This window comes from Macaca mulatta, chromosome 18, assembly GCF_049350105.2.
Source record: "Macaca mulatta isolate MMU2019108-1 chromosome 18, T2T-MMU8v2.0, whole genome shotgun sequence".
Classification (NCBI taxonomy): Eukaryota; Metazoa; Chordata; class Mammalia; order Primates; family Cercopithecidae; genus Macaca; species Macaca mulatta.
Window position 1 is genome coordinate 17,844,146 of NC_133423.1, and position 576,716 is coordinate 18,420,861.

Below are 576,716 nucleotides of genomic sequence, written 5' to 3' on the forward strand. Positions count from 1 at the left end.
CCTCTTAATGTGCACAGAAGTACTTATATTCCAGATGTTCCCATGGTGAAGGGACTTGAGCTATAATTTCCACCTATTTCAGAAGCACTGAGACACCAAAACTTGACAAGCTCATTCTTTCCCCTCCTACATATTCCCAGCCCCCATCCTCCAAGCCAGTGCTCAAGATAAGGCCGTCTCCCTTCCCGATGGGGCACAAGTGTATCTGCAGTGGTTCCTGGCCTTTCTACTCCCTCTGAAACAAACTTCAGGAACAATCCGTCTTGGAAAAATGCTCTAGCCTTTGCTCCAGGAGAGGTGTATTTTGTGTGTCATATGTTGCTTGTTTCTGTTTTTTTAATGTTTTAATTTTTATTTTTGGAGATGAGTCTTGCTCTGCCACCCAGGCTGGAGTGCAGCGGTACAATCTTGGCTCACTGCAACCTCTGCTCCCTGGGTTCAAGCGATTCACCTGCTTCAGCCTCCCGAGTAGCTGGGATTACAGGTGCATACCACCATGCCCAGCTAATTTTTGTGTTTTAGTAGAGACGGGGGTTTCATCATGTTGACCAGGCTGGTTTCGAACTCCTGACCTCAAGTAATCCACCTGCCTCAGCCTCCCAAAGTGCTGGGATTACAGGCGTGAGCCACCATGCCCGGATCCTTGTTTCTGTTTTTAAAGGCTACTGGAGGTGGAGTGAGTGAAGGCTTCCTGCTGTTACTTGATTGAGGTTTCCTTTTCTTGACTACTGTGTTTTCACGTCTGCTTATAAAACCACTGATGTGTGAATCTAGCAAAAAGTTTTTCTCCACAATGTGAATTAGAATCTTGACTAATAATTATTTTGAATTTTTTTAGGCTGGATTAAAATTTGCACTACTATTCCAGAAAATCCACTGTCTACTAGAATCAGAATCATATTTTAGGGTGGGTGCAGCACCTCACACCAGTAATCCCAGCACTTTAAGACGTTGAAGTGGGAGGACTGCTTGAGCCTAGGAGTTCAAGACCAGCCTGGGCAATATGACAAGACTTCATCTCTACAAAAAATAAAAATAAAAAAATTAGCCAGGGTAGCGGCACATGCCTGTGGTCCCGGCTATTCAGGAAGCTGAGGTGGGAGGATCACTTGAGCCCAGGAAGTCGAGGCTGCAGTGAGCTATGATTGCACCACTGCACTCCCGTCTGGGCAACAGAGCAAGACCCTGTCTCAAAAAGAAAAACAGAATATTTTAATCATGTTGGTCCTAACTTGCATTCTAAGTTTCATATTTAAAGGCACCATGCTCCTGACTCTTCCCAACACCGAACATGAGGTTGGAGAGGGTGCAGGTCTGGGGTGGGCGTGGAGGACAGGGTCTGGAAGCCTCTGGTCCTCATGCATAAACTCTATAGAATAGAAAGGAATGTTGCTTTGCTAACCTTCTGGGTGGTGGTAGGAACTCTTTCAGGTACATCAGTATCAGGCAAGATTCCCAGGGAAGCTGGGGATCTGGGAGTATATTTTTGTTAATCCAACTCTTTGTACCTCTCCTCAAAAGTCTCTGGGCCTCCACAGGGGTGGGCACTCCAGAGTTGGGTTAGTGCAAACAGATTTCCAGATCTGCAACTTCCTTGAGAATTTTGTCTGATACTGACCTGCTGAGAATGGACCAGGTCTCCTTTGCCAACCTCCCATTCACAACTGCTCTTCTCCCTCCTCACAAAAGAAAAGTGCCCCTCTGGTGGGGTCCCAGAACATAAAGACTAGAGTGTCAAGCCAAGGGCAATTTGACATATCGGTGTTTAATCGAAACACCATAAACTCGCAGTCACACATATTTCTGTTAAAGGAAAACACAGCTTCAGAGATGGAGGTTTTTAATCCAAGTTAGATGCTCAGACTATTTTAAAAGATTTCTCCTCTTTTATCTCCTATTGACAGAGAACTTGCCACCAGAGAGAAAGCAAGCAAGGAGAGAAACTCACATGCAGTGGTGGCAAGTCTGTATGCTTTATCCCACAGCACTCTTTGAAGTGAGATACTGTCTCAGAGACACATCTTAACACATTCACTTGAGTTGAGGAATGAGGGTGGATTGTTTCTAACAGAAAGTCTCAGTAATTTTGCTGATTGGTTAGACAATGAGGATTGACTTTATCAATTTGTTCATACGATAACAGATATTTTCCGTAAATTAAATGAACTAAATTAGCAGCTCCAATATCTCAAATAAAATAGACGTAAAGCCCTTGATAAGGTAAAAGCATTTTATCAAAAATAGACTGTTGGCAAAGGCATACTGAAATTAACAGTATTTAGATTTTCCTAACCCTTTCTGGTAATAGTGAGTGAAATAAAATGCCTAAATGTGAGAATAAATAGATATAATTAATCATCATTTTTGGTTATATTTTCCCAAAGTTGGAAAACTAAATGCCTCCAATGATTGAATAACGAATCTTTTGAATCTTTTGTAAATCAGATGGTTTCCTTTTGGGGGGGAGGGTTTTGGCTTTTATTGTAATTAAAGGAGAAGCTAATTGAGTTCTCACCTGAAAGATTACTAAAAATAATTTTTGATGATCGATTTTTTTTTTTTTTTTTTGAGACGGCGTCTCACTCTGTCGCCCAGGCTGGAGTGCAGTGGCACAATCTTGGCTCACTGCAAGCTCTGCCTCCCAGGTTCATGCCATTCTCCTGCCTCAGCCTCCCAAGTAGCTAGGACTACAGGCGCCCACCACCACACCCGGCTAATTTTTTGTATTTTTAGTAGAGACGGGGTTTCACCGTGTTAGCCAGGATGGTCTCGATCTCCTGACCTCGTGATCCGCCCACCTCAGCCTCCCAAAGTGCTGGGATTACAGGTGTGAGCCACCGCACCCGGCCGATGATGGATTATTAGGTGATTTTTGGACTATGCCTTGGAAGGAGTTCAGAGTTGGATGTCACTGCTGTAACAAAGTGCCTTCCATTTATTTATGGGAACGAAATGTTTTTAGAGCTTACATGTATAAAAATGAAAACTAGGAATAGAATTGAAGCTGAGCCTTGTCTTACTCCAGCAATAAGTAATATTCACCTATTGATAAATCCATCTCTAGAGGGACATTTTCAACAGCATTTTCCTTTTATATGTAATAATTATATGTCAACATTTGAAATATATTTATGTTGTTTTGATCAATTGTAAACTAATAGTAATTACAGCAATACATCAGTCCAGATAAAAATTAATGCCTAGTACCCTATGGCTACTGAAAGTTTAAAAAGCTTAAAATTCCAATTTATGGGCATATTTCTGTGGCAAAGAATCAGGACTGAGTGATTGATTAATGCCTTGAAGCATAAAGATATTACAATGGGATCAAATTTCGTGGGAGAAGTACAATGGAAATGTGGGTTCAAGAAGAGAAAGAAATGATAAAAAGTTCTGAAAGTTAAGCAACAGAGGTCCTTATCCTTTTTAAGTCAATGATGGTGGTTTTCAACTCTCATGGTAGATTCTGTTATTTATATGTAAAAGAGTTCTCCAACAGTTTTTTAAATCCAATTTTTACAACATACTGTAAAGTATGTCTTTTGTGACTATATTAATATATGATGAAAAAATTAAAAGTCAGTCAAAACATGTGTGCAAGGGATATCTAGCTTTGTTTCAGTTATTGTATGAGCTACAGGAGAAGAGTCTGAAGTCCATTCTTCAGGAAACTTGGGTTTCTTGATACAAGACAGAATGGTTTTTCCTCCTCCTTCCCCTGTGCTTCTGTGAACAGGTAACCGGCCTCCAATGCCTGGTGTGGCTAAATGTTCCCTTTCTTGTCACCTGAGTGTTTTTAAGCTTCAGCAACATATGAACACGTTTAAATTTATTTTTTATTTTTGGATATAGGGTCTCGCTCTGTTGCCCAGGCGGGAGTGCTGTGGTGCGATCATGGCTCATGGTAGCTTTGAACTCCTCGGCTCAAACAATCCTCCTGCCTCAGCCTCCTGAGTAGGACTACAGATGCATGCCACCACACCTGGCTAATTTTTAAAACTTTTTCAGAGATGGAGCCTTACTATATTGCCCAGGCTGCTCTTAAACTCCTGGGCTCAAGCAATTCTCCCACCTTGGCCTCCAAGAGTCTGGAACTCCAGATGTGAGCCACCACGCCTGGCCAGGACCCTCTTTCAGGGGAAAATATATTGTGGACCCCTATTATTGCCTTAAACTTTTTTCTATAGTAATGCTACTTACAAATACAAAACTCCATATTTAATCCTTTATACTCATAGCTCTTATGCATTGATTTATAACAACAAATTTACAAGTCGAAAACAAATCACAAGCTGGGCACGGTGACTCACGCCTGTAATCCCAACACTTTGGGGGGCTGAGATGAGCCGATCACCTGAGGTCAGGAGTTCAAGACCAGCCGGGCCAACATAGTGAAACCCTCTCTGTACTAAAAATACAAAAATTAGCAGGGCATGGTGGCAGGCACCTATAATCCCAGCTACTCAGGAGGCTAAGGCAGGAGAATCTCTTGAACCTGGGAGGCGGAGGTTGCAGTGAGCCGAGATCACACCAACTGCACTCCAGCCTGGGCAATAGAGCGAGACTTTGTCTCAAGAAACAAACTAACAAACAAAACAAATCACAAAGCCAACAAAATTAAATGTTATCTCACGGGACTGTTGATCTTCTTTGCTGAAGCTAAATTGCTGCTGTCTATGAAATAGCACTCATTGCTGTGGCACCAGTTTTGTTGTTTTGTTTAATTTTGACATCCCTATATTCTTGGGGGGCATCTAATGGCTCAATGATTTCCTTGCCTCTTCTCTGTCCAACTAGTATGAAATCTTTGTGTTCAATTGGCACAAGGTGGTATCACAGTTTCATCTGGCAAGATGTCTCCTTTTCAGACCCCACTATTCTGGCAGTAGCCCAGGACAATTATGTGTTCCTTGGTGACAAAAAGATTGTAAATACAAATGCAGGCACCTCACTCCTGGGCAGGGATTTAGTTTTAGAGTTTTCATCAAATGACGCTGAATTCACTTCTATTAAGATCTTTAAAAAAATTAGCATCAAAAAGTATGTATTATACGGAACTTGTGGCCCCCATCACATCCTCAGACACTTGGAGTCCTATAGATGCCAATGTGGGACACACACTGCAATCTCAGCTATTACCCATAACCTGAATGGGTGCAGTGCTTACCAGTCTAGACAAGTCTGAGAAGACATGGAGGAAAGAGAGGTCATGAAATGGAATTTTCCATCTAATCCATTCTAAGCAGCCCAGAGGCGAAGCATCTCTGAATTGCCCACGGTGCCTGGCAGAGTGCCTGGCATTTGTGGTAAGTACTTTATAGTTTGTTTGTTAAAGTGATTTGTTTGTTTGTTTTTAAGATGGAATCTCACTCTTGTTGCCAGGCTGGAGTGCAATGGCACAATTTGGCTCACTGTAGCCTCCACATCCCAGGTTCAAGTAATTCTCTTGCTTCAGCCTCGCAAGTGGCTGGGATTACAGGCATCCACCACCACACCGGGTTAATTTTTTTTTTTTTTCTTGAGACGGAGTTTTGCTTTTGTTGCCTAGGCTGGAGTACAATGGTGCAATCTCGGCTCACCGCAACCTCCGCCTTCTGGGTTCAAGCGATTCTCCTGCCTCAGCCTCCCAAGTAGCTGGGATTACAGGCATGCACCACTACGCCTGGCTAATTTTGTATTTTTAGTAGAAACAGGGTTTCTCCAGGTTGGTCAGGCTGGTCTTGAACCCCCAACCTCAGGCGATCTGCCTGCCTCAGCCTCCCAAATTGCTGGGATTACAGGCATGAGCCACCACGCCCGGCCAATTTTTGTACTTTTAGTAGAGATGGGGGTTTCACCATGTCGGCCAGGCTGGTCTCGAACTCCTGACCTCAGGTGATCCTCCTGCCTTGGCCTCCCAAAGTGCTGGGAGTACAAGCTGTTCAAGTGATTTGAATAGAAGATCCAAGTTATTAAGTCACCCAGGCTGGGTCTCTGATGATTGGCTTTGTTTCTAAATATCCCCAAAATAATTTACCTGGGTTTATTATTATATTATGTATAATCCTAAGCTCCTCCTATATATTTATATATAACAACATATTATATATTCATATATATTTCATATATATTATATAGTATATTTAATATAGATACATTACAATTATATTAAATATATTATATTAATTACAGTGAAGTAAAAATATATACTATACATCAGTTATAAATACGTGTTATATAATATATAAAATTATAACTCATAGATCATATGACATATATTATAGAGGCTGGGATGGGGTGAGGCTCTGGTAGACTCATCTCAAAGCCTCTCTGGTTTGGCAAGTACACTTCCATTGTGTGTCTCCATGGAGCATATCTGAAGGGAGCCATTGGAGGTTGGGGCCACTATTGCTAAGCCCTGGTGGGAACCTAAATCACTGGATGTGTTGTTTGTTATTCTAAGTGCTGTCTGAGTCTGCCATGGAGAAAGGCGTTCTCAGCATTGACTCCCCAGCCTTTCTCCAACCTTACCCCAAGCTTTTGAGTAATACAGATTTTCCTTTTCTGCAGACGATTTTCTCTTAAAAACATACGACGCCATCTAATCCCAACCGAGAGGCTAAATGGAACCCACACTTTTAAAAATAAAGTCACGTCTTTCCTATAATTTTTTAGCACTTAGTATATTTTGAGACTGTAACATTCTGGCACTCTTAGTTTTCTTCCAGAGACATTATCACCTTCTGGGTTGAGATGGAGTCTCACTCTTGTTGCCAGGCTGGAGTGCAATGGTGCGATCGGCTCACTGCAGCTCCACATCCCGGGTTCAAGTAATTCTCTTGCGTCAGCCTCCCAAGTGGCTGGGATTACAGGTGTCCACCACCACGCCGGGCTAATTTTTGCTTTTTTTTTTTTTTTTTTGAGACGGAGTTTTGCATTATCAAATTCTAAGTCACATCGCTAAGTCAGCAACAAGCTTTCTTCTGTGCCTGATAGTCTAATAACTCAACACACAGGCTTTAAAACTACATTACCTTGGTTTTAATCTCACTCTTGCAACTTACTTGTTCTCTGACTTGGGAAGGTCACTTAACACTTCTGAGCCTTAATTTTCTCATTTTAAAAATGGTTGTTGGAAGGACTGGGTGAACTAATACTGATCAGGTTTTTAATCACAACGCCTGGCATCACAAAGAGCTCAATAAATAACAGCTGTTTTTCTGTCATTGCCTCCTAAAATATATCAATTCACATACAACTTTGGGAATTAAGTTCCTCAAATGAGATTTCCAAAGACTTTATTAGATGTAATTCATTTTCTATAACTTAATTTCTTCCCAGGTCCTTCCAGAATGCAGCATAGTACCATCAACACACACCTGTATACAGTATCCTGAAACCAGAAGGGCAGTTCCACAGCACTGCTGCTCACTCATAAAGCAGTCACATTGTTGGTATCTGCTCTGCACTCAAGAAAGAAGGGATCAACACTTCACTAGAAATAAGACAGAAGACTGTTGGACTCAGGAGCTAGCTTGTTATAATTTGCTCATTTGAGTCTTAGGACTTTCTGATATGCAAAACCTTGAATTCTTTAATACTTGACTCGTTCTTTCTTTTTTTTTTTTTTTTTTTTTGAGACGGAGTCTTGCTCTGTAGCCCGGGCTGGAGTGCAGTGGCCCGATCTCAGCTCACTGCAAGCTCCGCCTCCCGGGTTTGCGCCATTCTCCTGCCTCAGCCTCCTGAGTAGCTGGGACTACAAGCGCCCGCCACCTCGCCCGGCTAGTTTTTTGTATTTTTAGTAGAGACGGGGTTTCACCGTGTTAGCCAGGATGGTCTCGATCTCCTGACCTCGTGATCCGCCCGTCTCGGCCTCCCAAAGTGCTGGGATTACAGGCTTGAGCCACCGCGCCCGGCGACTCGTTCTTTTCTCACTTTTAAATTACACAATTTCACTTTTAAATTAGAGAACTTACAAAAAATTCTGAATTGAAATCTCTGAACCCAAAGCAGACAAATAGGGTTGAGCTGTCTTACACGAAGGCACGCCAACCTCAGTAGTGTGGATCCCAGTCTCAACACTGCTGCAGCCTGGCTGTGTGATCTTGGGTAACCCACTGCCCCTCTCTGGGCCTCAGTCTCATCTTCTACCAAATGAGAGGATGGACTCCATGAGCGCCATGATTCTAAGCTCCCACTATTCTAAAAGAAATAGGCAAAATTGACTAATTCCAAGGATAAAGTAATTAAAATGTTTATAGAGCTCTATAGTTTACAAAGTACTGTCTCAAATGATTCCTATAACAATGCTTGGCCGGGCGCGGTGGCTCAAGCCTGTAATCCCAGCACCTTGGGAGGCCGAGACGGGTGGATCACGAGGTCAGGAGATCGAGACCATCCTGGCTAACACGGTGAAACCCCGTCTCTACTAAAAAAAAATACAAAAAACTAGCCAGGCCAGGTGGCGGGCGCCTGTAGTTCCAGCTACTTGGGAGGCTGAGGCAGGAGAATGGCGTGAACCCGGGAGGCAGAGCTTGCAGTGAGCCGAGATCGCGCCACTGTACTCCAGCCTGGGGACAGAGCGAGACTCCGTCTCAAAAAAAAAAAAAGAAAAAGAAAAAAAGAAAACCCATGCTATGAGATGTTATCATTAGTTCCATTATGGATAAGACTTTTGCCATATTGATAAAGTGACAACCAAGAATATATAGTTCCTGAGCTAAGAAGAAATCCAGGATCTTTCTGTCTGGGATACTGGATTTCTAAATTTTCCCTAAATTTATGGTCATTTGATTAGAGGGGAAATTTCTTATACTTCAAATACAGAAAATTCTCTTTATTCTCATGGCGGCTTGCCTGTTCACATGGATTCCACAGGTGGCATCATTCATTCATTCATTGACTAATTGCATCAGCATTTCCTGGCTATGTCAGTAGAGCACTGTTCAAAGTGCTATGTGGAGATTCAAGAGGAAGGACACATAAGCACAAGTTGTTCCCAGAAGGGGGAAATGGCAAGAGAAATAGATATACTATCCAGGTCTCTTTATGCACTGATGTAGTCCCAGCACTTCCAACAGTGTCTGGTGCACTGTAGAAGAGTGAATGAATGAATGAAACCACAAGTGGGTTGAAGTATGGGGTCACACAATTGTGACCAACCCTCCCATTCACCACATAGGAGTCAGAACTTCTGTCTTTCCACTCCCGTTTCTGTAGCATGTACCACACTGGGGTTGTTTTCCTTTAGTTTGCAATTTTTCATCAAAGTTATACATGCATGGAGTTAAAAATCAAATAGTGCCCAAAGGCTGGAAATAAATCACAGTGATTCTTTCCCTTTCCTTGCCCCCTCCCACACTCCAGTTCTCATACCTCGAGGCAACCACTTTGAACCCTTTCACCTGCAGCTCTGGAAATTACCTGCACAGCACAGTACTATGTAATACGCTTCAATGCTAAAGTTCTTGATCTAGCCATTTCAGATGGCATCTATCATCTGTAATGATGGATCACTATTTTAAATTAAATCATATTCTTATGACTATCTATGACTTACTTTGTTTCAAATACCCTGTCAGCTGTACCATCTACCTGCTCTTTTCTCACCCTGGCGGTGAACAGCCTCAGATATCTAGGGAGCCCCCCATTTATTCCAGAACCCCCTCTCTCTAAACCCTCATCCTCCTGCTCCAGGTTGGCCCGCTGCTCCTCCATCCTCCTCCCCGTGTTCCTGGTTCACCACCAGTCTTGCCTGCTCCCAGGGCTTCATCTTACCAGGTTTGCTCCTTGATCATCCACTTCTGATGACAGAAGGAAAGGAAGAGAGAGATCTGAGTCTAGCGTGCCTGAAAATCTATTTTGCCCTCACATGTGAGTGAGCTTAGCACAGAACCAAATTCTAGATTCCCCTGTTTTGTCCAGATTTAGAAGACATTTAGAAGCTGAAGACATTGCTCCCTCATCTTCTAGAGTCTGTGTCAAGAAGTCTGATGCCATGCTCCGCTTTTTTCCCTCCTTGGAAAGCTTTTGGGGACATTTATTTATCTCCATTGTTCACAGCAATGTGCCTTGATGTGGGTCTTTTCCCTCTGCTGTGTTGATACTCAGTCAGCTCTTGAGCCAATAGTCACAGATATCTGTTGAGTGCAAACTAAGTGTTAGGAATTGTTCTGGCCATGTGATGTAACTGTGAGCAAGACAGACAGCTTCTGTCCTCTCATGAACCCTGGAAAGAGTCACAGATGATTATGTCCAACCGCTTTCAGTGACTAGATTGTTTCACACAAAATCCACACCTCTGGGGAAGAACAGGTTTACTCCCTAGGCATGATTGAGTAGAGCAATTTGTTGAAAGTACGATTTTTTTCACTTGTGCTCCAAGACCCCTGGCACTTATAAGAGCAGAGCCATCTCTGCATGGCCGTGTTGGGCAGCCGTGTGGAGCTGTGGAGTTTGAGAGACCTGGGTTTGAATGAACAGGCTGACCCAATTCCTGGGGCCTCGGCCCTCTTATTGAACCTGTCTCGATCTCACGGCTCACCTGTGAAAGGGTGGGAGCAATCCTACCTCACAGAGAGCCAGGAGAGTCTGATGAGGGAATGTGCTCGCATGGCTGTTTCTTAACCAGATATCGAAAAAGTCCCCAATATTCAATATGAGATTAGATTTCCTTGGAAAAGCTTATAGAGAGGTGCTAGGTTTTTGAAAACACAGGTTGAAGAAATGACTTGTCTATTTCTCTGTTTTGATGGCGGTTTCCCACCTACCCTGGGATATAGATATTATTGGTGATACTGTCCAGCCCTTCATAACTGTGTCTCTGCTGGGATTCCATGACCAGAAAGGAGAGTACCAGAAAACTGTGCTCTCAATAGCTGAGTGCTCTGTGGTCCCAGCCCCGGGTCTCGCACTCAGATTTCACAGTGCATTTGATTCATGGTGCACACCAGCAAGAACGCTGGCACTTTGGACTTGGTAAATGGCTTACTTGGTTTTGGGTTGAATTTCGTGTTGAGGCACAGCTAATTAGAACCCATCTGAAGATGGCATAAATAACTGGGTACTTCCACAGGCCTCTTGCCTTTAATGTTCCAATGACAGTCCTAACCTCCATCAAATATCTCCTCTTGCTCATCCATCCCCAGCCCAGGCTGGAGGGGGACATGGCAAACAGCATCAGCAGCAGCAGCAGCAGCAGCAGCAGCAGCAAGAAAAGAGACACTCAGGTGACTGCCATGCCAGTGACTATGTCATGTTTCATTTAAAAATTCTCCTTACCCATTTTCTGGGATAGCCAGAGCAACCTATTTTATTTTTCTGCTTGGTTCCAGATATGTGGGAACAGATGGCTAATATTTGCCAGCTTGTACATATGTGTACATAAATACCTTTTCTCCTCTAGCCTTGGGCTTCAATATTAAAGATGACAACCCTTATTATTGTTAGGGATTGTGAGTAAGAGAAAATTCTCATTTTGTGCACTCAAGCAAAATGACTTAATCAATTTCTCCTTGACTTACACAAAGGGAGTCTGAAGTTAAAGTTCATGCTTTAGAAGGCTTTATTGTGGAGACTTTTTCTCCCACACTGCACATCAAACTGACTTTTTATTCAACTGCTAATGATGTCAGGATAATTAAGATAAGCCTCAGAAACACTGCGTGGAGACAAATAGAAATTCCACTTATATAGTTAAAAAGAAAATTGTCACAGTGTTTTCATCAATGAATGCATTATGCAATTGTATATCATTGTAAGTCAAGTATTGGTACCTATTGTGTCTATATGACAGTTTTCAATTCACCCATTTCCCATAATAGAGAGTAAATCAGCTCATCTAAACAGAACAAAACAAAAGAAAGAAGGGGACTTAATGGTAGGTGTCCTTTTTTAGCAATGATGTCCTTCTAATTACAGCTTGTAGTAAAATTAGAGGGTCCTGGGGTTGTTTTATATTATTTTTTGTTCTGCTTCTTAAAGGTTATTTAAGGTTTTGACTCTGATGAATCTTAGCTTTACTAGATCTGGGTGGCATGGGAAGAAATTTGGGAAGTTGGGAGTGAATGTTGCAAAAATGCAACACAAAATACAGGGTGGAACCTGTCTAAAAAGACAGTGATACCGATGTAAAGGATAATGGCGCCTAAAGGCCTTGCGACTCAAATATGGACCAGCAATATCTACATCACCAGGGATGGGGGCGGGGTGGCCCTTGTTAGAAATGCAGATTCTCAGGTCCCACTCCAGATTCACTGAGTCAGAATCTGCATTTTAATGAAATCCCCATTGAATTGTGAGAAGCACTGCCTTCAGACACATTTGAGATCAGAGCTAATTCAAACATTTTATAAAGGAGAAAATAGACTTACTCAAGGTCACTGACAACACAACCAATTACTGTTGTTCCATAATCTCCACTATCTGTTCAACCTCCACGGCATCTGTAGTTATAATCCTTATTTAAATTCCTATTAGTATTTATTTGTGTTTGTTTTCTTTTCTTCTTAACTAATATTGCTAGATGTTTATTTTGGAGTTTTGGCCCCTGGAAAAAAACTTTTGGCTTCGTTGAACCTCACTATATATATTTCCTATTTCATTAATGTCTACTTTAACCTTTATTATATTTCTTCCCTTTTTAGGCTTATTCTGCTGGTTTTTTTTGGGGGGGGGGGTGGTTGGGAATTCTTCAGTTGCCTCTTAGGCTTATTACATTTTAGATTTTCTTCTTTCCTAATACAAACATCTAGAACTATAAATTGTTCTCTGAGTATCATGTTAGCGGCACCTGACAAATTTTGATGTGTAACTTTCAGTTACAGTTTAGCTCCAATATTTTCTAATTTCCATCGTGATTTTGTTTTTAATACATTAACAGATTTAAAGTGTTTTATGTAAGTTTCCAAATGCACAAGGTTTTTAAGTTATTGAATTGTGATTAAAGAGTACAGTCTATGGAATATTTACCAAAATTGGTTTGTTAAGGTTTCCCACAGAGATGGTGAATTTGGTAGCTTCTTTTGTAGAGCTGTCAATTTTTGATTTATGTGTGTTTGAGAGTCTGCTATTAGTTCCATTCAAATTGAGAACTGTTACATATTTCTGGAAAATTGTACCTTTTATCATTCATTATGTCACAACCTTTAGTGCTAGTAACGCTTTTTGCCTTAAAGTTTACTTAGTCTGATGTTAATATTGATGGCACTACTTAATTTCTCTTTTGGTTAGCATTACCTTGGCATATGATTTTTTTCATTCTTGACTTTTAATATTCCTGTACTCTTATGCTTAAGACATATGTCTCTTAAACAGCATACACCTGGACTTAAAAAAAAATCCAGCCACACGATTTTTCCTTTTTACCAGGAGGTTCTTTTAGATTTATAGTGATTACTGGATTTTTATCCACATCTTATTATGTACTATTTGTTCTACTATTTTGTAGTTTTTTCATTCTTTCCTTCTTTAAAATGTTTCTTTTTTTTTCTTTTGGTTATTTCATTCCTGCCACCTCCACTTACTTGGAAATTATGATGCAATATGTCCTTTAGTATAGTGGTTACTCTAGTACGAACAAGCATGCCAACAAAATTTAAAGTTAATTAATAACTTTATGCTCCTGTTGAGGACTTTAGAAAGCTTTAACTACAGTCATGCTCCTCCCCACTTATATTTTATTCTTGCCCATTATTTAATCCTTACCTTTCCCTACAAATTAGATATTATTAGGCCAGGCGTGGTGGTTCACGCCTGTAATCCCAGCACTTTGAGAGGCCGAGGCAGGTGGATCACAAGGTCAGGAGATCGAGACCATCCTGGCTAACACGGTGAAACCCTGTTTCTACTAAAAATACAAAAAAATTAGCCAGGCGTAGTGGGCACCTGTAGTCCCAGCTGCTAGGGAGGCTGAGGCAGGAGAATGGCATGAACACAGGAGGCGGAGCTTGCAGTGAGCCTGGGTGACAGAGACTCCATCTCAAAACAACAACAACAACAACAACAACAACAAAAAGTAGATATTATTATCGATCAAGTGAAGTCACTTTCCTTTGGCTTGAAATAAATCCTTTAGAATTTCCTTTAGTCAGAGATTTGTTGTTGTTTTATGATAAACTCTCTATGTTTCTATTTATATTAAAATGTCTTTATTTTGGTCTTCTTCTTATAAGATATTTTAATTATTTCACATATTGACTATTCTGCTGTCCTCTGGCGTCTATTATTGTGACTAAGAAATCAGTAGTAAGTCAAATGATCACTTTGCTATGGGTGAACTTTCTTTTGTCTCTCTAGCTGCTTTCAAGATTTTCTCCTTTCCTTTGCTACTCTTTAATTCTATTATGATGGATATAGGATTTGTATATTTCAAAAACTTCTGGAAATTTTTCAGCAAATTTTTTGAATGCTATCTATTCTTCATTCTTCTTGTTTTCTACTTAAGGACTCAGATTAGACACATATTAAACATTCTCATGTTGTACACCATCTTTCTTAACCTTTGCTTTATATTTTCTATATCATTTTTTGTAATTTCCCTTGTAATTTCTTCTTTAAACCACAGGTTATAGAAACATCGTGCTTAATTTTCCAACACTTGGGATTTTTCTAGTTATATTTCTGTTATGCATTTACAGTGTATTATTACTGTGAAGAGAATACATACTCAATCTTCTGTATGTTGCCTGATTAAAAAAAAAAAATTAGGCTGGGTACAGTGGCTCACACCTGTAATCCCAGCACTATGGGAGGCCAAGGCGGGTGGATCACCTGAGGTCAGGAGTTTGAAGCCAGCCTGGCCAACACGGTGAAACCCCATCTCTACTAAAAATACAAATATTAGCTGGGCATGGTGGCAGGCGCCTGTAGTTCCAGCTACTCAGGAGGCTGAGGCAGGAGAATCTCTTGAATCCGGGAGGCAGAGATTGCAGTGAGCCGAGATGGCACCACTGCACTCCAGGCTGGGTGACAGAGCAAGACTGTCTCAAAAAAAGAAATTAAATTTAAATTTTAAAAATTAAAAAAAATAAAATTGATACATATTTATACATATTTATAGAGTACAAGTGGTATTTTGTTACATGCATAGAATGTGTAATTATCAAGTCAGGGTTTTGGGGGTATTTCTCACCTTGAGTATTTATCATTTCTATGTGTTGGGAACACCTTTCTCTCTTCTAGTTATTTTGAAATATAATATATGATTGTTACCTATAGCCACCTTACTCTCCTATCAAATATTAGAACTTATTCCTTCTATTTCACTGTGTATTTGAACCCATTAACCAACCTCTCTTCCTCCCTCCTTCCTCCCCCACGCACATCTTTCCTAGCCTTTCATAACTATCATTCTACTCTCTACCTCCATGAGATCAACTTTTTTAGGTCCCACATATGAGTGAGAATATGCAATATTTGTCTTTCTGTGCCTGGCTTATTTCACTTAACGTAATGACCTCCAGTTCCATCCATGTTGCTGCAATGACAGGATTTCATTATTGTTTTATGGCCAAATAGTGTTCCATTGTGTATTTATATTAATACCACATTTTCTTTTTTTCTTTCTTTCTTGTTTTCTTTTTGAGACAGAGTTTTGCTCTTGTTGCCCAGGCTGGAGAACAATGGCGCGATCTTGGCTCACTGCAACCTCCACCTCCCAGGTTCAAGTGGTTCTCCTGCCTCAGCCTCCCAAGTACCTGGGATTACAGGCGCGTGCCACCGTGCCTGGCTAATTTTTGTATTTTTGGTAGAGATGGGGTTTCACCATGTTGGCCAGGCTGGTCTTGAACTCTTGACCTCAGGTGATCCACCCGCCTTGGCCTCCCAAAGTGCTTGGATTATGCCCGGCTACCACATTTTCTTTATCCATTCATCCATTGATCTTTATTTCCCTAGACTGTATTCTAAATTGTTGCACAGCCATCTTCCAGTTAAGAAACACGCGTGTTAGCTGTACCTAATTAGTTAGTCTGCTGATCTTTCTAAAAAATATAATTGCAGCCAGGCGCCGTGCCCCACACCTGTAATCCCAGCACTTTGGAAGGCCTAGGCAGGCAGATCACTTGATGTCAGGAGTTCAAGACAAGCCTGGCCAACATGGTGAATCCCCGTCTCTACTAAAAATACAAAAAGTAGCCAGACGTGGTGACGGGTACCTGTAATCCCAGTTACTCGGGAGGCTGAGGCAAAAGAATCACGTGAACCCAGGAGGTGAAGTTTGCAGTGAGTCGAGATCATGTCGCTGCACTCCAGCCTGGGTGACAGAGCAAGACTCAATCTCAAAAAAAAAAGTATATATATATAATTGCTATAATGTAATATATATATAATTGCTATAATTTTCATTTATTGAAGATTTACTAGATTTAATTTGTTTTTAAAGCCACATGTTCCTGTTCAAATTTCCAAGCTTCTATTTAATTTTTTTTCTGAAATCTACATGGGATTATAAATCTCTAATTTTAAAAGAACACATTAGATGTAGATAATGAGTATTCTTTATCTGAAAATAAGTATGTTAACTTTTAAAAGATTTATTTCTACTATCTGTTTTTTCTCCCTCTTCTCATTCATAGTATCTTGATTCCTCATAAATTTCATAATTTTTTAAGCTGCTTATATTTTTTGCAACTTTATCTGTGGGAATTCTCGCAGAAATGAATTATTTTTTTTTAGAAAGATCGCTTATTTCTATGAATCATCTGGAGATGCTACAAAAAAAGGATTTTAATTTAAAGTCTGCTTGATATTATCCAGATCACACAAGTGGTTAGTTAAGATAAAATATTGCATGAGGGCTGGCATATGGTTGCAAATTCTCAAGGGATATATTTTTTTCCTTCTCCACCTGTCAGCAAGGCTGAGAGAAGCAACTTTTTTGCTATAAAATTTCTGTGCAGTGGGGTTTATGTCTCACTCATATGTAGTATAAATCCAAGCTATATATGGGGGTCTCCTATTATATTCCCTCTTTGGGCAGAATCTGGGCTTTATCTCCATCCCCCTACAACCAATGTACTTGCAAAGTGAAATCTCAAGACCTGGTAGAACCCTTAGAGGAAAAGCTAGCTTTGAAACTTATTAACCTCCCAGAGGTCTTGCTTTTATTTTATTTTTAGACTTGGTCTATTCCTCACTTATAATCATTTAGAAAATTTGGTTTAAAATTTTTTAAAAACCATTTTAGTTGTTCCAGTCAGGACAGTCATTGTGTACCTGACTGCCATATTGCTAGAAGAAGTTACCAGGTATTCTTGAAGGAAAACAGAATTTAAGGGAAGCTGTGAAGACTGCCTATATACATCTAATTGTTGCAGGCTTAAGGCAATGTTATTGTTAATTCAGGATCATAGAAGACCAATGGTACAATAAGTAGGTGTATTAGTCCACTTTCACATGCTGTAAAGAACTGCCTGAGACTGGGTAATTGATAAAGGGAAGAGGTTTAATTGACTCACAGTTCTGCAGGACTCAGGAGGACACAGGAAACTTTACAATCATGGTGGAAGGGGAAACAAACATGTCCTTCTTCACATGGTGGCAAGAAGGAGAAGGGCCAAGCAAAGGGGGAAAAGCCTCTTATAAAAACATCAGATCTCATGAGAACTCACTATCACAAGAACAGTGTGAGGGTAACCACCCCATTATTCAATTATCTCCCACTGGGTCCTTCCCATGACATGTGGGGATTGTAGGAACTACAATTCAAGATGAGATTTGGGTGAGGACACAGCCAAACCATATCAGTGGTAAAAACTGGATTATTGTGTATTAATGGAGAGGATCAATTACACAAAGAACCTAAAAAGATGTTTGACACAAAGAGAATTACTTTTTCTAGGAAAATTAAAGAATTTAGAGACAAACTGGGGAGATGGAAAATTAAACAAAAAATTCTAATGTTCTTTGGGGAGTATCTTCTGAGTTATTTTTATATTGCAGAGAGTTTGTAAACAGATAGGTCTATTTATTATAAGTATTAAAATTAATAACTAATTTATTAAAGTAATAAAATTTTAAATGTAAATATTCTTACACTCTTATGTTTAATTTACAAATTATATCCTAGTTATAAATCTAGTAATTTTTGTACAAAAATGAGAAATATGATATTCACTTATTCTTTGATTAATCTTAAATTAACTTAAGCTTAATAGTTAAAGTCTTCTAAAAAATTAAATACAACTTACAAACATAATTATGTTCTTTTAAACATTTTTAATGCCTGACTGGACAGATTTACAAAATGAAATCATCTAAACTCTTAAGAAACTCTTGCAAATCAAACTTATAAACATAGTGAGCCAGTTTTTATTTTCTTTTTCTTTTTTTAATTTTTCTATAGACAGGGTCTTGCTATGTTTCCCAGGCTGACCTCAAACTCCTGGGCTCAAGTGATCCTGCTGCCTCAGCCTCCTGAGTAGATGGGATTACAGGTACACACACCATACTTATTTCAGGTCAGTTTTTCTTAAACATTCAAATACTGCTTTAAAATTTAATCAAATTCTCTTATACTTTATGAATTAAAATTGCAGTTCTAATACCAATGATGTATTTCAGATTGAAATCCCAAAATTGATATATCAGAGCTTCAAATGTATATTGTTTCTACCCCTTATTTATTATGTAGATTATCCTGATTATAAAACTTATTAATACACTTAATGCAAAATATTAACACCACAGGTTTGTTCTCCTTCACCTTTTCTCTACTTATATTAATATAATCTTAGAACTGTAAAGCTACTTAAGTAGAGAAGACAGATTCTTATTACTTGGGACAGCACTGATAAGACTGGGATGAAGTTTCAGGACTACAGTGAAATTGCTTATTGGTCAGAGATTGAGTGGGATGTGGGCATGGGCACTCTTAGATTGACCCTACCCAAGCATGGGTGAATATACTGAACCAATTCCATCAACCAGAAACCCAAAGCCACGCTTTTCAACTGGGATTTAGTCTTCAACCAGTGCATCATGTTTCTATTTTATCCACTTTTTAATCAAACCCCTTTCACCTCTTTATTACCTGAGTTGGGTAGATGTGCCCCTACCCAACTCAGGTAATAAAGAGGTGAAAGGGGTTTGATTATTGTTACAATATTACCATATTGTAATCAATTTCCTTCATCATTTGTTTGGACTCTAATAACCTCTCTACGATCTGATTGGATACTATGTGTTAACTGTTTGTTTGTTATTTGGTTCTCATCCACAATTCTGTTATCATTTTATTCACAAGGATGGACACTTCATCTGACCAAGGCATGTCAGGAAAGACTTACAGGAGGAAATAATATCAAAGCCAAGATCTGAAAGATTCGTCCATCTATTTTAAAAATATTTATTGAGTAATTAACATACGCAAGTACTGATTTGGTATCTATTGAGTAGCTAACATATTCAGATACTAGTAGTCTAGGGTGAACACAACAGATTAAATGGCTGCCCTCATAAAGCTTATTTTTTGGTGGAGGAAGGCAACAAGTAACTAATACAGTATAAATGGGGGCATGACATGTGAGCAGGGAAGGTGGAAGAAGATAAAGGAAGTCACTAACAAGGAAGAAGATAAAGGAAGTCACTAAAAAGGATGACATAGTGGTTTTCAACTCTGTCAAGCTCAACACCTCTTTTTAATAGTAATAAATATTTTGTAATACCCCTCTTTTGTTACGAAATTAAATTCACAGATAATATATTTACTCAGGTGCATAATTTTTAAAAGAATGTACATAATGGCCTGACTATAATACACACAATTCAAATAGAATAAAACCTAGGTATTTTTTATCCACATATGTCCAATCACAAAAACAACTACTCTAGGTATTTCAGAGGAAAGTTAATATAGAAAATTGGTTACAAAGGCTTTGGAAAGGCTGGAAGAGGAAATTGATGAAGGTAGGATTTTCCAGGATTAGTAACTACAGGGAATCACTGCCCCCTGAGAACTGGAGAAGCAAAAACAGAAATGGTGTTACTTAGAGTCGCTGGTAGCCAGGCTGTGGCTGCCATCCTTCATACCATAAGATCCATGAGGAACCAGAAGCCAGTCTCCTACTGGCAGACCTTCAAGTGAGGCAAGATGGGAGCGAACATAGGAGCTGGAACTTGGAGGTTTCCAGCCCCAGAGGCAGAAGGCAGAGCTTAGAAGAAGCGTGCATTGCCAAGAGATCAGTGTCAATTTGCAATTTTTAGGCACAACTACATTTGAAGATACAATGAAGAAGTCAGATGCTTGAATCTACTTTTAAATAAGTTGAGATTTAGTGGGAATAAGACAATGTTCCATTAAATGTAGACACTTTATTTATATGATGTTTGGAAACAGAAGGCTAAATAAGTATATTCACCTGTATGTATAGCCATCACAGATAAAGTGACCACCACACAGGTAGATACAAGTGGTGCATGCTGAGATGTTGATTGAGCTGCTGTCACTGATATTGCCATTGCTGATGAGATTCTCCAGGTGGTCAACATTTCACAGGAAAAGGTCTAAACACACTATTAGTTGCATTGCTGGAAAATTCAGTGTATACTAAAACCACACCAAAAAAACTTCGTGCATATATGCAAAATGAAGTTAGGTTTGGGGTTCAAATCATTATAATTTTTTTTTACCTGTATGAATGTCCATTAGGATGTTCAAAACTGGGGCTGGACTCGAGCTTTGGAGGACATCTAATTTTTCATTCCCTTGCCTTCTAAATAGCATTTGCACATTGCCACCACTCCCACCCCTCATAATTATGACAACTAAAATTGTCTCCACAGATTTTCAGTCCCCAAAAAAAGAGGCAGCAGTGATTCTGACAAGACCACTTTACACATGAAAAATTATTATCGTGGCTGGGCGTGGTGGTTCACTCCTGTAATCCCAGCACTTTGGGAAGCCGAGACAGGTGGGTCACCTGAGGTCAGAAGTTCTAGACCAGCCTGGCCAACATAGTGAAACCCAGTCTCTATTAAAAATACAATAATTACCTGGGTGTGGTGGTGGATGTCTGTAATCCCAGCAATTCGGGAGGCTGAGGCAAGAGAATCACTTAAACCCGGGAGGCGGAAGTTGCAGTGAGCCAAGATCATGCCACTGAACTCCAGCCTGGGCGACAGAGCTAGACTCCGTCTCAAAAAAAAAAAAAGAAAAGAAAATTATTACCATCTGTGAAGTGAAAAGCAGGTTAGGAAATAATATTTCAGAGTAATTCTGTGTCATTATTTTGAAGTGTTTATTCATACATATAAGAGAAAGGTTGGCAGTTGTCTTAGTCCGTTCTGGCTGCTATAAGAAAATCCCATACACTAGGTGACTTATAAACAACAGAAATGTATTTCTCATTGTTTAAGAAGCTGAGAAGTCCCAGATCAAGGTGCCAGCAGATTTGGTGTCTGGTGAGGGCCCTTTTCCTGGTCCGCAGACAGCTCTTCTCACTCTGTCTCACGTGGTAGAAGGGCCAGGACAGCTCTCTTGGGGGGTCTCTTTTGTAAGGGCATGAATGCCAATTGTGCAGGCTCCGCCTCACGACCTGATCGCCTCCCATATACCATCACCTGGGGGTTAGGATGTCAACATATGGATTTGGGGGGAGCATAAACATTCAGTCCATTGCAGTAGTATATAAGCCAAAGTGTGAACAGTGGCCATCTATGATGTAGAGATTTGAGGAATTATTTTCTTCCCTTTATTTGTATTTTTAAAATTTTCTACTTGAGAAACTTTTAAGTTGATTCAAGGGAAAAAAAAAATCTCTCCTAGGTCAGGTCAGACAGGATCAGTGAGGATCCTGGTTCCTTGGACCTGTCATACTCAAAATCTATCACCAGGCACTAACTGCTTGACACAAGCTCCTGAAACAAGCATTTATTCAGACGAAAGGTGCAGGCAAAGCCGCCCTCCTTCCTGCACGTAAACCCCTCTCGGTCCTTGCTCTTCCTGGTGATGGTGAACAGGGTATTTCCTTTCTCGGAAAAATGCTGTGGGTCTGAAGTAGGCTGTGCTGCATTTGGGGCTTTGTGGCACGGTTTTTCTTAGGTATAGGAACCCCCCTGAACTCAGCACTTTGTGATGCAGGGCTATTTCTCCCTCATGCCTGCACCATACATCTCAGCTATAAACTCCCAACTGGAAGACTCAGTCCGAGGTTCGCATAACCACTCCCCGCCCTAGGCCAAGCCAAGATGCCCCACCAGCAAGCGGCAGAGAGATAAGGGAAGTCGCTTGCTGGGTGCTTGTGGCAGGCCTGGCACTTTGAGCCCTGCCAAGAAAAAACAGGGAGGGATGGTAGGACAGGAACACAGCATGATGCCATTGGCAGGGGGTCCCTGTATATTTCCAAATGACTGCGCATTAGGATTTAACCTAACACATTGTCTCCAAGCCAGCCGCCAGCCTCCAAGACCTCTGCCCTGCACAGGCCCTTATGTTTAGACCAACAGGCAGGGTGCGGTTGTACCTGAAACACGCATCGCCTGAGCCTGAACGCCTGAGCCAAGACAAGGGATAGCTTCCAGATGTGGGCTCCACATCTGGGCCAGCCATCAGGAGACTGCTTATTTGAACAAAGACTGTAAGTACTCAAAGAGCCCCAAGGTCCGGAGAAGGCTGCCAAGACCTGGCGCACAGACGAGTACAGAACAGACCTCAATTTATGGTTCCAGGAGAGAAAGAAAGCTATGCTTTGTGGTCCTGGATTGATACCCACGAAGCCAGGTACTCCGTTCGCGCAGAATGGGCAACAGCTCCATCCACAGGGCTGACATGCGAGGCTTAGCCTCGAGGACAAGTCGAATTCCGGACTAAGGATGGGCTTCTATTTTCAGCGACCTGTCTCTGGACCCTTCCCCGCTTCCCACACCATCTCCTAATTGATATTCTCTGGAAATAGTTTAGAAATACAGAATTGTGCAGCTTTACAGTTTGGTGGGCTTTTTAGCCCATCATCCCCCACCACACACCCATTGTTTCACAACAGAGCCATGTGACTCGAGAATTTCCCCCACTGGCTAAGGAGAAACAAACGAATAGAGCCACTGGCGGTCATCTTTGGAAGAGGCCAACAAGATTGCCACGACAGGGGGGCAGAGTCCCCTACACTCCCGGGAAAGGGGAAATGTACTTCTCCGCTGAGTCGCTATGGGCTGGCTAGTCCCCCTGCCCCCCAGATTCATATACCGAAGTTCTAGCTGGCAGTACCTCGTGATGTAACTGCATTTGGAAGTGGAGATTTTAAAGAGTCAGTTAAGTTAAAATGAGGTTGTCAGAGTGGGCCCTGATCTAATGTGACTATGTCCTTATAAGCAGACGAGACAGGACACAGATACACATACAGAGGCGACCACACAGAGACAGGCAGAAGGCGGCATCTACATGCTGTGGAGAGGGGCCTGAGAAGAACCCATTCCTGCCAGCACTTTGATCTCAGACATCCAGCCTCCAGAACCAGCCTCCAGAACCAGCCTCCGCGAAATACATTTCCATTGCTTAAGCGGCCAGTCTGTAGTAATTTGTTATGACAGGCCGAGTGGACTAACACGAGGGGGATGCTTGGGGTGTGTTGGGGAGGTGGGTGAGCTGCTTGGCTTGTAAGAGCACTAGGGGCCAGGCTGGTTGCGAGGCCAGGGTGGCCCAACCAGGAGCCCTGTGATGGATCTGAGCCCAAGGATGTTTGTCATTTTTTTCTTTTTTTCTTTTTTTTTCAGTTTTGTGCTTTCATTAGACTCAAACTATGAATAATGTTCTATTAAATGTCACTGCCTGACCTCTGCACTGCTGTGGGACATAAAGGAGAGGGTCCTTGGCTGGGCATGGTGGCTCATGCTTGTAATCCTAGCACTTTGGGAGGCCAAGGCAGGTGAATCACCTGAGATCAGGAGTTCGAGACTAGCTGGCCAACATGGTGAAACCCGGTCTCCACTAAAAATACAAAATATAGCCGGGTATGGTGGTGGGGGGCTGTAATCCCAGCTACCTGGGAGGCTGAGGCATAATAATTGGTTAAACTTTGGAGGTGGAGGTTGCAGTGAGCTGAGAGCGTGCCACTGCACTCCAGGCTGGGTGACAGAGTGAGACTCCATCTCAAAAAAAAAAAAAAAAAAAGAAAAGAAAAAAAAGTTAAAAAGGAGAAGGTCCTTGCTGAGGATAGAGTAGTCAAGGAAGAACCAGGTCCCTTCCTCTGGTCACAGAGGAGGACAGCTTTGGGACAGGATGGGAACCTTTGAGTACAGACCCAGGACGCAGGGAGGATCCCACCCATCGCAGGGGCAGCATTCCTGGGGTTTTCCAGAACAGCCAGTGGGCAGTTGGAGGAGTAACAGCTTTCTTCAGGGATGATGGTGCAGGCTTGCTCTATTATAGCTTGGATAACACATAGAGCATAGGAATTTCACTAGCTATGTTACCTGAGGGAAGTTACTTGAACTCTCTAGTCCTGTTTTTGAGTATAAAATAGGATAATGATCCATTCACAGAGTTGTTATGAGCATTAAATGAGACAATGTATAGAAAGGATTTAGCACTTTCTCTCATTCACCAAGTATTTCTAGGCACCTGCTGTGTGCCAGGTACCATTTTGTGCTGGGAGGCTGCAATAGAAAACAAGAAAGAAAATGTCCCTGTCCTCACAGAACTTACATTGTCAGAGATGGAGAAACGATGAAGGACACAAAAGTGGAAAGTGGTTCTAGAAGGAAGAGGCGGGCTGCTGGGTCAAAGACTGTTGCAAAGTCAACATAAGGAGAAGACAGATCCATGAGCAAATGCCACACGTCCTCTCCTTCATGGGGTGTGGCTTTGAGTTTGTGTGAGGTACCAGACCCTGGAAAGGTGATGCACCGGGGAGAAAAGGCTGGAAAAATCCTGCTCATTGGCCCAGGGAAATAATGAGGAAGCTGATGTGTGCCCAGGATCCTGAGTGAGGAAAAACAAATCTCCAGTTTAAAAATAAAAGAAGTTTGGCAGTTTCTCAGGAAGTGAAACAAGGATTACCACAAGACCCAACAATTCCACTACAAGGTGTGCACTCCAGTGGCTGGAGGGAGGGACTCAAGTAGATACGTGGATACCAGCATTCACAGCAGCAGTCACAGCAGCTATTTACAAGGGCCCAAAGGTGGAAATAACCCAGATGCCCATCAGCAGCTGCAAGGATAAACAAAATGTGGTATACACATTTCGTGGAATATTGCTGAGCTTTCAAAAGGAATGAAATTCTGAGGCCGGGCGCGGTGGCTCGTGCCTGTAATCCCAGCACTTTGGGAGGCCGAGGAGTGGGGATCGCTTGAGTATAAGAGTGAGACACGTTGTCCACATGCATTCTTCCTTTCTGAGGGAGGTCGACTGGATCTGCTTCCATAGGACGTCGTTTGTAAGTTACTGAGCTGCAGTCAGTGCAGTCAAAAGCATGTGCAGTGTGCTCAAGACCCCCTCGTGCTTGGGACATACCACCTGCCACTGGGCCGTGCTGCCCACTGTGGCTGGTCTGCACACTGCAGCCTGAAGCGAACCTTCCCGGGTGTTAGGCAGGAGGGGGCAGAGAGGGTGCAGAATTCTAAGGCCTGGTAGTATTGTTTTCCCGACATAAGCCCACTCCTAATTCCGTTCCCTCTGAAATAGATTTGTGAGATATTTACAGTGCTTCTGTTCCAATGAAACAAAGCTCAACAAAAAGAAAAGGAGAAGGCAGCCAACCCAACACGGAGCTGCAGTGCCCTCCGTGACCTGGAGCAGGTGCATGGTCAGGACCGCACACAGCACAGTTCTGGGCTCCCAGAGCCAACGGGTTTGCAGAGGCACAGGGTATACTCTCTCCAGACAACCCTTTTCGAAATCCAGGAGCATACAGAAAGAGACTAACATGTCCTACTACATTTTTAAACCTTTTGCATGAAAATGAAAAGACTACTATATGCTAAATTCTTAAATGTCAAATGGAAAAAAAAATTTTTGTAATTCACATGAAAAACAAGGCCTAATCTTCCTAATATGTAAAGAGCTCCCAGAAAAAGGAAGAAAAGAAAAGAAAAAGAAAGAACCCAAAAGAAAATCTGGGCCACATTCACAAAAAGCACACACTGAAATATTACTTTCACCCACAAAATTGGGTGACTTTTAAAAACCCACAAAAGGAAAAGGTGAAACAGGGAAGCAGCTCGTGGAAGCCACTGCTTGATGGCCCCCACCTTGAATCGTGGTACAAGTCTCAAGAATTCACTTTTTACTTTCCCCACAAATGTCCTTACTGCTAAATGTGGAGATTCACAAATATTTCTAGAGAAAATTATTTCCATTGAAATAAACAGGTGAAAAAATATATCCCATTCCTAGATTTTTAAAAATGTTATTAAAGGATAAACTCTTTGACGGTAAGACCATTTTACCTCTGTATTTCAATGCTTATTTAGCTTAGTACTTAGACCAGCGATATTAATTAATTTTGGATGGTTGTGATAAAGGGAAGGGTGGATGGATAGACAGACAGATAGATAGATTGTGATGCACTAATGAAAAAAAGGTGGAAAAGAAGGGAGGGAGGGAGGGAGAAAAGAAAAAGGGAAGACAAAGGACAGAAAGAAGACAGGGGAATGCTTGGGTTGGTTGGATGGATAAATGGAAGGAGGGTTGGGATGGAAGAAAGGACGGTTGGTTGACTGACTGGCTGCTGGATGTGATGGAATAATGAATAGGTGGATGAAAGGATAGATTAATGGGTGGAATGGATGATGGAAAGCAGAAAGATTGATAATGAAATATAACAAGACTCTCATCAAGTAATGTGGCTTATCTCGGTTTAGGGACAGAAGCATTGATGATATAATTATCTTCTAGTAAAAATGGGAAATTTCATAAATGTTTTTAACTAGTTTCATTTACAGCTGCCAAGACATGCAGGGCTCTCAACTGAGATCCTGCCTCTTGAGCAAGAGGAAGGTGAAATGAGGTGCAAGGGTTAGCATCTTTATTTTACAGGTGAGGTAACTAACTCAGCCCTCCTTTTGAATAATAAATGCCCAAGCTATTACAGACTTTATAAAATACCATGCATTTAAAATAAGATTGTAGGCCATAGAAATGAACAAAAGAAGGGAAAGAACAGGGTCATTAAAGTTATTCTGTGAGCTAGGACAGGGCACCCCAACTGTGGTTATGGCCAAGGCTAAATTACAGAGTGCAATGCCATCTGCCCCAGTGTTCTCTTCCTGTCACTCTCAAAGGCTTTTTATTCCAATTTATTTTAAGAGTGCCAAAAGGTATGTTTCTAATTCTATTTCTCTCTAGTTCTTTTTATAGTACTCAAGTCTGGGCAAATATCAGTAACATAAACGTGTGTCCTCGTTTTTGTATTTTAAGTCAGTGATAAGTTGAAGTACCCTGGATTTCCTGCTTCTTTGGAATTCATCACCTGCTGTTTTCAGAGTCAGCTGCACCTGTGTGGTTTTCGGAGCACAAGTCCACCTGCTGGACTGCCTGCTAGGCCGTTAGCAAAGCCAGTGGCCAAATCACACACTTGGGTGTTTTTAGATTCTGTCACTTTAGTGATTGTGAAAAGCTCCAGGCTGCCTGCACCCCCTCCCAGTGTTTGCCAGAGAACTGGGAGCTGGGGACAAGGGTTCATTTGGAAAATATCAGTAAGAAATAGGAAGCTAAAGTACTTATTATCTATGAGGAAGACAACCAATTATTGCCCTGAGTTTATTGGGGTCTTTCTCTCTTCACCTGTAAAAAAGTGCATTTGCCCAAAATGTGTTGAGTTAAGGGGGTATAGTAGATGCTGCCAGATCCCCATATGCCTCCCCTTGTCCTTCTTCTTCAGCGCTGACAGGCTCCCATGCTAGCTGCCAGCACCCATTTCATGGCCTGAGGACTTTCTCTTGCCCTGGAGCTCCCTTTGCTACCTGTGCCACTGCCTGAAGTGCTAGGGAGTTGATGCCCCTGGGAACAGCCACCCAACAATGATTGACAGTTGGTATATATATATCCCAGCTCCCTTGCTCCTCAGGTAAAACCTCCAATGTATGTGTTCTACATTGGCTTCCAGAGTTTCCCAAGTGGAATTAAGCTTCGGTCACCCACAGTGGTAGCTGAATAGATAACACAGGCTTTACTGGCTGCCTTCTCTTCCTGTCTCACTTCCCCACTCCCCTGCCAGCATCTCCTGGGTTATTATCTTTCAAACAAACTGCGTGATCTGGAATCTTGTCTTAGCGTCTGATTCAAAGGGAACCCAAAGTCAAGCATGCTCTATGAATGGGATATTGCTGGGGAGATAGCAGAAGACATCTGGGAGATTCCCTTGCAAAAGCAGAAATTATGGCTATCTCTTGAGCCTGAGCAGTCTATGCAGTTTAGAGTTCTTCTGAGGCAGTTTACGGACCCTGTGGATGCCATGCACACCTTCAGCCCTGGGAGGGTGGGCTGAGGTGGACCCTAGACAGAAGAGTTCAGAACACAATTAGCACCGTAGACAAAGATCAGGGAGTGTCGGGACAGTTGGATGACAGAAGGACCCACTGTGTTCTCCTGCCATCTCCATCTGGTGTACATTCTCCTCACCAGTCCCTTTTAACTGTCAGATAGGAGGTGAAGGGAGAAAAATGACTAGGAAAACAGAGGCCTTCCTGCATTCTACTCATTCCTTTTATACTCCACTTATTTTTGTTCTCTAAAGTACATTTTTTAGTGTTTCTTTCAGGGAGGACCTGCTAGGAGTAAACTCACAATTTTTATTTGATTACACATTTATTTACAGGCCAAGCACGGTGGCTCACGCCTGTAATCCTAACACTTCGTGAAGCTGAGGAGAGCAGATCTGAGGTCAGGAGTTCAAGACCTGTCTGGCCAACATGGTGAAACCCCATCTCCACTGAAAATACAAAAATTAGCCAAGCACGGTGGCCTGTGACTAATTCCAGCTACTCAGGAGGCTGAGGCAGGAGAATCGCTTGAACGTGGGAGGTGGAGGCTGCAGTGAGCCAAGATCGCACCACTGCACTCCAGCCTGGGTGACAGAGTGAAACTCCATCTCAAAAAAAAAAAAAAAAAAAGAGAGATTTCTTTACAGTTCTCCCTTGGTATCCGCAGGATATTCCAAAACTCCCTGCAGATACCAAAATCTACAGATGTTAAAATGCATTATATAAAATGGCATTGTATTTGCATATAACCTATGCATATCTTCCTTATACTTTAAATAATCTCTTCATTACTTATAATACCTAATACAATATAAATGCTATGTAAATTGTTTTTATACGTATTGTTTTTAATCAGTACTTTTTCTGTTGTATCATTGTGGCTTTTTTTTCCTTAATATTTTCAATCCACGGTTGATTGAATCTATGGATGTGGAACCTGCAAATACAGAGGATGGACTGTATTTTGCCCTTAAACTTGAAAAATAGTTTAACTAGGTTTTGAAGTCTATACTAGTAGTTATTTTCTGTTAGCTTGTGCCTTGTCTTCTGACTTCTCTTGTGGATACTGAGGAGGCTGTTGTTAATCTAGCAATGTCATTCTTTTGTAGATAAGCTTGCTCTCGCTCTCTTGCGCTCTCTCTCTCTCTCTCTCTCTCTCTCTCTCATTTCTTGATCCAGATAAATTTAATCCCCCTTTTTCCTATCTGGTATTCTATAGTTTTATTTTCATGTGTCTAGCTGTGCCTTTATTTTTATTTCAGGGTTCTTTGTTGCTTGAACCTGAGGAATCATATTTCCTATCAATTCTTTTAAAAATTTCAGCCACTGTCTCTTTGAGAATTGCCATCATCTTATTTTTTTCTATTCTCTTTTAAAATTCTTATTAGGGATATGACAGCTCTTGTTATTCTACCCTCATGTCTCTTAAGTTTCTCTTAATATTCCCTATTTCCCCTTGGCTCCATCTTCCAATTTACAAACTCTTTCTTTAGCTGTGTCTAAGCAGCTGCTTAACGTCATCCACTGAGTGTTTAAATGGTCCTATTTTTCATTTCTAGAGGTCCTATTTTTCATTTATAGAGGTTCTATTTTGTTTTTCTTCAAATCCATCTGGTCATAGTTGTCGTCTTTGGTTAGCCTCTCTTCTATGGTTTTTATTTTAAACATATTATAATCTTTCAATTGAGCATTTTGTTATCTGAAAGCTACCATGTTTGGAATGAATGCTTACTTTCACTCACGACAGAATGCATCCTTTAGTATTTCATAATTTTTTATTATAAAATTCTTTTAGAGATGGTCTTGTTTTATTCTGTTTTTTCTTCTCTGGGAATTCTGTGCAGCTTGGATCACAGATACATCCCCTCACAGTGGTTTCAATTTTGCTCTTGCCAGGTGCCTTGAAGATAGTCAAGTGTGAACTAAGAAGTCACACTTCTGTGCTGCCTCAGGTCCCTTTCCATCAGCTGAGTCTTGGAACCTTTCCTCACTGCTTGCATGGCACCTTGCACACATCTCCATGGCACCTCACATCACACTCTGTTCTGAAGCTCATGTGTCCCTTTCCTCTATTATTCTGAGAGCTCCTTAATATTCCTCAGGTCTATCACAGAGCTCATAAATATTTGTTGCATGAATGAAGTTGGAGAAGTCAGCCCTCAGAGCCTCACCTTCTTTGAATGGGATGTTATCTTTCATCCTTACCTCATAAGATTGTTGGGATATCATAGACTCTTAGAGTCAAAAGGTGCTGTAATTCAACCCATAGGAGAGCCGCATTAAATGCTTAATTCTCTGCATAAGATAATTAACTAAAAAACCCTCACATGCTGTGAAGGACCAGCAGAGGTAACTGTGCTTCTCCACTGCACCTGGCAGCTGGTTCACTATAACATTATTGTCTGTCTTTGTGCTCTGTGAGCCGGGAATAGTTCCAATGGAAAAGATCCATCATGTAGCAACAATTTCAAACTTTTCTGAGACCAGAACAAGGCTACACCTGATGATTCCTTTGGGCATACTTTGGGTTTAGGATCCTTCAAAATCAAATGGCAGTGACCAAGAAAGCACCTGTGTCCATTTTAAATGTCCACTATCTGGTCCTCGTTTTCTAAACTTGACCAAACACTCTTTGAGGAGAGTGACCACAATGTATACGTATTTGTATATTTCTATGGTCAAGTGGGAAGCATGGTGCTAAACAGTAAGTTTGACTGAATTTTGTCTAACCCATTGAATTTCTTTTCTTTTCTTTTTCTTTTTTATCTTTATTTTTGAGATGGATCCTCACTCTGTTGCCCAGGCTAGTCTGCAGTGGTGCAATCTCAGTTCACTGCAACCTCCACCTCCTGGGTTCAAGTGATTCTTGTGCCTCAGCCTCCCAAGTAACTGGGATTACAGGCGCCCACCACGCCCAGCTATTTTTTGTATTTTTAGTGGAAATGGGGTTTCACCATGTTGGCCAGGCTGGTCTTGAACTCCTGACCGCAAGTGATCTGCCCTCCTCGGCCTCCCAAAGTGTTGGGATTACAGGCGTGAGCCACTATGCCCAGCCTTAATTTCAAGTTAAAGCTAGAGTTGCATTTGATGCTCAGTACTCTAAATAAAAAATACATGCTACCTCACAAAACTAGAAATTCTTGATAATGGTGAAGCCGTTTGTGGTTGGGGCTATACTTTTTTTTCTCTCTCTCTCTTAACTCAAGCTTTTCTTTGGTGGGGAAAAAAAGGATGGGGTTTGCTATGGGTTTCAGTGGCTTCAAATAGCTGTCTTCCCCTGCCCCCTAGTGGCTTCATGACAAACTGTGAGAACCTTCGCATTGCTTCTCAAAGACAATTTTCTTCGTTTTACTCATATTCTTACTGTTTTTATTATTGCTTGTGAAAAAGACTTTCTTAAAATTACACAACCTAAAAGTTCCCCATGCTTAACGTGAAATAAATTTCTGTCCTTTTTCTAGAAAATATGTGTGCAGGGCCGGGCGCGGTGGCTCACACCTGTAATCCCAGCACTTTGGGAGACCAAGTCAGGGGCATCACTTGAGGTTAGGAGTTTGAGACCAGCCTGGCCAACATGGTGAAATCCCGTCTCTACTAAAAATACAAAAAGTAGCCGGGTGTGGTGGTGTGTGCCTGCAATCCCAGCTACTCAGGAGGCTGAGGCAGGAGAATCGTTGGAATCTGGGAGGTGGAGGTTGCAGTGAGCCGAGATCACGCCACTGTACTCCAGCCTGGGCAACAGAGCAAGACTCATCTCAAAAAAAAAAAAAAAGAAAAGAAAAGAAAAAAAAAGAAAAAGAAAAGAAAAGAAAAAGGAAAAGGAAATATGTGTACAGTCTGAGGCACCGTCCTAGACATAGAGAACACAGGAGTTAGGAAGCAGTTCCCTCTCATTCCCCATCTGTGGCCATCATAGACGTGTCCCTTCATACTGGCCACCACCCTGGAAGCTCTTGCTCTATGGCTCCAGCTGACCCAACATGAAACGTCCACACCTTTCCCAGGCGCATTCTGCTACCTAGCACCTCCTAAATTAGACCTGCGCCAGCCTTCACATCATTCTCAGCCCCAGCCTCCTGTCCCAGCCAAGAACAGCCCCTTTCTTCCATGTGCCTTGGCTCCTGGGTCCCACCTCCTGCCTGTGCTCTCTGCATAAACACCTGTGGATTAGAATAACCCACTAGAACTGGATCCTAGACGTGAACCCAGCATTTGTTCACAGTGTGTGACCAACACTAACACCAACACCAGTGATTTCTGGTGAAGCACAGACCAGGCGAATCCTGTCTTTATTTGGGCCACTTAACATACTTCACAAACTTCAATAAGCAGATAAATTAACAGAGATTACAGTCATTCTGAGATTTAAACTTGTGCCCTGGAAGATCAGGTACAACCGCCCCATGAACCAAGTTGCTAAGAATTCAAAATATATGATCTATTGAGTTTCTCTGCACCAGCAAGCATAACTAGAAAATGAGTTTTTAAAATGACACCTTTACAACTGCATCAAGAAAACATCAAATACAAATACCTGGGAATAAATCTTACAAAAGATGTTTAAGCCCCCTACCCTGAAAACTACAAAACATCATTGAAAGAAATTAAAGATCTAAGTAAACAGGAATTTGCAACATTCATGGAATGAAAGCCTCAAAAGTATAAAAATGTCAATGATTCCAAAATATATTTATAGATTTAAAGTAATCCCCATCAAAATGCCAGAATTTTTTTAAATTGGCAAGTTGATTCTAAAAATTCATGGGGATTTTTTTAAAAAAAATTACTTAAAGAACAACGCTAAAGGAGTTACGCTATCAGATATCAAAGTTTATTACATAACTCCATGTCTGGGTATATACCCCACAACACTGAAAGCAAGGACTTAAACAGATACTTGTACACCCATGTTCACACCAGCATTATTTGCAATAGCAAGAGGTGGAAGCAACCCAAGTGTCTGTAGACAAAATGTGGTGTACACATGCAGTGAAATATCATCCAGCCTTCGAAGCGAAGAAATTCTGACACCTGCTACCACACGGATGAATCTTGAAGACATTATGGTAATTGAAATATGCCAGTCACAAAATGACAAATGTCATATGATTCTCCTTATATGAGGTACCTAGACTAGTGAAGTTTATCAAGACAGAAAGTAGGATGGTGATTGCCAGAGGCTTAGGGGAGAGATACTGGACAGTGTTTGTTTAATGGATACAGAGTTTCAGTTTGGAATGATGAAAAGAGTTCTAGAGATGGAGGGTGGTGATGGTTGCCCAATGATGCAAATGCACTTACTGCCATTGAACTCTATAGGTAAAAATGGTAACAATGGTTAATTTTGCTGTATGCGTTCTACCACAATTTTTTAAAAAAGGACTTGTAAAACTATAGCAATTAAGACAGTGTAATATAGGCATAAGAATAAACCAATGGAACAACATAGAAAGTCTAGACACAGGCTTACACACAAGGTCATCTAATTGATGACAGTAGTGACAATGCAGTAGAATGAGGAAAATCTGGTCATTTAAACAAATGATGTTGGATCAATTGGTTAACCTTGTGCAGACAAAATATGTCTTAACACCTAATGCACACCACACACAGAAATCAATTCTGTGTTGTAGATTTAAATGGAAAAGATCAAATACTAAGCCATCTAGAAGAAAACATAGGGCAATATCTCAAAAGCACTAACCTTAAGAAAACAGATTAGTAAACTAGACTTAACTGAAATAAAAAATTTTGTTTATCAGAAGATCACATTAAGATGAAAGGGCAAGCTTCAGAGCCAGAGAAGATATGTGTACTACACACACTCAACAATGTATAAAATGCCCTGCAAATCAATAAGAAAAAGACAACTCTCAAGACATTGAGACCATCCTGGCCAACATGGTGAAACACCATCTCTACTAAAAATAGAAAAATTAGCTAGGCGTGGTGGTGCATGCCTGTAGTCCCAGCTACTCGGGAGGCTGAGGCAGGAGAATCGCTTGGACCCAGGAGGCGGAGGTTGCAGTGAGCCAAGATCATGCCACTGCACTCCAGCCTGGGCGACAGAGTGAGACTCTATCTCAAAAAAAAAAAAAAAAAAAAAGACAACTCAACAGAAAAGTGGTCAAAAGACTTGAACAGGGACTGCACATGAGAATATACCCCAGTGACCAATAAATGCATCCAAAGATGGTCAACCTCAAAATTAAACTACAAAAAGACATGGCAACAAAACACAACACACAATACCACCGGTTGATGAGATTTTGGAGCAACTAAAACTCTAATGTACTGTTGAGAGCATAACTTGGTACCGATAGTCCAGAAAAGTGTTTGTCTATGTCTCCTATAGCTGAGAATATGCATACCTTATGGAGCAGAAATTCCACTCCTGGGTAACAATCCAACAGAAATTCAGTATGAATGTGAATAGCAATGGTATTCATAAAAACCCCAAAGCAGAAATTACCCAAATTTCCATTAACAGTAGAATGGATAAATAAATGGTTGCATACCCACAGAATGAAATACTATACAGCAATGAAAAACACAAACTATTTAACACATTACATATGGGTGGATCTCACAAAAAAATGTTAAATAAAAGAAAGGCAAATAAAAAAAGACGATGATCCAATTTATATAGTCCAAAACAGGCAAGAATAGTCTGTAGTGTAGGCGGTGAGGAGGATAGTGGTCCCTTGTAGGGGTGGTGACTAGAGGACACATGAAGGAGGCTTGTGGACATATAGTAACCTTCTTCACCACGATGCAGGCTACACAAGTGTGTGAACTTCATGAAAATTCTTACTGGCAAACGAATAATTTGTGCACTGTTCCCTATGTGTGCTAATTTTCAATAAAAAGTTTACTTTTAAAAGGTATATATTCTATATAATTCAACCCAAAGACCACATATTACTTAATGGAGAAACACTATACATAGTCTCACTAAGAATAATAGAAGAAAGACAAGGTAGCCCATATGTCCATATTCAACACTGTATTGGAGCTATCCATCAATAAATGAAACAAGAGAAAGTAATCAGAGGAATAATAACTGGAAACTAAAAGGTAAAAGTATCTCTGTTTGTTGATGACATGACTATATATCTGGGAAACAAAAAATTAATGGGAAAACTACTACAAGCAATAAAGGAATTCATTACAAATAACAGAAACTTAGCATCCAGAAAACAATAGCTTTTATATATTTAAACAATGATCAATTAGGAGATATGACAATAGATTTATAATATCAAAAATATTTTAAATAAAATAGCTAGACATAAACATAATATGAAATGTGTAAAACCCATATGAGAAAATTATAATATACTCCTGAAGACACCAAAGTATATTTGATGAAAAGACATGTATTTTTTTTAATAGACTCACTATCTTAAAAATGTTGACTCTCCCTAATTTATGTATAAAATCAATGTGGTATTGAGGTTTGTTTTTATTTTTCTTTTTTCCTAGAGCTAGCCAAGTTGATTATAAAGATCATGTGGAAGAAATATCAAGCAAGAATACCTAGGAAAACCCTGTGGGAAAAAAAGAGTAATATGTATATGTTGGAAAGGGGAGGTTACCAGATATTAAAACATAAGGTAAAATCCTTATAATTAAAACAATGTTGTATTGGCACATGAATAGTCCAATTAAATAAAATAAAAAATCTAGAAATAGACCAAACTATACATATACATATGTATACATATACATATTCATATGTCATACTATGAAGGTAATATCTCAAATCAGTAAAGAAAGAAAACAATTTTTAATAAATGATGTTTGAACAATTGAATAACTATATGGGAAAAGATACAATTGAATCTGCTTATCACACTATACTACAGGATAAATACCAGAGTGAGCCACACAAATCCCAGAGGAAAACATGGGTAGGTTACTCTATTACCAGGAAGCAGCAACATGTCTCAAAATCCAGAATCAGTGAAAGATATTTATAAACTTGACTATATTTTAAAAAAACCTTTTACATAGCAATAAACAACATAAGCATGGACATTCACAGAATAATGAAAGAATATAAACAACTCTATGCCCCAAATTTGATAACTTGGATGAAACAGACCAATTCCTTGAAAGACACAATCTACCAAAACTCATACAAAGAGAAACAGACAATCTGAATAGGCCTATATCTATTAAAGAAATTGTATAGTAATTAAGGATGTTCCAAACAAAAAGCACCAAGCCCAGATGGATTTGCTGGTGAATTCTACCAGACATTTAAGGAAGAAATTACACCAATTCCTTGCAATCTCTTCCAGAAAACAGAAGCAGAGGGAACACTTCCTAATTCATTCTGAGGCCAGCACTACCAGCATACTATAGCTAGAAAAATATTACAAGAAGAGAAAACTACAGACCAATGTTTTTCATGAATGTAGATGCAATAATTCTTAGCAAAATAACAAATCAAATCCAACAATGTATAAAAAGAATTATACACCACAACTAAGTGGGATTTATTCCAGGTATGCAAATCTGGTTCAACATTTGAAAATCAATTAATATATCACATTAAGAGCCTAAAGAAAAAAATCACATAATCACATCAATAGATGCAGAAAAGCCATTTGACAAATCCAACATCCATTCATGATAAAAACTCACAAGAAACTAGAAATAGAGGGAAACTTCCTCCATTTGATAAAGAACATCTATAAAAACCTACAGTTAAAATCATACTTGATGAGAAACTAGATGCTCTCCCACTAAGATCAGCAACAAGGCAAGGATTTCTGCTTTCCCTACCTCTAACCAACGTACTGGAAGTCCTAAATAATGCAATAAGACAAGAAAAGGATATACAAGATATGCAGATTGGAAAGGAAGAAATAAAACCATCTTTGCTTGCAAATGACATGTTCATCTATGTAGAAAATCCCAAAGAACTGACAATAAAATTCCATGAACGAATAAGTGATTACAGCAAGTTTTCAGGATACAAGGTTCGTATACAAAAGTCTATTGCTTTCCTATATACCAGTAATTAACAAGTGAAATCTGAAATTAAAAACACAACACTACTTACATTAGCACCCCCAAAATTAGTTAGGTATAAATCTAACAAAGTATGCACAAAACCTGTAAGAGAAACACTACAAAACCTCAATGAAATAAATCAAAGGATAGCTAAATAAATGGAGATATATTCCATGTGCATAAATACAAAGACTTAGTATTATTAAAATGTCAATTATTTGCACCGTTACTTATAGGTCCAATGCAATTCCAATCAAAATTACAGAAAATTATGTCACAGCTATCAACAAACTGATTCTAAAGTTTATATGGAAAGGCAAAAGACCTCGAATAGCCAAAAGAATATTGAAGAAGAACAAAGTCAGAGGACACTACCCAGCTTCAAGATTTACAACAAAGCTACAGTAATCATTACAAGGTGGTATTGGTAAAAGAACAGACAAATCAATCAATGGAAAAGAATGGAGAGTCTAGAAATAGACCTACATAAATCTAGTCAACTAATCTTTGACAAAGGAGTAAGAGAAATTCAATGGGATAAAAATAGCCTTTTCAACAAATAATACTAGAACAAGTGGTTATTCACATGCAAAAAAAAAAAAAAAAAAAAAAAAGAATTTAGACATTGACTTTACACCTTTCACTAAAACTAATTCAAAATGGATCATAGACCTAAATATAAAATGCAAAAATATAAAGCTTCCTATAGATTAAATAGGAGAAAACCTAGGTAAATTTGGGCTTGGCAATTATCTTTTAGCTTCAACACTAAAAGCCAATCTATAGGAGAAAAATTTGATAAGGTGGACTTTATTAAAATTTAAAACTTCTGTGAAAGACACGTCAAGAGAATGAGAAGATAAGCCACAGCCTGGTAGAAAATATTTGTAAAATAAATAAATATAGAACTTATACCCAAAATATACCAAAAAAACTCCTTAAAACTCAACAATAGGAAAACAACGAAATAAGTGGGTACCTCACCAAAGAAGATATAGATGGCAAATAAACATATTAAAATATGCATAATATTATATAGAATTAGAAAATAGCAAAATAAAATGGGATACTACTACATATCTATTAGAATAACTAAAACCAAAAACACTGACAGCATCAAATGCCGATGAGAATGTGGAGCAACAGGAGCTCTCATTCACTGCTGGTGACGATGCAAAAGGGTCCAGCCACTTTGGAAGACAGTTCCACAGTTTCTTACAAAGCTAAACATATTCTTACAATATGATCTGGCAATCATGCTCCTTGGTGTTTATCCAAATGAGTTTAAAACTTACATTCACACAAAAACCTGCACATGGATGTTTATAGGAGTTTTATTCATAATGGCCAGAATGTGGAAGCAGCCTAGATATCCCTCGGTAGGTGAACAGATAAGTAAATGTCATACATTACATATAATGGAATATTATTCAGAAATAAAAATAATGAGCTATCAAGCTACGAAAAGACATGCAGGAAGCTTAATTGCATATTGCTGAGGGAAGGAAACCAGTCAGAAAATATTTCCAACAAATGTCATCTATATGACATCCTGGAAAATGCAAAACTATAGAGACTGTAAAAATATCAGTGGTTTCCAGAGGGTTGGGGCAAGGGAGGGAGGAAGAGAGCGATGAACAGTTGGAGCCCAGGAGAGGTTTAGGACAATGAAATGATTCCACACGACACGGTAACGGTGGATACATGACATTATGCATTTGTCAAAATGCATAGAATTGTTCAAGACAAAGAGTGAACCCTAATATAAACTATGGACGTCAGTTGATCATAATGTCAATATTGGTTCCTCAGCTGTAACATATGTACAATTTGTAAGATGCTGATAATAAGGGAAGCTGTGTATAGGGAGAAGAGGGGGTATTTGGGAACTCTGTACTTTCTGGGCAATTTTTTCTGTAAACCTAAAACTGTTCTTAAAAAGAGTCTATTAATTAAAAAGAACGACAACATAGCGAAGTCAAAAGACTGGAAAAAATATCTGCAATTTGTATTACAGACAAAAGACTAATTTCCTGAATGTATAAAGAGCCAGAAAATTGAAGAGCCAACAACTTGAATGAAAAAAACGATAAAAGACACAACAGATAATTCACCAAAAAAGAATGCAAATGACCCTTAAAGGTATGAACAAATATGAAATTCCACTCATAAGAGAAATGCAAATTAAAGCCATACTGAGGTGCCATTCTCACCTATCAGATTGGCAAATATTCACAACTGTGATAAGCATTCTGTGATCAGGGTGGAGGGAACAGGTACCTTCGTATATTGCCGTTAAGAATGTAAAACAGCACGACCTTTGTGAAAGGGAATTTGGCAATATCTACAAAAATTGCATATGCTTTACCCTTTGACTCGGTAAATTCACTTCTAGAAATTCATCCCAAGGAAATACCAGAAAAAAAAAAAAAAAAAGCAAAATGTCCAGGTGCAGTGACTCATGCCTGTAATCCCAGCACTTTGGGAAGCCAAGGTGGGAGGACTGCTTGACCCCAGGAGTTCAAGACCAGCCTGGGCAACATATTGAGACCCTGTCTCTATAAAAAGTTAAAATTTAGCTCGGCGTGGTGGCACATACCTGTAGTCCCAGCTACTTGGGAGGCTGAGGTGGGAGGTTCCCTTGAGCCCAGGAGCTCCAGGTTGCAATGAGCCATGACTGTGCCACTGCACTCCAGCCTGGGCAACAGGGGGAGACCCTGCCTCAAAAAAAAAGAAAAAAAATAATTAAAGAAAACTAGTAACAATGGTTAGCAAGAACAGAAACTAGACTGCTTGAGATTACCTTCTTACAGGTTTAACTTTGGGCCATATAACTGTTTACATAGCTAAAAAAATTATTAACAAGCATCCCTTTTTCCTGGTTCCAGGTCACTGCACAAGGCTGCAAGAAACCTCCTTACACGTATGTCCTCAAATGCTGGGGCTTTCATTTCTACAGGATGGAACCCTAAGAGAGGAATTGTTGAAGAAGTCATGCATTTTTCTTTAATTATGGAAATCATCAAGCATGCAGAAATAGAAGGAAATGTATAATGAACCTAATGTATATTAATCAGCTGGCAGAGTCCCACAGAGAAAGAATGACTTTTGTGGCCTTTAGAGGCAGTATCTTGACTGTACATACTTGGCGGAATATGCCCTCAGGACAAGAAAGAACAGCAAAATAATTTAAAACTGGCCACAGGAGCCAAAACTTAAGAGGGCTCCCACTGATATGAGCTGGACCAATTTGAGTATGTTAAAAAAAAATAATGAATGCAATGTATTGAAATACATAAAATACACAAATCCATGAATTAATTATACTAAAAAAATTTGGTCACCATTGGAGAACACTAGGGCATCAGTTCATTATTCTGAAAATTGATATAGAAAAAGAAGCCAACATTTATTCTGCCTTTCCTGAACAAATCATATTTCAGGACAACGAAGCAGTTCATAAAGTTTGCTTTTATCCAAGAATTCCAGCTAATAATTTGAGAAGGAATGGCAGAGCTAGAAACCGCCATTGTGTAACGTCCCTCGGAATAATGGACCTAGGCTGCATTATGAGCGGAAGGTGAAAGCACTCGGCGAAAGGTTGATAGGAATTTTATCTTGGACTGATCAGACTGACATACTCTGAAGCTGCTGACCAATATTTGGGATTCCCCAGATGTGCATGTGCTAATTACCTATATGAACATACAGGCCATGGGAATATGTGAATATTGGGAAGTGTAGAAGTGTACAATACAACACTTGGTTAATGTAGATCACCGGGAGTGGGAGTTTGGATGGTTCAATCCTGTCTGTGTAAGGCTACATGTGCTTATGTGTGCTGAAACAGAGGCGAGAAAGGAGGGTCACCGAAGCTGTTAGGGTCGTCTTTGCTCAGATAGTTCCACCCCTGAGAAGCCTCCCCTCCCGTGCTCTCTGGCACAGAGCTCACGCCCCTTGGCTGTGCTGAATCATGAGGTGGTCTTACCGTAGGAGGACAGGATGCCAATACACACGAGGGCTTGGTGCAGTAGGTGTGTGCAGGATTGTGCTACACACCCTGGTTCACTGGGACCTGGCACCACGCATAGGCCTTGCAGAGAAGGTAATCCCAGACAGACCCACCGCAGAGGAAGCCAGATAGGAAAATGGGATGGGATTCCCACTGTGTCAGCCCAGCCGAGGTCAACCACAAATGCCTCTTCAGGGTCTACTGGAAACTATCCATGATATAAAGGTGCATTCTTATCACACTTGCTGTCAGCTGTTGAGTGCACCAAAACTCTCTCATTGTAAGGAGGGCTAGAGACGAAAAGCTTCGGGTATCCCATCATGCAGAGATGGTACAAGGTTCAGATCTACTTACACCTGCCTTCAGAACTTAATGATTTGGTGAGATGATAAATAGGTAAGAGCTTCATAAACTGCAGGGCACTCTACAAATACTGGCACCTGTATTATAAAATGCCTTTAACTTTTAACTTGATGAAAGAAATTAGTGTGACTCAGAATCTGGTGCTTTCCTAACATGTCAATCTCTAAACTCAAAACGCTGTCATTTTAGATAGTTCTCGCTCTGAAACTGGATTTAAATGAATAGGAAATCAAGCCTGAAGGGGAACAGTGCACGGGGAGACAAGACCACGGCAAGGGACCTCTGTGTTCCTCCGAGACACTGAAATGGGAAGTGATTAACCTTTGGATAGTCTGCAGGGTGACTTGGTATTTGACCACACTGCTGAGGTTAACAAGTTTCCCGCCTGTGGAAGAGCCAGGCCGGTGAGGGAGACACTGTCTGCTGAGGGATTGGGGAGGGGGGGGGTGTGCTGGCAGCGGGGGGCACCTGGAGCTCCCCCAACCCCTGCCTCATCCCCTAAGTCACCCACAGGGTCCCCCAATGCCCCCGCTTGGTGTCCTGCCAGAAGCACATGCTGGGCCCGGCCCTGGCCACCCCCACTCCTGCTGGCGGCCACAGTGGGTGCCTCAGGGGCTGCTGTCCTGTCCTGTTGCTGCCTTTGTCCATAGATGCAGAAATTCTGAGAGGGAGCAGCTCCTGTGCAGGAACGAGGCCTACGCTAAGGCCAGTGCCTCGGTGACACTGTGACACAGAGCCGCGCAGGGCCCTGTCCTCCTCTCCGCAGGCTGTAGAGGTGGCGGCATTGGTCAGAACCTGCTCTTCTGCGAACCACCAGTGCCCTGGTTTCAGCTTTGTGTTAAACAGAGTCCTTGGGTCCTTTCTTCAGCAAGAGCTGGCAAAAAGGACTCTCCGTTTCTCCTCTGGTCCTTTACCCACTGTCATCTTCTACCCTGGCAGGACAACAGACTCACCAGGGACCTGAGGAAATACTCACATTGTTCCCACCCCACGCCAATGAAACTGGGGTCTCGGGTAAGGCCCTGGCAGCAGCATTCTTCAGAATTCTGCATCAGCAGATTCCAAGGTACAGCTGGGGAAAGCCAGCGGCCCTAACCATGCCCAGCCCCTCAGTGCCCCGGGACTTGGGGGCAGCCTGTAGGTCCCAGAGGGCCCACTCCAGTCACAGTCACTTCCTCATGCTGCCTTATCAGCCCTGATGGGTCCCTCCTAGCCCGTGATTCAGCCCCCTCTCCACTGGGGAAAGAGAGCTCCCACCCCAGCTCTAGACCCAGCGTCGCCCCGGCCCCACCTTCTGTCCCTCCTGTGCTGTGGTCCTGGAGCCTCAGCAGACACTGGTGCAGTCAAGACACAGCTGAGCCCTGCTCCTCTCCTTGGCTCTTCCCTGGGCCTCACCCTCCTGGCCCCGGGTCTCCACCTTAACTTGGAAATGTGTACCTTCCCCTCTCTCAAGTAACTTGGATTGCCCGGCTTCCAAGTGTCTTCAGCAGTGCTGGCTGGAGGAACACAAAGGCTCTCAAGGGCGGGCTCTGCCTCACTCCCTCTGGCCCATCGGTGCCCAGCACTGCTACGCATGCTGGTGTCCACGTGTGCTTCCCCAGGACACCCGACTTTTCATGCACCTCTGTTCTTTCTAAAATCTGAGAAGCCTCATTCACTGTCTTCCTTCCAAATCTCCTGAGTGTCTGGGGGCTGGGCCATGCCAGGGGGTGCTGGGGGCTGCACAAACTCTGGCCACACTGGCCTTCTCCAGGGAAAGGTTCAGGTATTAAGGAGTTTTATGCCAGGCCCAAGCATCTCCCTGGGGATCAGAGTGACATCTTCAGCAAGCCCTAGCTGTGCTGCACTCTGAGACTCCCCTTTTTTTTCATCATCTTCCCTGCAAATACTTCATACCTGTCCAAGAGGATTAGAGCTGTTGGTTGGGGCACTTCCTGCCCAGCTTCCTTGCTGACCCCAGAACTGTCTGCAGGGCTGCTTCATCCCTGGGCTCCACGGCTCTGGTGTGTCACCGCCATTGACACTCACGAATCAGCCCAAGTCCCAGGATCAAGTCAGTTCGTGATGTGGACTAATCCCAGGTGAGCCCCTAAGATGTACCTGATCAACTTGGGAATCACCGATCCAAGCGTACCATGAGGTCACTACAATGGCTGGGCCTCTGAGCGCCCCACCGAGCTCCCTGTAGTTATTTCTGAGAACACTCAGGGCATTGTCCCAGGAGTTCCTTGGACAGGTCCTGCTATGGGTTGAATTGTGTCTTCCACCAATCCTTATGTTGAAGTCCTAACCCCCAGGACCTCAGAATGTGATTTTATTTGGAAACAGAGTTGCTGCAGATATAATTAGTTAAGATGAGGTCACACTGAGTCAGGGTGGGCCTCTCGTCCAATACAACTAGTTTCCTTATTTAAAGGTATATTAGTCGGGGTTCTCCAAAGGGACAGAACTAATAGGATAGATGTACATATGAAAGGGAGTTTATCAAGGAGATTTGACTCGCACGGTCACAAGGTAAAGTCCCACAATAGGCTGTCTGCAAGCTGAGAAGCCAGGAAGCCAGTGGTGGATCAGTCCTCAAAACCTCAAGAGTAGGGAAGCCTTCAGTCTGTGGTCAAAGGCCGGAGAGCCACTGGTAAAGCACTGGGATAAGTCCAAGAGTCCAAAAGCTGGAGAACTTGGAGTCTGAGGTTCAAGGGCAGAAAGCATCCTGCCTGGGAGAAAGACGAAGGCCGGAAGCCTCAGCAGGCCTGCTCTTCCATCCTCTCCTGCCTGCTTTATTCTAGCTGTGCCGGCAGCTGATTAGATGGTGTCCACCCACACTGAGGGTGGGTCTGCCTCTCCCAGTCCACTGACTCAAATGTTACTCTCCTTTGGCGACACCCTCACAGACACACCCAGGAACAATACTTTGCATCCTTCGATCCAATCAAGTTGATATTCAATATTAACCATGACCAAAGGGGAAACTGGGACAGAGACAAGCACACGGGGGAATGCCACGTGAAGATGAAGGGAGAGGTCAGGATGATGCTTCCACAAGGCACAGGATGCCAGAGATGGCCAGCAACCCCCAAGCTGGAGGAGAGCATGGAACAGATGCTTCCTCGAAGCATCAGAAGGCGCCAACCCTGCCGATACCTTGCCCTTGGACTTCTAGCTCCAGAACCACAAGACAACCCATTTCTGTTGTTTAAGCCCTGTATTCGTCTGTTCTCACACTGCTATAAAGAACTACTTGAGACTGGGTAATTTACAAAGAAAAGAGGTTTAATTGGTTCGCAGTTCCACAGGCCGTACAGGAAGCATGGCAGGGAGGCCTCAGGAACCTTTTAATCATGGCGGAAGGCGAAGGGGAAGCAGGCATGTCTCTCTCATGTGGCCAGAAGGAAGAGAGTGAAGGGGGAGGTGCCACACACTTTTCAACAACCAAATCTTGTGAGAACTCCCTCACTATCACAAGAACAGCACCAAGGGGGAAAACCACACCCGTGATCTACCACCTCCTGCCAGGCCTCTCCTCCGATACTGGGGATCACAGTTCCACGTGGGATTTGGGTGGGGACACAGATCCAAACCATATGGAGCCTGTAGTCTGTGGTTCTGTTAGGGCAGCCTGAACAGAAGAATGCTGGCCCCCATGCCGCTCCCTTCCAATCTCTGCCCAGCCACCCCCTCCACTCCTCCTGCCACATGGTTCTCAGGAGACCCTTGCTCACCGGGCACAGCCTTCCTCTGACCCCACCACTAGGTTCCCCTTTGCCCCTGATCCTGAGCAAACAGGCCTTTAACTCCCGCCACCTGGAGACTGAGCTTGACCTCACAGGACTTGACTGGAACTGCAGGGGTGTGTGAGGAGGGAAGCCTGACCCAGACAGCCACTCCCCAAACAACTGCGGCTCCTCTCACAGCCAAACACGTCACCTCCTGGATGCCCCTGCCTGCCCCGTGGGGCAGGGACCACCCCTCCCATGGTGCATGTCTACACCCTTTAGAATTCAGCCCAAGCCCATGAGTCCCACAAGAGGACAGGGTTTCCCACAGCCCGTCTCAGGCCTCCTGATCTGCTTTCCCCCACCAGGCCCAGCCTCTCTTCAGGAAGGCTGGGTGCGCTTCCCTGCGAGTGCCAGGGAACTCATGTCCGAAACAATAGTCCAACTCTGTCCTCTCCTGCGGTCTCAACCACTGTGTGTGAACGATACAAGGTAGGGCATTGCCAGTCCACACCAGTCTGAAAGGACGTTGAACAGTGTCCCCAAAAAGTTCAAGTTGAGGCCCAGCGCAGTGGCTCACGCCTGTAATCCTAGCACTTTGGGAGGCTGAGGCAGGCAGATCACCTGAGGTTAGGAATTCAAGACCAGCCTGGACAACATAGCAAAACCCCATCTCTACTAAAAACACAAAAATTAGCCAGGCATGATGGTGGGTGCCTGTTATCCCGGCTACTCAGAAGGCTGAGGCAGGAGAACGACTTGCACCCAGGAGGCAGAGGTTGCAGGGAGTTGAGATCACGCCACTGCACTCCAGCCTGGGTGACAGAGCGAGACTCTTTCAAAACAACAACAACAAACCCAAAAGGTTCTTGTCTACCTAGTTCCTGTGAATGTGACCTTATTCGGGAACAGGGATTTTGCAGATGTCATCAAGGTAAAATGAAGTCATACTCATGAATTCCTGGTTAGGGTGGGCCCAAAATCCAACGTGACTGGTGTCCTTGTAAGAAGAGGACACTTTGGACATAGTGACCCAAACACATTGGGAAGGCCATGGGACAACAAAGACAGGGGTTACATCTGTAAGCCAAGGAACACCAAGGACTGCTGGGAGCCGCCAGCAGCTGGAGAGGCCAGGAAAGGTTCTCCTCCAGCCTTCTGAGGGAGTACGGCCCTGCCGACTCCTGGAGCGTGGATTCCAAACTCCAGCATTGAGAAAGAAGGAATCCATGTTGCTCTAAGTCTGATTTGTGGTGTGTTGCTACGGACGCTCTGGGAGACTCAGGCACAAGTCAGTAAGCCAGGGCTGTCCCTTTCACAGCTTTCCTCCCGAGTCAGCTTCTGTGGGTTAGGATGCTTTCACACGCACACAACCCACCCGACTCAAGTGGGTTAGGCAACAAAGGATCTATCCTACACCTCGAATCGCTTGATGAAAATAGATATGCATGCAGGTAACAATGATGAGTGTCCATGAACACGGGGAGATGTGGGGGGCCCAGGCAGTACAGTGGTACATGTCAGATGTCAGCAGTGATTACCTGGATGGGGGAGAGGAGAGCTGTAGAGAATCAGACAGAAGACTCTGCCTTTCAGCCTAAACATGTACATTCACCTTCCTTCACGGCTTTCCTGGAACAAAACGGCTCTTCGCATCTGTGAACTGGAAGGGAGTTTTGTGCTGGAGTCAGCCCCAAAGAGGACATACAAGGTTTAGCGTCTTTTTTGAGACAAACAGTTTCCCATGGAACCAGTGTATTCTACCAAGATTTCAAAACTCTTTTTTTTATTTTTTATTTTTATTTTTTTAGATGGAGTCTGGCTGTGTCGCCCAGGCTGTGATTACAGATGCCCACCACCATGCCTGGCTAATCCTTGTAGTTTTCGTACAGGTGGGGTTTCCCCATGTTGGTCAGGCTGCTCTCAAACTCCTGGCCTCAAGTGATCCACCTGCCTTGGCCTCCCAAAGTGCTGGGATTACAGGTGTAAGTCACCATGCCCAGCCAAGATTTCAAAACTCTTAGAACTGAGTTTTAGCCAGGACACCCAGCATGTATATGTGTGTGGCCATTTAAGAAGTCCTTGGTAAAATAGTCCGGAATCATGCCTTCAAACTGTCATTCTCCAATTTCTTTCTTTTTTTTTTTTTTTTGAGACAGAGTCTCTGTCGCTAGGCTAGAGTGCAGTAGCGTGATCTTGGCTCACTGCAACCTCCACCTCCCCAGTTCAAGCGATTCTCCGGCCTCAACCTCCCGAGTAGCTGGGACTACAGGTGTGCGCCACCACACCCAGCTAATTTTTGTATTTTTATTACAGACAAGGTTTCACCATGTTGGCCAGGCTGGTCTCAAACTCCTGACCTCGTGATCCAACCACCTCCGCCTCCCAAAGTGCTGGGATTACAGGCATGAGCCACTGTGTCCGGCCTCCAATTCCTTTTTAAATGTATTTCTTCAGCATTGTCACCGAGATCTGCCTGTCCAGGTGGAGAAGCAGCTGGAGTGACAGCATCTGTCCTCAGGAGCATACCACAGAGCTACAAACATGACGAACTCTCGGGAGTCCAAAGACACCAGATATCCCAGGCTGGGCACACATATGGATGTTGTTGCAGTGAGAACCAGAGACTCTTGCTTGAATTTCCTCCTCCTGGGGAACAAAGGCCAAGAGTCCTGGATGCTTAGCTCAAGGCCAACGGGCATGTGTTATATGCTAATTGATACACATTTGTGACCTGGGAGCATGCTGTTTTGAGCAGCTGCATGTCTGTAGGAAACAATAAAGTGATTCATTTTTATGTTGCAACTTCAGTATTTGATATAAATTCTATCAATATGCCTTTGCCACTAAGCTCCTGCCTCTAATAGTTAACCATCTTCTACTGTAGTTGCAGCAAAAGGAATCAATTGAGATTGAAAAATCAGATGTAAAAAGAAAGTGGAAAAACAGGTCCTTTGTGGTTAATATTAATCTTGCAATTGATTTTTTTTTTCTTTTAAGGAAGTCAGCCAAGAGCAGAGGAGACAATTAGGAGAAAAAGTGATTCACTGTATCCACAGCTTCGGAGGTCAAAAGGAGACCGAGCTGGCCTTGGTATTTGGCAGAGAGGAGAATCAAGAGGTTGGGCCTGCAGCCGCACAGAAACGCATCACATGAGACCTGGAGAGGGAGGAGGCAGAGAGCACGGGACAGTCAGGAGGACGGGCTGGGTGCCATGCTCTGCGGGAGGGAGGGAGGCTCCGGCCTCCATGCCTTGGCTCCCAGTACAGCACCTTCCTGTTCCTGGATTAGCTTCCTGGACCAGACACAACCCTCAATGACCCCTTTTAGTCAAAAACCTCTCCAAGACCAGGCTCTTCTCGACCTGCTGCACGTCTGCTTGGGCTATCCCAGAAGCGACCCCTCTATCAGAGCCAAGAAGGCTGCATGGCACCTCTGGGTAAGATCTGTGGGGTCACTCACCAGAGACCCCTGGCACTTAGCTCACCAGAAGAAGATGGCTGAGCCTAGAAGGTGCGGACAAAACAAAAAACAAAACGAGCCCCCGACTCCCACAACTTTTCGGGTCATCTCACCCTGGAATGATCCCAAGCACCCCCATGCCACCACTCCCCAACCTTCTAGGAACCTCAGTAAAGGCGAAATATGTTATTGATGTCTCCACTCCACAGCCGTTGTCTCCCACGCGCCCGCTCTCTGCCTGGCACCGCTGGTCATATTCGGGACACTTGGAAGGGAGTGCCTTCCAAGTCAGGGTGGTCAAAGAAGACCCTTGGGTTACCCTGTGGGGAGGCAACATCTGAGCTGAGGTCAGAACAGAGAAGGAGCTGACACAAGACTCTCGGAGGAAGCACAGCAGACCCAAACCAGAAGAGCGACTACGATGGATCTAAATGGAGACCAGCCAGGCTCGCGCCGCAGGAAGGAAGCTGATGTGACTAGACCAGTGACTGTAACCGGGGGTGACTTTGCCTCCCAGGGGATATCTGGCAATGTCTGGAGACACTGTTGCTGTCGGCAGTGTGGGAGGCTGCTAGTGGCAGCTAGCAGGTAGCAGCTAGAGATGGCACTAACTCTCTCACAATACACAGGACAGCACCCAACCAAAGAATGATCTGGACTGAAATGTGCCTGATGCTGAGGCTGAGAATCCTGGGGCCAGAGGGTGGAGTGAGGGCAAGAGGGCAAAAGCCCATGGCTGGGAGGTGGACAGATCACATAGGACCACAGGGGCCCTGATGAGGAGTTTGGGTTGTCTTCTAAAATGATGGAAGACCACTGGAGACTTCCCCTTAGGAATCTGGCATGATGTGCACTAAAAATGATGACTCTGGTGGGAAACAGATGGCTGTGAGTGCATAATGGACCCTCCTACAGAAGTGCAAATGAGAGATGATGGTAGCTTACAGGAGCTACGGAGACAGACAGAAGTGGATGGCTGGGATATGTCTTTAAAAAAACGAGGCTGCGTGCGGTGGCTCACGCCCATAATCCCAGCAGTTTGGGAGGCTGAGGTGGGCAGATCACCTGAGGTCAGGAGTTCAAGACCAGCCTGACCAACATGGAGAAACCCCGTTTCTACTAAAAATACAAAAATTAGCCAGGCATGGTGGCGGGTGCCTGTAATCCCAGCTACTTGGGAGGCTGAGGCAGGAGAACTGCTTGAACCCAGGAGGTGGAGACTGCAGTGAGCCGAGACCATGCCACTGCACTCCAGCCTGGGTGACAGAGCAAGACTTTGTCTTGAAAAAAAAAAAAAGAAAAGAAAAAAGAAACAGACTTGTCAATGAATTGGCTGTGCAGAGTCAGAGTAGGGAGGGAAAAAGGAATCCAGGATGATCCCTGGGATTTAGGGCAGGGCAAATGAGTGGATAATGGTGACATTTTTGTGATGAAAAAGACTATGGGAGAAATAGTCTGGAGTAGCAAACCGGGAGTTCTGTTTTGGATGAGATGTGTTTGTGATGCCTATTACATATTCACAGGCAGAAAGACAGTAGACACTGGGCTAGCACCAGACAGATGGTATTTAAAGTACATAAGAGACACTGAAATCCACCAACAGTATACCAGTCTATGCCAGACTACTTAAACAATACTAAATTCAACATCAAAGAAGAATAGAGGAAGATATGTTCCTCTTATTGTTTGCCTAGAAAAAGTTCCTTAAGATCTAATCATTTTTGACTCTTAGAAGAATAATTATTTTAAGGAGGCAGGACAATTCTCTCTTACATGTGACCTAGGAAGATGTAAAAAATGCAAAATCATCCAGTAGAAGCCGTTAGGAATCAGGGCTGAGAACTTGAACTTCTTGCTAGCATCCACACTTCACATGCCTGAAACACCTGTTCCCTGGCGGGGGTGCCATTACCCCACTTCCCCATGGGCCACTTCCCAAACATCCCCAAGAACCACTGGAGAATGTGGCCCTCTGTGAAGCCGTCTCTGTTCCTGAGCTGGGTGGCTGTTTTTCTTTCTGTGCATGTGAGACACTTTGAAATTAAGCCTTTCCGCAGGCCAGGCCTGTGCTAATGACATCAGGTACACTGTTTCACTGAATTGATGACGGTGTATTGTGAATCCCAGTTTACAGATAAAGTCACCAAAGCACTGGGAGGTTACACTGCCGAGATCGCTGACTCGGGGCTGTTGCCACAAAAGTACCTTAACATACTGGATGGCCCAGAAACAACAGAAATTTATTGCTCACAGTTCTGGAGGCTGGGCGTCAGCAGATTCGGTATCTGGTGAGGTCCCACTTTTCTGGTTCAGAGATGGCACCTTTCCTGTGTCCTCACACATTGGAAGAGGCAAGGCAGTTCCCTTGCGCCTCTTTTATAAGGGCACTAATCCCATTCATAAGGGCAGATCTGTCATAACTGATCACCTCCCAAAGGTCCCCACCTCAAAATACCATTACATTGGTGATCAGATTTCAACATACGAATTTTAGACGGGACACAAAGATTCAGACCACAGCAGTCACCTAGTAATTAGGGAAGCACCAGGATTTGAACTCAGAGCTGTCTGCTCCAGAACCCTTGGCACCTATAATTTTTTTAAATGACGTTGACTCTAATAGACTGTGAAATGCTTGAGCAACAAAATATGCCAAGCTGAGTTCAAGGAGAACACCAGCGTCCTATGTTTTGCAAAGTACCACCTATGCGGAACTCATCTTAACATTTTACATCTTACCATGAACTTGCAGCTACTAGATTAAAGAGTCCATAAACCAGGTCATCGAAACCTGCTATCCATCACCAGCCACTAAAGGAGCATTTGCAAAGGGTAAGAACAAAATGTTGATTTTCCTTCCCAAAGCTGAGCTGTTTAACCCTTTAAAAATCATCCAATGCTACACCAGAATTTTCTCTTCACTCAACCTTTTTCTTCCAAAAGGAAAAAAAATTTACATTACACTTCCGTTTGTGGTAGGTGCTTTGACCTCAGCACTCTCCTCCACTCTTGCCCCACTGCCCTGGGCCCACCCACCCTTCACCAGTGTTATAGGGGCTGCACCCACCCTCACCTAAAATCCAAAGCTACTTCTTCTATGCTGTAGAAAGGAACAGCCTCAGCTCTCTACCTCCTGCTCCAATTGTTCATAACCTCTAATCAAGATAATAGCAAAGGGGGCCGGGCACGGTGGCTCACACCTGCAATCCCAGCACTTTGGTGGGGCGGGGGTGCAGATCACTTGAAGCTAGTTCAAGAGCAGCCTGGCTAATATGACAAAACCCCTTCTCTACTAAAAATACAAAAATGAGCTGGGCATGGTGGTGCACACCTGTAATCCCATCTACTCAGGAGACTGAGACGCAAGAATCGCTTGAACCCCAGAGAGAGAAGTTGCAGTGAGCTGCGATTGTGCCACTGCACTCTAACCTGGGTGACAGAGTGAGACTCTGTTTCAAAAAAAGAAAAAAGATAATGGCAAAGATGTTTATGAGTCTGTTTTCACGCTGCTATGAAGAAATACCCTAGACTGGATAATTTATAAAGAAAACAGGTTTAATTGACTCACAGTTCCACATGGCTGGGGAAGCCTCAAGAAACTTACAATCACGGCAGAAGGCACCACCTCCCATGGCAGCAAGAGCGAGAATAAGCGCCAGCAGGGGAAAAGCCAGACGCTTATAAAACTATCAGATCTCGTGAGAACTCACTCACTATCACGAGAACAGCACGGGGGAAATCACCCCCGTGATTCAATTACCTCCACCTGGTCCCTCCCATGACAGGTGAGGATTATGGGAATTACAAATCAATATGAGATTTTGGGTGGGAACACAGTTAAACCCTATCAATGTTCAACGAAGTGTTATTTACAATAGCAAAAAGCTGAAAACCATATAAATGCATTATTAATACGCTTGAATACATAGCAATTCTGTTAGGTGAATTTGGGAATATTAAGAATTTTTAAGAAAAAGGGAAGATGCACAACAAAATTTCAAAAAGGATATAAAATACAGCATAATCACAATTATTTTAAAATGATGCTTAGCAAAAAAGCTGGACAGGCGTGGTGGCTCAGGCCTGTAATCCCAGCACTTTGGGAGGCCAAGACGTGTGGATCCAGAGGTCAGGAGATCGAGACCATCCTAGCTAACACGGTGAAACCCTGTCTCAACTAAAAATACAAAAAATTAGTTGGGCGTGGTGGCGGGCGCCTGTAGTCCCAGCTACTCGGGAGGCTGAGGCAGGAGAATGGCGTGAACCTGGGAGTCAGAGCTTGCAGTGAGCCGAGATTGCACCACTGCACTCCAGCTTGGGCGACAGAGCAAGATTCCATCTCAAAAAAAAAAAAAAAGAAAGAAAGAAAAAAAGCTGGACAAAAATTAAACAATGGTAATAGGTTTATCTCTAGACTCAGGTCAGGAGCTGTCTTTTTTCTTCCTGAATGTTTCTATCTTTTCCAGCTTTTCTGTGTGCATTATTTTATAGTTGGGAAAAAGCACTCTTGGTTATATTTTTAAATGTGTCTGTAGCTTCTGGGGCAAATAAGGCTTTGTTCCATTTCCAGTGCCTGTGTAAAGATGGTTAGTCATATCTGGTGCTAAATAAGAAGGGTGCCAATGAAAAAGAATGGGGTCACGTTGTTCGCAAAGCTGATGCATTCTTTTATACATACAATTATGCTGGAAGCTTGTAATGTGCCAGGCACAGAGGGAGCCCCTGAGATAAGTTAGTAAGGCAAGGTCACGCTCCCAAGAATCTTACAAGATGAGGAGTGCCCACTTAAAATCTTGAAACGAAAAAAAAAAAAAAAAAAAAACTTTCCAAGGATTTAAACAAACAATCTTGACCAAATGTAGAACAGTGATAACCTAAATGGGGTCCCAAATAGTTTTCCAAAACCTGTTCACTACCTTCTAGAGGGCTGGCTGTGAATCCCCGGCTTCCCTTTCAAATCCGCTCCCAGGAAGGGAATGGAAGATATTGCAACCTCCCCAAATATGGTTTGTGCTCAAGCCTCACCTCCGGGTCACATTTCCTCTTTCTATCGAAAGGCAGCTCCCCCCCATAAACTGCGCCGTGTTTAACAGGTCTTACCTTCCACGGTAATGAACTGGAGATCTCTCCAAGCATGCTCTGTAATCTGAATTGTGACATCTTGGATCCTCCCCAACATACAGAGCAATCTCCCTCCCACTTGCTCTCCTGGAGAGTCTCCTTTTCCCTGGACTTCACTGGGACAGTGATGCCATAATTCCGTCACTAGCAAAAGATCTAGACACACACAGACACACACACACAGACACACACACACAGACACACACACCACTAAAGCCCTCTTTCTTTTCATTTTAAGCTAAATTTTGCCAAGTCACATCCATCTAGAATGAAAAGGTCCCAAACTACCCAAAGTGCTGGCTTCCTCAGCACTGAAGCAGAGGGCTGCTCTCCTCTCCCTAAGCTCAAGCTCCGGGGGATGAACCTACGGGTGGCCATCCCTGGGGCTGTGCCCTGGGGAACAGTGGTGTCCTGGAAGCATGAGTAACAGGGCTGGAAACGACTCCAAGTCCCTGCATCCAAAGCTCCCTTCACAGACAAAGGTGCATGAGTTCAAGGGGGTTGTCCAAATTCCCACTGTTGGGGTCACAGTGACAAAGGCTCTCTCCTTTGACCAAACTTGAGTCAGGCTGCCAAGTCCTCTTTCTGACAAATCCCTGACCTTGGCCCATTTAGTCCAGTTTTAGCAAGAATGCAGGCAGGCAGGTTTAGCAGCAAATGTTTCGCCCTTGTTCTGACCACTCCTGATGTTTGATCAAATTCCTCCTCCCCACCCTGTAGGGCAGATGCACCTAACAGCAACAACTCAAGCACACCCTGAGAATGCCTCGATGGTCTTAAGGAATGTGTGTTCGCAGTTCTGAGCTAAGGAATCCAGGAGTGGCCGCCCGGAGATTCACTCATCTCTGAAGGATGTCCAGCCCCCTGGCCCATCCCTTGGAATGGCAGGCGGTACAGGGGATTAAGGCCCTTTGTTTTGGGTTAAATGAAGGTTGCTAGGTGGAGGTTGCCAGGTAGAGGTTGCTAAGTGAAAAAGGAATATAACCTACATGCTTCTTACACATGAGAGCCATCTTCCTGTCCAGCTTGGGGCTCCTGGACAGCCCTGTATGTGAGTCCCCAGTAAACCCTATGTCTCCTTAACTGGCTTCAGGTCTGTTCCTCAGCCTCTTGGACACGGCACCATCCCTACTGGAGTTAACAGGGGTTCTGCACGACAACTCAATTTTTTTTACTTTGGGAGACAGGATCTTGCCTTGTAACCCACGGTGGAGTGCAGTGTCGTGATCATGGCTCACTGCAGCCTCGACCTCCTGGGCTCAAGTACCGCGCCCAGCTTTTTTTTTTTTTTTTTTTTTTTGCGAGGGTCGCGGGAGGGTAGAGACGGGGTCTCACATTTTTGCCCAGGCTGGTCTCAAACGCCTGGCCTCAAGTGATCCTTGATTACAAAGTACTGGGATTACAGGCGTGAGACCCCATGCCGGCTCAGTCCTGACATCTTATCACCTGGCCTGCCTTCGGCAAGAATTCTATCGTGTCGTTGGCCAGAATCCCCTGTATTCCTGATGTTTCCTCTTAACTTTCCATCCGCTCATCTGCAGCCCGGCTGCCAGGTTAGAAATCCCTATTTCTCCTCATATTCAGAGCATCGTGTTCACTAATGTTCCCTGGCCTTGGCCTCCATCTCACACAATCTTCCCCTGCATCACTGAGCTCCAGCCACGCCACCCTCCCCGGGGTCCCTGAGCGCGCCCAGTTTGCAGCCAGGAGGACCTCCCTGCATGGCCTCAGGCCGGCAGGATGAACTGCGCACGCGCAGCCCACCTTCCCTCCTTCGGGAGCCCGGGCCCCCTGCAGGGGGCGCTCTCTGGCTGCGGGGGCAAGTCTGACTGAATCAGGCTCGCAGTCATTAGCCCACTCACAGGGCGCAGCCTCCATGGCCAGCCTTAAGACACACACGCAATCTTGTCGCCCTCTTCTGCTTATTTCTCTGCCCTGTTCTGCTCTTGGTCAGATGCTGGGGCGAGGAGAGAGGGACGCTCTTTTTTGGCCCACTCCCCCAGAGCGTCCCGGCCCTTGCTTCCTGGCCCTTGCAAAGGTCACTGCAGTCGCCTCTGCTTGAAATTCCTTCCCTTCCTCCAGATCCTCATCTGACTTCTTTTCAGCCAGGTCTTAGGTCGGATATCACTCTTGATCACTTAGCCTCTTCTATTTCCCTCATATCTTTTTTTGCAATCTGAAATATAATCGTGTTAATTTTAAAAAGTATATTTATTCCTGGTCCATCTTCTCCATCGGGAGGCGCTGCCTGAAGCCACTGGCCTTCTCTGACCTCCTTCCCACTAACCTCAGGGGCTGGAATGGTGTCTGGAATAGAGGAGGTGCTTAGTGGGTCGGTTCTCCGTGCTGAAAGTAGGCGAACAGCCAAAATAAATATCCCACCCTTACCCACCTCCCCAGGAGACACATTAGAGGGCTCCTGCTGGCTCAAAAGAAAAGGTGGATAGGCACTAACAACAGGGACAGGCCCCGAGGAAACTAGGCCGCCCCTCCACGCACAGACCCTCCTGTGGTGGGCACGCCCCACCGGGGCACAAGGGGCCGGCAGTGTTCTGGTGCCATGCTCTTCATTCAGTGTGCACTGGCAGCCCAGGAGCACCGGCCACCTGAGGACAGCCCCCAGGGCAAGCCAGGGACCAAAACAAACAGAAACAGAGACAATTCAAGGAGCAAAACCCAAAACACCTATTCCAGTTAATATCCTCATACAGGAAAGACAGGATGCTAGGAAAAAAGATTCAGAGAACTGTAAAAAGCACTTGGAAATTAAAATATGATAGAAGAGATTTTTAAAGTGATTTGGAAGATAAAGTAAGGTTATCTCTCAGAAAGACAAAAGGGACATAAAGATAAGAAAGCTTGAGGATTATCCATAGTAGTCCAATGTGAGCTATAAATATCTCGATAGGACAGGGGTTGATAAACTTTTTCTGTAAATGGCCAGATAGTAAATATTTTAGACATAGTGGGACAGACATTGTGGGCCTTACAGCCTCTGTCCCAGCTACTCAGTTCTGCCACTGTAACACAAAAGCGGCTGTAGAGAACATGTAAATAATAAAGTTTTGTTGGAACACAACACATAGTTGTGCAGATAAAGTTTTACCGAAACACAATCATTGTATCAGTCTCAGACTCATCAGTGGAAGCAGGAAGCAGTGCTGTGAAATTTTTGAAGGAAAAGAGTTCCAGCCAGAATTCTACGCTCAACCACACATCCGTCAAGTGTTAGGGGGAAACAAAGATATCTTCAGACAGATAGGGGCTCATGAAATTGACTTCCTACGCATATTTTCTAAGGAAGTTACTGGAGATTGTTTCCTGGTAAAATGAAGGGGTACACCAAGAAAGAATAAAATACAAATGCAGGGACAGGCGATCCAGTAAAGGAGATGGGCAAAGAAAATTCCCAGGAAGTGAGAAGGGAAGCACAAGGATGACAGCTTAGTAGCAATCCTGGGGAGGAAAAGGCTAGACTGGACAGGGAGACAGAGGTGCCAGAGGGATGTCACTAACAAAAAGAGGAATAATCCATCCAGGCGTGGTGGCTCACGCCTGTAATCCCAGCACTTCGGGAGGCGAGACGGGCGGATCACCTGAAGCCAGGAGCTCGAGACCAGTCTGGCCAACATGATAAAACCCCATCTCTACCAGAAACACAGAAATTAGCCGGGCATGATGCCATGTGCCTATAATCCCAGCTATTCGGGAGGCTGAAGCACGAGAATCTCTTGAACCTGGGAGGGGGAGATTGCAGTGAGCCGAGATTGTGCCACTGCATCCAGCCAGGGTGACAGCGTGAGACTCCATCTTAAAAAAAAAGAAGAAGAAAGAAAGAAAAAGAGGAATAATTTAATTCATAGATTATTGAATGTGTTTGAACATATTTATACTTCTGATGGAGAGGTCAGGGGATAAGTGAAAATTACATAGAAAATCAAGAGAGCAAAAACAAACAAACAAACAAAAAACAGGCAAGTATTAACTCCAAAACAAATAAAAACCTGTACAGAAAAGGAGATAGAATCAAAATGCACTACCTGGCTCAGCCACGGATATTTACATATTCACAATGATACAAACACTGATTATTGATCTAACAAAATATGACTTAACAATGTCAGGAGGACAGGAGAAAAGGATGTGTGTGCCTGGGACGAGGAGGGTGAGAGCACAAAATCCTCATAGAGGGAAGGTAATAAGCAGGAAAACAAAAAAATGAAGAGCTGGTGATCAAAGCCTTTCTGGTTGGGGTGAACTGCACAAGAACAGCTGAAAGAGGCTGCCCTGGAGGACTGGGAGCCAGGGAGGACGAGAGAGGGAGGGAGGGAGAGATGCTTCTCTTTCCAGGCACACTCAACTATTGGGCTTTTAAAACAATTTACATGTATACTTTGATGTAGATAAAAGTGAACGATAAAAAAGAAGAGACAGAGCAGCAGCACTGGAGGAAAAACTGCAAACAAGCAGCAGCATGAAGGAGATGCTCCCGTGGGACCCGTGCACGCTTTGGGACAGCAGGAGCAGGGCATGGTGGGGGTGACAGGGCGAGCAGCCAACTTGGTGGGTGTCAGACCTTCAGGGCTGAAATCCTCAAAGTCCTGGGGGAACTGGGACAAGTTGGGTGCCCTGGCTGGGGAGAGTGCTGATGGTGGGAAGGTGGCCAGGTAGATTAGTCTGTTCTCTCACTGTTTTCAAGAAATACCTGAGACTGGGTACTTTATAAAGAAAAGAGCTTTCTTTGGCTCACGGTTTTGCAGGCTGTATGGGAAGCACAGTGGCTTCTGCTTCTGGGGAGGCCTCAAGAAACAGTTACGGTGGAAGGCAAAGGGGAAGCAGGTGCGTCTTACATGGCCAGAGCAGGAAAATAAAGAGGGGGAAAGTGCTACACACTTAAACGACCAGCTCTCACCACAGCCCACTCCCTCACTTTCATGAGAACAGCACCAGGGGATGGTGCTATGAGAACTGCGCCCCCAGGATCCAGTCACCCCTCACCAGGCCCCACCTCCAACACACAGGATTACAATTCCGCATGAGATTTGCTGGGGACACAGATGCAAACCATATCACCCAGGGTCAAATTGGGGTAGTCTTTTATGCTATACTGAAGATTTGCATTTTTACTTGGATGTGAGAAGCAGCAACTCAGAGATTTAGGTGGGAGAAAAACATGATGGGATCAGTGTTTTAGGAAGATTTCTTGGGCAGTCATGTGGAGGACAAGACCTGAGGGAAAAGAAATAAAGGCGACAGAGGCTTGGAGAAGCACCAGGAATCTGTTCCAAAACCCTGGGAGATAACTGAGCGTCCCAATAAAACCCATAGTAAATGTAGGGGAGAGATGACATGAGGCACTCATGGGGGTGTTTGGGAAGTAGAGTTGACAGGACTTGGCGACAGATGATGGGGAGATGGGGATGAAGCGGGTGGAGCCTGGAGGTTGGCCAGTGGTGTGGGGGCCACTTCCCGGCACCAACCTTGCTGGAGGCGAGGGGCTCTGTGTCCCTGGGTTTGTGGTGCCCAAGGGGAGGGGAGTGTCCAGAAGGAGGATGGGCCTGGCTGGAGCCCTGGGAGTGACCCAGTGGCCCAGGAAGTACCGCTAATGTGAAGCAGAGGTGAAGGGAAGGGCTCCCTAGCCCTTCAGGATCAGGCAGGGAGAGCCTGGAAAATGAGGCGTCGAAGCAGCAGCTCCAAGTCAGACCAAAGGTCAAACAAAAGCTGGTGAAACAAGAGGGATGGGACAGGCCCACGCCGCTGCCAAAGGCTGAAACAGGTCCCTGAAGTCCCTGAAGGCGTCAGTGTCTATGGGGAGACCACAGCGGTGGCTGAAGGAGTGCACGGCAAAGCCTGGAGAGCCGCGGGCGGGGACGGTGCCTGCCTGGGAAGCGGGAAGTGGGAAGAGCTAGGCCGGACTAAGGTACGTGTGAGAAGGTTTTATTTTTATTTTTGTAAACGAGATGAATCCTGCACTAATTACAGGTTGCAGAAGTGTCAGAAAGACGCAGGGGGAGGTAGTCAGAGGATGAACACTTTCTCCGAGACAGGGGAGTGCAGGGAAGGGCAGGGCCTCTGTTTCCTCGAAGGAGGCTTGAGAACAGGGGTGTAAATGGTGCCTGTGAGGTGTGGAAGGGACAAGTGCAAGGGTGGCTGAGCAGCCCTGGGACTCAGTGGGGACTGAGGCTGGAAGTCTGTGGACAGCACCCACCTCCATGGCCCTAGGCAGAAGACGACGGCAGAAGGCTGGGCCCATGTCAAGGATAAGCCCCTGGAGATCCTAAGGCTGCTTCTAGCAAAAGCATGGCTAAAGCGGAGGCCACTCAGACTCCCGGAGGGGCTTGCTCAGCCCCAGGTGTCCTCCATCCCGTCTTCACTTAACATGCCAGGGCCTTCTGCCCCCATTGCTAATGGGCATGTGGCCCGTTCTCAGGGTGCTAGAAAGGGGGGTGCACAGAGCAGGGTAAGGGTTCCTGCAGCAGAGGCAGCCAGGAGGGAAGCGTGCTGGATGGGAAGGAGGGACGGCCGACGGTATCCACCTTCCCCACGCGTGTCCGACTGAAAGTTGATCAAAATCAAACCTGCTAATTCAAGACAAGCAGTTGGGAAATGGTTTCCATGGTGTTCGGTGCACAGCACACAGCAGCATTGGCCCTGCTCCCCCTCAGTGCCCCGAGTTTGAGTCTTAGTGACTGTAAGTGCAGCGCAGGGCCGCTCTTATCTGCTCCTGTGTCGTGGGCACTCCGCACACGTGGAGGGGGCTCATTCTCTGCAGAGCCTCTTGGGCGCCACGCGATGGCTAAGGGCGCTCCGCCCAAGAACGAGCCTGTCTGGGTGGCAGGGAGGAGCAGCTCGCGGGACGTGGACACTTGCCCTTCTTCGTTCACTGGTGATGGGAAGTATTATCCTTCAGAAGGCCAGCAGACGGGAGAGCCTGGAGGTTACCGCTGGACAGTAAGAACTTCCTACTGAGCCGGTTCTCAGGGGTCACACTGCAGGGCTGGGGTTTGGAGGCCCTTTGGAGCTCAGGGTTGGCCATTAGCAGTATGTGCCGGGTTTGGCCCTCCCCACCCCACTCTCTCACTCCACTGTGTTTGTTGGTTCAAAGTCTCCCCAGTACACTGTCATCTTTTAAACTGTGGTTTTATTATCCATCTCTGGGAGCCTCTCCCACTGCACTCTGCCCAGAGTGAGTGCTCCACTTATTCATGGAGGTGCTCACCAGTTTAGGAAGGGGCACCAAGGAGCCTCTATCTTTGGAGCGCCAGCAGGAATAAACACAACAGCAACTCAGCAGAACGGCACGGTGTATATTCTGCCTAGAAATGGGTCTGAGGTCAACTCTTGAGAAGGCCTCCGCTGTGTGATGCTGAGGCTAGAACAGAATGGAAAGGAAACAGCCCTCTCCTCTCTGGTCAACCTGCTGTTCTTGGCCATGGCCATCCACTGTCCTTTCTCTCCCCCCATGCCCCATCGTCCTTTAGGAAATGTCCCAGGAATAGTGACAGAATACACACCCAACACACCGGAATCTAAGGAATATAACAACATGTAAATTTGAAAACTGGAGGACTCACAAAACTTTACATCCTTATTTGCAAACGACACACACGGGCGACATTGTGACGCATGTCTGCTGACGTTTTTAGGAAAAAAATCCTAATGGGCTTAACTTGTGAGGGATGGTGGTTTCAGTATATTGCTGTTCGTAAGGAAGAAGTATGACTTGTGGTTTGTAGAGTGTGCAGTGATGTGACACATTTAAAGAAGCCATTTTTAACCATCTGAAATGCTCTGGGAGGAGGCATATTTGAGTAGTTCTTAAACAGTATTATAGATCATAAGGCAAATAAAAGACATTTACTTTTTGTGCTTGATTTATTCCTGGCTTACAGGGCAATTTCTATTAGTGAAAACTAGTTTAAGAACCTTTGAATGTTAATTGTGGAGCAGTTTTCTTGAAAACTCAGAAAAGCAAATAACTTATAAATGAGTTCAAGAAAAGTCAACATCTGGAGGTGTAGCATTTGGGAAAACCATCTTCGTTGCCATTTCAACTTTCTCTCAATAGGTAAGATTGGTAATTAGGGGAAAGTGCCAGCTTACCAGAATGGAATACGACCTAAGAAACCGAATGACAAGAAAGTACTTGTGATTTCAGTGCAGGCAGTTTTCCTTCCTTGTCCTTAGAAAAGCGGAGGAATGACAATCAGAGTAATTCCAGTCACGAGCAGATGGAAGAAAATTCTCCAAGTGTTCTGTTGCCTCCCCCTCTGAACAGGATGGAAGAACACTGTGTTTCTGCCTGCGCATAAAATGAAGGGACTAATGAACCGAAGTTCGAGAAATGCCGTGCTTGTTTATGGGTACTCACATCAGCGCTGGGGACAGCATAGCCTCCTGCTTTCTATCACACACCCCAGAAAACGGACGGCCGTCTTGGGGACCCATCTGCCCATTTCCTTGGCAGTGTTCAACCTTAGTTTTCCAGAAGGAACAGGACAATGTAGGGGGCCTCCACACTGGCTTCTGCCATTCGTGTGGGCTTTAGGCCATCCTCATGCTGGCTCACACCCTCATGAGGTTAGCACAGCCACCTCCACACTAAGCCATTTTCTCAAGGCCCCGTGCTGGTGAGGCACAGTCACGCAAGGTAACCAGCTCTTTACTGGTGTTTCCTAAACACGCTGAATGAACGGACACAGTGAAGCAGGTGGGTGTGAGCGGTGGCGTGTGCTTTCCATCACCAGCCCAAAGCTTTGTCTGCTGGATGTGATTCCTACATTCATTTACTGAGCAGAGCAATAGATTCGCTGTACTAGGTCGGAACTTTGTTGTAATTTTGGTGCTGAGTGGGGTGAGGCTTAGGGGGAAAAAAAACCACCTTAGAGCCGTCTTTCAAATACACAGCAATAAGAATCAGTTCACAACAGATAAATGACGATAGTGAAATAAGAGTTTCCATAGACTAGTTTGTACAGTGTGAGTCAGAGATGCAAAGGAAAATGAAATGCAACAAACGAGAGAAGCCCATTTTCTCCATCATTACCAGTGCTTTTCCTTCTGTAACAACTTCAATAATGCCTTAAGAGTTTCCCATTTTTAAAAAGGTACTTTTTTCTTTTTTTTAAAGAGACGGGGGTGGGGGGGCTTGCTGTGTTGCCCGGGCTGGCCTTGAACTCGTGGGCTCAAGTGATCCTCCAGCCTCAGACTCCCAAGTCGCCGGGACTAACTTCAGGCCCACAGTACCATACCTGGCTTAAAAAAGTGCTTTTGCTGCATTCCCCATTATTTTCTTTCAGACCCCCCTTAGTTCCTTCATTTGTAGCAATGACAATATTTACATGTATTTAGTATTTAGCATTTAAATTACTTCAAATACATGACCTAATTTGATTGCTGGAGAGTTAGGTTAGGCAGATACCAGAAATCCACACTTTATAGAAATTCTATCTGTTTTTAGGATGAGTTCACGTCCTTTGCAGGGACATGGATAAAGCTAGAAACCATCATTCTGAGCAAACTGTCACAAGGACAGAAAACCAAACACCTCATGTTCTCACTCAGAGATGGGAATTGAACAATGAGAACACTTGGACACAGGGTGGGGAACATCACACACCAGGGTCCATTGTGGGGTGAAGGGCAGGGGGAGGGACAGCATTAGGGGAAATACCTAATGTAAATGACGAGTTAATGGGTGCAGCACACCAACATGGCACATGTATACATATGCAACAAACCTGCACATTGTGCACATGTACCCTAGAACTTAAAGTATAATAATAATAATAAGAATTTTGTGTGTGTGTGTGACAGAGTCTCTATCACCCAGGCTGGAATGCAGTGGCGTGATCTCGGCTCATTGTAACCTCCGCCTCCTGGGTTCAAGCAACTCTCCAGCCTCAGCCTCCCGAGTAGCTGGAATTACAGGCATGCACCACCGCACCTGGCTAATTTTTGTATTTTTAGTAGAGACGGGATTTCAGTATGTTGGCCAGACTGGTCTCGAACTCCTGACCTCAGGTGATCCACCTGCCTCGGCCTCCCTAAGTGCTGGGATTACAGGCATGAGCCACCGTGCCCGGCCTGAAATTCTATCTTCTGATACCATGTCAGGAATGAACTCAAAATACCCTTTGATGAATGTTCACATGATCAAATGGAATTCTTCTCTCCCCTGCAGTGCCAGTGGTGAGGGGACTCTCAGGTGTTATCCTATGAGGTCCAAAACATGTTAACAGATGCTTTGGGTTTCGCTTTTTTTAACCGTGGAGAAAGGGGAATTGGAAATTAGATGGATGTTGAAGACAGACTTCTCTCCCAGCAAAACTATATGATTCTGGTTATACATCTTAATATTTCTGCATGTCGATTTCCCAAGGAAAATCAGGCTCATCACAGGAACCAGCTGTCATCACTTCTACTGTCTTAAAAAGCGGAAACAAAAGCGGAAACACAGCTTCTCTGCTATACTTGCCAGTGGTATAGGAGATTGCTATCATGTGTTTAGGAAAATACAGTGATAAGAAACTTAAACACTTTGTTTCTTCTGGGAAAGTGAAGAAAGGATAAAGAAGAATGAAGCCCATTTCCACCCAAAGTCTAAGCTTACCAGCAGGTGGTGCTGTGACAAAAGCAATCAAGAGAAACCAAGGCAGGCAGGTGGGGTTTCTGGGCCCCAGAGATTGGCTCTGCTACCTCTCATCAAAGCCAGTGTTCAGGAGCGGGAGCAAAGGGCAGGAAGCTTGAGGGCAGCACAGGGTGGGCAGCACGCACTGGATCCAACACCAAACAGTTTCAAGGGTCCTTGATCAGGGGCTCTTCTCCTGGCAAGGCTCACCAGAGCTCTCCCCTTTCGCTTTCATTTCTTCCTTTCTCTCCCCTCAAAAGCCCTTTCCTAATTACCTGGATTTCCAGCAGGAAGCAGGAATAGAGCAGGCGGGGATGCCCTTCTCCTTAGCACTTACCCTGCAGACACTGTGGCTTCAGGGATCTTCAAATATTAAGGACTTTAATATTCAGAAAACACTTTCAGTTGTATAAGCAGCTCTACATATACTATTAGATGGTATCTGGATAAACAGAAATGCAAAGAAACTCCTCAGAAATAACTGAGGCAGCTCCCATGCAAGAGCATGGAGACCTATCAGTAAGTCTGTGCCACTTTGGTCACTCATCATGTGCTCGACTGAATTAGCTTTTCATCTAAATGCCCTACTTACCCCAAGCCTCCAAAGGGCAGAGTCTCACTCCATATCTCCAAGGTGCCTTACATGTAGTATGTGCACAATGAGACCGTAAGAGACAATAAACCCAGCAGCAAGCACAACTAAACCGGAGGACTCAGGAAAAGAGCAATTCCAAGCCTCATACCCCTTTCTCCTGCAGCAGACACAGAAGTTAGGAAATGAGGCGTCCCTGCATCACAGCTTCTGGGTCCCAGGGGCTGCCCCGGCCAGAGTTGCTATGGGGCCGATTTTAGAATCTGGAAGCGACTGCTGCCTCCGTGGGCCACGCTGAGCCGGTTCTGACCGCTCTGGAAGTGAGCTGCAGTGGAAGAGATCCACATACACGGCCTGGGTCTGCTCCAGCCACGGGGACAGGTGAACCCTGCCCAGAGGTGGATTTAAGAACTGAGGAAGTCAGAGAACCAGCCCAGACCTGCAGGACCTAAGGCATTGGCGTGAAAGCTTGGAGTTGTCCACATCTGCTTCAACCCAGTGGGGCAGCCCCAGGGAGAAGGCAAGGGGCTGGCAAGTGAACCAGGGCAGGGGTCCCGAGGTGGTTCAGCTTCCAGTCTCAGCCAGAGTGCTCCGCCTGCACTGGGGAGTCAGCTCCCTTGGTCCCTGGGTCCCTCACTGGGCCGAGATGAGGCAATTCTCTTCCATGGCCTCAGTGGTTTCCAAAGAGCACTGTGTGCAAGTAGCCTGACATGGAAGTGAAGTACGGCCATTATGAAGACAAAGTCCACCCAGCGGCCTCCTAGAGGGGGATGCAGAGCCCACCACCGAGTCTACTAGTTAAGAAATAAGAACTACCCTGTCACTGAACTAGCCAGGTCCCACCCAAGGGCGGACCTAAAGAAGAAAGCCAGGTCTACATAGGAAGGTGGTCCATGTGAAATGAAGACCAACAGTATCTTCCACACACGGTTCCCAAGTGCAGGGTGGGGGCGAGGTGAGGGCGGAGGCCCACTGTCTGTAAACGCGGTTGAGTAGTAGCTGGGAATACTGGCTTTCTAAGGATACGCCGCTGCACCTACATGATTCCTGCTGGTGGTGGAGGGCAAGCCAACCAGCTCGACTGACCCTGTCCCAGTAAGAGGCAGCTTAACCCGCTTATGTGAGCTACAGGCCCCCAGAAAACTGAAAACCATCTTGGCTTCGTGAGAGTAAAGTTGTCCAGGGATCGCCTCTATCTGTACAACCTCTGTCTGTCCCCCTTCTCACATCTTCCCTAAGAAGTACCCAAACATCTTACCCTAAGTCATAAGAAGAAATAGAAAAGCTGTAAGATCAGGCCTGGCACGGTGGCTCACACCTATAATCCCAGCACTTTGGGGAGGCTGAGGTAGGCGGATCACTTGAGGTTAGGAGTATGAGATCGGCCTGGCCAACATGGTGAAACCCTATCTTTACTAAAAATATGAAAATTAGCTGGGCGTGGTGGTGTGTGCCTGTAATGCCAAGTATTCAGAAGGCTGAAGCAGGAGAATCACTTGAACCCGGAAGGCGGAGGTTGCAGTGGGCAGAGAACACACCACTGCGCTACAGCCTGGGAGACAGAGTGAGACTCCATTTCAAAAAGAAAAAGAGAAAGAAAAAGAAAAAGAAAAAGGAAAAGGAAAAGAAAGAAAAGAGAAAAGAAAAGAAAAGAAAAGCTATAAGATCAGCTAATTATACTGTTTAGCATTCAGTTAATTTCACATTTCATTCAATGTAGGTTAACGGATGTTTTTCTCTTTAAAAAAAAATCAGAAATATCTGATAACCCCAATATTCCATCCATTCTTTCCAAACCCAAGCTAGTGTGACTGTCTCCAAGACACATCTGGCTGCTGAGACAAAAGCAGATACTTGTAAATACTTGTAAATTTCATATTTATTATAACAAAAATTATGACATGTCCATTTGTGCATTCTGCTTGAGTGTAACTCTGGGTATGTAAATGGCCTAATGGGGCACTATACAGCCATGCTGATTGTGGCAGCAGTAAGGAACACAGTTAAAAATTGTCTGTCAAAGTGGAGAGGCTGGGACAGGGAGGAAAACGGGTTTAGGGCCTTTGGGTGCAGGCTCTTGTGTGGTGGCCTAAGATCCACTTCCTCTGGACAGAAACGCTGCAGCTGCTCAGCCTCCTCATTCAGTGAAGTGAGGGTGAGTTGGGAGGCAGGCAGGCTCCTCAGAGGGGAGGGGAAGGGGAAACGTCAGTTACTTGGGCTGTGTCCTCACGCCAAGACTACAAAACATCGTAAGCCTCACTATACAACACTGAGCTATTTACAATAGAAATTCTCAATCGCTGTTCTCTCAGAGAAAATTAGTGAATCCCAGTGACTTAAGTCACCTGACAGAGTAAAGCAACTCCTAGGAGTTAGTCTCCATATTCTACAAATGTCTATTATTTTCAAGACCAAAAAAAAAAAAAAAAAAAAAAAAAAAAATCCTTTTCCCCCCAAAGAAATACAGAATTACAATATTATTAAATCATTTAGCAACGGCAGCCTGCCCTGCCTTCCAAACAAACAAAACAACAAAAAGCCATTTTAAAAAATAGCACATTATCATTAACTGTTTCTCTGTAATATATTAAACCTTTTGCTCTTTGTCTTTACATATCTGATATGTTAGGGGGAGAAGTTAACAAATGTAAATCATATTGGTAAAGCATCACTAGAAGAAAGTGGTGATTATTTTAAAAAATAACCCAAAGAAAGAGAACCTACAGATTAGCTGCGACGACAGGTTGGGAACAGTGTCCGGGGGAAGGACGTGGAGTAAAACCCCTGGTTTAATGTGAGCCTGAGAGACTCTTGCAACTTGGTATTTTGTGGTTAGTTTATTTGTTAAATAGCTCGGCTGGGTCATAGTGGCGTGTCGTAATAATCTGGCAGCTGGTCCAGTTGGTAGTGCCGCGGCAGCTGCGGCTGGAGCTGAGGTGGCGGTGGTGGCTGCTGCTGCTGCTGTTGCTCCTGGTGATGCTTCATGATTTCTTTGACCTCCTCTTCCAGCTCCGGGGGTATGATAAACTGATCATCGGGATCTGGCTGAGCCGGGGCAGCAAAATAGCCTCCAGGCTTTCGAAGAGGTGCATCTGTAGCCACCTCTATCATATTGTGGCTCCTTTCCTGGGGCGCAACAGAGCCATTGGCCCTCCGGCGCCCAATGGTCCCAACGGCAGAGAAGTCTGCCTTCCTGGGCAGACCCGGCTCATCCTCGTTGGCGCTGATGACAATGCCCTCATCGCTGGCCTCTGCTGGCACCTGAAGCAGGTGCTGCTGTTTCTCCTTCTCCTTGGCCCGGCTGCAGTGGATGTCCACCTCCACCTCCACCCGGCTGCCATTGGTGAAGACGCCCTCGATGGGCTCCTCATCATCACTGTCAAGGCCGTTGTCGGAGAAGGCGCTAGAGAACGTGGCGCTGGACAGCTGGCGCTGGAAGGAGTTGGACAGACAGACGGGGTGGAGCATGCAGCGCTGCTCACTGGGGTAGGCAGGGCTGTTCTCGCTTAGGGCTCCGGGCGGGGGCTCATCGGAGGCTGTGGACCCCACCTCGCTGCTCATCTCGGAAGTGGAGAGCTCACTGCTGATCTCGGAAGCCATGCCGCTGCTGGAGGACGGCACGCCCAACCCGTCTGAGGGCCGATCCTTGATCACCATGTTCACTGAGGGAGGGAAGATGCCAGGGCTGGGTGGTGGCACGGCCCCACCGGCGCTGAGCTCGCAGCAGCAGAAGCTGTCCTCGGTGACACTGAGCTGCACCACCACAGCGCTGATGCTGTCGTGGCAGCCGTAGCTCTGGGCCAGGGTACACAGCTTCTTGGCGGCAGCCAGGGCGTCGGGAACATTGCGCACGGCCTCCACGGCCTCCTCGAGGGACAGGCTATCCCACAACCCCTTACTGCCTAGGATGAAGAACTCATCCTGGGGGGTCAGGAGCACGGACTGCACGTGGGGGCGAGGCACCACACTGGGGTGGAGGAAGGTGTAGCCCAGGATGCGCGTGGACTCAGTCACCCCGTTCACCTTGCCATCCTGGAAGAACAAGGGTTTGCAGAGAGACAGTTAATACAGAGCACCTGTGGCAACTGTGCAGGTTCCCTGCGGGTCCTTCGACTGTCTCAACTGTAGGACCACAAAGAAGTGCTGTGTGGCCCACAGAGGAAAGAAGGGCTCACTCTCTAGTGAGTAGTTAATGTGCACCTGTCATCAGAATCCCCAGGTAGTAGGCCTGGGCAGGTAAAGAGCAGTAGGGACAAAAGGAAAAGATTTTGGTTATGTGTGTTACTGGGACCCCATTCACACTAGGTCACAAGTCCTGCTGTTTATCTAAAGCAAGCCATCATCTAGCCTTACACACAGCAAGCATAGCTGGCCAGCTCCTCCTATAAAGGTGGGTTTACATCTTCCCTCCCTCAGTGAACATGGTGATCAAGGATCGGCCCTCAGACGGGCTGGGCGTAGGAAGACTCTGAGGTAGGAAGAGTCTTTCTGACAGAAGCCAGTCCTGAGCAAAGATACACGAGGCAGGCATATATCAAGACAATGCTCCTGAATCTTCCATTGCTCTCCATGATCACAAGTGGCTGTAGTGTCTAAAAGTCCAGAGAGGACTTGAAAGTACTTAAGAGGTGGAGAAAACCTTGGCATGACTAGGTGGGTAAGAATGCTCCTGTCAGGAGAACAGATGCTAAAGAAGAAATGCCAATTCTTACAACTTCCTCGAACTTGATTTCCTGTTGACCAATGGAGAAGGCAAGATCTGCTGGCTTTAGTTCAGCTGTGTGCATGCTATTTAAATCAATTACCAAAGTGCCAGACCACTTGCCAATAAAAAGATTTTTTTTTCCATGTGTACCTGCTTTGTTCTTTATTCTTCAAATTTTGAGATTCTAAGGTCCATGACATATCTCTACATGCCCTAGTTTTAACACCTCTTTCCAGGAAAGGCTTCATTACAACAAATCCCTGTCTGGGATGAGCAAGTGTTTCTTCCAGAGAACATCCATTTCCTTTCCAGTCCTACCACTTTCCTTTATTTGGGATTTGGCAAGGTGCCTGCTTGTCCTAGGGATGTCTTTCCCAGCTTCTCACACAACTTTGCCACACCACACTTATAAGCAGATAAGCATTCCTATTAGTACAATTAGTAAGATGGGCTTCAAGCACAACCTTAAACTGCCTTGATTCTACTGACATAATCTGTCCCCAAAGCATGGAATTTGGCAGAAACTGTTCTTGCTGTTCTGCCCATCCCTTTAGATTTCTCTCCATCAGAACCAATGGTTTTGTGATTCATGAGCACTGAAGCTTCCAACATGGGCTCCAGGAGTTCTGCTCCATTCGCTAATTCATCAAGGTGTTGGTCATTTGCCCTGTGCCTGAAAAAATGACATGGGCAGACAGCAGTGACCTGCAGATAAACATCTACCTTCAAGAAGTTTCCAGTCTTACACTGTTGATAAAACCCACAGAACCACGTACAGTTTGAGGTGGACTCTGGTGAAAGCTTATAGTCCAGTAGAGAAAAAAGACTGATTCCACATAGGCTTTGATGAGGGCCTTAAGAAAGAAACAGAAACACTCAAGCTATACATGGGATTCTGTGCAAATGAGTCTGTGTGAATTTGTTCTCTGTCTATTCTTGGAGCAGAGAGGATGAACATGGATGGCAGACACTGTGTTAGGGAGCAGAAGACAGTCTAATGTGGACAGAATGCACTCAATTCAACTTTAGTTCAACACTATGCCAAACACAATTGAAGGTAAATGATTTCAGCAGCCTACATGAATCATGGTTTGCACGTCAGACTTCTCTTGTTTTCCGTGCCTCGCCTCTTCCCCGCTTTTGTTTGCATTGCTTAATACTCAACAATGAGGTTTTGTTTTGTATTGTATTTTACTTCTCTACCTTGAGACACGTCCTCCAAACACACACACCACAGTCCGTGCTGTGGGGACTGCCCTGTGCATTGTGGGGTGTTGAGCGGCATTGTCCTAGCAGCGCTGTAGGATGCTCAGTGGTCTCAATCCACTGCATGCCAATCGCACTCTCCGCCCCAACTGTGATGACCAAAAATGTCTCCATATGCTGCCAAACGTCTTGTGGGGAAGCAAACTGCCCCTAGCTGAGAACTGCTCACTGTGTACTCAAATGAGACGTGAGACATGAACCAAAATAACAACGACTTACACTTACATAGACCTTCATAGTTTACAAGTCGTACCAACCTTGTAAGATAGGACAGATGCATGATTATTCCCACTTTACAGATGAGAAAACTGAGGCTTAGAGAGGTTTAAAGGTTACAGCCTGCAAGTGGCAGAGCTAAGACATGAAAACTAGTAGTGTGATGTCAGGGGTAGAGCCCTCAACCACCAAAGCAGCCCTCTGTAGAGTGGCTGCAAACATGGAATGGGATCGTGCCCACGAAGCACGCAGCACAGTGCCTGATGCAGAGAGGCAACTGACAAGCATACGTCATAATGTAAGACATTTGCTTTGTGATACTATGGGTTTGGAATTCTAATGTCGAACCGACTTCAAAAAGTGTTCTTTGAAGGCAAATGCTCCCTAGCTAGTTTCTGCTATGATCTGGTCTCCTCTCCTCTCCACCATCCTGGGGAAAAGCCCTCTTTTCTCACCTCAGTGATAATGGCCTTGTGCTGTTTAATCCTCTTCAGCTCTTCTTCACAGCTCATGATGTAAGATCTGGACAGAGGCAGTGGCTTTCCATTTCGACAGAGAACTGTTTGGCACTTGCCCACATTAGCAGAGGTCAAGGTGAAGGATCCTCCTGGGTCCACAGGGTCATGCTTGATATGACAAAGGACAGCGGCACCACCAAGCTTCTGCCCAGCAGTTCCAAGTTTCCTGGAATCCGAAGAGAGGGGGTGACACTCAAACACAGTCCATCAGTGCCAGTTCTGCAAATTCAACACGAAGACTGCACCACTGGACAGGGCCAGGAAGGAGACCTCTGGGGATTCCACTCCGCTTCCTTCATCAAAGCACACACTGCTCCGCCTCTTTGATGAAAAGAGCCCCGGAATCCGACGCCACACACATCCACACAGAGAGGCTCACAACTGGGAGACAGTATCACTGTACCACTAAAAGCCACAGGTGCTGCTCTGGAAGGCAGATGCCCCTGGGCTGCTGTATACAGCCTGTTACCCTCGTCAACCACGCTGCCCTATCAGCACACTCCAAAGACAGCAGGAAAATGACTTCTCTCTCTCTCTGCTTCTCTAAATTCCCTCTGTCCACAGGAGAGGAACATTGAAACAACCATGCACATAAGAGCAGGTATAAACACCCTACCTCACTGGCAGGCACACGTCAGAAAAACCTGACAACCCTCTCCCCCTTCTAAGGATGTTTGCTGGTAGGAGCCTTTAAGTATTGGAGTGTTCATGCTCCTGCCCTATATAGTAAAAACTTTCTGGCCCAGTACCCTCTATTCTAGAAAACTCATAGAAAGGACATTCTAGTAATCGAATACCAAGTGCTTGTGATTTATCTTTTTAATCATGACAATTAATCCACAGACTTATCAAATATAGGAAGCACCTGCAAATTCTGAAAATCAAAAATCAAAAACCCCTCTTACAAAGCTACTTGTTCTGGCAGATTATCAAGGGAGAGAAACGGCAGAGAGGGACAAAAGACCATTATTGCTCCCATGGCCTCATGAACTCCTATGGCAAGCCCCACAAATGGTAACACCGCCCAGGCCCCTGCTGTTCCTGAGTGGCACAGGAGCAAGAAAGTTAAGAAAAACAGCCTCCTGTTTTACAAGGCCAGACCCTAAGGTACTGTCTGCTACTATCACATGTGTAAGGTAAGCAACTGGCAAGAGGAGCAATGGAAACCAGGGCTGCCTACTTGCATGCATTAGGAAATCCTGCACAAAGACCAGTTCCCCTAAGGACCCAAAGCTCACCACACAACCCATACCCTCTTAACAGATAGGGAAAATAAGAGAAACACAAAAGACCCTGGAGAAGGGCCGACAGTTTAGGCTCCTAAACTCCAACTTTCAGGTATTTGGCTCTAGACCTTTCCAAGGCAGCTCCATTTTCTCCCTTTCCTAGGCACAGTGATTCGTAAAAAGTATGGCAAGTAATCTGAGATTGGGGTTCTCAGTGTTTAATTCTTACCAGTGCTTGAGGGTGCATAAAAAGCAGACCTCTTGGGGGTTGTGAAGGGATGTGTTTGTGCTTTGGTCTGTGTGCACATGTGTATGTGTGTGCATATGATACATGCTAGATGTTTTTCTAGAACAAAAGGGTGGTAAAACCAGGAAAGCTGATGTGCCTGCTAGTTAGAACATCCTCTGGAGTCTTACAACCCGAGGTCAGGTCTTGGCTGCACTACCTACTAGCCCGTAGGCACTGTGCTTCACCTCTCTGTACATGACTTTCAGTAACATTACTCCGCTAACTGGTAACAATTTATGACACATAAGGTAAAATTTAGAACAATGACTGGTACATATTAAGGGCTTGCTGGATATTAGTCATTATTGTTCAATTGCTAATTGTACATGCTCACTGAGAATCTGAAAGTCAGAGGTGACTGTAGCAGCAAGAACCACCCCAGGCTTGCCTCCACCAAGCTCTCTGAGAGGAACCATTTGAGACGCAGGTATCACTGTAAATGCTGCTCTGAACACTCCTCCCCAGACACTTCTTCTACCCCCTTAACAAAGCTACTTGCTCTGGCAGAGTATCAAGGGAGAGAAAGAACAGATAAGGACAAAAGACCATGACTGCTATCATGACCTCAAGTACCAGTACGCTGATCACTCCTGGGTCCCACATGAGCGAGTCTGCAGTACAATATTTATAGACAGGCAATTCCATTATCACCTAGAAAGCCATGAAGGTGATAAGAATGAACAATTCTTTGAATGAGGGAATCCTCACTCATCTAAGAGTTACAAACAATATACCACAATTTCTATAGCAACCTAAAACTCTGCTGCTGGTGGAAACTCCAGGCTATGGCCTAGGATTCTGCCAGTAACACTGTCTTGAACATTTAATAAAGGGGAAAACAAAATATAAAGAATGATTTAACTCCTGAGCTAAAATCTGACCATCTTGATTTAACAAAGGCTTGCACTACCTCAAACCAGTGATAGTATTTCATAAGGGCCAAGAAACTAGGATAGAAACGGTCCATTTCAAAGAGAGGTCCCCACACCAGAAAGTCTAAAAAGCCTCCAGAGCTCACATGATTTGGGAGGAAAAATGGCATTGCAAACAATCTGATGAAAATCTGCAATCAATAAAGGCCAGTAAGGTCCAGTTCTCAGAGAAACTAATTCCTTGTCATTGTCGGAGCCTTCCACAAAGTTATATGAACATCAGTATGTCTCAAACTGGAGCACCATTCCTGATGCCTGGGCAACACCAAACTTGCCTGAATGCATCTTGGTACTCATAGTCAAAACACAGAGGATAAACACTCAAAGAGCAAAAAAACATACAGCAGGTAAGCAGGAACTCTGAGTTTTACCTTTGCATGACAATGAATGTATTGACCATGTATTCTTCTTCATTTTTTGTTTTTTGCAGCTCTTCAGCCAAAATGTCACTCATGGTGCACTGGAGAAGGTAGGGCACCTCCACATTCCGGTCTCCATCAAACACACCGTAGAGGGCTTCGCGGTTGTCACAGAAGTTATTCACCGACAGGGCTGCGACACACAACCTGCAAGGCAACCACACTTCTGTGCTGAGTCCACTCATCCTCCTGCTCCAGGCCCAGCCCAGTGCTTATTTATTTCAAGATTTCCCTATCTCAGTTTTGTCTCTTTCTTTGTGACTCCAGACAGATTAAGGGCAGGTAAACTGACTCCAGCTAATTTCTATCAGCAAATTTTGATTAGCAGAGAAGGATGAGCACAAATTATGCTTCACACATGCCTTCCTACGTGCTTCTCTTCTGATGAGTTTATTTTTAAATGTCAGTGACAGAAGGGGAAAAAGAGTCATGGGAGATAAGAGATTAGGAATCCATATCTACGCATTCATTCAATAAGCAGTTATTAAGGAGAATCTCCACATCCAGCCAAAATAGACAATGAAAACACTGGGAAAAATAGATGAAACCTATATGAAAAGCATGCACAAATATAGAAAAAGCCTCAAATGACTTTACAAAAGTTATTTTTATTTTTATTTTTTTTGAGACAGGGTCTCCCTCTATCACCGAGGCTGGAGTGCAGTAGTGTGATCTTGGCTCACTGCAGTCTCCACTTCTAGGGTTCAAGCGATTCTCCCACCTTAGCCTCCTGAGTAGCTAGGACTACAGGAGTACGCCACCACGCCCAGCTAATTTTTGTATTTTTAGTAGAGATGGGATTTCACCATGTTGGTCACGCTGGTCACCAACTCCTGAGCTTAAGCAATCTGCCAGCCTCAGCCTCCCAAAGTGCTGGGATTACAGGTGTGAGCCACTATGCCCAGTCTTCAAATAACTTTTTTAAAAGGCAGAAAAAACAAACAAACAAACCCCAACTGGACAGTAAGAGCACAGGTCAGTGATCCTGGAGAGAGCCTGCTTCCCGCCCAGCTTTCTCCTGGGGAAGTGTCCAGGCTGCAGCACAGGGAGGAAGACCCAGGTGAAGGCTGTGGTCTGTGCATTGAGGAGATAGAGCTGGGGGCTGAAGGAGGACAGGGTGACCAGAGTCTCCAGTCAGTGCACTGGAAGAGGACAGTGGTTCCCCGCACCTGTGGAAAATTTGGAGACTTTCTCCACCCCAAACTCAAAAGAATCAAACTGTTTCCAAGTAACTGTGTCCCAGAAACTGTCCAAAATGAAACAGAGAGAAAAAAAAAAGACTGGAAAAAAAAAATAAGGCCAGGATATTAGTGAGTGGCAGGACAACTTCAAACAGCCTAATATACTACAGGGAATTGGAGTCTTCAAAAGAAGAGACAGAAAACACTTTTGAGGAGTTGATGGCTGAAAACATTTCAAATATGAAGAAAATTATAAACCTACAGATACTGCAAGCAAGAGAAACATGAAAAAGACTTAACTGAGACACATCAAAATCAAATTGCTAGAAACCAGGAACAAAGGCGGGAGGTAGAGTGGGGAAACCAGGATGTGCCCAGCAGCAGGCTTCTCCCTGGAAACCTGGTAGGAGACAGTGGAGCAACACCTTGAAGGTACCAATGGAAAACAACTAGAAAACAACCTAGATTTCTAGGCCAGTATAAACAGCTATGAAAAGTTAAGGGGAAATAAAGACATTTCCAGATGCACAAATAAAAGCATTTACCACCAGCAGGCTGGCACTAAAGAAATGGAAAAGGAAATCCTTAAGGTAGAAGAAAATGATCCCAGATGGAAATCCGGACCTGTTCAAAAGAATGAAGCACAACGATAATGATGAAGCACAACGATAATGATAGCCAGGTGAGTCAACAGAAACATTTCCTTATGTTTTTTTTAAATTATTTTTTTGAGATGGAGTCTCACTCTGTCACCCAGGCTGGAGTGCAGTGGTGTGATCTTGGTTCACTGCAATCTCTGCCTCCCGGGTTCAAGTGATTCTCCTGCCTTAGCCTCCCGAGTAGCTGGGATTACAGGCACTCGCCACCATGCCCAGCTAATTTTTGTATTTTTTATAGAGACAGCATTTCACCACGTTGGCCAGGTTGGTCTCATACTCCTGACCTCGAGTGATCCGCCCGCCTCGGCCTCTCAAAATGCTGGGATTATAGGCATGAGCCACTGTGCCCAGCCTCATTTTCTTATTTTAAAAATCACCTTAGAACAGTGATTCTCAATAGACTATTCAATAATATTCTAATAATTACTGGGAGGCAACAACAAATATTTATCTGGTTCAAAATGTTAATGGTATTAAAGTTGAGAAACACCGCTTTAGAAAATAACTAAAGTAAAAATAATAGTAATGTATTTTAGAGGTTATAACATAGATAGAAGCAGAACATACGACAACAACAGCATAAAGGCCAGGACAGGAGAAGAAGTACATATCTGCAAGGTTCTTATATGTGAAATGACATTACCACTACTTGAAGGTAAACAGTGGTACGTTAAAGATCATACTATAAACTCTAAACAAACCACACATGTACACACAGAGACGCATGGTAGAGTAAGAATGAATAAAGATAAAATCAAATCATAATAAATAATTCAAAAGAATGAAGAAAAAGGAAATAAAGAACAGACGGCACAAATAGAAAACAATAGTAAGGTGGAAGGTTTAAACCTAACCATATCAATAATTTCATTAAATATAAAGGCCTTAACACTACCCAAAAGACAAAAAATTCAGACTGAATAAAAAAAAAGACCTAATTATATGCTGCCTATAAGAAATCCATTTTAAATATGAGACAAATAGGTTAAAAGTAAAAGGATTTTTTTAAAGGTATACCATGCTAACATTAATCCAAAAAAAGTTGAAATGGCTATGTTAGTATCAGACAAAGTATATTTCAGAATAAAGAATGTTACAGGAATAAAGAGAGTCATAATGATAAAGGGGTCAGTTCATCAAGAGGCTACATCATTCTAAATGTTTACATACTTAACAGAGCTTCAAGACGCATGAAGCAAAAACTGATAGAACTACAAGGAGAAACAGACAAATCCATATTCATAGCCTCTCAATCATCAACAGAATAAGTAGACAGAAAATTGGTAGGAGGCTTGAGCAACAATATCAACCAACTTGAGTTAATTGGCACCACACCTGACAGCAATTTTTTTTTTTTTTAATGCACACAGAACTTTTACCAAGATAGGTAAGATTCTGGACAAAAAATCAAGTCCAAATAAGTTTACAAGATTCAAGTCATACAAAGCATGTTCTCCAACGATATTAGCAAAATTGCTTAGAAAGAAATTTACAACTCTAAATGCTTATATTACAGAATTAGAGGTCTCAAATCAATAACCTAAGCTTCCATTTAAAGAAACTAGAAAAAGCAGTACATAACAAACCCAAAGCAAGAAGAAAGGGAGTCATAAAAATAAGAAAAGCAGTTGACTGTGATAGCTCACACCTGTAATCTCAGCACTTTGAGAGGCCAAGGCAGGAGGATCGCTTGAGGCCAGGAGTTTAAGGCCAGTCTAGGCAACAGAACAAGACTCCGTCTCAAACAACAACAACAACAACAACAAACCCTTAAAACATAAGAAATGTGGAACAGAAAAATTACAGAGAAAAATCAATAAAACAAAAAAAAATCTAGTTCTTTGAGAATATCAATAAAATTGATAAACCAAATCAAACTGATCAGAAAAAAGAAAACACAAATTACCAATATTAGGAATGAGAGAGGGGAGGCATATCTCTACAGATTCTACAGATTTTAAAAGCATAATAATGGGCCGGGCATGGTGGCTCATGCCTGTAATCCCAGCACTTTGGGAGGCTGAAGCAGGCGGACCATTTGAGGTCAGGAGTCCGAGAACAGCCTGGTCAATATGGTGAAACTCCGTCTCTACTAAAAATATAAAAAATTAGCTGGGCATGGTGGCACACGCCGGCAGTCCCAACTACTCAGGAGGCTGAGGCAGAAGAACTGCGTGAACCCAGAAGGGAGAGGCTGCAGTGAGCCGAGATTGTGCCACTGCACTCCAGCCTGGGTGACAGAGTGAGACTCTGTCTCAAAAAAAAAAAAAAAAAAAAAAAAAAAGCATAATGTCAATACATTCAATACATTTGAAAACTAGATAAAGCAGACAAATTCCTTGAAAGACACAAATTACCAAAGTTTGTTCAAGAAGAAGGAAGAGATAATCCTATTTAAAGAAATTGTAGGTTTTAAAAAAAATCCAGGCACAGATGGCTTCACTGGTGAATTCTTTTAAATATTTAAGAAGGATATATTACCAATTCTATACAAACTCCTCCAGAAAACTCAAGATGAGGAAACACTTCCCAACTCATTCTATGAGGCCAGCATTACCCCGATACCAAAATCAAAGACATCACAAGAGAGCTACAGACCAATATCCACCATGGAATATAGACATCCTCAACAAATTAACAGCAAATCTAACCCAGCAGCATGTAAGAAATATAATACTTCAGGCCAGGCATGGTGGCTCGCGCCTGTAATCCCAGAACTTTGGGAGGCCGAGGAGGGAGGATAACTTGAGGTCGGGAGTTCGAGACCAGCCTGACCAACATGCAGAAACCCCCATCTCTACTAAAAATATAACGTTAGCCGGATACAGTGGTGCATGCCTGAAATCCTAGCTACTCAGGAGGCTGAGGCAGGAGAATCACTTGAACCTGAGAGGTGGAGGTTGCGGTGAACCGAGATCGCGCCATTGCACTCCAGCCTGGGCAACAAGAGTGAAATCTGTCTCAAAAAAAAGAAAAAAAAAAGATACTACATTGTGACCAAGTGAATTTACACTTGGAATGCAAAGTGTATTTAACATTTTAAAATCAATCAATGTAATTAAGCACATCAACAGACTGAAGAAGAAAAGAAAAACATACAGTCATCTCAATTGACACAGAAAAAGCCTATGACAAAATGTGTTATCTGTTTATTATAAAAACTAAGATTTCATTATAAAATCTTAGCAAACTCTGTATAGAAGAGAATTAACTTGATAAAGGGTATCTACAAAAATACCTAGAGCTAATATCACATTTGATTGTGAATGAACAAGTTTTCACCAAAGAATGTATATGGATGATAAATAAACACATGAAAAGAGTAGGGAAATGTAAATTAAAACCACAATGGGATATTATTATTAAAATGGAAAAAACAACAGCAACCTAACAATAACACCTGCTGGTAAGGATGTGTAGCTACTGGAACTCTTAAGACATTGCTGTTGGGAGTGCAAAATGATACAGGCACTTTGGAAACAGTTTGGCAGTTTCTTCCAAAGTAAATACACACTTACCATATGACCCAGCAATCCTTACCCCTAGGCATTTACCCCAGAGAAATGAAAACAAGCATTCACACAAAAACCTGTATGTAACTGTTTGCAACGTGTGGCATTTTCATTTGCAACTGCTAAAAACTTGAAACAATCTAAACATCCTTCAAATGGTGAATGGGTAAAACAAAAACAAACCATAATATGTCCATGCAATGGAATGCTACTAGGAATAAAAAGCAATGAAAAGAAACAAACTACTGACACATGCAATAGTACAAATGAATCTCAAACACATTATGTGATAGGAAAGAAGTCAGAATGAGAAGGCCATATACTATATAATTCCCTTTTATATGACATTCTGGAAAAGGCAAAATCAATGAGATAAAAAACAGATCAGGAGTTGCCAAGGACAGGAATTGGGGAGAATAATTGACAAAAAGGGGCATGGGGTAAATTTTGGTAGGTGACGGAACTGGTCTATACCCTGTAGTGGTGGTTACACGCGATGATATTCTTTCCCCAAAACTTGCAGAACTGTACATTAAAAAGGGTGAATTTTACTGAATATAGAGTATACCTTCTTACATATATAAATAAAGAGAAAAAAATTATTAAGCACCTGCTATGTATCATAGCTACATACCAGATATATAAACTTAAAAATATAATCCCTCCCTTTAAGGAGTTCAGGGATAAATAATAATAGCAATGACCATTATAATCAATAATAGTAGTAGTTAACACTTAAATAGGGTTTATTATATGGCACACATTGTTCTAAGTATGTCATACATATTAACTCACGTGACCCTCTAACAACACCATGAGAATAGGTAGTTTTTTCTTATTGCTTATTTTAGCTAAAGAGAGACTGAGAAACTGCCCATGGTCACACGGCAAGAAAGTATAGGTATAGAACTCAGGTGCAAAGCCAGGCAGTCTGGCTTCTATCTCAATATTTTGAAATTCTTGCCTCTATTTACTAAGAAAAACAAGTTATCCAAAATTATAAGGCAATTAGTGGCAAAGTTAAATTTTAAAGTCATTTTATTCCATCTTCCTTCTGTAGGCTCCCCTTGCTAGCTGGAATGAGGCAGTATGAAAGAGGAAAAAAAAATACAGTAACGTAGTTTTTTTTTCTTTCTTTTTTCTTAAGTACAGTGGTGATCATTCTCGGCATTTCTTTTCTGGTGAAGTTTCCTGTTTGGTTTTTAATCTAAAGAAGAGGCTAGGCTGGGAGTAGTGGCTCACACCTGTAATCCCAGCACTTTGGGAGGCTGAGGCAGGTGGATCACCTGAGGTCAGGAGTTCAAGACTGGCCTGGCCAACATGGTGAAACCGCATTTCTACTAAAAATACAAAAATTTGTCAGGCATGGTAGCGGGTGCCTGTAATCCCAGGTACTTGGGAGGCTGAGGCAAGAGAATCACTTGAACCCAGGAGGCGGAAGTTGCAGTGAGCTGAGATTGCGCCACTGCACTCCAGCCTGGGCAACTAGAGTGAAACTCCAGCTCAAAAAAAAAAAAAAGAGGCTAATTATCCAACTGTAGTTCCCTCTTGGGTTTCCCCAAGGAGGAAGAGATGTCTACTGAGATTTGAAGAGAGGACAACCACAGTTTTCCCCTTCTTTCAAGGTGTCAAGCAGCAAACTGCTTGTTTAAATGATCATTGACAATGCAAACAAAGTAAAAACAAAACAAAAAACACCAAAAAACCAAACAAAAAGCTCTCGAGAAACCTTTATTGGCAAAACCAAAGGGTAAAAAAAGCAAGGGGAAATATCAAGTGAGGGCAAAGCATAGCCTGGGACTACTGGCATGCTGTCCATTTTCTATTTATTTATTTATTTATTTGTATCTTTCAATGACTCTTCATTTTTTATTTCTGGATGCAGGTGGTAGTCTGAAGGTGTGTTCACTTTAGAACAATTCAAAGGGTTGTAGTGCACTTTGCTGTCCACACATTGTACTATGTGACACAATTGTGGAAGGGGGAATTATGCCGAAAAGCCCACCCAGATCTACTTGGTTACTTGCTCCATTAAGACACATTGAGTAGATAATAGACATTAATACACAGAGATATTAAAAACTAATCTTAGATTTCACATTAGTGTTCAGAAATGAGCAGTTTCACATACCGGTGTTTGTAAGGAAGACATAAAAGATCCTTTGATCTAAAAAGTAATGATCTCCAGAAAGAAACTTTGAGTGCGCTAAAGAATACACGAATTCCCCTCTGCCCCAACACAATGACATACTGTGCAAAGTCCATGGAAATCAGGGAGTAGCTGGGGCCCAGGCAGAACTAAGGCACACCTCCTCAGGTTATTCTGCCTTTTCTGAGCAAAGAGAACAGAGTTGTTAACTCTTCTCTAGAGAGCACAAGGCCAAATGACACCGTAGGGAATGGGGAAAAGATCAATGTGTCAGATCCAGAATTTGAGTTGATGCTGTTTTCTGTCCCAAAGAAAAGCAGGCAGAATGGCAGCAACAATTCCAAACCTTTTATTTTCCATGAAGAGTATTCAGCTAGTCGGTGGTTCTGAAGCCTAGACACATATTAGAATCACCTGGGGGAGATTTTAACACATTCTGATTTAATGAGTCTAGGTTGGGAGACTTTTAAAAAATTTTCTTTACCTTACTGATTCTAATGTGTGCCCAGGGTTGAATACTAATGTTAGCTATTATTAGATCTACCTCCACTTTCTGTTCTTCCCCTACTTTCAGACTTCTGTGTTCTTATACTTCAGCTAATTAAATTATGACCATTCTAATTTATAGGATTCTTTACCTGTCTAGGTACTAATTATTAGCGCCTCTTCATATAATACAAGCAAGCCTGAAAAGCCTGGTTACATTTTTCAGGAAAAATCAACATCTGTATCTAAGAGAGGGGAGGGTGGGGAAAATGGAAAAGAAAAAGATATTAAGATGGACAAGTTCTGGTGGCAAGACAAGCAGATGACATTAGAGGCAATGGACATCAAACTCCTGCCAATCTAATTTAGATTGTAAAAATAGCTCCATAGTCAATAACATGAGAGATCTTAAATATGCACAATTAAGCTACTTCTCCTTTAATACTATCTCTGTTTTGCTTGGTAAACAAGCGTCAGAGAAAGATAAAGGGGCTTTTCAAAGGAGCAGGGATGCATTTCAATACCTAGGCCTTTTCCAAACACTGGAGTCTTACACAGATATAATGTGTCAGTTACCTTGTATCCTAGCAACGACTCCTACTAAGGGAGACTATGTGATTCCAAACAGGGCCTTCCCTTAATGTTCAAACATAAGTCATGAGGGAGCCTCACTCTGGGGAAACTTGGAATACTCAAAGAAATTTTACATGAGAAAAGTGGGTGCTACAGCACTGAGTTTCTTTCTACCCAACTAAAGGAGTGAGACAGGCAGGAGGCAGTTCTTCCTCTGAAGGTTCATCTGACTTACTTGTTTTTTACCCCCGAAGCTTCAGTGTAACCATGACTCCAAACAGCTGGGGCTCCAGAAGCGTCTCCTGTAGAAGGCTGATCAATCTTGAAACAGCGGATATTACTAACAAGAGAAACAGGGAGGGAACAGGAATCATCAAAACCAAATGTGTGCAAATTGCTATCTTTATCCGAGAAATAAAAAAAATACCTGTTAAGCACTCTGTACTTACCATTTCTTACTGTGTTTAATGTGTCTGAAATACTTATCAGCAACAAGAACCAGCTACTCATTGTAATGAAAACGAAGGGGCATACATACAGAGCATGAAAATTACTTTTAATGAGCATCATAAAGCAGCTATTAGAGACTTTCACACATTCTACATTAGATGACTGCTCTCTCCTGGGAATGACAAGGACAGCTCTCAGCCTTGGCATGAGAAAACAAAACTTAAGTATTAGGATGGGTGTATTCTTACACCATGAATACTCAGAAAGAACAACAACAAAACACCTAAGCCACAATTATAATGCATTTAGATGATGTGAGATAATTCTGCAATATTCATCTCCAAATCCAATTTCTGTCCATATAACCCCTCCAAATACTATCACGGACTTGCAGTTCCCTGGAGCTTCCAATACTCTCCTCACGGGTATAGCCAAGTATGCTAAGACTAATATCATAAAATAAAACATATACATAAAATTACAAAGTAAATGAGTAGTATTTAATAAATTACAAGTTAACTGTATGTATTTAAACTGGGAGATTTCTTACCTCACCTCAGCCCTCATATGCCATAATTGATCCAACAGGACCCAAGACAGAAACACTAAAGGGATAAATTATCAAATAGCGTTTCTTAAAAATCAGCCTCGCCGGGTGCGGCGGCTCATGCCTGTAATCCCAGCACTTTGGGAGGCCAAGGCGGGCGGATCACCTGAGGTCACGAGTTCCAGATCAGCCTGACCAACATGGAGAAACCCCGTCTCTACTAAAAATACAAAAAATTGGCCGGGCATGGTGGTGCATGCTTGTAATTCCAGCTATGCAGGAGGCTGAGGCAGGAGAATCACTTGAACTCGGGAGGCAGAGGTTGTGGTGAGCCAAGATTGTGCCACTGCACTCCAGCCTGGGCAACAAGAGCGAAACTCTGTCTCAAAATAAAAATAAAAATAAAAATAAAATAAATAAAAATCAGCCTCTAGAAAGCATTCTGTGCCCCTAAACAGGAAGTCATTAACAGATGTAAACTAGTCTGTTAAAAGGCTGGCTACCACAAGGTGAAATAAGTCCTCTTACTCGTAAATTGCCACTAAGTTTCCCCCTCATTATTATTTAAACAAGAGAAAAAGTATACGTACTATCTGTTGACAACTGAAGCAACACCTACATAGTTTTGGTCATAACCACAAGAATTAAAATTATCTGTTGGTACTCATTACTCCCAAATCTAACAAATACTATATACCTTTCCTAAGAACCAGTTAAAGCTTTAAAAAGTAAATCAATATCTACCTAGTATTCCCTTTGAATCTAGAAATAACTGGTGGCAATTTTTCTGAAATTTAAAAATATATGGTTAAAGAAAAGTTTCTACTCTCAATTACTAGCAAACATTTACTTTCCATCTTATCCTGAAAAACATAAATCTAGTGTCAATAGAAAATTCCCAAATCAAGTTAATACCTTGTTTTACAATAAGCCTAGAGCTAAATCTTTTTTTTCAAAGTTTTCAATTCTATAAATAAAAGAGGCATTAACAAAAAAAAGGACAGTTCTCCATTATTTGCTCTCCATATGACCTGGTACTCAATTTTAACCATCTAAAATAGTACGCAATACAATAGGTTTCTTAAGACATATCCTAAGGCTCTTAGATACCATCCTGAAGTCTTGGGAAAAGTGAAGGCTCATTTTTAAAGGCATTTATAATTTTTACAGAACATAAAGTCTTCAGAGAAATAATTCAATTTCCTAACCTGATTATTAAAGGAAAAAAAAAATAACTCTTAACTGCCCCCTCTCCCCAGCACACAAATAATTCTTTCTAGTGAAGCAGCAATTTCTCTTCTCTGTCTAGCTGAACACAGTGCGGCTGAGCAGTTATCCGAAGTGAACTGAATGCTGACTCTTGTATATCGTCGTTTTTTGAGATGGAGTTTTGCTCTTGTTGCCCAGGCTGGAGTGCAATAGCGTAACACGGCTCACTGCAACCTCCACCTCCCAGGTTCAAGCGACTCTCCTGCCTCAGCCTCCCGAGTAGCTGGGATTACAGGCATGCGCCACCTTGTCTGCCAATTTTTTTGTATTTAGTAGAGACGGGGTTTCATCATGTTGGTCAGGCTGGTCTCAAACTCCTCACCTCAGGTGATTTACCCACCTCAGCCTCCCAAAGTGCTGGGATTACAGGCGTGAGCCACTGTGCCCGGCCATCTTGTAGATCTTTAAATGAGTCAGAGAGAATTCTGTGAACCACAGCTCAATCTCACAGAAGAGTCCTCATATGCACCTACCCGGCTCACATAAAACAAATAAACCAACCCTCTAAAAGTGCAAATAATATACGGAAAATCTTCCAAGTAATTAAGAATACACAGCCTTCCAGATGTTAAATGGAAGGTGACATTTTAAGAATATTACAATTTTTTGCTGCAGGACACTTTGGTCTGAGTACGTGAATATTTTAAAAAGCTTGACACAGTACAGCAACTGCTTTTAAGAAGAGTGTAATACCAAATTACGGTCCTTCAGCAGCACCAGTTTGAGGGGGAAAATGTTATTCAAGTATTTTATTTTGTATTTACTTGATATACTAATGAGTTTGAACACATTTTCATGTAACTATTTGTACTGTTTCTGTTAAATGTTAATGTCCTTTGTTTATTTTCTGTTTGAGTACTTTTCTTATAAGTACTTATCTTATAAGAACACTTTATAGTAAGCATATTAAAGCTTTTTTCATATTTTTCTTCCCAGTTTGTCATTTGCCATTTATATTTATTGAGTTTCTGAAATAGGAAATAGACATTTAACACTTTAATGTATAAAAAGTATATTTACATGTAAACATATGCAATGTGAATATTGAAACCAATCTACATGTACTGATTTCTTTTCTTGCCACTTACTCCCTTCATTTCTTGGCCTAAAAAGTCTTTTTCTAACTTGTGAAGATATTCACATGATTCCTTATTACTTTTGAAAATCATTTAATTTTACAGATTCAACTATTTCAGCTGGATTTTGGTGTGATATAAGAATGTAACTTTAATTTTCCTCTAAGTGGCTACTTCCATTTATTAACACATTTTGGTGCAATTATTTTTCAATTTTATTTGTAAAGAATGCTCAAAAATGTCTGTATCCTACATGTAAAAAATACTCAAAAGCTATCTGTTTAAAGATGACCTATTTTGATAATCCATTATTTTCTTGAATTTAAAAAGCACCTTAAAGATCATGTAGGCCATTTTTTTTCTCATAGGTCTGGACAGATGGAGGGGTTTAGGCCAAGGTTTCATACACGTGATCAACAACGGAGAGAACCTCGTTCTCTACGCCTTCCTCAGGACACTCAGGCAGTTTTTTTCAACTATGCATCAAAATTAATTTTCTCATCAAGTACTTAAAATGCCAACAAATTAGGCACTAATTAGGCCAATTCTATCCAGGAATCACTTTAAGTGCTTTTCAAACTTTGGTTTGCACTACAGCCTAGGATAGTATTAATGGACCATTCACCAAAAATCTACTGTTTTTTACTGATTTTCTTAAAATAATGGAAAATGACTTTCAGCAACAAATATTCCAACATTGAATAAACATATATTGCATGCATAATGACTAATGTATGACAATGTTTAAAACTACTACTGATCTGATATACCCCAAAAAATTCTGAAAATTCAGAAAAGTTTAAAGAAGAAAATAAACACTACCCATAATACTATTATCCAGAGAATAACACCACTTTAACTTTTGTTATATATCCTTTTAGGCATTTTCTAGGTGTGTGTATGCATACACATATACATATACCCAATGCACACAAATTTATATTGCAAAAATTGAATTATACTATAAAACTTCTTTGTTAATTTTATTAATATTTTCACTTAATTTACTGTAAAGATCTTTTGAGTTAGCGATATAGCTCTAAATAATTTTAAATGGCTTTGTGATTTCAATTGTGGAACATTATTTAATTCTTAATAGACTATTTAGAGTTCTATGATGAACATTCTTATTAAGATATCTTTCCTACTGCAGACCTTTAAGGTTTTACATAGAAAACTCCAACCACTAATTCTTTATCAATATCAAGAATGAAACAGCATCAATGAACTCTTTCCCATACCGTGAAGATCTAACTGCTGGTAGGATCTACCTACTCCACATCCTCAGTCTTATTTAAAAAAACCTGGATTTCAGTGCCACACTGTTAGTTTTCCCTACATCTCTTTTAAAATCCTTCCTTAACATTTGCATTAACTGTCACAACCACGTTATCAGTGACTACTGAGATTTAAGTTACATCTTGGTTGTTCATTGCTTCCCTGCATCTTGTATATCCTGTTATGTGTGTTAACACAGCTAACAAGTCAATGATGCTTCATGTTTTGTTTCCCATTTTCACTGAGATATGAAGCCCACTGCCAGTGGACAATGATGGGGATACAGTGCTTTATAGAACACTTACTTCAGTAGTTCCAGGGTTTTGTGATCAAGGACAAGGCGAGGGTTTCCGGTCAGGTCTAGCTCCTGCAGTTTGGGAGGCAGGTTTTCTGGTAATGTGACTTCGCTTAGCTCATTACAGCTCAGATCCACACACTGAAAAAGGAACAAGTGCAAACAAGAAAGAGATGGTCTAGAGAAGTTCTTCATGGAGTTCTATACTCCTACCCTTTGCATGCAAATCCATCTGATCATTCATTATAATATACTAGACAAATGTGGAAAAGGAGGCTTATCTGTTACTTTGCCATAAACATTTAAAATAGATTTTGCTAAATGCAAAAAAAAAATTTTTTTTATTTTCTTTGAATAACAGAAAATCCATGTTCTTTATTCTTCTCATATTTTCCACTTACGTTTATCTCCACGTTTAAAATCAAGCATTAACTAAAAAATCCTAATAGATTTTCTTATTGCTCACAAAATCTCCATGCCATGAGAACTACAGCTCAAACATTAACATGAACTTTAAAGGAATTTCTTAAAACAAAACTAAAAACAAAGAAGGCTGGGTACAGAGGCTCACGCCTGTAATCCCAGCACTTTGGGAGGCCGAGCAGGGTGGATCACTTGAGGTCAGGAGTTTGAGACCAGCCTGGCCAACATGGTGAAACCCCATCTCTACTAAAAATACAAAAATTAGCCAGGTGGTGGCACACGCCTGTAATCCCATCTATTCAAGGTGGTTGACACATGAGAATCGCTTGAATCCAGGAGGTGCGCAGGGCACAGTGGCTCACGCCTGTAATCCCAGCACTTTGGGAGGCCAAGGCAGGCAGATTACCTGAGATCAGGAGTTCGAGATCAGCCTGGGCAACACGGTGAAACCCCGTCTCCACTAAAAATACAAAATTAGCCGGGCGTGGTGGCATGCCTGTAATCCCAGCTACTCGGGAGGCTGAGGCAGGAGAATCACTTGAACCTGGGGGGTGGAGGATGCAGTGAGCTGAGATCACGCCATTGCACTCCAGCCTGGGCAACAACGGTAAATCGCCATCTCACCAAAAAAAAAAAAAAAAAGAATCCGGGAGGTGCAGGTTGCAGTGACCAGAGACTGTGCCACTGCACTCCAGCCTGAGAGACAGAGCAAGACCCTGTCTCAAAAAAACACAACAGAAAACAAACAAAAACAAAAAAACAAGCAAAGAAAAGAACACGTAAAATGAGGAAAAGGCAGGTAACACACACTCAAAATGAGAAGATATTTCAAAAGAAGCTGAATAAGAAATTGGCAAAAGCTACACGAGCAGGTAAACCTGCCTAATCTGTGTCAAAAAAAGGGGCTGAGTCAAGTATGGATCCTACCCTCAAGGCATCAACATCTGGACTCTCCAACAGGTCCTGCCTAATTTAACTTGAAAGAAAAATCACAAAAAGGTCATGGTGATTACAACAAAAATCAGGTTTTACCTGTAAGTGGAAATGATACCTCCTTTCTCACAAAACTGATGTAAAGCTTAAATAAGGTGTACTGTAAAAAGCGGGGCTGCCCTTGTGTTCAGGGAGCAGGGAACCTAGGTGGAGAAGGCTCACTATACGCAAGAGAAATGGAGTGGTCAGCACTCTAGATACGAGAATGCAGAACCTATAGGTTCAATAGTATGGGGTGGAGAGCATTCAATTATCTGGCTGAATTAGTACCTTATTATAAGTTTCAAAAGTGCTTACAGAAATGATCAAAAGAGGAATTGTTTTCTCTCTTCAGTTCTTTAAAAAAAGGGAGGAGGGAGATTATACTCAAGAACTTCAGGATCTTAAAAGTAGACAAAATCTTCCTTTTATTTGGAAAAACTCTCAAAGAACTTAAATCTAGTATGGATTGGGGAAGGGTAGAGATTGGGTAAAATGAAAACCTGTATTTTTGGATAAATATATTTTCATTAGACTTCAAACAACACAATGCTTTCACACAAAATATTTCATACTGTTGCTTCCAAATAATAGCAATAAAAAATTGTATTGCCATTGTAAATCATCATATTTTATTATGAGAGCATTATAACCACATTATCCATAAAAAGCTGAGCAAAAAGAAAAGCTCAGAAAACATATCCTTAAATCTACCACCCTAACACAACCAGGGTTAGCATTCTGTTTTTTTTTTTTTTTTTTTTTAGCATTCTGTTTTTTTTTTCTTATAGCCTTATTCATATATAATTTTTAAAAGCCTTAAAAATCTCAAACGTAGGTGCAATTTCATTACATTTCACTTACTCTTCTATCGCTCTACTGCAACCATTTTCCCCACCTTTATTCCCATCTGCTATGGTCTGAATGTTTGTTCCCCAAATTTTCATCATATGCTGAAACTTAATCCCCAACGTGACAGTATTAAGAAGTGGGGCCTTTGGGAGCGGATTAGGTCATCAGGGCTTTGCCCTCATGAATGGCATTGGTGGCCTCATAAAACAGACCCAGTGAGCTTGTTCACTCTTTCCACCAGACAAGCATACATGGAAGGAACTATCTATGAGAAATAGGGCCTCATCAGACCAAATCTGCTGGCACTCTCATCTTGGACTTCCCAGCCTCTAGAACTGTAAGCAAGAAATTTCTGTTGTTAATAAGTTATCCAGTCTAAGGCATGTTGTTATAGCAGCCTGAATGCCCTAACATACCACCACCTTTCATAGCCCCATACTACTTCTAGTAGATGTACATTAATTTACTTAACCTCAATATTAATATTAGAGAAAACAGTCATCTCTTTTTTTTGCTTTGTTTTTTTTTCTCTTTTTCAATTATAAATAATGGTTACATCAACAGTCAACCAGAGTTTAATGAAAAACTGACACCCGATAATACTGGTTAATAATGGGACATGCTACCAACATAGTCAGTACACATCAGCAACGCAGGACAACAAATGGGGATATATACAATCTACTGAACACTGATGGGACAGGAAATAAAGAGCTAATAAGTGTGAGTAATTTAGGATGCAAATAGTTGACAGAGACAAATTCAGAGTCAGAAAATGCTTTTGGTCAAGGATTAAAGGCATTCTACAGCAATACTGAATTTTATGAAATTGGTAAAAATTTGTTCTACAGATATAAAATAGCTCATTCTCTAAATTATCAAATTATGAAATGAGTTCAGTAGGGTAACTAATTACTTATGAAGATAATGCTCGTGCATGTGACATGCTTTCATCTGTCTGTGACTTTACACATGCTTCTCTCTGTGCTTGGAACCCTTTTCTTCATGCTTTTCTTGCTTTTTATCTGGTGCAATATGCCTGATTCCTCTTTTTTTTTTTTTTTTTTTTTTTGAGACGGAGTCTCGCTCTGTTGCCCAAGCTGGAGTGCAGTGGCCAGATCTCGGCTCACTGCAAGCTCCGCCTCCCGAGTTCATGCCATTCTCCTGCCTCAGCCTCCCGAGTAGCTGGAACTACAGGCGCCCCCCACTGCGCCCGGTTAATTTTTTGTATTTTTAGTAGAGACGGGGTTTCACTGTGGTCTCAATCTTCTGACCTTGTGATCCGCCCGCCTCGGCCTCCCAAAGTGGTGGGATTACAGGCGTGCGCCACCGTGCCCGGCCCTGATTCCTTTTAAGACTCAACTCAATGCCAACTCTACTACACCCTGTTTTAATTAGGTGTCCCTTGTTATAATTATCTGCTTACTTATTTCTTCCATGAGACTATGACCTCCTGGAGGGCAGGGATTGCTGCTGTTTCTCCCCGGATATCCTAAGCGCAGTGCACTGGGAAGTGTAGATGCTCAACAAATGGTTTCATTAAAAGGATGAACAAATGAACAAATGATTGCCTGGCACGTAACAATTATTCTGTCAATGAATTTATGGAGGACTCTTGTAAGGTGCTTCAGTAATTAAATCTGCTAGGATGGGAACTGAGATACCAGTGCTTAGGTTAAGTTCAGCATAGAATAAATAGCATTGTAATGCAATTTTAATACATTTTAAATATCATTGTTTATTTCTACATAAGAATGCAACTATTTTCTTTAACAGCAGATAAGCAAAAACACCCTTTTATACTTCTGCACACAGGAAGGAGGTTTGTTCACAGAAATTATAGAAAGTTGAAAAAAAAATTACAGGATGTTGGTATCTGGTGCTGCCCTCCCGGTGTTAACACAGTGAGCAACACACTTAGAAGCACTCTGTCATGTTGTTTTAATAGTCCTCAACATAGGCTGACTGCTGAGGTACTCCACAAACACTTGTTGGCTGAATCATTATAATGGTTACCACTAAGCAAATAGAAAATATTTGAGTGAAACTGGAGGAAAAAAATGACACTTTATATTGTTAATATATGTACCTCTATGGTTAGTGTACTATAACTTTCTTAAAAATATATTAAATAGAATGTTAAATCTGGCTAAAACACAACTAAAAGAAAATTATCTTTCCCTCTTTCAGGCCCACTCTAGAATACAGCTAACAAAAATTACTTTGTTACAATCAAACTTCTGGTAAGAATACCCAAAAAATCATGCAACCCTCAGAAAAAGTGAGATAACTCATAGCTGAGAAGGAACTCTTGATTTAGAGGAAAATCATTACAAACACATTTAGACAAGAGCATAAAAACGTCATTATATCTTAAAGAAAAAGAAATTCAATTTGATGTAGAGTTTAAGTATAACTATCACAAAAGCTGCATGGAGCCTATCTTTATTATGTTTTCTTCAGAACATTACCACAGAAACAGGCATATCAATGTTCATAGCAATGTATTATATATCATCTGCCAAACAGCTGCCTGTACTGCCTTGAAATGGCAACTTAACCTACTGGCTGCTAGATTCTGTAACACCCTACTTCCTTTCTTCCTGCAGACTATCCCCAGTCCACCACCTCCACCGTGCTCCCCAATGACACAGTCAGTTCCAAAAATGAGGATCCCAATCACAGTCTGGATTTCCTTGCCCTTGCAAGGTAAAAGCTGCTGGTGTATAACATATTTCCCTGCTGACTTCATAAGAAGTAAATAAATGCAAGTATTCATTTAAAAGAAATTAAGGATCTACAAATCGGCAGGCAATAAGCCAACATTAGGGACATACGGCGATGGCAGATACAGTCCCTGCCCTTGAGGAACTCCCAGGATAGTGGGGGAAATAAACAATACACCTTTAGCTGGTATGATCAACCAGGTCATAGCAGCAGAGGGACAGATAACAAGACCCCACAGAGGCCTTTCCAGAGAAGATTTCTGTGCAGAATCAAAGTTAATCAGGCATGTGAGAACAGGTGGACATCTAGGGAGAGCTAATAGCAGGTACAGCAGGAAGGAGACAAGAATAACATTTGTGTGGCATATCAGGAAACTCGCTATGAGCGGTTGCTGAGGCTGGAGACTGTTGGGCCCCAGAGCAGAAGATAAGGCTGGACAGGCAGAGGGATCAGACAATGAACTGTGGATCCTATAGACTGTGTCTCATACAGAGGCAGTCTACATTGCCTCCCTTTCTTACGATGCTATAGGAAGCCGAACATTTCAGCTTAATAGTAAAATAAATATACACATATATGTACTATTTCTCAATATACAACTTTTAGTCAAATTCTCTTAAACTACTATACATTCCCGGTGTTATAAAAGGCTAAGTGATCCCTAACGTGGGACGTTCATACAACTAAGCAAGTTTATTAACTGAATAAGTCAGTCTGAACTCACCTTTTACCCCAAACACAGACCTGAGAGTCAAAGTGTAGTACTATTTTTCTACATAAAATCGTATTTATGCCTGTGTGCAGTGGCTCACGTCTGTAATCCCAGCACTTTGGGAGACTGTCATGGAAGGACTGCTTGAGGCCACAAGTTCAAGATCCACCTGGGTAACACAGCAAGACCATTTCTACATAAATTTTCAGAAATTAGCCAGGCTCCTGTTCACCTGGAGTCTCAGCTACTCACGAAGCTGAGGTGGGAGCTTTCTGTGAGCCAAGAATTTGAGGCTGCAGTGAGTTATGATTGCACCACTGCACTCCAGCATGGGCAACAGAGCAAGACCTTATGATTTTTTTTTAAAACTCATATTTATATATAATTACTGAGAAATGTGCATTAATGTTCAAACTTCCTCACCTTATAGGAAGCTGCAAAGAAAGACCTTTAATCTCGTATAAAGCATTCCTTTTAAATTTACATACGGTGTCTCTATGATTTTCTCAACTGCATTTTAGATTTGGGAAGCCTTGAAGAAACCTTGGGAAAAGATTTCTTAAAATTGGCAAGCATTTGAGGTGATAAAAATGACAAGCAGGGTAACAATCCTTAGTATTCTATTTGCTCAAATACAGAATTTCCTCAAACACTAAAACTAAGTTATCTGCAAATTTTGACTTTAAGAAAATGTATCCTGTATAAACTGGGCAATTTCTTTACATCATACACTTCTTTTTTTTTCCTCAAAGAGATAAGGTCTTGCCATGTTGCTCAGGCTGGTCTTGAACTCCTGGCCTCAAGCAATCCTCCAACCTCAGCCACCCAAAGTGTTGGGATTACAGGCATGAGCCACCGTGCCTGGCCCATCATCACTTCTTCAAATTGATTATGTGTGCCCTTGGGGGTACTCAATGGTATATTACAAAGTTATAGGATGCTTGGCACATGCATCTGGGGGCTTCAGTTTTACTCAGATTGAGGAGGGAAAGAGACATTATTTTTACATTAAAACGAAGAGAAATGATAAAAAGTAGAACGTAAAATGAGCATGAATTTTTAGACTGAAAAAGATACATGAAAAGAAATTTATAGGTGATTCCAGGCGTCTCCCAGATTTCTGGGTGTGTGAGTGTACTTCCCTTTGCCCTCAGGGATCTGAAGAGCACCATAGTAACCACCTCACAGACTACTTCTTGTGAGGACTCTGAGTCATGGTGCTCCTTTCTCCAGAAGCCTCTCTAAAGAGATGCCTTCTAAAATGCATGAGCTCATGAAGGACTAATTGTTCGTCTGTATAGATACGTAACTTATTCTGTAAAATGTATGCAATATTTTGTTAGAATGGGCATGGCTCTGAATTTAGAAAGATCTGCTGAAACCAGAGTTAAAAACAAACACACACAAAACTACCCTGGGTTAACTCATTACACCAATTTTGAAAGAGAGAATATGCAGTCTTAACTTCCTGCTAGTCTGTTCCTGATGAGGCTGGGTGCAGAGTGGCTTCAATGGCCACTTTCCAGTAGACACTGGTTGCTTCCTCTTTCCTTAGCCCTTGTATCGAGCCTTGTCTCAAACAGGAATTGACATTAGACTCCGCAACGGTTGGAACATTTCCTAAGTAACTATTACTTAACTTGATTCCAGCACCATAATAATGACTGCTCCTGGTTTCAGGTTTCTGGATAAGCATTATGCCAAGCTGATGTTTTTACGTCTATTAGGTCAACTACGCCACCCAACTGAAGTCTAAACTTGGTTCCTGACCTGTCTTCATATCCATTTCCTACTTCCCCAAGAATCAACCCACTTTCTTTCATCCATTCTGACCCAGTCATTTCCCCTTGTTCTTTGTGTCTTTGTGGCTGAGCTGATATTCTCTATTTCATTTTTCTTTAGAGACAAGAACAACAAACAGGGCTTGTTGCCAGGCAAGCCAAGTCTGGCTACATGGTGACTATGGGATTGTAGTTTTCTCTGTTGCTGATTGAGAGCTGATCTATATTATTTTTTAAACTTCCTATAGCCATCGTCCTCAAGAGCATAGCATATTAAAACTCTTCATACTCTCTTTCCCAGTTAAGGTAACACAGATTTTAGATATGAGTTCACTCAACTTAGCCAAGCAGTTTATTACTGCATGGAACAAGCATGAAAATAATCTTCTAAAGATAATGAAAACATCTAAAAAGATTCTTAGAATCAATAAGCCACAGGAACATGGAAATTTGACAAAGAAGTTGCTGATATGATGTTTAAATCCCAAATTACAAACTTCATTCACCGCATGTATCAACACTTATTTCACCTGCTTAAAATACACTTCAAAAAAGGGTTAGAACACCTGGCTCCAGCCTGGGTGACAGAGACCCTATGTCAAAAAAAGCGGGGCAAGGGTTTAGAATAGGTCACTATTTAGAAGTTACTCAACTAATAGCTTGGTTTTTGTTGCAAAATTACTATAATTACTAATGTGACTGCTATGCAGTTCAGTGGAAGGAGAAACAAGGGCCATATCCATGGCCACCTCTGCTTCTGAGGTTCCTCAGGCATGAGTAGCCTTAGCATGGACTTAGGTCCAGGTCCAGCCAAACCAAGTCTGGCATCTGGATAAGCATTATGCCAAGCTGATATTTTTACGTCTATTAGGCCGTGTGACTCAGCTCTTGTTTCCCTTACTAGATGATCGAGAGCTAATCTGTATCCAGAGGGAGGTCTGTCTGTTTTAGAACCAAAAGAGAACACAATCTACTCCAAGCAAAACTGGACTGGTGGTAGGAGTCTGGAAGATCAATGCGAAAGGGCTAAACAAAGGTGAGGACACTCGGGCTCACTGGAAAATTCTGAAAAACACGTTTTATTTTTCCTACTAATAACTTACATAACCTCCCTATCCAAATACAAAACACCTGATGATCACTTTACAGATCTCATTAGATATATCAAAATGAAAAAAATGCCAGTATTCAATTTTATCCAAGATTAGATGGTGCAAATAGTCTGTTTAAGGTCTACATGAGTAAGGGCCTAATTATTCAGATGTTTTAAAAACACATTTTAGCATACATCTCAGTATGGAGATTTGTTTGCTCTTTTAAACAGCAATTGTTTTTAAAACTTTGGTCACAAACCTATGAATAATCACTTTCTTTTAATGTCTGAAAAGATAACAATGCTTGGTGAAACTAGCTAGTTAATAACACCATGATCTTATCTCTTCTGAAATGCTATCTGCTAAGTTTTTAAAATTGCAAGGATCTTAATACCTTTATGAGATGCTTTACAAGTAACATCTATTGCACTTTATTTTCAAGAAACTGTGTGAATGTAATGTAGGGTTATTAACTCAATAATAAAAATTTAATACAGGTTGGAAAATCTCATCGTAGAAATGAAATTACTCCATTTACATTAAAAATATGCTTTAAGGCACAGTTTGCAATGAAGACTTTTATAGGTATATTTATCATTTAAGATACAACACAATTTTTACAAGAAATTTTCTTTTAAATATTCAAATATACATAAATATTTACATTGCAACTTAAAATATTCTCATATAAACATAAAAATATCAATTCGGAGTTCTGAAATAATATAACTACTATCTTTTTCAAGAATATTATCTGTCCAGGGCTGAAACATGCATATGTTTATACATAAAGGATACTTGATGTTCTTCAGTCCCCCAAAAAACCCCAACAAAACTTATATCTACTGGTAATGGAAGAGCTCAATCTGAAAGAATGGATATTGTTAACATAAGAAAAATGCTAAGGTGTAATAGCTGGGGGGAAAATCAATCAAAGAGCAAAAAAATGGAAACCATTTAAAAATATGGGAAGTAAAACTGAAAAGGAGTTGTAAAGCAGGGTACAGAGAGAAGACAACAGGGGAAGGAATTCAACAGCAACAAAGGTACTGATTCTGTAATCCAGGAATCCAAGCAAGAGTCTAGAAGAGGATTAGTTTTCATACAGCAAAATTTGTATTTTGCAAAATCTAGTTAAAATCTAAAAACATTTAATTTCTTTTTTTTTTTTTTTTTTGAGATGAAGTCTCACTCTGTCATCCAGGCTGGAGTGCACTGGTATGATCTCGGCTCACTGTAGCCTCCCCTGCTCAGGTTCAAGTGATTCTCCTGCCTCAGACTCCTGAGTAGCTGGGACTACAGGAACGTGCCACCACACCCGGCTAATTTTTGTATTGTTAGTAGAGACGGTGTTTTACCATGTTGGCCAGGCTGTTATTGAAAGCCTGACCTCAGGTGATCCACCTGCCTCGGTCTCCCAAAGTGCTGGGATTATTGGCGCAAGCTGCCATGCTTGGTCTAAATTTCTATTTGTATTTTATTTATTTATTTATTTGAGACGGAGTTTTGCTCTTGTTGCCCAGGCTGGAGTGCAGTGTTGCAATCTTGGCTCATTGCAACCTCTGCCTCCCGGGTTCAAGCGATTCTCCTGCCTCAGCTTCCTGGGTAGCTGGGATTACAGGTGCTCGGCTTATTTTTGTATTTTTAGTAGAGACAGGTTTCACCATGTTGGCCAGGCTGGTCTCGAACTCCTGACCTCGTGATCCACCTGCCTTGGCCTCCCAAAGTGCTGGGATTACAGGCATAAGCCACCAAGCCCGGCCTCTATTTGTATTTTAAACCAGATATTTAAACAAACAAAAAACCCCAGAACAAGAATCTAAATCTACATTTAAGAATTTACAACATTAAAAGACGGGTACAGACACTAAGACGAGCAAATAGGAGGTTTAATCTTGAGACTCTCACTTTCTCTTGTGCTGGAATTTCACCTGCACCACACATAAGAGACCAGTTTAACCACCCCCGGTAAAAGATGACACCGCACAGCCACTACGTCAAGTAATGGGCAACTGAGGAACCCCTGGAAGGTCTAGCTGACAACATCTTTCCTGTGCTGAAGGTAAATAAACAATTTGCCTAAGTAATAAATTTCTTGGATTTTGTTGAGCTTCAGCCAAAATAGTTGCTCTATATAATCAACATTACAGATGAACCACAGTGAGGGCATGTGTTGATTAATAATGGCTAACATTTAGGGAGTTCTTCCTATGTGACACTCCTATTTCAAATGCTTTACATGTATTACTTCATTTCATCTTCACAACAATACTATAAAGAAAGTACCAATTCTTTTTTTTTTTTTAATTAAATTAAATTAAATTTATTTATTTATTTTGAGACGGAGTCTCACTCTGTCACCCAGGCTGGAGTGCAGTGGCCGGATCTCAGCTCACTGCAAGCTCCGCCTCCCGGGTTCATGCCATTCTCCTGCCTCAGCCTCCCGAGTAGCTGGGACTACAAGCGCCCGCCACCTCGCCCGGCTAGTTTTTGTATTTTTAGTAGAGACGGGGTTTCACCGTGTTAGCCAGGATGGTCTCGATCTCCTGACCTAGTGATCCACCCGTCTCGGCCTCCCAAAGTGCTGGGATTACAGGCTTGAGCCACCGCGCCCGGCCAATTCTTTTCTTTATTTAACATACGAGGAAACAGAGCAGTGAATTTTCAGCTGGGATCCAACTGGAGGTCTGTCTCCCTTCAGAGCACTGCTCTTCCTCAATGTGAAAGTTGCTACACAGAAAGTAAAAATTCTGGACATTTTTTTGTTGTTGTTTGTTTTTTGAGACGGAGTCTCGCTCTGTCGCCCAGGCTGGAGCGCAGTGGCGCGATCTCAGCTCACTGCAAGCTCTTCCTCCGGGGTTCATGCCATTCTCCTGCCTCAGTCTCCTGAGTAGCTGGGACTACAGGTGCGAGTCACCAAATGCGGGTAATTTTTTATATTTTTAGTAGAGACAGGTTTTCACTGTGTTAGCCAGGATGGTCTCGCTCTCCTGACCTCGTGATCCGCCCGCCTTGGCCTCCCAAAGTGCTGGATTACTGGTGTGAGCCACCGCGCCAGGCCAAATTCTGGAAATTTATAACAAACATCTTAAAATGCCACTGTGATGTATGAGATAGTGTTCTTAAAGCCCAAGGTAAAACATTTCGTGACTTAAAGCACACATGCACATACATGCGCACGCGCACACACACACACACACACACACACACACACACACACACAATGGCTTGTACACATCTCAACCATATAAATGTGTAAAAACTGTTGGGATAAAAAGTTATGCAAGCCGGCCAGGAGTGGTGGCTCACGCTTGTGATCCCAGCACTTTGGGAGGCCGAGGCGGGTGGATCATCTGAGGTCAGGAGTTCAAGACCAGCCTGGCCAACATGGTGAAACTCTGTTTCTACAAAAAATTACAAAAATTAGCTGGGCATGGTGGCGGGCGCCTGTAACCCCAGCTACTCGGGAGGCTGTGGCGAGAGAATCGCTTGAACCCGGAAGACAGAGGTTGCAGTGAGCCAGTATTGCACCATTGCACTCCAGCCTAGGCAACAAGGGTGAAACTCCATCTCAAGAAAAAGAAAAAAAAAAAAAGTTATGCAAGCCATTTAAAATGTCTTCAAATGTCTATTCGCTTTCTTAATCTGAAACACAAGGTTTATATCAGGAAGTGCCTGGAAAGTGAAGAATGGCTAAGTTGGACTACTCTTGTTCCCTGTTAGGAGATTAGAATATGCTCCAAGTCTGTAACCACCAAATTATTTTTCATTAAGCATAAAATCGATAACTAGAAATGCTAAGATACAAATGAAAAACTACATTGTATATAAAGAACTTTTTACTTCTGTACCATTTCCCTGCCAAAAAAGAAACAAAACAGGAACACATGGTTGTTACATGGCTTTCATTCTAGTGAACTGGTTTCATCCCATGAGTCTACCTCAAGTCAGCAGTCAGGACTTGCAGACTACCTCTGCTACCAATCTGCTGTCTTAATTTACACAGATCTCTTCACTTTTCAGGACCTCAGTGTCCTTACCTATCAAATGACAATAATATCTGATCTGCCAATTTCATTCAGTTGAAATCAATGTTTGGTGACAGCAATGACGCTTTGTCTATATAGGGAATTACCACTAGTGGGCTACGATAGTGGGGTGTGCTATTTAACTAGATGAGTTGGTGGGGAGGGATGTGTAGTGGTACTGTTAACTTTTTCAAACTGCGATTACACCAGCCTCATCCTTTGAGCCTCATAACCACCCTGGAAATGAGTGGAACAACTATTAACAGATAAAGAAGTACAGGGTGGCTATGTGGGTAGCCTCATGTCATACTGTAAGTTAGGGACTGAGCCTAGAAATCCAATTTTCCCAAAACGTGCTCCAGTGTTTTGCTTTGTTTTTTTTTTTTTTTTTTTTTTTTTTTTTTTTTTTTAACTCTGCTGACTCAACAGTGTAGCCCATTGGTTAGGAAGGAGGAAGTAAGGGCTAATGGGGGCCTCCATTCTGAATAAATCCAACAAAGATGCAAACGTCCTGAGTTGATGAATTAGCAAGTCAACTCTCTTTGCTGACCTGAAAGCCAGAGTTTATGAAATGAAACCACATACCTTGATCTCTGGGAGCTGCATAACTTCGGGAAAGACCTCGATGCAGTTGGAGTGAGCAATCACAGTGTGCACGCGCCTGCAATTCATGATCGTTGTTGGGATGGCTTTCAGCTTATTCCCACTGAGATCAATTTCTTCAAGTTCCTCCAGTTTCGCCATTTTACTAAAAAAAGAGAAAATAAAGCAATTTAAAAGAAAATAATATATGATGAGAATCAAAGGATGAATTAAATTGCTATGACTTTAAGGATTCATTTTTAACAGTCATTTTTACAAACAAGACCATTTTTTCACTATCATTTTGGAGTACTGAAATATTTTAACACCTCCTTTCCCACTACAGAACAAAAACTATTCAACTCTTCAAATTGTCAACAAGAAGGAAAATGGGTGCCTTTTTCCTCCTAAAAGTCTGTGTGGAAATTAAGTTACCCTGGCAATAATCACGTTACTGTATAGCTTGGTCTGAACACTAATGAAAATACTATTGAAATGGGTCAAAAGCCAGCATTAATCCAATATAACTGCCTTAAAAGAGCTCAGAGAGTATGATTTCTTTGTAGTGGCACTGAAAACTCAAGGGGGAGGTAGAGAACAGATCTATAGTTCATATTAAGATAAGCTTTTTCTTCAACCTCCACTCCCCCAATTCCTCTGACATCACTGATGAATACAAAGTGGTGGTAAGGAGCAAGGGGTGTTAAAAGCCCATATGGATCACCTCTTCGACTTCTGGCAGAGCGCAAATTCACACCAGGGCCAAAAGACATTTCTCTCAATTGTTGCTAAACATCTACCAAGAAGGAATCTCTCCAACCTTATCTAATAATATGTTCTAATGTAATTAATTTAATATTTCTGTTTAAGAATGTCTTTTATTGTTCAATCTTCCTCATCTATAATCTTCATCAATAATTACAATAACTAAAGAAAAATTCCAGAATCAGGGTTTCTTGCATTCTTTATAACTTTGAAAGAAAAACCAACACCTCCACCTCTGCAATCACTGTAATAGTATCTGGCACTGTTTTGACCCTCTTTCCACTCCAAGAAGCACAGGATTCGCCATTAGTGTGACTCAGACTCATAAGGTGAATAATAGTTTAAATTTTTTGGTATCATTTCTACCTGTTACAGTTTCATTTGTCACAGTACACTTTTAAACAATTTAACAAAAAAAAACTGTATTATTTTTCTGTCATATTTCAAATATAAAGATTATCTTGTTGATAAGATACAGTAAAAACTAAGTTTTTATCTTATGAAGTCAGACTTTTTAATATCATATACATCCAGTATGGTATCAGAATATACTACAAACAATCTGTACACAGACTATGAAGTAATTCATCTATGATAGCCCGAATTTCTAAGAATATTATTTAAATATGCTGTCATCATATTTTGAAAGAAATATAGTGCTATGGTTTGGATTATTTGTCCCCTCCAAATCTCATGTTGAAATGTGATTCCCAGGCCGGGCGCGGTGGCTCAGGCCTGTAATCCCAGCACTTTGGGAGGCCAAGACAGGCGGATCACGAGGTCAGGAGATCGAGACCATCCTGGCTAACACGGTGAAACCCCGTCTCTACTAAAAAATACAAAAAACTAGCCGGGCGAGGTGGCGGGCGCCTGTAGTCCCAGCTACTCGGGAGGCTGAGGCAGAAGAATGGCGTGAACCCGGGAGGCAGGGCTTGCAGTGAGCCAAGATTGTGCCACTGCACTCCAGCCTGGGCGACAGAGCGAGACTCCGTCTCAAAAAAAAAAAAAAATTTGATTCCCAATGTTAGAAGTGGGGCCTAGTAGGGGGTGTTCAGGTCATGGGAGCAGATACCACATGAATGGTTTGATGCCCTTCCCATGGTAATAATTGAATTCACATGCTGTGCATTCACACAAGACCCTGGCATCTCTTTTGCCCTCTCTCTCACCATGTGACACAATGGCTCCCCTTCACCTTCTGCCATGATTGTAAGCTTCCTGAAGACTCACCAGAAGCAGATGCCAGCCCTGTGCCTTGAAACTAATGGGTAATGGTGCATGAAAAATGATTAAAAGCACAGAAAACAGGCCCCCAGAAGAAAAAGTTAAAGAAATTTCCAACTCACAACATAAAAAGAAGGTGGCAAAAGATGTGAAGACAAAATGACTAGATGGTGGTCACGTTCTTTAATTCAGCAACCATTTAAGTGTGGGCCTTGTGTGAAATGTGAGGCTGAGGGAAACAGCAAGGTCACAGACCCAGCTCTTAAGGTGCTCTGGTTTGCAGGGGAGCTACTGAGCCACATCACAACCACAGGGAGACAGAATTCATTCCTAGATGGATTTTTTACAAGGTGTGTTAAAAGTTTCTCTCCACTCAGCGTGGGTGATTACACCTGGCATGGGTCGCTGGGGGTATATCCTCAGAATTAGAGCTGATGATCCTTTCCTCTGCAGGGTTTAGACATTCATCATCTGAAAGAAGACAATGAGCCCTTTCAGATAGGTTGCTGTTATGTGATTATCATGGTTTTTTCCAAAAATATAATTTCCCCATTCCATAGTGAAGTAAAAGTAGATGGAAGTAAGCATAAAATATTTTAATCATTAATGTCAAATGAGGAGGAAAGTAAGTATTTCATTACGCCAAAAACAGAGCAATACTTTAAGTCAACACATACATGGGCCTTCCTTCTTAGCAAGGGCTTGAATAGAGTGGTAGCCCTGAAGGCAGCAGAGGGAGGCTATGATAGTGTTTTGGTCTAGCCCCAGTGCTGAGTTACAGTTACCACAAGCAGAATACCAGAAGGGTTAGTGTTTGCTTCTTTGATGCGTGGGTGTGTGTTTCAAGCCCTAACTTGTTAGATGGATAAAAGCCAATGAAATGGAAACAGGGTAAATCCTCATGGCAGGCTCAGCACATAGATTCACTCAAAGCTAGATATAATGTCACCGCTCCCCAAAAATTAGAAATTAAAGTAAAAACAAATTAAAAATGGACTCTTTTGAGCCATAATTTGCAATGTTACAGTTTCTATGGTAGTAGAGTCTACCACTGCTCTGTACATCATAAGTATGAATATAAAAGTTGGTAGATAATGAAGGATTTTCAGGTTCCTGGTTTACATTCTAATTCCCACATACCCTATTAGGTTAATGTTTTTGGAAACTTTATTATTTACTTTATTTTTTAATAGATAGGGTGTCACTATGTTGCCCAGGCTAGTCTCGAATTCTTGAGCTCAAGTGACCCTCCCACCTCAGCCTCCTGAGTAGCTGGGACTACAGGCACGCACCGCCACACCTGGCTCTAGGATAATAGTTTTTTAAAAAATTAATCTGACTGGTTAAAAAGAAGTAAAAGAAAAAACATACCTGCTAAACAACACATTTTATTTCAAAATCTTAAGAACATTCTTGTGATTAGGTCTTTGGACACGTATGAGGAAAACCAATCTACTTCTCTTCAGGGAAATGTCATCACAGCTTATATAAAGGAAACTGTGAATGGAGCAGGAACAAGGAAACAAACTTGATATCACCTGGGAAATAAATATTTCAGCTTTCATCTTTCTATGAATACACTTTGAGAAACCCAATTCAGAACACAGCTTTACGATTCTCCTTTACCTGGCTGGAAAACTCTGAAGTCGGTTATAGGCCATGTGAAGGATCTTCAAATGTGGGTGTCCCGTTAACAAGGGCACACATTTGTCTGTGAGGCTGTTATTTGTCAAATACAACTCTTGTAAGATACTGTTTGTCTCTTCAGAAAGCGTGGCTGGAGGAAGGCTTTCCAGTTTGTTCGCAGATGCGTTCAGGAATCTCAGGCTACAATGACAAAATGTAACAAAACGCTATTGAAAAGTCACAAAACTCCTCAAGAAACCTAGAAGCTTTGATACCAGGCATATTAGAAGCTGGGATTAGAAACATGAATTGAAAAGACAAGCCCTGGCTTCAAGAAGTTCAGTTAGCAAGTATTTTATCTGTGATCCATTAACTATGATGAACACAATAGCTATCTATATGTATTAAATACAGAGATACAATCAAGTTTTATGGAAGCACAAAGTTAAGAGGAAGGCAATTATTTCTATAGTTGGCGGGGAGTGGAAGAGAAAGTGATATGGTAAAGTTAATATTCTGACTTAAGGAAGAGAAAAACAATTTCCTATTTTGTAATCAAAAGTTCTTGCTAAAGCAGGAGGATGCCAGGAGTTTGAGACCAGCCTGGGCAACAAAGTAAGATCCTGCCTCTATAAAAATTAGGTGAATAAATAAATAATAAATGGTTCTTATAGTAATAAAACAGGTATTAGATCACAATACAACTAAATCACATAGTGACTTGAGTCCTCTTCAGTATAAGGTCCAATGCACATTTTACTGACTTTCACAAGTGCAGGAGATAATTTGCTCTGTCTTAAAACAACATAATATGATGTAGCAATGAGAATAAAGAACTAAAACAGCATGTATCAACAGGATGAATCTCACAAACATATAATGACCAAAAGAAGCCAGATAAAAGAGGAGACCCACTGTATGATCCCATAACTACATAAAGTTCAAAGTCAGGCAAAATTACTCTGTAGTAACAGAAGTCAGGATGGCAGTAACTCTTAGGTGGGGAGGGAAAGGAGGCAGTATCCAGGAGATGGCGTGTAACGTTTCAAATATCATAATGTTCTTAGGTAGGGAGGGAAAGGAGGCAGCATCCAGGACAGGGCGTGTAACATTTCGAATATTGTAATGTTCTTAGGCAGGGAGGGAAAGGAGGAAGCATCCAGGAGAGGGCGTGTAAGGTTTCAAATATTGTAATGTTCTTAGGAAGGGAGGGAAAGGAGGCAGTATCCAGGAGAGGGCGTGTAACGTTTCAAATATTGTAATGTTCTGTTTCTTAGTCCAGATGCTGGTTACACAAGTGTGTTCACTTTGAGATGATGCATCAAGTGCTACACTTATGATCTGGCCACTTTTCTGTACTTATATTGTACTTAAATAAATTTCACATTAAAACAAACAATATACGTGCTGCCACAGTTTCCAGATGCTAGAGTGAAAAGTGGATAAAGCATAAAGAATGGTTTTATAACTAAGATAACAAATCGTCAAAAACAATAAATAAAAAATCTTTCACGGTGATTGTGAAATGTAGTTAAACGCACAATGCAAAGCTGGGGAATGGCAACAAATCCTTGCTGTGATCAGGTTCCAAATCACTCCAAAGGGACGGACTGTGTCACACTCAGGAGTCAGAGATGACCCTCCTGATTCATGACGAATGTCCAACTGTGCAGCTGCAGCAGGTGGGAAAGAGACAGTGCTCAGTACATAGGACCTGCCTACAAGAGTTAGAAGGGTCAAATCTCCCATGCCTCTCTCTGGCCCCCAGATCAACCCTGTTGATGAGCCACACTATTCCCTCACTTCAATCACTTTGGTTTGAAATTTTCACCATTCAATTCAGGACTATTCTGCCATTTCTTAAAAAAAAAAAGAAGAAGAAGAAAATCATCCTTAAAAATAATACAAAATACCAAGCACAGTTATTTTTAATCTTGGATACGAAAAAAAAAGGCTATTAGGAGTCCTCACCAGGACTGTCACTCCAAGCTCTCAGTCCACTAATTTAAAACTCTTCAATCTCATATAACCCCTTCAACACACAAACACCAACTCCATTACTTATCTGAGGAAAAGCAGCTTCCCCAAAATAGAACATTTTCCATTAAAGAAACACGTATTCCGTTGACATTAAAAAAAAAAAAGGAAGTTAGAGAAGGGCTGTCCAGACCATAAATAGTCATGGGAAATTATAGTCGTGTGTGCTACAGAGAAGGAAATAAAGGTCACTCTTGCAGTTTCTAAAATGGTTTGGAACTAGGAAGGAAACAAGTTTCAGCACCATAGTTGTTTACCATTGCTGTTTAGAGTATTTTTATAAGTCTGTCTCTTTAGACCCCATTTAGACCACCTAATTTCCTGTTAAGAATTTCTTTAGTGTAGCATTAGGATAAATTACAATGTAAGAAACAAATTTTATTGCCCTAAAATATCATGGACTAGTGTTGGGCTGGGAAATTATATAAAATAATTTCATTAAAATAGAATTCTCAGCTGGGCGCAATGGCTCACACCTGTAATCCCAGCACTTTGGGCAGCTGAGGCGGGTGGATCACCTGAGGTCAGGAGTTTGAGACCAGCCTGGCCAACATGGTGAAACCCCCAGTCTCTACTAAAAATACAAATATTAGCTGGGTCTGGTGGCAGGTACCTGTAATCCCAGCTACTCGGGAGGGTGAGGCAGGAGAATCACTTGAACCCAGGAGGCAGAGGTTGCAGTGAGCCAAGACTGCACATTGCACTCTAGCCTGAGCAACAAGAGCAAAACTCTGGCTCAAACAAAACAAAAGAAAAAGAAAAAAGACAAAAATAGAATTCTCTAGGAAATATGTAGTTACACACACACACATATACACACATATGAGACAGATAAAACAAAGTGAATTCATGTTTGCATACTTTTCAGGCCAGAAAAAGAGGGAATGTTTTAAAAACAGACAAGTGAATGTTCATCTAGAAAGCTGCCAAGCAACTTAAAAAACCCCTCATGGCATCTGAATAAAGAGAGGAAAGTGATTTCCTCAAAGATTTATCCTCTCATCTTTTTGAAATTTGTCTGTAATTAAGGAACTATATACCTTTTATGCAAAATTAAGGGGGAAACTGCCAGCATCATCCGCCTCCAAGAAATGAAACTAGTTAGCTGAAACCACATGAAGTGGTTCCAAAGGACATCATCTGAACTGCATAAAGTCTCACTTAATCACCTTGTTGGTTAATAGCCAAAGGGCAAACAACTGGACTAAAAATATTTTTTATTATCACAGTATCAGGAAAATTAAATTCAATACCCATTCACTTAAGCCATTCTTCCTAAAACCTCACAACGTTTCAGCAAGAGACAACTTAAATTGCTTTAATAGTCTACATTTCATCCTTCCACCAGAATGAACGAATACTTTAGCAAAGTTTCTCCAGGATGGATAACAATTTTAGTAAATAAATAGGCTCCTGAACCTCACACTCTGCTTTCAATCTTGCAAAAAAGCTAAATTGTTAAAGGGCTGAGTCAGGTCTCAACTCACTATGATATGATAACTATCCTCAAGCTTCTTCCTTACAGAATTTTGTAATAACTATACTATAAAAAGATGGTTTAATGTGCCAACAGCTGTTTCATGCTTCATCTATATAACATTTTCACTATGTAATCCTCTTCTAATTAGAGAAAAAGCAGTAACATATCACCATTTTCTTTTCATTTGTAAGGTACTCTGTGGATATCACAGATCTTTCCTTCTTCTTCTTCTTTTTATTTATTTTTCTTTTTTGACAGAGTCTTGCTCTGTTGCCCAGGCTGGAGTGCAGTGGCATTTGGCTCACAGCAACCTCTGCCTACTGGGTTCAAGCAATTCTCCCACCTTAGCCTCCCGAGTAGCTGGGATTACAGGCATGCACTACCATGCCCAGCTAATTTTTGTACTTTTAATAGAGAGAGGGTTTCACCATGTTGGCCAGGCTGGTCTCGAACTCCTGACTTCAAGTGATCCACCTGCCTTGGCCTCCCAAAGTGCTGGGATTACAGGTGTGAGCCACTGCACCCGGTCACTATTTTCTATCTCATTTGATTTTTCCATCATCCCAGAAATATACCCTCTCATATTTCACGTAAGACAGAAATCAAAGTGGAGAAAGTCACATTATTTGGCAATGGCTCAACAGTAACTAGTGGCAGAGACAGAAATAAAACTCGGATTTCATCAATCTCAAGTCCACAGTTTTCTATCATGTGTCTCCAAAATTCAAATGTAGAAAAATAATTATAAAAACCTTTTTGTGGGGACTTTTTTTTTTTTTTTTTTTTTTTTTTTGAGATGGAGTCTCGCTCGCCTAGGCAGAAGCGCAGTGGCGAGATCTCAGCTCACTGCAAGCTCCGCCTTCTGGGTTCACGCCATTCTCCTGCCTCAGCCTTCTGAGTTGCTGGGACTACAGGCGCCCGCCCACCATGCCCGGCTAATTTTTTGTATTTTTAGTAGAGACAGGGTTTCACCGTGTTAGCCAGGATGGTCACAGGTCCTTTTTTTTCTAAAAGAGCTGGAGGGTCAAGCTGGGCACCTGCATGTAATGTGAAGACCACGTGTGCACAGCATTTCAAACTCAATTCTTATAACAAGTTAGTAAATAGCACAGTACTCAAGAACTTCTCTCAGCATAAAGTTCAAAAGCTGCAGAGAAAAGACACACAGATATGGTTCCTGCCCTAAAGTGTTTGGAAAGTCACCCGCAACAGCAGTGAGACAAATCCATTTCCTGCTTCTTGAGCAACTGCTCTGCTCTCCTTGGCACATTCTGTCCATTTGACTCATTTATATTTTTTTGTTTTGTTTGCTTTTTAGTAATTTCCAACACACCCTTAAATTTTACAAATTCTCTCTTTGAAACAGGGCACAGGATTTGGTACCATAACAGATTTACCTATTTGTAGACACACTATACACCATTAAAAATCCATATGGTCACAACTGTGTAACCCCAGCAAAACTCTTACTTTTAGGCAACCCTCTGATTTCTGTCTCCAAAGCATTCCAGAAGTGTAAACATTCTAAGTTTCTTATTATTGCTTGTTTTTACAACAAAGTACTTTTGACAGTTTCATCTATCTTCACAAGGCTGACACTTCACGTTGTATTTCATTATCAGGCCTCCTCAGTCTCCTCCAGTCTTATTATCTTAAATGACCTTGATGTTTTTGAAGTGTACTCGACAAATATTTTGTAAAATGTCTCTCAATTAGGTTCACGTTTCATCATCATTAGAGTAAGGTCATGCATTTTTGGCAAAAATATCACAAAGGTTGTGCCCTTCTCAGGGCGTCACATCAGGATGTATGTGACGCTAATGTCTTATTATTGGAGACATTAACTTTGATTACTTGGTTAAGGTGGTGTCTGCCAAGCATCTCCACTGCAAAGTTATAATTTTTTCTTTTGTAATTAAACGTGTGGAGAGATCATTTGAGACTATGAAACTCTTCTGTTTCTCATACTTTTGCCCATTAATTTAGCATTTCTGCTTGCGACAATTATTTCTGTGTTGTTTTCCAAATGATTTTTCTATTTTCATGATTCCCTCTACTTACAGTTTGTTAAACGGAATTATCCTGCAAGAGCTCTCCCAATTTATTCACCCAATTACTTGTTTTACTTCAGTATGGTCATATATTTATTTATTTTATTCTGCTGGATAGAATTCATTACAATCATTGCGTACTTTTTGTTCACATTACGTGGCAACTAGGAGCTCCTTCAAGTTGACTCATGCATCCTTTGACATGCTCCCATCATTTTGTGAGCATTTCTTTACTTTTGGGCTCATCTTGTGTTCAGCCTGCTCTAGCCCTACACTCAATCCTGTTTCCAAGGACACCTTACTCCTTTTGTTGAAGAATGATACTTAAAAAGCAGTCTTTTTATTTTATTTTATTTTATTTTTTTGTGAGATGGAGTCTTGCTCTGTTGCCCAAGCTAGAGTACAGTGGCCTGATCTTGGCTCATTGCAACCTGGGTTCAAGTGATTCTCCTGTCTCATCCTCCCAAGTAGCTGAGATTACAGGCATGCACCACCAGCCCGGCTAATTTTTGTATTTTTAGTGGAGACAGGGTTTTGCCATGTTGGCCAGGCTGGTCTCAAACTCCTGACCTCGGGTGATCTGCCCACCTTGGCCTCCGAAAGTGCTAGGATTACAGGCAGGAGCCATGGAGTAACCAAGGTCTTGATGTTAGATATACTTCCTGGTACTGGAGTGTCACTACTTCTAGGCCTTCTTCTCAGCAGAAAGAACTAAAACATACATGTTTAGCTGTCTGGTAAGGTTAGTCTCTCCCTTGTATTAACAGTTTCACTTTTTCAGTGTTTTCCTGGCTATTCTTACATGATTCTTTTAACCATATGAACAGTAGCATCAATTTGTCTAATGTGATTATAAAAGCATTTTGGTATTTACATGATGATTGTGTTAAATTTGCAAAGTAATCTACAAAAAACTGATTATCTTAATAATATTAAGTCATCCTATCCAAGAACAAGGAATATTGTTCCATTTGTTCAAATCTGCAAATTTCAGAAGTGTTTTAACGTTTTATTCATATAGTTTTTGCACATTTCTTGTTTATTCCTAAGTATTTAATCTTCTTTGATGCTATTTTAAATGGGATTTTCACTACCAATACAATATGTCTTCCAATGGCTGTGTCTGTGTATACAAAGGCTTTTGATTTCTGCATATTAACTTTATATCCTGCTACTTTATTGAAATGTTTTGTTGTCTGAATTCATTTATCAGTGATTCTCTAGGGTTTTCCAAGTATACTATCATGTTAACCGCAATAGAGATAGTTCATCTCCTTTACCAAAGCTCATGCCTCTAACTGATCTTTTCTTGCCTAATTACCTGGCTAATATATCTAATATAACACTGAATAAGAGTGAAAATCATGGGCATTCTTGTCCTGTTACTGATCTTAGTAGAAATACCACTGGGGTTTCCCCATTAAAAAACTGGCTTTAGGACTAAGTGTGTGTATATATAATGTTAAGGAAGTAGCCCTCCATACCTGAGGTACTATTGTCCTTATTTTTTTATTAACAGCTTTATTGAGATATAATTCCTAATTCACAAATGGCTACACGTTGTTTGTCCACACATCAGCTGAGGAACATCTGGGTTGTTTTCATTTTGGGGGTGAGTTAAGTTCAAGTACATGTATATTTTATTTTAGGTTCAGAAGGTACATGTGCAGGTTTGTTAAATGGGTAAATTGTGTAATGCTGGCATTTAGGCATCACCCAAATATTTGGGTACCACCAAATAGTACCCAATAGGTAGTTTTTCAAACCTTATATCCCTTACCCCTTTCAGAGTCCTCAGTGTCTCCTGTTTCCAGCTTTATGGCCATGTGTATACACTGTTTAGCTCCCATGTATTAAGAATGTATAGTATTTTTCTGTTTCTGTATTAATTCACTGAGGATAACATCTCCAGCTGCATCCATGTTGCTGCAAAGGACATAATTTTGTTCTTTTTTATGGCTGTGTAGTATTCCATGGTATATATGTGCCATATTTTCTTTATCTAACTCACCACCGAGGGGTACATAGGTTGATTCCATGACTTTGCTATTGTGAATAGTGTTGCAATAAACATATGAGTGCAGGGAAAGTTTCTTTTTGATAAATGATTTCTTTTCCTTTGGGTACATATTCAGTAGTGGGATTGCTGGGTGGAATGGTATTTCTATTTTTAGTTCTTTGAGAAATCTTCATACTGTTTTCCATAGGGGTTGAACTAATTTACATTCCTACCAACGATGTATGAGTGTTCTCTTTTCTCCATATCGTTGATGACATGTGTTATATTTTGACTTAATAGTCATTCTGACTGGTGTGAGATGGTATCTCATTATGGCTGAAACTTGCATTTCTCTGATGATTAGTGATGTTGAGCATTTTTTCATGTTTGCTGGCAGCCAGAAGTGTCTATTCATGTCCTTTGCTCACTTTTTAATGGGGTTGTTTCTTATTTGAGTTTCTTATAGATATCTGTCCTTTGTCAGTTGCATAGTTTGCAAATATTTTCCCCCATTCTGCAGATTGTCTGTGCACTCTGTTGTTTCTTTTGCTGTGCAGAAGCTCTTTAGTTTAATTAAGTCCCATTTGCCAATATTTGTTTTTGTTGCATTTGCCTTCGAGGTCTTAGTCATAAATTCTTTGCCCAGGCCAATGTCCAGAGGAGTTTTTCTTCTATGATTTGCATCCTTTGAGGTATTATATTTAAGTTTTTAATCCATCTTAATTTTTGTATAAGGTGGGAGGTAGGGGTCCAGTTTCATTCTTCTGCATATGGCTGGCCAGTTTTCCCAGCACTATTTATTGAATAGGGTGTCCTTTCCTCATTGTTTATTTTTGTTGACTTTGTCAAAAGATCTGTTGGTTGTAGGTGTATGGCTTTATTCCCAGGTTCTCTATTTTGTTCCTGTGATCTATGTGTCTGTTTTTGTAACAGTTCGATGCTGTTTTCATTACCTACAACGTTTGCAGTATATTACCTTGAAGTCAGGTAACATGATGCCTAAGACTTTGTTCTTTTTGCTTAGGATTGTTTTGGCTATTTGGTTCTTTTGTGTTTCCACATGAATTTTATAATTTTTTTTCTAATTTCATGAAAAATGACACAGGTAATTTGATAGGAATTACATTGAATCTGTAGATTGTTTGGGCAGTATAGCCATTTAAATGATACTGATTCTTCCAATCCACGAGCATGGAATGTTTTTCCACTTGTTTGTGTCATCTCTGATTTCTTTCATCAGTGTCTTATAGTTCTTCTAGAGATCTTTCACCTCCTTGGATAAATGTATTCCTCGGTATTTTATTTTTTTTGCTATTGTAAATGGGATTGTATTCTTGATCTGGTTCGCAGCTTGAATGTTACTGGTATATAGGAATGCTACTGATTTCGGATGCTGATTCTGAATCCTGAAATTTTACTGAAGTTGTTTATCAAGTCTGAGAGTCTTTTGGAGGAACTTTTAGGGTTTTCTAGGTATAGAATCATATCATCAACAAACAGATAACTTGATTTCCTCTTTTCCTATTTGGATGACCTTTATTCTTTCTCTTGCCTGACTGCTCTGGCTACGACTTTTAGTACTATGTTGAATAGGAGTGGTGAGAGTAGGCATACTTGTCTTCTTCCGTGTTAGGGGGAACACTTTCAACTTTTGCCCTTCAGTATGATGTTGGCTACAGGTTTGCCATAGATGGCTCTTATTATTTAGAGGTATATTCTGTTGATGCCTAGTTTGTTGAGAGTTTTTATCATGTTGACATACTGGATTTTAATCAAAGACTTTTTTCCACATCTATTGAGATGATACAGTTTTTGTTTTTAATTCTGTTTATGTGGCGAATCACATATATGGATTTGTGTATATTGAACCATCCTTGCATCCCAGGAATAAAGCTCTCTTGAGCATGATGAATTATCTTTTTGATATGCTGCTGAATTCAGTTGGCTAGTTACTTGATAAAGATTTTTGTGTCTACGTTCAGAGATACTGGCTTGTTATTTTCCTTTTTCGTTGTAACCTTGCCAGATTTTGGTATCAGGATGATACTGGTTTCACAGAATGAATTAGGGAGGAATCCTGTCTCCTCAATTTTTGGAATAGTTTCAGTAAGATTGGTACCAGCTCTTCTTTGTTATGTCTGGTAGAATTTGGATGTGAATTCACCTGCTCCAGGGCTTTTTTTTTTTGTTGGTAGATTTTTATTATTGACTCAGTTTCGTAACTCATTATTAGCCTGTTCAGGATTTCAATTTCTTCCTGGTTCAACCTTGGGAAACTGTGTGTTTCCAGGGATTTATCCATTTCCTCTAGATTTTCTACTTTGTGTGCATACAGATATTTGCAGTAATCTCTGAGGATCTTTTCTATTTTTGTGCTATCAGCTGTAATCTCATCTCTGTCATTTTTAATTTGTGCTTATTTGGATATTCTCTTTTTTTTTTCTTTTTTTTTTTTTTATGGAGTCTCACTCTGTTGCTCAGGCTGGAGTGCAGTGGCACTGCAACCTCTGCCTTCCGGGTTCAAGCAGTTCTCCTGCCTCAGTCTCCCTAGTAGCTGGGATTACAGGCATATGCCACCACGCCCAGCTGATTTTCTATTTTTAGTAGAGATGGGGTTTCACCATATTGGCCAGGCTGGTCTTGAACTCCTGAACTTGTGATCCGCCCACCTCAGCCTCACAAAGTGCTGGGATTACAGGTATGAGCCACTGCGCCCAGCCCTTTTTTTTCTTAATCTAGTGAGTAGTCTATCAATCTTGTTTATCCTTTCAAAGAACCAACTTTTTGATTCACTGACCTTTTTTTTTTTTTTGGTCTCATTCTCCTCTGATCTTAGTTATTTTTCTTATGCTAGCTCTGGGTTTAGTGTGTTCTGTTTTTCCTGTTCCTTTAGGTCCAACAATTAGTTGTTAACTTGAGATTTTTCTGTTTTCTTGATGTAGGTACTTAGTGGTATCAGCATTCCCTTTGCTGTATCCCAGAAGTTTTGGTATATTGTGTCTCTATTTTCATTTGTTTCAAAGAATTCTTTTTTTTATTTCTGCCTCAATTTTGTGTTTATTCCAAAGTGAATCAGAGGACCAAGCTGTTTAGTTTCCATGTATTTGTGTTTTTTTGTTTTTCTGAGATGGAGTCTCGCTCCGTCACCCAGGGTGGAGTGCAGTGGCGTGATCTCAGCTTACTGCAACCTCTGCCTCCCAGGTTCAAGCAATTCTCCTACCTCAGCCTCCTGAGTAGCTGGGACTACAGGCATGTGTCACCATGCCCAGCTAATTTTTTTTTTTTTTTAGTAGAGACGGGAGTTTCACTATGTTAGTCAGGATGGTTTTGATCTCCTGACCTCATGAGCCTCCTGCCTCGACCTTCCAAAGTGCTGGGATTATAGGCATGAGCCACTGCACCCAGCCCTATTTGTGTGGTTTTGAGAGTTTCTCTTGGTATTAATTTCTAGTTTTATTCCACTGTGGTCTGAGAAGACGTTTGACAGGATTTCAGCTTTTTGAATTTGCTGAGGCTTGCTTTATGACTGAGCATGTAGTCAATCTTTGAGAATGTTCTGTGCACAGATAAGAAGAATGTATATTCTGTGGTTGTTGGGTGGAGTATTCTGTAGACATCTATTAGGTCTGTTTGGTCAAATTTCGAATTTAAGTCCAGAATTAGTATTCTGCCTTGATAGTCTGTTTAAGGAGATACTGAAATCCCCTACTATTATTGTATCGCTATCTCTTTTCTTAGGTCTGGTATTCATTTTATAAATCTGGATGCTCTGATGTTAGGTGACTATGTACATAAGATAATTAAATCTTCTAGTTGAACTGAACCTTTTATTATATAATGTAGTTTGTTTTTTACTGTTGTTGGTTTAAAGTCTGTTTTATCTGATACAAGAATAGTAACTCCTACTCTTTTTTGTTTTCTATTTGCACGATCTCTCTTCTTCCTTTTACTTTGAGTCTATCGATGTCATTACATGTGAGATGGGTCTCTTGAAGGCGATAGAAGGTTGGGTTCAAGCACATGTCCTGATATATCTGAGTCTCAACTCTGTCATAATTATTTCATATTCATATTTGTCATGTTTCCCTCTCTATAGGATATATATTTTCTTTAATACATTAATTTTTCTGGTATTTAAGGAAGTTTGTATTTTTGTTCTATGGTTATCTTTGTACTTATATCGTATTAAATGACCTTATCCTCTTGGATTTTTGTTTAATCATTTCTTATCTGGCTTGCCAGTTTTTGTCAATATTCTGTAAGTTACACCTATTGCCTAGACAGCAATCAATAAGCTCCTTCTATTTTACTCTTTCTCCTTTTTCTCTCATCCCATTTCCTTTTTTTTTTTTTTTTAATTCTTATACTTTAAGTTCTAGGGTACATATGCACAACGTGCAGGTTTTTACATATGTATACATGTGCCATGTTGGTGTGCTGCACCCATTAACTCATCATTTACATTAGGTATGTCTCCTAATGCTATCCCTCCCCACAATAGGACCTGGTGTGTGATGCTCCCATTCCAGTGTCCAAGTGATCTCATTGTTCAATTCCTACCTATGAGTGAGAACATGCGGTATTTGGTTTTCTGTTCTTGTGACAGTTTGCTGAGAATGATGGTTTCCAGCTGCATCCATGTCCCTACAAAGGACACGAACTCATCCTTTTTTATGGTTACACAGTTTTCCATGGTGTACATGTGCCATATTTTCTTAATCCAGTCTGTCAGTGATGGACATTTGGGTTGATTCCAAGTCTTTACTATTGTGAATAGTGTGCCGCAATAAACATACGTGTGCATGTGTCTTTATAGCAGCATGACTTATAATCCTTTGGGTATATCCCCAGTAATGGGATGGCTGGGTCAAATGGTATTTCTAGTTGGTCCTTGAGGAATTACCACACTGTTTTCCACAATGGTTGAACTAGTTTACAGTCCCACCAACAGTGTAAAAGTGTTCCTATTTCTCCACATCCTCTCCAGCACCTGTTGTTTCCTGATTTTTTAATGATTGCCATTCTAACTGGTGTGAGATGGTATCTCATTGTGGTTTCGATTCGCATTTCTCTGATGGCGAGTGACGATGAGCATTTTTTCATGTGTCTGTTGGCTGTATGAATGTCTTCTTTTGAGAAACGTCTGTTCACATCCTCTGCCCACTTTTTGATGGGGTTGTTTTTTTTCTTGTAAATTTGATTGAGTTCTTTATAGGTTCTGGATATTAGCCCTTTGTCAGATGAGTAGATTGCAAAAATTTTCTCCCATTCTGTAGGTTGCCTGTTCACTCTGATGATAGTTTCTTTTGCAGTGTAGAAGCTCCTTAGTTTAATTAGATCCCATTTGTCAATTTTGGCTTTTGTTGCCGTTGCTTTTGGTGTTTTAGACATGAAGTCCTTGCCCATGCCTATGTCCTGAATGGTATTCCCTAGGTTTTCTTCTAGAGTTTTTATGGTTTTAGGTCTAACATTTAAGTCTCTAATCCATCTTGAATTAATTTTCGTATAAGGAGTAAGGAAAGGATCCAGTTTCAGCTTTCTACATATGGCTAGCCAGTTTTCCCAGCACCATTTATTAAATAAGGAATCCTTTCCCCATTTCTTGTTTTTGTCAGGTTTGTCAAAGATCAGATGGCTGTAGATGTGTGGTATTATTTCTGAGGGCTCTGTTCTGTTCCATTGGTCTATATCTCTGTTTTGGTGCCAGCACCATGCTGTTTTGGTTACGGTAGTCTTGTAGTATAGATTGAAGTCAGGTAGCGTGATGCCTCCAGCTTTGTTCTTTTGGCTTAGGATTGTCTTGGCAATGTGGGGTCTTTTTTTGGTTTCACATGAACTTTAAAGCAGTTTTTTCCAATTCTGTGAAGAAACTCATTGGTAGCTTAATGGGGATGGCACTGAATCTATAAATTACCTTGGGTAGTATGGCCATTTTCACAATATTGATTCTTCCTATCCATGAGTATGGTATGTTCTTCCATTTGTTTGTGTCCTCTTTTATTTCACTGAGCAGTGGTTTGTAGTTCTCCTTGAAGAGGTCCTTCATATCCCTTGTAAGTTGGATTCCTAGCTATTTTATTCTCTTTGAAGCTATTGTGAATGTGAATTCATTCATGATTTGGCTATTTGTCTATTACTGGTGTATAAGAATGCTTGTGATTTTTGCACATTGATTTTGTATCCTGAGACTTTGCTGAAGTTGCTTATCAGCTTAAGGAGATTTTGGGCTGAGACAATGGGGTTTTCTAAATATACAATCATGTCATCTGCAAACAGGGACAATTTGACTTCTTCTTTTCCTCACTGAATGCCCTTTATTTCTTTCTCTTGCCTGATTGCCCTAGCCAGAACTTCCAACACTATGTTGAATAGGAGTGGTGAGAGAGGGCATCCCTGTCTTGTGCCAGTTTTCAAAGGGAATGCTTCCTGGTTTTGCCCATTCAGTATGATATTGGCTGTGGGTTTGTCATAAATAGCTCTTATTATTTTGAGATACGTTCCATCAATACCGAATTTATTGAGAGTTTTTAGCATGAAGGGTTGTTGAATTTTGTCAAAGGCCTTTTCTGCATCTATTAAGATAATCATGTGGTTTTTGTCTTTGGTTCTGTTTATATGCTGGATTACATTTATTGATTTGCATATGTTGAACCAGCCTTGCATCCCAGGGATGAAGCCCACTTGATCATGGTGGATAAGCTTTTTGATGTGCTGCTGGATTCGGTTTGCCAGTATTTTATTGAGGATTTCTGCATCGATGTTCATCAGGGATATTGGTCTAAAATTCTCTTTTTTGTTGTTGTATCTCTGTCAGGCTTTGGTATCAGGATGATGTTGGCCTTGTAAAATGAGTTAGGGAGGATTCCCTCTTTTTCTATTGATTGGAATAGTTTCAGAAGGAATGGTACCAACTCCTCCTTGTACCTCTGGTAGAATTTGGCTGTGAATCTGTCTGGTCCTGGACTTGTTTTTGGTTGGTAGGCTTTTAATTATTGCCTCAATTTCAGAGCCTGCTATTGGCCTATTCAGGGATATTTCCCTCTACACACTGCTTTAAATGTGTCCCAGAGATTCTGGTATGTTGTATCTTTGTTCTCATTGGTTTCAAAGAACATCTTTATTTCTGCCTTCATTTCATTATGTACCCAGTAGTCATTCAGGAGCAGGCTGTTCAGTTTCCATATAGTTGAGCGGTTTTGATTGAGTTTCTTAGTCCTGAGTTCTAGTTTAATTGCACCGTGGTCTGAGAGACAGTTTGTTACAATTTCTGTTCTTTTACATTTGCTGAGGAGTGCTTTACTTCCAACTATGTGGTCGATTTTGGAATAAGTGCGATGTGGTGCTGAGAAGACTGTATATTCTGTTGATTTGGGGTGGAGAGTTCTGTAGATATCTATTAGGTCTGCTTGGTGCAGAGTTGAGTTCAATTCCTGGATATCCTTGTTAACGTTCTGTCTTGTTGATCTGTCTAATGTTGACAGTGGGGTGTTAAAGTCTCCCATTATTATTGTATGGGAGTCTAAGTCTCTTTGTAAGTCTCTAAGGACTTGCTTTATGAATCCGGGTGCTCCTGTATTGGGTGCATATATATTTAGGACAGTTAGCTCTTCCTGATGAATTGATCCCTTTACCATTATGTAATGGCCTTCTTGGTCTCTTTTGATCTTTGATGGTTTAAAGTGTGTTTTATCAGAGACTAGGATTGCAACCCCTGCTTTTTTTGTGTGTTCCATTTGCTTGGTAGATCTTCCTCCATCCCTTTATTTTGAGCCTATGTGCGTCTCCGCATGTGAGATGGGTCTCCTGAATACAGCAAACTGATGGATCTTGACTCTTTATCCAATTTGCCAGTCTGTGTCTTTTAATTGGACCATTTAGTCCATTTACATTTAAAGTTAATATTGTTATGTGTGAACTTGATCCTGTCATTATTATATTAGCTGGTTATTTTGCTCGCTAGTTGGTGCAGTTTCTTCCTAGCATCGATGGACTTTACATTTTGACATGTTTTTGCAATGGCTGGTACCTGTTGTTCCCTTCCATGTTTAGTGCTTCCTTCAGGATGTCTTGTAGGGCAGGCCTGGTGGTAACAAAATCTCTAAGCATTTGCTTGTCTGTAAAGGATTTTACTTATTTCTCCTTCACTTATGAAGCTTAGTTTGGCTGGATATGAAATTCTGAGTTGAAAATTCTTTTCTTTAAGAATGTTGAATATTGGCCCCCACTCTCTTCTGGCTTGGAGAGTTACTGCCGAGAGATCTGCTGTTAGTCTGATGGGCTTCCCTTTGTGGGTAACCCGACTTTTCTCTCTGGCTGCCCTTAATAGTTTTTCCTTCATTTCAACTTTGGTGAATCTGACAATTATGTGTCTTGGAGTTGCTCTTCTCGAGGAGTATCTTTGTGGCGTTCTCTGTATTTCCTTAATTTGAAAGTTGGCCTGCCTTACTAGGTTGGGGAAGTTCTCCTGGATGATATCCTGCAGAGTGTTTTCCAACTTGGTTCCATTTTCCCCTTCACTTTCAGGCACACGAATCAGACGTAGATTTGGTCTTTTCACATAATCCCATACTTCTTGGAGGCTTTGTCCATTTCTTTTTACTTTTTTTTCCCACACCTCTCACTTCATTTTGTTCATTTGATCTTCAATCGCTGATACTCCTTCTTCCAGTTGATGGAGTCAGTTACTGAAGTTTGTGCATTTGTCACGTATATCTCGTGTTATGGTTTTCATCTCTATGAGTTCTTTTAAGGTCTTCTCTGCATTGATTATTCTAGTTATCCATTCTTTTTTCAAAGTTTTTAGTTTCTTTGCGCGCTGGTTACGTAGTTCCTCCTTTAGCTCTGAGAAGTTTGATCGACTGAAGCCCTCTTCTCTCAACTCGTCAAAGTCATTCTCTGTCCAGCTTTGTTCCATTGCTGGCAATGAGCTGCATTCCTTTGCAGGGGGAGATGCGCTCTGATTTTTTGAATTTCCAGCTTTTCTGCATTGCTTTTTCCCCATCTTTGTGGTTTTTTTCTGCCTTTGGTCTTTGATGATGGTGACGTACTGATGGGGTTTTGGTGTGGGTGTCCTTTCTGTTTGTTAGTTTTCCTTCTAACAGTCAGGACCCTCAGCTGTAGGTCTGCTGGAGTTTGCTTGAGGTCCACTCCAGACCCTGTTTGCCTGGGTATCAGCAGTGGAGGCTGCAGAAGATAGAATATTGCTGAACAGCGAGTGCTGCTGTCTGATTCTTGCTCTGGAAGCTTTGTCTCAGGTGTACCCTGCTGTGTGAGGTGTGAAGTTTTGGTCTGCACCTAGTGGGGGATGTCTCCCAGTTAGGCTACTCAGGGGTCAGGGACCCACTTGGGCAGGCAGTCTGCCCGTTCTCAGATCTCAGCCTCCATGCTGGGAGATCCACTGCTCCTTCAAAGCTATCAGACAGGGGCATTTACCTCTGCTGAGGTTTCTGTTGCTTTCTGTTTAGCTATGCCCTGTCCCCAGTGGAGGAATCTACAGAGGCAGGCTGGCTTCCTTGAGCTGCGGTGGGCTCCACCCAATTCGAGCTTCCTAGTGGCTTTGTTTACCCACTTAAGCCTCAGCAATGGCAAGCGCCCTCCCCCAGCCTCGCTGCTGCCTTGCAGTTAGACCTCAGACTGCTGTGCTAGCAATGAGGGAGGCTCCGTGGGCGTGTGACCCTTCGGGCCAGGTGTGGGATATAATCTCCTGGTGTGCCGTTTGCTAAGACCCTTGGTAAAGCGCAGTATTAGGGTGGGAGTTACCTGATTTTCCAGGTGTTGTGTGTCTCAGTTTCCCTTGGCTAGGAAAAGGGATTCCCTTCCCCCTTGCACTTCCCTGGTGAGGCGATGCCTCGCCCTGCTTCAGCTCTTGCTGGTCGGGCTGCACCAGCTGACTAGCACCAATTGTCCGGCACTCCCCAGTGAGATGAACCCGGTACCTCAGTTGAAAATGCAGAAATCACCCATCTTCTGTGTCACTCACACTGGGAGCTGGAGGCTGGAGCTGTTCCTATTCAGCCATCTTGGGTGCACCCCCCTCTCTTCCCATTTCTAAGCGCATTTTTTTTTGTTGTTTTTAGAGACAGGGTCTGTCACCCAGGCTAGAGTGCAGTGGTCCAATCATAGCTCACTGCACCCTCAAGTTCCTGGACTCAAGGATTCCTGAGAGGCTCCTGCCTCAGCCTCTCAAGCAGCTGGGACTCTAAGTGTATGCCACCATGCCTGCCTAATTTTAAAAATTCTTTGTAGAGATAGGGTCTTGCTATGTTGCCCAGGCTTGTCTCAAACTCCTGACCTCAAGCTATCCTCCTGCTTTGGCCTCCCAAAGTGCTAGGACTACACACATGAGCTACCACTCCCAGTCAAGCTGCATTACTAACAGTTTGTCACCACTTTTTGTATCTTAATCTTCCACCCTCTTTCCCACCTTTCAGTCTCAAATCTACATTTATATATACCAAAATGCTCACTATCATTCCTTTTGCTAAAATATACTAGTTATTTCTTGGTTAGGTAAGTTAATCCTCTGGTACATCATGCCCATACAGCTTTCTGTGTGGACAGAAATGTTCTATGTCTTTGCTCTCTAGCATGGTACCCACTAGTTACATGGGGCTGCTGAGCATCTAAAATATGACTAATACAATGAATTAACTAAGTCTTATATATTTATAAATTGTAACTCATTTAAATTACCACTAAAAGTCACTGGATTACATACTTTTTTAAGAGGACGAATTTTATGGTGTGTGTATATCTAAAAAGCTACATGTGACTACAGGCTTTGAATCACACTTAACTGCTTTAGTAGATGCTTGGAGAAGGGATCATGGGTGCACAGATCTCTAAGTCCTTGAGGTCTTTAAAAAACAGCTTTATAGAGACACAATTCACATAATATTAAATACATCCTTTTAAAGTGTGTGACTTAGTGATTTTTTAGTTTTTTCACAAACTTGTGCAACCATCACCACCATATAATTCCACAACAGTTTCATCATTTCATAAAGAAACTCTATACCCATTTGTAGTCACTCATCATTTCTCCCTTCCTCACATCCCCTGGATTTACTTTCTATCTGTATGGATTTGCCAAATCCAAATATTTCATATAAAAAGAATCATACAGCATGTGTCCTTCTGGTTCTGGCTTCTTTCACTTAGCATACTGCTTTCAGGGTTTATCCATGTTGCTGCATATACTAGTACCTTTTACTGGTGAATAATATTCCACTATCTGATATAACAGTTTGTTTATCCATTAATCAAGTGACAGACATTTGAGTTCTACTTTCCAGTTGTTATGAATAATGTTGCTGTCAACATATACAAGTTTGGTGTAAACATATATGTTTTCATTTCTCTTGGGTATATACCTAAGAGCAGAATTGCTGGGTAATACTGTGTTTAATTATTTGAGGAACTGACAATCTGTTTTCCAAAGTGCTTCCATAATTTTACATTCCTGCCAGCAGTGTATGAGGTTTCAATTTCTCTCCATTTTCTCCAACATCTGTTATTGTCTTCTTGATTATAGCCACCCTAGTGGGTATAAGTCATATCTGATTGTGGTTTTTATTTACATTTCCCCAATGGCTAATGATGCTAAGCATCTTTTTATGTGTTTCTTGGCCATGTGTGTATTTTCTTTTGAGACATGTCTATTCAAATCCTTTGAACATATTTTCATTCAGCTATTTGTCTTTTTTATTGTGAATTGTAAGAATTATTTCAAGTCCCCTATCAGATATATTTCTGTGGGTTGCATTTTCACTTTCTTGATGGTATCCTTTGAAGCACGCAAGTTTTAAATTTTGATCAAACCCAATTTATCTATTTTTTTTAGTTGTTGCTTATGTTTTTGGTGCTTAAATGTTTAACAGTTTTCTATAACTTAGATCTTAAAGGAGACTTCGCTTGATATAAAAATCTTGAGTCAATCTTTAAGTTTTCAAAAAACATTGCTCCATTATTACCTTGCATTGTATAATGTTTTTGAGAAGTATAATGACAGTCTAAATATTTGCCTTTTAAAATTATTTTATCTTTTTATGGGTAGTCATAATTATTTATATCTTCAAAATCTAATGGTTTTAATATAATAAGTTTTAAAATTGAACATTCTGGGTTTATTCCAGGTACCCAATCGATACTCTTTTTCAAATGTACTTTAAGATATTTTGTTTGTTGTTGAAAAAACTCCTTGAATGATATTTTAAAATAATACTTCTGTCACTTTGTCTTTGTTCTTCAAGGACACATATACAAATGTTATTCCTTTTGGATCGTCTTCCATTTCCACTATTTTATCTCTAGCTTTTCAAATAATTCTTTATCTTATTTTCATTCTTTTCATTTTCCTTTGTTTCTTTAATGTCCCTTATTAATTTTTTGGGTGTGCTCTCCCTTGGGCACCCTGTAATTACTCCTCATTTCTCAGATAACTGTCATTTTCTTCCATTTTCTGAGTTAAATCACCTCTTTCCAGTCCTTCCTGTTTGTCCATTTTGCTCTTAGTTCTTTAATTTTTTGTTTTATATCATAAAATGTTCACTTGACTATTGTTAATTCTGCTTGGGATGTTGTCTTATAGTTTTGTTAGGCTTCACAACAGATTTTTTGGGGTACGAATTATTCGACAGTGGACATATGTTGTTTTTTGTTTTCTCATTTTGGGAGCCAATAACCCAATAAGGATCCGTTCATCTTTTTCCCAATCATTTTCACGGTATCAGGTTGTTTTACAAGTTTCTTAGTTCAGTGCTGTATCTTCTATCAGCATATATCAAGTGAAGATACGTTAAGGGATCTCTTTGTTTGGACTGAGTAGGGAAGGGCTGTGTGTCCTCTGATGTTCTGGTTCACTTGTCTTGTAGAACCTTTAGTTTTCCCCATTTGCTTCACTTCCTCTTTACCAACCCAACTGCCAATTTTCCTTCAATAACTGTATTTCTGGCTTGCTATTCCTTCCAGTTGCATGTACTTACACCTAAGCTTAGGTGGTAGTGGTAGACCCACCTAAAGCCCCACTGCCAGCTCCCCTCTTCTCTCTTCCCCACAGTTTTTCTCATTCTGCCATTGCTTGATACAAAATCTTAGGGTGAGGCAGGGATAAAGTCAAAGTGTAACTGCTGGGAATTGATGCTTATTTCTCTTTTTATTTATAATTTTCCCTCTCACTGAATTAAGATAGGGGCTATCACACTTTGGAGCTGCTAAAGGAACATATTTCTCATAGAAGATGCTCTAGCTCAGTAGGGTGCAATCTGGCTGCACTTCCTAATTCTCTAGGGAGCTTTCCTTAGTGTAGAATTCTCAACTTCAACTCGAAGATATTCTTGTTAAGTAGGTCAGGGTGGGGCCTCAAAATCTATATAGCAGAATTCTGATGGTGGAGTTGAGAATCATCATGGTGCAAAAACCCTTGTCCTCATGCATTTTCGTGGTTTCTGGGGATATGCACACCCCTCACTGGCAGGGTAGACTCGCCCATCTCATCCATTTTAAGAGCATCAGAGAAACAGGGGCAAAGATTACCAAAGCAGTCTCTCAGAGTACGGGCAGAACTCTTCTGATAAGCCATGAATGGCCTCTTTCCAATCTCAGAGCAATGTTCACAGCTGAACACAGGAATGCCTGGAAGCTTCTGGCTAAACCTTTCTGGTTTGTTCTGGTTAATAAAAATGGAGTGTGCCACTAGAACTCCAACCTTGCTAAGATTACACAGTCAGCCACTTTCCAATGCCCCCACCCGACTCCATTCTCCAGGACTGAGGTAGATCTTTTTGGGAGAAATAAGGGAGAGAAAAGAATGAAAATTCTCTTCCCCTTCATAGTATTCTAAACATCATCGACTGATTCTCTAGTTTTGAAAAACCTGTCAGTTGATTTTGATGTAATAACCCTGGTTAAGAACTATACCTTAAAATACCTGAGAAGCACAACACTTTAAAAAGCAGAGAGGGGATGTATATGTTATCTAGAAATATCTCTAGACACATTCAGTTTTTCTATTAAAATCCTTCTTTTATAAAAATCTATTTGTTTCAGCAGTAGTACCTGGGTCACCTTAAGCTTTCAGTGTGTTCAGCAGACCATCTGCACTGGAGTCACTGGGGGAGCCTTGTTAAACATACAGTTCCCAGACTATCCCTCTAAAATCGAAGTGAGAAGACCTGAGATAAGAGCCAAGAATCTGCATATTTGATAAGTACTTTAGGAAATTCTGAAAACACTTTGAGAAACACTATCTTAGTCCACCGTGACTCTCAAAACATCAGACACTTCATGATACATCAGAACGTCAAAAGATAGCCCTCATCACTGAAAAAAATAGTTGCCTACAGCTCAGATTTTTAAAATGCCAGAAATATCTGTCTTTGCCAAAAGGCACCAGTTGTCATGGTCAATTGATCATGCTCTTCTAAATTTTCTGTTCTCTTTTAGTCCTTTTGATATTTACATATATTCTCTCTGAGTCACTAAAACTTATGGTCTGTAATGTGACTAATACTCCGGGAATATTTAATAAACCCACATGAGCAATTACCATGAAGCTCATTTGAACATATACTTCCCCAACTTCTGCCCCTGAAAATACCTTGTACTAGTCCACTCAGGAATAAAAACAGACCTGGCTGCCCTCCCACAGCAGGGACCTGTAACTCTCCTTTAACGGGTCCATTTTGGCTTTGTTAATTAGGCTGACTTCATCAGGAGAAGCGGTCTGGCCATCAAATGTGTGTGCAGATGCTAGGTGGACAGGGAGTCAGCCATTGCCAAGATTTCAGGAAGAAACAGAAGGATGGCAGTCCCTCTGGCAATGTCTCATCCACTCCGGTGACCCATGGAGAATGTCTACCCTCCCCGCACCCATCTGTTGATGACAACTAATTATCTGAAACTCCTTTGGGGTTTCCATCAGGAAAATCCTCAACTGTAATTAAAAAGACAGGTAAATGAGAAATCTAGGCCCATGATCTAGGTTAGAATATCTTCCTCAAGTATTTAGAGGAAGATGAAGATGACTAAAAGTTGTCTAATGTAACACAGATTCCCTGTCTCTTATTTGGTTACCAAATAGCTTCCTGCTACCAGGTATAGTAGATTAATATATACTATTCTAAAGCTGCAATACCTTTTTTTCATTTTCTGAGACAGGTTCACACTCTGTAACCCAGGCTGGAGTGTAGGTGGCATGATCAGAGCTCACAGCAGCCTCGAACTCCTAGGCTCAAGTGATCTTCCCACCTCAGCCTTCCAAGTAGCTGGGACCAGAGATGTGGCCACCACACCTGACTTGTTTTTTTTGTTTTGTTTTGTTTTTTTCAGTTTGTAGAGACAGGGTCTTGCCATGTTGCCCAGGCTGGTCTCAAACTCTCAGGCTCAAGCAATCCTCCCGTGCTGGCCTCCCAAAGTTCTGGGATTATAGGTGTGAGCCACTGTGCCCGGCCCTGTAATACTTGACAGTATGAGACTGGCTTTAGCAGGAAAAATTCAGAGCAAAGGAAAACTCTCATGAGTCAAAATGTGGTCTTCTGCCCTGTGTCCAATAACACATGCTTCTCCGATATTTCTCATAACACTTGGTAGCGCAAGTTCTACTTAGAGGATGAACCACTGAAACACATAAAGTCCTTTCCTCAGTTATATAACGAAACACAGAACTGTAACCATAATTTATTACCACAAAAAAAAAAAGGAATTTACATATTTTTAAGATTTGTATTATGTAGCAAACTGAATGGAAGGGCAACTGAAGCAAAGTTTCACCAATGCCTGCAGCTGTTTGCCAAACACACAGCTTTGTATCATCCAACAACAGAATGTTGCTCATCATACCATAAGCCTAAATTATACTAGACCAACTTTATAATTTTCCGTCTATTCTACCTTCTTAAACCTACCTTTCACTATAGTTTATTGTGCAGTTACTTTAAACTCTTCATTAGATTGTAAGCTTCTTGAGGATAATTCCTATATGTAGTCATTTCTCAATGTCCTACGCATCCAGCACAGTGATTTAAACTCAGTGAGATGTTTGCTGCATTGAACCATGTGAACAAAAACAAATCACAACTGAAACCCTCTGCAAGAAGGCAGTCACAAAGAATCTTTCCTAAAAACTGTCTTTAATATTTTAAATTTCATGTTTTCTGGGTTGGCCTACTTCAACAACTGTTTACTAGTTTAATCATTCCCCCCTCAAACTCATCAAACTAAATACACTATATTTGTAAATTTTCCTGAGTTTAAATTATGCCTCAATAAAAAAAAAGTAATAAAATTTTTAAAAATAGGTAGGTAAAAATCTCCAGTATTGAGGTTGTGCAAAGAGGATAAGTATTAACCTTTAAAGGCAATACTTTGGTGGAAATCATTAGAAAATGTTATTTTTGTTATCTTCTAACAAGTGAACTAATATAAAAATATGGTTTTAAAAAAACAGCTAATCAAATTTATCCCACCCCCTTCACATAATCCTGTCTGCCCAAGATAATTAACAATCTTAACTTTTCTTTCTGTTTCTACTAAATCAGTTGCTATGCTATGCTGGAGATGTAGCAATTATAGCTTGGAAAACAAAGGTACGGGAATATGCCTTCTTGAAACAGTTTCTTATTTCTCCCATTTTTTGGTCATTTGTTTTACTCTCATAAAATAAAACCAAGATATTTGCTCCTTCTTATTCACCCAACCCTTTACTCCAGAACTCTCCTGTGCCAGAAATGTTATTTATCCTGCCCTGTCCTCCCCTCACAGCCTCCAAAGGCTGGCAAATTCTTCCTAACAGCCCCTGTTTTCAAAAATGCAGCTGGCTGTAGACACGTCAGTCTATTTGTATGGGGATTTCTGCCTAAATGCCTTTAGCTAACACTGCTGGCCTAGCTTCTGATAGCAGTGTCCTTCCAGTGGCTCAGTTCACACCTTTGTCCAGTTCATATTCATGTTCCAGTTCACACAATCCTTCCTTTTCCAACATATAGGTACCATTTGAGAACTGAACAAATAAGCAAAATGAGAAAAACCGACGTTTACAATGACCTGCACAGAATCACAAAGTCAACAATCAAGGCAGTGGTTCTCAATCCTGGGAGTCATCACAATCCCCTAAAACTACAATTGTTCTTACTTAAATCCTTGTTTAAACACATCTAAACATGAAAACACAGTCTCCAGAAAATGAAATACAGAAATGTATTTCTGAGAAAAATCAAATTCTCGGAAATGAATAAAGAATGATTATTATCTACTGGAAATTCTAGCACTGATAACCTTTAATAGTCGTGAACTTACCAGAATTGGCCAGATTCAGAAATGGTTTTTATTTCACTCAGACTCCTAAAACCTATATCCATTCCTTTATTTGGTCCTACAGATTCAGTGTAGAACTCTAGGGGAACAAGTGGATTCCCATTATGATATAACTTATAATTCTCCATAGAAGAAATCAAATTTTATAGTATTCACAACCAGAAAGTATATGTCTAAAGTGATCTGTCTCTGCACACTGTGCTTTGATATTAATGTAAAAACAATAATTCTGGCCTGGTGCGGTGGCTCACGCCTACCCTAGCACTTTGGGAGGCCAAGGCAGGTGGATCACTTGAGGTCAGAAGTTTAAGATCAGCCTGGTCAACATGGGGAAACTCCATCTCTACTAAAATTACAAAAATTAGCCAGAAGTGGTGGCACACACCTGTAATCCTGGCTATTTGGGAGGCTGAGGGAAGAGAATCACTTGAACCCAGGAGGTGGAGGCTACAATGAGCTGAGATCACACCACTGCACTTCAAGCCTGGGCCACAAAGCTAGACTCCGTCTCAAAAAAAAAAAAAAGGCCGGGTGCGGTGGCTCAAGCCTGTAATCCCAGCACTTTGGGAGGCCGAGACGGGTGGATCACGAGGTCAGGAGATCGAGACCATCCTAGCTAACATGGTGAAACCCCATCTCTACTAAAAAATACAAAAAACTAGCCGGGCGAGGTGGCGGGCGTCTGTGGTCCCAGCTACTCGGGAGGCTGAGGCAGGAGAATGGCGTGAACCCAGGAGGCGGAGCTTGCTGTGAGCTGAGATCCGGCCACTGCACTCCAGCCTGGGCAACAGAGCGAGACTCCGTCTCAAAAAAAAAAAAAAAAAAAAAATACCCCAAAACCAGAAAACAAGAATTCTTTCAATGATCTTGAAACATTTCACTTTTTACCAGGAGGATGACATAGTACTGGCCAATTACAATATGACAATCCCATTTTCTCATAGTTCTATTGTTTCTTTATAATTATTCCAGTTGGAATTCGTTATAACTTACCTAAGTACAATGAAGATAATTTTCTTTTTAAGTGAGGAAAACAGAACAAAAGGAAAAAGAAGAGTGCTAGAAATGTTCTATATCTTGTTCTGGGTAAGGTGGTCCCTGCAACTATTTCTATAAATATGTAAAAATTCATTGAGCAGTACACTTAAAAGTTGGACACTTTACTGAATATAAGTCATATTTTTGTAGTAAGATTTTTTTTAATCTTATTAAAGATTTATGGAAAAGATGAGGAAGAAAAAAATATAAAGCCTGGAATTGAAATTCCTTAAATTCTCTATCATTTATTACACAAATATTTTTTGAGCACTTTCCTTTATTCTAGACACTGTAAGATGTTGATGATAAAACTATAATTAAGACACAGTCATTGGCCGCATGTTAGTAATCTAATAATGGAGAGAGACAAGTGAACAAGAAATTACAATACAGTGTGCGATGGCTATTATGATAGGAGTAAGCTCAGGGAGTTAGGCACATGCAGTGGCAAATCTAATTCAGCTTAGGAGAGCCAGAGATTGCAGATGGCCATTTCACCCACATAATATGACACATGCTGAAACACAGCTAACATTTATTTTGTAAGGTAAAAAGATCCGTCATCATTTCCTTCTTTTCTCTGCACTTCTAGAAGCAAAATTAAATTTAACATTTTTGTCTTCATTATGAGATACACTAAAAGTTAGATCCTTCATATTGTCTCTAAAGTAATGGTCACTCCCTAAAAATAAACATGGGAGCAGAAGTCAAAATAACTCAGGCTATCAGCCTATGAAATGTTTTAGAATGATGCACATGGGTTCTGAAGCAAACAAGACGCTCCAAAGTAAGTTAACAGCCACTGTTACTTAAAGCTTTCTTTAAAGAAAATTCTGTATGTGGCAACTTATCACAACAAAATAACAGAGCTTCATTTAATGTTGAAATTAACCTCTCCCTCCCATTCAAAACAACTTCTTCAAATGCTTAAAGTGTATGATACAAGTAATTTAGGAAAATTTTGCTTTTTCAAAACAAAATAATTGAATTGAATATGGAGTTAATTATGGTAAAGATAAGAAGGACTGATTAAAAAACAGTAAGTGCTGGGCACAGTGGCTCGCACCTGTAATCCCAGTATTTTGGGTGGCCAAGGTGGGTGGGTCGCTTGAGGCCAGGAGTTCGAAACCAGCCTGGCCAACATGGCAAAACCCCATCTCTACTAAAAATACAAAAAATTAGTTGGGCATGGTGGCACATGCCTGTAGTCCCAGCTACTTGGGAGGCTGAGGCAGGAGAATCGCTTGAACCTGGGAGGCAGAAGTTCCAATGAGTCGAGACCGCACCACTACACTTCAGCCTAAGCAACACAGTGAGACTCTGTCTCAAAAAATCAAAAAACCAAAAACAATAACTAAGCTAACTCTAGGACAATTCATCTCCATCTCCCAAAGTCCCAAACATGTGAAAGCAGGAACAGAGAATCATAAGATAATTAAGCTAAGCCTGGCATGGAATGTGACCAGGTAGTAACACAGGAGCACACTTCTCATCCTTGTTTTACACCTATATCCCCATGACACATGTATGGACAATGTAACCTACTTTGTTCCAGAGAGCAGCAAAGTTAATAAAGAATCTATAGGTTGCTCCTGACTCCATCGCCTACAAAATGGTCAGTAAAGTGGCTGGCAAAACTATTTCCTTCACAAATCTGGGACAGACACATAATCAGAAAGTTCATACAGTCTCAGGTCACAAAAGACAAAGATACAAATGAGGGACTATTTATAGACTCAGATGATAAACAAGACAAACGGCTTTACCTGTCAGCCTTCATCAGAAGGTTAGGCGGGAGCTCAAGGAGCTGGTTGTGTTGCACATCCAAGACCTCCACCGAGGTTCTTTCTAGCCTTTCAGGAAGCCTTGCCAACTGGTTGTGTCCTGCCAGTAGTTTCCGGAGACTGCTGTTACAAAATAAGCTGTATAAAAAGGGACAAAAGACCGAAAAATGAAAAAGAGTAGAATACTTAAAATTATCTCTCCAAAAATCACAAATTCATTTGGAGCAACTACAAATTCATTTTAATATAAATTCAAACTTGGAACTATTTGTGTTTCAATACTTTCTATACTCAAGAAAAGGAGAAAGGAAAAAACTATGTAAACAGATACTGAGCATAGAAGCTCTCCATAGCAAAAAGCAAGTTCTATAGATGGAGCCACTGAAGGGATCAGTCTAATCTTGTCAGGGTCACAAGGCAAGCTTCAAAAGGCTGCATGCTTCTCCAGAGTGGGGCTTGTATCTTGTATTGTCCCAGAATGCTGGGTGCTTTACCCATAAGAGATTCTGAATAAACACAGCTGAGCAGTCTTTACTTATAGGATCTGCATTAAATAAAGGGTTATTCAATCAAACTTTTACAAATGTCAACTGAGAAAATGTTATGTTTTTCCTCAGTTGCATTTCACAATCCTAATTGTTTCTTCTTTGCCTCACTTCCCTGGCTGTATGTCTCTGTTTTTTTCTAGCTTAATCCTAGACCAAGGTAGAGACTCCCTCCTGAAAGAGCAGCATGTACTTAATCCACTATTTTCTTGAGAGACTTAAAGAGCCATTTGGAAGCTTGGCTGTGTTTCTTGTGAAGGTCATCAGAACTGTCAGAGATGATGAATACTTGTTAATCTAATGTAAATCTACATTATGACCACTTCAGACTTCCCTAACATTACAGAGAATAAAACAGGCCCTGGGTTTAAACAGACATCTCAGGGGTGGGGAAAAGTGAGGTTACAATTTGCATCCTGATCACTTTAGATTAAGAATTTATCAATCTGCCTAATTGATAAATTAAGAATTAATTTATTAATCTGCTGTCAAAGAATGAGGCTTCCTCATCCACCTCCTGTTTTCCACCATTCTGATCTCACTCATGAATGCCCACAATTTTTTAAAAATAATTTTAAGTTGACAAAAATTAGCATACATTTACGGTGTAAAACATGTTTTAATATATGTATACATTGTGGGATGGCTAAATCAAGCTAATTATCATATGCATTACTTCACATATTTATCATTTTTTTTGTGGTGAGAACATTTAAATCTACTCCTTTAGCTATTTTCAAGAATACAAGACATTGTTATTAACTGTAGTTAAAATGCTGCACAATAGGTCTCCTGAACTTACTCTTCTTGTCTAATCCAAATTATGTATCCTTCAATCCACAAGAGTTAAAAATTCCCGTAACATTAGGGCATAACTTTATTCACTTTAAATAGCAAATGGAGTTTCTTTGCTCACAAAGATGCTAGCAACCTGTCTCAATGCTGTGACACCACAGGCCCCAATTAAAGATATCTAAGTTGGCAGGTTCAGATATCAGTGTGACAAGACAGATTATCCGGGCCAGATTATCTATGCAGTTACCATTACCATAGGGCAGTCTCTGTAATGGTCACTCCAGCCTATTATTTCAGCATGTGGTTCGTCATATATATATACGTATCCTTTACCACATAAATAACTAAAAGGTGATAAAATCTTTTATCTTGATTTTTCCAAATAAAAAAGATCAACTATAGGATGAGTATTGAATGCTAATTATTTGGTTTAGTTCAATTCTTTTGGGTACTGTCTAAACATTAAAATACTTTCTTTCCTTTTTAATACATTTCTGCCTCTAATAATTTCTCTTTTGTCAAACTCTTTTTTTTTTTTTCCTTTGAGATAGAGTCTCACTCTGTCGCTGAGGCTGGAGTGCAATGGCGCAATCTTGGCTCACTGCAACCTCCACCTCCTGGGTTCAAGTGATTCTCCTGCCTCAGCCTCCAGAGTAGCTGGGACTACAGGCATGTGCCACCACGCCCAGCTAATTTTTGTATTTTTTAGTAGAGACAGGGTTTCACCATGTTGGTCAGGCTGGTCTTGAACTGCTGACCTCAGGTGATCTGCCCGCCTTGGCCTCCCCATGTGCTAGGATTACAGGCATGAGCCACCACACCCGGCCCTGTCAAACTCTTCATATACCTTACTTGGACAAAGTATGAGTATTAAATCAATTTTAATTAACCATTGTCTTGCCTGAATTTTTTTTTTTCTTTTTAAGAGGCAGCGTCTCAGTTCCGTCGCTCACGCTGGAGTGCAGTGATGCAATCACACGTTACTGTAACCTCGACCTCCTAGGCTCAAGCAATCCTCCTGCCTCAAGTCTTCCAAGTAGCTGGGACTACAGGCACACACCACCATGTCTGGCTAATTTTATTTTTTGTAGAGATAGGGTCTTGCAGTATTGCCCAGGCTGGTCTTGAACTCCTGGGCTCAAGCAATCTTCCTGCCTTGGCCTCCCAATGTGCTGGGACTAGATCAAGAGCCACGGTACCCAGTCTTGCCTATTACATCAACAACAGGGCTTATACAGAGTTTGCAACTGAACAACACTATAAACAGAAAAACAATGCACACTCTTTTTGTTCCACGTGTTAAACACACACACACACAAGAATACAATAACAATAGAGCATTTGGGATTTGCATTGAATAAGCATTTGTTTAGATTCTCAAAAAGCCTGTTCTGACGCAGAACAAATTAGATCAACAAATCTGGGGGGAAAAATTGGATACAATGTCAGTTATCTTGCATTTGTTTGTTTATATGTATAAAATATAAATATATATTAATGTATAATATATACAAATATAAAAAATATATATGATATATCTTTGTAGCCTTCAGCAAAACAGAGAACTTGGATGCCAATGTGCTATCTGTGGGATCGAGGGGTGAAAGGGGGAAAGAGAACAGAGAAAACAGAAGAAAAGGCCAGGTGCGGTGGCTCATGGCTATAATCCCAGCACTTTGGGAGGCTGAGGCAGGCGGATCACCTGAGGTCAGGAGTTCAAGAACAGCCTGGTCAACACAGTGAAACCCCGTCTCTACTAAAAATACAAAAATTAGCCAGGCGTGGTGGCACGTGCCTGTAGTCCCAGTTACTCGGGAGGCTGAGGCACAAGAATTGCTTGAACCCGGGTGGCAGAGATTGCAGTGAGTCAGGATCGTGACTCTGTCTCAAAAAAAAGAAAAAAATAAAATAAAAGAAAAGAAGGAAAGACAGAAAGAAAATAGAAGATAAGGTAGAAAATTTTTTTCAATAAATTATTTTTTTCCCTACTGTTTTCGTTTTTCCTGTTCTTTTACTAAAAGGGCCATGCATGGACACACACACACACACACAAACATCCCCTCTTGTTAATAGTGATGGCTGCAACGGGTCACCTAAATGGTCAGTCAACATAATATTCTAGGGCAGAAAGCACTTTCAAATGGATCATATTTACAGGTATAATGTATTGCTGAGGAACATAATGAAATTAACAGAGCTTTTCAGGGATGAAAATATAACTCAGATTTCTTTAATAAGAGCTACATTCTAACACAGTGTTATCAAATATAAGCCACATGTAATTTTAAATTATCTAGTAGCCACATTAAAAGAAAAAAAAAAGAACAAGTAAATGAATTCTCAGAGTATTATTTCATTTAACCCAGAATATACCCCAAATATTAACTTAACACGTAATTAATGTACACTATTATGATTTTACATTCCATGTATATTTTACACTTACAGCACTTCCAATTAGGACGAGTTACATTTCAGGTGCTCAACAGTCACTTGGCTAATGGCTGGCTGGGGGCTACCATCCTGAACAGCTGAACTCTAACATGTTTACTAGGTTTACCAAGCAAGTGTATCTTCTTGGTAAGGAAACAAGAATGGTGATCACATACCTTTAAAGATTGTGCACTTAGTTTACTCCAAAATGGTAACATACTTCTACAATATTTTCACTGATGTTTTTGACTATACATAGCTAAAAATAACTGACTTCCTCTGTTCAGTGATTGGCTGAGAATGGTGGAAATAATAAGACCTGAGTTGAGGCAACCACAAGTAACTATATGAATTTAAGTTAATTGGAATTAACGAATACACAAAATTCAGTTCCTCAGTTACATTAGCCACAATGCAAGTGCTCAATAGCCACAGATGGCCAGTGGATACTATACTGGGCAGCACAGATACAGAGCACTTCAATCATCACAGAAAGTTCTACAGGACAGCACTGAATAGACTCTTAAGGTTACTAACTGCATGGCTAGTCACTAAAAATTCACTAATATTTTGACCATGATTAGTCAACTTGAAAATATCTGTCTGTATTTACAGACAATAGAAGTCATCATGTGGCTGTTTTGCAAATCTTGCCATTAAAGTGAAAATTATAAAATAAAAATAAGAACATATTTAAGAGTGAGAAGTTCTTGAACCTTCTACTCCCAAATTTCACAACAAGAAAAAGAGAATCTAGTCTAGTTTGCTCTTTCTAGGTTTCATGACCTAACCATCTTATTTCCCCCTCAAAGTTAAGGTCTAGGGAGAACAAAAGGTATTTATGTTTAAAGTAGACATATTAAGTCAACGAACAGAGGTGGAAGATTCTGAAAGACTTAAGATCCCAGAAGTGGGCTAATCATATTGTTTGCTTCAAAGATTGTTTTTGGCTTACTTAAAAATTTCCACCAAGCACAACTGCTTGCACGGTTTTGAAAAGTCTGGCTGAGAGTCAAAGCCTCACTCTACTCCTCACTGCACTGCATGAAGAAAGTTTGTAACTTGAAGACACCACACGGGGTAAAAGATACCATATTCGTTTTTAAAGCAAACTCTTTTAGGCTTATGATACCAAGTTAAACACCGAATCAGCAATTTTTTAAATTGCTCATCTATTGTGAGATCCTCTCATTTGATCTGCAATACTCACCGGGCAGGAAGTTCACATATTTGATTATGGCCAATATCCAAAACTTCTAGCTTTCGGCTTTCACATACCCACTCAGGCACATTTTCTAAGCGGTTCCTAAATACAAGAACATAAAATTGTTTGGTTGAATTTGGCCTCAAAAGTGGTTCTAAACTCAAATTATTACAAAGAATAAGTAAAACCTTAAATGAAATACCAAAGTACCGTGGGCATAAATCGAAAGAATATGTGGATTCGCTTTTCTCCAGAAGTAAGAAGAATTGTGATAGGGAGAAGAAATAAAGAAAAAGTAAGGAATAGGCAGAGCACAGTAGCTCACGCCTATGGGAGGATCGCTTGTGTCCAAGAGTTCAAGATCAGCCTGGGCAACATAGCGAGACCCCATTGCTACAAAACATAAAAAATTAGCTGCTCATGGTGGCATGCACCACTAGTCCCAGCTACTCAAAAGGCTACAGTGGGAGGACTGCTGGAGTAGAGGAGTTCGAGGTTTACAGTGAGCTATGATCTCATCGCTGCACTCCAACCTGGGTGACAGAGCGAGATCCTACCTCTAAAAAAAGTTAAATTTTTTAAAAAGAAGGAAGGACATAGTTACATAATCTGTATCATCTCTAAAGTCTTGAAAAAAAAAAAAAGCCTGGCTCCAAATTGACTTTCCTAAACGGTCTACAGACCTATGCCAATTTTAGGGAGAATATGTGTTCTACTGAAAATAAAAACACACAAAGTCAAATGGCATATCACAGTTTTAATTTCAAATTTATATTTTTTCCCTTAATATTAAAATATTTCCCAAATCCAGCTGTCATCATGAAAATATAGCCATGGATAAATGGGAAGGGAGAGAAATAGTTTTAAAATGGTGGCAATGAAAAGTTCACTAACAGTTAACTCGAAGAATTAATTAATTAAAAACATTTACTTGGGCACTAGATGGTAATTACAGTTACTATAAAAAAGAGAACTAGGCGGGGCGTGGTAGCTCATGCCTGTAATTCCAGCATTTTGGGAGGCCGAGGCCAGCAGATCACCAGAGGTCAGGAGTTTGAGACAAGCCTGACCAACATCGTGAAACCCTGTCTCTACTTAAAAAATACAAAAATTAGCTGGGTGTGGTGGCACACGCCTGTAATCCCAGCTACTCGGGAGGCTAAGGCACGAGAATTGCTTGAACCCGGGAGGGGGAGGTTGCAGTGAGCCAACATCACACCATTGCACTCCACTTGAGGTCAAGAGTTCCAGACCAGCCCGGCCAACGTGGTGAAATCCCATCTCTACAAAAATACAAAAAAATTAGCTAGGCGTGGTGGTGTGTGCCTGTAATCCCAGCTGCTCAGGAGGTTGGAGCAGGAGAATCATTTGAACCCAGGAAGTAGAGGTTGTAGTAAGCCAAGATTGCACCACTGCACTCCAGCCTGGGCAACAGAGCAAGACTCCATCTCAAAGAAAAGAAAAGAAAAGAAAAGAAAAGAAAAGAAAAGAAAAATCTGTTCAAGATATTTATATGCACCCATGTACGCAAATCCCATTCCTATACTGTTCCTATACTGCTCTTATTCAAAATGTGAAAATAACATTCAGGGTTGCTGGGGGGTTGGGAGGAGTAGGTGGGGAAAGAAAACTAGGTAATGTCTGATTTAAGTTAATTAAATAAAATTGTCTGATGGGTAGTTGTTAGGAAATGCAAGAAGCACTACTCAAAGAGCTTTATGATTTTATAGTTATATCTTTATAATAAAAATTTAACTGTAATATTTTTCCAATAACCAAATACTGACATGTCTTGCATAATTGTGATTCAGTATATTATTAAAATAGCTAAGCCTGTGTAATCTCAAGACAAAAGGCAAAATTCTGTACAAGACAAATCATACAATAGTTGTGATTAAAAAGCATGGTGACTGTTAATAAACACACCAGAATTTAAGCACTGAAATGAGTTACCAGTTGTCACCTTGAGTGGGCCACAAACTCCCTATGTTTAGAACATTTTTGTGTATCTTCTTTGGAATTACCTTCAAAATGAGTTTCAATTTTATAATTCATTGTTAAAAATTTTTAAGTTTACGTCGTATATGTACATACTGTAGACACTGTCAAGTCTTTGTGCCTTTAAGAAAAAGTCTACTATAATATTTGTGGTAACTGCAATAAATATAATATACCGCAGAAGCAAATTACCATAGAAGGTAAAATGGTTAGCATATTCAAAAAGAAGCTAAGAAAACCAAGCAGGTTGTATAGAATTTCTACTTTGATAGGCTTTGTCACTATTTTCTAAGAATTCTTAGCAAAGAGATATATGTCTAAACAAGGGGGGAAAGAAATCAAAAGAAATAAAGCACTTAAAAAATTAAATTATCCTAAGACTTGGCAGAGTTTAAAAAAATAAAAAAAAAAATTGAAAATAAAAAATAAAATTAACATTACTTCAGGGAAAGACACAAAAATATGATTCATATAATGAAAAGAGTTATTAGAGCTTTAAGCCATATGGCCCTCAACTCACTCACCTTTCAAGTCCAAATCTGGTGTTCAAATTGGTGTGCACACTGACACTTTGATGCTCTGGTTTGAGCTACAAATGTATTTTAATCAACAAATATATATAATTTTAGAGAATAAAGTAAAAATCATTAATTTTTTATCATTTACTTTCAAAATATTAAAAAGTACTTGTGCATAAGCTCAGTTAGAATTACTAAATAATTTTCTAGTAGACTCTAGAGGGCTCTAAGACTTGACTTCTTACCTTGAAACATCCATGTAGGACAGATAATTTGGAACTGGGTAAACATCAAGTTGAACAAGTTCTAGAAAGGAAAAAAAAAACACAAAGACATTACTATCCAAATGACAGAGACTCTTTTTGTATGTGGAACATCATTACTGTGCTTTATTCTCTATTGTTTGTTTAGTTTAGGAAGTACAATACATCATTTGTTCAACTTTAAAAGTACAGAAAAGTAAAAAAGAACTTTTAATCACAAGATCTTCTTCAGAGATTGAAATAAATCACGCATTCTAATTTCCTACCTCTTTTCTATCTATTTACTGTTGCTCTCTTATTGTTATGGAGGCTGTACTACACCTGAAGGATTAACCACAAGTGCCATCCTTTCAAAACCCAAGTGTCCTTCCATAAAACCAAATAATGCTTCTTGTTTTTTGCCCTCATCACCTTACTGAAACAGCACTCCAGTGGGTCACAAATGACTTATTTTACTTAAATCTGAAACTCTTCCTCAAAACTTTATGAAATATGACACCACCGTCCCCTGTAACTTTGTTTCTTGGGCAGAGTAGTTTGTAAATGTCCTTCTGCTTCTCTAAACAGTTACCAAGTAATTCACAGGTGTAGCTCCTATCTGGTTGCCCAGTTTGGCTCCAGCTAAGTGTGAGGGGTGTGTAAGTAGACCTTTGGTACTAGTACTCTCCTCTCTTCCAGTTACCTTACTTCCCTGGTTTCAGGTATCACCTCTGAGCAGATGAGTCTCAAATCAACATCTGTAATCCTGACTACGAGTTCCCATTAGCCCAAATAAAGCCCATCACAATAACTTGGATTAGTGGAGTAGTGGATTACCCTCAACCTTCTCCTATAAATGCATTCTGTACACACTCTTTTCACATTAACCACCTTAAAGCATCACTTCCATCATGTCTCCTCCACTTTAGAGTCTTTACCGGTTCTCTATTGCTTATTATACTAAGGCCAATGCTTCACTATCTGACTATAAGCATGCCTCTCCTAATTACATCTGTGGGTTCAGAATTCCCTATCTTCTCCCAACTGCCCAACAAGCCACATTCAGATTTTTTCTTCCTACTTCATTCCCACTGGTTATCTAAATCCTATAACCCTTCAGTGCTCAGCTAAACTGATTACATTAGAAAATATACCTATATGAGGTTTGGCTTGTTTTTCTGAGATAACAGTAATCACATTTGAAAAATCCTTCATCTTTCAGAGCTCGTGAGCTGCACTATGCATAAAACAAGTGCATGATAAACATATGTTCAACGTGCAGTAGTGAACACTTGTTTTCATTCAGTTTAATGACTGCAGGGAATTGAAACCTTCATCTTAGCAAACATATGCCCATATTACCTTTTCTTTTTTGGAACTGCCCTGATTTTCAGATTCTTAGAAAGAAATATTAAATGATTAAGACTCTTGCTTTATGGTGTCCTTGTGGGTATATCATTCTGGTTTATCTGTTTTAAATTATCTTTTCTTTTTTTTTTTTTAGACAGGGTCTCACTCTGTCAACCAGGCTGGAGTGCAGTAGTGTGATCTCAGACCATGGCAGCCTCCACCTCCTGGGCTCCAGCAATTCTCCTGCCTCAGCTTCCCATTCCCAAGTAGCTGGGACTACAGGCATGCATCGCCATGCCCAGCTAACATTCTGGTTTATCTTAAGGTGAGCTCTCTGTTAGTCAAACATGAAACTGGAAATCCTGAATGGAGTCAAAATAAAACTTCCTTTCACTCTCCAGTATTAAATAAAGGTTCCAGATTTAGTAATAAGGTAGTAAAGATCTCTAGATCTTGGTAATGTAGCCCACGAAATAGTTCTCTTTTCTCTCTTCCTTTAAGCAGAAAATCCAAATCAAAAGTGTGAGTAACTTACAGGCAAAATAAAATCTTCCTTTTTGATTCCTTGAAATTCCTCAGCATTTTTGTTTTGTGACTTTTATTTTAACAAAATTTGAGCTATTTTACTAACTACTTGAGCAAAGAACAATCAGAGAGGCAGAAATAATGATGCTGGGTAAATTCTTGGAACCAAAAGAGCAACTTTGATGTGGCCTATGATACATACCATTAGAAGAGGCATAGAGTGCTTTTAGGAAATAGCCACAGATGTCTAATGTGACCAGTTGATTCCTTTCACAGTGTAAAACTTCAATGTTGTTGAAAATCATGGCATCTAGATCACCAAGTTTATTGTCTCGTAGGTCAAGCTGAGTAACATGCTGTAGAAAGTCCACTTCATCTGCTATCAGCTTCCTAATTATGTTCAACCTTGAAGGAAAAGGACATAAATAGAGACTACAATTAACTGCAATGCTAAACACCCTAATACGAGAGATAGCAAGAAAGAACTCAATTCTCTCTGTACTACAGTTCTCCATGATTTTTGGAATCTCAGCATCTGGCCTTGCTTAACTAGCCAGAGTATCTATTTTTAGCTACAATTCCAGGAGGTTTTAACCTTCACAATATATTCTGAAACACAAGTGACACCACTACAGCTGGGAGAGGAATAAGCACATTGACTTTACCTTAATTTACTTCTAGGGGGAAAATAATCCACTTAAGCATTGACTTCCAAAGAACTAGGAACTGACTTCCAAAGAACTGTGAAACTATCTACACCATACTGAAAAGAACGTAAGAAACAAAACTCAGAACAACTGTTATGCACATTACAATTATAATGAATATTGAATGAAGGAGAGAGGATGCATGAGCAGGCGGATGAGTAGGATGGAATTAAAGGTTGAGGCGGAAAAACAGTAATGGACCAGAGTCACGTAACAAATAAGAGTTGCACACTGAATGGGAGCACCAGAGATGGGAATGCAAGCACATGACTCCCAACTGCTCAGGACCAGGATGAACCACCAAAACTACCTCCATCTATAAAATACTGCTTGATAGAGTGAAGTGCAGAAAATCCTGAAATCCGGTATCTAAGATCTATTGAGAAATCATAGAATGATAGAGAAAAATGGGAATCAACACCTCTACGATGAAGCAAGGCACAGCGGAAAACTGGCAGAATCTCTAGTCATAAGAACTAGTGAGTTAACTGACTGAAGTTGCTGTGGATGAGCTATCAGAAAATAAGTAGTAATGGGGACTACGAACCAAAATAACAAAGACATATTTAGCTTCAAAAGGGAGAAAAATAGATGGAAATGTCAATTTCCAGTTTGTTAGGCTATGTCTAACTCCTTTAGAAACACAAAACAAAAACCATCTACTTTCCATTACAAAGCCAGTAAAGTGCTGAGATGATGACCTTGACTAGAAGAGTATTAATATAGGATGGGCGCAGTGGCTCACGCCTGTAATCCCAACACTTTGGGAGGCCAAGGTGGGCGGTTCACGAGGTCACGAGTTCGAGACCAGCCTGGCCAGCACAGTGAAACCCCATCTCTACTAAAAAAAAGTATTAAAAATTAGCTGGGCATGGTGGCACGCGCCTGTAATCCCAGCTACTCGGAAGGCTGCGGCAGGAGAATTGCTTAAACCCAGGAGGCAGAAGTTGTGGTGAGCCAAGATCATGCCACTGCACTCTAGCCTGGGCGACAGAGCGATACTCTGTCTCAAAAAAAAGAAGAGTATTAATTTAAGTCTGGAGTACAGGAAAAAGCAGTTTCTCTGTAGTGAATTCCTATCTTTAAAAAAATAAAATAAAGCTATGGAAAATGAATTGAGAATAATATCCTAAAGCCACTGAAACACAAGGATGAGTTCCAGCAAAGAGCTGGGATTCGTCAACACACAAGCATAGCATATGGCCTTTTCCAATGTCCCTAAGAGGATGTTTTTTTGGCTCCTTCTCTTTTTTTATTCCAGGTTGTAAGATTTAAAAACTGGCCTTAACCCAGCAATCTGCCTATTTCCAAATGCTCACTAGATTACTAGAATGTGCACACAGAATGAAAAAGAAAAAACACATCTCATCTTGGGTACAACAGACTGCAGGAATGGAACAAAGGTCCATCTTCTTCCCAATCTACACTTCGAATAACCTTCAAAATGGCTTTATCATCTTCACTTGAAAAAGCCACACACAATTTCATTCAATTAACACAATTTTATGTATTAATACTAAAATAATAAGCGTTGGTTTAATAAGGAGACAAAAAAAATCTATAACAAAAACAAAGTTAATGTAACGAAAAGGAAAGTTAACATTTGGCTTAAGTTGCTAACTCTCACCATGACTGAAATACCAAGTTTTCAGGCTCACACAGTAATTCAGCTACTTAGGATGAACCATTTTATTATTTGTTTAATTGACAGATAAAACTGTATGTATTTATTGTGTACAGCATGACTTTTGAAATATATGTACACTGTGAAATGACTAATTCTAGCTAGTTCACGTGCACCATCTCACATAGCTATTACTTTTGTGGTGAGAATACTTTACATCCACTCTTAGCATTGTTCAAGAATACTATATATTATGGCATGGTGTGGTAGCTCAAACTCTGTAATCCTAACTCTTTGGGAGGCTGAAGTAGGAGGTTCGTTTGAGACCAGACTGGGCAACAGAGCAAGACCCCATCTCTACAAAAAATAAAAAAATTAGCCAGCCGTGGTGGCACATGCTTATACTCCCAGCTATTTGAGAGGCTGGGGCAGGAGGATCACTCGAACCCAGGAGTTTGGGGCTGCAGTGAACCGTAACTGCACCACTGCATTCCAGCTTGGGTAACAAAGTGAGACCCTGTCTCAGAGAAGAAAGAAAAGAAGAGAAAAGAAAAGAAAAGAAGAAAAGAAAAGAAAAGAAAAAAAAGAGAAAAAACAAGAACACAAACAAATACAATATATTGTTGACCACAGTCACCATGACATAACTAGGACAAACTATTTATTTATTTATTTATTTATTTATTTATTTAAGACAAAGTCTCTCGCTCTGTCACCCAGCCTGGAGCACAGCGGTGCAATCCTGGCCCACTGCAACCTCTACCTCCCGGGTTCAAACAAGGCTTCTGCCTCAGCCTTCTGAATAGCTGGGACTACAGGTGCACACCACTATGCCCAGCTAATTTTTGCATTTTTAGTAGAGGTGGGGTTTCACCATGTTGGCCAGGCTGGTCTTGAACTCCTGACCTCAGGTGATCCACCTGCCTCAGCCTCCCAAAGTGCTGAGATTATAGGCATGAGCCACCACGCCTGGCCCGGACAAACTTTTTAAGAGGCAAAATATGACTAAAATTCCCTTCTGGCCAGGCATTGTGACTCACGCCTGTATTCTCAGCACCTGGGGAGTCTGAGGCAGAAGAACAGCTTGAGCCCAGGAGTTTGAGCCAGCGAGGCAACAAAGTGAGGCCCCTCTCTCCAAAAAATTTAAAAATTAGCCAAGTGTGGTAGTGTGTACTTGTCATCCTAGCTACACGGGAGGCTGAGGTAGGGGGATCACTTAAGTCCAGGAGATGGAGGCTATAGTGAGCTGTGTTTGTACCACTGCACTCCAGCCTGTGAAGGGCTACGGTGATGGTGACAACGATGATGACCTATGGCTTTGTTGCAGTAAGAGATGAATAAAACAAGGTGTTTTTCAACAGATTTCACAATTTAGTAAAGAGAGTCAAATATGCTTTATGAAATACAGGAAATACAAGTATGTGATAAGTGCCATGGGTGATGTATAAAATGTAGAGAATGGTTTAAAAAAAAAAAGAGGCTATGGAAAAGGAAGCAACTCATCTGATTCCCAAGAGTGGGCAGAATGGAACAGGTGTTCATGGGAGAAGAAAAGCAGGTGCAAGGAAGCAATGGAACAGCCTCTGCATCAAAGAAAACAGCACAAGGTAAGTTTCGTACCTGCCTGTATAGTTTCTGCAGGAATGCAGGGGATGTGAGGCTCTGGGCTACAAAGGTGGGTGAGGCAATTAATATTTACCAAGGACTGGACACACTAAGGACTAACACTGGGGCTGAAGGATAAATAAAAACAGTGCTTAAATTATCTATGGTGAAAGAGACCTATTTTCTAAAGTTGTAATTCATGACAGACTGATATATAGTACTCAACCCATACACAGCTCACACCACATGCAACTCACTGTGCAAGTTTGACATCTAAATTAGTTGAGGTCGGGTGCGGTGGCTCATGGCTGTAATCCCAGCACTTTGGGAGGCTGAGGCAGGTGAATCACTTGAGATCGGGAGTTCAAGACCAGCCTGGCTAACATGGTGAAACCCTGTCTCTACTAAAACTACAAAAAATTAGCCGGTCATGGTGATGGGAGCCTGAAATTCCAGCTACTTGGGAGGCTGAGGCAGGAAAATCGCTTGAATCTGGGAGGCAGAGGTTGCAGTGATCCGAGATCGCACCACTGCACTCCAGTCTGGACAACAAGAGCGAAATTCTGTCTCAAAAAATAATAATAATAATAACAATAATAAATAAAATAAAATATACTAGTTGATTCCCTGTACAACAAGAATCAACTCATAATGCAGTTGGATATTGTGGCAATGTCAAATCATTATACGTTACTAAAATATTAGTCTCAACTTCTGTACACATCTCATTGTGGAAAAGTCGCGAATAGTTCACTTGCCACCCACAGGTTGGAGGCTCACACATGAGCAGCTCAGAGATATAGCCTCATCCTCAAAGGACTCACATACCAGTGGGCTGAAACCAAATATGAGGGCTTGAATACCCTGAAGTAGAGAACCGCAGGCTCTGAGCAAAATTGTGCTTGCTTGGGAGGTTGCACAAAGGAAGCAAATGGCTCAGTTAGAAGACAACAGTCACAGTAAGAAGAAAAAGGAAGCGATGAAAGAGAGAAACTCGTGTAAAAGAAGAGCTGATAGAATCAGCCAAGAGTTGTGTGTCTGGAAGACCAATGAGGTGGTGTTGCTATCAGCAAAAACAGAAATCCATGAGAAAGAACTGGTTGAGTAAGAAAGACACTGAACCCTGTTTTACGTGTATTTGGTTAAATGTGTCAATAGGGAAAACCAAGACGTTATCTAGCTAGCAGCTTAAGTGGAACTGGTCTCAAGAAGTCAAAGAAGGAATAGGGAAAGACTGGGGAATGATTAACATCAAGGTGAAAGGTGAAAATGAAACCTGAGAGTATATGCAACCACCAAGGCAGAAAACATGGAGAGAAAGAGAAGTGACCAACAAGTAACAGCCATACTTTGTACAAAGAGGAGAAAGAGAAGGAGAAGGAGGAGAGGGGAGGAGGAATTATTAATGATGCCACAGAAGAAATAATATGAAACTCAAAGAATATCAATACAAAGAAAACAATAATCACTTAATCTGATGTAACATTTCCATTAAGGGGGGAAAAAAAAACTCAACAAAAGTAGCCCTTTACTTAGAGAAACTAAGCGAGACTCTCCTTAAATTACTCCACTAGCTTTGATTTTAAGTATTAAGGCAGAATTAGGCTGGGTGTGGTGGCTTATGTCTTTAATTCCAGCACTTTGAGAAGTCGAGGCAGGTGGATCACCTGAGGTCAGGAGTTCAAGACCAGCCTGGCCAACATGGTGAAACCTGTCTTTACTAAAAATATAAAAACTAGCCAGGTGTGGTGGCAGGCACCTGTAATCCCAGCTACTCAGGAGGTTGAGGGAGGAGAATCTCTTCAATCCAGGAGGTGGAGGCTGCAGTGAGCTGAGATCATGCCACTGCACTCCAGCCTGGGCGACAGAGACTCTTGTCTCAAAAAACAAAAACAAAAACAGAAGCAAAAACAAAAACAATAAACAACAAATAAAGTATTAAGGCAGAATTAGAACAAATCTGATCTGATTTTCCCCTCCTCAGCTCAGGGGCAAGGAAGGAAGCAGTTACTCATGGTCATGCAACATTTACAGAGTGTCTAATGTCTATTCTGGTATTTAAATATCCTGTAGGTGATGTCATCTAAAAAGACTCAAGTTAGAACTACGAATCTTAAGAATTTATAAAGTTCTAAGATTTACTACTTGTAGACATTTTAGATTGATCTTATGTGTCAGCTAATTCACACCAAGAAAAATGTCTTCCTTCATGTACCAGGTAACTCGGAAATCATCTCATTCTTGTTACCTGAGGTCAGTGCAAGCCATTGTCCTTGGCTCTAATGAAGTTCTACCACTGGTGGATGAATAAAATAGGGCTTAAATTCTGGAATATGAGGGTTTTCTAAATAGAAGGAACTCAGAGGCGAATAATGTAAACAATTTGGAAAGCAAGTTAACAAAGTGTTTAGAGTTCCTTATCTTGTTACATTCCAAGAAATTCTCAAAAATCAGATAAATTATAATTACTTTAACTTCCAAATTAAGAATTTTATATCTGCAAATTGCTAATACTTCCCTAGGAAGGACAGGTCTGATTCCTTTATTCTGAGGAAAGGTGAAGCCAAGCAATTCTTTGTGGGACTGGAAGGTATGGGTTTCCTTGGCTGAGCCATACGAATGGAGAAGAAAGGGAGCAAAAGGTGATGCTACTTTACACTGATGAAACTGAACACGCCTGAGTATTTGGGAGGCTGAGGCAGGAAGATCACCTGAGCCCAGGAGTTTGAGGCTAAAGAGAGCTCTGAGCACATCACTGCACTCCAGGCGGGGCAAGAGAGCAAGGCCCTATTTCTTTAAAAACAGCAACAACAACAAAAAATACAAAACAAAACCAAAAAATAGCTCTCTCACTCAACTGGGTTCCAATTTGCAAAACAAAGACCTTCAAGACATACATCAGTGAGAAAGTCTCCAGTAACAGCAAACCCTACTATTAATCATAATTCTTCCCTCTAGGCAGAAATAGAAAAATGGGTCCACATTCAATTATCCAGCCTGTTTGACTTGGTCAATAACCTACTCCCCACCCCTGCAATATAAGCCAACAGCTCAAATGAGATCTATTTCTCAAAAATGGTTACCTTAGATCCACATGTTTAATGTGAGGCATTTTTCTTAAAGCCTGTAGCCTAAGGGTCTCCATACAGTTTCCGGACATACAAAGTTTATCCACAGCAGTCAATTTCTCCAATACTTCTGGAATGTCAGTAAATTCATTGAAAGAAAGACCCAGATAACTAAGCTGCTTCATGTTCTCCAACTCAGCAGGAAGGGTTTGGAGAAAGTTTCCATCCAACAAAAATGTCTGTAAGCTATTAGAGAAAACATAAGAATTACAAAGAGAATGTATAAATTTTACATCTTTATTATCAACATACAAGTTCCATAGTGTAGATCGTATTACCAGAAAATGTATTACTCTTTGCAAAATGCCTAAGGGCAGGGCCTGAGGCAATAACGGACCAAAGAGAAATAATCAGAGATAAGCATCTTAATCTTTTATTGAAAATGAAAATTATGACTAGCTTTCCCAATCTGAATAGGCTTAAATGGGAGCAACATGAGCTAACTGTGATATAAATTGATTCAGATATCCTTTGGGCTTTCCTTATTATTTCTCAAAATTAATTTCTAAGTCTTTGAATTCAATATAACTCAGAAAAATGAGAACATAACCCACATTCCATGTTTAGACATACTCATTTGCAGGGATCTTCAGTTCTAAACAAGAATATTTAATTTTTTACAAGATCGTAAAGAATACAAATCTAACACATGAACTCCATACAGACTATACAGTCCCTGATCTGTTGATTTGGGGCCAAGACTTACATGACCAACATAACAAGTTAACTAATCTCATGTGCTACACCCCCAATGCAGCTTCCCTGGGGTCTCTGGATATACCCGCCAGTGGGGTTTGAGGTACACACTTGTGCATCACTCCAACGGCTGCTGGGACCGATCGCAGGGCATTGCAGGACACATTCAGCTCTGCCAGGGTTGGAATACTGCAGACTGCTAGTGGGAAGTCCCCTAAATGATTATTGGAAAGATTAAGACTCTTCAACTTGGTGAACCTATTAAAATAAAGCAAAACCAAAAGGGAAAAAAGAGACAAATGTCACTAACATCATAATTTTAGCATAGCCTAAGAGATAATCTAGCCCAACTCCCAAATTCAACTGAAGAGGAAATGGGGGCCCCAGAGAGGTTAAGGAGCAGCAGCGCTGGAATGCACATCTGCTGACTCTAAGGCCAGTGCTCTACCTAAAATGTAAACATTCTATCTAAAAACAAACTTTTCCCTCTAAAATAAGGTTGAATATTTCAGGAAGTGAATTCTGCTGGAGTAAGTTTTTTAGCAGTATCTCAATTAGCTTAATTAACACAGTGTAAATGGCCCCAGTGAAGGAGGAAAGGGACCAGTCAGAGCTGGAGTTAGTCCTTCTGGAATCTGTGCTGTTCCAGACAAGTCAAAAACTTCTGTTTCATGTTTCTCAAACCCAAAAGTGAAATAATAAAAACTTATCAAAACAATACTCTCTCTAAGGTAACCAGGACTTTGCAGTTCCAAATTTAACAACCAATTATCAGCTGGGCATGGTGGCTCAGGCCTGTAATCCTAGCACTTTGGGAGGCCGAGATGAGTGGATCACTTGAAACCAGGAGTTCGGGACCAGCCTAGACAACATGGTGAAACCCTGTCTCTACCAAAAACACAAAAAATTAGCTGGGCATGGTGGTGCATGCCTGTAATCTCAGCTACTCGAGAGGCTGAGACACAAGAGAATCTCTGGGAGGTGGAGGTTGCAGTGAGCTGAGACTGCTCTCCTGGAATATATAGCCTGGTGACACAGTGAGACTCTATCTCAAAAAAGAACCAATTATCATTCGTCGATCTCAGTACAGTAATTGACTGATGCGGCTGACCACCCACCCTTCTTCTTAGCTCTCTTAAGCCTTCTTCTCCTGTATTAACTTCCTTTTCTTCATCTTTTCTTCCCCAACTCAAACTGAAGTAATCTTCATAGATAGTTTTTTTTTTTTTTATCAGTTTCATGCTCTCTCTACACTGTTTTCCTTGGAAATGTTTTGACTCCTATGTGAACAATTCTCTCAGTCCTGTCACATGCTGGCTCCTCTCCTGAGCTACCCCACATTTCCAGCCCAAAACTGAACTTACCATCTTTATTCCAAACTGGCACTTCTTTTTGTTCTATTTTTGTTAATAGCCCTTTCATTTTCACAGTTGCCCAAGCAACTTAAGCAATTAAAGAAGCTATCTTTCATTTTTTACTTCTCTGTGCACTCTTACATTTGGCCTATCAACGACCTCTACACCATCTCTAAATGAGATAAGAATCAGATCAGTGACTGCGTTATGCTAATTCCTTTAAAAACTAGATTACCCACATCTAATACTAGACAGTATGCACTCTGCCTAGAAGAGACACACACACTGCAAAAATAAACGCAATTCAACCCAATCAGCATATGTTAAGCTGTATTCTAAATAGTTAAATAAAAGTTGATTCTAAAGGGAAAGTTGACAATGTACCTATTTGACAGGTTGAGTGTTACCTTGATTTTTAAATAATACCTGTTTACTTGGATGGCTGAGTATAAGAGAATAGTATTTAAAAAAAAAATCACTTAGGAAAAAATTATTGCTAAATCTGAATAATCGTTCTTAAACTGTTTTATATTAGAGCCATCAGTCCTTCTTAAAAGAATGCTTATCCTCAGCCGGGTGCAGTGGCTCATGCCTGTAATCCCAGCACTTTGGGAGGCCAAGGTGGGCAGATCACTTGAGGTCAGGAGTTCAAGACCAGCCTGGCCAACATGGTGAAACTTCGTCTCTACTAAAAATACAAAAAAAATTAGCCAGCCATGTTGGCAGGCACCTGTACTTCCAGCTATGAAGGAGGCTGAGGCAGAAGAATTGCTTGAACCCAGGAGACGGAGGTTGTGGTGAGCCGAGATCATACCTCTGCACTCCAGCCTGGGCGACAGAGCGAGACTCCATCTCAAAAAAAAAAAAACAAAAAAAAAACAAAAAACAAACAGCCTACCCTCTATTCTGATTATTTATAATCACCGCAAAAACACAAGCTAGAATTACAGTCTCTTACTCCTAGTCCAGTGATTCTAAAAGCATGCTTGGGGGACCCCAGAAGAGGCACCCGAGACCCTTTCAGAAGATCCATATGGTCAAACTATTTTTATAACAATACTAAGATGTTACTTGCTTTGTGCCACTTTCTTCCCCACACCTGTCACTCGTATTTCAGTAGAGTTCCAGACAGTACCTGCTTTTGTAATAGCACACCTGATGGAACACAGAAAGAGGTATGAGAATCCAGCCAGATATTAAAAGAATCGCCAAAATAGAAAACAATGACACTCTGGCCGGGTGCGGTGGCTCACACCTGTAATCCCAGCACTTTGGGAGGTTGAGGCAGGTGGATCACCTGAGGTCAGGAGTTTGAGACCAGCCTAGCCAACATGGTGAAACCCTGTCTCTACTAAAAATACAAAAATTAGCTGGGCATGGTGGCGCGCGCCTGCAGTCCCAACTACTCAGGAGACTGAGGCAGGAGAATCACTTGAACCTGGGAGGCGGAGGTCACCAGTGAGCCACTGCATTTCAGCCTGGGTGACAGGAGCAAAACTCCGTCTCAAAAAAAGAAAAAAAAGGGCCGGGCGCGGTGGCTCAAGCCTGTAATCCCAGCACTTTGGGAGGCCAAGGTGGGCGGATCTCGAGGTCAGGAGATCGAGACCATCCTGGTTAACACAGTGAAACCCCGTCTCTATTAAAAAATACAAAAAACTAGCCGGGTGAGGTGGCGGGCGCCTGCAGTCCCAGCTACTTGGGAGGCTGAGCCAGGAGAATGGCGTGAACCCGGGAGACGGAGCTTGCAGTGAGCTGAGATCCGGCCACTGCACTCCAGCCTGGGTGACAGAGCAAGACTCCGTCTCAAGAAAAAAAAAAAGAAAAAGAAAAAAGAAAAAGAAAACAATGGCACCCTTCTTACTATTTTTGTTTTGAAAAACTGTTTTTTAAAAAATGTCATTTATGTTAATATGGTTTATTACAGTCTAAATGAATTAATATACATTAAGATATTTCTTTATTTTTTTTTTTTGAGAAAGGGTCTCTATTGACAAGGCTGGAATGCAGTGGTGGGATCATGGGTCACTGCAGTCTCAACCTCCTGGGCTCAGGTGATCCTCCCACCTCAGCCTCCTGAGTAGCTGGGACTACATGCACGCACCACCAAACTCAGCTAATTTTTGTATTTTTTGTAGAGACGAAGTTTTGCCGTTTTGCCCAGGATGGTTCCGAACTCCCGGGCTCAAGCGATCTGTCTGTCTTGGCCTCCCAAAGTGTTGGAACTAAAGGCATGAGTTATCATGCCTAGTCTAAAATATTTCTTTTCTTTTCATGAGATGGAATCTAGCTCTATTGCCCAGGCTGGAGTGCAGTGGTGTGATCTCGGCTCACTGCAACCTCCACCTCCTGGGTTGCAATTCTCCTGCCTCAGCCTCCCAAGTAATGGGATTACTCTACAGGTGCCCAGAACCACGTCTGGCTAATTTTTGTATTTTTAGTAGAGACAGGGTTTCACTATGTTGGCCAGGCTGGTCTCGAACTCCTGACCTCAGGTGATCCTCCCGCCTTGGCCTTCCAAACTGTTGGGATTACAGGCCTGAGTCACTGCACCCAGGCTATATTTCTTAGTTTAAATTTGTAATTCAGCAAATATCGATACATATAATTGACATAAATAAAAGTTGCTTAAGGGCCTCAATATTTTAGAGAGCAAAGGAGTCCTGAAATAAGATTGCCATTTAAAACACAGTACATCCAGTTAAATTTAAATTTCAGATCAACAATAAATATTTTTAAGAGTATGCCCCAAATATTACATCATGGAGCACACTTACGCTGAAAAAAGTTATTCAATGTTTATATGAAATATGAAATTCAAATTTAACTGGTGCTTCCTCCCCTAGGCCCCTAACCTAAATCTGGCAACTCTATCTGATACAAAATGTTTATCCTAGGCATCCCAGATGAAACTGCTGTTCTAATCCAAACAAAAACAGCATTCCACTTTCTAGATATTTTTCCCCATTTGAGAGAATGGGCCAGTTTAAAAATTTGCATGCAATTAAATTAACTCAAAAAAAAGTTCCTCTAGGAAGAAAAATATCCACTAGACATTATCCAACATAATAGAGCACGGAAACTTTTCCAAAGTGGGGAACAGAAAGATTGTAGAGCTAGTAATTACTCAAGATGAGAAATGAAAGCATTAGCTTTTGGAAAAGCATAGGTCAATAACTTGGGGGGTGGTGGTGTTTAATTCATTTGTGCAAACAAATTTACTAGGATATCACTCCTGAGGATAAAGGAAAGCAGCAACATGCTGAATGAGTAAAATGCAGTTAAGTTTTAAATGGAAAAGAAGGCTGGGCGGAGTGGTTCACACCTGTAATTCCAGCACTTTGGGAGGCTGAGGCAGGTGGATGACCTGAGGTCAAGACTTCGAGACCAGCCTGGCCAAAATGGTGAGACCCCACCTCTACTAAAAATACAAGAATTAGCCGAACGTGGTGGCGGGTGCCTGTAGTCCAGCTACTCGGCAGGCTGAGGCAGGAGAATCATTTGAACCAGGGAGGCAGAGGTTGCAGTGAGCCAAGATCATGCCACTGCACTCCGGCCTGGGTGACAAAGCAAGACTCCGTCTCAAAACAAAATAAATAAATAAAATAAATAAATAAATAGAAAAGGAAAAAAAAACCTCTTAACAAGTGTCTCCTATTCATTTTATGTACATATGAACATTGTGAAAGTGATAATGGCCACCACCTCTAATTATAAAGAGAAAGAGAGAAAACCATTCTCTGCATCAGCTAAATAAGAAAACACTACCAGATTTATGTAAAGAGAACTGCCCTCAGTCCTAGGTGCCAAGTGCCCCCTACAGAACAAGGAATTGGGGCACCCTTTCCCTAGAGCTGCAAGGTCCAGTATAACACAAGTGCCAGGTAGCACTGAGCACCTGAAATGGGACTAGTCCAAATGGAGATGTTCTTGAAATACAAAATACAGAGTAGATTTCAAAGACTGAGTACAAAAAAGAAGAATGTAAACTATCTCATTAACTTTTTAGAACTGATAACAATTGATACATTGGCTTAAATGAGGATACATTATTGAAATTATATGTGGCGCATATTATATTCCCATTGGAGAAGTGCCCTCTCCATACTAAGAGTAAGCAGGAGACTGGAATTCCTTACCCTGCATACCAACCTTGCCTCTAGAGCTTGTGTGGGTTCTTCCCTGCGTTCATCCTCCCACCAGTGTGTGCACCCATGTGCCCTAGCACGGGCAGAGGTTGGACATATGGGTTGCAGTGTCCACACCCCTGTTATGGTGAGGAACGGAGCTAGAGGAGGGAAGAGAAGAGGTGGGGTCCCTGGCCCAGCTCTGCACATGTTATCACATTCAGTGCAGAATCCCTGGGAGTCTGAGGATTCTAAATTGGAATCTGTGCTTCCAGGACATTATTTTTATATTTGACAAGGTAGGGGGAGAGAACATATTTTACTTAACAGTTTCTTAGCTTGGTTATAACTTAAATATTCAGATATATGGTATGTGGCTCTCCATTTATACTTTTACCCTAGACCCATAAATTTTAAGAGCTGATTCTGACTTAAAAGTATCCTCAAAGTCTTGCTCCTTCTCACTACATTCTCCACCCCCTTTGCATTCCTCCCTGTGCAGCCAATCCCCCAAACTCTTCCCAGAGAAGGACATGGTATTCAGCAGAGACTTATCAAATAAAGCATAGACTGTTTCTGAGAACTTAAGTTCTTGATCAGAGCGTATCAACCAACATCAACTAGTGGTAAGTACCCCTTAGCCTTCTTAGAGTTCCACTTTTCCTTTCTAGATGTGGAAAGCAGTCAGATTACAGGACATTTGCAGATCCAAATACGCTTTCAGGGAAAGACAGAGGGGGAGGTCCACAGAGAATTCCCTTCCCTCGAGTAACTGAAATGAGTGAAACACATACTTGGAAGCAATGTTTAAGTTATGAGAGATAAGAGATCAAAAGGGTGAATGGATGACCTTTCCTCACTTTACCTTCATTTAAAAAGAATGAAAAGGAGACAGCCAGGTGACAGCACCCTAGTATAGAGGAAAAGTCTAGAAATCTCTGTCTCTGTAACAAAATATAAGACTTTCAGATCTGCCATAATAGGTAAGCCAGGTATTTTCATTAATTAATTCATTCATTATTTTGAGATAGGGTCCACTGTGTCAGCCAGGCTGGAGTGCAGTGATGTGATAATGGCTCACTGCAGTCTTGACTTCCCAGGCTCCAGCAATCCCACCTCAGCCTCGCAAGTAGGTGGGACCACAGGTGTGCACCACCACGTCCAGCTAATTTTTGTATTTTTGGTAAAGACAGGATTTCTCCATGTTTCCCAGGCTGGTCTCAAAGGCCTGAGCTCAAGCAGTCTACCTGCCTCAGCCTACCAAAGTGCTGGGATTACAGGTGTTAGCAACCACGCTTGGCCAGGTAAGCCAGATAAATGATGAAATGCACACAGACCCAGATTCCAAGATAAAATTGGTTTTAGAAAGAATATATAAATATATATACACACACACACATACACACACACGTACACACACATTTTGTGAAATATTTTAAATAATTTTATTTTAAACTAACATTTCAGTGCTACCATTGCATTCAATGAGGCTACAGATATTTCTTCATAGCTGTTCAACATAGGTAAGTGGAAGAGAATCAGAGCATCACAGAATTTAAGATTACTAAAAAATATTTTAATGATGATTGTACTAACTACAGTGGTCAGTTTATAATCATAGCCAGGGACAATTCTACTTGATGCTTTAAAAGGACAAGAAACCTGTGGCTTTTAAAAAACATCATGCCTGTAATCCCAGCATTTGGGGAGGCAAACAAAGGAGGGAGGACTGTTTGAGCCCAGGAGTCCAAGACTAGCCTGGGCAACACAGGGAGATCCCATCTCTAAAAAAAGTAAAATAAAATTAGCCAGGCAGGGTGGTATGTGCCTGTGGTCCCAGCTACTTGGGAGGCTGAGGTGGGAGGATGGCTTGAGCCCAGAGGTTGAGGCTGCAGTGAGCTGTGACGGTGCCACAGCACTCCAGCCTATGCAACAGAGTGAGACTCTACCTAAAAAAAGAAAAAATAGGCCGGGTGCGGTGGCTCACGCCTGTAATCCCAGCACTTTGGGAGGCTGAGGCAGGCAGATCACGAGGTCAGGAGATCGAGACCATCCTGGCTAACATGGTGAAACCCCATCTCTACTAAAAAATACAGAAAATTAGCCGGGCATGGTGGCAGGCACCTGTGGTCCCAGCTACTCAGGAGGCTGAGGCAGGAGAATGGTGTGAACCCAGGAGACAGAGCTAGTAGTAAGCCGAGATGTGCCACTGCACTCCAGCCTGGGTGACAGAGTGAGACTCCATCTCAAAAAAAAAAAAAAAAAAAAAAAAAAAAAAAAAAAAATATATATATATATATATATATATATATATATATATATATATATGAAAGAATGAAAATAAAAACAAAAGGAAAATCCCCATGTTGAAACTTAATCCCCAATGTGATAAGAGATAGGGTCTTTAGGAGGTAATTAGGTTATGAGGATCTGTCCTTACAATTGGGATTAGTGCCCCTGTAAAATAAATTGAAGCGAGCTGCCTTGCCCTTTCAGCCACGTGAAGACACAAGGAGAAAGTTGCATCCTTGAAGCACAGAATGAGTCCTCACCAGACACCAAACCTGCTGGTGCCTTGATCTTGGACTTCACAGCCTCTAGAACTGTAAGTAATAAATTTCTGTTGTTTATAAATTATCCATTCTGAGGTAAATTGTTATAGCAGTCCAAACAGACTAAAGCAGTGGATATACCTTTCTTTTTTCTCATGTGTTACTGAAAAATGAGAATAGAAGGGGCCTTTGAAGTCATTTTCTTTAATTTTCCAAGCTCATAGATTTAAAAAAAAAAAAAAAAAAAAAAAAAAAAAACAAGCCCACAGAAACTGTATGACTACTGCATGCAATTATGAATCTACTGCCTTTTGATGTCATTACAACTTTTCATCTCTCCTCCTCCTCTTTTGTTAAAGCTTATTAAAGAGTTTAATATAAATAAGTATCTATCACTCATAATTCTAAGCCACAGGTCAAAGAATGGCCTCAGAACAGCACTATCTTACCGTTCTCATTTTCCCCTACCAAGAGTAGCATTATCAGTAATGGAGGACAGTGAATATTCTGAACACTGTATTTACATTCAAACCAATTCAAGCACAGCCCAGTGCTCCCAAACTACTCAACAACCTGAAAAGACTGACTTCACTTTCCAGGACAAGCAGTATGTTTTAAAGAAAGAAATATAACTCAGCTTCATTTGTTCTACAATATAGAGTTCACACTACAGAAAAGAAGTTAACATTTATGCAGCACATAATCAAGAGTAATATTAATGATTAAAATGAAGTTACTTCAGTCACAGTATTATATTTAGCAAATAGCAATGAGCATCACTCAGGTCTGACTTACTCCAAAGGCACACTTTTAGTTATTGATACCAAGCATCACAGAAAAGCACAATCAACTAAGTATACTTGATAGAGACAGAAAACTATAATTGTAGTATGTCTGCAAACAAACCTGAAGTCTCTTTCAAACTAGGTATCCTAAGCGCCCTATAACAAAGTGCAAAGGCCGGTGCCATGACTCACACCTGTAACCCCAGCACTTGGGGAAGCTGAGGCAGGAGGACCACTTGAGGCCAGGAGCTCAAGACCAGAGTGGGCAACACAGCGAGATCCCATCTCTACTAAAAAAATTTTAAGTTAGCTGGGTGTGGTGATGTGCACCTGTAATCCTAGCTACTCGGTTAGATCACTTGAGCCAAGGAGCCTGAGGCAGTAATAAGCTGTGATCGTGCCACTGTGCTCCAGCTGGGGCCACAGAGCAAGACCCTGTCTCTAAAATAAACAAATTAAACAAACAAACAATGTGCATGACTGTTTGCCAACGGTGGGGTCAAAGTGGGGACAGGGAAGAGATGGTAGAATTAAGCTGATACTATCACTATTAAATTACTAACACTGCTTTAATTTGTACTTCCTATTATATTTACATTATAAAATGAAAATACAGTAACAATGACATTGTACATTTAGACACAAAATGTGCTAAACTATCTAGGGGTGTGATCTACCAGTGTTCCTATCTTTTCCTTCCTTTCTCCAACTTCATAGCCATGACTAATCAATGGCAGAGCCAGAACAGCAAACCTTCAAACTGCTATTGAGAGAACAGAGCAATCGGTTCCGTCCCTGTATTTTCTTAGTTTCCCTTTTAATCTAGACAACAGTAGACCATGTAAATGTATCACTGTCTACACTTGACTTTCAATGGAATTTTCCCCCAGTTACTAAATTTTGAGGTGTAATCTTCCAAGCTACTCCCTTAAGCAAATTATTTAACTCTATAAAAGGGAAGAGTGTTTAGTTTCTTAATCAGAAAAGTTTAAATGCACCAAATTCATGCATCCAACTTCTCTACCTTTATTAGGTAAATATAAAATTTTTGTTTTGTTTTTGAGACGGAGTCTCACTCTGTCACCCATGCTGGAGTGCAGTGGTGCTATCTCAGCTCACTGCAACCTCCACCTCCCAGGTTCAAGCAATTCTTCTGCCTCAGCTTCCGGAGTAGCTGGGACTACAGGTGCCTGCCACCACGCCCAGCTAATTTTTGTATTTTTAGTAGAGACAGGGTTTCACCATTTTGGCCAGGCTGGTCTCGAACTCCTGACATTGTGATCCACCCACCTCGGCCTCCCAAAGTGCTGGGATTACAGGCATGAATACCGCACCCAGCCAATATAAAGGTTTTTAAAACAAGTAAACCACGGTTCAACAAGCTCATTTGATTCTGGCCTCTAAAAAACTAGTTGGGAGTCAATGCTCATTAGAAAATGAAGTGGAGCCATTTTTATCCAAGGGCACGAAAGAAAAAAAAAAGAGCCAATGTTTTACAGTATCAAAGTTGAAAGAAATAAACAAATATACAAAAATGCTACCAATCCTCACATACTTCCTCCTTCTGGGCTTGTTTTGTCATAAGATGTGCTTAATCTTTTTCATTTTCTTAACATGTATTCAATCTGTCTATACTCAAAAATGTACGTACAAAGCTATTTTTGCATGTGAGCTACAGGGAATGGCTATATATGCTTGTACATATTTAGGAAATAAAATCAAATAAACAGCATGATGACTATTTGGAGACACAGTATTAATTAGCTTTAGATATATCTAAGTCTTGAGTAATTTTTCTTCCAGGAACTAGGGATAGATACAATACACTTGAAAACTTGACTAAAATAACAGTATGATGGAAGTAGTTGTACTTTTAAACCTATTCCAAATGTGCTCAAAATGGATGTCACAAGTAACACCCAGGAAGAGAAAACCATACTTGTTTTAGGCAATGATTCTAATAGAGAGAAATCAATATTATTCACCACAAATGGGTCAATTAAAAAGACTCCCTAAGTAAATAAATTTCCATTTCACAGTAACAGACCGTGTTTAACTTGTTTTTTCCTCTGTGGGGCAAATGCTAGCCCACTTTGGAAACTATGAGGCTTCAGTGTTAAGCAATGAAAGAGCCGCTCAACGGCTGGACTTGTGAGCCTCGCTCTGGGCCTGTCCCCTATTTTGCATCAATTATGAAAAGCAGGATCCCTAATGGCTTTGAGTGGCTCTGCCTTAGTAGGGAGTTGCCAGGCTGTCAGTGCTCTGTAAGACTTTCTTTTAAGAGAAAGATTTTATTTGATTACCAAAACAAGAATGCTCTTTTTAACAGGGTGAGTCAAACTATAGAAGCATATAAAGAAAAAGTTAACAGTCTCTCCTACTTCATTTCAAATCCCACCCTCCTGAGATAAGCAGTGTCAATAGTTTGGTCTATATCCTTCCAAAGCTTTTCCTCCTTACAGCTGCATAAACAGGAGATAGCCCCCTCCACATTTTTTTGAATGAGATTATACTACATATATTTTTTCTACAAATTGTTTACTCACCCAATACAAACAAATCATCTTACTGAGTCAGTACATAAAAACCAACTTAATCTTTTTGACAGCTGCATAATACAAAGAGTACAAATGTACCATAATTTATTCCATTCGTCCACTGATTGACATTAGGAGTACTCCTAGTTTTTCTTCTGTTACAATTCTGCAAGAAACATCCACTCATGTATCCGGTTGTGCATCAATAATTTTACTTTACAGTACTTATAGGTGCCTAATAGGCCTTATTCTTAATTCTGAAATCCAAGAGACTCTGAAAATTGAAAGATTTTTAATTGACTCACGTGGTGGCAAAAGCTGATCTGAACTGATGTGAATATCATTTGATCTCTCTAGAAATATGAATGTGTCTCCTTATGGGGTGCTCTCTCAAACCCTGCTGGAGGTGTTACATAACGTACAGTATATGCACCATGTTATCTCCATTTAATCTGAAAACACAACTGTCCTCAAGAGTTTTGATAAGGGACTGTGAACCTATACTTCTAAAAGTATAACTGATGGCGCCAAGAGTATGTAGAGTTTAAATATGTACTACAAAACTCCAAAAAAAAGTTACAGAAATTCATACACCCATTCAGTCATGTAAGAAAGGGTCCCTTTACCCAAGCTAGCACTTAATGTTAGCATCTTTTCAACTGTTGCCAATCTAATGGGCAAAAATTACATAGGTCGTTTCAATTTTTATTTTTCAGTAAAGTTGAGCTGCTTTTTGCAAAGAAGAAAATGGTAATTGCAAATCTTCTTTGAGATACACGTTCATATCCTTTGCCCACTTTTCTATTGGACTGTTCACCTGCCACTTAGTTTGCAGGCATTCCCTGAATACCACCTGCCGTGTACTGTCAAATGCTACAAACACGTCCTGCCAGCCTGCTGTCTGGTGTTTCCCACTCTGTTCATGGTGACTTTTGGCACACACTATTTTTTTTTTTTAATTTTTATTTGCTCAAATTTGGCAATCTTTTCCTTTATGGGATCTCTGTTTTTAATGTTGCTCGAGAAGGTCCTCTCACTCCACCCAAAGTGGTACAAATGTTCCCTTAACGTTTCCTTCTAACATGTAGATATATTTTATTTTTTACATTTGGATCCTAATTCCAACTGACATGTTTTACAAGAAATGTCAGGTGGAGGGCCAACTATTTTCTTTCTGGTAGCTAGCTATGTTACCAATATTTATTAAATAAGTCACTCTTTCTTTTTTTCTTTCTTTCTTTTTTTTTTTTTTTTTTTGAGATGTGGTCTTGCTCTCTCAAAAATAAACACATAAATAGATAAAATCAACCTTATCCATTCAATTTAAATAAATTTTATATACTAGGGGAAGGGAGAACAAAAAGAGAAAGCTTAATGCTTTTCCAATAAAACAGAAAAACTTGGGTAAAAATGAATTACACTTAAAGTTTATGTTTCTCTACTTTTTTCCAGAAGAATTTATAAAACCAAGCACAAGTTGTTGTTCTTAAGAGCACACCTTGTGGTTTTGAGACCATTAAGTTTGACAGAGTAACTTTTCTTTTTTATCTTTAGAAGAAATAATCTTGGGAAGTGTATCAAAGTGCTTTTAAAAATGTATATTGAATATACTTGCTCTTTAGAAACAACAGTTAAATGAACGAATGAGAGACAGAGACCCCCAGTAAGCAACTTCCTTTCCCATGAACTCCTCAAATTCCGATTCATTTTGTGTGCTGCTTCTTTGGCTTGGTAAGTTTGTCCTACAGCCATGTTTTAATATTCTTGCCCTATCCAACTATGATATAGGGCAACCTATATGTGAAATAATAGTCACATAAGGAAGCCAAATAATTTCTAAAAGACATAAGAGAGGCTGTCTCTCCTGGATAAGGAAAGGAAGGGAATACCTTTTGCTCCATGTTCCTCTTGGACTCATCTATGGCAGCACTGGCATAAGAAACATTTGACCCATTGTGCCTGCTTCAGAACTGCTGGGAACACCCACCCTTCAGAAGGCGTGACTCAACTCCTTTTGGCTTTCAAGCTGTTGTCCACACCCCCAAACTTATTGGCCTGTAAGTGAACTCTTCTCAGTTTCTTTGTGCAGTGCTTTTCCTGTCGTCCCTATAAGACTTCTAAAATGAATCCACATGAACTTACGTATGCCCTTCTGTTCCAAGGGCCGAGCAGTCCACCAGCCTTGTCCCCAGTGAGCACCTGCCATCATCTGGGAGGCTTAGCAGTGCACAAATGCTAATGCGGCACACAGCCCGCTTGTCAGCACTTGAGCCAAAATAAACAAATCATCCTATCTGAATCCTAGTCACCATCAATGACTCCCTGTACAAGTAAAACAAACATATCACCTTTTCATATAACTAGAAAACAAAAATAAGCACATGCATATTTTACTTAGGTAAAAATTAAAATTTACAGTCACGAAAGAATTTTACAATTTTCTTAAGAACTGCTACAGATGTTGAAAATCAGAATAAATATACCAAAGCTAAAACTCATAGACATAATTTTTCAAAAGTAATAATCAAAGAACTAGAGAATTCTCACTGCTGACAATAATTGCCATGGACATTTTGCTGTAAAGGCAAATTAAAGCATTCCCTAAAGAGAAAAATTCTTTAATTAAAAAAAAAAAACCTCTATTATTTATTTTTTAAAGTGATGAAGTGTCACTGTCACCCAGGCTAGAGTGCAGTGGTGTGATCATAGCTCACTGCAGCCTTGACCTTCTTGGCTCAAGCAATTCCCACGCATCAGTGTCCACAGTACATGGGATTACTACACCCAGCCCTAAAGAGTAAACTTTTCTTAATCCTTCTTTTAAAATGATTCAAACAACAAAAAAATAAAAAATTAAAGAAATTCAAACAAGAGGTACTTACTGGTTACTATGTGTCAAACCTTAGGCTGGGTTAATCCTATGGATACAATAACAAATAAGGCACAGCTCCTGCCTGTGGTGGAGAGGGAGGTATGCAGTGGCAGGCTCCATGAGTCCAGTAAGTAAATTACATAGAGAACCACTCTAGATCATAAGATGGTAATTATGTGAAAACAGCAGCCACTAGATCTATAGTAAGCCTGTAGTAACTAAATTCAGGAAAACAATGAGTCATAAGCTGCATAAATTTGTCATTTTGATTCTTTTGTAAATTAGCAATATAAGAATCAAATACCAAGAAATATGTTATCACATTACACTTAAACATCTCTGTTTTGAGATGGTTTCTTTACTCAATTTATCCATGACTACATTTTTTTTTTCATTTTCTCACCAACGTATCTGCCCACAGTAAGCCCATTAATTGCCAATGATATTCAAGAGATGTTTAATATTAACCACCACACTAGGAGGACAAATAAAAATATTAAAAGAACAAAACAAAACAATTCCTTAAAAAGGCAGAAAATGGATCACTATTTCTGCTCCTCTTCTCAAACCAAAGGAGAGAAGATTCACAAGTGTACTTGGATAAAATCCCACTCAAGTCACACAAAGATATATAAAAAGGAGAACCAAATAGCATCTATATCAAGGATATTGGATTACCAAACAAATGAGAAAGTGAACACAAGCAAAAGTGAGAATAATTAGGTCATGAAAACGTACTTAGACAGTAGCCTAAACACCATATAACAAATAGGCTAAGCATATCTGATAGCTAAATAGAAAGGAAAAAAAAACCAAAAGACCCTAACACCCAAAAGTTTCCCAGGTATAATAAAAGTCTGGTGCTAGGGTTGAACCATTATTCACTAAACATTTCTTGAGTTCTTACTATGCACAAAGGTGCTGGAAGTAAACAAATGTGAATTAGACATGGTTTTCACCCTCCAGGAACTTGAAACAATTTGAGAACAAAGCTCTTATAAAATAAAGCAGAAGATGAAAACTGAAAACTTACTGGCGGCAGTGGTGGGGGTGGTGGGAAGAAGTACCATAAGTGTTTACAAAAGTGAAAACTTTTACCTAAGGAAAATGAGTAAGAGTTCAACAGACAGAGGGGGACTGGAAGACAGACCATTTAAAAAGAATGGTATGGTATGGCTATTTCTCAAACTTTAGCATGCACTGTTATAATGCAGATTCCTGGGCCCCATCACTGTAAGTTCTGATTCAGGTCTGGGATGAAAAACAGGCATCTGTGTTTCTAGTTATCTTAGTCTATTTTGTATTGCTGTAACAGAATACCAGCTGGGCACGGTGGCTCATGCCTGTAATCTCAGTACTTTGGGAGGTCAAGGCAGGCAGATCACAAGGTCAGGAGATCAAGACCATCCTGGCTAACACGGTGAAACCCCGTCTCTACTAAAAATACAAACAATTAGCCAGGCATGGTGGCATGCGCCTGTGATCCCAGCTACTCAGGAGGCCAAGGCAGGAGAATCGCTTGAACCCAGGAAGCGGAGGTTGCAGTGAGTCGAGATCACGCCACTGCACTCCAGCCTAGGCGACAGAGTAAGACTCCATCTCAAAAAGAAAACAAAAAAAACACATACACACAAAACCAGAATACCATTGACTGGGTAATTTATAAAGGAAAAAATTGATTTCTCACAGTTCTGAAAGTTGGGAAGTCCAATTTCAAGATGCTGGCATCTGTTGAGGGCCTTCCTGCTGTGTCATCCCATGGCAGAAGAGCAGAAGAGCAAGAGAGCAAACTCACAGCCTCAGGCCCTTTGATATTGGGGATTAATACATTCATGAGGGTAGAGCCCTCATGGCCTAATCATCTCTTGAAAGTCCCACCTCTTAATACTGTTGCATGGGGGATTAAGTTTCCAACACATTAACTTTGGAGGACACATTCAAACCATAGCACCAATAAACACTACAGGTGATTCTGACGTAGGCATTTCATGAATCATTTTGTGAAACATTGATTTGGAAAGCAAAAACTACAAGGTAATTGGGAAACATTAAGTAGACCAAATTATTAAGGAGAACGAAGCCCTGTGGTTGTAAGGAATGCTTAAAGTCTAATCACAGAGCATGTCAAGAAGACACTGGTATTTGCCTATGAAAAACCTTGCACTGAATGAAATAATACATCTGAACATGCACATATTTATCACATGTATCAGATAACATCTCCCCTTTGTTGCACTTCTAGACACACACACACACACAAACACACACACACAATATGTGGAATGTAAATATGCATTCTGACAAAGTTTAAAATTAGGGGAAAAAACAACTATTTAGAAAGTCAGCCTTTCCCCAAGGTCTTCTTATTAATTATACATGCAGAAGACATCACCAGGGAGGAATGGGTGTGCCCTGCTTTTACGGATGTCACTGTCAAATATCCTGCCAGCTCTGGTGTCATCATCCTCACCATTCCAGAGAAATGACAAGAGGAATGTGACTCCTCCCATTCAAAGCTCCATTAGTTTACAGCATGGTGAGTGACATCAAAATTACAGCCACTAAAGAAAAACAGAAATTTTCATGAGTCCTTAGTTTTCAAAACTGACATGCATGTGTTGTCTGAATGAGCTCCAGAGTTAGATGTGTTTATTTGACATGAAGTAGCAGAGAGAGGGAGGAGAGGAGTATTGGTCTCCATCAGCATTCTCATACTGGCAATAGTTCTGAAGAATTATTTCAGAAGTCATCAGCAAAGATGTTAGTTATGTTCCCAAGTGCCAAGTTACGATGACGCTTCACCATCAACAAAATAAGCATCAGTTTGGCCCTCCTACTCTATACTTATTACTATCCACTAGGAGCTGTGCAGAGTAAAGTTGATTCCCACTCAGAATAGCAAATATCTACTAACACAGTGTTGGCATTAAACTCTTGCAGTTAAGTTAAAGCTCAGAGAATACAGCAAAGAGCTCAACAGAGCTCAAAGAATGGGAGTGGACAGAATACAATAACTGAATTGGAATCAAGCCAAGGCTTTTGAAGATACCAGCCTCTCTCCCTTCTATTTAAGTGGGAATAAATATTAAAGAACATGTTAAACTACCCCAAAAAGTCAACAGGGCAAATTGTAATTTAATACAGCCTGGCTGATATTTTGTTTCTGAGCTCCCTATTCAAAATGTGCTACATGAGGGAGTATGAAAATGGACCATTATCGCCATAAATTAGGTTGGCAGCATTAGGCAAGAAGAGAACCAAAGGCTATATACAATCACGGAGCCCCAAGCACCACCTGACAGCTCTGCTTTGATCAAATTCTTTGGGAAGGAAAATGGGAATCTTGTGAAATGAAAGCTTCCCAAGAGGATCACAATTCCATCTGAAAAGCAAAGCTGTATAAGAAAGGAACTTCCAGTTCTGGGAACAGTTAACTGACAAAAAGACATTCCATACATTCCATGAAATTCCTTAAACATTTGGCAAGCCTCATGGAACCCTGGTAGTGGAAATTCCTTCCCAAGGTTATCTCTAACCCTAGCACAAATGAGCAGCATTTGTGCTGTTTTTCTTTTACATAGGCTTTACTCTTTCCTCAGCAGTCTGCAGCTGGCTTGCCTTTAACATTTTTTATATAGCAGAGTGCCTTCAAATAAGCTGAAATTGTTCTAAGTGCTGCTGTTTAAATCGATCAAATGAACTGCAAAAATGTTTTAGCATGCCACTCTTTTCACTATGCTAATGAATTATCACTATTTCCATTAAAAGAAGTTTTCATGAATTATGGATAAAAACAAAAACTAAAATCTTTCAATAAAACCTGGAAATGTAGGCTTTTGGTAATGATAAGTAATTAGCATTAATCACTTTACATCTGGAATGCCAACATCTCCAAAAGAGCAGAAGAGCAGAATAGGAAATAAGGTCATTTGTTTTCTACTCCAAGGGGACTAAAAAAATGTAGAATTTGAGCTTTCTAAGAAGAAAGGTACTTGATAAATGCCATGCATAATTAGGAGTTTCTCACTGCTCATTTCTTCATACTTTCATTCTATTATGTCCACATCCTTGCACAACCAACTCCATTCACTCCCTCTTTCTCTCATGAGAGGACCTGCCCCTCCATCTCTCCATTTTCAGCTAAACCAAATTTCACATCTAATCAGAGCTCAAATCACGTCTTTCCTCCAAGCGTTGAATTCACTCCCCTCTTGACCCAAGTAATCTTTACTTATTTCAGTTGACAACATACTCAATTTATACCACAGCTTCTAAGACCCAATCACACATTCCTAAGTTCCTTGAAATTGATGTGTAGGTGCCATATAATGCAATGTGGTTGATCAACCATCATTTTAAGTGACTGATGTCCCCTTAAAATAGTCACCCGGAATACTAAATGCAAGAAATGGTTCCACTGCTCAAAGCATTTCTAAATGTTCTCTTCCTAAAGTTTTATGATCACATTATTTTGATTAGCCTTGGTGGTGGGAAAACCAACAATTCAGTTCAGTAAGTATTTATTAAGGACTTTATAAGTAGATGGCGATTTTAGAAATTTTTAGATGTTTATTATAAAAGGATTGATAAGTACAAAAATATAAAGAAAGTGAACAATTCAGAAGAGGAAAAGATCACATGGAATTGAGAAGTAACTAAAAGCTTCAAGGAAAAAATGCCATTACAAATACACTTTGAAGGGTGGGGTAGGAGTCGCTAGATTGAGCCTGGTTTGGCAGGTGGTCAAAGGTAAAAGTTGGGGCACATTCTTGCAAGATGAGTGGCAACTGAATATGAAGTGAGTTTAGAAAACGGTGAAATAGACCATAGATTTTTTTTAGAAGTCCAATTTCATACAGTCCATTTTAAAACTAGTATCTCCTTTTCCAACTTCAAATCCTTTCTTACAAACATTTTTCTATGTAAGGTTTTCTGAATCATCTCACTGTGCACATTGTCTTCTCATCATACTTTCAACCAAAGAGAAATACAATGATAAATTACCAGTCTCACTTCCTTCTAGAAGTTGCTACAGGCCAGGCACAGTGGCTCACGCCTGTAATCCCAGCACTTTGAGAGGCTGAGGCAGGCAGATCATCTGAGGTCAGGAGTTCAGGACCAGCCTGGCCAACATGGTGAAACCCCGTCTTTACTAAAAATACAAAAATTAGCCGGGTGTGGTGGCGTGCACCTGTAATCCCAGCTACTCGGGAGGCTGAGGCAGGAGAATCACTTGAACTCAGGAGGCACAGGTTACAGTGAGCTGAGATCAAGCCACTGCACTCCAACCTGTGGGGGAGGATAGAGTGAGACTCCATCTCAAAAAACAAACAAACAAAAAAAAAGTTGCTATAAATCCCTTTTGCAAAGAAGTTGCTACAAATACCTTTTGCAAAGAATACATATAATTGCATGAAAAAAGAAAATTCCACCACCATTCACTCAAGTATGTCCACCACCATTCACTCAAGTGTGCATCCATTTATGGAGTATCTATTTAATGTTCACCCAGCAACAGTAATGACCTCTGAGGGGGACTTGATTCCTGCCCTCTCAGAACACAAAGCCAAGCAGAGCACACAAGATAAATATAGAAAACAAAGGTGATAAAAGTTAAGGCCATACTGTATTCCCATGCGTCACAGTATCTTTACAAAAACAGGCTTAACTATTACACAGAATTTTATAAAACTGTCAGGGGACAATAGTAACACACAATGGCAAAATTCAATATCCAAAGGAGAATGTTAAGAAAACAAAATCGCTGGTGGTACTTTTTTTTTTTTTGTCTATTTTTGTATCATATATGATAAAAATTACATTAAGAATTCTACAGGCCGTATGCGATGCCTCATGCCTATAATCCCAGCACTTTGGGAGGCCGAGGTGGGCAGATCATAAGGTCAGGAGACCGAGACCATCCTGGCTAACACAGTGAAACTCCATCTATACTAAAAATACAAAAAATTAACCAGAAGTGGTGGCACGCACCTATACTCCCAGCTACTCGAGAGGCTGAGGCATGAGAATCGCTTGAACCCGGGAGGCGGAGGTTGCAGTGAGCCGAGATCGCGCCACTGTATTCCAGTCCGAGGGGCAGAGCGAGACTCCGTCTCAAAAAATAATAGTAATAATTCTACAGATATATAGCAGGTCCTCGAACAATGTCATTTCATTCAATGTCATTTAGCTATAATGTTAACGAGGAAAAAAATCAATTCCTGGTGAGGACCACTGCCTTTGTGAAGTTTGCCCATCCTCCTCTGTCTGTGTGGGTTTTCTTGGGGTACTCATTTCCTCCCACATCCCAAAGCTGTGCACATTACGTTCACCAGTGTGTCCACATGGCGAGTGACAGACAGAGAGAGACAGAGTTGAGTGTGTGTGTGTGTGTGTGTGTGTGTGTGTGTGTGTGTGTGCGCGCGCGCACGCGCGCGCGCGTACCCTGTGACGGAATGCTGTCCTACCCAGGGCTGGTTCCTGTCTGGCACTCTTAGCTGCCAGGAGAAGCTTCAGCCACCAGCAACTTGAACTGGAAAAACTGGGTAAATAATTACCCTTTTTGTTTGTTTTTTGAGATGGAGTCTTGCTCTGTCGCCCAGGTTGGAGTGCAGTGGCACAATCTCAGCTTACTGCAACCTCTGTCTCCTGGGGTCAGGCAATTCTCATGCCTCAGTCTCCCGAATAGCTGGGATTGCAGGTGCGCATAACCATGCCAGGCTAAGTTTTTGTATTTTTAGTAGAGATAGGGTTTCAACATGTTGGTCAGGCTGGTCTCGAACTCCTGACCTCAGGTAATCCGCCTGCCTCGGCCTCCCAAAGTGATGGGATTATAGGCGTGAGTCACCTCAACCGGTCTATCTTACTTGTTTTTATTTAATTTAATTTTATTTTTTTTGAGATAGAGTTTCGCTCTGATTGTTCAGGCTGGAGTGCAATAGCGTGATCTCGGCTCACCACAAACTCCACCTCCCGGGTTCAAGCAATTCTCCTGTCTTAGCCTCACAAGTTATAGGCATGCACCACCACGCCCAGCTAATTTTTGTATTTTTAGTAGAGACGGGTTTTCACCATGTTGGTCAGGCTGGTCTCGAAATCGTGACCTCGTGATTCGCCTGCGTTGACCTCCCAAAGTGCTGGGATTACAAGCATGAGCCACCGTGCCCGGCCCTTTACTAATCTTTCTTAAGTATATGGATAGCTCATATTTACTGCAATGTTTAATACTAAAAGTTTTGATGTTTATTTAGTAGTTTCGTGGTGTTGTGACCAGAAATATGCCCTAAGAACTTAACTCTTGTTTATGTCCATTAACCTATGGTAAAACTGGTTTCATTACATAAGACATTAAATGAGGAGTTACTGTACATGATTTATCAAGTCATTTAAAATACCAACTTCTACTGAAATTATAGTGCTCTCCCTATAAAAGTAACTCCATTTCTAGAACCAGCTAGGACCCTCTAGCTGTGCTAGTTTTGTTTCTCTATACCAATTTATTTACAAACAGCGAAAGCCAGAAAGCAGATCCATGTGGATCCACTTCCTTTATTAATGGAAGCAATAACCACCAACCATAAAAAAAGAATTGAAACATTATATTTCTATTTATGAAGTAGTTATTTTATATTTTTTCTAATTTCCACACATAGAATTAAACAATTTAAGTGTATTTTAATTATCACCAATTTGGCAAGTACTTACTAGAACAGAGGCTTCTCTCTTAAACTGGTTGGTAGAAATAATTAGTAATTAAAATAGTCTAAGATAAAGACATTTTAGTTGAACTTAAGTGACAAACTTTCCAAGTACCACAGACGAAATTACTGGAAACACACACACATACATACACACACACACACACACACAATTATTACTATCAAACTTTGCTTTTGACTTCATTCTCCTATTCCTTTTTCTAAACATGGCAGGGTATCACCATAAAAGAACTCTCTGATCTATCAAGCCTTAGGAAGGAGTGCAGAATACGCTACCCCAAAATATACCACTTTGGCATAAGGATTATATTGAGCCAAACGCACTTGAAAAACAGCAGGTGTAAAAAGGAGTGCTCTGACCTCCCCTTTTCTTCCCTTTTCTTTTCTCTCTCTCTTTGAGGCTGAGTTTTGCTCTGTTGCCCAGGCTGGAATACAGTGGCTCAGTCTCAGCTCACTGCAACCTCCACCTTCCGGATTCAAGTGATTCTCCTGCCTCAGCCTCCTGAGTAGCTGGGACTACAGGCGCCTGCCACCACGCCTGGCTAATTTTTGTATTTTTAGTAGTGGCGGGATTTCACCATGTTGGCCAGGTTGGTCCTGAACTCCTGACCTCAAATAATGCACTCACCTCAGCCTCCCAAAGTGCTGGGATTATAGGCGTGAGCCACCGCGCCCCACCTAATTTTTTTTTTTTTGAGACTGAGTCTCGCTCTGTCCCCCAGGCTGGAGTGCAGTGGCGCGATCTCCACTCACTGCAACCTCCACCTCCCAGGTTCAAGTGATTCTTCTGCCTCAGCCTCTAGAGTAGCTCGGATAACAGGTGCCCACCACCACACTGGCTAATTTTTATAGTTTTAGTTGAGACAAGGTTTCACCATGTTGGCCAGGTTGGTTTCAAACTCCTGGCCTCAAGTGATTCGCCCAGCTCGGCCTCCCAAGCCGAGATTATAGGCGTGAGCCACTGCACCTGGCCTCTGACCTCCCCTTCTTGAAATCAAGAAACAAAACTCCCTTGTGAAAGATGCCCTCTACGTAGCAGGAGGAAAGCAACATTCTGACCACAAGAGACAAGGAATGGCCGGGCGCGGTGGCTCACGCCTGTAATCCCAGCACTTTGGGAGGCCGACGCGGGCGGATCACGAGGTCAAGAGATCGAGACCATCCTGGCTAACACGGTGAAACCCCGTCTCTACTAAAAATACAAAAAATTAGGCGGGCGTAGTGGTGCGCGCCTGTAGTCCCAGCTACTCGGAGGCAGAATGGCGTGAACCCGGGAGGCGGAGCTTGCAGTGAGCCGAGATTGCGCCACTGCACTCCAGCCTGGGCAACAGAGCGAGACTCCGTCTCAACAACAACAACAACAAAAAAAAAAGACAGGGAATGGAGGCTAAGACAATTCTGTACAAACAACATTTGTTAAAATAACTCATCTTTCTTTGGTCTCCCCATATATTTTACTTACTTTTCCACAATTTCCTCTGTGTTCAACCTAGTATATAAGCACTTAAGATTTTGCCACTTCTTTAGGTCTTCATTTTCCCATGGGGGTTCCGATGTACATGTAAAAATTTGTACACTTTTCTCCAGCTAATGCCTTATGTCCATTTAGTTCTCAGACCCAGGTGGAGGCTTTTAGAGGGCACAGGTAAAGTTTTGCCTCCTCTATATTTACAAACTCTAGGTCCTTCAATGATCCTCCCTATAAATCTTTAATAAATGATAAATAAATGGCACAGTTATAAGAGCTAGGCCAGATGCAGTGGCTCATGCCTATGATCCCAGCCCTTTGGGAGGCCAAGGCAGGCAGATCACCTGAGGTGAGGAGTTCAAGACCAACCTGGCCAACATCGTGAAACCCCGTCTGTACTAAAAATACAAAAATTTGCCAGGCATGGTGGCACATGCCTGTAATCCCAGCTACTTAGGAGGCTGAGGCAGGAGAATCGCCTAAGCCTGGGAGACGGAGGCTGCAGTGAGCCAAGATCACACCACTGTACTCCATCCTGGGGGAGGTCAGACCAAGACTGTAAAAAAAAAAAAAGAAAGAAAAAATTTATAAGAGCTAAATTTGGTCAGGCGTGGTGGCTCATGCCTGTAATCCCAGCACTTTGGGAGGCTGAGGCAGACAGATCACCTGAGGTCAGGAGTTGGAGACCAGACTGGCCAACATGGTGAAACTCCATCTTTACTAGTAATACAAAAATTAGCCTGGGTGTGGTAGTGCACACTTGTAATCCCAGCTACTCAGGAGGCTGAGGCAGGAGAACTGCTTGGACCCAGGAGGCGGAGGTTGCAGTGAGCCGAGATTGTACCATTGTACTCCAGCCTGGGCGACAAGAGTGAAACTCCGTCTCAAAAAAAAAAAAAAAACGAACAAACAAAAAAAAAAACAGAGCTAAATTTAAATTTAACAGGGTAGTAAAATGTTCAAACACCATTATAATTTAGTGTCAATAAGTTCATACAGCTTTGCTATCATATTAAAAACATGAAATTAAGAGAAGGGGGAAAAAATTATATCCCTTGAATTTTGTCTTCTTCACTGCAAAAAGTTGTCTTCTTCACTGACTCTACAAAGAAACTTACCATATTTTATAAAAAATCATTCCCTATTGCAAATAACAATAATCTTAGTATTAAGACTATCTGAGTCATCTAGAGATATAGTTAACATAAATGAAGTACTATCTATGAATAAAAGAATTAAACAATGTATTATAGTTATTAGTGACACATATAATCAGGAAAGAAACCATCAAAACCACCAAAAATTACCCTGAAGTTTGCCTCTCCTCTATATTTTGAAAACTAACTTGAAGAGTTCCAATGCCAATAAAGGAAAAACAAACAGCACTCGTTCCAAGAACAATGTTTTTCCTCTGAAACTGCTGACCTGTGTGTGTACATCAGCATGCCATCTTTCCAGATTTAGAATGTTGGTGCAAATACCAATTTAAATGTTCTGTGAAAATAGCTCATTTGTTAAAGATGAAAATTTGTAGTAGAAAGAAAAATTGAGGGGATATGTGCTTAAGATAAAATGCCTCAGAACTCCTACCTGTTATAATCACATTGTACTTTAAGTTTCTCCCTGGCTATTTGCCCTAACACTGTAACCTAAAACTTAATTTCTTGAAACTTAGGTAAAAACATAAAAATAAATTGCCCTTTGGCAATTAAAATGTCCCCTGTGAAACATACATTAGAGATTACCACAAATTCCTAAACACACAAATAAAAATAAGCAACTAAATATATGGTGTATTTCGAAGCCACCACACTAGGTGACTGGACATTTAAAAACCACATTAATGCTTTCTGCAGTACTAACATGACTTTCTTAAATACACATTATACATTTAACTCCTAGTATTAAATATATGTATGTATGAGGGGAGTGCATGTGTGTACTTATCAGCTTATTACTCTGGAATCGTAGCAATAAAAATCTTTCTTGGACAATGGAAGTGGGAGACAAACACCTCATAGTAGTGTGTAATGAAAGAGAAACTGGTGGCTGGGCGCAGTGGCTCACACCTGTAATCCCAGCGCTTTGGGAGGCCAAGGCTGGCAGATCACAAGGTCAGAAGTTCGAGACCAGCCTGACCAATATGGTGAGACCCACCCCCCCCCCGTCTCTACCAAAAATACAAAAATTAGCCGGGCGTGTTGGCGTGTGCCTGTAGTCCCAGCTACTCAGGAGGCTGAGGCAAAAGAATCGCTTGAACCTGGGAGGCAGAGGTTGCAGTAAGCCGAGCCGAGATTGTGCCAGTGCACTCCAGCCTGGGCGACAGAGCGAGACGCTGTCTCAAAATAAAAAGAAAGAGAAACTGGTTTAAAGCCTAGTTTTTTCCAAAGAACAATACAACAGCAGCTTTACCAGTTACTCCAATGCCACACAGCAAGTCCCCTAGGCCTACCTTCCCCATGCTTAAAGCAACAGAAAGAACAAAACAGAAATCTTTTATTGCAGTGTAAAATTTTAAAATTCTCTACCTTAAACAAATCAAAACCACTGCCTTATACTACACAGTACAAAGTACAAGCTGATAATATGTCACTTGGTATGCTTTGTTTTGCTTTTTTAAAAGAAAAGTCAATGAAAGAAGCTGGACTCAAACACACATTGTGTGTTCCATTTAGATCAAGTACAAAGACAGGTGAAACTATTTCATGATGTTCTAAGTCAGGATAGTGATGATATTTAAGGTAACAAAGAGAAGGGTACAAGGATGGTTTCTGGAGTGCTGGTAATATTCTCTTCCTCAATATGTATACTGGTTACACGGATGTGTTCACTTTGTGGAAATCCATCAAGTTTTACACACATATCTGCCTTTTCTATATTTTTGTTATACTTCTACAAATTTCCAAAAGGTTACAGAAGGAGGAGTAAGACCCCAAATCCTCTTCCCAATGCCAGCAGAAGACAGTTAATTCCCTGGAATAAAATGAACCAGAGTCCCTGATTCAAAGACATCAGGCATACTACATCACAGCATGATGACCAGGGAAACTGCTTTCTTTGGCCCTTCATTTGACCCAGGGAGGTAATTTGGAAGAGAGAGAATAGTTTGTCAAAGCATCAGGGAGGTAATTTGGAGGAGAGAGAATAGTTTGTCAAAGTATAGAGCAATAAGAGAATGAAAACCACTGAGTTAATTTCTTATTTAGTTATACATACAGCTTGAGTATTCTCAATGATTCATCTTAAGATTTTAAGCCAACAGCTGAAAGATGGCTCATGTCCAGTGACTTGGTTTACTTTTATATTCAAAATATTTCAGTCTCAGTGTAATATACTCATTTTCTGAGATGCTGATTACTGAACATGTGGTCTCTAAAAAGATAATTCCAGAAGTCCATCTGGTAATATCAAAGACTCCTTTATCTCCTTTCATACCACATGAAGGCTCAGTGATACTGTCTTATCAGACCTGTGTTCTTTACAATTATTTTTCTGATCAATGATAGGTTTAGGAAATTAGAGAAAATAAATGTCATTAAAACAAAGTATTAACTAAATGTGTACATTTAATGTTAATGTTTACATATACAATTTTAAGATACACCTTTTTTTTTTTTTTTTTTTTTTTCCTGAGACAGAGTCTCGCTCTGTCGCTCAGGCTGGAGAGTGCAGTGGCACCATTTCGGCTTACTGCAACCTCTGCCTCCCAGGTTCAAGCGATTCTCCTGCCTTAGGCTCCCAAGGAGCTGGGATTACAGGTGTGCGCCATGACGCCTAGCTATTTTTTTGTATTTTTAGTAGAGACAGGTTTCACCATGTTGGCCACGCTGGCCAACATGACCTCAAATCATCCACCCACCTTAGCCTCCCAAAGTGCTAGGATTACAGGCAAGATCCAACTTTTATCTAAAATAGTCTGAAGTTATCCTTTATCAATTTGGTATGCATGCAATGCTACAGAAACTGGCTTATGGAAGTTAAAATAAGACATGATTGTCAAAGGACGATGGTATAATCTATAGTATTGTTTAATTCTTTGTAATTACTTAAGTGTCGAAATATTTCTCATAAATTGAAAAGAAAAGAAGTTACCAAGCATAACAGAAAACACTGTTCTGAAAACAGGGAAGTTAAATTAAAATCCACATACTAAACCTTGAGATTCCTCCTCTCTTTTGCACTCACTACCCTGAATCTTGGCATGCATTGCCCTGGCAGAATACCAAAGGGTTTCTCTAGTAAACTGACACCCCCTGAGGAAAAGGTCCACACACTGTCTTTGCTGTGTAGCAGGCCAGAAGAACAAGCACCTACCCTGGCTCCAGGAAGAAAAAAGTCTCAAGAAAAAGGTGCTGAGAGGAATATAAGAATTCCGTCAGAAAGCTTACAAATACTAGGGAAAAAGAAAAGTATACAAGTGATAAAGTGAGGCTGCTATCAAGCCAGCACAAGAAAGGAAATATAATCACTGCAATTAAATCCCTTAGCTTGAATAAGTTCCAGGCTCATAATAACGTAAATAGTGAGTACTGACTTAACCAAAAATTAATACCTATATATTGAGAGGATAGGGGAAAGAGAAGTTAGTACATGTGGTGTGGGATAGAGGGAGTGTGAGACAATGTAAACGAATGAAATCCTGATCTTCCTTAGTAATGGGTCAACATATAATGTCCAATAATGAAAAATCAAAACATAGCAGTATATGCATAATATTTAGAAAGAGAAAGGAAAACAGCAGAAAGAGCCAAAAGATTCAAAAGGGTTGTCCAAGCAGCAGGACTTGGATATAGGGATGGGCTGGAACTTTAGGCACCTACTTCTTATTGTAAACTTCACTGCTTATTAAGACCTTTAAAAATCTATATAGGGTGTTACTTTGATGAAGGAAAAGGCTTAAATTTTTAAAAATACAAAATAAAACAAAACCAAGAAATGTAAAAAATAGCGGGAAACAAAAATAGGGCTAACCTGCAGAGGGAAAATGACAACAAGGCAATCAGCTCTCACAGGAAGCACAACAGACCAGGTGGGGGCTGAGAAGTACTTTCACTATAACAGCTGGGGGAAGAGGGTGTGTGCAGTAGAGGGATGGGAGGAGAGGAGAAAACAGGATGAGCTCAAAAGATATCACACAGAATCAACAGACATGGGGGATCAAGTCAATGACTCTGTAAGAACTAAATGGCAAGACAGAACCTGAATCCTCCTGAAGTGGGTCATGCCCAAAATATCCTTCCACCTGGATATTTATTCCACAAATACTGGCTCTTTGGGAGCATCACATTCTTCTATGTAAAAAGAAGCATTTTAATTTTCTTTTTGTTTAGGTTTAAAATGTTTGGATTATTATGAAATACTCAAATAAAAAATGCAGAAAACTGTAACATTCATCCAGGTATTAACTATACAGCGTTTTCAAATATTAACCTTTTGGGCCAGGCGTGGTGGCTCATGCCTGTAATCCCAGCACTTTGGGAGGCCAAGATGGGTGGATTACTTGAGGTCAGGAGTTTGAGACCAGCCTGGCCAACATGGCGAAACCCTGTCTCTACTAAAACTACAAAAATTAGCCAGGCATGGTGGCGGGTGCCTGTAGTCCCAGCTACTGAGGAGGCTGAGGCAGGAGAATCACTTGAATGAACCTGGGGGCCGGAGGTTGCAGTGAGTCAAGATCGCACCATTGCACTCCAGCCAGGCAACAGAGTGAGGCTCTGTCTCCAAAACAAAAACAAAACAAAACAAACAAACAAAAAACCTTTTGGTCTCTCATTTTTCTTTTTAAAGAAATAAACATTACAGATATAGTTGGAACCTTGTTCAAACCATTCACTAATCCTATCCCCGTCTCCCTAAAAGGTAACCGTTAAACCGAATTTGGCAGTTAACATCCCCATAGACCCCATCTTCAAAAGAGAGCATTAGGTTGGATGATTTTTTTTTTTTTTTAACTTTTATTTTAAGTTCAAGGCTACATGAGCAGGTTTGTTACACAGGTGAATGTGCGTCATGAGGGTTTGTTGTACATATATTTCATCACCCAGGTACTATGCCTAGTATCTGTTATTTTTCCTAATCCTCTCCTTCTTCCTGCCCTCCAACCTCCAAGAGGCCCCACTGTGTGCTGTTCCCCTCTATGTGTCCATATCACTTGACACCCACTTATAAGTAAGAACATGCAGTATATGGTTTTCTGTTCCTGCATTAGTTTGCTAAGAATAACAGCCTCCAGCTCCATCCGTGTCCCTGAAAAGGACGTAATTTCATTTTTTATGGCTGCATAGTATTCCATGGTGTATCACATTTCTTTATCCAGTCTCTCACTGATGGGCATTTAGGTTAATAGTATGGATAATTCTAATGCCCCATTCTGTTCTAAGACATCAAGATTTGCTAGTATGATAGAAAGTCACTGATGTTCTATAATAGAAGTACAAAAGTCTACACTTCTGTGAAATATGCAGAAATATTTCCCAATAATTTCAAACCTCAGAACACACTGATTGATGATAGTTCATGATGGGTAGCTCCAGAAACGAACAAAATGATAATAATGATTATAACCTTTCAGTGAAATTAAAAAAAAAAAGTATATTAACTTCACTGTTGTAGTGCCAGTACAACTATTTTATTTTATTTTATTTTATTTTATTTTTATTTTAGTTTTGAAATAGGTTCTCCCTCTGTTGCCTAGGCTGGAGTGCAGTAGCATAATCATGGCTCGCTGCAGCCTCAAACTACTGGCCTCAAGCAATCCTCATGCCTCAGCCTCCCAAGTAGCTGAGACTACAAGCATGTGCTACTATACCCAGCTAATTTTTAAATTTTTCTTTCATAGAGATGGGGTCTCATGACATTGACAGGCTGGTTTCAAACTCCTGGTCTCAAGCCATCTTCCTGCCTCAGCTTCCCAAGTGGGATTATAGGACTGAGCCATTGCATCCAGCCAGTCCAAAATTAATAACAATACATAGAACATATAAAACCTAAGCTTAAGTATTTTGCAAACAAATCAGTCCTATCATTTGTCTTTAGTGAAAATGGGAGACTGAAGAGAGAAAAATTATGTTTCAAGAACTGTGGTCTACCTGTTATTAGATTCTAGTCTCAGTTGTTTTTGAGGGTTTTTTCCTGCAATTTAGACTAATCCTACTTATTCCCATGAACCAACCAGTGATCTCTGCTGCTGCTCAGAAGAAACAAAAGGGATGGGTAATATAAAAATCTTGATCAGTATTCTAATTCTGGGCATGTACTGGAATCAGCTAGGGACCCCGTATCAGCTTGGTCCTACAACTGCCTAGTTAATAGAAAGACTTCTTATTTAGTTTACTTGGGATAATTTTACTTATCTTTTTTTTTTTTTTTTACTGTTGTAGAATATATTACTGTTGTACTCTTTGTGTAGGAATGCAGATAAGCTTACTGAATGTTTTCTTAAATTGAACACTTACTATTCTTCCAGATAGCACTTCTTGTTGGAACTCACAGTTATCAATGGCCCTCGCCAGACCAATGCTTTGTGACTGACCTCCTCTCTACCTTGAATACAAGAGGCCCTCATAGTTAGGCAGGAATATCATTGTCCCTATTCAGCCTGAAGAAGTTACAGAAGATGGATCTTCATTCCTCTACAACCCTTAGGATTAAAGATCTCCTTATAAAAGGGAGGGGCAGCCGGGTGCAGTAGCTCACGTCTGTAATCCCAGCACTTTGGGAGGCCGACATGGGCAGACTACCTGAGGTCAGGAGTTCGAGACCAGCCTGGCCAACATGGTGAAACCCCCACCTCTACTAAAAATACAAAAATTAGCTGGAAGTGGTGGCGGGCGCCTGTAGTCCCTGCTACTCAGGAGGCTGAGACAGGAGAACTGCTTGAAGCCGGGAGGTGGAGGTTGCAGTGAGCTGAGACTGCACCACTGCACTCCAGTCTGGACAACAGGAGCGAGACTCTGTCTCAAAAAAAAAAACAATACATAAACAAATTTTTAAAAATTAAAAAAATAAAACAGAAGGGGGAAATATGTCAGAGGCATTCAAACCTGAGTGACTCCATCTTGAACAGGGGCTGGGTAAAATAAGGCTTACCCCTACTGGGCTGCTGCATTCCCAGGAGGTTAGGCATTCTTACTTACACATGAAATAGGAGGTCAGCACAAGATACAGGTCACAAAGATCTTGCTGATAAAACAGGATGCAGTAAAGAAGCTGGCCAAAAGTCACCAAAACCAAAATGGTGATGAAAGTGACCTCTGGCTGTCCTCACTGCTCATTGTATGCTGATTATAATGCATTAGCATGCTAAAAGACACTCCCACCAGCACCATGACAGTTTACAAATCCCATGGCAATATCAGAAAGTTACCCTATATAGTCTAAAAAGGGGAGGGACCCTTAGTTCTGGGACTTGGCTACCCCTTTCCCAGAAAACTCATAAATAATCTACCCCTTGGTTCAGCATGCAATCAAGAAACAACCATAGGCCAGGCACTTTGGGAGGCCAAGGTGGGCGGATCACTTGAGTTCAAGAGTTCAAAACCAGCCTGGCAAGATGGTGAAACCCCGTCTCTACTAAAAATATAAATTCTAGCTGTGCATGATGGTGGTACCTGCCTGTAATCCCAGCTATTTGGGAGGCTGAGGCAGGAGGATCACTTGAGCCCGGGAGGCAAAGGCTGCAGTGAGCTGCCACTGCACTCCAGCCTGAGTGACAGCAAAACAATGTCTCAAAAAAAAAAAAAAGAAAAGAAAAAGAAAGAAAGAACCATGAAAGTAGCCAACCAGCAGCCCTTAGGTCTGCTTTGCCTATGGAGTAAGCCATTCTTTATTCCTTTACTTTCTTAATAAACTTGCTTTCAATTAAAAAAAAAAAAAAAAAAAGAATACCACAGTGGTAACTTTCATAGTATATGTCAGCTACAGGGGACAATCAGGAATTGCTGGAGCAAAATATCCTTATTAGAGTCTTGACTGCCTATGTAATTAATTCACTGCAGCACCAAACTGTCCAAGTTGTCATTATATTCTTCTCTATTCTTTTCTTCCAGGCAACCACAGTAAAAATATTCTTTAAAAAAATTGTAATGCCAGTTTTACTTAAGAATGTCCTTGATGACACAGGAAAGTCATTTCTTATTACACCTCAACCCCTGAGTATATGTCTTTTTAATTTTCTGGGTGATAAAATAGGAGGTACACAAAAAAAACACTTCTGGTACACACTAAAGTATGATAGTTATCTCAAGGAAAACACTTATCTGATGATGTGAGTTGTGGGCCAAACCAGTCACTGTTTACAGAGAATCCCATCTTTACTTGAAAGAACAACTGACAAATGATTATTATTCATACTTGGGTATTTGGCAGACATTTTCTCAAAAATGAAGTGAGAAGGCAGCTTACTGGAAAACAACTGATGGCATGTGCTGCCAATAACGGCCTTCACATTTCTAATTAAAAATTAAAATTGTGGAAACTCGTTTCCACAGTAAGCTTAACAACATCCCAATACTTAAAAGACTTTACTGATAAATCAGTGGTGATATTGGCCGGGCATGGTGGCTCACGCCTGTAATCCCAGCACTTTGGGAGGCCAAGGTGGGCAGATCACTTCAGGTCAGGAGTTCGAGACCAGCCTGGCCAACATGGAGAAACCATATCACCACTAAAAATACAAAAAATTAGCCAGGTGTTGGGGGCATGCCTGTAATCCCAGCTACTCCAGAGGTTGAGGCGGGAAAATCGCTAGAACCCAGGAGGCAGAGGTTGCAGTGAGCCAAGATCGCACCACTGCACTCCCGCCTGGGCGACAGAGTGAGACTTCATCTCAAAAAAATAAATAAATAAACAACAACAAAAAATAAATCAGTGGTGATATTAACAAATGTGAATTCTTAAAATTCCATAATAAAATATATTAACATTTGGAGTATCTGTGTTACACAACGAAGCAGTACTCTCCAAATGACCAACACTTAATGCAACAAAGTGATGCATGGGTAAAGAGTCAAATCAAACTGCAAGTCAGATCAATGGATCTTACTGTTAAAGAATTCAAAAAGCTCACGAATAGAGATTTAGATTCCATATTAGAACTAACATTTAAGAAATGACCACTTGTCAAGTTTTGGTATAGTATCAAGGAAGGATATTCACAATTACCTAAAAAGACAACTAAAATACTCTTCCATTTCCCAATTACATCCACAAACTTTATAAGCAAGTATTGGATTATTTTTTCTGGATGTTAAAAACCATAAACAGAATCACAATAGTTATCATATTTTTTAATTCCTGATATCAGTCATGTAAAAACAAATGAACTAGCAATTATTTATTTAAAAGTTATATTCTTCGCAGTTACACAGTCTACATATTTGCAACAAATATATAAGTATCAAAGGTTTAATTTACCACAGAATGAAGACTGATCACTGCTCCAAAGAGGAAAGGAAATGAATGTGGTAAATTCTTAAATCTGTTTTGGAGACAGGCAAGTCAAGTCTCTCTTTTCTAGTTACAAATGAGCACATTCTAGGCCAGGCATGGTGGCTCACGCCTGTAATCACAGCACTTTGGGAGCCCAAGAAGGGCAGATCACTTGAGGTCAAGAGTTCAAGACCAGCCTGACCAACATGGTGAAACCCTGTCTCTACTAAAAATACAAAAATTAAGAGGGCGTGGGCACCTGTAATCCCAGCTACTCTGGAGGCTGAGGCAGGTGAATCACTTGGGCCCAGGAGGAGGCTGCAATGAGCCGGGATCACGCCACTGCACTCCAGCCTGAGAGACAGAGCAAGACTCTGTCTCAACAAAATAAAAAAATAAATAAATAAAGGAGCAGGTTCTGTTTAACATGTGACTCTTGAAACCTACATATTAATCACCCAGAAGACATGATATAAATGGATTTAAACGCTGGTTCTTAAATTTCTAAGGAAATGTCTTTTCACGGGAAAAACTGACCTCTCATAAATTTCAAAAGAAACAATTTAATCTGAACAAACACCTGAAGTTCAGAAGTAACACACCAAATGTTATTGTTTGCAGATGCATTTTTAGATAGGAATAAAAGTTGTTAAAGGAGAATTGTTCTTACACAACTCTATCCAATTAATAAATATCATAAATCATTAGTTTCAAAAGCATGAACCTTAAAAAAATCTCAGATTGAGAACTGGTAATGTCCTCACTAATAAACAAAGTCCTATTACTCTGTTTTCCGAAAGAGAAAGTTTATACACTAGTTTTTTTAGTGAGAATATTCAAGAGATAACAAGCAGAAGTTCATTCTGCCCCCACCCCTTCCTCATGATCCACCCATTTCTGCAGGCTTACCTTTGCAGTTCATTAAGCCCCCTGGCAGCTGGAAGGCTAGGGTTTTGCCTTAGGAAGTTTTGTTTTAAATTGAGATGAGTGAGGTCTTGGCTGTAGAAGAGGTTGGCAGGCAGATGTTCCAGGCTACAACATGAGAGGTCCACTGAGCTAATGCGCTGGGATGCAACCTAAAGAGGGATAAAACTTAATTTTAATACCATCCACTTATCCTATAACTACTTTCTATGGATAGAAATGAGATAATACCAATTTGGAACAGGTATTCTATGAAAGTAGCACTGTTAGTCCAAATATAAACCAACACAGTATTCAGTCACATGCCACATACCAACCTTTCAGTCAATAACATATCATATACAGCAGTCCCACAAGATTATAAAGCCGAAAAATTCCTATCACCTAGTGATATGGCAGCCATCATAATGTCACAGCACAACACACTGCCTTTTCTATGTTTAGATACACAAATACTTACCATTTTGTTACAACTGCCCACAGATTCGGTACAGTAACATGCTACACAGGTTTGTAACCTAGGAGCAACAGCCTAAGTGTGTAGTTGGCTACACCATCTAGGTTTGTGTAAGTACACGCTGATGTTTGCACCATGAAGAAATTGCCTAACAACACATTTCTCAGGATATATTCCTGTCATTAAGTGATGTTTGTCTGTACTTAGTGTTCGAGCCAAATACTTTATAAAAGCATGAAAATGTCCCTGCCTGGAGGGTATGTACAGTAACCTAGCATAGGAGACAGGCTGGAAAGAACACAGATTACTCCACTGGGTTTATTGATATCAGTAAACTCCTCCAATGTAGGAGTTTTATTCCTGAAAACATAAGGAATAATTCTCTCCCACAGAAAGAGAATTCAGAGCTATCGAGTAAATACACGGTCAAGAGACAGATACTAAGATCTAAACTGAACATATGAAAGTCATTGTATATACTGATTTAAAAATAGCACAAATAAAGAAAAAGAGTATCATTGACCTTGTACACATCTTCAATTCATGGTATAGTAGAATCAGATTCTATTGCCTGTCTGCTACAAACTTTCCAGGCTGCCTCACTTCACAGTTTCAGTGAAATGCTTATAGATTCATTGTGCTTTGCTTCATGTAAGTATTTGATGTAAAACTTATTTTATGTCTAAGTATTTATCCAGATGTTCAATGCCTTCCTGGTTAAATGACTCCTCCCACGGCCAGGATCTCAGGGCTAAAGACCAACTTTCATGTGGGAAGCAGAAAACTCACTGACCACCCTGCATTTCTCAAATGTTCTTCCCAATATTGTAGGTAACACAGTGCCGATTTATGCTACAGCACGTGGCTTTAGCCCCACCTTCACACATCTTGGTTTTTTCTCTCCTCACAGAGGCAATGGGAATATAGTTCTAAAACTTTGGTTAATTCTCCCTATTTATCTTTACCGAAGCTTTAGGGCAGAAATTTCACTGCTTATCTGTGATCAATCTGGTGTCTTTTTCTTTTACCAAACCCCAGGTTTCTGTTCCTAATTACACAAGGCAGTAGAACATAGTCCTTAGATGTATGGTTCTGAGTTCAGTGTCCAGATTCACAGCCCAGCGCCACCACTCAGGAGCTGAGATAACTTGAATAGATCACTGATGTAAGATCCAGTTTTCTCATCTGTATACAGATATAAAGATGGTACCTACTTCTACATGCCTGGCACAGAAAAAGCACTCAGTAAATGTTAACTGCTATTACTATTGCTAGTACTACTACTAACACTACCATTTCCAAATCAAATCATTCATATTTTATTTTTCATTAAAAAAAAATTTTTTTTAAATAATAAAGTAGGGGCAGGGTCTTGCCATGTTGCCCAGGATAGTCTCAAACTACTGGGCTAGGTTGATCCTCTCACATCAGCCTCCCAAAGTGCTGGATTACAGGCATGAGCCACCATACACAGCTTCATTCACATTTTATATCCACTAAAATCCATACTCCCCTGCTGCTAAAAGTATCCAGAAGTAAATCTGGCATATGTTCTGCTAGGTTGGGCACGGTGGCTCACATCTGTAATCCTAGCACTTTGGGAGGCCGAGGCAGGTGGATCATTTGAGGTCAGAAGTTGGAGATCAGCCTGGCCAACGTGGTGAAACCCCGTTTCTACTAAAAATACAAAAATTAGCTGGGCGTGGTGGTGGGATGCCTGTAATCTCAGCTACTCGGGAGGCTGAGGCAGCAGAATCGCTTGAACCCAGAAGGTGGAGGTTGCAGTGAGCCGAGATCATGCCATCGCACTCCAGCCTGGGCGACAGAGAGAGACTCTGTCTCAAAAAAACAAACAGTTCTGCTGATGGAATATTTGAGGTTAGGAGAAATTACTGTGCACACATGAAAGCTAAAGGTATACTGGGGTGAGAAAAGTTGGGCAGGACTTATCTCTAAAGACTTTACCAAGAAAGTCTGAGTTTGCATTTTACCTATTTTATCTTTCTGTGAATTTTCACCATTAAATAAGAAAAAGAAAATGCCAAACAGGGCCAAACCACTCATACAAAGAAAGATGTAAAAAGAGATAGAATGTTAATGGGTCTGAAAGTAGGTGCAAAAGCACCACGCCACACAGGATTCCTATGGCATTCATAGGAAGTGGATGGGAACCTGTTTATAGAAAGTGAGGTTGAAAGCTCTGCTAGTTAGTGGAATCATTCATTCAAAAATATGTGTTGAACATCTACTTAATGGTGTATGGCAGGCCTTTTATTTCCTGAGATACAACAGGAAAACAAGACAGACACAGTCTCTGCCCTGAATGAGTACACATCAAGAGGACAGGGTAATTAAGATACTACATGATAACTGCTACAAGAATAGGAAGTGCAAGGACACAGAACAGAATCCCAGGGGTCAGAAAAGGATTCCCAGAGGATGTAATGTCCGAGCCCAAACTTGAAGCCTCAGTAGAAATCTGTATTTTTTGTCTGCCCCAAATCCTTTCTCTTTCAAACTCATGATCCTAAGGGGAACTGCAAACAAAGTACCCAGATGCTCTGGATTCGTGGGTAGGCATGCACTCCAGGTCTGAGCAATCGGAGTGTCCTATCTGCTGAAGCCACAGGCTGATCCAAGAGGTGCTAGCATGGGACCCAAGTTAGGTTAATCAAAGGACTTCTCTGGGATTTACATATTCTGAAACCAGGAGAGAAAGAGAATCAGCTGCTTAGAGCTGCAGTTAAAATGAAGGAGCTAGAACCATATGTATTAATCTGACTTGATACAAATGCAAACTGCAGCATGACACATTCCATTTATGAAAACAATTTTTAACATAACACACACACCTCCATATATTATATGGATGAATAATTATATGTGCAATATATACCATGAGATCATAAATTTCTATTGTTTTAAGCCACCGAGGGTCTGTTAACATGTTACAGCAGCCACAGGAAACTAATACAACCCTTCTTTATTTTTTCCATTGTACTTTTCATTTTATTCATTCAACATGTTTACTGAGTATCTACTAGAGGTGCCAATTACTGTTCTAGGTAAGCCCTTAATATACTTCAGAAAACAAAATGAAGATCCCTCCCCTATTAAGCTTTCTTTACAAATAAATAAATTATACGTTAAAAAAAATGGTAAGCACTACGAATGAAAAAAAAAAACAGCTTGAGAAAGGGGGTCAAGATTGCTAGGAAGGTGGTGGATTGTAATTTAAATAGGTTAGTGAGGGTGGTCCCCACTGAAAAGATGACATTTAGCAAGGAAAAACAGGAAAAGGTGGCTGATAGGATTTATCTGGAAGAAGATGCTGCCAGGCAGAGGAAGTACCCAGAGTTAGAGCCCTTAGAAAAGCATGCCTTAGCCAGGTATGGTGGCTCACGCCTGTAATCCCAGCACTTTGGGAGGCTGGGGTGGGAGGACTGTTTGAGCCCAGAAGTTTAAGACCAGCTTGGGCAACAGAGTGAGACCATCATCTCTACTAAGAAAAAAAATTTTTAATTAGCTGGGCGTGGTGGTGCATGCTTATAGTCCCAGCCACTTGGGAGGCTGAGGTGGAAGGATCACTTAAGCCCAGAAGGTCGAGGTTGCAGTGAGCTTTGATCATACCACGGCACTCCAGCCTGGGCAATAAAGCCAGATCCAGTCTCAAATTTAAAAAATAATAATAATACAAAAAATTTGTAAAAGGAGCATACTTGGCATGTCCGAGAGACCTGAGAACACTGATTATAAGGCAACGAGGTCAGAAGGTAAATGGGCAGGGGATATGGGGCAAGCAGCAGACCCTGTGGGACCTTCAGGCCTTGTGAGGACTCTGGCTTTTAAGGTGAGTGAAATGGGATGTGTGGAAAGGTTCTGAGAAGTGTGAGGTGATCACCAATGTATGGTCAATGCTCCATATTCACTGGGGATTGGTTCCTGGACCCCAGCAGGTACCAAAATCCACAGATGCTCAAGTCCCTGACATAAAATGCCATAGTACACTCAGCCCTCCGTGTCGGCAGGTTTTGATCCACGGCTGGTTGACTCTGAAATGGGAAACTCGCAGGTAAGGAGGGCCTACTATACCAAGGAATTTTCTTATTTTTTCTCTGCCTTTGTCTCTAGATTGTAAGCTCCATAAAGGAAAGAATTTTTCTATTTTGCTCACTGACATAAACCCACGCTGAGTACTTGGGAGGACCCTCAAAACATCTTGCTGGAAGAATGGCCAGAAGACGACCTTATACCTCCTCCTTTCTCACCAGGCGGCCTCTGCATCTGGTGCATCCTTTCATGTGGCAACCACTTTGAAGAAGACAAATTCCATTTCAAATGAAGCATCCCACTAAATACTCCCTTTGGACAACTAAGAGAAAATGATTTAACATCAAGTTGTATTGGCTTCCTTTCCTCATTCTAGACCGTAAGCTGTTTCTGCTAGAAACAAGGAGGAGGAAACCACATTAAAGAGGCTACAAGCAAGGGCAGTCCTGCGTGAGCTATGCAGAACTAGGGACGTCTATCATGAGAGCATAAACTCATCATGTTAACATGGCCACGAGGCAGTGCGCTGCAAAGATGACCACGAAAGCTACCACTAGCTACACCACTGCCCAGTCCCATGAGCTACAACAGAATGGGAGATTTAAGTGCTTCTACTCAGCGCAACCTGGGCACATCAGGGCTCTACCACAAAGAGAGGAAAGCACTCTACTTAGAAGGTATGGTTTGATTCCCAAATGAGAAAACTACCAGCTGGGCTATCTAAAGAAACTGTGACCCACCTACACAGCAGCTATTAAAACTGAGATCCTGCCTGAAATAAGAAAGACCTACATATATAAAAAAATATTAATCAAAAAACCACATGTACACACCTCAGAGCAAGTAGCCTTTATTATTCTAGCATTTTCCTTTTCCAAGTAACAATAATAATAATAGTTAACATTTAAGTAGTGCTTTGTGACAGGCACTCTTCCAAGAGCTTAAGATACAATATTTAGCTTAATCTTCACAACAACTCTGTGCAGTAAGAACTTACCCTTGTTTCAAAGGTAAAGGTTAAACTGAGTCACAGAGTGTGCGCCTAAGGCCTGTTTAAAAAGTAGCAGGATCAGGCTGGGTGCAGCGGCTCACACCTGTAATCCCAACACTATGGGAGGCTGAGGTGGGTGGATCATTTGAGGTCAGGAGTTTGAGACCAGCCTGGCCAACATGGTGAAACCCTGTCTCCACTAAAAATACAAAAATTAACCTGGCATGGAGGTGGGTGCCTGTAATTCCAGCTACTCGGGAGGCTAAGGCAGGAGAATCACTTGAAACTGGGAGGCAGAGGTTGCAGTGAACCAAGATTGAGCCATTACACTCCAGCTTGGGTGACAAGAGTGAAACTGTATCCCCCCCCCCAAAAAAAAAGTAACAGGACTAGAGTTTGAACAAGAGCCTGTACTATTAACTCTATGCCATTAGGTCAAGACTTGGAATAAAGTTCAGATCTCACCAGAAGGGAGGCTCCTCTAATCCCCATCATAAAATAACATAACTAGAGCAAAGAAAATTAGATGTACTCCTCAGGATATGTTTAAGCCTTAGAAATGAAGACAAGGTGGTCAGAGACAGTGAGTCCTCCTCGGGAGAAGCAATAGAGACCATCTGCTGACCAAATACAGATTTTGGAGGAGGGGTGAATCCCCATGGGGCATCATTCCTTGATATCATAGGCTCTGCCCACTCCAATCCCACACAACTTATCCAACTGGGCAACGATGGTGCCATTCAGTGAGCACCTAATCAAAATTTTAAAGGTTACAGGAAAAGTATAAGAGGTTATAGAAATTTGGGAAGTGAAATAAGCATACATAGAAGGTGCCTCAAATCTTTGGTACAGAAAGCTTCTAAAGGATCTCATAATTAGAATATAAATTCCTTTTCGGCAAAAGCTACTGTACTTATAACCACAGACAAGACAGCTGAAGGCACAAAGGTGAGGTCCACACAACTTGACACACAGGAGAAAGGGCACCAGCTGAACAGTATGTGGGGTAGGTAGGAACAGTCCTACTTACTAGCAACGTGACTTTGAATAAGTCACTTCCCTTACCTGTCCTTCAGTTTCCTTATCTCTAAAGTAGACTAAGTAACACCTGCCCTGATCACCTTAACAAGTTGCTGCAGTAATAGCATTTTATTCATTTAAAAAAAAAGGAGAGGCTCTGTAGACCAAGTATCCCCGCAGCAACGTCTACCACTGCAAGCAATAAAAGTCTGTAAAACAAAAAAGTCTACGAGATATAAGCCAATGCTCTCGTCATCTTGAGCAATTACACGGATAAACTGCAATCAGCCAGACCATCAATGAACTACAAATGAATAGATTCAAGTTGTGATTAGTTGAAGGTAACTGTGGCATCGAAAGTCAGTTTCAGCCTGTATTAACAATAACATGCTGGGGGCAGTGGCTCACATCTGTAATCCCAGCACTTTGTGGGGCCAAGGGGAGCAGATCACTTGAGGTCAGGAGTTTGAGACCAGCCTGGCCAACATGGGGAAACTCCATCTCTACTGAAAATACAAAAATTAGCCGGGTGAGGTGGCAGGCACATGTAATCTCAGCTACTCAGGAGGCTGAGGTAGGAGAATCGCTTGAACTCGAGAGGCAGACGTTGCAGTGAGCCAAGACCGTGCCACTGCACTCCAGCCTGGGCAACAAGTGCAAGTCTCCATCTCAAAAACAAAACAAAACAACAACAACAACAAAAAAAAAAAGAAAAAAAATAAGGCTAACTGAGTTAGTAAATTAAACGGGACTTTTCTATCATGATGGACACACTCTGAGAGATACATCAAAATGAACATAATTTCCAACTACCTGCTCATGTTGTCTCTTTTTTTCCCAAATGACTTGTAAATATACATGGGGGAAGGAGGGATCATTTGGTCCTCAAAATATTTCCTCTAAAGAACACTGCACTATTAAAAAATGCTAATGTGAACAACAAAATTTTCAGATGACTCAATGGGTGGCCACATATTGCTAACATATTACTCAGCTTGACACTTTCTTAAGTCATTTCTTTGCCTATTATTAGGACCCTTATGACAAAAATGTCCCTCCTCCGAGTGTGGCTGGGTTGCATTTCTAACCAATCTATCTGTCCTATCCTTACCCTATCCCTGCCATGCTTTCAAAATTCTCATCTTCCCTTGCAAGAGGACTGTACTACATCATTCCCACTACTCCTTATGGTTCATTTAGTGGATAATCATCTTTCACAGGCAAGGGAAAGTTCACAGTAACATTCATGTGATGTTTTTTGTCCCCTCTATACTTTAGTCAAGTTGTATTTATCCTTATTATGTGCACAGCATGCTCAAAATTAACCAGAATGACTCTAAAATGTTTGATCAAAGCAGCTAAAATAGCACAAATAATTCTGCTTGTGTGAAGTAAAAGACTGCTGTCAACCTGCCAGGCATGGTGGCTCACGCCTGCAATCCCAGCACTTCGGGAGGCCAAGGCGGGTGGATCACGAGGTCAAGAGATCAAGACCATCCTGGTAAACATGGTGAAACCCTATCTCTACTAAAAATACAAAAATTAGCTGGGCGTGGTGGTGCGCACCTATAGTCCCAGCTACTCGAAAGGCTGAGGCAGGAGAATTGCTTGAACCCAGGAGGCAGAGGTTGCAGTGAGCTGAGATTATGCCACTGCACTGTACCACTGCACTCCAGCCTGGTGATACAGCCAGACTCCGTCTCACCAAAACAAACAAACAAACAAACAAACAAACAAAGCTGCTGTCAACCAGCATTATGAGTCATTAATTGCTCTAGTGTAGTCTTCAGTGGCTTGGGAAATTATGCTTCTGGCTACAGGGATAGTCTCTGGGGAATAAGAATTATAAACAATTCTTAACCTCAGCTGACCTACTTTTAATTCTCATCTCCCGAAGAATGCTTTGGGAAGACATGAGGTAGGAGAATATAAATTTAGAATAGAGTTTATTAATATTTATCAGTTAAGCATTCTAACAACTCTACTTGTTTCAATTTTATCTTTATCAATACAATTTTATACTATTTTATATCAAACAAAACCTTGAATTTTAACAAACATTTTAATTTCCACTGCTTCACAACATGCAATCATTTCTTTAAAGAAATTCTATAGAAGGATGGGTGTGGTGACTCATGCCTGTAATCCCAGCACTTTAGGAAGCCAAGGCGGGCAGATCACTTGACTTCAGAAGTTCAAGACCAGCCTGGGCGACATGGTGAAACACCATCTCTACAAAAAATAAAAAAATTAGCAAGGGTGGTAGTGAACGTCTATAGTTCTAGCTACTCAGGGGGCTGAGGTGGAGGACTGCCTAAGCCCAGGAGGTCGAGGCTGCAGTGAGCCAAGATTGTGCCACTGCACTCCAGCCTGGGCACCAGAGCAAAATTCTGTCTCAAACAAAAAACAAAACAAAACAAAACACAATACAACTAAATGGGTGTGGTGGTTTACGCCTGTAATCCCAGCAGTTTGGAAGGTTGAGGTGGATGGATCACCTGAGGTCAGGAGCTTGAGACCAGCCTGGCCAATATGGTGGAATCCTGCCTCTTAAAAATACCAAAATTAGCCAGGCGTCATGGCACATGCCTGTAATCCCAGCTACTTGGGAGGCTGAGGCAGAAGAATCACTTGAACCGACGAGCTGGAGGTTGCAGTGAGCTGAGATCACGCCACTGCACTCCAGCCTGGGCAACAGAGGGAGACTCAGTCTCAAAACAAACAAACAGACACACACACACACACACACACACACACACACACACACACACACACACTATAGAAATGCTTTAGCTCGACCTCAAAGCTTTTCATAATGACATCTCATCTTTTGCTCTTACACTAACCTATTTAACAACAGATGCAGAAAACATTCCTATAACATTAATTACATCAGCTGGGCGCAGTGGCTCACGCTTGTAATCCCAGCACTTTGGGAGGCCAAGGCAGGCGGATCATGAGGTCAGGAAATTGAGACCATCCTGGCTAATATGGTGAAATGCCGTCTCTACTAAAAATACAAAAAATTAGCTGGGCGTGGTGGCGGGCACCTGTAGTCCCAGCTACTTGGGAGGCTGAGGCAGGAGAATGGTGTGAACCCAGGGGGCGGATCGCGCCACTGCACTCTAGCCTGTGGCGCTGAGCAAGACTCCGTCTCAAAAAAAAAAAATTAATTACATCATATATCTTCATAATGTTCCAATAAAAGCATATCAAAGCTACCAGTTTTATACTTAAAGATATATAAGAAATAAAATATGGGCCAGGCACAGTGGCTCATGCCTGTGATCTCTACACTTTGGGAGGCTGAGGCAGGAGAACCACTTCAGTCCAGGAGGTTGAGACCAGCCCGGACAACAGAGCAAGACCCTATCTCTACAAAGTTAAATTAAAAACTTGGCCAGGTGTGGTGGCACGTGCCTAGAGTCCCAGCTCCATGGGAAGCTGAGGTGGGAGGAACCCTTGAGCCCAGAAGCTTGAAGCTGCAGTGAACTATGATTGTGCCACTGCCCTCCAGCACGGGTGACAGGGGGACATCTTGTCTCAGAAAAAAAGAAAAGAAGATTACACAAATTATACAACATTTAAAATGATTCGAGGTAATGACATAGCAAATCAATGAAGACAACAGGAAAATCCAGGCAGGCTATGAGAGATGGGCCGGGCACAGTGGCTCACACCTGTAATCCCAGCACTTTGGGAGGCCGAGGCGGGCAGATCATGTGGTCAGGAGTTTGACACTAGTCTGGCCAATATGGTGAAACTCCATCTCTACTAAAAATACAAAAATTAGCTGAGTGTGGTGGCGCACACCTGTAATCCCAGCTACTCAGGAGACTGAGGCAAGAGAATCGCTTGAACCCGGGAGGCGGAGCTTGCAGTGAGCCGAGATCGCACCACTGCACTCCAGCCTGGGTGACACAGCGAGACTCCGTCTCATAAATAAATAAATAAATAAATAAATAAATAAATAAATAAATAAGAGAGATGGTATTCTATGAGGGCAAGAGCACTTGGGAGAAGTAGGATCTATGATTTTAAAATGATGGGCTATGAGGTACCTGTTAAAATATAGTTAAAAGACCCAAAAATAAGAGTATGGCGAGAACTGCAGGCTGGGGAAGAAAACAAAACGAAACAAAATCCCTGGCTCACTGTTCGAGGACCAAGCTACAATATTTAAAAAGTCAATCAAGAGAACTCCAGATCAAGAGATCCTCCAAGGTATCCCCAGCTCTCTCTGCCAGCAGAGGTGAGGGGATGGGAATGAGGAGGCAGCACGCGTGGGGCCATCAAGCTAACCTGAGTGAATCATTCAATATACATTCGTTATTTGCCTTTTATGAACCAGGAACCGTACCAGGTACTGGAGAGATGCAGTCTTTGTCTCCGAAAGCTTAGCCTCTTGAGGACACACACATCTAAATAACTATGATTCACTGGAGAGGATGCAGTGAGAGCACACACAGGGCCAAGAACAATCCTCAGAGCTCCGCGTCGACAGCATCAGTGCCGACACAGTCCCCTCCCTTGACAAAATGAGCCACGTATTCACAGACACTTCTGCTACATTTGTCCAGTGAACTCATCATGCAGCCAAAAGTGAAAATGTGGACCCGGCACCTGACTCTTTAGGAGTCAGAAGCAACTGTATAGGGTCAGAGGAGATGTCACCAACAGCTTTCCAAAATCATGAGCCACCGGTGTCCCTCTAGCAGTTATCTCCCTCCCACACACACAAACCCCATTGTGTTTCTCAGTAACAACAAAAAAATAGAGTTCAGCTTGGGTGGAGATCAAATCTGAACTCAGAGTTCCTTCCTGAGTTCCTTATTGGCAAAATATGTATAAACAATCTCTTTCAAATGTTACTACCTGAGAATGTTTCTGAACATCACGGCAGCATTTCCCCAAAGGTGACATCGCCTTAACAAAGGAGAAATGAACCACGAAGAACTTACATTCTAGCTTTCTATTAAAATACATAATACAAATACTATTCAAGTGGTTTTACTACTAGAAATGAACTACTTGTTTTTCTCCCCGAGATGGAGTCTTGCTCTGTCACCCAGCCTGGAGTGCAGTAGTGCAATCTCGGCTTACTGCAACCTCCACCTCCTGAGTTCAAGCAATTCTCCTGCCTCAGCCACCAGCCACGTGAGCAGCTGGGATTACAGGTGCCTGCCACCACACCCGGCTAATTTTTGTATTTTTAGTAGAGATGGGGGTCTCAGCATGTTGGCCAGGCTGGTCTCGAACTCCTGACCTTGTGATCCACCTGCCTCAGCCTCCCAAAGTGCTGGGATTACAGGCGTGAGCCACCACAACCGGCCTCTTTTGTTTTTAAAATACAAAAAAAAAAAATTGATGTTTAAGTTCCAAGTCTAATACACAAGAATTCAGTATGTTTAATACAGAATTCATAGATTGTTTTTCCAATTATTCCACTATTTCCTACTTTATAAAATAATAAATTAGACCAGTGGGTAGAAGAATTTAACCCTTCAGAGCAGGTGTAGAAAATTTAATTCTCTGGGTTAAACATACTGTGGACTCAAAAAATCCTAAGTACATAATGGGAACTAAACTTTAAAGGATATATATATATATATCCTGTCTCTACAAAACAATATATACGTATATGTACACACACATATATGTGTGTGTGTGTGTGTGTGTATATTGTTTTGTAGAGACAAGGCCTTGCTATGCTGCCCAGGCTTGCCTTGAACTCCTGGCCTCAAGTGATCTTCCCCACTCAGCCTCCCAAAGTGTTGGGATTACAGGTGTGAACCACCATCCACCATGCCTGTTAGAATTTTTTTTTTTTTTTTTTGAGACAGAATCTCAATCTATCACCCAGGCTGGAGTGCAATGGTGTGATCCTGGCTCAGCCTCCCAGATTCAAACAACTCTCCTGCCTCAGCGCCTCAGCCTCCTGAGTAGCAGGGATTACAGGCATGCGCTACAATGCCTGGCTAATTTTTGTATTTTTAGTAGAGATGGGGTTTCACCATGTTTGCCAGGCTGGTCTCGAACTCCTGACCTCAGGTGATCCACCCGCCTCAGCCTTTCAAAGTGGTGGGATTACAGGCGTAAGCCACCACGCCCGGCCACCTGGTAGATATATATTTAAATTGGTCTAAACCCTCAGATTAAAAGAAATTAACTTTAAAATATAACATGACCAGATACAGATATCTGGTTAATCACATATACTAAGTTCCTGATATATCAATATTTGACCAGTTTGCAAAGAATCAGACAACAGTAGTTCCCTCGCCATTGAAAACAATTCAGTCTGCTTTGAATGACTCAGAAAGCATCTCAGATTTCTTAAATAACTCTTGGTCATCATTTAAGATGAATGAGTGATATGGAGTGACTATGCTCAAGTGTCTTTTAGCAACATACTCCAATAAACAGACTGCTTGAGAAATTACCCTTTGTCATACTACTGGGCTGCCTGGATTCAGCTGCCAACTCTGTATATAAAGTACCTTACTGAGATATTTTCAGTAAATCTCAGTTATTATTTAAATCTTTGTTTTCAGTCCCTTCCAACCACTGTAAAACACTGGAAGTATAATTAAGTAAAAGGAATAAGGTAGTAGAGCCTAATGCATAAAGCAGTAATTGAATACTTTATATATCAGTTCCCTCATCTGCGAAATGGGGATAATAATATCTAAAAGATAATATCTTTTGGTATTAAAAACCAACCACAGTCTGGGCGCAGTAGCTTGTGCCTGTTATCCCAGTACTTTGGGAGGCCAAGGTGGAAGGACTGCTTCAGCCCAGGAGCTCAAGGCCAGCCTGGGCAACGTGGCAAGACCCCGTCTCTACAAAAAATACAAAACTTAGCTGGGAGTGGTGGCACTTGCCTGTGTCCCGGCTACTCAGGAGGCTGAGGTGGGAGGATCACTTGAGCCTGGAAGGTCAAAGGCTGCAATCAGCTGTAATCATGCCACTGCACAGCAGCCTGAGCAACAGAGCGAGACCCCAACTCAAAAAAAAAAAAAAAAATCAACAAAAAACCAACCTCATAGAATTGTTATCAGCACCTACTTCACAGGGCTACTACAAAGTATCTTGCACAGTGCTTGCCAAAGAGTAAAAGTTACCAAAATGTTAGTTACTACTATGTGCATTATTGTTGTCACTATAGTATCAATTTGGTACAGTAAATAATTATATTGTTTACAAAATATATCAACAAGTTGAGGAAGGAAAAGAGCAAAAATATTTTCTTTTAGGGTTGACCTCACAAATGGGTAACTAATTCACTTTGGACATAATGTCTAAAGTAAGGAAAATAATGGTCACATACTCTGTGCTGATCAGATGAGATCTGCAAGGATGTCAACAAATCAGAGAGCACCCAGGAAAAAAGCTATGAGATAAAGTATCTGAGAACCAAGCGACAAAAGGAATTGTTGGAATTGCCAGGGATAATTCTGCTGAAAATAGACTGCTAAGGAGCAGAAAGGGCAGTGCAAGGGCACAGATCCTGGTAACTCAACAATATTCAGAGGTTATTAAATAGGAAAAGGAGTCGAATTTTCTTGCATTGTACCAGATAGAAAAACTCAGGTCAATGAGTCAAAGCTATAGGAATAAAGACTTCAGCTCACTTATAAGGAAAAACGGTCACATCAGACACTACAGATGTTGGAAATGCCTACAGACATGGGTGGGATGGTGTGAGAGTCTGATCTTTTCCAAATCTTAAGTCTCTGAACTAAGAGTCGTTTGTTGTTGAAGACTAGAATTCAAGGTTAAACTAAAGAATGTTTTCAAAGAAAATGTCAAATAACTGGTGGCACAATTCTTTTAGAATACTGCAGTTAATATTAATATTCCCTTCTTGTCAACTACCTTACAAGGGCCCTTACCAATATTAAAACAACATTTTACAACTTTAAAATGTAACTGTAAGTTCCTCTCTTGAACCCTAGAAGTTATTTTATTAAAGATAACATTTATACAGATCAAACCCACAAGTATTTTAAAGTACTAATAACAGAAGTATAGACCCCAACCAAAGTTCTTTAAGGTCTCCTGGGAAAATGTTTCCAGAGTTCCACCAAGAACACACAAGGAACACATTTCCATTTGCTGAGGTTGTGGCAATCCACATGGAGCCTGGTGCCTGGCACAAAGAAAGGACAGAAGAGGCCTCTCTTTCCTCCCTCCCTCTCCCCATCTCTCCTTGCTGGACAGTGAGAACAACAACTGCTAATTCCAACACAGATGGAGAAAGAAAGGGGGAAGAGATGAGAAGACAGGAGGAAGGAAGATGGAAGTACATTGGATGCATTTAAAATGGTAATAGTATAATTATACAAATGAGCACTGCTTCACAAAAACATGCTTCTTTTGTTATGAGATGGTAAACAAACTAGGTATTTTTGCCATTTGTTTACAATTGGATTATAAAACTTTAGAGAAATAAAATTAAATAGTTCTAAACGGAAATAGCTTTCGAATTGAAGTGAAAGCCTCTTCTTCAGGAATATATTAACTAGGATTACAGAAACAAGAGCCGCTACAGGAAAAAGAAAAAAAAAAGGAATAGAAGGGATTAGCAGTGTGGAAATAAGACAGGTATAGAGGAAGCATAATTATATCTGTAAAGAGATCATTCTGTTATTTTTTTACTGACTTAATTTTATGTGTAACAAAAAACTTAATACAATCCAAAATGTTACCTTCTCCCTAAATTCAAAGCAGAATTTATAAGTTCTCTGACTTCACAGACTGCTGCCTTCTAACTGTAACAAAGATTCCATAAGGTAACTTTTTACATAACAAATCCATTACTATATTGGAAAGTTAATGATAATACTGGGTAACTTACAGTCATATTTCTACAAGAAAATGAAATGGAACTAGCAGGAAACTTACTGGCCAGCACTCATTTACTTTAGCTTCTTATTTCTTTTTTTTTTTTCACACTTCTCAGACTTGTGTGATATGATCTTTACAGGATATCTCTGCAAACTGCCTCTGCACATACTTGACCTATCCTTCTTGAAATGAATGTACTTTTCTTGTCTGCAAGGTGAACACCTATTTACCCTTAAAAGACTCAGCTTGCCCACTGCCTCCTTGAAGTCTTCATATACCCAAATATTCATATATTAACTCATATACTAAATTTCCAAACTTTTCTTGTCATTACAGAATTGGTATAAGAGCAATCTTCTCAGGATTCACGTCATTCAGACCCATAGTTCCATTTATTATTATTATTATTATTTTTTGAGATGGAATTTTGCTCTCATTGCCTAGGCTGGAGTGCAGTGGTACCATCTCAGCTCACTGCAACCTCCGCCTCCTGGATTCAAGCGATTCTCCTGCCTCAGCCTCCCGCACAGCTGGGATTACAGGCACCTGCCACCATGGCTGGCTAATTTTTTTTGTATTTTTAGTGGAGACAGGGTTTCACCATGTTGGCCAGGCTGGTCTTGAGCTCCTAACCTCAGGTGATCAATCTGCCTTGGCCTCCCAAAGTGCTGGGATTACAGGCGTAAGCCACTGCACTCAGCCCCTTCATTCCATTTAGATTCTATGGTAGGCTTGTTAGATCAAAGGGCCCTTGATTCTTTATCCAAAACACTGGGTGTAAAATGTGAAGTGAGGGTTTCCAGAAAAGCCCTTGACTCCTCAGTAGAACAGTATTGATAGCGAAGCTTATCATTACAACCTCAAAGTTAAAAACTACAGCACAATCCCTAAAGGACAAGTGGCAGACCATGCTAACAAAAGGCAGCAGACTTCCTGAACTACACTTCAAGTTAAGAGGCAAAATATGGGTAAAAGATGTCTAAGTCATATTAAAGGGTTCCTTGTAATTACATTTAATAACACAAATCGATATGTTGGAAACCTCAATCTTGTTATACTAGAATAATTTGACTCAATTGATTAGTTAAGTATTCCTTGAGTAAAATCTAGACAGTAAGATACTGTTTCTAAGCAAATGAAACCAAAAGTTCAATTGTGATTCACCATGTGCCTTACTCTTTTAAATAAGGGTGATGTTTGCTCATCATTTCATGGGATCGTTCGGCATGAAATGTAGCTCCGATTTGCCTACACTGTGCATGTTTAGGGTGCACTCAAATCACAGCAACCAGAAGTTCAATGCAGTGACTTTTTCCCTCAGCAGGAGAGAGAAGGACTCTGACAGTCACAGTCTGCAACTGTCAGCCACTGATCAGCACAGAGAGAGAGACAAGCAGACAGGTTCGCGGCCCTCCAGGAGGCCTGAATTTACAATGCTGTTTTCATTGTCACCATGTTATAACCAAATAAACCGGCCAGGTTTGAGGTCCTTGGAAGAGGTCATACTGTGCCTTTTCCTTTTCCCTACACAAGAGAACTGGGACAATTTTTAAGAGAAAATGCTTATGATTAGACATCGTGTCCCTAACTGCAGGGCTCCATCACTTTCAATTTAGTCAAGTTACTATTCAGATTCAAAATACTGAATTTAGAAGTGTGCCATGTAGTAAACTGTTCTCATTTTCATCTAGCTCTAATCAAAATTTAAGAGCATTCCATCTGTCTAATAAAAAGTTAAAAGCATAGCTCACAATACGCCCTTTTCCACAAGTGTTGTATATTTTCTTGGGTACCACATGCTACATTGCTATTTCAGGAATAAGACACCTGAATCAACCCTCTAATCTTTATCTGAATTATCCATTCTTTAAAAAACACACACACATAGATAACAGTGTTGTAAGAAGAGTAATTGTAACAAGAGTCCTCATCTTCTAGAGTTATACACACACATGTGAAAATAGTTGTGAGTGAAATAATGTCTGGGGTTTGCTTTGTAATAATCCAGAGAGAAAGGGGGCACATTGATAACAGCCCACTGACCAGAAGATGGTAACTGTGGAAGCCGGGGCACAGCTGTGTGGGGGTTACTACACGATTATCTCTATTTCAGAATACTTGACATTTTCCACAATAAAGAGTAAAAAAAAAAGGGGGGGGGGGGACACAACACTAAGTCACTGACCTGAATCCACTTTTAATCTTCCATGGAATAAAGAAAAAGACTTTATTTTTATTTATTTATTTATTTTTTTCAGATGGAATCTTGCTCTGTCACCCAGGCTGGAGTGCAGTGGCACAATCTTGGCTCACTGCAACCTTTGCCTCCTGGGTTCAAAAGCGATTCTCCTGTCTCAGTCTCCTGACTAGTTGGGATTACAGGCACCTGCCATCATGCCTGGCTAATTTTTGTATTTTTTGTAGAGATGGGGTCTCACCATGTTGGCCAGGCTGGTCGTGAACTCCTAACCTCAGGTGATCCGCCCTCCTCAGCCTCCCACAGTGTTGGGATTACAGGCATGAGCCACCGTGCCTGGCCAAGAAACAGACTTTAAAGTAGAATAATATGGTGTTACAGAAGTTACTAAACTTTTAAATTAAAACTAAGACACGCTACAGATTCACATGAAAGCCTAACTTTGAAAAGAATTCACAGGATCAATCAACATATCCACAATGAACGCACTCTAAAAAGTGGACCACCAAGATGGATACCCAGGTCAGCATTACTCATAACTGATAGGAGCTCTTCTGCATGTTCCTGTTACTCCCTCAGCTTAGCCGTAGCCTTTTCATATCACTGACCCTCCAACCACTTTGAAAACATGCTGAACAAACAGAGCCGTTTTTTACACCGTATTTAAAGGAGGTTTACTCAATTTTTACAGCATGCTGTGCATTAATATTTTAGGAATGAATTTACAACCAATATATGTAATCCTCCCAGAGGAGCTCTTCCACACTGTCTACCACTAATACACATCCAAAATAAAAACTCTAACGAGACTGCCTTGGGTATTATTTTGGCAAGCAATATTAAGTGCTAAGGTTTAAAAATAGTAAGTATATAAGAGCCTATCTTGGTAGAACACATCTGATTAATAAACCTCTATAAATTTTCCCAAAATCAGATGAAACAAATCAGAACAAAAAGTAACACCTCTCTTGTATCTGAAAATCCAGAAATATAAACTGAAAATAAAGAACTTTCCTTTTACATTACTTCCTTAATTCATTTTAATTAAAAAATAATGGAAATTTGTTTCTTTTTTGCCCTCCTACTCTGGGGTGGGGACAGTTATTAAAAATCAGAAACTTTTGTTTCTGTTGGTTTGTTTTTCTTTCAGGTCCTTATCAAAATGAACCCTTATCTAAACATCAAGATGTAAAGACTATCCATTCTGAGAATGTTTTGTTTCTCAATATGAAGAAAAGAAACTAAACACTTCCATAGTAACAGTGAGTGTGACTAAATGATGTAACTTCCTAATACCTACATAGGAGGAAGAGCAGATGACAACTGAAGGGGGAAACTGGAAGCTGGAGGAGCTTATAACAATCAACCTTACCCATGTCAAATTCCCTGTAGGCATATATTCCCAAATGGAGCGAGATTCTAGTCTACTCTCCCCAGATGCTAGGTTAAAAAGGAAACGACATTATCGCAAGATTATCCTCAACATATAACGCTTAAAGAAGGGTGTGGCCATGTTTTATATAGGATTCAAACCCAAACAGGGCATTCCTTCACCCATTTCTTTTATAATATCTAACCTCTTTTAATCAGTCCTTTACAATTCATTTGTCCTTAATTCACTAACCGTAACTGCTAAACATTTTTGAAATATGTATCTGGTTTTTAAAATTGGAGAAGGGAAAAGTACTGTATTGAAAATCTGCATTTACTAGGCCGGGCACGGTAGCTCACGCCTGTAATCTCAGCACTTGGGGAGGCCGAGGCAGGTGGATCACCTGAGGTCAGGAGTTCGAGACCAGCCTGGCCAACATGGTGAAACCCCGTTTCTACTAAAAATACAAAAAAATTAGCCCAGCATGGTGGCGCGCACCTGTAATTCCAGCTACTCGGGAGGCTGAGGCGGGAGAATTGTTTGAACCCAGGAGGAAGAGGTTGCAGTGAGCCGAGATCACACTACTGCACTCCAGGCTCAGTGACAGAGCAAGACTCCATCTCAAGAAAAAAAAAAAAAGAAAGAAAATCTGCATTTACTAAAATGTATCGCCCTCTATTCCCCACCCCAACTTCTCAGGAGGAAATCATTTCCCCAATGTCTGCCATCCTTTCCCCAAAAGGCTGACATGGTTGTTAAGAGCAGCAAAAAGTAACTTGCTCAGACAAACCAAGACCCGTGTCTTTATCTGCTGAAAATACACATACAAATAGATAATACTTTAAAATATTATTTGACCAATCAGGGATGACAGTCATAAAATTATTTTATTGAGTTAGTTAGTTCTACTCACTTACTATGTGCCAGTATAAATCTATTATATGCATATCTCATATAAGCTCTAAAAGGTAAGTACTATTATTATTCTCCTTATTAGATGAAAAAGTTTAAAATTTGGAACTTAGATATAGCTACATGACCAGGAAATGGTGGAATCCATGCCTGCCTTACTTTGAAACTCAAATTCTTGACCCCAACACTACACAGCTTCTCTAATCAAAGCCTTTCTAAATGGAAAGAAGGTTAAAGTTCTTATTCTAATTAGTTGTAGTCAATACCAGTAATCTAAGATAATCAAATCAAAGTCCCTCTACCCTCTTAGAAATACTCAGCTCCACTTATTCTAAGTATAAAATGTATGCTGTATATGTATACGTGTGTGAATTATTGTCTACATACAACTGCAGGGCATTTCAGCACTTTTGAGGAATACCTCATCAGTATTCCTCAAAACCGTCAAGGTCATGAAAAACACAGAAAAGTGGGCCAGGTGCAGTGGCTCATGCTTGTAATCCCACAACTTTGGTAGGCCGAGGTGGGCAGATCATGAGGTCAGGAGTTGGACATTAGCCTGGCCAACATAGTGAAACCCCGTCTCTACTAAAAACACAAAAACTTAGCCGGGTATGGTGGCATACGCCCATAGTCAAAGCTACTCGGTAGGCTGAGACAGGAGAATCGTTTGAACCTGGGAGGTAGAGGTTGCAGTGAGACAAGACCATGTCATTACACTCCAGCCTGGGTGACAGAGCAAGACTCCACCTCAAAAAAAAAAAAAAAAAAAAAAAAAAAGAGAGAGAGAGAGAGAGAGAAAGAAAGAAAAACACAGAAAAGTGAAAAACTGACACTAGAGGAGACACAGGAGACATGACAATCAAATGCAATGTGGTATCCTGAATTAGATCTCGAAACAGAAAAAAGGCAATAGAAAAACTAGTGAAATCCAAATAAAGGTCAGGCACAGTGGCTCACGCCTATAGCTCCAGCACTTTGAAAGGTCAAGGCGGGCGGATCACTTGAGTTCAGAGTTCAAAAGCAGCCTGGCCAACAAGGTGAAACCCCATCTCCACTAAAAAGACAAAAATTAGCCGGTCATGGTAGCATATGCCCGTAATCCCAGCTACTCAGGAGGCTGAGGCAGGAGAACTGCTTGAACTCAGGAGGCAGAGGTTGTAGTGACCCAAGACTGTGCCACTGCACTCCAGCCTGGGCAACAGAGCAAGGCTCTGTCTCAAACAAAAACAAAACAAAAAAATAAATTCCACAGGTTAGTTCAGAGTTATGTACTAATGATGGTTTCTTACACTTGAGAGATATATTGTAGTAATACGTCTGGTAAACTGAGTGAGGGGGTTGGGAAACTATGAGAACTCTCTGCACTATCTTTGCAACTTTTCTGTAATTATAAAAGTATTCCAAAATAAAGAAAAAGTTAATAATTTAAAAGTTGATTTAAAATATCAACATCTCTATACAGAAAGAAATGTGCTGCACTTTGATCCTAGTTAGGCATTTTATTCTGAATAAAGCAGAGTGTAGGCAACTGACTCACTGCTTTCAATCCATAAAACCACTTGGATACAAATGCATACAAAAGCACAATAAAAATGATAAATTATAAATATAAAAGCCCAATTATTTAGTATCTCCTCACATCTGTAACCGTATGCATAATTTTAAAACCAGACAGGTATACTTCTAATATCACATTAATTCTACACATGAGTCTGAACAACAAGGGTCCTCTTCCCAACTTTTTCCTGCAGGAGTGCTGCCTTACACATTTAGAACCTCCATTTGTCTACTAGGTTGAGAGAATTTTCTAAGCCCTATCAACCGAAACTCTCTACCCACTGCTTCTTCTCTAAAAGGAAGAAAAACCAATTCTCCTAAATGATATTTCATCATCAGGCAACGGTTTTTACCTGGTAATTCAAATATGGCCAGTATTTCAAAATGATTTTCTAGATACGGTTCTCTGATTTTCTCTTAACTGTTTTCCAAAGTTATTTCCTTACTCATTCACTTGACAAATAATTACATCACACAGCAATCTGAATCACACTGAACTAGGAGAACAAGTTAAATTATCAATTCAAAAATATGAAAGCATATTCCATCATAATGCTCCTGGCACCCTAGGGAGATTTCATCATTTCAAAAACAACACCCAAACCAAGGCACTAAAGACTGCAATCCACCCCATTATTTTACACATAATTCTCTAAATGAGATATAAAAACATTCTTACACAGGTTACCTGAAATATCACCATTTATTTGTCTTATTTATAATGTTACTCTGGTTTACATTAAACGCAAAAGTACTAGATATTATATAATTATATATAACTATATATAATTATTATATAACATTTTTGAAACATATATCTGGTTTTTAAAATTGGAGAAGGGAAAAGTACTGTAATGAACACCTGTATTTACTAGGCATTTACTATATATAAAATCTGCATTTACTATATATATAATTATATATAGTAATTAAAAATATATTATATAATTATAATTATATATTATCTAATTATAATATACAATATATTATGTAATGTACATAATATATATTATATAACACATAATTATAAAGAATATAATAATATTATAGTATATATTATATATTTTTTTAATTTGGAGTCTCACTCTGTCATCCAGGCTGTAGTGTAATGGTGCGATCTCGGCTCATTGCAACCTCCACCTTCCCAGTTCAAGCAATTCTCATGCCTCAGCCTCCCAAGGATCTGGGACTACAGGTGCATACCATCATGCCCAGCTGATTTTTTTGTATTTTTAGTAGAGATAGGGTTTCACCATTTTGGCCAGGCTGGTCTTGAACTCCTGAACTCAAGTGATCCGCCTGTCTCAGCCTTCCAAAGTGCTGGGATTACAGGATTGAGCCAGTGTGCCTGGTCAAAAGTACTATATATTATTTCATGGGACAGGGTGATCTTATTAAATCAGAGGAATATAATGGCCAAAATAAGATTAAAAAAATTAAATCACTGAAAAGGCAGAATAAAGGTGAAGGGGAGATGGTATAATATTGGACTATTTCTATGAAAAAACAGTCAGAGAAAGAAGGGAAATTTGTAACAATTCTCTGGGTATTCTGTGGTTTTATAGTTGTCTTAGCCTGGGCCAGTCCCTCAAATATTCTCAATCTCATGTTTTTTATCTACAACATTAAGAGAGTAATGCCAGTCTACAGACCAATTTATTTTTAAGTATAAACAAAACCGGGCAAGTAAAAAACAATTTTTAAAAAGCCACTTTTCAGGCAAAATTATTTTTTAAAAAACTAAAAATTGCTAATCACTGGCAGTATCTGGGGGGGGAAAAAAAGCATGTGTAACTATATTTTAGACCTGGCTAAAGCAGAAAGGAACTTTGCAGCTAGCTAGAAGCTGAGTTGATTCCTGGGTTAAATGCTTGCTTACCTTGGAGACTTGTCGCAGCCACCTTAAGTATTCTGTGAAAGTATCAAAGCAAATGTAGTAAGTCTGGCTTTGGGGTCCAGAGGAGCTAAATGCTAAACAGTGTTGGTGCTTTTTCACTTCTTCTACCTATAAAAGCAAACAGAGAGAAGCAGAAATAAGTCAGACAGCAGAACCACTGATGTATTTCACTAACTATGTATCTGATCAAGGAGCCTGCATGGATTTGCATCTTTCCCTATATACTTAGTTCTCATTACTGAGAACTAAGTTCCTGCATATGATCACCCAATTTGAATTACAAGGAAACCAAAAAAAAGAGGAGTTTTATCTTTACTATATTTCCCCACCACAGTGAAATTCTCCTCTTCCTGTTTAAAATTAGTCCAGACTCCCTTTCTTATTCTTCTAACCTCACAATAGGGTGCTGGGGTTCTTACTTCCTCTTAGAAATTTTACTTAAGATTTTACGTAGGAATTTTTACTTAAGAAGTCTTCAAGCATGTTAAATAAGTATTGAAAACATTACTGTTAAACTAAATTAACCTGAAATAAAACCCTACCATGAGAACTTTCAAGTCCTAATGATGCAGTGAAATACAGTCAAATCAAATTTCCACTCCTTATAAGTTCTTCACAAGGGGAAACATACACACAAAAAGTAACATTATACAAACTTCTATGTTTGGAAACTTAATAACAAACTTCTAAATAACTCATAGGTGAAAGGAGAAATTACAACCAAAATTTTAAAACTCTTACAACTAAACAATTACAGAAAAACCACATATCAAAATCTATACATTGCAATAAAAGGAGATATATCAAGGGAAATATATATATATATATATATTTTTTTTTTTCCAATTGAACTCATGTATCTTTTGATACTTATATTGGAAAAGAAGGTAGAACATTAATTTGATTGGCATGCACCTTAAGAACTTGGAAGGAAGCCCAGGCGAGTTGTCTCACGCCTATAATCCCAGCACTTTGAGAGGCTGAGGCAGGTGGATCACTTGAGGTCAGGAGTTCGAGACCAGCCTGGCCAACATGGTGAAACCCCTCTCTACTAAAAATACAAAAAAAAACCTTACAGCTAGGAGCAGTGGTGGGCGCCTGTAGTCCCAGCTACTGGGGAGGCTGAGGTGGGAGGATTGCTTAAACCCAGGAGGTAGGCTGGGCGCCGTGGCTCACTCCTGTAATCCCAGCACTTTGGGAGGCCAAGACAGGCGGATCACAAGGTCAGGAGATCGAGACCATCCTGGCTAACACGGTGAAACTCCGTCTCTACTAAAAATACAAAAAAATTAGCCGGATGCGGTGGCGGGCGCCTGTAGTCCCAGCTACTCAGGAGGCTCAGGCAGAAGAATGGTGTGAACCCAGGAGGCAGAGCTTGTAGTGAGCCGAGATTGCGCCACTGCACTCCAGCCTGGGCGACAGAGCAAGACTCCGTCTCAAAAAAAAAAAACAAAAAACCAACCCAGGAGGCAGGGGTTGCAGTGAGCTGAGATCTGGCCTGGGCAACAGAGCAAGACTCTGTCTCCAAAAAAAAAAAAAAAAAAAAAAAAGAACTTGGAAGAAAAACAAAAATCAAACCTCCAAACTGAATAAATCCAAAATTGAATGAAGGCTATGATAAAATAGCAATTGGTGCAATGAAAACCAAATATGTAAGAGAAAATATTAACAAAGCAAAATACTGATTCTTGGAGAAAACTAGTACAATTGATAAATCCTCTAGCAAGAAAAATTGATACATCCTCTGGCAGGAAAAAGAGAGCAGACACTTATAAATAATATTAACAATGAAAAGGGAGACATAGCTACAGATTCACCAGAGATTAAAAAGAGAATATTATGAAGAATTTTGTGACAAATTCTTAGAAAAAATATGTTTTACCAATAGAACTAAATAAAGAAAAAACAAAAGCCTAAATAGTCCTATCAGCCAGGTGCAGGCTCACGCTTGCAATCCCAGCACTTTGGGAGACTGAGAGGGGCAGATTGCTTGAGCCCAGGAGTTGGAGATAAGCCTGTGCAACATGGCAAAACCTTGTATCTACAAAAAACAGAAAAACAAAAGTTAGCTGGGTGTGGCCGTGCACACTTTGTAGTCCTATAGCTACTCAGAAGGCTAAAGTGGGAAAATTGCCCAAGCCTGAGGAGGTCGAGGCTATACTGAGGAGTAACTACACCACTGCACTCCAGCCTGGACAACAGAGTGAAATCCAGTGTTAATAAAACAAAACAAAAAAATCAAATAGTCCTACAATTTTTTTTTTTTTTTTTTTTTTTTTTTTTTTTTGAGACGGAATTTCACTGCTTGCCCAGGCTGGAGTGCAGTGATGCAATCCTGGCTCACTGCAACCTCCACCTTCCGGGTTCAAGTGATGCTCCTACCTCAACCTCCTGAGTAGCTGGGATTACAGCCTTGGCCTCCCAAAGTACTGGGATTACAGGCATGAGCCACGCCTGGCCCCTATATAACCATTTAAAATACAGAAAGTTGTTGTTGTTGTTGTTGTTTTCCAATGTCTCAAAAAAATATCAGGCCCATATGGCTTTACAGGTAAGTTTTACCAAAGTTTCAAAAAACAGATCAACCCAAACTCATGCAAACTCATCCAGCCAACAAAAAATGAAGGAAAACACCCCAACCCATTCTATGAGGATAGTATAACTAAGACCCACATGAGAACAGTAACAGAAAGGAAACTTACAGGTAACCACAGTCATAAAGATTTATCTTGAACAAAATGTTGCATCAAAATCCAAAAAATTATTTATTTATATTTATTTATTTATTTATTTTAGATGGAGTCTTGCTCTGTTGCTCAGGCTGGAATGCAGTGGTGTGATCTCAGCTCACTGCAACCTCTGCTTCCCGGGTTCAAGCGATTCTCCTGTCTCAGCCTCCCAAGTAGCTGGGATTACAGGCACCTGCCACCGCGCCCAGCAATTTTCGTAATTTTAGTAGAGACAGGGTTTTACCATCTTGGCCAGGCTGGTCTTGAACTCCTGACCTCGTGATCCACCCGCCTCAGCCTCCCAAATGCTGGGATTACAGGCATGAACCACCATGCCCCGCCTTTTAATTAATTTATTTATTTATTTATTTATTTATTTTAGAAAACCCAGTAACTTAAAAAAATATATATATCAAGAACAAGGCCAGGCACGGTGGCTCACCCCTATAATCCCAATACTTTGGAAGGCTGAGGCAGGTGAATCATTTGAGGTCAGGAGTTTGAGACCAGCCTGGCCAACATGGTGAAACCCCACCTCTACTAAAAATATAAAAATTAGTCAGATGTCGTGGTGCGTGCCTGTAATTCCCAGGTATTCAGGAGGCTGAGGCAGGAGAATCGCTTGAACCTGAGAGGTAGAGGATACAGTGAGCTGATGTCGTGCCAGTGTGCTCCAGCCTGGGCAATACAACAAGACTCCGTCTCAAAAAAAAAAAAGAACCAGTTGAATTTACCTCAGAATAAGAAAGACAGTTTAACGTAATTAGAACTACAAAACAATTAACCACATTAATGGATTAAAGACACCCATACTATTATCCCCACAGTTGCAGAAAAAGCTGTTAGTAACTTCATTCAGGCTGAAATGAAGGATAAAAATTCTCAGCAAACTCAGAAAATAAAAACTCACTTAAACTGACCAAGGGTATTTATCAAACATCTAAAGCAAACTTCAATGTTAATGATGAGATATCATTCTCAAGATCATTGATAAGGAGCCAGGTGCAGTGACTCACACCTGTAATCCCAGCACTTTTGGGAGGCCAAGGCAGGCAGGTCACCTGAGGTCAGCAGTTCGAGACCAGCTTGGCCAACATGATGAAACCCAGACTCTCCTAAAAATACAAAAATTAGCTGGGTGTGGTGGCGGGCGCCTGTAGTACCAGCTACTTGAGAGGCTGAGGCAGGAGAGTGGCTTAAACCCGGGAGGCAGAGGTTGCAATGAACCGAGAATGTACCACTGCACTCCAGCCTGGGTGACAGAGAGACTCTGTCTCAAAAAAAAAAAGGAAAAAAAAGATCATTGATAAAACAAGTAAGTATCTACTGTTTCTATTCAAACTAGATATTCCTACCTATAACAGTAAGACCAAAAAAAAGGAAGAAACTTGTCATCATTTGAATATTATATGATTAGCTATACAGTAAACAAAAAAACCTATAGGCATCATATTAGAATAAACCAGAAAATTTAGCAAGATTATAAATTAATACACAAGATCAATACTCAAAAACCAACTCTGCTTCTATAAACCAAACAGAAAATACAATTTAAAAAAATGCTATGTAAACAAATTAAAAGATATCAAGCAAAAGGTTTCTTAGGGATGGAGAGGAGTGGGAAAGGGTGGGAAGAAAGGAGAATAAAAGGATGGGAAGAAAGGAGAATAAAGGGACACCAGGAAACTTCTGGAAATAATGAACATGGTCACTATCTTGGCTGCAGTGATGGTTTAATGGGGGAATACAGCAGTAAAGTGTATGTGGAGAAAAAACACTTGTACACTGATGTGAATGCAAAATGGTACATCGACCTTGAAAAACAACTTGGTATCATCTTGCGAAAGTAAATGTGTATGTCCCAGAGCCCAGTAATTGAGCTCCAAAGTGTATACCCAACAGTAGTATTTCTCAAGGAGGTCATTATAGGAATTGTGGATTGAATAGTTCTTCATTGTCCCCTGTGCAGAACTCTCTAATACTCTGCATATCTTAATCTCTCTGCCTCTGCCTTTAAATGCCAAGAGTGTCCCCTACAGCAAAGATAATGTTATTCACCAATCACTCTATCTAATTCTCCACATTTCTCAGACCCCTTGCAATTAAGGTGGAGTGATGTGACTAGTTCTGGCCAAAGAGCCATGGAGAGAAGTGGCATGTGTCACTTCTGCATCTAAACATACAAAGCCCATGAATGATGCTCCAGTTACCTCTTCCCTTGCCAAAGCAACAAAGGGAAGTATAAAAGAGCCAAGACTTCATCAGGCTGGGTCCCTGAACAACTGTGTGACAAAAGAAACTCCCACACCCCAAACCCACCGACCCACAACAGACACATAATGTGAGAAATAACTGTTATGACCAGTCACTAAGATTGGGGGGAAAAGAGGGGTGTTACCATGGCATTACTTAAGCTTATATTAACTGATATGTTCACTGTTCAATCATCTGACCATCAAACATTCCTACATATAACCAAATGTCCCTCCAGCATAGTAACTCCACTTGGAAACTACTGTCTTAGAAAAAGTACTTGCGTATCAGGAGGCATATCAACATAAGACTATAGCAGCAACATTGTTTATAACAACAACAAACTGAAAGCAACCCAAATGTCCATCAGCAGGAAAATTACTTAAGAAATTATGAAAATTGTGGAATGTTTAGAGTAGACATTATAGACAAATGAAAACCACATAAGTAACATGTAATCTTATTATGAAACACTGTATTAGGTGAATAAAATCAATTACAGAAGACCACAGCAATTTATCACTTTTATACACATCAAAAACAAGCAAAATATAGATACATGGTAAAACTTATTTCGAAAAAGGAAAAAATGATGAATACACATTCTAGGACAGTGAATCCTTCTAGGGCTAGGGGAGGCAATGAGACATACGTAAAGAGAACACAGGTAGAAGAAACACTGGTATTGATATCGCTACAGTTCCTACATTCAGTAGTGGTTAACAATTCTTCAATTTATTATACTTCATAATTTAACAAATATTAATTAAAGTACAATATTATCTGGCCAGCCAGGGTGGTTCACACCTATAATCCCAGCACTTTGGGAGGCCGAGGTGGGCGGATCACTTGAGGTCAGGAGTTCAAGACCAGCCTGGCCAACATGGTGAAACCCCGTTCCTACTAAAAGTACAAAACTTAGCCAGGCATGGTGGTGCGCACCTGCAGTCCCAGCAACTCAGGAGGCTGAGGCAGGAGAATCACTTGAACCCGGGAGGCGGAGGTTACAGTGAGCCAAGATCGCACCACTACACTCCAGCCTGGGCAACAAAGCAAGATCGTCTTTCAAAAAAAAAAATAATAATACATTATTTAAAAATCTATGTTAAATTCTATAGGACAAGTTAAATATAACATTAAAACCACATAATATAAATGTATCTATTAAATACTCTTTCAATAATCAAATTTTGAGTTTTATTTAACAACAAAGCTATATATGTAAAGTAATGACCATGCTCAAGTGCTATGAAACCATAGCAATTATAACTAGGTTATGACCAATCTATCTCACTCCTTATTTCTAAATCTATAGCTCTTCTATATCTAAATTAAAAAGAAAAAAATAAAACTCCTTTCATTTATACTCTCAGTTTTTCTCTGACAACAGAACAGGATTAAAAAAAAAAAAAAGACAAAAATTAATGAAAGCTCAAACTGCAAGAAATCAATTATTTTTCCCTAACTCAGTCAACAGATATTAAAGACTCAGTTTTTCAATGTAGTCAATTATTTTTAAAGGCATAGTGTAAAACAGGTTTTACAAGTTTTGCTTGTGAAAATAGGAAGCTATTAACTTTCAATTCACTCAATGGTAGAAGTCCATCCAGTAATAGGCCTGGGAAATGGGACAAGTCTCTAGTACTGAATGAAAATGTTAATTATAACCGGATCTGCTGACCTTATCTGAACATTCCATGTGCTTTCCTGCCTCTGCCTCCATGAGCATAAAAATCTTTCTGACCATCTCCTTCACATGTCAAAAGACTTTTCATCCTTCAAATTCCATCATAATTGCTACCTCTTCCATTACAAAATTCCTTCTTACCTGACAAAATGTAATCTCTCCTTCCATTAATCCCCCACAGTACTTTTCTGCACCTTTCTTACAACAGATATCATTGCACCTGCTTCATCTTCTGATACAAAACTATAAGCTATTCAAAGGCGGGGGGTTACTTAGCTATGTTAGTATTTCTGGGGTGCCAGGCACAGTGCCTTCCCCAAAGAGGATACTGAATAAATAGTTATATTAGATGTGCCTATGCAAACACCCAGCATCATAGAAAAGAGAGAGACTGTTGACCTAACAAAGCATCAAACATTAAATATGCATTTTTAATAACCTATGGTGGTAATACAGATGATTATTTTTTCAGTAATCCATCTATCCATAGGGCAAAATCTTAGCATATCAGTCACTAACTTTTCAATGCTCCGACAAAAGTTAAGCAGCAGTGGATTCAAAATGAACGACTAAAATCGATCTAAATGCACCTTGCACAGCCTGACCAAAACCTATTTTTGAAAATGATCAAGTATTAGCCTTCTTAAAACTAGAATAGAGAGGAAAAAACTAACATAGGCTATTTACTCATAAGGAAAGACTACAAGAATGTGCTTGCCACACAGTAGTGAACAACAAAACCATTTATTACCACACACATCTGGTCTTACTTCCTTCACTTATAACCCTTGAAACAGATCAGACATTTAGACATTTGCCAATTAACAAATGGTGTACTTAGGCCAGGAACAGTGGCTCACACCTGTAATCTTGGCATTTTGGGAGGCCAAAGCGGGTGAATCACAAGGTCAGGAAATCAAGACCATCCTGGCTAACCCGGTGAAACCCCGTCTCTACTAAAAATACAGAAAAGTAGCTGGATGTGGGGTCATGCGCCTGTAGTCTCAGCTACTTGGGAGGCTGAGGCAGGAGAATCACTTGAACCCGGGAGGCAGAGGTTGCAGTGATCTGGGATCGCGCCACCACACTCCAGCCTGGGAAACAGAGCAAGACTTCATCTCAAGAAAATAAAATAAAAAAAGAAAAAAAGAAAAAGAAAGTATTTGTTTAATGTGCCCCCAACGTTAAATGACCCATTTTCTCATCCAAATCCTAATTTCCATTTATTAACATATTATATTACTTAAAACTCAAGAAATATGACATATAACTATGGTGATGCTACCCTTACCAATGCTTGGGACTTTATTAATAACTCTGACAAAGAAAAGAATATAACATTTTCTCAAGCAATCTGGTTCTATTTTATAAATAATAGCAATAAAATAGTTAACATACCCAAAGCAAAGAAACCAATAATGTCAAAAATATATCAGTTGCATCACATTTTCTCCAAAATGAGAAACATTTAAGATTCAAAATTTATAACTAGGCACTTAATAAACTAAAAATGCTAACCCCACTGGTCACTAAACACAGGGGAAAATGAGGTCAAATACTTAAGCACTATAGACTCAAACCTTCAGCATGTGTCAATGTTTCTAAATTCACAAATTTAAGGATCAGTAGACTCTACTAGAAAATGTACGCTTAAGACACCAACTCATAAGTAATCAATCTGTCATCTAAACTCTGAAATATGACAATGAAATTCTACCTATTTTCTGTCCAGTAGGTACAATGCACATAACTCATGAAGCAACGATCATCAAGGCCTCATATGAGCCAATGGCACTGTTTTTTCTCCACAGTTCCACCAACTGACAACATCCACAACAGGAACTGAATAAGACCTCAGATGAGTCAAAAATCATCTACCCCACATCACAGAAATGGCTTAAAGTAAGGTCCTTACTGATGCTGGGAAACCTGTTAGTATTTTGCTTGTTTTAAACTTAATTTTTGGCCTGGCACGGTGGCTCACACCTGTAATCCCAGCACTTTGGGAGACCGAGGCGGGCAGATCACTTGAGGTCAGGAGTTCAAGACCAGCCTGGCCAACATGGTGAAACCCCGTCTCTACTGAAAATACAAAAATTAGCCAGGTGTGGTGGTGCATGCCTGTAATCCTGGCTGAGGCAGGAGTATGGCTTGAACTCAGGAGGCAGAGGTTGCAGTGAGCTGAGACCATGCCACTACACTCGAGCCTGGGCAACAGAGCAAGACTCCTACTCAAAAAATAAATAAATAAACAAACAAACTAACTAACGTACTTACTTTTCCACCAATCAGTGGCAGAACATGCATCTTTCCGGTCAAGCTGTCTTTCACAGATGATACTATCAGGCAGGTCCCACACAGGATGACTTGGCGTCTTGTCCATCGGTTCACTGGCAACTGCATTTTGCCTTTACGGACATTATACATTCCTGAGAGCTGAATCCGTTCAGAGCTACCCGTGCTGTGAGGTTTTCCTGAAATAAACACAAGCAAACATGTTATTCTTTTAAAATGGAAGCTTTTCCTACTCATCTGCATACCAGATATAAGAACTGGACAACAAGGGAATAATTCAAGGGAAAATTATAAATTCAATCTAATTTATAATTGAGATGACAACTGTCATAATGGAATTATGTTAAGAACTACATCTCCACATGTACACTTAATATTAAGTGAAAATCCTTTTCCATAAAATCCTAGGAAAACACCATTTTAACTCTCTGTTTTAACTGGAGTTTTCTTTTCTTTTTTATTTGAGACGGAGTCTCGCTCTGTCGCCCAGGCTTGAGTGCAGTGGTGCGATCTCAACTCACTGCAACCTCCACCTCCTAGGTTCAAGCAATTCTCCTGCCTCAGCCTCCTATGTAGTTGGTCTACAGGTGCCGGCCACCATGCATGGCTAATTTTTTTTGTATTTTTAGTAGAGATGGGGTTTTACCATGTTGGTCAGGCTGATCTCGAACTCCTGACCTCAGGAGATCTGCCCGCCTCAGCCTCCCAAAGTGCTGGGATTACAGGCATGAGCCACTGCGCCCGGGTTGGAGTTTTATTTTCTTGCATATCTTTCACAATTTAATTTTACGTTTGAAAAGACTTCACGATATTTATGAATGGATAGAGTTATTTAAATACACTAAGAAGAAAGTATTACAGCCTGAGATAGGAGAATAACATCCAACATCTTACATTTAATAAAACTAATCAGTTTAATAAAATTAACTGCGGATACTTTTTCCTTCTACAGATATTCAATGTGTATTTACTGTAAAGAAAACATTAGAAAGGAAATATTTTTCTTAAAAAACACTATTATTTCCTATTAGAAGTACTATCCCAGCAATCCATGAAGAATGGGTCCTACAATACTTATGACTCATCGTAAGGAGCACAGAAACAGAGAAATAAGAAATGAGGCTGAAAGGCAGAAAGAGATCTGAGAAAGGTCTAAAGAGTCTTTACTTCCCAAATGGAAATGAATTTGGCAGAATTAGTCAGGCAAGTCCTATCAACTTAACGGGAGAACTACTGTGATTGACACAAACATAGTGACAGAGTCATATAAGCAACCAGAAAAGTATTTCCGCATTTCTAGATACTGAATAGATAATTTCAAAGAGTACCAAAGCCTCTTCCCAGAGATAAGTTAATAAGAGATATATGTACTATAGTAGGACTCCAGTCAGGAATAACATATTTATTTAGAAGTTGGACTAGTTGCCAAGGGCTAGCAGAAGAAATAGGTTCAAGATAAATTACATTCTTATTAATATTAAAAATCAGCATAAATAGCAAGTGGTTTTGATACATGTCTAATACTTATTAGACAGGGAACAGGAAGAACAACAGCTCTAAAAATAAATAACAAGAAACTCCAAAGAGCATCTGAACCTTCCCAATACATACTTTGGGCACAGATGTTAGGAAATAAGCCACAGGTTTGAATTTCACTTCTTCTTTCTCCCAGTAGATCAAAATGTTTTATAAAATAAATACTTCACACCACAAAATTTTGCTGAGGCTGGGCCAGGATGAAGTATAACAGTGATTCAGCTACTTGAACCAGATGCCCAGCAAACAGCTACACTGTTAGAGCTCTCACTGGAAAGGTACTGTATTGTTTGTCTACCACATGTTAGTTTTCCCACAAATGAGTAGGGAGCCCAGAAGACTATTCAAAACAGATGTGAGATGTGACAAGCCAAGGGCTGCCAATGATGGATGAGACACAGTGATTCATACGTCCCATTCTGCACAAGCTCATTTATACCTAGAGAGGAAGATGCCTGGGTTTCCAATCTAAGAGCTCCTTACTATATGACAGACTCTCTTCCTGTGGGGAAGGAGAAAGAAGAAAAGACAAAGAATAATAAAAATGAAAAGCAAATGAAGGACTAAAAACAATGGACAATAGGTTACTGGGTTTCCAAAATCCAATTTCCTTGACATAATAAACGAATGCTAAAAAGGGATCTGATATGATCTACACACACACACACACACACACACACACACACACACACACACACAAAATAAATGCAAAGAAGTAGGCATTTTATTCAGTCCATCAGAGAGTGGCTTCAAGAATACTTGTTAACCTGTAACATTTATGCAGTTCTTTGAATAACTAGAGACTGGAAAAAAAGAGAATAGGGGTACATAAGGGCTGGCCCTTCAATTCTCCAACTCCATATATATCCTACAGAAAGCCCTAGAGCAAATCACCAGACAGACTGGACAAAGGCCAGAAGGGATCTTTAACAGAAGAGTATGGATACATCAGTAGATTCTGGCTCTTTATTCCCTAGTCAGAAAAATTCCCAAGAGTTCTGAATTGTCCTGGAGCCCAAGAGTCAGATCAGCCTGTCCTTGGAAAACCCTGAACATCCCAGTCTGAATCAAATCCCTCTGGTCTTGCTCTGAATGAATTTCAATACCCCTATTGTCTGTCCTCTCCCTGGGTGTCCCAGATCAGACACATCCTTAGGACGCGGCTGTGTACTAAGTGGGTCCTGAGGAATATGGAGATGAATGAGGTAATATATACCTAGACAATCACCCAGGTGCACCCTCCTTTTTATCAGACTTCCTTGTTCTATGACATAAGGAATTATTTTTGCTCTTCCTGCCAATATTCAAATTCCTCAACTCAGAGGAATTCCAGTTGCCCTATGCTCTAATAAACACTGACAATACCAAAGTAATTCATGTCTGCCAGTTTAAAGCTGGGTCAGTTGTAACTTTCACTTTAGAAATGTTACTCTAATTCCCTACAGGCTTAAGGCATTTTTACATGATCCAGGAGGAAAAACAGACAGCAAAAGCAAACATTTCAAGCTGAGACAGAAACACGACAACAGAGAGTGATTTGAAAACATATTCATATACTTCCTCTTTTACTTACGCACTTGGCACATGGTAGGTAAGGTGATCTATACTAGTCTATTTAAAAACCAGGCATGGCCCACTAGTTGGGCCCACTTGTAGAAAATTACAGCACAATGCTAAAGAATCAAACTAGGGTCTCTGGATTATTTTATTTTATTTTATTTTATTTATTTATTTTTTTAGACAGAGTCTCACTCTGTCGCCCAGGCTGGAGTGCAGTGGCATGATCTCGGCTCACTGCAACCTCTGCCTCCCAGGTTCAATTGATTCTTCTGCCTCAGCCTCCAAGCACTTCAGACTACAAACAAATGCCACCATGCCTGGCTAATTTTTGTATTTTTAATAGAGACAGGGTTTCCCCATATTGGCCAGGCTGGTCTCAAACTCCTGACCTTGTGATCCACCCACCTCAGCCTCCCAAAGTGCTGGGATTATAGGTGTGAGCCACCGCGCCTGGACAGCCTCTGGATCTTGATTACATACTCAAGGCTCCTCTCCCACACCAAAATGACAGTTCTTATTTCACATAGTAAAATTGTTTTTTAAAGAGGGGGCAAAAAAGAGCATGAAATGTCTTATAATCCACTATGCTAGATGCTAGAGGTATCAAGAAAATGTTCTCTGCGTCAAATTGCTTAAAGCAAAATCTCTAAAAACGTAGTCCAAAAACCATATAAAGCAAAATATCTAAAAATGTAGTCCAAGGACCATATATATTAGTATCACTTAGATTTCTGTCTACTACCACAGCCCTAGATTTGAAATATTGGTAGCCAAAGCCTGAGACCTACATTTCAGTAACCACAAATAGATGGTTATATTTTGTGACCATAAATCTAAAATAACAAAATAAGTCATTCCCCAAGGTCAGCTTATTTTCTAACAAATGTATTCCTCACATTCATGAATTCAGGATTTTAATTGTCATCTCCGTAAGTAAGCTAGTTCAACCTTTTCACGTCATATAAAACTACCTTAAAAATACGATGAAAGCAATGGACCTCCAGAAAAAAAAAACAAAAAAACTTTAATATGCACAGACATCAGATTTGGCAGATAACTGTAGCAGATTTATTTGACCATACCCACGAGAATAAAGGATGGTGAAATCACTCAATAACAAGAGCCTATTCCCATTTCCTTAAATCACATTCCAAACATGAGGAAGGGGTGGGTTAAAATTAACTTCTCCTATAGCCAAATTTATTCTTACAAAATTATTTCTACTTTAATTGGCTTATTACTTTGTCTTTGATCTTTCTTATCTCTTCCTTCACATAGTTTACCTATCTCAGGAGGCCTAGCCCACGTAGCAAACTATTTAGACAGATAATATTTACCTTGACAGACATTTTTTCCAATAAAAAAAGCTCACTGAGTATTATAGTAATAGGTCTACTGTAATCACTATAATTAAAAATGTATCTGGGCTGGGTGCAATGGTTTATGCCTGTAATCTCAGCACTTTAAAAGGCCAAGGTGGGAAGACTGCTTGAGCCCAGAAGTTCAAGACCAGCCTAAGCAACATAGTGAAACCCCGTCTCCATAAAAAAGTTAGCTGGGAGTGGTGGCAGGCACCTGTAGTCCCAGCTAATCAGGAAGTAGAGGTGTGAGGACTGCTTGCACCCAGGAGGTCAAGGGTGCAGTGCGCTATGATTGTACTACTGCACTCCAGAGCCTGGGAGATGGAGTAAGACCTTGTCTTTAAAATATATATATATATAATATGAATAAATATATATTATATAAAATATGTAAATAAATATATAAGTATATATTATATAAATATATAGTATATATTTATATATAGATATTAATATATCTATATACATACACTGGTTTTTAAAGTATTTACAGTTTTACATCAGAAAGCCAAAACTAACATCTTAACCAAAAAGTAAAACATTATTTTGGAAAGTACACATTGGGCTGGACACAGTGGCTCATGCCTGTAATCTCAGCACTTTGGGAGGCTGACGTGGGTAGATCACTTGAGGTCAGGAGTTCGAGACCAGCCTGGCCAAGATGGCAAAACCCTGTCTCTACTAAAAATATAAAAATTGTCCAGGCATGGTGGCGGGCACCTGTAGACCCAGCTAGTCTGGAGGCTGAGGCAGGAGAATCACTTGAACGCAGGAGGCAGAGGTTGCAGTGAGCTGAGGTTGTGCCACTGCACTCCAGCCCAGGTGACAGAGTGAAAGTCTGTCTCAAAAAAAAAAAATGAGAGAAAGTACATATTGGCTCATTTGACCACTGTTTAAAAAAATGGAGGTTGGGGGTGGTCCATTACAAGGAAAACCTTAAGAAAACTGAAGCAACATACTTTGTGTGCGTTTGTTGTGGTTGTTTTACATCCTGAATGGTTTAAACATTTATTTTCAGAGTAAGACCGTGTCATTTTTTCAGAGCCAAAAAGTCATTGTTTTGTGAAGTACTTTTCTAGTGTCATGAATGGTTTTTGCAAAATGCTTTCTATGATAGAAACGTCCACCCTTTAAAAATCTTCACTTTTTCTTTACAGATTTATTAATGTATAAAAGACATACAGTAAACTACATAAAGTATAAAATAAGATATGACGTATCTACACACATGCAACCGTCACCAGAAAATGAGTATATTGATCATTGCCGTTTCCTCATGTCCCACTGTGATTTCTCTCTCTCCCTACACCGCTACAGAGTTTCTCCCACACTCAGGCAACTATGATCTGGTTTCTGTCACTTTCTTCCATGTTGTTGCAAGAGTTCATTATTTCTTGCTGCTGAGTAGTATTACATTGCATGAATATACCACAATTTAACAATTGATCTCCTAATGGACATTTGAATTGTTTAGTCTTTATTATTATTATTATTATTTTGACGGAGAACACTGGTGTACAAGTCATGGTATAGACAAATGTTCTGATTCCTCTCGGGTAAATACCTAGGACTGGAATGGCTTGTTTGTACCATTTTACACCCCCAGCAGCAGTGCAGAGGGTTCCATAAGCTCCACATCCCTGTCAATTTTTTTTTTTTTTTTTTTTTTTTTGGGACGGAGTTTCACTCTTGTCGCCCAGCTGGAGTGCAATGCCATAATCTCAGCTCACTGCAACATCCACCCCCCAGGTTCAAGCAATTCTCCTGCCTCAGCCTCCCGAGTAGTTGGGATTACAGGCACCCGCCACCACGCCTGGCTAATTTTTGTATTTTTAGTAGAGACAGGGTTTCACCATGTTGGCCAGGCTGGTCTAGAACTGCCGACCTCAGGTGGTCCACCCGCCTCAGCCTCCCAAAGTGCTGGGATTACAGGCATGAGCCACGGCGCTTGGCCCCCGGCCCCCAGTCAACGGTTTTAGCCATTCTAGTGCATATGTAGTGGTATCTCCCTATTGTTTTAAGTTGCATTCCCCTAATGACTAATCATCTTCTCACAAGTTTCTGATCCGCATATCTTCTTTGCCAAAGTGACTATTCAAATCTATTGTTCAATTTTAATTGGGTTGTGATCTTTAGATATTCCTAACATAAATCCTCTGTCAGATATACCTTTTTTTTTTTTTTTTTTTTTTTTTTGAGACACAGTCTTGCTGTTGCCCAGGCTGGAGTGCAGTGGCACAAACATAGCTCGCTACAGTCTCAACCTCCTCCTGGGATCAAATGATCCTCCCTCCTCAGCCTCCTGAATAGCTGGGACTACAAGTGCCTGCCACCATGCCCAGATAATTTTTTTCTATTTTTTGTAGAGACAGGGTCTCGCTATGTTGCCCATGCTGGTCTTGAATTCCTGCACTCAAATGATGTTTTCACCTCGGCCTCCCACATGTTGGGATTTAAGCGTTTGAGTCACTGTGCCCAGACTTCTGTAAGATATATGACTTGCAAATATTTTCTCCCAGTCTGGCTTACTTACTTTTTAACTTTCTTTTATTATTATTATTATACTTTAAGTTCTAGGGTACATGTGCACAACATGCAGGTTTGTTACATATGTATACATGTGCCATGTTGGTGTGCTGCATCCATTAACTCATCATTTATATTAGGTATGTCTCCTAATGCTATCCCTCCCCCCTACCGCCTCCCCACAATAGGACCCGGTGTGTGATGCTCCCCTTCCTGTGTCCAAGTGATCTCATTGTTCAATTCCCACCTATGAGTGAGACCATGCGGTATTTGGTTTTCTGTTCTTGTGATAGTTTGCTGAGAATGATGGTTTCCAGTTGCATCCATGTCCCTACAAAGGATACGAACTCATCCTTTTTTATGGTTACACAGTATTCCACGGTGTACATGTGCCACATTTTCTTAATCCAGTCTGTCAGTGATGGACATGTGGGTTGATTCCAAGTCTTTGCTATTGTGAATAATGCCACAATAAACATACGTGTGCATGTGTCTTTATAGCAGCATGACTTATAATCCTTTGGGTATATCCCCAGTAATGGGATGGCTGGGTCAAATGGTATTTCTAGTTCTAGATCCTTGAGGAATCGCCACACTGTTTTCCACAATGGTTGAACTAGTTTACAGTCCCACCAACAGTGTAAAAGTGTTCCTATTTCTCCACATCCTCTCCAGTACCTGTTGTTTCCTGATTTTTTAGTGATTCCCATTCTAACTGGTATGAGATGGTATCTCATTGTGGTTTCAATTCGCATTTCTCTGATGGCAAGTGATGATGAGCATTTTTTCATGAATGTCTTCTTTTGAGAAGTGTCTGTTCATATCCTTTGCCCACTTTTTGATGGCATTGTTTGTTTTTTTCCACGTAAATTTGATTGAGTTCTTTATAGGTTTTGGATATTAGCCCTTTGTCAGATAAGCAGATTGCAAAAATTTTCTCCTATTCTGTAGGTTGCCTGTTCACTCTGATGATTGTTTCTTTTGCTGTACAGAAGCAATTAGATCCCATTTGTCAATTTTGGCTTTTGCTGCCATTGCTTTTGGTGTTTTAGACATGAAGTCCTTGCCCATGCCTATGTCCTGAATGGTATTGCCTAGGTTTTCTTCTAGGGTTTTTATGGTTTTAGGTCTAACATTTAAGTCTCTAATCCATCTTGAATTAATTTTTGCATAAGGTGTAAGGAAGGGATCCAGCTTCAGCTTTCTACATATGGCTAGCCAGTTTTCCCAGCACCATTTATTAAATAGGGAATCCTTTCCCCATTTCTTGTTTTTGTCAGGTTTGTTGAAGATCAGATGGTTGTAGATGTGTGGTATCATTTCTGAGGGCTCTGTTCTGTTCCATTGGTCTATATCTCTGTTTTGGCACCAGGACCATGCTGTTTTGGTTACTGTAGCCTTGTAGTATAGTTTGAAGTCAGGTAGTGTGATGCCTCCAGCTCTGTTCTTTTGGCTTAGGATTGTCTTGGCAACGCGGGCTCTTTTTCGGTTCCATATGAACTTTAAAGTATTTTTTCCCATTCTGTGAAGAAAGTCATTGGCAGCTTGATGAGGATGCCATTGAATCTATAAATTACCTTGGGCAGTATGGTCATTTTCATGATATTGATTCTTACTATGCATGAGCATGGAATGTTCTTCCATTTGTTTGTGTCTTCTTTTATTTCACTGAGCAGTGGTTTGTAGTTCTCCTTGAAGAGGTCCTTCACATCCCTTGTAAGTTGGATTCCTAGGTATTTTATTCCATTTGAAGCAACTGTGAATGGGAATTCACTCATTATTCGGCTCTCTGTTTGTCTGTTATTGGTGTATAAGAATGCTTGTGATTTTTGCACATTGATTTTGTATCCTGAGACTTTGCTGAAGTTGCTTATCAGCTTAAGAGATTTTGGGCTGAGATGATGGGGTTTTCTAAATATACAATCATGTCACCTGCAAACAGGGACAATTTGACTTCCTCTTTTCCTAATTATATACCCTTTATTTCTTTCTCCTGCCTGATTGCCCTGGCCAGAATTTCCAACACTATGTTGAATAGGAGTGGTGAGAGAGGACATCCCTATCTTGTGCCAGTTTTCAAAGGGAATGCTTCCAGTTTTTGCCCATTCAGTGTGATGTTGCCTGTGGGTTTCTGATGAATAGCTCTTATTATTTTGAGATATGTCCCATCAATACCTAATTTATTGAGAGTTTTTAGCATGAAGGGCTGCTGAATTCTGTCAAAGGCCTTTTCTGCATCTACGGAGATAATCATGTGGTTTTTGTCTTTAGTTCTGTTTATATGCTGGATTACATTTAAAATTATCTTTAAAATAATCTTTAAAATTATTAGTGAAACCAGGCAGTATAAATCTTACTCTGTAAAAAAGCAGAGTTGCAATCTAGATGCCTTTTATTTATTTTGCTTACCTCACTACTACAACCTTGAACAGAAGTGGTGAAAGCAGACATTCTTTCCTTTTTAAGGCATCTTAAGGGGGAGGCATTCAAATTTTTGCCATTTAAAACACTATTAGCATCTGGGCACAGTGTCTCACACCTGTAATCCCAGCAGTTTGGGAGGCCGAGGCAGGTGGATCACGAGGTTAGGAGATGGAGACCATCCTGGCTAACACAGTGAAACCACATCTCCACTAAAAATACAAAAAAAACTTAGCTGGGCGTGGTGGCAGGCGCCTGTAGTCCCAGCTACTCAGGAGGGTGAGGCAGGAGAATGGCGTAAACCCGGGAAGCAGAGCTTGCAGTGAGCCAAGATTGCACCACTGCACTCCAGCCTGGGTGACAGAGCAAGACTCCGTCTCAAAAAAAAAAAAAAAAAAAAAAAAAAAAAAAAAAAAAAAAAGCCAAATAAATGAATAAAACACTATTAGCTGTATATTTTCTACAGATGCTCTATACCGAACTGAGGAAGTTTCCTTCTATTCCTAACTTGCCAAATTATTTTTTTTCTAAATCAGAAAGGGATATTGGAATTCCTCAAAGGCTGTTTCTGCCACCAAGATGATTATGATGAGTTTAATTGATAATTTTTTGCTTTAAGAAACAGGGTCCTGGTCTGTAGCCAACACTGTGCAGGAGCACACCATGGCTCTGTGTAACCTCAAACTCCTGGGCTCATGTGATCTTTCTGCCTCAGTCTCCTGAATGGCTAGGACTATAGGTGCACACCAGCATGCTTGGCTAATTTTGAAAAATTGTTTTTGTAGAGATGGGCATAGTGGCATGCGCCTGTAAACCCAGCTACTCAGGAGGCTTGAGTAGAAGGTGGGCGAATTGCTTGAACGTGGGAGGAAGAAGTTGCAGTGAGCCCAGACAGCGCCACTGCACTCCTGCCCGGTGACAGAGCGAGACTCTGTCTCAAAAAACAGAACGTATATTCTTATTATTCTTTCAATATCTATAGAATCTGTAATGATATCACCTCTTTCATTCCTGATATTGGTAACTTGATTCTTCTATCTTTTCTTGATCAGTCTGGTTAGAGAACTACCAATTTTATTAAGCTTCTTAACGGTTTTAAATTCGCTGATCTTCTTTTTACCTTTCTTTCTTTGCTGCTGCTTTTTTTTTTTTTTTTTTTTTGATAAAAGGTCTCACTCTATCACCGAGGCTGGAGTACAGTGGCGCGATCTCGCCTCACTGCAACCTCTGCCTCCCAGGCTCAAGTGATTCTCCCAGCCCAGCCTGCCAAATAGCTGGGACTACAGACGCATGCCATTATGCCCAGCTGACTTTTGTACTTTTTGTAGAGACAGGGTTTCACCATGTTCCTCAGGCTCACTGATTTTCTGTTTCATTTATTTTTTTTCACTGTTATTGCTTATTGCTTCTTTTACTAATATATATTTTTTCTTTTTTAAAGACAGTGTTTCACCATGTTGCCCTGGCTGGGCTCAAACTCTTGCACTCAAGTGATCTGCCCACCTCAGCCTCCCAAAGTGTTGGGATTACAGGGAGCCAATGCACTGAGTCCATCTTCTACTAATTTTGAGATTCTCTTCTTTCTAAACACTGCTTAACTGCATCCCACAAATTCTGGTATATTGTGTTTTAACCTTTCATCAGTTCATAGTACTTTCTAATTTCCTTTTTATTTCTTCTTTCACACATAGCTATTTGGGAAGTATGTAATTTAATTTACACATATTTGAGGATTTTCCTGCTTTCTTTTCTTGGTCTCCCGTTTAATTCCACAAGATTGTGGTCAGAGAATGTTCTTTGTAGGAATTGATTTTTAAAATATTTTGTTTCTGCCTTGTCTTACAGTACTGAATTTAAAACAAAATAAACTTATTATACTTGTTTTATAGTGTAGAATACAGTCTATCTTGGTTAATGTTTGTATTAGTTTTCATTCTGCTATAAAAAACTGCCCAAGACTGGGTAATTTATTAAGGAAAGGGGTTTAATTGACTAGCAGTGCAGCATGGCAGGGAAGGCCTAAGGAAACTCACAATCATGGTGGAAGGGGAAGTAAAGCACCTTCTTTACAAGGTGGCAGGAAGGAGAAGTGCTGAGCGAAGAGGGGATGAGCCCCTTATAAAACCATCAGGTCTCATGAGAACTCACTCACCATCATAAGAACAGCATGGGGGAAACTGCCCCCGTGATTCAGTTATCTCCATCTGGTCTCTCCTTTGACACGTGGGGATTGTGGGGATTACAATTCAAGATGAAATTTGGGTGGGGACACAAAGCCTAATCATATCAATGTTCCATATGTACTTGAAAAAAAATGTGTATTTTGCTATTGCAGAGTGCATTATTCTATAAACTGAGGTCCAGATGGTTAAGAGCGCTAGTCAAGTCTTCTATATTTTTAATAATTTTGTCTACACATTCTTTTAAAGATTGAGAGAAAGGCATTGAAATGTATTGCTATAATTGTGGAACTGTCTATTTCTGCTTGCAGTTCTATCAGCTTTTGATTTATGTATACTGAAGTTCTATTTAGGTGCATAAACATTTAGGATTGTTATATCTTCTCGATATATGGATTGCTTCCTCATTATAAAACGACCTTCTTTATCACTGATTATACTGTTTTCTCTAAAATCTACTTTGTCAATGCAAATATAGCCACTCTATTTTTCCTATAATCAGTGTTACCAACATTTACATTTTTTCATCTTTTTACTTTGAAACTATATGATCTTTATATTTAAAATGGGTTTCCTGGCCAGGTGCAGAGGTTCACACCTGTAATCCCAGCACCTGGGAGGCCGAGGCGGGTGGATCACCTGAAGTCAGGAGTTCGAAACCAGTATGGCGGCCAACATGGTGAAACCCTGTCTCTACTAAAAATACAAAAATTTGCTGGGTGTGGTGGCAGGCGCCTGTAATCCCAGCTACTTGGGAGGCTGAGGCAGGAGAATCGCTTGAACCTGGGAGGCAGAGGTTGCAGTGAGCCGAGATTGCGCCACTGCACTCCAGCCTGGGAAACAAGAGTAAAACTCTGTCTCTAAATAAACAAATAATAATAAAATAAAATAGGTTTCTTGTAGGCAGCAGTTACTTTTTTTAATCTGATAATCTGTCTTTCAACTGAAACTTTTACTCCTTTCACATTAATGTGACTGCTGATAATGTAAATATAGATGTGTATGAATGAAATCTACCATATTATTTTTTGTTTTCTACTTATCCCGTCTGTTGTTTGTTTTTTCTCATTTTATGCCTTGTTTTGTATTAACTGATTCCATTTTATCCCCATGGTTGGCATATTAACAATACATTCCCTACTGCGTTCTTATTAATGGTTGCTTTAGGGTTCATTATATACATTTTGAACTCACAATCTACCTTCAAGTAATATTATACCACTTCACGAACACCATAACTAGTACAGTACAACAGTACACTTCCATTTCCATTACCAATATAACATTGTATCACTTCATGTACAATTTAAGAACCTTAGGATAATACACTGCCATTTCCGTTCTCCTAGTCTTTGTGCTATTGTTGCCATTTGTTTTTTCCCTTACATGTTACTGACAGTGGTATGCACGAGTTGGTTTATACTGGTTCACAGTTGGTTTTTGAATTTTCAGTAATAAATACTCAAAACTCATCACATCCTAATTATTTTACTACATTTTACTATTGTCTAACACATACATCTACTGTACATTAATGTTAGAAATACTATATAACGGTACATTACTGTGTATCTATTCCCAGCTCTACATTTAGTGACATCGTGTTTGCAGCCTGGAAACCACCCCTGTGGCTGTATTTTCAGCATGGAAATTGGCAAATGCTACCATCAAGGCAAAGAGGAGGTTGTTAACCATTTTCTGGCATTCCAGTGGTTATAACCTCCCCCTTGCCCACCCACAATATACTATTGTTGTCTTTACTAAAATAACACATTACCTTGGAAGAGAATTTTTAAAGTAAGTCTTTTATATTTATTATTTCTAGTGTTCTTCATTCCTTTATGTAGATCCAGATTTCTACCTGTTATTTTTTTCCTTTGACTTCAAGGGCTTGACATTTCTTACTGCACAGGTCTGCTGTTGATAGTCTTTCAGCTTTTGTAAATTTGAGAGTCTTCCTTTTCCTTTGTTTTTTTGAAAATATTTTCTTTTTGAGATGGAGTCTCGCTCTCTCACCCAGGCTGGAGTGCAGTGGCGCAATCTTGGCTCACTGCAACCTCTGCCTCCCAGGTTCAAGCAATTCTCCCTGCCTCAGCCTCCCGAGTAGCCGGGACTACAGGCGTCCGCCACCACACTAATTTTTATATATATATATATATATATATATATTTTTTTTTTTTGAGACGGAGTCTTGCTTTGTCACCCAGGCTAGAGTGCAGTGGCCGGATCTCAGCTCACTGCAAGCTCCGCCTCCCAGGTTCACGCCATTCTCCTGCCTCAGCCTCCCACGTAGCTGGGACTACAGGCGCCTGCCACCTCGCCCGGCTAGTTTTTTGTATGTTTTAGTAGAGACGGCGTTTCACCGTGTTAGCCAGGATGGTCTCGATCTCCTGACCTTGTGATCCGCCCATCTCGGCCTCCCAAAGTGCTGGGGTTACAGGCTTGAGCCACCGCGCCCGGCCTAATTTTTTAGTAGAGATGGGGTTTTGCCATGTTGACCAGGCTGGTCTTGAACTCCTGACCTCAGGTGATTCACCTGCCTCGGCTTCCCAAAGTGTTGAGATTACAGGCGTGAGCCACTGAGGCTGGCCCAAAAATATTTTCACTGTGTACAGAATTCTAGGTCAAAAGCTTTTTTCTTTCAGAATGATATCTTCCACTGACTTCTAGTGTTCACTGTTTCTGTCAAGAAGTCTGGCCCAGGCGCAGTGGCTCACACCTGTAATTCCAGCACTTTGGAAGGCCAAGGCGGACAGATCACAAAGTCAAGAGATCAAGACCATCCTAGCCAACATGATGAAACCCTGTCTCTACTAAACATACAAAAATTAGCTGGCCATGGTGGCACACACCTGTAGTCCCAGCTACTCAGAAGGCTGAGGCAGGAGAATCGCTTGAACCTGGAAGGCAGAGGTTGCAGTGAGCCGAGATCTCGCCACTACACTCCAGACTGGCAACAGAGTGAGACTCCGTCTCAAAAAAACAAAAAAACAAACAAACAAAAAAAAAAGTCTGTTGCTATTCTTAAGTCCTAGCATGTTCAGCACTCTCTCAGTGCTTTTTTAAAGATTTTTTTCTTTTTATCACTGGTTTTAAGCAACGTAATCATGCTTCTTAGCATACTTCATGTTTCATGTGCTCAAGGTTTGTGGAACTTCTTAGATTTATGGTCAAATTTGACATTTTTTCAGCCCCTATTTTAAATATTTTTTCTGACCTCACAAGGTCTCTCCAGGGACTCCAATTACAAACACTTGAAGTTATCCCACAGTTCATTATGGTTTTTTTTTTTATTCCATATGTTTCATCATTGGTAATCAATTACTGTATCTTCAAGTTCACTAATCTTTTTCTTCTGTAGTGTTTGATCTATTGTTAATCCCTTCCAGTGTATTTTTCATCTCTATAAATTCAATTTGTGTATGTATGCGTGTGTATTTACCTACATATACACATATGCATTCACACACATATGTGCGTATCTTCCATGTCTCTCCTTAATATGCAAATGCTTTCTTTTATTTTCCTGAATATATGGAACATAACTAAAATAGCTGCTTAAATTGCCCTTGGCAACTAAGTCTATCATTTGTATCATTTCTGTGTTAGTTTAGTTTCACAGAGCCAGGCATGGTAGCTCACACCTACAATCCCAGCACTTTGGGAGACTGAGGCAGGAGGACTGCTTACATCCAGGACTTTCAGACCAGCCTGGGAAACACAGTGAGACGTCCATCTCTACAAAAAAATACAAAAATTAGCTGGGTGTGGGGGCTTGCACCTGTAGTTCCAGCTACTCTGGAGGCTGAGGTGGCAGGATCACCTGAGCCCAGGAAGGTGAGGCCGAAGTGAATCAAAGTCACACCAATGCACTCTAGCCTGGGCAACTGGGCAAGACCTTGTCTCTACTATTAAAATATTTAAATAGCTAAAAGTACCCAAGACAATCTCATAGATTTGGCTACACAAAAATGTTAAATTTTCAAAGAGGACTGGAAAACACTTTCGCAAAATGTGGCAGAAATGATGTCTTATTTAATATAATAATTTTACAAAACAGTACCCTAATGGAAAAAATAAACATATATAAACAGGCAAGTTCATATAAGTACAAGTAGACAAAAAACATTTCCCCAAATTGCCACTGATAGTAGTAAAAACTAAAACAAACTACTACCATTTACCACTTCTCTATTTGGCAAAGATTTTAAAAGACTAATAATACCCACCACTGCATAAAGTTTTAGAAAAAAAAAGAAACTTATGTTTTTATTATTTATTTTTATTTTTTTTGAGATGGAGTATCTCTCTATCACCCAGGCTGGAGTGCAATGGCATGATCTCGGCTCACTGCAACCTCTGCCTCCCAGGTTCAAGTGATTCTCCTGCCTCAGCCTCCCAAGTAGCTGGGATTACAGGCACATGCCACCATACTCGGCTAATTTTTTTTGTATCTTTAGTAGAGACAGGGTTCCACAATGTTGGTCAGGCTGGTCTTGAACTCCTGACCTCGTGATCCGTCTACTTCGGCCTCCCAAAGTGCTGGGATTACAGGCGTGAGCCACCGTGCCCAGCCAGAAACAAACTTCTTAATACAATTCTGGTATGAGTGTACATTAACACAACCTTTCTGAGGGGCAATTTGAAAACAGATTTCAAAAGCCTTAATGTTTGTACTCTTTTCAACTTCAAGACAATCTAAGAAAAAAAACTTAAATTTACAAAGATGTATGTAAAGAATACCCAGTGTAATATCATTTATAGTGAAGAAACATTAAAAACCCTCCTCAACATTCAACAATAGGAAACTGGTTAAAGTAGAATGTATCTATAATGAAATTATAAGGAATCACTTGAAAACAATACTATTGATAAGTAACTGCCAACCTGAAAAGATGGTTACCTTACAGTATCAACAGAAAAATGTCTGTTTTAGACTACAAGTATGGCATAATTCTGACATTGTAAATAAATACAATTTATAGGTATGTATTCATTCAAATATCAGGAAAAGGGTAGCACAAATTTAAAGTTTAAATATATGTCCACAAATTATTTTAAATTTTTTCCTTCAAAAGAGAGCACCTAATTCCACTTCCTTTGTGTCTGTACTGCACTTAGTGACTGGTTTCTAACAAACAAAATATAGTAGAAGTGACAGCAGCAGCTTGTGAATTCTGAAACTAGGTCATAAAAGCATATAGCTTCCTCCTCCCTCTCTCTCTCTAGGATCACTCCCTCTGGGGAAGCCAGCTGCCCTGTCATGAGGATACTCATACAATCCTTTGAAAAGGCCAACAAGGTGAGGAACTGAAACTTCCTGCTAACAGCCAGCAAGGAACTAAGGCCTCTTAACAACAGCCATGTGAGCAGGCCATATTAGAAACATCCTCAAGGCCGGGCGTGGTGGCTCACGCCTGTAATCCCAGCACTTTAGGAGGCCAAGGCAGGTGGGTCACGATGTCTGGAGATCGAGACCATCCTGGCTAACACGGTGAAACCCCGTCTCTACTAAAAATACAAAAAATTAGCCGGGCGCGGTGGCGGGCGCCTGTAGTCCCAGCTACTTGGGAGGCTGAGGCAGGAGAATGGCGGGAACCCGGGAGGCGGAGCTTGCAGTGAGCCGAGATCGCGCCACTGCACTCCAGCCTGGGTGACAGAGCGAGACTCCGTCAAAAAAAAAAACAAAAACAAAAACAAAAAGAAACATCCTCCAGCCACGGTCAAATCCAGAGAACTCCAGCCCCTAGGCCAGACTGCAAACTTCAAGACAGACCCTGATCCAGAACTACACAGCTAAGCCATTCCTGAAACTCCTGAATTCCTGACTAAAAGATAAATGTTTGGTGTTTAAAACACTAAGCTAAGCCATTCCTGAATTCCTAACTCAGAGATAAGTGTTTGGTGTTTTAAACTACTAAGTTCTGGAGCAAAAACACACAACTTTACTATGTTGGTTTCACATAATTCTATTTACTGAACATAGTAAAACTTTAATAACCTACACTTCCCTAAAAGAGTCTACAAAATTTATAGGTCTTTGTATAAATCTACTATAACTAGAAATAGTCAAAAACAAGAATAAGGACAACACATTAAGCAATCACAAGAATTTCCAAAATGTAAGAGAGTGAAAGTACTCATGATAAATACTGCACCAAAATCTAGGAAAAGTATGATCACTATAGAAAGCTACTGGAAGAATTTACCATGTCCCTGGAGCTGAAAATGGTCGAATGAGTGAAAACACTCAACTCTCACCTCACCCTCTTTACCTTCAGAGCTTAGACTGATAAAACTCTAAAGCATGTTTCTTACTGCATGTAAATACTTAAATCCTTCTTCACTATGACCAGTGACAGAAAGAATGAATTAAATTACTTGCCTAGGGTCATTTCAAGAGCTAGCAGAAGGACTGAAATGACTCCGTAAGAGGTCTAGGGGAACACTAAACTGCATCTGGGAATTCTGTCTCAGAGCTGAGAGGCTAAAAGAAGCTCAGCGAGGAGTGCTGGCAGGAGCTTTGAAACAGATTTAAGACTAGCTGCTTTTTAGCTAATGGAAATGACAACCAGCTGCTAAATAGATTTGGGAGGGTTAATTTATGCATCAGATCAAAATATATAAAGTCAACTGCCCAGCAAATCTTGCTTCTTACTGACAGCTATTCAATTTGATTAGGTTTATTTGTATCTCCCAAATTACCACAGACCCTTATCCTGGACAAATATCATGCCCTGAAGCTTTCGATAATCTCTAAATTCCTGAATATGCCTACAGCTTATAATTTTCTTTATAATATTGATTAACTAGTACCGAAAAATAGTACCACTTTATATCTCTAAAGATTATGCAAACACAGGTCCAAAGTAATTAAAAAGGAAAAAAAAAATCCACCCAAGAAAATTCTCACATAAACTATAGTAAAATGAGCCATGAGCTTTTAAAATAATACAAAATCAAAATTATAAACACGATCACTGATTGTATATTTGTGTAGTGGTGCAGGAAATAATAAATTTAAATGCTGAAAGGGAAAGGCTGAATGAACATAAGTTAGAACGAAAGGCTTCAAACCTGAGCATGTGCCAAAACCACCTAGAAGTCTTGCTAAAACAGTGATTGAGGGGCTCTGCCACTCAAAAGTTTCTCATTCAATAGTTCTGGGTAGGCGCCTGAGATTTTGCAGATGTTGCAGATCTGGGGACCACAACTTGACAAGTTACACAGTATTACATTACTAACATAACTAACCAACTTGACCTGGTGGATCATCAGGATTTGGTTGATTATAACCTAGACCAAAGAAGCAAGCAAATCAGGTCAGAGAGAAGAGTGAGGCAAACATGGGGCATAACGGATGAGAGATCAGGTGCTGCCCACACTTTCTACTCTCCTCTTTCTTCCTTCCTTCCCCCATCTCTCTTCCTCAAAAGGAACTAGATTCAGTTCTCAGGCATCTTTCAAGTTCCCTCCATTACATGATTCCATGGACAGATCACAATTATTCTTCAGTAGTCCTGAATGCCTGATGCTCACATCTCTTTTTGGGATGTGTATGTTTGAGATGTATGAGAAGGTATCTTCTTCAAATGTGGGTTTCATTACAATTTTGAATTCATACAGACCATAGCCCTTCCTCCCTTGTATGAGCTTCTTCAGCTCAGTTCCAGAAGCAATATATAGTGAGTTGGGGCAGCCTCCCACTATTAACTTCATATCTGGCAAAACATATTTGAAATTTGCAAAACCAACCTTCACTTGTCAGTTCAATGTCTTCACCATCTGTTACTTCTCACATTTCCTGTGCATAACTTCACACAATACCTTAAGAGTCCTTTCAGCATTCTCAAGTTTTCTTTCTTATTTGATGAGCAAAATTTTCATTGGTTGGAATAATCACTGAAACACTCACTACCTTCTTGTTGCTGTCATTTCCATTGTAACAGATGGTAGACCTGTTCAGTTCCATAGGTTTAGCTTCCACCACATTCAACATCCTGAAGTTATCTACAACTTCTATATTCTACCTAGAAACCATCACTTTTGTGGACTTCAGGATTTTAATCACCTGCTTTCCCAGCTTAATTTATTTTTGTGGTACTTTTCCACACACACAAAAAATGTCACAGGCACAAAAGTTAAAGTGTGCAATGCCATGAGCGAGGAGACACAACTGAACTTCGCTGAAACAATGAAGCTGGGCAGCAGGCCTCACTCAGGGAGGGCTTAACTCAAATTTCAGCCTCAGAAAAAATATGAATTACACTCTGTCATGAGGATTTAGAGGCCTTAGGAATGACTCAATCTTAACTCTTGGAATTGTCTAAGGTCCAGTATACCCCTATTTACTCTTAACTGCTCCAAAGGAACACACATACCTAGCTACCTCCTTTAGATAAGAACTATGACTATGTCAGGGGTAATGCACACTGCTGTGGGTGTGGAAATCAGGATGATGAAGCTAGACAGCTCCACAGCTCCAGCTGAGTCAAGTTTTCACAGTGACATGCTTTTATTAGGAGTGCTGTGATGTTTCTTCTGAGCACACACACACTCCTAAGTACATACTAAAATAAAAATTTGAAAGCCAAGCATGAATGATTTTGAGATAATCTATACCACTGTTTATCTCTCTTCAAACAGTGAAAAAACAACTACATTTCAGTTTTCTTTGCTGTAAACAGACTTCGGCCAAGATGACTTCAGACAATGATTAAGAGCCATGTCCCTACAATCACATAAGTCCCAATATAATTAAAAATTCTTTTCCAGTGGTTCTAACTAGGAGGTTGGGTTATAGAGTTTACTTTCTACTGTGTAATATACCCTGCTATTGTTTAAATTAGTCTTTTATAAACAAAAATTCCAAGAGCAAAACAATTTCCTAAAAACTTTATGTTCCACTCCTCTCTACTGCATTAGACAATAATCAGCTCACTGCCCTTTTCCCTACAAAGTTGATCACATTAAATATGTTGAGTCTAGATTCAAAAGTTCAAAAAATGACCTTAAGAAGCTATCTTGTACAGACATGACATCAGAAAACTACCTTAAACCCATTCCAAATAGATGGCTTCTCTCAACTTATTAGGAATCTCTTTTAAAAATTATAAAACCTCCTATAATTAGCCTACTACTAAGATTTACCTTTTGGAAATTTTAGAAGCTTTGTTTTAAAACTTCTTAGAACCACACACAAAATCCATAGAGTTTTCACTTAAATGTTTTACAATTATTATAAATACAGTCCTATTATCAAAAGTTTAAAAGAAAAGTTAAAAAAAACAACAACAACAACAACATAACCATAATCCTACTATCTTCATAGTAAACAGTTTGGTGAATTTTCGTCCATTTTAAAAATTTGCATACCTTTTTACATAGTTGTAATCATAACATACATACAACTTTATATCCTGCTTTAACCCCTTCATACATACCTTTGTATCATACACACCTTTCTAAGTTGTCATTTTATATCTCAGAGGACTGCAAAATATTCCGTAAGTTATCAGTTTGTTTACCAGTTTCTTCATTGTTAAAGACTGTTTCTGATTTTTCATTCTATAAACTGCTAGGTCAAATAGCATGAATTTTCTTTCTGACTCCAGATCCCTCTGTAATGTTACCAGTTCTTTCTAGCCAGCAGCTCTAAACCAGCTATCAATCAAAATGAGCAAAAATAAGCATGTTTCCACTACTGAATTATGTTTCCCACAGGAAAGAGCAATTTTTCCGGACATCCTCAAACCCAGCAAAACACCAACAGGTTTTTCCAATCAGTGCCTCTGTCTTCACATCACCTTTTTCTCTGTGTGTATCTCCATGTGTCCTCTTTGTTTCTTATAAGGACCAGTAATTGGATTTAGGGTCCATTATAATCCAGTATGCTCTCATCTTAACTAATTATGTCTGTAAAGGCCCGAAGATCACATGCTGAGGTTTTAGCTGGACTGAATTTGGGGACAATAATCTCCTACACTACTGACCTCAGATCTAAATAAGTCTCATTTTCTTTGGTTTTAGGACATTTTTATTTTTAACTCAATAATTATTTACAGTACTACCTTTGTTCAATATCGCTTTCACATATTTTCAACACAACACAGTGAGAGTACAGTAGTCCCCCTTATCCATGATTTCGCTTTCTGTGATTTCAGTTACCCACAGCCAGCCTCAGTCAGAATATATGTATGGTATAGTAAGATATTCTCAGAGAGAGAAACCACGTACATATAACTTTTATTACGGTATACTCATAATTATTCTATTTTATTCTAAGTTATTGTTAATCTCTTACTGTGCCTAATTTATAAATTAAACTTTATCACAGGTATGTTTATATAGGAAAAAAACCCTATGTATAGTATATAGAGGGTTCAGTACTATCCCCAGTTTCAGGCATCCACTGGGAGTCTTGGAACAAATTCTCCCAAGATAAAAGAGGAACACTGTATTAAGATTACCATAAAAAAAAAAAAAACTTACTTAATCACTAAATCTTACTTGAGATCAAGCACTTCTTACCAGCAAAGCTCCAAATAGATTGCTAGGCAAATATGGCATTTTGACTTTTAAATATTAAAGTCAAATGCCCCAGAAGACCAATGCCTCTATACACTGTATCTGGAAATTCAAACTACTATAGATACACAAAGGACGCAGTGATTTTTGTCCATAGTAGGGCAATTTCTTGGCTAAAGTCCAATCATCAGTGTATGAGTAGATTGTACCAGTGTTACTACTTCAGCTCTAAGTTAAATAAGCCTTGCTGTTTATTTAACTAGAGAAGCTCTCTTAGCACTCAGAAAAGACTTAAAAACCACAAAGACGGACCCTGCAGACTATCACAATCTTACATATTCAACAATCTTATAAACTTTTGCCACCTACTCACAACACCAAATAGAGCTAATATCTACCAACTAAATAAACCAACTGGAAAGTGAACTAAAATGTTAACACATGTACAAAAGATCTGCATATTTGTTGTAAAACACTGAAGAGAACATAATTATTTGGCAAACATTCATTTAACCAGCATCTAGGGTAAAAAAAATAATGTTTACAAAAGAATAGTGCCCCAACACTCAATGAGTTGTAAGACATACTGAGAAATGCCAATGTCTTTTTTTTTTTTTTTTTTTTTTTTTGGAGATGCAGTCTCGCTCTGTCGCCTAGGCTGGACTGCAGTGGCGCCATCTCAGCTCACTGCAACCTCCGCCTCCCAGGTTCAAGCAATTCTCCTGCCTCAGCCTCCCGAGTAGCTGGGACTACAGTCGCCCACCACCACGCCGGATTAATTTTTGTATTTTTAGTAGAGGTGAGGTTTCACCGTGTTGGCCAGGATGGCCTCCATCTCTTGACCTTGTGATCTACCTACCTCGGCCTCCCAAAGTGCTGGGATTACAGGCATGAGCCACCGCACCTGGCCTGTTACCTTTTTGATACTTACATTGCGTATATCTGTGGAAATACTCAACTTTGGATGGAATGAGATATTCACAGCAGAATTATTTGTGAAGTTTTCCCAAATTAATGATTTGGAGCCCTAAAATAATAATTACGAGGTTCTGACTTAATTTCCATTGTGATACCACTTAGGCCTTGTCTTCCCCAGAGGTAATCCCCTTGGGGAAAAAGAAAGTGGAAAGAATAGAATATTCAGTTATTTTTTTGTTTGAAGCAACAGTTTTGTTTAAAAATGGAACAGTGGTGGCTTCTAGCCTTCAAATAAAACATATTTTTAAAAATTCACATTTAGAAACATTTAATATTGTGGTACTCACTATTAAATTTCAACTCATATTAAATCAAGTTTTATATGATCTACATGAACATCTCTATACCTGGCAGTAGACAGGCAACAAGACAGATTCCAGCCCTCAAAAAACTTAAAGTCTAGTAAAATAATAACCAGGCAATTGTAGTATAATTTTATAGAAACTATAATAGAAAAAGTACAGTGTACTAGGGAATCACATGAGATACGAATTCCAAACAAAAGTGACTATTTTAGACAAGTACTTAGCATAAGAGAACTATTAAAAAGTTATCTATTTGCATATAATTAGCATGATATATTTTATCAATATATGTAATTATGTAAAGTACAGATTGATTACATCATACTGTCAACTTCCCAATTTCTTTTTTTTTTTTTTTTTTTTTTTTTTGAGGCGGAGTCTTCACTCTGTCGCCCAGGCTGGAGTGCAGTGGCACCATCTCGGCTCACTGCAAGCTCCGCCTCCCGGGTTCGCGCCATTCTCCTGCCTCAGCCTCCCGAGTAGCTGGGACTACAGGCGCCCGCCACCGCGCCCGGCTAATTTTTTGTATTTTAGTAGAGACGGGGTTTCACCGTGTTAGCCAGGATGGTCTCGATCTCCTGACCTCGTGATCCGCCCGCCTCGGCCTCCCAAAGTGCAGGGATTACAGGCGTGAGCCACCGCGCCCGGCCCAACTTCCCAATTTCTATCTCCAGCCCAGTCTTCTTCACTTGAATCCAGTTTCCTATGGTCATCTGTCCACTACTCCACAGCTCTACTTTAACGGCTCCTCCTACTTTTCTAAGATTAACTCATCTTCGGGAAAGGCGATTCCACTCATTGAGTATCTTAGATCAAAACCCAAGGCCTCTTCCTCAACTCCTCTCTCTTACATTCCCCAGACCCAATCCAAGCTCCACCTCTGCCCTATCTTTAAAATACAGTCATGCACTACATAATGACTTTTTGGCCAAGACAGATCACACACACATAGGATGATGGTCCTGTAACATTATAACAGAGGTGAAAAATTCCTACTGCCTAATCCAATTATTTAAAAAATAAATTTAGTGTAGCCTAAGTGTCCAGTGTTTATAAAGTCTACAGTAGTGTACAGTAATGTCCTAGGCCTTCATATTCTCTCACCACTCACTCGCTAACCCACCCAAAGCAATTCCCAGGCCTGCAAACTCCACTCACAGTAAGTACCCCAGAGAGGTGTACCATTTTTTATCCTTTATACTGTATTTTTACTATAATTTTTTTCTATGTTTACAAGTTCAGATACACTAATACTTCCCATTGTGTTACAACTGCCTACAATATTCAGTACAGTAACAAGCTGCACAGGTTTATAGCCTAGGAGAAAAAGGCTATCTACCATACAGCATAGAGAGGTGTGGAGTAAGCTGTATCATCTAGGTTTGTGTAATACACTCCATGACGTTCACAAGAAAACTGCCTAATAGCGCATTTCTCAGAATGTGTCCCTGTTGTTAAACACCACATGAATGGAAAAATGTCTTAGTCCTATTTTAGGTTTATAAGCTATGTGAATACAAGAATGATACCTTCTTCTTTATGCTTCTCCCCCAGAAATCATAAGCCTTAGAGCAAATACTCAATACATATGATTGCATTTTACTTAATTGAAATTTACTTGAAATTTTAGAGTAGTCCCTTAATGTCCTTGAATTTCAGAGTAATTACAATTAATAGAAAATATAACTTGCTGGATAAACTAAGACTGATTACTATTGAGAACTCTGAATTCACCATCACTCTCTCAACAACTATGTAATAAAGATGTGAGTCTTCCTTTTTTGTATAACAAAGAAGAAAATTATCTTGTGGTCACATATTGCAATAATCCCAAAGACTGAAATAATCCCAAAAGACTTGAAATAATAATCTCAAAAGACTTGAAAATATCCAATTAATATCTTCATCTTACACTAAACCAGATTTCACTATGAAAGACAATAAGGGCAACTTTATTCATAAAAAATTTTTAAACTAAAAGCTGACAATTTTTAAATAAATAACATACTGATTTAAACTAATTCCTGATGCATTCACCTCAAAGTCCTCATTTCTTGGAATTTCCTCAAATAGTTCTGACTCTCTTTATTTTATCTCCTACAGACAATTCTGAGCTCATCTAATCCCAAACAAATTTAAAGGGAAAACAAAACTGTATTTAAGAACTTTAGAGTTGAAGAACATAATCTCATACTATCTGAGACAAAGTTCCACGTAGATAAATAGAAAATTACGTCTTTCAAAAAAGATGTCAAGCTAATCCTTGAAGATCTAATTTCAACATTGCAAACAACATTTAGATAGCCCAATTACAGAAAGTAGTGTACACACAATATACCACAAAATTCTTACTGTCTTTTTTATTTTCCTATAAACAGTTTGCCTTGGAAGTACAGTTTTATCTATCTCTCAAAAGAAATGAGTTTTCTCAAAAATCTTAGGACCAACAAGAACAGCAAAAAAAGAATCAACTAACCAAATAACAAGTCATCCTCAAAGAACACTTGTTCATCAGTTCCACTGCTATAATCATTTTTATGCCTTATACCTTTGAAGAAAAATCAGGAAAGCAGGCGAAAAGAACAAGCATAAATAATACCAGAAATAAATAACAGAGAATGTTTCCTTTCCTTCCAAATGTATCAGTAAATCCTTCTTGGAATTACCATAAGAAATAAATCAAGAAGAAAATGGCAGAAAGGAGTCAAGTAATAGAAATTACTGTTTTTTCTGATAGAGTTACTTAAATCTTATTACCAATTCTCCTTTCTTTTATGTGTTTATACATACATCACAGGTAGAGGATTTTCCTGTGTTCCAAATAAAGACAGCACTTCTCAGGGTAAGGATATGATAGAAAATCCTTGAGTTCCAGTTGTTTTGTTTCACTTTCCCTATAAATAGATGAACAGAAGTCTGGGAGGGCACTTTGTTTGCAATTTAGAATACTACAAAAGAAACAGAACAACCATTACTTCTACTAAAAGAGAGCTTTTTAAGTCATTTAAAATTATATGCAGAAGAGAATCAATTAGATAAAAATACTTTGAAATATTTTATATTCTATGATTTCAAACGTTAGGGAAAAAAAAGCAACACTGGCAATCTATATTTCACTCCCATATATATATGGGGGTGAAAAAGAATCTTGACCTCTGCCACACACCATACCTAGACATTAACACAGGAGAATATCTTCATGACCTTAACACAGGCAAGGTTTCTTAAGTAGACACACACAAAAAAAAATCATTATTAAAAGACAGACACAGAATACACTAAAACTAAAAGTGTATGCCATCGAAAGACACCATTAAGACAGTAGAAAAAGGTCGGGCATGGTGGCTCATACCTATAATCCCAACACTTTAAGAGTCTGAGGGAGGAGGATCACTTAGGCCCAGGAGTGTGGGACCAGCCTGAGCAACACGGCAAGACTCTCAAGTCTCCACACACAAAAAAATTAAAAAGTAAGCCAGGTGTGGTGGCGCATGCTTGTAGTCCTAGTTACTCAGGAGGCTAAGGTGGGAGGATCTCTTGAACCCAGGAGTTCAAGGTTGCAGTGACCTCTATGATTATACCACTATATATTATATACAATGTATATTATACTGTATATGTATAATATATACAGTGTATATTATACTGTGTGTATGTGTGTGTGTGTGTGTGTGTGTGTGTGTATATATATATTACACCAGCCTGGGCCACAGAGCGAGACCCTGTTCTTAAAAAAAGAGGGGGATGGGGGGCTGGGAGGAGGCAGCCTCCTAGAAAAACTGGTAACTGTAATAGAAATAGAAAAACTGTAAAAGAAATAGAAAAACAGGTAACTGTAACATACATAACTAGGAAAGAGTTCATACCCAGAATACATAAAAAGAACCTCTCTACCAATTACTTTTTCTTTTATTTTCTTTTTCTTGAGATGGGATCTCACTCTGTTGCCTAGGCTGAAGTGCAGCAGCATGATAATAGCTCACTGCAACCTTTAACTCCTAGGTTCAAATGATCCTCCTGCCTCGGCCTCCCAGCTCAAGGTGCTGGGATTACAGGTGTGACCCACTAGCCAGGCCCAAATTACATTTTTAAAAAGGTCAACCCAATAAAAATGAACAAAAACACAAGACACCTTCCCCCTACACACACACCCCTTGATATGGTTTGGCTCTGTTTCCCCACCCAAATCTCATCACGAATTGTAATCCTGATGGGAAGTGACTGGATCATGGGGGCAGTTTCACCCATGCTGTTCTCATGATGGTGAGTGAGTTCTCATGAGATCTGATGGTGTTTCCTGAGGTCTTTCCAGTCATTTGGAACTATGAGCCAATTACACATCTTTCCCTTTATATATTTCCCAGTCTCGGGCGGTTCTTTATAGCAGTGTGAAAATGGACTAATACACACCCCCACCCCCAATATCTACAGAACCAATAAAAATCTTAGTTTCAGGGAAATGCAAATTAAAATCACAATGAGCCCAAACTATACACCAACCACAATGGTTGAGCTTAAGACCAACAATAGCAAACGTTGACAAGGACGTGGAGCAATAAGAACTCTCATATATTGCTGTGGAAATACAAACTGGTACAATCTCTTTACAATTGTTTGCAGAATCTACTAAAGTTAAAACATAAATACCCTAGAACTCATCCATTCCATTCCTAGAGATTTACCAAACCAAAAAAATATGTGTAAATTGCACTAGAAGATGCACAAGAATGTTCATGGTGGCATTATTTGTAATTAGGTAGGAAAAAGAAAACCTGGAAGCAACACAGCTGTGCATAAACAGTAGTAGTATTAACTGTGTATAATTATACAATGTAAAACTACATAGCAATGACCTCCTACATGCAAAATGACAGCTGAATCTCACAATCTTAAGCAAGCTAAACACAAAAGAGTACATATGATCAACTACTATTTATATAAAGCTCAAAATGAGCAGAACTAAGCTACAGTGTTAGAAATCAGGACAGCGGTTATTTTGGAGGGGGTAGGTAGTAACTAGGAGGGGAAAGGGGGGACTTGGGATGCTGACAGTACTTTGAGCTCAGTAGTAACCACTTGGTGATGAAGACTTGCATACCTTTCTGAATGTAAGTTATATTCTAATAAAAGATCTGATTTTTCTTAAAAAGCTATCTGATTTAGAAAAACTAATGATAAACATACAAATGCTTAAATTAAAATTTCTAGCATACAAAGTGTTAACACCAATATGAACCCTTAACATATCTAGAGAGCATAGTCTTCCAGAACAAAACATTTGAGATTATTTCTAAATCTGATTTTGTATTTAAGAGAGACTTTTAAGGCATAAAATAAAAACATAAAATGATTAAAGCATTAGGCAGTATGCATTCTCCATTCTCCACCCTACTCTCGAAATTTATCTTCTGCCACTTACCTTTATTAACCCTCACCGAGCTTCTCAGTTCCAACATGCCGTTCCTTACCAACTTGCCTTGCCTTCAATCCTGCTACTCCCCTGTCTGAAACAACTTTTCTGAACTCCAATCTAATTTTTTATTTGCAGTCTACAGGACTGGACTTCTCTGCTACAAAAGGCATAATTAGTACGTTTCTACCTTGTTGATACTCCTTAAGACAACTTTACAAGTTGTCATTTGCCCAAGTAAGTTCCAGGCTCCAACAGAGGGCACTAACTCATCCATTTATACATTCACGGTGTTTTTACACAGTAGAAAAATGGATGAAAACATGTACATAATGCGTTTTAAAACAGCTACAGAAGAGACCACATTACTTTCAATTCAACCAATATTTATTAAGTGCTTGTTAAGTACCTATGATACTTAGCCCAAATTAGGAAATCAGAAATAAAGTTACTTCGATCCAGTTGCATTTTGAAGTCCATATCCTGCTATCCCTACTTTAGTTAGCACTATGATGTTCTGGAGCCATAAATACTGTAACTGTGATGCTTAGAACAGTTTCAATCATCAAAATTATTCTGCTTGGCGGAGTGTGTTAATCCCACATGCTCAGGCTCCACTTTGCTCTTTCCCTTCCATGGAATCGAATCTGCCCTCTTCCCCAAATGTACCCCTCCAAGAAGACTTGGGAACCTTATCACTTCCTTCCTGGATTGCCCCACTGTTCTCTTGCCATTCAGGATCAGCTCTGCAGTCCCTGCAGACTCCATGCTCCTCCCTTTCTTTGGGCCACTCAGTCCTTGCCCTTACCCACTGGTGAGCCAACCTTTCTTCTTTTCTCTTGGCCTCTCTTCCATCAACAACTGGAAAAATGAGTAGCTCGTAACCTCATAACCCCCTCTGCTCATTCTTCTAGCCCTTCTTTGCCTCTAGGTGCTCACATACACACTGGCCAACAAAGTAGTCAGGGGAGTGAGAGAAAAGAAAGGCGACAAGGAAAAAAAGGTTAAAAAAAAGAGAAAAAGTAAAAACATTAATGGTACTAGACATGTCAAAACAACACAAAGCCAATGTGTTTCTAGAGACTAGGAGTGATGCCTTGTGTATGCAAATGTGAATGACATAAAAGTTAAATATGAAAGATGAAATGTGAGAAAAACAAAATGTAGATGAGAAAATGTGTTAAAATGCTGAAGAGACAGAAGGTAAATACCTATGACTTGGTAAGAAAGATGAGAAACCATGGACATAAAAACAAACAGAGGCCGAGCACAGTGGCTCACACCTGTAATCCCAGCACTTTGGGAGGCAGAGGCAGGCGGATCACTTGACGTCAGGAGTTTGAGAGCAGCCTGGCCAACATGGGGAAACTCATCTCTACTAAAAATACAAAAATTAGCCGGGCATTGTGGTGCATGCCTGTAGTCCCAGCTACTCAGGAGGCTGAGGCAGGAGAATCACCTGAATCCAGGAGGCAGAGGTTCCAGTAAGCTGAGATCACGCCATTGCACTCCAGCCTGGGCGACAGAGGAACAGAGGGAGGTTCCATATACCAACTAACAATTTCTGCTTGATGCATCTCTTTAGCATCAAATCCACCAGGCAAAATATGTCACCTCAGCAAATTCACAATTAAAAATTAATTGCTCAGAACAATTAATCAGAAATTAGCAGCCAGGAGCGGTGGCTCACACCTGTAATCCCAGCACTGTGGGAGGCCAAGACAAGCAGATCACTTGAGGCCAGGAGTTTGAGACCAGCCTGGCCAACACGGTAAAACCCTGTCTCTACCAAAAATATAAAAATTAGCAGGGCGTGGGCACCTGTAATCCCTGCTACTCGGGAGGCTGAGGCAGGAGAATCACTTGGGCCGAGGAGAAGGAGGCTGCAGTAAGCTGAGATCATGCCACAGCACTCCAGCCTGGGAGACAAGGCAAGACTCTGTATCAAAAAAAGAAAAAAGAAAAGAAAAGAAAAGAAAGAAAGAGAGAGAGAGAGAGAGAAAGAAAGAGAGAGAGAGAGAGAGAGAGAAAGAAAGAAAAAGAAAGAAAGAAAGAAAGAAAGAAAGAAAGAAAGAAAGAAAGAAAGAAAGAAAGAAAGAAAGAAAGAAAGAAAGAAAAGAAAAGAAAATAAATTAGCTATAACTCAACTCTCAACTTATTTTGCACAAATACCAACAAAGGGAATTTCTGGTTAAGTAAAAGTGGATTTCAGCTGAATTTCTCTTTATGTCTCCTCCACCAACAGTGACAAGAGATTCTTACCCCTAAAGATTGAGTTCATGTTTACAAAAACTCATTATTAAGTCATGCAAAGAATGCAGGTAGCCAGAGAAGCCAGCTCAGCATCCAATACCTTCAAGGCACTCTAGAAAATAAAGCCCTACTCTAAATAGGTTATTATTAGGATCACAGGCAGAAACTCGCTAAACAACAAAACAAGTAACAGGAACCAAGGTAAATATCAAACTGAGAGAGTTTTTACAGCAGAGACTCTTCTTTTCATATGCTCCCCTGAGACAAACAGCCACTCTCACTCACTTTCCCCTTGAGAATTTTAACTGCATATAATGAAAGATGTTATAGGTGAGTTTATATGCATTACCCATGACTAATCTAGAAGCAGAAAAAAGTTGAGATCACCACTATATACCTAATATTAACTATAGGGCCAGCTTTAAAACATAACTGAAGACTGAACTTACTAAAAATAATCAAACCACAAAAACTATACAGTTGACCCAAATAAATTACATTTTATGCAACACAAACTCTAAAGCCTTAATTTATAAGGCAAACCAAGAACATTCGGATATCCCTGTTGTTTGAAACCTTCTCCACCTGTTCTCTGCCCCAAGAAGTGACAACTGTGTAAAGGGCCTTCTATGCACTCTTCTATGCACTGGATTCCGCCAGTTGGGGGTGAGGAGGGAAGAGAGTGTGGTCAAGCTTACCTATTCTCCGGACACCCTCCCTATTTGGTGGCCTCCAGCTGGCCATGCCCTGGTCTGGAGTTCTCTCAAGGTGCAGTCAGCTCTAGATAAAGGGTTTAGCATCTCCTACCAGGTTATATAAATCTCTTCTTCCACTCACCCATTTGGGGTGTGGGTTAGTAACATCTCCACCAGTTAATAATTTCAGGCATTTTCTACACTAAACCTTGCAGTTCCCCAATACCCTGTCCTCATCCTTCTAAAATTCTCCTGATTTAAGTGTGCTGTTTCCTGTTGAGACCTTGACTACTGTACTTGTTAAAAAGAGGAAAAATGTTGTAATGAACATTTAAGAGATATGTTCTGTTTATAAGCAGTAAGGCCCAAACAAACAAAAACCCTCAGCTGTTATTTTCAATAGGAATACAGGTGAGGGAATGTCAAAGAACTACACTTCTGCTGTAGAACACACACTGTATTCTACAAGGGTATCACAAATTAAATGGTTTATGATAGATGAATGGAGAGAGATGCCTGAAAGGGGGAAAATAGAGCAAGATGATCTGGGGACCAGCAGATTGGGCAACTATCATTCTTTCTATTCCAGACTCTCCCATTCTTTCGCTGTGCACCTTAAACACATCCTTTGAGCTCAGTTTCCTCATGTAAGGCATAGATTCTATGAGATGAACTCTGTGGTCCTTTCTAGCTTCAAAATTTTCTAAATAGGTATGTCTGTCTTGTGATGACAGGTTAAAGAGAATGGATACTGTTTCTGAACAGGGAATACCACAGCATCTCAGTGGCCTTTGTAACCACCTCAAGAGATTTCCCAGCCAACAGACTGTACGTCCTCAAAGTCTCGCTACCAGTAGTGGCTCCTTTAATAAATGAAAGCTCATTGATATAAACCAAATGCCATAAAGTACATGAAACATATAATGTTATTTTTAGTATCCTTTCATTGCCCATTTTATACAATAGCCTATTTACCACTCCTCTAGTTCTTTTCTTCTGCTTCATGAGTGATTATCCAAGATCACTGCTGCTTCCCTTTCTTTCCTTAAAATCTCACTCATTGTCTGTGAACTCCATTTAGTAGAGAATATTTCAAGGCCAGAGGAAGGATGGGAAATTCAAGTAAGTCAATTTTGCTACTTACTAAGTATACTAAAACATTGTGGCTTTGGAAGGGAGCTGAAGTCTAATTGCTAAAGCTAAAATTTGCCAATTTGCCAAGTTCTGTTTTTTTGTTTTGTTTTGTTTTTTAAACATGCCCATGCTTTTAACAGGTATCTAGCGGACACACAAGAAGATCCAGGAACATCTGTTTTATTACCACTGGATTTCACTGGGGACCTTTCTGGCTTTTACAGGGGTTGCCTTGATCTGCGAATCAATCAGACACAGTGACCACCCAGACAGCTCAGCCACAGAGTTCAAAGAAGAGAAGGTGAGGTAAACTCTAGGAAACAAATGAGCAATAAAAAACAAGAGGGAAAGGTTCATTTTTGCATAGGATTTTTGCTAGAGTTGTCAAAGCAGGCCTATAAACGCTCATAATGCAAATACTTCAACAACATAACTCTAAAATGTTTCTGAAGACTTTTAAAAGGGTCTTTCTTTTCTTAGTGATTTAATATGTTCTACTTTAACAAAAGTAGGGCACTTCTGTGAGTCAACTCCTATAAACTATCTTGGAGTTTAAATTTTGCTTCATAAGATATATCAGTGTAGACTAAGGAGTACCAAGAAGTAAAGGATTGTGTATTTTGGTCATTTTCAAAGAAAAATTTAAGAAAGATGCAAGATAAGACAAAAAAAATGAGTGGAATCATACACACCTGGATCCCAAGCAAAGCAATTTAATTTCTTTCTGAATAATTTGTAAAAGATAATACCAATTTCTGAGGCATGTGGTGAGGTGTTAGTTTTGGGTCCAGCAGCATCAGGATCACCTGAGAACCTGTTAGAAAAGCACATTTGTGGGCCTTACTCTGAACTATTCAATAAGAAACTCTGGGGTTGGGGTCCAGACACCTGGGCTTTTATGAGCCTTCTAGGTGATTCTGATGCATGCTCAAGTTTGAGAAGCACTATCATAAGGAGGGAATGAAGTCAAGTTTGCAAAATCTCTAACTTGGAAAAAGGAATCAACTATTTTATTTAAGATTTTAATTATTTCCTTTACAAGGAAACTGACAGTTACTATGTAACAGGAAATATTTAAACATACATGGCCCTATATGCCTTCCATTAGGATAAAACAGAATATTAAATCATGGTCACTCTTATAGTGTTCTCAGGTTTTAGGAACTACATTCCACTGAGCCATAATCAACATCTCTCCCCAGTAATGCTTATCCTGAGATTCCTCATAATTTCACTGCACCAAGAGACTAAAAATTGTATCATTTAATGTAGGGAACACTGAGACACTAAAGGTATATAAATGTCTTATAATTAGGGACTCAAATTAATCAAGATCTGTCCATAACAACTGAAGAATGGTAAGAAAATGAGAGGAGATGACAAGCTTTACAGTTAATTAGCACTTGGCTTATTTCTTCATTTCCTTCAAGTCTCTGCTCAAGTCAAAGCAAGGCCTGCCCTTACCATCCATCTGTAATAGTGCAACCCCCCCAATTCCCTAGCACCTCCTTACCCTGCCCTGCTTCTCTTTTTTCCACAGCACCTACCATATAGTATGTTATAAAACTTATGTGTTACGCTTACTGGTTATCTCTTCTGCCCACTAGGATATAAGCTTTACGGGGACACAGAGCATTGTTTAATTCATGGATATATCTTGGGAACCACAACAGCGCCTGGGGCAGAGAAGTCATTCAATACCTGACACATAGTGGCCTCAAACAAAAGTTGTGGAATTAACAGCTAGGTAATATTTAAGATATGTTATGGTAAAAAATGTTTAAGAAATGAACATCTTTGGGAAAAGGAATCAAAAAATGTTTAGGTTACAGAAGAATAATCTATTCCTATCCAAACAGGTTGGAAGGTATGCACTTGATTTATCAGCTTTACCTTTAAATATCTTGAGGATTTATATGAAATAAGAGAGTCAAGATCAATGTTGATTATTGTTCAATAAAATCAGATATCTGTATCTCATTTGGGCAATATTTATCTATCTTCTGCCTATGTATGGAATTCTAAGAAATGGCAATCTCGGTTTGAATTGCAAAAGAAATAGAAAATATAATCTTCCCCAAAAATTAGCAATCCAGACAACAATATGCAATCTATAAACACAACACTAATCAACAGTTTTCTGAAACAAATGTAAATTCATAACAAGTTTATTCTCTCTTCCAGCAGATGGATGACCAAAACAGCACTTTGTTCATGTTTTTAACACATTTTCCAGAAAGAATAATCATGCTCAAATGCTTTCTCTTGTCTCTGTTTACGGATAGGGTCCCTGGCATAGTCTATCTAAAGGCACCTACCTGACTGTGCACCGAGAAAAGAGCTGAACTTTTTCTATTCTGATAACCTTCAACTCTTCCCTATTTCAAATATTCAAATACCTCCATCTGCAAAGTTTGGCCAAGTTCACAAACTATCTGGCAAAAATAACAAAATACAAAAAAGACCTGGGACCTTGGCAGGGAAAGGGATGAAGGTTAAAGTTATGTTTGAACAATTCCTTCCTCTCCTGTACTAGGTTCAAAGTCTTTCTTTTAACTACTAATTCATCATGGAAGCAATACAGCACAGTAGTTCCAAAACATGAATTCTGAAGCCAGACAGCTTAGGTTTGACCTCTGCCTCTTACTACTGACCTCTCTGTCTTAGTTTCCTCCAGGTAAAATGGTAAAAACAATAACACCTTCCTGTTGTGAGGACTAAATAGGCCAATATATCTGTAAAGCACAATGATACTTCATATTTACTATTATTATTACAGCTCTGAAAATTCTAAGTTTTACAAACTTGGAATTTACTTTTAACAAGGTACTTCAACAAAATCTATTATCACTAACAAGTTTCAGATTTGTCAAGGAATTAATCACAAGCTATACCTGCTTTGTAAACTGTGGACTCATACAGGAAACTAACAAGGAAAGTGGTCAGTGCATGGGAAGCTCCATAACCTTTGAAAGAATGACAAGTGTCAATGTCACATGGCAAGAAATTCGGAAGCCGTTAACATACGCTGAGTAGAAGGATGACACAGTAAAACTGTATCTCCAGAACATTACTTTAATAGCTGAGTACAGGACAGTTTAGACAGGAGACTAGAAGCAGTAAATTAGCAAGAAACTTGCACAGCACGTAACTATGAAATAATCCAGGCAATTGATCAGTAAGAGTTTAGATTAGAAGGTGAAATTGAGTGGGAAGGAGGAGGGGTCACATTAAAAGTCTGAGAGCAGTGAGGGACAACAGGATATTGGAGGTGCTAAGGGATGTCTATGCTTTCTGCAGCATAGGATTGAAGATAAGTTCTCATTTCTAATTCAGGTGTTCATGGGCTTAACTGAAAAGATTCCTGTAAAGATTCCTGTAGGGCAGAGGTCAACTACCATCCAGTGACCAAGTCCAGCTTATGGTTTGTTTCTGAATGACCAGTGAGTTAAGAATGGTTTTTACATTTTTTTTTTTGAGATGGAGTCTCGCTGTCACCCAGGCTGAAGTGCAGTGGTGTGATCTCGGCTCAGTTCAGCTCAGCTCACTGCAACCTCCACCTCCCGGGTTCAAGCAATTCTACTGCCTCAGCCTCCCGAGTGAGGCGCGTGCTGCCACTCTCGGCTAATTTTTTGTATTTTAGTAGAGATGAGGTTTCACTGTGTTGCCCAGGCTGGATGCAAACTCCTGAGCTCAGGCAATCCGCCCACTTTGGCCTCCCAAAGTGCTGGGATTACAAGTATAAGCCACCGCGCTCGGTCAGTTTACATTTTTAAAGTAAAAAATTTAGAGGGTTGTAAAAAACCAATTAAGAATATGCAACAAAGACCTACGAGAACTGCACAGCCTAAAATATTATATTTATTACCTAGCCCTTTACCGAAAACATTTGCCAACCTTTGTTTTCAAGCAGTATCAAAGCAGATTTCAAAATAAGCTGAAACTAATGGATAATAAAGAGGCTGGGGGCTACACAGTGTACAGCTCACTTTTTTCCTTACTCTGTTGCCCTAAGAGTTTGTTCCCTACTCTATCTACTTAATCCTTAATGTGGTTAGGTTAGTAAAAGTACTGATGCTCATTAGAAAGAAATCTTCTGCAGCACTGCAAACACCACACTACAGAGTCCACTTGGAGCATTTACACAACAAGGGCCAGTTCCTGTGTGTCCTTCATCTTTTGCTGGTCAACAATAAATCTACAAATACAAATTGAGTCATTTGTGTAAAAAAAAAACCACCTAGTTCTTTAAATTGTTAATTGTAGATTAAAACAGTAATAATTAAGCAAGTCACCATAGCTCATGCCTGTAATCCCATCACTTTGGGAGGCCAAGGCGGGAGGATCACTTGAGTCCAGGAGTTCAAAACCAACCTTGACAACTCAGCAAGATCCTATCTCTACCAAAAAAACCCACAAAAATTAGCTGGGCTTGGTGATGTGCAGCTGTAGTCCCATCTACTCAGAAGGTCGAGGTTAAGAGGATCACTGGAGTCGGGGAATTCAAGGTTGCAGCAAGCTATGATTGTGCTACTGCACTCAGCCTGGGTTACACAGTAAGAATCTGCCTTTTTTTTTTTTAAAGAAAAAGTAATAAACTCTCAACAAAAAATATACTTGGGGAATGAAAAGTCATTCTTTCCCATACCCATAATCGCAGACTAATATACTGATTTATAAAATGTTCTAGACAGGGACTTAGAGCTTCTTCTAGGAAAGAAAGAAAAAAAAAAACAACACTTCAAATATATCACATTTTTTGGGGGGGAGTGACATGTAAGTGTGTAGGTGTATATGTATGCATATGTATACAAAATATATATGACATTTCACCTTAAGTTTTAAAAGAAGGCTTATCATAATCTTCCATGAGAGCCACATAACCCCCTAACATTAAAAAAATGCTGGTTTAATTTCTTTAACAAAACTTGTCTTTCAGGAAAGCAAGTTAGTTATGGCAAAGGTCACTATATATGTGGATAACAACAACAAAGGAGACTCATCAATATCGGGAAATCAAACATGTATAATTTAGGTTTGACATAGGATTGAACATAAAGGAAATTAAGATCCAGCTGGCAGGCTGACAGACCCCAGTTTGAGAAACATTCAACTAGTCCAAACCACAGCAGGCAGAGCAGGGAATTACCATGACGGTACAGGAGTTAAGAGAACAGACTCTGGAGTCAACCTGTGTTTGAGTCCTGGCTCCACCTCCTCCCAGTGTGTGAATTTGAGCAAATTACAAATTCAATCCTCAGTTTATTCCTCTGTAAAAACAGATAAAACTACCACCTAAATAATTTATGTGTAGTATTTGGTATAGTGCCTAATACACAGCAAGCATTCAATAACTGTTGACTAAATTAATGTTATAAGGTGTATTAAGTTCTATGTTCAATAAATACAGGTTATGGTTGTTATTACGGAAAAGCTAAGGAGCAGGCTGTCTGGACAAGGACCAGTGTCAGGAATGACCAATGCTAAACTATAAGTAGATCAAGTTCCATCAACAGGTAAATCTGGCAGTTAGAATGAAATGGTTCAAACAGGCAGGCAAGCTGATATGAAGGCAAAACAGCAACAGGTAGTAAAACCCAGCTTTGAAGATCGATTCATTAGAATTGGAAAGAATCAGAACCATTATTCAATTTTTCAGAATGGATTTTCCTATGCAAATATCTAGGTGACTTGTTGATCACGACAAGCAACCCCCTGCAATCTACATTTACTCAATAAGCTTTATACAGGTTTTGTTTTTTGTTTTTTGTTTTCTGAGACGGAGTCTCGCTCTGTTGCCCAGGCCGGAGTGCAGTGGTGCAATCTCGGCTCACTGCAATCTCTGCCTCCTGGGTTCAAGCGATTCTCCTGCCTCAGTCTCCCAAGTAGCTGGGATGCCACCATGCCCAGCTAATTTTTGTATTTTTAGTAGAGATGGGGTTTCGCCATGTTGGCCAGACTGGTCTCAAACTCCCAACCTCAGGTGATCCACCCACCTCAGTCTCCCAAAGTGCTAGGATTATAGCCGTGAGCTACCATGCCTGACCTTTTTTTTTTTTCTTTTTCTTTTTTGAGACAGGGTCTCGCTCTCTCACCCAGGCTGGACCGCAGTGGCACAACCATGGTTGACTGCAGCCTTGACCTCCTGTGCTCAAACAATCTTCCCACCTTGGCCTCCCAAGTAGCTGCAACCATAGGGGCACATCACCACACCTGGCTAATATTTAAATTTTTTGTAAAGATGGGGTCTCCCTATGTTGCCCAGACAAACTCCTGGGCTCAAGTATCCTCACACCTCAGCCTCTCAAAGTGCTGGGATTACAGGCATGAGCCACCACATCTGGCTTAGAAAAATTTTTAGTTTATCAGTGGGTGCTCCTTTATATCATTTAGAGAAACAATTAAAGAAGTCATCAGAATACATTGATTAGAAGGCAAGGAGTAGGTTAGAAGAAAGAAGAGAGCGAAAGTGGAATTTAGTCAGAAAAGAGTAACAAAATCAGAGTTTTTCCCACTAGAAGAAAGTGAAGCCTTCAAAGAAATTATAAAAAATCATTCATACTAAAAGGACACCAGCAATAAAATCTACTGTTTCACACCAGTGCCCACAGAACACAAACGAAACAGCAAATTACAGTTTTACTCTGGCACTAACAAACAATTCAATAGGTCATGCCTGAGAAAATTTCTTTTCTAAGCTGCCTTTAAGTTCCAGCTGTTTGAAAGATGGAAAACTCTCCAAGTACGTAAGTAAAGCTCGGTCAGAATCATATACTACCTGGACTTGACTTTCCTATTTCCATAGCATTCACTGGAAATGATAGTTTGCAGCATAAAAAGAGGAGTTTGATTTAGTTACTCTGATTAGAAAAACATATGCTTGCATTTGTAATAACAAAATCTGCTTGGTTACAGGAATCTAAACTGTAGAAAAATAGTTGTTTTCATTATTTCTTTATTCAGAAAGAGAGAAAATGTCTCCAGGAAGAAAAGAAAAAAAAAAAACAGTGTTCTCATTAATTAGCAGAGCAATAATTATGGTTATGAAAGAAAAAAATGGGTACTAATCCAATTTACCTAAGGTTGCTTTCCTTCAAGTCTACCTGTTAACTGTGTGGACTCTTAACCTTCCAATGACAGTATCTGCAATGATTAGTCATTTTAATAAAGAACACTATTTCCTATGAAGACAAAAGTCTAAAGTCACATCAGAAGTTCCCTAATGTTGTAAATCCAGCCTCAAAAAAAAGTCAATGACATGAAGCTATACTATCTTGCTATCCTAATGCATTTCATGATGCTCAGCTAATAAATTTAGAGTATTTGTTTAAAGATCATAAAAAACAGCAAGAACATTCAATGATGCAGCAAAAGAGCTGTCATATTGCTGGCAGGAAATTCGATCTCCCCTTGTAGCTTGAATAAAGTCAGAAGCAAAGCATCCCTCTGCAGAAGCAAGAAAAGCCAAGCAAAACCGCAAGAGAAACATAGTAGGAAACTTTCATTTGGGGTCGATAGCAATTCTTAATACTTCTACATTTTAAAAATTATATTCAAATAAGCATTATGGAGTAGAATGGAAATTTTACATAACATTTCAGGAGGAAACATGTGGCTACACAGTGCTGTCAGGCTAGCATGCCTGCTTCTGCTTCTGCTCCCACCCTCCAAGCAGATGAGCAAGTCTCATTACTGACTTATTGCTTGTAAGTATAAACTATGTATCTGAACAGCTTGTTTTCAAGCAAATCCAATCATCCCACAGAAATTTTTAAAAACTACAAATCAACCACTAATTATTAAGTGCTTGCTAGGACAATAATGAAAGCACGCCTGTCTTTGCTTGTCTTGGGAACTGTCGGAAAGAGCCTCTTAGTGCTCCAGGCCTTTAAGTCCAAACTCCTGCCAGGTCTGTCGCCGGCTCCTCAACTCAGCACACCGAAAACAAAGCCAGTCTTCCTCCCTGCAAAATCAGCTGCCTGTCCCATTTCTGCAGTAGTAAACAACATTCTCCCAGACTCATGAGTTGCAAAACCTGGGGTCACTTTTAAATACTCCCTCCCTCTTTGCCATGTATATCCAGTTAACCAGTTCATCCTGAAGAATCATCATAGCATCTCTTGTAGCCATCCCTTTCTCTCGGTCCCCAGACTCAGATTCTTGACCTTAACTCCCACTCAACTAATGGCAACAGCCACATAACTACTCTTTCTGTCCAGTTTCTTCCTACCACATACCACCACCACATGCATGCCACCACCAGGAGTCATGGTGGGTACCTTCGTTTGTTCCACTTAAAGGCTGTGACTTTTTATAAAACATTTTAAATCCTGATAGCTGCTGACAGTAATATTAATATATTGGCTTTCCTAAACTTGGGAGTCATGTGGTATTCTAGATTACTGAGCTTTATAGATGTCCAAGAATTTATTCTTCTGGCAATATATTTTACTTCAATACCTTTGAATATGTCATAACTTGTCCTGCCTTGTCAAAAATCAAATAAACAGCAAGTACCTTTTCTTGATGGCCTTAGGTCATCATCATTATGGGGTGATATTAGAATATAATAAATGATATTCATAAAACATCCACGGACACTACTGAGGTCCCAGGTTGCTGGCTTCCACTTTATGAATGCTACTTTTGATACCACCTCCCATGTGTTTTATTGAAATTCTGTAGTGTCTGTTTGGGCTGCTTAGAGGTCTTTTTTTGCTAGCCTCCTGGCCTAAGGTTGTGCTTGCAACTGATCGCTGACTGACAACCAAACACTAAATAGGTGAGGTGTGCCTATTTATTTAACCTTCTTATTTACAAACTCTTACCTTTCCAAATTTTAAAAAAATTCATGGAAGGCACTGACACTCCTTTATGTAATCTGTATTACCTGTTATTCCTAGCTGTTGTTCCATCATCAAAATAGCCCATGAAATCACTAGCATCACACACAATTTATCTTTAAAAATTAGCTGGAAAATAAGTATACTTAGACACAGACCTATCAAGCTCATTTAAGAAAAAGCCAAAGAAAATGTGTTACTGTGAAAAGCATCAAAGGTTTCCATGTTTACTTTCCTTATACTCATGTAGATGAATATGCATATATATGTATATATTAAATTGGTCTCAGGTGCAGCCTTGAACTACTTGCCTTCATCACTCAGAACTTCCCAGCCATAGAACTAAAAAGGTGCATTCCAAACAGCATCAGGGACTTGCAGCATAAAGAAACAAAAGTCAGATAGAGCAAGAACTTGGAGTTAAAAGTATGGTACCTAGAGACTAGGCACCAGAGGGCAGAAGGTTTATGCTGTGTGAGAAGACACTGATGAAGAATGGAGGGAGTCAGTCCCCAACCCCTGCTGCTGGGCCTCCCTACTGCACCTACATCATTGAGGCAGAGAACAAGGTATTTCACCTCTGCAAACAATCTTTTTAAAAATAGCCCAGAAAATTCTGGGAACAATTCAGATGTTTTACAAAGTCTGAGATGTATTTGTCTATGTGACTCTTCAAAAACAAAGTCATTGTTCTTAACAACTAAGTCTGTCATTTGATCAATACAGCCACACACACAACATACACACACACACACACACACACACACACAGAGCCATCTGAGATTTTTTTTTCAAGCAACGATTCTTTTAAGGCAAAAATGTCACCTACTTATATGAAAATGCTCTCTGCTATTGTTTGTTTCTGTGGAAAACAACAAAATCTTACATATGATTCACTAATGCTTAAGGAAAGAAATCACCCAGCATAGTTCAGACTCCTGAAATATTTTCAGCTCATCTTGCTCCCCCACCCCCTGCGTGCTCATCTGACATCAGTGTGGTTCTCCCTGCCTGGTTTATTGCCTTGACAAAAAGCCTTGATGTGGCTTTGTTTAATTTAGCTTTATGGGCTTCCCTGCCACAACATTAACAACTCAGCGATGGGAAAGGAGGCAAGCCACTTCCATTGCAGGTTTAAGGTAGGTTTTTTGTTTTGTTATTTTTAAACACACCTCTTATTTGCTAACAACAAGATGAAAGGGCCTGGTAGAACTGGTTCCCTTTGCACAATAGAAAAACAGACATAAGAATACAAAGAGATGAAAGAACATTAGATATAAGAAATATATAGAAAAAGAGGAGGGGAAAAAAGGCATCCTGAGTAAACCATCTTTTCTCTGGAATCTAAAATACTCTGTTCTTGGTTTATCCGACCAAAAAGAGAAGTTGTACGGTATAAAGGGTTTGGTATGGTAATTTTACAACTCAAGATTGATGTTTTGAAAAACATAAGATATACAAGTTTTAATTACAATTTATGGTGACACACCTTGGTAGACTGAACAAGAACAGTTCTTTGGCAAAACAAACAAACAAACAAAACACAAAACCCTCTTACTACCCATCTATTTTTGAAAGCACACTTGAATTACATAAAATGGTGCTCTGTTATAACCAGCACACTGAAGGAAAAACCTTTCACCTTTTGCCAGAAGACACAATTCCAATATAAATTGAGAAGGGAGGGACTGATTTCTAACTTGTCCCTGGTAATTACAGTGGGATTACACATGCACTGCAAGTTCTGCTTAGTCTCTACTGGGCCTGACAACAGTCATCCTTCCCTATTCCCACCATTCTAGTCCCTGCTTTCCCACCTTGGCTCATTCAGAAAAATACAAGTGTGCCAAACTACAGGACACCTGGGCAGTGAAAGCGGATCCACCTCCCGGAGATAAAGCCTAGGGGTTCTTGGTTAACAACCAATTCAAAGGAAGGAATTTAAAGAAAACAAACTTAAAAGGGCCTCTCTGCTGCTGAGCCTCAGGAGACCACAGCTTCAAACAGATAGAAAATGCTATTAGCATAATGTCTTCATTGATGTATTATTGAAAAAATCAAATAACATAAAACAGACATGAAATGTTTATGACAGGATACTGAATGAATACAGTGCCACTGAGGTCTGATAAAACTAGCAATATTCTCCCAAAGGCAGCAGACTTGATAAAGACGCTGAACAGGGCAAATGTACTCTTAACCAAGTTCCACTTAACCAACCCACTGGATTACCCACACATCTCCATTCCTTCCGTAAAACACGTCAGTGAAATCTGTAACACCGTGAGGTCCCCCACTAGTACACACAGCATATTCCTATCCCCTCCCCCGCTGCATGGTCATGCTAATTGTACTTGTAATTATATTATTAACAATATTTACATAGACCAGTGAAATATGAAGGCAAAGTAATTTCTGTGAAAATTAAACTGAATGCTTTGGAGAAACTCAATCAAGTGAATCAATTAATAAAAATACCAAAATAGGTTCAGAATGAAACTGTAAATGGGAAAAGGCTGATAAAAATCTGTACCCTGGTTCCGAGGCAAGAACTAAAATAAAAATTCCATTCCTGATTCCGTCAGCCTCGGAATATTAAACTAGGAATTGCTTTTTGCTCCCCTCAGTTCCAGCCTTCAAAATAATGCTTTAGGTCGGGCACGGCAGCACTTTGGGAGGCCAAGGTGGGCGGATCATCTGAGGTCAGAAGTTCGAGATCAGCCAGGCTAACATGGAGAAACCCTGTCTCTATTAAAAATACAAAAATTAGCCAGGCAGTAAGGGCATGTGCCTGTAGTCCCAGCTACTTGTGAGGCTGAGGCAGGAGAATCGCCTACAGGAGGTGGAGGTTGCAGTGGGCTGAGTGTACCATATACAGATAATTGGGGTTAGCTATATTTCAAAAATTGAGAGCAATCTGTTAAGCTAAAAAGAAAAAGAGGGGGAAAAAAAGCATCCTGATGAAACCATCTTTTCTCTGGAATCCAAAATTCCAGAGAACATTCAGTTTTTTCCCTGCACTCCTGCCTGGGCGACAAAGCGAAACTCCGTCTCTAAATAAATGAATGAATGCATGCATGCATGCTTTAGAGGTATTCTACACCTCTCTGCCTCTAGATAAAGTCTAGGATGAGGAAAGTATTTGCAAATTTATCTTAAACATTTTATATTCTCCTTTAGCCAGCTTTTTCAATTAACTGACCAAATACTCGTTCTAATTATATTACATCACAAGTTTTATACTAAATAAACAGCATAAAACCATTGCAAAAAACGAAGACAAATGTCATTACTTCTTTGGCACAACTGGCAGCTTTTAGAAGAGGCAGTTCACAGAGTAGACTGTGAACCTTTTACCAAACTCATTCTACTAAGTGTAGCTAATATTAAGAGCAAGAGCTTAGGACAGCCTTTAAGTGTAGATACAGAAAAAGTCAATGACTTTATTCATTTGCTTTCTAAACAGCATTCTTAAATTGCAGATGACTTTTTCTCCTTAATATTGATCAAGAAAATCAGATGTTTGAATGAAAAGTTTGTTGCAAAAAGAACATACAATGGGAACAGTAACTTTGAAAATAAGGCAGTGAGATTAGTAACTTACCCAAGGTCACAGAGCTAGGAAATAAAACAGTCAAGGCAGTCTGATGCCATGGACTTAACTCTCAACCAAAAGTAATAATGATAGTTAGGATCACAAAACAAAGCAAAACAGCAACAACAACAAAATGAAGATGGTGATAATAATAAATGATAACCAACTTGATGGTTCAATTCATAAAGCATCAGACTCATCCGTCTACTGGAGAGGGCCTGTAGACCTAGAATAAAGATGTTTATCATTTAAAATACCTATTATTCCTTAGACTGCAAGGAACACTTTAAAAACTCACTTTTACCTGTGAGCATTAGCCACAGATGACTATATTAAGAAATGTAATGTCTCTCTTACAGAAAGATGCTCTGGCATCAGTGTGCAGAAGGGACTAGAAACTGAGGAACCACACTGGAGGCTATCACTGTCTGGTTAAACTGACTATAAGAAATTAATGACAATCTTGAGTTAAGGCAAGGATAGAAAGTCAAAGAGGGAGATAAGAGATCTATTTAGGAAGTAGTCATCTCCCTATGAGTATTTACCAATATTATTACCTATAAATTATTACAGTTATTGATTAAGCACTTGTTGCAGGTCAGGCACTTGGCTATGGACTGAAAATATTCGAATACAATTCAGTTCAGCTTACCACTCTTCCCCCTGCACAGCCCACTGCTGTTTCCTTACCTCCACAATGTAACTGACAGCATATTCCTTTTCTACTTAGGCCCCAAATCCAGCATGAATGGTAATGACCCAAGAAAAAAACAATGCCAAAATTTTGGCAAAATGGCACAGTGGGCAGTGGATGGAGGAGGCCTTTGGCATTAGGAAAACAACTTTTACATTACACTTTTCTTGCCTGTAAGGAAACTTTTTTTCACAAACAATTTAAGTCTATATTAATACCATTTTCTTCTCCCCAGAAAGATATTACTAATCTATAAACAGTACTGAAATTTACAATCTAGGTAGATCAATCTTGCCCAACACCATCTCTAACAGCCACAGTACAAAGGTAGAGAAACCAGCCTTATTTCTCTATTTCAGTCCTAAGGTACTGCTTTGAATTTCTGTTTTTGCTCTAACAAACAGAGCAACTGCTTCTCCCTCTATAAACTACTCTCTCCTTTCCTGAATGATGAACACAGCAGGAATCTTAACACTGCTTCAGATGTTACATAAATTCTCCCTGTCCTTCTGAGGATGATACAAAGAGTCTTAAATGGCTCTTTATCTACTGACTGTGACATCAGCGTTGGCAGCCACAGCACTATAATTGTTTTGGGGGAGAAGCACTGCATATCTCTGAGTGATCACATGCATTCTCTATTCCCTCCCTATCAGCCAAACACTGTGTTTAGTGAACAATATAAACAATACATCAATTACAGTCCTTTAAAATTGAGAGTCAAACAGAAAAACATACCAATTATCTGGTTTTCTATGTTTTATAACAACCTAATTTTGGAGCTATGATTTCATTGTCTTCATTATAAATAAGGAGTTTTTCAAATTATTCTTCCCTCCTCTAGCATTTATGCTATATTAACCTTTTTTTCCACAAATATCTATATATCTTCTGATTTCATGACTCATTTTGTCCTGAACAGACCATGCTTCAATTTCTCAATTATGGCAACTACGTCAAAAAAGAAACCACAATTACTAAATACAAAAAAAGGATACCTATAATCTTCTGTGATTTAAGTGTCAGTGAAACTAGACTTGTGCTCTATTCCAATTCACTCTCAAAAAAGTTCAATTAGGACTAAATGAAACGACCAAAAAGTATAGTCCAAAACGTTAACACATACTGAAGCAGGCTACATATCTGCAAACAAAATGAGGTTTTATTAGTGATAATTCTCCCATTTCTTCAGCACACAGACAGATGTGTGGCTTTAGCAGTTTCTGATTTTGCACCACTCACTTAAATGCAAGTTGGCCTTCACTGGAACTAGCTTAGCCCTTGAATTTCTCTTCCTTCTGAAGATGACAGCTTGTGGGTATGGCTACAAAACCTGTCATGACTTATCATAGTACACCAACTTCTATTACCCTCCTCAGGCCGAAAATAAGAATTCTGTCCCTGCTTCCTTTCTATTAGCCTTTGGGATGAAACTATTATAGTAGAAACTTTACAATCCTCTGTTAACTCTCACTCTTGACATTTGGGGCCAGATAATTCTTTTCTGAGAGGCTGTCCTGTGTATTGTAGGATGTTTCACTGTCCAATGACAAATGCCAGAGTAATCTCTCTATTTGTGACAACGAAAAAGTCTCCAGATGTTGCCAAATGTTCACAAGAACCACTGCTTTAGACTTACCCCACTGTCTGTCTGCCCCATGTGAAGTCTAGGATGAGGAAAGTACAACCAGAGAATGAGAATAACTTCAAAATTCTCCCCATCGTCTTGAACCTTAAAGGTGCACAACCTTGGAGGCCGTGAGCCTGGGTCTGGAGTTACGAGTGCTCTGAGCTGTAGCCCAGCAGCTTCAGCTCTGCCTAGCTAGATGGCAGACACTAGGCCCTTCCTTGCTGTGGCCATCTTGCTTCTCACTCTCAGGCCCTTTCTTGAATGAGAGACCAGACAAAAATTGTGAGAAGTATAAGTTTTCTAAAAGTCAACTATAAATTCAGTATTGCTTTTTTACTTCCCTTATGTGTACTGCTGTGCCTACAGTCAATCATTTCACCCCATAAGAAATATGATTTAATTAGGTTAAGGCACAAGTTATTAGGCTGTATTCCAAACATAAACTGGTAGCTGTTCTAAGAGAAAAAAAAAATGCATCAAGAAGAAAAGGCAAAAGAAAAGCTTTTCTTCAAGGCTTCAAGTGTCCCCTTGATAATAGTGCTATTCATGGATCAGAAAAGATACTCATTTCATGAGTGCTGCACAATAGCTTCTTGTTGTAATAACCATTACAATATAGCATTTACTGAAAGGCTTGTGGGCCGGGCGTGGTGGCTCACGCCTGTAATCCCAGCACTTTGGGAGGCTGAGGCGGGCGGATCATGAGGTCAGGAGATGGAGGCCATCCTGGCTAACATGGTGAAACCCTGTCTCTACTGAAAATACAAAAAAATTAGCCGGGCATGGTGGCGGGTGCCTGTAGTCCCAGCTACTCGGGAGGCTGAGGCAGGTGAATGGTGTGAACCCGGGAGGCAGAGCCTGCAGTGAGCCAAGATCACGCCACTGTGCTCCAACCTGGGCAACAGAGCAAGACTCTGTCTCAAAAAAAAAGAAAGGCCCGTGGGGAGCAGAATCAAGACTTAGTAACTATAGGTGACTCACTTTTTTTTTTTTTTTTTTAAACTCCGAAAACAAATACTCTTAACTCACTAAGTTTTAGCATGAGTACCATTGATGGGTATCATTTCTATCTTCTGGTAAGAAGAGTATTTTATTGGTCCCTAAGCTACTTAAAGATTCTCATAAATTCTCATCAAAGTGATTTACTTATGAGAGCTGGAACCAATCCAAACTATGGCTAAGTGTTTAAAACATTATAAAAGTAAATAAATTAATTTTACTCCAGCACAAACAGATGTGAAAAAACAGACTACTGGAAGTCAAAAAACAAATAGTTCTTTGCCCCGAAAGCATCTGATCTTAATCTGTCAAAAATTACCACTGCATTGCCCTTGGCTATGCCATCTTTAACAACACCAAGAGTCATTACCCCTCGTTACTTCTCCCACCCTCAAAGAATTTATAGGTAAGAATTTATAGGATAGGAGATTTATCTCTATCACTTAGGGATAGATATTAAAGTCAGTGAAGAATAGAATAAAACCACATATTATTGAAATTATTGCTGTAAATTCCTTCATTTGCGAATTCTGTCACATATACAACACTTATAGTTAATATAAAAGATGGAGTGCATGTAGCTGAATACATGTAAATTAAATTTGTATATAATATGTCTACTTTAATTTCTTGTAAATTAAATTTGTATATAATATGTACTAAGATAGTTTTAAGCAAGAATATATATGGCAGAGACAGTCCCATTATTTATTATTGAATCCTTCACAGTAAGTCACATCTTTTTAGGTGATAATGTTCTGTGGTAACCCTGAATTATTCCACCCAATTAAAAAATCCAATCGAGTTAAACTATTACATCTTGCTCCTTACACCTTAGTCTATATCTGGTGCCTCTGTTTTCTCTCCACGACCCTCACTTGGTCCAGCAGAAGAGGCTTGCTACGTGTTCACAAACACAAGCAAAAATCAGGATTAGGAGACACCTGCTCAGGCAGACTCATGCCTCTTGGCAGACACCCTCCAGTTGAGCAAAAGGAGCATCAGTAAAGTGAAGAAGAAATAGGAAGCAAGGTGTTTGTGTAAATATGTAACAAAGACAAACCCCTTTGGCATCTGAAAAGCATGAAATCAAAAGTATGGCTGAAAGCATATCATTACAATAGGACTTAAGACAACAGAGAATTCATGATCATAACCAAAAAAGAATGTGAAACAATGACAAGTCACTGAACCTCCAACACTGCTACCAAGTGTAATTTCTGATAGAGGCAACTGGCGCTTTCTCACAAAACTTTTATTAGTCACTAAAACAGTTTCTTAGGGGAATCTTCATTCCAATCAACAAGACTTACAGCTAAAAATTTCTCATATGTATTCTAAGCTAATGAAAATCTGGTGAATATAGGCCCTTTTTAAGAAAATACAATAAATCAAAGTTATCTTCATGAAGCTATGTTTCTAACGAACATGCAGCATTAAAACTGGAGCTTAAAATGCAGAAGAAAGTTTGACTATAAATTAAAATCACACACACATTTAACATAATTAATTTGGTGAAAACAAAATCATCCCATCCCAGGTGGGAGGGTAGAGGTATACCTCTAACCATACTGGTTTTCAGGTGGAGCCAGAAAGAGGAATACAAAACCACTCCAGATCCCCAGTGACTCTCACAAGTGAAGGTGCGAGTCAGAGAAACAGGCTGCAACAGGTCACCAGGGCAGGAAGGGCCTGATGTGGAGCCAGGAGCCAAAACTAAGAGCCCAGTGATAGAGCCAGGTTAGACAGGAACAAGACATAGCATTTCCAAACATGTAAGGTGAAGCAGACACCTGTCTGCTGTCCATGGCGAGGCCCTGGCAAGCAGGTTAGGTGAGCAACCCGCATTAAGGCAAGTCATGAAATGGAGAGAAACTCTGTCCAAAGCCACATCAAAGTTATAACCATTTAGGCTGACGTACAAACTTTTCTAAAACCATCAATTATTGAGTATTTACGAAGCACTTTATATACCTTATCTAATTTACTTAAGCTCTTCTAAAAATCTTATGAGGCAAATATAAAATTTTAACAATTTTTAACTTAAGGAAACTAAGATTTAGAAGAGTTACATAGTTTTCCCAAACTCATATAGTCAAATAAGTGGTAAGGCTAACCTTTAAGCTAAGGCCGTTTGGATTCCAAAGCCAGCGTTCTCAAGAGTAAACCCAAATGTCTAAATGCATGCTTTTCCCATTTAAACACACAACCTGAAAGGTTAAAGTTACTGGCAGCATCTTGTTGTTAAAGAGTTCCACTGGTATTGAAAACTGTGTTACGTATCACACCAACCAGGAAGCTGGAGAGGATATGAGGTATCATATAATATGAGGGAATCCAAGGACCACAAGGTGTATTGTTGAGATGTATCCGTATACAGTAAGGAAGATTCCTTAATCAAAATGCTGCCAGCACATGCAAATAAAGAATTTGACAAACTACAGCAGAGGTTCTCCAAGCATGGTTCTTGGACCAGCAGTGATATAAACTAAGGTCTTCTTGCAAATCCAAGTTCTCAGGTCCCACTCCAGATCTACTGAATCAGAAACTCAGGGTGGGGAGCAGCAATCCACGGTTTAACAAATCCTAAGATGATTCTGATGAACACTGAACTACAGAATACAGAATGGAACATTCAGCATTCTATAAGATTTCTTAAAACTGATACATATCTAATGTCAATGAAGAATGATATGAACCTTAAGTAAAACTGATGTGCTAAAGTAGTACATATGAGGCCAAGTCAATTATAAAATTCTCAAATGATTTCCAAAGAAGAAAAAGGTTGAGATCCTTGAAACTATGAGAAGGCCAAATAAGTATCCTGAAGACAAACCTTTATTATCCACTTAAATAACAGTCAATTTTTAAGTCGATATGCCCAATAAATCATGTACAGTATTTCTTACTGCAGCCACCACCAAAAATAAAAACAAACAAAAACTGAAATAAACTAGACCACTTCTGAATCCTTCAGATGTTTTAATGTTCAGTTAAGTAAAACAAATTTGACTATTCATTCTTGAAAAGCATAATGATAACTGGACAACTATCATATATGCCACATGCCCATACAACCTATAAAAATTCCCACCAGTGCAAAATGACTGGTTCTGGCCCAGAATTACATAATTATACACTGTTAAAAGAAGACTAACATTTGAGACAATTTCACTCAACTCTATTATTTTATAAATTAGAGAACTGAGGGCCAAAATATTCATGTGGACAGTTGGCTACTGGCAGAACTAAAACCAGAGGCTGGGCTTCCTGACCTCCAGCCCCGAGAGCTCTCAATCTACCAGCCTGCCTCAGCCAAGCTTTCACTCAAAAAAACAGAACACATGGCTTAATGATACTTCAGCAAGTCCCAAAACACTTCTGGAATTAATAGAAACTTAAAACCAAAAGAAGACTATTATTTAGCTACATTAAAGAATTGATATGAAGAGAAACCATGGCCCGACAAATTGAATACGAGACAGAACCCTGTAATCTGCATACTAGCCACAAAAGACAGTATCTGTTTCTACCATAATTAAATTCTATACTATGTAATGAAAAGATGAATCAATTATTGAGTAATTTAAACAGACAATCATATCAATTAGTACCTGTTTAGTCACAAGTTGTTTTTGACTGTCAGTTACTTCAGTGAGGATGATAATACAGATGACATTCATCCCTCTGCACACTCACCAAGCACCTGCTGTGTGTCTCCAAGCACCGGGATACTGCAGTGAGTGAACCATACAGCAAGGCAACCACTCTCCTGAGGATTACTGACCAACGAGAGGCAGGGTGACAAGTACCATGGAGCCAGTTAAAATAGTGGTAACTATTTTAACGGAATAGGTAACTAGAGAGGAATGGAGACTGCTGAAGATCGCTCTGAGGAGGTGACATTTAATATGAAACCTGAAGAAAAAAAAAATCTAAAGGTCTGGAGAAGATGATTACCCCCAGAGGGGACTACAAATACAAAGGCCTAAGGACAGCGAGCACTTTCATGCTCAGGCAGAGTAGCAGAAGCAAGGCTACCAAGGGGAGGAGGGGTAGGAGATAAGGTTGAGGAGGGCAGGCCTAGGAGGGCATTCGGATTTCATTCTAAGCACAATGGGAAACCCCTGGAAGGTTTTAAATAGGAGCACAACAGGATCTAATTGCATATGAATACAACAAAATCATTACAAATTTTCAATAGCCTCTGAGTTTATTACTCCAGCCACTATCATTCCCTGAATTAACGATATACAAGCCTACGGCGAACCTCCTGGGACCAGAGAAGTCAGAAGGCTTAACTTAAAATATTTCCAAAGGATAATATGAGCAAACACGCTAAAGAATGACTCAAAATCTATACCACATCACCAAGGTATAAACATTAATCAATAAACTAACAGTTACTCCACAGACTAAATTATTCTATCTCCTGGATATTTACGTAGCCTGTATACTACCTTAGAACAGCAGTAATAAAAGTTTTATAAGGTGTCTTTTGGAGCTCTACTTTCATGTAAAAAAACCTTTTAAAGAATAAACTTAATTTGAACACATGCTTCTATTATTTCTAAAAATATGTAATCTTACGCTTAGATAGCTATGTCTCAGAGCAAAACAACAGCAAGGCCCTGACGGAATAAGCACGGTATACAATAAGTCAGAGGGAGTTCAGAATAATGAATTTATTCTGAATTTATTCTTACCATCCTCCTCTATCACATCTTCCACTGCCAGTTCAACAGAAACTACTTCCGAAACTGAAGGCTATATTTAGTCTTCCAGATTATTCTCTTTAAATTAGCCCCTCTAAGTATAAAATGATTTTTAAAAACAACATAGCACCCAAAAATTATTGGCTGCCCAGTCTGCCCTTGAAGTCAATGATTTCCAATGCTGTCTTTTTAATTGCCAAGGTGCCTCAACTATTCCCTCAAAAAAAGTCTCCTGTATCCCAATGGTCTGGAAGGCGCTGGGAAGAATATCAAAGGTAATATATTAAAAAGAGTTCAATCTAACAAAATAATGACAATAGAATGCAGTAAATATAATACCAGAAGTTATGGCTAAGTCCTCCAAGTTAGGGATTGATTAATTCTTTACATAGAAAACTGGCTGATTCACTCTCTCCTTTTCATATGGTGTGACATGGAGATTCCATCAAGTGACAGCACCTAGATTTAGGCAACTCTTGGGAAGCTGACAGTTATTGAGGATTTTTCAGCACAGTAGTAACATGAATGATTGGAGTAATTTTAGAGTAATAACCTATGGCATTATGGCATTGTGGAAATAGATTGGAGAAGGCAGACATGATATACAGGACACTAATGAGAAGCATATTTTAATGTGAGGGACAAAAAAAAACAAACGAGGGATTGAACAAAAATAGTCTAAAAGAGAGTCCTTACTGGTTGGGGGAAAGGGGTGAGTCCTTTCTAAAACAGAAATCCATGACAAGTGATATCCAAATATAGAGAGTGAGGGAAAAAGTAAAGTCAAAAATGGATCACAGACTTAGATATGAGTTAAAACTACAGAGCTTCTAGAAGAAAACTCAAGAAAAATCTTTGTGACTTTACAGTAGGCAAAAAATACCTCACAAATTAGACTTCATAAAATATTAACTTCTGCTCTTCAAAATACACCCTTTAGATAATATGTAAGAAATACATAATAAAATATATAAGTAATAATATAAGAAACCACAGAATAGGAAAAAATATTTTTCAATACATACATATACCTAATGAGGACTAATATCCAGCATATAAAAAGAACTTTTACAACTCAGTTAACAACCCAGTAAGAAAAATGGGCAAAAGATCTAAACTCACATTTCATATATGAAGATACCTGAATGGCACATGGAAAGATGCCCAAATTCATTCACCATCAAAGAAATGCAAATTTAAACCCCAATAAGATACCACTACAAGTTCATTAGAATGGCTCAAATTTAAAAGATTAACACCAAATACTGTGGAGAATGTAGAGCATTTGGAACTTTCAAACACTGCTAGTGAAAATGCAAAATAGTATAAACACTTTGGAAAATGGTTTGGCAGTTTCCTTTAAAATTAAACAAATATCTACCATTGGGTTGCTAAATATTTAACCCCTAAAAATAAAAATATATGTTCACAGAAAGTCTTGTACACCAATGTTCATAACACATTATTCATACTAGCCAAAAACTAGAAATAGCCCAAGTGTCCATCAATAGGAGAATGACTAAACAAACTGCCACATATTCATACAACAGAATACCAGTCAGCAGGCTAGGCATGGTGGCTCACACCTGTAATCCCAGCACTTTGGGAGGCAGAGGCAGAGGCGGGTGGATCACAAGGTCAGGAGACTGAGACCATCCCAGCCAATGTGGTGAAACCCCGTCCCTACTAAAAATACAAAAATTAGCTGGGAGTGGTGGCGGGCACCTGTAATCCCAGCTATTTGGGAGGCTGAGGCAGGAGAATCGCTTGAACCCAAGAGGCAGAGGTTGCAGTAAGCTAAGATCACGCCACTGCACTCCAGCCTGGGTGACAGAATGAGACTCCATCTCAAAAAAAAAAAAAAAAAAGGGCACTCAGTAATAAAAAGGAATGAACTACCGAATACAACTTGGGAGAATCTCAAAGTCATTCTACTGAGTAAAAGTGAGCAGATGCAAAAAGAGTAAGTGATGGCTCAATTTTGTATGTCAACTTGGCTAAGCTACACTAGGTGTTGGTGTGAAAATATTTTATAAATGTGATTAACTACACTCAGTTGACTTTAAGTAGGCTTCCCTCTATAATGTGGGTGGGCCTAATCTAATCAGTCGATGGCAATAAGAACAAAAACAGATTTCCCAGAGGAAGAGGAATTCTGCCTCAATACTCTAACATAGAAATCCTGTCTACATTTCCAGCCTGCCCTACAGATTTTAGACTTAAAATTACAACATCAATTTCTGTCTGAGTTTCCAGCTTGCTAGCCAGCCCTACAAACTTCAAACTCAAGACTGCAGCACACAATCCTACAAGAGTTTCCAGCCTGTCAGCTTGCCCTAAAACTGTTGGACTTGCCAGTTCCCATAAGCAAGCCAATTCCTTAAAATAAACTTCTCTATATATATATTTTTAAAATCTCTTTATAGATATATATCTATGCCTATGTATAGACATAGATAGGGTATCTTATTGGTTCTCTTTCTCTGGAGAACCCTAATACAGCATTTTATATTTATATGAAATGTATATAAATTATGTAATTTATATAAAATTATAGAAATGCAAACGAACCTCTAGTGACTAAAGGTAGATAATGAACTTGGTTCCCTAGGGCAAGGGTAGATAGAGGATAAACACTGCAAAGTGGCATGAGAAAACTTCTGGGGATGACAGAAATCTGTTATATCTTGACTGTGGTGGTGGTTTCACAGGTGGATATAGGTCAAAACTGATCTAATTATACACTTTAAATGACAGTTTACTGTATATAAATTATACCTCAATAAATTATACCTAAAAGTGGACAACTAGGTGAATGATAGTGTCATTAGTCGAGATAAAAAATACATGAAGAATACATGCTGAAGTGGATTTGCCTTTAGTCACACTACACTGTGGTTGTATTGAGATATCCTGTGGTAACGTCAAGAAAGCCAATGAATATATGAGTTTAGACCTGAAAAGATAAATGTGAGCTGAATGCAGCTTTGGGAGTTGTCTACACAAAAGTAATGAGAATGGCTAGGGATAGATTTGATGAGAACAAGACAGCAAATAAAGAAAAAGAATGTCTTACAAGTGGACTGGGCGCTGTGGCTCACGCCTGAATCCCAGCACTTCAGGAGGCCGAGGCAGGCGGATCACCTGAGGTCAGGAGTTCAAGACCAACCTGGCCAACATGGTAAAACCCTGTCTCTACTAAAAATACAAAAAATTAGCTGGGCGTGGTGGTGGGCGCCTCTGATCTCAGCTACTCGGGAGGCTGAGGCAGTAGAATCGCTTGAACCTGGGAGGCAGAGGCTGCAGTGAGCTGAGATGGCACCACTGTACTCCAGCCTGGGCAACAGAATGAGACTCCATCTCCAAGAAAAAAAAGAACGCCTTATTAGTGTCCCACAGATTTTGCTATTGGGTCTTTTGTGACCTGAGGAATGCAGTTTCAATAGAGTAGTAGGGTTGAAAGTTGGACTGAAATCAGTTTTAGAAATAAAAGGAAATTCTTTTAAAGTGACCATGGTGATTATGGGTTATTTTTTTAAGACATTAGCAATAAAAGCAAGAGAAAAGGAGGTGGATAAATAGGAATGAGAACTAAGAAGGGTTTTATTTTTTGCTTTTTTTGAGAGGTATTTCTGTTTGTTCCCATTTTGTGGGCTATTCATTTGATCTGAAATATTAGTTTTGTTTGTACACAGAAAACATTTGAACACTTTTATAGCCAGAAAGAATGAGCCCACAATGTCGGTAGGCTGACACCACAAAAGGAAAGGATAAGGTTTCTAAATGAAAGTCAAGAACACAGATGAAACTGTTACCTTAAATAATCATCTCAATGGGTTCTACAAATTCTTAAGACCGCTTTCAAATTTACTGCAATTTTAAGTGTATATATAATGCCTCTTTTAAAAGAAGGGGTGGAAATCATTATGGTATTAGCTCAGTCAAGGGCAAAGGAAGTGAAGACTTACTGAGTGACCTCTATGTCAAAACCTTTCACAGTTATCATCACATGTAGACATCACAACTTTGCAATCCATTTGTAGATGAAAAACAAGAGGCTCAGAGAGGTCAAGTGACCTTCCCAAGGTCAAAAACCCAATTGGCAGCTGACTAAGGCTCAAAATGAAGCTGATCTGACTTCAACCTCCTTGCACTTCTCCATGCCATGCAACGTGTCTAACAATCCGGAAGTATCACAGAGGAGCAAAAAAAGTTGAATTCTGCTGCAATGAACAGTATCAGGAAAGAAGAGAAAAAAACTGACCGGTACCACATATTATACCTGGCCTTAAATCTATCCAAGCTAATCAGATTTTGGACAATAGGCAGAATGAGCCAATGAATCAGTACATATATCACAATAAGGCTGCTACACAGACTGAATGAATGTTTGTGCCTCCACCCCACAAAAAAATATATTAAAATACTAACCCCTAATGTGATGGTGTTAGAAGTGAGACCTTTGGGCGCTGATTATGTCATGAGGGCAAAGCATTCATATATGGGATTAGTGACCTCATAAAAGCAGCCCCAGAGAGCTGCCTTGCCTTTCCTGCCAGGTGAGTACACAGTGAGAAGATGGCCATCTATGAGCCAGGAAACAGGCCTCCATCAACATGGAATCTGCCGGCAACTTGATCTTGGACTTCCCAGCCTCCAGGATTGTGAGAAATCAATTATGTTGTTTATAAAACCACACATTCTATGGTATTTGATAATGGCAGCCTAAACGAACTAAGACAGGGCTGTGTCATTTTCTACCAAATTTACAGCAACATTAGCAATGGCTTTTCAGATTTCAGTTATTTGAGCTTCAACATTTAGGGTAGAAATACACTAAATTTTGGTTAACAACAAACAAACAGAACCTATCCCCCTCACCCCAAAAATATTTTTATTTAGGAAGTTATCCTTCCTAAAAATCTGGCATGTTCTGGAGGCAAAGAAGTATGAATAAAGAAAACACACAAAATAACAACAAGGAAACTTTCCATGTACCCAAAGTTCTCACAATACCCATCTCTGAAATGTACTACTTTATCTCAGGGAGACACGTAAGGCAAACTATATCAAGGCCATAGGGAAGCTCCAAAAAATTCATGATGTACAAAGCCCAAACAACATTACAGGTTTCGAAGGGCTTTGACAATGTTCCACCTTCTACCTATGGAGACTTGTAGCTAACACAAATGTCCCATTATATTGCTTGATATTTTCCAGCAGCTAAAACCTGTGAAAAATGTTAAAAAGAAAAAAAATTAAGTGGGGCAGGGATCTTAGAGTAGATCCAATTCAGCAGTACCACAAAAACTAGAGTTTAAATAAGGAGACTCTCAAAACTCCAGCAGCCTAGGGTTCCCAGCATGACAAAATCCAAGTCTTTTTTACTCCTGTTGTTTCTCATATTCATCTCTTCCCTTTTGCTTCCAAGAACATCACATACTGCTTACAATCTTGACTGGCCTTCAGCATACCATAAAGGTCCATTGTACTCAATTTTAGAGTTCTTTTTCTGGGGGGATGGGGGAAGGAATTATTTTTTGAATAGTTCTAACTATATACAAGGATTGTATTTTGTAAATTTTATATTTTCTCGGATACCTTCCAAAGAACAAAAAGAGAAAATCTTTTTCTTTTGAGAGTCTTGCTCAGTAGTCCAGGCTGGAGTGCAGTGGCACAACCTTGGCTCACCGCAACCTCCACCAGCCAGGTTCAAGCAATTCTCATCCCTCAGCCCCCCAAGTAGCTGGTACTACAGGCATGTGAAACTATGCCCAGATAATTTCTGTATTTTTAGTAGAGATGGGGTCTCACCATATTGGCCAGGCTGGCCTTGAACTTCTGACCTCATGCGATCCACCCACATCAGCCTCCCCAAGTGCTGGGATTACAGGCATGAGCCACCATGCCCAACTTAAATTTATTTTTAAAAAACAATAAAATTCACTATCTTTCAAGCCAGATGGGTCTACTGGAGCATTTCATCAACCTAAGATATATTATGGGATCCTAGTGATCTCGCTTTTCCTGTATCTTAAAGCACTTTGTATCTCATCACCCTAAGAATTATTTCATTATTACACATCAATTATTGCCAATTACGCTTAAAAAAGACTAAAGAAAAAATGGAACCATATTTTCCATGATATAATGATGAAATAAATTATTACTATATTATCACCATTTCATTTTCTTATTGCATTATCCAAAATATTACATAATCTTCCAGAAGAGTTTTAGACTAAACATACTAACTTTATAGTCTGCTTTTAGCTTTCACTGAACACAGTTGAGAATTCAGAATTTTTCATTTTCTGCCCAAAATGGCAAAGGGAAGTGACAAATGGAGACACAGCACAGTTAAGTCAGAAGATGAATGCAAACAAACAGATGACAACAAATCTAGCATCAGATTCTGAGAAGAAGGGAGAAGGGAGGAGAAGGGAGGAGGAGGGGGAAGGACGAGAAGGAAGAAGGAAGAGGGGGGATGAGAAGGAGGAAGAAGAAGAAGAAAGAAGGAAGGAAGGAAGGAAGGAAGGAAGGAAGGAGAAAGAAGAAAGGAGAAGAAAAAACTGATTATACAGCTGAATGTCCCTAAGAACGAAGGAAGGAAGGAAGGAAGGAAGGAAGGAAGGAAGGAAGGAAGGGAGGGAGGGAGGGAGGGAGGGAGGGAGGGAGGGAGAAGAAAGAAGAAAGGAGAAGAAAAAACTGATTATACAGCTGAATGTCCCTAATACAGAAATCTGAAATGCTCCCAAACCTGAAACTTTTTGAGTGCCAATAAGATGCCAGAAGCAGGCAATGGACATTGTTAACACGGCAGAAGAAGTGCTTATTGATGACAGGTGAAAATGTCTGATGGGCTTATTGAAGGCCTAGAGTAGCGTGCATTCTTAACAGAAGAAGGTATCAATCATACCAGTTTTTAAAATCAAAGAGAGACATCTTAAGATCAAAACCACTGTTAATGACGCAGATGACTCTAGAGGAAACATTTTTAGAAGCCATCCAGCAGAAAGCCTCCTCATAACTAGAGGACCCACTTCCTGGTCCCTCAACTGCTTCTGATGTTTCCTCTCTCCTAAAAAAGCACCGTGTACACTAACCTTTTAATCAAAACACAAAGTCATCAGTGTACGGATGGGTGAATTTTTAAACAAAAACACAGCGTTATAGGTGGAGACTAAAAGCCTGCCATTGTTCATTGGGGCTGCTGTTGTTTAACAGATGGTACAGGTAATTCTGTTGATGCTTTTCTGCTTACAGGCTTAGTTACCATGAGCACATTCTTTTTTCACTGTATTAATGGTATGTCATATTTCTCACTGTTAAGAACTCATGTGTGAATAAGTATAAGAAAATGATTGCTTAATGGTAGCATATAAATTCAAAGTCAGAAACAATGGTGATGCCAAACCACCTCAGATGATCCACATGAATGGCTGAGATAGTGACAACTTTGCTTTCTTTTTTCTTTTTTTTTTGAGAGAGTCTCACTCTGTCGCCCAGGCTGGAGGGCAATGGCGCAATCTCGGCTCACTGCAACCTCCACCTCCTAGGTTCAAGTGATTTTCCTGCCTCAGCCTCCCGAGTAGCTGGAATTAAGGTGTGCGCCACCATGCCCAGCTAATTTTTGTATTTTTTGTAGAGATGGTGTTACACTATGCTGGCTGGTCTCAAACTCCTGACCGCAGGTGATCCACTCGCCTCAGCCTCCCAAAGCACTGGGATTACAGGCACGAGCCACCATGCCCGGCCCATCTTTGCTTTCTAAAGGTTCAATGTATATCATCTTTGTTTCATGCACAAAATTATTTTAAAATATTATATAAAATTACCTTCAGACTATGTGTATAAGGTGTATGTATAGGAAACATAAATGAACTTTGTGTTCAGACTTGGATCCTATCCCCCAAGATATCTTATTATGTATATGCAAATATTCTCCCCCCAAAAAAATTCCAAAATCCAAAACACTTCCGGTTTCAAACATTTTGGAAATGGAATATTCAATCTGTATAAGCGAAATCCAAACTATGAATCTTTAATGAAGACATCCTACAAGGATTTTCTCAAATTCAAGAACCGATGCATCACCAATATATTTCTAAATGCAAAAAGAATGTATGGTGTTCTCATCCAAAAAGTTATTCAACAGGAAGGACTACATGGTGCAATATTCTACAATAAGAATTTGAACCACACCATTTTGCTAAAATGGCCTGTAACAAAACTTCATATTGTTGTTACTGGATTGCAAGCTGACACATGTTAAAAACCAGAGTAGGCCGGGAACGGTGGCTCACGCCTGTAATCCCAGCACTTTAGGAGGCCGAGGCAGGTGGATCACCTGACGTCAGGAGCTTGAGACAAGCATGGCCAACAAGGTGAAACCCCATCTCTACTAAAAATACAAAATTAGCCAGGCGTGGTGGTGCATGCCTGTAATCCCAGCTAGTTGGGAGGCTAGGCAGGAGAAGTGCTTGAAACCAGGAGGCAGCGGTTGCAATGAGCCAAGATCACGCCATTGCACTCCAGCCTGGGTGACAAGAGTGAAGCTCTGTCTCGAAAATAAATAAATAAAAATAAAATAAAAATAAAAACAAGACTAGCAGGAAATACATGATTTGAAAATAAAAAATATTCATTAGATTGATGATGCTAATTGGCTTTTTACAAACCTAGGAAGAAAAATATGTTGCAAACATGGAGGAAAGATGATTGAAGGCCTCCTTCAACAGAACTATGAGTTGTTCAAGATTTCAAAAAGTTCTTCAAGCTTGGCATTTGATGATGTAAGTACAAGAAGAACAAAAAGTAATGATAAGGTAGAACTTATTAGAGATGTATTTGAAATATGGAATCAGTATTAACAAGATGGAAATGTTCTAGATGCACGTATAACAGTTGATGAACAGTTAGCTGCATTTTAACACGTTACTCATTTTGAATACATCATAGAATAAGAATTTGGGTATACTATGCTTAAATTCTTATTAAAGTTTTCTAATAAAGCTGTTCTCCCTATCCCTTTATTGTTCTGTACATTATTTGTAAAGCGAAAAATGCAGACCCAGACAACAAATGGTAATGGCCTGTTTTTCCTGGTATATGAAAGACAGAGCATCTTGGTGACATTTCTGTGAATGTTTAAAAGGTGCATTTGAGAAACAAAGAATACATCCTTTGAATCCTAGCATGATTACACAAGAGTTTGTTTAAAATTGTTTATCCTCCCTCCCCACAGCAATCACATCTAGTTATTCTACTCATTTCAAAATCAGAAATCATTTTTTTTTCACTTGGTCAATACTTTTTCTAAAATAAAATGCTTCAAAACAGCCTGGCAGAAACCAGGGATTACATAAAATCCTCTTTAAGAACATTCCTACCTCTGGACTTCTGATTCCACAACACCAAATGATTTAGTCAAGATTTACATCCAATATTCCACTAAAATTCAAATATATTTCTGATCTACACTTTCTAATCACACTTTGTTTCTTTCAGTTAAATAATCTCTGAATGTTTGATATAGAATGCAAAGTGAATGAGCAGTTCTTAATAATTTCTAGATATTAAATGTTATTCTTTTAAGTACTTAGTCTATCTTTATTATTAGCAATCATTTTATAGATGATATATTAAACTTTCAATAGTTTATTTCTAATTCAACCTTGATGATCAATGAGGATAGCAGCCATCACTAACAGACTGTCATCCCCACCATCACCCCAGAGAATACAGCATATAAATCATTTGCTTGATATCTATTAACTAAAATTACAATTCTGATAGCTAAAAGCTTACTAAAGCATAAATTGTTTGCTTTTATCCTAATAAAACCCAGTTTCTGGTATTTGCTCTTTAGTCTTTTTTCCCCCCATCTCCTTTTTCACTGTTAGGTAATCATATAATTTCTCCTCCCCACCTACATAATGGTTTGATTATTGTCACTAAGAATGCCTACAGCAGCCTTTTTTCTACTTGCATATTTCTAACATAACCATGTAACTAAGCTCAGCAGAATTATATTCAAAGATAACGAAATTTGATCTGGGTAAGGTTTGGTGACGAGAATTTTCCAATTTATTTTCTCATTTTTGCCTATAATACAGATAGCTATGGTTGTTAAAGAACCTTTTGTAGTACTGTTTCTGTTGTTTACCGAGTAATGTAATTTTTAAACTCATATTCCAGAGAGTTCTAAAATAGCCTCCTCCATCGTCAGCCAATGATATCGCTGTTGAGCTGTTTTCAATAAAAGTTCATGCTGTACTTCCTGCCTGACAGGTCATGTCTGGTTCCGGTTTTGGATCCTCTCCACTGTATTCAATCCCTTTGGTTCTCAAGGTGGCTACTGACTGATCAGGGGCTTGAAAAAGGCAGACAATGTTGGTTTTTAATTTGTTTTTGTTTTGCTCTAATCATAGCAGCTGAAATTTTTCATCCAAGTTGTGGCTTATTTGACTACTACATTGCAGTTCTCAAACTTTTAACTTTAGACTTTACTGGATAGTTTCTAAGACAGAAATTAAATTCAGTGTCAATGAAAACAAACTTACAAAACAGGCCTTCTTGGCAACACCCCTCTCCCCAGATATAGAGGTGCTAATGGATTCTCATCTTCTCCTAGGAGCCCTAAGATGACTTGAGCCTCACATCAACTCTCTTTGCTACAGTTAAGTCAATTCTCTTTTCTTAGATCTAAGTGCCAGCCAAATACTGCATCTTAGCATTTTTCATTCCAAACCACTTTGTGGATGAAGAGGGCCAGACTGAAATGGGCCACTCCCTGAACTGATTGGTTTTCTGCTATTGTACTCTATTAAACCAGATAGGAAAAAATAAAAGAGCACAATTTCTCTAACACAAAAGCAGTACAGTCAAAATTCTCCCCCATACCTCCAAACACACACGCCACCAGATTCAAACAGCCGTTACCCACTTACCTATTTAGAAATGCAATCAAATATAAATATTTTCAGAGACAGATCAATTCTTGCATTCTAAAACTCTGTGGCAACAGTAATTCCCATGAGTCATTACCTAAGATTTCATGCCTATGCCACAGGCGAGTCATGCTCCAAACTGTTCAATCATTTCATTTAAAGCGCTCAAAAACTGAATTGGGTTTTGCCATATATGGGCTGTATCTTTTCATGTACGGAAGAATGGATCAAATTCAGCAGAAAACTGCAAATGATTTTCTCTCTAGTTTTATACAGTAATGGGTTTATTCTCCCAAATTCTAGGACTTTCTCAAGTGGTAGTAGGAATTGTGGTTTTGGCTCTCTTAAGCCAATGTAAGCACATTTCCCACTGTTCATTAACTGAGAGAAGGGCAAATAACATTGTGGCAGTTTTGAAAAACCGAAGGAATCTCTGTTTTAGTGGTTTCCTTTGAAATTATGTATTTTAACCTTCCCCATTCCTGCTGGAAAATTAATTTTCCTGATCTGATATTGTCTCCTTTCCATATACTGAGATATCATAATACTATGATTTAGGGCCTGATACCAAGTTAAATGTTCAAAGCAAGATATGTTTCATTTGCTATATCCACTCACTGCCACCCCCTCCACCATTTCTTGTAATCCAAGGATCTGGCAGGAGAGTGGCTGGCAGGAGCTAGAATTTAATCTGTGGATGGCAGTTAATTATAAAATAACAGGTCCCAGCTTGTTTCTACTTTCCACCCCCAAGAACATTTATAAATCTATATACATCTGTAGACAGTTTATCTTTCAAAAACTTCTCATTTTAAATTTGTTACCCTCACATAACTCTTAAGAGTTAGTGATTGGTAACTCAATTTTAAAGATGAAGTCTTTGATGTTGAAGTAAAAGAGATTCAATATTTAACACTCTTATTTTTCCAGCCCAAGTTCAAAACCAGTAAGACAGGAAAGCCAGAAAGAAAAATATGTATTTATCTGATATATAATATACACCTGATATATTATATAGAGTGATACAGATACACAGATAATAGCTTTATTACCAATAAAGCCTAGGTTGGAAAAGGTAGCTTAGGTCTATTTCTCTACCTAGTCACAGGTACAGCTCGACAGGTACAGCTCGACAGGCAGAGGCCTCCCTGAGGAGGCCTGCCCCTATAAAACTCACAGCATGAACAAGCACAGCAGAATGCAAGATCTGTAGGAAAGGAGTGAGCTGAAACTAGACAGGCCCAGTTCCTTTTTCCAAACTCAAAGATAAGTCACTTCTACGCCCCTAGGGAAGACTAAAGTGAGGGAGTTTCTAGAGAGGATTATCCCAGTGAATGCCCATCTCATACAAGCATGCAAACATGAAATCAGAAGAAAGAAAGTTCTTCCCCAACACACAGCACCAAGGAACCTCAAGTTGCCCCCAAAGCCAGGCTGACATTCCCCAGTTCCCACACATTGAACTTGCTGACTGAAACATTTTTCCTCTCCACCTATCTAAATCCTATTCATCTTACATTATTAAGATTATCTCCAATTCTCCTTTTCTGTGCAAATATTTTAAGTCACTTACCCTTTTTGAGAACACATGCATCTCAAAAACTACATGCTTTACCCTGCAGATCCACTTAAGCAGGTACATGTAAGCTTTAATAGACTGTAATATGCTGAGAAGCAACAAACAGTGGAGGACCATTAACTCATCTTGCACTCTTCCCTTGGGTACTTCAAGATATATGAGCAAATGGCTTATAGATCCAATAAAGGTACCAATGCATGCACCAAATATTAGTAAAGCTTTACTTAAGCATAAATACAGCTTTAATATTTTCCTCTCATATCCAAATATACTTATTTGCATACTTCCTATTATGCCAGCACCCCTCTTTGGAAACTACCACTTCATGCAATGGGGAGTGACATTAGGGCTGAACTTTAAGAAACATAACTCTGACAGCAATGAGAAGACAGAAAAAGAGAATGACCAGACATCCAAAATGGGATCATAGCATCGAACATGAGAAGGCCGTGCATACAATGGGGCAGGTCCAACCAACAAAATTTGAAAAAAAGTCAGCTTTGGAGTGGTCTGAAAAGGGAGACAAAGGAGAAGACAGAATTCTGGATGATTTCACAGTAACAATCCTGAGTGACTTGGAGGATATAATAGCATTAACTAAAAAGGAAAATGCACAAGACAGCAATTTGAGGGAAGGACATTTAGATGAAGAGATCCTTGAGAAATACATGCATTTAAAGGACAAGTGGAGAGAAACTAATGAAGGAGCTGGAAATGGCCAATGACACTGGAAAAAAAGACAGTGAAGTGTCCTAGTAGCCAAAGGAAGAGAGAAAGCACTTTTTAAAGGATGAAATGATCACTTGTGTCAACTTCTGTCAATAATTAAAGGAGACAAGGGACAAGATGACATCCGTGGATATGGCAAATAGCCAATAATAATGAAAGCCAGCATCACATCTGCTGCATGCTCATCACATGCCAGGCACACCACTTCAAGAGTTGTACAAGTAAGAACCCATTTCATCCCCAAGAACCCTAGGACATAAGTGTGACTAGCAACCCCATTTTGGTGATCAGCCTCTCGAGTAGCTGGGCTTACAGGCATGCGCCACCAGGCCCAGCTAATTTTTGTATTTTTAGCAGAGACGGAGTTTCACCATGTTGGCCAGGCTGGTCTCAAACTCCTGACCTCAGGTGATCCACCTGCCTCAGCCTCCCTTGCACAAGAAAGAACCCATTTCATCCCAAGATGAACATAAGTGTGACTAGCATCCCCATTTTGGTTCATCCCCAATTTCATTTCATCCCCAAGAACCACAGGATGTAAGTGTGACTAGCATCCTCATTTTGATGACCAACAAGAAAATTAAATCCATAATAAGGAAGAGTCAGAATCCAAAGTGGATGGGGCTGAGGACAAATGAAAGGTGAGAAAGAATAATCTACCAATAAATGAACAGAGGGATAAGAAAACAGAACAGCAGCTGCAAGTAAAAATGTTTTTTTTTTTTTTGGTTTTTGGTTTTTTTGAGATGGAGTTTCACTCTTGTTGCTCAGGCTAGAGAGCAACGGCTTGATTTTGGCTCACTGCAAACTCTGCCTGCCAGGTTCAGGCGATTCTTCTCCCTCAGCCTCCCGAGTAGCTGGGATTACAGGCATGTACGACCACACCCAGCTAATTTCTGTATTTGTAGTAGAGACGGGGTTTCTCCATTTTGGTCAGGCTGGTCTTGAACTGCTGACCTCAGGTGATCCGCCTGCCTCGGCCTCCCAAAGTGCTGGGATTACAGGCATGAGCCACCGCACCCAGCTTGATTTTATTTTTAAGATGGAAACTATTTGAGCATTTAAGTGTTTATCAACTGAAGAGACAGAATCTAGGTCTGCCCCACAGAAAAAAATATCGCTGGTGCCACTGGAAAAAGTCACAAAGACAGAGGTATGATGTCAAAGAGTCCAGAAAGTAGACAGAGAAAGACATACAGTAGAGAATAGCATAGTGTCACCAAACAATAGTGTCACACCACCATGGACTGACTGTCTCTGACAGTGAGAAAACTTAAAACGAGGGACTGAGAAAGAGTAAGATCTGAGAGGAATCAGACAGAAATGGCAGCTGTGTAGCAGTCTCAGGGTTCCTTCCACCCCAACACAAGGGTGCAATGAGCAGTTCAGTACAGGCTGCAAAAGGCTGAATGAGGTGTTCGCATGACTTGCTGCACAGGAGACTAGAAAACCTGGCAAAAGGTGGAATCCAGGGCTGAAGACAGCAGTTGTCCAGGGTCCTACCCAACCTATAGGAAAAGCACTGGGTGAGTTTTCCCCTCTTTTTGGTAGCACCCTGCTTCCTCCTGAGTTCCACTGGAGGTCAGAGAGCACAGCTCAGGTTTCACACTATACTTACTTCAGAAGCATGCAGAGTTATGCAGAAAAAAGGACACTCAGAGAGCAGTGGAAGAGACAAGTTACTGCAACCACTTTAGCTACACAGGTTGGCTACTTCTCTACACAGCTTGGGAGCTCATGCATAGCCCGGAGGGAGAAGTGATTGCTAGAGAAGAAAAAAATTAGTAACTGAGTCACACAGGGAAAATTTCTGGATAAAAATTTTAATTGGCTAGGTGGATCCTTAGACTGATAGACTTTGTGGATTTAGCTGCAAAGTGTATTTAAAGCAGTGTTAAAAGGTAACAACTGTGTTTTAGATATCTTACAATTTATATTTCTAGGGTAAAAACACTAAGAACTCTTTTCCATAAACACCTCTATCATAACCATTATGGTAAAATTAGAAAATAATCAATATTTTAAAATGAATTATATACATGCAATGTATTTTCTTTGAGCAATTTATATCCTACTTAGATTAAAAATTAGCTGGGCCCATGGTGGCACACATCTGTAGTCCCAGCTACTTAGGAGGCCAAGACAGGAGAATCGCTTGAACCCAGGAGGCAGAGACTGCAGCAAGCCGAGATTGCGCCACTGCACTCCAGCCTGGGCGAAACTGCGAGACTTTCTCAAAAAAACAAAACAAAAAAGATTTTAAAAAAAAACAAAAAAAATATAAAAATCAAGAAAACAGAAATTTTCTTAAGGTTTTTTTTTTATGTAATTACAGAAAGATTATAAACTGAATGAAAAGATTTGGGTTCAGTGTCAGCCGATAATTATTTACAGGATCCTAAACAATCAATTCCCTCTTTAGGACTCAATCTGTTCAACACAGATGAGTGACCTGAACTAGATACAAAGTACATCAAAACCATAGCTTTACAAATGCAGATAGTCAATTTTTTAGAACAAAAACAGGATTCTATTTAGCTGGGTAGTGAGGAATACTAATAGCACTTATAATTTATTAATTTAAAAATCTATATTAATTGTTATTAAGAATAAAAAATACTATTACTTAGGTTTCACATACTAAGTAAAAGCTATTAGATCTTTATTACGTTTAAGATCATCTGATTATAATGAGGATAGAGTGTAGGACATTTTTCCTAGTATTTTCTAAATCTTTAAAAAATGCTCACAGGCCGGGCGCAGTGGCTCATGCCTGTAATCCCAGCACTTTGTGAGGCCGAGGTGGGCAGATCACCTGAGGTCAGGAGTTCGAGACCAGCCTGACCAACATGGAGAAACCCCATCTCTATTAAAAATACAAAATTAGCCAGTCATGGTGGCACATGCCTGTAATCCCAGCTACCAGCGAGGCTGAGGAAGGAGAATCGCTTGAACCTGGGAGGTGGAGGTTTTGGTGAGCCGAGATTGCACCACTGCACTCCAGCCTGGGCAACAAGTGTGAAACTCCAGCTCAAAAAAAAAAAAAAAAAAAAAAAAAGCTTACAGAGGACCAGTGCAGCAGCGCATGCCTATAATGCCAACACTTTGGGAGGCTGAGGCAGGAGGACTGCTTCAGGGCCAAGAGTTCAAGACCAACCTGGCCAACATAATGAGACCCTGTCATTATTTTTTTTAAAAAAAGAAAAATGCTTATAGAAATGTATCAAATTCAGTACCTCTACTTCAAATTTGTAGAAGGCCTGTATTTTTTCTTTACATTACTAATACCATCATTTCTTAGTAAACCATATTCTTTTAACACCTTGCTTAGAAAACTGTACTATTAAATTATCACCACTCCTTCCAGAATATTTGAAAGAGATGCTGCAATCCTTTTAAGTTTTAACAAGATTTGTCCATCTCCAGAGAGTCTGCACATATGCAGCATAGTTATTAAAAACACCAGGGAAGTCCAGGCACAGTGGCTCATGTTGTAATCCCAGCATTTTCGGAGGCCAGGGCAGGCAGATCGCTTGAGCTCAGGAGTTCAAGACCAGTCTGGGCAACATGGTAAAACCCCATCGCCACAAAAAATACAAAAAACTAGCTGGGCGGTATGGTGGCAGGTGCCTGTAGTCCCAGCTACTCTGGAGGCTGTGGCAGGAGGATCACTTGAGCTCAGAGAGGTCGAGGCTGCAGCGAGCCATGACTGTGCCACTGCACTCCCGCCTAGGCAGTCCTGTCTTGAAAATAACACAACACAACACAACATAACATAACATAAAATAAGGCCAGGCACGGTGGCTCACACCTGTAATCCCAGCACTTTGGGAGGCCGAGGACGGTGGATCACAAGGTGAGGAGATCGATACCATCCTGGCTAAAACGGTGAAACCCTGTCTTTACTAAAAATACAAAAAATTAGCCGGGCATGGTGGCGGGCGCCTGTAGTCCTAGCTACTCAGGAGGCTGAGGCAGGAGAATGGCGTGAACCTGGGAGGCGGAGCTTGCAGTGAGCCGAGATCCGCTCCACTGCACTCCAGCCCAGGCAACAGAGTGAGACTCCATCTCAAAACTAAATTAATTAATTAAATAAAATAAATAAATAAATAAATAAAATAATGCCAGGGAGACACTCATTCCAAGAGGTATCACTAAATTTCATCAAGTTTTGCTAAGCAGGCCACTAATAATAAACAAAAAACCCACCTTGTTTAAATCCCATTTTATATGCATCCTTCCTCTCCTCAAACTCTGAATTCCTACAAAATTAAATTATGTTCTCTAGTTTACAATGTGGATGTGGAGAAAGAAAAACAAAGAAGGGCAACAGAGAGAGCCTTGCATTGAGGCCACAACCACTCCAGGGGGTGGGATTATACCCATTCCACACAAGAGGAATCGGAAGCTTTGGGAGCTGACGTAAAACTGGTAAACGGTGAAACTAGGAATCAAACCCAATTCTACCTGGCTGCCAGAACCACACATTGCTTTCCCCAGTTCACAGGCTATCACAGCATCAGCAGCAATCAAGGTAGAAAACCTAATACCACAAAAATAGGAACGCATCTGTGATGAGAAAACTTACAGATCTCAGACTACAAACTGAAAATGCCTACAGGGCCCAGGCAAGCAATATAAAATGAAGGGAATTCAACGGGACTGGGAACAGGAGACCATGTGTATCATCTACAGAGGCAGCTGCTGCTTCACTTCATGCAGGAATGTGGGCCTGGTGTTGCCAGATTTTGTGCTTCAAGAGAGACTGGAAATAATCTCATTATTTCATACTGACAATTAACTTTTAAAAATTAAACACAACACTGATCAAACAACATAAATCTGTAGACCACTAGTATTCAGCCCCTAGAACTCCCAGTTTTCAACCTCCAGTATTCTGGGGGCACTACTATCATTTCTAATAGAAATAAAAATAGAAAGACAAGTATGGAACCCAAGGGGCAAAGAGACACAGGTCTGAGAACAGCCAGAAGATTATAAAAATTAGATGAATCATATCCGTTTAACCCAAGATGAAATTAGTCACTAAGTATATATTTCATTCCCAGGGTTTTAGTTTTCAATTTCCCAAAGAAAGAGCAAGGCTGCAAAAGAGAAGATTGGGTTGAGGAAGGGGAGGAACAATACAGCAAATGATGAAATGATATGTAAACGGTAAGATGATTTTAATGCTCAGGCAAAACCTGCTCTTAACTGAGTCAGTCAACCACCAGTTACAGAAACGACAGTATCAGTAATTCTGAACAAGATTAATTTGGGTGGGTAGAATTAGTTATTTCTTTATTAGTCCTTAATTTTAGCCATCAAAGCATAGCCACCAAGGGAAAGTAAGCATATCAGTGTGGTTACATTTCAAACAAGATCTTGAAATTCAGACAAATATTTAGTATGTTCAAGAGATTTTGACAAATATTACTTAAGCCAAAGACACAAATGAGAACATACTCAATATAGCTAACTCTTCCCATCTCTCCATGCATCCTCTATCTCTATCTATTGCATTTCCAAAGAAATATCTTTGTGAATAAATTCAAAAACATTTTAGCTGCAAACACAACAGAATCTCCAAAAGTACACACTGACCTAAGGCTGAAAAGAGTTTTCATTTTACAGGGGAGTGGAGATTTTTTTAAGTTATGGAAATGTTTACATTTTTTTTTAACATTTTTCCAAACTTTTTGAGGTCGCAAGACAATTATTTTTACCTGTGTTTTTTCTGCAGCAGTCTTCTCACTAAATGACAGGGCTATCTGATATACTCCATACCATTATAGGTACACAAACTGTTGATACGGATCCCACCACATAGTACTAAATCACCCTCTGTCATATTTATGTAATTTTTTAAAGTAGCTAAAAATTGTCTTAAGGAATGTTCTCTCTATCCTATGTACTTCCCACAAAGTAGACTCACAAATTCAACAAATCAACATTTCCATATAAATCTTGTTTTTGACTCAAGAACATCACAGTCGGCTCTATAAACATTACATAGGAATTAGACACAAAATTTTCCTTTTTCCTTAGTTTAGAAAGACTTGGATTCAACAAGAGCCTCCATTCTCCCCTTATTGCAATCACCATGTGAAAAGAAGGTAATTTGCATTTGGTTCATTATCCTTAAAAGGAAGCAATTTTCAAAGAGATGGAAAGATCTTTTTTTTTTTTAACTCCTAAGGAAATCCTTCACTCTGGTGGCATGGGTTTTCCACATGCAAAATGCAAATGTGGTCATAAACTGAAATTTTTTCTGAAATGGATTTACTAGGGAAAGTTATAAACTTAACAAAATGTCTCATCTCTGCCTCAGACCAATCCACTCAATAGTATCTAGTTAAGGTGTCAGAGGCTCTTTACCTTAGCAAAAAGAAGCTAAATTTTTTTATTTGCTTGCTAATTAGGGGTTTCTGTGACTACCCAAAGATGCACAAAGAAATAAAGATTTTGCTTTTATTTAAAGAAATGGAGTAAGGAGAGAATAGTATCATAACAGCATGGGCTGAGTACGAAAGGATACCCATTTACTAGACGACAAATCTTCACCAAGTTACTTAGCCTCCAAGTTACTCAGTGCTTTTCCCTTATCTTGGAAATGTCAGTTTACTGGCCTGAATTAGGTGTTTCATTTTGTCTTTTTAAAAGCTATGTTATGAATTACTGAAAGCCAAAATTATTTACTTGGTAAATGTACCCTAAAGGGTAAAAAACAAAAAAAGTTACAATTACAATTTTACCACCCAAAGTGCAACAAATTTTCTTAGGATAGGGAAAAAGATTTCTACTCTCTGCTAATAATAAACTTCGAATGTATATTTTTTAGAGCACTTGGAAAAAAAGGCATTTTACATTTGCAGAAACTCTGCTCATGGGGTCGAAATGCATGCTGTCTCTACCACACTATAACCTACGAGGTTTTATTTAAAAGTGTCCCTAACCTAGAACTTTCCACAGCTGAAAACTAATTGAACATACTTCTTTCGAATCCCAACACACCAATGAAAAAGGCCTTGCTCATGAAAACACCTTAAGGACCCAGAGCCAAATGGGCAAGATGAAAAGGTTTTTGCAGGAAATACTCACAGGTTGAGCTGTTCACACAGGTCTGTAAGCAGGTGAAAGAGCAAGCCGCAAGGAGAGCTGAAAAACTGGAAAACAGCACGAGGGCGGCCCAAGGTAAGCAAGCACCAAGGCAACCAGGTATTCTGTGCCAGCTGAGGACCACAGGAGTCTTGCCAAAGAATTTAGAGAAGAAAAACTATATGTGTTTATAGCTTTATATTTAAGCTATAACAGACAAGAGTCTACCTCTACCAGCACACTGCCAGTTTCAGAAGTCAGCAACATCAGAAAAGGAGCGAAGGTTAGCCCTAAGAGAACAGAAAAGCAGCAAACATTTGAGAAGTTAAAATGGGGACACCCCAAATGGGGAGTAGCTGAGTATGGCCTGCACTACAAAGAGAAAAATTAAAACACACCTTTTTCAAAACCGCAAAGAAAACACCAAGCCTTATTTGAAACACAGAAGGACATCAGTACACTACTAACAAATCTCTAACAAACAGCAAGAAATGAAATAAAAACTAATTAAATTCACACTTGAGTTTTATCACACTCAAACAAGAACTGTTTCAGAGGTACTAAATACATCGGCCCATTACTGGTTTGCTTCATGTAGGTTTCTGTTTGTTTCAGTAGTCGTTCTATAAACTAGTAAGAGATTACGTATTGAGGCCTTGTCTTTCCTGTAAAGTATAACCTGGCACCTACTGCAGTGTTTTGCATACAATGTTGACATCTGTACAGATGATGACATTTTGCTTGAAAAAGAAGTTTTAACGTTAAGGATATCCCTTGCCCACTCAAGTCTCCCTTTTACGTACCATATTACACTCATCAAAAATTAGCATCTCTTATCACCTCTAGAGACAAAAGTCTCAATTGTATGTACATGCACTGCAGTGAGTATGGCAAACATTGCTGGTGGCTCATTCTACACTTCTCTTCTTGATTACACCCCACTTGTGTTGAAGTATCTACCTGTCCTGCAAATAGCCATGTGCTTCAGGAGAAAGTCAACCCTGCCCCTAACTCCAACAAAGAGATTCTCATTTCCACACCAATCATGGTAACTGGTTTAGAATGGGTATATTACAATTCTTCCCACTGATACGTGGGCAACCTAACTGGGGGCTTTGGGGAAATTTTCTTAAAGAAAAGTATCCGTTTCTTCCTATCTCCCTCTTCTCTAGACAGTCATTTCCAAAAGTGCTATGTAGAACTGCTACAGCAGCATATGGCCAAGAGGGAAGCCTGCCTGAGAGCAAACCGCCAAGTCAAGGATAGCAGAGCTCAGAGGGAGAAAAAACTAAAGTCTTTAAGGACATCAATTAATTCCTCATCATACCACATATGGTCCAGATCCCAACCACTTCTGGATTCTCAGTGTTGTGAAATAATAATCCCCCGATTATTTAAGCTTGTTTGATTCAGGCTGTCCATTACTTGCAGACGATGGCATGCTAAATGTGTGGGTCTCCTCTCCTTATGGGCACATGGCAGGATCATCCTTCCTAGCTCCCTGGTGGCTGGGTAAGCCATGCCACTTCTGCCAAGTGAGCTGAAGCCCTCTAGACCTTTCTTTTCCCTTTGGTAGCCAGCAACATTCCAGATAGTGTTCACTCCATCAGCCTGGCTCCCTGAGTAGATAATGATGTATATGAAGCTTCCCTCTCCCTCTTTGATAATTAATACAACATGAGCAGAAATTAAACCTTTATTATTTCAAGCCACTGAAGTTATTTGGGAATCATGAGCTAGTGTAGCACGTTCTAACACATTTTATTTAAAAAAAAAAAAAAAAAAAAAAGAATGAATGAAAGGAAGAAAAAAAACATTCATCTGTGTTCTCACTTGGCACAAATTGAAGAGGGGGGAACAAAAATATTCTCACAAATCATGTTTCTTTTTGCCTTAACCAGACATAAAGAAAAGGCAAAAAGAATAGTTTGCTAAGGGAAAGTAAGAAAAGAGAATTGCCCCCAGAAGAGTGAATAATACCTTCTAAGAAACCCCCAATAGAAACTGCCCAGTTCAAGCAAACAAAAAATAGTTACAAACTATCTTACCAGCACAAAATAAAGCAATTTTCTATCTGTCTTAGTCTGTTTGGGCTGCTATAAGGAGCAGTTTATAAACAACAGAAATGTATTTCTCACAGTTCTGGAGGCTGGGAAGTCCAAGATCAAGGCACCAGCAGATGTGGTGCCTTGGTGAGGGTCAGATTTCTAGCTCATAGCTGGCACCTTCTCACTGTATCCTCACAGCGTGGAAGGAGAATAGTCTCTCTCAGGCGTCTTTTGTGAGGGCACTAATCCTATTCATGAAGGCTTTGCTCTCATGACCTAATCACCCCCAAAAAGGTCCCCACCTCCTAAAACTATCACCTTGGAGTTTAGGATTTCAACATATGAATTGCACAGGGACACAAACACTCACACCACCGCACTATCTAAACTTTGCCCTCTTTCTCCATAGGAATCATTAGAGGGGAAGGAGTTATTTATTGAGAAAACTGGTATTGGTAAGAACCTAAAGAAAGGAAAAGAATGAGCCAATGGGCTGACAGAGCATGACAGCATAAGGTTTTGGACGTTCTGGCTAGTTACAGAAGTGCTTTTCAACTTTCATCCATCTACACAGAATGAAAGGATTACAATGATCATCTATCCAGAGGACAACAATCCAGGGGACAACAAAGAAAGAAACATAAAATGTCTAAACCTCTGCATCCTACAAAAAACATCAGCTAATTTCACTATGTCAGTTATTTCAAAATGCTCTTGTCTAGCTGGCTAACTCAAAGACAAAAATCTGTCAATGTCAAGAAGCCTATTGTGGTCCTAGAGACACATATTAGGAATCCTTGAAAGACTACAGTCTTTTTTTTTTTTTTTTTTTTTTTTTTCAGAGACAGGGTATTGCAATGCTGCCCAGGCCTTGATCTCCTGGGCTCAAGCAATCCTCCCACCTCACCCTTCCAAGTAGCTGGGACTACAGATATGTACCACCAGGTATAGCTGACTATGGCAATTGATACTTTCTATTAAACATTACAGAACTGTAATGCCGTGAACATTACACCCTCAATCCTATTTTTTCTCTCTTAATTTACATGTGGAATCTGGTACATTATATATGTCATTGTTACCCTTATAACAAATTACATGGGGAATGACTTCCATTACCCTTTGATACAATAACTAAGCAGATCTCCCTTCTGATATTTCCGTCAGGGGTCTGGGGAGGCCTATTTTTGATACTGTGGATACAAAGTAGACTAAGCTTTCTCAAACACCTTCTAGTCCTTTCCATGATGCTCCCCAAAGCACCACACCTTGCTCTCTCATCATAACTGCAAAATGCAATCTTCTTGTTCCTTTTACAGGAAAGCCTCTGAAAGCCAAACACATTTTATTACACTGAAACTGGCAGAGAGACAGTTCAGGAGGGGAAAAAAAGTATGAAGACTGCAGCCTCTACACCTCTAAAAGAGTGGCCAACTTGCAGACAGGCACCCTGCAGATTCCTGTGCACACACAGACATGCCCTACTGCTACCCCAACATTCATACCCAACAACAACTGCCTAGTCTTGTCTCCAAGCACAGTGTGCCAGAGTGACAAGACAGGTGATGGGGAATGCCTGTTGCACAAAGATGAAAAGAATTCCACAGCAGAACAGAGCAGCTGACCAAGTAACTCAGGCACAACTGAGAGGCCAGAATCTAAGACAAAGTACAATGGCAAGTTCTCTGGATAAGGTAAGATGGTAAAGCAGTTCAGAAGAACAGCTGAAGTGTTTAAGACAAGCATGGTGGGAATTACAAGCTGAAGGGTTAGTTACATGGGTGTAACAAAATGCTTTCACCACACAGCCCTTATTGAGAATCAGGAATAGGTGACAGCTCAAGAAAATAATCAACCCAACTCCAAAAGGGCTGATTTCAAAGAAAAGCAATAGCCTCAATCTCACAGGATCGAAAATTACTATGGTTTCTCTTTCTTTGGCTCATAATAAGAAATCTTACAAAACAGTCAATTTCATTAATTGAACTTGCAGAGAAATAAATTGCAAACTTTAAAAAGTCATAATTTTGGGGAAATTATACTTTTATGGCCTAATTTGTTAGAAGGTCCATCAACAATAGTAACATGTTATATCCTGAGAAGGAAGGGTGAAGCCCATCCTAGAGTGGGCAGCATGGATAGGGCATGCTCCTGTCTCAATGTTTAGTAACTAATGAATTTCTAAAGTCCCACTCTTTAGCAGAGCCCCTGAATGCAGCAACACACATCTACAGTGACCTGATTAAATTTTTAGGAAGGCAGTGAACAGAAACATCTGCTAGGGATCAGGACCAGATGCCAGCAATGCATGCAAAGCACCTGTGTAACTTATGGGGCATTGCTGGGTTCAGCAAATGATAGTTATTATATTCCTATTATAAAAACAAGCCTTCAGTTATTTTCCTCTAATCAAACTCTCTATATAAACCATATTGTAAAAGTCTTAGGTGACTTAAACTCAGTTGATTAAATCAGAAAAGAGCACATTAAAAGGATAAATCATATAGAATACTGTGAACTAAAAACATTTTTGTCATCAGCTTCTCATGTTAGAAAAGAACTTTACCTAAGAAAACATCCTTAAACATAATAAAATGTGCAGCATATCCTCATGCCCACCTCACTAAAAAACAGAACAGAAAAAGTTCCCTACTATTTCTATCAATGCAAACTACTGATATTCAGTTCTTCATCCTTATTCTAGTCTATTACCTGGTTTCCTATGCATCTAGTCAAGGGTTCCAAGTGTCAGAATTCTTTTTGTCATAACCCTTAAATAGCTATTTTTCTTTGTTTATAATCTTTAAGTGTATGTCACAGTAGTAATATGGCACAACACACAACTACACTCTCCACTTTTATTTAGTTTTCATCCAGTTATTCACACATACTGTCTACTGAAGATTTTTCAGGGATTTGACTAGCTGTTTGATTTTTTGTTGTTGTTGTTGATTTTAACTGCATGGTCAGCTTCAATAAGGATCTACTGAGACAGTAAGAGAGCAGACACTTGAAATGATCCCAAAAGTTTTGACAAAGATATTAAACATGTAACAAGAGTGAAATCTAACCTTGACCACTCCCTGATAATTTATTCATTCAAAGCAAACAAAACACAACAAGATCAAGCTTCCCTTGGGTTACACAACTACTATTAACCAAGAGAACATCCTGGCAATTCAAAACTGGTGCCCTGCTACTCTCAAGATTCCATTTACACTCATCTATATCTATTTTCTACCACACCGGCCTCTTAAAACAAAACAAAATCATTCTAGTTCCCCTCTTTATCTGCATATCTATTTGAAAATATTGGAAATGTAACAACAATTCAGCATCTGTTGTAAAAGGTCACATGTTCTAAACCAAACCTAAATAATACTTATTTTTAAAGACCATGCGGAAGTAAGAAGAAAAGCATTCCTTGGCCTCTTTATCTTCCCATTTAGATTTTAAAATGTTTAGATGTTTGCTTGAACACCCAGCTTCTCTGTGTCAACTCCCAACTTACTACTAGCACAACCTTAAGAGCTATTCTTTACCGGGTGGGAGCAGGGGGGCCTGGCCAGGCACAGTGCTCATGCCTGTGGTCCCAGCTACTCAGAAGGCTGAAGCGAGAAGACTGCCTGAGCCCAAGTGTTTAAGGCTGCAGAGAGGCGTGTTCATGCCACTGCACTCCAGCCTGGGCAACAGAGCAAGACCTTGTCTCTAAAAAAGAAAATACAAAATTTAAAAATTTAAAATTTTTCAAAGTTCTTTAAAATACATTCACTGCAAGAATTAAATTCCTTTGGAGCACATTACCATTCCAATGACTCCTACCCTCATCGGACCTGAAAAGCTTTTTCTGAGTCTTAGTACTACTTGTAAATAGATGTCAGAAGAAGATACATTTTCTGTTATTTAACAGGAGTTATCAATCCACTGAGTCACTTAAGACCCTCCCTATAGCTACGTTCCTGAGTGTGCTTTTTGTTTGGTGTTTTGTTTTGTTTTTAAGGGGCAGAGCAGGAAATGGAGAGGGGGAAAGACCCACATAGTCCTCTGCCTTCCCTCATCTTTCCCCTCCCCCTCCATCCACCCCAAATGACTGTGAGAACTTCCTGCAGTGAGAACACCATGAATAGGGCCTGGCATCCAGACAGGAAAGATAGTGCAGGACTAGGAATGCTCTGAATAAAGCTTCTATGCAGCCACGAAATTAAAGGGATTCAGGAGTGACACAAAGGGCCTGGCTAGTTAATGGATTCAGTCTTTTCTTTTACAGTATAATTAGGCAGCATACAAATGAAAGCCTTTTCCACGGAGCTGGACTGGACTAACAAGGCCAAATGACTCCTCTGCATGCTTGCTGTTTTCCCCCTCAAGATGATGTTGTTCTTACTCTTAGAAAAACATTTCAGGAGGAAGTTGAAGTACAAATTGTCTCCTACCTAGAGGTCAAATTCCGAGCCACCTTCAAGTTTTACTCCTTTGGACATTTCCATATACATCACTTGTTTTAGAGACAATTCAGACGGGGAAAGACTGCCCCCTTCCCCCCACAAACATTCTATATGCTTCACACTTCTTTTGTAAAACAATAATTATGCTAGAAAACGTTTCCACATCAATTCTGCCAACTAGGCAGACTAAGTAGTGGGGAAAACCTCTTACACATCTCAGATGTGCAGTTCTAAGAATCAATTCAAGATTCACTATGGATCACTGACATCTCAGCTGCAGTACTCAAAATATCAAATGTGGCTAACACTGCTTTTTTGTTGGTGTTGGTTTTTTAAAACGCATCTCTCACTTTGGGACTTTGGTCACCTGAGGAATCAGGGATACCTTAGAAACAGTATTTAAAGTGAATGGACATGTAGACAAATAAACTCCACAGATTTCTTTCTTTTTTCCCACTCTCTATTGTACTTGAATCCTTTCATTTTCTCTTTAATTGTTCTGTTCAGGCGTTTCACTCAAAATGGGGTGACCTGTCACCTAAACCTTAATAAAGCAGGGAGTTTTTTGAAATGCAGCAAGAAAAAACACATGAATGAATCACAGAAGTGGAGAACTCAGTAGCTTGTAAAAAAAAAAAAAAACCCAACTAGGAAATTCACCCTCCCTATGTTAAACTATGGAATACAGTCTTTCCACAACAGCAACAAATCTCACAAGTAGATGGAAATTAGGAAAAAGAAAAGAAGGGCAATAAATGCAAAAGACAAAAAGTCAACAGTCCAATCTGAGACAGGCTGAATCTGAGCAGAGCTTTTGAAAACAACTATAAAAACATAAGTGCGGGGTTTTGAAGACTGTAAAGGCTTTTTCTTTTTCTCCTATGTAAAACAGAGTCGCTACATTAGTGATCACAGAGCAACAAGTCTGATAGGAGTCCGCAGGTGCCCTATTGTGTGTGTATAGAGGGATGGAGAGGGAGAGCAGGAGGGAGAGACAGAAAGGGACAGAGAGATTGTCACTAGATTTGTCTAGATGAAAGTCTCATGAGGACATGAACTACTTCTGTCTCACTTCTGTATCCCCAATGAACACATAACTGCATGTAATAACAACACCCTTTGCCAAAAGAAAGATGAAAAATGGGTGTTTCAAGCTGATTTGTGTCCCCCTCCCCCATAATTTATATGCTGAAGCCCTAACCCTCAGCAGGTCAAAATGTAACTATATTTGGAGACAGGGTCTTTAGAGGGGTGATAAGGTTAAAATGAGGCTGTTAGGGTGGGCCCTAACCCAATCTGACTGATATTCTTTTTTTGTTTTGTTTTTTGTTTTTGTTTTGAGGCAGAGTCTCCCTCTGTCGCCCAGGCTGGAGTGCAGTGGCGCCATCTCGGCTCACGGCAATCTCTGCCTCAAGGGTTGAAGAGATTATCCTGCCTCAGTCCCCTGAGTAGCTAGGACTACAGGCGTGTGCCACCACACCCAGCTAATTTTTGTATTTTTAGTAGAGACGAGGCTTCACCGTTTTGGCCAGACTGGTCTCGAACTCCTGACCTCAGGTGACCCACCCGCCTCGGCTTGCCAAAGTGGGATTACAGGCATGAGCCACCGCGCCCAACCCTGACTGGTATTCTTATAAGAAGAAATTTGGGCCGGGCGTGGTGGCTCATGCCTGTAATCCCAGCACTTTGGGAGGCCAAGGCAGGCAGATCACAAGGTCAGCAGATCGAGACCATCCTGGCTAACACAGCGAAGCCCCGTCTCTACTAAAAATACAAAAAATTAGCCGGGCATGGTGGTGCGTGCCTGTAGTCCCAGCTACTTGGAGGCTGAGGCAGGAGAATGGCGTGTACCCGGGAGGTGGAGCTTGCACTGAGCCGAGATCGCACCACTGCACTCCAGCCTCGGTGACAAAGCGAGACTCCGTCTCAAAAAAAAAAGAAATTTGGACACATAAGAGATACCAGAGATGTGCAGGCACAGCTGGAAAGACCTAGTGAGAACAAAGAGAGAAGGTGGCCATCTGCATGCCGAGAGGCCTCAGGAGAAACCAACCCTGCCAACACCTTCATCTTGGCCTTCCAGCCTCCAGACTGTGGAGAAAATGAATTTTTGTTGTTTAAGCCAGCCAGTCTGTGGTATTTTGTTATCACAACCTGAGCAGAATAATACAACAGAAAAGGCAGAAACTGGAAAGAGAGAAACTGAAAGGAAGAAGTTAAATAGCCAAAACGTTAAATGTTATCTCAAAGTCTCCAGAAATATATACTTTCTCCCATACACTTTTCCGTATTGTAGTAAATTCTTTTTGCAAGCAAGTATCTTTTTTAAGAGTCTTTTTTTCCCCACTCCCAGAAGGTTTGGAATTTGGTCATATGAGGCTGCAAAACTTGAATTAAAAAAAAAAAATCCCCTTATATATATATTTATTTAGAATACCAGTAAGCCATTGGGTAAACCTAAACATGTGCCAACCAAATAATAATAATTATTATTATGTAAAATTTCAGGATTAAAAAAGTAAGAAAGTAAAAACACCAGAGAAAAGTATAACACCTATAAATGAAGACGAGCTATCAGAGTTGAAGTATTCTAAGGTCTTTGTTTTCGGGATTTTGTTTTAAAGAAAGGATGTTGAAGAAATGATGATTATACACTTTTTAGGTGACATGTTCAAGTTAAATATTTAAACGTAACCACTAAAATAATATAAAACTTCCAGAAGAATGGACAGTAAAATGAGAACTGAAGAACATACTACCAAGAAAAGAGAAAATTAAAACCTTAAAAGGTGTGTGTGTTGGGGCAGGAGCCACAAAGTCAAAAATAAACAAATCCAAATATAAACAGATTGAATTCATAGATTCTCAGATTAAATTTTAAACCTCTATATGTTGTTTAGAAGAAGGGCAACTATGGCAATATAGTAAGACCATAAAGAAAAAAATATATACCAAGTAAACAGTAACCCAAAAAAGCTATAATGATATTAAAATCAAGCAAAATAGCCACTAAAGCAGAAGTCGCTATTAGAAATAAAATGTCACTATATAATGAGAAAAAGATTCCACCAACAAGAATATAACTATTCTGAATTTGGGTGGTGTGTGGTGGCTCACGCCTGTAATCCCAGCACTTTGGTAGCCAAGGCCGGCAGACAGATTGAGCCCAGGAGTTCCAGACCAGCCTGGGCAACATGGCAAAAACCCATCTCTACAGAAAAAAATAAAAAACTTAGCCGAGTGTGGTGGCATACGCCTGTAGTCCCAGCTACTCAGGAGGCTGAGGTGGGGATCACTTGAGCTCAGGAGGCTGAGGCTGCAGTGAGCAGTGATTGTGACACTGCACTCCAGCCTGGATGACAAAGTGATACCCTCATCTCAAAAAAAAAAAAAAAACCTATCCTGAATTTGCCTATTTATCAATTTAGCCTCAAATATATTGAATTAAACGGGGAATTTCATGAATTCACAATTATGAAGGAAGGGCTTAATACACTAGTCAATGGTTAAGTAGTAAAAAAATTAGTCAAACTATATAAGATGAATGAAATAATTAACAATCACGATCTAAGCAACACATTAGACCTAACCAACACCCAACAATTAGAATGTACCTTCTTTTCAAGCAGACATGGAACAATTATACCAGGTCACAGAGTTAATCTCAACCAATACCAAAGAATCAATATCATCCAGGTACTTTGACAATTATATGATAAAATCTGAAATAGTAAAATCTGAATTTACAAATTTTGATGTATTTGAAAACATTAAAATGACCTTTAAAATAATTCATGAAATAAAAGAAAAAAAATTAGCCAGGCACAGTAGCTTACACCATAATCTCAGCACTCTGGAAGGCCAAAGCGAGAGGATCCCTTGAGCGCCAGGAATTCAAGACCAGCTTAGGCAACACAGTGAGCCCCTGTCTCTACAAAACATTTTTTAAAAATTAGCCAGGTGTAGTGGCAAACACCTATCAGTCCACCTACTCAGGAGGCTGAGCCCAGGATTCAAGGCTGCAGTAATCCATGATTGTGCACACCAGCCTGAATGACACATGGAGACCCTGTTGAAGAAGGAAGGGAAGGAAGGAAAGAGGGAAGGGAAGAAATCCCACCTCCTGTTGAAGAAGGAAGAGGAGGGGAGAGGAGGAGAGAGGAAGGGTAAGAAAGGGAAGGGGAGGGGAGGGAAAGACAGACAAAAATCAGCTGGGCACTGTGGCTCACGCGGGTAATCCCAGCATTTTGGGAGGCTGAGAATCGCCTGAACTCAGGAGGCAGAGATTGCAGTGAGCCAAAATCACGCCACTGCAATCCAAACTGGGCAACAGAGTGAGACTCTGTTTCAAAAAAAAAAAAAGGAAATGAAGAAAGCCTAAAAATTAGTAAGCTAAGCACCTAACCTTAGGAATAAAATGAAAGAGAACTCCTAACAAAACTAATTGATGGAATTAAAAATAAGAGCATAAATTAAGTATGGGGGAGGGGAACGATAGAAATTTCAAGAAAACCTAAGGCTGATTCTTTCAAAGCACAAATAAAAGTTACAAATCCATGGTTAGACCAACAGTAAAGAGAAGGAAATGAAAAGGAGACATCTGAAATGTAGTAGACTTAAATAATGTTGAAAAACAGACATGGAATATTTTCTAGAAAAATATCTCTTCCCAAAACTGAGTCTAGAACAATTAGAAAACCTGAATATAGCTATAACCATTAGATACATTTAATTTGTAGTTTAAAGGCTACCAGGTCCAGAAAGCTTAAGCAAGTTCTACTAAGCAAAAAATAAATCACATTGCTATGCACCAGCAAACAATTTTATTTAATTTTAATACACCATTTATAATAGAAAAAAAAAAACCTACATACAATATATAGGAATAAATCTCACAACACATGCACCAGGTTGTTGGGATCAAAAGGTGTACACAGGGCCGGGCGTGGTGGCTCAAGTCTGTAATCCCAGCACTTTGGGAGGCCAAGACGGGCGGATCACGAGGTCAGGAGATCGAGACCATCCTGGCTAACACGGTGAAACCCCGTCTCTACTAAAAAAAATACAAAAAATTAGCCGGGCGAGGTGGGGGCGCCTGTAGTCCCAGCTACTCGGGAGGCTGAGGCAGGAGAATGGCGTAAACCCGGGAGGCGGAGCTTGCAGTGAGCTGAGATCCGGCCACTGCACTCCAGCCTGAGCGACAGAGCGAGCCTCCGTCTCAAAAAAAAAAAAAAAAAAAAAAAAAGGTGTACACAGGTTCACAACTTGAAAAAAATATCACATCTGAAGCAAATACAGCAAAATGTTAGATTCAACAAAGCTGGTGGATAGTTACACAGGTGTTCTTTATATTACTCTTGTATTCAGGCTTGAAATGGCCTGTAATACATTTTTTAAAAGAAAAAATACTGCAAAGCTAAAATCATATGGGCAAAACAAACTAAATTAATTGCTATTTAAGCACATCATTCAAACAGTGTTCATCTTACAATTTTTCAAAGGCAACACGCAGAAAAGGAAGAAGAAAAGCAAATTGACTAAGTACGCCCTGACTAACAGCAGCAGGAACACAAGAAAGTGCTAACATTTGAGGAAAATTCACTATAAAAAATTAGTTTTGGCCAGGCGTGGTGGCTCATGCCTGTAATCCCAGCACTTAGGGAGGTCAAGGCGGGTAAATCACCTGAGGTCAGGAGTTCAAGACCAGCCTGACCAACATGGAGAAACCCTATCTCTACTAAAAACACAAAATTAGCCGGGCATGGTGGCTCATGCCTGTAGTCCCAGCTACTCAGGAGGCTGAGGCAGGAGAATCGCTTGAACCCAGGAGGGGGAGGTTGCGGTGAGCCAAGATCGTGCCATTGCACTCCAGCCTAGGCAACAAGAGTGAAACTCCGTCTCAAAAAAAAAAAAATTCAGTTTTTCTTCCAACTATCTTCCTCCACTTATATAACATATAGTAGGCATGCATTTGAGTATTCCCCTTGGGAGCCCAGAAAGAAATCCAGTGGTCAGCAATTTAGATCTAACACCTCTGACCCAGTCTCTGACACAGTTCATTACAAACTAATACAGTATTTTGATTTCAAATCTTTACAGTTTTCCTCCAAATTGTAAAAATTCTTATCATAGATTCATATGTAGAAAAGAAACACTGGCTAACATTTATTACCAGTAGCTTTTTTCAATTCAGTCACTAAGAGAGGCAACAGTAACATTAAGAATTTTAATTTTAATCAGGAATGTCTCAAAGATTTGGTTCAGTGATTATAATTTCAATACTGAAATGGTTTTAAAAATGTAAAGTACTTGGTAAATACAGAACGGTGGCACTATTAAAATTACTCGAAAAAAAATCCTCTAATTTCTTGCAACACTACAGCACATCCCTGTCACTCACCACTGCACTATGTGAAGACACCACCGGCTCTCAATAAGAGTTTGTAATTTCTCACCACCCACAAATGCCACTGAAGGACTCCTTAAGATTGGAACATCTCATTTTTAATAGTACCACTTGTTGACAATTTTTAACAGTATAAAATGAGCTAGATTTCTTAATGCAATCTTAGTTTATTGAGTGTTTGGAATCATTCAAACTACATTTTCATGTAATAACCACTAGGGAATAAGAATTTAGCCTAGGCTAGAACATGCAACTGGTAACGTATGTTTACTTTTCCTGTTCTCTTGATCATGATAAACTAAATATTCTCCTGGAGTCAAAGGGTACAGAACCTAACCTGACCCCATCCACACTTTTTATCAAAGGTTGTCAGCAGCAAGGAAAGGTTCAGGCAGGCTTAACATCTACCAAAAAAATTAAAACTTCAATTCTAATTTTAAAGTATGCATTAGTATAACACAAATAAGATTATTAAACCCTATAAAATGCAATGGTATTAAAATTATTATTGTTTTTAATGATATCCAAATGCCAGATTTTGAAACATTACGAAATTACATCAGCTATACCTCCTAAACTATCTTCAAGTTTGTGGGCTCATCCACGCTGTACTTCCTTCCTTTGGACATAAACCAAATGGAGGAATTTAAACTCCAAATTCTTAGGGCAAGAAAGGAAAGCCTAGCTAATGTTTAAAAATCTATTATTAAGAAGCCTATCCCTGATTTACATGTGACTAAGGTCTGAGCTAAACATTTGCGTATCTACACAAATTATTTATAATATTGTACAGTGTTATACTAGAAACATACCATGATTACAATCACTATCAGTAACACATGCCAGTGGAAGAAGCAGAGGTGCTAACATCACTGAAGTTTCAAACATGGATGTGCATTACATGATCTGTTTATCTTCCTATGTCTTTCTTACCTGGTTTATTTACTGGTTCCTTTTCTCCTTTACTCATTCAATAAGAATTGAGCATCTACTATATGCCAAGCCTTCTGTTAGGCACTAAAAATATAAACACCAATATCCACAGTCCAAGGGAGAGGCACATAAGAATAAATTCATGCAATGCATAAAGTCAGGCTTCTGACAGAGGCAGGAAGCACAGGAGGAACTTCAGCTGGCACTCTGACCACTCTCGGAATAGACATCAATTCTTAGACAGTGGAACAGCTCAGAGAGCTTGCAGAAAACATGCAGCAAAAAATGCACTGAATTTAAGAGACACCACACAAAGGTAATTTCTGTTGCTGTAAGTCAGGGTTCACAAACCCAGCTGGCCTCTGGGACCAGGCAGGAAGCCTGTATGAGGGGTGTGCCCTGCACCAGGTGTGGGCATGCACCCTCTGAAGGAGCCCCACCACTCACCAGAGGCATTGCCATGGAAGCCGGGGTGCTCAGATACTCCGATTTTTTAAAACAAAATTTAAAAAAAAAAAAAAAAGAAATCTTGATTCTTATGGGAAACTTTACAATGTTTAACTCATGGCAATTAATTTTAAAGCATTTCCGATTGTGCCTACTGAACAAAATACACCTGTAAGCCACATGTGTCCCACGGGCACCAGTTTTGGACCTCTGCTCTAAATCCAGCAAAAGAAGATCCAACTTACCTCTCTACATTAAAGTAGTAAATGTTAAACAAAACTCAAAAAATAAAAAAGCCTATCAATGTATATATCCAAAATTTCAATTAACCACCACAGAGATGCAGTCACAAAAACTCACCCTGTGAGAAACCCTACAAGGACAAATAACCTGGTTTTTTCAACAGGTAAATTGCAAGGAAAGAGAGGGAAAGGGGGAGGGTGGAAGAGGAGAAGGAAGAAGAGCTGGAGAAGAGGTAAACCTAAAATTAAAAGAAATTTAAAAGACATAAAAAATGCAATTGCTAGGTTTGGACCACATTTGGATCATAATTCAAACCAAAAATGTAGGATAAATGGAAATTTGAACACTGACTAGGTAATTGCTGAAAAACAGGAATTACTGTTAATTTTTAAGAAAATAACAGTGTCATCTTTTTGACTGAAGTACTTCCAAAAGAGTACTTCTGTTTGGAGATACTTAAGTTTAGAGGTGTGTATGGATGAAATGATATGAGATCTAGGATTAGTTTCAAAATAATCTAAGCAGAGGAAGGTGATTCGAGATAAAGCAAGATTGGCCATGAGTTGGCAACTGCTGATGCTGGGTAATGATTACATGAGAGTTCATTACATTATTTTGCCTACTTCTGTAATTGTGTTTAAATTTTCCATAATAAAAAAAATCCTAAAACAAAAAAAGCTGTTTTTAAGTTTTTCCTGTTCACTATCACTTAATCTACTCAAAAAGAGGGAAATGATTCAAAGGATTAAGACAACCAAGAGAGGGAAAAAGAACAGAGAATAATATTTCAATAATAACTATAAAGAGTCTAATTAACCTGCCCCTTAATTTAAAAATAATTGACTTTGTAAGTAACCCTGGGACTTCTCTTGTTTATGGACAAAAAGTTTAAAAAAAAAAATCCTAAGCAAGTATAATTTCATTTAATGTCTCCCTAACAGGACATACAAATTAGAATGCTGTATTCCAACTCCATTAAAATGGAAGTTGGTTGTTAAAGTATCAAGAGAACACACTGAATTGGTGTTTTTTAATGTCCTCAATCAAACATCCTTGATGTTCAGCACAGTTTATTATTGTTTGGGCTGAGTTAGGGGAAGTTGGAATACACAGCAGGGAATTGTATATACTCATTCAATAAAAGGTACTAATTTTTCTTTTCTAAGAAAACGAAAATGAGTGTGCTGGGACAGAAACAGAGTAAAATAGAGTTTCCGATAAAAATTTTAAAAGGCCAGGTGCAGTGGCTCACACCCGTAATCCCAACACTTTGGGAGGCCAAGCCAGGCAGATCACCAGGTCAGGAATTCGAGACCAGCCTAACCAATATGGTGAAACCTCATCTCTGCTGAAAATACAAAAATTAGCCGGGCATGGTGGTGGGCGCCTGTAGTCCCAGCTACTCAGGAGGCTGAGGCAGGAGAATCACTTGAACCCGGGAGGCAGAGGTTGCAGTGAGCCAAGATCGTGCCACTGCACTCCAGCCTGGGCGATAGAGCAAGACTCCATCTCAAAAGAGAAAAAAAAAAAGAAAAAAAAAATTACATGAAGTCAGTAAAAAGACTACGCTGGGCTTAAAAAATATAGAAAAGACCTTGTTACTTTTATCTTCCCTTTCTCCATCCTACTGATAAGATAAAAAGTTAGAAAATGACAGTCATGGCACCTGTCCTTGAAAAAGACAAATCTAAAGAACATTTGATAACTCAATGGAATGGTTTCCCATTTTCTTAAAATCAATTCCAAAACACTGTGGCCTCAAAGGCCCTTGTAGCTAGACTTAACAGAGAATTCATATATCTACCTATTTTGCATTGAATTTAAGAGAAGAAAAACTATAATGACCAAAGCCCTTATCAGGCAGAAGTTAGCCCCAGACCACACACCCATGATATGGCCCCTTATAATTTCCTGATATTCTCAGTCACTATACTATATTCACACTGGTCCTTCCTACCTCAGAGTTTTCAAATGTACTGTTTCCCTATTAGCAATGCTCTTTCACGTACCCTGTAACCCAAGCTACTATTCAATCCTCAGGTCTCCGCTTAAACAAGAATTCACTGCATACTAGATTTCTTCTTTGTGGCACACATCACAATTACAATTAAACAATTATTTATAAAAGTATTTGGTAAGTTTACTCCCTACTTTGAAGTCACAAGGGCAAGGACCACATTACATCTATCTTGTTAAAGACTGGCACATAAAAGGCACAAAGTTCAAGAAGTATTTGCAAGAAATTGAAAAGGAAGAAGAACCCTATGGTACTGTCTTACTCTGCTCTGTTTTATGATAATCTGTGTCCTTGTGCAATTGGCTTAAGCTTCTGAAAAGGCAGAGGATCTGGTGACTCATCTTTTCCCCCAGCCTTCAAAGCACCTTATACCTTGGGAAGCAAGCACTCTACATCTGAATTGACTAAGTAGACTCAGGGAAAAAAAGACAGTGTCCCATATGAAAAAAAGTTTGTTACCACTAATCAGTGACTTTTGAACACAAACAAACCTTTGTGCCAACAACTGCTAGCCCAATAAATACAAAGTTCCTGAGCAAGTAAAAAACAACCGAACTCTACAGCCATTCCATCAGGGCCTATAAAATCAAGAATGGTGTATTATTTTTCTCCACTCTTACTGCTATTTGGCAATTCATCATGTTTGATATGAAGAGTGAGCAATTACGATTCTTTCTCAAGAGTTTCTATCCTAGTTCTCAAACTACCTTTATTAAAAATCTACAAAACACAACTGTGCTTTGGGAATATACAACAGCTAGATGATCCAAAGACATCAGTAAATATTTGAGCAATTATATTCTTTTTTTTTTTTTTTTTTTTTTTTTGAGACAGAGTCTGGCTTTGTTGCCCAGGCTGGAGTGCAGTGGCGTGATCTCGGCTCACTGCAACCTCCGCCTCCCAGGTTCAAGCAATTCTCCTGCCTCAGCCTCCACAGTAGCTGGGATTACAAAGATGTGCACCACCACGCGTGGCTAGTTTTTGTATTTTTAGTATGTACAGGGTCTCACCATGTTGGCCAGGCTGGTCTTGAACTCCTGACCACAGGTGATCCCCTGCCTCAGTGTCCCAAAGTGCTGGGATTACAGGCATGAGTCACCGTGCCCAGCCACAGTTATATTCTTAAGAAAAACTAAAATAATGCTTGTTTTTGTTTCAATCACCACAATTTAAAATCTCAGCATCTAGCTCAGTCTTGAGCACAAAATGAAAATTCAATGCTTACTACAATTAACAAGATTTCCATGATAGGTTTAGCATGGTTTCTTAACAGTGTTTATTATTTATAATAACTGTCCTCTATACCATCTGGTTTATATCTAACTGAACTTAAAATTTACCATGTCTTTATGTTCACTTTTAAACAGATTTAATCCACAAGTCATTCTGATAATCTAAGAATGGAAAATACATTCTTCACAATCAGCTCTTACCTATAAGTCATAAGAAATAAGTCATAAGAAAAAAGAAGTCAAAAAAAAAATCAAATCTATCTCAGAAGATATCCATAAATGAGTTTATAAACAGAAAGGAAACAGAATATAATGGAAAGCACAATCCCAGCTTGGTTATTTACTACTCGCAGCTTTCATGAAGGCTTCTGAACATCCTGTCTTTCTGCCTCCCCACCTACCCCCTCTCACACACACACAAACACACACACACACACCCTTAGAGATTAGGAGCAGGGACTACAAGCTGTGCTTGCTGTCAAAACAAACCTACCCCAGGCAAGCATTGGAGAACCTGTAAAACCAAGTTTGGCAATCAGCTCCTCCACCTCTCCTTTGTCCCTGCTTCCCTTCCAGTGCAGTAAGGTGCTTTAGGATGGCCCAAGGAAGGATCAATCCTCCAAAAATTCAGCAATAGTTGAAATCACTCATGAATTCACAACAGATGGTATACACTACGATTAGTTGGTTGATGAGCTCAAGAAAAAGCATATTACAACAAATATTGAGACTTACCTTTTCTTCACCTTCTAATTCACTAAGAAAACTGAGGCCAATTGAGACCCAAAGACTTCCAGAGCTCTTACAAGAATCTCTTTATCCATCCTTCCTAAAAGCCTTATGGAAACAGATGACCCTCTTCCTACCTAGGGTTAACTCCTTCATGGGTGCTCCATGCCTGCTTATTTCTTCCAAGACTTTCCTTTGTTTAAATTTTTCCCCTCTGTTCATCCATCATCCTTAGCCTCTTTCTCCCTCTCTCCCTTCAGGATAGAAATACTGTTCAAATTTCTGCCTTCAGGGCCTCTTCTCTTCTTCCACTGAGATATAAGTTACATCTAACAAAGCACACAAACCATAAGGGTACCAATCAATGAACTGTTATATATGTACCCACCCAGAAAACCAAAACCCAAATCAATACAAAGAGCAATATCAAGACCAGATGGCTCCTCATGTCCCTTCCCATCCATATCCCACTGAAAGGTAACCACTACAATACATCACCAAACATCAGCTTTGCCGGTTAATTGACCTTCATATAAACATAATCATAGAGGTGTATCTCCTTCATGTCTGAATCCTTTCACTCGATATAACTCGCTACTACTTTCTAAATATAGGCATTCCTCGGAGTTGCTTCCTAAGGCCTTTCCTCACTCCATCTAACAATTTCATTCAATCCAAAGGCTTCAAAAGTCCTATCTATCCAGCAATTCCATTCAATCCAAAGGCTTCAAAAGTACTACCTAAATACAGATGATCCTGGAGCTCTTCAGATATACTTAGATGTTCTTCAGGAACCTCAAACTTAACACATCCAAATTCTAACTCATCATTAGAATTCTAACTCATTCTAGAATTGGTCTTACCCTAAAACCAATTCCTGCTCCCATATTCTGCCTGTTAGTTAATGGGATTACAGTCACCCCTAAACTAGAAACCTCCAACTCATCCAGACATATAAAACATTGTTGGTCTAGTTCACACCATATCCCTAGTTACCAACATGGAGGACATACAGTAGTCTGTACTTATCTGCAATTTTACTTTCCACAGTTTCAGTTACCCACAGCCAACCACAGTCCAAAAATAGATGAGTACAATACAGTAAGATTGAGAGACCATATTCACATAAACTTTTATTACAGTATACTGTTACAACTGTTCTGCTGTATTGGTATTTACTGTTGTTAATGTCTTACTGTACCTAATTTATAAATTAAAATTTATCATAGGAATATACGTATAGGAAAAACATAGTAGAGTCATCCCTTGGTATCCAAGTGGTACTGGGTCCAGGACCACCGCCCTCCCCAAAAGATATCCAAATCAATGGACACTCAAGTCCCTTATATAAATATTTGTATATAACTTATGTATATCCTCCCACATACTTTAAACTATCTCTAGATTATTTATAATACTTAACACAATGTAAACGCTATGTAAATCGTTGTTATACCGTACTTTTTTGTTATTGTTTATTGTTGCATTGTTGCATTGTTTTGGGGTTTTTTTTGTTGTTTTTGAGACGGGTCTCACTTTGTCACCCAGGCTGCAGTGCAGTTGCACCATCACAGTTCACTGCAGGCTCGGCCTCCCAGGCTCAAGCCATCCTCCCACTTCAGCCTCCTAAGCAGCTGGGACTACAGGTATGTGCCACCACATTTGGCTAATTAAAAAAAAAAAAAATGGTAGAGAAAGGGTCTCACTATCTTACCCAGGCTATTATTTTTTATTGTTTTTTGGGTTTTTTTCCTGAATATTTTCGGTCTGTGGTTGGTTGAATACATGAATGCAGAACCCATGGATACAGATGGCCTACTGTATAGCTAATGTTCTACCTACAGGGATAGGTACTACCTCCAGTTTCAGGCATCCACTAGAGGTCTTGGGACATATCCTCCTCAAATAAGTGGGAACTGCTGTACTCAAATTAGTTCAGGAGTGAATAAAAAATCCTGAACTGTCCTTCCCCCTCCACATATAATCATTCATTAAGACCCAACAATTCTACATTGTAAACAATCACCCTATGTTTACGGTTCTTCATCTGCACTGACCTCATGTAGACCTTCATCTAGCTTCTAGGTCCCCTGCCAAAAATGTCCTGTCCCATCCACTCCAGCTCCTGGTCTACTCTTCCTAATCCTCAAAAGCATCTCCTATCAAACCTATCACAACTGCAGCAGAGGTGATTACCTCTCTTTTTGGTATGACAAATACATTGTACAAACCTCGCAAGCAGCACATTCCAAGCAGCCCTGCATGCTTTCCTTCCCTGCCACTAGGCTGAACTCCTTGAGGCAAGGGCAGCGTATCATTCCTTCCTCAGCTCCTGACAGGCTGTTTTAACACACACAGTCAAAACATGTTTATCAAAGGCCCTACTAAGGCAGTCTCCAAGTTTCTAGTCAGCCCTTCGTCAATCTATCCTCCAGCTGGCTGCCCAGTTAATGCCAAAGACTACAAATCTAATCATGTCATTCTCCACTCGACTTGCTTATCAAGTCAAGTCCTTAGCATGTGAGGCCTTTCATCACGTGGCCTCAACCTCTCTTTCAGTCTCATCTCCTACCACTTTTCATCTCATCACCTAAAATTTCACCACTCCAAGCTACTCACCATTCCCCACCCACATCGAGCCCTGTCATTCATGCTGCAGAACCTGGCATGCCCTTTTCATGCAATGCTATTTTCTCGGAGAATCTTTCCCAGGAAGCCTTTCCAGAGGATTCTACTTCCAGGGAGAGCTGGTTTGTCAGCCTTTCTGGATTCCTCCGGCACTGTATAAATGCCTCCATTAAGGCATTTGAAGTTTTATTATTATTATTTATGTAAACGTCACCTCCCATTAGATAGGAAAAACTCAACATTCAAAAGACATACAACCTAAGAGCTTCATAAATGTAATACATATTCTTTTAAGACCTCCTCACTTCTGTCTGATAGCCATAGCTAGTGCTAGCACTTATTTTGTATATGGAAAAAAATAAATGGCTTCTACAAGAAAACCAAGTAAATGAATAATGTCTATATCACCTCCTGAGAGTTACCACACATACGGTAACCAGTAGAAAGTGACAAACCTTCACTGAGATTTGGAAGCTGGGTGGTGAGCCAGGCCCATTTACCAATTAAACAGATGGCTGCAGTCAGCTTAAAGTGTATTATCATCTCAAACTCATGCCTCAGCAAAACCAATCCTTCAGTGTTAAATTGCAAATAACAAGAGCAGAGGACACACTTTCATTCAGTATGTCGCCAACTCCTAAGTAGTGCCTGGTCCTCAAGGATCACTGAATTAATCAGTGATATCTGCTAGACAATCTGCTGCTTCCTACTTTTATGAACCGATCCACAATTCTTCCATCACCCAACTGTAAACTTGTCATTTTGGAGCTTCTGTTGTCAAAAGAGCCAGTTAGCTACTGAGTCCCAGGATAATGTCCACATCAATCTCCTTTACTCCCTCCCACTGCCCTAGCTCAGGCCCTCAGGGTCTCGCCTGAATCACACGGTGGTTTCCCTCCTTCTACTCTCTCCCTCTCCCACCGTGCAGATGAAACTCCTGGGGATCTTGTTAAAATGCCGATTATGCAGTAAGTCTGAGGTGGGGCCTGAGATTCTGCATTTCTAACAAGCTCCCAGGGGAGGCTGATGGTGCTGATCCACAGACCACATTTCAAGGGGCCAAGGCTCAACATAATGCAGTCAACAAGCAGAGGCCAGCCAGCTAACCACTAATCAGGAATGGACAAGCAGAGGTTTCTATGCCAGGTAAGAAATTGTACTAGATGCCCTCTGCCTGCTTCCTGTGCAAAGATTCCAGGTCATCTCTGGGCTATCCATGAGGTTCTCACCCATTTTATACCAGTGAAACCTGGCAAAGCTATACTCTAACAGGCACTACTTCAATTATGGCATTTGTCAGGTTCTGATTTAGTAACTGTCTACAGACAACGGTGGTTTAGTCTATTTCAATATTACATATGTTTCTAAAAGATAAAGAAGATACTGTGCATGGGGTAAGTATAATTGTGCCTGTGATAGTACGCTAAAGATAAATGAACTCTACTACTTTCTTTTACCCATCAGGATTATCTAGAGGTTGATGCTATCTGGGTTAATCTGTCAGTTTTTTAAAACCAAGAGGGTGGTCAACTGTTCTGCTGCTCTTGTTGCTGCTTTGATGGGGGGCTGGGAAGGGGAAGTATGCATATCTATAAAAGTAGGAAGAAATGACACCTCCCAATTCTAATGACTACAAGCCAATCCAGGATATAAAGTAAGCATTCCAACTATACTAACAAGACAATCCCTACTCTCAGAAATGAACGTTTGTGTGGTATCTTAAGAATGACATCCTTGGCCAGGCAGGGTAGCTGATGTCTACAATCCCAGCACTTTGGGAGGCCAAGAAAGGCAGATTACCTGAACTAAGGAGTCTGAGACCAGTCTGGGCAACATGGCAAAACCTCATCTCTACAAAAAATACAAAAATTAAAATTAGCCAGTTTACAAAAATGCAAAAATTAAAAATGCCCAATTACAGGTGGCATGCACCTGTAGTCCTAGCCACTAGGGAGGCTGAGGTGGGAGGATGCCTTGAGCATAGGAGGCAGAGGCTGCAGTGAGTGGAAATCGCACCACTACACTCCTGTCTAAGCAACAGTATCAAATCCTGCCTCAAAAAAAAAAAAAAAGAATGACATCCTATGACATCCTCTTAATCAGTTCCAAGATATGTTTACAGAACTTCTTCTAATCACATATTCATTTTGTGAATAAAACGCCAAGTCCCTCTTATGACTTGGTACAAAGCAAGGGATCATTGAGTTTCCGCTTTATAATCACAAGGGCCAATAACTATTCTCCTTCTGATTACATTGGTGCTAACATTTCTGTTAATATCCCCCATAAAAATCAGCTTGTCAAGTGTTGATATTGCTCTAATGAGTTAACTGAAGTCTCTGTAAAAATTTTCACAGAGGGCAAATAGGTGTTATTTAATAATAGACAGTGGAAAATACCCACTGGCAGGTAATTAACCTGAATGTTGATTGGTTTGAATTAGAAGTATTTTATTTGGATTAGAAGCATGACTTATTTTAGTCAGACAGGCTGAAATAACTTCTTTTTTGTTACCATGGTGTTTCTCATAATTCTAAAACACAAAAAGCAAAAAGCAGCTCATTTTCCAGTGCTGTCATCCACGTTACTACAAGACAGTATTTCACAGAGCCATTACCATCTACTCAAGATGAAAATAATTTATAATAGGTCATTAGTAAAGACTTAACTTGCCATGTGTGTAGTACAGGTTTTACAGTCATGGATAAAAGAGCTAATAAGTTGTTTTATGCTTATATGAACGCTGAAAGATTTTGTTTCTTCCTAGTATACGTGAGAGGTTTTTAAAAAAATTCCTTCTTCCATGAAGATCCAGAGAGGAGATACATTTTTAAAAATGCCCCCAGATCATGACCAAATCATCATCTTCCAATTTTTACATGAATGTGGTGTACATACAACACCAAACTTAAAAAACGTACCTCCCTTCAGAAGATAAACAGCACTTCCCATCAACCTCATAAATGCACAGAAAAATAAAACCTCATAGGCCTTAAAAAAAAGAAATAAGAGAATGTCCCTCAGTGTACTCTAGGGTACCGTCAGGCTTTAGTGCAACCTCTAGCCCGTGTACATCTGCATTTTTTGTTTCAAAAAATCAAAACAAATATTTGCTTAACCCAGAATTTAGATCCTCACAAACTAGAATACCAAATAGAGCCCAAACCAATTCAAGTGATAAAAAGGCCCAGATGCCTGGAAGTATATGGTAAATGGTAAGGACTCAACTGGAACTATTAATCCTAAACTCAGTTACGCTGTATATTGAACCAATAATTTAGAGTTACTCCTAAAACAATTCAGGATCCCAGAACTGAAGCAACAGTCTACTCCTGGTCCTTCCAGGGCGACACAGTAGAGTTTGGAGGCTCTCTCCCCATTCCTGCTACTACAGTAACCTGCGAATACTATGTCTCCATTAGAACACTTTTCACCTTTTTATTGTTAATGTTGGCTTGTTTCCACAAACATGCCTTCAAATTGGTAAGTAATTCAAGGGATCCTCGACAATTTACATTAATCATCTTTAATTCAAAGGACCACGATATAGTAAATAATCACAGTAATTACTGATTAAATGAATGAAAGTGTATAGGCATACCTCAGACATACTGCAGGTTCAGTTCCAGACCACTGTTATAGGGTGAATATCACAATAAAGTCACATGAATTTTTTGGTTTCCTAGTGCATATAAAAAGTTATGTTTACACTATATAGACTATTAAGTTTGTAACAGCATTATGTATAAAGCACAATGTACATACCTTAATTTTAAAATACTGCTAAAAAGTACTAACAATGATCTGAGCCTTTGGCAAGTCATAATCTTTTTGCTGGTGAAGGGTCTAGCATCAATGTGGATGGCAGCTGACTGATCCAGGTGGCTGCTGCTGCAGAATGGGGTGGCTGTGGCAATTTCTTAAAATAAGACAATAAAGTTTGCTGCTCAATTAACAAAAGAAATCTTCACAAAAGATTTCTCTTTGACAGCACGTTACCCACATAACTTTTTTCAAAATTGGAGTCAATTCTCTCAAACCCTGCTGCTCCTTTATCAACTAAGTTTATGTAATATTCTAAATTCTCTATTGTCATTTCAACAATGTTCACAGCATCTTCACCAGGAGTAGATTCCTTCTCAAGAAACCACTTTCTTTGCTTGTCCATAAGAGGAAATTCCTCAACCATTCAAGTTTCATCATGAGATTGCAGCAATTCAGTCTCATCTCCAGGTTCCACTTCTAACTGTAGTTCTTTTGGTATTTCCAACACATCTGCAGTTACTTCCTCCATGGAATCCTTGAACTCCTCAAAATCATCCATGAATCAACTTCTTCTAAACCTATGTTAATGGAGGTTCTCCTCCCATGAATCACAAATGTTCTTAATGGCATCCAGAATGGTGAATCCTTTCCAAAAGGTTTTCAATTTATTTTGTTCAAATGTATCAAGGGAATTACTATCTATGGCAGCTATAGCCTTACAAAATGTATTTCTTAAATAATAAGACCAGAAATTCAAAATTACTCCTTGTTCCATGGAGTACAGAATGAATGTTGTTAGCAGGCATGAAAACAACATTAATCTCTGTGTACATCTCCATCAGAGCTCTTGGATGACCAGGTACATTTTCAGTGGGCAGTAATATTTTGAAAGGAATCTTTTCTTTTTCTGAGCAGCAGGTCTCAACAATGGGCTTAAAATGTTAAGTAAATAATGCTACAAACAGGTGTGCTGTAATCCAGCTTTGTTGTTCCACTTATAGAGCACAGGCAGAGCAGATTTAGCAGAATTCTCAGGGGCCCTAGGATTTTCAAAATGGTAAATGAGCATCCGCTTCAACTTAAAGTCACCAGCTGCATTAATTCCTAACAAGAGAGTCAGCCTATCCTTTGAAGGAAGCCAGGTACTGACTTCTCCTCTCTAGCTATGAAAGTCCTAGATAGCATCTTCTGCCAGTAGAAGGATGCTTCATCCATCTACACTGAAAATCTGTCACTTTGTGTAGCCGCCTGCATCAATGATCTTAGCGGGATCTTCCAGATAACTTGCTGCAGATTCTACATCGTAACTTGTGCAGCTTCACCTTGCACCTTTGTATTATGGACACAGCTTATTTCCTTCAATCTCATGAACCAATCTCTGCTAGCTTCCAACTTCTCTTTAGAAACTTCCTCTCCTTTCTCAGCCTTCAAAAAATTAAAGAGAGTTAGGACCTTGCTCTGGATTAGGGTTTGGATTAAGTGAATGTTGTACCTGGTTTGATCTTCTGTGTAGACCACTAAAACGTTCTCCGTATCAGCAATAAGGTTGTTTTGCCTTCTTATGATTCATGTGTTCACTGGAGTAGCACTTTTAATTTCCTTCAATAACCTCTTTTGCATTTGCAACTTGGTTAACTGTTTGTGGCACAGGAGGACTAGCTTTTGGCCTTTCTCAGATTTCGACACGTCTTCCTCACAGAGCTTAATCATATTCAGCTTTTGATTTAATGTGAGAGACTTGCGACTCTTCCTTTCACTTGAACACTGAGGCCTTTATAGGGTTACTAACTGGCCCAATGGCAATAGTGTTGTGTCTCAGGGAACAGGGAGGCCCCAGGAGAGGGAAAGAGAGGGGGAATAGCCAGCCCGTCAAGCAGTCAAAACACACACAACTTTATCAAGCTTGCCATCTTACATGGGCGTGGTATGTGATGCCCCAAAACAATGACAATAGCAACATCAAAAATCAATGATACAGAGAAAATTAGCATGGCTCCTGCGCAAGGATGACATGCAAATTCATGAAACGTTCCATATTTTTTAAAAAATTATAAATAACGAAAAGGTTTGAAATATTGCAAGACTCACCAAAATATGACACAGAGACACAAAGTGAGCACATGTTATTGGAAAAAAATGTCGCCAACAGACTTGCTCAACACAGGGTTGCCACAAACCTTCAATTTGTAAGAAATGCAGTATCTGCAAAGCACAACAAAAGCAAGCACAATAAAACAAGGTATGCCTGTACAGTCTTCCATGTAAGTGAGTATCGGTGCCCAACAACAGGAGATCCCATCTTCCTTAATGAGTCCTAATTAGCTCTAATTAACATATGCGGCAATTTACCATTGCTAAAAATAATAAAACCACATTACATTTGTATAACACCTCACAGTTTACAAAGCACTTCCACACGTATCATCAACTCAGAATCTCACAAAGTTCTTCAAAACAGACTTTTTTTTTTGAGACGAAGCTTTGCTCATTGCCCAGGCTGGAGTGCAATGGCACGATCTCAGCTCACTGCAACCTCTGCCTCCCGTTTTCATAGGATTCTCCTCCCGAGTAGCTGGGATTATAGGCACCCACTACCAGGCTGAGCTAGTTTTTTGTATTTTTAGTAGTGACAGGGTTTCACCATGTTAGCCAGGCTGGTCTCGAACTCCTGACCTCAGGTGATCCATCTGCCTCGGCCCCCCAAAGTGCTGGGATTACAGGCATGAGCCACTGTACCTGGCCAAAACCAGATTTTTTTTCATCATCTCTTCTCTCTCTCTCTAATAAATGAGGCTGAATGAGGTTAAGAGGTTTACTATAGGTCTCACATCATGTAAAGAAGATAAGCGCACAGACCACAGAAGGGTTCCAGTGCTCTTTCCACCCTAAGAAGCAGCAGCAACATACATCCCAAAATGTGGAGGGATGGTTTGTAAGAACTAGTGCTGTTATCACAGACACTTTCATTCATTATCTTACTTGATCCTCTCAACAACCTTGTGCAGCAGGTAAGAAAGAATGCAGAAAAGCTCTGTGTCAGTGGCACAGCCAGAGCTCAAGTCCAGGTTGTAACTAGTTTAAAGTCTGTGCTTCACAAATGCTGATGTGCCCTAACTGACCACAGCAGCTCGTTAGGGATAAGTTTTCCATATTCAGCAAATCAAGGGGGCACACTTACCAGTTAACTCTGACACCTGATGCCTGAACTTGAATTCTGCCTCTCTCTTGCTCACTGTACAAATCTAGACAAGTTACCAAACTGCTCTGCAACTCCACTTCTCTATCTGTAATACTGGGGTGATAACATAACGTACCTTGTAGGATTGTTATCAGAATTAAATTAATAGTTATAAAGCACTAAATATTTATAAAGCACTAAACAGTAATTAGCATATAGGGTGATAGAAATGTTTGCTAAATATCAAAATACTATATAATTTCTTGAACATTAGGCAGCAGGATACAATTATGCTGAAGCAGTTCAATTCTTTTGCACTTGCTTATTCAAATTTTTTAAAAATAACATCTGGTTTGTCATTGTGGAAGAAAGCACTGTTACTTACACATACCTAAATGTGGTGACCACAGTTTCATTTCATTCAGGTTTTTTTTTTTAGATGAAGTCTCGCTCTGTCACCCAGGCTAGAGCGCAGTGGCATGATCTCAGCTCACTGCAACCTCCACCTCCCTGGTTCAAGTGATTCTCCTGCCTCAGCCTCCCAAGTAGCTGGGATTATAGCCGTGCACCACCATGCCTAGCTAATTTTTTGTATTTTTAGTAGGTACAGGGTTTCACCATGTTGTCCAGGCTGGTCTCAAACTCCTGACCTCAAGTGATCTGCCCGCCTCAGCCTCCCAAAGTGCTGGGATTACAGGCGTGAGCCACCACACCCGGCTTCATTTGGTATTTTACAGCAATGGGTCTGGAGATTTTCTCCTTAAGTGTTCATGTATTAAAGCCTATAGTCAACTCCAGCAAAGGTGGTTTGGAACTTCTGCAACACAACTAAAAGCCTACAGAAGAGAAACCTAGTTGTCTAACAAACAGAATCTTATAAAGCCACAAAACCCAACAGCAGTACCATTTGTGTCTTGTAGTCATTTATATAATAACTAAGAATTGGTCAATAGACCATGAAAGCCTGTTTGCCAAAGATGGCAGATGTTCTAATTTGACTTTTCTATATTTGACATGTGTTCCTTTTCCCTCCCCCATTCCCACTAAAAAACCACTTGATTTTTTCTGGGAATTAACTGACTTAACAGCACTAATGCACCATGGGTACAACTAGAACACTGGTCGCAGGATCAGTGAGTTCTGCTACCTCAAGTCAGACCTATTTCAAATTATCATTCCTGTAACCAAGAACTGTCATCAGTTCAAGACAACGCATGGAACCCCCTTCTCAGGCTAGCCAAAAAAAAACTTAAGGTACCACCGGCAGAGTCTACTAATTTCAATAGGCATGTTAGCCTTCCTTTTTTAAAATTAAAAAGATAAACCAGGCCAGGCACAGTGGCTCACACCTGTAATCCCAGCACTTTGGGAGGCCGAGGTGGGCAGATCACGAGGTCTGGAGTTTGAGACCAGACTGGCCAACATGGTGAAACCCCATCTCTACTGAAAATACAAAAAGTAGCTAGGTGTGGTGGCGTGCACCTGTAATCCCGGCTACACGGGAGGCTGAGGCAGGACAGGAGAATCACTTGAACCTGGGAGGCAGAGGTTGCAGTGAGCTGAGATCGCACCACTGCACTCCAGCCTGGGTGGCAGAGTGAGACACTGTCTCAAAAAAAAAAAAAATACTTTAGGAGGCCAGAGGCAGGCAGGAGATCGAGACCATCCCGGCTAACACGGTGAAATCCCATCTCTACTAAAAATACAAAAAGAAAATTAGCCGGGCGTGGTGGTGGACGCCTGTAGTCCCAGCTACTCGGGAGGCTGAGGCAGCAGAAGGGCGTGAACCCGGGAGGCGGAGCTTGCAGTGAGCTGAGATCGCACCACTGCACTCCAGCCTGGGCGACAGAGCGAGACTCCGTCTCAAAAATATATATATATATAAAGATAAACCGTATGTGCTTCACAATGATCTCTAAGGGGTAGCCCCAGAACTTCTCCAGAAGGTGAAAAAAGTTCAGTGAATCTGTACAGTATAAATAAACAGCTGAGACTGCTGCCTAATGCAAAATAAATTAGTCAAAGAGCTCAAATTCGGAAAACAGAAATCAATGCTTTATGTCCCTGCTTTAAAAAAAAATTTTTTTTTTTTTTTTGAGACAGTCTCACTCCATCGCCCAGGCTGGATGGAGTGCAGTGGCACCATCTCAGTTCACTACAACCTCTGCCTCCTGGGTTCAAGTTATTCTTCTGCCTCACCCTCCCGAGTAGTTGGGATTACAGGCATGCACCACCACGCCCAGCTAATGTTTGTATTTTTAGTAGAGAGGAGGTTTCGCCACGTTGGCCAGGCTGGTCTCAAGCTCCTGACATCAGGTGATCTGCCTGCCCGCCTCAGCCTCCCAAAGTGCTATGATTACAGGCATGAGCACCACACTTGGCCTAAAAAATTATCTCTAATATGTAAAGGGTGAAAAATACACATAGAAGCAATATTTTATATTCCAGCCCCCCTCCCCTTCCCATCCAAGCCACTTTGTGATGATATCGAATCCACAAGAAAGAAGTATCCTGATAAGTCCACATCCAGAAGCACATAAGCTGCCATCCTAAAAGTGACAATGGCAAGGGAAATTGGGGCATCAAAAAGAAACGCAGTGGTAAGGCTAAAGAGCCTTCCTTTTCTCGCTACTAGCCCTCAACAAATCCTAATACCTACCCTAAACCTACATTACTCCATATTGTAGATTTTAATCCCCGGCCTGCCAGTTAAAACAAACAAACAAAAATGGCATAAACTCTGGAGAAAAGTGGCTTTTTTTCTTTTTTTTTTTTTTTTTGGGAGACAGGGTCTCACTATGTTGCCAAGGCTGGTCTCGAACTCCTGAGCACAAATGATTCTCCTGCCTTGGCCTCCTCCCAAAGGGTGGGAAATACAGGCGTGTGCCACATACCTGCCAAAAGGGGCATTTTAAATCAGTGAAGAAATAACACGGCCATTCAATTAAAATGTGGGAACTATTTGTTATTTTTCTTTTTTCTTTTTTTTTTTTTTTTTGAGACGGAGTCTCACCCTGTCACCCAGGCTGGAGTGCGGTGGCTTGATCTCGGCTCACTGCAACCTTCACCTTCCAGGTTCAAGCGATTCTCCTGCCTCAGCCTCCCGAGTAGCTGGGATTACAGGTGTCCGCCACCACACCCAGCTAATTTTTGTATGTTTAGTAGAGATGGGGTTTCACCATGTTGGTCAGGCTGGTCTTGAACTCCTGACCTCAGGTGATCCACCCACCTCGGCCTCCCAAAGTGCTGGGATTACAGGTGTGAGCCACCACACCTAGCCTCTCCTTCCTATCTTAAACAATGGATACATTAAATTTTTATGCATAGAAAACTGCCAACGTGGTGGGTCACGCCTATAATCTCAGAACTTTGGGAAGCCGAGGCGGACAGATAACCTGAGCTCAGGAGTTCGAGACCAGCGTGGCCAACATGGCAAAACCCCGTCTCTACTAAAAATACAAAAATTAGCTAAGCATGGTGGCAGGCGCCTGTGATCCCAGCTACTCTGGAGGCTGAGGCAGGAGAATCGTTTGAACCCGGGAGGCAGAGGTTGTAGTGAGCCGAGATCACACCACTGCACTCCAGTCTGGGCAAAGAGAGCAAGACTCCATCAAAAAAAGAAAGAGAAGAGAAGAGACGAGAAGAGAAGAGGAAAGAAAAGAAAAAATACTACAAGTATAAGAGAATTTTTTAAATCCTGGAGTAGAGAAGACATTCCTAAGCATGACACAGACCCTGAAAACCTAGAGGAAAAGACTGATATAAAAGTGAACAGATAAAGAAAATATTAGTGACTTAGTAAACAAAACTAGTTTCTCTATGTAACGCCCAAAGAAATTAGTAGGAAAAAGGCAAAGATCCAACCAAAAAAAAAAAAAAAAAAAGGAAGGCAAGGGATATGAACAAGTCACAAGGAGTTACCAATTAACGTTCAACAAAATTAACTGCCAATTTTTTTAAATTGATATTTTTTTTTCTCTAGGATCAGTTACCCTACTCACCCCCTCCCATCCATAAATACAACTACCACCTCTCATCATACCCTACCTCAACACTGAATGGAGAATGTGTGTGTGTGGGCGGGGTTTGGGTGGGTGGGTGGGGGGTGTGTGTGGTGTGTGTATATATACATACATACATTGTGTGTGTGTGTGCATAAGGAAGAATAAGTTTGCCAATTATAGCAATGTTTACACAGGAGAGTTCCTTGTTACTTAGAACTGAATGTCCGCTGCCCCCCCGCCGTATCACCTCTCTAAAAGACCATCGAGAGAAACTGCTCCTCTGCTTCAGCATCTGGGGTAAATACTCAAGATGACAGATGCAATATATTTTTACCCTTGTGTACTTACGCATTTTTAAAAGTTCCTTTACTCATTTAAAAATGAGTAAAAAAAAAAATCTTTGAGGAATCAATTGACTTAGTAGGTTAACTCCCATAGAAAGGAAACTAAAACTTTTGCTTAAGATAAATAATTAAATTAAAATGAAATCCAGCATAAAAGGAAATCTGTCATACCCTAAAATTAGCTGGAAATAATTTGTTTCCACAGTTCACAAACTATCTTTTTGCTAATGAGAGCAGGGTATTTCTTTCTCTCTCTCTCTCTTTTTTTAAGAGACAGAAAGAGAGAGAGAGAAAGTATTCAAAGCAATGGCACACTTCATGATACAGACTTCCAAATCAGCACACAACAAAAGCCCAAAGACTACTGAACAAGTTGCTTCAATTTTTGTATGTCACAGAAAGGTAGAACTGTGTACACGTACCTGAAAAATAAGCTAAGTTGCAATTAATTTTGACACATCTTTTTAAAAATAATTCAAAGAATATAATGTTGAATGTTTTTAACACGTACATAATTTTTTTTTTCCTCTGCCGCCCAGACGGGAGTGCAGTGGCTTAATGTTGGCTCACTGCAACCTCTGCCTCCCGGGTTCAAGTGATTCTCCTGCCTCAGCCTCCGGAGTAGCTGGAATTACAGGTGTGCGCCACTAGGCCCAACTAATTTTTTGTACTTTTAGTAGAGGTGGGGTTTCACCATGTTGGCCAGACTGGTCTCGAACTCCTGACCTCAGGTGATCTGCCCGACTCAGCCTCCCAAAGTGCTGGGATTACAGGCATGAGTCACTGCGAACAGCCAACACACACATATTTAAAGGGAAATTTTGTTCAAAATTCATGCTTAAATTTTTCTCCCAAATTATTTTTTTAATTCAATGATTTCTTTTTCCAACATTTTTATTCTTTTAACAATTTCACCTTCAAAGTACCAAATGAACTAAGAACATTGATTTTTTAACACTGTACCCCTTCTCTGCCAACTGTCAATAGTTCTATCATGCATCCCACAAAGGTAACATCACTGATGAAATCTAATTTCTCTCTGTGCAATTAAAATACCCACCTGTTCCATCAGAAGTTCCTTTCTTACAATCTGTCAGAGTGATATGCAATCCCTCAAAAGCACTGATTAGAATGAAAAGAACTAGAAAAAAAACCTTGAAGAGAGAAATCACTAACTGTGTAAAGCACACAATTTCTTTAACTTTCATTTTTAATAGTATTAATATAAAGAACCACCAAAGACAGTTAAGTATACAGATTTACAGTGTGGGAAAAAAGAACACTGGACAGATCATCAAAATCCTAGGTGTGGTCCTAACTCTGTAACTGACTTGACCAATGAATCTGGACCAGATACTTTACCTCACAGGTTTACTTTTCTCATCTATAAAAATACAGATGTTGGACTAAATTATCTCTACAACATCCTAAATCCTATTACCTGTCCAAAGCAACAGTGTAAAAATTCCATTTTCTTAAAAATATTTTTTCTCCTACTGACTCTAGGCACTGGTAGGCAAGCACCCAGCTCACCATGAATAAAGCTAACTAGCCAGTAAATTTTGCACATTTGTATCCCTCTAATACAGTTATTACAGTAAACTTGATGAACTAGACTACGAAGGCATCTTGCTTTCTAAGTTAATTTAAGAATTTCACTTTAACTTAAAAGAGGATGTACTTCTTTATACTCATCTGTGGCATGCTGAATTCTACTTTAGGAGTAGGAATGACAGAGAACGGGTAATCAAACATCAATTCTTGTCCAAATCTATACCAAAATGGAGGTCTGCTTTGTTTGGTTGGCAACCTCCAGCTGACTTGTGTACATTAGGTCCAAGCCCATAAGAAAAGGCAGGGGATTTGACAGTTTTAAGCCCACAACCATGTCTTACAGAACTTAAAACAACTACAACTTTCAAAACCCTTCAAAAAAAAAAAACAGGCTCTCTAACGATGCCTCAGAATATTATGAGTTGGAAGAGATCTTGGACTTGTTCTACTCCAACTCCATCGTTTTACAGAGGAGGAAATCAAAGCCCAGGGTAGGTTAAAATGAATGCCCAAAGTCATGCCAAGTTTCCCAACTCTCAGACTAGTTTCTCTAAAAAGCAGTACATTTTCTCTCACGGTGTGAGATAAAAGGAAAAAATTCCTTCCCAAAGTTCTGTTTTTGAAGAAGAGAGTGACTTTCACCCAACCCCCACCCCCAACACACCAGCCAAGCTCTTGCTGTATTTAAAAACATGCCTGGTATTTGAAAAGAAAGCCCAAACACTCTAACACATTATTAAGTGAGGCAGGTATATGAAAAGATTCATTCTCCACCTGCTCTTCCTCAGATGTATGACTCAGAAGAAATAGAGAGCAATAAATACAAATCTCTTCCTGCTTAAACAGAATGTGAGAAAAAAACTTCAAAAAAATTATGACCAATTCAAATTCTCTCTAACTTCACTTTCTAATTAGATTTTTCCCGCATTATTGAAATGGTCCAAAACCAAATATTTCAAATTTCATTCAATCTTCAACTGAATGCTTTCACAAACTAGAAGCAAGGCTAATTTGCCAAGCTCCAGTTAGAAAAATATATGCCAAAAATTCTGGATGTTTTTTGCTTGTGTTTTGCTAAAGTATTGATATCTCCAAAATCAAACAATATGTGCAACCTACAAACAAAGTATTTCACGGAGTTTTCATTGTTAACTTCTAGGTCACAAACTCAGAGGCCACGAGGCTTACACCTCCACAAGACACTTTAGTGTTAAATGCATTTTACAATGTATAAAAATCTCAAATGTAAAAAATACAACAGGGAAAAAAATTACTTCAGTATGCATGTGGCATTACAGAATGGTTATGCCTTGTTTCATTTAACATACCAAAAAGTATATGAAGCCAAGTCATGGTAACACAACAAAACCATTCCAACTCTAAAATCAAAGAATAACAACACTTCATTAATCCAGTAACAGTTATTATGCTTAATAAAAAGTATAATATCACACAAATTCAAAGAGTTGCTATTTCACAGTTACCTAAATATACTAAACGTCTTTTAATCAAAGTATCATTAAAGTCTATTTTTTCTAGGTACTTGAGTTTCAATTTATCAAAATTTTCTGGAGTTGAAGTTTCATACAAATCCAGTCAGTCATACAGCCTTAGGTTATAAATATCCAATATATCTAATGAATCCATATGGTCGATTTTGTTTAATTATATTATCTTTAGAAAACCAAAGGTAAGTATAAAAAAGGACTTGCAATAGAATCACAGTGACGTCAGGCCAGATTCAAAACCCCTCATTACCAGTGTTCCACCAGATGCATGTGATTAAAGGGATGGAATGGGTTTAGAAGGTGGAACTTTAAAGAGAAAAAAAAAAAGACTTCATTTTCCCAGGCTGTTTTAGACATTTTGATAACATCTCTTTCTCTTTTTCAAAATGTCAGGCGTCTTTAAAGGAATCGTTTTTCTATTGAGTGGCTTCAGGATCTCTTGACTTTCACAGTACAATCAAACCCTTCTCCAGTCCAGATAGACTGAATTATGTTAAACCCTGGCACATAACAAAATCATTAAATCTAAGATGCCTCATTTGACAGATGTCTCATTAAATTCACTGCAAAATGAAGGTACGAGATGCCTTTGAAAAGTTGGGGGGGAACCTGTTAACTCTAAGAAAACTTTCAGAGAGAGCTATTCTCTCAAAATCCAGAGTTCACTCACATGAAATAGAAGATATTAATAGTATGTGGCACATCTAAAATCTCCTGCCATGGGAGAAATGCCGCTGTGTGTATGTGTGTTTAACACATCCCTGGGGACCCAAACAGGATGAAAGCTGAAGAATCAGGGCACACACCACCAGCTGCTTAACAAAATTCCACAAATTAAATTCAACAAATGTTAAACTAAAATGCCAAGTTATACTAGGCTTGGATCACATACAACATCAGCGAATGTTACGTTATCAGTAAATGAAAAGCTAAATTCAGGATTCTAAGAAGAGAAAGAGAAACAACAAAAACATTTTACACTTAAAAAATAACCATCTTTGTATATATCGATCATTTAAGGCGGGTGATTGATAATCTTATAGCAACCAAAAGATAAAACTTTCAACCTAAAACTTTACACAAACTCATTTACACTCATCTTCTGCCCCTACAATTATTTGAGTGAGTATAAAAGACACACAAATTTAGAAATAACTATGAAATTCAGGGAGAAGAACTTACTCTCTATCTCTAGCACTATACAACATATGAATTATAAAAATTAAACAAGAGCACAGTAACAACAAGAAAGCACCATTAAAAGACAATTCAATTTTTTAATAATAGATTTAGGCAAATAAGATATTTAATGAAAAATATTTTCAGTTACTTTAAAAGCCATGTTTTAAAGGAACTGAACTGTCACACATACACACACACACACACCTCAAAAGTTATCCACTTTTCAGGCAAAGTATTAATTCTCTACTTATCAATGAAGATTTACAGTTTAACAAATAGGTATGCTTGAATAAGAGAAAAAAGAACTATTATGTAAACTTTAATTCATACCAACTTAAATCCAAGCATGACTATTTGCAACCAGAATATTTAGAACACTTCAGTACTCTTTCCACACTGTCTACTTATTTGTCCGTCTTGGTTCTTCACATTTTTAAAGGCACCATGATAAACAGAACCATCCACATTTCACAAGAAATACCACTTTGAACTAGAGGATAATATCACCTCATTACCAACAAAAACAGCATATTTTTGGAATGCTTTTAAACAAGGGAAAAATTCAAGTGTAAATTTAATTTAATCGATTCATGGAAAGTGATATGAATTGCAAAACAGAATACCCAAGCTCTCTATTCTCCGCCCTCCCAAGGATGGAAAAAACCAAGAGTCAGATCTCTCTGTGCATCAGTTTCTCCATCTGAAAAGAGGATTGCCACCGGCCCTCCTTAACACTGTTTTTGAAAGGGCAAATCAAATAATTGAAAGGGCAAATCAAATAATTTATGTGAAAACCCTTTAAGATGTTTGAGGATAATAAAAACCAATGTATTGTAGATGTTATCAAACCATAGTAGTGAAGGGCGGCACATACTTTACAACAAAAACAAATATAAATATAAAAATGTAAAATACTAAAAAAAAAAAATTTCAACCCTCTGTACTGAAAATTAAAGGGACTGTTCAAGCACACACTGGTGTCACACATTCAAACCACGTTACTCAATACTACTGTAATTATAGTAATAACAACCTGCTTGTCAATATTATAACTTAATGCTGAACCACCCCTCCCCTCTTGGTTTGCATGTAGGAAACCACATAAGGTTTGATCATTCCCAGAAGAGAAAAGAAAGAAAATAGGAGAGGAATAAAAAGATTGTTCCCACGAACTCCCAAGGAGACACACACAAAAATACCTTGACCAAGATTCACTAGGTACAGTGAATGTGCACTTTATTCTGTCAACACCCTTTGTCATTATTAAAATTCGAACAGAAATTGCCAGAGTACTCAGATCTAAGTGCTGGGAGAAAAGTCAAAAAATATAAAAAGATATAGTTTAACGCTGCCCTACATCAACGACAAAGGCTCCCCAGAGAGTCTAAAACAAAAGCTCATTCATGTTTAGGAGTCCATAACTTATGTCGGGCAACCTAAGTTCTTGAAATTTTTAACCTATAATTACTCTCTTTCAGACAAAATTCAAGATGTCTGATTTTAAAGGGATATTAAATACTTAAGTAACTTCAGATAAAGCTAATTAAAATTTCCCATATCTTAAGTCAGCTAAGAGAATGGTGGCCTGGGAGATGCTATAACAATTTTCAAACTAAGTTTTCGTTAACAACTCTGTAATTAGATAGTATCTTTATCCAAGGCCTTCTCGTTCATTAAAGACTTTCATTTTACTTTACCCAGATAAATATTTAAATATTCAAAGCAACCACAAATGGCTTTCAAAGCCTCTAAAAAACAACCCTAGTCAGGTTACAAATACTAAAATTTAATAGAAAGGTGATCTTCAAGAGAGTAGACCCTCAAAACAGTAGATAAGCTCAAGTTAAATGCAGAAAAATATTCAAAAGAATTTGAAAGCAACTTCTTAGCTATCCTTAACCCCAACTATGCATAAACAAAACAACATGCAGCAATAAATTTAAAAATAAGTTATATATAAAATTACCAATGGGGTACAGAATTTTCAAAAACCCTGTAAAAGATATCATCTAAAACAAACATTAATTATCCTCTTCCTACAGAAAAAAACTACTACCAAAATGTAACTCTATCTTGTTGAGGTGTCCTATATTCTGTTGGAACACAGAGATCATTTCTAGGAATCACTTCCAGTCTGGTGCAAACCTTCACTATATGTGGAGTCCTGACAGTGGTTCCGTAAGTGAGATTACAGTTTTGTTCATCAGTAACTGAACTTCTTCGCAAAAATTCAGGTGGATTCACCATACACTATATTTTGTTCTATGACAAATGAATAACAGCAGAGATGTGTGGTATATTAACTGAGGCTTAAAATAAGATCAACTTTGTTTAAAAGCCAAAATAAGCAATTAGACAACTTGGCAACAATCAGGCATCTTTCTTCTAGGACACCTGTACACTGGCTTCATGTTCAAGAATAGAGTGGATACTGTGTGTGGCATCCCCCACACATCTACTCAGATGTGTGAGTATATGTAAGCATATACTCAGAGGCATACATGCATTTATGCTGTGCATATAGAAATAAGGCAGTAAGTGCAGAATGAGGTAACAATTACTGCTTTTCATAAAGGACAAAACGAAAAGATTAAACGATCATGCCAAACATTTAAGATTTAACCAGGAAAGACCTGTCATTTTAATATTGAGATGAGTTTTGAGAAAAAAAAGTGTTTATTACCCATTAGAATGTTTTAGACACTCTTGAAGAGAATCAAAGAAAAATAAAGATCTAAATTTCGTAACTGTGACACCCAAAACCTTTCCATGGACATTTATCACAATGGACATATCCATAAGCAAACTCTTTCCATGTAAAATTTGTTCAAACTCTATTTAATACGTCCCTTGTTTTTATATACAGTTCCTTCCACGTAGTTAAAGGGCACCTATTTTTAATGCTTTTGTAAAATAACAATATTTTACAAAGAATTAACGGAGAAAAGAATACAGTTGTTGATCTTACATAAAAAATCATCTATTTCCTGGACCATAAACTTTAAAAGCCATGTCATCGAGTTGGCAAATTGTCTTCAGATACTGCAGATGCTACTGTATTATGATTTGGTTTTCTTTACAAGGAAAAGATTCATCAGAAATCCACTTAAATTTCAGAAAAACTTCCAAGAAATTTAAAGGGCATCTATTTCACCAGGAATCCTGTCAGTCTTGCATATTTCAATGTGGGAGTAAAGATGTAAAGATTTCTTCATGCAAACTAATTAAACTGCCACTGGGACACAAGCTGGACCAAAAGACATTAAATTGTAAAGAATGGCTACAAATCAGTGGAGTTACAAGTATGATTCTTTTTCCACCACCACCTACAACCTAAAAACCTAAAGTTGGCGAAGATATAACACTCCTGATTTAATTTTGCTATGAGAACTTTATTTTAAATAAAATTCCTTATCACTGAGAGCATAATTATTCAAACCAGAAGAGGAAAGGGATGTAAACTACTTAGAAAACTCAAGTACAATATCCAGGATCTATAGCTCCTGAATTTAGTACTAGCCAAGTCTTTAGCCAAAAGAGAAATATTACATGGATCACCCCTAGTCAAGAATTTGATAATGTACTGAAAAAAGACAGGGGAAAATTTTAGGATACATCTGAAGAAATAGTAAACCACTTAAATCCTTCTTGTGAACCCTTCTGCAAGTCGTATTGCAGTGGTCAGTTCTGACTATAAAGGCTGGAAGAAATGAGAGAAACAGGAAAAAACATTTTTTTTTTAATGCAAGACAAACTTGCAGACGAAACAGAAATTGAGCAAAAAAGCGCTGGGGAAAAGTGTCAGTTAAAAAGGGGCCCTTTTGTCAGATTTCTAATGAGGGCTCCGTGGGTAATTTATGAGTGTGGCAGAGCTAAATAAACAAAGGCACCAGTTGACAAGTCAGGAGCTCCCGGTGGCACACACAGCTAGAACGCTGAACTGGGCAGTCAAATGCAGTCAAGACTGTTCTAGCATTTTTGTTCTCATTTCTTCGGTCCGTCTTATGCTCACGTGACAGTTTACCTGAAATCCCAAACAGCCTGAAACCCAACAAGCCCGAGGAAGCACCTTTATGGTTAAAGGTGCTCTTGCCGCTTTCAGGGGGATCTGCTTCCTGTACTTCCTGGTGATTCAGCCACCTCTTTGACATTGCTTTCCAACCTCTGAGCCCTCAAGATTAATAAAACGCGCAGATTTAAAGATTGCTCAATTTAGTATACACAGACTGTATGAAAAAGCTGTAAAGTTTAAGACAAAGACTCACCAGGACCCGCACTTACTCTTGGGTTGGGCAAACTGACAAGCAATTTGAATCACTCTTCGGCCCTCGGCAGCGTTTGCACTCACCCGTCAAGGCAGGTGACTTCCTTACCTGCATAGAAGCGGATGAGGCAGCCAATCTCCGAGTCCATGCCTTCCTCCTGCACCCTCCACAGCTCCCCAAATCCCAGTTGGAAGAGGTAGTCATTTTGGATCTGCAATGGCTTCTCCTCCGCCTCCAGGCGCCGGGTGGTCTCTCCGTGGAGCTGCACGTACAGGGTGGGCGGCGGGGGCGGCGGAGCCGCCTTCTCCGCGGTCACCCCGCTTCTCCAGGGGATCGACTGGAGGCCTCCCGGGGCCACGAATGCCGCCGCCTTCTCCTCGCACGACCCCTCGCGGACGGCCCCGCCCGGGCTGTCAACGGCCCTCGGGGCTTTCTGCTGCGGCCGAGGCGAGGAGGCCGTCTGGGGAGGCGGGAGGGGCTGCGCGGAGCGGCCGGGACGGCGAGGTTGGCCCGGGACCGCCGTCGGGGCCGAGGCTGCGTCGGTCTCGACCTCTTCCGACGACGACGAGCCGCCGCCGCTGCTGTAGGGGTCCAGCCGGTCGGATACGCTCTCGGCGCTGGGACTCAGGCTGAAGCTCTCGGTGTCGGAGGCCACAGGCCGCGGGGCGCGGGGAGAAGAGGCAGGGCCCCCGACGAAAGGCTCGCCGGGGCTGGAGTCCGAGGGCGCGGGGCTGGCACGGCGCGACCACCCGCCCGGGACGCCGGCGGGAAGGGGTAGGTCGGCGGGGGGCGCGCGCGGAGGACCCCCGACGGCACCCGGCGCGCTCCTCGCGGGCAGCGCCTCCGAGTCCCGCGGCTCCGGGGGCGCGAGCCGGGGGCCGGCCTCGGGGGGCGGCTCAGCGGGCTCCCGGGCGGCGGCAGCTCCGGGCCCCTGGCCCAGCACCTTCACCACGCCGCCGCCTTTGTGGCCCAGCTGCAGCAGGCGGGCGGCCACCTCGCCGGCCGTGGTGTCCAGTGTACAGAGCACCGGGCGCAGGTAGGTCGAGGCCATGTGGCGGTCGAAGACGTGCACGCAACCGCGCTGGAGCTGGTGCCTCACCCAGTCCCGGTCCGACGGCTGCAGCTGCAGCGTCTGCCGGTGCTTCAGGAGCAGCGTCTTCCTGTCCAGGCTCCGGGTGCACAGCGACGCCGAGGCCGAGCAGGAGGCGGGGAGGCCGGCAGCGCCGGGGGAGTGCGAGGCAGCAGCGGCCGACGACGACGACGACGACGACGACGAGGCGGCCGCGGCGGCCGCGGACAGATTCCTCTTCAGCCGCCCTCTCCTCAGCAGGAGGGAGTTGGCGCCGCTGCCGGCCCCGGGCACGGGGGCAGCCCCGCCGGCAATGGGCTGGGGCGCCCCACGCCGCCTCCTGCGCCCGGCACCCCCTGCTCTGCCCGGCAGCGGCCCCGGCGGCGCCTCGCCCGGGGCCTCTTCCCGCGCCCCGCCGCCGCTGCCGTTCCCGCCGCTCGGGGCCGCCGGGGTCAGCGCGGGCTCCGGACTCCGGCCGCCCCCAGCCGCCGCCGCCAGAGCCGCCGCGGCCGCTGCTGCCGCAGCGGCGGCCGCCGGAGCCGAAGCTCGGTCCTCCCTGCCGGGCTCGGGGAGTCGCTGCGCCGTGGCCGCGGCGGCGGGCTCCATTGCAGTGGGGCTTCGCGTTTCCCCCCCAGCTCCGGAGGCAGCGGGCGGAGAGGGAGGCGATGAGGCGGAGGTGGGAGACGGCGACGGCGCGCGGAGAAGGGAGAAGCCAATGGCGTTCGGCGCGGTCGTTCCAGGGGATTATGTGGCGATTCGAAGCATTCCGTCGGTGTCTCAGTGTTCCATCCCGCGCGCCCGCCTCGCCGCCACCGCCCCCCCGACACACGCCCTCCCCGCCCCGGTCGCCGGCTCCCCAGCGCGGGCCCCGCCCGCTCCCCCCGCCTCAACCCGGCGAACCAGCCGCGGATCTGGGCTCATTGAATATTAATCACCCTCCGGGAGCGGGAAGGCGGGAGGCTGGCAGGGCGGGAGGGCCGCGTGTGCCTCATGAATATTCATCGCCGGCATGACGGCATTCCAGGGAGGAGTGGGGAGAGCCGGGGGATGGCCGGAGGCGGAGCTTCAGGGTAAACAAACGTGACGCGTACGTACGGGGGCGGGGTGGGGGGCAGTTTCCCGGGAGGTTCCTGAGCCGGCCTCGGAGAGGGCGGTGAAGACAGAGGCGCGCGGTACACCTTGGGAGTTGTGGTTCTCGTCACGGGACCGGCAATCCCGAGGGAGACATGGTGGACTACAAGTCCCAGCGGTCCTTTGGCTGTGCTCCTCCTGGCCGGCAGCAGCTGGCCATGGCCAGTGAGTATTGTGCCCTCTGCCGTTGAACTCTGTGCCAGAGTTCTTAATGAACAAGAATGCTCATGTTCATTAACTTGTATTTTACCTGCACTCCAGCTTGCCATATGACTTTTATTTTCCCTACTAATTAAAGGTGAGGACTTTCAGGGACTCTAAACAGTACGAAGGTCCCAGGTCCCAGTCCTCACCTCTGCCCATTGTGTGAGATAGAGATACACACCCGTCACACCACAGCATCACTGGCAGTCTGAGTGGGCCAACCTCACTTTTCCCCCACTTTTTCAAGACCCAGGAAGACAGGCAGTGTCTGGGAATTCTAAGTGAGGCTGTCGTTGAATGTTCTTGTTGGAAGGCACAACCCTAAACCTGTCCTCTCCCTCTCCTGTATCTGAAAAGGAAAATGGCAAAGGACTGAGGTTTCATTGTTCCCCATTGATCTTGAAGTTTGAAGTAGTTTAATGACACGGAAAGCACTGGAAAGTAGAAGAAACATTAGAATGGAGTATGAGATGGGCTTTTTCCATGTGTTCTCTCTTAACGTCTTCTCTGTTTTTTTCTTTCGTCATTCAGGGGAAAAAAAAATCTTTTCTACTGCTACAATGTTTAGTCGTGGTCTGAAAAGTATTTTTCGTAAGTTGAATCAATGTTGTAAGCTGGACTAGGGCAGTTTACTATTTAAAAGAATTTAGTACACCTTTTTAATTGAATTACCATTCCCGCAATTGCTTTATAATTCGGGATTTTTTTTTTCTTTTTTATTTTTTCTTTTTTTTTTTTTTTTTTTTGCCACAGAGTGGGTCTGTCTCCCAGGCTGGAGTGCAGTAGCGCAATCTGGGCTCACTGCAACCTCCGCCTCTTGGGCCCAGGTGATTTTCCCACCTCATCCTCTGAGTACCTGGGACTACAGGGCGTGCCACCACGCCCGGCTCAATTTTTATACTGTTTTGTAGTGGGCGTGGGGAGTCCCTTCATGCTGCCCCGGCAGGTCTCTAGCGTGAGATTACAATCGTAAACCACCGCGCCAGGCCCTAAATCTGGATTTTCACATGTGAAACTTTTAAACAGTTTTAAACCACATACTATCCAGGACCTGTTTTAACCTCAATAAAGTGACTAAACTTGCAGATGAAGAGTGAAGGGGGTTGGAGAGAGAGACCAAATGGAACTTAGAGCAAGGAAAGACCTGCTTAGGTTATCACGGTTTCATTGAACAAGAATGAAGAAGCTATGGAGATAAAAATAAATATTTCTCAATGATTTTTTACATTCTCGATGATTTTCTATATTTTCATTTAAAGTTTCACCCCTTAGCCTCATGAATCTATTAATAATATGTATGTTATTTAAATTCAATCAACAGCAACACATTAAAAATTAGGGAGATTGCAAGTTCTCCTAAGAGTGATAACATTTTCAAGTCAATTAATTTAACAGATAATTACAAACATTTATTATGTACAAGTCACCGTGTTACAGCAGTTGAATAAATCACACTGTCCCTGCCTTCATAGAGTTTATAGGTTAGAAAGAAGAACATTCAAAAAATGACATAGAAGTACAGAAGGGGGAAATACGAGGTACCATGGAAATAGACACAAAACAAGGGGAACGAACTTAGTCTAAGAAGTCAGGCAATAGAGACCAAAGTTTGAATGAAATTTTTTGGAATCAATGAAAATGTGCATTTGTTGAAGGATCAGTCTCTGAAAGAAAGGAAAGAACCAACGAGGTAATTATATTGCGATAACTTTCAACTACACTGATTTATATTGTGCCTTCAGTAGCCCCAACACAAACTATTTGTTCTAGAAATTGAAAGAATAGTCTTTTAATTTAGGCATCCTTTAATAAAATTTAAACAACAAGTCACATGTTAAATTTCAGTACTAAAACGTGAAATTTGTATACCTCTTTATATTCCTTAGTTGATTTCCTACAAACCCCTTTATATTTATTTATTTTATTTTTCTTTTTTCTTTTTTTTCAGTCGGAGTTTCGCTCTGTCACCCAGGCTGGAGTGCAGTGGCGCCATCTCGGCTCAATGCAACCTCCGCCTCCCAGGTTCATGCAATTCTCCTGCCTCACCCTCCCAAGTAGCTGGGACTACAGGCACACACCACCATGTATGGCTAATTTTTGTAGTTTTAGTACAGACAGGGTTTTGCCATGTTGGCCAGGCTGGTCTTGAACTCCTGACTTCAGGTGACCCATGTGCCTTATGTGCCTCCCAAAGTGCTGGGATTACAAACGAGAGCCACCATGGCCGGCATGTTTGTTTGTTTGTTTGTTTATTATTTTTTGAGATGGAGTTTCACTCTTGTCGCCCAGGCTAGAGTGCAATGGTGTCATCTCAGCTCACTGCAACCTCTGCCTGCGGGGTTCAAGCAATTCTCCTGCCTCAGCCTCCTGAGTAGCTGGGACTACTGGCACATACCACCATGCCCAGCTACTTGTAGAGATGGGGTTTCACCATATTGCCCAGGCTGGTCTCAAACTTCTGACCTCAAGTGATCCACCTGCCTCCGCCTCCCAAAGGGCTGGGATTACAGGCGTGAGCCACCATACCTAACCCAGAATGTTTCTTCTAATCATAAATTCTGTCACCATTGCTCCTTCTCTAAGAAAATATAATACCGTATTGTAACCACCTATGGTTCCTATTATTTAACATTATACAATCACCATGACTCTGCCTGTTTATTCTCTAGGAATTTTGTTTACTGTTTGAAGGTATTTATAACTAAAACACCTTTTTCAAGGGGAAAAAATTTGTACAAAAAACATTGCTCAGGCTGGGCGCAGTGGCTCACACCTGTAGTCCCAGCATTTTAGGAGGCCGAGGTGGGCGGATCACCTGAGGCCAGGAGTTCGAGACCAACCTGGCCAACATGGTGAAACCACGCCTCTACCGAAAATACAAAAAATTAGCCGGGCATGGTGGCGGGAGCCTGTAATTTCAGCCACTCAGGAGGCTAGGGCAGGAGAATCGCTTGAACCCAGGAGGCGGAGGATTCAGTGAGCCGAGATTGTGCCATTGCACTCCTCCAGCCTGAGCAACAAGAGCGAAACTCTGTCTCAAAAAAAAATAATAATAAGGACATTGCTCAGAGGATTTAGTATCCAAATAATGGGGAAAGGGGGACTGGAGAGCCATCATACACTCCTGGCAGATAGGGACGTGGTACCAGGGGTACCTAATACTAAGTGGTATTGGGAGGAGGCAGGAAATGAACAAGATGAATCCTGTTACAGGATCTCAACATAAAGAAGAAGGAAATACATTCCTACCTCATAAAAACAGTGTTTGGAGGGGTGGGGATCTAAAATACAATTTTCCTGGATTTCATGCATAGAGTTCATAATCTGAAAGATGACGTATTCCATTGTATGCCGAATAATATAAATCAGAGCTAAGGGGAGAGCAAAAGGGTTGGGGTTCACTGTGTAATCCTTCCCTTGTTCTAACCCAAGCCCCCAGTGATGTTACTAAGCTTGGGGCAAGAGAAGAAACAGAAAGAAAATGAGAGTTCCTGAAGAGTAAACAATCCCTTACCGCCAGATCAACTGGATCCTTGTAGTTGAAAGAACAGATTGATAAAGGGCAATGAAAATTGTACTTAGAGCTTGCTAGTATTGTGAAACATCACCCAGACCATCTGTGCCAATGCACTCTATACAATTTATCCAAATAAGAAAAAGATTTCAATAAAAGACAAATGTGTTCCAGACACCCATGAAATAGCAGCTTCTCCTACTTAAAAGTGCAGTGGGGAATACACCAGTATCTTAAAACCGCATGTCATGAATGCCCCCCTTTAAAGTGTTCCAAATGTACGTTCTAATACCACATTTCTGACTAACCACACTTTCCAAAGAGTCCCATTTTAAAATGCTAAAAGATAATCCTGAAAAGAAACATCAGATGCAAAAGTTGTAAATCCTGATGCCAACTTGTTAAAATATTTTCACAGCTAAGTTTAGAAAAGGAGAACATAATTTTCAATTTATTGCCACAGTTTACTTTATGCTGTGTGATTTATAACTGACTTGCTGTGATCTGCGTCTAGGTTAATTCTGTTTGAATCCTTAGAACTAAGATAAAAGAAGTCATCTTTGGAGGTTTCTTTTCTAATATAAGCAGTTGGAATTTTAATGGAGGCATAAATTGATAGCTGGGATGATTTCAGTCTGAGTTGTTAAGGGCTCAGCTGTGTCCAGAAATAAACTCAGAAAGATGCAATATTCAATGTAATACATTTAGTTCCTACATTATGAACAAGGGATCTAATTATAGTTTCACATTTTTATATCCCTTGAGCTACTAGTGGTTTACCATGCCTAAATTGTTCACTGTTTACTCATTCTTTTTTTACTATGAGGCACCCATTTAGCAAATTACTGCTCTAGTGCACTAAATGGGCCCCAGGTGGCCAAACTGAATTAATATGTTCCCTGTTCACTGGCAGGATGAGACCTTATGGTCTCTCTAAAGTCTGACCCCTCCCCCGTAAAATTTACAATTTGAATTCTATCAAGAGCTTGGATTGCTACTATCATTTTAGGTAGTCTGTTTTATAGATATGGCTTGATAGCTTTTCAGATTTTAGTGCACGCTTTTTAATCCCATAATTCTTTGTCTTGTTCTTATTTCTCACATCCTGCCTCACCAAAGTAAACAGATGTTCCATACATGGCAACAATAAAGTTTTAGAACAGAAATACAAGAGGCATAAACCCACCCCAATACCCTAACAATGTAAATTACCTGGGACATTCATCGGACAAGTACTAATTTTTTTTTTTTTTTTTTTTGAGTAGAGACAGGGTTTCACCATGTTGGCCAGGCTGGTCTCAAACTCCTGACCTCAGGTGATATACCCATCTTGGTCTCCCAAAGTGCTGGGATTACAGGTGTAAACCACCGAGGCCGACTACTTCCTGAACTAACTTTTTTTTTTTTGAGACGGAGTCTCACTCTGTCGCCCAGGCTGGAGTGCAGTGGCCGGATCTCAGCTCACTGCAAGCTCCGCCTCCCAGGTTCACGCCCTTCTCCTGCCTCAGCCTCCCAAGTAGCTGGGACTACAGGCGCCCGCCACCTCGCCCGGCTAGTTTTTTGTATTTTTTAGTAGAGACAGGGTTTCACCATGTTAGCCAGGATGGTCTCGATCGCCTGACCTCATGATCCGCCCGTCTTGGCCTCCCAAAGTGCTGGGATTACAGGCGTGAGCCACCACGCCACGCCCAGTCTACTTATTGAACTTTTAAGTGTAGGTATCATTCATCCTAAGTAAATAGTACAGACAAAAATACCTGACTAATGAAGCCTATTTATAGGCATTGGCATTAAAAAAAAAAAAAATCTTCAATTAAAATCAACCTATTCTCTGGCCGGGCTCGGTGGCTCAAGCCTGTAATCCCAGTACTTTGGGAGGCCGAGGCGGGTGGATCACGAAGTCAGGAGATCGAGACCATCCTGGCTAACATGGTGAAACCCCGTCTCTACTAAAAATACAAAAAAACTAGCCGGGCGTGGTGGCGGGCGCCTGTAGTCCCAGCTACTCGGAGGCTGAGGCAGGAGAATGGCGTAAACCCGGGAGGCGGAGCTTGCAGTGAGCCGAGATCGCGCCACTGCACTCCAGCCTGGGTGACACAGCGAGACTCCGTCTCAAAAAAAAAAAAATAAATAAAATAAAATAAAATAAAATCAACCTATTCTCTTCCGTTGTACAGATAATTTTTGTTTTGGGCAATTGGGATACATGAAAGTCTATATATACAAATTACATATTAGAGTATAAATATTTCTTCTCAAAGTCTCATTTATTATTTCCCTTATTAATGAAATAATCATATAATTGTTTTAAGTACTTCCACAATATGAATACATTTAAAATACATTAATTTTAAAAATTAATTTATACCTAGCTTTTTAGAAATTTGGATTCTCACCTCACACAAGCACCTAATACCTGTTTGCATGAAGATTCTTATCTAGGTCAGGCACAGTGGCTCACGCCTGTAATAACAGCACTTTGGGAGGCCAAGGTGGGTGGATCACCTGAGGTCAGGAGTTTGAGACCAGCCAGGCCAACATGACAAAACCCTGTATCTACAAAAATACAAAAATTAGCCAGGCATGATGGCTTGTGCCTGTAATCCCAGTTACTCGGGAGGCTGAGGCAGGAGAATCATATGAACCTGGGAGGGAGAGGTTGCAGTGAGCTGAGAATGGGCCATTGCGCTCCAGCCTGGGCTACTGAGCAAGACTCCATCTCAAAAAAAACACAAAGATAAAAAAGATTCTTATCTAACAAAAATCTATCCTACATCATCCCAAAGCATTTCTTCTGATTCTTCCATGACTAAAAAGAGAAAAGTATTCTCCAGATAATGATTCCTCCATACTTATAGTCATTAATTATACTGTGAAGAAGCAGTGTGGATATTCTTTTTTTTTTTTTTTTTTTTTGTCCCATTGTAGAGAGGTTTTAGGAGACTCCATCAGTCCCTAGAAATCTTGCTCTTTTCCCCTCTACTCCCTGCCACATCTAGTGGTCTGGACTCCTAAGCTTATTAGTTTCCTGGGGCTGCTGTAACAAACCGCCATGAAATGGGTGGCTCAAAACAACAAAAATGTACCCTTTTGTTACTGGTAAACTTGAGGGCCCCAAAAGATGGGGTCTTTCCTCCTTCATTGCTGCAAAGCCAATACACAACTGAAAGTCAGCATCAACCAGAGCAAGGTTTATTCTGTGGCCGGGGAATGAAGAAGTGGGAGCATGGCTGGCAAATCACCTTCTCAACTAGTGCAGGGTGAGGGGGCTAAAATGTAAGGCTTCTTAATGAAGGAGCTGGACATTAAAACAAGGGGAGAGGCCAGGCGTGGTGGCTCACACCTGTAATCCCAGCACTTTGGGAGGTCAAGGCAGACGGATCGCTTGAGGCCAGGAGCTCGAGACCAGCCTGGACATCATGATGAAACCCCGTCGCTACTAAAAATACAAAAATTAACTAAGCATGGTGGCGTGTGCCTGTAATCCCAGTTATTTGGTAGGCTGAGGCAGGAGAATTGCTTGAACCTGGGAGGCAGAGGTTGCAGTAAGCTGAGATCGCGCCACTGCACTCCAGCGTGGGCGACAGAGTGAGACTCTGTCTCAAAAAAAGTACTATTTTGGCCGGGCATGGTGGCTCACACCTGAAATCCCAGCACTTTGGGAGGCCGAGGTGGGTGGATCACCTGAGATCAGGAGTTCGAGACTAGACTGACCAACATGGTAAAACTTCGTCTCTACTGAAAATACAAAAAAAATTAGCCAGCATGGTAGTGGGCGCCTGTAATCCCAGCTACTCAAGAGGCTGAGACAGGAGAATCACTTGGACCCAGGAGGCAGAGGTTGTAGTAAGCCAAGATTGCACCATTGCACTCCAGCCTGGGCAACAGAGCGAAGCTCCATGTCAAAAAAAAAAAAAAAAAAAAAAAAATATATATATATATATATATAATATGTATGTACTATTTTTAAAAGGATATTTTAATACAAAAAGTAGGAAGGACAGATCTCAGCATAGAAAAAGTGGTCCTTCAAATTGAACAAAGTTAACTTTATGAAAAACTTCTTAATATGTCCTTTTTTTCTCTTCTATTACCACAAATCAAGAAAAATGCCATCCCAGGTCAGTATCAGATCTCAAGCTGGCATTTGAGAATCAGAACCAGAGCTTCACAGGAGTCCCTGTCTCCAGCACCCTAGTTCTATTCCATAGTCAGCACTGGATGTTCACAGTAAATACAGAGCTGTGACTTTCAAGAATTTAGCAATTTACAACCATCTGTTGCCATATGTGTCAAAATTTTACAAAATATGACCACTGCCTCCTCACCTCATAATATCTGCGATCTTACCCATATCTCTGCTGTAAAATTGAGATGGCCGAAAAATCAAGCAGAAGGGCTCATACTCAGGTGGATGCATTAAATAATAAATCAGATAGAGTGACAGTGGCAATGGCACAATAACATTCTTAGTCTCCTACACATGCCATAGTTTGAAAAGCAGTGCCGTGTAATATTTTTAGGAAGTTTTATAATGTTCAAGGTTAGAAGTCAGAAGTCCTGGTTCTAAACTCCCTAGCTAAGTATGACCTAGAGAAGACATTTGACCTTAAAGAGTTTTTTCTTACTATTTGTATAATAAGGGATTGAACTACATAGTATCTCTAAAATCTCTTCTGGCGCAAAGAAATTTCTAATTCTGACTCAAAGCAAAACTGTCTAATTTGGAATATTGACAAATGTTTTTATTAGTCACAAAGCAGAAACCTTCACATTTAGATGTTATCATTTTGAAATAAAAAGACTTTTAATTTTTATTTATTTATTTTTATTTTTATTTTTTTGAGACAGAGTTTCGCTGTCACCTAGGCTGGGGTGCACTGGCACCATCTCGCCTCACTGTAACCCCTGCCTCCCGGGTTCAAGCGATTCTCCTGCCTCAGCCTCCTGAGTAGCTGGGACTACAGGCACCCACCACCATGCCGGCTAATTTTTTGTATTTTTAGTAGAGACAGGGTTTCACCATGTTGGTCAGGTTGGTCTTGAACTCCTGACCTCAATTGATCCACCCACCTCCATTTCCCAAAGTGCTGGGATTACAGGTAGATCCACTGCATCTGGCCTAAAATAAAAAGACTTTTAAGACTTTTTCTTGTCATTTAAAGCATTTAGAATAACAGCAGGTTTATTCTGATGTGTATGAAAACTGCTGGGTTTTTAGACCCTGAAATATGAATTTGTCACTAATAGGAACTAATTCATGACAACAAGATCCACAACTTCAGATCCCCAAACTCCAGTGTCTGTATCAGTTTTCTCTTTCACGGTCGTGGATGTGTATAGATATAAATCTCATTAGCACAAAGTTAGGTTAGCTGACAGAAGCTAACACATCAGCTCACGTGAGTACATGGGCCCAGGAGATGCAGACAAGGGTGTTGATAGCAGTAGTAGTTTGCTATGCCAAAACTTGGGAGTCACGCAACTATACATCAACAGTAGGATGAATCAAGAAACAGGAGCATAGTTCTACCTTGAAATGCTAATATGGCGACAAAAATGAAGAAGTTTAAATTAAAGTGCTAAGCAATATGAGTGAATCCTTTTTTTTTTTTTTTTTTTTAGACAGAGTTTCACTCTTGCTGCCCAGGTTGGAGTGCAATGGTGCAATCTCAGCTCACTGCAACCTCCACCTCCCAGGTTCAAGAGATTCTGCTCCCTCAGCCTCCCAAGTAGCTGGGATTATAGGCATGCACCACCACAGCCGGCTAATTCTGTATTTTTAGTAGAGATGGGGTTTCACCATGTTGGCCAAGCTGGTCTTGAACTCCTGACCTCAGGTGATCCATTCACCTCGGCCTCCCAAAGTGCTGGGATTATAGGCGTGAGCCACCGTGGTGAGCTGCCATACAGACTTTTTAAATGTTAACAAAAATAAAGAAAAAAAATCCTTGAAAATATCTATCAGAGGAATTGTAGAACTTTGAACACATGTATAAATCATTCCTCAGTCATAGCTTAGTCTACTTCTTCCGTGCATGATGTGTCATCGTCTCCTTTGAAGGGTGGCATTTCTTTCTCAGCTGCACTGGTGTTTCTCTACCTCTTTGAGATGTATGTAAATAAATATATATATATATGCCTCTTGCCAGCTTTACTACCCAGGAATGTCTTTATCAAGGACCCAGGAGCCACCTCTCCTCAGTGTGGGAGGATGGGAGCCTAATGTCAGTGAGTGTTGTGCTCCCACTTGGAAAACTACCTCCTATTACAAAGATAGGAGGAGTTTACATTCCAGTTCTTTTCTTTATATTTTTTTGAGAAAGACCTCACTCAGTTGACAGGCTGGAGTACAGTGGCACCATTATAGCTCACTGCAGCCTCAATGTCCCAGGCTCAAACGATCCTTGCACTTCAGCCTCCTGAGTAACTGGGACTCCAGGTGTGCACCACCATGTCTGGCTAAAGTTTTAATATTTTTTTAAAAACCATGTTTTTGTGTGTAGAGACGGGATCTCTCCATGTTGCCCATACTGGTCTCAACCTCCTGACTCAAGTGATCCTCTCGCCTCAGTCTCCCAAAGTTCTGGGATTCCGGGCATGAGCCACTGCACTCGGCCCAGTACCCCTCCACTTGCTCACCCCAACCCTTAAAAAACCCTACTGTCTTCTGCTTCATTGGAGCTGAGTTTGGACTTAGCTCTGGTCTCTCTCCTCTATTTCAATAGCCTTCGATAAAGTCTTCCTTCCCTGTTTAACTTTGTCTGTGGCAATTTTTGCTTTGCTAGGGAACATCTACTTTCTGATTCTTGCCCAACTTTTAAACAAATTATAATGTTTGCACATTGGCAACATGCTTGTAAATTAGAATTACCCTAGGAAAGAATTGGACATAGATTCAAAGCTGCAAAAGCAGACACTTAAGAAATGTGACTTGATAAGAAAGGCTTCCATTCCCCTAAAATATCTCCACAGCTTCTCCACTAGCCTCGCTTGAGTTGAAATGGCCACATTTTGATAAAGAGATGGAAAGACCAAGATTGTCAAGGGTGAGAGAGAGAGAGCTCATCACCTTTAGGAGACAGTTAAAATGCCATGGGACACCCTACCAAAAAATTAATTTGAGATGGATCTTAGATCTAAATGTGAAATATAAAATAACAAAACTTCTGAAAGTTACCTTGGGGTAGGCAAAGGTCTTAAGACACAATAAAGCTCTTAGAAAAAGAAAATATGGGCCGGGCGCGGTGGCTCACGCCTGTAATCCCAGCACTTTGAGAGGCCGAGGCGGGCGGATCACAAGGTCCGGAGATCAAGACCACGGTGAAACCCGGTCTCTACTAAAAATACAAAAAATTAGCCGGGCGTGGTGGCGGGCGCCTGTAGTCCCAGCTACTCGGGAGGCTGAGGCAGGAGAATGGCAGGAACCTGGGAGGCGGAGCTTGCAGTGAGCTGAGATCGCGCCACTGCACTCCAGCCAGGGGGACAGAGCGAGACTCCGTCTCAAAAAAAAAAAAAAAAGAAAAGAAAAAATGGTAAATTAGCCTTTTTTTTTTTTTTTTTTTTTTTTTACCATTAATAACATCTTTTTTTATCAAAAGACAACACCAAGAGAATGAAAATGCAAACCACAGCCCACTGGGAGACAACAATTTCTATTCAGGATATGTAAAGAACTCCTACAAATCAATAAGAAAAAAATCAATCCCTTCAATTAACAGGCAAAACAAACACTTAAACATACTCTTCACAAAAGAAGATCTCAGAAAGCCAACCAGCATGTGAAATGGTGCTCATCATCATTACTTACGAGGAAAATACAAATTAAAACGCCCTAAGATACCCTTACACATCTTTAAAAGACTAAAATTAATAGAGTGACAATACCAAATGATGGTAAGATTGTAGAGCAACTAGAACTCTCATACATTCCACTCTGGAAAACTGTTTGACGGTGTTTACTATAGATAAACATCTGTCTGCCTGATGAACCAGAAATTCCACTCCCAGGTGTGATACCCAAGGGAAATGAGTAGGTATGTGGAAGAAAGAAAGAAAGAAAGAAAGAAAGAAAGAAAGAAAGAAAGAAAGAAAGAAAGAAAGAAAGAAAGAAAGAAAGAAAGAAAGAAAGAAAGAAAGAAAGAGAGAAAGACAAATATATGAAGATGCACAGCAGCTTCACTCATAAACATCCCAAAATAGAAAACAACCCAAATGCCCCATGAACAGGAAAATGGAATAATAAATTGTAATGTGTACTTAATTGTGCAATAGAATACTACAACACAATAAAGAACAAATTAATGAGACATGCAGCAACGTGGATGAATCTTAATGCTATTATATGGAGCAGAAAAAGACACAGAAGAGCCCATATTATGAGATTCTGTGTTAAGGTTAAGAATAGGCAAAACTATGAAATAAGCCAGTCACAAAGAGGTAAATACTATATGATTCCACTTATACATGGTACCCAAGAGTAGTTAGATTTATAGACAAAAATAGAGTGGTGTTTGTCAGGGACTGGGAATTGGGTGAAATGGGTAGTTGGATGGATATAAGAGTTTGAGTTTTTCAAGATAAGCTCTAGCAGTTGGTGGACAACATTGTGAATGTACTTACCTTTGCTAAACTGTACACTTTAAAATGGTTAAGGTCAGGTGTGGTGGCTCACGCCTGTAATTCAAAGACTCTGGGAGGCCGAAGATACTGAATCATTTGAGCCCAGCAGTTCAAGACCAGCTCGGGCAACACGGCAAAACCCCCTCTCTACCAAAAAATACAAAAGTTACCCAGGCGTGGTGGCATGTGCCTATAGTCTCGGCTACTCAGGAGGCTTGAGCTAGGGAGGTTGAGCCTGCAGTGAACTGAGATCACGCCACTGCATTCCAGCATGGGAGACAGAGTGAGATCCTGCCTCAAAAAATAAAATAAAAATAAAAACAAATAAATAAATAATATGGTTAAGATGGCAATTTTTATGCTATATATAGAGTAACACAATTTTTTAAAAGAATAGGCAAAAATAATCTGATGGAAGTCAGAATACAGGAGACCTTTGACAGAGGGCAGTGGCTGGAGGGGGCCTCTGGACTGCTGGCAAATATTCTATTGATTTGTTTGGATTGTGCTATTGAGCCGTGAAAGTTTAAAGGTCTGTATCATATGAGTACTTTTCTTTGTACCTATCCCTTTAGTAAAAGGTTTTGCCTTTTTGTTTAAGACACAGGAATATTGGATTTGCTTCACACATTTATTACATAAAACTCTGAGCTCTTACATGTGACGTAGGAAGAGGTGGAATGTTGGTAGAATACGCAGGCCCACGGAAGGACGAAGCTGTGGTGAATCTATTGAGACAATGCCAAAACAGGCAGCAAAATCTGGAAGAGGAAATAAAATGGCAATCACCTTGCAACTTCATCCAGGGGTCTTAATTCCTACATTTTTTCTGTAAGATAAATGTTCTGACCAAACAAACGCATGTGAACCAGGGGAGCTGTCTTCTCTGTTTGAGCTCCATGTGAACCTAGAGACCTGGACTTCTAATGAGTTGTATTTATTGTCTTCAGATAATACAATGCCATGATCCAAATTGTGGTGGGCCATTTATGCAGATGAACTTAAGAAAGTTTTATTGAACGACTACTTTGTACCAAGGAATTTGCTAAGTATGAGAATTATAGTGATGACCACATCCTCCATAGACCCACCCGTCTTGGATCTTAGCCCCTTGGAAGGGGAAATGCCTGCTAGTTAATTTTTGGTATTCATTTTCTGGATCTATAAAAATAAATGTGTGTTGGCTGGGCGCTGTGGCTCAAGCCTGTAATCCCAGCACTTTGGGAGGCCAAGGCGGGCAGATCACAAGGTCAGGAGATAGATACCATCCTGGCTAACACAGTGACACCCCATCTCTACTAAAAATACAAAAAAATTAGCCAGGCGTGGTGGCACGTACCTGTAGTCCCAGCTACTCGGGAGGTTGAGGCAGGAGAATCGCTTGAACCCGGAAGGCACACGTTGCAGTGAGCTGAGATGGCGCCACTGCACTCCAGCCTGGGCGACAGAGTGAGACTCCGTCTCAAAAAATAAAATAAAATAACTGTGTGTTAAGTCTCCGATAAGAATCAGCTTCTCAAACTGGAATTTAGTTCTGTCCTTTAATATCACAGAATCTGGGAAGCGAGAGAAGGATGGAGGCAGCAAGGCAGGGCCCAGGAAAAAGGGAAGCAGGGAGGAAGGGGCTGACTACTCCACTGGATTGGAATAGGATATGTGCAGCTTTTAAAATTAAAAGACAGAAAAATCTTAAACCTATAGACAATAGATGATAGAAAATAGAAGAGGTTTCTTGACCCTAGAATATTATAAAGAATGAACGATGATTTTCTAATTATACCTTTTCTGTATTCTGAAGGTTGACACTTTAATATTAACATCAGTTTTCTAAAATTATGACCCACTCTGCCTCTGGTGCTTGAAAGAATAAAGACTTCACTGTGAAATCGAGGCACGTTAGACTTAAATCAGGCAAAGGGCATGAAGAATAATAGTGTGAGAAAGCTCCTGTTTTTATTTTCCCTACTTAAATGTAAGTACTAAATACTATTAGTCAATGTTGACTGATAACATTTATTTATTTATTTTAATTTTTTTGAGACAGGACCTCGCTCTGACATCCATGCTGGCGTGCAGTGGCACAATCATGGCTCACTGCAGCCTTGCCCTCCTGGGTTCAAGCAATCCTCCTGCCTCAGCCTCCCGAGTAGCTGGGACTGCAGGTGCACATTACCACACCCAGCTAATTTTTGTACTTTTTGTAGAGACAGGGTTTCGCCATGTTGCCCAGGCTGGTCTCAAACTTCTGGGCTCAAGCAATCCTCCCACCTCAGCCTCCCAAAGTGCTACTAGCATTATAGGCATGAACCACTGCACCTGGCAGATTGATAATATTTACAATTAATAGTGATACCGAAGCACAGGGAGAAAAAACAAGTTTTAGTTAATGTGTTTTTAAAAAGGAGAGAAAAAATTGGAGACCCATAATCCAAGATTAAAAGACTCAGGGAGAGAGAACTATATAGAATTTTGGAATAAATAACAGTTAATATGTAGTATTTTATGGTATCTGCAGCCTACTTCAGTTCCATTTTAAGTTAATTATAGTTGCAAATGAATACAATTTCTATATAAGACTGAGCACAGACGATTTATTTATTTATTTATTTATATTTGCAGGGGATAAACCGGCACTTCCAAATGAAAAACCTTTTTCTCTTATTTTGAGACAGGGTCTTACTCTGCTAGCAAGGCTGAAATGCAGTGGCACAATCACGGCTCACTGCAGCCTCCTGAGTAACTGGGACCAAACGTGTATGCCACCACCCCTGACTAAAGATCAATTAAATTGTGGAATTTTTTTTCCAGATTAATGGTCATTTCCTAATCCATTAAATTTTTTTTTCTTCAGGCTGGACTATAAACAAAGAATAGGATGTTTTGAAAAAAGTGATACTTAATGTGTCAGCCTTCCTGCTGACAGGGTGTTTTCATGTACATCCTCTTACCTGATCCTCCCAACAGCTCTGGGAAGTAGATAAATGACAAACATAATCAAGATACAGGCAGTTACGATTAGGGGCTCCCACTCATGGAATTTGAGGATGAGGCCTCTGAAAATGAAGAATGGTTGAAAGTCGACACTTAGAGAAATAACCCGTACTAAAATGTAAATATATTGCTGTGGAGACCTGAAAACCACCCAAGATCAATCAAAGTGATTATAATGTATCCTCAGGACTAGAATGTACCTGAGGAAAGCTGCACTTTTGCCAATTATAGAGTAATATAACTGTCTGAAAGAAGGATGTTTTAGTGGAAGGACTGTTAAATTTGAAGGGAGCCAAAGAATAAGACTTTATCCACATTGTTTAGGAAAAAAGATGGACCGGGTACAGTAGCTCACGCTTGTAATCCCAGCACTTTGGGAGGCCGAGGCAGGTAGAGCCCTTGAGCTCATGAGTTTGAGACCAACCTGGGCAACATGGCAAAATCCCATTTCTACAAAAAATATATAAATTAGCTGGTTGTGGTGATGCATGCCTGTACTTTCAGCTACTTGGGAAGCTGAGGTGGGAGGATGGCTTGAGCCCAGGAAGCGGAGATTTCAGTGAGCCAAGATAGCACCACTGCACTCCAGCCTGGGTGACAGAGGGAGATCCTATCTGAAAAAAAAAAAAAAGGGAAAAAATGCTCTCATCAATGATAGAGGTAAGCACAACCTGTTTGAGGAGCATCTGGTAATTAACCCCAAGTCAACCTGGAAGGGAGAGGGCTGGTGGTAAATGAAGGCTTCCTAAAAGAGATGGCACCTGAGCTATATTCTGGAAGATGAGAGGACGTTGGCCACGTCAAGGGGAAGAGGTTTCTGCAGAACATGGGGCTGACTTTCTGTGTGATGTTGACCTCTCTGGATTTCACTGTTTCATCTATAAAAGTCAAGAATCCCAGCTGGGCATGGTGACTCATACCTGTGATCCCAGCACTGTGGGAGGCTGAGACGGGCAGATCACTTGAGGCCAAGAGTTTGAGACCAGCCTGGCCAACATGGCAAAACACTGTCTCTGCTAAAAATACAAAAATTAGCCGGGCATGGTGGCTCATGCCTGTAATCCCAGCTACTCGGGAGGCTGAGGCACGAGAATCGCTTGAACCTGGGAGGTAGAGGTTATAGTGAGCTGAGATTGCACTGTTGCACTCCAGCCTGGGCAAGAGTGAGACTGTCTCAAAAAAAAAAAAAAAAAAAAAGAATCCTTTGACTCCAGCGTTTTTCATGCTAGGTGATCCCATACACCAGTAAAAAATCAGAAATGTTCCTGCTTAAAGCCAAAATAAAGTACAATCCCTTTGTATCTTCTCACCTAGCAAAAAACCATAAAAGACCTTTCTATGCACTTTCACCTATTGGTAGGAATATTATGTCTTCTCTTTCCAGTTTGCAAAGTCAAAAGTCCAAGTCATTCAAGGTCAGTGCAAACGCAGGCAAACTGGCCAGGTCATTCAGATTTGCAGGAAAAATGTGTCATCTGCACTGAATGCATGATTTAACATGTTCAGTGTGATTTCACAGCACAATGTCTAACAGTACAATGGTCCACGTGTGTATATTCACCTCAGAAAGTGGCTATCACCAGCTAAACCTGGACAAAGACCATGAAGAGACCAAGGAGAAATGAAAAAGGACAAATACAAGGATGAAATTATTGAGAAAATAAAGTCAGAAAGTCATCTTATGAACAACTTTTATTAAAAACTGCTAAAATGAAGAGCCTTTTAAAAAGTAACACCAATTTTTGTTTAAAGAAAGCTGACTGAAAAATACTTATTTAACCAATCTCTCAAGAAATCCTACTAAAATGACAGTGGGTGTTCTAAAAATACAGAAAAATTGCAAAGATACTGAAACAACCTAAATGTTCATCAGTGGATGAATGGATAAAGAAAATGAACATACACTCACAATGCAATGTTATTCAGTCTTTTTTTTTTTTTTTTTTTTGAGATGGAGTCTTATTTTGTCACCCAAGCTGGAGGGTAGTGACATGATCTTGGCTCACTGCAACCTCCGCCTCCTGGGTTCATGTGATTCTCCTGCCTCAGCCTCCCAAGAGGCTAGGATTACAGGCGCCCGCCACCGTGCCTGGCTAATTTTTGTATTTTTAGTAGAGATGGGGTTTCACCATGTTGGCCAGGGTGGTCTCGAACCCCTGACCTCAGTTGATCCCCTCACACTTGGCCATCCTCAGGCCCACCTTGGCCTCCCAAATTGCTGGGATTACAGGTGTGAGCCACCTCACCTGGCCTGAGAAACCTGAATTCTAAGCCAGCAGCAGTGAAAGCTGACAGGCAACCTACTTTATAATGCAGAACCCTCCTGAAGATATGGGAACTGGTCACACCAGGCCCTTCTGGAACTGTAAGTAAAAATGGGTGCAAAAAGAGGAGGCTGCAAATGGACTTGGGAAGCAATTGTGTCACTAGACATCAGATGCCTTGCACCTTCTGGGAAACCAATTGCCTTTCAGAGTTTATTCTCTTAAAAAAGTAGATAAGATCGAGAGTTCCTGGGATGGGAGGGGTACTAAACAATTTAAGATGGGGTTACTGTGCTGGAAACAGGGGGATTAAAGTAATATTTTACGTACTCCTCCCTCTTCTTTCACCCAGCCCCCAGCCCCAAAGCCACCATGTGCAGTTGAACAGGTTTGTCCTGCACAGGCACCTGGCTGAAGGGCTGGGTGGGGCTGAGATTCAGTTCCTCTCTCCAGCCGTGTGCCCTGGTGCAGGGTGTGCCTGGGGAAAGGTGCCCCTTTCCCTCATTCTCCAGAAGGTGCCATCTGGTCACCAGTGCTGCTCCTGCAGGGCCGCCTCCTGGAGAGAAGGTGCCTCTTCCTAATTTTCACAAAGACCTGGCATGGACTTCCAATGGCCCGCCCCGGGATTCTGGCAGCCAAACTTACACTCTTCATGAAAGATCCTTTTCAGAGGTGTCCAACAAGCCTTCCCCCAAAGCTCCCAACAATAGTCCAGCCGGGTGACCCTGCAGCAAAGCCCATAGTTGAAAAGCTGTGTAGACCAAGCTTCACCCCCAACCACTAGCAGGCAGCTGAGAATCCATCTGAGGAAACCTTTATCAAGAAAACAGAAATGAGCTGAAAAAGGCAATTAGAAGGAAATAGACTTTTAAAAACTACTCATCCGTGTCTTCAGAAATGAGAAATATTACCTGCATGAAACAAGAAGAAGATATATATATACACATATATATGTATATGTGTGTGTGTGTATATATATATATATAAAACACAGAATAAGAAAGAGCTTTTAGAAATTAAAACAGGATAGAAGATATGAAAACTTCAATAGAAAGCTTGGGAGAGAAGTTGAGGAAGTAGGATAAAAGTAGAAAAGAAGGCAGGTGCAGTGGCTCATGCCTATAATCCCAGCACTTTGGGAGGCCAAGGCGAGTAGATCACTTTGGTCAAGGAGGTCAGGAGTTCAAGAGCAGCCTGGTCAACATGGTGAAACCCCGTCTCTACAAAAATACAAAAAATTAGCTGGGCATGATGGCAGGTGCCTGTAATCCCAGCTACTCAGGAGGCTGAGGTGGGAGAATCTCTTGAACCCGGGAGGCGGAGGTTGCAGTGAGCCAAGATCATGCCATTACACTCCAGCCTGGGCAACAGAGGGAGACTCTGTCTCAAAAAAAAAAAAAAAAAAAAAAAAAAAAAAAAAAAAAAAAAAAAAAAAAGAAAAGAAAAGAAAAGAAAAAAAAAGGAAAAAGAAAAAGAAAAAAAAAAGAATATTAGGCCAGGTGTGGTGACTCATGCCTGTAATCCCAGCATGTTGGGAGGCCAAGGCAGGCAGATCACTTGAGGTCAGTAGTTCGAGATCAGCCTTGTCAAAATAGTGAAACCCTGTCTCTACTAAAAATACAAAAATTAGCTGGGCGTGGTGGTGCGTGCTTGTAGTCCCAGCTACTCAGGAGGCTGAAGCAGGAGAATCCTTGAACCCAGGAGGCAGAGGTTGTAGTGAGCCAAGATCGTGCCATTGCACTCTAGCCTGGGTGACAGAGCAAGACCCCATTTAAAAAAACAACAACAACAAAAGAAAGAAAGAAATAATAGAAAACCAGAGCTCAGGAGGCAAAACAAGGTTTGGAATAGATTTTGTAATTATTTAAACTGGAAGAGAATTCACTCTATAAGAAAAACGGTGTTGAGAAACAAGAGAAGAGGGCTTGAAGGCAAACATTTTATAAGTGCCATTTACAGTGTCAAGAGAGAAGGAACTTCCATTGAGAGAACAGCCAAGAAACCCAAAGAAAATGGGAGTTTCATTAAGGGAATAGGGAGTGATGATTAATGTCAAGGGCTCAGGAGGTCACAAAGGCCCAGATCATTGGAATAAACAATGAAAAATTTCTAAACAGGGTTTTCTAATCTGAGGATTAAGCTCACACCCTTTAACGGGCATTAAATTTTAGAGAAGATTTTGAGTGTTGGAAAGATCTTGTATTTTTCCAGGATACCACACAATGAATATGACCCTGTTTTCAGTAAATACACAGTTGTCTTTCATGGTGCGGTAGCACAAACCCTGCATTAATAAGAAAGTGAATCTTAGGGCATATTGTCATTACCATTCCCATACAAAGCTCTGTCCCTATTTTTCATCCACACAAGGGATGGCATTGTCTGCCAGAGATGAGCATTTGAAGGAAAGTTCATGGCTTGGCTGGGATCTTCCTTTTGGCTGCACTTCCCCAGCGATCAGCTGCCTGTCATAGGCTCTGGTGTTACTGACACCCCAAACAAGACGGAAGCTCAGGAAAACAAACAACTCAGAGCTGCTTTCCCTTCCTGGAGTGTCAAAAGCTACATTCAAAATACCAAATGTTATATTAAATCTCAGCTGAAGATGAAAGCATACTCGGTGAAAGATTCATTATTTCATTTTGCTGAGTCGAATTCAAGGCTTGGCTTCAGGACTGAAAGCTATAATTGCTAGCAAATGTTCCCTAATCTCTGCGCAAGCTATTTTCTCATTTTCTCTTTCTAGCATAGATTGCACTCCACACTTCCACACTCTCCAGGCAGATGTAAGATGAACAGAAAAGTCTAGTGTTGTATTTTTTAAAAGCCCACCACAACACTTTACGACTGAATTTTCTCATTTGCCTGTGTACGTTTCCGCTGCCATCCAGACATTTCCATCTCAGACACATCAGAGGCAAAATAGAAGAACTGTATTAATTTGGAGTTCAAAAAGTTTACACAAGTCCATTAGTAACGCCCCAAAGAGCCTGGGTGGCAAACATTTTTAGTGCCAGTATATTAATTAGTTTTTCCCTTAAGTGTTAACTAAATGGATAGTCTTCAGGATTTCCTGAGTACCCCTGGTCAGAGTTAAAGGAGCACAGCACATGAGCATGCCACACCACCACTGCTACCCGCCTGTTCCCGCGATACCACTGTTACCCGCCTGTTCCCGCGACACCACTGTTACCCGCCTGTTCCCGCGACACCATGCTACCCGCCTGTTCCCGCGACACCACTGTTACCCGCCTGTTTCCGCAACACTATGCTACATGCCTGTTCCTCTGACACCACTGCTACATGCCTACCCACAGGACCATACTACGTACATGCCTGTTCCCACAACACCATGCTACACGGCTGTTCTCACAACACCATGCTACATGCCTATTCCCACAACACTACTGCTACATGCCTACTTTCCCAAACAAATTATAGGAACTTCGGTAAAGCAGTGAATAGCTGAAATGTCATTCTAAAATGCGTATTTTAAAGACAATGAGGGGTGATGAGATTGACACAGATTAATTAGAAATTTGCAAATATTTGTGATGCTTGATAAACAGTCCCAGGGGTAGAATGAGCTTTCACCTGTGGGAATGTATTCATACATACCATCATCTTACACTTCTTTCATTCATTAAAATACTTTTCAAACAAAAAGTACAATGAGATCAGTTGTAAATGATACATGAACCTTCGAAGTCCGTAGCTTAGTTCCGAAATAGGGCCACTCTGGAAATAGAAGACGGGAGAGACTCTTCTAAAATGTAGCCGTGTTCCTCTCCAGTGTCCACCGAGAGTCTGCAGAGACGAGCAGGGGTGAGGACGGAGTGGAGGAAAAGGGATTCCTCTCCGACCGCACTTGCACTGCAGGTGGTTGAGCAGGCGCTCAGCCTTAGTGAAGGTATCTTGATGGAGCTGATCTCCTGCACGTCTTGAAATGCAGTCCCTGAAGCAATGGAAAATGTCAGATCCTGTGTGGGGTGACCAATTAGGAAGAGAAGAAATTCTCAGTTGAACTTGGACAAATCAAAGCCAGAGAAAAATGTTTAAACGTGCCGTGTTAGAGCTGGGATGATGAGCAAGGAGGAAGAGAACTCATACTTCCCGTGTGCCTAGTTTAAGCTGGGTATTCTGAAGTGCTTAACTCACTTCACACTCACAAATTTCCTGGAAGGTGGTTAACTCTAAAATCCCCACCTCGGTCTACAAGGCAACAGGGACCCTTCTTCTGGGCACCTCCCCTCCAACGTCCTCACCCTGCCGCCTCTGCTGTGACTCTGCTGTGGTGCTGTGCCTCTGCCTGGGTATTCTGCCCCCAGATTTGTGACTGGGTCCCTCACTGCCTTCATTTAGACCTCCTTGCAAATGACACCTCCTTATTTAAATGGCACCACCCCCATGCTCTTTCCCCCACGCTGCTTTATTTTTCTGCACAGCATATATGCTGGGTTGAATAATGTCCCCCCAGAATTCATGTCCACCCAGAACCTCAGAATGTGACCTTGTTTGGAAATAGGGTCTTTAGAGATGTAATTAGTTAAGATGAAGTCATACTGGATGAAGGCAGGCGCTAGATTCAATATGACTGGCATCTTTACAAGAAGAAGAGAGGACACAAAGAGACACACACAGGAAGAAGGCCATGTGACCAGGATGCAGAGACTGGAGTGATGCAGTTGCAAGCCAGGGAATGCCAAGGGCTGCAGGCAGTCCCCAGAAGCCAGGAAGAGGCAAGGAAGGATTCTTCTAGGGAGCCTTCGGAGGATGTATGACCCTGCTGACACATTCATGTCAGATTGCTGGCCTCCAGAACCATGAACCATGAGAGAATAAATTTCTGTTGTTTTAAGTCACGCAAGTTTGCAGTACTTTGTTACACTAACCCCAAGAAACGAATACAGCATTCGTCACTACCTGACATATATATATAGATAGATACATATATGTGTGTGTATATATAGATACGTATATATATCTATATATACATATATAAATACGTATATGTGTATATATATATCTATCTCTCTCTCTCTATATATATATATATACACACACACACACACTTTTTTTTTTTTTTTAGACAAAGTTTTCACTCTTGTTGCCCAGGCTGGAGTGCAGTGGTGCAATCTGGGCTCACTGCAGCCTCCGCCTCCCAGGTTCAAGTGATTCTCTTGCCTCAGCCCCCCAAGTAGCTGGGATTACAGGCACGTGCCACAACACCTGGTTAATTTTTTGCATTTATTAGAGACAAGATTTCACCATGTTGGTCAGGCTGCTCTCGAACTCCTGACCTCAGGTGATCCACCTGCTTCGGCCTCTTAAAGTGCTGGGATTACAGGCATACGCCACTGCGCCTGGTCCTACATATATATTGGTTAGTTCATCTCTTTCCACACAGGGACATACACTCTTTTTTTATTTTTTTTTTCTGAGTCAGAGTCTTGCTCTGTCACCCAGGCTGGAGTGCAGTGGCATGATCTCAACTCACGGAAAGCTTAAGCAATTCTTCTGCCTCAGCCTCCCGAGATGCTAGGATTACAGGCGCATGCCACCACGCCCAGCTAATTTTTGTATTTTCAGTAGACACGGGCATTTGTCATGTTAGCCGGGCTGGTCTTGAACTCCTGACCTCAAATCATCCACTTGTCTTGGCCTCCCAAAGTGCTGGGATTACAGGCATGAGCCAGACATACAGTCCTTAAGACAGGGCTTTGTTGTTCTTGTTCATTGTTGTGCTTCTAGCGCCTAGATCATTAAGTCATTGCTAGCTTTGGAGATGGAGGGAACAGGCATTCAGGCAGTCCTCCAGAAGCCGAGAAAGGGAAGGAACGGGATTCTCCCCTGGAACCTCCAGAAATGCAGCCCTGCCCACATCTTGACATTGGGACTTCTGACCTCCCAACATAGGATAAGAGATTCGTATTAAAGCCAGAAAATTAGTGATAATTTACTGTCACAAAAATAGGAAACTAATATGCATTTTTACCTACAATGTGTTTTTTGCTCTCTTTCTGTCCCCGGGTTGAGCTCTCCCATAACCTAGGGCCAAGGAAAGGGTCAACTACGTGCCCACTGATACCGCTGACCTGTAGACCTAAAGTTACAAATAGGACGTTACTGATTAGCAGCAAAGGAAAAGATTATAAATGCTAATGCCTCTGCATCCATTTAAGAGCTGAGTGCCAACAACTTTCCAATAATAGAATTCAGTGTTCTCTGAAACTTTTGAAAATAAAATAACTTTGAAACAGTAATGTAAAGCCATGAATGAAGATCATGGGATGGAACATTTTCTTCCTTCCTGACATAGAAACTCCTTAATAATATCCTTACATGGGGATCTACTAAAAGAAGAGGGGGAGGGATACCAAAGAGAAAAATTCAGCATGCTTGCCAAAAGAAATATTAAATATTAAATAATGGTAGAGTGGTTTGCTAGAATATTTTTTAAAAATATTTTTAAATGAGTCCCCTCAACTCCCCACCCAGTTATAGAGGAGTGGCGAGGGGAGTTCTTGTTATTAAAGAAGTTGGGAGCTTGGGCAGAGGAAGAGCAGCTCCACCTTCTGCAGGAAAACTGAATGAGCAGGAATCTGGGATTCTTATCCAAGACCCCTAATTCCAGATCTAATGATCTTCTGCATCATGTATCATTGCTGATTACAAAGGAAAAGCAAACCAACAGGTACATCTCCTCAAAACTGGGGAGGCAGCCTTGGACCTGGCTATTTTATTTGAAAGAGCTGAGGCTTTAGAATCAGACACACTTGGGGGAGTTCTCGCTCTTTCTCCTGCACCAGCAGTGGGACCTTGAGAAAGGGACTTACCTCCTTAAGCCCCTCAGCCCCTGCATTTGAAAAGTGGTCGTTATAACCCCTACCTAGGAGAGACTATAAGGAGTCAATAACCAACACTTCGCTTATAGGAAAACACTCAAAAAACAGTAACTGTTACTATCATTGTTTTTCAATCACTATTTAATCTAGTGCCTCAAAGTCCACTGTTACAGAGAATTCATTTAGGTTATTGACTTAATCTTCTTTTAAAACCAAAATACCCTGTCAGGGATTGGACACTATGTCACAATCAGGAACCGACATCTGAGTGTGAATGCCTTTTTCGGATAGAGGGAGAAGAAAGCGGGGTAAGGAGCTAAAACATGTTTTGCTTCAGAAGCGCATTCAGGCATGACCTTGCCAGTTACTAGCTGGGTGATTCTGGGCAATTTATGGAAACTTCTTGAGCCATATTGCCCTCGTCTGTGAAATGGGAATGCTGTATTTAAATGGTTATTGAGTGAATCAAATGAGCAAACATGTGAACATGCTTTGTAAACTGTAAAGAGTATAGATGAAAAAAACAAACTCTAAAATATTTGGAGAGGTTTAAAGTATTTGGAGAGCAAATGTGAAGACCATGACTTGTGACACAGCATCAGGCGGTCCTGAGAACATGTTCCCAGGGTGGTTGGGTTGCACTGCTTCATTTTATACTTTTTGAGGAAACAGAAATTACAGGCAGAGACGTAAATCTGTACGTGTAAGTTCTGCATTGGTTTGGCCTGGAAAGGGGACATCTTGAAGGGTGGGGGGAGGTAGTTTCCAAAACATAGGTGGACTCAAAGATTTCCTGATTGGCAATTGGTTGAAAGAGTTAAGCTTTGCCTAAAGAGTTGAAGTCAGCAGAAAGAAATGCTTGGGGCTAAGATAAAGGGGGTTGTGGAAGCCAAGAATCTATTACCTAGGCTTCAAAGAGAGTAGGTGGTCAATGTCTCTTATCAGAGCTTAAAAGCTATCAGGGGCCAGGCACAGTGGCTCATGCCTGTAATCCCAGCACTTTGGGAGGCCAAGGCTGGTAGATCACATCAGGTCAGGAGTTTAAGACCAGCTTGGCCAACATGGTGAAACCCTGTCTCTACTAAAAATACAAAAATTAGCTGGGTGTGGTGGCACACGCCTATAATTCCAGCTACTCAGGAGGCTGAGGCAGGAGAATCATTTGAACCCGGAAGGCAGAGGTTGCAGTGAGCCAAGATCGCTCCACTGCACTCCAGCCTGGGTGACAAGAGCGAAACTCCATCTCAAAAAAAAAAAGTTATCAGGCTCTTAGTGAAATCTCTTGTGGATCTGGAAAGAGAAGGAGGCTCTCTATAGAATGTAAATTTTCCCCATAAGAGATGGCTTTGAAGGGCCATTAAAAATATGTCATATAAATATAGGTTAGGGTAAAATACTTTGATTTCCTTTAGGGCCTGTTATCTGTCATGTGATGTTATCCGTATCTTATTGCTACAAAGAGTCTGTTCTGTCAGTCTGGGATCTATATGCTAATGTTAATGTTGGTCGGTTGAGTCTAAACTCCAGAAGGGAGAGGGTGTAATGAGGCATGTCTGACCCCCGCCTTCCCATCACGGCCTTAACTAGTTTTTCAGGTTTCTTGGAATCCCTTTGGTGGATTCCATGAAACGCAGTTCATTCAGCCAGTTGGGGGACTTAGAATTTTATTTTTGGTTTATAAGAGCTATGGCAGCTTTGAATATTACTTTGGGGCTTAGAAGAATTTTCTCAACTGATATAGTGATATATTCTAAGCATGAAATTATTCACTATTATTATCTAAAACCATTTATAATTTATTATTATGTATTATTATATTACACATTATAATTTTCTGTTATAAATATGAATCAGATTGAACTCTCATTTTCTTCCTTGGTGGTATTACTCTGAACTCAGCTGAAGAAAAAGAATTATATTAGAGTAAAAAATGGGTTGGGCACAGTGGCTCACGCTTGTAATCCCAGCACTTTGGGAGGCCGAGGCGGGCAGATCACTTGAGGTCAGGAGTTCGAGACCAGCCTGGCCAACATGGTGAAACCCCTTCTCTACTAAAAATACAAAAAATTAGCCAGGCATGGTGGCTGGCACCTGTAATCCCAGCTACTTGGGAGGCTGGGGAAGGAGAAATGCTTGCGTCTGAGAGGTGGAGGTTTCCCAGTGAGCCGAGATTATGCCACGTACTACAGCCTGAGTGACAGAATGAGACTCCATCTCAAAAAAAAAAAAAAAAAAAAAAGAGTAAGATTGGAAGTCAGAGAACAAGAAAATCATAGATGTGGATCTAATGTTTCCTTTGATGAAACTGTCCCCCTCCCACCTCCCCGTTTCTCTATGTTGGATGCTGCTAAGAATTCTACATTGTTGGGATAAAGGCTAGAAACCAGTAATCAAATATAATCAGAGCAGAAAGTATTAGACAAAAAGCTTGGGGAGGAATTGACTTTAAAACAATGTTGCCAGGTTATTTCATCAGGTAATGTGAGCCACCAATATGTTTTATTTTATGGAAAAGTAGATGATTCAATTCACACACATGCACATTTATGTATTCAGATACATCCATTTATTCAGAGGAACATTTAATTTTAGCATGAATTCAAAGAGGTTGAAAGCTGCTTCAAAAGGAGTTTTGAGGACACACCTTAATAAGATGTCCACATCAACTATCTCCCATTGTTTTCATGTTCCCTGATACGAAGTTGAAAGCATAGTTAGAATTGGAAGTTATAGCATCTTTGCTTTTAGGGGGCTGCATATAAAAATTGTGTGACAGCTCATCGCTTAGCAAATTAATAATGCCCTAGTAAATGCACCGGGGCACAGTGAGGCTGGATCAATTTTTATGCAGCCTGCTCTAGAGAGAGCCTTGCTTGAGAACAGCAGGAAACCTTATCATTAATGAATGCTTTTCTTTACTTCCTTTCCTTTGGCTACAACTGATTTGAATAACAATGTCATTTTGAAATCACTAAATTGAAGACATATATTTTTGAGGAAATAATAATCACCTTCCCCTACCCCACTCTCAAGCCAACCAAAAAATCTCCATTAATACATACAGCAGCTGCGTGCAAAGTCTCGAAAGCCCTGGGACTGTCTGCTTGGCTGACTGAGCAGATGAGATGAGGATCTGGACCTGGCATGACAGTTTCCTCAATGCGATGCTTGTGAGTTTTCTCTTTGTGAGGGCTGAGCAATTACAGAGTATAATTTCAACAGAAGTGCTTAACTGCAAAGAGCTCATTTTACACAACAGCCTACAGTAACCAGGGCCACACACAGCCTGATAGAAAGGAGAGGAAAGAATTAATAACTGATATATTCTGGATCTCTGAAGTATTCTAAAAAAGAACTAAGTTTCTAAAGAAAACAACTGCTTGATTATAGGAATCTCTTCTATGATGCCATTTTATTGAGTTAGAAAAAAAACTACCTTAGCCTCAATTTGCATGACACCACTAGAACAATGCCAAAGGGAACAGAGAGATCAATAAATAGTAACAGAGGCTGGGCATGGTGGCTCACACCTGTAATCCCAGCACTTTGGGAGGCTGAAGTGGGAGGGCTGCTTGAGCTCAGGAGTTGGAGACCAGCCTGATCAACATGGTAAAACCTCATCTCTACTAAAAATACAAAAAATTAGCTGGGCATAGTGGTGTGCACTACTTGGGAGGCTGAGGTGGGAGGATGGCTTGAGCCCACGAGGTGGAGGTTTACAGTGAGCCAAGATCATGCCACTGTTCTCCAGCCTGGGAGACAGCCTTTTTTTTCCTTTCTCAAAAAAAGAAAAAAGTAACAGAAACATCCTATATAACCACCTAATTGTTAAAAAGAAAAGTAAATAATGTAGGATAGTTTCCCCTTTAACTATGACCCACCAAGTACTTAAAAAATAGTACAAATATATGAATATGGCCTCCCCACTCACCTCCCAATCACAGTTATTGTTTTAATGGTTTAATGTTTATGTGGTCCTTTTCCCTGTAACAGTTTGCATGGAAGAATGTTCCCCAATTTCCCTGTGTAAAGCAGGTAGACAAACCAGAAAGAAAATTTCTGATTTTGTACATGGCTGCATAATTAAAAACTCTGTACCCCTCATGGAAACTAGCTTGTTGGTGAAGGTGAATAAATTATTCTTAGCACATGAGGATAAATATCAGATATGGAAGGATAGCTTATTAAGTGACAATCTTATCTATCGGGGGAAAATTCATTATTTTTATTTTCTGGAAGGTCATCTCCAATGCTGAGTGTATATGTTGGTTTGTAGAGTACAGACATCTTTAAAAATGTTTAATCACCCATGTTTTCAAAGATGTAGTACATACACATGGAACCAAATTCAAAAGATACAAAAGAATTTACAGGGAAAGTCCCCATCTTATTCCCAATCTCCAGGGAAAACCAGTTAACAGGTTTTTGTGTTACCTTCCGGAAACATTTCTATGCACATGCCAGCAAGTATATACTGTCCCAATCCTTATTTTCTTTTCACTTATCTCTTTATCTTGGATATGGTTCCATATCTGTACATAAAAATGAATTTTGGTCTATTTAACATGGGTCGAAGACACATTTTATATCCTATCAGTGTAAGACGGGGCTGGCATGGTGGCTCACGCCTATAATCCCAGCACTTTGGGATGCTGAGGAGGGAGGATTGCTTGAGCCCAGGAATTAAAAACCAGCCTGGGTAACATAGGAAGACTGTCTCTACAAAAAATTTAAAAAATTAGCCAGGCGTAGGGGGTACTCATCTGTGGTCCCAGCTACTCAGGAGGCTGAGATAGGAGGATTGCTTAATCCTGGGAGGTCAAGGCTGCGGTGAGCTATGACTGTGCCACTGCACTCCAGCCTGAGCAATAGAGTAAGACCCTGTCTCAAAAAACAAAACAAACCAACCAACCAACCAGGAAAACAAAACCAACCCTGGTCAGTGTGGTGGCTCACACCTGTAATCTCAGCACTTTGGAAGGCCAAGGAAGGAGGAATGCTTGAGCCTAGGAGTTTGAGACCAGGCTGGGCAATAAAGCAAGACTCTGTTTCTACAAAACATTTAAAAATCAGTTTAAAAAAATTTTAAAATTGCCTGATGTGGTGATACGTGCCTGTAGTCCCTGGTCTCAGCTACTCATGAGCCTGAGATGGGAGCACTGCTTGAGCCTGGGAAGTCAGGGTTGCTGTGAGCCGTGTCTGTGCCATTGAACTCCAGCCTGGGCAACCGAGCAAGATCCTGTCTCAAAAGCAAACAAACAACCCCAATCATGCTGACACGTTGATCTTGGACTTCCAGCCTCCAGAACTATGAGACAATACATTTCTATTGTGTAAGCCACCCAGTTGGTGGTACTGTGTTAAAGCAGCCAGAGCAAACAAATACAGATCTTTCACTGTATAGCTATAAAAGAAGACACAGGTATTCAAAAATATCCATTTCTTATCATAGCAGTGAATAAATTGTATCTTTTAAGGACTAGGAAAAACTAACAGCAAAACTGCTCTCTAGAGATCATCTCATCTACCCAGTAACTACAGTGCTGTCTGATTTATGGCCAGCCTTAGTATATGAATTGTCTGTCTCTAGATGTTGAAAAATGCCGGGGCCTAAAGTATAATTATAGTACAGGGGCCTCTGGAGTAAAGCAAACTTATGTCCAGATATGCTTTGATTAGTCTACTTATTAAGGGAGAAAGTCAAGATTTAAGTCATTTTTGTTTGTAGGATACTTTTATTTAGTTCCACTGTGGAAACCCAAACCTCAGTTATAATTTCTTTTCCTTTTTGCTGTCCATTTATGTAGGTAATAAGATATTTGTACAAACTTATGCGCTGAGCATGGTGGCTCACACCTGTAATCTTAGCACTTTGGGAAGCCTAGGTGGATGGATCACTTGAGGTCAGGAGTTCGAGACAGCCTGGCCAGCATGGTGAAACCCCATCTCTACTAAAAATACAAACAGTAGCCGGCCGTGGTGGTGCACACCTATAGCCCCATCTACTCTTGAGGCTGAGGCATGAGAATCAGTCGAACCCAGAAGGCATAGGTTGCAGTGAGCTGAGATCACGCCACTGCACTCTAGCCTGGGCCTTTGCAATAGAGCGAGACTCTGAGTCAATAAATAAATAAATAAATAAATGAAAATAAATAAATAATTTGTACCAACTCACTTTGGATACGTGTGAAATTTTGTTGCATGTATATAATGCATACTGATCAAGTCAGAGTATTCATGCTGTACATCACCCAAGTACAATACATTTTTATTAAGTATAGTCGTTCTACTCTGCTATCAGACATTGAATTTATTGGAAGGAAAGCTTGTCTTTCTTGTATCTGGTCTGAGAATACACAGGTACTAGATGTGTATTTCATTTGCCCCTCCAAATCTGCGGTCCACCCGTCTGCACCCTACGCTATGTCCTGAGAAGCTGCCGCATGGGACTGTAGGAACAACTCCCTTCTCTGCTTCCTCTGTCTGGGTTTTCTAGTGGGAGCACTGGCAGGGACCAGAGAACAGGGCAAGGGTGAGGCCAGAGTCCTCCTTCCCCAGCTCCCTCCCACTCAAGCTGCCACAGGTTGGCTATGCCTACCAAAGGCCATGACTCTGGCCAGACTGCCCGTCCTTTGGGTTCTGGTAACTGCTCCCTCCCGTTATCTCATCAGACTTGGGGTCTCAGGGGTATATAATAGCTTTCTATTGCTGCATAACAAATTACCACAAACTTAGTGGCTTAAAACAACTCACATTCATTATCTCACAGTCTCTGTGGATCAGGAGTCTGGGCCTGGCTTAGCTGGGTCCTCTGCTGGGCTCTCACAAGGCTATCACTTAGGTGTTGGCCACACCACATTCCTTTCTGGAGCTTGAATTTCTCTTCTAAGCTCACATGATAATTGGCAGAATTCGATTTCTCATCGTCATGGAACTGAGAACCCTGCTTTCTTGTTGCTGGCTTTCAACCAAGGACCACTCCCAGATCTCAGAAGTTACCCATGGTTCCACGCCAGATGACTCCCTTACAACATGGTGGCTTATTTCTCAAAGCCAACAGAAGAATCTCTCACTCTAGTCAGCTAAGACAGAGTGTTCCACAATGGAACTTAATCACAAGACTGATATCCCATCATCTGTGTCATATTCTATTGACTAGACACAAATCACAAGTTCCACCCATTTTTTTTTCTTTTTTTTCTTTTTTCTTTTTTTGAGATAGAGTCTTGCTCTGTTGCCCAGGCTGCAGTGCAGTGGCTCAATCTTGGATCACTGCAACCTCTACCTCCCAGGTTCAAGTGATTCTCCTGCCTCAGACTTCTGAGTAGCTGGGACTACAGGCACCTGCCACCATGTCTAGCTAATTTTTGTGTTTGTAGTAGAGACGGGGTTTCGCCATGTTGGCCAGGTTGGTCTCAAACCCCTGACCTCAGGTGATCCACCCACCTTGGCCTTCCAAAGTGTTGGGAATTACAGGCGTGAGCCACCGCACCCGGCCAAGTTCCACCCATATTTAAGGGCAGATTATATGAGGGTGTGACACATTGGAAGTCTTCTTAGAATTCTGCCTAGAACAGAGGGGTAAGTCAGTCTGCTGTTCCTAGCCCTTGAATTGTTTTCCCTAAACCTGGCCTATGCCTTTAAATGGTCCCTCAATTAAATTCTCCTCAAATTACCCATTGGAGTGCTCCATCTGTTCCTGCCAGGACCCTTACTGATAAAATCCCTCTGCAGGTGACCTGCTTTGATAATGTGCTTTCGTGAATCTTTTTTGAGCCTGGGACAGCTGGTGGCTGGACTTGAGAGAGCTCGGACTGAGCTAAACTGCTTAGCATTGCAAAGGAAAAGGCGGCAATGGCTTCCACTTGGCTGCAGCCGGGGAGAGTGAATGAAGAGAGAGCAGGGCTCCGCAGAAGAGAAACTTGTAACCGATAACTAATGGAGAATCTGGGGGGTGAAATGCTGAGCGATACGCAATGGAAACCCTCTCACAGTCTGTACATTTCACATTGTTCACTCGTGCCTCAGGTTGGCATCTTCTCTTTGGGGAACAAAGGGAAGAACAGAATCCTGCTTTGAAGCTCGTTTGAAGCGTGAACAAAGGGTGCCTGTACACAGCCATATCCGAGTCTATGTGGCATCTGAGCCCCTGTGACATTTGGGAGTCACACTGCTCTCTATCAGTACTTTGAACACTCATCTTTTTATTGTCTTCTTTTTCCTTAAAAAAAAAATGTAAAAACAAACAAAAAGATTAAACAAACAAACAAGAAAGGAAACAAAAATATAAAAACAGATTTCTCATTTTAAAAATTATATCACCTTAGGCCGGACTTGGTGGTTCACGCCTGTAATCCTAGCATTTTGGGAGGCCGAGACAGATCACCTGAGGTTAGAAGTTCAGGACCAGCCTGGCCAACATGGTGAAACCCCGTCTCTAATAAAAATACAAAAATTAGCCAGGTGTGGTGGCGCATACCTGTAATCCCAGCTACTCCGGAGGCTGAGGCAGGAGAATTGCTTGAACCCAGGAGATGGAGGTTGCAGTGAGCCAAGATCACACCACTATATTTCAAGGCTGGGCAACAAAGTGAGACTCCAAGTTAAAAAAAAAAAAAAAAAAGCCGGGCTCGGTGGCTCAAGCCTGTAATCCCAGCACTTTGGGAGGCCGAGACGGGCGGATCACGAGGTCAGGAGATCGAGAGACGATCCCGGCTAACACGGTGAAACCCCGTCTCTACTAAAAAATACAAAAAAAATAGCCGGGCGAGGTGGTGGGCGCCTGTAGTCCCAGCTACTCGGGAGGCTGAGGCAGGAGAATGGCGTAAACCCAGGAGGCGGAGCTTGCAATGAGCTGAGATCCGGCCACTGCACTCCAGCCTGGGTGACAGAGCAAGACTCCGTCTCAAAAAAAAAAAAAAAAAAAAAGTTATATCACTTTAGAAGATTCAGTCTTTTTTCTTTTTTAATGTGCTTGTTAAAAAGTACAACAGTTCCTAGACAACTAGTCACAATGCATACAGAGGCCCTGTCTGAAGCTTGGAAACTTGCCCCATGACTTAGCATTACACATTTGTGATTATTTCATTAACTATAATGCACAATAATCCAGTGACCTTTCTTCAAAGGATCCAAGGCCAGAGAAGCAAAACTACTAACCTAAAAGCAAAATATTTTAGAAAGCAGCCCAAAAAAGGTGATGGTTTACATCTTGCAATGTTAACATTTATTTGAGTATTTGAGAAGCATAAAAGCATAACCTTAAATCCCATTTAATTGCGTCCTGAAGATCGTCATGTGAGTCATCATGGCCATTCTCAGAGACAGCATGGAACAGCGGTTCTCAAAATGTGGTCCCCAGACCAGAATCAGCAGCATCATCTGGGAAGCACTTGTGGGCAATGCAAATTCTTGGACCCCAACCCAGACATGTGAACTGGAAACTCTGGGGCTGGACAAAGTAATCTACGGTTTAACAAGCCTCCAGGTGATTCTTACATACTCTATAGATTGAGAACCACTGGCTAGAAACAGAAAGACTAGGACTTAATGACTTTCACCAATGTGTGTAAGGGTAGTGCTCTTCAAAGAGACAGAGAAGGAGGTATCAGTAACCTGAAAACTAAGGTTCCTTCTCCTGGCTATCTGGGATGTCAGGCAAGAGCAAGCCTATTGCAGGTGCTGCCTGTAGGTTACTAGGCAACACCACCTCTTCTCCACACCAAGCCTCTCCACTCTTTTCCTTTGAGCTTATTTTAGTATTCAGTTGAACAGTTTTAGTTCAGCAGGTCCAGATATTGTAAGGCTCATTGTCCAGGGATGGTTCAGGATACATGAAACTACTTTTAAAGGGCATCTTTTAAAATGAGCATCTTTTTCTTTTTAATTATTGTACTTCAGAAACTAGAGTTTGAGAGAGATGACCTCTTATAATCTCTCCCAATTTAGAATTCCATAAAGTTCAAATGCTACTCTAAAAATTGCTTTAAATATGACTTTTAAAAACCAGATTAACCAGCAGTGTAATGTTTTCTGTCTGAAAGATTTCTCATGATCATTTCCAGTTACTCCTTCTAATTTCTCTTTTGCCAACTCTTTCCCACAAGAAGGGGAAAAAAAAAATCTGTACATCATTTGTTCATTTATTCATGCATTCATTCTGTTAACTTTGGCTGAGGATTAACAATGTGTGGTAGGAGCTGCAGAAAAGGCCTTCAACAAAATTCAACAGCCCTTCATGCTAAAAACTCTCAGTCAACTAGGTATTGATGGAGTGTATCTCAAAATAATAAGAGCTATTTATGACAAACCCATAGCAAATATCATACTGAATGGGCAAAAACTGGAAGCATTCCCTTTGAAAACTGGCACAAGACAAGGATGCTGTCTCTCACCACTCCTATTCAACATAGTGTTGGAAGTTCTGGCCAGGGCAATCAGGCAAGAGAAAGAAATAAAGGTAAGAAAAGAGGAAGCCAAATTGTCCCTGTTTGCAGATGACATGATTGTATATTTGGAAAGCCCCATCGTCTTAGCCCAAAATCTCCTTAAGCTGATAAGCAACTTCAGCAAAGTCTCAGGATACTAAATCAATGTGCAAAAATCACAAGCATTTCAGGCTGGGTGTGGTGGCTCAACACCTGTAATCCCAGCACTTTGGGAGGCCAAGGCGGGCAGATCACGAGGTCAGGAGATTGAGACCATCCTGGCAAACATGGTGAAACCCCATCTCTACTAAAAAATACAAAAAATTAGCCAGGCATGGTGGCGGGCACCTGTAGTTCCAGGTACTTGGGAGGCTGAGGCAGGAGAATGGTGTGAACCTGGGAGGCAGAGCTTGTAGTGAGTGGAGATCGTGACACTGCACTCCAACCTGGGCAACAGAGCGAGACTCCGTCTCAAAAAAAAATCACAAGCATTCCTATACACTATTAACAGACAAACAGAGAGTCAAATCATGAGTGAACTCCCATTCACAATTGCTACAAAGAGAATAAAATACCTAGGAATCCAACTTAAAGGGACATGAAGGACCTCTTCAAGGAGAACTACAAACCACTGCTCAATGAAATAAAAGAGGACACAAACAAATGGAAGAATATTCCATGCTCATGGATAGGAAGAGTCAATATCGTGAAAATGGCCATACCGCCCCAAGTAATTTATAGATTCAATGCCATCCCCATCAAGATACCAATGACTTTCTTCACAAAATTGGAAAAAACTACTTTAAAGTTCATATGGAACAAAAAAAGAGCCTGCATTGCCAAGACAATCCTAAGCAAAAAGAACAAAGCTGGAGGCATCATGGTACCTGACTTCAAACTACACTACAAGGCTACAGTAACCAAAACAGCATGGTACTGGTACCAAAACAGATATATAGACCAATGGAACAGAACAGAGCCCTCAGAAACAATGCCACACATCTACAACCATCTGATCTTTGACAAACCTGACAAAAACAAGAAATGTGGAAAGGATTCCCTATTTAATAAATGGTGCTGGGAAAACTGGCTAGCCATATGTAGAAAGCTGAAACTGGATCCCTTCCTTATACCTTATACAAAAATTAATTCAAGATGGATTAGAGACTTAAATGTTAGACCTAAAACCATAAAAACCCTAGAAGAAAACCTAGGCAATACCATTCAGGACATAGGCATGGGCAAGGACTTCATGACTAAACCACAAAAAGCAATGGCAACAAAAGCCAAAGTAGACAATTGAGATCTAATTAAACTAAAGAGCTTCTGCACAGCAAAAGAAACTACCATCAGAGTGAACAGGCAACCTACAGAATAGGAGAAAATTTTTGCAATCTACCCATCTGACAAAGGGCTAATATCCAGAATCTACAAAGAACTCAAACAAATATACAAGAAAAAAAAAAAAAAGAAAACAACCCCATCAAAAAGTGGGCAAAGGATGTGAACAGACACTTCTCAAAAGAAGACATCTATGCAGCCAACAGACATGCGAAAAAATGCTCAGCATCACTGGTCATCAGAGAAATGCGAATCAAAACCACAATGAGATACCATCTCACACCAGTTAGAATGGCAATCATTAAAAAGTCAGGAAACAACAGATGCTGGAGAGGATGTGGAGAAATAGAAACACTTTTACATTGTTGGTGGGAGTGTAAATTGGTTCAATTGGAAGACAGTGTGGTGATTCCTCGAGGATCTAGAACTAGAATTACCATTTGACCCAGCAATCCCATTACTGGGTATATACCTGAAGGATTATAAATCATGCTACTATAAAGACACATGCACATGTATGTTTATTGTGGCACTATTCACAATAGCAAAGACTTGGAACCAACCCAAATGTCCATCGATGATAGACTGGATTAAGAAACTGTGGCACATATACACCATGGAATACTATGGAGCCATAAAAAAGGATGACTTTATGTCCTTTGCAGGGACATGGATGAAGCTGGAAACCATCATTCTGAGCAAATTGTCACAAGGACAGAAAACCAAACACTGCATGTTCTTACTCATAGGTGGGAATTGAACAATGAGATCACTTGGACACAGGGCGGGGAACATCACACACTGGGGTCTGTCAGGGGGGTGGGGGGCTGGGGTATGGATAGCAATAGGAGAAATACCTAATGTAAATGATGAGTAGATGGGTGCAGCAAACCAACATGGCACGTGTGTACCTCTATACCAAACCTGAACATTGCGCATATGTACTCTAGAACTTAAAGTATAATTAAAAAAAAAAAATGTGGCAGGAATGCAATAGGTGATGGTTATACAAGCAGCTTCCAACCCAGTAAAAGGGAAAGACATGGAGAGAGATCACTACAGAACAGTGTATGAATGCAACCACTAGAATAGGCCCAGTGTGTCCCTGGTGCTCAGAGCAGTGACCCTGAAGATGGAGCCAGGGAAGCCTTCATGGATGATGTGAGCAGGTGTTATGGAGTGGGATAGGGAGAGAAGGCACAGAGGTGAGAAAAGGCCTGACAAATGCAGATCAATGGCTGCAGTCCAAAGGTGCTGTAACGTAAAGTCAGAAGCAGGAGGTGTCAATAGTGAGGTGTGTAGGGACCAGATTGATGAAGGAGCTGAAGAAGATGGGCTGCCACTGAAGAACTAAAAGCAGAAAGGATATGATTATATCTGCACTGAAGGATTTCCTCTTCAGCAGCTGAGGAAGAAATTAGGGGGCTGGGCATGGTGGCTCACGCCTGTAATCCTAGTACTCTGGGAGTGGAGTCGAGGCGAGTGGATTGCCTGAGCTCAGGAGTTCGATACCAGCCTGGGCAACATGGCACAACCCCGTCTCTACTAAAAAAAAAATCCAAAAAGTAGCTGGGCATGGCGGTGCATACCTGTAATCTCAGCTACCCATGAGGCTGAGGTATGAGAATTGCTTGAACCGAAGAGGCGGAGGTTGCAGTGAGCCGAGATCATGCCACTGCACTCCAGCCTGGACAACAGAGCAAGACTCTGTAAAAAAACAAAAACAAAAACAAAAAGAAGAAATCAGGGGATGATAGTGTTGCGGAAAGCCAGGGACCCCGAACGGAGGGACCGGCTGAAGCCGCAGCAGAAGAACATAAATTGTGAAGATTTCATGGACGTTTATTAGTTCTCCAAATTAATACTTTTATAATGTCTTACACCTGTCTTTACTGTAATCTCTGAACATAAATTGTGAAGATTTCACGGACACTTATCACTTCGCCAGTGAATATCCTTGTGATTTCCTGTGCCTGTCTTTACTTTAATCTCTTAATCTCGTCATCTTCTTTGTAAACTGAGGAGGATGAATGTCGCCTCAGGACCCTGTGATTGTATCAGCTGCACAAATTGTTTGTAGAGCATGTGTGTTTGAACAATACGAAATCTGGGCATCTTAAAAAAAAAAGAACAGGATAACAGCGATGTTCAGGGAACAAGAGAGTAACTGAACTGGCCGCCGGTGAGCCAGATGGAACAGAGCTATATTTCTCCTCTTTCATAAGCAAATAGGAGAAATATCGCTGAATTCTTTTTCTCAGCAAGGAACATCCCTGAGAAAGAGAATGCGCCCTGAAGGTAGGCCTATAGATGGCCCCTTTTTAAGGCATCCTGCCTTTTATGGTCAAAGCCGTAGGGATGAAATAAGCCCGGGTCTCCTATAGTGCTCCCAGGCTTATCAGGTGGAGGAAAATTCCCACCTAATAAATTGTGGTCAGACAGGTTATCTGCTTTCAAACCCTGTTTCCTGATAAGATGTTATCAATGACAATGCGTGCCCGAAACTTCATTAGCAATTTTAATTTCTCCTCATCTGGTGGTCCTGTGATCCCGCTGTGCCGCCATTTGCTTTGTGATATTTTATTACCTTGTAAAGCATATGACCTCTGTGACCCACACCCTATTCGTGCACTCCCTCCCCCTTTGAAAATCGCTAATAAAAACTTGCTGGTTTTACGGCTTGGGGAACATCACGGATCCTGCCGACATATGATGTCTCCCCCGGATACCCAGCTTTAAATTTCTCTCTCTTGTGCTCTTTCCCTTTATTTCTCAACCCAGCTGAGACACTTAGGAAATAGAAAAGAACCCACGTTAGACATCGGGAGCAGGTTCTCCTGGTATGATAGCACTGAGCAAGAGAGACTGGTGAGGATGAGGATGCTGACACACTGGTCCAAGACAGAATGACATAGACTTGGATTGGGACATTGGTAATGAGGATAGAGAGAACTGGACTAACTTGAGAAATACCCAAGAGGCTAAACGAGCAGAACTGAGTGATTCCTTGGGTGTTGATAATAAAGGACAGGAAGGAGTTTAGAATGAAACCCAATTTCTAATCTAGTGACAGGTGGTATTTCCATTGGAGATTGAGAATACTGGAGGAAGAGATAGTTTAGGTTCTGTTTTGGTCCATGTGAGATGTTTATCTATACATCTAGTAGGAAATGGGATATATGAATTCTCTTCTTAAGGAGGAAAGTAAAAGTTTTAGAGTAACAGATTTGGGAATTATCAATGTAGAGATAATGTTGAAACAATGAGTGAGTATGGAAAACATCACCCAGAGAAAATGTAACAAAGACTGGGGTGGGGGATTAAGCCTTAGGGGACCTTGGAGTTTAAGGAGTTAAGGAGTGAGTGGAAGGAGATAAGCCCATAAAAGAGAGAATGATAAATGTCAGGAAGAATCAAAAGATTCATAAGTATCAGGAAATGTAAACCAGTAAATGTCACAGAAGTCAAAAGGAACAAATGTTTCAGGAAGGAAGGACAGGTTAGCAATGAACAATGCCTCCAAAAGATACAAGAAGTTGGCTGAAAAACACTCACTGCACAGAGCAATTAGGAAGTCATTGGTTGTCTTTAAGGAGCATAATTTTAGTAGAAAAAAGAATGCGGGGGTTTGTGGGGCAAAAGGAAGGACAAGGGGAGAGAGAGAATGTAGACAACTCTTCGGAGAAGAGAGAAGCTGGGCAGAGATTATTTTCTTTTTAGATGAGTGAGACTAGAATAATTTGTCATCTAAAGCAAGATACTCATGAGAGGGAAATGACGAAAATCAGAGAAATAAAGGGCCAGAGCAAAATCTAGCAGGAGGAGGAGTGGTGCCACAGAAATGGTGAAAGCAAGTAAAGACATGCCCTACCCATAGCTGCCTGGAACAAAGGATGCAGGAGCAGGCAAGCAGAAGACAGACTCAAAAGCCTCAGAAGGAGAAAGCTGAGGAGGAAGAGTTTTGAGGGAGGAATGGGAAGGAGGAATAAATGCTCTGAAGGGCTGCCTTGCATACTACAGAATGTAGAGTGCAACACACAAGCTCAAGCCAGATTTAGGCTCAGAATAAATCATACACTTGCACCTCTGGCCGTTCTTTGGGCTCCACACAAGCAAGAGGTAAAGGCTAAGGCACAGTTGAGGGAGCACTCCAGCCAATATGCAAAGACCAATGGAGTTGCTTTTATTTTTCTTTTTGGCTCCAGGCATTCAAGAAAACCTCTGTCAGGTCACTGGCTGACCACTGAAATATTAGAACAGAGACTTCAGTGACTACACAAACAAGGAACGTGGTCTTTACAAAAACAGTTTGGAAAAGTCACTAAACAAACAGACTACTGCAGTCCTCAACAATCAACAACAGCAAACCTTGGGGAGAACAGAAAGTATGCTATCTAGAGTTACCACAGCATAGTATTCAAAATGTCCAGTTTGCAACAACAAAAAATGCAGGTATACAAAGAAACAGGAAAGTATGGCCCATCCACAGAAAAAATAATAGACAAAAACCATGCTAGAGGAAGACAGACATTGGAATGACTAGAGAAATAGTTTAAATGTACACATACAACATATTAAATAATATAACTTTAAATACAACCACCTTAAATTTGCTCAAAGACCTAAAGGAAACCAATGGACGAACAAGTAAAGGTTATCAATAAAGAAATAGAAATTGTAAAAGAAACCAAATTTTAAACAACTGGAGCTGGAAGTTCAATAGCTAAAAAAAAAAAAAAATTACTAGAGGAGTTCAGTAGAATATTTGAACAGGCAAAAGAAAGAATCAGTGAACCTGAAGATAAAATAATTGAAATTATCCAGTTTGATGAGCAAAAAGAAAAAAGAATGAAAAATGAACAGAGCTTAAGAGACTTGTGAGATACCATCAAGAATACAAACATGAAAAAGAGGTAGAAAGACATTTGAATGGCCCAAAAGTCCCAATTTGATGAAAGACATCAGTCTATACATCCAAGAAGTTCAATTAACTCCAAGTAGGATAATCACAAAGAGATCCACACGATCACAATCAATCACATTTATAATCACACTATCAACATCCAAAGACAAAGGGAGAATCTTGAAAACAGCAAGAGATAAGTGACTTATTATGCACAGATTATTCAATATATACCCTTAATAAGACTGTTAATCTAATAATCATCAGAAACAATGACAGTCAAAAGGCAGTAGAATGACATATTCAAGTGCTGAAATAATAATAAAAAAAACTGTCTAGTAAGAATTCTATATCAAGCAAAATTGTTCTTCAAAAATTAGGAAGATACAGGCTGGGCATGGTGGCTCATGCCTGTAAGTAATCCCAGCACTTTGGGAGGCCTAGGTGGGTGAATCACTTGAAGTCAGTTCAAGACCAGCCTGGCCAACATGGTGAAACCCCATCTCTATTTAAAAAAATGCAAAAATCAGCCAGGCACAGTGGTATATGTGTGTAGTCCCAGCTACTTGGGAGGCTGAGGCAGGAGAATCACTTGAACCCAGGAGGCAGAGGTCACAGTGAGCCAAGATCGTGCCACCGTACTTCAGCCTGGGCAACAGAGTGAAACTGTCTCAAGAAAAAAAAAAAAAAGGAAGATATTAAAACATTCCCAGGTAAACAAAAGCTAAGGGAGTTTGTTGCCTCTAGACTTACCCTGTAGGAAATGCTAAAGGGAGTCCTTTGGGCAGCAATGAAAGGACACTAGACAGTGAGCTGAAGTTGAAGTCATCTGAAGAAATAAAGAACTCTGGTAAAGATAGCTACATAGGCAAATATAAAAGCCAGTATTATTGTATTTCTAGTTTATACTTCCTCTTTTTGATTCTTATGATTCAAAATACAATGCATCAAACAATAATTATAAATCTATGCAGTAGGCACATAGTGTATAAAGATGGAATTTGTGACAATAGCAATATAAGATGGGTACAAAGCTGTATAGGATAAATTTTATATGCTATAGAAGCTAAGTTTGGATCAATTCAAACAAGCAATGGTGTTATAAATTTAGGATGCTAAATGAAATCTCCATGGTAACCATTTTTAAATAACTTTTAAAATTACATAAAAGGAAACATGGATAAAGTAAAAATAGTTCACTAAAAAAAATCAAACACAGAAGAAGATAGTATTGAAGAAAATGAGGAACAAAAAAGATGTGACATTTAGAGAATAAATAGCAAAATGGAAGAAGTTATATAATGACTCAGTAATTTAATGTACAACATAGATTTAACATACAATTATGTAAATTAATATAAATGTATTAAATAATATAACTTTAAATATAAATGGATTAAACTCACTCGTTAAAATACACAGACTGGCAGACTGCCAGTGAAACTATTCAGTGCAATACTTTAATGGTGGATACATGTCATTATACAATTGTTAAAACTCATAGAATGTACAACACAAAGAGTAAAGCCTAGTGTACTACATTAACGTAAGATGTTAACAATAGGAGAAATGGTATGCAGGGGCAGCAGTAGGTATATAGAAACTCTCTGTACTTTCCACTCAACTTTTCTATAAACCTAAAACTTCTCTAAAAAAGTAAAGTCTATTAATTTAAAAATGTTTCAACTGTATGCTGTTTATAAGTGACTCACTTTAGATCTATAAGGTTGAAAGTGAAAGGATGTAAAAAGAGATTCTATGCAAATGGTAACTGAAGATGAGCTGGGGTAGCTATACTAACATGAAGCAAAAGAGGCTTTAAGTCAAAAATGGTTAAAAGACACAAAAAGGTCATTATATATTGATAAAAGGGTCAATTCATCAAGAAGCTCTAACAACTATAAATATATACCCTCCTAATAACAGAGCTCCAAAATATGTACTACATACCTTGACAGAATTGGAGGAAGAAATAGGCAGTTCGACAGTAATAGTTGAAGACTTCAATGCCCCTACCTTCAATAATAAATAGAATATCCAAACAGAAGATCCATAAGGAAACAGAGGACTTGCATAACACTATCAACAATTAGGCCTAACAGACATATATAGACCATTCTATCAAATACAGCAGAATATACATTCTTCTCTAGGACAGACCATATGTTAGGCCACAAAAAAACAGTCTCAATAAATTTTCAAAGATTGAAATAATAGAAAGTACCTTCTCAGATCACAACAGAACATTGTTAGAAATCAACTACAGGAGGAAAACTGAAAAAAAACGTGCAAATAAATGAAAAAAAAACAATACACTCTTAAACAACAAAGGGGTCAAAGGATAAATAGCAAGAGAAAAAAGAATACTTTACAATAAATGGGAAAAATCCCCAATTCTTATACAGAAAAAGCAGTGTCCAGAGGGAAATGTTTAAGTATAAATGCCTACATTAAAAAAAGAAAAGAGAAATCTCAAATCCATAACCTTTAAGGAACTAGAAGAATAAAGCAAACCAAATCCAAAACCAACAGAAGGAGTAATTATAGCAGAGATCATTGAAATAGACAATAGGAAAATAACAGAATCAATGAAACTAGAAGTTGATTCTTCTAAAAGATCAACAAAACTGACAAATCTTTTGCTAGACTGACTAAAAAAGTAGAAGATGCAAATAACTAAAATTAAAAGTGAAACTGGGTATATTACTACCACTGTTGGTGAGGATGTGGAAAAATTGAAACCCTTGTACTTTGCCTGAATATAAATGGTTCAGACACTGTAGAAAATATTTTGGTGGTTTCTCAATAAGTTAAACATAGAATTACCGTATGATCTAGCCTGAGTGACAGAGGGAGACTCCATCTCATAAATAAATAGGTATGGGATTTTATTTGCAGGTGATGAAAATATTGAAACCAGATAGAGGTGGCTGTTGTACAACATTGTTAGTGTGTTAAATACCACTGAATTGTTGACTTTATTTATTTTTATTTTTTTTTGAGACAGAGTCTCACTCTGTTATCCAGGCTAGAGTGGTATGATCTCGGCTCACTGCAACCTCTGCCTGTGGATTCAAGCTATTCTCATGCCTCAGTCTCCTAAGTAGCTGGGACTGTAGGTATACACCACCTTACCTGGCTAATTTTTGTACTTTTAGTAGAGACAAGGTTTTGCCATGTTAGCCAGGCTGGTCTTGAACAACTGGTCTCAAGTGATATGCCCACCTCAGCCTCCCAAAGTCCTGGGACTACAGGTGTGAGCCACTGCACCCAGTTTAAATTTTTAACTTAAAAATAGTTCATTTTTATGTTATATTAATTCAACTTCAATTTTTAAAAAATCTGGCAGGTGCTGAAAGAATAGGTCAGAACATAGGTAGAAAAGTTGACCTTAAATCAAAAAGGGAGAGGACAGGATAGATTTTAGAACACTGTGTAGTAGGGAAGGGTGAGAAATTGAAGGAAACGATTTTTGACAATGGCCTCAATTTTCTCAATGGAGCAAAAAGAAGAGCCACATTTATTGAACTATTACAGTGTGTCAGGTACAGATGTATGATCTCCCTTAACTATCATAACAACCTAGTAAGGCAGGTGCACTTGTTTTTCCCATTTAATAGATAAGGGATTGACTTTGAGGAACTAAGTGACTGGTTTAAGGGTATATAATTAGTCAGGGTCAAAGTCAGCATTTAAACTTCTGCAGTCTGACTCCAGATCTGGTTGTATCAAACTTTGTTCCTTGATACTTCCACTCTTGAGGCCAAATGGTTGAACCTAGATTGGGTTAGAAGTGGTAGAAAAGAATCAGAGAAGAAGCCGGTCAAGGTCAAATAACACGGGTGATGATGAAAGCTGAGGGTCCAGTTGATGCCTTCGCACATTCATCAGCAAGGTGTGACTGCGTGCCTACCAAGGTGCACGTGAACCTGCCTGGTGGTGTGATTTTTCTCTGGCAGCACTCAGTCTCCTGAGAGTAGGAGAGGAGAAACTTATCAGAATGATTGACTTGTGTTTGCATTTTCACTGAGTGGGTTTGGTAGAAGATAGGAGTACAAAAACCTTGACAGGAGGCCAGGAGGAGATCAATAGATTCAACTGTGGGCTTTGTGAGGTTGATAGCCAGGCATGGAAGGAATGAAGGTGGAAGAAGTCTGGAAAAAGAGAAGGTTATGGCCAAAAGCTGGATGTTGAAGTTTATGATTGGTTTCAGACAGGGGTATTTCCTAGTGAGGATAGAGCCAGGGCGTGGCCATAGGAATAGGTGGCTGAGGGGAAGTCCTTGGACCTGAGAAGACTAAGACTTGGGGGGCTCTGAGGCAGGAGGGTAGCTTGAGACCAGGAGTTCAAAATCAGCCTGGGTAACATAGTGAGATCCTGTCTCTAAACACATACACACACACACACACACACACACACACAAGACCTGTGAAGCTAGCACATTGGATTGGGCAACCATATAAACCTTGAAGATACCCAAAATTAGGAAAGGACTGGGGTGGAAACAGCTGCCACAGTCTTCAATGACTATTGAGGAGTGGCCAGGTTGTCAGTGCAAGGCAGAGATGAGAAGGATAAACAGCTTAATGGCATAAGTCACAAAGGGACAGAGATTTTTATAAGATGATGGCGGGATAATTGCAGTGGAGACCAAAAATAATGTGAACAAGTCACTTCCAACCTCTGACAAAAGATGTAGACAAAAATTAGTTTATTAGACCGAGAGTGGTGGCTCGTGCCTGTAATCCCAGCACTTTGAGAGGCTGAGGTGGAAGGATTGCTTGAGCCCGTGAGTTTAACACCAGCCTGGGCAATATAATGAGACTTCATCTTTACAAAAAATCAAGAAAAAATTAGCTGGGGATAGTGGCACATCCCTGTGGTCCCAGCTACTAGGGAGGCTGAGGTGGAGGGATCACTTGATTGGTTGAGGCTGCAGTGAGCCATGATTGTGCCACTGCACTCTGGCCTGGGTGACAGAGTGACACTTGTCTCAAAAAAAAAATTGGTTGGTGTACTTGTGTTACCATAAAGTCTCACTCCTGCTATAATAATCATAGTACTGATAGTAATATTAATAACAACAAAAATAATATTATAGGATAAAGTGCTCTTGAAAATAAGTTGGAAAGATGTTTAGTAAATTTGTGCTTTAAGAAATCACGATTGGGCGTGGTGTCTCACACCTGTAATCCCAACACTTTCGAAGGCCGAGACTGGTGGATCACTTGAGGTCAGGAGTTTGAGACCAGCCCGGCCAACCTGGTGAAACCCCATCTCTACTAAAAATACAAAAAATTAGCTGAGCATGGTGGCAGGTGCCTGTAATCCTAGCTACCTAGGAGGCTGAGGCAGGAGGATTACTTGAGCCCAGGAGGCGGATGTTGCAGTAAGCTGAGATCTCGCCATTGCACTCCACCCTGGGCAACAAAGCAAGACTCCGTGTCAATAAATAAATACAGAAATAAAGTCACTGAGGCCGGGCGCGGTGGCTCAAGCCTGTAATCCCAGCACTTTGGGAGGCCGAGACGGGCGGATCACGAGGTCAGAAGATCAAGACCATCCTGGCTAACACGGGGAAACCCCGTCTCTACTAAAAAATACAAAAAACTAGCCGGGCGAGGTGGGAGGCGCCAGTAGTCCCAGCTACTCGGGAGGCGGAGGCAGGAGAATGGCGTAAACCCGGGAGGTGGAGCTTGCAGTGAGCTGAGATTGCGCCACTGTACTCCAGCCGGGGTGACAGAGCGAGACTCCGTCTCAAAAAGAAAAAAAAAGAAAGAAATAAAGTCACTGAGTGGGTATGGTAGAAGATAGGAATACAAAGAACTTGACTATATGCCACACACTCTGCTTAGTATATTATCTGCATTATCTCATTTTACTATGTCAGTGATCCTATGAAGTAATAATTCTATTATCAGCTGCAATTTATAGATAAAGAAAATGAGACTAGGTGAGATTAAGTAACTTATTTCAGGTTATACAGTGGCAGAGCCTAGATTCCAGCCCACATCTGCCTGACTCTAATACTCTTTTTTTTTTTTTTGAGACGGAGTCTCGCTCTGTCACCCAGACTGGAGTGCAGTGGCCGAGTCTCAGCTCACTGCAAGCTCCGCCTCCCAGGTTTACGCTATTCTCCTGCCTCAGCCTCCCGAGTAGCTGGGACTACAGGCGCCCGCCACCTCGCCCGGGTAGGTTTTTTTTTTTTGTTTGTTTGTTTGTTTTTTTTTTTTTTTGTATTTTTTAGTAGAGACAGGGTTTCACCGTGTTAGCCAGGATGGCCTTGATCTCCTGACATCGTGATCCGCCCGTCTCGGCCTCCCAAAGTGCTGGGATTACAGGCTTGAGCCACCGCGCCCGGCCCTGACTCTGATACTCTTAAGGCCCTTCTGTTAAACATCAGGGAAGAATCTGGGTTTATTTGCTCAAACTGGAAAGTGCCCAGGTTGAATAATCCTTAACTAACACCTTAGCAGATAGGATGCTCTCTTTGGTTTACACCTTCAATTCCCTGAAGAAATCTAATTCTTCAGGGAAGGCTGAAGGCAATAGAAGACTCTGCTGCCCCAGCATTAACTTGGTTTGCCTTGCTTTATTAGAATCTTCTGAAAGCACGAATTTACTAAACGTCTTTCCAACTCTATTTTCAACAGAGCTGTGAGCCACCGTGTGCTTTGTCATGCTGAGCTTTCCTCTCCAGAAAAGACGTTCTTCTAATCTTGGGGAGAGAAATGATAAGCGAAGTAGTTCCAAGGCTCAACAAAGTGCCACAGAGTGACTCCTGTGAGAGAACAGACCAAAACGATGGGAAGGCTCTGGTCTAGACACATGAAGGCAGATGAGCACTGCAGAAGGGTGCCGAGATTGTAAACTGCACAGCACAAGGAAAAGCAAGATGCTGTCTTGTTCCCTGTCATGGATTGAATGGTGACCCCACAAAACGGATGTTCAAGTGCTAACTCAAATATGATCTGATTTGAAAATCAGGTTTTTGTAGTTGTAACTAAGTTAACAATCTGGAGATGACATCATCCTGCATTTATTTATTTATTTTCAGACAGAGTTTTTGCTCTGTCATCCAGGCTGGAGTGTAGTGGCACAATCTTGACTCACTGCAACCTCTGCCTCCCAGGTTCAAGCAATTCTCCTGTCTCAGCCTCCTGAGTAGCTGGGACTACAGACACATGCCACCATGCCCGGCTAACTTTTGTATTTTTAGTAAAGACAAGGTTTCCTCATGTTGGCCAGACTGGTTTCTAACTCTTTTTTTTTTTTTTTTTTTTTGAGACGGAGTCTTGCTCTGTCACCCAGGCTGGAGTGCAGTGGCCGGATCTCAGCTCACTGCAAGCTCCGCCTCCCGGGTTTACGCCATTCTCCTGCCTCAGCCTCCCGAGTAGCTGGGACTACAGGCGCCCGCCACCTCGCCCGGCTATTTTTTTTGTATTTTTTAGTAGAGACGGGGTTTCACCGTGTTAGCCGGGATCGTCTCTCGATCTCCTGACCTCGTGATCCGCCCGTCTCGGCCTCCCAAAGTGCTGGGATTACAGGCTTGAGCCACCGCGCCCGGCTGGTTTCTAACTCTTGACCTCAGGTGATGCACCCACCTCGGCCTCCCAGTGTGCTAGGAATACAGGCATGAGCCACCACGCCCAGCCCATCCTGCATTTAGAATAAACTCTACATTCAATGACTAGTGTCCTATCTGAGAGAGGAGATTTGAGACACAGAGACACAGGGAAGAAGGCTGTATGAAGATGAAGACAGAGGTTGGAATGATGTAGCTACAAGCCAAGAAATATCAGGAATTGGAGGAAGTCATGGAACAAATTTTCTCTCAGAGCCTCCAGAAGGAACTGACTCTCTCTACACCTTGATTTCATACTTCTGGCCTCCAGAACTGTAAGAGAAATAAATTTCTGTTGTTTTAAGCCATCCAGTTTGTGGTAATTTGTTACAGCAATACAAGGACTCAAATACAGAAACCTAGGATCAGATTAAGCATGTACTGATACCTATTCCGAAGAGTGAAACAGTATTTGTTTCACAGGAGCTAGGTGCTGCAAACAGAACAGCTGCAAATTCATGAATTATTAGAAGGGAGAGGGAATGGTGGTGACTGGTTATGCTTAACTTGCTAACATTTTTGTTTTGCAAAAGAATTCTGCCATGCATTTCTGCAAAATGTCCCGTAGTGTCGCTATCTGTATTGTCTTTGATATTTTGACTTGGTCAGTTCTATATCAGAAGTGCAAAAAGACAGAACTTTCTTTACATATGGTTCCTTTTTGTTTGGTTGGTTTTTGTTGGTTGATATGGTTTGGATCCGTGTCCCCGCCCAAATCTCATGTCAAATTGTCATTCCCAGTGTTGGATGTGGGGCCTGGTAGGAGGTGACTGGATCGTGGGAGTGGTTTCTTGTGAATGGTTTAGTACCTTTCAGTATCGTTCTCATGATAGTGAGTGAGTGAGTTCTTGTGAAATCTGCTGGTTTAAACTGTGTGGCACCTTTCCTCCCTCCCACTGCAGCTCTGTGTTCTCTCCCCCTGTGCCTTCTGCCATGTTTCTAAGTTTCCTGAGGCCTCCCCAGAAGCCAAGCAGATGCCAGCATCATGTTTCCTGTACAGCCTGTGGAACCGTAAGCCAGTTAAACCTCTTTTCTTTATAAATTACCCAGTCGCAGGTATTTCTTTATAGCAATGCAAGACTGGACTAATACATTGGTTTTAAAAAAAATCAGTGAAAGAGGCTGGGTGCAGTGGCTCACACCTGTAATACCAACACTTTGGGAGGCCAAGGCAGGCAGATCACCTGAGGAGTTTGAGACCAGCCTGGCCAACATGGTGAGACCACGTCTCTACTAAAAACATAAAAATTAGCAGGCCGTGGTGGCACATGCCTATAATCCCAGCTAATCAGGGGGCTGAGGCAGGAGAATCACTGGAACCTGGGAGGTGGAGGTTGCAGTGAGCTGAGATCGTGCTACTGCACTCCAGCTGGGGCGACAAGAGCAAGACTCTGTCTCAAAAAAAAAAAAAAAAAATCAGTGAAAGAGAACTTCTAATTTCCAAAACCCAGTAAGTGGCCTTGTTTCACATATTTATTAGAAGAAGGAATTTCATCTGTTCATAAACTCTGTATACTTTAATTATTTTCTTTTTCTTTTTGTTTGAGATGGAGTCTCATTCTGGGCTGGAGTGTAGTGGCATGATCTCAGTTCACCGCAACCTCCACTTCCTGGGTTCCAGCAATTCACCTGCCTCAGCCTCCCGAGTAGCTGGGAATACAGGTGCCCGACGCCCTGCCCAGCTAATTTTTGTATTTTTAGTAGAAACGGGGGTTTCACCATATTGGCCAGGCTGGTCTCAAACTCCCGACCTCAGGTGATCTGCCTGCCTTGGCCTCCCAAAGTGCTGGGGTTTCAGACATGAGCCACCACACCCGGCCAACTCTGTATACTTTAATATTTCCATACCATATTCAGCTTATTGTACAGTTTGGACTATCAAAGTTATGCACATTTTAAGAATAATTTCTTGAGGGCAGGTTAATTCTGGTGTGTGTTACAGTTCTTTTATAATTTCAGTAATTTCCTGAGTTGCAGAGGCCTCACTGAATCAGTGTTAGGCATCTTGATGGAAAATAATTGTGATGGTTTAGGGGAGTGAGGAAAAAAAGGTTTTCCAACTCAAAATCCTGATAAAAACATTTGTAGAGGAGGGTATACTATTGTATAAAAATGTTTAGGGCCGGGCGCAGTGGCTCATGCCTGTAATCCCAGCACTTTGGGAGGCCAAGGCAGGTGGAACACCTGTCAGGAGTTCAAGACCAGCCTGGCCAACATGGTGAAACCCCATCTTTACAAAAATACAAAAATGAGCCGGATGTGGTGGCATGTACCTGTAATCCCAGCTACTCGGGAGGCTGAAGCAGGAGAGTCGCTTGAACCTGGGAGGCAGAGGTTGCAGTGAGCCGAGATTGCGCCACTGCACTCCAGCCTGGGCAACAGAGCGAAACTTCATCTCGAGAAAAACAATAAATTAATTAAAAAATAACAAAAACTAGGCCGGGCGCGGTGGCTCAAGCCTGTAATCCCAGCACTTTGGGAGGCCGAGGCGGGCGGATCACAAGGTCAGGAGATCGAGACCAAAGTGAAACCCCGTCTCTACTAAAAATACAAAAAATTAGCTGGGCGCGGTGGCGGGCGCCTGTAGTCCTAGCTACTCAGGAGGCTGAGGCAGGAGAATGGCGGGAACCCAGGAGGCGGAGCTTGCAGTGAGCCGAGATCGCGCCACTGCACTGCAGCCTGGGCAACAGCGGGAGACTCCGTCTCAAAAAAAAAAAAAAAAAAAAAATAACAAAAACTAAATGTTTAGATAAAGAAATCTAAACATTATGTGCCACATAACATTTCAATCAATGATGAACTGAATACACAACAGTGGTCCCAGAAAATTTTAATACTCTATTTTTACTGTACTTTTTCTGTGTTCAGACACACAAATACTTAGCATTGCCTTACAGTTGCCTACAGTACTCAATGACATGCTATAGAGGCTTGTTGCCTTAGAGCAATAGACTAGACCATCCAGCCTAAGTGCGTAGTAGGCTATGCCATCTAGCCTTGTGTACGTGCTCGCTGTGTTGTTTACACAACAGAATCACCTAATGACACATCTCTCCGAATGTCTGCTCATCGTTATGTGGCACCTGAGTGTTGACTATGTGGGTAAACCTTAATAAAGTAGAGAAGTGTTGGCAAAAATAAGTTATCTGGTGGGCAGAATAATGGCTCCCAAAGATGTCCATCCCAATCCCTATAACCTATGAATATGTTGCCTGATACAGCAAAAGGACTTTACAGATGTGGTAAAGCTGAGGGCCTTGAGGTGGGAGGATTATCTTGGGTTCCTCTAAATATAATCAGAAGGGTCCTTCTAAGAGAAAGAAAGGGGCAGGAGAGCCAGAGAAGGAGGGAGGACAGAGAGCAGAGGCTGGAGTGATGTGAGTGACAGCTTTGCCAGGCCAGGGAAGGCAGGCGGCCTGTAGAGGCTGGAAAAGGCAAGGAAGAAATTCTCCTGAGAACATCCAGAAGGAGCACAGCCCTGCCAGCACATTGAGTTTTAGTCCCATGACTCCCAGGTCCAACTTGCAAACTTCGGGAATGCAAGATGATAAATATGTGTGGCTTTAAGTCACGAAGTTCATGGTAAATTGTCACAGCAGCAATAGGAATCAATACAGATTCTCATCTACACTAATGAACACAGGAAAGAAGGACCAGGAATGGCCCTGCCGAAAGGACCTAGCCGTCAGCCTCATGCACTGTGCAGCTGGCCACGTCCTGGCAGTCCAAGGGCTCAGGCTCAGTTCACCCTCCAGCCAGCAGACAGCAGGCTTCCCTGTCCTTAATAACACCCTGCATCCCACCTCCCAGTCCCTGCAAGATGCTTGAGCAAGGCATCTGGTCCCAAGAAGTTATCTCACTCTGGGCAGCCATACAGCTATTACTTATAGTGTCATTTTGATGATTGATGAGTGTCCTGGGCCCCAAAATGACTCATCACTGAGTAGTGTTATCTTGAGGGAGAGGCTTCTGCCCTTGGGGCAGCTCCATGGAGCCTTCAGTTAAACTGGCTGCTGAGCAGGGCGCAGATGATTCAAATTGCAACTGTTTTTCTGTTTATTTTAAGCTCAAAATAAGAAAAATCTCTCCAGTGGGTTTTGCTTATTCAAAAACTTTAAAAGGTACTCTAGTCTCCCCACATGGCAGCTTCAAGGCCCTGAAGGCTGTGCTGAACCGCAGGCCCTGGCTTGGCTTCTGTTCAAGTCATCAAGAAACTTCTAGAATTTAAGATGGCAGCTCCCTTATCAGATCCTCTCTGTGAATATACAGGGGGGATGCTTTGTGGCCAGAAGGCAGGTTGGGTTGTAAGACGTGTTTAATTTCTCTCAGGAAAAAATACAACAGAAAACAAAACAAATCCTGAGTACTGGCAATAAGAAAAACCAGCTTTCTGCCTAGAAATGTTTACTCTTCTACAATTGTAGAACATCCAGGAAAATCATGGACTCCAAATAAAAAACCCAACAAACAAAAACACTTTCAGTCACCTCCTAATTTTTAGAATGAGTAGAAGAGATAGATGAATGACTAAATGAGTGATTAAAATGGGTTTAATTTTTATAATTAATCAATGAAAACACGATCACGCCCAGCTTCCATCCTGGGTCTAGCCAGCAAGATCCCAATTTTGGAAGCATGTAAAACCCAGAAGTCTTTATTACAAATTACTGATTCCGTTTACTCCAAATATGAGATTCTAATGTCACCCTGGGATAGAGAAAGCCTCTAACTGCACAAAGTCTGTAGGTAAAGCCAGGGGGCCAGGCACGGTAGCTAATGCCTGTAGTCCCAGGACATTGGGAGGCTGTGGCAGGCGGATCACTTGAGGTCAGGAGTTCAAGACCAGCCTGGCCAACATGATGAAACCTCATCTCTACTGAAAATACAAAAAAATTTAGCTGGGTGTGGTGGCGCATGCCTGTAATCCTAGCTACTCTGGAGGCTAAGGCAGGAGAATCGCTTGAACGCCAGAGGCGGAGGTTGCAGTTAGCTAAGATCACACTACTGTACTCCAGCCTGGGCCACACAGTGAGACTCCCTCTCAAAAAACAAACAAACAAAACAAAAACAAAACAGTGAAGCTAGGGACCTAATGACTGGAGGGAAAGGCTCCGTATTCCTTGGGGAAATCGGCTTTATTTAGACATGATGTTCCCTCTGCAAATGGCTCTCAGCTGGCCTTGGGCCTGCTATTCAACTCTCTCCACCTCGTTAAGTGTAGAATCTAAGGTTCCCATCATGTTCCTTAGATGCGGAGTGTCTTTTATTCTAGGAAGTCTCTTTGATTAAATGGCAAATGTGCCACGTGTGGTGGCTCACGCCTGTAATCCCAGCACTTTGGGAGGCCGAGGCAGGCGGATCACGAGGTCAAGAGATCGAGATCATCCTGGACAACATGGTGAAACCCCGTCTCTACTAAAAATACAAAAATTAGCTGGGCGTGGTGGTGCCTGCCTGTAGTCCCAGCTACTTGGGAGGCTGAGGCAGGAGAATCACTTGAACCTGGGAGGTGGAGGTTGCAGTGAGCCGAGATTGTGTCACTGCACTCCAGCCTGGTGACAGAGTGAGAGCCCGTCTCAAAAAAAGAAGAAGAAAAAAAACCATGCCAGGCAGGTCCACACTTTACAAACACTCAGCTTATCCTTGACCTTTCCGCAGCCCCTCCCAGGCTCCCTCCACCTCCAGTGGGAGGGGCTGCCGCCACCACTGGGTCCTCCCAACGTACCTGAGTTCCTCTCCACCCCAGGCCCTGGAGAGCTGCAGTTACTGTGGTAACAGTAAGGAACATCCTAGCATTTGTGGGCTAGCGTACACACCTACTGACCATGACTCACATTATTTCTATGGGAAAATACCTTCTGAGTTTTAACCAACAACTCCAATCTGCTCTTGAATATGTCTATTGCCTTTATAATGCCTCCTCTTCTTGGCATCCTATGGAAATGAATTTTCATAATCATCAAAAGGAACCAGTGAAAGGGCTGAGCTTAGGGCTGCAAAGTACTATAAACCTTAAAAGCAAAGGGCATCAGTGTTATCGCTAGGTAAAACAGTAAGGTAAACTGCAGATCTTGGATAAGTCAAAGGGACTTTCAGTGTTCTCAACAGTAAAATGGGACTATAAAATCAATGAGATCAGGTGAAATGCTCTTGAAATTGTAGGGCGATAAATAAATTCAATTATCGTTATCTATATTGCATTTATTTATTTATTTATTTGAGATGAAGTCTTGCTCTTTTGCCCAGGCTGGAGTGCAGTGGCACAATCTTGGCTCACTGCAACCTCTGCCTCCCGAGCTTAAGCAATTCTCCTGCCTCAACCTCCTGAGTAGCTGGGATTACAGGTGCGTGCCACCAGGCCCGGCTAATTTTTGTATTTTTAGTAGAGACGGGGTTTCACCATGTTGTCCAGGCTGGTCTTGAACTCCTGACCTCAGGTGATGCGCCGACTTCGGCCTCCCAAAGTGCTATAGTGCATTTACAAGAGCAAAGACTAGAGAAGGTCATCCTTGGTTCAAATCCTGGCTTTGAACCATTCTATTCTATTTGCACTATTAACCATTCATTCTATTTGAACTGTTCTAGCTGTGTGAACTTGAGCAGGTTACGTAAGTGCTTTATGCCATACAACAGTTGTCCCTCAGTATCCGTGGGGGATTGTTTCCAGAACCCCCTGCAGAAACCAAAACCCACAGATGTTCAAGTTCCTGATAAAACCGTATAGAATTTGCATATAACTTACTATACTCCTATACTTTAAATCATCTCTAGATTACTTATGATACTGAAAACAATGCATATACTACGTAAATAGTTGCTATACTGTATTGTCTAGGGAATAATGACAAGGAATAAAATCTGTGCATGTTTAGTACAGATGCAGATTTTTTCCTGAATATTTCCAATCTGAGGTTGGTTGAGTCCACAGATGCAGAAGACACAGAGAGGGCCAACTATATTATCCTCCTGTAATAATAGTAACTGCAGAAAACGATGATTGTGAGGATTAAAGTGTTAAAAAATGTAAAGTGCTTGGACATACAAAGCGCTATGTAAGTGTCGGCAATCAGCAGCAGCAGCATAGACTAACAGAAAGACAGTGGTCTGGAAAGACAGTAGCCTGGGAATCTGATAGGTCTAAGTGGATGGGGGATGTCTCGTATTGTTGTAATTACATGCAGCTGCTTTATTGGTCACTCAAGAGGAAACTTGGTAATTGTTTTAAATATTTGTTTCTTTTGGCTGAGTCATCACTAGATAAAACTGTGAAGTAGATGAATGATTTTCTTCATAATTTGATATTCTATTTTTTTAAGTAAACAGCCGCTGTGGTCTCCAGTCTGAGGATTCTCCTGATACATGCTACTAAGGTCTCACCTGCGCTTGCCTTCTCCCTGGGAGCTGTCGACTCGCAGTTAACTCTGTAGGTTGAATACATGCCATCCGCTCCACTCCCACTTCAAACCCACTCAGATAGCCATGAAGGAATAAAGTAGGAAGAAGCAAATGGCAGTGGAGATGCAAAAAGTGACAACAATATTTTGGAAGACCTAAGTTGTTTGGACAAAAGACATCGAATTTAACGTCAGCTTTCCCCATTCTGCTGAGGGTCTATACCTGAAGAAGCCAATAAAAGATAAATTGAATCCAGCCTGGGGTGGTGGCTCACCCCTGTAATCCTAGCAGTTTGGGAGGCCGAGGCGGGCAGATCACTTCAGGCCAGGAGTTTGAAACCAGCCTGGCCAACATGGTGAAACTCCATCTCTACTAAACATACAAAAAAATTAGACTGGTGTGGTGGTGGGCACCTGTAATCCCAGCTCCTCGGGAGGCTGAGGCAGGAGAATCACTTGAATCCGGGAGTTAGAGGTTGCAGTGAGCCAAAATGGCACCACAGCACTCCAGCCTGGGCGATGGAGCAAGACTCCGTCTCAAAAAAAAAATACAAATAATAAATAAATAAATAAATAAATTGAATCCACTATGAATCCTCAAAAGTCTCAGAAATTGGAAGCACTAGACATCTCTGAATTCAGGGGGTCTGGATGGGACTGAAAACGAGAGAATTCATTCAATGTCTGTGTAAGAAGGAGCTGGACCTCAGATCTTCCTCCTCACTCCACACAGCCAGAGGCTGTCACTCCGCTACCACCCGGCAGGTGACAGAAGATTTGCTCTCTGAAGACGGCAAACCAGAGATGTCCTGATCCAGGAGATGTGAGGCATCACAGAGGGCAAGAAAACAAGGCATTTCTGAAATGAGTAAGGCTCTCAGAAGTCACATATGACGGGCCATTGTCCCCACTCCACCCCCGAGATGGCACACTAGCTCACTGCTTTTTCTGTGCAGCGTGACAGCATTGCAGAACTAGGGAACCATCATCCCATAAACTGCAAGGTCAAGGGTGCTCCCTATATCACCTGGGGGAATGGTTAGCTCAAGACAAAAAGCCGGTACTCCCCTTGTCATCTCATGGTGAAGCTACCAGTTGCTGAGCCTCATGCACATACACTGAACTTCTGATCAGTAATTTGGTGAACGGTCAAGGATCATCAGAAATTTGAGGAAAGCCTCTAATATGTAGAAGGCCAGAGATCAAAACAAAAGAGGAAAAAGAGCCCAGAAAAAACAGACGGTGCAGGAAGAAGATGACTTCAGAAAAACAATGATTAATATCTTCAGAAAGAGAAGAGAACTGTATCCGTGACACAATTACAGCATTCTATGAAAAGGAAAAAAATTCAGAGCATATGAAAGAATTCTTAAAAATTAAGAATAGGATGTAGTATTATCCACACAATGGAATATTACTCAGGTATAAAAAGAATGAAGTACTGATTTGTGCTAAAACACAAATGAGCCTTGAAAACATGGTACTCAATGAAAGAAGCCAGCCACAAAAGAACATGTGTTGTCTAATTTAATTACATTTACATGATGAAATGTTCAGAATGAGGCGAGTCCATAGAGATGGAAAGATTAGTGTTGTTTTGGACTGGGGGAAATTGGAAGATTGGAGGGTGGTAAATAAAGGGTATGGGTTTTCTTTAGGGTGATGAAAATGTTCTAAAACTGAGTGTGGGAACAGTTGTACAACTCTGTGATTATACTACAAACCATTGCATTTTATACTTTTTTTTTTTTTTTTTTAATTTTCAGATACAGTCTCACGCTGCACCCAGGCTGGTGTGCAGGGGCATGATCTCAGCTCATTGCAACTTCTGCCTCCTGGGTTCAAGCGATTCCAGTGCCTCAGCTCCTAAATAACTGGGATTAGAGGTGCATGCCACCACATCCAGCTAATTTTTTGAGAGCATTTTTAGTAAAAATGGGGTTTCACCATATTGGCCAGGCTAGTCTTGAACTCCTGGCCTCAAGTGATCCTCCCACGTCAGCCTCCCAAGGTGCTGGGATTACAGGCGTGAGCCACTGTGCCTGGCCAAATTTTATACTTTAAATGGGTGAATTGTACGGTAGGTAAATTATATCTCAATAAAGCCATTCAAAAAAATTACAAAGAATAGGATAACAGAAATAAAAAATTTTAACAGAGGATTCTATGATAAACAGACAATTAGAATTAAAAAACAAAAGATGAAAAACAAAAGAAGGTTAGATGGTCAATTCAGAAGGTTTAACCTCTGACTAGTAGGAACCCCAGAATGGGAGAACAAAGAAAATTAAGGGGAAATACTATCAAATAAATTGTGTTAGTCAGAACTTGAGTTTGACTGTATGGAACCCCAAACCCAAATAATAGTGGTTTAGGTATATAATTGGTTTTATTTTTATCACATAATGGGTGGTTAGCAGATACAGGGTCTCTATGTTGTCAACAGAGAACCAGATTATTTCTATCTTTGAGCTTAGACATCATCAGTTTTGCTCTCATCCTCACACAAAATAGTCTCTGCCCATTCTCTTCCCATCTCAGGCATTGCAAATATGTTTCAAGCAGGAAAAAGATGGGAAAATTTGTGTCTACTGTAACTTCAACTTACATCTCATTGGACAGAACTGTGTCACATGACTTCATCTACCAACATGATGGCTGTGAGGCATATTGCCATCCTGCACAGAGATATGCTGTTACTAAGAAAGAAGGAAAGATGTATTCAGTAGACAATTGAGATCTCAACTACAGAAATAAACAGTTTCCCAAGAACTAGAAGATGGCCCCAGATTTAAAGGGCCCACTGAGCACCTAGAACAAAGAATGAAGAAAGATCCACAATAAGTCATAACCTTGTAAAATTTAAGAACACCAGGCCGGTTGCAGTAGCTCACTTCTGTAATACTAGCACTTTGGGAGGCCGAGGCAGGAGGATGGCTTGAGCCCAGGAGTTAGAGACTAGCCTGGACAACATAGTGACACCCTGTCCCTACAAAAAAAAAAAAACACCCCAATTAGCTGCGTGTGGTGGTGCATGCCTGTAGTCCCAGCTACTCAGGAGGCTAAGGTGGGAGGATCACTTGAGCCTGGGAGGTCAAAGCTGCAGCGAGCCATGATTGCACAACTGCACTCCAAACCTCCGCAACTGTCTCAAAACAAACATACACACATAGATTTTTTTTTTTTTAATCCTAAAAGCTTTCAGAGAGAACAAGCAGGCCACATACAAGGATCTAGAATCAGTACTCATTCCTCTCAATAGCAACATCAGCCACTATCAGCAGTATAGTAAGTAATCACTTAACGTCTTCCATAGGGTCTCTGAAACTGCGACTTGAAGCAGAACAACATATAACCCAACTAATTGTGCCATAAGCTAATTGATGTAAACAAGAATTAAGCTCCTGTGGCATATTTCTGGCCCCCTAGATATCACCAGACTTCTAAATAAAGACCCCAAACACTTCTAATATCAAACAATGAAATAAATGTGATCTATATATACATTTAAGAAGGATGAATAAAAACAAGCAAGATAATTATTTCCCCACTTTCAGGTGAATCAGTGAGGGACGATGGTTGTGGTGGTGGTGGTGGGTTAAATCAAGGAATACCTATTTGCAAAGTGGAAATTGTCAGGAGCACCTCCTGCCACCACGTAGCTCAGAAACAAGCAAGAACAAATTCCACAGGCTTTCTGAGTACTTTTGTACCACGTCATTTATTTGTTTGTCTGTTTATTTATTTATTTGGAGACAGTCTCACTTTGTTGCCCAGGCTGGAGTGCAGTGGCACGATAGCAGCTCACTGCAACCTCCACCTCCTGGGTTCAAGCAATTCTCCTGCCTAAGCCTCCCGAGTAGCTGGGACCACAGGTGCCCATCACAACGCCCAGCTAATTTTTAAATTTTAATTCTTATTTATTTGTTTAGTTTTGAGATAGAGTCTCACTCTGTCGACCAGGCTCGAGGGCCGTGGTGTGATCTCGGCTCACCCCAACCTCTGCCTCCCGGGTTTAAGCGATTCTTCTGCCTCAGCCTCCCGGGTAGCTGGGATTGCAAGCGTCCGCCACCACGCCCGGCTAATTTTTTTGTATTTTTAGTAGAGACGAGGTTTTATTATGTTGGCGAGGCTGGTCTTGAACTCCTCATCTCAGGTGATCCACCAGCCTTGGCCTCCCAAAGTGCTGGGATTACCGGCGTGAGCCACCGTGCCTGTTTATTTGTTTACTGCTGTGCATTTGTATGATTATCACAGACTTTACAAGTTCTATTTGACAATGATTTGTATCCATCCTGGAAATGATTGGAAATGATTTGTTTGCCCCCACCAAATCTCATGTTAAAACTTGATTCCCAGGGTGGTGGTGGTGGAGGAGGGATCTGGGGGGAGGTGTGTAAACTTGATCCCCAGGGTGGTGGTGGTGGAGGAGGGATCTGGGGCGAGGTGTGGGGGTCATGGGGTGGAACCCTCATGAATGACGTGGGCTGGTCTCAGGGTAGTGAATGAGTTCTTGCTCTCATGAGACTGAATTGGTTCTCAGCGGGAGGGATTGGTTCTGATGAGAGAGGGTTGATATAAAGTCAGCACACCCCCAGGTATGAATCCCTCTTCACGTGTGCCTGCTTCCTCTTTGACCCTCTCTGCCGTGTTTTGACAGAACACAGAAGCCCTCACCAGAAGCCGCGCAGAGTCCAGCACCATGCATCCTATGCGGCGCGCAGAACTGTGAGCTAAACAAATCTCTTTTCTCTAAAATTACCCAGCCTCAGCGATTCCTTTACAAAAACACAAAGGAGACTAAGACACATTCATTTATTTATCATCTAAGTCACTGATTCCAGTTGAGGATCAAGGGTGGCCGGAGCCACTCCTGGTAGCTTAGGACACAAGGCAGGAACCAGCTCTGAACTGGACGCCATCCCATTCTCGTATGTGCGTGTGCGCACACATACACACACACACACACTCATCCTGGGGCCATTTAGACACATCACTTAATCTAATGGGTACATTCTTGCCATGTGGGAGGAAATCAGAGTACCCGGAGAAAACCCACACAGACATGGGGAGAATTCAAAACTCCACACAGTGACCTCAGCCAGGAATCTATTTTTTTTCCTTATAAATGTTATAATGTGGCTGGGCATGGTGGTTCACGCCTATAACCCCAGCACTTTGGGAGGCTGAGGTGGGCAGATCACCTGAGGTCAGGGGTTTGAGACCAGCCTGGCCAACATGATAAACCCCTTCTCTACCAAAAATACAAAAATTAGCTGGGCATGGTGGCAGGCACCTGTAATCCCAGCTACTCGGGAGGCTGAGGCAGGAGAATTGCTTGAAGCCGGGAAGCGGAGGTTGCAGTGAGCCGAGATTGCACCACTGCCCTCCAACCTGGGCAACAGAGCGAGACTCTGTCTCAAAAAAAGAAAATAAATAAATAAATGTTATAATGAGATGATGTTGAACAAAACCATGTTCTTTGAGGACCTGCTGTAACTTCAGAACCTGAGGAAAATTTTCATCCTAGAATTCTCCATTAGGTAGTAAATTTCTACACATCATGAAAGTTGTTGATTAATGTGTAGTTTGGTGAAATTGTTTCTTGACATTTACCATCCACCCAGGGAGCTGTCATCCTCTCACTAGCCATGTAAAACCCAGAAGGCACAGACCTGCTGACGAAACATCAGCATCTCTTTCAGAAGTTAGGACTTATTTTAGGAAGTTATTTTAAGTAGTTATTCCCAAAGACAACAATTTGACTTTTGCACCTCTCATTTGCTTCTCATTCCATGAAGTTTGACCTTTTTTGGAGACAGGGTCTCACTGTGTTGCCCAGGCTGAAGTGCAGTGGCATGAAAATGGCTTGCTGCAGACTCGAACTCCTGAACTCAAGTGATCCTCCCACCCCAGCCTCCCAAAGTGTTGGGATTATAGGTGTGAGCCACCAAGCCCAGCCGACTTTTTGTTTATGCCAAATAACTGTTCACCTAAGTTAATTTTGCTTTTTTATTTTAAGTTTTCCTGCAGATACAAGAAATCAAGCAATAGCCGTTTTGTATTTTATTTTATTTTTAGAGACAGGGTCTCACTCTGTTGCCCAGGCTGGAGTGCAGTGGTGACATCATAGCTCATTGTAACCTTGAACTCCTGTGCTCAAGCAATTCTCCTACCTCAGCCTCCTGAGTAGCTACGGCTACAGGCATGGGCCACCATGCCAGGCTAATGTTTAAAAAAATTTTGTAGGGAATGGGGTTGGGGAGGGGGTCTTGCTATGTTGCCCAGGCTGGTCTCAAATTCCTGGCTTCAAGTGATCCTTCCATTTAGGCCTCCCAAATTGCTGGGATTACAGGCATGAGCCACTGTGCCCTGCTGATAGCTGTTTGTATTGGCTCCATTAGCAGCAGCAGAACTTAGCAAATGGTTAATGACAGTAGTTTGATAATGTCATCAGATGTTTCAAAAAGAAAAGCAGTTCAGTCCAATAATGGCCCTTTTTTCTTTCATACAATTAATTCCTGGAATCAATATATGGAGGTTCATTCTGCCAAAGGTGAAATGTCTGACATCATTGCTAACCGTATTGTAAACTCAGCTTTAAAAACTGGCTAAAATTAAAAACTGATTCCAAATTAAAAGGACTTTCTTTTTTTTTTTGCAGGGATAATAGAAGTGCAATTTTTGGAGGAGCACTGCACTACAGGAAAAATAACATGCTCTTAATACTGTTAAGAAACCAAATGGTCTTGGCAATGATTTCTTGGATGTGACAGCAAAAGCACAGGAAACAAAAGTAAAAATAGACAAGTGGGACTACACCAAACAGAAGAGTTTCTGCACAGCAAAGAAAACCATCGGCAGAGTGAAAAGGCAACCTACAGAATGTGAGAAAATATTTGCAAGCCATATATCTAATAGGAGTTAATATCCAAAAATATATAAGGAACTCCTACAACTCAATAACAAAAAATTAAATAACCCAATTCAAAAACAGGCCAAGGACTTGAATAGATATTTCTCCAAAGAAGACATACAAATAGCCAACAGGTAGAGAAAAAGATGCCCAACATCACTAATCATCAGGGAAACACAAATCAAAACCATGAAATATCACCTCATGCCTATTAGGATGGCCGTCAACACGGTTTGGATCTGTATCGCCACCCAGATCTCACATTTGTTTGTTTGTTTTTGAGACGGAGTTTCACTCTTGTTGCCCAGGCTGGAGTGCAATGGCGTGATCTTGGCTCCCTGTAACTTCTGCCTCCTAGGTTCAAGCAATTCTCCTGCCTCAGGAGAAAAATACATATATACATACTTACATACATACATACATACATATATACAAAAATTAGCCGGGTGTGGTGACGGGTGAGCACCTGTAATCCCAGCTACTCAGGAGGCTAAGAATTGCTTGAACCCGGGAGGCGGAGGTTGTGGTGAGCCGAGATTGCGCCACTGCACTCCAGCTTGGGTGACAGAGTGAGACTAAATCTCAAAAAAAAAAAAAAAAAAAAAAAAAAAAAGAACTCCCCCTTGACTGAGTAAGACCTCACTAGACACACAACAATGTGTATTTTAGGACTGCATACACACGTTTAAAGGAAACTCATGCAACAATCAGAGTGTCTCAGTCAGGGCCGAAAGCCGAGAGTCACGTGACAGTGTCTTAAAAGCTGGCCGAAACAGAAAGAAGTCCCACGAGGCTGCATTTATATTTTCCAAGTTAATTAAATTTATTTAATCAGTTGTTTCGGAGCTAGTTTTCCCTTCAGGATTGGTAGCCCATGACAACAGAGAGAAGACAAAGAAACAGCTCTGCCAGGTGGCAATACGGTTGTGTCTCTATATAATTTATGAATGTTTAAGTTCTCCTGGGACCCCTTTATTTCCTTAGACTATAATTCCTCTCCGTTGTTCCTGAGCAACTCTAGCCATTTACCTTAGAGATACTTTTTTCTGATTTCTCATTCTCCCCTGGTCCCATGTAGCCAAATTGGCATCTTGTAATAAATGTTTGTGTGTTTACATTTCTTTCACTTTATTTTATGAGTGAATCGAGAGGTTAGCTATGCATCCGTGATGAAATAACCACCAACGGCTGCTTCTCAGACAATTTTAGCCACAATTCTATTTTCCCAGTTTCTCAGGTTTTCAACCTTAAAACCATCCTCACACCTCTATGCTCCTGTCAGTTCTCCTACTGCCCACTTCTGACCCTCTTTTCTGCTTTTATTTCTCCTTCCACTGCCCTGGTTCAGGTCCTTGGAACTCCCCCCCCTGTTCTCTGTTTCCTCTCTTCGCCAGTCATCCTGAGTGCATTTGTTCATTCATTCATTCACTTGGTATCAGTTATTGAGTACTCACTGTGTGTGTCAAAGCAGCGATATGAGTGTCTCTTCCCTGTGAACCAGCCACGGCTGGGATGTGTCCTAAATTGCCCCCTAGAGCATGGATCTTGCCTGTGTTTTCTCTGGGACACTCCTTGCATCTTTCTTGAAGTCCTGTCCCAGCCTCAAGGTTTCAGTTCCGCAGATTCCCTCATTCACACTCCCGCCTTTCCCTATTCTCCAGTGGGCATGGTGGTCCACTTGCATGTAAATTGCATCATAGTAGTGCATACTCTGCGTTACTGGGGTACACGTTGGGTCTGCTTCTTGGCAAAATTGTGAGCCCTGGACTTAACATGGTATTTATCATGTGACAGTTCCTCCAAACATAACTTCTAGGATTCGCTGGTAGTAAAAGGATTTTAAAAGGTACAATAGGCTGGGCATGGTGGCTCATGCCTGTAATCCCAGCACTTTGGGAGGCTGAGGCAGGTGGATCACCTGAGGTCAGGAGTTTGAGACCAGCCTAGCCAACATGGTGAAACACCATCTCTACTAAAATACAAACAGTTAGCTGGGCGTGGTGGTGCACGCCTGTAGTCTCAGCTACTCGGGAGGCTGAAGCAGGAGAATTGCTTGAACCTGGGAGGTGGAAGTTGCAGTGAGCTGAGATCCCCTCATTGCACTCCAACCCAGGCAACAGAGCAAGACTCCATCTCAAATAAAAAAAAGGTACAATAGTACCATGTTCGCCGGGCGCTGTGGCTCACGCCTGTAATCCCAGCATTTTGGGAGGCTGAGGCAGGTGGATCACAAGGTCAGGAGATCAAGACCATCCTGGCTAACACGGTGAAACCCTGTCTCTACTAAAAATACAAAAAATTAGCCAGGTGTGGTGGCGAGCGCCTGTAGTCCCAGCTACTCGGGAGGCTGAGGCAGGAGAATGGCGTGAACCCAGGAGGCAGAGCTTGCAGTGAGCCAAGATCGCCCCACTGCACTCCAGCCTGGGTGACAGCGAGACTCCGTCCCAAAAAAAAAAAAAAAAAAAAAAAAAGTACCATGTTCAACTCCAAGGTAGCATAAAGGTCACTAGAAATAATATGTCTTGAGAGAAAATAATATGATGGCATATGTTTATTACAGCACTTCGGTGGATGTCATGTGGTGTGCCTATAGTTCCACCTGTTTGGGAGGCTGAGGTAGGAGGATCACTTGAGTCTAGAAGTTATGGCTATAGTGTGCTCTGCCAATTGAGTGTCCACACTAAGTTCAGCATCAATATGGTGACCTCCTGGGGGTAGAGGACCACCAGGTTGTCTAAAGAAGGGTGAATCAACATGGGGCAGAAATGGAGCAGGTCAAAACTCCCATTCTGATCAGTAGTGGGATCGCACCTGTGAATAGTCATTGAACTTCAGCCTGGGCAACACAGTGAGACCCTGTCTCTTCCAAAAAAAGAAAGTACTTTGAATGCTGGTAAGTTCTCCCCTTGTCCCCATCCACTAAACAATTAACTATTTCCTTAGCCTGGACAATGTAGTGAGACCCCTTCTCTCTCTATATATATAAATTAGCTGGGTGTGGTGGCACACACCTGTGGTCCCAACTACTCAGGAGGCTGAGGTAGGCAGATTGCTTGATCCAAGGAGGCTGAGGCTGCAGTGAATGGTGATTACTCTAATACACTCCAGCCTGGGCAACAGAGCAAGATCCTGTCTCAAAAAACAAACAAACAAAAAAAAAAACCCAAAACCAAACCAACAAAAAAACTATGTCCTTCACCTGCTCTAGCTTTGGAGAATCCTCTATGACAAATGGCATTTAAATGGCATTATAGTCAGTTGTGTCACAAAATTGACTCAAACCAAACATTTCCGAACCTGCCACTCTATTGTCTTCTTATTCTCACTCCTCATATTAATTCCACTGCCGCACTTGTTTTTGTTTCTACCAATTATAAAACCTCTATTAAAATAACATAAAAGTACCTTTTTTTTTTTTTTCCTGAGACGGAGTCACACCCTGTCGCCCAGGCTTCAGTGCAGTAGCGTGATCTCGGCTCACTGCAAACTCTGCCTCCTGGGTTCAAGCAATTCTCCTGCCTCAGCCTCCCAAGTAGCTGGGACTACAGGCATGCACCATCACGCCTGGCTAATTTTTGTATTTTTAGTAGAGATGGGGTTTCACCATGTTGGCCAGCCTGGTCTTGAACTCCTGATGTCAGGTGATCCGCCCGCCTCAGCCTCCCAAAGTGCTGGGGTTACAGGCGTGAGCCACCATGCCCAGCCAAAAGGGACTTTTGAAAGAACCCCCCAGACACCTCTATTGCAGCATCTGAATATATTTGTTCTGATTTTCTTTAGTCCCTTCTAGGCTCTGTTCTTCAGACATTAGTATTTTTTACAGTTTCTTAACCAGAGGGCATGTACAATTTTATATTCTGCTGTTTCCACTTAATATTATATTATTGACATTCTCCTATGTTGTTATGTAATTAAACTTTTCAATTGCAGCATAACATTCTACAGGATATATATGCTATAATTCACATAGCTATTCAACTAATATTGAATAAGTTATGTATCCCTTTTTCACACCCATCCCTCCTTACAGATTCTGCTGCAATAAACATCTTAAAATACATAGCTTGACAGAAAAGATTTATTAGGATCAATCTCCAGGAGTGAGCAAGATTGTTATTTTATTGTTATTATCATTATTATTTTTTAGAGACAAGATCTCACTCTGTCTCCCGGGTTGGAGCACACTGGCACAATCACAGCTCACTGCAGCCTCAGCGTCCTGGACTCAAGCAATCCCTCCACTTCAACCTCCTGAGTAGCTGAGACTACAGGCACATGTCACCATGCTCGGCTAATAATTTTTTGTAGAGACAAGGTTTTGTTATGTTGCCCAGGCTGCTCTGGAACACCTGGGCTCAAGCGATGCCCCTGCCTCGGCCTCCCAAAGTGCTGAGATTACAGGTGTGAGCCACTGTGCCAGACTTGAGTGAGATGATGATGTGAAAGGGGATACACATTTAAATCATTCTTGACACCACAGCTCAACTGCTTTCCTAAGGGCTATTACCAATTTATGTAGTAAATTTGTACAGTACATTGTCAGGATGCCCCATAACAACAGAGGAAATGGTCTATTAAATGCCAGTGTACTCTGATAGAATTTTCTGAGGGCCACACCCAATGTGTAACTCAGGAGTGTTACATTCACATGCACTTACGATCTGCCAAAATTGAGGCACCGTTTATGCAAGACCGTGACGACGTGTTTTCTGCTCCTAGGCAGCTTTCAAAATACTGTATGGTTAATTTTTCCTTGCAGATTGACTTTTCTGGAGATATGTCCATATCTCCCTTGTAATTGACCCAACTCTAAAACGCTGAAAAAGGAGGCATTGGAAGGAAGGGAGGGAATGGATGTTGAGAGTCCACAGAAACGCAAAGCCAGGGGATTTTGCAAGCTTCAGCAGGAAACCGGGGAGGCTCAGTATTTGAGTATTTGACAAAATGTTCATCTTTGGGCTGTGATTGTTCCATCTGTCTCTCTGTTTTTTTTTTTTTTTTTTTTTTTTTTGGAGACATGATCTTGCTCTGTTGCCCAGGCTAGAGTATAGTGGCAAGATCTCACTCACTGCAACCTCTGTCTTCCGGGTTCAAGCGAATCTCGTGCCTCAGCCTCCCGAGTAGCTGGGATTACAGGTGCGCACTACCATGCCCAGCTAATTTTTGTGCTTTTGTAGAGATGGGTTTTCGCCATGTTGGCCAGGCTGGTCTCAAACAAACTCCTGGCCTCAAGTGATCTGCCCGTCTCAGCCACCCAAAGTGCTGGTATCTGCCCGGCCCTGTTCCATCTCTCAAGTACTTTCTTTAAAATCACATTTTGGCTCAAAAAGCAAATGGGTATTTGATTGATGAAGAACAATATGGATTTTAAAAATCTCTCCAGTAGGGGAAAAGAGCAACTTAGTGGCATCCCTCATTATTCCTCCCTATCAGAACATTTCTCACCCTGTTTTCTACCCCTCGCTCCCAAACTAGGTCTCTTGGAAGAGCAGCTGGTGCACTTTGCTGTCTGTTTTGTGATAAATATTCAGCTCTTTTTCCCTCTTGCTATTTCATGGATATGTGTGAGGGTGAAATCAACAATACTATATGTGAAGACTTAAAAGCAAAGAAAAGCACTAGGGTTCAAGGGTACAAATACTTATTTGTATTATCATCACTAACATTTTCAAAACAAGAAAAAGAAATAATATTGCTAAAAATAAGAAATTGGAAAAAATGCTGACAGAAGTCAATTTGAGAATAAAGTTGAACATGATTTTGGAATTCTGGTCATAAATATAAATAAATAAATAAATAAATATACATATATATGTTGGTATCAAATATATTGAATTTTAGGTCTAGATAACTAGGCATTTTTCGGTTTCCTAAGAAAATATTCAAAATTTTAGTTGAAAACGGTGAATATTTTCTTTCTAAAACGTTATCTTAAGGTAAATATACAGATAAGACTGTATGAAATTTCAGCTGATGTACATTATTAATAATAATACACTGTTGGCTGGGCATGGTGGCTCATGCCTGTAATCTCAGCACTTTGGGAGGCCAAGGCAGGTGGATCACTTGAGGTCAGGAGTTTGAGACCAGCTTGGCCAACGAGACAAAACCCCGTCTCTACTAAAATCACAAAAATTAGCCAGCTGTGGTGGTGCAAGCCTGTAATCCCAGCTACTTGGGAGACCAAGGCAGGAGAATTGCATGAACCCAAGGAGGTGTAGGTTGCAGTGGGCTGAGATTGCGCCATTGCACTCCAGCCTGGGCAACAGTGCAAGACTCCGTCTCAAAAATAAACAACTAAACAAATAATACACTTTTAAGACTGACATCAAGGCTATCTCTGGGAATGCATTTAGTAGGTAAAACTCTGATATTTATCCAATAAAGTCATTGAGTGCTTACACTGTTCAGCTTGCTGTGGTAGACACTTTAAAGGATTGAACAAGAAAAAAAACTATTCTTTCCATTTATAAGCGTATTTTTTTCTCATAAGGAAAGATATGATGTTTGGGTAATATGGGATTTAAATTGCTTGTTGTTTTATTGAGGGTTGAGGGAGGTCTTATAATGTCTGGAAACTGGAATTGCATCAGCTAATGAATCAAAGGTCCTTATTGTTTTAAATCCCCATTTGCCAATTCTGAGATATTAAAATAGGGAATGCAGGGAACATTATAAACTGCCATTTGATTATTTAATGTGATTTCTGGGGCACCAGGAAAGCTTCTTTGAGCAACAAACTCTCTCTCTTCCTCGTTTACTATTCCCTAAAAGCGAATAATATCCCTATTCTCTAATTTAGGTGCATGAGGCCTTTGCTTTCAGACTCTGCCTCTTTCAAAATGGTAGAGTTAACAAGTTAAGTTGATAGTTGTTGACAATCACTTACACTTGGGATGAGTTGGTTTCAGATTTTGTCTTGAAAAGGATTTTGTTTGGGAAAGAGCTTAAGAGCCAAAATATGGGATGGAGACTACAGTAAAGAGTAGAGAGGGAACTCCAGAGAAAACTCTGGCTCCCATCACAGTTTGGGCTGGGATCAGCATTGTAGAAAACACTACCAACAAATCTGGAAAAGCAGGTAAATCTGTAGTCTTTCTGCAACAACGTGGAATAACATGACATTCTACGAGATGACTACATAAGTGGGGAAGAAAGTGAATTAATCTCCAGGATAAACATCTAGACACTCTATTTTTACTTTTTGATACAGAGTTTCGCTCTTATTGCCCATGCTGGAGTGCAATGGCATGATCTCAGCTCACTGCAAACTTCGCCTCCCAGGTTCAAGCGACTCCTGCCTCAGCCTCTTGCGTAGCTGGGATTACAGGCATGCGCCACCACGCCCAGCTAATTTTTTGTATTTAGTAGAGACGGGGTTTCATCATGTTAGTCTGGTCTCAAACTCCTGACCTCAGGTGATCCACCCACCTCAGCCTCCCAAAGTACTGGGATTACAATTGTGCACTACGGCCCCTGGCCCTCTGGGTCTCTGTCTCTGTTGCCCAGGTTGGAGTACAGTGGTGCGATCATAGCTCACTGCAGCCTTGAAGTCCTGGGCTCAGGTAATGCTCCTGCTTCAGCCTCCCAAGTAGCTGGGACTACAGGTGCTTGCTACCACATTCTGCTGATTTATTTTTATTTTTTGTAGAGAAGGAGTCTCACTACTGTTTCGCAGGCTGGTCTTGAACTCCTGGCCTCAAGCGATCCTCCTGCCTCTGCCTCCCAGTAGGCCACTCTAGAGAACATTGCACTCAGATGGAACTTGAACCATCCAGAATAAATCAGGCCTGGGAGAGAGGCAGCAGAGAGAGAGCCCTCTGAGAAGAGTATGTTGGCAGCCCAGCTGCCAAAAGCAGTCTAGATGGTCCCAACTTAACTGAAAATGGAATTTTCCCCTGACCCTTTCGTGGGCCTCGTGACAAGGATGCCTCATTTACTCAGCCTGTGGCTTTCAACCCCTTGTAGGAAGAGGAACACACAGGTGAGTGGGTGCAGGAGCTGGAGTTAATGCTTCCAGGCGCTGGCAGGTGCAAAACTCCATGCAGGCCCCACGGCAGCATCTTGCAGAGGGTGTGTACCTGCGACCCTTGAAGCCCCAGAGGGCATATATTACAGGCAATGCTTTGAGCTTTGCTGTCCACAGACGGCTTAAGTGTTTAACAGCTCAGTGGACCCCCCTGCCTTTTCTGTATCCCAAGCTGTTGTCTGGTGTCCAGGAAAAATCAGGTCACACGAATGAATTGAAGGATAGTAAACATGGGGGATTTTATTGCCAATGGAAGTGGTTCTCAGCAGAAAGGGGAGGTGGAAAGGGGATGGAGTGGGAAGGTAATCTTCCCCTGACGTCTGGCCATTTGTGGCTAGACTCTTCTCTGAAGTTCTGCCATCAAGCCATCCCTCTGAAGTCAAGCTGCTACTCTTCAACATTCAGCAGCTTCTTCTCTTCTCTCCTCTGCTTTTCTGCCCTCTGCCAGTGGAGCCTGGGGTTTTTATGGGTACAGGATGGGGGGCGGGCCAGGGGTAGTTTTGGAAGAGGTAACATTGAAGCAGGAAAAAGTTCTAACTTTGGGCCATGGTTCCAGGTTTGAAGGTGGGGCTGTCACCAGGGACCCCACCCTTTTCTGCTTAGAATTTCTCTGCCTTCTGTCTCTATCATTACCATGGCTTGAGTCAGGATTTTTTGACTTTACAATGGGTTTGTTGGGATAATAAATGCATTTTCAACTCATGATATTTTTGACTAAGGCTGAGTTTATCTGGATGTAGCCCTGTGGCTAAGTCAGGAAGCATCTGTGTTAAATGGGTGAGGCTGATCGTTGGGAACCCACACCCTGTATCAGATGAGTATGCATTTACTAGACTTGGCCAATGACTTTCATTCTCCATTTTTTTTTTTTTTTTTTTTTTTTGAGCTGGGGTCTCACTTTTTCACCCGGGTTGCAGTGCCATGGCACCATCTCAGCTCACTTCAAACTTTGCCTCCAAGAACCAGGCAATCCTTCCATCCAAGCCTCCTGAGTAGTTGGGACTACAGGTACCCACCACCACGGCCAGCTGATTTGTTGTATTTTTAGTACAGACTGGGTTTCTCCATGTTGCCCAGGCTGGTCTCGAACTGCAGAGCTCAGGAGCTCTACCTGCCTCAGCCTCCCAAAATGGCGGGATTACAGGTGTGAGCCGCCATGCCAGCCCCAAACTTACTTTTCTGTAAAATAATTTGGGACTGAACACACAGATTCTTAATCACCTTGTTTCTTTCAGATGTGGGGACTCAGTGGAATGTACCCATCCAGGCAAGCAGTGGTTTTGCCTGTCCCTGGTGCCTGATCCCTGGTCGGGAGCAGTGGCCCTGCTTTCCCTAAGGGAGGATCCATTCCAAAACATTTCATTTGCACTGCCGTCAGTTACAACCTTCTATGAAATTGCTCTTAGGACTTAAGTCTTATAAAACAGCCCAGACTCCCTTAAATTCTTTCTTGAAAGGGCCTGCATTATGTGAGGAAGCACTAACCCCACCCTTGGGCCTGGTTCCTGTTGGGGAGTTTAGAAAGAAAGGTGAACAGTGAGCTTTCCCGGCCCATTATTCAGCTCTGAAAGGTAATCAAAGGGAATACCTTTCCTTCTATTATCCTATTGTTGAGTTTTATGGAGGACTGCCTCTGAATACAGATGTGTTCAAAGAAGCCAAGAACCTAATATAAACAGGAATTTCCCAACAGTGCTTGTTCAGATGATCTTATTCAGACGGCTTAGCACTGCCAGGTTCCTGAAGGTCAGGGAGCCATCACCATTGGGGCCTCCAGAGGACTGAATTCACCTCCACAACTGAACATCTCCTGCCTGCCAGATGCCCAAATAGGCCATGGGGGCAGGGCACCTGCTTTACATTTCATACAAATGGGATCATACAGTGCGTACTCTTTTGCATCTGGCTTTTTTTTTCCTCAAGCTCATGTTTATGAGAATTCATCATGTTGTTGCATGACTTCAATTGCTGTATGGCTCTCCATTACAGAAATATACCACTATTTATTTATTTCTTCTGCTCACCTGACATTTGGGCAATTTCCAGCTTGGAGCATCTATTGGTTTCCTAGTGTTGTTGTAACAAAGGAGCATACATTTAGTGGCTTAAAATAACACACATTTGTTACCTTATAGTTCTAGAGGTCAGAAGTCCAAAATGGGTCTGCAGGACTATTTTACTTTTGGAGACTTTAGAAGGGGAATCCAATACCTTGCTTTTTAAAGCTTCTAGAGGCCACATATATTCCTTGGTTTATGGTCCCTTTTTTCATCTTCCAAGCCAATAACATAGCATTGATAGATGCAGGAGGAAAATAAGAGGGAAGGTCCGCAGAGAATCTCCCACTGGCCTGTGCACTGGGAGGATGGGGCGGAGCCTTGGGAACTTTGCGCCATTTGCAGCGGGGAGGAGCCTGACCTCTCCTATTCCTGTGTGGTAACCTGGGATTCATTATGTGAGGTGGGGGTATGTTAACAGGAACCTCTCTCGCTTTGCTGAGTTTTTTCCTTTTCACCCAATAAATTTCACTCCTCACCCTTCTACACGTCCGCGAGCCTAATCTTTCTTGGTCCTGTGACAAGGACCCAGTTTTTTCTACACCATGTTTTTCTCCTCTCTCAACTCTGCTTCCATCCTTATTTCTTCTAACATTGACCCTCTTGTATCCCTCTTAAAAGCATCCTTGTGATTACATTGGGCCCACCTGAATTATCCAGAATAATCTTCCCACCTTAACTTTTTCACACCTGCAAAGTCCCTTTTGCCACGTAAGGTAACATGTTTACAATTTCCAAGGATTAGGCTGTGGATATCTTTGGGAGGCCATTATTCAGCCTGCTACAGAGCCTTATGAATAAATTTGCTCTTGACATTCATCTACATGTCTAGGATGTACACATTCTGCGTTTCCTTTGGGTGTACACCTAAGAATGGAACCGCTGAGTTAAGGTATGCATATGTTCAGCTTGTAGATTACTGCAAAAACAGTTTTCCAAAGTGGTACAAAGTTACATTCCTACCACAGCATATGAGTTCCAGTTGATCTGCATCATCTTCAACACTTAGTATTGACATTTAACCATTGTGATTATATAGAAGTATCTCATTGTGGTTTAAACTTGCACATCTTTGATGACTATTGAAGTTGAATAGCTTTTCACATATTTATTGGCCATTTGGATACCTTCTATTGTGAAGTATCTGGTTTGTTGTTGTTGTTGTTGTTGTTTTGTCTTTTGCCCATTTTCCTAATGGGTTGTCTTTTCCTTATTGATTTGTAGGAGTTCTTTATTTACTCTGGGTCCAAGCCCTTTGTCATTTATTTGTGCTATAAATACCTTCTCCCACTTTGTGGTCTGTCATTTTACTCCTTTAATGGTATCCTTCAATGCAAAAATGTTTCTAATTTTATTTTATTTTATTTATTTATTTATTTATTTATTTATTTATTTATTTATTGAGATGGAGTCTCGCTCTGTCGCCCAGGCTGGAGTGCAGTGGCCAGATCTCAGCTCACTGCAAGCTCCGCCTCCCGGGTTCCCGCCATTCTCCTGCCTCAGCCTCCTGAGTAGCTGGGACCACAGGCGCCGCCACCTCGCCCGGCTAATTTTTTGTGTTTTTAGTAGAGACGGGGTTTCGCCGTGTTAGCCAGGATGGTCTCGATCTCCTGACCTTGTGATCCGCCCGTCTCGGCCTCCCAAAGTGCTGGGATTACAGGCTTGAGCCACCGCGCCCGGCCAAATGTTTCTAATTTTAATGCAGTCCAATGTCTACAAGGAAATCTCAAGAAAAAATTTAAAATATTTTGAACTGAATGAAAATGAAAACACAGTTTATCAAAATGTATGGAGTGAAGCCGAAGCAGTGCTTGGAGGGAAATTTATGCTGTTAAATACTTACGTTAGAAAAGAAAGGTCTCAAGTTGCTAATGTAGGCTCCCAGCTTAGAAACTAGAAAAATAAGAGTAAATAAATCCTAAAGCAAGCAAAAGGATAAAACAATTATAAAGAACAAAAATCGATGAAATTGGAAACAGAATACAATTGAGAAAATCAATAAGACAAAAAGTTGGTTATTTGAAAAGATCAATAAAATTGAATACCTTGACATCAAGATTTTCCTGGTTCATAAAACATGTTGAGAAGTATTCCCTCTTTATTTATTCTTAAAAGAGTTTTTTTAAGTGTTGGTAGAATTTAAATAACCAGGTGTGGTGGCAGGCACCTGTAATTCCAGCTACTCCAGAGGCTGAGGTAGGAGAATCACTTGAATCTGGGAGGCAAGAGTTGCAGCGAGCCAAGACCACACCACTGCACTCCAGCCTGGGTGACAGACTGAGACTCTGTTTCAAAAAAAAAAAAAAAAAGAAAATGTTGGTAGAATTTACCAGTGAAGCCATCTCGTTTTGTGTTTTTTTGGTCATACCATTTTTAATTCATTGCTTTAATTGCTTTATTATAGTTTTTTAGTTCTTTTGTTAGTTTTTGCATTTCTTATTTTTAAATTTGTTCATTTCATTATAATTTTCAAATTTATGGGCATAAAGTTTCCCGTGATATCTTATTTTTTTTTAAATGTAGGTTTGATTGTGATGTCCTTCTTTTTAATTCTTGTATCATTTTTGTCTTCTTTATGTTAGTTGGTCTTGTCTTTTATTGATCTTCGAAGTGCCAACTTTTGGTATTGTTGGTTTATTGATTGTAGATTTATTTTCTATTTTACTAATTTCTGCTTTTTTCTTTCTTTTTAGAATTAGATTGGATTTTCTGATTATTTTCTAAATTATTTAGATAAAGTCTTTTTTAAATTTATTTTTTTATTTCAATAGGTTTTTGGGGAACACATGGTCTTTGGTTACATGAATAAGTTCTTTAGTGGTGATTTCTGAGATTTTGGTGCACTCCTCATTCAAGCAGTGAACACTGTGCCCCATGGGTAGTCTTTCATCCCTCACCCCCCACACCCTTTCCCCCGAGTCCCCAAAATCCAATGTATTACTCTTATGCCTTTGAGTCCTCACAGCTTAGTTCCCACATATGAGAGAGAACATATGATGTTTGGTTTTGCATTGCGGAGTTACTTCACTTAGAATAATAGTCTCCAATTCCATCCAGGTTGCTGAGAATGCCACTATTTTGTTCCTTTTTATGGCTGAGTAGTATTCCATAGTGTATATATATATTTTATATGATATATTATATATATAATAAATATATACACCACATTTTCTTTATCCACTTGTTGATTGATGGACATTTGGGCTGGTTCTATATTTTTGCAATTACAAATTGTGCTGCTATAAACATGTATGTTTACATGTTTATAACGATCTAAGAAACACAGATTCTTAGATTGTTAGTTTTCACTTTTCTTTCTTTTTGAATATGTGCATTTTAAAGCTATAAGTTTTCTTCTAAGCTTGGCTTTAAAATAAATCCCACAAATTCTGAAATGCAGAAATTCAATTGTGGCTTAATTCAAAACATTTTCTAATTTTTGTTGTGATTTCTGCTTCGACTTACGGGTATTATAAGTATATTGCTTAATTTCCAAACATATGGAGATTTTTCTCCTTAACTTTTTGTTATTTATTTTTAGTTTTAACTGCAGTTGGAGAAAATACTCTAATCTTGGTATTGCAAATTCTCAGTACCTTGGTAGCTCTCCAATGTCCTAAAAAATGTTTTTATATTTATCTCAGCTTTCAAGTTGTTTTCAGAAACAAGTTTGATACAGAGTAACCTGTCAGTTATTGCCAGAAACATAACTACCATCAGTGATCATTTAATTAATTGTGACACCCTCACAATCTGTAGATCACCAGTATCCCATTTTCCATTAGCAAAAAAATAAAAAACAGTCATCATTGCATCCATGGCCAGAGAGTTAAGCAACTTGACCTCAGTATTCCATCTCATTTTCCCCAAAGCCCATGTTCTATTACTAACATGCTGTTTATTACATTTATTACTGCTTCCAAGGTCCTCTCTGACAGATTCCACATTTTTTATCTAAATCTATTTATAGGGCTGGGTGTGGCAGCTCATGCCTGTAATCCCAGCACTTTGGGAGTCTGGGGTGGGTGGATAACCTAAAGTCAGGAGTCTGAGACCAGCCTGGGCAACATGGTAAAACACTGTCTCTACTAAAAATACAAAAATTAGCCAGGCGTGGTGGTGTGCACCTGTAGTCCCAGCTACTTGGGAGGCTGAGGCAGGAGAATCGTTTGAACCCAGGAGGCAGAGGTTGAAATGAGCCGAGATCATGCCACTGCACTCCAGCCTGGGTGACAGAGCGAGACTCTGTCTCTAAACAAACAAACAAACAAACTGATTTACCTTCTATCTTAACTTGGTCCTCTCCCCATACTTTTTCAATAGTCTTCTCCCTCTTGTTTACAAAGAGCAAATGCATGCCATTTTTCTCTGCTCATGTTATTCTCAGCCTCTTCTCACTTCTCTTTGCTATATCTACTCTTTGATTATTTTTGTTCAACGTATAAGAAAAGAAGGGAAAAAAAGATGAAATATGTGTCACTAAAATTGCCTCAAACACAAGTAGTGGCACGAGTCCCACTTTTAGAAACACCGAGCTGGTGTGAGGAGCAGGGCCTCAGCCCCCTGGAGGGGAAAGGAGGATGCCCCAGGACCCAGGGTGACTTGTTGGGGGATGTTGTCCACGGGACTGACATGTCTGGTGGGGGATCTGTCACATGACCTGACCTGCATAACAATTTACATTTGGAGTTTTCCATTCCAGTTTCAAAATCTCCAAAATGGCACATGATTTGTTTTACTTAGGTAGAATTGTACAGATACATACATGTTCTACAAATAAATATTGCTTCCAAAGCTGCTCTGAAGCCTTAGCCAGCTTCTAAGATGGGCACTGCTCTTAACTGGAGATAAAAATAATTGTAATGTTCATATGAACAGGTTTCACAGTATTACTCATATTTGAGTGGTTCCTGGAAAGAAGGCAGTAATGACTGGATTCCCCAGGGCAAAACAGAAACAAAAAACCGTCTTTTGATGAGAATGGGTTTGGTCAAATGTTTTTGGTGCCATGAGTTTGTTATTTCTTTCTGAGACTTATTTGAAGAGTAATGCCAACTGTCCCAGGCAGACTAAAAGTGACCCTAATTGTCAAGCTCTCAAGACAAGGCAGTTCCACTGAGTCCCTGTGTCTCCCTTTCCAAGACTCAACCCCTCTGCCACAGCCTACGGTTACTTCCTCTCCTTTCCTTAGTGGAGATGAACACTAGCTGGTCACTCACTGTCAAATAACTACCCCGTGGTCCTGGATTCCACGCTGGTGAACCTGCTCTTCAGCTTTCTCCCTACAATAATCTCCCTTGCTTTAACCTTTCCCCACGGGCCCTAAGTTTGCCTCGCCGTAATCACTGCTAAAGAATAGGAAACCGAATACAGCATGGAGTTTAACAGTGAGATGAAGAGAGGAACCATTTCACCCTAGATTTGTGTGTTCTGCTGAAACATAGGGTTGGTTGTCACGTCTTCCTAAGTATTTCACTACAATGAAGAAAGCACAGTTCTTGCTGGATGAGATGCCTGAGGTGTGACCAACATGATGATGTCATACCCAGGGGAGGAAAATGAATATCCCAGGGTTTGAACTCCCTGGGCAGTTGAAGCCCGCAGAGCAAGAACCTTACCAGCACAACCGGTGGTAAACACACAGAGGTAAATATGGATATTTGGTTCAGTGGGATTCCAAGTCCTGGAAATGCCAAGAAGCATATATGTCTTTGGGGTCACCAAATACCTACAGTGTTGTCTTATACATCACAGGCAGTAAATAAACTTACCAGTTGACACGGAGAGGGAGTTTCCTTAGCCTCTTTCCCTTATGCGAATTTGAAGTTGCCTGATCAGAGTAGAGATGCGGCGATTTACTCAGGTTCTGCCCTTGGTTTTCCACTTCTGTTAGGGTCTTTGAGGGATTCCAAAAGACAACATTTCCTCACTACGTGATTACGAACCAATTAAGAAACAAAGTGGCTGGATGCGGTGGCTCACACCTGTAATCCCAGCACTTTGGGAGGCCAAGTTGGGAGGATTGCTTGAAGCCAGGAGTTTGAGACCAGCCTGTGTAATATAGAGAGACACCTGTCTCGACAAAAAATAAAAAGCCAAGCATGGTAGTGCATGCCTGTAGTCCCAGCTACTCAAGAGGCTGAGGCAGGAGGATTGCTTGAGCTTGGGAGGTTGAGGCTGCAGTGAGCTGTGATCGTGCCACTGTATTCAGGCTGGGTGATAGAGTGAGACCCTGTCTCAAAAAAGAAAAGAAAGACGCCAGGTGCGGTGGCTCACACCTGTAATCCCAGCACTTTGGGAGGCTGAGGTGGATGGATCACGAGGTTAAGAGTTCAAGACCAGCGTGGCCAAGATGAGCCTGGCCAAGATGGTGAAATCCCATCTCTAATAAAGCTACAAAAATTAGCCCGGTGTGGTGGTGGGTACCTGTAATCTCAGCTACTAGGGAGGCAGAGGCAGAGAATTGCTTGAACCCGGAGGCGGAGGTTGCAGTGAGTTGAGATCATGCCACTGCACTACAGCCTCGGGGACAGAGCGATACTCTGCCTTGAAAGAAAAGAAAAGAAAAGGAAAGAAAAGAAAAGAAAAGGGAAGGGAAGGAAAGGGAAAAAGGAAGGAAGAGGAAAAGGAAAAGGAAAAGGAAAGGAGAAGGAGAATGAGATAGAAAGAGAAAGAAAGAGGAAAAGGAAAAGGAAAGGAAGTGAGAGAGATGACAAGTCGAGGCTATAATACCACTTTCTTACGCTGATGGTGAAAAGATGGCTTATATCTGTGAGCAAATAAATCTCCCAGTACTGAACCCCCCTCACAGCAGCCTGGACTACGGCAGCCTCCCACCCTGGACCTGCCCTGCTCCAGCCCACCCCCGACTCCTGCCCTCTGATGGCAGGGTAGCTCTAAGGAGGAAACCAGAGAGGGGCTGAGCCAACTACACCAGTTTGTTCTCTCTAAATTTCTTATCAGCTAAATCATTCCATCTTCTCTGAGCAGAGGTAGAGAGAGAGCCAGATGTTACAGAAATAGAGCCCCTTCCTCCTGAAGGAACTATTCGTTGTGGAAAATAAGTCACTTCCAAATCCTACCTACCCTGATGCCTTCCCTCCCTTAGGGATTGCAGTCTTGAGTCCCTCACCATTGCACACCCAAACATCCTTGGCAGAGCTAGTCTTTCATAGAGATGATAAAGTGTGTGTGCATGATCAGGCATATATGTGCGCATGTGTGTGCGGCTGAACAAATGTACATATATGTATGCATATATATCAGAGTTTGCATGTATGTGTGTGTGAATGTGTGTATAGGTTTGCCTGTGTGCAAGTTTGGTGTGCGTTGAGTTTGCATATGAGCCTGTATGTGAGTGTACATGAGTGTGTGCAAGGGCACAGCTGTAGGCATGCGTGTGTGGGTGTTCATGTGTGCCTAAATGTCCATGTATACAGACATGCCTATAGTATAAGTAGGTGTGTGTAAGTATCAAGCTTTGGAACCAGGCTTTCAGGTTCCATATTTGGGCAGATTCATTCCAAGAAACATTCCTTGAGTGTCTATAATGACCAATGACTGTGGCAACCATAAGGAGGAGGGTTACATTTCTCTGGATGCGAAAGGCTTATAAGCAAGTAGAAGAGAAAGACATATAAGCAACCCTATGCAAAACAAGACAAAAGATGTTAAATGCCATTGTTACAACACAAGAAGAATTGTTCTGACTTGCTGAACGTTTGAGGTTAGCTTGAGAGGACATAGGAGGTGACAGGAGGGCCGTTCAGGCACGGGAATAACATGAGCTCAGGCCCCAGGTAGAAATATAGGGCATGTTTAAGTAGTGAGTCATTTATTATACCAGACACAGAAATTAACACGAGAGTTACAACATCAGATCAGATAAAGGAAAACATCTGGCCATTCCTGACTGTATTTCATAGGGCACATGCTGATGAAGGAGGGGGATGCCCAACTGGGGGGAACTCGGACTATTGTACTAAGAAGTATGAACTTCCTTTCTTAAGGTGAAGGGAAGCCATTGTGTTAGAGTGGAGCAGGGGAAGGCAAGGCTGGGGTTAGAATTTGAGGGTTAAGAAGCTATTGCATTGGTCTATGTGAGCGATAATGAGGGGTCAAAGGGGTGACACATTTTACAGATATACTCAATGGTTTTTTATTAGGGTGAAGGGAGGTTTTCCAAATCTGGTGACTGGCCGTTTGACGGTGTCACTAACAGGGCTAAGGAGGAAGCGGATGATGGGCTAAAGAAATTGAAATTAAATTTGAACTACTGTGTCTCCCCTGATAATCACTCAGTGCTGTGCTTCGTGCACCCGACCCCCACACAGATGTTGACTTTTGGGAAATGTGTCCTCTTGCTGGCTAGGCATCAAAGAATGAGTATTTCTCTTGTCACCATTGCCTCATCTTCCAGAGAAAACTCTTCACTTCTGGAGGAAGCCAATTTCTCTTTCATCTGGAACCTTTTATCTCTAATAACATTATCTCTATAGTTTTAACTCGAGAAAGGTCTCCGTTTGATTCCTCAGTTGGAGCCCTGAGGAAGCAGGTTCCAAGAACAAAGGAGAGATTGCTCTTTCTCTGGTCTTCTCTGCTCAAACAACAGCAAGCTACTTTCTGGACACTACAGTGGGCATGTCCAGTGGTGCATGACCTGACAGAGAGATGCAGGGACTCAAAACCACATTTGTTGTGTCAAGGTACATTTATGAGTACAAGGAAGAGTCACGTTCCAGGAGAGGACAGGCTGCAGACGAGCTTCAACCAATAGATGGGGCTAGGCTGGGGCCACAAGGATGTCAGCAGGGAAGCCTCAGAGTGCCACAGTAGCATAGAAGGCCTTGGGCTGCAGAATTCAACAGGACTAGGGGCTAAATGTGTGATGAAGTTGGAAAGGCGAACACAACAGCAATTGAAGTGGATTCCAAGAACAAAAAATGATTCGCCAGAAATACGCCAGGACACAGGCAGCTAAAGCCAACAGCGGGGTGGATTCCCAAGATGGGGACCTGAGAATTCAAAGGGATCGAAAAATCAAACATAGCCAGGCATGGTGGCTCATGCCTGTAATCCCAACCCTTTGGGAGGCCAAGGAGGGTGGATCACTTGAGCTCAGGAGTTTGAGGCCAGCCTGGGCAACATCACAAGACCCATCTCTACACAACACAACAATTAGCCAGGCGTGGTGATGTGTACCTGTAGTCATAGCTACTCGGGAGGCTAAGTGGGAGGATCACTTGGGCCTGGGAGGTTGAGGCTGCAGTGAGTCATGATTACGCCTCTGCACTGCAGCCTGGGTGGCAGAGTGAGACCTTGCCTCAAAAATAATAGTAACAAAACAGAAAAACCAAACATCAAATAATGCAAAGACATATGGGCTTGGAGCTATCCATGGATTTAAGGGGTGAGGTGCAATGTCAGAAAGAGGCGCAGGCACTGGGGTTCTTTAGTCTGGAGAAGAGGTGGTAGCTGTTACGTAAATCATAAGCTCCTGGAAGGTAGAGAATACAGATCTGATGTCTTGATTAGTAGGTAATAAATGGATATTGGTTGATTGATTGCTTGTAAGCCCTTCAAGGGGAGATTCTCTTAACTGCTACCTCATACCTCAGAATGGCTTTGTTTTTCTCATTTCTCTCTTTTTTTCCCCTGGCAGCTGTTATTGCCTCAGCAAGCTAAAGCTGTTGCTATTTCAGCATCATTGCTAAGAAGGGCATTGAAGCATCTTTATATCAGGCTGAGCTCACTCATCCAGATTAATTCCCTAGATGTCCGGCATAATTTCTGGTAAAGTCACCTTTTGGTCCGAACAAGAAGCAGATAACTCACTTTATCTGTGAGCTTTTTATCTTGTTGACAAACCAAAATTCTTATCCATTTCAATTTCTGTGGCAATTTAAGCAATTGCTAGCAGAAGAAATGTGGACTTTGGAAGGACACATTAGGCCTGCACTTTGCTCCTCGCTATCATGTGAATGCCTCAGTGTCCTGGCCATTTCCAATTTGGTTCTGGGGGGATTACAGAAATATCATGATTACTGTGCTCTCTAAGCCTCTCACTGGTTTTAAGGAGGTGGCTGATTTCCACTTTTATTTATAGAAACTTCGAGAATGATCTCCAAAGCTCAAGAGTTCAAGAAGCTATTGAGAATCTTAGTGATTGAGAAGACATTTGGGTTCATCTAAACCAGGGGTCCCCAACTCCCAGGCCATGGACCAGTACTGGTCTGCGGCCTGGAAGAAACGGGGCCACAGAGGAGTGAGTGGTAGGTGAGCAAGCAGGACCGCCTGAGCTGCGCCTCCTGTCAGATCAGCAGTGGCATTAGATCCTCATAGGAGTGCGAACCCTACTGTGAACTGGGAAGGATCTAGATTGCATGCTCCTTATGAGAACCTAATGCCTGATGATCTGAGGTGGATAAGTTTCATCTGGAATCCATCACCCCCAACCAGCGCATCTGTGGAAAAATTATCTTCCACAAAACCGGTCCCTGGTCCCAAAAGAGTTGGAGACTGCTGATCTAAACCCCTTCTGTGTCAGTGTGGCTTGCCTAAGGTTCTTTGACTAAGTGGCATGTTAGTGCTTTGAACTGAGCAACTGAGAATCTACTATGTCATGCCTTCGCATCGACAGAAGCACTTGCAGTGGATCTAGATATTTAAAATGAATGCAAAAAAGGGGGATTAAAAATGCAGTACAAATGCAATGAAAACAAAAAATGTAAAAATAAGGAAAAGTCCTTTTTTTAAATTTTTATTTGTTGAGATACAGTCTTGCTCTGCCACCCAGGCTGAAGTGGACTGGCACAATCACAGCTCACTGCAGCCTCAACCTCCTGGGCTCAAGCAGTCCTCCCACCTCAGCCTCCTGAGGAGCTGGGACTAAAGGCTGACGTCACCATGTCCACTTAATTTTTTATTTTTTCAAGACCAGCCTGGGTAACATCGCAAGACCACATGTTGCCCAAGCTGATCTTGAACTACTGAGTTCAAGCAATCTGTCTGCCTTGGTTTCCCACAGTGCTGGGATTACAGGTGTGAGCCACCATGCCAGGCATGAAAAAACGTCTTAAACAACAACAACAAAATAATGCATGTAGTATTTGCTCTCTAGACCAGGTAATCATTCTGCTAAACATGTTGATGTGTCCCAAGGACAAAACCTTCTCAAACTGTCAAAACGTGTTTCTCGAAAGGTTCATTATATTCCTTCTTCTATGCAAAAATGACAATTCTCATCTTTTTCTGAGCAAATAATGACAACCCCTAGTACCTAACACTATGAAAAATTCAGGTATATTAAGTTTAGCCCTTCATCTGTCTCAGTTTTATCCCCTAAAACAAAGGAAAATTACAGGCGCGGTGCTGACAGTGGAAATGTGAGCTTTTTCCCCCTTTGGTCTTTTTGTTGCTAGGGTGTAAGTCCATGTGTGTCGTAAAACTCTCTCCCATCTGGCTGGTTTTTGAAAGTTCTCTGGGTCCCAGTTCTTCCAGCTGAGCAATTAATTCTAACACTTGAGAGCTGCTGAAATGAAGGAGATTTCAGAGAGAATAGCTCATGACCTTATGCCTTTGTGTGTTTTACTGAGAACTGACCTCCTGCATTACTGGGAAAGAAAAATCTATTAAAATCTCTTGGGTGAATACTTCAGCAGGCTGATTTCATTTTGAAGTGAATCATTTGGTACATTTTAGAAGGCATGATAAATGATGTAATCTCAAATATTAATATAAACCCTGGATAACATGCTTTTTACTCAGAGTTTTATTACAATATTGTAAGAATTCCATTAGGCCACATCTACACCATTTGAAATCTGGTGAGATGCAAGGGTGGAGTAGCAACACTGCTTGATACTGTCAAATCCCCAAAACTAGAAAGTATCTATAAATTAACCTGACAATAACAAACCCACACAAAGTTATGGGAGAAAAATTCTAATAAAGGGTATAAAAGAACAACTAAGTAAACAGAGATATATATCATGTCTAATGATGGGCAAACTTAGCACCAAATAGATTTTAATGCTCCCTAAATTAATGTCTAAGTCAATGTCATTTTAATCAAAATCTCAAGATGATCTGTAAATTGGAAAAAGTAATTCTAAAATGTATAAAGAAAAGTCCAGTAGGCCGGGCGCGGTGGCTCAAGCCTGTAATCCCAGCACTTTGGGAGGCCGAGACGGGCAGATCACAAGGTCAGGAGATCGAGACCATCCTGGCTAACATGGTGAAACCCCGTCTCTACTAAAAATACAAAAAAACTAGCCGGGCGAGGTGGCGGGCGCCTGTAGTCCCAGCTACTCGGGAGGCAGAGGCAGGAGAATGGCATAAACCCGGGAGGCGGAGCTTGCAGTGAGCTGAGATCCGGCCACTGCACTCCAGCCTGGGCGACAGAGCGAGACTCCACCTCAAAAAAAAAAAAAGAAAAGTCCACAAATAGCCAAGGGAATTCTGAGAAACAAAAGCAAAGGACTAGCTCTATTAGACAGTAACCCACATTACAAAGCATAAACATATGGCAAGATAATGTGCTAATGGGCAGAACAGGAAGTTTAGAAACAGAATCACGTAGGTGGGTGTGGTGGCTCATGCCCATAATCCCAGCATTTTGGGAGGCCGAGGCAGGTGGATCACTTGAGGTCAGGAGTTTGAGACCAGCTTGGTCAACATGGCAAAACCCCATCTCTACTAAAAACACAAAAATTAGCTGGGCATGTTGGTGGTCACCTGTAATCCCAGCTACTCAGGAGGCTGAGGCAGGAGGATCGCTTGAATCTGGGAGGTGGAGGTTGCAGTGACCCAAGATTCCGTCGCTGCACTCCTGGGTGACAGAGTGAGACTGTTTTTTTAAAAACAACAACAACAACAACAACAACAACAAAAAACCACCCCCACCACCAAAAAAAAGAGAAACAGAATCACATGTACATGGAGAATTGGCGTATGATAGAGGTGGCATCACAGATCAGAGGGGAAAGGCAGGTACAATAAATATATCTCAGGAATTGTCGTTCACTCTGCAGAAAAACAAATAGATTTAAATAAAATTTAAATTTAAATTTATTTTAGAGACGGAGCCTCGCTCTGTCACCCAGGCTGGAGTGCAGTGGCATGATCTCGGCTCACTGCAATCTCTGCCTCCCAGGTTCAAGCAATTCTGCTTACTCAGCCTCCCAAGTAGCTGGGATTACAGGTGGCCGTCACCACATCTGGCTAATTTTTGTATTTTTCGTAGAGCTGGGGTTTCACCATGTTGGCTAGGCTGGTCTCAAACTCCTGACCTCAAGTGATCGACCTGCCTTGGGCTTCCAAAGTGCTGGGATTACAGGCATGAGCCGCTGTGCCTAGCTGAAATTTATTTAAACAATATATGATAATGTATAATTATATTGATACATAACAAATATATTAATATTTACTGACTATAAAGATTTAAATAATTTATTTCAATGAATTAAAAAAGCACAACAATATAAAAAAAAGAAATGCCAAATAGTTTTAAGACTATAAAACTACTAATAGGAAATCTAGAAGAACTATTTTTTTTTTTTTTTTAAAGACAGAGTCTTGCTGTGTTGCCCAGGGAGGAATGCAGTGGTGTGATCATAGCTCATTGCAGCCTTGACCTCCTGGGCTCCAGTGATCCTTCTGGCACAGCCTCCCCAGTAGCTGGGACTACAGGCATGAGCCACCACGCCCAGTTAATTGTTTTTTAGAGACAGGGCTTCACTATGATGCCTAGAGTGGGTCTTGAACTCCCGATGTCAAGTGATTCTCCCACCTCAGCCTCCCAAAGTGTTGGGATTACAGGCATGAGCCCCTGCACCCGGCTAGAAGAAACATCTTTATAAGCTTGGAGTGGTACTGTAGTTGAGAAAAATAACAACTACACTGGCAGCTTCTCCCAAAAGGAGGTGGGGGATGTGGCCTGTTTTGGTCCATTGGGCTTTAACAAATGTGAAGAAGGAGAGGCTTGGAAAGCCCAGGTCCACCAGGCTTGCCCTCTCCTGCTGCTGGAAACCCGGAGCCACCATGGGTGGAACCCTGGGCTGCCCTGTTGGAGGGTGAAAGGCGTGTGGAGTAAGAGGCCCAGCCGTCCCAGCTGGGGCTGTGATGTGAGTGAGACCCCCAGATCATCCAGCCCCCGCCCATCAGGCCCCGTTCAGAAGAAGCAATCAATCCCACAGCAATGAATCATTGTTGGCTTAAGTCACTGTGCTTTGGTGTGGTTTGTTACATAGCAAAAGCTAACTGATTCAAGCAGGGCACAAAAAGTGTAAATCTCAAAGGAAAAATTAATGAATGTAACAACATCAAAAGTAAACACCCTAGATGAAAGGTAACAGACAGGAGATGGGCTGGAAGAAAATATTTTGCAGAACCAGGACCGAGGATTAAAATGTAAAAAATCTAAGGACACTTGCAATTGCAAAAAAAAAAATTTGAAGTAGGCAAAAAAAGCATGAATAAGAAATGCAGAGAAGTAAAACTGGAGTAGTTAATAAATAGGCGAAGAGACTCTCAAACTCATGAGTAATCAAAACAATACAGATTATGTTAACATTGAGCTGTTCCCTTACAACTATTAGAATGGCAAGAAATAAAAAGTTGTATAATATCAAGTGCTGACAGGGACATGGGGAAATGAAACTCCTCATTACACTGCAGATGGGCAGGAGTCACCTTCTGTTGTCATTTGTGAAGGTCAGTTGGGAAGCATTTTGTGAAAACATGCACATATGTACACTGTCGTGTTCTTTCTGACAGACACACAAAGAGATTTATGCCAGTTTGCAGTAGCATCATCTGCCACTGTAAGCTATCCTTTAGTGGCAGAGTGGATAAGGAAAATGCGGTATATTCATAGGATGGGAAAACCAGAAGGCAGCCAGGGCAGTAAGTAAGATTTACTTCTATCAACATGGCTAGATCTCAAAAACACATTGAATGAAGAAAATCAGTAGAATGAGATGTCTAGCACAATGCCTACTGGTAAATTAAAGTCTATATTATATAGATGATGTTATGTATATGAAGGTATGGAAGGCGAGTTGGAAGAACACACATTAAAACATAGGCACTGGTCGGATGCAGTGGTTCACACCTATAGTCCCAGCACTTTGGTAGGCTGAGGCAGGAGGACTGCTTGAAGGCAGGAGGATTGCGTGAGGCCAGGGGCTCAAGACCAGCCTGGATGATATGGTGAGACTCCATCTCTAAAAAAAAAATTTAAAAATCAGCTGGGGGTGGTGGTATGTGCCTGTGGTCCCAGCTCCTCAGGAGGAGGAGGAGGAGGATCACTTGAGCCCAGGAGGCTGAGATTGTAGTGAACTGTGATCACGCCACTGTACTCCAGCCTGGGTGACAAGCAAGACCCTGTCTCAAAAAAAAAAAAAAAAAAAAAAGAAGTAAACTAAAACCTGGGTACTCATGGGAAGAGAGTAAGATTGGGCATGGGTCATTAAAAGACTATAATGAAACTAAATCAGAACATTTGTTTCATCAGTGTACCTACTGCTTATGATGACTGCATGAGTTTTACGGATAGAGCTTTGGTATGGAAAACCAAGCAGAAAAAATAAAAACAAAAAGGAAGAGCCTCCTCTATGTAAAAAGGATACAAAATACAGTGACTTCCCCCAATTTTGGCAACGTTCTGCTAGTGTCACTAATATCACTATTAACCTGTAACTCTAAATGGATACCCAGTGGAAATCAAAACAAGACAAAAGGCATTGTTCTCCTTCTTAAAGGAAGAATCCATGTGGGGAAAAATCCCAGGCTTGTTGTTTAAATCATGTAATGAAAGGCATCGTATTAAACCCTTTACTGGTTTCTACATTGCATCCTGCTGTATGGCCTTGCTGCTTTTTAACAACCACTTGTTTAAAGATAAAATCAGTATCTATTCAGGGCCTCATACAATTATACCTCTTTTGAGCATAATGTATTTCATCTACTTTATATCCAAAGGTGAAACTAAAACTATTTTATATTCTTACCTGAAAAAACCACTCGTGCAAGAATCAAGGTGTTGTTCTCTGAGTTTAGGATTTTTCCTGGCCGAAGTCCTGTTACTCTGGTTACCACTGGCTAAGCTTTTCATAGCCATTTGAGTTTGTGAACACACAGAGTAACCCGGATAAGACTCTGGGTGCGAGTGTGGTGGGCTGGAGTGGGAACTGTGTCAGCACAGGGATAGACAGAAGTCAAGGAACTTCTGTGGGGAGCTGATGAGATCACCCAGAGTTTACACTGTCAGCATCTGACCTCAGAGTTGGTGGCCTGGGATCAGGGATGAGTCACAAATTAAGAATAGCATAGTGGAGGCCGGGCATGGTGGCTCATGCCTGTAATCCCAGCACTTTGGGAGGCTGAAGCGGGCAGATCACCTGAGGTCGGGAGTTTGAGACCAGCCTGACCAACATGGTGAAACCCTGTCTCTACTAAAAATACAAAAATTAGCCAGGCGTGGTGGCATATGCCTGTAATGCCAGCTACCCAGGAGGCTGAGGCAAGAGAATCGCTTGAAGCCGGGAGGCAGAGGTTGCGGTGAGCCAAGATTGCGCCGTTGCACTCCAGCCTGGGTCATGGTGAGCCAAGATGGTGCCATTGCACTCCAGCCTGAGCAACAAAAGTGAAACTCAGTCTCAAAAAAAAAAAAAAAAAAAGAATAGCACAGTGGAAAGAGATGCTCAGGTTTGGTGTAGCAGGGGCTCAATTTCAACAAAGGAAACTGTTTATATGAAAGGGAAAAATCCCTAAAACAATAAGAACCCATCGCCAACCTCAGCCTATCGATTGGAAACAACTGTTCACCAGATGGCTCAGCTTGATTGCCCAGAATGTGAGACAATTCCATGAAGGAAAACAAGCTGATTTCAAAAATTAGAAATAACTCAATTAACTAGGATTTCCTTTTAGTTTGGTTTGCTTTGCTTTACTTTAATTACTCCATAAGGTCCAATTTCTGTAATGTAAGAATCCTAAATGAGTCAAGTTGGATGCCAAGTTAAATACTAAGAAGACCTGGGGAGGATCCGGGTGCAGTGGCTCTTGCCTGTAATCACAGCACTTTGAGAGGCCAAACCAGGTGGATCATTTGACGTCAGGACTTTGAGGCTAGCCTGGCCAACATGGCAAAACCTCATCTCTACTAAAAATACAAAAATTAGCCAGGCGTAGTGGCATGTGCCTGTAGTCCCAGCTACTCGGGAGGCTAAGGCAGGAGAATTGCTTGAAGCCAGGAGGCGGAGGTTGCACTGAGCCGAGATCGCATCATTGCACTCCAGCCTGGGTGACAGAACAAGACTCTGTCAAAAAAAAAAAAAAAAAAAAAAGAAAGAAAGAAAGAAAAAAACAAAAACCTCAGAATGATGAGTGGGAAGAAAAGTGGGGTGGGCTAGTCTGTTGGATTAGTAGGCTTACAGGGAAAATCTCCTTGTTTTAAATTGCTAATATTGCTGTTATTAAGTTGAGCAATAAATAATCTCTTCTAAATGTAAGCATTCCTTAGGGAAAAACAAACAAACATGCTAACCTTTCCTCTCGATCACGCTGTGGGGAAGCTTCACGGGTTCCTTAAGGAGACTATAATCAAACCACTTTTTTCTTGCTCCTCATAAGGTTTAACTAGGGGCAAAAGAGGACAAGAAAAATAATCAGAGCCATAATTGGTGGGTAGATGGAAACAGAGTCCTAGGGTTGGAAGCAATCTTGGAAATATGTTTTGCCCACCCCCTCAGCTCTTGGGCCACACCTAAACTCTTAAAGCCCTCAGGAATTTACTGTGCTGAGGACCGCCAAGGACAATGCCTAATCTGTCTTAGAAACTCATTCTAGTGTCTAAGAATACTTACTGGCAGGAAATTCAACTTTGTGAGTAAATTCGGGCTCCACTCCCATCCATTTCCTCTGGCTCTGATTTCGGGTGGAGATGGGCTGCAGCTGGACACACGTCCAAGCACACCCAGCAAACACACGTGAAGGTTGTTACCAAAATAGCCCCCTCCCGTCCTCACCTCAGCTTTCTCTGCTCTGGGTTAAATGATCCCAGCCCCTGTATGGGTTAAATGATCCCAGAAATCTCTCCTGATCGGTTTCATTAGCTGAACTTAGACCTACCTGTGCCTAATCTTCGACCAACAGTCTAGTAGGGGGTTCACCACTGGCTCTAGGGTGATCAACTGTGCCAGCTTGCCAGAGGTTGCCCAGGTTGTGGAACTTTTAGTGCTAAAACCGGGAAAGTCCCAGGCAAACTGTGATGAGTTGGCCTAGCTGGTTCTCTCTGGGGAAAAAAATGCAACCACCGGAGGAATGGTCTTCACTGCTAAAATGGAATGTTTTAATTAATGAAGGACATGTCATGAATGTGGAGACAGAACCATCTGAAAAGCTGCTGTGGTTTGAAGGTTCCTCCAAAACTCATGTTGAGATATAAGGGCCATCGTAACAGTATTAAGAGGTGGAGCCTCGGCCGGGCGCGGTGGCTCAAGCCTGTAATCCCAGCACTTTGGGAGGCCGAGACGGGCGGATCACGAGGTCAGGAGATCGAGACCATCCTGGCTAACACGGTGAAACCCCATCTCTACTAAAAAATACAAAAAACTAGCCGGGCGAAGTGGCGGGCGCCTGTGGTCCCAGCTACTCGGGAGGCTGAGGCAGGAGAATGGCGTAAACCCGGGAGGCGGAGCTTGCAGTGAGCTGAGATCCGGCCACTGCACTCCAGCCTGGGCGACAGAGCCAGACTCAGTCTCAAAAAAAAAAAAAAAAAAAAAAAAAAGAGGTGGAGCCTCTAGAGAGGTGATTAGATCATGAGAGCTCTGCCCTCATGAGTGGATTAATGCCATTATTGAGGGAATGGTTAGTTATCACCTGAGTTGGTTCCTGATTAAAAGGATGAGTTTGGCCGGGTCCAGTGGCTCACGCCTATAATCCCAGCACTTTGTGAGGCCAAGGCAGGAGGATCACTTGAGGTCAGGAGTTCAAGACCAGCCTGGCAAACATGGTGAAACCCCACCTCTACTAAAAATACAAAAATTAGCTGCATGTGGTGGCGGGCATCTATAATCCCAGCTACTTTGGAGGCTGAGGCAGGAGAATTGCTCAAATCTGGGAAGCGGAGGTTGCAGTGAGCCAAGATTGTGCCACTGCACTCCAGCCTGGGCAACAGAATGAGACTCCATCTCAAAAAAAAAAAAAAAAAAGAATGAGTTTGGCCCAATTTGATCTCTCTGTCTTGGGTGCTCACTTGTTTTTCTGCCATGTGATGATGCAGCAAGAAGGCCCTTGCTAGATGCCAGTGCCGTGCTTTTGGACTTCCCAGCCTCCAGAAATGTGAGAATAAATTTCATTTATTTATAATTTACCCAATCTCCAGTATTTTGTTTTACTAAAAACAAGTAACAGAAAACAGACTAGGAAAGGGCCACGTTTGTTGTCCTATCTCAGCACAAACCCCTGTCTGGAGGGGACGAACACGATGTCTGCTTCACTGCACACAGCCTGTACCTGTCCCCCACCACTGTCGCCTGGGTGCATGGGCAGCCCTGGGGATGTAACACTTATGGCTCAAAACAATAATCAGGTGCAAAACCAGAAACAAATCTAAAGTGTGTGAGGGGGAGGAGAAACAGGACATGAAAAGAGTGGGGGGGAATGCCACAAACAAGAGAAAATAGCCTAACAGGCTGAAGCAAAAGCAAGAGGGAGAATACAGTTAGAAACATACCCAGTGAGAGGAAGAAATTGGTGAAGGAACAAAAAACATGAGAAGGAAGAATATGAGAGGCACGAAGAAAAGTCTGTGATGGTAAGAGAAGTAGAAGATACACCTGCCATGCTCGCGCCCTTGGACCACCAGGCAGAATCACTGAGCCATTGCCCAGCCCACCCCTCTGTATTTTCTCACATCCTTTCAAATGGTTTCAGGACCCTTGGATTTCATGGTCCAGGAAGAAAAAAGTAAAGACTAATGTAAAGCTGCAAAGAACATGAAACTTAAAAATATCTTCTCCTATGATCATTACTTCTAAAAGCAAAGGACATTGTACATCCTCAGAGGAAAGAGCATTACTTCCCAAGAAAGAAGACTGTCCGTGGCCACTAAATGCCACCCTGCACACACAACATTCTCCTCACTTCTCCCGTTTGTCAAGGAATGCTGAAAACTTTGTCACAGACTGGTGCCAGGTCTTACCCTAGCATTTGAGAGGCACTGCTTTAGGGAACCTGAGAGTTTAGCCACACAGTTCTGTAGAGAAATGGTGGCAAGCTAACATATGTCGAGCACTGACCATTGCCTGCCCCTGTACACAGTCATTATCTCCTAAAATCACCTCAATAACCCAGTTCTAATTAGTCCTCCTATTTCAAATAAGGAAATTGAGGCTCAGAGATGTTGAGAATCACACCCATAGTCGAGTGGTAGAGGAAGGTTTTAATCCAAGTCACTTGACTTCAGGGCCAACCTTTTTTTATTTTTATTTTTTATTTTTTTGAAAAAAGTCTCACTCTGTCACCCAGGCTGGAGTTCAGTGGCAAGATCTCGGCTCCCTGCAACCTCCAACTCCCAGGGTCAAGCAATTCTCGTGCCTCAGCCTCCCAAGTAGCTGGAATTACAGATGTGCACTACCACACCTGGCTGATTTTTGTATTATTTATAGAGACGGGGTTTCAGCATGTTGGCCAGGCTTTTCTCAAACTTCTCGCCTCCAGTGATCCGCGTGCCTCAGCCTCCCTAAGTGCTGGGATTACAGGTGTGAGCCACCATGCCTGGCCTCCAAACTTTTTTAAATTAAAATTTTTGGAGACAGGATTTTGCTCTGTTGCACAGGCTGGAGTGCAGTGGCATGATCACAGCTCTAAATCCTGGGCTCAAGCAATCCTCGCCTCAGCCTCCTGAGTAGTTAGGACTATAGGCCTGTGCCACCATGCCCAGGTAATTTTTTTAATTTGTAGAGGCAGGGTCTTACTATGTTGCCCAGGCTGGCCTCGAACTCCTGGCTTCAACCGATTCTCCCCACTCAGCCTCCTAAAGTGCTGGGATTACGGGTGTGAGCCATCACATCAGGCCCAAGCAAACATTTTAAACCACAATGCTGCACATTACAAAGCTGCTTCTTCACAGGAGCCTCCTGGAGTTTCTGAACAGACTGAAAGGATTTCATAAACTCTACATCCGTTTTTTGTTTGTTTGTTTGTTTGTTTGAGACACGGTCTCATTCTGTTGCCCAGGCTGTAATGTGGTGGTGTGATCATAGCTCGCTGCAGCCTTGACTACCTCGGGCTCCGGTGCTTCTCCCATCTGAGTAGCTGGGTCTGCAGGCACATGCCAGCATGCCTGACTAACTTTTGTATTTTTTGTAGAGATGGAGTTTTGTCATGCTGCCCAGGCTGGTCTCAAACTCCTGGTCTCAAGCAGTCCTCCCGGCCTGGCCTCCCAGAGTGCTGGGATTACAGGTGTGAGCCAACTCGCCCCGCCTCTACATCAGTTTTGGGTGTGCCGCCTACTGAAAAAATGCGAGCATCTGACTAAGACAATCTTTCCGGAATCAGAAACGCTTAAGAGATTTAAACCCCGTGATGGCTGTGTCTCTTCTGGCCTCGTCCCCAGCTGGGTTCACTGCTGGGTCTGACGCCTCTGTCCTGGCACTGTGTCAGCTCCCCACTTTATATCCAGGGTGGGGGCCTGTACTCTCAAGCTGCTATTCCTATCTGTGTTTGTTCAGAGGCTTCCTTCCTGGCTCCCTTTTTACTTTAAGATCTTCCCTTTTCAGCAACCTTTGCCTTGATGTCTAATTCCAATTGTAACTTAAAATCAGAACCACAGAAAGATATGATCAGGTAGAAGTTGATTTCTTTTCTTTCTTTCTTTTTTTTTTTTTTTTTGAGACAGAGTTTTGCTCTTGTTGCCCAGGCTGGAGTGCAATGGCACGATCTTGGCTCACTGCAACCTCCACCTCCCGAGTTCAAGCGATTCTCCTGCCTCAGTCTCCCAAGTAATTGGGATTACAGGGATGTGCCACCACGCCCGGCTAATTTTGTGTTTTTAGTAGAGATAAGGTTTCTCCATGTTGGTCAGGCTGGACTCAAACTCCCGACCTCAGGTGATCTGCCTGCCCCAGCCTCCCGAAGTGCAGGGATTACAGGCGTGAGCCACTGTGCCCGGCGTAGAAGTTGATTTCTTATATTTCTTTACTAGAGACTTGGTTCTCGTAGGACAAATCTGTGGAAAAAAGTTGAAGCCTCTGAAATCATTCACAGAGGATTAAGTGACTGGTCAACGAGACGTTGGTCTTTCCTCCTCCTGAAACCAAGGTCTTCTCAGTGTATTAATATTGTATCTATTCACCACTTGCTAATTCTGTTTTACTAGAAATCTAATAGTGAGAGAAGCTTCCACTTATGACTCTTTTATAAGCTTGAGGGGCACAGAGTCCCTATTAGTTTAATGTGCTGTTGTGTGGATGTGAACATCAGAATCATGGTTAGAAGGGAATTTAAAATGTTCCCCCAGCATCATTCCAGACAGATGAGAAGGGCATCCTTTAAAAATTCTCCAGAGAAGAATCTTCCACAGTCAACTATTTTAGCTCATCCCAGTGTTTAATAATCCTTATTGCCAAGACATTTTTTTTCCTTTAATGCAATCCTTTCTGCTGTAGTTTAAATCCATTTCTTACAGGCACTGTTGGTGCAGTTGAAGACACCATCATCCATGCTAGTTTTTAATGCAGACCCTCTTATCTGCAGAAGAAAATTCTTTAATCTTTTCCCACTTCCCAACCTTTAGAAATGAACCTTTCAGCCAGGTTGTGAACCTTTGGCTCACAACTGTTATCCCAGCACTTTGGGAGGCCAAGGTGGGTGGATCACCTGAGGTCAGGAGTTTGAGACCAGCCTGGTCAATATGGTGAAACCCTGCCTCTACTAAAAATACAAAAAAAAAAAAAAAAAAAATTAGCTGGGTGTGGTGGCAGGCAGCTGTAATCCCAGCTACTTGGGAGGCTGAGGCAGGAGAATCGCTTGAACCTGGCAGGTGGAGGTTGCAGTGTGCCAAGATCGCGCCATTGCACTCCAGCCTGGGTGACGAGAGCAAAACTCCAACTCAAACAAAAACAAAAGCAAAAACAACTAACCTTTCCATCCTCTTTTTTACGGCCCAAGAATTTAGAAAGGACATCAAATATATCTGGGTTAGTAATTCTCAGATCAGGTGCTTCAGAATCACCTGAGAATCGATGCAATGAGCAAGTCGCCCTCCCCAGGTATGCCCCAGCTGAATCTTTGTGGGTGCCACTCCAGAATGGATTTTAACAATCCCAGGTGATCCTGATATTGATGTTGTTTAGACAGGCATCTGGGAACCCTTGACCCAGTCTAGTTTGTTCTTAGATTTGCTTATGACCTGCAAACCGACTACTTCCCACAATAGCCCACTCACTACATCCCTAAGAACAGCTTGCTCATGGCCACAGCCCTTCCAACAGAAGAAACGGATTCCTCTTACTAAGCCAAAATTTGCCTCCTTGAAGTTTCTTTTTCTTTTTCTTTTTTTTTTTTTTTTTTTTTTTTTGAGACGGAGTCTCGCTGTCGCCCAGGCTGGAGTGCAGTGGCCGGATCTCAGCTCACTGCAAGCTCCGCCTCCCGGGTTCGGGCCATTCTCCTGTCTCAGCCTCCTGAGTAGCTGGGACTACAGGCGCCCGCCACCTCGCCCGGCTAGTTTTTTGTATTTTTTTAGTAGAGACGGGGTTTCACCGTGTTAGCCAGGATGGTCTCGATCTCCTGACCTCGTGATCCGCCCGTCTCGGCCTCCCAAAGTGCTGGGATTACAGGCTTGAGCCACCGCGCCCGGCCTCTTTTTCTTTTTCTTTTTTGAGATGGAGTCTCACTCTGTCACCAAGGCTGGAGTGCAGTGATGTGATCTTGGCTCACTGCAACCTCTACCTCCCGGGTTCAAGCGATTCTTCTGCCTCAGCCTCCCAAGTATCTGGGATTACAGGCACGCACCTCCATGCCCGGCTAATTTTTGTATTTTAGTAGAGATGGGGTTTCACCATGGTGGCCAGGCTGGTCTCGAACTCCTGACCTCATGTGATCTGCCTGCCTCGGCTTCCCAAAGTGCTGGGATTGCAGGCGTGAGCTACTGTGCGGCCCCTTCCTTGAAGTTTCTATCATTTATATTAGATGTGGCCTCCAGTACCAGAGTATTTCTAATTCTCTTCATTAATTTTTCCAACCCCAAGAATATACAAATCACATTTTTGGGCCAATATGGAAAAAAAAAAAAATAGGCCAGGTTTGATGGCTCACGCCTGTAATCCCAGCACTTTGGGAGACTGAGGCAGAAGGATTACTTGAGCCCAGGAATTGGAGATCAGCCAGGCATGGTGGTGCACGCCTGCAGTCCCAGCTACTCAAGGCTGACGTGGGAGGATCACTTGAGCCTGGGAAATCAAGACTGCAGTGAGCCATGATTGCGCTACGGCACTCCAGCCTGGGCAACAGAGCCAGCCCTGGTCACATACATGGTGAAACTTCCCATCCGTTGTCCAAAAGCTCTTGCTTACCATCAGTATATCAATGAAAAGAGTTGTCAAAGATCTAACTCAGTGGTTCTCAAACTTGAGTATGAATCAGAACCACCCAAAGGGCTTGCTGAAACGCAGATTGCTGGGTTCCACCCCCAGAGTATCTGATTCAGTAGGTCAGGGTGGGGACTGAGGTTTGGTTTTCTAATTAGTACCCAGGTGATGCTGTGGCTGGTGGTCCACAGACCACACTTTGAGAACCACTGGGCTAATGAATGCATGCTTAGGGCAGCATTTATCAGCCTATGGAAAGAGTACCTGCTGTATTAGAATCCGGGCAGGGGGGATCTTTAAAAATAACACATTTTTATAGGGCTTAGGAATCTGGAATTACAGCAAACATTGCAGGTAAATCCTCTTACGGAAATTTGAGAACCCCTTGAATATGGTTTTCATAGTTTAAAGAGATTTGGATAGGCCAGCGGTTCTCAAAGTGTGGTATCTGAATGACAACATCAGCATCACCTGGGAACTTGTTAGAAAGGCAAATGTATCTTTTCTGAACTATTTTATGTGAAAAAAAAAAAAAAAGAAAGAAAGAAAGAAAAAAGAAATGCAATCCATGTTTTCACAAGCCCTCTCAGTATTGTGAGGCATGCTGACCTTTGGGAGCCACCGGCACAGGCGAAGCTCAGAGAAGTGCCATCCCCTCATTATTTCCCCTGCATCTGCTTCTTCCTAGTTTGGTTTTGTATTTTTCACTAGAGAACATGTTAATTTATCTTTTGCCATTTCCTAAACTTTGAGGAGCTGCTATGCTAGCTGGGGAAGCCGGCTTCCCTACAGAAAGGTTCTGAGTTTGCAGGAACCATACCTGATTTTTTGTTGTTTTTTTTTTTTCCTAACTCTGGTAAAATATCCGTAACATAAAAGCTACCACTTTAACCATGTCAAGTGTACAGTTATGTGGCACTAAGTACATTCATTTCCTCGTGCAACTATCTCCACTATGCATTATCTTCCCAAACTGAAACTGTGTAGCCATTCAACAGTAACTCCCTATTGAGTGCTGTGAGCTAACGGCATTCACGTGGTTGTGCAACCCATCTCCAGAATTCTTAGCGTCTTGTAAACCTGCAACTCTGTGCCCGTTAAACCAGTCCCCTTTCCCTCTTCTCCCAGCCCCTGGCAACCCCCATTCTGCTTTCTATCACTATATATTATAAATTCACTACTTTGGATGCCTCATAGAAGTGGAATCATGCAGTATTTGTCCTTTTATTTAACTTAGCATAATGTCTTTAAGGTTCATCCATGTTATCGCATGTGGGAGATTTCCCTTTCTTTGTAAAAATTTTAATTGTATTTCTATACTTTAGAATCCCCTTCTTTGTAAAGGCTGACTCACACTCTACTGTATGTATGGACCACATTTTCTTTATCCGTTCATCCATCCATGGCATTGGCTTGTTTCTACCTTTTGACTACGGTGAATAATGCTGTTATGAACATGTGTGTACAAATACCTGAGGCTTCTTCGCAGCTTTCCTGGCTGAGTCCACTGAGATTCCTTAGACACTGCCCCATCTCTTACCTGAGCCAAATATGAGGAAGATAAGAAATTGATTAATAATCTGGTAAAGTTTAGAATTAAGTCACAGCTAGGCACATTGGCCCATGCCTGTAGTTCCAGCCTGGGAGAGGCTGAGGCAAGAGGATAGTGCATGCTTATAATCCCAGCTACTCAGGAGGCTGAGGTGGGAGGGCCTTCAGGAGCCCAGGAGTTTGAGGCTGCAAACCTCAAACTTTTACAGGGCTTTGGGGAGGAAGTGCTGCACTCCAGCCTGGACGACAGAGTGAGACCCTACCTCTAAAAAATAATGAAAATTTTAAAAATGAGAATTAAGTTACTAGTTCAGGTGTGGGTTCTGGACTGTAGATAAATGGTAAGTTTTTCTATCACCCCCAACTCTTCCTCCTGCAAACTCCCTCCTCAAAGTATATTGCACAGGAGGAGATGCATGCATGTATCATACAGTGCCAGGCTCCCAGCCCCTGGGACTCCGGCCAGCCAAGAGAAGAGCCTGGTCTATGCATTGAATCACTGAACCATAATTGGAGCCCAGGATCCCTTAGTGAAGACTGGGGGTTCCCAGAACATCTCTACCCGCTCACCCAGTGTCCAGAACTGAGCTCCACTAGCCCTTGCTGCTTACTCTGATGGTCCAAGCCGGTGCTCTCAGCATGAAGCCCTTCCTGCTGTCCCAAGGCCCAGCCTTTCAGAGTCATTCCTGACCCCTTTCCTGATCGTGCTGCCTTGCTTTTCCTGATCCTGATGGCCAGCTGAGGTTTTGCCATATAGAGACTTCCGGGGGACACTCTGGACTTCAGTTCATATTCCATGCCTCCATCCTTCAATAGCAGCAGCGCTCCTGCCTCGCCTGTCTTTGGCCTCTGGGAGCCGCGCTCAGAATTAGCACTGAGAGACCCCGGCCCGCGTCACTCTGCTGTGCATCGCGTCTGGAGCTCAGGCTGTGCAGGAAGTTGGGAAGAGGACAGAACACATACTCACTGGTTGATCTGCAGCTTCGTGGCCTTCGTGCCGGCAAGCCACAGCTGTCCAAGCAGCCCTGCGGGGCGGCAGAGGAAACTGTGAGATGTAAAGTCTTCTAGACTCAGAAGGCGCTGGGTTGGGGCCAGATGTGAGTCAAGAGATGCGGAAGATGTTTCATATTCCCCTTGATTCGCACCAGCTGTCCTGGGAACCCACAAATGGGACTGATGATGGATGTTTATTTTCCAAAGGACACTTTCCTCATTTATCTTGAATTTGTCATTTAAATTCTTTGGAGGAGAATTAAAAATCCTACTGGATAATGAAAGACAATTCCTGCCAAGTGAAACTTACCATTCTAGAAATGATTAGCCATCCCCTTCACCCTCACCTAACCATCTAGATGTTTTGGTCCAGTCGCCAAAGCTTGGATTTGAGCTCTAGGTTGAGGATGCTATGGTCTCCTTGCATATTGAAGACTGTGCCAGTTCAGCAAGACTGACTCCCATCAGTCTTTCAGGCTCCTGTCACAGTAGGAGGAGGAATCTGGAAGACAATGTTAGGTGCTGGGATCTCTGTTGAAGTCAGTGGAGAGTTTAGAATCAAAGAATTTACCAGAATTATTCTTCTGATACTCTAGAGGATTTGCTGTATGGATATGCAATTCTAGTGTGTCATTTATAAAAACATGTTTAGTATTTTCATCTTTATAATATTTATTGAGAGCTACGCATATATAGCACTGTGATGAAACTCTTTATATAACTGACACCTCTGGTTAATATCTTTCATTGGCCATGTGAGCTTCAATTTGTATACTGTGTGAAAGCAGTGAAATTTTTGACTTTCAAATACCATTCTTCAGTTGTCAGCAGGACAATAAAGTATTCAGAATTAGTTTGGTAGGCAGTGCTTACTGGGCATATTATTGCCTTTTGCTTCTCTGTTGCTACATATAACACATTAAAGAAAATTATATTTTTGGAACCCATTTTCACACACACACACACACACAGCCTGGAAGAGAGAAAAGAGATGGAGCTATTTTAGGATCTGTATTTTCAAAGAATAGCAACTCTCTAAGTGACAAGAGAGCAAGTAGAACCAACTTTATAATTAAAGGATGGTGTAGGTTGTAGAAAAGGGATGATACAGGTTTGGAATGATGAATAAGACAGTCCTTACTCTTAATAAGCTTGCGTTCTAGTGGAGTGTGGGAGACCAACATATCAAAATAGTAGTGACCACATGTCCCCAGTCCAAATTTGGGATATGTGGTCTCAAAAGAATGGGTGCACTTTCTGGGGACAGCTGGACCACCTGTTTGAAAAGCTAGCAGATTTAGGACATGTAGTTGCTGTACTTAGAACAGAAGACGGGGTAAGAAAAGCTGTTCAGGAGGCATGTGTAGTTGCTACGCAGCTTTTGGGAGGAAGGGCTCGCAACATCACACTCTCCTTCAGGCTCCACGATGCAGCTAGTTCAGCGCCTACTTCTGGACCGTCTACCCTTTGCAGATACTAAACTAATAGTTGTTGTGCCATGCTCCAGAGCAGCTCCACACTTTCCTTTAAACCAGTCCCATGCGTGTGTGAGCTGGCCGTCTGGGCTTGGGTCTTGAAGAAACTTCCCTCTTTGGGTTCATACATGTGTGTGCAAGGACGCTGTCGGGGTGAAGAGGCTCCGACACTTTAGGGTGGCATCAGGGGCACGGGCTCTCCCCTAAATTCAACTTCAGAAATACAGATTTAAAACAATTCTTTTGAGAAGTATTGCATATCTATAAACTAAAAAAAAGGAGAAGAAAAAGAAAAGAAAGAAAAAAATCCATTTGGCATGAAGGGGACTGGATATTCATCTATTGCTAGTGGTACTAACAATAGGTGTATTCTATTTTTTTTTTTTTTTTTTTTTTTTTGGAGACAGAGTCTCACTCTATTGCCCAGGCTGGAGTGTAGTGGTGCGCTCTTGGCTCACTGCAACCTCCAACCCTTGGGTTCAAGCAATTCTCCTGCCTCAGCCTCCTGAGTAGCTGGGATTACAGGCATGTGCCACCATGCCTGGCTAATTTTGTATTTTTAGTAGAGACAGGGTTTCATCATGTTGGCCAGGCTGGTCTTGAACTCCTGATCTTAGGTGATCCACCCGCCTCAGCCTCCCAAAGTGCCGGGATTATAGGCATGAGCCACCATGCCTGGCTTGTGTATTCTTATAGAAAAGGAATCTGGCACTACGTGAGAGGGTATCAAACACTTTAGACCCTTTGATCCAATAGTTCAACTTGGGAAAACGTACCTCAAAATGAAAACATAAAATATTGATTTTCTCTTCTACAAAAAAATCAATTATAGCACTGTAAAATGAACAATGGGAAACAACCAATACTCCACAATGCAAAAACATTAATTAATAAAATCTTTTTAGCCCCTAGATATTGTGAGAGTACACCAGTAAATGAGAATGTGTAAATGAAATATTTAGTGAAGAAAAGTAGAACATGAAGTTATATGTACATACTGATTACAGCTTTGTAAGCCAATGGACATACCAATATATATCTGAAGAGACTTTTTAGGAAAGGAATCACTGTTTAGTGTTTATGAGATTTTTCTGTAAGTTGTTGGCATTGATATTTTTTTTAGGAAGGAAGAGTGAGTATGGCAGGGGTGTTAGTTGAACTATTGAGCTTTGAATCTCACTGAGTTTTTTGTTGGTTTATGTTATTGAGAGGCATGGTGCAAGTAATTTGTGACTAAGAGTGAAAGGATAATATTTTAATATTTTAATAAACTACAGGTGATTCAACGTTGTCTCTACAATGCAGTCACTACCACATGCTTGCATTTTGAGATGCTTTCTTTAGTGGCGGCAGAAGGGACAGAGCCCCTTGCCACCTTGTAGTTATTATTGGCTCCTGGTCCTGCGAGTGTGAATGTCAGCTGCCATTCACATGAGGGAAGTTGGAACTGACGAACTGTCGTGATGTGTATGACAGTCTTGTTCCCTAATCATTCATACCATGCCACCTGGTCTCTTCAGTCTCAGAAATAATTACATTTCCTCTTTCCATCTCATGCGAAAGCCTGCCCACTGGAGTAGGCAGAAGAGTAGGTCCTTCCTACTCTTCTCAGTAGGAAGGCTTCTCAGCTAAGAGGAGAGGAAGGCTTCTCAGCTAAGATCCCCAAAGGAGCGGTGCCCAGGTGTTCTCTGCAGCTTCCCCGTCTCAACGACCTCCTAGTTCTGACATCCAGTAAACGCTTTCCTTGAGCTCTCTGCAGCATTGCATGCTGGGACAACTGGTCTCCTTGAAACTTTCCTTGGGGTTATGCCCGACTCTAGCACTTAGGAGAAGCTTGTACAGATCAGGCAGAAAACGGCTTCCCCTCCGTGGAAGGCCGGCGCTTCTGTACTCCCTCGAGGCCACCCTGATCCCATGCAGAGAACAGAGTAGAGAGGCAGGGCTCAACCCCCCGTGGGGCTGCTTCCCTGCCAGTCTGCCTGGCATCCTAACTCCATAAGGTGGCAGCAGGGAAGGAGACTTCTGACAGCAAGAAGCCTGCAGAAACAGCCAGACCCAGCCAGACCCAGACCCAGAATTGAGAGTGGGTCTAGGAACCACTCCTCTGTGCACGTAAGCTGCAGCCAGGCCATTCGGAAGGAAGTGAGGACATTTCCCCCTGGAATCGCCTAGCTTATGTCAGCTCTGTGTGACATGGATGGAAATGCATCCCACTTGCCTTGCTAGCGAAACTCCCCACCCCTGCAGAGTCAGCTGCGGGAACGGAGGCAGCCAGGATGGTGACGCAGGATGGAGGGCGGCCTCCCCCACTCCACGGAGGGCCACAGGAGCCAGTGGGCAGCAGATCTTTAGCCTGTAAAGGAGAAAGCAGCCAACCCGAGCCAGGTTGGGGCTCCCCAGCAACACCCTGGCTCGTGGTTCTGTCCCGCAGTCAGAGGCTGGTCCCTGACTTCCCTGGTTTTGTGTGATAACCTAAGTATGAACAGGCAGGCCCTGACTGCTATGGACAGGGACACAGGGATACCCTGGCTGTCCTGCCCAAGTCCTGTGGCTGGTGGTGGCAGAGAAGCTGCTGACCCACAGATTCCCCTGTTACAGCCCCTGGAGGGGTGGCCGCTCGCACTCTTGTGTGCAACTCTCCCCGAAGGCTTGTCTGTTTTCAATGAGAGACTCCTTTCTGGGTTTCCCGTCTTAATCCTTCACCTGCAGGAATGCACTGGTCAGCTTTTCCCACGAAGCCTAAGTCTCCATGGCTTTAGAGTTGGACGTCCTGGTGGTGGTCTCAAGGCACACCCAGGGCAGGAGACTGAGAAGGGGAGGTGGAGAGGGGTGTGTGTGCAGGCTCTGGTGGGGCGTAGGGTTCAGGACACAGCCTGACGCGATCCTGTCGCCGGGGCAGGAATGTGAGCCCTGGCAGCGGCAGGCCCAGTGGGTCTTGAGGGGAACAACACCTGAGCCCCTCACAGGCCACTAATGGGCTCCTTGGAACTGAAGAAAGAGTAAGAAAGTCACTTCTCCCACGTGTGAACGTGCATGGCCAGCAGCCTCAGAGCAGGCGCTGGCGAGTGGCTTTCCTGCTCCCCTTCACCTGCTGATGGGAGCCTTTCCCAGCTGCTGGAGCGGGGAATCGGCTGCAGGTGGGTCCTGTCTGCAGACTGCAGGGACGGCGGTGGAGGGACTGGGCTCCCTACACTAAGGCAGCGGCTGCCCCCATGACACTGACCGGTGAAAAAGGCTAGAGAATCCCCAGGTCTCAGGGCAGAGCCTGACTTGGGCAATTAGCCCATCCCCCCACACAGCCGGTTTCCACCTCCTCATTTTCTGTCTTTCTCTGCCTGTGACTTCTCTCCCCCGCATTCACGGCCTTATACCACCTTTCTAGGTCCTCTCCTGTTCTTTCTTTTTCGCTCCATGACCCTTTGCTCTTTCTCCCTCCTCCTCTTCTCTGATGCCGTCAGCTCCTGGTTCTAACTAAATAGAATGTGCTGCTTGTAGCCTAATGATATCCAGCCCCAGGGATTTGACAAAACACAAAACAGAAACAAACACCAGCCCGCCCAATCCCAAATCCCACCATCTCCACCCCACAGCTGTGCTCACGGACTACCACGGCGGCGAACAGCTGCCTCCGATCTGCTGTCGCTCCCTCTTTTCCAAATGACATCTTCCAATATCAAAGACACTGCCAGCTGTCAAAATAAGGCTTCATATTTTCACATATAGGACAATTACTGCTGAAAACAGATTATGCAAACATGCAAACAAGTGAAGTGGAGGAAGGGGAGGCTGACGGGTTGCTTCCTCCAAGTTCATCCTTTTTACAGAAGCAGGGACTGAAATGACCTCCACGTCCTTAGAATAGCAACTGACAAGCACATCCTCCCAGTCATAAAGCTTGCATCAAAGGAAACTAGGAAAAGGGATAAGAGTTTGATCTCTGGAGGAGAAAGACAGGGGAGGATGCAAAGTGCTTGAGACAAAGAGAAGGCAAAGCCTGGGAGTTAATTATTCGTTCTGCACCCCCCCGCCCCCCCAACCCCAACATAACGATGCGTAATGAGCATGGAAGACAGCAAAGTGAATTTCTAACAAAGAAAATGAGGCAGCAAAGACAGGGCAACCCAGGGAAACTGGAGGAACAAGTAGGGTGACCTTCCTCTGCCTTTCTTAACGTTGTCCTCCCTTCCTTGAGAAATATCACGAATGTACCCATCTCCCTGCTAAAATGACAAACAGCTGTTAACATCAAACTAAAGGCCGGGAATAGCACTGGAAGTTAGGGAATGAAAGTTCTTAGTCTTGCCCTGTAATCCTGAACAGATAACTAAATGTTCTGTCTCTGTTTCCCCATTTATGAGGTGGAATCCTAAAACCAGACCCCAGGATTGTGTTGAGGATCAAATGACATCATGGTTGGGAACACAGTGTGTGTCCCTCAAGGAGCCCTCCATGGGGGCGAGTGGTACTGTGTATGAAAATGCCAACCCATTGGCAGCTTGCTGAAGTGACTGTGTTTATTTTTAAATGCCATTGAATTTCATATAACATAATGATAGTCTGCAGTGTGTGTTCACAGCGCCTGCCCCACCCACAACTTCTACAATGAAGCCGTCCAGCCCACAGTCATGCAACAAGGTCAAAATCAGATCAAGATGGGGAAAGTGCTCAGCTGCCCAACTCTAAGGGGTGGGGGGGACCTTGCCACCCTCGGCAATGAAGGCCTTGGGGCTTTGGTCTTTTGAGCCCAGTTGTAGCTATTGAGAGCCGGCACCTCCGAAGCTGTGGTGACCCAGATGCACAGAGAAACAAAATCACTGATCTCTAAGCCAAGAGATCCCAGAGTGGGAATTGATGGGCAGCCCCCAAGGGTTCTGCAGGAAGTGTATCACCATAAAAATCCCAGCCTAGGCTTGGCGCAGCGGCTCACACCTCTAATCCCAGCACTTTAGGAGACCAAGGTGGGCGGATCACCTGATGTACGTCAGGAGTTCAAAACAAGCCTGGCCAACATGGTGAAAACCTGTCTCTACTAAAAATAGAAAAATTAGCCGGGTGTAGTGGTAGGCGCTTGTAATCCCAGCTACTCAGGAGGCTGAGGCAGGAGAATCTCTTGAACCCAGGAGGCAGAGGTTGCAGTGAACTGAGATCACACCACTGCACTCCAGCCTGGGCAACATGAACGAAACTCTGTCTCAAAAAAAAAAAAAAAAAATTCCCAGCCTAATAAAAAGAGACATGTCACCCTCAAACTAAGACTGCAGGTAGTTTTGGTTCCGCATTAATCCTCAGTTGTTTTGTTTTGTTTTGTTTTTTGAGACGGAGTTTCGCTCTTGTTGCCCAGGCTGGAGTGTAGTGGCGCGAGCTCGGCTCACTGCAAACTTTGTCTCTCGGGTTCATGCCACTCTCTTGCCTCAGCCTCCCAAGTAGCCGGGATCACAGACGTGCACCACCACGCCCAACTAATTTTTGTATTTGTAGTAGAGACAGGGTTTCAGCATGTTGGCCAGGCTGATCTCAGACTCCTGACCCTCAGGTGATCCATTCGCCTTGGCCTCCCAAAGTGGCTGCAATTACAGCCGTGAGCCAATGCACCCAGCCATTTTTTTTTTTTTTTGAGACGGAGTTTTACTCTTGTTGCCCAGGTTGGAGTGCAATGGTGTGATCTCAGCTCACTGCAACCTACGCCTCCCAGGTTCAAGCTATTCTCCTGCCTCAGCCTCCCAAGTAGCTGGGAGAGGTGAGCACCACATCCAGCTAATTTTTGTATTTTTAGTAGAGATGGGGTATCACCATATTGGTCAGGCTGGTCTCGAACTTCTGACCTCAGGTGGTCCACCTGACTCAGCCTCCCAAAATGCTGGGATTACAGGTGTGAGTCACCATGCCCAGCCTAATCCTGAGATTTTGTAACACATCTGGAAAGCCAGTTGGCTTTACCTTTGATAAGGGCACCAGCAGACATGTGGCTGAATCCTCCCAGCAGACAGAAACTCTGGAAGTCAGATTCAGCAACCACAGAACTCACTTTAGTGCAAAGAAGTCAGGTCACATGGGGATCCCCAAATTCTCCCACCACCCATAGGTGGTCAGTGTAATGATGATGGTCCCACATCGTGAGGCTAGGAGAATGTCTGTAGGCTCAGGGCAGACTGGGGACAAGTTACCAAGAATAATGCTGCCCCTGCCACTGCTGCAATGTGTCGGTCCAGGACTCAAGTGGAGGAATTTCATGCAGAAATTCCATTTTTTTCCACCATCATATAGAATTTATATCGGCGGTGGTTACATTAACCATTTATTACAAGGATTGCAAAATGCAGAGAACTATCTAGAAAGGATCTCAACCTAACCAAGGGAGAAAGAGACTCTGATGAGCAAGTGGTTTCCGAAGTGGCCCCACCCTATTGTTTCTGGGGCAATACTTGGATGTGGCTTTGGAGGAGGTGGAAACACTTCAGACCTTGCGTTTTCATTGCTGGAGGGTATTAGGTGGGCGCATATTGGAAACCGTATCCTGGAAGGTGAGTTCACGGAGCCTCTTAGATCCATGCCTTTGCTAAGTGAAGCGAGCTGTCCCACTTTCAGCTATGGTGTATCACACAAGAGACACCCTCCCCCAGCTGATTAGAACAGAAGTGACCCAATCCAAAGGGAAGCCAGCCACAAGATGGTCACTGTTATGGGTTGAATATGTTGAAGTCCTGACCCCCTAAATCTGTAAATGTGACCTTATCTGGACCTATGGAAAATTCTTTTACAGGTTTCAGAGGGAGCATGACCCTGCTGCCACCTTGATTTTGGACTTCCAGCCTGCAGAACTGTGAGGCAATACATCTGTATTGTTTTAAGCCAGCCCGCCTATGGTAATGAATACAGCCAGGTACACACCTACAATGTGGCCCAGTTCCAAAAGGTAAGGAGACCTGTTACGGGTTGAATCGTGTCCTTCAAATTCATATGTCCTAACCCCCTGTACCTCCAATTTGACCTTATTTGGAAATAGGGTCATTTCAGATGTAACTAAGATGAGGTTATATTGGAGTAGGGTGGCCCCAATCCAAATATGATGGGTGTCCTTCTAAAAGGGGAACAGAGACAGACACAGGGAGAATGTCAAGTGAAGAGGAAGCCAGAGGTCAGGGTCATGCATTGCAAGCCGGGGAATGCCAAAGATCGCCAGCAAAGCACCGGAAGCTGGGGGGAGGCTGGAACAGAAGCCTGGGCCCCGCCCTCAGGAGGAGCCAGCCCCACCGTCACCTTGATCTTGCACCGCGGCCTCCAGAACTACTAGGCTGCTGTTAAGCTGCCCCGTTGGTGGGACCTTTATTACAGCAGCCCTAGAGAGCGAATGCAGAGCTAGCGCAGGGCTCCCTCCTGGAAACTGAGCTAAGAAATACCATGAGAAGGAGGCAGTTTCCGATGAAGGGTAATCGGAGAGGTCTGGAGACAGCACCATGGCCACATCGGTACCCAGCAGTAGGCAGAGGAGAGAGGGGCACGCATGGGAGGATGTCCAGGGGGAAGCAGAGACTCCTGAAGGAACGGCCCTGGCCTGTCCGCAGAGCCCTTCCCACCCTGAAGGCATCCCCTCCAGCCATCACTCATCATTCCCTGAGCTTTTTTTCTTTCTTTCTTTCTTTTTTTTTTTAGAGGCAGGGTGTCACTCTGTCATCCAGGCTGAAGTGCAGTGGCCCAGTCGTAGCTCATTGCAGCTTCAAACTCCTTTGCTTAAGCGATCCTCCTGCCTTAGCCTTCGGTGTAGCTGAGACTATAGGCACATGCCACCATGCCCAGCTAATTTTTTAAAAGAATTTTTGTAGAGACAGGATCTCCCTATGTTTCCCAGGCTAGTCTCAAACTCCTGATCTCAACGATCCTCTTGCCTTGGCCTCCCAAAATGCTGGCACTACAGGTGCATGTCACTGCACCTGGCCGCCACCGCCGCCTCCTGCTCCTCCCCCTTTTTCTCCTCCTCCTCCTTTTTTTTTTTTTTTTTTTTCCCCAGTAACTTAAGCCTCTTGCTATGAAAAGAGCCTAACTAGAGCAAGTAGCATGGGCCCTATTGGCTCAGGAAATGCTAATATTTTATGGGTAATGGGAATCTGGTGATATAACAACTCTCCAGAAATTGGGCCTTCTGTGTTGTTATCCAACACAAAAGAGTACAGCTTTCTCAGGATCTCCAGTCCGAGTACCTTGCAACACCCTAATGAGCGCGCTCACTGCTTTACTTTGATGTTCTTTATTCCTGTTATCATTAATAAGATTAAGGGCTTCTTTTATCGTGGCTACTGCTGGAGACTTTCCATATTTTCTAAGCTGAAAAGGGGGAAGGAGGGATAGAGGGAGAGCAAATGGATCGTTTCCTTTTCAGGGAGAGAATGGGGCTTGAAACAGTCGCTGAGTCTTCCTAGCATTAAATGAGAAGAGAAAACGCCAGGTCCTCCTGGGGGACCTAGAGGAGGGCACTTTTGGCCAGTGAGCTATTTCAAGGTTCTGCCAATTCCTCAAGGGGTATTTGCAGCAAGACCTTGCCAGAACCCTCTAGAGCCTCCTAGAATGCTGCCTGTTCCCCACCCCCATCCCCCACCAGCTAAACCCTGGTGCTTTGTGGGAGTGACTGACTTCTGAGGATCCAATAATGACTCCCAGAACTCTGGCCATTGGACAAACGCCCCTACGCTCTGTTCACAGGCATAAGTCAGTGTTTAGAGTTGGGAACGGTTGTTTATTTGGAGATGAGGACTTTCCCATGAGGTTGTGGGGATGGAGAGAGCAGGGGCCCAGAAATTCTAGATCCACCACAAGCCAGGCCTGGCTTTTTAGAGTTGTATTAGGTGAGTACAAAAGAGGAGCCCGTGGGAGCTTCCCAGACAGGGCTAAACAGTTGGATTGATGACACGCTTCCATAGGGCTCACTAGCAGGCTGGTGACCTACTTAGTGCTGTGTGGGGCAGCGGGGTGCACCTTTATGAGCCCTAAATAGGGACTGAGCAGCACAGGAACGCGAGGCCACTGGCTCCCTACTGACGAGTCTGGCCCCACACACTTCAATCCTAATACATTCTCCTTTGTCCTGGTGTCCGGGCAACCACCGAGGGAGATTGCTGACCAAGCCTTGAGATGCCGCAGTGGTGGCGTAGTCACTTGGTTCTTCAAAACTGGTTGCTGTGAGTGCAGGTCATATCAGGGCTTCCGTACCACTTCCATCCCAGCCCACTTGCAGCTCACCTCAGTTCCAGGAGAGAAGGGGGATGCGGCCGGGCACAGTGGTTCACGCCTGTAATCCTAGCACTTTGAGAGGCCAAGGCGGGTGGATCATTTGAGGTCAGGAGTTTGAGATCAGCCTAGCCAACATGGTGAAACCCCGTCTCTACTAAAAATACAAAAATTAGCCAGGCGTGGTGGCAGGTGCCTGTAATCCCAGCTACTTGGGAGGCTGAGGCAGGAGAACCACTTGAACCCAGGAGGCAGAGGTTGCAGTGAGCCGAGATTGCTCCATTGCACTCCAGCCTGGGGCACAAGAGCGAAACTCCATCTCAAAAAAGAAAAAAGAAAAAGAAAAAAAGAAAAGAGGAATGCAAGTGAGATGTGGGGGCCCTCGGGCAGGGGGTTTAACCTGGGGGCTTTGGATGGGTTTCTCAGAGTTCAAGACCCCTAGAAATGCCAGGCAACACCTTGTGGACACGTGCATTTATCTTGAAGATATCTGTGACCTCCAAAGGGTTAAAACTACTGACATACATGTCTCCTTGATAGAAACAGCAAGCAGATGGGGCTCCCAGGGGTCTGTGGGTGGGAGTTAGGCATGCATGTGGCTCCTGCAGTTCCTGGCTGCTGTGTTAGCAGCTTGGAGTTGCCATCAGAATTGCATCTCATTGCAAATTAAAGGGCAGATAAAAAAAAAAAAAATCGCGTCCCTGTCACTGAGCAGTTTTGTGACCCAGAATGAGTTTCTGACCCTCTTTGAAGCAGGACAAACGTGTTCACTGGATGTTGAAGATCAAACTCCTTCCCCTGGAGCACAGTCTTTTGTGGCTTGTACTTCTTCTTCGTTCTTCTTTCCTCTTCTTCCTTCTCCCTTCTCCTTCTTCCTTCTCCCTTCTCCCTTCTCCCGTCTCCCTTCTCCCTTCTCCCTTCTCCCTTCTCTCTTCTCCTTCTTTTTTTTTGAGACGGAGTCTCGCTCTGTCGCCCAGGCTGGAGTGCAGTGGCGCGATCTCGGCTCACTGCAAGCTCCGCCTCCCGGGTTCACGCCATTCTCCTGCCTCAGCCTCCCGAGTAGCTGGGACTACAGGCGTCCACCACCGCGCCCGGTTAATTTTTTGTATTTTTAGTAGAGACGGGGTTTCACCGTGTTAGCCAGGATGGTCTTGATCTCCTGACCTCGTGATCCACCCGTCTCGGCCTCCCAAAGTGCTGGGATTACAGGTGTGAGCCACCGTGCCCGGCTTCTTTTTTTTTTTTAGACCGATTTTCACTCTGTTGCCCAGGCTGGAGTGCAGTGGCGCAATCTCGGCTCACTGCAGTCTCCGCCTCCCGGGTTCAAACAGTTCTCCTGCCTGAGCCTCCCAACTAGCTGGGACTACAGCCACCCGCCGCCACGCCTGGCTAATTTTTTTTGTATTTTAGTAGAGATGGGTTTTCACCATGTTGCCCAGGCTGGTCTTGAACTCCTGAGCTCAGGCAATTCGCCCGCCTCAGCCTCTCGAAGTGCTAGGATTACAGGCGTGAGCCACTGCGCCCAGCCTGACTGTGGCCCTATCTCCTACCCACACCCCCAATTCCCGAAATTTCCTACATTCAAAACCTCTTCTGTGAATGTTCTCACCCAAATCCAGCTTCGTCCCGAAGACACTGCAGCTCCTGGGCCCTCTTCGCAAATGCCTGTCCTTTCTCCTCCGCCAGAGCGGGCACGTTCCTTCCTTGCTGCTTCCAGGACTCCCCTCCTCCTCCCTCGGCCCATCTCTCCCCTGCCCCCCACACCCCTCCTACCCTCAGACGTGGTGATTCCAACACCCACAAACATGGCGTTTGCAATCCTGGAGCTGCGCCTCTCCTTGCTCTCCCCGCCTCCCGCAATCTTCTAATCCACCCGACTCCGCTCTGCTCACTGTCGTGGGGAACCCTAGTAGCTGCAAACCTGCTGTCGCACGGCACCTCTTACCTTTCCAGCCCACTCTCTCACTCCCTCTGCCCTCAGCAATCCTTGAGTGCAGGGGGACCTTTCGGCCCATTGATCCTTCTCAGCAACAGCCTTTACCCCCTCCAATTCTTACTTATCTGCTTAAAATAAACTTCCTGGTTTAGCACTACAGAAAATTCCTTTTTTTTTCTTTTTTAAAGATGTAGGGTCTTGCTCTGTGGCCCAGGCTGGAATGCAGTGGCACAATCATGGCTCACTGCTGCCTCAAACTCCTGGGCTCAAATGATCCTCCTGCCTCAGCCTCCCAAGTAGCTAGACTAACCAGCACACCCCACCATGCCTGACAATTTTTTTTTTAAATAAATGGGACTCTCACTATGTTGCCCAGGCTGGCCTCAAACTCCTGGCCTCAAGCTATCCCCTGGCCTCAGGTGTAGCTGGGATTACAGGCATGAGCCATCTCTCCCAGACTCAAGAATTCCTTTTTACACCCTTAGATTCCTCGCCTTTTTTTCTCCATCATGCCTTCCTGCAGAACCCCAAGTTTGGTGAAATCCAGCTCAGTGCCTGCTCCAGGCCTGCACTCACACAGCTGTGCTCAGCTGAAGAAAGGCACACAGCCCTGGTGGGTGGTGTCACATCAGATGACCACAAGCATCCAGGGACCCTTTCCATTGCCCAGCAATCCGGTCCATCCCGCTCCCGGCCACTCCTGCACACATTTCCCTCTCAGCTCAACCCCTGCAATGCCTCTTCATCTTCACACTCAGCTGCTGACCTGGCTTTTTTTCACTGCATGAATTTCACCTCCCACCTTGCAGCATCTATGGCTTCTCTCAAGCTGCTTTGAGTGAATTGTTCCTGCTCCCCTGGGCACCAGATCCCAGCCTATTTCTCTGCTGCCCTTTAGAGCAAGACTATTCTGTTCACATTCACACCCGCTTGATTTTCTTTGTTGACCCAACCCATCTCAATCAGACTTTCCCTCCACTACTTGGTGGAAGCTACTCTTGTCAAAGACTCCCCTCGTTGACCGATTGGCACCACCTGAATTAGCTCAGCCTCCCTCCTCCTTGAGACGCGTTCTTCACGCGTCTTCCCAGACGCCACATTCTTCTAGATTTTCCACCCGCCTCCCAGGCCCTTCCTGTACATCTACTGACTGGTGCCTTCACCTCTCCCTGGCCCCCGGAATGGCCCAGGGCTCCATCTCTGGCCCTCGTCTCCTCTCTCTCTGTATGGGCCAGCCTCCCAATGCATGTTGCCGATATGCTGATATTCCTCCAGCCGCGGCCACTCTGCTGAGAACCAGAACCACTTTTTTTTTTTTTTTTGAGACAGAGTCTTGCTCTTGTTTTTCAGGCTGGAGTGCAGTGACATAATCTCAGCTCACTGCAACCTCCGCTTCCTGGGTTCAAGTGATTCTCATGCCTCAGCCTCCTGAGTAGTTGGGATTACAGGTACAGGCACACGCCACCATGCCTGGCTAATTTTTGTATTTTTACTAGAGATGGGGTTTCACCATGTTGGCCAGGCTGGTCTCAAACTCCTGACCTCAGGTGATCCATCTGCCTTGGCTTCCCAAAGTGCTGGGATTACAGGTGTGAGCCACGGCGCCCAGCCGAGAGCCACACTCCTATATCCAATGACCTAGTCTATGCCTCTGCTAGGGTTTCTTGCAGGCTTCTCAAACTTAACATGCCTTTCCTAGCCAGGGGGTTCCCCGCGAACTTAAGCAGAGGTTCTATTCTTACAGCTGTTGAAGCCAAAAGCAACACTGAGTGTGCCTCAACACCCCTCCTTCCTCTCCCAGGCCACATCCAGCCCATCAGCCAATTCTAGCGGCTTTCCTTTCAAACTACATCTGACATTCACCACCTCTCATCATCTCCGCAAGCCGCACCCTGGTCTAAGCCACTGCGATTTCTTTCCTGGGTAATTGCAGCAGCCTCTCAGAGGCTGCCCTTGTGTGGCTGCTCTGTTCTCAGCATGGTGGCCAAGGGGAGCGCTTCAAACGTCTAAGTCAGAGCATGTCTCTCTCCTGCTCAGAGCTCTCCAGTGTCCTCATGTCACTCAGAGTCAAAGCCAAAGTCCTCAGAGACCCTGTGTGACCCAGCGCCATGTTACCTTGGCGCTGATGGTGAGGATTCTCTCTCACCATCCCTGTCTCTGCCACATGGACCCCTTTGCTGTTCTAGAAACACACCAGGCCCACTCCCACCTCAGTGACTGTGCATGCCATTCTCTCTGCCTGGAATGTGTTCTCTCACGTGTGCCCAGGCTGGACCTTTGCTCAGATGCCACCTTCTTCCCGAGGCCCTCCCTGGTCACTTTCCTCCCAGCTGTCCGCTCCCCACCCCGCTCCTTACCCCAGGCTGCCCCATGTTCCTCCACACCACATGGCATGATCGTACCTGACCCGTTTTCCCTCCATGCTTTGTGGCCATCTGTCCTCCGCCAGATTCACAGGAGGGAGAGGAGCTGCGTGTCTTTTGGTCAGTGTTGCTTCCTGGCATCTGGGAAACCTGCAGGTCTCTGTACCGCTGGCAGAGTGGTGAGCTGTTCCATGGGGCAGCAAAACTTGGTAAAACAGTCACCAGTGGGGACCTGAGGGGCAGACCACATGCCCCCTGAGCTGTGGGAAGGCTCTGGAGAGGAGGCTGGAGACTGGCAGGGAACAGGGTGTGTTGCTGTCACCAGCGGTGCTAGGCCAGGTGTTATAAGAAGGACAGAAGGTTGGACGGGACAGGCCCGTTGGCCAGCAGAAGTGAGGCGAGTGGGTGGGAAAAAGCCCAGAAGTGTGGAGGTGCCAGAGATGGAACAGTTCATTGCTTCTAAATCCCAAGCTGCCAGAGATAAAAGATGGAAAAGAATTTTGAACAGCAAAGGCCCAGGAAATCATCTTAGTTGAACATTGTGGTGTTGAACCCATAGTTGATCAGATTAAAGACACGGCCTTTCCACCCCATGTCCCCAGTGGCCTCGAGGTGGCTGCCATTAAAGTGGAAGCATGAGGATGGGCAGGTAAAGAAGGTGATATTGAAACTATCGCTGGGGAGGAATTTGAATGCGGTTACTGGCACAAGGGACTAACTGGAAGCAAAGAGATCAGAAGCCTACACAATTCCTGAGAAAATTGTTGCCAGAGATCATGTAGTCACCTCCCCCCAAAATCGTTAACTGTGGCAGACTTAAAACAACCCTTTGGGTCCCATGAGCAGGAAGAAAGCCCCCAAAAGTGTAAAATGTCAAGGAGAAGGGTTTACACCCCAAGAAATGCTTCAGGAGTAGTTAGGGAAGATGATGAGAAGGAGAAACTCCTCTGCGGTGAAGCCAGGGGCCATGGAAAACAATGGACAGGGGACACCACCAGAGGCCAGACCACAGCCAGGCAGAAGTGAGACGAGTGGGTGGGAAAAAGCCCAGAAGTGTGGAGTTGGCAGAGCTGGAACAGTTCATTGCTTCTAAATCCCAAGCTGCCAGAGACAAAAGATGGAAAAGAACTTTGAACAGCAAAAGCCCAGGAAAACATCTTAGTTGGACCTTCCCCCTTGCCAGGGCAGGGGACCCTCACAACGCCTGCCTCACAGAAAGGAGTCGGTCACTTCTATGGATTAGGGATATTACCCTTCCTCTTCTCATGGAAATTGCATCATTTCTACTTCACCACTGTATGTGGGGTGTTGGGATGGGGGTGCATATGTACCCCTTTAGTTCGTTGGTCGCCAGAACGATAGGATCGATCTCTAGTCCTAAGGAAGAACATGCATGACAGAGATCCTGGATACAATGACTGATGGCACTTCGGGTTGTCTCCTTAGAGAAGGGGATGGGTGTGTTTGAGGTGGGAAGAAGAATGAAGTGGTTTGGTGACCAGAAGGGTGTCCTGTGGCGGAGACAGTGCCATTGCATTTCCTTCAGGCACGCAGAAAGAGGGTGTGCTCCAGTCTTCTTTGTAGTTGAGTGGGGCTGTACTACCAGTTAAGGCTGATGTAATATAAGCAAAGACTAGTCCATAAAAAAATCACCCTTGTGTAATCCTTCCTTTTATCTCCTCCCATGGGGACCTTGAAGGCTACACGTCGAGGATGTCAGTGTTACAAGATGGATGTAGCCTAGGTCCCCAAATGATGAAATGACACAGAGCCTTACTGTCCCTTCATAACCCCTGCCCTCCCACTACCTCCGCCTGAGAACACACTGGACTTGAATTGGAAGTCACACTTTTATTGTGTTGGGTCGCTGAGCTTTCGGGGTTGTTGGAGCAGTTCGCCTAGCCTAGCTTATACAGTAGGTACTCAATAACTATGGTAACAATCTTCAGATTTCAGAGCCCGCGCCTCTAACCGCCATACCTCTCTCGCTTGGCTTCCTGTATGCTTTTCCCTCCATTTCTTCCTAAAAGAAAATTCTTTTCTTAAAAATACTAGGTACTGAGAACTGAACAACAACAAAAAACACAAACAAGCCGGTTAAAAATGGGCAAACAGACATTTCTCCAAAGATAATTCAAACAGCCAACAAACACATGAAAAAAATGCTCAACATCATTAGTCACTAGGAAAACGCAAATCAAAACCACAATGAGATACCACTTCACCCCCATTAGGATGGTTATTATTAAAAAACAGTCAGAAAATAGCAAGTGTTGGTGAGGATGTAAATAAACTGGAACACTTGTGCACTGTTGGTGGGAGTGTACTTGATGTAGTCGCTATGGAAAACAGTACGGCAGTTTCTCAAAAAATTAAAAATAGAAGTACTACGTGACCCAGTAATTCCATTTCTGGGTAGTTGAATAAATAAACAAAAGGTGGGATATTGATACCATGGAATATAATCCAGTCTTTTTTTTTTTTTTTTTTTGAGACGGAGTCTTGCTCTGTCGCCCAGGCTGGAGTGCAGTGGCCCGATCTCAGCTCACTGCAAGCTCCGCCTCCTGGGTTCACGCCATTCTCCCGCCTCAGCCTCCCGAGTAGCTGGGACCACAGGCGCCCGCCACCTCGCCCGGCTAATTTTTTGTATTTTTTAGTAGAGACGGGGTTTCACCGTGTTAGCCAGCATGGTCTCGATCTCCTGACCTCGTGATCCGCCCATCTCGGCCTCCCAAAGTGCTGGGATTACAGGCTTGAGCCACCGCGCCCGGCCCTTATAATTCAGTCTTAAAAGAGAAGAGATCCCTAATATAAATGACGAGTTAATGGGTGCAGCACACCAACATGGCATATGTATACATATGTAACAAACTTGCACGTTGTGCACATGTACCCTAGAACTTAAAGTATAATAAAACAAAAAGAAGAAGAAGAAGAGAGAAGGGAATTCAGACACAGGCTACCACATAGATGAATCTTGAGTTCAATAAGTGACATAAGCCAGTTACAAAAGGACAAATCCTGTATAATTCTACATATGTGAGGTACCTAGAGTAGTCAAATTTACAGAGAAAAAAACCAGAACGGTGGTTGCCATGGGCTGGGGGAAGTGGAGAGGGAGATGGGGAGTTGTTTAATGGGAACAGAGTTTCAGAGTTGCAAAATGAAAAATATCCTGGTGGTTGGTTGTATAACAATGTGAATGTATTTCACACTAGTGAACTGTACACTTAAAAATGGTTAAGATGCTAAATTTTAAGTTATGTGTGTTTTGCCGCAATTAAACATTATTTAAAAATTTTAAGAAGTAAAATACGCCCATATGAAAAATGACAAAGCATGAGAGAAGTAAGCAAAATCATCCTCCATCACCCCAGTGGAGATAACCACTGTTAAGCTATGATCTCACCACTGCCCTCCAGCAATGGATTGATGGAAGGAGACCCTGACTATAAAAAGAGAGAGAGAAAGAGAGAGGTGGGGAAACACCGCTGCTGAGAGTCTTTTTATGTAGCCAAAGTGGAGTGCTTTTATAAAACACTGATTCAACAGTTTAAAGCGAAAATTCAGTCTTGGTGGAGAAGGTAGTCCTATCACAGAAGGTGAGAATTAGGCTACTTTTGGCTTCCAGGCAGACTGGAATAACTTCAGTATTTTTCTCTAAGTTTCCTAATTTGGATTTGGTGAATACTGTCTTTGTAAAAGAAGTGCAGAGATCTCAGTCATAGGCCAGTGTTTGGACAAGTAAATGAGTTTTAGATTAGGACAGCAAAAATTCATGCCTGGATGAATTTATTTCTTCCTTTCATTTCCACACTCATCCATTGAGTAAGTATTTGTTGAATATCTACATGCGCCAACACTGCCCTAGGGGCTCAGGAGACAGCAGTGAATAGGAGAGGACTCTTACCTTCTAGCTGGAAAGCAAACAGCAGACAGGTAAACAAACTAACACAGACATTGCAAACTGAGAAGTAGTCTGAAGGAAAGAAACACCGTCATGCCATTGAAAGGAATGGGAAAGGAGGCGACATTTCAGCTGAGACCTGGAGGATGGGAATAAACTCCCACTAAAAACACTGGAGATGCAAAAGACCATTAGATCATTCACGTGAATAGACAAAGTGAATGTAGGCAGTAGAGGTCGGAAGAATGGTTACCTCCGAGGAGGGCACCGACGGGCGGGGAGGCACGAGGGAGCTTTCAGGTGTGCTGAACATGTCCTATATCTTGATCTGGGTGAATAGACTGTATAAGTACAACATTAGGGCCCAGCATGGTGGCTCACGCTGTAATCCCAGACATGGTGGCAGGCGCACCACTGCACTCCAGCCTGGGAGACAGGGTGAGAGGCCATCTCAAACAAACGAACAAACAAAAATTATGTGAAAAGTCAGAGTTGCATGCTTCAGGCATGTGCATTTTACTATATAAATATTATACCTTAATAAAAATAAAATAACCCCTCCTCAAAAGGAAAAGGAAGCAGGAGCATTCCAGACGGAAGAAATCATAAGCACCAAGGCCTGCAGGTAGGGCCGCAGGAAGATAGGTGGAGTGCAGGAAAGGGGTAGTGAGATGAGGCTGGTGCACAGCAGACCAACAATGCGAGATCCCTGGGGAGAGAATTGAGACTCGGGGATGGGTACCAGGGATTTTAATTTTTCACTCTGTTAAGAAGTTTCACTGATAAACATGTCCTCATGCTTTATATGTCCTATTTTATTATTTTTTATTGAGACGGATCTCTCTCGCCCAGGCTGAGTGCAGTGACGAGATCTCGGCTCTCTGCAACCTCCACCTCCCGGGTTCAAGCGATTCTCCTGCCTCAGCCTCCTGAGTAGCTGGGATTACAGACACGCACCACCACGCTGACTAATTTTTGTATTTTTAGTAGAGGTGGGATTTCACCATGTTGGCCAGGCTGGTCTCAAACTCCTGACCTTAAGTGATTCGCCCGCCTCGGCCTCCCAAAGTGCTGGGATTACAGGCGTGAGCCACCTCAACCGGCCTATATGTCCCATTTTAAAAAACAAGTGAATGAAGCCATTTACTTTCGTTTTCAGAATGGTGCTTCCCGCCTTTCCTGGGGGCTTGTTGCAAAGAAGTTAATGGCTTTGAAGTTCCTTTTCTTGTCTTGAGGGGGGGAAAAATCCAGGGGCCGTGCAGCCTCCATAATTTCCACTGATCAATGTGCTGGGAGGATACATCATGTCTTGATCAGAAGAGGAGCAAAAGGGAACCCTGAGTGGAGAAGTTCCCCTCCCTCATTCATTCCATCTTTGAGTGCTTATTAGATACAAGACCCTGCCTCTTTTGCAGACAAGAGTCCAAATCTCTGCCCTCTTAGTTCGGGATGAAACCAACGCCTGAGACTCCAATCCTGAGGCAAATAGGATTAGGATCCCAGGGGCACGCAGAAAGGGAGGAGGAGGCGATCCACAGGGAAGGGAGTTTCCTGGCTCCTTCCACCTGAGGCGTTGGGGAGCGGAGAAGCAACTTCTAGACCGCCACTTTCTAGGGATTTAGAAGGTACTGGAAGCTCTGTCTTGAGCCTTTGGAAAGAACCCTTTCTCACCTTCGTGCACACCCACGTACGCTGGACGCACTGAAGGTTGGGTATGCTTCCGCGCCTCCCGCTCAGGGCGCCTGTGGGACCAGCCCGCGCTGCGATGGGGACGCGCGGCTCCAGCGGCGCCAGAGCAGAGGACAGCGGCCACCCGAGCAGGCATCGCCGCAGTGGTCCCGCTCCGTGCGCGCCGTGCGCGGGGGCTGGATCTTCCTCTCTGCAGCGCTGCTGGCTCTCGGGGACGGACCATCTCCTGAGTGGGGCCGGGTGCGGCGCGCATTTTCCCGGACATTCAGCATCCTTGGCCCCGGGCCTGACAACAGTTCGCGTTTCAAACACCCCTAGAGGGCGGTGCGCTCTGCGTGATATCCTCTGGGAGCCTCTTTTGTTCATAAAAGTGATTTTGAGACGAGAAGAGGAATCTCCTTACTGGCCCGGGGACCGATGCAGCGGAGGGGCGCGGGTACAGCCCCTCTCTGCACCCCAGCTCCCACCCAAGCAAGGGGGCCGCTCAGTCCGACAGTCTCTGCGGCTCTCGGGGGCGCTCGGTGGCCCAGGGGTCTGGGGCAGACGTCGAACTGCTGACCCCCGCGGGAGCGGAGCGGAGGTGCTCGCGGGAGCGGCCTAGGGGATGGGGTCAGAGTGGGGTCCGGGGGAGCGAAGCCCGCCCGGTCACACTGCTTGGCTGAGGGGTCGGGGACAGAAAAGCAACTGAGGTCCCGGAGGGAGCCACTTCGAGGATCCTAACGCGACTCCGCCCAGAGCCCCGGCCCGCGCCGCGGTCCCCCGCAGTCCCGGCGCGAACAACCCAGCGCGGCCCCCAGGTCCAGGGGAGGTTCCTTCCGTGTGAAGGTCTCGTCCCAGGGCAGTACGGAGGGCAAGACCCCAACACATTTTTGTTGAATAAATACTTTTCAAATTATGTATTTGGGGAGGAGGGCGTGGGCGGGCGAAATTGGCCGCAGCACTGGCTGAGTCTGCGGCCAGAATTGGGAAGGCCCAGGTGACCGGGCTTTTCTTCGTGGTCCCTGTGTCGTTTCCATTCCTTCATTCATCCAGAAAAAGGTCCGATTTCTAGGGAAGCCAAACTCCTCGTTCGATTGTATTCTGGAATCCGGGTTAAGAACTGCCAAATTGTCAAAACAGGTTCAAGGAGTGGCCTCATTCCCAACCATTGCAGTTACATGAGTGGTTCTGTATAGCCAGGTTCTGGAGGCCAAACTGTACTTTAACGCCATTGGTTTTCTTTGTAATTCCATGTATATGACTTGGTGCACTTAAAAACATCATTCTGCCTAGGAGGTCTGCAGCTTCCCCTGGCCACTAAAGGGTGCAGGGACCATGGGCAGTGGTTGAGGCCTATAATCCCAATGTTTTGGGAGGCCGAGGTGGGAGGATCACTTGAGCCCAGGAGTCAGAGACCAGCCTGGGCAACATAGCAAGACTCCATCTGTACATGAAAAAATAAAATAACATTAGCCGGGCTTGGTGGTGTGTACCTGTAGTCCCAGCTACTTGGGAGGCTGAGGTGGAAGGATTTGCTTGAGCCTGGGATGTCCAGGCTGTGATCATGCCACTGCACTCCAGAGCCTGGGTGACAGACTGAGACCATGTCCCTAAATAAATAAATGCCTACTGCATACATACATACCTCCATCTCTTTAAAAAAAAAAAAAAATAGTCAGGCATGGTAGCATGTGCCTGTAGAAAGAATTTCTTGAGCCCAGGAGTTGAAAGCTGCAGTGATGGTGCCACTGCACTCCAGTCAGGTCAAGAAAGTGAGACCTGTCTCAAATACAACGACAGGCCAGGCACGGTGGCTCATGCCTGCTATTCCAGCACTTTGGGAGGCCAAGGTGAGCGGATCACCTGAGGTCAGGAGTTCAAGACCAGCCTGGCCAACATGGTGAAACCCTCTCTCTACTAAAAATACAAAAATTAGCCGGGCATGGGGGCAGGTACCTGTAATCCCAGGTACTTGGGAGGCTGAGGCAGGAGAATCGCTTGAACCCGGGAGCGGGAGGTTGCAGTGAACTGAGATTGCGCCACTGCACTCCAGCCTGAGCAACAGAATGAGACTGTCTCGGGGGGCGGGGGGAAGGTACAGGACATAAAGTGGGCAAAAACCCCACAGTCCTCACACGAAATGGATTACCTACGGGTGCACTACATTTGAGGAGCAGGACTAGAAAGCAAAATACCAATGTTCCCAATGGTACAGCTAAAGGAACAGGCATGCACCTGTGCACCTGTGCCTCGTAATGACCTGTCCTGGTGGCTTCTCACATGTCCCTCCCCATCATCCATTTTGCCCAGAAGAAAATTCTTTTTATGAGAATTCCTTGCTAGCCTGGAACAGGAGGTCCTGTGTTGGGACCAGCACTGTTCAACAGAACTTTCTGCTATGAGGGCAATGTTCTGTCTCGCTGGTGTCAAATGCAGTAGCAACTAGCCACAAGAGGCCACTGAGTGCTGGAAATAAGACTAATGCAACTAAGGAGCTGAATCTTACATTTTGTTTCAATATTTAAAAATTTTGGCTGGGCACAGTGGCTCACACTTGTAATCCCAGCACTTTGAGAGGCCAAGGCAGGAGGATTACTTGAGCTCAGGAGTTCAAGACCAGCCTGGGCAACATAGCAGAATCCTGTCTCTACAAAAAAGATACAAAAAATGTAGCTGGGTGTGGTGGTACACATCTGTAGTCCTAGCTACTTGGGAGGCCAAGGCAGGAGGATCACTTGAGCCCAGGACTTCAAGGCTGCAGTGAGCTCTGATTGTGCCACTGCACTCCAGCCAGGGTGACAGAGCAAAACCCTTCTCTCTAAAAACTAAAGAGGCCAGATGCAGAGGCTCATGCCCGTAATCCCAGCACTTTGGGAGGCCACGGTGGGTGGATCACCTCAGGTCAGGAGTTTGAGACCAGCCTGGCCAACGTGGTAAAACCCCGTTTCTACTAAAAATACAAAATTAGCAGGGTGTGGAGGTGCACGCCTGTAATCCCAGATACTCAGGAGGCTGAGGCTGGAGAACCACTTGAACCTGGAAGGCGGAGGTTGCAGTGAGTCGAGATCATGCCACTGCACTCCAGCCTGGCTGACAGAGCGAGACTCTATCTCGGTGGGGGAAAAAACATTATATTTATATATATATAAAATGTTTTGACATATGTACCTATGAAACCATTACCACAATCAAGATAGTGACTATATCTATCACATCCAAAAGTTTTCTCGTGTCCCCTTGTGGTTCCCCCATTCCTGCCCCTACCTCTACACCCAGGCAACCACTGATCTGCTTTCTGTCATTTCCATTTCCTAGAATTTTATCCAAATGGAATCATGCAGTCTGGTGCTCATATTTTGTCTGGCTTCTTTCACTTGGCACAGTTATTTTGAGATTCACCATGTTGTGAATCAGCAATTTATTCCCTTTATTGCTGAGTAATATCCCATTGTTGGGTGAGACCATTGTTTCACCTGGTGATGGAGATTCGTTTCCACTTGTTGCCTAATACAAATAAAGCTGTTATGGACATTCGTGCACAAATGTTTGCATAGACATATGCTGTTGTTTCGTTTGGGTAAATTCCTAAAAGTAGAATAGCTGAATTATAGTAGGCGTATGTTTAACTTAAGAACTGCCAAACTTTTCCAAAGTGGTTGTACCATTTTATACTCCTGTCTGAAGTTTATGAGAGTTCCAGTTGCTCCACATGGTAGCCAACACCTAGCGTGGTCTTTTTATGTCAGCCATTCTATAATAGGTGTGCAGTGGTATCTCACTGGGTTTCAATTTGCATTTCCCTGAAGACCAACAACACTGAGCATCTTTTCATGGTCTACTTCCTCGGGGAAGCACTCAGATCTTTTGCCTATTTTAAAAATTGTGTTTTCTTATTATGGAGTTTTGAGGGTTCTAGATACAAATCATTTATCAAATGTATGATATGCAAACATTTTCTGTCTATGGCTTGTCTTTTCATCTTCTGAACAATGTTTTAATTCTGATGACGTTCAATCTACTAATATGTTCTCTTACGGATTTTGCTTTCACCTAAGAAATCTTTGCCTAACTCAAGGTCACAAAGGTTTTTTCCTATGTTTTCTTCTATAATGTTTATAGTTTTTGCTTTTACATCTATGAGCCATTTTGAATTAAGTTTTCTATATACAGCAAGACATGGATTGATCTTTAGTTTTCTCGACAACCCTATTATTACCACTTTGCAGATAAGAATTAAGACATGTAATTATTGGACCCAAAGCAGCAGAGTCAAGATGTAAATCCAGGTTTTTAGGCCTCTGAAGTTTGTGGGTTTTTTTTTTTTTTTTTTTTTTTGAGATGGAGTTTCACTCTGTCCCCAGACTACAGTGCAGTGGCACGATCTCAGCTCACTGCAGGCGTGAGCCACCAGTCGAAGTTTGTGCTTTTAACCTAATGGTTTTTTAATGTAATGTGCATCTGAATGGCCCGCCCCCGGCATTCTGTGCAGTGGGGCTAGGCTGTGCCCTGGAGGCTGCATCTCACAGGCTTCCCGGTGGTCCCTGCACTGCACTGGGGGAAACACAGTGACAGTTGTGCTCCACCACTTTGCACTGGACTTTAAGGGCCTTTCCAAACGTTTTCAATCAAGAAGTGCTACCATTCTTTGTCAGAATAAACACACCTCCACTTTCAATTAGGTAGAGTCTGATTTAAAAGGAAACTGGAATTGTGAACCAGCTGGGCACAATGATTTATTTTCACTGGGAACAGAGAAACTCCAGAACAGGTCACTTCCTCCTTGGCCATAGTTTTTCAACCTAGCCAGAAACAGGCATATTTTAACATCGAACTCCCCAGAAGATACTTGGCTTTTCTGAAGCATCAGGACATTGCATTGCGTTATCAGGAGGTGGGGAGGGTGGGAGAAGCATTCTGGAGACCCACAGGAAAAGCCCTCCGTGGGCTGAACTTCCCTTCCACGGCCGTGTGGTGACTTCCCACCCTGCGGGAAGCAGACAGGATTGGGACTGTTGTCTATTGTTCCACCAAGGCCTTACCAAGGTCTGCGTGTGCTTTCTAGAAAGGAGGCACCTTTGCACGGGGAGATGGGGGAGGGGGAGGCAACACCTGCAAACCCTGCTTGAAGCCTCTAAGTTTAGAAACCTGGGAACTTGCTTCTCCAATGCGCACATCTCTATAAATACACTGGGGAGGAGCTCAGTCCTGTGTCCCAAATAAGGTCAAGCAATGTGATGATGGGACATCCTTCAGGTCATAATTTCTATACTCTGGGTAGGGCAGGTAATAAAAAGGGTCAGCCTGGGCCCAGTCCCTGGATAGTGGCTGGCTGTCCCTGTAGGGGAAGGACTTGAAAGCCCCCAGGGTCCACGCCTTCTGCTGATGGAGCTGTGCCAGCTCTGGCTTGTGGACTTCCCACCTTTGGCCTGTTGCTGACTGTACAAGGAAGCACCACTGGAGACTGCTCAGCAATGCATCTAACAAGAATAAAGACACAGAGAAACCTCTGACTGTTCTCTGTCCCTTAGTGTCCTTAAATTTTAGTTTCATTGCAATAAAAAGAACAAAGCAGTAAGATAATGAAAAGACAATCCACAAACTGGGAGAAAATTCTATATTTGCAAATCACATATCTAATAAAGGACTAGCATCCAAAGTATACAAAGAATTCTTAACACTCAACAATAAGAAAATGACCCAATAAAAAATCAGCAAAAGATCTGGACAGCTAACCGAAGACGGCAAATAAGCATATGAAAAGATGTTTAACATCATAGGTCATTAGAATTGCCAATTAAGAGAATAATGTGATTACACACCTATCAGAAAGGTTAAAATGCAAAATACTGACACCACCAAATGCTGGTGAGGATGTGGAGCAACAGGAACTGTCCTTCATTGCTGGTGGTAATGCTAAAAAGGTAAACACACTTTGGAAGACAGTTTGGTAGTTTCTTAACAAAACTAAACATACTCTCACTACATGATCCAGCAATCACATTTCTTGGTGTTTACCCAAATGAGCTGAAAACATGTCCACGTGAATGTTTACAGCAGCTTTAGTCATAATTGCTAGAATGTCAAAGCAACCAGGATGTCCTTCAGTAGGTGAATGGATAAGGTGTGGGACATCCATATAACATTCTACTACTCAGCAAGACCAGAAACGAGCAATCCAACCTCGAAAAAGTATGGAGGAACCTGAAAGGCATCCTGCCGAGCCGCAGCAGCCAACCTGAAAAGGCTCCAGACCGCATGATCCCAACTACATGACATTCTGGAAAAGGCAAAAAAACTAGGTAGACAATAAAACGTAAGTGGGCCGGAGGCGGTGGCTCATGTCTGTAATCCCAGCACTTTGGGAGGCCAAGGCGGGTGGATCACCTGAAGTCAGGAGTTCAAGACCAGCCTGACCGAGATGGTGAAACCCTATCTCTACTAAAAATACAAAAATTAGCCAGGCATGGTGGCGGGCGCCTGTAATCCCAGCTACTCGGGAGGCTGAGGCAGGAGAATCGCTTGAACCTGGGTGGCAGAGGTTGCAGTGAACTGAGATCATACCACTGCACTCCAGCCTGGGTGACAGAGTGAGACCCCATCTTGAAAAAAAAATTGGTTGCCAGGGATTCAGGGGAGGGAGGATGAAGAAGAGGAGCACAGAGGACGTTGGGGGCAGTGAAACTATCCTGTATGACCCTGTAATGGCAGATCCATGTCCTCACACCTTTGTCAAAACTCACAGAACTGAACAAGAGTGAACCCTAGGCTGGGCGCGGTGGCTCATGCCTGTAATCCCAGCACTTTGGGAGGCCGAGGCGGGTGGATCACAAAGTCAGGAGATGGAGACCATCATGGCTAACACAGTGAAACCCCGTCTCTACTAAAAATATAAAAAATTAGCCGGGCGTAGTGGCGGGCGCCTGTAGTCCCAGTTACTCGGGAGGCTGGGGCAGGAGACTGGCATGAACCCAGGAGGCGGAGCTTGCAGTGAGCCCAGATCGAGCCACTGCACTCCAGCCTGGGCGACAGAGCGAGACTCCGTCTCAAAAAAAAAAAAAAAAAAAAAAAAGAGTGAACCCTAACATAACTATAGGCTGGTTAGCAACAAAATATCAATGTTGGCTCATCCCTCGTATTAATAAAAAATAAGATACAAAATGATTGGATAGAATGATTATGAGTATGTAAAATAAAAACAGCTAACATGAAAGAGCAAGGCACAGTCCAACCCAAAAAGGGAGGCATTTCTAACTTTGATAAGCCCTAAAATAGGAAGGCAGGTTTTGAGTAAGTAAACATTTTAAGAGAAAATAGAAGACCGTGTTAGTGCTCCCTGTATGCTAGATACCACGTTTAGATGATCTAACCCTTGCACACACCTGTGGGGTGGACACTACTGTGATTTTTATTTACAGGTAAAAGAGCTGAGGCTCAGAGGGAAAGGAAATTGCTCTGTGGCCCCAGCATGTAAATGGTGGTCTTAGGATTCAAACTGAGTCTATGCCAATAACCTCTACACTTCTGTTCAGAAATTTAGCAATTAGACGGAGGTTAACTAGAGTAGAATTGTAATATTACTTATCTGTTATTTAATAGATCCTTGTGAAATGCTTGGAAGTCACTTGTCCTAGCAGTTTGCTTTTTAAGACAGGGTCTCGCTGTGGCTGTGGAATGCAGTGGTGTGACCATAGTTCAGAGCAGCCTCGAACTCCTGGGCTCAATCAATCCTCCGGTCTCAGCCTCCTGAATAGCTGGGACCACAAGCACGCACCACCGCACCTGGCTAATTTTTATTTTTTGGTAGAGATGGGTGTCTTGTGATGTTGCCTGGGCTGGTCTTAAACTCCTGGCCTCAAGCCATCCCCTGACCCCAACCGCCCAGAGTGATTATAGGCATGAGCCCTGTCCTAACGGTTTAAACATTTCCCTAGAAATCATGTTCCTATGTTTAGCAAACTGCTCTCCCTCCCCTCACCTCTACCATTAGTAAAAGGCACATGTCAGTCACTCATCTTTTCATATTTGCACAATCTAAGTCCAAATGGAGTTTTCTGGTACGCCTTTGCTGCCGGTGTGTAACTTCAGCTTGCTGCTTGATGCGCACACACTGTCTAGGTAGAAAAACCACTGCCTTGACCTGCCTAGGGAACTCTTTTCTGTCTCTGGTTTGATTGATGTGAGTTACCAGAGATTTATCAGTGTCTCGTGGACAAGATTTGGGACTCCTGGGGCAAGTCCCTTCCCCACTTAATCTGGGAACAGGGACCTAGAAGTTGGGACCAAAACAAGAGATTGGAAAAAGTGAAGACCCAAGAGGCCTGGAGGCAGCAGGACCCTTGGGATGGGCCCAATGTGGCTGCAGGGAACAGGCATGCAGGGTGCAGACTTGCAACCCTGGGAGCTGGAAGCAGCACCCCTAACAAGGCATTCGACTTGTAGCAGAGATAGAAATGGGTTTGCGGGGAGAGTGATAGGAGAAGTGAAAGCCCAAAAAGGGTAGTTGAATTAGCAAGGGCAGTGAACTCAACACAAAATCTTTGCAGGGAACCTGCACATCTCCATCCCAAATCAACCTAACCCTTCTCTTGCCTCAGCTTTCTACATCATTAGAAAAAAATGATTTCTAAGCTGTGTTTTGTCATTGGCCACACCTCAAATCCATGGTTTCAACCTCAGTGGACCCTCAGGGATGCTGGGAGTTTTACTCAGGGCCCCTCGGCTCCCTGATCCAAGCGGCAGTTCCAGACCTTGGTCCCTCTGCTCAGTGCCTGCCTCCCCCCATGTCACCAGGATAAAGGACACCATCAGGCCATCCCCCGCCGCCCCAAGTACAACGGACAACTCGGCCTTCACAGCTCCATCTGCCTAGGCATCTTCCTCCAACCCTGTCCTCATCCCCCCCGCCCTGCTGTCCCCATCCCCCAACACCTGTTTTCTTAGCTTCAGTGACCCCGTGGAATAATTCTTTATCTCTAATGCATGTCACCACAACAGCCATTTCATTCTTGAAATCTTTTATTGATTTTTTTTTTTTTTTTTTGCCCATTCTCTTGATCTTCTCCAGTGTCTCTAATTCTCACTTTCAACCTTCTTTGATGGCTGTGTTTTCTCTGGAACTTCCACTCTGTAGGAATGTGTTTGGGAAGAGGGAGAGTCAAGGAGTCTGTCTTTTCACTGAAGCCCATGGGGACTGCTGCAAGTGACCCAACAACCACTCTCAACCGCGGTCTTCCAGATGCCCTCAGGCACCACCAATGCAGCCTGTGTACAGGGGAGGTTTCCCTCAGATCCACTTCTCCTGGCTCCCTCCTGCGGTTAAGCGGGGGCCTTCAGCCCCTGCCTGTCCCGCCTGTCTCCGGGCCACCCCGCCTCCCAGCTCCCGCAGCAGGACCTGGAGTCTTTCATTCCCCCACCCAGCGCGCTCTCCATTAGTCACTCTTCCCAGAAGCACCTTGGGCGATGCTGTTTCCTTTGCCATCTCTCACCTCTTCACTAAGGAAAATCTCACTTCTTCCTTCTTGTCTCAACTAAAATACGCCCTTGGAAAAATCCTTCCCCCATTCCCCTCTCCATTCTTTCTGATCCTTGGTGCTAGGACGCCTCTCGCTAGGCTGAGCTCCCAGCCAAGACTTGCTGAATGACTGTGCACAAGAGCCAGCAACTTCCTAAGCGCTCAGTGCCGCACACTGCCTGGGCTCACTTCACCCACTCTTAGCCTCTGTGCCTTCTTAAGCGCCAGACACTACTGACTGTGCCAAGAAAGCAGAGCCCGAAAAGGAGGGCACGAGCGCCTCCTCCCAGAAAATCAGGACCTTCAAGATAATAAGAAGTGCATCTTTCTTCATTATGGCAAGCTTTTTCTGTAAGGGACAGACGGCAAATATTTTAGGCTTCGAGGGCCATAGCGCCTCCGTCCCAGTTATTCCACTTTGCTGAGATAAGACAAAGCACCCACAGACAACATGTAGAGAAGCAAGAGGACCATGTGCTAATGCACTTTATTTGCAGACATTGAAATTTGAATTTCATGTGATTTTCACGTGTCATTAAACATTCTTTTTCCTTTTTCAACCATGTCAAGATGCAAACACCATTCTTAGCTTGTGGGTGGTAGGTTGATGCCCCTTGGTTTATGCTGGCAACCTGAGAGCTACGCCTAACTCATATCCTTCGGCACTAAGTCATACAGCTTTATTTTTTTGACTAAAAAGCCCCAGAAAATGAAAACTTTACACATGCAAGCAGAGAGGAGGCAGAGATTTTCTGACGAGCAGGAGGGGCAGAAACTGCTCCCTAAGGCCAGAGACAGCCAGCCCCGTGCGATGCTGCCCCCTAGTGACCGGCCGGCCGAACGTCGGTCTCCCATCCCACCGCCACGCTGTGACGGGTTGTGCTCCCCAACACACAGAATAAGAACTTCAAATCACTTCAATCAGAAAGCGTAAAGATAAAAGAACTGGAAACCCAATAATCATTTAAAGTGAGAAAGTAGGCTTCAATTCACAGAATTTTAGAACTGAACGGAACTTTCGAGATTAAGACTTAGTTCCATTTTTACACCAATTTACCAACCATTCACGTAGCTTTCAAGTAAAAAAAAAAAAAAGGAAAGCTCTAGAAAGGGCTGGTGGCCCATGAGTGTTCACAGAAGAGCCTGCCCGGGAGTCCTGCCTGCTGAATGCCAATGCAGGGCTGCCTGCACCTCACACCGACATACCCACGAAACAGAGGCGGCGTGGGGCAGCAACCTTGTCGCCACACTGCCTGGGCTCACCATCACCCGATCGTTCTGTGTCCTTAAATACCAACTCTTAGCCTTTGTGCCTCAATTTCCCTAACTGTAAAATGGGGCGGAGTTCCTCCCTCACAGGGCTGTGGGGGTTGAAATGAGCTGATGATGTATGGCCCATACTGGGCATTCAAGTGTCACCTGCATGACAAACTTCTTGAGAGCTCACTATGTGTCAGACATTGAGTGCTTTATGTCTGTTTGCCAGGTTCAATCTGTGCAACCACTCTACAAAGCGAGTGTCACCATCCCCACTATGTAAATCAGACTGAGAAAGGTCACATGGACTGTGGTGGGTGCCTTCTCTTGTACAATTGATTTTGTGAAGGCATGGAAGGTACAGTTAAGTTACCATGTAACAAATACGATGTGAGTCCAGTAGGCTAGCAGGAATAAGCACTCAGTAACTGCCAGGCAGCCTGGTGGCATTCTTCACTTTCAGCAGGGCTTGTTGGGGTGGGGGGTGACTGTTCTTGTTTCTGTGTGCAGGTTACTTTGTCACCATCCATCTTTGCCTTCGGAGTGTCTTGGGGGCAGCAGGCCGAAGGGGTACTTGGGACAATCTATACGTGACTGTCAGAGCTTTAAAAACATCAGTAGTCACCTCTCCTTTCTGCTTGCCCCACTGCTTCATTAGATCTAATGGAATACTCCGTGCACAAAACTTGAGTGAAGCACAACTCAGTGTGCGAGTGGGGGTATCTGTACACATTTAAAATCTGCACTGATGCCACCTGAATTTATCTGACAGGCAAATGCTTTTGAAAGCCTAGTTCTAAAAGTCCTGAATATTTCTCTCTGGAAACTTTTCACCCTCCCGTGTCCTCAAATCCTTCGAGAGCCACATGAAAGAGGCCTCGCTATGGGATAGGACGTGGTGTGTGTTCCACGTGTGCCCACGACCTGGTCCAGCCCTCCTTAGACCAGAAAGCACACGGCCATCCCGCCTGTGGCTTCCTATCATCTTACACAGTTCCTTGCCAGAAGCACCTGTGGGGGCAGGACGTGGTGCCGGGAAGTGAGCACCAACTTCAAGCAGAGGCCTGAGCGTCATCATGGGCCAGTCTGCAGCACTTCGTCTCGCTGAACCCAAAATTCCTCTCCCATAAAACGAGGGGAAAAATTCCCAGCCCACTTCACAGCTGTGATGACCAAATGAACACAGGAAAAGTGCAGAGGAAACTTTAAAGTGCTTACACACGAACTGAGATTTCGACGGCTGAATGAGGGCATTGCTCAAGTCGCTTTTATGGCCAGCTGCCTGCATTCTTTAAGGTTTTGGGCACAGGCTTACAACCCCAAATGTTCTCTCTCTTACTTTTAATGTTCTCTAAATGAGGTCAGTAGGAAGTAACACCTGCTTGCTCGCACTGTCCTCGTCCCCCACCAGGTGGCATTGCGTTCCAATGAGCAATCTCTTCTGCTGAGAGGCTGCTGGAGGCCTTTTTCACAGCGGCTCAAATTGGAACTGCAAGAGGAAAAAGAAAAACAATGAAGAACCACCCAACCCCCCACCTCGCCACAACTCCCACCGCCACATTTCAAAGAGCAAAACAAGATCATGGGATTGAGGGCTTCTGGTGACCACGGCCCGCATTCTCTGCAGGTGGAGGTGACTGCGTGAAGGAAAGGTCTCTGGTCCCCACACGTGTGATGTGCCCCCCCATTACAGAACAGACAAGAGGAAGCCCCAAACCCCCCAAATTCCAAAGCTCCCACAATTGATAAACATTTGCATACACACACAGAGCTCAGGTGATGTGCACCCATGTTCCAATTCAGGGGGTTTACAACAGAGGACAGCATTGAGGAATTAGGTAAATTTTGCATGGACAGGCACAACAGCTGTAAGCAGCAGTAATAGACTGACCTTAGGAATGCACCCTGTGCAAAGCCAGTATGTCAACGAGCATCCAGGGAAAGACAAGGTTGCCCGCCCTGGCCTGTCCTCTCTCTGCACAGGGTCATCTGAAGGGGTGAGGGCACTCCAGCTCCCTCCGCCCCGAGCTGACACCTGCCTCTCAGCCCTGGGACCCCAGAGCCCCTCATCCTTTAACAGCTGGTCTTGCCCCCTAAGGAGAGGAAGGCGTAGAGATGTTGTGACCACATTTCCAGACAGGGATCCCCTTTCTTTACTTCATGTCTCACACCTCAAAACTCACTGCTCTGGAAATCAGCGAGCCCTCTTGGTGGGGTGGGGTTGGGTGGAGGGGGGTATTTTTTCTTTCTTCTTGTAAGATTATGGGAGTGTCATGGGGTGGAACCATTGTCACAGCTTGCCTCCATAGGGTCTCACTGCCTTCACCCTTAGAATGCTTTTGTAATCAGTATGGAGAACTGAAAACGGTGTCTTCCAAGCCCAAATGGATGGTGCTGCTGAGTACTAGGTGCTCAGCAAAACCTTCAGAAAACAGGTATTTCACACCGTGCTTTGTCATCTCTGGAGCCTTCTCAGAAACATTCGATTCTTAGTGCTTACATAAAAAATGAAATGTAGATTTGCCTTGCCATGAACTTTTACTTTGGTACTGAATAATCATGGCTGTACAACTCGGCACGTCTGTACAGTCCATACGTACCATTAACTGGCAAGCTCTCCAACTAGGTTTAATCTGTGAGGGCAAGGAATAGCTTCTATATCCTTTATCAGTGCATAGAGCAAAATTAACTAATCTTAGTCTAATGAAGAGCTATGTTTGCTAGGTTCCTCACCATCCAAAGAATCACTGCCATAACTCCTACCCAAACCTGTTCTCCTCCACATTTTCCCTTTTATTAAGGAAAAAAAAGACACGGTCTCACTCCATCACCCAGGTTGGAGTGCAGTGGCATGATCTTGGTTCACTGCAGACTCTGCCTGCTGGGCTCAAGCGAACCTCCTGCCCCTGCCTCCCGAGTAGCTGGGACTACAGGCATAGACCACCACAACCAGCTAGTTTTTGTATTTTTTTGTAGAGATGGGGTTTCGTCATGCTGCTCAGGCTGGTCTTGAATTCTTGGGCTCAAGCGATCTGCCCGAGGCCTTGGCCTCCTGAAGTATTGGGATTACAGGTGTGAGCCACTGTGCCTGGCTGGCCCTGTCTCTTAAAATAGTATTGCGATCTCCCTGTTCATCAAAATTGAATTCAACTAGAATTTGAGTGGCTTCTCAGTGCCAGACCTTTCCCATAGTTTATAGATTATTTATTATGTCAGACCTTTCCCATAGATTATTTAACCTTCAGAGCCATTATTTATTTATTTGAGATGTAGTCTGTCACCCAGGCTGGAGTGCAGCGGTGTGATCTCGGCTCACTGCAACCTCCGCCTCCCGGGTTCAAGCGATTCTCCCACCTCAGCCTCCTGAGTAGCTGGGACTACAGGCACTCGCCACCATGCCCAGCTAAGTTTTTGTTTTTAGTAGAGACGGGGTTTCAACATATTGGTCGCGCTGGTCTCAAACTCCTGACCTTAAGTGATCCACCCACCTTGGCCTCCCAAAGTGTTGGGATTACAGGAGTGAGCCACTGTGCCCGGCCACTGAAACGTAATTTGAAAGAGACATTCTCATTTTACATCTAGGGAAAATAAAGTTCAGAGCATCAAGGTTCCTTCTACCTGTCTCTTCCATCCCTTTCTAAAAGGGCCTTCCTACGGCCAACACCTTAGTCTCGGGTCCTCCTGGCCATGCCTAACCCGTCTTTCAGCCTCCAGGCTCTCTTTCCTTAACCACCTGAGGATTTCCTCAAATACCATTGCCAGTGTGTTTTCCCTCTATTCAAAACTTGGAAACTTCCCATTTTTCATTCAACCAACTCCAGATTCTCCAGTCTGATCCCATTTTACCTACTGTACCCACAAAGCTTGAAACTCCTTTATGATTTTCCCTCTGCTATGGCTGTATCTCCTTCCCCCACATCCCCAGCCACACACTGCTGTCATTTTTGTTCCTGCCCAGCCTGCGTCCCCTTCCCCAAGGTGACTCTCCACGCTGACCCCACCCTGGGGCTCTTTCTAGATGCAAAGACCTAGGTTGCAAATGCATCCCCCACCCCGCCTTCCACAGCGCTGTGACACCATCTCGGGAGGGTCTACCCCACCTTCCACAGCACTGACACCATCTCGGGAGGGGGTCTGGATACCCATTCAGGGGTCCCTACTACATTGCTGGTGCGAGTGTAAATCACTTGGAAAACAATACTGCAAATCTTGGCAAACTGAATACCTGCATGTCCTAAACCCCAGCCGCTGCACTCCCAGCTTGATGCCCTAGAGGACTCGTGTACACACGAACCAGGGACAACAATGTTCCCAGCAGCCTTGTTTGTAACAGAAAAAATTTAAAACCACCCAAATGTCCACAACAGAATGGAGAAATTACATTCTTCCTCAAAATGAGACTATTATAATGTAGGGAAAATGAATAAATATAAGAACATAACATCACAATCACAAAATCAGATAAACAGAGCCAGGCACAGAAGACTAGGCACAAAAGGATATCCTTATAAAGCTCAAGAAAAGCAAAAAGAAACTGTATTTAGGAGCAGTGTGCGGGGAAACAAAAAAGGAAAAGACTAACACAAGGCCGGGTGCAGTGGCTCACACCTGTAATCCCAGCACTTTGGGAGGCCGAGGTGGGTGGATCAACTGAGGTTAGGAGTTCAAGACCAGCCTGGCCAACATAGTGAAACCCCTTCTCTACTAAAAATACAAAAAAAAAATGGCTGGGCGCGGTGGTGGATGCCTGTAATCTCAGCTATTCGGGAGGCTGAGGCAGGAGAATCGCTTGAACCCAGGAGGTGGAGGTTGCAGTGAATCAAGATCACGCCATTGCACTCCAGCCTGGGTGACAAGAGCGAAACTCTCTCTCACACACACACACACACACACACACACGACTAACACAATCTAGAGCAGTGGTTACCTTAGTGTAGTGGGGGAAGGAGAGGGAGGCATAGCTAAGGATACGGGACATGCTAGTGAATGTGAATCTGGGTTCATGATTTACACGTTACCTATAGGTGCATTATTTGTTGGCTGAAAAGGAAAGTTGGTGCCCTGCAAACAATCAGGGAATTTATAATCATTTCAAACTCACTGCCCACCCAATTGGATCCAGAGTGCAGAGTCATTAGTGGGCTCCTGACGAACGGCCGAGGCCCAGGACGGTGCTGGCCACCGGGACTGCTGCAAGGGTGGTGTGGAGCAACACACACAGGCCCCCAACCGTCTCTTACAAACTACCGACTGCTTAAAAACTTTGAGCCTGGATTATAGCCGAGATAAGCAATGAAATAAAAAATAATACATATTATTCTGAGAGAGGGGCCTGGTTAAAAAAAATCACACTAACAAAGTTGATAAAGTAATGAGTCCTTTACACTTTTGGTGGGTAAAGGCCTAAACTGGAAACACAAGCTCAAGGTTGACAAGGACTCTGCCTCATTGCTACCATAACCTTTGGCACGCAGCCGAGCACTCAACTCACGGAGTACAGTCCCCCTTTCTCTAGTGGTCACGCAGATGACCTCTATATAAAGTTATTTGGGAGGCTGGGAACGGTGGCTCACGCCTGTAATCCCACCACTTTGGGAGGCAGAGGCAGGCAGATCACTTGAGGTCAGGAGTTCAAGACCAGCCTGGCCAACATGGTGAAACCCCGTTTCTACTAAAAATACAAAAGTTAGCTGGGCATGGTGGTGCACACCTGTAATCTCAGCTACTCAGGAGGCTGAGGCAGGAGAATCGCTTGAACCCGGGGAGGTGGAGTTTGCAGTGAGCTGAGATCGCACCACTGCACTCCAACCTGGGCGACAGAGCAAGACCCCGTCTCAGAAACAAAGAAGTTATCTGGGGGAAGAACTGAAGAACACCCAGATGGTAAATAACTTTGGGATTCACTGCCCACCCTGCAGGGAAATGGGTTGATTCTGACCCCAAGATAATTACATACATAAATACAATTTAAAAAAAAAATCACCATGTATGATGTCCTATCTCCACTTTTACAAAATTTACAATGAGGCACAATTCTTAAGCTGTTTTTCATTTTTTTATTGCTGTTAATTCAAGGAAAAAAGGTTGCATAAAATCCAATCTGTTCTAGAAATATAAGTGGCCTTTCCAGTACATAACATTTCAAATATCAAAGTATATGGTAAACATACAAATAAGGAGAAGGTAACATACCTCCTATGTACAGTACAGTATTTTAAATCATAAAATAAGCTCCATAAAGTACAACTGGCAAGTGATTCACAATGCGGCCCATACGTGGCTTATCAAAACTCTCACTTGAACAACTCAACTGCAGCTTAACAATTAATTTAATAATGTGGTCCAAAAATACCCAGATCAAATAAAATATATTTAATCAAAATAATTTCCTTTACTCCAACTTTCTTTCTAAATTAAAGCTTTCATCTACCCCTTCACACCCACCCCTTCCCCATAACTCCCACCCCTGAAAGAAAGTTTCAAAATGTACATTGGTGCTATAAATATAAATGCTACTTATGAAGCATGAAATTAAGCTTCTTTTTTCTTCAAGTTTTTTCTCTTGTCTAGCAATCTGTTAGGCTTCTGAAACAAGACCAAATGTTGACGTTCCTCTGCTGCATACCAACGTGACTCTACACAACAAAAATCCATCATTTCTGCTCTGTGCTGAGGAATGGAAAATGAAACCCCCAACCCCTTACCCCTAGGACTATACAGTGGAAGCTGTTCATTGCTGATGAATGCAGCAGTCACCAAAAAATACAACCAATCTTCCAGATAACCTCAGTGCACTTTAGGAAATCAAAAATTACCTGGAAGCAATTTAGTACATAGATTGGCTTTTTAAAAAAACTTTTCTTTTTTAAAAACAGCAGCATTAAACTTAGTGACATGACACCGACATGATTAATACCATCTTAACACACTCAGAATTCAGTCTTTCACATTATAATCAAGCATAGTGGTAAACTGTTATAAAAGTGACTTTGCTACGAGAGACAGGGAACAAATAACCTGACATGGTAGAAACCCATAGCTCTGTTCAGATTGCAATAAACCATACACATTTTAAACACAACGTAACACTGTAACAGCTGGTATAGGGAAAGAAGAAATCGTTACTCAAGTAGTGTCTCTTTGAGCACAACACGGTGGTAGACAAGTAAAACTGGCTGTAGACTTCCATTACAAACACAAGCACACAGAGAGCGACATTCACACCAGTGTGTTCACTTTGTGTCTCTCTGAAGCAACAGGCTAAAAAAGGATGATGGAAGTAAAAAGTTGGTTTCAGAAAAAGCTTTTTGTCCATTTCGTACGTCATATTTTTTCAGTTTCATATGGTTTAACTTCTTCCTCTCTCTTCCACTTATTTTCATTTTTATTTGGACAACAAGCACTGCATATATGTATTTACGTGACACTGTTTATTACATATATACACACTATTTTGGGAGTTTGATTCCTCCCATAAGATTAGGGTGAAACATTCTGCTCTTGGTTGATACGCAGAGCAGTTTACAAAAGTGGGGTGAATGCACTGCTGGCTGTTCCTGCTGCGGGCCAGGGGCAGAGTGAGGCTGGCTGGGGAGGAAAGTGTCGTTTAGGGTGAAAGTGAGAAAAGCTGGGAAGAAGCAAAATTCTTTTTTCAAAACCATATGACTGTCACCAGTGTTGTAAAAAAAAAAAAAGGTCAAATACACAGTTTTAAAGATTCAGTAAACATTGCACACAGCAAGTATTCAGTGTAAAAAAAAAGCACGCACCAACATTTTCCTTTCGATAGTCTGTCTGAGGGTTTAAATTACATGTATCATACATAGAAGCCTGTTGTTGAACCAGGAGACCAGAGGCTCAAAAGCATTGCATTCTTTCTTGTTTTGGACATTGGTACAAGAGAAATGAAAAATCCCAACTGCATAGAAATCTAGGAAATGTATAGACAAAGAAACAAAATACCTTTCCTTTCCTCCCCTCCACACCCCATGACTCCCCACACTTGAGTGTATTAAGTAGGCAAGCTTTACTCGTTTCAGTCTGCAGAATCCAACGTATCATTAGAAGGGGGGAGGGGAGGTGCGTATCTCAGTCTGTAAGTGCCTAAAATGGGAAAGACAGAACTAAGTCACCGCTTACAAGGAAACGTCATCACAAACCACTATGTACAAGCTATCACACGGACATGCTCTCCACAAGGCACCTTCGTCAGCTCTAGTGCCACTCCAAATGGCCAATCCGCTCACTTTAAGAAGCAATGTAAAGTTTGTGCTTTGAATTCAATCTAAAAGCTATCAAACTTCTCTTTCTTTAAGAATGCCAAGTAAATACATTCCCAATTTAAGACTTTTTTTGTTTCTGGGTAAGATTTGGCAAAACGACAAAGGCCAAATGCATGTGAAAATAACAGTTTGAAGTCGACACAAAATTTGGTATCTTATTCAAACACAGGTATGACCATTTTCTTCTTTCTGGTGGTAGTAATATTAAACTTCGTTCAAATTCCTTTACTCTCAAATCAAAATAGTGCTGAACTATTTTGTTCCTGTAAAATGCAACAGAATCTTGGACCTTGTTTTTGGTTTTTTTTTTAAACTTTTGCTGGGAAGGAAAAGGGCAGCATGGGGAGATAGGCCTGAGGCATCTGGTTATGCAGATATACTAAATAGTTACTCAAAACCTAATGTCAGATGACTAGATTACTTCCTAGGTTTTCAATATTTAAAAATTTTGCTTACTCTATGTAACAGGATTGTAGCTTAAAAAAAAAAAAAAGGTGCTGCAAGCAAGAGATTTAACATTACAGAATGCAAATTCCCATCACACTCCTTCAAAAGGGCCTTTAGAGTTTATTCCTTAATTAGAAACTGAATTCCTCTGAACTTCCTTGTGCTCTGTGTGACCTGGGTCTACACTAGGTTTTTCCAGTTGCATTTTATGATCTGTCACTGAAAACACAATATCCATAAATGAAAACACAAACAGATCTTTCTGCTACGACAGAATCCCATGATCAATAAGGAAAGGAAGGAGAAACGGGTCAACTCAAAAGCAAGTCCTCTGGGAGTTACTGTGATTACCTTGTTGATTGGCCTCCATGGACGACTGCTTACAGTCCTGTGCATAGTGTCCGCTTACACCGCAATTGTAACATGAGACATTCCCGTTCTTCTTGGGCCCCGAACCACTGGTGTTGGCAACTACATTAGGTGCTGGATATACAGGATAGAATCTCCCAAATCCTGCCATCTGCTGCATGCCATAGTTGGCTTGGCTCCCCATGACTGGGTCATGTACCAGTCCATTTGCATATGGAGTCTGAGGCAGAAAAAAAGGAAGTTGGTTTCCATTGCTCTGATGTGCTTGGTTGAGGTAGCTGCCATTGCAAATGGATGGCAGAGTAAAGAATGAAGGGACTCGGTACATTGGTCCAGGCATTGGATTAGGATAATAGTAACTATTTAGCTGAAGGTTTCCATTGGTCCCACAGCTGCACCTTCGCCCACAAGAACCACAAGGACCCGAGCCCATCTGCTGTGGTGGCCCTACTGTCCCATTAGCGTTCGTGTTCCCCACAGCACTGATGTAAGACGTGCTGTCACTCTGCGCGGTACTGTGTGTCAAGGCAGGGCTCGGGCTCGGGGCAGGGCCTGGGGTGTGGGTAGGAACCGCGGGAGGTACAGTTGCCTGGGCCTGGCTGATGCCTGCGCTCGCTGGCTGGGGAGAAGTTGCTGCTGTGCTGAGCACACTGGAGTTCTGGCTGGGTAACACGCCGGCAGCAAGGGGAGAGCCCGGTAAGGGGTAGGAAGCTGGTGGCTGAGCAGCTGAGAGGCCAGCTGCTGGAAGAACTACCTTCACATTGGTAGGCTGAGGGACTGTCCCTGTGTTTCCCTCAATTTGAGGCACCATTTGATTGAGTCCTACCACTTGGGATGCAGATTTTGTGATGGGGTCCGTGGTAGCAACAGGAGAGCCTGGGAAACTACCTGGGTTATGGATAGGAATAAAGGCAGTGTTTGGTGATCCGATGCTCAGACTTCCGGGTGGCTGTTGTGGGATGTTAACTGTGCAGCTCTCAGAAGATCCCTGTGGTGGTGGCAACTTTAGCCTCTGAACTGTTAGATGCAAAGCGGGAGTACTACTATGTGGAAGGAAGGTTGATGGAATAGGTAAAGGGGAAGCCAGTAACTCGAGGTGCTTTTCTGATTCTGCAGTGGAAGCTGCTGGCCCTAGTATTCCAACGGGGGTTGAATTTGCGGACTCTCTTATTGCAGAAATAGCAACAGGACTAGGAACAAGCATCCCTATGGTTTTGCCATCAGTGGGTTTGGGTGCAGGAACGACGACGTCAGACTTCTGGGCACCATTGTGCATGACACAGTGTAAAGTTGGCATAAAAGAAATATGCTGATACTTGGGTGAGTTTAAGGGATCTTCTAAAAGGTTTCCATTCTCATTTCCCAGTGGAGCAATCTGAACAGGTGGCTTGACAGTGACAGTCTGGTTGACGGAACCATAACCTGTAAACCTAGTTGTTGATGGATTCCCAGAATCCTCAGAATTGCTGTCTGTGTCTAAAGAAAGCAAACATAAAGAGATATTAACACGAGCATAACTCCCATCTTTCTTGCTAGAAATAAACATTAAGTATGTCTCAAAAGTCAGTCAAGTTTGGAAAGTGTCCCTCTGTGATGTCTCCTGACTGTCCAAGCTGACCTCCCTTTAACTTTTGGCTTCCTATGGGTCATCATTAGATCAATGCTTTATTTTAAAAATACGGGGATATAAACAGAAAAACAAAACGTAAAAGGTGAGTTGGAGACTGAATGAAACGCAGTATAAAGCACAGAGATTTATGTACCACCACCTTTGTTCTGAGAACAGCATCAGACACTCTTAACCTTAATAAACTTCAGGCAATCCACTTGGTTTTTATTCTGCACTGCCAACCCAAGTTCTTCAATTTGTCTCAGATAAATGATATAATTTCAAGAAGCTCAGTCAAGACAATATTTAACTCAAATATCTAGAGGTACGGAACAGAAAAGGTTTTGTTTTTTTAGAATGGAGTCAATATTCTTAATACTAAATATTTCAATGGGGGAGGAAAATTTAAAGCTACTATTAATCATAAAACAAATATGCTAGAACACAAGAAACAGAGGAATAGGAGAGTGTGGCAATTTCTCCAAAATCAAAACAGCAAATACAAACAACACTGCATCGGCTACTACTCCTGCATCAGCTTACGCCTGTGTACAGAAATAGTGTTGACCTAGCCTTCAGGGGATGTCCTGACTTTTGGTATAAAGGGGACAAGGATAAAATCTGATTCACAATGTTTAAACATCATAGACCCAGACACTGTGTTGATGTATACACAGACCATTCCATTAGAATGTAGTGCCTATTTAAAAATCTTTCTGCTTGTATGGATAAGCTGAATTGCACTAGGTACTTAAAATATTTGTATTCATTAAGGTACGAACTGGCTATATTCAGCTTAAGATGTTAAAAAGTTTTCAAACAGAACACTAAAAACAAATTCATCTTCCTGAAGAAAGATTAAATGAAAGCTACTTACTGACACAAGCATATCAAGTGTTACTAATTCAATTGTTTTAATTTATATTAGAAGAAACTCAAAGAGTGAATGGTTCTAGCATAAACTTCCCTTAATATATTAATAATTGGGGTATTTCTTGCTAAACTTTGCAAAATAAAAACTATCCCCAAATCCTAACTTATTGAAGGCATTGTATCTGTATCATCACACCAGTGCAGAATCAAAGATAAAAATGTTAAGTCTAAAAGCAGAAACATTTTTAAAGAAGTCAGTTAAATTTCTACGTGTTTAATAGCAAATGGCCTCATGATTTTTAATGTTCCCAATCGGTTTTCTAAGCATCCTGAGACTCCTCTAGACATGTTGGGACATGTCTCGCCCTTTTGTGCACTGATTTGGGAAAGTGTAAAGCCTCAAACAGAATACCATCACTACCCAGGAGAGCAACAGCAAAGCCACCCACACTCTTTTCAAAGTAGCCTTTTCATCCACTGAGAATTCTAAAAATGATCAAAGCTCTCTACCATAATGGATATTTTCCTTGGGTGAAGACAGCCCTAAGCCGTTCTTTCATATTCAGTAACAGCCTATTTGAAAAAAGCCAAGTTCCTCAACACAGGCCTCCAACTTATGCTATTTGATGGCAGAAGAGGGATGCTGCCATTACCCAAGTGTACAGATGTAAACTAACACTTCAGACAACAAGGCCAAATCTGCAGTGTGAGCCACTGACTCACCTGCACATCCTAGAGAATCAAGCATAAATGTACAATGAAACATACTGAAAAAGTTTGTCTATTCTAGGTAAGGCATAAAAATCCTCTCATTTAATGCTGGGCACAGTGGCTCATGCTTATAATCTCAACGTTTTGGGAGGCCAAGGTAGGAGGATCACTTGAGCCAGGAGTCCAAGACCAGCCTGGGCAACACAGCAAGACTCTGTCTCATAAATTTAAAAAAAAAAAAAAAAAGAAGAACAAAAAAATCCTCTCATTTAAGCTTCACAATAGCTCGGTGAAAGGTAGTTTTCATTTTTTTTTTCTTTCACAAGGAAACTGCAGATCAGAAGTACAGTGTTGCCTCAGGTTAGAAGAACTGGTGGTACAGTAACTATGCTACATTTGGTATGACTACAAAGTCACTGCAAAGTAAAGACTGACTTTAATTGTATGTGATGTAGCAACACCATAGCATAGCTCCCTAAGACACAGCCTGATACCACAACACAAAAAGAAGCTAAGGTCCCAGAGAGCTGCAGACTGTCCAGGAAGAAACCACACTTGGCTGAAACAACATGTGGTAAGAATCTTAATCTGTAGGTGGACCACGAGAAGTAACCTGATACTGCCCACCAGCATGAGTCCACCTTGTAACCAAGGTGTTACCAATCAGATGTTGTCATCATGCATTCAACATACACATTTTAAAGGAGACCTCACCTCCAGACCAGAATGGTAGAATAAGACCTCTAATAAGCCACTCTTTCATAAAAGCAAGGAAAACCCTAGCAAAAACTGTCAAATAACCAACTTTTTCAAAATTCTGGAAATTAAAGGCTTACAACACTCTGAGAAGTGTTTATTCAAGAAAAATAGCTCAATCTGTAAGAACAGAAAACCTCAAGGCATTTTCTCCTTGTCCTACTTCCACTCCCCCTTTCTCCAGCTCTAAAACAGACCTGTAAATGACTTGTCCCTCAATTTCTGAAATCAGTGCAAACACTCTCTCTCTTCAGTAGTAGCTACAAAACCCAGCAGCCATTAGGAGTATGGGTCTGGAGTTCCCCAAAAGCCCCACCACCAAACTGTCACCATTTGACTGTCCGGCAGCGAGTGCTCACTCTGCGTTATAGCCTCTTACCCACAGGACATTTGTCATAATTAGTCAGAAGCAACTGTTTAACGATGTATACTAGCTGGGGCTAAGAAGAGCTAACCAGAAAACTTAAAATGAAAAACTGGGGAATAAGATGGTTACAGGAGGCTTCAAAAAGCTTTAATATATTCCTGGGAACCTAAAAGGTTTTGCTCACGCCTATAGTTATATGCCCTCCCAAGGCAGACCTGAGAAGGCCCTAAGCAATCACTGCTAGCTGATTTTAAGCCTCTGTGCACGGAGGAACTGAAGACATAATACACAGAGAAAACAACAAAATGGCAGATGTAAAACCTACCTTATTAGTAATTACATTAAATGTAAATGGACAAATAGCAGAGATCGGCAGAATGAATAAAAAACCATAATCTAACTATATGTTGTCTACAACAGACAAATTTTGTATTTAAAGACACAACAAATAGGTTTAAAGTAAAAGGATAGAAAACGAAACACTGTGCAAGCAGTACCTAGAAAAATGCTGGATTGACTATACTATTATCAGACAAAATAGACTTTAAGACAAAAATTGTTAGTAGAGACAAAGGATATCCTAAAATGGTAAAAGGGTCAATCGAGAGGATGTCAAGAGCATAAACATACATATGCATCTAACAACACACGCATTTTCCTTCTTTCTGCACTAACTCTACCTCATTATGATCCTGTCTTCATCCTATTTAACTTCATATGCAGTGAAATATGTTTACCAAATCAACATTGCTAGAAATTTCTAAGGCAATTATCTATAAGATGCCCTTTATATCAATTTTACATTTAAAATCAGTTAATGGCATTTATAGGATCATAAAATTCCTTGTTTGACTTTGACATGAAGAAACAACACACATTTCCCTCCACTCCCCCACCCTCGCCATGCCAACAATACTCCCATTTCAAAGAGCAAACCTCTGTCTTTCTCTTCTTCACTTTCAAAACTTTCTCTTCCATCGTGTCGGGGACTAGATGGAGAACTGTAACTCTCTGAAGATGTTTCTCCACATGTGTCATGTCCAGAGCCAATGTCCAAATTCACATCTAAAAATAACAACACTGTTAAAAAAATCATATTAAGTCATTTTAAATTAATTTCTAAGTTAAATCATTAGAAATTAATTTTAGCTCTAAATATTTTCTTCAGTTTCCCCACAATCATCTAAAAAAGCTTGTCCTTGATATAAACTGATTAAATTATAATTTTAATAGATAATGCTTGATAAATATATTTTTAAAACAATGCACAGAATAAGTCATTCTTACTGACTTCAAAGAAAAAAAGAGTTAAGGTTGGTTGCAGGGTCTGTCCAATATCACTTTGAGCTACTTTCTAAGTCTAGATATTTTAACTCCTCAGAGCTTGCTGGAATATTCATTCTTTAAAAGAATTCAAGAAAAGGGCTGCCAAAATGCCTACTCAATAAAAATTACTTGGAGTATTTAAAATAATAAAATGCTTCCCATCTAGTAGACTGAGTAATATCTTGAGTTCTGCCAAGTTCAAGCTTATACTAAGGTAGTATGAGGTGGTGACAGGACCTGCCATGACCAACTAGCTGTATCTGTTTTGAGCACATAAGGAGGGACTATTGTTGTATCTAGTATTGGACAAGAGATACACACTGTGGATTTTTTTTTTCCTATAGTGCCCCTGACTTAGGGAAATATTATCTTATCTCTGTAAACCCAGTAGCTAGCATAATTCTGCCTTACAGCAAGTATTCAACATATCTTTGGTATATAAATCCCCAAATCAGGGATTCCAGAGGGCTCTTAAGAACTGTAGATTACTGAATCATTTCTGTGGCAACCGGTAGAACCAGTAAAAGATAACGCATATTAATTGCCTGGGCAAAATATGTGTCAGAGAAAAGGCACAATTTGCATAATGAGCAATTCAGGCGGCTAACCTGTGGCTTTTGGCTGGGATAAACTTGTAACAGCGCTAAAACTGTTAAACATGAGCTAGATTAGCTCAGTCACGCAAATGTGAGATGAATATTGAAGAAAAATAAAGTCATTAGGAATGCTGATGTTGCTAAATTCCTTCTGAGTAATAAATGTCAAACTTCCAAGGGAAAACTGCACAAAATCATATGAGTCTACAAGGAAAGTGGCAGAGGAGTTCATAGGCAAGTAATAATTTCACAGAAAAGTAACATGGAGGAAACCTACACAGTAATAGGCCCTGAATGACCCATCAGTAAGGCGACTAAAGGGATGCAAGTCAACACCAATGGCTGCTTGAAGACAAACTAATGGACCATAGTGGCCAAACAAGTTGTCATTAAATTGGACTAATGATGAAACCTATAGAACTTGCATGGAAGTCTTGCATATAAATATCTCAACCAGCATATAACAAAATGAACAATCCAAGATCAAGAGAATCAAAGATTTGGGGATATTCTCAAACTAGAAATGGACTGGAAAGGAACCTCGGGGTAGCGTTCATCAAAACACAGACAGTGAAACTACAGTAGACTACAGTTCAAAGAGCAAATTTCAGAGTATGTTTTTAAAAAAAGCAGCTACCTCTCCAAAGGGTGTAATTTACAAAACTATTTTTATTTACACTGTGCAAGCTGGTGAATATTCTAATCAACTGCCACATACAAAACCGCAGCTTCCAAAGAACTGAATACATAAATCTAAATCTATACTAAACAATCTTTTTTTGATAATTCAGAAGGTACTTCAGAATTGTGTAATACCTCAAGAACTTTAATAATCAGAAATTATGTGATCCTCTAGAGATTCAGGGGATGTGGAAAGTGAAGCCAGACCAATTATGAAAAAGGATACTCCACAAATTGCCCTTTTAAAAAGACATACAAACTTTGAATTTGTCATGTCTCAATGATAAAGGGTCTTGTACATAATAAAGACGACAAAAACAAAATTTAAAACAGAAACCACTATTCTAACACTAAAAATACCGGTTACTGGTAATTATAAACAACAGAAGTCTGTTACAGAGTTAAGACCCATTTAGATAAATCATAGGCAATAGAACCACATATTTCACCTGCGATATTAAAGGAAGCTAGAGACCTAAATCTTTTACAAGAAACTGAGAGATCAACCATCTCATTTCCCTCTAGACTTTTTGGTGCCACAATTGGCAATAGAAGAGTGGGGTGGAAGAAACACTGGGCAATAAACTACAATGATGGGCATTTTTTTTTTTTTTTTTTTTTTTGAGACGGAGTCTCATTCTGTTGCCCCGGCTGGAGTGCAGTGGCGCAATCTCGGCTCTCTGCAACCTCCACGTCCCGAGTTCAAGTGATTCTCCTGCCTCAGTCTCCCGAGTAGCTGGGACTACAAGTGTGCGCCACCACACCTCGCTAATTTTTATATTTTTAGTAGAGACAGGGTTTCACCATGGTGGCCGGGCTGGTCTCAAACTCCTGACCTCAAGTGATCCAGCGGCCCTGGCCTCCGAAGTGCTGGGATTACAGGCGTGAGCCACCGTGCCTGGCCAAGGTGAGCATTCTTAACGCTCTATACGCACCTCTTCAGAAGACAGACAGAAAGCTTGGGTTTTAACAGAAAAGACACTCCAACAACACAGACAACTGATGGCACTGACTGCGTCGTGGCAGGAGCCAGCACGGAGGAGGGCTGAGCGCCATCTTTGTTTCCTTTTGAAATTCTAAGCTACATAACTGTATAACATAACATAACTCAAAACAGAAGTTAAAATTTACATTTAATAATAAACTTTTAGGCTGGGCGCAGTGGCTCACACCTGTAATCCCAGCACTTTGGGAGGCTGAGGTGGGCGGATCACGAGATCAGGAGATAGAGATCAACTTGGCTAACACAGTGAAACCCTGTCTCTATTTATGTTATGTAAAAACACACAAAAAAATTAGCCGGGCATGGTGGTGGGAGCCTGTAGTCCCAGCTGCTTGGGAGGCTGAGGCAGGAGAATGGCGTGAACCCGGGAGGTGGAGCTTGCAGTGAGCCGAGATCGCACCACTGCACTCCAGCCTCGGGGACACAGCGAGACTCCATCTCAAAAATAAATAAATAAATAAAATAATAAACTTTTAAGAAGTAAAATACAAATCTTAAGCTAAAACGTATTATTATTTAAAGATCCAAACAACCTGAAAGACTCAGTATTTTCAGCTTCAAGACAATGTCTCTCCAATTTATGACATGAGCTATTGTTCCATAGAAAAATCCTTGCGCACGTACTGAGTTTACTGAATGCTTAAAGACAATTCTTCCTTGGTGCCTTAATATTTCAAAGAAAAATTAATACACCAAGGGTTTTTTTAAAAGTTGGAATTGGCATATATCTGTGCTGCATTCGACATCAATGAGACAAGCTGTACAAAAAATATTTCATTCACAGTCATTCTATAAATGAAAATACATACAAATCGGTGACAGATACAGAGGAGAAAATAGATAAAACTGAACTTAAATATGCTGAGGTTATTTTCATAATACTTGAAAATTAAGGAAAAAAATGAATGAGAGTTTGTGATGCTGTTACAAAGTTCTTAACCTATACAACGTATGTTTCCCTCTAATTTATTACAACAGGGAAAAGGAACTAAATTGCTGCACTGAACATCTAGGTACTTGGAACTAGGAAAATGCTCTTCATGTTTTTACATGTAATTCCTACAATCTGCTCAAGCAAGCATTACTCCTGTTTTACAAATGAGCAAACAAACGCGTCAGAGAGGTTGCATGCTTAAAAAACTGGGGGAGCACAACACTCAAACCCATAGCTGTCTCTGACCAAAGTCCATGTGCTTCTCCTCTGGAAATGGGCTAATACAGAAAAAACAGCTGCAAACTTCTTTAGTGAGCAGTAGTTCCCAAACACTGTGAGACAAGAGACAGAGTGATCTTATGGAGGGCAGGAATTTCATTCAGAAAATGGTATTTTAGAAAACAAACATGGCAGCAATATGGAAAATGAACTAGAAAGAGAAGGAACAGAGACAGGGAGGGCCGTCAGAATCAATCTCCAAATGTCCACCGACAGACTTCTATCTTCCGCATTTAGTGTTTTCCTCCTCCGTTATGCTGCCATCACCACCAGAGGGAACCTCAGCGACAGTAAAGTGTTACACGATCCTTCTACAAACAAGATGGGTTTTGTCCATGTTATTTTACCCCCACTTCCAGTGATTCAATGAGTTGGCCAGATGATGTTATTTTTTAATTTATTATTATTTTTTGAGATGGAGTTTCACTCTTGTTGCCCAGGCTGGAGTGCAATGGCGCAGTCTTGGCTCACTGCAACCTCCACTTCCCGGGTTCAGGCAACTCTCCTGCCTTAGCCTCCCCAGTAGCTGGGATTACAGGCGCCCACCACCACGCCCAGTTAATTTTTGTATATTTAGTAGAGACAGGATTTCATCATGTTGGCCAGGCTGGTCCTGAGCTCCTGACCTCAGGTGATTCGCTCACCTTGGCCTCTCAAAGTGCTGGGATTATAGGTGTGAGCCACCGTGTCTGGCCCAGATGATTTTAGATTCGAAAGGTAACCATTTTTCTTTCATCACTATTCAGTCTTTCTATACAAATATACAGTTTAAAAACATACTCAAAACTTTTAAGAAATTGATTCTGGTTATTCGTATTACATCACAACTGAATGTACTAATATTAGAATAACATTTAAATTAAAATATCACATTTGTGGGATCACTACATAAATGTGTCAGGGGCATCCAGGGATAAAACATTTTTCTAGAGGTCTGCGTGCTCTTATTCTTTTTTAATCGTTAAAATTAATAGTAAAGATAAACAAAATCAATGAAGCTATAGAAGGGCACTTCTCAAGTCAAATGAATCTTGAACCTAAAAATAAAGGAACCTTAATATAATGGTGGGTAAATGGAAGCCATATCAATCTAGCATAACAAAAATTTGAGGGTTGACATTCCCTTAAAGCCTCATAAACCTTCGTAAAGGATGGTTATTAAATCATGAAGAAGTCAACAGTATTCTAAAAAATGACTTTACATAAAAACACTCTCATGAATGACTGGCAAAGCCACAGGAGAGATCCCCCATGGCCTTGGGAAATGTCTCCTGAGTCGGGACTGGCTGGAAAAGGACAACCTGGGAGACTCCTGCTGCCAGAAGGGAGAGGCAGGTGAGAATAACAGAGGCAAAGGCAATCTTCACCCCCTGGCTGGTATGTATTCCCTAAATTAACTCTACTGATTTCGCAACTGTTTAATTTGGAAATTGCTGTACATATCAACACAAGGTAAAATTAATAGTAATAGGATTTGACATGACAGCTCAGTATCTATTAATACAGTAAGTATCATGCTGAATATATTTAGGTGAGGGGTATTTGAAACAAAAATAATCTTCTTACCTTTCACAGCACCACCATGGGCATGCTGAGGAGTGGAGAGTCTAATACCATTTATTCTACTATTCAATCTGTTGTCAGTTTTCTTAATTTTCTCCCTAAACCAAATGAACACATTGCCAACATTTTTATAAGGTTATCTACCAAACACATTCAGTACAGTATTGACCAAATTCCCTTCAAGATTCTTTAGAGTTAATTTTTTTTAGTAAGGAATAATCTACATACAATTAAGATTCGCCCTTCAGTAAAGTTCTGAGAGTTTTACCCCTCCAAACTGAATGCAATATTTGACAGTAGCTTTATCACCTGCATATATTAATATTTTGAATCAAAAGAGTAAAACCCAGAATTAAAAATATAAAGAAAACTAACTAAAAAAATACTATGTTGTATACTATCATAAACTAAACAGGCCTATTATCAAAGGCTATATGCTGTCTTTCCTTAAATTGAACCTACTTTTCTGTTTGTGGCTTTCCTTTCTTCTTATTTATTGAAGATAAACTCCGTTTTTCAGCAGAATGCTAGCAGAAAGAAAAAAAGACAAATCAGACAAAAGCTAAACCTAAACCATACTGACATTTTTACTCTGATAATAAACATTAAAATGATAAATTCTCAGTTGTATATTCTAACAAGTGTTGATTTCCAACCTATTTTTGAAGTTTCCCACCTGAACCACTAAAATTTACATATTCTGTGACAATTACTTATATATTTTCCTCATGATTAATACAATATTGTTTTCTATTTTTCTTTTAAAATGGACCTACATTCTTTTTTCTGACTATAAAATGAAACACAACGAAGTGACTGGCACTTGCTGTAGGTTTACTTCTATTAAAGTACAATTCGATAAAACTGCCAACACTTAATTATGTCAACTCTAAGAAGAGAGGGTGCAGGTACTGGAGTGCGAGAGAGAAAGTAAACTCAGAGGAGCTTTGAAAATAGGTCCTTAATTATGACTGAAACTATTTACAATTTCTCAGAATATGCGTTAATGCATAAAAACACATTCCAAGAAGAGTTAACATTTGGATCTGAGCGTTGGCCAGAAACAACATCAGGTTAATGAACCAATTTTCTAGACAGAAGTTTCATTCCATACTTGTAACATATACATAGGGACCTGTGAGGCCATGACACTAAACATACTTAAGAGCATTCTGCTCTCTGATCACACCCAAATCTTAAGAAAGCAAACATCTCCTAATGCATTCTGAAGTGTCAGTAAACTGACCCAGATATTCATGAAGAAAGGTCAGTTGGAAAATTTACATCCAAATAGCAAGGCAGTGATTGAAATGTGAATCCTTCTTTCAATTCTTTCAAGACCAAAAAATTTTGGCATAACAATCTAACGTACACCTTGTTAAACAGTGAAGGTATTATTTTTAAAATTTTTATTTTGTTTTAAATTTATTTTTTAGAGACAGGGTCTTACTCTGTTGCCCAGGCAGAAGTGCAGTGGTGTGATCATGGCTCACAGCAGCCTTGAACTCCTGGGCTCAGGTGATCCTCCTGCCTCAGCCTACCGAGTAGCTGAGATTACAGGTGTGCACTGCCACACTCAGCTAATTTTTAAATTTTTTATACAGATAGGGTTTCACCATGTTGCCGAGTCTGGTCAAATGTGTGGCTTCAAGCAATCCTCCTGCCTTAGCCTCCCAAAGTGCTGGGATTAGAAGCGGGACCCATGGTGCCTGGCAAGGTGTCATATTAAAGTGTACTAATCTTACACAAGCGATAAAAGTTATCTAAATACACATTTTCAAGTCTCAGAAGAGCTTAGATCATATATAAAGTCTAAAACTTAAACATTCCTTCATTTCTTCTTACCAGATTACTATCTGACTGAAAGCTTACAGAACTTAATTATTTTCTTGTAGAGTAGCAATGCTTTAACTATATAGGTCCAAAACAAACTCCCCACACACCTGGTCAGCTGAGGTCACACAGTGCTCTGGGTGCTGAATGGTGGTACAGCTTTGCTTCCTCCAATCCACAATTCCATTCTGTTCAGAATATTGCATGGTAAGCCCATCCAGTGGAGAACAACTTGTACCAATATTGCTGCCAAAGAAAAGTTTCTGAAAGTGTGAAAATCTGCCCTCAATAGTAACCTGCTATTTCATTTCAATGAAGAAGTTACAGTAACCCTTTTTTCAATACATTAGTTTCTTCACAGAATGCCTGATAGGTCTAAGAAAAAAAAGTATACTATGAGAAATAAACCACTACACATCTATTTATCATTAATACCTGTCTCTAAAAAGAGTAGTAACAGCTGCACACTCTGCTTTTAGACACTGCGTGATGGTGATCATCATACACTGCTTATTACAGTTGGGACAGAGAGGCTTACACAATCCGCATCTTGAGAGCACTGCTGTCATGAGTACTTAAGTAACTGAGTACATGAAGGGACAGGATAATGAGAACAAAAAACCAAAGAAACAGACAAGAGAAATAGGCCCCAGCAGAATTCAGATGATAAACTTATTGGACATGGACTTTCAGATGCTTTCAGTGCTTAACACGGTTGACAAATATAATACTGAGGATTTTGGAAGAGAAATTTGGAGAAGAAAAAAAAATGTAAATTATAGAACTACACAATAAACTAATATTACAAACTCAACAAATGGGAAATAGATGGAGAAAATTAGTCAACAGGAAACAGATGAAGAAAACCAATGAAGAAAACATTGGTCAGAAGAAAACAGATTAAAGCACTGAGTGAAAAAAATGTGAAAAACAAAAAAAGGCTTAAAAGACATGAGATGGCAAGGCACGGTGGCTCACATCTATAATCCCAGCACTTTGGGAGGCTGAGGCGGGTGAATCACCTGAAGTCAGCAGTTCAAGACCCCATCCTGGCCAACATAGTGAAACTCGGTCTCTACTAAAAATACAAAAAAATTTAGCCAGGTGTGATGACAGGCACCTGTAGTCCCAGGTACTTGGGAGGCTGAAGCAGGAGAATCACGTGAACCCGGGAGGCGGAGGGTTGCACTGAGCTGAGACCGTGCCACTTCACTCCAGCCTGGATGACAGAGCAAGAGTCCATCTCAAAAAACAAACAAACAAACAGACAAAAAATGGGACATGGTGAAAAATCTAACATACAAGGATTTGAAGTCTTGGAAGAGGGAACAAGAGAAAAGCGGAGAAGAAATATTTGAAGAAGTAAAAGCTAGTTTTCTAAAATCAAAAGACATCAAGCTACAGATTCAAGAATTCATGCAAAGGAAGCTAGGAAAACTGCTGAAAACCAGACAACAACAAAACCTTAAAAGCAACCAGAGGGAAATGCATATTATCTTCAAAAGAGCAGCAGTAAGACCGATTGAAACTCTGGATGTCAGATGACTTAAGTGTGAGTTCCTCTCAAATGAAGACTCCAGAATAACAGAGTTTATTTGTGAAAAGATCCCAAAAAGCAGGAGCAAGGGAGTGGAGAGAATGAAATGGCAAAGGACTGCAATGAAGAGTCCACAGTGGAGGCTGGAAGCATCAGCAGCTCCGAGCCTCTGGTCCCTCCCAGAATGACAGACCCAAAAAGGATTGAGGCAGCCTCCTCTGTGAGCAGCCAAGGCCCTGAGGCGGAACATGGAAAGTCACGGCTCCTACTTGAGGAGCAGAGTGCTAACATGGTATGAGTCAGAAATCACACAGATGGCTTTATGTGATCTGCAGGAGAAACTGGAGGTGAGCAGAGAGAATAAGATGCAAGGAAATAAAGGGAGAACCAGAAGATGAGGAAGCTATACTTTCAAAAAGCTCATGGAAAATAACTGCCCAATTAGAATCCCACATGTGGCAAGAGTATCTTTTAAAAATGAAGGCAAAATAAACATTTTTTTCCAGATAAAAATGTAAGTACATTCATCACTGGCTGATGTGACTATAGGAAATACTCAAGTGTTCTTCAGTTGGAAGGAAAATGATCACAGGTGGATGCTCAGAGACACAGGAAGGAATGAGTACACAAACACTACAAAAAGGTTTCATGGGGTTTAAAATTATACAGAGAATTAAAATGTATGACAGCCATGGCTTACAAGTTAGGGGGAAATAAATGATGTTACAGTAATCTAAGGTCCTCAAATTGTTTGGGACCAGTACAAGCACAAATATCCCACTTTAATAAGTCAAAGATACGTAATATAATCTCTAGGGTAACCACTAGAAGAATTTAAAAACATTGTAAAACTATCAAGGCTAACAGGGGAAAAAAAAGTAGAGACGAAAAACAACTCAAAAGGAGGCAAAAAAAAAAAAAAAAGTGAGAAAAGGAAACAGAAAAAGTGGAGAAATAAAAAGCAAATAGCAAAATGACAGAATTATAGCCAAATACATCAGAAATTTAATTAAAATGTACCAAAGCACTTTTTGTTTTAGAAAAAGGATACTTACTTCACAATGGGATTTTTCCCAGTATGCTTCTTGTGGATTATGGTGTGCTGCAATACATCTAGGAGAGAGGAAAAAGTAACTTACTAAATTAAATGCTGCAGCAAAAACCAACAGTAGGATGCTACTAGTCTGTATGATCATAACCACTGGTGACAGACTGTATGAAGCACTTCTAAGCATTTCTCAACAAAGAAGATATCTTAAGCAAATTTTTCAAAAACACAGTAAACTCCGAATTACCTTTTATATCCTCTCAAATGTCTTCCACCTAAGAGCAAATCAATCTTGTTCAAAACTATGAAAGTCTATTATGAGCATGTCCCTACAAAACTAAAACATCCAATTTCAGATAGAACTTTTTAACCATTAAAAAATGAAGAGTTTCAAACATTCAAACCTGTATTTGTTAATATAACAAATGCCCAGGTACACCACCCTCCAGACTGCTCCATATTTGCCTCTTTTAAGAAACAGAGTATCGGCCGGGCGCGGTGGCTCAAGCCTGTAATCCCAGCACTTTGGGAGGCCGAGACGGGCGGATCACGAGGTCGGGAGATCGAGACCATCCTGGCTAACACGGTGAAACCCCGTCTCTACTAAAAAAAATACAAAAAACTAGCCGGGCAAGGTGGCGGGCGCCTGTAGTCCCAGCTACTCGGGAGGCTGAGGCAGGAGAATGGCGTGAACCCGGGAGGCGGAGCTTGCAGTGAGCTGAGATCCGGCCACTGCACTCCAGCCTGGGCGACAGAGCGAGACTCCGTCTCAAAAAAAAAAAAAAAAAAAAGAAACAGAGTATCACAGGAATGACTGAAGTCTTCCTCCATTCCATTCCCCCCTCATCTCTCTAGAGACTAACTAGTACCTTACTTGTTGAAACATTCTAGTTCAAGTTCTAACTATCCATATATGTGTGATCATAAACACATTAGCTGTTACATGTTTCAATACACAACTGTCCTTCAGTATTTGCATGTAATGTATGCACATCCTCCTGTATACTTTAAATCATCTCTAGATTACTTATAATACCTAATACAATGTAAACGCTATCCAAATCGTTGTTACCCTATATAGTTTAGAGAATAATGACAATAAAAAGAATTTTTTCCCCCAAATACTTTCAGCTCACAGTTGGTTAAACCCACCAACGCAGAGATGGAGAGCCAACTGTACTATAAATATCCTTTATTTTAATTGCTACCTAGTACAAAGACATTATATTTATTTATAACTTTATTAACATTTGAAATTGTTCATGCAATTTGCTGGTATTTGCCCTTGCAAACAATGCTGCCTCAAGGACCTGTGCCCATGTCCCCTTTTGCAGGTGTGTAACAATTTTCATAGATGCAGAATTGCTGGACAGCAGCATATAATTATCTCCAACTTCACTACACAGCACCAAATTTCTGTCCAAAATAGTTGTGTCAATTTATAACCCCATCAGCAGTGCCTGAGAGTTCCCACTGCTTCATATGCTTGATGTCAGACTCCAAAATGTTTTGTCAATCTGCTGAGCGTGAGATGACACCTGTTTCCATCTGCATTTTCCTGATACCAGTGAGGCTGCACACTATGTAATAGCTGTTTAGGTTTCCTCATCTCAGAATCACCTGTTTATGTCTTTCACCTATATTTCTGTTGGGCTGATTGTCTTATTGACTTTTTAGGAAGATCCTTCCATAGTCCGGATATAGTCTTATCTATAAGTATCTTGCAAACATCTCCCAATCTATGGATTGTCTCCTGGCTGTATGGTTCCTTTTGCCACATGGAAGCTCTAATTTAGTAAGATCTCTACTGTGGTCATGCTCTACTTTGTTCAAGAAAGGCTTCTCCTCCCAAATTAACATTTAAAAATTTAAATTTTACATTTTACATATAAGTTGTTACTCACTTGAATGTCTTCTGCATGATGTAATTGGGAATCTAATTATACCTGTTTTTTCATATGGAAAATCAACTGTGCCAACACCATTTATTGAACGGTCTATTCTTTCTCCACTTATTTGTAATGCAACCTCTGTCACACTGCAATTCCCATATGTCAATTTCTCCACTCCTTAACTGTTCTATCCATGTGCTATCAGCAGGCAGAATGATTTACTCTAGTGAAGCTACATTTACCTTCTTCTTGACTTGAAGCTTCAGAGCTGTCTTCTTTTAAGTGTTCTAATATCTTAGAAGTCTTCAGAGAGGATTGTAAGTTATCTGCAGGAAGTATTCAATACTATTAACTTTTCAGGAAAATTAAAATAAAGAAAACAAATATAATAATTTTTTTTTACCTAAGGAAAATGAATGGGGGGTGAGTGGTGAAGAAAACACGGCTACGCCGGGCGCGGTGGCTCAAGCCTGTAATCCCAGCACTTTGGGAGGCCGAGACGGGCGGATCACGAGGTCAGGAGATCGAGACCATCCTGGCTAACACAGTGAAACCCCGTCTCTACTAAAAAATACAAAAAAACTAGCCGGGCGAGGTGGCGGGCGCCTATAGTCCCAGCTACTCAGGAGGCTGAGGCAGGAGAATGGCGTAGACCCGGGAGGCGGAGCTTGCAGTGAGCTGAGATCCGGCCACTGCACTCTAGCCTGGGCGACAGAGCAAGACTCCGTCTCCAAAAAAAAAAAAAAAAAAAAAAAAAGAAAACACGGCTACTAGTGAGAAGGCAAGCTGACACTGCCCAAAGCACTAGACTATGAGTGGGAACCGTGATCAAGGAGCCAGCTGTTCCCTGAAGAGCGACTGACCGGGGCAAGTCATTTCATATCTGTCAGCCCCAGTGTGCTCATGAGAAAATGAGCAAATAAAGTAGAAATGTGCCTCTTAAACATCTGTGGTGTGGTAAAGATTCAGTTTTTATTTTTTTTAAATCTTCAGTTTGCTGTGGATCGTTACTTTTGTAAAATACAATAAAATACTGTGGCACTGTCAAATTGTTAATCTCTCAGTGTCTGCTCTCAATTTCTGTTCTCGTGTTACAGAACAGTAACCAGCAATTTATGGACCAGCACTGGCCCATGCAACACATTTTGGATTACTTCCCCATTAAAACACAGGCCAGAAGGACTCCACAGTTCAACATCTTAACTCATTCAGGACTTTAGCATTGTTTCGTTTTCAGCGCTAGTTTTCAGGATATGGAGTGATGCTCTCTGACCCAGAGAATAAAAAGGTAAAGCTGTCAATTAAAAAAAAAAAAACCCAACAGTGTATGCAAATGAGCCTTGAAAACAGTGTATTCACTAGTGAAACAACTCAGATATGCATGAACTTTAGGCTGACAAGATTTCCCACAATCTCAAGTTCTGTACTTTCATACAGTGTTTTAATTTTACAAACTTGAAACAAAATCCACCAACCTCTTTAGCACTGCTTATGTAATTTAAACACTACCACGCCCTCAAGATGAGTTTATTACTTATATATGAACTCCTCACTTGGGTGAGTTTTCCTGAGCAGCCTGTTCATCTGAACTGAAAGTTTAACTTTGTGCTCAATTCAATGCCTTTTTGAAATTAAACTGATGCTACTGATACATGTTCAAAACAAAGCACTCACATTTGGCTCAGGGAAAAGCACTCACTGATGGTTAAATCTACATAGCTCCAGAATGATCAGGATTCTCTTAATAAATGCTGTTGCTATCATTCAGACATAAATTTAACCCTGGAGTTGTGCATTGTGTCTTGGTCAACTAGTCATAAAGAGTCACATTTTTAATTCTGACTGATAATTACGTTAGCATTTAACACACTCAGAGAAACTTTAAAGGTTAGCCTATATAACACTCAATCATACTATTCTTTTTTTTTTTTTTTTTTTTTTTTTGAGACGGAGTCTCGCTCTGTCGCCCGGGCTGGAGTGTAGTGGCTGGATCTCAGCTCACTGCAAGCTCCGCCTCCCGGGTTTATGCCATTCTCCTGCCTCAGCCTCCCGAGTAGCTGGGACTACAGGCGCCCGCCACCTCGCCCGGCTAGTTTTTTGAATCATACTATTCTTTAACCTCTTTTTCTCCCACCTCAAATTGAGGAAATATGTGTTTTTCTTTCCCCTTTAAATACAGGAAAATATGACTCTGTTGAAAGCAGAGGGACAGTTTTAAAAAAGAAAAATGTTCCCTGCCATAGTAGCTATGCCTGAAGTTCAGCAGAAATTCTGCTAAAGGACACGCCAATGTTACTGACAAAATATTTGTAAAAGGGAGGCTGAAGTAGATGTGTAGAAAATTAAACACAAGGCAGACAGCGGTGAAAGCTGAAACAAGAGGGCAAAACTCAACATACGGAACATAAGAAAAACTAGCAAAGCTTCATGGAAGAGGTGATGTTTCAGATGGGCCTTAAAACAGGTGTGATTTTAACAGACTACGACAAAAGGATGGATGTTTAAGTAAAGGTACAAACGAGCAAAGACACAGGACAGGCAATGGCTGGGCGTGCTGGGAGACAGAGCACAGGGAGCAGAAGGAAGCTCCTGGAAGGTCACAGTGGGGCCTGAATTTCAGACCAACCAGGAATTTAACACATTTATCCTTGTGATAATCCAGGGATACATTAGAGTGGGAAACTAGAATCTGAGAAGAGTGAGGGTTTACCTTTAATAGTCCTTGCATGAAAGAAAGGCCTAACTGTAAACAAGGGGATGGTAAGGAAGGGACATAAAGGAAGACATCCTTTGTCTGGCATGGGTTGTCCTTTCCGTGATGAAAACAAAGAGGCAGAGTGAGAAGAATAGGGCTAATGTTTTCTGTCTGATCGGCTGGAAAGGTCAACTGGAAACAGGTGACAGGAGGAAGACAGACTAGATCATACACCAGCACGTGGCACTGTAAGGTCTCCAGCCAGTAACGGGACAGTTCCTGCCCAGGAAATGAAGGACTGGCCACACCCCAAAGTCTAGAGAGACTCAGACCTTACCTTGGAATCAGTCTGCTCTGTTATATTAGCTTTTATACATGACTTTCTTTAAAACTGCAGTGTAAAACTCATTAAAAATGACAAATAATTGTATGTCACTATTCCTTAACTTTAACTAAAGTGACAAACCTACAAAAAATGACATGGTAAAGCAATAAAATCCAACAAAGAAAAAAGACTTCCACAGAGGGACAGAGGATGCTTACTGAGACTGTGTAGGGAGTCTGATGATATGGACTGAAAGAAGCTGTGTACTTTCTGACTCTGTAGAAAAGCTTGTGATGAACTTGAAAATAGCTGCCTGCATATAAAAAGAAGAGAGATTTGTTAATTTCAGGTAATGTTAATCCACAAGAAGCTCAGTTTCAATTATAAAGCAGACTTAAGTGGCAGTTTAATTCAGGTATGGAAAAATATTTTTCCTGTAGAAAAGAGTATTATTTTCTAATGTATTTCCTATGACAAGAAATCAGTAACATTTAACAAAACTCATTTGCAAGAATTGACAAAATAGGTGCATTTATAATTTTGTATAATCTAATGGTAAGGTTTCAATTCTGGCCCAAAAATGTATTAATTCCAGCCTTTGCCCAAGTGGTCCAACAGCCACCCTTCTGTTCAGAAAAACAACTGCAATTTCTTTACTCTTCTTCACAGGTGGTGTTCTCCTCATTTGGCTGTACTATTTTTTTTTTTTTTTTGAGACTGAGTTTTGCTCTTTTTGCGCAGGATGGAGTGCAATGGCACGATCTCAGCTCACTGCCACCTCCGCCTCCCCGGGTTCAAGCGATTCTCCTGTCTCAGCATCCCGAGTAGCTGGGATTACAGGTATGTGCCACCATGCCTGGCTAATTTTGTATTTTCAGTAGAGATGGGGTTTCACCATGTCTGTCAGGTTAGTCTCAAACTCCTGACTTCTGGTGATCTGCCCACCTCAGCCTCCCAAAGTGCTGGGGTTACAGGCATGAGCCACCGAGCCTGGCCTCTGGCTGCACTGTTTTTTTTGTTTGTTTTTTTTTTGAGACGGAGTCTCGGTCTGTCGCCCAGGCTGGAATACAGTGGCCAGATCTCAGCTCACTGCAAGCTCCGCCTCCCGGGTTCACATCATTCTCCTGCCTCAGCCTCCCGAGTAGCTGGGACTACAGGCGCCCGCCACCTCGCCCGGCTAGTTTTTTTGTATTTTTTAGTAGAGACGGGGTTTCACCCCGTCTTGATCTCCTGACCTCGTGATCCACCTGTCTCGGCCTCCCAAAGTGCTGGGATTACAGGCTTGAGCCATCGTGCCCGGCCTTGGCTGCACTATTAAGGGACATTCCCACACTCTCAAAGTAGGAAGTTGGGAAGTTTGGGATGCTAAGAGTCCTGGAAAATATGGAACAGTCAATTATGTAGTTATCATATATTATACATACATTCTACAACCTAAGGCATGACTGACTGATGATTCATGTTGAATGTGTATCATGCCATGAGTCAAAGTTATCTCTGAAACCCAGCTTTCCTCATATTTTATTTATGTAATTAAGAGACTCCAGCTGGAGGTCTTCCCGACAGTGGTACCTGTAAAAGGGTTCTTGGACATACAATTAGAGCAGAATCTACTAGAAAGTTTACTGTGGATTTGAATACCAGTTCAATCACTTATAAGCTGAAGCACCCTAAACAGCCTTTCAACTTCCAATTTCTTATGGTTACGAGAATCAAATAGTACACATAGATAAACAGTCACCCTACCTACTACTTAGGTGCTTAACGTACAAATCCCATTCTATTAGTTTTGAACACTTTTAATGCTCATTTTAAATTTTAATTAATTTATCCCCCAAGGTTTTTGACCTATTATTCAGATTAATTACAAAATCAGATACCAACAGATGACCTTTATGGGCCAAAGTTGCCTTGTATATCATGCAAGATTGCTTCTTCGTATTCTAATGTAAAAGTAAACATTCAATAGGAAGACATGGGTGAAATTAAGAGATGAAAGAACTGAGATCTGAATTCAGGAGCAAATCTAGATTTCCAGGTCTGAACATATTACCTAAGGCTGACTTTAAAATCCAAAGGCAGTGGTGGAACCCACACCCAGTCATGTTAGAAACCAACCGGTCAAAAGCACAGGCACACCTTCAATTCAAGGCCTGAGTCCCAAGGAACAGCCCAGATATAACTCCAAATCCTATGTACACATCCACTACAGGAACACTGAGTATTACATTTAAACCACAAATGAGATAAAGGCAGGGGACTGAAATCAGCACACAAACTAAAGTCAAGGCTCATTAATGAATAACCACAAGATGGCAATTATACTGATATTAAAAAATCAAAGTGGCCATAAACTACTTGATAAATCAAATCAATAAGAAAAACAAGGTTACATTTTGACATGACAGAAATCATCCAACCCCTAATGCACATTTCAGGCCGTATTTTCATTTTCCTAACCTATAACATATTTGAGACTAAATGCAGTGTGTCCTGTGCCAACCAAGATCTGCATCACTTACAAACACTTCCTATTGCTCAGTTTCCTTTCTTCTCCCTCCTTTATAATTGCTACACTTCTGAGACACAAAGGATGACCTACTAATTTAAAACCCACAAACTGAGAAGGAAGTGTCCTGACATCCTATTAATGGTGTTGAGGCCACAGGCGAGCCATTTGGGAAAAGATACGAATCTCCACCATACTCCTTACATCAAAAAAATTACAAATGAATCCAAGATTTTTTTTTTAAAGGAAGTATCAGAAGAAAACATTTTAAAAATATTTTTTGAAACATATTTCAGATATATTTTCAAACATATCTTTGAAAAGGTCTTTCTAGGCATGACACAAAACCCTGAAACCACAAGAGAAAAGATCAATAAATCTGACTACATAAAAATTTAAAACACCTGTATGGTCACGAAGTAATCGCAAGCAGGGCTCTTTCCTTTATCTAACAAGTAACTCTTCCAATCAGTGACACCAATAAAGCACGAAAAGGGCTGAAAAGGCCATTCACAGGGGGCGGCAAAGGCTACTCAAACACAAATTGAAATCAGACTGTCTTTCTTTCTGAGATGGGCGAAGAAGAGCAATTGAGAATGTTTTGAGTCTGCTCAGGTGGGAGATACAAGTATGAGGCCTCAGAGGATATAAAGTGCTGCTACCTTTTTAGAAATAGTTTGAAAATATTACATGTTAAAAATACATGTCACTTTTGACCAATTAAAATATTTCTATAAATTGATCTTACAGATAAATGTATCCATATGTGTTAACAATATATACCTGGAGAGGACTGCTTGAGCCTAGGAGTTTGAGATAAGCCTGGGCAACAGAGCGAGGTCCTGTCTCAAAAAAAAAAATTAATAAAAAGTAAAAAATTAAATAATCATACACCTGTACACTGTAGTAGTTTAAAAATATTTAGAAACAACTAAAATGGACATAAAATATGCTGATTAATTACAGTTCAGCTAAAAAGGAATATTACATAGCAAATAAAACAGCCATCTTTTTACATGTATTGATGTTACCATGTCCCAATATATTTAAAGAAAAAGGTGGCAGAAAAGTACTAATATGTATAAAATACTTCCGTTTGGATAGTAAACGAAATACATATATACACACATAAATCTAAGGGCATTTATGTGCACAGAAAATTTTGGAAAAGTTAGACTACTTTAGCTGTTAGAGTTGGAGAATGGGAAACTGGGAAATTTTCTCAGTCCACACCTCTGCATTCTTCAAAATTAGCTTTAATAACATCTTTACACTAAAAACGCTTAAAACACACAGACACAGACATGCACAAGAGGCCAAGTATGATCAAAGCTGAGGAGAATCCTAAAAGCTTTAACAAGAAGTCACACACATACTTTGTTTTTTTTAAGAGACAGGGTCTCACTCTGTTGCCCAGGCTGGAATCCAGTGGTGCAATCACAGCTCACTGCGGCCTCAAGCTCCTGGGCTCAGGTGATCATCCCACCTCAGCCTCTGGAGTAGCTGGGACTACAGGTGCGCACCACCACACCTGGCTAATTTTTACCTTTTTTTTTTTTTGTAGAGATGGGGTTTCACTATGTTGCCTAGGCTGTTGGCCTCAAACAATCCTCCTGTCTTGGCCTCCCAAAGGGCTGTGACTACAGGCATGAACCACTGTGCCCAGCCGCTTACTTTTTAATTGGGGTCCTAGCTAAGAGCCATTTTTTGAAAATGGCTCCTTCCAGAAATAGTTAATTTTTTCCTTCTGAAAATCCCAAACTTACGAACACAGTACAAAGGCTTTTTTCCTAAACCATAAATACCTGATATAATGGCTAACTCCTGGAAAGACATCAGTATTTCCTATGTTCTCCTACAATCAAAATCAGGAAATTAACACTGACCAATTTTTACTTTCTATTCCTCAGATCCCATTTAAGTTTTGCCAATTGACCCGTTTCATATCAAAGATCCAGTTCAGCATCTGGCACCACACTCAGCTGTCGCACCTAAGAGGACAGGCTAGGTATACTCTGGAATGCTGTCCATGGTGGTTTGTCTGAGGGTTCCCTGCAATTAGATTCCTGGCAAGAACAGAGCAGTGGGGCTGTGTGCTTCTGCTGCAGCCTGTCTCGTGGAGGAGATGCTGACTGCCCACCTTTGATAAGTTCACTTCAGCTGATTACAATGGTGCACGACAAGGCTTCTCCACTCTAAAGTTACTCCTTCTCCCTTTACGATTAAGAAGTATTATTCTGTGAAAAAAATTCTGGGAAAGGACTTTGATACTGTAAATATCCTATTCCTCAAACACTCAACCTATTCACTTATTATTTATTTCAACATGGACTCACGGTTTCCTATTTTATGCAATGTACTATTATTATTTGTCCTGATGTTCTATTTACCCTAGATGTGACACTAGAAGCCCCGTCAAGCTGGCTCTGTCCTTTTGACAAAACTGGATCATTCTTTGAGCACACCCGTGTTTTCTGGCACCACAGGCTCATCTTGTACTTTTCCTGCCCCAGCCCTGAAATCAGCTTTTCAAACCTTCAAGGAACTCTAGTTCCTTTTAGAGGAGCTCTAGTTCCTTTTAATGGAGAATCACATAGAGAAGTCAAGGTCTGGGCACAGGTATGCCCACTGTTACTGGGATGTTGCTACTTCCAGACCCTTTCAATGAATCACACATATGCACCCATATCTATTTCTGTATCTGCATATACTAGATACCATGAGTTCACACCAATGACTTCAATTCCAATCAGACACTCTAGGGATCAGGGTTCAACGTGGTTTTGTTGCTTTTCATAGGATAACGCCCTTTTCCAAAAGAAAGAAACCTGGTTCTCACTGTCCTGAATATATTTACACAGTTGCTCCAATCCCCTACAACAGGCTCTCTCCTCTGTCGCTGCTGCTCCCTTCCAACCCCTGGACGGGTGCCCTCCTGGCCCTGCCTAGGCTTCAATGGCCTGCTAGGCCATTGCTCCACGCATCTGCCCTCCTCACTCTCTTTGAGCTCTGTGACATGGGCCAGGCCTCCCACCACCATCGCCCATGACAGAATGGCTTCCTCACCCCACACAGGTCCCCTTCTCCAGTCCATCAGGGCACATCCTCCTATTCTGATGCTGCTGTCTACCTTGCTCTGCCCCACTGAATGGCTTTAGGACTTAACTGGTCAGAAGGGACAGGAAAAAGAGAACGGGAGCCAGCAATGACTTTTGAAACATGATAGTCGTACAAAGAATGCAGTCAATGGTATTACTAAGACCTGAACCACATAGTTCAGCATATCTCCTAGAACACACAGGCATCAAGGGTTTTTCCGAGACAGGGTCTGGCTCTGTCATCCAGTATGGAGTGCAGTGGCACTAACAGTTCACTGCAGCCTCAAACTCCTGGGCTCAAGTGATCCTCTCATCTCAGTCTCCTGAGTAGTTGGACCTACACATGCCACTACACCTGGCTAATTTGTAAAATTTTTTGTAGAAACGGAGTCTCATTATAATGCCCAGGCGGGTCTCAAACTCCTGGCCTCAAATGATCCTCCTGCCTCAGCCTCCCAAAGTGCTGGGATTACAGGTGTGAGCTACTGTACCCGGCCCTCTCCCTCTCTTTCTCTCAATCTTTCCCCTGTGCCCTTTGAGATTCCCCAAATATGCAGATTCTGTGCAGGCAGCCTGTATCTCCTTATTTCTGATACAATCTGCCCAGCCCCTGGACTCCAACTGTGCTCACTGCCACTCACGTGGAAGCTGATCCTTTCCCCACAGCCTCCTAGCATTCATGCGCCTGCACTACCGTGACTCAACCTGCCACTCAGCCGCTCTGCGTCAACTGGACCTAGTCTATGTCACGCACCAACCTTTAGGTCACTCTTCCATGCTTATATTCAATTTTGGCCCTGGCCTGTCTCCTCCATTCCAAATCTTCTGTCATGCTGGGAGCCTACACGACCACATGGGTGTCTGCATGGGTGACCCACCTGACACTAGGCTCTTTGGCCGCCTTTTCCCCAGTAATTTCCTCACATTCCTATCTTCTTCTAGTATCTTACTTCCACTGTCACACCCCAGATCTTGCCATACAATGAAAATACTCTCCCACTCCCAGATTTCTGCTTGTCTCCACTGGGGAGCAAACATCCCCTTCTTTTCAGCCTCGCACATCCTGAGAATACTCACTGGTCCCAATTCCCTGCTCAGGAGGGGGCCGCAAGAGTCAATGACACACACCTCTGCTCTCCCTTGGGAAGTCGGCTTCCCAAACTGGGCCACCTCAAGTTTAGAAGGCAGATGATAGGCTGTCTTACTTATGCCCTGAACCTAAGCCATATAGGCTCCAGCACTGCTTTTTATGTCATGTATTTATTAATAACTGCAAGTTTCCAGTAAAACAGCATGTTTCCTTGGCCATTATTCCTGAATTTATGTCCCTCCTACAGGGAAGCCCTCAGAGAGGTGAGCGCCACGACTGCCAAAACCATCCGCTGACCTCCACCGTCACCTCTAGATCCACTCACCCAGCTGCCTCGCTCTCATCCCAATGAGACCCTCACTGCTTAATTACCCGATTACTCCCATGGCACCTGTTTTCCAAGCACAGTTCATTCCACTCTAGCAGACTCACCTATTTTCACTTCCTAGTCCAGCTTAGATCTTGTAACTGCCCATCATTTGTTAAAAACTGAACATTTTTCCCCAAATTTCCTTGCCTCATTGTCTTGCTGTCACATCCAAGAAAGCCTTATCCAGGATACATACAACCACTTGCTTTCCTGACACTTGGACCTGAGCTGCCGGGAAACATTTAAAAAATAGCTCACACAACAGGACAGACCAATACCACGATAACGTATTGATCTTCAATCTCAAATGGACTCCACACCTTGCCCAGCTCACTTGACTTCCTTCAGCAGGTTGTCCTCCAGATCTCCACACAATGATGTACATCCCCTCTACTCTCAAGCATGTGATCCCACACCCTCAATCTACCCATTCTTAAGCAAACCTCTTACTTTAGAGAAGCCATTAATTGGGCAAAAGATCCCTCAACTTCCCATCATGAAACAAGTACATTTCCCTACATCCACACTCATCCCGCCTCCACAGGGCCCTTGTGCCGCCAACGACACGCCTCGCCTGTGTCTTCAATTTCTTCCTTTGTGAGCACATGGGAGGCTCCCGGAATTAATCCAAGATCATCTCATCTAAGCGGGTCTTTCCCAACAAGCCCAACAACCTCATGTGGGCAAAACCTTGACCTCTGGCAGCACCAAAGCTCCAACAGAGCAACGGCCAGGAAGAGCAGGTGCTGGAAAGCAGGGCTGCCTTTCACTCTCCCACCCACCAGCCCACGCACTTGACAACTTAAATAAAACATCTCTTCAAAGTGGAGCTCCTGGACAAAGGCCTCTTTCAATAAGTATTTTATAAAGAATATAAGAGGCTTTATTCAGTATCTGCATATTTCAGAAGCAACTAACTTTTATGATATGAGAGAACTAAAGAGTACAATGATAAAACTAGTTTGGTATCTTTTACTATGAGCCTAGACCTATATAGCACAAGGATAACATGTCCATTTTAAGAAGTACGCCAGAGAAAGATCTCTATGATTCCCCCACCTGAAGACCCCATTTGGAGTGGCGCTTTGTCCTGTCTGTATGCTGCTGAAACAGGCGTTAGGTAAATCATTACCTTAGGATGGGCTCTAGGTCAGGATGTCGCCGTTCTTCCCTTTTCAAGGAACCCTGATTCAGGGCTCTTAAGATGGTCTTGTCAAAAGTCTCTGAAGACAGTTCCTTTGGAAGCTAGAAAAGAAAAACCACAATATCCAATGTTAAGTTTCTCACTTACTGGTAAATATGTTACAAGTCAGATGCATAAAATGAAGACTAATACCTCCTGCTCATTATTTTCCCAAAAGCAGTTTGTTTCCCAAATCTTCATAACACCTGACCCCATAATGAAGCAGCACAGACCTTTCCTACTGGGAAATGCACCATCTTCTCATCGTACCTCAGGGCTCCCCCAAGTGCAGGGCAACCCACAGCATTCAACATGTTCCTGGGACAGGAGGACGCCTGCATGGACCTTACACTCTGGCTCCACATGCCACACTGAAATGACACCCATGCTAAGGTTCTCGAGTTAAGGTGAAGATTCTTCTGTTCAGCATAGCTAGTACTATTTTTACCCTGGAATAGTATTCCAAGGAGTGTTATCTGCGCCTTTGCCCTTAGCACTTTTGTGCCTCCTGTTTTATGTTTCACTCTCAGGCAATGTCAGATCACCAGTGCTATGCAGCAAATAAAGAACTGAATATGAGAGACAGGTGAGAAACCCTCAATATTACTTATTTATATAAAAACCACGCACTGGAGGTGCCTCACATGATTGAGGCAATCAGATCAATGAAAACCACAAAAAAATCAACACTTGGCCAAGAAAAATTTTAGATTTTAAACAAAATGTAATCAGTTTACTTTTTAAAAATCCTAGTAAATTGATTATTCATAAGCCAACTTTTCAAGTCTTTGAAAAATTCAAAGTTTTAAATCTGACTTTTCATAACTAATCTGTGCTATTACTGGCATTTTCACTAAAATACAGAGTAGAACCATTAACAGTATCTGAGAAGCCACAGGAATACAAAAATATATACTGATTGTTGATTTACATATTGAGCTCTGAGAAGTCCAAAGCAAATTTTCTTATGAAAAGTAAATATTTTTAGTCAATTCAGAAACGAGAAATTTAGCAAAGGTAGCATAAAGCACCCCTCACTGTGGCACCGGAGACTGCAAGATCAAGATGCCCTGTCAGAATGAAGTCCCTCTGGTCAGATGGAAGGCTCTGTCGGCATTCCACACACCCACTGTGGAAATCATGCCCTCTGACCATCAACAGGAGAAACAAGGTCTGAATCTATCCATCTTTTTTTTTTTTTTTTTGAGATAAGAGTTTTGCTCTGTCACCAAGACTGCAGTATAGTGGCATGATCTCAGCTCACTGCAACCTCCGCCTTCTGGGTTCAAGTGATTCTCCTGCCTCAGCCTCCTGAGTACCTGGGATTACAGAGGTGCACCACCACGCCTGGCTAATTTTTTTTTTGTATTTTTAGTAGAGAATGGGATTTCCATGTTGGTTAGGCTGGTCTCGAACTGCTGACCTCAGATGATCCACCAGCTGTGGTCTCCCAAAGTGCTGGGATTACAGGCGTGAGCCGCCATACCCGGCCTCCATTTTCCAAACAAAGAAATCGCTCATTTCAATATTTATATTTTGATATTAGCATTTTAATACAGACTTAACAGCACCAGGCATATATCCTACTACCCATTTTAAACACAATTTATACTGAATATCTGTACACAGCCAAGGAAAACCAGTGTCAGTGAAAAGTCTATTTCAACCACCAAATCACTGATGGTTGTACTGAACGCTGAAGGCAACAGCGTATAAATATTCACAGTTCAGTGACACTGTTCACGTTGCTGGGCAGACTGCAGGTATGTGGTCATCAGCATGTGCAAACTGATTTATTTTCAAGTGATTTTTATGTTCAACTTCCAGGGCCTACTTGCAGTCTTAAAGAAAGGCTCATTTGCTTAAAAAAAAAATGTATATATATATATATATATACACACACACACACACACACACACACACATACATACAGTTTAAAATCATGTCTTTTATATTCTAGTCACGTGTTTTGAATTTTCTCACCTTTCAATCCTAGTTCTAGCAAACCCAGCCTCCCACCTCCAGAGCTCCAGCTCAGCCTCAGAACAAGTTCAGAGGAATGAAAGGTTTTTGCACTGAGCTATTACAAATGTTGCTCTCTAAATACGCTGAGACCAATGGATAATCTAATGTTTGTAGTAGTCCTTGTTCATTCAATCATTCAGCAAATTTTCAAACTCCCACCGTGCCCCAGGCACTGTTTTAGGAACCCTGATACTGCAGTGAAGGAAGAAACAAAAACCCTGGCTGCCTAAGAGTAGACATTCTGATCATGAGAAACAACAGCTTAACTGCTAAGAAGAAAAACAAAACAGGGGACTAGACATGGTGGCTCACGCCTGTAATCCCAGCACATTTGGCCAAGGTGGGTGGACTGCTTGAGCTCAGGAGTTCAAGATCAGCCTGGGCAACATGGCAAAACTCAATCTCTACTAAAAATACAAAAATTATCCGGGTGTGGTGGTGCATGCCTGCAATCCCAGCTAATTGGAAGGCTGAGGCATGAGAACAGCTTGAACTGGGGAAGCAGAGGTTGCAGTGAGCCTCTCGAGATGGTGTCACTACACTTACACCCCAGCCTGGGTGATGGAGCAAGACTCTGTCTCAAAAGAAAATAAATAAATAAATAAAAAACAACCCACAAAAACAGGTGAAGGGGGCCAGGATGCAAAGGACAGAGGCTGCTATTTGTATGGGAAAAAAAGACTTGAAATATTGACCTCCAAATCACATTTCCACACTACGGCAAGCTAGAAGTACAGGTCAATAGGGTCTACAGAATAAGAAGGGTGTTCATTTGCACATGTCAAAAGGACAGATTTTGCTCCTGAACTTTTTTTTTTTTTTTTTTTTAAAGACGGAGTTTTGCTCTTGTCGCTCAGGCTGGAGTGCAATGGCACAATCTCAGCTCACTGCAACCTCCACCTTCTGGGTTCAAGTGATTCTCCTGCCTCAGCCTCCAGAGTAGCTGGGATTACAGGTGCCCACCACCACACCTGGCTAATTTTTTGTATTTTTAGTAGAGATGGTTTCATCATGTTGGTCAGGCTGGTCTTGAACTGCTGACCTCAGATGATCCACCTGCCTCAGCCTCCCAAAGCACTGGGATTACAGGCAAGAGCCACTGAACGCCGCCGCTCCTGAACTTGTGTAGATGATGTTAAAAGGAAGGTAAAAGAGAAAAAATGATAAGGAAAAGTATCATACAATAGGCAGTATGTTTACACAAGTACACAATGTTGCAGATTATTTCATGTAATTGAGAGGCACTTATACTATTTGAGAAAAACATTATATCCAAATACTGGCTAAGCAGGGTGTTCATTAATTGCTATGATTCTGAAGAGTGAATTCCTTATTTGGAGTTGTATTTGTTTTAAAGCACCTAAGCTTTTAGAAAAAATGGGCGACTGAAGCAATGAAATCTGTCAAAGCACAAACAGCTGAAGCTTCCAGAGGGAAAGCCAGTAGAAGGCAGACTCCATGTGCTAGGCCCCAGCTGGCGGTCAGCTGCATGCTCTCTCAGCATGAGGGACAGGGAAGCAGGACCTCACACACACACTGGCACCAAGTCACTCGGTCTGGACCCCCCCCTTTTCAAGGCTCTTCAGCCTCAGCTCTGTACTCCTGCAACTTGCCCACAATTCTGTTGTGGGAAGGACAGAAGAAGGGAAATGAAAACAGGCTGCTCCTTAACCCAAATGAAGCCTGTTCGTGATCACCTGTCTAAATTTTGATAAATTTCTTCTGTTCAGAGGAAAGTCAGAAATAACTAGAAGAGACTGCAAAAGTATGTGGAGGTGGGGTGAGGCAGCCCTGCTTAGCCGCCTCTGTAATTAGAACCTCATCCAGGCACTCATTTTCTCCAGCGGGGTGCACTGCCTGGCAGATGGAGCCTGCCCCGGCCCGAGCAACTCTTCCCTGGCATCCTCACGACTGTTACCATGACTGAGCACAGCAGCCAGAAGCTCACAGACCCATGCCATCTCCCTTGCCAAGGTGTCCAGAGCTGACATGTCACAGGCAGTGGCCTCTGGCATCTGGAAATGAGTAAAACTTATCCCCCAACCTTACCCAAGGCAGGTCACTAATGAGTGGGAGAAGGAGTCCTCAACCCTTAACTGACAGAGCCTAGTTTATAATAAACCAGAGGAAATTGGAACTATTTAAGTCATCCCTGGGTGCTACTTCATTCACAGGGACTAATAAGAAATTCAGCAGAATTCACACTTCGACAGTCTTCCTCAAGGAACCAGCATCTAATGTGCTATTCAAAGCTCTACAAGTTGATGAATAAAATGGTCTCTCATAGATTTAAGAATGATCTGAAAAGGATATACTTATGGTGACAGACAACCTAAAACTAGCACTAGCCTCAAAATATATGTTTAATAACTACACTTGTACCCAAAACTTAGTAACTGAGTTGGGAATGTTTCTGGACTTTGCTTTCTCTCTCTACTAACAATAAATTTTAAAATATTTGCTTACTGAAAAAGAATAATTTATCAACCATTCATACCTATTCTCTCTTTTTGATATTTATTTCTATCCACTTTTCAATCAAATCATATTAGTATAAAAGAAACAGGTGATGGTTTGAACAAAATGATCTAAGATACCTTTCACCTCTGGAAAGTCTGTAATAAAACGTTTCTATTATCTTCTTATTCCCAGTAGTTTGGAGATTCTATCATATGGGGGTGAGGTGGGGAGGAGCTGGAACTCAAAGAAGGAAGAAATGGAGAAATATTTCAGGGAAGTGCATAGCTGAATAGTCGTGAAATCTGAGAACTCCCACCAAGCGGAAGCAAGCCTCATCTGGTTCTGCAAACACATTCTCTACTAAGAAGTCCCTTTGCAAGCAGCCACCAATGATGCACATCTCTGCAGGAAACTAGGAACAGGCCTCCATTTTTTTTTTTTTTTTTCAAGTAGAGGCAGGGTCTCACTAAGTTGCCCAGTCTGGTCTTGGAACTCCTGGCCTCAAACGATCCTCCAGCTTCGGCCTCCCAAAGTGCTGGGATCACTGGTGCATGCCATTCTACCCGGCCTCCATTTTTTTTTTTTTTTAAATGTAGAAATCCCTTCATCATTTCCTTATGTTGGTAATGTCAGGTAAGAAAACATGTTTAGAATAAGATGACGTTTTCCACAGCTAATGTTCATTTAGAGTTCTGAGCCAACCTTTATTTATATGTTTTAATTTTCCTGGTTTTTTTTTGACGTTGAGGTTTCTGGATTCTGTATATTATATAAAAATCATTTTAACAACAAAATCTATACTTTTACCTTCAGTAGAAATTCCTGTAGTTCTTGGTGGGTTTTTGTTACTGTTGTGACTGAAAGATCAGACCAATTTACCTGATTTAAAAAAAACACACATATTATATGGTTATTCCTTAGGCAGGAACTGGCTAGAAAAAAGCCATGTGCAAAAACAAAGGGCCTTACTTAAATTTTACTAAGATTAACAATTAGAAATATAAAGTTAATCTGGCATTGTCATAATTTCAAAATTAGTAAAATTAACTGCACGTTGACATATGCTACTCAAAAACGTTCTAATAACTCTTTTCAAAATGACACTTTTTAAAACCTATCTGAAAATATGTTGTTTAGGAATTTTTCAGAAAGGGATATATTTATTTTCTATGAACTTAAAGAACTCTAAAATGACACTTTCAACAGTACAAATCTTTGCCACTCAAAAGGTAAAAATTCTATATCCTGAAACTTATTATGTATACATCCTTATTAAGTATACACCCTAGAGTTTACTGCCCTCTTTGGTAGTACCATTTCATATTTTTATGGAATTTATGGTTAGAAGAGACTTCATCTTTATCTCAATCTTTAAAATCCTATTAAGATGCTAGGGACAGGTATGATTACTTCCATTTTGAGATGGAGAAACAAGTTCAAACAAGTTAGGTTACTGAGGTATGACCCTAAGTAGGTGTAAGAGTCAGAATTGACATCTCTTGTGCTACCCCACCCACCACCTCCTCGATGCTTTTCATCCAGTGGACTCAACTGTGGCCCCCTAATAATTTCTACCCTATAATTATTTGAGCTAAATAAATATTTGCCCTATGCTACTGTCTAGACCTTACCAACTTGTAAGTAATCAGATACTTTAAAATAGACAAAAATTTCTGAGTCTAAAATTAATATCTTTATTAACTGGCACATTTCTTAAGTGATTTTTAAGTATTCAAATGTTTGCAGAGCAGCTACTTGTGTTTGGCATTGTTCTGACTCTTGTGTCAGGGGATGCAGAAATGGACAAGACAGTTAAGTCTCCACTGACTGAGTTCACAGGCTAGTGCAGGAGACAGATCAAAGCCAAGTGAATATATAAGAATTTCCATCAGTGCTTTGAAGAAAACGCACAGGGCATGGTACAAGAACGGGGAGATGCACATGAGCTGGGGTGTCAAGAAGGATCTCTGAGGAGGGAGCTTCAGAGCCAGAAGGTGGCCTGTCCTCGGTCTGAGGGAATGGGGGAAGAGCATTTCAGGCAAGAGGACAGTGAAGCCTTCAGGAAGGGAAGCTGTGAGCTCCAGCAGCAAAAGTGGCCAACCTGAGCGTGGAGAGCAAAGAGCAAGATGCATGCCACAGTAAGACACCAGATTAGGGCTGAAATCTTGCAAACTGAGGATCTTTCTCCCTCAAAGCAAAGTGGAGTTCTGAAATTCATTCAATGAGCAAGTCAGACATGGTGGGTTGGCTGAGGACGAAGATTCCTGCTCTCCATGAGAATATCTACTGGAAAGATCTGTGAAAGATACAAGGGCAGAGTACCACGGATGAAGGAGAAAACTCCATGAGAGAGGGACAGCCAAAATTTGGCAAGCAATGCCTCTGGAGAAGAACTGAAGTGAGGATGCACAAAAATGTGGCATGGTTCCACCTGGCTTCAGGATGTATGCCGTCCAACCTGAGGAGAAAGGGCTGTAGCTCAAGCAGGGAGAAGTAAGGAAGATGTGAACAAGGAATTCCCAATACAGCTGACGGGCAGAAAGACATGGAAAGTCTTCACCTGGGAGCACAGAATCAGAGCTGGGCTCTAGAGCTAATCCCAGCTGTGGAAAGGACAGGCAACAAAACCAATCATGAGTAAGAAGACAGGGCAATGAAGTGGGAATAAAAGCGTCACAGAGAACAAAGAGGAGGAGAAAAATGCCAGGGAAAACAATGCCTGTGATCTTGACTTAAAAAACAATGGCATTTTTAAAGATATATCCTACATCTTAATTGTGTCCTTATATCTAAGGTTCTTACTTCTTTTTAATAAAATAGCCAGGGTTATTTTAATGTGATGTAACTTCAAAAAAACGTGGCAAACCATTCAGTAGTATATGACAAAAAATAGTACATTCTCTTAATTAAAAACAAACACATATACCTTTTCCCTTAAATTAGCAAACCCACCCCAAGTTCTCCCAAAGATCACGGAGCACAGCATGTGGGGCATCTTTTGTGGGGAAATGGCTTACTTTGAAAGTGTACTCCCAGTATTTGTCAGCTCTTTTTCTCTGGACTCCTTTCAACACTATCTTCTCAATGTGTACAGCTGAAAGAAAAACACACGCGCTGACTTGTGCTACAAAGACTACAGACACATGTCACTTACCTAAAGTAACCCTAAAAGTTGACAAGTGCTTAACAATTAAGCTACTCACTTTCATGTTTATGACTGGTCTTAAATCATGAACTTAAAAAAAAAAAGACAAAAAAACTGGAAGCACAGCGATGTGCCATCCACCCATGAAAAAAATTTTTTTCTATACCTATACAACATGCTGAGTGTTTAATTTCAAACACTCAGCTAACACCAAAGATATTAAGGATAACAATAAAAGGTACCTGTAATTAAGATATTTTTCCAAATGATAATCTTCCAAATTGTTACACAGATGACCACAAATACGGCATTTTAATATCAACTAAATATGGTTCTTTCAATTATTAATACATAGTAGGTATAAATTAGAAAATATCTAGTTTAATTTTTAAAAAAACTACTCAAAAGTAATATACCAAGCTGATAAAAATTTCTAATTGGGAATTTAAAAATTATTTTTCTCAAATGTAACCTTCAATATCATATAATGGTAAATATGAACTGAACATTATAATAAAGGTTCATTCTGGCAAAATTTTTTCACATTACAGAGATGAAACAGTAAGCATAAATTATATTAAACTTTAAAACACTCTGAATTGAACTAATCAGTTTATTTATGAAGTAAGCAAACGTATAAATCCCCCAGCTATCCATTTTACAACCCCTTTAATAAAAATACCACCTTAGGAAACAAATCAATTTCAAAAGAGCCAATCTACTAAGTGTACTCTACTCTAAGGACTTAAAGACACTGCTGTTCAGGGTATAAACAGAAGAAACCAAACTTTCAGGATAATGAGGGAGATAATATCAGGCTGATAATGAATATGCTAAAGATTGCAAAGAAGAGGTTAGAAAAGTAACTCAACAGAATCGGGGGGTACACTGTTGGATTCAGGAGAGCAGCAGATGGAGGAAAAGGGGGGCATTCATTCATTTTGCCTTAGAGGAAGAAGTTAAAATAGACAAAGTGGAATACACAAAGTGACAAAAGCACAGAGGAGGAGTAAGGCTGTTAAAAGACCATGGAAGGTGGGCAATGAGAAGGCATGAAGCGTAAGATACAGAAATACACAGGGGAAAAGACATTTATAATAAACAAAAGATATAACATTGCCAGTATTTTGTGTCAGCTTCCCAAATATATAGTATTTGGTGGCCTGCCTGTGGGCCAATTTCCCCTTTGTGGGCCAGAAATGTTGAGGACAAAAACAACGGAAAATCTCAAAAAGCCAGGCAAGAGCCTGTAACTCCTTAGAACTGTACAATAGTATAAGAGCCAAAGTGGTGATGGGAGGGTATGCTGTTTCCAAAAGCTATTATATTAAGTTAAAGGATGACACCATTAAATAAAAATCTTCTGAACTTATATTCAGAAATAAAGCAGCTGCTCTACTTCTTCAAATCATTGGGCTCAAGGGTAGGGGATCTTGGGTTTTATCTGGTCAGAACCCAATTTCACTTGGCAGAAAAAGCCACTAGGACACTACAGGATATGGGAACACAGCTTCAGCGATGATTTCAAGTTCTGTCTGCTGTTGCGTACCAGAATCAAGGTAAGAGAAGACAAGAGTATGTGGTGAGGAATGGCCACAGTGAAAGTACCCCCAGCCCTCATATATTAAAACTAAAAATCATGTATTACACTTTTTAAAAGCAGGAATACAAGAAAAATCATCTACGGTGCCACCTTTACAGTTAATTGTCGGCATTTTGATATAATCGCTATGTTCTTCTAAAATATTTTTATTAAAAAAAAAGGACCTTCATTGTAAAACCAACTCCACTTTAGGTTATTTGTATGTTCAATGAGCTTAGCTGAAGTAGTCTGATTAAAGTAGTTTAGCTGGAAAGATAGGAGTACCGTGATAGTCTTGAATAGAAGTGGTCATTATGTAAACACTTATGTTCAACATTAAACATTCAGACCTATTTTTCCAGTGAGGAAAAATGTATTACACAAAATGGATTATTACCGGGAAAAAAAGGAGACATAATGACATAAATTCAAAATTGTTATAACTGATGAGTGTGAAGCTTATCATATATCCTTGGCTCTTTTAAAGCCCAGATGGCAGTCTGCATTTTCCATTTCAGTTTCTTTCCCAGAACAGGTTAATGGCTCCCCAAATGCAAAGACAAAAGAATATTTGAATTCATTCCTGTTCAGATGGCAATGTTCTTCCATCCATTCATTCCAGCCCTCTTAAAAACTGCATTATTGCAGGAAGAATGGATTTATAAGTAACTTGTTCACTCTTAAAGAAAACTTGTATAAAATTCACTTTTTCAGTAGACACTGAGCTCAATTATACAAATAAAGCACTATACTAAATACTCGGGGGGTCTCTGCCCCCCAGAAGCATGCAACCAGGTTTAAGATCCAGCCAAGACAACGGACTACAGAGCAGAATGACTGCGTGCATGCTAGGACAAGCAGGGCTGTGGCACAGGAGACACCCAGCGTGCAGATGGCAGAACTAGGAGGACTGGCTCTTGAGCGAAGCCTAGGACCAGTAGGACTTCTCCACCTCAAAAAGGAGAGTAAAAAGTTTAGAATTAATCAGCGTAAAGAGCACCCTGTAATTTTTTGATGTATTAATGCTTTAAGTTTACAAAAAATAGAGCATACCTTCTCGCTGAGCTCTGTGAGGTGCCACGGTAAGTCCGTCCTGAGGTATTGGGGCTTGCTCTATTAAACTGCTCTCGTTATTTTGCATGTAATCACCATGAGCAGAGTTGTTCTAGATGAGAAAGAGGGAGATATGTTAACTTACACCATGGACTAAGAGTAATAATCACAGATTTAGGTCTTCCCGTTTTACTAACAACCATTTCAGTGGCAATTTTTAGAGATCCGATAGGCGACTGCACACTACGGGCACAAAGGCACAGTGTCGGAGCCGCAAGCAGAAGACGAACACTCTATTATAAAGTATTGACTGTCCTAGCTTTCTTGGGACACAGAAAATTGCTTAACACTACACAGAGTTGCCAATGATGTCAGTTCTGAACCAGAATCAAAGGAACACATAACAACAAATGGTGTCCTTTACACTAATCCCCCATAGGGAATGGCATGTGTACTTTTTACAAGAATCACCACACCATTTTTTTTTTTTTTTGAGACAGAGTCTCGCTCTGAGGGACATTCTCTTATTTCTTTTTGTTAAGGCCTATGAGGTTTTATTTTTCTGTGCATTTATGAGGTTGATAGGAAGTGCTGTTTATCTTCTGAAGGGAGGTACGTTTGTTAAGTTTGGTGTTGTATGTACACCACATTCATGTAAAAATTGGAAGATGATGATTTGGTCATGACCTGGGGGCATTTTTTTTTTTTTTTTTTTGAGACGGAATCTTGCTCTGTTGCCCAGGATGGAGTGCAGTGGCCGGATCTCAGCTCACTGCAAGCTCCGCCTCCCGGGTTCACGCCATTCTCCTGCCTCAGCCTCCCGAGTAGCTGGGACTACAGGCGCCCGCCACCTCGCCCAGTTGTTTTTTGTATTTTTTAGTAGAGATGGGGTTTCACCGGGTTAGCCAGGATGGTCTCGATCTTCTGACCTCGTGATCCGCCCGTCTCGGCCTCCCAAAGTGCTGGGATTACAGGCTTGAGCCACCGCGCCCGGCTCACCACACCATTTTTATTCATTGTTTGGGTTTAATAACAGTCTAAAATGATGCTTTGTTAGGAAAAAGTCTTAAGAAAGGTATCATCAATATATGCCAAGGATTTCTAAACAAGAATATGTATGGACAGGGAGTTTACCATTAAGGTTCAGTCATCTAACAGCAACTGGGTGCTCTAAACCTAACTGAGTTTGCTCAGCCAGTCACTAGTGAACTGGAGTAACCTTGACTCTTAGATCTGCTGCTTGGAGTAATAAAGCGGATGTCAAACTTACACACAGCTCGCCAGAAATCAAGGACTGTCAGGTACAAACTGTTACAACATCATATTGATTAAGTAAAAATAAATAAATAGCCTTATGACAGTTTTTTATTACCACTGGCACCTTATTCCCTCCCGTTATGTATGTGCAGAATCTCAAAACACTACTCATATCAAAATCACCTCAGTTTTAAGAATCAATTATGATTTTACAAATCTGTAGTAAATATACATTAATATGTTTTTCTGTAAAAAAATTAGGCAAATAGAAGACCCTAGGCTCCCCATAAATCTCAATTTAAAAATATTTTGTTCTGCTGTGTAATTATGCATCCTGACCCAACAGTAAGTATGAATTGCTGTATTTATGAGAATAGAGCACATTATATACTTTTGGGAGCTAAACTTCTGCCTTCTTGTCTCTATTTAGAAACCCAAGGAAACAAAGACTGTCTACCTAGAACCATTTAATAAGGAGAGTATAGACCTCTTAAGTCAACATCCAACTTCTGAAACACTTAGCCTCATGGCCTTTACCAATTTTCACTGTGACTCGTTTTTAAAAATGCAGATATGAATTCTTTTAATAACAAAACCACACATATCCTAACCCACCCCATATATTTTATTACAAAGTGTAAAACCACATTTACCTATGAGAGATTCTGCTTCTCAAAAATTTTAATATTGCTGTAAATACTTTAAAAAACAAAGAAAATAAAGTGCTATATAATCTTCTCAAACAGTTGTGTTAACTGGAAGAAGCTTGGGTGAATAGGTTAACCTTTTTTTTTTTTTTGAGACACGGTCTCTCTCCATTGCTCAGGCTGAAGTACAGTGGCATGATCATAGCTCACTGCAGCCTCAAATTCCTGGCTTCAAGTGATCCTCTCAACTCAGCATCCCAAAGTGCTGGGATTACCGGTGTGAGTCATTGTACCTGGCTGGTCAACCATTTCTTAAAGCGAAATATTTCTCTACATTGTTCATATGTAGTTCACAAATTTAAAGCAATACTTTCAAATGTAAGCTAATGCAAAATATGCAAAAAAATGTTTTCATTAGTGAGATGCACAATAAGATACCACTTTATACCCATTAGGATGACTGTTATTTAAAAAGACAGTGTTGGCAAGAATGTGAAAAAAATGGAACCCTTACACATTGATGGTGGAAACGAAAATAATATAACTACTGCTGAAGACAGTCAGTCAGTTCCTCAAAATATTAAACACAGAATTATTTTATGATCCAGCAATTCCACTTCTAAGATATACCCAAAGGAACCAAAAGCAGAAATGCAAACATAATCTGTACACCAGTGTTCACAGCAGTTATTCACAACAGCCACAAGGTGGAAATAACTCCAAATCCATCAATGGATGAACAGATAAACAAAATATGGTGTACACATACAATTACCTATGATTCAGCCTTAAAAAGGAATGCAGTTTTGATACATAACAGAATTTGGATGAATCCTGAAGAGAGTATGCTAGGTGAAATAAGTCAGACCCAAAAGAACAAATACAGCATGAGTCTACTTATATGAGATACCTAGAATAGTTTAAAGAAAGTAGAATAGTGGCTAGGTGTGGTAGCTCACACCTGTAATCCCAGCACTTTGGGAGGCTAAGGTGGGAGGATCACATAAGGCAAGTAGTTGAAGACCAGACTGGGCAACATTGCAAGATCCTATCTTTACAAAATATATATATTTTTTAATTAGCCAGAAGTGGTGGTATGTGCCTGTAGTCTTCTGTACTCTCAGTTACTTGGGAGGCTGAGATGGGAGGACTGCTTGGGCCCAGGAGTTCGAGGCTACAGTGACCCATGATCGTGACACTGCACTTCAGCCTGGGCAATAGGGCAAGACCCTGTCTCTAAAGCAAACCAAGTAGAATAGTAGTTACCAGGTAGTGGAGGGAATAGGGTGTTATTTTTTGAATGAGTACAGAATTTCTGTTTGGGATGATAGAATGTTTGGAGACGGTGATGACTCACGACAATGGGAATGTACTTAATGCTGCTGAACTGTACACTCAAAAGGAGATAAAATGAGAATTTTATGCTATGTATTTTACATCACAATAAAAACTAAAAACAGAAGTGATCACACTGCCTCCACAAACATTAAATTGAAGCAACTGTATGAAAGTAGTTTGCTTCACAATCAAAATCTCATTTTTGAAGTCTGAAGTTAACTTTATGAACCCAATGTAACAACCAAGAAGTAGCCTCCTGTTTAATAACCTAGGGAGAAAAATGAAGTTTGAGTTTCTATCCAAAGTCCTAAGTTCATCATCCCACGAAATATCTACTAATTAAATGTTTCTTTTCTCCTCCAAGTCTCAGCACGTATCAATGCTATAAAATCACATAGACTAAGTTTAGAAGCTATTACTAAACTCACTCATGTAACGCTGCAAGAGCTGGAGATGAGAATTAGGCCGTTCGGCAGCCCCAGTGGTGGGTGGCTGCTCGGCGACGCTGTCTGCCCTGCACTCCCTCTTTACTTTCCTTAGGGGGAAGGGCAGCATAAAATCTGAGAACTCCTGCTTTAATGGAATCGTATAAAGAGGAATAGAACCCACTTTATCTGTTAAGTTCAGATTCCCATGAAAATGCAGAACAGATGAAATGCCAGAATCAGCATTTTACGAAGACTAGTTGGAAGAAAGCGTCAGGGCCAAGAGAAAAGTGGAGACTTTTTCTCTGCTTGAATCAAGAAAGCAGGGTTTAAAGATTCTAAGCCTGCGAAAATACACACAAGCATACAAAGAACTTCAGTACCAGTGCATTCTCCTTTCTTCACTTGCCTGAGGCAAAGCTGCTTCTGTCCTATTGCTTGCCTGAAGAGCTACTGATAGCACAAACCTACATGGCATGTAGTTCAGGCGGTCTAGATGGTTTTGCCACAGATCCCACGTAGACCCATCACAATTACATACTTCAGATTTCTTAACTGTGGGGACCTTGTGAAACAGCCAAGTAGCTGGACATCCTAAAAACTCTTCTCTGAAAACATACCATTAGAACAAAGGTCATATTTGCCTTTTGTTGCTGTTAACCAAGGTCAAACCACAGATGGAGTTTTAGTTCACCTAACAGTATTCTACATGGTTCTTCTAGTCCCTTGACATAGACTATAAATTTAAAAATCCAAGATATTCCGAATATAATAACAGAGCAGTAAGAGTTTATTTTTTAAAACCAAATTCACTAACTTCTTCTGAAGTTTTCCCAATTGACAAATGAGACTTAGAAAATTAACAGTAGTATCTAATAACATTCTATTAAGCTTCCATGGCAGATTAAAGGTAGTTAAAAATTATTGAATACTCCTCCTGCTGAAAAGTGGAACAAACTCCGCACTCAGTGGATCTAGGCTGGCTTTAGAATGTGCTGGTGGTGACGCTCTTCTAAAGGTAGGTCTTGGGAAGCCTCAGCCTGGGCCTCCTGGACACTTGGGCTTGGAGTACTGAGTCACCACGAGACATGCACTTCTGGCAGTTGCACTTGATGGACAACATGGAGAGAGGAGAGGGGTCTAGAGATGCCATCTGGGCCCCAGCTGCATTCCAGACACCCTAGAACAGAGACAAACTCTTCACTATAGTTATCTGTCTAAATCCCTCACCCACAAAACTGTGAGAGACCGTAATAAGATGGTCATTGTTTTCAGTCACTAAGTTTGGGGGTAATTCTGTTCTTTAAATAGCCAGATTCATAGGTCTCCTCCTTCAGCACCAGCATCTGTACTTCCTTTGCCAACATGCTCTCACTACAGAAGGAAAACATCTTTTAACCCTAGAACTAGGAAGATGATCCAGAAATTGCTATTATCCCTGGGCCAGCAGCCGCCACATCTTTAAATCCCCACACCAGGGTGTTTTGGGGTGAGGTGAAAAGAATGCATGCATGAGTGCACAAGAATCTAGAGAAGTGCACATCTCCTCCCCAGCCCACATCTGACTCTGCCTTCGCTGTCACAGCCTTGCCCCACGAGAGATGAGGGAGGGAGGCCAAGGGGTCCTCAGGAAGGATGTGAGCCTGGGCTCAGAAGCTGGAAGTAACTTCCATGCCTTCTAGTACCTGCAGCAGAGCCACTGCTTCACCCCCAGTGCAAAAACATTCTTAGAACCGTGTAGAAACGTAAGCTTATGGAGCATAAGAAGAATCTACGGCCGTAAGTGATTTACTATAGTGTTGCCAAACACTGCATTAGAACTTGTGTTTCATGCCACTAGTTATTACGGAAAGGGCAATTTCCCCAAACTAATAAAACTACTCAACACTCAATGCCACAACCTCTTTGTATGAGGGATGACCTCTTTCTCAAGCAAATACTCTCAAACATTACAGCATTTGGTTCACACGTGACCACGCTATCTCCCATTTAGGACCACCAGTGAATTTCAATCATTTGATACCCAAGACAAAAATCAACGGTACTACGGGAAACTTCCCAATTGAGACACTTCTAACAAGAAACATAAAAATTCCCCAACATTTATGTTCCAGAGTGTCCACTTCAGTGACCAAAGTTTAGTTATTCTCTTTCCAATCATAAGCAAGGCACTACCCCAATTGTACATCTGACTCACACCACCCCTCAAGTAGATCATAAACTGGAGATCAAACACTGCAGGCTACCTACCATCAACTATGTAGGCAATAAGAAAATAGGTTAATACATGACTCTTCCATCCTACCAAAATGTCACTGCTAGATCTGCCCCAGTTTATGCACCCCACACACAAAAGCTCAATTAACACAGGGAGTAGAAATAATCTGATTTTTTTTTTTAAAGACAGGATTTCCCTCTGTCTCCCAGGCTGGATTGTACAGTAATGCAATCACGACTCACTTCAGCCTTGACTTCTCTGCTCAAGCAATCTTCCCACCTCAGTCTCTTGAGTACCTAGGACTATAGGCATGTACCACCATACCAGGCTTTTTTTTTTTTTTTTTTTTTTTTAGAGATGGGGTCTTGCTATGTTGCCCAGGCTGCAAATAGACTGATTTGGAAGGCATATTAAAGAAGCACAGCCAGTCAGCAACCACCCATTGAAGATTCAATTCAAATCTACACTTGTTCCATGCTTTTTATATAGAGAAACAATTCCTCTTATTTCCAAAATAATTGTGCCTATCCTATATAACTGCAAATATTTTTTATAAAGTAAATACTGGTAAGTACAATTCAAAATAAGACAAAATCACTACCTGATGTACTTAATCTTTTTTTTGAGGCAGAGTTTTGCTCTTGTTGCCCAGGCTGGAGTGCAATGGCACCATCTCGGCTCACTGCAACCTCTGCCTCCCGGGTTCAAGCGATACTCCTGCCTCAGCCTCTGGAGTAACTGGAAATATAGGCATGCACCACCATGCCCGGCTAATTTTTGTATTTTTTAAAATCAGAGACAGGGTTTCACCACGTTGGTCAGGCTGGTCTCGAACTCCTGACCTCAGGTGATCCACCCGCCTCGCCCTCCCAAAGTGCGGGGTTTATAGGCTTCAGCCACTGTGCCCAGCCTCGATATACTTAACCTTAAAGCAGTGTATCATATCGGTATTTTTCTTCGTCTCGCTCTGTCACCCTGGCTGGAGTGCAGTGGCGCAATCTCGGCTCACTGCAACGTCTGCCTCCCGGATTCAAGCGATTCTGCTGCCTCAGCCTCAGGAGTAACTGGGATTACAGGTGCCCACTACATGCCCGGCTAATTTTTGTATTTTTAGTAGAGATGGGTTTCACTATATTTGCCAGGCTGGTCTCAAACTCCTGACCTCAAGTGATCTACCCGCCTCGGCCTCCCAAAGTGCTGGGATTACAGGCATGAGCCACCGCACCCAGCCTAGTATTTTGCAAAGCTATGTATTTTCCAAGTCCAAACACAGGAAATTATGACTGAGCAACTATGACATACACAACGCTGACAAAAAAAAAAAAATGAGACACAATGCCTGAGCCTTTGGGGAACTTAAAATTCTAGTGTGAAAGGTCAACTTTATTTTATTGATTTACTGATTTTTAAGACAGGGTCTCACTCTAGTACCCAGGCTGGAGTGCGGTGGCATGATCTCAGCTCACTGCAGCCTCTGCCTCCAGGGCTCAAGCAATCCTCCTGGGCTCAAGTGATCCTCCTGTCTCAGCTTCGTGAGTAGCTGGACTACAGACATGCACCACCACACCTGGCTAATTTTTGTATTTTTCTATAGAGACTGGGTTTTGCCACGTTGCCCAGGCTGGTCTTGAACTCCTGGGCTCAAGCGATCCACCCGCCTCAGCCTCCCACAGTGCTGGGATGACAAGTATGAGCCACCACACCTGGCCTGAGAGGTCAATCTTAAATGTTAAAAAGACAAAGAATCACAGAAGTACCAAAATTACAATGATATGTGTGCATCTAAAATTCAGTGGCAGCAAATAATCTTTTAAGACTGCCATAGGGACAATTCCAGAAAACACCATACAAGAGACAATGGCATGAGCCCAGCTTGGAATGAAAGGGAGGATATATGAAAAAAGAGTGGGAAGAGGAGACTTTGAGTCTAAAGACTTATTAGAGGTCAGGGTCCATCAGTCACTGAAAGAAAACGTAGTATGATTAAGTGTTGCCTTAGAAAAGTGTATCTGGCAGTAGTATCCAAAATATTGAGGTGGGAAGGCTAAAAAGCAGGGGAATCAGGATGCTACTATAAAAGTTTCAGCATATGTTCTCACTCATAGGTGGGAACTGAACAATGAGAACACTTGGACACAGGAAAGGGAACATCACACACTGGGGCCTGTCATGGGGTGGGGAGACAGGGGAGGGATAGCATTAGGAGATACACCTAATGTAAATGACAAGTTAATGGGTGCAACACACCAACATGGCACATGTATACATATGTAACAAACCTGCACGTCATGCACATGTATCCTAGAACTTAAAGTGTTAAAAAAAAAAAAAAAAGTCTCGGCATAAAGTCCCAACAGAGAATGGTGTCAGGCAAGGATGAGGAAAGTGTCCATTCAGGATGTGATAGGAGAAGACGATTAAGGTCATCAAACAATTCAGAATGACTAGAAACATAATGGTACCATTGAGAGAACTGAGTGAGTCTGGAAGATTTTTAAAAAATCAATCGTGTTCTTTTCATACAGATTCACGTTAGAGTGACAGTTGACATTCAATGAGATATACACCATAAAGGCACACATGTGTGCGCGCGCACACACACACACCCCCCTTCAACTGGCTCCCACTGCAACCTACTGACAACCTATTCTTTTAACATGACCTTCAAGGCCCTCTATAACCCAACCCTACTATCTCTTCAAATGTCTTTCTTTTCCACTTCCTTCTCTCCTTCTTTTTGAGACAGCGTCTCACTCTGTTGCTCAGGCTAGAGTGCAGTGGAACCACCACAGCTCACTGCAGCCTTGACCTCCCAGGCTCAAGTGATCCTCCCACCTCAGCCTCCTGAGTAGTTGGAGCCTCCTGAGTAGTTGGGACTACAGGTACATGACACCACACCCAGCTAATTTTTTTTTTTTTTTTTTTTTTTTTTTACTTTTTGTAGAGATGGGGGTCTAAGTTGACAAGGTTGGCTTCAAACTCTTGGGCTCAAGCGATCCCTCTGCCTCGGCCTCCCAAAGTGTTGAGATTACAGGCGTGAGCCACCACACCTCGCCTAATGTCTATTTTTCTACTCATCCACTGCAACCAAATTGTGCTAATCACTCTATGAATAATACATATATCTCACTCCTGTTTACCAAGCATTTTCATTTACATTAACACATTCACCCTCACAACAATTATATGAAACAGATTAAGAATGATATCCCTACTTTGTACTGGACAATCTGGAATCTGGGAAGACTAAATAATTTGCAAAATGAACTTTTCAAAATATAAATCTGACCTCAACTAAATGACTTCTTGAATGAGCACAAAACACTTCTAATGAGCTAAGGCATTTAGAAAGGAACTAAAGGTCAAATGTTCCCGAGAGCATAGGAAGAACAGAAGGAAGCCAACTGCCCCTGGCCCAGCCAGGCTACACCTGTAACATAAACACCCGATTACGCCCTTCCCTTCTAGATCGACTGTTTACAGAGAAAGGAACCCCAAAATGTCAGTGGATGAATGAGGCTTTTGTGACGAAGAATTCTTTGTAAGTAAAAGAAGTACTGTTACACACAGTCCTCCATAACGAGAAACAGTCAATAAAATAAGTTCAGTCTGCCTTAAGAGTAGTATAGGCCTTTTTGCTTCCCTTTTAAAAAAAAATAAAATTAGCTTAACATTTCTCAAGAGAAAAATATTAAATAAGTTAAAAATTAGCCAGTTTAACAGCTTTTATAAAAAAGGTAAAAAAAAAAAAAAAGTTCTTAATTATTCCATGGATTCTAGTCTGTGCTCTGAACAAAGAATCATGTAACTTAACAAAACTGCAAAACAGTTTTAAGTTATAGAATAGTTTTCTAGCTAAATATGAAAACAGGATAAGGATTTAAGTAGATTACAGCTGCATGAGAATAATCATCTAAATCTAAAACATGCATTTTCTCCATCCCCATCCCCAAATCCAATACAAGGAAAATATCTATTTTAATGTTCCATGATTCATGGAATTCCTTCCTTCGGGTTTATCTGTAGAACACTACATCTTTACAAGTACTAACAAAAATAAAATAACTGCTCCAAATAAATGTGTCTCAAATACCACCTTTTCAATTGCCCGTCCTTCACTAACATCAATCTATTCACAGGGATGGTAACAAAATATACAAAATACTCCACTATAAGGATTTTTATTAGGTAAAAAAAAAAAAAAAAAAAAAAAAAAAAAAAAACCCTATTCCTGAAAACACTGCAGGTTGTGTTAGTGGAAAATATGCAGTGAGCACTAATCTCAAGAAAGGATGCATGTTCAAGACAGTATGTGAATTATTTTACCAATTAATACAATCACCACAACCTCAAAAGTTATGATCCCCATTTTACAGATAACACTGTAAATTATCCCCCATTTTATAGGGAAGACTCGGGATTTAAGTGGCCTGGCTGACAACTATTACAGAGCTAGTGGCAGAGTTGAAACATAAGCCTCCAAGCCTAGGGCTCTACTAAACATGGCTATCATTCTTCAAGGTCTTCTAATAGCTTCTAAGACACTCTTCCTGACCCCCTCGCCACACAAAAAAAATTAAGGCAACACGTATGTACAGTACATGTACAGTTATCCCCCAATACCCATGAGGAATTGGTACCAGAACCTCCCAATACTAAAATCCAAAAGTGCTCCAGTCTGGATATAAAATGGCCTAGTATTTGCATATAACCTATGTACATCCTCCTGTAACTCTAAATAGCTCCAGATTACTTATATCTAATACAACATAAATGCTGTGTAAATAGCTATTATACTGATATTGTTTTGGATTACACGAAAAAAAGTCTGTACGTGTTCAGTACACATGCAATTTTTTCCCTAATATTTTTGATCCATAGTTGGTTGAATCCCCGGATGTAGACACCATGGGTATGTATAAATAAATCACACAAACATATTTTAGTCAACTTGAGAAAAAGAATGTACTTCCTCTCCAAATCCAGCACCCGCTCCCGCCTCCCACCATGATATACATGAGACTTTTTCTGGGTTCTCCTTACCTGGAAAATGACTGCATAGAAAAATGTAACTGGTAAAGGAACTCAGGATTTTAATAATTATTTCCTACTCAAAGAATCACTATTTAACTCTAATAATATTCTAAAAAGCCTCTTCCAAATGACTTTTATAACTGAACTGCTTTTATTCTTTGCTGTAGCCAAACCAACCTAAAATTTCCCATGAAAGACACAGCTGTTTCTGGCCCCCCCTCTCAGTATGTGAGATGCTGTGCCCACTTCTCTACCACCACCATCTACACAAGGCTGAGCTTTCACCTGCAGCTGCTAACATTTATAGAAGACCATGAACCAGACACTACTCTACAGGTAAGAACGTCTTCACTGAATCCTAACACTCCCAGAGTGGCGGGAGGGAAGCCTCAGGCAGCACCCACGGCCCCAACAACACTATTCACTTTAAAATATCAAATAACCCAGCAGCAGGGGCCAGTGAGTTAAATAAAGGTATTTATTAATATTACCAATGAGCATTAGAACTGGTCATTTTAAAAGAGCATCTTTTTTTTTTTTTTTTTTTTTTTTGAGCCTGAGTCTCACTCTGTCACCCAGGCTGGAGCGCAGTGGCGTGATCTCGGCTCACTACAACCTCCGCTTCCCAGGTTCAAGCAGTTCTCCTGTCTCAGCCTCCCATGTAGCTGGCACTACAGGTGCATGCCACCACGCCCAGCTAATTTTTATATTTTTAGTAGAGATAGGGTTTCACCTTGTTGGTCAGGATGGTCTCGAACTCCTGACCTCAGGCGATCCACCTGCCTCGGCCTTCCAAAGTGCTAAATTACAGGTGTGAGCCACTGTGCCTGGCCAAAAAATCATCTCTTTTAGTGCCTCCTACAATAACCGAAATTCTGACAATGAACCTTTTCCCTCTCATTTTCAGTTACTCTCTCACTAGGATTCTGGCGGCCACATCCACATTCAAGTTATCTTGAAGTAGCATCGATTACGTTAAAATTCTTTTAAGAGTTTTCTTCCAGGCCGGGCGCGGTTGCTCAAGCCTGTAATCCCAGCACTTTGAGGAGGCCGAGACGGGCGGATCACAAGGTCAGGAGATCGAGACCATCCTGGCTGACATGGTGAAACCCCGTCTCTACTAAAAAATACAAAAAACTAGCTGGGCGAGGTGGCAGGCGCCTGTAGTCCCAGCTACTCGGGATGCTGAGGCAGGAGAATGGCGTAAACCCGGGAGGCAGAGCTTGCAGTGAGCTGAGATCCGGCCACTGTACTCCAGCCTGGGCGACAGAGTGAGACTCCGTCTCAAAAAAAAAAAAAAAAAAAAAAAGAGTCTTCTTCCAGTATGTTTCCTATATTGCAAAGTTAATCAAAGCACTTGCTCTATCAAGTACAATTTAGCTAACTAAACTAAGCAATGAAAAAGTAACAATTTTGCAAGGTTTTCTTTCTTTCTTTCTTTCTTTTTTTGAGACAAAGTCTCACTCTGTCGCCCAGGCTGGAGGGCAATGGCGCCATCTCGGCTCACTGCAACCTCCGCCTCCCGGGTTCAAGCGATTCTCCTGCCTCAGCCTCCCAAGTAGCTGAGACTACAGGCACGTGCCACCATGCCCGGCTAATATTTTTTGTATTTTTCTTAGTAGAGACAGGGTTTCACCATATTGTCCAGGCTGGTCTCAAACTCCTGAACTTGTGATCCGCCCGACTCGGCCTCCCAAAGTGCTGGAATTACAGGAGTCAGCCACCGCGCCCGGCCGCAAGGTTTTCTTCTTAACTAAATGCACTACTTTTTAGTAAGTGAAGGACCCATGGCTACTTAATTTTTGTGGATTCAAATGATGAACTCAAATATGTTTTGTGAGTTCAAATAACACGAAAACACAGGATGATTTTGTGCCTTAGTATCAAAAGTTTACATTTTTATCTTTCATTCAAACATTAGTACTATTAGCCAAGTAATTAAGCTCTGAAGATCTTGATGACACAATCTCCAGAGAATCGCCATACTGTATTAATCAATAACCACTACTATGATCGTCTACACGTTTTATGCTTCTTATACCTTTGTGTCGCTAGTTGGGGACTAAACCTCCAAAATAAGAATACCCATTTTCCTGAACAGTTAAAGAATGTCTTTAAGTATGCAAACATTGCTTGCCTGTCTTGCTTCCTGTCTTTTCAATGAAACAGCAACAAAACTAGTACCTTTTAAAATACGTATGCATTTTTTGGTTGCTAACACACAATTTATAGTTTGGCTTCCTAATAACAGGAAAACACCCATTTTAAAAACCAAGCGTTTTCAGCTATCCTCTAACTATGTGTCTGTAACTCCGTAACACAGGATTGCAGCAATCACAGAGAGTTCCTAAGACACTATTAATGAGTGTGACTTCACTACTGCTCCCTGGACTATTTGCTGAATTTTGTACAAGTTACTGGCAGTCCACCACAGTTGTGTTAAGAACGTGAGATTTATGTACAAGCCTCCTAAAAACAATGCTGACATTTAAGTTGTAATCCAATGTAATATTTACTATAAAGTAATCCAAATAACAAAGAAAAACTCTGGAAATGTTACTCTTAAAAGTAAAAACATCCTTGTTGAGTTTTCCTGTATTTCCAATGTAACCTAAAAAGTATATTCTACCGGCAACCTGTGGACCTGACCTCAACTATTAACACTGTAACCGTGCCATGTCACTAACAGTTGCTGGGTCCTCAACTTCAAAGCATGTAATATAAAATTGGCATTAAAGACATGTTCTATCTGTAAATGTCACTAGTTTTTAAATTTTTTAATAGACAAGCTGATTCAGTACTGGATACAAGTAAGTCTTGTGAGCCAGGGGCACTATTCTGGGCCAGTATACTATTACTTTAGTAAATAAGAGAATTAAAAGGACACTAACTGTATGTTAACCAATAGTAAGGCTGAAAATACGTCGTTTGGCACACCAAAGATCTTCACTTAGTAGTTAAGAAAAAGAATGACTCCCAATTAAAGTAGCATACTTGTGTCTAAAAGGTTACTTCCGGGGGGGAAAAAACGCTGCCACACAAATTTCCCTTTACCAGGGTTATCGCCACGGCCCAGCACTGCCGAGCGCAGCATCCACGTGGTTCTCGAGTCCCGCTGGAAGTCTCCGGCGCTAGCCCAAGACTTGGCCTCCGCGGGAAGAGGCCAAGAGGGCGCCGGGGGCGGGGCCGGTGCGCCGGTCACGTGGGCGGCGCGCGGCCGCCATCTTGCAGGGCGGGGGCGGGGAGGAGTCCCGCGGCCCCGGCCCCACACCGCCGTGCGCTGGCCCCGGGCGTCGCGTGACCTCCCGGCCCCCCCGGCGGGCCGCGGCGCCTCCACGCGAGGGGCGCGCGAGCTTCGGGCTCCTCCCTGCCGACGGAGAGGTGCGCCCGCCCTCCCGGCGGCGGGAGGCCGAGAACAGCTGGGCAGGATTGCCGCGAATGAGGGCTTAACTCAGCCCACCCGCGCATCAGCGGCCTCTGGAGTGACAGCCTGGGAGCAACATCATCAGGTAAATGGTCCTCAAGGCCAGAACAGTTGGGACTCGGAGGTCACTCTAAGCAGCAGAAAATGCGGGGTCGTAACAACTTAATGAGATGCGAATGATGTGTTACGGTAACCCTAAACAACTGCTGGAGAAGTTCACCACACCACCAAGCATCTAGAAATAGCCCAGTGTCACCTGTAGTACGCGGCCCCTAAGATTTATTCCCCCACTTCAGTTGATGACCACAGCACAGGACACGTCCTAAGAAGCAGTGATGTGCTGAGGTTAATGGCAGAATGCCTAACCTCACTTTGTCCATCCCTCCCAGCACTCACTGGTTACAGAAAAAAGGTCACGCACTGCGGTCAACATAAAATCACATTACCCTGGTCTGCACGCATCCCTCCCCTTCCTCTACTTGCCCTCCAGCACGCTCATTAAAAGCAAAATTTAAAGAAAGAAAAGGGAAAGAAAAAAAGACTTCCAGCAGTTACATCAGAAATCAGGTACCCTTGTTGGAATAGTATGAACGGCATGATAGAAGAGGTTCCACTGTGGGACATTTTCTTTAGGCCTGCAATTTAAGGCCATCTTTACAATATTGTATGTTATTACAGTAACATTTGAAATGAGCATTGTTCCTGAATTCATGTTTTGGTCTCTAAGTTTAATGGCTGTGCGGCATATAGGACTTTTGGGAAATTAACGAGTAGGCTGAAGGATAGAAGAGGCTTTTACCATCAGAACACGCACTGCATGCTAGTAGTAAACAGGCACTGGAAGATGACAAAATTTCAAACTCACCGAGATAACGCTGGGCACTAGCATTACATCTGAGTTTGATAAAATACGTCCCAAAACATGAGTCAGTTACCTCACACAAGTCTCGTTTTAAAAAACAGGGGTTCAGGCTAGATTATCTCTAATTCCTTCCAGCCCCAAATCCATTGATTCCACGGGTACTGAGTCCACAAAGCCACTAGTAAAATACCATGCTCGATTTTAGTTCTAGGTACTAAATGACAGCAGATATATATACTCAATTAACCTTCAAGCAAGGAGAGGAGAAAATTCCCTTTTCCATTATCTCCTAGAGATCACCTAAGCTGAAAAACATGGCATCCAAATCACCTCTCAAAAGCCTGTGACCCCACAATCTCACTTTACAGTCTCCCACTTACTGAAACCTACTCCTCCCCCCGCTTCCCATGGAAAGGTCCTCCTCAAAGACTTCACTGGACCCTAATTATCATTAAATTGCTTTCATGGCTATAATAAAATTTCATCTTTAATGTTTCCGACAAGTGGCTCATTTGGATTCTGGTCTACTACATTTCGGTGTTTAAGTAGTTCTTTTGGACATTAACGCCTATCGTAAACGCCCAACAAATATCCCGGAACCCCAATCTGCAGGCAGGAATCAAGAGCCCGTGAGAAAGCGCTTCTGCCGGAGGGAAAGAGCATCCCAGGCCGCGCCAGGAGAGGTTTCTCCACCCGGACAACCTGCCTTACTACTCATCTCAGATCCATTCGCAGGTCTCTACGTCAGATGTCTGCTGGGAACACAAGCCCTCAGAGCAGGAGCCACAAGGACCCGTACGACCCCTTTTAACTCAGACACACACTGAGCAAAAAAAGTCCCTCTGTGCCAAAGACAAGGGCAGCTCGCCGGGAGCGCACCTTCAGGACACCCCGCCGAGGGCCCGGCAGAGCCCCGAAACGGGAGGCGGAGCCCCGGCCAGGCAGGCGGGGAAGGACGGCGCTGCCCGGAGCTCACTGCGGCTGGCTCTCGCACAGGTTCCTCCAGCGCCCCGCAGCTCCCGCACCGAGCGCTGAGATGCTCAGAGCCAAAACCGTCCCGACACTCTTCCTCCGATTGGGGCCCCGGGCGGGGAGCTCCACGTCTTCCGTGGCAACACCGTGGCACGGAAGAGACTTCTAGAGCATTCTGTGATGGCGGGTGGCTGTGTCTGCCGGGGTGTGGGGTGGGGTGGGGGAGTGGAACGGAGCGGCCCAGCGAGACGAAGCCCAGCCCTCTGGCGCTGGGAGCTGCCGGGTGGGGATTCCGAGCCACCTGCGCCGGGCTGGGGCTCGGGCAAGGGGCGTCCGAGAGCGAGGCCGGCGGGGCAGCGGTCGCACCGCGAGTCCAGGGAAGCTCCGTACGCCTTACCTGGGCCCTGGGGCCGGCAAACTTGCACGGCTCCACCTCCACCTCCGCGTCCTCGGGGCCCCCGCGGAGTGCGGCGCGGAGCCTCTCCAAATGTTCCCTCAGGGTGACCCGCTGGTGAAAGGAGAAAGCCGGGTGCAACGAGGCCATGGTGAAAAGCAGCAGCAGTTCCTCCTGGGCCCTGGAGCCCAGCCCGCCGCCGGCCCGCGGCTCCGCAATGCCGCCTTCCGGGCCCGAGCCGTCCTTCTCGGCGTCCTGCTCGCCGTCGCCGTCCTCGCCGCGCTCGTCCTCCGCGCCGCCCCGCGAGCCCTCGCCCCGGGCCGCGCGCAGGCTTTTGAGCACCGAGTCCACCTGGGGTAGCAGGCGGTGCAAGCGGCCAGCGGCCTCCCGGTTCTCCGAGCCCAGCAGCGCCAGGTAGACGATGAGGCGCGAGCGCACCGCGGGCTCTCGGAAGTCGGCCAGCGGCCCCGGGTCCGAGAGGCCGTTGGCCTTGGCCTCCGAGTCGCGCAGGTAGTGGTAGTCCTTGCGCGCCAAGTCTTCCAGGCACGAGCCGAGGAAGCGCAGCTCCAGCGGGTTGCACAGGTCCAGCAGTCCGCACATGAACTCCAGGCGCTGCGCCGAGCCCAGCACCAGCCCGAACCACTCATATACCCGCTCCTGCTCACGCAACGCCGCTGAGGGCCCCCCGCCGCCGCCCGGCATACCCGCCCCCGCCGCCGCTCCACCAGCAACAGGCGGCCCGAGCCCCCGGGGCGGCGGCGGCGGCGGCGGCAGAGGGCCCCGCGGCGGGCCCGCGGGCGGCGGCGGCGGGGGGCGGCAGTCGCGGCGGCGGCGCGGAGGCGCCTTCGCGCCCGGCCGCGCGTCCGCCTCGGGCTCCTCCGCCTCGGGCGGCGGCTCCGCGGGGTGCGTTGGCTTCAGCGGCAGCTTCATCCTCAGCATCCTCGGCTAGGGCGGCGCAGACATGCGAGCGGGGGCGGGCGGGAGGGGCCGCGAGGTGGGGCACGGGCCGAGGCGGCGGCGCGGCCGTCAGGAGCGGGGCCCCTCCATGCCGCCGGGGGAGGGCCGGGGCCGGGGGTGGGTCTCGGCCGGCGAGGGGGGCGGCGGCCGGCCGGCGGGGTCGCTGGCGTCGTCTTCCCGGGCCGGGGGCGGGGCGTGCCCGCGGCGGCTCCTCCCCCTGGGCTCCGCGCCGGTTCTGGGAGCCCGGGTGCGGATGGGAGCAAACGAGCGAGCTGTCGTCCTTCCGCCTCCCTCTTTCCGCCGTCCGCGCTGAGCCGGGGCGGCGGTGTCTGAGCGGTTACCTCGCGAGCCGGTGAGGACGGAGCGGCTGGGTGAGGAGGTGGAGCGGCCGGGCCGGGCGGAGAAGCTTGCGGGCTCCGCGCACCGCACCTCCGCCAATCAGCACCGCGAACCGACGGTGACGTCGCTCTCCCCGCCCCCTGGGGGGCTGCCTCTCTCCGAGAAGCCACGCCCAACTGCTGGCCGGCCGCCTCCCTCTCGGCGGCTTCCGCGCGATCCTAAAGGCTGGTGCTCGGCGGGAGGAGGACGTGGGCTGGGGCCGTGGGGCGGCGCGAGGGGAGCCCGGGCGCGGTGAGGAGCGTGCGAGGCCCACGTGAGCGGAGGGACGCGGCCGCTCTCACCTTTCACAAGGGCCCTGGCCCGGCTTTGGACTCCCCTCTGCTTGTCAGCTGCCGCCCCGCCTCCGCCTGCGATGCCCGGGCTGCCTGCGCGGCCGGAGTGAACGTGTCCCGGGAGCAGGAGTTTCTCCGAAGTGAGCACGCCAGCCCCGGGACGAGCTCGTTCGAATCCTCACCGCCCAGTGCACTTCCTGAAAGCCGGCAGTGGGCTGTCTCCCACCTTGGGAAACTTTGCCCGGAGCGGCGGGAGTGACTGTGTGGCGCACAGGGGACTGGGTCCGGACGCGGGTGGCGGCCCTGGTTTGAGACCAGGACGCCGCGATCCCGGGCCGCGCCCACGCCCAGACTGGAGGCACCGTGCGCAGGTGGGGACGCGCGGCCCGGAGGTGCGCAGCAGGACTCGGCCGAGGGTGAGCGCTGCTGGGCACGCTCCTGGTCTATAAGGCTCTGTGAAAATTATTTCCTGGACAGTTTAGGAAAAGCCTTTCCCTTCCCCGCCCCTCAACCTCTAACTTTTGGGGAATCGTTGATTTGCTAAATCACATTTTGGTGCCTAACCCATTTTGAATCCTTGTGCTGCTGTGAATTTCATGTGAATGGAGGAATTTAATAAGCTACCAACTTGACAGGCTTTAAAGTTTTGTTACGTTTTTCAGATGTAGGCTTCCAAGATGTTTATACCTCGCACTGTTGCTTTTTTCTTTTTTCTTTTTTTTTTTTTTTTAGCAACATAGTCCAAATTTTTAAAACCCAGCTGGATCTTTTGAGGGTTAATTAAAAGGTGGGTTAAAAAAATCTTAAGGCTTTAAATTTAGAAGTCCTACCACAGCTATGTAGTAGAGTATGCAGAAAGATAAGAATCGCATTGTAACTCTTTCCCGTGGTTAGAGCTAGAACATCTGTTGGGAGAGCGTATGCTGAACTCTCTTCACCTCACGAGTTGATGTCCTAAGAGGCTCATTCACAGTTCAGTAAAAGGGTGAACTGAAGCCTGAATCAGTTTCAGGGATGAAAGGGAGAGAGGGAGAACTGTTTTCAAGACATTTGAGGTTGGCAGAATATGTAAAAGTCACTCTTAACTGTAATTTGCTGGTTCTTTATAGTCTTTAGATGTAATTTACAACCAAGAAAACTTTATTATGAGGACTTTTATTCACAGTCATTCCCCCTTTTGCTGTCACCCTCAACTACCCTGGAATCTTCTACTCATATCTGCTCCCACTTTTCTAAAGCTTAGGGTGAAATACTTAGGCAACTAGTAATATTAATCTTGCTAGATATTCACAGGTTCATAGTGAGCCACCTGTCTAGATATGGATGTCTAGTGAGCAAATAAATGGTTTACCTCCGAGTTGATTTTTGTTTTATTGATCGATTGACACAGTCTTGCTGTGTCACGCAGGCTGGAGCGCAGTGGCTCACTGCAACCTCTGCCTCCCAGGCTCAAGCAGATCCTCCTGCCTCAGCCTCCCAAGTAGCTGGGACCACAGGCACGCAACACCACACCTGGCTAATTGTTTGTATTTCTTTTGTAGAGACAGTCTCACCGTGTTGCCCAGGCTGACAAATTGAGTTTTATATGTGACCCAGTCAAAGGGGCATTTTCCTTGGCAATAAGAAGCCATTTGATATGAACTCTCCACAAGAGTTGATGCATAAATTTTACACCAGAATTCAAATTTGTAATCAATAATGATTATTTGTGTGTTTATAGCTTTGGCCAACATTAAACAATATAGCGATCAAAGCTCGTACACATAAGTGACATATACCATGATTTAATGATTCTGGTTATCCATCAGCTGGACAATTTGTTGTTTATCTCCCTCTCTGCACACTGCAGCTCACAAGGAGGCCTCAATGTTTTTTCTATGCCTCTCATAATGTGAGAGAACACATTCAGTAAGAGTGAAAAAAACGCTAGTGCTTTTGAGGGAGGGGCCCAGATGGAAGTCCCACTGTGACATATGAGTTGGGAAAACTACCCTGATGATTCTAATAAGACTCCCTAGAAAGGGATTCCTTACCCAGCCTACCTGTTGAGAATACCTACTCTAGATTCTCTGATATTTTGTATATTCCCTGCGTAATCAAATCATGTGCCAGATAACATTATTGTGATAATGGTGAGTATGTGGTTTGTATCCAAATCTTTTATAAAGAAATATATCCTGTAAAAAAACCAGGACGCAAAGGATTATTGTCTCTTGTCCCCAGATGATATATATATTTTTAACTTCCCACATTACACTGATGTACCTAGATGATGTTTAATGCACATTCAGTATATTGTTATATTTGCCTCTTTAATAATGAAAGGTGGTATTATTCATATACCACGCCATACCGTAATATAGTTGGTATTATTGTTCAAGTATTTATATGTAACCAGAAAGCTGATTCCAAGTGAAGGTTTGGATGAAGGCACTAGTGACAGAGGAGGCTTTGCAACCCTCCTTTTTGCAGCTGGGTTGCTGCAAGACATTTCACCAAAACCACAGATAATTGGGTGATTCAGGGCAGCCTGATATACTAAAATATATTGACTATAAAAAGGGTGCTCAGATACATCCACTTCTACTTCAGATATCCTGAAACAGGCAGTCTGATTCATATCAAGAATTTGTTCCCTATGAGACCCCTCTCCCATTACACCTCCCTGTTTTCTGCATTAAAATATAAATATCTTAAAGTCACTGACCATGTTTTATTCCATGTTATGTTTTCTCATCTGGCACACAGTGGATGTTCATCCATATTGGTTGAATAAATGAATGAATGAGTGAGTGAACAATGTTCCCGTAACCAAAAGTAAAGGCCAGAACCTCCTGGGTCACCTGAAACTTTGTTCCTACCTAGCAGGGAAAAGAAAACATGTCTCAGCATTGTCAGACTAGCCCTGAGATTCACTCCAGCTGAAATGGCTGAGGTTCTATGCCCATTCTTGATCAGTCACTGGGGCCAAGGCAGTGAATCAGCTTCTTCAGAACCATATGGGTCCCCTGCAAGGAAACCCAGGGCTGTTGGAGAGGGGAAAGAAAAATATGGATGCAGGGAGGCACCAACATATGTCCGATATCATCGTACTTGAATTTGTAGTTGGATTATTTAAATTGCCATGGGTATAAGGTGCCTCAAAAATAAATTTTTGTTGAGTTAGATCACATACAGCATTTATTTTAAAAGAGGTGTTAAATATTAAACTATCTTTAAAGATTACAATTACAAAGCTGATGTAAAGCACCAGTAAGTTATCTGCTGATATACAACTTAAGGAAAAAATTAATTGCATATTAAAATTAAAAATGCAAGTTTTTGTAAGGTCTACAAAAATACCCTGACAGATTTGAAATAGAAATTCTTGGTGTTGTCACTGTGACAAGTATTTCTACTGGTAACCTGGGAATCCATGCCCAGCACTGTGGTATATGGCATAGTTTCTGGAAGACTAGCCTTGGATTGAATTCACAGTCTCCCTGGAGTTGTGGTTGCAGTTGTCAGAAAGATTCTTAGGGATTTAGACTGACCGGGCTGTCATGTTTTCACACTCATACATTTGAAATTTTTGGAAAAACCATAAAACCCACCAGTCTTTGGAGACTGTCCAGAAATAAACATGATTCTAACGTGTTTTGGTTTGGAAAATCCTCAGGCTACTTGTGTTAAAAATTAAAGAACTAGCCGGGCATGGCGGTGTGTGCCTGTAGTTCCAGCTATTCAGGAGGCTGCGGCAGGAGGATCACCTGAACCCAGGAGTTCGAGGCTGCAGTGTTCTATGATTGCACCTGTGGAGTACCACCGTACTTCAGTCTGGACAACATAATGAAACCTCATCTCTTAGAAATGAACTGGCTGATGTTAGGTACTTGCCAGGGTAGACAACCTTAACTAAGCCCCTGGGGTTCTGTGGGACCTCTGCAAATAGATCTTCTGCTCAACTGTTCAAAAAGGCAAGGGCTGTCCCACCCTCAAAAAACAACACTGACTTCTAGAGACCCATGGAGAGATGGAAGTTCCCGAAGACTGGCTTGCTAGGTAGGAAAATAACCAGTGCTCCATCAGTGTTCTCTGGATTGGAATTTGCTGATTCATGTTTCTTAAAATACATGATCACATCAAATCTGCTGAGCTGTTGATTATCAACCAAGCCTAAGCCCACCGGCTCTTACCCTTCAGCTTTCATAAAAGAGAAGCCTGATTTTGTTCAGGTATCTAGCCTTCTCCCAAACACCCTGTGTGACTTGAAGGATACCTTTGGTGGAGCCATAGATAGGACAAATCTTGATCAGTAAAACAATTAGGAAATCCTGTACTTTTGCAATTGGTTTGGAATGATTTGTACATGACAAAGGACATGCCAGGCAATTTGGAAGGGCTCTCGTTGGCCACATCTGGCAAAATTTGAGTATCAAATAGGTAAGATGGTACCATTGAATAGAAAGAGAATCGAACTCCATAAGGATTAGCAAAGAAAAAGAGGTTGAGGAGGGTGCAGAGAAAACCAAACCAAAACAAAAAATCTTTATAGAAGAATGCCAGCTAAAAAAAATGCAGAAAGAGAGAATGAGGAAAGTATCATTTTGCAACCACCAAATGTAATTATTGATTAAGGCATTTTCACCATTGAGTGGGAAGTTAAGAAATGAAACATGTATTCTCAAAGTACCACCTCATTTAAAAAGGAGAAGAGGTACTTTTACGTGGATAAATCTGATGAATACGACCCCAACCATGTGGTCATAATTAGTGTCAGCAATAATGGGAAAATCTAATATATTCTTCCCCATGTCCTGGATGCCACTGGAAGCGCACACTGCTTGTAATAGTCTTGCCAAAATGTTTATGCTGAATCTAATCATGGGGAAGTAAGACAAATCGGACTGTGGAACATTTTATTAGACAACTGGTCTGAATCTTCAAAAATACTAATGTCGGCCAGGCATGGTGGCTTACACCTGTAATCCCAGCACTTTGGGAGGCTGAGGTGGGTGGATCACCTGAGGTCAGGAGTTCGAGACTAGCCTGGCCAACATGGTGAAAGCCCATCTCCACTAAAAATACATAAAATTAGCCAGGCATGGTGGTGGGCGCCTGTAATCCCAGCTACTCAGGAGGCTGAAGCAGGAGAATTACTTGAACGCAGGAGTGATTCTCCTGCGTTGCAGTGAGCCAAGATTGCACCATTGCACTCCAGCCTGTGCAACAAGAGTGAAACTGTCTCAAAAAAAAAGGCATGGCCAGGTGTAATGATTCACACCTGTAATCCCAGCACCTTGGGAGGCCAAGGCTTGAGGATGGCTTGAGCCCAGGAATTTGAGACCAGCCTGAGCAGCAAGGCCCTATCTCTACAAAAAATAAAATAATTAGCTGGATGGGGTGGCACATGCATGTGGTCCCAGCTACTCAGGAGGCTGAGCTGGGATGATTGATTAAGCCTGGGGTTGTACCACTTGCACTTTAGTGTAGGCAACTGAGCGAGACCCTGTCTCATTTGGAAAAAAAAAAAGTCATGAAAGCAAGCGCAAGCAGAAGACTGATTGTTCAGACAGGACTACCAAATGCAATTCATAATCTGTGATTAGATACCAGATTTAAAAAAAAATCTAGAAGTACCATATGACCCAGCCATCCCATTACTGGGTATATACCCAAAGGATTATAAATCATGCTGCTATAAAGACACGCATGTTTATTGCGACACTATTCACAATAGCAAAGACTTGGAATCAACCCAAATGTCCATCAGTGACAGACTGGATTAAGAAAATGTGGCACATATACACCATGGAATACTATGCAGCCATAAAAAAAGGATGAGTTTGTGTCCTTTGTAGGGACATGGATACAGCTGGAAACCATCATTCTCAGCAAACTATCGCAAGAACAGAAAACCAAACACCGCATGTTCTCACTCATAGGTGGGAACTGAACAATGAGATCACTTGGACTCGGGAAGGGGAACATCACACACCGGGGCCTATCACGGGGAGGGGGGAGGGGGGAGGGATTGCATTGGGAGTTATACCTGATGTAAATGACGAGTTGATGGGTGCTGACGAGTTGATGGGTGCAGCACACCAACATGGCATAAGTATACATATGTAACAAACCTGCACGTTATGCACACGTACCCTAGAACTTAAAGTATTAAAAAAAAAAAAAAACTCTAAAAGACATTTCAGGAATAATTAGGTAAATTAAGTAAAGTTTAATATGGATTTCTTATTACACACTGTTATTGTATCAATGTTAACTTTCTTAGATGAGATAATAACTTGGTGGTTATCTAGGAAAATGTCTTTGTTTCCCATAAATGCATGCTGAAACATTGAAGGATGAAATGTCATGGTATCTACATCTTATTTTCAAATGGCTCAGAAAAAAAAATTTATAGAGAAATAAAGCAAATGTGGCAAAATGTTGATAATGGGCAAATCTATGTGAAGGGCGTATGTGTGAACATTCTACTATTTTACGTTTCTGTAGGTGTGATTTTTATAAAAGTAGAAAAAGTAAAAAAGAAATGATAAAACAGCATGAATAAAAAATAAAACTATTAATTATATGAACGCTATTTAACATTTAAAGTTGTTTAACTGGTTTTGTAAATGGGATAAAATATTAATCAAAGTCCCTTGAGAACTATTACTAAAATAGAATAAGATTTATGAAGAGAAATTAAAAGCTTAATGGAGAACTGGTTTTCTGAATGTGTTACCTCCATATATTGATATTTCAAAAAATTAGAGCGTGAAACTGGTTACAATCAACTTGTAATGGCTTGGAGAGTCAGTGTTCCAAGAGTTAGTGCAACAGTGTGTTCTGAAGGAAACCTGAGACAGTCAAGTCCAAGCAAGGTCATCCTCAGAGAGGAATGCTCCTAAAAAAGGCTGCAAAGCGGTCACAAAACTGAATGATGTGAAATCACAGTGGAGTTCCTTCTAAGTGAATTCTCTTATTTAAATGAATGCTTGGAATCTTAAGTAGGGACAGTTGACAGTATACACATTTGTTAAGGTTGATGCAGCACTTTTCAATGTTAACAGCTACTGTATCTGGTGATCATGGCCTTTCATCACCAGAAAGACCTACTCTGTCCTGGAGAAGAGTTAGTTCTTTGGGCTTTTCCCTTACGCTCGGGAAAAATCTCTAAGATCATCAAACTTTCTCTCTGTGATTCTGATTCAGAGCCAAATAACCTTTTGATTAGCAACTCACTTTCCCAGTGTCTTAATGCTGGGAAACAGAATACTCTAGGGGAATAGAGATATGTAACCCACTTGCAGGAAGATGTCCCACTTGGTAGATAAAACCATTGACATTCTGTCGTATCAGTCCCTTGCAAATTTAGTCAGAGGGGTCACCCCCCCAACACCCGAATTTTATCAATTTGGAATAAACAAAATTGCCTATGTATGATGACTTAAACAGCCTGTTGTTCTTATATTTTGACATCATTTTAATTTGTGCATTGTTTAAACTTAAATAACTACTTAGATCCCAAACTACCATTTCAAGGATACTCTTCTTCCTTACTTAAAAAAAAAAAAAGCTTGGAGGAATTATAGAAAAAAAATTCTAGGCTGGGTGCGATGACTCACACCTATAATCCCAGCAGTTTGGGAGGCCAAGGCAGGTGGATCACTTGAGGCCATAAGTCCGAGACCAGCCTGGCCAACATAGTGAAACCCCGTCTCTACTAAAAATACAAAAATTAGCTGGGCATGGTGGCACATGCCTGGAGTCCCAGTCACTTGGGAGGCTAAGGCATGAGAATCGCTTTAACCCAGGGAGGCAGAGGTTGCAGTGATCTGAGATCACGCCACTGCACTCCAGCCTGGGTGACAAAGCAAGACTTTACAATTTTAAATATTACTTAGGAACCTTAGAGGGCTGGCTACAAACCTTATGTAAAAAAGTAAATACAATTAGAGACTCTTACTTAAATCCTATGAACAGCTGATTGCTTTTTAAAAAATGTACTTTTAATACAAAAATTATGTTTAAATTATGATCAAATAAATGGTGAATTTTTTTAGTTCATTTAAAACTATTCAACTAGAAACCAATTTGTTTATAATGTAGAAATATATTTATATTCTATTTCATTTTTTTAAACTGGTTATAATGGAGTTATGTGGATCCATTCTAAGCAAATTAAACCACACTCTTACCACATTAACCTCAGAGCTTATCCACATATCAGAACACTAGTTTTATAGTCTGACTGTACTTGAAATATTCACAAACATTTATTTTGCTATTAATCCTCAGGTCAAAGTTTATTTTTCTTGAATGCAATATTTGTATTTCAAATGTGCCATCAACATTTACAACTTTTAAAGTTTTCATCATAAGTCTCAAACATCTTGCTGTTTTAAAACAGCGAAGTATTCCTAGTTTGCTGAGAATTTGTTTTTTTAAAATCATGAATGGGTATTGAATTTTGTGCAATGCTTTTTCTGGGTCTGTTGAGATGTTGAGATGATGCTTTTTCTGGCTCTGAGCTTTAATATATGGTGTATTATGTTAACTGATAATTCAGATGTTAAACCAACCTTGCATTCCTGGGATAAGTTCCACATGGTAATAATATAGCATTTTTTTTTTGTATATTTGCTAGATTCAGTTTGCTAATATTTTACTGAGAATTTTTGCATCTAACCTCATGAGGAACATTGGTCTGCAATTTTCTTTTGATGTCTTTGATTTTGGTATCAGGTTATTACTGGTCTCATAGTATGAGTTGGGAAATATTCCTTCCATCCCTGTTTTATGAGTTTATGAAGGATAGTATTAAGTATTATTTTAATGATTTATAGGATCCTCCAGTGAAAACAACTGGACCTGGGATTCTTTTCATGTGGGAAGACTTAAAATTACAAATTCAATTTCTTTACTTGGTATAGGTCTATTCAGAATTTATATATCTTGTTGAGTCAGTATTGGCAACTCTTACATTTCTAGGAATTTGTCCATTTCATCTAAGTTGTCTAATTGGTAAGCATAAAGTTCTTCATAGCATTCTCTTACAACTCTTTTTGTTTCTGTAAGGTCAATAGTGATGTCTCCTCTTTCATTATTTTTGGTAATTTGTGTCTTCTTAGTTTTTTCTTCATCAGCCTAAAGTTTTGCCAATATTTTGATCATTTCAAAGAATCAACTTTTAATTAAATTGATTTTTCTTATTGCTTTTCTGTTTCCTATTTCATTGATTTCCTCTCTGATCTTTATGATTTTCTTCTTTCTGATTGCTTTGAGTTTGTTTACTTTTTTCTAGTTTATTAAGGTGGAAGTTTAGGTTATTGATTTGAGATTATTCTTTTCTATTGAAGGTGTGATTAGAGGTATACATTTTTCCTATATATCCTGCTTTAGCTGCATCCCATATATTTTGATAGTTTTTTTCTCTATTCCATTAAAAATATTTTCCAATTTTCCTTGTGCTTTTTTCCTTGGCTTAGTTAGAACTGTGCTGTTTAATTTTTAAATATTTGTAAATTCCCTAAATTTTCTTATGTTGTTGATTTCTCATTTAATTCCACTGTGGTCAGAAAATAAACTTTGTAATATTTCAGTCATCTGTTTTTAAAAATGCATTTGGACTTGCTTTATGGCCTAGCTTATGGTGTGTCCTGTAGAATGTTCCATATGTGCTTAAAAAGAATTCTGCTGTTGTTGGGTGGAGTGTTCTATAGGTATCAGTTAGATCAAGTTGGTTGCTAGTGTTGCTCTAGTCTTCTATATCCCTGCTGTTTTTCTGTCTAGTTGTTTTTATCAAATATTGAGACTGAAATATTGAAATCTGTAACTATTTACCATTTTTGTTGCTCTTCATTTCTTCTTGTAGATTAGAGTTACTCTTTGGAACATTTCCTTGTTCTATAGCTTAATTCTCTCCTTCCTTTTTTGTGTTATTATAGTTATCCGTATCACATCTTTATATTTTATAAGCTCAATAATACAGCTTTATAATTACTTCATATGGTTGCATTTTCAATTAAGAAAAAAACCAGTCTGGGCCCAAGGACTCACACGCTTAATCTTACCACTTTGGGAAGCCAAAGGAGGAGGATCACTTGAGGCCAGGAATTTGAGACCATCCTGGGCAACATGATGAGACATTGTCTCTACAGAAATTTTTTAAAAAGTTAGCTAGGTGGGGTGGTGCATGCCTACCTACTCGGGAGATTGAAGTGGGAGGATGGTTTGAGGCCAGGAGTTTGAGGTTGCAAGTGAGCTATGATCACACCTCTGCACTACAGCCTGGGTGACAGAATGAGATCTATATCTAACAGAAAAAGAAAAAAGAAAGAGATATTTATACTGTCTTTTATTGTTACATATATTTAATACTTACATAAACTAACTTTGAGACTGCCCTGTTTCTTTATGTGAACTTGAGTTATCATCTGCTGTCATTTTCCTTCATCCTCAGGGACTCCTTTAGTATTTCTCATAAGGCAAGTCAGCTAGGAACACATTATCTCGGTCCTTTTGTTTGTTTGTTTGTTTGTTTAGTTTTTTGGAATATCTTTATTTGGCCTTTATTGCCAAAGAAGAGTTTTGCTCAATATAGAATTCTAGGTTGACAGGTTTTTTCTTTTTTCCTTTAGTTCTTACAATATGTCATCCCACTGTCTTCTGGCCTTTACTCTGATGAAAATTCAGCTGTTAACATAATTGTGGGTTCCTTGTATATAATGAGTTATTTTTGTCTTGATGCTTTCATGATGTTCTCTTTGTCTTTGGCAGAACCCAGTGAAGATGAAAATGTGAGGTCCGTTGTTCAGAAATTTAGAGTTTCAAAGTAGTGATGGCAAAGGCAGTCCTGATCTTTGGCTTTCAACAATTTCACTATGACTTATCCATGATATGTCAGTGGTTATTCTGTTTGTAATTAGTTAAACTGCTTGAATATGTAGATTAGGGTCTTCACAAATTGATAAGTTTGGGGCATTATTTCTTCAAATATTTTCTCTGCACCTTTCTTCTCATCCTGGTACTCTCATTATATACATGGTGTCCTTCAGGTCTGTGAAGCTCTGTTGATTTTGTTGTTCTTTGTCTTCTTTTCTTTAGATTGAATCTACTTCCAAGTTCATAGATTCTTCTTCTGCTATCTCAAACCTATTGAACCCTTCTAATAAATTTTTCATTCCAATTATATTGTACTTTTCAACTTCAGAATTTCAATTTGGTTCTTTTTAATAATTTCTCTCTTTTCGTCAGTATTCTCTATTTGATGAAATATTGCTGTCATCCTTTCATTTAATTATTTCAACATGATTTTCTTTAGTTCTTTGAATGTATTTAGTCTTTGTCTACTAAATCTAACATCTGGCCCCACTCAGAGATGGTCTCTATTGACTGCTTCCATCCCCTTCCACTGTGTATGAGTTATACTTACTGTTTCGTTGCATATGTCATAATTGTTGTTGAAAACTGAACATTTTAGATAATGTACTATACCAAGTTTGAATTCTGGTCCCCCTCAACTGCAGGTTGTTCTGGTTTCTGTTTTGCTTGTTTGTTTAGCGATTTGCATGAACTAATTCCGTGGAATCTGGCTCCCTCACAACATGCAGCAGCTTATGTTTCTGCTTGGTTATTATTATTATTATTGTTGTTACCGTTGTTGTCACTTTATGCCTAATTTCCTAGGGGTCACCCAGTGAGTGGTCAGAAGTTGTGCTTAAACACCTTGATGTAATAAAGCTTCTACTTTTTAACTGACATATTTTGTGTTTAGGTGAAGATCACATGCCGTGTACAGGCAGTTTACAAGTCTACCCTGCTTTTATTTTTTTTTTATTTTGTTATTTTTTTGAGACAGAGTCTCACTCTGTCGCCCAGGCTGAAGTGCCGTGGCATGGTCTTAGCTCACTGCAACCTTCACCTCCTGGATTCAAGTGATCCTCCTGCCTAAGTCTCCTGAGTAGCTGGGATTACAGGTGCATGCCACCACGCCTGAGCTATTATTATTATTATTATTATTATTATTTTGTATTTTTAGTAGAAACGGGGTGTCACCGTGTTGGCCAGGCTGGTCTCAAACTCCTGACTTCAAATGATCCACCTGCCTTGGCCTCCCTAAATGCTGGAATTATAGGCATGAGCCACCATGCCGGGCCAAGTCTGCGCTGATTTTAGTATCTGTGTCATAAAGCCTCATATTCAGTCAGCTACATAGCTAGCTAAAGCCATCTCTGGCCTCTCTTGAGCATATGCACAATTATGCATATGCAGGCAGTCTTCCAGACCCCCAGGGATATGTGAGAGCTTTTCAGTGCCTACTGTGGCTGTCTCAGTCTCCAGATCACACTGTTAAAGTTCTGGTTGGTCTGCTGGTATGTTGTTTACCCCAAACAGTGTTGCAACCTCAGGCTAGCTGCAATACTGGACTTCCCTGATTGTTTACCACTGAGATCCCTATTGTTTTTGACAATGCTCCTGGGCATAGGTTTATTTCAAGCTCTGGTCCAAAGGAACTCAGCCCCTTCTGTCAGCTACCTCTCAGGGTTTGCTCTGCCCTGGTAGAACTACCACCCTATGGAGCTATGGGAAAAGGGTGGATAGGAACAGCCCCAGGGTAAAACACCACAGACCTCCACTGAGCCCACTAAAGTTTAGTAATTTTTAAAAAAATAATTTCCTTTCAAGTTGTTGTATGACTTTGGTCAATTTACAGTGTACTGAAATGGTTGTTTTTGATAATTTTGTCGAATTTTATCATTGCTTTTTGGGGAAAGGATTTGCCATGCTTCTTCCTCAGTCATTCTGGCAATCTTTCCCCTGTATTATTACTTTTTTTTTTGTAAGTGGTTTCTATAGGGATGCAATAGACATTCTTAACTTTTCGCAATAACTTTAGTTAATGTTGTTTCCACTTTATGCAAAATGTAGAAACCTTGTAATATAATATATAGATTCATTTACCACAACTCATGGTAAACACTTTCCCTGTCTCCTGTTCTTTTCTTTTTTTGTTTTCAACTCCCAACCAGTGAATAGATCTGCTATTCTTTATGCCTTAGTTATTGTATATCTACCTACAGGTTTCAGGATTTGGATTAAGTAATGATTGGGCCCTCTTTCATTCAAAAAATACAAATGCTTTGAAGAGAGAAAAAATTATAACAAAACTCTACATGTGTTCTGCATCTTCACATGTGTTCTCATCTCTTTATATGTGTTCAACATGTATAGTACATATCTCATGGTTTAGAATTCTTGAAAGAGGAAAGAAAGCCTTTATGTTTTAGGGACTAGTTACTAAAATAATGGCTGTAATTCTTTTACTGTATAAATGGTGCAGAGGCTCTCTTCCTGTACTCCATCATGGCACAGGATCAAGGTGAAAAGGAGAACCCCATGCGGGAACTTCGCATCCTTGCAAGCTCTGTCTCAACATCTGTGTTGGGGAGAGTGGAGACAGATTGACCCGAGCAGCCAAGGTTTTGGAGCAGCTCACAGGGCAGACCCCTGTGTTTTCCAAAGCTAAATACACTGTCAGATCCTTTGGCATCCGGAGAAATGAAAAGATTGCTGTCCACTGCACAGTTCGAGGGGCCAAGGCAGAAGAAATCTTGGAGAAGGGTCTAAAGGTGCGGGAGTATGAGTTAAGAAAAAACAACTTCTCAGATACTGGAAACTTTGGTTTTGGGATCCAGGAACACATCGATCTGGGCATCAAGTATGACCCAAGCATTGGTATCTACGGCCTGGACTTCTATGTGGTGCTGGGTAGGCCAGGTTTCAGCATCGCAGACAAGAAGCGCAGGACAGGCTGCATTGACGCCAAACACAGAATCAGCAAAGAGGAGGCCATGCGCTGGTTCCAGCAGAAGTATGATGGGATCATCCTTCCTGGCAAATAAATTCCCGTTTCTATCCAAAAGACCAATAAAAAGTTTTCAGTGAAAAAAAAAAAAAATGGTGCAGAGGGTTATTTGGGGCAAAGGTATTATGTGCAGAGTGAGTGAGCTGTGAACGCTTGCAATACCTTTACCGTTGTGCAATCACACAGAACTGAACTCACATACCTTTTACACAGGAGAGAATTGGCATCCACCAATGTTTTGCTACTATTTATCCCAACCACTAAAATCTCTTAGAAATTTCAGGAAATGGTATATTTTCCATCCCTTACTATTCTAGTTTAAAGCATTAAGATTGGGGAAAATCTTTTACATCTTTCTTTGTTTTTTTTTTTCTTTGGAATATAATTTATTTACTTTTCAATGCTATCTTTTAGAATATATTTTTTGTCTTGTCCTAAAATTATCTCTTGGTGGAGGGCACTGTTAACTTTTTGCTATGTGTGTGTGTAGGCTCATGTTATGCTATGTGTATGCTATTTTATGCTATTTGCCTGGTTATAACACATTTATCTATTTTGGAAAGTTAATTTTTAGCAATCAGAGAACATGTTTATCTCACTTGCCAAGAATAGATACTTTACGTTTCTGTTGCATTTCTTGTCTGCAGTGTTTCTCATCTCTTCCCAATTCTTCTAAATCTTAACCACGCTTGAGAACCCAGCTTGAATCACCACTGGTTCTGGGACTCTCCCCTGGCTCTTCCACCTGGAAATGGTCTTTTCCTCCTTCCTTCATTCATTTCCCAAATAAATATTGAGCGCCCACTCTTTGTAAGACACTGATTAGATAATAGAAGCTATGTAAAAGTTGTGCCAAATAATTTTGCACTGGTAGATACGTGTTTCTATGCAGTCATGCACTGTATAACAATGTTTCGGTTAATGACCACTGCTTATATGATGGTGGTCCCATAAGATTATATTACTTTGTCTCTGTTTAGATATATTTATATAGACACATACTTACCATTGTGTTACAGTAGCCTACAGTATTCAGTACAGTAACATGTACTGTTATGTGTACAGGCTATATTACCTAGGTTTGTATAAGTATACTCTATGATGTTTGCACAACAGTGAAGTCATGTAATGATGTATTTCTCAGAACATATTCCCATTGTGCAGAGATGCACAAATATATCATATTTTCTCAGTTAAATTGTGATTTACTTGGGGGTACATCCTTCTCCTTATTGTTTCTTGTATTCCTTATAAAATTTAGCAGGGTGACTTCTACATAGTAAGGGTTCAAGAAAAGAATTTATATGATTATTATATTTATAAATTTTCTTTAAATATACTTAGATATGCAAGACACAAACAATTCTTTTTTTTTTTTTCTTTTGAGACAGGGTCTCGCTCTGTTGCCCAGGCTGGAGTACAGTGGCACACTCTTGGCTCACTGGTTCAAGCAATTCTCCTGCCCCAGCCTCCCAAGTAGTTGGGATTACAGGCATGCACCACCATTCCCAACTAACTTTTGTATTTTTAGTAGATACGGGGTTTCACCATGTTGGCCAGGCTGGTCTCAAACTCCTGGCCACCTTGGCCTCCCAAAGTGCTGGGATTGCAGGCGTAAGCCATCACTCCCTGCCTAGGACTGACTTATTTGAATGCAAATCAGGACGTGGCACATCAGAATTTATTATTTATTTTATTTTATTTTATGATTTTCAAGAGATGGGGGTCTCTCTATGTTGCCCAGGCTGGCCTCAACTCCTGCCTTCAAGTGATGCTCATCACATCAGAATTTAGCTTACAAATATAGTCTATAATACTTGGAAATTTTGGCCCAGTCTCATCATTTTCCAGCGCTATGATAAACATCCTTATGAATGCTGTTCTCCAGGTCTAGAAGGCTCTTCTCAGTTATTCGATGTATCTAAGTCCCACCATTCTTCATTGTCAGGTTCCACCACTTCCAGAAGACAATAACCTGTCTTCCCCAACCATTTCAGTCCACACAGGTGCCATCTCCCTCTGAGCTATTGTAGCACTTATCGCCTAGTTCAGCAACCAGATTTCCCCAACAACTATTTCTATTTGGAATTCTTGTCTATTCTACGGGATATGGACCACATTATATATATACTTCTCTTTATGCCTTTGTGTCTAATAAATTACTGATTAAAGCTTGGTTTTAAAGTCCAAATGTGGTCGTATTAGTGAACTGCTATAAACCTTGCAGAGGCATTGGTAAAATAAAGGACTTTTTTGGTACAAATTATATGTGTGACAGGCTGCTTTTAACAGCTTATTGGCTTCACACAACTTTAAGTAGTGGTTTTACCAGAAATGTTTACATTAAACAGGCTTCTTTAGAAAGTAAACTGTTGTAACTATTTTGTAAACTAAGCTGACAATATGCATCAAGAATCTTAAAACTTTTCGTACCTTTTAGTGCACCTATTTTGGGGAGTTTAACTTAAGGAAACAATCCTAAAGCAGAAAAAAAAATGTAAAAAGCTTTGTATGCCAACATGTTAATAATAGGATATCAGTAATTTTGTTGTTCCCAAAAAATAGAATAAGCAAATACATTATGTATATATACACACATACAATATTTTACATGCTGATTGTTTTCACTTATCGTTCCCTGTGTTGATACAAATTTTACCAACTACATTTTCACTAGATATATAATATTCTCATACATATATAAAATTACATATATTTTATATATAACAGAATTTAAATTTAAATATATATAAATTTATAATTTATTATATATAATTATATAATATATATTTTTATATATGTATGAGAATATTATATATCTAGTAAAAATGTAGTTGGTAAAATTTGTATCAACACAGGGAAATACGGTAAGTGGAAACAATCAGCGTATAAAATTGTATAAAGGACATGGTCAAAATGATACACAAAAATATGAGTAGAAAGAAGAAATGAGAGGGAATATATCAAAATGCTAAGATGAGTTTTAGTGACTGGATTGCCATTTATATTTTTTTCTTTCTACTTTTTTTCTGTTTTCTAAATCATCAAAATTGGTCATAATTTCTGAAGAAAAAAGAATATAATTTCAAATATGGAGGAGGCATCAAGGATTTAAGTTTCAAGTAGACATTTTTTAGAGTTTAAACATTTTAGTGATTTCGTGTCTGAAGTATGTGATTGTCCAAATTGTTGGATCTTCCCCACCCCCGCCCCCCACCCACCAAGTGCTGTGAGGTCTGGTAAGTGTCTAACCACTTGGTGGCTAGTTTAAATCTTTCCCACAAATTTTCTAGTATATGTTGTCCCATGAGCCCTGGGGCAGTTTGGATTTTTGCAGAACTGAGAATAAGCTATGAATGAAAAAGAAGAAAATGGGATTATAGATTCCTTTCCTCCACTTTATGGCCAGAATACTAGTTAGCTGAGGAAGTTCTGAATCAGTCCTTTTTCCAGGCAAAGGCAGAAATACTGGGCTTGGGTCCTTCAAGGTAGGCTAATCAGTGTGTCAGAGATTCTTGGTGTCCTTTTAACATCCAGGAATTACAGAGAAGGTAAATCAAGCCATGAACACATAGGTACTCAGGCAGCTATTGGACAAATTTATGCTCTACTGAAGCAGATACATTTTGCCAATGCTGGAATAAATTGGCAAGGTACTAAGTTTACCTCTTTAAAATTCCTGCTTGGGAATACCTGCCTTAGAATCACTGTTCATTTTAATCAAGTTAAAGGGCACCAAGGAACAATTCTAACAAACAGAATCAGATAATACTAGTAAAAAGGGAAAGACAATATCCTGAGAAACAGAACTGAAACTTAGGAGGAAAATGAAACGAAACTGAAACTTAGCCAGCAAAGCTATTAAAAAAAAAAAAGTCCTGATCTTAACGGAGCCCTAGCAGGTAACTGTATATGAGCCAGTATTATCAAAAGTAAAACCAATAAATGTCGTACATTTTCCTACGTTGCACTTGAAAGAAACTCTTAACCAGCAGTGTGAGCTTCATGACCTTGCTGCAGCCACTGACATTCTCTGAGTCTCAGTTTACTCATCTGTGAAAATAGGTGTAACAGTACATGCCAGCCTCAATTAAATATAGAACTTCAGGGCTTGAGGGGTCTTGGAGGCCATCAGATCTTGGCTCCTCCACTGGACCAGGGCCTTGGGGCTACCATGCTCACCTTGTTGGTGTAAGTAAGCTCTTGCAGCAGCCAGATGTACTGCAGAGCCCACCGTGGGTGCAGGCAAACTGACTCCCAGGTCATGTGCAAGAGGCCATGAGAGAAGACAGGAGGATTCTCAACCGTTCTGGCTTCAGAAGGAGGCTCCTTGAGGACAGCTGAGTGGCCCAGGGTGGCTCAGAAGAGTACAAGCAATCGTCATCCTCAGAATGGGACTCCATAGCGTGATAAGGCAGCCATAGAGCAGGGACAGGAGACAGGGACAGGGTACCATCAGGGCAGGGGACTCATGCAGACAGGTTCAGAAGGGCCCTAAATGTTCTGCCAACACCTTGATTTTTTTTTTTTTTTTTTTTTTTTGAGAAAAGGTTTCACTCTGATGCCCAGGCTGGAGTACAATGGTGCAAACACAGCTCATTGCCACCTCAACCTCAAGTAGTCCTCCCACCTCAGCTTCTTTAGTAGCTAGGACCACAGGTGTGCCCCACCACACCTGGCTAAGTTGTTTTTTGTCTTCTGTGTAGAGATAGGGTCTCACTATGTTGCCCAGGCTGGTCTCAAACTCTTGAGCTCAAGGGAACCTCCCACCCTGGCCTCCCAATATGCTGGGATTACAGATGTGAGCCACTGTCCGGGCCTCATGTTGAAATTCTTAATTTTGTTAAGGGAGATCCCCACAATTTCATTTCATACAGGCTCTGCAAATTATGTAGCCAGTGCAGGGTACAACATCCAAGATCTGCTAAACACAGGGCTGGAGGGAGGGGAAGAGAGGGGTCGTGACACAGGGTGATCAGGAACTGCCCTGGGATGTGTGACACTTCACAAGCCTCAATAAATGGTAGAATGGGAATAGACTGCTTCCTGGCCCCTCAGGACTGGCTTAGCCCTGAAGGACTAACTTGTATGTTTTTGGGGACTGTGGTTGATTCCCATGGAGGCAGCTCCACAGAGTTCCTGGGCTCAAGCGTGGTACCTGGGAGAGGGTCAAAAGTGGTTATTGTTGTCATTTTAAAATTTATTCTATTTTATTGATGTAAAGTTTACTCAACATAAAATTAACTAAAACCCGAAGGTAGCTTTGTACAATATTTTTAATAGTTTTGTGCATGACACAGTTTTTGCTAAGTATTTTTGTGTGGAATTTACCACTTGTGGCATCATGTCAGCATTCCAAAAGTTTCAGATTTTGATCATGAGTCGAAAATGCATTTAATACACCTAACCTACCAAGTACCAGAGCTTAGCCTTAATCCATCCTAAGGACATCTACATTAGTCTACAGATGGACAGAATCTTCTGTAACACAGTTGATGTAGTTTGGATATTTGTCCTTTCCAAACCTCATGTTGAAATTGGCCGGGCACAGTCACTCATGCCTGTAATCCTAGCACTTTGGGAAGCCGAGGCGGGCGGATCACGAGGTCAGGAGTTCGAGACCAGCCTGACCAACATGGTGAAACCTCGTCTCTACTAAAAATACAAAAATTAGCTGGGCATGGTGGCATGCTCCTGTAATCCCAGCTACTCAGGAGGCTGAGGCAGGAGAATTGCTTGAACCTGGGAGGCGGAGGTTGCAGCACTCCAGCCTGGGAACAGAGTGAGACTCGTCTCAAAAAAATAATTATAATAAAAAAAAAAAAAAAGAAATTTGATCCTGTGTTGGAGGCAGGGCCTGGTGAGAGGCGTTTGGGTGGAGGTGGGGCCTGGTGAGAAGTATTTGGGTCGGGGAGGTGGGTCCCTCATGAATGGCTTGGTGCTGTCCTTGTCCTCACAGTAATGACTGAGTTCCTTTTCTACAGGTTTCTGCAAGGAGAGGGAGTTTCACTCTTGTTGCCCAGGCTGGAATGCGGTGGGCAATCTCAGCTCACTGCAACCTCCGACTTCCGGTTTCAGGCGATTCTCCTGCCTCTGCCTCCCGAGTAGCTGGGATTACAGGCGCCCGCCACCACGCCCGGCTAATTTTTGTATTTTTAGTAGAGACGGGGTTTCACCATGTTTGCCAAGCTGGTCTTGAACTCCTGACCTCGTGATCCGCCTGCCTCAGCCTCCCAAAGTGCTGGGATTACAGGCGTGAGCCACGACGCCTGGCCTCTTGCAACATTTGACTGTTAAAAAGGGCCTGACCCCTCTTTCCCTCCCTCCTCCTCCCACTCTAGCCAAGTGATGCCTTATCTCCTTCCCCTTGGCCATGATCATAGGCTTCCTGAGGTCCTCATCAGAAGCAGGGCACCGGGCTTCTTGTATACACTACAGAACTGTGAGCCAAATAAATCTCTTTTCTTTATAATTTTTCTTTTTTTTAAGGGCCATATGCGGTGGCTCACTCCTGTAATCCGAGCACTTTGGGAGGCCGAGGCGGGCGAATCACAAGGTCAGGAGATCGAGACCATCCTGGCCAACATGGTGAAACCCCGTCTCTCTAAAAATACAAAAATTAGCCGGGCGAGGTGGCGGCGCCTGTAATCCCAGCTACTCCGGAGGCTGAGGCAGGAAAATGGAGTGAACCCGGGAGGCGGAGCTTGCAGTGAGCCGAGATGCCGCCACTGCACTCCAGCCTGGGCGAAAAAGCGAAACTCCGTCTCAAAAAAAAGAATCGCGTCCCTGACACTGAGTAGTTTTGTGACCCTGAGTGAGTTTCTGACCCTCTCTCAAGTAGGACAAATGTGTTCACTGGATGTTGAAGATCAAACTCCTTCCCCGGGAGCACAAAGTCTTTTGTGGCTTGTACTTCTTCGTTCTTCTTTCCTCTTCTTCCTTCTTCCTTCTCCCTTTTTTTTTTTTTTTTTTTTTTTGCTTGAAACAGAGTCTCGCTCTGTCGCCCAGATTGGAGTGCAATGGCGCGATCTTGGCTCACTGCAAGCTCCACCTCCCGGGTTCACGCCATTCTCCTGCCTCAGCCTCCGGAATAGCTGGGACAACAGACGCCGCCACCACACCCGGCTAATTTTTTGTATTTTTAGTAGAGACGGGGTTTCACCATTTTAGCCAGGATGGTTTCAATCTCCTGACCTCGTGATCCACCTGCCTTGGCCTCCCAAAGTTCTGGGATTACAGGCGTGAGCCACCGCGCCCGGCTTTCCCCTCCCCCCTCCCCCAACTGTAGCCATCCATCCTCCTCCTGTGTATGAAGTGTATTTTATTGTGGTTTTGTTTGCGTTTCCCTAATGGATAATGGTGTTGTATCTTTTCATGTGCTTGTTGGTCATTTATATATCTCCTTTGGAGAAATGTCCATTCAAGTCCTTTGCTTAGTTTTGAATTTGATTGTTTGTGTTTTTTTATCATTGAGTTGTTTTTTTTTTCTTAGATGGAGTTTCACTCTTGTTGCCCAGGCTGGAGTAGTGCAATGGCACGATCTTGGCTCACTGCAACCTCCGCCTCCCAGTTTCAAGTGATTCTCCTGCCTCAGCCTCCCGAGTAGTTGGAATTACAGGCATGCACCACCACGCCCAGCTAATTTTGTATTTTTAGTAGAGACGGGGTTCTCTATGTTGGTCAGGCTGGTCATCAAACTCCTGACCTCAGGTGATCTGCCTGCCTCGACCTCCCAAAGTGCTGGGATTACATACAGGTGTGAGCCACCACACCCGGCCTTTATCATTGAGTTCTAAGAGTTCTTTATATATTCTGGTTACAAGTCCCTTATCAGATATATGATTTGCAAATATTTTCTCCCATTGTTTTAGGTCATCTTTTGTTGACAATATCCTTTGATGCTGTTTTAAATTTTTATGAGTCCCATTTATTTTTTCTTTTGTCACTTGTACCTTTGTGTTATTTCTAATAATTCATTGCCAAATCCAAGGTCATGAAGATTTACCCCTATGTTTTCTTACAAGAGTTGTATAGTTTTAGCTTCTAAATATAGGTCTTTGATCCATTCTGAGTTAATTTTTGTGTAAGCTGTAAAATAGGGGTCCACCTTCATTCTTTTGCATGTGAATATCCAGTTTTCCCAGCACAATTGTTGAATGACTATTTTTCCTTATTTTATTGTCTGGGTACCCTTGTCAACTAGCTATAGGTGTATGGGTTTATTTCTGGGCTCCAAATTCTATTCCATTAATCTATATATCTTATGATTTTTGAATCAGTGTGGATAGGAATGTGTCACGATGGGCTGTAGTCTACCTTGCACAGAGGCATGGTAAGTAGCATGTCAGTATATTCTGGCCAAAGGTCAGATACATAGGGTTTGATAAATTTGATAAGAAGAGTGGAGCTGTGAACGTTAAGCACAAAAACTGCAAACATATTATATATACTGAGACAACAGTCCAGAGACATTTTTAGGAACTCAAAATAAATACATAAAGAGAGACAGCCTATGCAACCTTACTTGCCAGACCTGTCCTAGCAGCAATGATTTGTATTATCTTGGTGGATGAATTCCTTCTACAAATACAAGTTAAACATTTTGAGGAAGGGCAGATCCGCCAAGTACACTGTAAACAGTTCAGAACATGGTGCTCCATATGCTAAAACCAGGAAGAAATTAGAATGCACTTGCTTGAAGCCATTTCAAATCATCTTTCTGTTTTCAATTTTTGCAATATAACAATTTGCTTTTTTTTAAGATGGAGTCTCTCTCTGTCACCCAGGCTGAAGTGTGGTGGCACGATCTCAGCTTACTGCAACCTCCACCTCCCAGGTTCAAGTGATTCTCCCGCCTCAGCTTCTCAAGTAGCTGGGATTACAGATGCATGCCACCACGCCTGGCTAATTTTTTTATTTTTAGTAGAGATGTGGTTTCATCATGTTGGCCAGGCTGGTCTCAAACTCCTAAGCTCAAGTGATCCACCCACCTCAGCTTCCCAAAGTGCTGAGATTACAGGCATGAGCCAGTGCACCCAGCAAACAATTTGCTTTGATCTCTCTTTAGACAATGTGGCCAAACTTTCTTGGAATAAATTTAGTGCAAGTAAATTCAATAAAATTGTTTAATAATGTAATATTTTAAATTAACCATTAATTATTAATTATCCATAATTATATATTTATGTATGCATTTATTATTTAGGTAATTATAACACATGTCCTCTGTCTGCCACACACATGTCCTGGGCACTAGGGTAATGACAGATACAGTTTCTGCCTTCCTGAAGCTGCTGGGTCCTTCATCGACCTTGTATAAGGGCTAGGTAGCAGAGGTTACAAAATATCCCTGTGGCTCCACCTGCCATGGTTCTGTTGGCTCTGTCCTGAGTCCCTGGGCTCTGGACTCCCCAGCTGGCCAAGCCCACAAACCTACATTCCCCTTAGCCTCCCAGTTCAGCCAAGACATACAGGAGCTTTTCATATGAAATTTTACTAGGATGCTAAGGGAAATCACAAAAGAAGAAAACACCAGAGCCGAGAAATAGGTAAGTTTACCGAGTACAGATGATTTATGCCAAAGGAACAAGAGTTTCTCATTTCAGTACTACCACGAAAACCATTCCCTAAGCCTCAGTCTTCCACACACTGCTGTCAACGCTCCTGGAACACTCCTTTCTTTGGCTGCTGACTCTTAGGAGGCTCTGCAAGGGAGGGATAACACCTTTGCAGGGACCTAATGGCTATTGTAGTTAGGTTCCAGAACCTTCAGACTTTCTCTAGGGGTAATTCACTGATGAAAACAAGCACTGCCAGCCCCAGGCTTACCCTAACCTTTGCAGGGACTTGGGGCAAAAGTACAAAGGGATGCCCAGATACCATCTGTCTAAATATTTAAAAGTTATACATCAAGCTAACAAACCATTAAATAGCATGTCCTTGCTAAATACAACTTCATCCTGACACAGAGAGCAGGTTCCAACTGAGAGTTCCCTGTCCCACCTGCAGCCTGCCCCCTGCCCCCCACCTTTCTTGCCTTACTGCCTTTGTGTGCAGACCCTCCAGCCACCAGGGCTGGGTTTTATATTATTTCTTGCAACTGCATGTGAATCTACAATTATCCCAGTGAAAGTTTAAATTAAGAGGAGGGAAGAAGGGGGAAGGGGGAGGGCGAGACAGAGAGAGTGAGAAAGAGAGAGAGAGTAGCTGTGCAGTGTGACCTATAGACCCAAAGTCACTGTGCCCGATGGGCTCTTCGTTTGAGAGCCTGGCCGGGTCCCCCTCAGCCCAGCCCCTCCTCACACAGCAAGGAGCCCACAGGCCAGCGGCTTTTGCCAAGCACTCGCTTAGTCCACAGTCTTGCTGAAATGGCCTCCAGCACACTTCTAGGGCCTGCGAGGACCTTCTTCTTGTGTCCAACTCCCGAGTGGGTCTTGCTGCAGTGCCGGTGGGTGCACCTCTGGAACCAAGAAGGCCAGCAGGTAGCTGTTTGTCGGGATCATGAACAGAACTTGATCTGGTTACCTAGAATGTTGGTAACCCTGCATGGCAGTGATCCCATTGGGGAAGGAGGAGAGGAACACTGCTTCTATTTCTTTTAGCCATAGGGTTCTGGAAAAGAGAGCCAGAGGAAGGCAGAGCCACCCCCGGTACAGTCCCTGAACTCTAGCGATTGGGGCATGGCTCATGAAATACATTAGAGGCAAAGATCAATCGCTCTGCTCCAATTAACTGCATGCAATTGTGACATCAAACAAAACGTCAGATGCCATTCCAAAGATTAAATTGTATAAATCTGAAATAAAGCAAGATATGCTTCATTATTTCACTCTTTAAACCATGAGCTGTTTGTCCCTCTCTGCAAAGAAAGGCCATTGATTTTGGCAGCCACCACCCAACAGTTCAAAGTACAGGATATCTGACCAGGAGGCCACAGGGGAGAGAAACTGCTTCTTGTTTCAAGTGCCGTCAGGTATGGGGGTGTCCTGGTGTGAGCAACAACCCCTTCTCTGAGGATAAAGTGAATCGAGACCTGAGCTGTTATGGGACAGGAGGAAATAGGATATAGCAGGTAGCTGGCCTTAGGGTGCCATTTAGAAGACATTTCTGGATGTTTAATATTAGTAATGGAATCACTTATCAATCACCAAGTGTTGAATATTTTCAAGTTTTGAGCATTTCTTTTTCTATTCCAGTCTAATTTCTATGTCATAGCAAACTTTTGGAATTACCATCTTAGGTATTTCTTTAGGCACTGCCTAGTTACGCTCCCAGAAGGATTTGAAGCAGCTTCTCTCTCTAAGGTTAACGTCTTTGGTCCCTAAAACTCTTCCAAATGCATTTGGTTTTATACTAGTTAGCCAAAATTTCTCTTGGGAAATTGTCGGAGAAATAAATAACTGAGCAGAGCGAGGCATAGCCACACTAGGGCTCTTGTGTTTGTGTGCCCTGAAAACATATTTCTGCTGGTAGCTGTGCTGGGGGAAAGGGCAAACACTTTAAATATATATATTTATATTTTATTATATATTATTATATATAATTATATATATTATATATTGCATAATATAGTATTATATTATATATATATATATATATTTTTTTTTTTTTTTAATTTGAGACAGGGTGTCACTCTGTCACTCAGGCTGGAGTACAGTGGTGTGATCTCAGCTCACTTCAGCCTTGACCTCCCAGGCTCAAGCAATCCTACCTCCACCTCCCAAGTAGCTGGGACTACAAGAGGTGTGCACCACTACGCCGGCTAATTTTCGAAACATTTAAAAAGTCATTTATAAGGGATCGTTTTGGAGAACGGGGCCTGCCACACAGAGATTCTTGAGAAGTAGAGCCGAATCTCCTGAGCAGTGTGCCTCAGGCCTGTGACAGGCTAGGAGTGGCTGCTGTCCTCTGGCAGGGTGCTGGCTTCTGAGACAAATATTATTTGCTGTGCAAGCTGTGTTGGAAATCACCACGTGCATCTCCAGCCCCATCTCCAGTTCTCACTCTGGACCTTCCCATGAGCTCCTTGAGGGCAGGACAGACAGCCCATTTGTATTTATGTCCTTAGACCAACTCATCATGCCTCACATCTGGTAGGTGCTGAATAAACGTTGAGCATAATTTACAAGCATGCTTTTTATAGCTTCCTCCAAGTCATCTGTTAGAATGTTGAGCAATAAAAGATCAAGGACGGAACTATTGATCCTCCAGGTGCCAGGCTGACAATAATTTATTAATCCATATTGGAGGTATGTTAAGTCTAAAAAGGAAAAAGTCTTTGGAGGGACATGACAGTTTTTTCAAACACTTGAAAGCTTGTCCCAGGGGCAAGCTAAGAACCAATGGGTGAAAACTACAGAAAAGATACAGTTCTCCCAAGAACAATATCATGGGTGAGGGCTTGGGGTAAGGGGCATTCTCATGATCGAAAATGCAATATATTGCCAAATTTGGTTCCACAAACATAAAAATTCTGTTCTATTTTTCTGGAATGGAATTTGGCAATATGTACAAAAACCCTTAAATATATGCAGAAATTTTGACCCAGGAATTCCACTTCTAGATTTTGGTTATAGAAGTTTGATCAGCTGCACGAAGATATATGTACAAGGATGTTCAACACAGTACTGGTTATGATAGTACAACCAGTAGAGCCATGTAAACTGACAAGAATGGCTTAAATAAATCATGATATATTCATTGAATGGAATGCCATACACTATTAAAATGGTGATTTGGAACTATGTTTATTTGAATGACAATATATTTGTACTCTGGGGAAATAGAAACAAGTAGGATATAAATGGTTCCATTTTATACACACACACGGAGATAGAGGGAGAGAGATGGAGAGACAGACATAGAGAAAGTCTTGAAGCTTATATATCAAAATGCTATTGTTATTGGTGATTATCTTTCTGGGTGTTGGGAATACAACAGATTTCACATTTTTAATTTGTATCCATTATTTCTAAATTTTCAACTATAGATATGTGATATAATAATAATACATTATGTAATAATCATCATCATCCTCATAAAGAATTAGGACTGATGAATATGTGCCCCACTGAAATGGTGAGCTTTCTTCTACCCAAAGTGCTCAGCCAGGGGCCAGATGGTTACTTGGTTGGATGTTGTAGAGGAAAGTTTGGAGAGAGGAATTTAAAGCCACTTCCAACTATAGATGCTATGATCCATGAAGGAAGAAGGTGACACTGGAAAATGTGCCGCAGATCCTCACACAGTTTGTCTGGCAGATAGGGTAATTATTTGCAAGGCTTTTTTGTTGTTGATAAAGATGTCTTTTATATTATAATTTTCTGAGACAGGGTCTCGCTCTGAATCCCAGGCTGGAGTGCAGCGACATGTTCTTAGTTCACTGTAGCCTTGAGCCTCCTCCTGGGCTCAAGTGATCCTTCCATCTCATCCTTCCGAGTAGATGGAACAACAGCTGCCACCATGCCTGGCTAACTTTTTTATTTTTTATAGAGATGAGGGTCTTGCTGTGTTGCCCAGGCTGGTCTTGAACTCCTGGTCTTATACAATCCTCCCACCTCGACCTCTCAAAGTGCTGGGATCACACGTGTGCCTGGCCTGAGAATGTCTTTAAAAATTGGAAACTAGGTTCTTAATATTGGCTTCTTTCTATGACTTCTTAGTGAGGAATAACGTAGGAATTGGAATGTCCTCATGCTGTTCCCTGGCCTTACAAACTGAAATATTTGCCTCTCACCCCACTGGGCACAACGTGAGCTCCCCACAGCCAGGCATTTTTGCTTCTTTTGTTCTAGATCCCAGAAGAGTGGTTGGCACACAGCAGGCACTCAATAAATATTTTTTGAATGAATAAATTAATGTTGGCAGAGTAAAATAAGCAACTTGGAAGACAGCTGCTATGCAAATAAATGATTTTGATGTGTTCATGCTAATTACTTCAAAAACATGAGTTTGGAAACAGAATTCCAAAACTAAAACTCATTTTGTCATGTAATTAATTTTTTCAAATTATTAACATTCTTTAAAAATCAAGTATGATGTTTGTATGGCCATACAGTTTAAAAATGAGAACTCCGCATTGTGTTCTAGATAACCACCGGTCAACAGCGCTTTCTCTAACAATAGAAATATTCTATATCTGCACTGTCTGATACGATAGCCATTAGCCACATGAGGCTACTGAGCAGCTGAAATGTGGCTGGTGAGAATGAGGAGCTGGTTTCTATATTTTATTTGATTTTAATTAATTTAAATTTAAACTTGAATATGCAGCTAGTGGCTACTGTATCCGTGCAGTTTTAGATCAAACTTCTCTTGGTTTATATGAAAAGGTAGATAGCATATGCTTACCAAGATACTGTATGTAAGCATGAAACCATGGGTACAATCTAGACTGAATCTTGTACTGAGAGAAAGAGATGGAAATAAGTCCACGACATTTATATGCTTCGGATGCATGGCAGCAGAGTGATGTCATAGATTAAAACAATTTCTTTACCACACAGCCTTCCTAATCTCCAGTAGTCCTGCTAAACTCTCGACATTCCACAGACTTATTTGTATCCAAAAATAAGGTTTATAAAAGTTGCAAATCCAAAGCAATTATCTGTAGTGCATGCTGTCTGCATCAGAATGAAAAGTGCAATTTGCATGAAAAGTATTATTGTTATTCTAGGGTGCCCTTTTTATTAGTTGACTATTGTACAATACTGCCCTTATAATGTTAGTTATAAATAAAAGTTTTTGTTTGTTTTTGCTTAAACATCACCTTGATGTTGTTATCTCTAAAGCAGATAACAGCATTGAGGAATTAAGTGAATGCAAAACTAAGCCAACCATTCAGAAGAGCCACCCTGCTACCTTCTTCAAAAACCTTCAGAGGCTGGGCATGGTGGCTCATGCCTATCAGCAATTTAAGAGGCCAAGGCAGGAGGATCACTTGAGCCAGGAGTTTGAGACCAGCACGGGCAACAAAGTGAGAACCCATCTCTACAAAAACTCCAAAACTTAACTGAGCATGGTGGCACGCACCTGTGATCCCAACCACATGGGGGACTGAGGTAGGAGGATTTCTTGACCGTGGGGGTCAAGGCTGCAGTGAGCTGCATTTATGCCACTGCACTCCAGTCTGGACAACAGAATGAGACCCTGTCTCAAAAATAAATAAGTAAAAATAAAATAAAATATAAATAACTGTATAAACATGTAATGTGTTCTCCTTGAAATTAACTGAGGATTTATCTTAATTCTTCATCTTATTGATGTACAGTAATCCCCCCCTTACCCTTGGGTGATACGTTCCAAAACCCCCAGTGGATGCCTGAAACCATAGCTAGTATCAAATCCTAGATATGTTTTTTCCTATGCCTACATACCTATGATAAAATTTAATTTACAAATTAGGCACAGTGAGAGATTAACAATAACCAATAATAGAACGAGTATAACAACACACTGTAATAAAGGTTATGTGAATGTGGTTTCTCTCTCTAAGTATTTTACTGTACCAGTCCTCATGCTTCTTTTTGGAATGATGGGAGATGAGAAAATGCCTATGTAATGAGATGAACTGAGGTGAATGGCACAGGCATTGCGACCTAGGGTTAGACTACCATTGACCTGCGGACGACACTTCAGCAGGATCATCTGCATTGGGTGATCCTGGATCATGCAGCCATGACAATATGGGTGGTGTTCAGTCACGACATCCAGGCAGGAGCAGACAGTAGTGCTGATGACTAGCCAGCGAACCGGCAGGTAGCAAAGATAGTGCAGATACACCGGCAGGAGCAATTCATGTCCTGGGCGGGACGGAGTAGGATGAGATTTCATCCTGCTACTCAGAACGGTGTACAATTTAAAACTCATGAAGTGTTTGTCTGAAAATGGAATATTTTCAGATTGCGGCTGACTGGGGATAAGGACGACCTCAGAAAGTGAAACCACAGGTAAGCGTGGAATACCGTATAACTGTCCTATGCCATTTGTAGTGACTTAGATACTGCCACAGGTGAAAGAACACACTGCAATTAAGGAGAAAGGCAAAAATGGAGGCAAATGCAGTTAAAATGAATATATTTTTGTTTTTAAATGTATTAAGCATTATAACGATGAGGTGGGGGCGGGGAGACCAAAATCACTTCCAAGAACAGCAGGCCGGCCAAAGAAGGAACTCCCAGTGCTGGTGGGGACAGAGCACAGCCGTGCACCCAGTGGGTGGGCACCTACAGACGTGCTGTCTCCAGGGCGTGCTGCATGGAGGCACCCATGGGGGCTGATGTAGGAGGAGGCTCTTCTGCTGTTCCCGGAAGGGCCAGGATCTCTGAGTCTCTGGCCCACTGTCACCACAGTTCATAAATGTCTCGAACGCCCCACCTTGGGTGACGGGGATGTGCCCTAAGGTCGCAATGCCCTACTCCCTGCTCTGGACGCCGGGAACACAGTGATACACACAGACAAGTGCCCAGTCAACACGGAGAGTGTGTGAATGGTGCTTGACTTTTCACACAAACGAACAGGAAGCTGGGGCACAGACGACACAAAACACTGTCCATCAAATATCACCACCACCTGCTTCTCCATCCCCTTGTGTGATCTCTGACGCTATTCGCCTTCATCCGTTTACCTTCTTGTTTCTCACATGTTTTCCCTGTATTCTGTTGGAAGAGTGTGATCCAGGTGCTGGGGCATGGGGTGGGGGTAATGTTGCCAACTTGAGATTAAACAGATCATCAGCTCAATAAATAAATAAATAAATAAATAAATAAATAAATAAATAAAGAACTATAACCTGTTGTTAGAAAGGTGCAATCATAGCCGGGGGTGGTGGCACGGGCCTGCAGTCCTATCTACTTGGGAGGCTGAGGCGGGACCTGGGGAGGTCAAGGCTGCAGTGAGCCATGATCAGGCCACTGCACTCCAGCTTGGGTGAGAGAGTGAGACCCTGTCTCAAAGAAAGAAAGAGAAAGAGAAAGAAAAGAAAAGAAGAAAGAAAGGAAAAGAAAGAGAAAAAGAAAGAAGAAAGAAAGAAAAAGAGAGAGAAAGAAAAAGAGAAAGAAAGAAACAAAGAAAGAAAGAAAAAGAAAGAAAGAAAGAAAGAAAGAAAGAAAGAAAGAAAGAAAGAAAGAAAGAAAGAAAGAAAGAAAGAAAGAAAGAAAGAAAGAAAAAGAAAGAAAGAAAGAAAGAAAGAAAAGAAAAGAAAAAAAGAAAAGTGAGATCAGGAAACGGTTTGGCTATTTTCCCATCACTACCTTCAAATGTGTGTTGTCAGATCTCCCTTCTGGGAATCTGAATGCCTCGGAGGTCACCTCTGAGCATTTTGGATGTTTTATTTCAGTTTGCAAACTGTCACTAATTCCTGTATTTCGGGTTTAATTCTTCATCTCCAATCTCACTGCTACCTCCAGAGTCGAGGACTTTGATTTTGGATTATAGATATTGTGTTGGAAGCTCAAAGATCTGCCAGCATTTCTGCTACAGGGGAATGTTCCTGAAACAACGCTTTGCTCATTCGCTCCACAATAAGCAGATGTGGAGTGCATGTCACCCTTCTGGCCCAGGGACCATCATGGCTTCCATTGCTCATTGCAACATGCCCCAGTTTGATCTGCACACTGTGAGGTCAGAACAAATGGAAGGTTGTCTTTCTTGTGAATCAAGGGTGTACTGCAAACTGACCTGTTCACTGAGGCAAGTCACCTGCTTCCCAGGCCTCAGTTTCCTCATCTCTAAAATATGAGATGAGACTGAATTGTTTTTTAAGTTCTCTTCCAGCTTTGATTTTAAAATTATTTTCAGGGCAATGACCTAATTTTTAAGGTCTTTAATTGTTTCATCCTGTTCTCTCTAATCAGAAGTATCTCCCATTTCTCCTCAGTATATAGATTTTCAGACCTGTCTTTGCTTCCTTTTCTCATCCTAGCTGAGATCACAGCTCCTTGGCCACTCCTGCTCATGGTGATTCTCCCTGTGTAATTGTCTTTGTTCCCAACTTACAGTAAACACCTTGATAACAGATATCATATTTTATGATTTGGCCATATGGTTTTACAGTTTCTAGCCCAATTTTTATTACTGGGAAGAGCTGCCCAATGAATACTTGATGGCTGATTGTTAATTACAGTGTGTACTAGTCAGGGTTCTCCAGAGGGAGTTTATTAGGGAGAACTGGCTCACATGATTACAAGGCAAAGTCCCACAACAGGCCATCTGCAAGCTGGGGAAAGAGAGAAGCTGGTAGTGGCTCAATCCAAGTTTGAAAGTTTAAGAACCAGGGAAGTCAACAGTGCAGCCTTCAGTCTGTGGCTGAAGGCCCGAGAGCCCCTGGGATGCCACTAGTGCAAGTACCAGAATCCAAAGGCGGAAGAACCTTGAGTCTAATGTCCAAGGGCAGGAGGAGTGGAAGCAAGGGTCTGGTACAGAAAGAAAGAGAGAGCCAGAAGATGCAGCAAGCAAATGTATCCCCCGCTTCCTCCCCCTGCTTTGTTCTAGCTGTGCTGGCAGCTAATTGGATGGCATCCACCCTCTTTGAGGGTGGGCCCTCCTCTCCTAGTCCATCCACCGTAATATCAATCTCCTCTGGCAACACTCTCACAGACATAGCCAGAAACAATACTAGCCATCTAGGCATCCCTCAATCCACTCAAATTGACACCTAATATTAACCATCACATTATGTATAAAAGCTAGCATGACATTCATTTTTTTACACAATAAAAGTCTATTGAAAACCAATTATGAGCCAGGCATTGTCATAGGCATAAGGGGACATTTGTGAACAAGACACACCACCTCTCCTGCCCATCTGAAGCCCACATTCAGGGTCACTTTTTCCTGTCCTTTTGAGGCCAGAAATGTAATGTATAATGTAAATGTATATTGTTTATATTGTTCCCAGGTTATGCAATGTCTTTAGAATCTATATGCCGTGCTACTATTGTAAAGCTGTGTGGATGCCTCTGAACAGGCCCATGCACAAGGTCCCCAGTGATGGAGGTCCACTGCAGTGGGCAGCCGTGTCCTGCTGGCAGCCTGGCAGATGCCTTTAGTGAATTAAAATTTTTTTGTAATTTCAGTTAATCATTTGCTGTTATTTCTCCACATGCTATAGTGTGCCTTATCAGTGGAAATTGTATCTTTACAACAGTAGTTCTCATACTTTTTGGCCTCAGGACCTCTCTGTAATACTCTTAAAAATTATTATTGGAAATCCAAAGAGGTTTGGTTTGTGTGAATTATAGCTGTAGAGTTACCCTATCCAAAACTTTTGAAAGTGTTGACTAAATCATTTCAAAGCAGTGCTAAATCATGCGTGAACATGAGTAAAAGACCCATCCATTTATATATGTTAACGTAAATTACATATTTTTATGAAAAATGGCTTTTTCATTTCTTGTTCTGCTTTCCAAAACAAAACACATTTGGTGAGAAAACTGGCATTATTTTACATTTTTATAGGTCTCTTTAATATGAGGCTTAGCATCTATTTGACAGCTGGATTCTCACATATTCTGTGTTGGATTTGTTATCATATGTTGTTTTAATTTTTTTTTTTTTTTTTAATGGAGACAGAGTCTCACTCTGTCACTCAGGGTGGAGTGCAGTGGTGTGATCTTGGCTCAGTCGTAACCTCTGCCTCCCAGGTTCAAGCAATTCTCCTACCTCAGCCTCCCGAGTAGCTGGGTTTTAATTATGTTTTTTATTATGAAAAACATAATTCATAATAAAATTGAATTATGTTTTTCAATTATGTGAAAAACAAATCTGACCTTGTAAAGACATGAGTTTGGAAAAGAGGGGAGAATTGTCATAGCCTTTCTTATAGTTGTAGATATTCTTTGAAACCTCACCAAAAGTAGACTAGTAGTAGTTTCTTAAGTTTAGTTGCAATGTGGAATCTAAAACTGTATGAGTGAAATTTCCCCAATTAGTTACGTTAATCCATGTATTTTGCAATTTGAAAGGTTCTTTTATCCATGTTCATGCATTATTTTATAACATCATGCATGGACTGTTTGGAAAATATTCATTCACTGAGTTGTGGAGATCTTCTAAATATCGATTCATTTTATTATATAATATCAAACCACATTCATTCATATCACCACTGATCTCATCTGCAAAATCTTCAAGTATTGGGAAGCTCTGAAACTCATGATACCTGATACAAAACTTTCAAAAATCTAATTTTTGCTTAAAATCTTAAAAGAAGCAAATCCTATCAGTTGTTTTTCCTTAGAGTGACAAACTTACTTGGCTCATTTCCAGAAAATGTCTACCAAACAGCCAAGTCTGAATAACCCTAGTTGCCAGTCATTCTTTCAAGTAAAAAGAGTGTTCCCTATAGAAAGCAGTAGTTCACCTTGCAAGTCAAACTACGAGTGCTTTTCCTTGAGATTAACCATGGTAGTTGGATACCCAGATGAAGTACTGTATGTGTGCTTCCTGTTTAATCACACAGAACACTCAAGGACATGTGCTGAAAGGTCAAGACTTAATAAAATTAATAGCTTGGCCAGGCGCAGTGGCTCATACCTGTAATCTCAGCACTTTGGGAGGCTGAGGAGGGCGGATCACCTGAGGTCAGGAGTTTGAGACCAGCCTGACGAACATGGCAAAACCCTGTCTCTATTAAAAATACAAAAATTAGCTGGTTGTGGTGGTGTATGCCTGTAATCCTAGGTACCTGGGAAACTGAGACAGGAAAATTGCTTGAACCCAGGAGGCAGAGGCTGTAGTGAGCTGAGATCGCTCCACTGCACTCCAGTCTGGGCAGCAGAGCAAGACTCCATCTCAAAAAAAAAAAAAAAAAAAAAAGGCTGGGCGCAGTGGCTCATGCTTGTAATCCCAGCACTTTGGGATGCTGAGGCCGGTGGATCACAAGGTCAGGAGATCAAGACCATCCTGGCTAACACAGTGAAACCCCATCTCTACTAAAAATACAAAAAATTAGCCTGGTGTGGTGGTGGGCGCCTGTAGTCCCAGCTACTCGGGAGGCTGAGGCAGAAGAATGGCGTGAACCCGGGAGGCAGAGCTTTCAGTGAGCCCAGATCGTGCCACTGCACTCCAGCCTGGGCAACAGAGCGAGACTCCCTCTCCAAAAAAAAAGCTTATATTTCTTTACCAAGGACATTTTAATGTAAAACTTGCTTAGGACAAAACCTATCATGGATGGCAGCGAAGAATACCATGACTACTGGTAACCATCGGACACTGCTGTCCCGATTCAAGCTAAGGCAGCTGCAGTTGTATCCCCCATTGCTATGGAAACATCAGTACAAATGGCAACAGCGAAAAAGGCTAATAACATCTTAGTATTTTTGTGATCATAATCTTGACTTTGCAGACCCTCTGAAAGGGCCTTGGAGACCCCCAGGGGTCCACAGCATCACACTTTGAGAACTACTGCTTTAGAATCTGTTAGGGGCTGAATTATGTCCCCCCTAAATTTATATCTTGAAGCTCTAGCCTTCAATAATACCCAGAACATGACTGTGGTTGGAGGTAGGTCCTTTAAAGAGCTGATTAAATTAAAATGAGGCCATTAGGGCAGGCACCAGTCCAATTTGACTGGTGTCCTTATAAGGAAAAGAGATTAGGACACCAAGAGAGGCACTAGGGATGCCTGTGCACAGAGGAAGGACCATGGGCAGAGGCTGCAAGAGGGAGGCCAGCTGGGACCCAAGGAGAGAGGCTTAAGGGAAACTACCCTGCCAGCACCGTGATCGTGGACTTCCAGCCTCCAGCATTGTGAGAAAACAAGCGTGCTGTTTAAGCTGACCTGTGCTATTTTGTTATGGCAGCCCTGGTAAATGAATATAGAGTCTTTCTCATACCTAACCCCCATGCCAGATGGCCTCTGCACCTATTGTCTTGAATAGACATTTCCTCTCCTCTACCTGGCAGATCAGCTCCAACACTGGTGTACCTGCGTCCCACCCTCCCTCAGACAGAGCCAGCCAGCCCTGTGTGGTGCTGATTTTGCCTTTGTTCCACCTTTTCATTACGGCTCTAGCCCAGGCATTTATCTACACACCAACCTGCTTCTTTGCTTAGCTGTGAAATTTTTGAATTTGAGGACCAATTCATTTGCCTCTTCATGTCCTCAGTGCCCAATGCAAGGCTCAGTGCATGGATAAATGCGTGGATGTTAAATGTGTGGATAAATTTGTGTGGCATAGCGGTTGCCATCTATCCTTTCCTTGTGTTCGGCAGCTCTGAGGCAAAGCACACTCTGCTCTGATAGATGTGTGTCCAGGACCTCCTGGCCCGTGGCCACAGCTTGCTATGTAATATTAGTTTGGATGCTGTTTTAACAACTTAAAACATTATCACATTATCAAAGTACATTAACCCTCCTAAAGTATATATCAAATATTGAGTCACAGTTACACTTGCCTTGGGTGTTGTTTGAAAGAAAACTAAAAACTTCATTTCCCATTAAGACTTCAGTTTTATTCTTTCTTAAAAAAAATTATGGGCAGGTGTGGTGGCTCACACCTGTAATCCCAGTACTTTGGGAGCCTGAGGTGGGAGGATTGCTTGAGGCCAGGAATTCAAGACCAGCCTGGGCAACATAGTGAGCCTTAGTCTCTATAAAAATTACAAAAATTAGCCAGGTGTGGTGCTGCATGCTTGCAGTCCCAGCCACTCAGGAAGCTGAAGCAGGAGGATTACTTGAGCCCAAGAGGTCAGGAACCATGACAGTGCCACTGCATTCCAGCCTGGGCAGCAAAGCAAGACCCTGTCTCAAAAAAAAATTAAAAATTACCTGGGCATAAAGGTAAGTCCTTGGCATCTACTTAACATGGTACCAAAATGTTATCTTTGCCAATAACAAGCTTACTGCTAAAGATTCAAGAAGAGAATTTCAGAACACATAATCAAGAGACAAAAGATATACCCTTGAATTTTATACCAAAGTAGTTTGAGAAGTCACAATTCATTCACTAGACAGTAAGTTCCATGATGACACCATTTTGGTTAGTTCATTGCTATATCCCTAGCAACTAAAATTGTTTTTAACACAGAGAATATCTATAACATTAATAAATGAATTTATAAAAGACAAAAAGTGAAAATATTACCATTGATTCACAAAATCACAAATTTCCCTGGGGAACAAAGAGTATCTTTGGGAGGAACACAGCAGAATCTTTTTTTGTTTTGTTTTTTTAAGATAGGGTTTCGCTCTGTCATCCAGGATGGAATGCAGTGGTGCCATTATGGCTCACTGCAGCCTCCCGAGCTTAAGGGATCCTCCCATCTCAGCCTTCCTAGTAGGTGGGACTACAGGCATGCACTACCGTGTCCAGCTAATTTTTGAATTTTTACTTATTTTAGAGACAAGTTCTCGCTATGTTGCCCAGGCTGATCTCAAACTCCTGACCTCAAGCAATCCTCTTGCCTTGGCCTCCCAAAGTGGTGGAATTATAGGCTGGGGTTTCACTTCAGTTACTACAATAGCATTATGTACGTTGGCCCCAAGGGACAGAGCGCTTGCTGTGTTGACTCACCTTTGCCTCTGACACTACCTTTAAAAAAGCAGTTAAGCTTCTTGGCTCTTTTCCCAGAGGTGAGTTGCTAGTCCGCCTGAAATACCCAGTCAGTGCAGGGAATCCTTCTCAAGACGCACCCCCCTCAGGTGTGGTGGGTGGGTCATCTTGTTAGTTCAGTCAAGGGGTGACCCCCAGGGGTGGGTCATTTTGTTAGTTCAGCCAAGGCCTTAAATGTTTTCCAGAACATTCTTTCTAATATTGTTTTCATTCAGTTCATTAATAAGCAGTTAATTACTCCTCTTATAAAACACATGCTTCCTTTTTCAAGATAAAAAGAGATTGTATGTTCTCTGATCTTTCTCAGGTAATATACTTCTCTATTTCCTCGCTCCTCTCCATCCCCCAGCCCTCAGCAAACCTCTTCAAAATGTTTGCTTTTTGTTCTAAGACATTTGTGTTAGCCCCCTGATGGTCTTAGGGTCCTAATAGGAGGGGACGATGTTTGGAGTGGATCCGACTTGTTTCCAAAAGCATGTTTTCTTAAACACGCTTCACCTTGACAGTGAGGCTGACATTGAGCAACGTCAGAGCGTGCCTCTGCTATTCTCTTGAAAGATGTGTTAATAAAACTTGTCTAGTCTTCCAGGCTTTCTCTTTCTGGCTGGAGGGGGAGGTTTTCCTCTCATTCATTCTGACTCATTTTGTTGTCTCTTCCTGCTAAGAGCCTGCGGCATATCTGCCTGGACCATGGTGTGTGACTCAACTGCATATTTTATCCCAGCACTTGGCGGCACCTGCAAGGTTTTGTAAGCCAGCAAGAGGCTGCGTTTCTACTCACTGCAAATCTTTCTTTTTACCTGATTTCTATATCCCACACAGATCCAACAGACAGAATAAAGGTTATATTTACCTGTGAGACCCCCAAATATAGATAGAGTGTTACAAAAAATGAAAAACACACACCTTAAAAACATAGAGAATTTAAAGGAATATGAAATAGTAAAATAAGAAAAAATTCACCATCAAATACTAGAAAATCATATGTGAGAGAAGAAAAAATAAAGATGCTATAGTTTGTGAATCATTCCTCCTCCACACCACCGAACTCTTCACTTGTGAACTCTTGTTTCATTGTATTTTAGGTATTTCTTTACGTGATTTGTTCTCCTTTGGGTTTTGGTTGCTGTAGGATAAAAACCGAGTTTTTTTGCCTCCAAATCTCCAGTATCCAGCACAGTGCTTTGAAAACCGTGTTGCTGGTTTGGGGCTCAACTGTGTTGCTGTGTTGGTGCTCAATAAAGGTTTTTAGTGGTAAGAAAAGAAAAATAAACTGTTTCCTAGAGAAGAGAGAAAGCCTATTGAGAGAGAAGATTGGAGTCTAACACGTTAACCAAAAACGGCACAAAGCTTCCCTGGACCACAAGAAAAGGCGATTTTATGTGGCCCTAATGTCATGTCTTGCCTCGAGCTTATTGGAAAGATACCGAGGATTACATACAGAATTGAGAGGGGAGAAGTGACGGAGTGGGGAATAGGGTAAGACTCATTGCAGATGGTGAATTCTAGAGTGGTGTTTTTCACACCCACGCTGTCCTATAGGCTGTAAGACTGCAAGCAAATTAAATTAATCACCAAGTGTGAAATGCCTATGAATTCACCAGGAATGATTTGGGGATATTTTGAGAATTAAAGATGAGCAAAAGAATAATGGTCTAATGAGAGTTGGAAGAAAAGAGCTTTTACCATCATTGCCATCCTCTTCCCCCTCAACACCATCATCAAATAAGCAGAAATCATAGTGTCAGTGTCAACACATCTACACAGGGAAACATTCGCTTGATGAGATGCCTTCTAGAGAGAGATGCCCCTTTTATCAGCAGGTGCAGGAGGTCAATGACGTAGGCAGGGCAGGCAATGAACTGCAGCTTGGTGCTTGTTTTTCCCTGTGATTTTACTATAGTCATCATTGAGTGCCTCCACTGATGTAAGGTTCTGTTATATCAGAACCTTATACAGGGTTAGTATTCTGTTAACGTGGAATAAGATGGAATCAGGATTTTTATATCTTCTGAAACAGATGGTTATAATTTAAACTTTATGAAATACAGGAAAGAAGAAACGCAATCAAAAACCTGAAAGTCCTAGTTTCTTGTTTTCCAGGCCAAAGCCTGCAGGATAATTGTATAAATAGTTCTGAGACTCCCTTCTATTTTTCTTCCTTCCTGAAGATAATCCACAAAGTGTCTGTCTGGACATATCTAATGGTTAGCCAGATGGCATTCCAAGAATCGCTTTTCTGAAAGTCTGAGATCTCATCAGATACACTGGAATGATCTTGAGCTGGTAGATGGGAAACAGCGCCAAGGAGAGAAGCTGTGGAATGGAAGGAAGGGAAGAATAGAAAAGGGGAAAATATTTAATTTAAAACATGGAAGGAACAGTTGAGAGTGAGAAGAGAACAGCCTTATAGGTATTACATTTCTCACCATCCTTATGCTGCAGTGTTGCCCTGAGCTAGTCCCAACACTACCACCATGAGTAAATGCCATATTCGGGCTTATAAATGTCACAATCAGGATTGTTAACTGCAACACTTTCCTAGCTGAATTCAAACAGGTTTGAAAGCAAATTAGAATGGCTTTAAGCAAAGCCCACGAACCTTCCCTTCAGGAGCAACCAGAGCTATTCCAGGAGACCCCAGTCTCACATCAGATCCATGGGCTGATGCTAGAAATTTACCCAGAACTTCAGTACCTTAAGTCTACTTCTTGTGAGAAGGCACCTTCCCTATATACCATTTTTTTTCATTAGCACTCCCCCAGAGATAATAGTCAAAGAAAGCTGTATATTGGTCATTCAGGGGTTAATGAATGAGCTTCAATTTTGGTCCTGAGTATAAGGTTTTTAGGCATACAAATGTTTCTATTACATTCATAGAGTTGTGCAACCATAACTCTTTTAATGGCTGAATAATATTCCATTGTATGGATGTCACATTTTGTTGATTATTTCATGTGTTCATGGACACTTGTGTTTTTTCTACCTTTTGGCTACAGTGAATAGTGCTATAATGAACAATGGCACACACATTTCTGTTGGAGTCCTTGTTTTCAATTATTTTAAGTCCATAACCAGAAGTCAGATTGTAATTCTATGTTTAGCTCTTGAGGAACCTCCAATTGTTTCCAACTACTATAAATAGTACTGCAATGAATATTTGTGTATAAATATTTGTTTGAATACCTGTTTTCAATTGTTTTATATATATACCTAGGAGTGGACTGGCTGGATCATATGGTAATTCTAAGTTTATCTTTTTGATGAACTGCCAAACTGTTTTCCACAGGGCTGCACTAGTTTTTGTTCCTTTCCACCAGCATTGTACAAGGGTTCCAATTTCTCCACATCCTCACCAATACTTGTTATTTTCCATTTTTAAAAATAGCCATTCTAGTGGGCATGAAGTGTTATCTCATTATGGTTTTGATTTGCATTTCCATAATGACTAATGATGTTGAACATCTTTTCATGTGCTTGTTGACAATTTGTGTATTTTCTTTGGAGAAATGTCTATTCAAGTCTTTTGCCCATTTTAAAATTGAGTTGTCTTTTAGTTGCTAAGTTGTGAGAGTTCTTTATATATTCTGAATGCTAGACCCTTTCAAACATATAATTTACAAATACTGTCTCTTATTCTATGGATTATATTTTCACTTTCTTGATAGTATTCTTTAGAGCACAGAAGTTTTAAATTTTGATGAAGCCTAATTGTTGTTTGTGGCTTGGGTGCCATTTCTAAGAATTCACGGACAAATGTAAGGTCATGAAGATTTACCTATATGTTTTCTTCTAAGTGTGTTATAGTTTTAGCTCTTACATTTAGATTTCTGATCAATGTTAAGTAATTTTTGTCTATGATGTGAGGTAGAATCCAATTTTATTAATATTATTTTGTGTGTGAATATCTAGTTGTCCCCGCACCATTTGTTGAAGACTATTCTTTTCCTACCAAGTGGTCTTGGCATCCTAGTAAAAATCAGTTGACCACAGATGTATGGGTTTGTACTATTCATTCTGTTTTATTAGTCTGTGTGTCTACCCTTAAACAAAAATAATGAAGTATAACAAATCAAAAATACATTCATACACTAAAATAATACCTACATAGTTATCTTTACCATTGTTCTTTCTTTTTATTATTATTGCTCTTTATTTTTTCATATAGCTTTGAGGTACTGTCTAGGTACTGAAATGACTTTCGTTATAGTTTGAAGGACTCTTGAGCTTTTCTTGTAGGGCAGGTCTATAGGCAGAAAACTCCCTCAACTTTTTTGTTTATCTAGGAATGTCTCTTCTCTGTTCCTGCTTTTAAGATTTTTTTTCTTCCTGCTTTCAAGATTTTCTTCATCTTTGTCTTTTGACAGTTTGATTATGTGTCTGGAGTTCTTAGAGCTTCTTTAAAATCAAATTTGGGGAGTTTGAGGCTACTCTTTCTTCAAATATTATTTCCATCCCTTTCTTTCTCTGGGACTTTCATAATGCATATGTTAGTATACCCCAAATTATCCCACAGTTCTTTATGCTCTGTTCACATGTCTTCATTTTTTTTTCTTTCTGTTCCTCAAACTGGATAATTTCAATGAGCTCATCAAGTTTACTGATTCTTTCTTCTGCCTGCATAAATCTGCTGTTGAGGCTCTAGTAAAATTTTCATTTCAGTTATTGTATTTTTCAGCTCCAGAATTCCTATTTGCTTCCTTCATATAATTCAATTTCCTTATTGATATTTTTGTGGCATTATTTGTCTGGTTTCTTTTAATTCTTTGTCCATGATTGCCTTTATCTATTTGAGCATATTTAAGGCAGTTGATTTAAAGCTTTGCCTAGTAAGACAATGTCTGTGCTTCCTCAGGGATAATTTGTGTTCATTTGGCTTTTTTTTTTCCTGCAAATGGACCATACTTTCTTGTATCTTTGTGTACCACATGATTTTTTCGTTAAAAACTGGGCATGTTATATTTTTAAATGTGGTAACTCTGGATATAAGATTCTTCACCTTCCTCAAGGTTTGTTGTTGTTGTTTGCTGTGGGTGGTCTCTGAATTTTGTTGTTTCTTTAGCTTTTGGTCAGCTAGTGGTTTCACAGATATTTTCTTAAAAGAAAAAAAAATAATAGTCTCCTGGTCTTTGCAGATTGGCTCTGTGTTAGAGATACTCCTTCCACACTTAGCCAGGCCATTTACAGCTCTGCCTTAGCCTTCACTTCCTGCTCACACTGAGCCTAAAAGTCAGCCAGAAGTGAGAGCTAAGGGTCTTTTCAGGTCTTTTCTGGGTATGTACCCTGCCCTGGGCATGCACTTGACTTCTAGATTTCCTGTTATGTGCAGGAGATTACCAAATCCCTATTCCCCAGAGTAACTTTTTCTCTGGCTTTTTCTCCAAGGTTGTAGCATGTTTATTGTTTGACCCAACTGTAATCTTTTACCTGAGGCAGCAACAGCTCTTTCATTTGCCTATCAGTGTTTTCAAGGAACCCCTCTGCTTAGCAACTTTTCTGCACTGAGTTTTAAGTTAGATAAAACCAAAGCAAGCACCCTGTGTCAGTCCTTCAAGGAATCCCCAGACAAACACAATTCCTTAGGAATTAGGTCTGCTCTGCTCCCTCTGGAACTAGGCACCCGCATCAGGAATACGGGTGGCATCTTAAAACTGCTAGCATGCTAGGACAGGGAGAGGAGTAGGACAAAGCTAAGTTAAAACACCACAAAGCTATTCTACCATGTTTAAGTCATCTTTTTCTTCATTCAACGTTCACTTGGTTTTTGGAGACCAGCACTGTAGACTAATGCTGTTGACTATTTTCCAGACTTCTGACAAAGTTGATTGTGACAGTTTTTGCTTGTTTATTTGATGTTTCTTTGGAGGGATGGGCCCTTGGAATTCCTTACCCTCCCATTTTTGCTGACATCACTCTGTCATACATTCTTTTATATTTGAAACATTTTATAATCTAAAAGAGGAAATGAGAAGTGTTATCTAGCTTTGCATTATGTCTTCTGCAATATTTCTAGCCAGACACCAAGGTGAAGGCATCTAATGTAAGAATGTGTGAGGGGTGGCCAAGGAGCCCATAGATACTAAAAAGAAAGTGTCATAAAGATGCAACTTACAAACCTGAGACTGGAGTTTCATTAGGTGTGCCTCTAGAGAACCTCAGTGACTAAATGTCACAGACTTATAGATCTCAGACATTTTCTTCTTCATATGATGCAATAAGAAATACACAGTGCACAATCCTACTTGTGAAGCATTCTTATCAAGTGTTTAAATCAAATCTATTTAAGCACCTATTTAAATTTTTGACTAGAATGCTTCACAAGTGGGATTGTGCATTGTGCATTTCCTATTGCATTATATAAAGGAACACAGGAGCATATTAAGTGATACCACAAGGATACAATCAGCAAATTCTGGAGTATGAGAAATGCTACAGGACAAACAGTTCAGTTCCTCCAGCAAATAAATGGCAAGGAAAGGAAAATGGGTGGGCATGGGGAGGAATAGGGGAACTCATAGACTAAAAACAATTTAAGAGATACAACAACCAAATGCAATATAGACACCTTAGTTTTTATCTCAATTTAAATCATTATGGGGCAGGTGAGGACATTTTAACAATGACTGGATATTTGATTATCTTAAAAATTAACTTTTTAGCTGTGATAATGGTATTTTGGTTAACTTTAAAAAATAAGTCCTTATATTTTAGAGTTACATAGCAAAGTGTTTATGGATGAAATAATATGGTATCTGGGATTTGATACCAAATACTCCATTGGAGACAGTAGGACAGTAGAGATTAAACAAGACTGGACATGTGCTCAAAATTGTTGGAGGTGAGTGATGAATGTGGAGGGATTTTATATTATGTTGTTTAATATGTTTGATATTTTCCATAAAAATACTTTTGAAAAATAGTAACTGAGATACTTATTTCTACAGCACCTAGTAGATCTTTGATATACTATATTGATGAACTTCAAGTATTAATGTGCTATATTGATTAACTAAAATCCTTGATATGCTGTGTTGATTAACTTCAATAACTTGGGTACTCAAGTTATTTCACTAAGCATCAAACTTAATAAATTCTTCCAAAAAAGCAAAGGCTTGAAAAACTTTAAAAGGCAAAAACTTTTTGTAACAATAAACTTTTTCTAAAATTAAATGCTGAATTTAGTATGTCCAAATTACCTATATTACTTTTGTCTGTCTATTTAGCATTTGAAAAATAATCATCTTGTATAGAGCAATGTGTTTTAAGATATAAAGACAACCTTACTTATCTTTGTATTATCTCTGGGAAAATATCCTTTTTCTACTTCTTAAACAAAGCTTTCTGAGATTAAATAATTTATTATCAAAGCAATTAATTTTAGTTTGATTTATTTTAACTAAAATGTTTACTCTGTTTTTAGTCAGGAAAAATTCAAAGCTAAGATTTACATAGAGAACAAATTATAAGCTGGGCTAATAAGTTTAATCAGCTAATAGTATCCTCAAAGAGAATATTTAGCAGAAAAACTTACTTTGGTTCAAGTTAACCCATTTATGCCTGAGGATACAATTTTTTGAATTTTTGCAATCAGACCTTGGTGATAACTGAGCAGTAGGATATAAATAACTCCCACATATTTGTGTTCCAATAATAGAACACTAGGCATAAATGGATTTTGATAGAGAATGAGACCAGAGCATTTGCCATGAAATATGTTTGCTCCAGATTTCCATATTCCCACTATTGCAGCTTAAAAAATTATCAACTTATGGTCAAG

The 576,716-nt window shown here is 41.5% G+C and overlaps 3 protein-coding genes, 1 long non-coding RNA gene and 2 pseudogenes across 7 annotated transcripts; 2 read left to right on the forward strand and 4 right to left on the reverse strand.

Moving 5' to 3' along the window:
* Window positions 1-67,173: 67,173 nt before the first annotated feature.
* On the reverse strand, window positions 67,174-333,721 carry PHLPP1 (PH domain and leucine rich repeat protein phosphatase 1). The gene is made up of 17 exons (XM_015122148.3): window positions 332,003-333,721; window positions 217,229-217,425; window positions 208,265-208,390; window positions 184,962-185,128; window positions 150,325-150,471; window positions 149,473-149,703; window positions 142,656-142,858; window positions 140,582-140,642; window positions 137,827-137,922; window positions 132,826-132,981; window positions 105,145-105,345; window positions 101,533-101,695; window positions 88,369-88,499; window positions 83,679-83,783; window positions 74,836-75,030; window positions 71,955-72,183; window positions 67,174-69,344 (listed from the first exon to the last, which is right to left on the reverse strand). Exons 1-17 carry the CDS (start codon window positions 333,567-333,569, stop codon window positions 68,175-68,177), a joined length of 5,145 nt encoding a protein of 1,714 aa, XP_014977634.3. The 5' UTR covers window positions 333,570-333,721; the 3' UTR covers window positions 67,174-68,174.
* Window positions 317,804-317,900, forward strand: LOC114673947 (U6 spliceosomal RNA; annotated as a pseudogene).
* Window positions 333,722-409,274: 75,553 nt separating the features above from the next.
* Window positions 409,275-435,124, reverse strand: LOC144336451 (uncharacterized). Its single transcript, XR_013408275.1, has 5 exons — window positions 433,981-435,124; window positions 433,291-433,358; window positions 424,774-424,865; window positions 412,997-413,121; window positions 409,275-409,510 (listed from the first exon to the last, which is right to left on the reverse strand). It is a non-coding gene; the product is annotated as an uncharacterized LOC144336451 (long non-coding RNA).
* Window positions 435,125-464,895: 29,771 nt separating this feature from the next.
* Window positions 464,896-466,986, reverse strand: LOC144336452 (uncharacterized). The gene has a single exon (XM_077975089.1). It carries the CDS (start codon window positions 466,984-466,986, stop codon window positions 466,495-466,497), a length of 492 nt encoding a protein of 163 aa, XP_077831215.1. The 3' UTR covers window positions 464,896-466,494.
* ZCCHC2 (zinc finger CCHC-type containing 2) lies at window positions 464,896-530,998 on the reverse strand. 3 transcript variants are annotated; one of them, XR_013408276.1, is made up of 15 exons: window positions 529,914-530,998; window positions 513,340-513,451; window positions 510,577-510,653; window positions 508,367-508,438; window positions 503,024-503,136; window positions 495,043-495,137; window positions 492,047-492,130; window positions 489,920-489,977; window positions 487,438-487,573; window positions 485,957-486,021; window positions 485,498-485,592; window positions 480,049-480,177; window positions 474,779-476,272; window positions 473,661-473,801; window positions 464,896-467,187 (listed from the first exon to the last, which is right to left on the reverse strand). XR_013408276.1 is itself a non-coding variant. In XM_077975088.1 (14 exons), the coding sequence occupies exons 1-14, from the start codon at window positions 530,847-530,849 to the stop codon at window positions 467,177-467,179; spliced, it is 3,477 nt and encodes a 1,158-aa protein (XP_077831214.1). In that variant the 5' UTR covers window positions 530,850-530,998; the 3' UTR covers window positions 464,896-467,176. The 3 variants fall into 3 exon arrangements, 2 of the variants coding, with proteins under 2 accessions (XP_077831214.1, XP_014977633.3); XM_077975088.1 differs by lacking the exon at window positions 473,661-473,801; XM_015122147.3 differs by lacking the exon at window positions 464,896-467,187 and having other exon boundaries at window positions 471,735-473,801.
* Window positions 530,999-544,867: 13,869 nt separating this feature from the next.
* LOC705400 (large ribosomal subunit protein uL5 pseudogene) lies at window positions 544,868-545,480 on the forward strand (annotated as a pseudogene). The gene has a single exon (XR_013408277.1). The product of XR_013408277.1 is annotated as a large ribosomal subunit protein uL5 pseudogene (transcript).
* The last annotated feature ends 31,236 nt before the right edge of the window (window positions 545,481-576,716 follow it).

Coding starts and splice junctions, on each gene's coding strand:
- PHLPP1 (XM_015122148.3), bottom strand. CDS start 333,569: ATGGAGCCCGCCGCCGCGGCCACGGCGCAGCGACTCCCCGAGCCCGGC. Junction 150,472..184,961: donor GGGCTTAATGAACTGCAAAG/GTAAGCCTGCAG, acceptor TTATTTTAATAG/GTTCACCAAGTTGAAGAGTC. Junction 105,346..132,825: donor CTTCTGATGAAGGCTGACAG/GTAAAGCCGTTT, acceptor TTGTCATTGTAG/CCTGAGATTCCTGAACGCAT.
- LOC144336452 (XM_077975089.1), bottom strand. CDS start 466,986: ATGCAGGCAGCTGGCCATAAAAGCGACTTGAGCAATGCCCTCATTCAG.
- ZCCHC2 (XM_015122147.3), bottom strand. CDS start 530,849: ATGCTGAGGATGAAGCTGCCGCTGAAGCCAACGCACCCCGCGGAGCCG. Junction 513,452..529,913: donor TTGCCGGCCCCAGGGCCCAG/GTAAGGCGTACG, acceptor TTTCTCATCTAG/AACAACTCTGCTCATGGTGA. Junction 492,131..495,042: donor AGACTCCCTACACAGTCTCA/GTAAGCATCCTC, acceptor TACTTCCTGCAG/ATAACTTACAATCCTCTCTG.